We start from the raw sequence: 576,716 nt of genomic DNA, 5'->3' as shown, positions 1-576,716 counted from the left end.
CTGAGCAAAGAGAAAGAAACTGAGAAAGGTCAGTTTTTTATGCAGGAGCAAACCAAGTTACTCATAGACTATGATATAGAACAGGAACACGACAACCAGGAAGATGATTTCGTGTGAATAACTTTACAAAGTGTTCTGTGCTGCCATACCGAAGCCACTGACTTTATTGAAGTTACAGTCTAAAACAGACATTAAAAGTTTACCAATGTTTACAGTCTTTTACTGATGTTAATGTTTACCAATATTTACAGTCTTTCACTGGAAGTGTTTTTTATTATACTAAAGCTAATTGTCTTTATGCTGGAATAAAAAGTGAAGTTCTTTGTTATTATATTGAAGGTGTTCTTTGGTAAAATTGATGTTTTATACAGAATGTGTTTTTTATTAAAGTTAATGTTTTCTACCAAAGGTACTTTTTATGACTGAAATAAAACAAGTGCAAAATGAATGTATTCTTTTATACCATATGCTGAATTTGTACACCACTCGGTGCCTTATAATTACTGGAGATTATACACACCATAAATGGTGTGTAAAGGGGGAATTGTCAGGTAAATTAATCCTGATCTGTATTAATCCACACTGGAAAGACTATCACATGTATTTGTCCTACCTCAATCAATATGTATTACGACACTATGAATATGTTTCTGCACTATTATGTATTTTCTGCACAACTATGTATTTTCTGCACAATTATGTATTTTCTGCACAACTATGTATTACAAACATAATAGGGGCATTTCCCCTTTAAGAGTAACAGGTCAACAAACCATCACTTCCGGACTGCTGACGAAGGAACGTGTAGGCGCCAACTGGGACCAATGAGGAGAAGGTCAACGCCTACTCCATGTATTAGATGCGAATTTTAAAATGTTTGTACACACTTGCAGCGGGACCGTGAGACAGTTAACTGGGGCTTTTTAGAGCGTTCAGTCTGTGGAAACGGCGAAGTGAAAAGTGTCCTCAGCTGAGAATATTTTCTTTGTTTGACTTATTGCGTTAAATAAATATATAGATGACATCAGGAGATTGCTGTTTTGATTCGACATTCAAGCTCCGAGTTCTTCAGCTTTTTCCTACCCATTAGCTCCAACTCTTAAGCTCAGACAGAAAGAAATGTACGAGGCAGAGTAATGGGGACATATGTAAAAACACAGAATGTGAATGACAGACATATTTTACTCCAGAATCAACTTCACAGGCAGAAACTTAATGTATTCTGGCAGCCGGAGACACTGCTGGGGATCGATACCATTCCACATCATACACAGCTGTTAATGCACTCAAACTTTAAAGTCCAATGTGATTTTTACAAGAACTGTCCCGCGAACACACAATACAGCTTTTATAGCTAAGGCTCCATTTTGGGGCGTCACCTGTTGACATTGAAGCCAAATCGAAGTCTGTTCATGTGACACTATGTGTGTGTGTGTGTGCGCTTGACTGTGAGTTAGTGAGAGCATGTGTTTTATCAGTTGCTGCCGCTTGTTTGAACGGAGCCGTGATGAAAGCCTAGACAAACACAAGGGAATGTCAACCAAGGACTTAAGTCAACAGACAGAGCCTTGACTCTGCCAGGGATCCCTGTGAGAGAGGCACGCCCACCGACACCGCACCGGACTGTCTCTCCACCAGACTCCACCGGCAAGACAGAAATATACTCAACACAGGGACAACTATGTTCTATGATACAGTATAAAGACGTGACACGTGAGGAGAATGTGAATTATAAGAACGAGACGGAGGAAGCCAGAGAGAGTAGACGAAAAAACAAGCTTTATGAAGAAACACCACCAGGCTGTTTTTTCTTTTCCAAGCAGTGGCGAGTCAGCTCAACATAGAGGATTAAAGATCGCCACGGTAAACACTGTCTTATCACACCACTGAACAAGTGCAACTAGAATATGGCCATTTCCATACTCTGCTGGTATGAAAAGAAACACAATTAGAAACCTTCCTTTCATTTTAAAAAGGATTTACTGATGCAGACAAGATATTCAAGGGGAAGCGCAAGGTTCTCGCTTTGAACATGTTGTTGAGATTACAGCCTTATATTTTTGGTCTTGAAAATGTACTGTGAAGGCAGTAGAAGGGTAAATGGTAAAGTAGGCCGGGCAAACATCTAGCCCTATTCAAGTCAGAGCTGAAGCTTCACTTTTTTTTTTTCTTTGTCCATTTTTGTGTGGGAAGCCAGTAGAGTGGGCCTGAATCCATATTGACTCAATGTGCTGAGACGTTTTCCCTTTTACCAATGCTAAAGTAGGCATGAGCTTTAATCCTGAGGGGTTAAATGGAGCCTCCTCTGGGGTTTCCCTATCCTGAGAGAGCTGGAGGCGGTTGCTGCTGCAGCGCGCACAGAACTTTAATGTAATTGGCAGAATTTTGGCTGAACCTTTAGAAACTATGCAAAGGAATTCCTGCTCAAAACTCAGTACTGTAACAGGGTTAAAGCAATCCATGTGGTCTACGTATCTGTTTAAATTCAAGGCTTCCCATGGCAGATACTCAGGTGATAAACATGAATAAGAGAAATGCTGCTGATGATAATGAAATTTTAATGACCACAGTGGGGAAATTGGGTCACTAGGGCAGCAGAGAGACAGTTAGATTTTTTTTTTTTAATGTAAAAAAGTATAGAGAATAAAATTCAAAACAATTTGCATGTACAATGAAAGATCATAGTTTGAACGATTAAGAAAAATCTGTTTTGTAGGTCAAAAGCTGTAACACAGTCCACAAATATAGCAAATACTTATTTTTGCAGCTGTATATATTATTCGTTATAGTATACGAAAGAATATAAAAGAGTGTGTGCAGAACCCTAGCCCATGCAACAATGCATTATAAGCTGTACATGGGATCATAAAAAAAAAATGTGGAAATGTGGATTGTAAACTTTTTAAATGGGTATAGAAAGAATAGCTTTTGCAAATGATACAGTCACAGTGATGAATGTTTCCAAATAGGGAATGCTGGCATTTTTCACATTTACGGTGACCTTTACAGAAAGAAGAATGCTTTTCTGAGAGGCTATTGCGATGCTATGCAGAAACTAGATGCAAGCAGCTACGGTTCAATCAACAGAAGGACTGTTCACCAATAACAACACGCCACAGAAAAGGGACCATTTCCATTTCAAATCACAGCCATTTTCACACCAACACAGACAGCATCAGCTGCTGCCAGAGTCTGGCAGCTCCTGCCCCCAGTGTTGTTCCCTATTGCTGCATATAAATTCACATCTTTTGTTATTGCCTGTGTGATTGATGTCGGTTATAATGGTACTACTTCTATTTACCCAACACATCTACCCATCTCCTCTATCGGCGATTTGCTGTTTGACGTCCTCTACATTTGACTGGTTGCCTTTGATAGGTCAACTTAAAGCAGTTCTTAATGGCCTGTGAAATGTCACAGCTTTGTCCATTGTTCATTTGTGAAATTGGAGCATGGAAAAGTATATTTTGAAGCTATGATGTGTAAGAGGAAAAGCATTGCTCCCAAGCTCAGAGCCCTTACCTACAAATACACCAACAATCTTTTTTCTACTTTGGTCTCTGTTGGCACAGACATACTTCAAAAACTGAAGAATGTCAACATGATTCTTGTAGTCACAAGCAATAAAACACCTTAATGGTTATTATCGCTAATGATACAGGCAGAAAAATACTTCTAGAGATTTCTATACAAGCATACTTTTTTGTCATGTTTAATTTATAGCAACTGTGAAAGGGGTGTTGGGGAACTTTTGCTTGTCCATTTTAGAACAGACTGGGGAGGTGTTCATGTAAACTGTTTTTTTAACAAACCTGAAATTCTACATAATTCATCATTAGACTCATTATACATTGAATTAAACTATTTGCATGGCAGTAATCGGGAGAAAATGTTGTAATAATGACACTGACAAAAAATAAATATGTCAAAAGTTTCACTGATTTTATGCACATGCTGATGAAGAGGAAGTCAATGTCCAAGATAAACGTAAACACTCCCAGTCACCCACAATGAAACACTCCCACCCCTCATCCTCATCACTGCAAATGTAATACACACTGCCACACACACCTCTTCTTGCAGGAGGTTAACCTCAATAACACCCCAGCAACAGACTGGGATATAGAGGGTCTACTCAAGTTACTCCCAGTTTTACCTAAAACATGTCCTTCACAGCTCCACCGCAAGCATCTTACACTCTTGCGTTAATAGGTGGGCGGGCAGTCTAGGAACACTTCTTTCAGGAAAGTCATAAATGTCTCCTCGACTCGACCGGTGCTTTCATTCCCCCCCCCCCATCATCACTTTCTATAGGCTTCCTTTGAATGCGGATCTTGGTTGCACAGGAATAAGCAATTTGATATCCAAGTCACTTAGGATGAGTGCCGAAGAACTGGTGTCAGACGCTGAGGCTCAGAAACCTCCTTGTTGTATGGATGTTTGAGGCGTTACCTGAAAACACCTTCTGGTGGAGTTTAATGCCAATTAAGTGGCTACGGTTCCCGAAGACACGTCCCACCACCACAATGACAAAATGTCAAGATAACTCTTCTCAGCTTCAACAGATAACAATATAATGATGCAAACTGAATTATATCACTCGAGACAACCCTATACAAGTGTGGAACTGGATAATGAGAATGGATTGTAAGCAAGTGATTGAAGCATTAGCTCAGAGTTGAGAGTACTGATGTTACCAAGTTTGCTCTAAAGCCCATGAACATATAAAAAATCTCTTATTTGTGTTTGTATTTTCCTAGTGGTTAGTCATTGTGTTCAGCAGTGGAAAAAACAAAGTTGAGAAATCATTAAACAAAAAACTAAAAAGATGTGACTCATGAGAGTAAACAAAGTCATGCAGATCAGAGAAGTCAGAGTTAGTGTTTGGCAAAGATAAGTGAACACTTTGATCTTGATGATGGCAGCTCTGTGTGACATCCCTTCTTTAGTACTCCCCCTTCTATTTACCCAAAATCCTGTTGCCGATTAACCGTATTTCCTGTATGTGTTCAAATCAACAGGGCCTTACCGTCCTTGAAGGTCTTGTACAAGATATCTTATCTTATCTAGAGCAGCAAAAACTTGGTTTGTTTCACTAGATAACATGAGCCCCAACTTCCTCTCCTTACAGCTCGAAACCCTGGTTGACCCTTTCATGAGACACTCAAACTCCTAATCTCAAAAGGAGCAACGCACTAAATTCACCCATATACTAAAGGAATGTGCTGCCGAGTTTAGAATCAGAAAGCTGAATGTTTGTCTTAAAGGCTCTGCTGGCGCTTACACAAGCATATAGAGTCCATTGTAAAGATAAATGCTACCATTTATCTAAAGCTGGTGAAAAGATGCTAAATTGGCTAATTACAGATTTAGTGCAGGAATAGTAAACCACTTACAAAGCAAGAGAGAATTGCTTCAATTAGCTACATTTGAGATGTATGCTAGACTGTGAAAACACTGTATGGTAATTATATCTTTTATCTCCTTTATTGTGCTGATTAGTGCACTGGGGGGGAGTGCTCTATTCTGATCACAGGGCATTGTGTTTGGGGGTCATTAACCTATGGGCGGTTCTAAGGTTGACGTCAGCTCCTACCCCCCTCTACCTTTTATATGGGACTTGCTCGTCCCTCAGTTTCTCTGTCTCTGCGAACAACACAACAGCAACCACAAAAACAACCAAAGAAAACAAAAGATAAGTGGAAAAACAGCCGACGGGGCAATTTGCATGACTTGTCAATCTTCCACAAACACAAGGCCTAAACTGGGCCCCTTGGCTTGCCTAAGCAGCAGGATGTCGGCCCCTTTAGTCTCAGTTGACGACGACTCGTGTCTTTTTCTGGGCTGCATCTTAGTCCTAAGAAATAAGGTGGTCAACATATCCCTCAACATCTGGGATGCATCAGAAGAGACTAGAAACTTACTGCGTGGCCTAATAGCAATCATGCTCCTCTGCTCTATGAAACTGACATCTGCATTCATACGCATAAAGATCCAACAAGCTACATCATTAAGAGATTTCTCTTGCCAACCATGATGCCTACATTTCCATCTCTACAAACCCACACTAAGGAAATCCAACATCAGTCTACATATTCACCCACTGACTGATTTATATATTTTTTCTGTGAACCCTCTTTCTACCCCTGTCACACACACATTACACCATCTGTAAATTAAAAATGTGAATTTTCTAGACTAACCAACAGCACCGCTCATCCACAAATCCTAGTTAAACTGTTGTGATACTGAAAAGCTGCATGTCAGGATGGCGGAGCGGAGATGAAAGGCCCACAGCAAAGATCTCTGCTGATTGCCTGTAGAGAATGAATATGCAAATAAAGCAGAAGGTAAATGAAAAACAAAGCGGGGGTTTTTGCAGCAGCCTTTTACATGTTCCCCTTTATTTTTGCATTGGTTAAGAACCTGGGAAGTCTATCAATAATGAATTCAAGTCAGAGCAAGGAAGGAGACACGAAGGGAAATCAGTCACCTTTTTTTCCTTGCGAGCCCCTGAGCAGTTTTGGGGCCTATTGTATTTCCCACAAGCTTTTCAGTGAACACGCATTAAGCTTAAGTGACAGATGAATGGAAAATTGAGGGAGATAAAATAATATCCATAACACCTCTAGCTTACATAGTACCAATCAGACTTGGTATGCATGTTTTGGCAGACAGTCCAGAAAGTAGGGCACCACAGCCAATTGCAAACTCTATTGACCACAGCAAGAGCAAAAAAAGTAAATCAATTATCTGGTCGAATGTCATGAGAGGCAAAAACTGGGATCGGGAGAGTCTGATGTGCATACTCAACAGTTGTTTCATTGCCACCAGAGCCAAAAGGCACTTTAGCCAGCACTTAATATATTAAGCCACTTGATTCTCAACACACACACACACACACACACACACACACACACACACACACACACACACACACACACACACACACACACACACACACACACGAAGAGCACTGGCCCCTTGAACAAAAGATGAACAGGGCAACAGATTTCCCTGGTCTTGAGATAACAGAAACCCAACACCCTCGTCCTCCAGTGGGGCTCTTTGTACGTCTGAGAGAGGGTCAATCAGCAGCCGCTGACAGATGGGTCTGCAGTCGATTTAGGAGAGGAAGGCATGATGAGGTCAGGCATAGGTTTCTTCGCTCTGTCCCCCTGGAGGGAAGACAAGGATCAAGTCAGGATGTCCGAGACTGACCTTTTCTCACCTCGCAGCCTTTGGCATACAACACCTGGACTAATATGATATAATTAAGATCATTAACAAACTAGCAAAACATTACGCCACAGTGGAAACTTTGCCTCCAAATTAACAGCATACAGGCAGACCATTAATATTTGTCTACAAATGCCATTGTGTTTCGAACAAAAGTGAAAGCCACTCCAGCTGGAAAGCAAACAAATTTGAAACGCTCCACTGGAGTTCTACGTAGTTTTGGCAGATGCTCCAAGCTTAAGTGTCCATTCAATTAGGCACTCCAGTTAAGATGGCAATCATGGTTTAACCGTGAGCCGATGTGTTGAGGCTGGAATTGGAACTCGCTTTGCCCTGGCAAATAACTGGTCATGAAAAGTCAGCGGTGGTCAGACACTTAGACAATCACTCTTGTGTAGTACGCACAAACCTAATGAGGCAATAGCATTTGCCAGGAGTGGAGGTCCACATCAGCTCATGAGCAGAAAATAGAGTACTGAAACAGAATCAACAGGGATATTTCAGGGTTTCCACCAGAAAAGCTGTTAGGCCCAGCACCATGTCGGTCGCTGCGCTGCAAAAACTCAGAGCAGCGGCTTCCCACAAGAGAATAGCTGGTCCACTTTATAACTCAGCCCACCTTAAGTTTGAGCCCTTGTTTTTGCAGTGGCTACCTTCAGTTGTATCAGCAGGTGGTCCTAAAGAGTTGTAGCACTTATTCACAGACAAACAAACTGTACACACACTGCATGGCTACGTTACTGCGGACTTCATATTAACTGCACACAGGCTCGATCGCACACTTACTATTGCGGTCGTCACAGTAGCGTGGGCTGAACAAAAATGTTTTCCGGTAGTGGTGGCAGATTAGCATATTACTTATTGTTTGTATGTCAGGAAGTTACATCCATGAACAGCATTTTCTTTAAGTATGTTAAGTTATTCTGCAGAATATTGCAAAGTCTGGCTTTTCCATTCACCTGTAAAATATTATCAGGTCTCATACTAGTTTACTGACAAAATTTCTTCTTTAGCTTTTCAAACTTTCATTAATTATTACAAGGCAGTGGCTCTCTTGTGACAAACAGAAAGCATGATACATTTCAGCTAAATGTTTTAGTATCCCCAGAACGAGTGAATAACACCTCTCTAACAAACCCGTTTGTTTACTGAAAATGAATGCAGACCCTCCAGGCATTCGCAGCTGAATAGCATAATAGGTTTGTGGTAATTAATAAAAAGTAGTATTGAAGTGAATGACACACAGAGGAGCCTCCACATTACTGAGACAGATGCACACACATCTGATCATTGACCAGCCGACATCGACAGGAAGTTGATATGTACCAACAGAAACAGAGCTGCTCCATTGCAGCTTAATGCACCGAGCTATGATGTCTGCCTTGTCAGGTAGCCAGAGGGGGAGACACTAGAGATGACACAGGGCAGGAGAGAGTGTCGGCTGGGTCAGCCTTGCTGTACAACCTTTTGACTAACAGGGTGACTCACTGCAGCTTTGGGCCTTGAAGGGAGCAAACCCACTGTTTGGCTTCATTTAAACATGAAACAAAAGAGGGTCAAACAGAAAGCAGAAGGGGCAAAAGTCAGAATGATTCAGGTATGTCAGAGCGACACACGCTCTTCCTGTATGACCGCAGAGACACACACACATATGCTAGCCGTATGTACACATACGCAGCTACACACTCATATGCTAGCCATATGTACACATACGCAGCTACACACTCAGGAACATATATTAGGAATTAGCACAATTCTAAACTCTTGCTATAAATTATTCTGGTTCACTGTGACAACATCAAATATTAATTAGGTGTCAAAGCTTCTTCTTTATTTATTTTTTAAAACAGCCAGTCTGATATGTGCTTCACAAAAGGCACAGTTCTTATTAGTGTTTTAGATTAGAACTTTTAAACTTGCTTGGTCAAAAATTGTGAGTTTACAGCAATGAAACATTAATTTTCTCCTTCAGAAAAGACATTTACACCGTCTAGATAAAAAATAACACCTGCAACAGAGATAACTCACGAATAACTGACAAATCATAACATCGGAAATGAAGCCCCTGATGAAAACAAAAATCTAATCATGAATTATCCTGACACATCTCAAACAAATGTGCAAAAGATAATTTAACGGGAGCTAACAAAACAACATGTGGTCGAAAACAAAGCAGGAATGCATCTCTCACTCTAAGCAACATGCGCACACATACTGTACATTTCCACTCCCCCCGCTGACAGTGAGCATGGCTTTCCAACCAGTGACTATTCACTTTTCTTATGTGCACACATCTGACAAGGATGCGAGTGCCTTTCCCCTTTCCTCCACTCCCCCTAGTGTATCCATCCAACACTGCATTTTCCCAATGCATCTCCGAAACAGAGAGAAAGAGAGAGAGTGAGAGAGACAGGCCCCTCCTCCAGATGACATCAGTGCTCTATTGAAGCTAGAGGCAAGCACAACTCCACATTTGTATAGAGATCTACCCGTGCACCTCCGTCCTTGCACAGCCTACAGATTGTGGATGTGTGTGGGGAGCACCAGTAAACATAGCAGTGCTGCTAAAGATAAACTCCAAATAGCTCTAGCCTTGTGAGTGAGAAGAGTTTTTTTTGGATCTGAATTTAAATCCTCCTAGCCTGGATTGGATTATTATTTTTCCCCCGTTGTGAACCCCAATTTAAGAGGATACCTGTTACTTTCCTTTTTTTTTGATTGATTATAGAGGTAAGTGAGTTTTTTGCTGGTACAGTCCTGTTGGGAATGCATCCTCTTCATCTTTTTGGATCTTCTTTCTGGCAGATGGAAGTCATGCGGGATCCTAAGGAGTTGCTTGTCTCTTAAATAGTTGCCCTCTCCCACCCCCCCTTCTTTCTTAATACTCGGTCCTGACCAAACCAAAAATATTTGGTTTATCTGATGTGGTTGTGACACAGGCGTAGCAACGCTTTAAGCGATAGTAAGAAGAAGAAAAAAAACCGTTGCACGAGTGCACGTTTCTTCCATAAAACGAAATTGCGCTGTAGTTTACGCAATGCAAGTCATTTTGCTCAGTTTAGCAGATACAAATCTGACTTGAACAGATTCATCCATTTCGTTATCTCAAGTCCCACACATGCCTGCAACTTGTTTCTCCGAGCCTGTGCTGCGTCCCTCTTTATTCTAGCAGAGACCACAAGCACCACATCTGGTTTTTTTCTCCCGTTTTCCCACTCCGTCTGTAGAGATTAATTTCTTGTTGCGACACGCTAAATGTGCTTCTCGATCACATTCACACTCCGCCTCAGTACACTGGTCCCAACATGTATAAAGCACTTAAGAGAGCAACAGGGGCGTCTAAAATCTTCCCGTTCCTAGTTTCAGCTTTCGATTTACCCAATCAAGTGGGGGAAATAAACAGTGGCGAATACGCAAACTTGATGGGATTAGGGGGACTGTGTGATTTAGTCTCGGCGTTGCAGCCCGAGAAGACACCCCGGTGTGCAGCTGAAATTGCAGTGCAGATCCCGTGGAGTTAGACATGAAAGGGCAGCTGGAAAAACTCCGCTAAATGTGTCTCCAGCGTCACCGTCTACGACTCGGAACAGCTCTATCCATGCCATACTCCTTAAAAATGTTTACCGTGTGCAACTGCAACTTATCTGCAGATAATACGGACGTCCCCTTAAAAAACATAAATAGGTTTTGAGAGCTTTATGTTGTAGGGGCGCAGTCATGACGGTCCCCTGAAAATGCACAAAATAAAATCCATTGAAGTTCCATAGGCACCAGTTCGCACATAAGCAACGGCTCATTTACCGCACATAACATACTGTAATGTTCAATAACAATGCCGCAAAACAAATATCTGACTGCCGTATTAATGGGCATCCAGAAATAAAAGCAGTTTACAGTAAGATAACACATCCTGCTCATATGGGCGACTGACACTCTAATGTCAATCTATGATGGTAATGAATCAAATACCCAGTTCGTTTCTCTCTCTATACGAACGTGATATGTATCCCATTTTATATATACATATAAACATATAAACAATGTAATTATAGATCTTTGTTGTTCAGTGTGTTTGAGAGACAAAGACATAAATAGCCTGTTAAATATAGTAGACCTAAGGACAGACCCAATTGTCTTTACTGCCTGAGGCAAAACTCCCCAGTCAATTGCTTTCAGAGGGAATTCACATTGCAGATTAACAACTAACCAGGTCACTACAGAGAGCATCTTCTATTGCCAGATAAGTTAAAGCATAAAATATGAATGACTGTGAAGGGAAAAAGTAATAAAAATGACTTTGAGTACAGTGTCAAATCTGAAATATGTCTTGGTAGTTCTCAGGAGGCCTTCAGATCTTTTCATAATTTATTTAGCCACTAAGCAATATCTGTTTACCACCTATTCCAAACTTTAAGAGTCAAATCATTTTATATTGTTGAATCGTTACTAAAAGTAAAAAGGTGTAAACACGGCTGCAATGCATAAATATTGCAGGGGAAACCTTTGCGAGCGCTATGACTCAGGAAAAACTGTATATGGGCCTGAAGGGAGGTTAACAAATCTCTGTATTGTAGGTAGGTGTCTGGTCTGTGCTGAGATGGGCTCCTGTGAGCATCTTAACATGAGTATTCAGTGTTTTGATGTTTGCTTGTCACATACAGACACACATCTCATCGTGCAGTGCCTACCACCCCCATGTGGGGAAAAACCACTGCAGCTGCTACAGATCTCTCCTTTCAGGCGGTTACAAAAGGGAGACCCCCGTCTGTCCCAGGCCTCTCTATGCTCTTAATGGGCCAGCAAAATATCATCTGGTCAGCCAATCTAAAGACAGCACCAGGAGGCCACATACCAAATCTGTGGAACTATCTGAGATTTTTGCCCTATTTTCTCTTAGCCTGAAACGTGTCCTGTGAATTCAGATGTGACCATGAATGTTCCATTGTGTCTCAGCCCCACAGCAGGCCGTTGCCTGGTGTCTTGACATACAATCTACCAATATGTAAATCAATTGCAGAGACGAGGTTTCACATGGCACACAAATAATGACAAAAACTCACCTTTAGCAGAAAATCATGAAACTTTAAAACATTTTTTTAAATGCAACAAAATACAAATACATTACATTTTGCTTTCATATTAGGTTAGCTTCAACTGTCTTTAACCAAAGTACGTACATGTATTTGCCTGTTCATATAACCATAAACAATTAATGTTTTCCAGTTAGCGCTGTGTTTAAAACCCATCAACTCCGTCACAAAAACATTTTCAAAACCAAAATCTGAAAGAAAATACAACCCACAATAACCATATTGTGTGCAATCAATCATAATTCAAAACTATATTATGAATTAGAATAAATAATCAACAGCAGACACAAACAATGTTGATTTCCCAATGGAGAGCTCTACTTTGGTTCAAAATTAATTTCAGGGCTCATGAATAATTTAACAGTCAGCCATTACTACTTCTACAGCACTTTCTCCCCTAAATGCAGCCAATGTAATATTATTCTGTATTTTATAGAACTAACAGTCATTATAATCAGCAATACTTTTGACAGGCATGAAATTGTTTCTATTTGAAAATTTCCAAAGCCTTTCTTGTGCAGTGTATGACTAGGGGGCACAAAGTCTTGGGCTCTGTTATTGCAGTCTAATGTGCATTTATGCGTGTTGAGCTCACAATGGCTATCAGTGTCCAGCTTTGTGTGAGCCTCCCACGCTCTCCACTGAAAGGTAACTAGCTGTACACACACACACACAATTTTACCAGGATGCTCAATTTAACTTTGCCTGTTCAGATTAAATGAAGCAGAAGCCACTTTGACTGCTGGAGAAATCTCTTGTCGGCCGGCGGAGCTTATTAGAACGATGGAGAATAACATCCATCACTAAAAATGTTCAACTCAGCCTCCATTGCCCTCAAAATGATTTGTGTGCATGTGTGTGTGCGTACATGTGCGTGGGAGTACGTTATTAGTAAATGCAATAGAAAAGGCATGCAAAGTGGACTGTGTAAAGTAGAGGCATTTTTAAATTGCTTGAATAAACCGTTTTAATACCTCTGTTGGGGCCAGCAGGTCCACATGCTTGCTTTGTAGCGAACAATGGAGAGGGGCCACTCTCCTGAAATCCGATGAGCGCAGAAAAAGAAAAAAGGGGGAAAACAGCCAAGCATCTAGGCCCAACTATGCTCCTCGTAAAGTAAGCATGATGTGCTTGGTTCAAAGCAGACGTCTGATAAATCACCCACAATATAACATCACACTGGGGCCTATTATTATTATTATGTTACATTATGTTTTTGTTCTTTGACTATATTTACACCAGTGCTGCTAAATGAATAACTATGTCCCTTGAGTAAAATTCTGTTATCTCAGCAGGTAACAGAGTTGTAGTGGCCAAAGAAATGAAAACTAAGTGGCTATGTTGCGCCATATCATAAATGTATTTAATTTAATCCAAGTGCAGATAGATTTAGCTAGTTTCCCTTGATAAGAAAGAATTTCATAGATAATTACTTTCTTTTATGTAATGCTAAGAATTCAAGGATTCAAATCAAGACTACATACTTAACATTATTCAAAGGATGGAGAACTTTACAAAATGAGGTGAAAGGGGCCATTTAAAATTGAAATAGCTTGACTAAGTGCTACATTAAAAGTTCATTCCAACAGACAGACAGCACATATCCCTCTATCATCCCGCCATTTTCTAAAACTCCATTACAGAATTTCATCTCTTTTTCCCCGAGTCAGACTCCTTTATTCCAGAAGTTAGTAGAGGTCACATCTGGTGCTTTTTCCCCAGACTCTAATCTACAACTAATGTAATACTGGACTAAGGGGCTGTGTTTAGATGGAACAGAAGGAAGGGGGGCGTTATTATTACACAGCATCTCAGGAGTTGTAATCGAGTTTCAAGCGTCTCAATTTCCTAATCTTCTCCTTGTCATGGGCTACAACTGTTAAATAGCTGGGCCCCTTGTTCCTAATTTACCTCTGCATGTTTTACAGCAAACAGTGGCAGCTAGCAGGTCACTTGAATGGTCATATCACATATAAGGACACAGAGCTATTGTGTTGTCAGAGGAAACATAACATTTTCTTTGGCAAAGGAAATTCTATTTTCACGAACAGAAACAGCATTCATAGAGGATGGGGTGGGGGTAAGGGGTCACAGAGAGGAGCTAAGAGTGACAGGGATGGATGCAACAGCGGTGCTCTTCTCCATACAAAATTTAAATGGGCCTCATTTGTCATGTGTGATTTTAACAATGCGAGTAATTCAGTAAGCACAAACTGAATCCGTTTTCCCTCTCATGTGTGAAATCTGGACTAGCCTTGTTTTTTTTCAGCAGGGGGGGGGGGGGGGTTTAAGCGCAGGACTAGTTCTCTTAACACCAAAATCTCAGCAAAGCAGTGAACTGGACTGAGAAGGGCACAGGGGCTCCACCCTTAGCCATTGTGTTGGGGTCTAGATCACTGTTGTCTTTCGTATGCGTAGACATTCTTTATTGTATCACCATAGAAAAGAAATGCGTTCTGTTAGAGTAACGGGCTGTAAAAGGTCAACTGGCTAAATCATAGGCTAGAAGAAAGGGCATTTCTAAATAAGAATTCACAGTGTAAGCGAGGGCAGAGTTCAGTATCAAACACATTCCTAAACTTAATTAGATTTCCTCTGTATCAACATCTAGTTCACTTAAGGTTTCATACTAAAAATCAATGACTGAAATGAGTACCTGAAACGTACAGGGGCACAGAGAGTGGTGTATTCTTACATTTTTACCAGATTAAAAGAAAAAAATAAAGTGTAACTAACACAAACATGCTAAATAAATGCATTTTATCAATCTTGAAAGATTACCATCTCATGCCTGATCATCAAAACATGACTTTGCACTGACTGAATGTGGGCACTAAACATGTTTGTCTCTGATTATTTTTCAGAACATCATCCCAGGTGTGAGGAGGGCACAGTATGAGACAAGCTGCAGATGCGTGAGGGAGGCTGGGACCAGAAGGATAAACACCTTGCCCTGTTTTGCTCCTTAGAGGAAAGGGGAACATTGGTTATCTCCTTCAGGAAAAGGGACCAGAGCCCTGGATTAATGTGTATACAGTCTCGACAAGGGAGCAGCGGATTCTGGGTTACCTGAAGACCTGGAGTACACAAGTGAACAGGCCTGTATTGAGCCTGTGGCACAGAGGATTGGCATGGCTCAGACCAGCTTTGTGTCAACTCATCATGCCTGTCGGGCTTGATTGCAGAAAGGAGCCTTTGCTAAAGCTCACCCCGTCCTACACGCGGAACACTATACAACACGCAAAAAATCTCCTTTGCAGTTATGGCTGTTGAGCCCAACACCCATTAGGATTTTTAATATTACCTGAGCGCGCATGTTTTGTCAGTAAGAGGGGATGCTTTTTCTACAGGCTTATCTGCCATGGTAAAAGTCTTTGAAAGCATGAGCCTCTGACTACACAGAGGAGGTCATCGTCCACACAAGGATCAGCTCAGCAAACACTGACCAGGTCAGGATATCACCAGAAACTCCTTTGGACAAGCTTTTCCTTTCAGAAAGGATAAGAGCAAATTCAAGAGGAAATCTTGATTGGATTTTTGGTGGCTGGAAAGGATTTACCACTTCATATAAATCAGGTATGACAAATACAGATGTCTTTGCCATTTTCCACTTAATGACCATACCACCATTTGTAATGAGACATGCAGGAAGAGAGGTCATGGCAGGAGTGCATCATTAAAAGCAATAAATCAGTATTAGCCTAATTAAAAGGGAACTACACATCACTAGTGAAAACAAATACAGACAACCAGTTGGCACCTTCTGTTTTGCACCACAGTTTTGTTCATTTCAAGGCTACCTAAATTTATGAATTGTGACATTTTATAACTTTTCTTTTTTTAAATTAATGTACATTTTCAAAATACAACAAAGATCCTTAAAATAGTGCTGTGGAAGGATAAATGAAGCTCACAAATTTCATCATGTGACCTCAGAAAACTGTCTCAAAAAAAAAACCTTTCCCCCTTGCATCTTAACGTGCTAAAGATTTTAATCAAACCTCTTTTCTGTGAGACCTTGTAAGAGGCCAGTTAAACCCCAGAATTTGAATGGCGGAAAAGCATGGGTAACGATCTAACAGGACTTAAGAGTATGTCAGTTCTACTTCATCAACAAAGCCTGACTTTGTTCACGCTCATGGTCTGTAGCGATGAAAGGCAGCCTTGAGATACAGAAATGTGTAAAACAACTAGGGGATGCCATTACCTTTCACAAGTCAGGACAAAAAGCTGATACACAGAGATTCAATTCACAAAGCTTACAAGTTGGAACATTTCTTAAAAAGATGTTCCTTTTCTATTGAAGGTTACACTTTAAACTCCTTAATCTATCCATGATGCAAAGACAGATCTGAAGAAAACTGTTTATTGTAGGAAACAAAACAGTTTCACTTTATTGTTACTGTCTGGCAATCCTAATCATCAATTCATATACATTTAATAGTAGGATTTCAAACAGATTCTTTCACCAGATATTTAATCTAGAAAGTGCTGCAGGCAGCATTTCAAACACCCAGCAATTATGAGAACAGGAATTTGGCTCTCCTTTAAAGGCCTTGTGTATTAAATGTACCCTTGTGTCTTCTCCCCAGGGGCCCTTGAGTGATTAATCTGCCAGGCAACACAGCTTCAAGATGGTGCGTCAATGCAAGGCCTTTATCCTCTTCCTCATCAGGGTCGGGCTGCTGCTGGGTCTTGCTAACCCCCTGGTGACCTCCACCTCATGTCCCTCAGCCTGCCGCTGTGATGGGACCTTCATCTACTGTAATGACCGTGGCCTGACTTCCATGCCTACTGGTATGCCCAAGGATGCTACAGTGCTCTTTCTGCAAAACAATCGTATCAAGAGTTCCGGCATTCCTGCAGAGCTCCGCACACTGTCAAATGTGGAGAAGATCTACCTTTACTGCAACAATCTGGATGAGTTCCCCACTAATCTTCCTCTTGGGCTGAAAGAGCTCCACCTTCAGGAGAACAACGTTCGGATGATTACCCATTCATCTTTAGCTCAAATTCCCTACATTGAGGAACTACACCTGGATGATAACTCGGTCTCTGCAGTCAGCATAGAAGAGGGGGCCTTCAGGGACAGTAATTACCTCCGACTGCTTTTTCTCTCAAGAAACCACCTAAGCACCATCCCTTCGGGCCTACCCATGAGCATTGAGGAGCTGCGCTTTGATGACAACCGCATCTCCTCCATCTCAGAGCAGTCGCTGCAAGATCTCATCAACCTGAAGCGACTAATCCTGGATGGTAACCTGCTCAACAACCGTGGGATTGGAGAGATGGCTCTCATCAACCTGATCAACCTGACTGAGCTCTCATTAATGAGGAACTCCTTGACATCGCCCCCAGCCAACTTGCCAGGCACCAGTTTGGAGAAGCTGCAGCTACAAGATAATCACATTAATCGGGTCCCGCCTGGGGCTTTTGCCTTCCTTAGGCAGTTGTATCGCCTGGACCTGTCTGGCAACAACCTGAGCAGCCTCCCTCAGGGTGTATTTGAAGATCTGGACAATCTCACACAGCTCCTGTTACGCAACAACCCCTGGCAATGCACTTGCAGGATGAAATGGGTGCGTGACTGGCTGCGGTCATTGCCATCTAAGGTGAATGTACGTGGCTTTATGTGCCAGGGTCCTGATAAGGTCAAAGGCATGGCAATTAAAGACCTAACTACAGACATGTTTGATTGCACAGATTCAGAAATCATCCACACGTATGAGACAAGCACAGTCTCCAACATTCTACGCCCCACACAGCCTCAGTGGCCCTCGTTTGTGACTAAAAGGCCTGCAGTAAAAGGGCCTGGCATTGGTAAGAATTACCACAGCACTACCACCTTTTCGGGAAGAAAGATCATCACCATCAGTGTGAAGTCAACTAGTGCAGATGCAATACACATATCATGGAGGGTTTCGCAGCCCATGACTGCCCTACGGCTCAGCTGGCTAAAGCTGGGACACAGCCCTGCCTTTGGTTCCATCACTGAGACCATTGTGCAGGGAGAGAGGAAGGAGTACCTGCTCACGGCACTGGAGCCAGAGTCTTCCTATAGGATATGCATGGTTCCCATGGAGACCAGCAACATTTACCTGTCAGATGAGACCCCTGTTTGCATCGAGACAGAGACTGGTTCTCACAAATCATACAACCCGACTACAACTTTAAACAGAGAGCAGGAGAAAGAGCCTTACAAAAATTCCAGTCTGCCTTTGGCTGCCATCATTGGAGGGGCTGTGGCTCTTTTGGCAATAATCATGTTGGCACTGGTGTGTTGGTATGTCCACAGGAATGGTTCACTATTTTCCAGGAACTGCACCTACAACAAAGGTCGTCGGAGAAAGGATGACTATGCTGAGGCTGGCACCAAGAAGGACAACTCCATCCTTGAAATACGAGAGACTTCTTTTCAAATGATACCTATAAATCACCTGCCTGTGTCCAAGGAGGAGTTTGTGATACACACAATTTTCCCACCTAATGGCCTGACTTTATACAAAACCCCACATAATGAGAACAGTATTAACAACAGGAGCTACAGAGACAGTGGAATACCAGATTCAGACCATTCCCATTCATGATATTGCGCATGGCCATTCATGATGAGTGTGTGACATAAACAGAGTGGCAAGACTTTTACAAAACACTGGATCTATAAGACTAAGGAAGCAATGTTCTGTACATTTGCCATATAATTTATATTTAAGGACATTTTATGGAGGACGAAGAACGTTCCAGTTGCAGGCCATCACTGAATCATCAGTGGGTATTGAAACTAACTGCAATTCTATATTTTAGGAATTTGTAGTAATTTGTACTGTATTTCCTTTGCTTAAGGTTATCGACCAACTAAAAGAAACTCTGTGTTCTACTGAGATATGATGACTTGTCAACTGTGAAAGTGGGTTTTCATTGCTGTGTTAAACAATCAGACCTTAGAAAACCTTGTAGTATAAGCACAGGTCATTCTTTTAACTTTGTGGCTGTCTGAAAAACAAAAAGGCAAAAAAAATTACATGAAGTAAACTAAGGCACAGCTGATCAACTAATTAGCAAAGCAGGCATGTTGCCCTCGAAAAGAATGAGCAGTCAGTAGCTGTCTCCACATAATAAGGACCAAGAGTATTGCTCTAGTATTCACCTGGTATGGAGAACGAATAACTAAAGATGAGGTGCCATGCTTTATTTCTCTGCTTTGTTCAATGTGTGATTTTTATTTCTGTTTTGCAAGAAGAGGAAACACAGCAAAGCAACCCCGATTAGGGTTCCAGTGTTTCTGATAGGATTGTAGACCACAGCACAGGGCAGATAAAGCACACCGACCTTAAGGAGCTCTCTGCTTCTCAAAACAAGTAGACTGGACAGGCTGACACAGAGGACCCCCCACTATCTCTATTTGTACAAGCCAACAAAGGCCAAACGACAATGGCGGCATTCTTTAGTACCATGTACCATACGTCATTCTAGTCACCAGGCCAAAAAGACAAAACATGTCGGCTTTCATTAGAATTACCACAGTGTCAGCAACTCCTTGTTATGAGTATTATTTTGTATTATTTTCCAAATGAACACACTATTATGTTTCCACAATTTGAAGTTAACTGTTCTTAATAATTGAAAACCAAAGTGCATTGTATGCCCTTTGGCCAGTCTTGTATGTGCCTTGATCCAATGCTTATTGTATTTAGCTTTTTAAGAAACCAGTGACTTTTTTTCATACACACTTGAATATGAAAAATATTGGTCATATTACAGAATAAAAGTGAACAAAAATTACTTTGCTCTTCCTTACCTTCAGTACAACAAACTCCACTCAAAATTATACATCTTTTATTATTCTGTTCAATCACTATTATCCCATCATGCTTTGCTGTGATTGCTCAATTTATTTGTTTTCTACTCAAGAGAATTATATCTTTGTACAAATGTGAACTACACTGGAGTAAAAAAAAAAAAAAAAGGCTACAGAGGACCTGGTTTATTCATTCATATCTCAAATGACTGTCTAGGCGCACAATCTTAATGAAAACGTAACCTACTACATATTTATCCTTCAGAATGATCTGAACTCAGAAGTCTTAGCTCATAGCCTTAAAACCACATCTCCCCTTCAAAGACATAGTGAACTCTTTAACAATAACCAAGATACTGTTCTTGAAACCCAGTTTTCCACTTCATGGGCAGTCTGCAGAGCAACATCTGCTTGAGGCTGCTGTTGTTCTTTCGTGTGGTGAAGCCATGTGTGACTTATCCGATTGGCCAGAGAGAGAAATGTCACAGTAGAGTAGAAATAGGCTGAGGAGAGATTGGACTCTAGGGTTTGATGAACCTCCCAGGCACCAGGGCAACAGAAAACTAATGACCAGGCACCATATGGAGGGTGGTACAGGCAGACCCTTATCGGGATGCCCGTCCCTGCAGAGGACAGAGTATATATACACTGCTCTGGGCTCCAGGCAGCACACTTAATGACATGGTTGCCGCTCACCCGGGCAAGGGCCTATGAAAAAGGTACACATGCAAAAGCAGTAAAGTAGCCTATTAGCCCATTTCACAAATGTATCCAACAGACTATCTTGTAAAAGCTAACATAAAGTTAATGCATTTAAGATTATAATCACTAGACTTCAGCACTGACCGTAACACTACACAAAAGCACATACTGTAAGACGTATTCAGTGTGCATCACAAAAAATTGCGTACCCACATTCACACACACACAAGCTCTTAACACAGGGAAAGCTTTAATTACAGTAAGAGGAGCCGCTAAAAGCTGCACACGCTATCCAAACCTTAAGTATACACTAACCCTGCCCTTTACACTAAATATATGTGTCATTAACTTGGAATTAAAGTAAACAGACAGTCTACTTTTAGAATACGGAATAGTAATAGTTTCCATATGAACGCTGTCAATAGTTTTTTGTTCTTTGACTATTAGTCCTATCTTATTTGAGTAAAGAAAAAAGAAAACTACATGATAAAAGCTTGGAATGTTGGTTATTTTTCTTTTTTTAAACTAATGTGAGCAAATCATCCTCGTCAGAGATTACATTTATCACACTTTTTTATGGTAGCCTGATACAGAAACATAAAATACACATATAGCAAGCTATGATGCGTTTAGGTAAATTAAACTAAACTAAAAGACGTACCGTTTTTGTCATTGCTATTAGTGGCCATGCAGAAAATGTGTAAGCAGAGATCTCAGCTGGCTCTACAAATGTTGAGAAATGGAAAAGTGCTCTCTTGCTCAGCAGGGCGTCCATGTGTCTCGTAATTGGAAGAACCTCTTAAAATGTTTCAAGTGCTATTTTTGAGCCAGAAAGACTACAGACATAATGTACCGATGAGATCACTGCAATTTTGTTTAGGTAGAACAGAAATCTTTTATGTGTTATTGATGAGCTTTTGGGATTAAGTTAATTACTCGCATGGCTTTGTAGTGACTGACGTATGCTGACCACTTACAAGTTCTATAAATGAGCAAACCACTCTCACATGTTCTCTCACCTGTGTGATAAATGACAGTTTAGTCAAATGGTGAAAGGATCATGCTATTGTTCTCTTTCACTGAAAATAATACATTAACCAGAGCAGCTTTGTGCATTTTGGCTGACCCGAGTACGAGACAAAATTGATGAACTAGACTGCTGACGACCCCGTGTGACCTCACTTATCACTCTTGACCCTTGACCCATGTGTCCCTTTAAACAATTCCTTAATCACTCTCATGTTCTCACTGAGGTCAGACGAGTCTTTAAACAGCACAAGATGCCACATGCATTTGTCTCCTGTGTGACACTCACAGAAGCTAATGATGTTTGTCTTTTATGTAACCCAGAGATAAAACTAATGGTGGCAGCTGCACTGTCTGTCTCAGGCTGCCGTTATTCCTATTGTTATGTACCGGTCACATTTGCATACCTATAGATGCTTGTATCGAAGCGCCTCTGGATGACCTCAACGTTGCCAATAGCTGGCCATGCTTCTTCTCCATCAGCACCATTAGTAGGATCAAAACGAGCACAGGCCTTGTGACCCTATGACTGATTAGAGAGGTCAGTGAGTTAAGGTCAGACTCAGTTTAAGGATCTCAAGAGATGAAAAATGGATGCATATCAGTGCCCACAAAACATAGCCAGTCATCAGGGTCTCTGATAGGAAACCTGTCCACCATAAGAATGCTTAACTCAGGAGACACCCTCTGGCTTTCATTATAGGGCAATCTAAGCAGGGACGCCAGAAATGATGGGCAAAAACACTACGAAGAAAAGGTCAGCTGTTTAGCTGATGGCTTAATTGCCCTCAGAACCATACAAATGCTCACAGCACAAGGTTAAGCCAATGAGTTGATACAGAGAGGACCAATTTGAATTATTTTGATTTGGTTTATCATCATGATTAGGCATGCTATGGTGCTTTAGTAAACTCAAAGAAATGTGAGAATTTGCTGGGATTTGAAATCAAAAAAGGTAAAACAAATGATCAGCAGTGTTTTACGGAATTATCAAAGTAAAATACTCTTGTCACATACTACTAAATGGTCATAACTTACAAAATGGTCATAACTTACAGAAAAAGTACATGTCCTACAAAACCGAAGAATATTGAACGTTTTGTTCTATAAAAGAGTTTGCCACAGAATAAGTCCCTTGTTTTTAAAGTCTTGTAAAAAGTGTACTTCATCAACAAATAGACACTTATGCCAAAACCGACTGCACATTCAAAACAAAAATAAAAAGGGCCGCTTGCCGTTCCCTCTCCCTCACATCCTGTTGCACACAGCTTGCACATCAAACAGACCCATGATTTAATGTCCTCTAAATGCTGAGCGGAGTGATGCTGCGGTCAGAAGAGAAAACCAAGGCTCAGGGCCTCCCACAAAGTCTGCAATTTTGCCAATGTGTAAAATTTGCATATATTGTGTGTGTGTGTGTGTATTCATGTTTATAAGGGATATAAAAAAAAAGGAAAGAAACTGACTGTTGGTACTCTGATGTGAAGTACTTGCCCTTTACATTTATCCCCTGGCACAGTGTATAGTTCATTCACATATATCTTAATCAAACTACATTTATCATTCAAATGTGATGTTAATGCAAATATGCTTGTAAATATCTAGGTGTGGTTACAGAGATACATGCTAATGAGTGCCTAGGACTGGAATTGCAGATTGGGGAGGGATCCTCAAAGACATCTCAAAAAGACTTCCTCCTGTACAATTTGCAATGAACAAAAAGGAGGTGGAAACTGACATCCTGTCCCTTTTGTTTAAGACTGTTTTTGATATCCAAGCCATCTTCATCATCATCACTCATTCATGATTATGTTTGACAATGAGAGGCTCATGCTAACCCATGCACGAGTAAGTGTGCTTTGTCTATGTGTAATTATGAATGTTATATGCACATTGTTCACACATCTAATTAACACAAACAGACAATCACACTGATTGAAATGCACGCAAGCAGAATAACCTAAAGCCATCACCTCCCTTCCTCACAGTTGTCCCAAGACTGTCATGTGACTTTGTCGCTCCCAGTCACAAGCACAGTCTGTTCTAGCCCCTCTGCTGTAAAAGAGTGGAGGGGCAAAAAAAGTGAATCCAGTGAGAGACGTGTCACTGTGAGTGATGCGCTCCTGTGTCGGGGTGTAGTCCCCTCCACTCCATCTCTGACCGGCTCCCCCCATCCTCCAGGCCAAGACCCTCTCCATCTCTTCACATTACTCAGTGACCTGAAACCATGGGGCCAAAAAACCTAACCAGCTCCTTCGTCTTCTTAATGAATCCAATTTTTTGCCTGAGAGCACAAGGCATGCACATACATCCATCGCAACTCTAAATTATCTGACATTAATACAAATTAACAAGAGCCACCGCCATCAAGACTGTGCCAGCCCACAATGGCAGACAATGACAACGCATCTATATCACTGTACAAAAGACAGCAACTTATTCTATATCCCAAAATACAGAGTCAATAATCTCATTTAAATCCGGCTATAACCAAAACAAAAGCAGAGGGGCTGATTGGTGTCTGTGCCATTACACCATGAATTATACACAATATGTTATGAAAACATCCATACAATTGACTCTGCTCTATGGCAGCCATTAATTCCTGTCCTCCATTAAGTGGTTTAAATGATCTTGTAAGAGACCATACATCTCCTGATGCCCTTTATGAGATCAACACCTCCTCCCCCTTAGAACTTAATCGACCCTCAGTCCCATTTGTCCATGAAGTCTGATGCAGGGGAATAATTATTTCATCCCTAAAGGTTCTGAGGGGCCCAACTTGTCCATTACCCTCAGTAGATCTGCAGCAGGGAGGCCAAAGCTCCTCTTCGATCCATTCTCTTCTCTCATTTATGTTAAGCCAGCTTTAAATGTCAGTACAGTATTTGCATGCCAATGTGCATCTGTCTGAAGCTCGTTATTTTCTGATGTTGACAGCCTAATCGCATGCAAGTTTAGTCCACTTTGCTAACCCAATGCTTGCTCCAGGCAAGTCATACTGAATAGCATGCCATGGTTTTGTACCTGCAGAATTTGTCTGCAGCGGTATATCTTACTCACTTTTAGTGGGAAAACACAGAAAACGCAGCAACTTGCATCATCAGCTAAACAGTAATGACAGGAAACGTTCCATGCTGACGATCAAACACCACTGAATTAACCAAGTCCACTAAATAACATTGATATAAAAAGTAGGCCAATATAAATCATATCAATGACATGCTGAGGCTTCGATTCTCCCGCTCAAACTTGACTTTCTTCTTCCAAGATGTTTTGAGGATGACTGAGCAGAGAAGACTTTACCTCAGCAGGTCTGATATTACCCTTTTGACAGTCTGACCTTCAAGAGAGAGCTCAGTCCATCTCTCCAGAGAAGTTCATCATGCCCCTCATTCACTCAGACAGCAGCTCCTCCACACCTCAGCCGAGGCTAACACATAGACATTTGCTCAAGGGTAGCAATGTTTTGGTACTTCTCCAAGGAGGTGTAGAATTGGGCAGTGTCAGCATCTTTTAGGATTGTAAATACAACCCGTCACCATTCATCAGGTCACCAGAAGGAGAACACAGAAACTTCTAGGCATCATTATTTCGCTGTCCTCGAGCACCTTGACATGAGATCACTGCAGTGCAGCAAAGGGGTAGCATCCCTGTCCCAGTGTAGGCTAACCATCACATAGCCTTATTAATATCTTGCATAGTTTCAGTCACTTACCAAACTCTTGGCGACAGAGTTGGTTGAGCTGATGGAGGGTTTAAACACGTGAACGCAGTTAGTGGGCTGTCTCCCGCTTTCCGAAGTGTGGAACAGTGACAGCGGTGTGATCCTGTAACTATACAAGTTATGCATACAACGCTGCAGTGGGTTGAGAGACTGCAGTTAGAGAAATCCCCCCCCACCGCACCATCCAAAACACATAGAAAAAAAAGTTGAGAGGAAAAGGTTTGGGGGAGAAGCCACCAATGGGCAGGGCAGGGTGGTGGGATGTGGGATTAATTAAAAGCTGCTGTCACTGTGGTGTGCTGGTGACACGCAGCCACACGATTACTGAGATCTCTGTGAGAGAGGAATCTGCTCTCACAACTCATTTCCTCCCCATTGAGGGGCAGTAAAATGGGACCGTCTGTTGTACAAAATACCAAGAAAGCGAGAATCATTTTTCATCCAAGGGAATTGGAGAATCCAAAAGGAAGGAAAGGGCAGGGGTTGGAGAGGAAGGATGAGTAGAAATTATTTTGTTTTTGAATAAAAGTCTGCGGAATCTATTTCAATCGAGCGTACACTGGGCTGGTGGGAGGGAGAGGTCAAAGGAATTAAGACATTGTAATCCTAAGCTTGCCACTACTTAAAACCTGCTCAAGTTAACATGGTGATGTGTGTCTCTAGAGACACTATGACACTCACGCAGCTTAAACTAACATCTGGCAATGCTACCATATCTAACTTTCCACTTATTTCTTGGGATGCTTAGTAATCCCTTTGTTGCAACCAATATATTGAACACAACTATGAATCTAATGCTGCAGTGATTTGTCAACAATTTTGAAAATAGAATAATAATTAAAGTCATTTATCAAGCAAAAAGGTCAAATATTATTTGGTTCCAGCCTCTGAAATGTGAAGATTTGCTGCTTTTCTCTAATTTCTATCTTAGAAATGTATATCTTTGGGGTCTGGACTGTACTTAAGGAGGTCTATACACTACATATAAAGCCATGATAATTAAATATTTAAATTATAATGTTGAGGGTCAAAAAGTGAAATTTTGCTTGTTTTGTACAAATTATTTATAAGAATATAGGAATAAAGATCTAATAGTTGGATTCATTGAACGGGAGTTATTGTGATGCGTTTTTCAGCTGCTAACAAGCAAGCTGTCAAAATGGTTAACAGAGGTGTATCTTACGGTGTTGAGCATTAGAAGGGGAAACACTACGGTATTGAACGTGTTGAGCATTAGAAGGGGAAACACTACGGTATTGAATGAGACAAGGTATTAGGTATGTGCTTAATTGTGGCCAAATTACCACAGGGATAGTCAGTGGTACGGTCTATAATGGATATTCCTGGATATTAAATCTTCATCTGTAGAGGTTCCAATAATATTTGTCCTTCGTGTACTGAAGTAGCATATCACATGACATGGTTAAACTACGTTTGAGTAAAATTATTTAACCGCTTTAATTTAATAAATTAACAATAGGCTATAGCAGGGGGTCGGGAACCTATGGCTCGCGAGCCATATATGGCTCTTTCGATAAGCGCAATATGGCTCGCAGACTATTTTGAGCTGACATTTTTTAACATGTAATAAATAATTTTATTGTGTCATTTTAAAGTAAAACATTTAGCAGCGGATTTGTTTTTAGTTCTCCCCTCTCTTTCCTCCGCTCTGTATCTGGCGGTAGGTTAAGGCGTGTTCACACGTGTGTGTGTGTGTGTGTGTGTGTGTGTGTGTGTGTGTGTGTAGGGGGCGGATCCCCGCCCTTCGCAAAACTGAGCGGAGGAGAAACTGCACAGAGCAAGCAGTAGACCGGGGGGGTCAAACTCAATCACAGAGAGGGCCAACATTAAAAACTGGGACTACGTTGAGGGCCAAACACGGTCCACATTTATTGAACAGGATACACATATTGGATAAAGTGCAAAAAGATATGGAACATATTTAAGTAAACTGCAAACGGATTGTTGAGCAGTTCAATTTAAATTTCTGAGCAGCAAAGTCGGCAAATGCGCTCAGTTTATGAGCAGAATGCTGTCGGGAACACAGCGGTGGAGATGGTTTATCAGTGTTTGGAAACACGTAGTGACCAAAGTTTCCTTGCTGCATCAGAGTCTGCCACGGGCAGCTCGGCTTAGAACGCTCTCACTGCATCATACATGTCCGTGATCACACGGCCCTGAAGCTGCAGGTTTAACAGTGAGATGCTTCGTTATGTCGCACAAACAGGCCAGCTCACATCGTCCCAGAGATCTGTGGTGTGTTTCCCTTTGCTTTCCAAATTTTTTTATTTCATTCACATATTTAGTTACTTCCTCAAATGTCTTTTCCCGTGGTTGTGCCATGCATTGATTTAATTACCAAAACCGGCGGGCCAGTTATGACGGACATGATATTTTCTCGTGGGCCGGATATAATTGCCTTGAGTTTGACACCCGTGCAGTACACACTGAAACGTGCACATCAATTAGATGTAACGTACTAACGTAAACTAAATAACGTAAGCGTTTAGTTTATTTAATAAAAGAGCACCTGTTCAATGAAACATTGATGCAGCTATTAGTACTCTGAGACGTGTTATTCTTATGCACGCATAAAGTAGCATTCAAATGTATTAAATATATGGCTCTCAAGGAAATACATAAAATAATGTTTGGCTTTTATGGTTCTCCATGCCAAAGAGGTTCCCGACCCCTCGGCTATAGTCATGCGATTTTCAACAATGCGTTGTTCTGGATTGCGCCAGACCAGATCAATGTTACATCCTAATACAAGTATGAAAATGCCCACAGCCTCAAATGTTGGTCTTGAAGAACTGCAGCATTTATTCATGGACAAACTGAAACACACATTGTACCAACTTTATTGCTAATTTCTTCTCTGCTCTGATCGCCACCAGCTTTCTAATCCACCATCACTTTCTCTATCTCTCTCTATTGCTCAACACACTTGCTTTGCACACACTCAGGTTACACACTGAGCTATGGTACTCTTATAGAGCTCACTTCTAAATGTCTCAAATGAGGCTTTCTGGGTGGAGTTCTGCAGGTAGCGTAACAAACGGCCAGCACAGCAACAAAAACCACGTATGTATTGAGGAAGTGGATCAGATTATTGATTGCGGAGGCAAAGAAGTCTACAGTGGAAACACTGTTGCGGCGATTCATTTTGAAAGAGCAATGGCCTATGGGGAAGCTCAAACTTGACCGACCAATGGTATAACATTGTCTCTCACTTTGACCAATGGTATAAATTCATAATTTAACTTACTAGGTCACAGACTTTTGCATTTATATGGCTGACTCACACTTTGCTGCGGTTCAGCCTAAAACTTTGCAGCAGCACAAGATCCTTTTGCAAGCATTTTTCTTTTGGGTAATATTTACAATTTGTAAAACGCAATTTACATTCTCTTCCCAGACAGACGGCGCAGCCAGCTGACACCTGCATGCTTTAGCCTTACGCGGCTTTGTCAGATTAAAGCACTTATGGCTGCACTTTTTAAGGATTTTAATTGTGGATTCAGCGAATATATTTATATCAAGGTTGAGAAGTAAAATAAAAACGTCTTGTGGGATTTTGAAAGACATCCCACCTGTTCTTATGAGAGTGAGACATATAACAAACGGGTTTAGAGTGCTAAAGGTTACACCCCAGCCACAGATGTCATTAACAACAATTCTTATTAAAAAAGGTGATAGCTATGGTGAAAACAGGATACTGTAAATGAGAAAGACAGCAATGGAGCTTATTAACTCACAATGCACTTACTGTAGAGGGCAGATGGATGTGAATACACTGTGAAAGTCTGGCAAATAGAGAGCATGTGCATGTATGTGATCTCAGTTTTATCAAGCAAAAATATTCCCAGAATTTATTTTTATTTTATTTGAGAGATTGTTCCCCTCACCACCTAACAAACCAAAGAGTGTGCGCAACTCTTAAATTTAAGCTCTTCAGGAGTCAGATGAAAATGTAATACAACCAGATGCTTTAAGGCTACTAATTATTCATCTCCTTTAATATGCAGACATTTCATTTAAACAGAAACTTAGGCAGAAAAGGACATTTCCAGTTTCAGAAAACACTGCTGGGAATGCTGGCAGGCCCATTCTTCATATTCTAATTATGCTGGATTATTATTAGCATGAGACACAACTGACGAAGAAGACATACATTGATGGAAGTAGTGCACTAATGAAATCAGGAGATGCCGGGAAATGCACGCCGAGCCGATGATGTTAATATAGAAGGATTCTACTGGGTGTTGTGCAGAGACCAACTAAAAGCTTAGTGTGTTGAAGTAAAACACAAGAAAAACAGAAATAATTAATAATAATTTCTTCTTTTCTAGGGACAAAGCTCAGCTTGAGGCAAACATACTCTGTATACATACATCTGTTTATCACACATCCCTGGTGTTTCAGGCCGGCAGCATAAGGCCAAATGGTCCCAGATTGGTGCTAATGTGACAAAGGTGACGGCTTTTGTGAAGAGTCAACTGAAGTTGTCAATGGCACCACGATCTTGGTCATTAATCACTCAGTCGCCTGGTTGTGTGCATACATGACACGGGGGCAGGGTTGCAATGGAAGGGGGCTGAGCCCTGTAACATGGACTCTCATCCCAGGAAGCACAATGGACTTGGATGAAGAGGTCCCACACATTCATAGTTACCAGGTCACTAATCAAATTATGTTGATAGCCAGGGGTAGCACACAGGATAACAGAATTCATTTAGTATCCCTCACCTCTATTGTCTCTTCGCCAGGGCATCACTGGGGTCCGGAATAAATAAGTAACCCCCTTTTCTTCTCAATATATTTCAATCCCTTTAAATAAATAATGTGCCTTGTGAGAGAGGTATGAATTAAACAACAATGAGAGTATGTCATTTGGAACTTCTGATGACATAGTTGTCGCTGTAAAAAAACTATGCAAATTACAATCAGCAGATGGTCATCATTTTGGGCAAATTCACTTTGTCAGGCATAAGTAATGTATCACATTACAAATATGGCCAAAGTGTTATTGGACAACACATTTAAAAAAAGAAAAAAAGGGGGATGCTGAGGTGAGATCTGTCCATCCATCACTGTAGGTGATCATTTGGTTATATGTCCCCTGAGGTGACTAAACACAACCTGGCATGTCAGACAGGACTGTGTGGGTGTGCACATATATGCATGTCATTCATGCATATACCCCAGGCCCAAGGGGATCCAGTGCCTTTGCTATGTAGCATTTTAATTAATCCTGTGATGACAGAGTGGATCTGGCAGGTTATGTATGTCTTAGGGTAGGGGTGAGAGGGTAGTGAGGAGAAAGGAACATGACAGTGGGGTTAATGCCAAACCCACCAAAAGGCAAAACATAGCGAGCAGCAGGTCCACTCTTGGACAGGTGCTCCTTTTGGGGTCACCCGCCAACTCCCTAACCACACAAAGCCTGCCGTCTGTCACCACAGATTCAACCCACATGGCCAGAAATGGAGAAACGCATAGCCTCAGTTGACTCTGATAAATGTTATGAATTCTTAATGAGTACATAAAAACCAAACATTTACTTATGTTTGAGCCATTTCTACTAAAGGGTAAAAATGTACCGGTTGGTGGTTTGCTTAGATTGCGTGCTCATTTCCCTGACTTCTGGTCTTGTCCTGAGGTGCAGTTAGTTTGAGCAGCTTTAATGTGTATTTGACAGAGCGCAGAAGATGTATTATGATCATTGGTTTCTTTGCTTTGTGAAATTTGTCATGTCAATGACCATTTGAGCTCACATTTCACACTAAGTGTGATTTGAATATAAAGTTGGCCAAACATTTACATCATCTAAAGAAATCCTTGAGAAATTAAAATCTTCTTTGAGGGTGATTAATTGAAACCTTTAATGTGTCGGCCATTGTTTCATGCCCTGGAGTGGGCCACTGTACACGTTGGTGGTATAACTGAATGTGGGCCGGGCTGTCCATGTGCTAAACCATGTGCAGCCAGAATACTAAACACTGTGAAGGTGAGCAGTGGAAGTCTGTCCCAATGAGGAAATTGTAGGTCAGACTCAAAATGAGAATCGATTTAATCGATAAGTGCAATAAATGCAGAAGAATTTGTAAGTACTGTGAAACTTTGCGATTTCTCATTTCTCCATGCTGAGAAATACATCACCAAGACAGACCTTCAGTGTAAGGTTAGAACAAGACATACATAAGGACCTACGAACCATATTATGCATTACTTTCTTATGCCTTTACTGCCCATTAGTAGCATTATTATAGTGCATGAATGTCATTGTTATTTCTCTCTTTAGCACATTGGGTACACAAATAAATAACATCTGCCCCTCCAGCCCCCAAGGCTGTCTTTTTATCTTGGATTGAAAATACACGGGTCTTGTGCAATAAGGCCAGTAATTATAACTGAAAAATATATCAATATGATAGGGCACAAGGAAACATTGCTAGAGACTGCCAATCAGCAGAACAAATGGCTGAAGTATTGACTGGATACTCAACCAAGACAATGGGCCTCATTGGATGCCTGTCATTTAAGAGACAGCAATTAGCAGGTTTAAAAGCAGATCTCAGAGGCTGCTGAAAAGGCGCAAAGTTCCTCACTTAGCTGTTGTGAAATGAGAGAGAAAGAGGAATGTCTGTGAACAGTCAAAGTGCTTCTTTCATACTACAAGCACACAATCATGATGGTACTTTAAGCTACAGAAGAATAGAGAAAGGGAGACCAAGAGAGCAGATTAGAAAATAAATATTGTCAGAAAGGGAAACAAAGACAGAGTTATAGACCATCAACAACACAAAGGACACTGTGAAAAAAAGGAGTTATGCCAATGCAAATTAAAATGTGATTATTTCCTAGAAAATGAAAACCGCAGGCCTGTATTGTTGGTTCACATATAATTCATTAGGAGTAGTTTGTATCATGTATTCAAACAAACATATGTTGGTTTTATATGGAAAAAGTCACCTAAAACAAAAAGCAACTCAGTCAGTCAATAAGTAAATCAATTGTACCAGTCTTTCAAAAAGAGATTAGGAAAAGGTTACCAATTTGGAAAACATTTATTAGGACATTACATTATTGGTCGACTAGTTATTTCTAACAGCTACATAGTTGTCCATTTATGGTAATGACAGAATGTCACAGCTACCTAGCTACAAGCCGCTAACTACCCATCTAGTAATTACCTGATGCAATCAGGAAATGCATAAAGATTTACCACTTTGTTAGTCATGATTAACATGATGAGCCAATCCTCAACTCTATCAGCATTTTGATTTGAGATGATACAGTGTTTCTTTCTTGAGAAAACCATCCTTATCTGAGTGTAAACAGTACAGACACAGGCATGCAAATGGCATACTAAGACAGATCTTTCTTCTCTCAATTGTTGTTGTTTTCATTTCTGAGTATTATAATAGAGACAGTTTAGTTTTACAATCATGCACATCCTCCCCTCCTGACTCTGCCTGTCAAGGACAGAGTGTAGACACAACCTACTGAGGGATGTTTGTGTATTTTGTGTGAAAACACACAAGTTAGCACACACTCAACGACGGTGAGAGGATAACAAAAGATGTTAACGGAGGAGAAAAGACATGGAAGCCGCCACACACAGAAATGGAAGGAACAATATGTATACTATTACAATCATTGGCCCCAGTGAGAAAAACAAAAACAAAGCCTGCAATACAGCATCAATACAAACTTATGAAAACACACATGGTCATGTGCCCAAGAAGCACAGTGTGATACATCAAATTGAGGGATAATGGAAAAAAGACCAAATGTCCCTAGTGATGGTCATTCTGGTTTTCACCCTCCAGGCATGCACACTTCAAAATGTTAAGCTAGCAATACATTACACTCCAGGGGGTTATCCTTCCAGTAGAGGTTCTCCTAAATGACAAGTTTCAATGCTAAGACTTTCCTCTTTTATCCCTCTATTAATCCTCTATGTTCTGACCTATTCAAGAAGCTGCTGAGATCAACTTTGCCTAGAAAATTAAAGAACTCTAAGCTAGAGAAATGGTTGACCTTGTTTCTATGGATGACATTGTGCTTCATGAATATACTTACTCATTATCAGTGTCCCGATTCATTTCTCATCATAATTCAAGCAAAATGAAACATAAATACTGATGCAGTATGAACTATTAATAATAATATTTTTTCATATAGCACCTTTAAAAACATAGCTTACAAAGTGCTTAGACAGACTAGGCAAAAATATCAACAGAAAGCAAGTCAATAAGAGTGTTTTTTAAGAAGTGATTTAAAAGAGGTTAGTGATTCTGCAAGCCTTATCTCGTCATGCAGGTCGTTCCAAAGCCGAGGATCCCTGATGGCAAACGCACGGTCACCTTTATATTCAAGCCTGGACATTGAACAGCCAGAAGGGGCCTACCCGAGGATCTAAGGCTGCAAGCTGGCTCATAGGGAGTCAACATTTCTGCTTTGCTACCCGTTTTGATTTGCGGTGCGAAGCTTAAATCTGAGTTAAATAGTACTCCTCAATTTCTGGCAGTGGACTTAATGTTAGCAGACAAGGGACCAAGGCCACCTCAAATGGGACTGGTAGGGTTTGGGGGACTGAAAAATATGATTCCTGATTATGAGTTGTAAGTGTCAGGTCTTTGGGGAAGTATATCTGGGCGGCAATAGCTCAATCCGTCGGGACTTGGAAACCAGAGGGTCACCAGTTCAAGTCCCCAAACAAACCAAGTGAGGAGTGTGGACTGGTATTTTGAGAGGTATCAGTTCACCTCCTGGGCACTGGTGAAATGTAGAAAAAGTATTTAAGGTTTGACTGTTGCTTAGAATTCTACACAACAACTGAGCTCTCTCCAGGTCATCAGCACTGTGGATGTGGACAGTGGATGAATGGCATCAGGGCTGGGTCACAGCTGTCCTTGCTGTATGAGCAGACTCCCTAAAGTGTGATGCTCTGGTATTTATGAGAGTGCAGTATTATATGTTTATTAAATAGGTTTGTCTTTTTTTATGAAGTAAAAACATAATTATTGATATCAAGGTTCATTAAATGAACTACTCTTGAGTTTTGCAGCACCAAACCACAAGTATTAGGAAATATGACATTAGCAATCAGACATTAAGGACACTAACCAAACAGAAAAATAATAAAGGAGTAGCAAGTAGCTGTGTGAAAATCTTTGTACGTTCTCACATTAGACAATCTGTACTCTGCCCACGTAATAGTTTTGGATGATGTTTTACGCAAATTTCATTAGCTGTTATTTTATATTCTCATTATTAATAAGGTGTCCTGTGATTTTGATGGCATTCAAAAAATGAAAGTGAGACTGTGTCCAAATGAAGGTGCTAATGCTCTGATTGTGTAAAGATAATGTACCTGATGAGGCCATTTCACAGTCTGGCTTCATTTTAGCCGACAAGCTTCATTAGTCTACATGGCCAAATGGTTATCAAGTGCTAAGAGCCATGCCGGGACCTGTACCACACACCATAAACCTCTGATATTAATTAACATCAGTTGTTCACAGATTTTATTGGGTGATGCCTTTTTAATTGACGATTGCTACGACCGATGAATTCAGAAAGTACACTTCACTGTAGGAGGGCAAAAAAGACAAATTAAAGTCAATTAGTTTGAGGCAGATTGAAGGAGGAGATGGCCATGCAGATGAGAGAGGAACAGCCAGGCCACACGAGCTCAGGCTCAGACGGAAATCCAGACCATAGGGAGACCCAGTGTCTGCCAATGCGAGATAAGGGCAGCACAGACACTATGGCGCACTGCCCTGTACTGTTGCTTTAGAAAATGGAGTGGAGAAATGGCCGGGGTCAGGCCTGCTGCAGGATCAGTTTGAAGAAAGCTCTTTTACCGAAGAGGCCCTCTGATAAGTGTAGAACAAGCAACTTTTGTTCTTTATTTACATTCTTGCTGGATTGGCTGGGATGAATTATGGAGTCTATTTTGGTGAGCAGAAGGGTTGATGAGGAGGTGGGCCAAGATGCAAGTGAAACCCCAGAAGCCTTGAGCCCCAGAAGCTATAGTTTGTGAGTGCGTTCCTCCTGAAAGAGTCAAGAAGTCCCTGCCAACATGGAAAAACGGGGTGAGAGTGTGCCTGGCCTCAGCAAGAGCATCAAGGCCAGCTGGAGAGAGGAGGGAAAAAAAGGATCCAGAGCAAAGCTTTACAGGTGTTCCCACTAACACTGTGGCTTCATTTATGAATAACATTGAATGTGTGGGAATAGCATGCATGCAACTTTACCAGCTGTTCTAACAAAAATAGACCGTGCCAATCTCTCAAAATGAAATTTATGGCACGACAACCTTGTCCTTAAACGGCTCTTTGATGAGACTCAAAACCTCGTAATCATCTCTTCAACTAAAGAGTACTCAACTGGAGGTATTATTATCGCATCAGAGTAGGATACAATATCCATAGTAGTAAAGGCAGAGTCCACAGTATGTGGTTATGCACATTAAACTTTCCCCGACGACGAAACTCTGAGCATTATGTTGCCAAATTTAAGATTAAAAAAATATATTTTAATGGATACAATCCAAAATAGGTTTTGGCAGTAAGATGTGAAACAAGACAAAGATTTGTAAAATACCAGTAAAGGACTAATCTATCATCAGGGGATTATTGGATGGGCAGCAATGTATTTTACTAACATCTGTTGAATTTAAATATTTGGGCCTGCAGGCAAATGCACAGTGAAAACAGTGGTTTTGCTTCCATCACATTACAAAAACTTCCTATTTTATGTATTATGTTATTATTCCAAAAAGTGTCAATTCTTTTTACCGCATAGCCTCTCATATTTGGTTGTTTTTTTATGTCTAGTTTAAGTCCTAACCATTACTAGGATTAGCGGTAGGTTTCTCTACAGTCAGAACATCTAATTCACAGGTATTTTGTGCCTACATTTTTCAATGAAACTAAAATATTTTAAATATTCAGTGAGTTATACTTCAGCAGAGGTGCAATCAGTGGATAGTAAAATGGTATGATCATTCTAATATAAAGCATGAACTTGATAATACATTGAGGGATGAGTTAGGCCTAATGTTTTATTGTGTTGTCATAATATTACAATAATATTTTATTTAGAGAAACCACTGTGTGGTTAAGTTAAATTAGTTAAATATGCAAAAGTCTTTGACAATTTGAACTGAAATCCTCGGTTATGCCTGTGGTACCTGGCCTTAATCAATCACCATCCTAATGAAAACTACACCCCAGTGGCTCCATATTGTTTGAAATGAGGGATGAAAATTCAATACTTTGTCTGTGTTCAGCTTCATCGCCAAGTCAGGGACAATTAAAATCAATTGCCTTGACTTTAGACAGTGTGGTGGAGTCAACTGAGCAAAGTTTTGACAGTGAGCATTCATTAAAAACACCGACTGTAACAACTTAATAAGAAATGCAGAATTAATGCAGTGAAAGGGGAATAGGTTGGCATATGAACCATGATAAGATTTTTTTTACAAACATGGTAATTGCAGGAACTTTCTTGTCATCAGGAAACATTTTTTAAAATCCTATCGCTAAAATGGCCCATTGTTTCCCTTTTTTCCCTTAAGTCACACATATGACGTATGACAGAAACGTATGCCGGCGCATACGAATATTTGTCCAAATACATCCAACTTTTCCACAGCGGTGTTGTAGCTGACGTATACATAACGAATACATAACAAATTATTATACGCATGTCAAACATTGATAGCGTATCACTTACTTATTTAAAACGTATCGGAGCTTCTGGCCAACGGAGCTGGAAAAGTGCCGTCTGGTTCACGTCATGCTGATGCTGGAGAACGGCTAACATGCTGAACGCTAGCTGTACTGTAGAAACACGTTTAATAAGTTACTCTGTCGTCATGCATAATGTTAACATAGGGTAGGAATAGGGTATCCACTCGTTATCGATAAATTGGCTGTAGGATTCACCGTCAGCCGACGTAGACTATATCTAACGTACCTCTAACGTAGTCACGTAGGTATTCACGTACTGTATTTACATAGGTAAGTATTCACGCACGTATTCCGTATTCACGCATGTCTAACGTAACGTCTGCATATCTTATGAAGCACACGTCGGGTACGATCACAACTTACCTTTAATTTATAACAACCTATTGCCGATATTTCGTATGCACCAGCATACGTTTCTGTCATACGGATATGTGTGACAGGGCCATTAGTCACTAAATGAGTCTTTCCAGTAACAGCAAAGAAACATTATTCACATTCCAAATCCAAACATCCTGTGGGACTTACCAGTAGTTGTAATGATTTGGTTTTGTTTTCCTATAAGAACCTCTTACCCTTTACATTCTCATACTCGCAGCCCAAGTATGACAAGTAGACAATGACTAGAGCAGCTGTGTTGCTACAGTTTGCCTCAAAGTGTCATATATCTAAAAAGGAGCATTAGGTAATTAATTTACGATGCTGGTATTATTCACAAGCTTTGGTAATAACAAACCCCTTCATAGTTCTGAATAATAATAAAAGTAACAATTTGTTATATGCTATAATGTGCATGATGAACTCCTGGAAATAAGTTTGAGTGTGTCAAATTCATTCTTGCATTATGTAGTGAACGTGAGTATGTGAAGCAAGAGACAGCGGTTTGGGTTTATACAGCCTCAGACAGTAGCAGGTAAAGGTTTCGGTCACATACACACAAAAAGAGTAGGGCTGCTCAACTATGGCAAAAATCATAATCACAATTATTTTGGTCAATATTGAGATCACGATTATTTAATATAATTAGCCACTTTTAAAACCATGAATGTAGAAAGAACATTTTGTAGGCTACATGATCAATATAAATTAATCAATTTGCTGCACTTTGAGAGCAAAATAAAGATCTATGGCTAGATCTATGAAGAACTTTGTGCTCTCGTAAACAATGTAATCATATACACATTGGTTGTATAATAATGGTGATGATGCAGCAAAAACAAAATTGAACCCCACAAAGCATGATAAACAAGACGGGGGTCAGTGTTTCAAGACGGGTCGGTTGGGTTTGCAGGGGGCCCCGTCGCTCCACACACACACACAGCGAACAGTAAGCGAAAACATATTATTTAATAATGTAGCATATTATTAATATTAAGATGATAGTAATTGGACATAGTGGTATGTTTTCAAACTATTGCATTTTAATGCAGAACAAAAGGTCCAACAAGAAGCGAGGCCCTGAGGATCAAGACCCAGAGCACAGTGAGAGGCAAGATGCTCCTGCTCTGCTTCTTACAGTCATTAACCTTTCTCCAGCGGCAAAAGCTGCACGCTTTCTTCTTTCATTCTATTCACATACTTCATTAACAAGCTCCCTTTCATAGACAAATTCCCTTTTCAAATTCGCTCTTTGTTAATTAGACGCAGGTTTAACCCCACAAAGAGCTTCTATTGTGTGTACCTTTTGAAAATATCGCTCCATGTTGAATTAGCACAAAAACACAGTGTGCAAGGCAGGCACTAACAAAAATGTATTGCCAAGTAATTGAGTGTGGATGCAAATGCATTTGTGCTTTTCCAGTCTGAAATAAAAGCTGGCGTCTTAGATTTCTTTTCTGTTGGGGTTCCTAATTAACTGTTTTCAGGAGGGATTTAAAATAGGCCAATGAATAGACACGCTACAAGGAGGGTTATAATGGCCTCCTCGCCCAATAAATTAACCTTGGCTGCCTTTTGCACCCAAAAAGTACCCTATCCATTTTTGGCTCGACAATGCTATTTACAAACTTAGGAAAGATGCTCAACATGAATTATGCTTTAATAACACTCATTTCAAAACTGCAAGACCTTTTTTTTTTTTTATCCGAAACTGTCGGGATTAACAAACCCTGGTTCTGCCCCTAGAGTCCAATGACCCAACGGTCAAACTACAGCTGCCGTGCAGCCTGTGACAGACGAACTGTACTCAAATGTAATAAAGAGAACAGCAACAATGTACAGTGTGTCCCATCTTAAGGGACATCCACGGTAAGTGAATCCCACTCAGAAAGCCCATTCATCTGCAGGCATTGCTTTCAACGGGGGTCTCTTCCAACAGCAGCACCCCTCCGCTTCAAACCCCTTTGTCTCTCTCTGCAGTGTTCATTTGCACCATCAGCACACAAATTGATGCAAACAAATGCAAACATACATGCTACTTGTCACACTTGTTCCTCAAAGGTGCTGACTTCAGCCTTGTCCGTCCATTAAATGCAGATTTAGTAGGACGGTATCCTTGAAAACGCAGGCTTTGACATTGAGGGTGCATACATTATACAGATTCAGCAACAGGGATTTCTCTTCCTGCCTCCCCAAATCACTAAGGTGTAATTAAACAAGACAATTAATCTCCAATCCAGAGAATCTCCCGTCTTGTAATAATCAAGGGTCAAAGAAGCATGCAACAGCCATAGCTGTGAACTTGTTTATCTCTGCTGCAGTATGTTCAATGTCATTACTCTTTATAGTGTTTCGGTATAGATAAATGATGTTTGATTGTGTCTTGAAGATGAAAGAGAAGCTCATCATAGCAGCTTCCCCGCCACATATAACCATGAAATGACCATGATTATCTGCTCTACCCTGTCAGACCCAGTGGTAGAAATGATCACATTAAACACTATCCTTCTATTCAATAGTCTAAATGAGTAGGACTCATTTTGATGAGATGGGAAGGGAATATGAGACATTTCTACCACTGCTTAATTGGCAGGGTTTGACTAGCACTGCTGACACCAGGGGAGAACAGTTAGTTCTGAGACACGTGAGTAGGACTGTCAGAGAGACAGCGCGAATCTGTCGTGGACACGAGTAACTTTTCTTTTTGTCTTGCACACAAATGCTAATAAAATGAAAAGGTGCAACTAGAAAATGGCTAAGATTTTATTTTTGATAAATCAATTAATTATTAAGTCTATTTTCAAGCAAAAATAAAAAACATTTGATGCTTCTCCGTTCTGAGGATTTGCTGTTCTCCCCTGTCTTACATTATGGAGAAAGACAATGCTGTGCAGTGACATTGTTTAGAAAAACCACATGGTTCAAACAATGCTCTAAATATGAATAATGCTTAGAAACTATAGTAATATTGTCAGCCATTAAAAACAAAACAATCTATTGACTCTCTGCTAAATATAAATAAAGACTATTACTGACAAAATTACTAGTACACAAGCTTGAAAAACAAAAAAAATTGTAAAAGATGAGAACTTGGTACTCGGGATTCTGTTTTAAAGAAAATCAATCCGTCCACTGAGTATTAAAAACTAAACCTATAAACAACAGAGCTTTATATGAAAAATATGTTTAATTATTTTCTTTTTAAAGTGCCATCTTTACTTCCAATAAGAAAGATAATGTTATTGGAAGAAATAAATACAACGCGTGAGTGAGTGAGTAAGTGAGTGTCTAAAAGCAACAGTGAAAGCGAGATTGAAGAGAGTACAGTAAGTTGAGAAGCATGCAGCCAGACAAACATTTCCCTATTACCTTCTATGCAGGGGTTTTCATTAAGTACTTCCACATAAGAGTCTGACTGGCTGCTCTTTGTCTCCACAGTCGTCTGGAGCTAATCAAATTCACAGGCCGTCTTGAAGCCATCTCAGCCTCCCATTATCATTAATCTGGATGGCCATCTCATCGGCACCGTGGTTAACGAACAATGTTAGGGCTAGAAATTCAATTTTCTACAGTTAGCAATTGAATTGGTGATCAATTGTAGCATCTCAGAGATGAAGGATTGTCAAAGCGGGGTCCTCTATTGTTCCATTATCGGAATGCTCAGATGAGCTTCTGAATTCCATTAATAAAGCAGCAGTGCAGCAGCTGTGCATCACGGACCGGCCAACACTAGAGATGAAACGGTTATTTCTACAGTGGGAAAAAGGATTGGAATGACAAACCAAAACTACTTTTACACGATGAAATGGAGCATATGGTGCTGCCTACAATGGGGTAGGACTACTACAAGCATTCATTGAAAATATATTATGTTAGGAATAAGTGATGTAAAAGTATAAAAATATCATACTGTGAGAGTGAAGAAGGAAAACATTTATGTTTATTGTGGTGAGGAGAGTTATCATCAGTGTAGAAGGTAACATGACACAAAGTAGAACGTGTAATTGCATTACTTCTATGAAAGGCAATACTGTTCAGTTTCACATTGCAGTACCATACCAACTAACATCAAGGAGCCATTACTTGTTCTATAGATACGTGTGTTATTTATGGCTAATCAACAATGTATTGAGAACATTCTTTCATACAGCCCCTGCTTTCCTTTCATCGTATTCCTGTTTACACATGCACAAACAGAGTGCACAGAGGATGCATACAAGACATGAGACAATGAGATGAAAAGGACAAGAAATGTCAGAGACAGGAGTGATAACAATTGAAGGGTATGTGACATTGTTTTAAATTTGCTACAAGCAGGAGCAACAGCATATGATGAGTTCTAGCGTGTAACAAAAAGTAAAGAAACAAACACTTTTCCCAAGGAGAAATTCTTAATGTAATTCAATTTGTTACAGTTAAAGAGAAGTAATACATTATACATGTAATGTTTTTCTTTAATGACCTTGGCAGTGTTGTTCATCATTCAATTATAGAAAAATATGAAAAAGTACTGCAATTTAAAACTGCATTGCTCCAAGTTGTGAGTCTGACAACATCCAGTAAGTGGGTCTGGTCTTGTGAGCAGAGGGAATAGAATAGATGTTTTGTGTTAGGGGAGCACCAGCCCTTTTCTCAATGCTGCATAAGCTACACTGTCTGACTGCAGTGGGGTCTATTGAGACAAAGTGCCTGCCAGAAGAGCATAAGACTAATAGCATGCTGCCATTTCTGCTTATATTGTTATACCTGCCCCGAAGGATAGCTATACTGCTATGATATTACACCACAAGATGTGCCGTTGCAACATTCTGGCACAGTATGTAGTACAAACGGACATTGGCAACAAGTAGTGCACCTAGGAGTAAGATTTTAAAATTCCTCAACGCATCAATATTCACTGGGATGGTTTCATTTTTCTATTAACAAAAACCTGCTTTCAGAATAAGTCACGCATGTTGTGAGTGTTGTCGCCCTCACAAGGAAACAACACATTTAAGCATCGTGAAGATATTAACTTGTTGAGTTTTGCAAAATGACAATTAACACTGAATATGAAGATGTAAAACAGATAAAACAGATAAACAAGATTTCACAGACAACTGATTCCATCATGACAGACATGCAACCAAAGAGAGACGATGAACACAGAGCCATGAAATTCAACAACACAATGCTCCCAACACTGGTTTCCCTATACTACCCAGTGACCCCCCACACCCTCAACCCTGCTTTCCATTCAACTCTTCAACTGTCCCGAAGAGGAAGGGGAGGGTAGATATGAAAGCCCTTATTTGTTGGCCTTTGTGTAACGAACTGCTGTCTGTGCGCGTGCTGGAGTGGCTCACCAGCTCACCCGCATACTTGCGGTTGTTAGCGCCCGTATCTTAGTAACAGCACAAGGCAAGCAACATTTGTGGAGGGTCTTACTGTAGATATAATTGAGGATGACAGATTCCAAGAACGGAGCATGCATGCCTATCTCAGATGAAACAAAACTGTTCATTAAATGTAACACAGAAGTGGTGAAAATGTGAGATTTTGCCAAGTTTATGAGTCGTGTTTATGGTTCAGGTTAGGACAAAAAAAAACAAACAATGGTGCCATACAAAAAGGTGTACTTTCCTGCTTTATTTCTAGACTAGTGTGCTACATGAAGGGAGAATGGTTGCACCGCCTGGGTATCTGTTTGCGTCAGCGTTCCCTTTATTGTACACACTCAGTGACTGTCTTGTTCAGTTCCACCCATTTCCCGAGCTTTTGTTTAGGTAGAGTTTGTCACAGAAGATATAAAAAGGTGTGGATAAATATGAAAAGCAGATGTGGCTGCCAACAAAATGGCATCCTTTACTCCCGCAACTTCTTTTGTTTGTTTCTTCTTTTTTGTCCCGATGACTCAGTACAATACAAAAGGTTCCAGAGAAAAATAACATATGCAATCACAATCAGAGGTGAGGGCAGGATGTCCAATTATGAACTCCATTGTCTGCAATACAGGAGATAGATTTCACATTCTTTATTTAAATAAAAAGGTTAACAAATCCTATAAAAAAATTATATATATATATTTCTATTCAGGTGGCATAAGAAAATGAAATGATTTATTTGAATATATCTTACCATATAATTTTATCTGAGTCACTGGACTAATATTAACTATAACACTAAACCAGATTTGATTTCATGCAGAATCTGAATAGGTGTCATAGTTGAGGAGTTTGACACAGTGAAGAAGAGAAGAAGAAAGCAGATGTCATTAGGGTGTGAGGGGGATGTGGGCAGAGCTAGCAACTACACAGGACAGTGGCGTCCCTTCTCCTACTCTGTTGGACATAGACTAAGACCCCCTTCGAGGACACTGTGAACTGATCCTTATTATCACAGTTGGCCTAATCCTCAGAGGCCGGTACGGCCTGGCCATTTCCCCCCCAAAAAAGACTCACTTCAGTGGACAGAGAATTCCAGACACTGTGCCCCTAAAGTGTGAAAACTCTCCTTACAATGGGTACTGAGGAGAGAAAGAGACCCCAAATCCACCCCCTTCCCTCATGCCCCCACACTCCCAACGTCACACTTGGGAAAGCAAAGGAGCTGCCTCATCCTAGGAATCCAGCTCAATATCCTGGGATTAGCTGCGGCCCCTCTCAGCGCCCCTTCTCTCCCTCCTGCTAAGGCTAATTCAGACTGAACTCGTCTGGCTGGACCCATTGTAAAAGCCCCACCACACAAGAGAAACAATCAAATATACTAAACTTTAATCTCTTATGAGCTTATATCTCAGTCTCCCCTGCCTGCACACAAATCCCATTGAGGGAAAGAGCCTGGGAGTTTGTTAAATACAAGAGGCCATATCCAGGTATACACCCACAGTCAGATATCAGGAAGCGCAGAGAGCCTGAAGCTGCATAATTATTCAGGGGAATCGATGAGCGAGCCCAAGCTCAAAGCCAGAGTTGCATTTGCAGGCAATTTAAACTAAAATTAATGAATTCATTAACCTTTAGCCAGTTGCTATATCAATATAGTATTTGTTTTGCATATGAGACTTATGAGCCCTTCAATTCAAAAGTCAGACAGAGACGTTTTTGTATGGTCACGATCTATATTCATCAATTAACAGTGAAAATAATGCACAGTCAGCTGTGGCAGTATATGTATTTGTAGGGTGGCTTGGGCAAAAGAAATGTCCCTCTAGTGAAACATGCAATTGCCTCCTCAATGGAGGCTTTGAAGAGTGCTTTGAAGCATCTGTGGAAGCCATGGGATGTGGGTCCAGCTGTAAAAATACGAGTGCGTCTGGGAGTGCCACCCATACAGCAAGCATTGTGTTTGTGTGTCTATGAGTTAGTCAAAGACTGATCCCGTTGCTACCATCTCCATATCCTGTCACTACCCCCTTTTCTCCACTTCTGCATACAGATATGCATTCACTCTGTGAGGTCTAATACCGAGGGCCACAAACATCACTCATGTGCTCATCTGGATACTGAGCGCTTCCCACGGACACTCTGCCCCACCACAAATACAATGTGTGCATTTTTATTTGGAGATCTCTGCTTCAGCCTTTGAAAGGAAGCTCAGTGCTACCAGGAGTCCAAAGAGATGAACAAAATTGATAGCTCCTTAGCAGGAAATCACATTACCCTTTATGCTCTATCAAATTTTATTTTGCCTCAAAGGATGCCTCTTTGCCTCTTGGAAAGGCATCCTTTTGAAATTATATTAGAGACATGCAGTAGAGGTGAGAGGATCAAAACAACAATCAAGTGCAGATGCCTTTACAAGGCATTGGCAACAGAAAAGCAGCCAGTCTATTGTTGGGTCATCCCTGCCCAATAAAATCATATTAAAACAGACTTTACTGTATGATCCATTCAGATTAAGTTGAGTTTAGCCGTCAGATCAGCTCCACAGTGTGTGCAGCTCTGACTTACAAACACTGTAGTTAAGGTAATCAGTACGAGGTTGCTTTTGGTAGTGACCTGGCCTTCTTTTGTTCCATAAAAGGCCTGTCGACTTTCGCCCCTTTGAGGCATACACAAAGCAGCTGTTAATTGGTGCTTTCCCAGGCAAGTGGCCAGCAGACACTCAGTCTAATGTGGCACCTGCAAAAACTGTTTACTCATATTGGCTTACATCCTGTTTTGCTGTTTGCTTGCCAGTCTCCTTCCTGTTATGGTGGGTATTGCAATTCAGTCATGTATGGGCTTCAGATACAAAAACGCTTAAATGTAGGCTCACGCACAATATATTACCCACAAGATAAATCTGTAAACGTGGGAAATGAAGTAGGACACAAAAAAAGTCCGCTTATTGGAAGGAAAGAAGTAGAGGTAGAGGCCTCTCTCTCTGAAACTCACAGAGTGGATTTTTGTACAGTGGCACGTATGCAAATCAGGCCATTGGGAATACGCTCTGGCTCTACTGCGCCCTATTCTGATGATGCGGTTCGAGGCAGTGGAGGAGGAAATTGAGTTTAGTCAGATAGAGAAGCGGAGTTAACATGTGGCCTGAAGGAAAAGTAGAAGGAGTCACCTGGGTCCTGTGGGTAAAGAGGCAAAGTCCTCAAGAACCCCGGCTAAGGCACAGGAGGCAAGGGTGTGGAGCTCAGTGGATTGTACCATAATGACATTCAAATGCATAGTCCACTGGGTTGGAGGTGGTAGGAGAAATGTGAGATTTAAAGCTTGAAGTATTGAAACTCTGGGGGTCACAGCATTTAAAATGAACAATTCCATTTTTCCTGATCACCAACACCACCTTTATAATGATAGCCTAAAACGGACTTTTCCCACTTTTACCTTCCCTGATGGATGGCTATCATTGGAGGCCTTTACCTGCTGAACCTTACTTTAATAGCTGCTAAAGGCATACTCTGACCTAATTCTGTGGACTTTGTGTGAGCAAGCAACCAGAGAAGAGAAGAGGTGCAGTGGGTGAAAATGCAGAAGACACAGAGCCAGGGAGGGGGAGGGAGGGAGGGGGAGAAGAGAGGCAGAGAAATTCACTTCACTGTCTGAAATCTCCCCTTGGGCATGGACTTTTAACTGAAGACCGGCACAAGGTAATGTGCAGTATTCAACTCTACACTCTATTCATTTCCTCTGCTTCATTCATTACTACGTCCCTTTGACATAAAGAGTAGGTAGCTTCTCTGCCACTGAAACGTCTCCAATATATGAAAACAAGGCCTGAGAATTTGAGAGAAGGGCAGGCTCGTAATGATGAGCAGGATACGACAGGTTTATGAGACAGGTACAGAAAAACCTGACAACCTTTCCTCCTCTAAATAAGTTAATAAGTTTCCATGGGCAGTAACTGCCAGAGTAAAGCCTTCAAGCGGATTGCTTCACCCACTTTGCTTAGAAATAGAATTAAAATTGGGTTGTGTGTATAACAGTAGCACTATGCACTGAATAATCAATTAAACATTATGATATTACCATTAAGGGTATTTAAGAAATTAAACTGTCACTGGATTAATAGAAAATCTATTAGTCTGACCCTGCCGGGAAAGTTTTCTCCCAAAAACAACATGTAGCTGACAGCTTGTGGAGCTGAGGAGGCTGCCATTGTTCTGATAGGAGTACGCCCCTCCTGAGCAGAGTAATCTTGCTTCGGTTATTGTTCACTTGTGTCACTCTCCCTCCGATGATGAGTGGACACCAACTGTCACTGTTTGAATGTAAATTATTAGCCAACCAATTAGTCACACGCTTCTAGTTCAGTTCAGTTCAATATATCATAATGGATAAAATCCTCCTTGTCCACCAATACCTTCCATTTGGCTTTAAGATGAGTCTTGCTTGTTAGGTTAACGATAACAGGCATAAGGTGAGAAACACAGACATTAAGAGTCGACTGCTTCACATGATTAACACAATGTGGAGAATAATAAACAACACGAGTGAAAACTATTAAAAAGTTGCCTTTTCCCTGGGTCCATCAAAGGTTGTTTGACTTCCTCCATCGAGATGCACACAATTAGAACAATAGATTTACCTAATACCATGATTATTGAAAAGCACCTTACATTGAACGAAGGAGTAGGAAACTTCAACTCAACTTCAACTCTTCAACTGTGTACATGACATACTGAGAGACTGAACACAAGGAAAGACCTTAGCAACAAATCTTAATGTATACATGGTAGAGAAGAATTTGTGTCAATTTGTGACAGAGTACATTTTTAATCTGTCTAGATAAAAGGAGGGACTTTGACGGGATTGATACATAATCTTCAATGTTCTCTCTGAAAATAAGTAAACAGGGGTCGTTTTTCAGGCCAAGGACCTCCAAACTGGTGTAGCGTGGTGCAGGGACCCCCTGTATATGGGAGGGGGGGGGGTGTTCACCCCTCTCCTTTCCTCCACTCTGTCTCTGACTGTAGGTGTGTGTGTCGCCGCCCTTCGTGAAGTACAGCGGAGGAGGGAATGTGAATACGCAAAGCAAAAGAAAAAAATTAAATAATATATATATATATATATATATATATATATATATATATATATATATATATATATATATATATATATATATATATATATATATATATATATATATATATATATATATATATATATATATATATATATATATATATAATATATATATATATATATATATATACATACATATATATATAATTTTTTAATTGCTTTATCTGCAAACAATTTCCTGTTGAAGACCTATGGTCTATACATAAAAACACAACTTACACAAAATACTGTAGTCAGGGACATTGTCGGTGCTGCCTTTTGGCTTCTTTTCTTTTCTAAACAGTGTTTTCTTTTGCGTTTCCTGCTTGTGTCTCCCAGTTTCTGTTAAGGACTATTTCCTTCAGACACAGGAAGGTACATCCCAGACTGTTGTGGCAGTAGGAAGTTTGGACTGAGGATGAATTATGACCACAAAAACAGCTGAGAGGAGGAGTAAGAGCAAACAACCCTTGGTTGGCACAGATCTTAGGACAGTTTGAACAGTAGTAGAGGCAATGCAATATGTTTAATTACGTACCTTTACGCGTTACTATGTAACACAAGTTATGAAGCTAGCTAGCCGTTAGCAGCAGTCTTACCTTGTGTTTGGCTAGCAGAGCTAACAGCTAACAGAGCTAAACACTGAACGTTTCTGTTCAGAGGAGGTGTTAAACCATTAACATGAAGCGTTACACAGTGAACTGCCGTTTAATGTGACAACACAATTGGCATCACCAGTTGTTTCGTTTTTTTGGGCGATTTTTGTCAATATTAATTTGCTAATTTAATGGTCTTCTGCCAGAAGAACTAGAGCCGCTCAGCTGCTGTTTTCAGCTTTGGAGTCAAATTCAGAGGTAGAAGTGCCAGACTGAGAAATATGGATGTTTTTTTTAAGAGCCTTTTTCTGATTATGATATGGTGGTTAATGTCTTCCAACTCCACAGCCACCCCTGCCACTAAGATTAAGAGAGGATCTGCTATTCTTTCGTCATGTTACTTAAAGTCTACATTGGCCCTGGCTGCCTGCCTCAGCACGACCCAGACACTCACACCAAGATTGTGGTTCCACTTTACGGTTTGTGTGAGAGCAGAGAACCAACTCTGCCTGTTCTTGCATTGAAAAAGGCCAGCAAACATGAAAAGCAAAATATATTCTTGCCGCAAAGCATGTGATTTATTCATGGCCTTTAGATGCTAGATCATGTGAAGCAGAGCATTAACATCACATGTGCAGCTGCTTTTATGGGCCCTCATCCATTACTCCTGATTTACATTCCTCAGCTAACATAGTGCTGTAACCAGAGCTGTGCAGATGCCTCTTCACGAGCAGCCAACAATGTGTGTGGATAGGAGTTAATCAACATAGAGCGGACAAGACCAATACACGTTTGTGCCAGGTCACTTAACCACTGTCGTCAAACTTCTCTACACGGTTGTCCTGAATGTGTAAAAATCATTTTATAATAAAGCATAAGTTATTTTGCAGTTGGGCACCAAAATAGATAAAGCGTAACCATAACAACTAAATAAAATATGATTAACAGAGGAGAAAAAAAATAATCATATTTTAGCACCCAGTCTTTGAAGAGTTCTTACACGACTTCCATTTGAACCTTGTCTGCACTTCCCTTAATTTCTACTGCATGGGTAAGCTGATATTTCAAGCTTGTATGAGGTCCATTTATGCATGTTTACTTATAGGAAACACTGGGGAGTAGGTGTTTTTGTGAGCAGAGTGTGGGTGGGGAAGCATCAAAAAGGCCAAATGAAGCACTTCCAGTACCACTGAGAGATTAGATGGCAGGCTCCATCTTCAAGATATCACTATTGATTTCCCTTTCTTTCTCCCATTTCTCACTCTGTGGAAAAATAACTTCATTACTGTTCTAACTGACTCATCGCTGCACAGAGAGAAAGCCATATATTTCCAAGACAACCCATCCGAGAAATGCATTTTCACATGACATACAGCACATTGTCTAGCTAATAACCGCAACGCAGTTATTTGTTTTGTAGCTTACTCGGCCTATGCATGTGTATTATGTATAATAATACACAATTCTGCTAATTGTGTATTATTAACAACAATATGTTTAGAAAGATGTGTTCACGTTAATTATTCAGCTGTATAACAATCTAGTTAATTACATTGCTCATTTTTGAAAATATTTAATAGGAAAGGAAGAAAAATGCCCTGTCACACTCGTAACTGTTCAAATTCGCCTTTGGGAAGAAATTGAGTTTTTATTTGTACTCCATTCATTCTTCATGCTAACCTTGGACTTACACTTCTTATCAGGCCAAGTCAAATTTAATTAGAGCTCACTCTTTCCAACCTGAAATTCATGGCTGATTACTTGGCCTCCCTCTTGGTCCATTTGTCTTGAACCATCTCAGACGTCTATGCCTAGTAAGCACCAGATAACAAAGGAGAGGGCCCAGGGAAAGCTGGGTGGTTCTGCTCCAACACTCACAACTACATTCAGATTTAATATTTCATAGACGGGAGTTCATGATTAATGGAGGGATTTGGAAGAGTCATGAGGAGGGACATTTAAATTGTTCCCTAACCCACAGCAGAGTCACTTACTCAGACAAGCCTCTTCCATCTCTCGATTATATAAGCTTTACATAACGTGAGCGAAAGACTGTTTTGAGATTTTCTTTTTCAAGTATTCTGACAAATCCACTGTGGCAGCTTGGGGAGAAAATGAGGAAAACTGTCAGCTAACTCAGTTATGCGGTCCTTCAACTAAGTAACTTTTCTAACATTCTTATCCAACAAATCTGCAGTAGACAAAGAGGCATATAATTGGCAAAATAGGATCATCAATGTGTGTGTGTGTGTGTGTGTGTGTGTGTGTGTGTGTGTGTGTGTGTGTGTGTGTGTGTGTGTGTGCGCGTGCGTGTGTGAGAGAGTGAGTGCGAGAGAGTGAGAGTAAGAGAGCGTAAGACAGAGAGTGAGAGAGTAAAGAGATATCCTCTCTCACATCTGTGGTGTTTCTATACCATAAGCCCCAGAAGTCCCTTTACTCTCATCTTGGGAATCTGCTTGAACTGATGAAACAGTCTACTGCTTTGCAAAAGGCCATGTTTTCAGTTTTAAAATGTTAAATCGAGTAGTCAATGTGTGTTCTATTTTAGCAGTAAAGAGCAAATGCACGCATTACGTTTATCTGATCATTTTTAACTCACCACCAAACACTATAAAATATGTGTTTTAAATGGAATCAAATAAGGAATTTCTCAAAAGTTCCATGTTTGTATGGAAATACAAACCACAACAACAGCACATGTAGTGCGACAACTTAGATGGATATTTAATTAGTTTGCTCACTATTCTTTCTTCATTGCCATGTTTGTAACAACTGGGTATTGAACTCAGCTGGCCCAGACAGTAACACTGTCCTCTGTGTGACTCACCGACTCCTAAGCGAGCCAATTTGACAGTGGAATCATTTGAAAAACAGCATGCGAGTGCAGGTTTCTTGGGACCCCCGAGATGCCTTTAACTAAATCATGTTGTAATGTATCACATCATATTTCATCACATCCCTCTGAGCAATAGCTGAATTGAAACTTATTGAGTCCTTACAAGTTTGGCTCTCCAGGTATCCATTTGAGAATAGGAACCGAGACAGAAACTCTTGATTGAGAAAGTCAAAAGTCAAAATATGCAACGTACAACTACATGTTTGTGGTCAATAGACCAACAAAAAGTGGTTTTCTACTTCCTGTGCTATAGTAATACTTGCAGACTGGCATTAGAGCATATTCAGTCTGAGGTCATCAGCAGACACAGGATGTACAGGTTCTGTCAACACCTGGCTATTGAATTATCCCATGGTTCAATAAAGCAATGTTATTTCCCCTCAAATAGTTATTAATAGAATGTCTCTCAAATAGAGATAGAGTCTCAGCTAATTTAAAAGACCTTTTAGAAAGCTGGAAGGTTTGTAATGAAAACCTTATGTAGCTACATCAGTCAAGCAGATCAATAAGACCCGTCTCAAGCCATTACCCAATAAGAGTAATATGTGTCAGGGTTCAATGTGGACTTATCCGTTGTCCCTTAGCCAGAGGGAAGGGATGAGGATTACATCCAGTACGAAAACCAACCTGCTCATATGAAGCAATTTTAGTTGTAACTTTATTTTACTATAAATGTTCTATTTTATCGTATGAATGATCTTAGCAAAGGGCAGAAGGTCAATTTAAGGGTGCCATGCACATGAATGTTTCTGAGGCATTATGACTACGACGGGGGCGAAACAAATGCTGCAGCTCTGACACCATACTCAAGGAAATGCTTTGTCATTTTAAACCAATTTCCCACTTCGCATTAAATTATTTCCGTATGATGATTATATTTCACCGTTTCATTACAGTTATTTATGAAACTCACACTTGAGCACCACTGGACTGTTTGATTATATTATAAAAAAAAAACATATCTCAGATTTTCAATCTTATGTGTTTTAGTAGTTGGGGTGGCATATCTCAAATGTCCTTAATGCTTCTGAATATTCTGCCCAGGGGTAGCAGCATATTGTCTAACATCCAATAGTTAATACACGTTATATTGTCCTGCTGATTCCAGAACAGATTAAATTACCACTGCCAAAGAGGACACCAAAGCAGTTACAGTAACTACGGAGAAAGTGTTTCTGGAACCTGACTGAGTTCAAACTGTACAAGAGGAGCGAGCATAGCTTCTAATGCCAGTAGCCAGAGCCAATATTAGGATGTTTACCATTTTACTGAATCTGCCCTCAGCCTCGAAAATCTTCTGTCATGTATTGTAATAGTATACTGTACAATGTCCCTCTGGATGTGCAGCAAAAAACAAGTGACAGATTAAAGATTAGAATTCTCTGTGCATGTAAATGTAGTTATTAATAATTAAAACAGTTTCCAGGGAGACTCAAGTAAGCAGAAAAGGAGCAATCATCTGCACCTGCTGCAGATCTTATAATCAAGGAGCAATCAGTATGAACCCTGTGTGGACCTCCCCCTCCCTGCTGCTACCAGTCATGCCCATCCATCTTACTTCCAGGGAACACAAAAAGAATGCCTGGAGCTTTTGCTACTGGCAGCACCAAATCATATACCGTCTTTAAGATGATGAGTCTTTTTCTTCATTTATTATTGTACTGTATTTATTTAGCCAACTATTTGTCTTCACTCAGGGATTGACTGCAATAAAAAAGTATTTTTACAAAAGTTATGAATTATCTCATTAGCTCTAACCATTACTAAAAGGCAAATAATGGCTAAACTAAGTATCCAAGAATAGAGCCACAGAATTAAAAAGGGAAAGAACAGTCTATAGACATGCAATTCTTCAAACTAAATTGGGTCAAAGAGCTTGAATTCCTCAGTAAAGGTGAGATGGAAATCTCCTTAGAAGCAACATGCTCGATAAGCAAGATGGAGGAGGCTATGGGTATGAGCACATAGTGTAAAGTTCAGTAGCATCCGTTTCTTCTGTCATTTGGGTCACCAGTCTGTACAGTAAACCTAACCCAAGGAACATTAACTAAACCATCATTGTTTCAGATCCAAGCGTTTGTAATTCCAGTCCAGTTAATTTCTTATCGGAGCTCAATCTTATGACAAAACATAAATAAAAGCAATAAAAAATGGACTGAGCCAGAGTAGGATACAACCAAATTAATTTGCACTAGAACAGTGCACCTCTTCCATGACCAAAAAAGACACAGTAGAGAGATTTCATTTTACAAACCCATAAAAATATCTGATATTAAGAGAAGAAAATGACATGCTAGAAAGACAATTTTGTTCCAACATAGAGGCACAGTGGAGAAAGACACACACACACACACACAAATTAAACGTGTTGCAAAATGAATGCAAATATATGCAGATTCCTTCTATCAGCCTGTACTCCGTTTTTTCCCCCAAACCTTTGGTCTTTTAAAAACTGCAGGCAGACAAACAGCAAGCCGTTTAAAATTCATGAAACATTTATTTAATTCACCGGGCAGGGACCTTTCCTGACAACCTTTTACTTCTCCCACTCAAGCTCTGCTAGTCTGACATTCGTCAGGACCGCATTGGACATGATGTATGTTCCATGACAGATTACTCTCCTGCATCGTTCACATCGCTCTCTTGAGTCTGCTTTGATCAGGGGGATAAGCATTAGCATCACCCACATCCCACTGAACACTACCGACAGAAGTGATGGACAAATTGTGACAGGAGTACCACAAACACAAATGTGTAGAAAGCAACATACACACACACGCACAAGTCATGGGGACATTTGCGATGACTCTGTAAAGCAAGTGTGCAGCTACATACGGCATGCAAATTAAGGTGACAACAACACACTAAGATGAAATCCAGTGTTGGCCTCCAGGTAAGAGGAGCAGGCCGGTGCCTAAATGGTAACTGCTTTGATCCCAGACTGGAGGGATAAATCTGGGCGAGGATTACCACTATTGTTCACTTAACCCCCAAACTCCTCAGTGGCCAACAATCACTGTGATTTTACTTTGCTGCTCCACCAGGTGTGTGTGAGCGCAACTGTGTGAGAGTGTTACTAAGAATAGCATTGGTTCTTAGCAAACCTACCCAGGGTTAAATATAAAGAGGAACATTTTGTTATATAGTTAGATTTCTGAAAACAACAACAGTTTTACTGACTAACAAAATAGATGTTTTTAATGTATACATTTATTCCGCAAGATATACAGTTTGTTACTAGAGGGAGTCAGAAAGCATTTTTGAATGTGCACTGTTGTGCCTTTCCTTGTGATGCGATGATGGAGAGGGATTTTCAGCAGGTCACGACCCTGTCATTCCACACGCTTGAGGGTCCAGCAAGTAATCATGGTTATTGACAAACTAAAGGTTCAATTGGACTTAATAGCCAGCGATTCTTCTACTCATCTTCCCTTTCTTCCCTGTGCTGCACCATGACTCGGATACGGCCCATCGCTTTCACAGCCCATCTCATTCCAAGCTACAGGTTGAGCCGAAGCCCAGCTGTCCATCGAGTTGCTCTGCTGTGTGAATGACAAGGAGATGCAGTGAGAGGCGCTGAACTGTGCAATGTGGAGGAGCTTCTTTGAAATCCTCCAGGTTCTTTTCTTCACGCTCAGGCTGTGTAAAAGTCCATCTACGCCCTCTGTGACTTCTCTCCTCCCTTGTGCACTAACCCCTTTAACTAGTTCCCATTCTGGCTCTCTGAGCTGCTCACCCATGGCTCCCGTCCTCTGTAAAGAAAAGATGCTTTCCCACAATTCTCTGAAGATGAGGTCAGTGAATTCTACTTCCAAGACTATGGGTGGTACTTATTTAGGGTAAAAGCAATCCTCACACTTATTTTTGTGGATTTAGTTCAGATGCTTCTCCCTGGCCATATGGCTCAAGATATGTGTAAGTAAATGCAGAGATTAACTTGAAGCAGCAAAGTTAAGTAAACACCAAACTCATCTGCAGTTTGACCCTAATGTCACTAGCGTTCTGTAAAACACAAATACCACTTAGGGTACCTGAGGAAAGAAAGCGGGTATTTAACCCCAAGAGATGAGCAGATTTCAGCCATCTGTTTTGAAGAGCTTAACCTCTCACAGTCCTCCACTGTCTGGATGCGTTTGGTGACAAGAAGAAAACCAAACAGCGTTCACTCAGGGAACAATGAGGCATGTCCAGCTCTTGCTTAAATCTTTGCTTAGTGCATTTACTAGCGATGTGCCATATGTCTCAAAATTCCTGTTTCACTTTGTACTGAATAGGGGTGGACAGGCCATCTGGAGCACTGGGAGTTTATCTGGTGAGCTACTCAACCTAAGGGGATTCCAGTGAGTCTAGAAATCCTAGAAAATATGTAGACGTTCTAGTTTTTAAATGCAGCATTGCAATGAGTAAACAAGCTCCATACAGGTGTGTGTGTGTGTGTGTGTGGTAGGGTTTTCAATCTGTCGCATCTCATGCTTCAGTTTTACGTTTGTACATTCTGCCTTTCCTACTGTACGCTGAACTGAAAACATCAGACTGATTAAGTAGAACATTAGGTCTGCCCAGTAAATAAAGGGTAAAATTGAGTTTTCTGTGACTCTGTACGCATGTTTTATCCCTTAGATCAGGAGTCTTCAACATTTAACGCCAAGGACCCCCAAACTGGTGTAGCGTGGTGTAGGGACGTGGTGCAAATTTATTTTAGTTCACCCCTCTCCTTTCCTCCACTCTGACTGTAGGTGTGAATTTGTCCTTATAAATATTTAACATTGTAATATTCATACTGCTTCCTGTCTTTTCTGCCATCTTGTACCACAACAGAAAAATCAGTTCCTTCAAAGCTGCATTCTGTTACAATGGTTTCATGTTGTGTGGTTTGTTGACAGGTGTCAAAGGGATTGTGTACCAAGAATGTCAAATGCCATGGTGAAGTGAAGGATTACATGGCATTACTTTCTGAATATTCTTTCAGAGCCAATAGCAGTCTAGTGAAGGAGTGGTAATCTGCTGTGGCCAGACCCCATCTGGACAGACGGTGGCTTAGTTCCACAGAGTTCAGTCCCCTGGAAAACTTGGCCTACCATGTCACAGTACATCAGAGAGCTGAAATTTGACCATTCACCCCAGCTAATGAAACCGGCTTCCCATTCACGCCACACCACCTCTGGCCCGCAACCAAAGCAGACAGCCATGTTTATTATGAGGGAGTGGAAGCACCCCGATGTCGAGACCTGCCATGCAAAAAGACAGCTGAGGCAGGTTAAAGAGAACCTTCTTTGTTTCCCTCATTTCAGAACTGTCTACAGCCAAGGGAAAATAATAGCCATGCGTTTGATGTCCTGAGATAATTTTCCTTCCACCGGTACAGATAAAAGAAAATAAATAACATCCCTTTTCTGTCTTGATCTTATTCATTCCCCCCTGTACTATTATACATGAATATAGCAACACTGATATATCTTTTAGATCTAGAGTTTGTGGGCTGCGACTTTGACCATTGCTCTTTTATAACAGTGCACAGCTCATGTTGGCAAATAAAGCATTTGAGCTTATGCCGTTTTCCTCATTGCATGTCATTCTAGGTAAGCTAAAATAACAAAAATGTAAAGGCTCATTCTACTGCTTACCCACAATGCATTACACTGATCCTTAGGGATAAATGGTAGCCAAATAAGAGGGTCTGTCAATTTCTACACACTGTCCATTTTCCAAGCAGAAACAAATCTGTCACATCATGACACTTATCTGTTCGGCAGACAGCTAGATTTCAAGCAAACTGCTCATGTTATTAGGCCGGATAGTATGAAAGGATGTTCTATTGACCTAAGCGTCAGATCAGGCTGATAAATGGAAACCTAAATTGGCAGTTTTGGAAGGTGGGATATTGATTTTGGTCAAATGGCTCATTGATTATTTCATTACAGCACTCTGTTGTGATTAGTTGATAAGCAGAGTGGATATTGGGCACACAATCTGTGAGCTTGGCTGATTGACTAGAAGACAGTTGATTCATCCGATTAGGTGAGTGGTTGTGAACAGAGATGAAAAGGAGAGCTTCTTTTGAGCTTCCGATGGGCCACTAGTTGACAATCTCAGGGATTTATCATAATTTATACATCTACTTATACTGCGACTGAGAATGACTGCAATAAAGACAATTTAACTGGAAGGAGGTTTCAGTGGTTTGTAATGAAGTTACCTGGATCTTAGACATCTCCTCTGTCCAGGCTTCCAATGCATGTTGACAGCCACAATACAAGTTGTAACAGCTAAGCATTCAGGGATCAAATGAATTCACCCCTCATGAAAACTTTATGAATACACTCTGAGGGACTGAATATAAATGTGCATATTCTGTAGAGTTAATACACAGTGGAGGCTGTTAGATGCTTCAGAGTACAAATATTGTCAGATAATATTTGCCTAATCTTTGCATATTATCGTACTATTAACGCAATTACATCATGTGCATTACTAAAGGAGCAAACTGTAATTTGAATTGGTGGAAGAAGATGGAAGTGTGTTACTTAGTGGTTAAAACAAAGACAGAAAAATGTGCCCGTCCATGGCAGATGACCCTCACAGATTACTTTTATTAAAGTAAATGGCAAATAGCATTTTGCTACCCATGCACAACAAAGTTAGATTACTAGGAAAGGAAAAAAGATAGTCTCCACTAAAATGTCTATTTTTTTCCACAAGAAAGGCAATCATACTTATTAGTCTATAATCATCACACTATTTTTTTTTTAATATATATATATATATATATATATATATATATATATATATATATATATATATATATATATATATATATATATATATACACGTCATGAAAACAATAATCCAGTTGACATAATTCTGTCTGAGTGGCACCACATGGGAGAAATTCTTGTCTTGGTGGATACATTTATATGCACTGCAGATTTTCTGTAACATTTAGGATGCTCACGTATGCCTACCATCATGTCCTGATTATAATAACCCAGTAAAGATCATATCCCAGTTGCTAAAAGCTGGGTTATTATCTAGTATACTGAGGCGTGTAAACACTTTAGCCCAATTATTGTTGGGTTTTATGTTCAGCGTAATTTGATTTCAATGGTAATATTCAGACAACTTTTTGTTTTACAGGAATATTGTACAGATCCTCTTTAAAGTAGTTATCCCAAATACAATGAGCAAGAAAAGATAGGCACCAATGAAGGACAAGTTTTTTGTCAAATATACAGGACAAATTCACTTTGGGAAACTCCATATTAAACATGCTTATATCTATCACTTTTTTTTGCTTTAAAAAGATTGTGGGCAAGCTAAGCATTATACTTAAAATGCAAAACAGTTTCAATGAGAAACATAATGGATTGAGCAGGAGGGCAGCTTGTAATATCTCCATGCTGTTGAATTACTGGGGGGAGAAAAGAGGGAAATGAGTTATGGTGCATTAACCTCTTCATTCACAATTATCCCCCCCCCCCTCTCTCTGTCAGCCTGTCTCTGTCTCAGTCTTGTATTACACATCGCTTAATGGCACCAAACTGACCAACACTCCCTGGAGGCGCCCTCCGTCAGCCAAGTGCCTGATAGTATTTTTTCACAACACCGCTCTCAATCCTAAGGGAGGGGTAGGGAAGCACCTTGATGATATCACTGGTATAACGTTTCAGAGAAGTCATCGGGCAGGGATGGGGGTGAGTGAGGAGAGGGCGAATGGGCTGATAAGAATCTCTTTGTCCCAGAGTGATGACCTGCACTGCCGGGTCAACATCCTGGGGAGCTAACTGGTGTGAAGCATTTTTCAACCTTGGAAAGGTGTTGAGACATTGAAGGGTGGTGTGGAGAGAGCTATTGAGTTACTGTGATGGGGAGGGCTGGGGTGCATGTTTGCTTGATGGCCTGAGGCATTTGTAAAGCAATAAGAGGGCCAGCAGCTCTCGTCTTTCTCCCACCGGTGCCTGGTTAGTATCACAGGCGTGTAACACATGCCCTCTCACACCTGACTGAGACAACAGTTAAGGACTGATATTGATCCAAATCTGTCTCACATGCAACACTACCATTGGGAGACATATGCTGAGCTGTACTGCCTAAAAAGGTTGTTAATAATAACAGTGAGGTCTTACATTTTCATTTATTTTTAAGTAAGAAAGAAAACTGCTTAATGGAAACTTGGGCTTATGTCATTATACATGAATACAATACTTGTATAAGGTTTTCTGCTTTGCTGGAATGAAGTAATACTATCAAACTGATTACTTATTTTTGCTTTAATTGCACCAAAATCTTATAATATAGGCATTATAAAAGACTAACTTCTTGGTAATCTATTCCAAGTCACTGTAATAAAACCTCTTTGCTAAAGTCGTTTCAGTCGCAGTCTCCTAGCAGCCAACTAAATGAGAAAACTGATGAGCCCTGTTAGCTTCCAAGTAAGCCCCTTTGTTCTACCTGCTTGCTAATTCCTTGCGAGTCTTCATCCCTGACCACTCAAAGCTAATTCAGCACTTCTTAGGCATATGAGCTCCTGATGACCTCCCAGTGGTAAGGAGAGAAATGTAGTGAAACTTTGCGATTTGGCCCGAAATTTGTGACCATGTCTCCTGTAACGTCTGGGTAAATCATGCATTGTTTCTACGACATATAGGGCAATAGAACGTGTGAGGCTAAATCTCTAGCTCTGAGTTGACAAGAAAACAGCTCACAGGGACGAAACCTGCATATCTGACATGCAAATAGTCCTATTAAAAGATTTCAGTGACTGACACAAAACTGTGGCCATCGTTGAATTCTGTCTAAAAACTCTTTTATTAGCACATCACCCTTTAAAAAGCAATGCTGCTTGCACACTAATATTGCCGCTCATCCCTCGTAAATGTAAAGTTAAGTCAAGAGAGTAGTTGATAAACACAATATAAAACAGAAAGGCACCAAGGCTCCCCATCATGAACACGTAAACAGCACATGAAACAAGCATAACATTAAAAGTCCTGTGGGGAATGGAGCAGTTAGTAGACACCAGTAGGTATTTACTTTATCTTTTTACAGTAGTGCTCTCGCTTTAATTGCCGTCTGAATAATAAAGCACCGGCACATTCCTTGTGCTCTCTGATCAATCTGACATATTGGTTAATGAAATAAAAGCTTCAACGCTCTCTCAAGCTTTGTTGCCATTTCCTTTTGGGCTGTAAAAAGAAAGTTGGTGAAATGTGCAATGATAAACACCCATAAAGCCCCGTCTCATTTTACTGAGAGGCCATTATGGTACAATCCTGAGAGGTGCTTTCATTCTCTGACAGTCAAATTCTTCTCATCTATAAAACATGCAGGTTACGTTGAGGGGTAGCTGTAAACTGCCAGTTTGCTCATTTAGTAATGTCTGGGGAGTGCAGCTATCAGGTATTCATCTTCCGCCTCCTGGCCTCTTGCTGTGTGGCCCTGACTGGGAGGACACTGCCAGTCATATTGTACAAATGAATAGGTAAAATCTCCTGTCGCTCCACCACTACTCCAACAAATGGTTTGATTAGCACTGCCACTGCTGAAATTTCTATATATTGAATGTTTTTTGCTGTCCATGCTCTGGAAGATTAAATAATGATGTCACATTTTTCAAAAACTGTCAGATATACCACCACCCTGCAGTCTCTTGGAGGACAGCTTGTATATTAAATTAGACTTAAGGCTAGTTATATAGCTAGTTGGTGACTAACTAAAATGAGAGAAACCACAAAAACCTCCATTTGTACTATCCAATCTTCATTTGTAACATCCAATGTGCTCTTAGTTATGCTAATTGCTAATGAATTCAAACCAAACTTTGCTCTATTCAGGTTGCCTGCTTCACATACCATGCCCGTGGGACCCATAGCAAAGTTTTCAAGGGTCTGTGGCTAATTGAAAAAGTACACAGCATCAAATATACAGCCATCTATCTTGCCTTTGTGCAATAACAATGCAATCAAAGTGTAAGTGCATGGAAGAATATGTTTACCGCTAATTGCAATTGAGTGCATTTCCCTAATGAAGCACAGGACTGACCCTAATGTTGGTCTACGTGCAAAACATTGGGTGGGCATGTGTGCTTATTAGCCTTTGTGAATGTTGGTGTGAGATGCCAACAAATTCCTTCGTTTTGATTTTTAGCATAACTTTTAACCCACAAAGCTGTTTTTACAAATGCTTTGTCGGGGAGAGGAAGGAACTGAAGAATGCAGTTCTCCCATGCACCATTGGCAGTATAAAGCACAGGCCGGTTGTCTTTTATGATGATTAATGTTCAAGCACACAGATTTTCAAGACCTCTCCATCAATTCTATGGTTGCAGGGACCAGCGAAAGAGCCTGAAAAACAGTGTGCACGTGTAACAAGCCTCAGACACGGACTAGGCGCTTTAGTACATTCTTTACAGATGATAGGACTAAACACAGATTTGAATTTCATCTTGGCTACTCATACATGAAACACTCTGCCTTAACTCTAAAAAACATTGCTGTTCCTTTAAAGGAACAAAACGAGAGGAATGTACAAACCAGTAGATAAATTGAGAAATATGGAGAAGGTTTTTGAAATGATCACAGTTCTGTAGGATTTTGCCCATTATCATGGGAGCCTTCAAGAAGAGCAGGATATGGGATGGAGGAGGAGTTTCAAACCCAACAACAGCATCACTATAATCATCAGAATCAACATCAGATGACTCCTTTCACTACTGCTTATTTCATGATACACAGGCTAATTGTGTTGTAGCAGGCACAACAGCACAAACAGAGGTCTGTCTGACCTTAACTGAACATGAAAACATGAATAAATGCGGGATATCAACTGAAATTGGATTGTGCTACGCCTTGTATTCGATGACATACATTATAATTGGCTTCACAATGCAGAAGTAATTGAGCAGATTCAGGAATTAGCAACATCAGTAATATTGCCAATATTGTCAACGGTGTTGTCTGGAGTTGAGGAAATTCAATAGTAACTCATTAGCCAAAGTTTTAGAGAGAAAAAATAAGTATTCATCATTGTCCGTGCGGTGCTGAGATTAAGTACTTCAAACAGATTGTTGGAAAGCTAAATAATTATATAGAAAATGTCATCTCTCAAAATGCAAATAAGAAATACCTGTAAAGCTGATTCAACTGTATAACAGTCATTTCTAGTCATATCCTCAAAACAGGAAAGAAACTAAGAAAAAAAGAAAAGAAAGTGTTAACAACTAAATATGTTGACATACCACAGCAGACGGTTGTGATTGAGACACCAGCTGGTGTTTAGAGTGAAAGCCTAAACCTAGTTTACCATAATGAAGCTCTCAGAGGGAGGCAATGCACTCCTCATAACATGCTGCTTTACTTGGCTTCTTAACACTTCCAAACCTGAAACATGCACACATAGATTTTTGGGACAAACACAAGATCTCCCTGGTCGCTAGTACAAAGTGGCACTGGGTGTGTTTGCACAGCTTGAGAAAACTCCGCTAAACAAATGATTGAGGATTTGATGCCAACTTGCATGATTCTAGCAAAACAACCAAAAAAAAAAAAAGTGTTCATTTTGGGGTGCCAAATTATCTGACGATGGGTAAACATAAACTTGCCCTCTCTCTGTAGGACTCCGTTTATTTGTTTGTTTAAAATGTACTTCTTCGGGAGAGAGAGTCTGTTCCATGACAGTAACAGTTAGAATAAAAAAAACTTGAATTAAAATGTCCTTATTATAGCTAACAGCAAGCATCACAGTATCTGTTCCCAAACAATGGCACCCTGCTCTTCTCTGCCCTTAATGACAGCATCCCACAACTCTAACTTTGTTAACATTTTGAAACTAAGCTGTACTGACTTTTTACAAAGAGACAGTAGACTTTACTCATTGCTTTGAATCACATCAATCTTCAGCCAGCAGACGGCATCAACTTGCCTAGCTTCCATACCTGTAAACCCTAACCCGTTTCTCCCGGGATTATCCCGTATTTTTACTTCTATCCCGTATTTTTAACCTTTCAAAAAAAAAAAAAAAGACCTAATTAAAAAAAGGTGTACAGTGGCCTCCGGTACAGCAGGTGGAAGTATTATGTTTAACTTTAGTTGAAAAACGTTATCCGCCAGTAAACACACAGAAGTAAACAGGAACAATAACACAGAAGAAGACGAGAACATATGGATGAGTCACAGTGAACGGGAGATAGATGGAGACGCAGTTGTACCTGCCAAACAAGTTCAAACTTTATGCAAGTAACTAGACAAATGGGAGGAGATCTTCCCTTATTTAATAAAAAGCAGAGTCGGGCAAACTCGTGCTTTTTGTAAAGTGTGCCATTCAGATGTTAGCATCGCACACGGCGATGCTAACACACTTCACACTTCATTTGTGATAAGAACTGTGTCGGGGGCAGACCAAGTGACCAAAGCTGAGGGAAAGATGTCAATGTTTTGCGCCAAAAATAATGTAGCCTTCAGCTTCTGCGTTGATTTCAGTCGCAGTGTCGCAACATGTTTCCAGACTCTTCCATCGCAAGGAAGTCCTCGTGGGGGAAACAAAAGCCTCACAACTAATCAAATAAATTGATGATAATAACTCATCAAATAAAATACATAAATCTTATAAACATGTCTGTACAAGTAATACATACTTTAAATAAACATGTAAATAAATGATTTATGCGTTTACATTGGTGGCTGAGAGCTGTTAAGATATGGGCGGAGTCTGGCAAAACATTTCCCTTATTTTGAAATTCCAATGTTGACAGGTATGCTAGCTTCTTAGAGCAAGAATTTTAAAGAGCTGCAAAATGCCTGAACATTGTGGTTTTACAGGACACACAGTCCAGTTCTTGGGTTGTTCATAGTGCATATCTCAAAAACAGACACTCACAGAAGAGTTCTCTAACTTTAAGCTAGCAGCTGCCTCCGGTGGAATCCTTTTTCTTCACAGTCCCAGCATAAAGGTCAATTTATTTCAAGTCACAATTTATTAAATTTGTTTCTTTATAGGTTATACGTTATTCTCATTACTGTTGCGGTTAGTCAGCTCTATTTGAAAGTTAGGTATAGTTGTCCTCATGAGTCGATGTGGAGGATACATATTTCCAAAAACAGAAGCGCATCTGTTCTGAATGCAGCCAAATAAATTAGGTGTTGGTTGTGGCAGGGCCAGTTAGAAACAAAATTAAATCAAACATTAACCTACAATAACCTTTTTGTATTACAGACATTTTGACCTCACTTTGCTTTCTCAAGTCAAATTTTGTGTGATTTTAGATTCCCCTCTCAACACATCCTGCTTACAAATGGACAAAGCATCACGCAGGACAAAATCATCAATAAAAATACCGTCTGACCTTCCGCTTCTCCTTTCGTCCTGCTGGCCTGCGCTGACATGTCTCTTCATTAATTTCAGCATGCAGCATTAATTGGTCTACAGTTAATCGAGTTGTCTTTTTAATGGAAATCACTGTGTAGCTGTTTTCAGGACTTTACTCTGCTAGCATACTTGTGTTACTGTGTAATACAAAACACCTTTACAAAAACAATTATTGCACGTTATCATGTCCACATCACCCTGACAATTCTGCAGTGAAATCAAACATTGAGTGATTTATTTATTCCCTATGACAGACAATGTATTCTCAAAGACCACAAAGCTAATTTAAGACATGCTGTGGTTTACCCTGCACTAAATTATGACTAGAGCTACAAATGTTAGCCAACTAGACAAATCAACAGAAACATAAATGCCAACTATTTTGATAATCGATTAATCGTTAGCATTTTCTGCAATTTTTGCATGAAAAATCATCCTCCATATTAAACTGAAGATCTTTGGAGTTTGGACTGACAGAATAAGACATTTAAAGACATCACCTTGAAAACTGGGATGGACGTGTTTTTACAATGTTTTGAAATTTTAAGATAAAACTATCAATCTAGAAACAAAGATTGGGCAGATTAATCGATACTGAAAATAATCGTTAGTTGCAGCTCTAGTTATCACAGCACTTTAATAGGTTCATCAATGTAATGCAGTCCACTATAATATCAACGCAATAAAACATTTGTAAAAGTTAAGATCAATTCTTGTTAACAATGTGTCAGAGAGTTGCTGATTCAACTCTATGGTTGTTTTTTTTATAGTCAGTTAGTGGTGCTGTTGTATTGCATTATACAGAGAAGGAGTTTGTAGTGTTTTGTCCACATCCATTTACATGAATTGGTGGACATTTCAATGAAATATAACAACAATAGTGTGAAATTAGCAATATTGCAGTGCTATTTTGTTAGATGGATCAATATTGTAAACATGAAGTGCTTGAGCCTACAGTAAGAACCAAAAAAAGTATGCCCTCTGATGACTTCATTACTTCAGTAACAAATATGATGATTCATGGCACTATGATTTTCTAACTGACGCACGCACACACACTTTTCAAGCTCAAAGGAAAGTCAAGTTTGATATAGCCTCCTGAATATATGCACTTGCTCTGTAACTATGTGCAAAGCCTTGCATCAGATGGTGAGTTATTTTGCTAAACACAAGACAGGTAGGATGTTTTGCCTGGTGTTATTTCAGCCGTTATATATCAATTTGCAATTCACCAGTAATCTAGAAAGCACAGTGAGATGACAATTAGTGAGATGAGCAGAGGCTACATTCAGTATTAAAATATCCTATTTTAAAAGTGAGATGAAGTAATTGCCTTTTCCATAAATACATGAAATTGTGCTCTAAGGGTTATAATCTCTCCCAGGTATAAAATGTGATAAGTTGTTTTTGTAGTCTTAGTGGAATTATATTTTGGTGTAGCGTGGATTGTGACAACTAATTGTATGACTAATTAAATGCCCATGCCCTAACTTACAGCTATAAATGTGGGAAGAGTGCCAGCAATAACCATATTTTATGTACCTATCAATAATTAGTTATACTCCCACTGAAGTCCTGCATTCAAAAACGGTGTTCATACAAACATTTTAGACATTGAATGCAATGTTTTATAATTAATTCAATCCTATTATACAGGAGCCCATTCGTCATCCTCTCAACCATGCAACTCCCTAGAGCCAAAATTGTCTATAACAGACCTAAACAATGAAGTCAAACTTAAAACAACAGAAGCAAGCAATGGAGCTCATTAGAGCAGAGATCCAACAGACATGTTAACGGAAGAGGCAAGCAACAGCCTACATCATGACCTTTAATGCTAAAATAATACTGCTTTGTCATCTTGTTTGCCAGTCCATCACTCATAACTCCGCCCTCCATTTGATTGCTAGAAAAGAAAACGGTAAGTGCAAGTGGAGTAAGAAAGATGAGGAGACTGGGAGTGTCTTAAAATGCCAACAATAATTTTTTTTATTGTGGGCTAAAAAATAGAAATATTGTGCTCCTAGTCTGTCTGCATTTGGAATTATATTCTGAACAGATATCCCACGATTAAAACGGATAATTAAAGGGGTAATTATGTCTACTGGCCAGAAGTTTTCCAAGCCTTAAATCGTACAGTTTAGAGCTACCTTGTTGTTTTTTCCACCACTCATTAAGACACCCACTACGACATGATAAACGCACCTATATCAACTGTAATGTGATGCGTTTCATCAACAACACAGCACAGCCCCAGGGGGAATGTGGCGGCTAGAGGATGGCCATGTGGTGCCAGATTATCCAGGGAACATGGGAAATTAAATCTGTCGAGAGTACACAACATCCTCCTCCGAGTCTCCCGCCTGTCATAACTTACTCCAATCTCTCATCCCTCCTATTCTTTCCCATCACCTGGCAGTTTTTCTAAGTAAACCTATAAATATACAGTATCTCTGCACCTTGTCTTCACGTTTGTCTAAGTGGCACAACACACACACACACACACACACACACACACACACAAAACAAAAACACATGAGTTTCAGCCACTTGAGATATAATTAGCTTCACCATCATGCTGAAGCACAACACAATAATGCAGTAACCTAGATATAGATTTTAGTTCAGGGAGATTGGTGGTGGGGTCTCCCTCATAAAAGAGATCCCAGATCTAAGCCCTGGTTAAATAAAGTGAGTAAAGCCTGATAAGTACAATTGAACAGAATTGGAGCTTTGGTTCCTGTGTTGTAGGAGTTTCTTGCATGCGTCTACACTTGGCAGACAAAAACCCCAATGCCACCCACAGTATTGGTAATTCTGTTCCATCACAAAGACTGAAGTCTTCTTGTTATACTGGGAACCTTAATCTGCTTTGTTTGTGCAAGGAGGGGAAGATTCTATTAAAGAGATTAAATTGTTTCCACAGCCGACCGAAGCATCAAAGGCCAACCAAATTGCAGCCCCTTACTTGAGTGGGTTTCACCAAAGTCACTTATTTGTCCATTTCATCATGCTAATGGCAGAAGCCATCATCCCATTATAGCTCCACAGCTGAGCGAGGTTAACAAATGCAGTTTGTTTGAGGTCACACTACCTCGAAGTCAGGTCTCACTGCTCTCCCCCTGTACATCACAACAAATCATCAGCTTGTCTATAACTACTCTATATAAGCAACCCTCTGAACCCTGCTGCGTTAAACATCTCTTCACTCACTGGCAGCCAAGGCATTAGCATTCTATTTTTTTTGTCTCCTCTGGTTCCCTTATCAGAAATTATTTCCCATGCAACACTCCGTTATGGAAATAAAATTGAATCTTACTTATTGGGTCAACCTAAAATCACTTTGTTCTTCTGGGGAGATTGTTACACAATATGAAGTGTCAGCCATCTGACTGAATATTCTCAGTATTACCCTCATAACTGTCTTAAATGACCAACTGAAGAAATACAATCTTTCACTACAGTACCTTCTCCTAACAAAGTCTGCAATAAACAGGGTTCATTTTGTCATAAATTAGCCCAAATGGGTTCTGCTTTTGGATAACTGATGGAGTTCATTAGTACTCATTGTTTGCAGAGTAGTTACATCAAACACTGACTTGTAAGCTGTAAGAGCTTCCAAAATAATAACTCCATCAGGCCTAATAGACTCATATCTCCCAGACATTTCACATAAAGCTTACCGTTCATCATAGCCAACAGAACCTAGCCTCGTTTCTATTACCATTCCGCTGAACGAAGGTCTTTGTCTATAATGAGTCCACATTCCCTAAGCCCTACAGTAACCACACAATCACTTGTGTCAACAAAAGGGAAATCCATTTCATCAGGACGTCCAGTCAGTGCTTCATTACCATACACAAGGGCAACAACTGTGCAGCCACGTAGCCCGTGAGAGCTGCTGCTGATTGCTGGAGTTCATTGCATTTGCTGAGAGAGTTTTCCCATTAATACTGTACAATAGATAGAGCAAGTTCAATTAAACATCATCACAGGTCAGTTCATCACATACTGCATATACCTGTTCAACACGTAACATGCAACTGCGTGTTTCAGAGTTATGGTAAAGACAGTGAAAAATGGCTGTGACAAAGAGGAAGTTTGGTTCTTTTTATTTTTCTGCAACTCATCTTAATCTTTGCCAGAAATATGGGACTTTTTTAAGACATGATGATGTCAAGAATTGTTTAGTTCCTCTAAACATACATATAAAAGCCACTGACTGTCAGCATGTTTTCCTCGGGAAAGACTCATTTCTATTAGTGAGCATTCAGTAATGGTCAGGGCCATTACAGTTAAGAGCTTTTTGTCATTATCAACTAGCTGATTATTTCTCAAAAGACTTTTTGTTATGAACCCGGTTTATTATAGAAGATTGAAAAAGTATTTCTGATCGTACCTAAAAGGTTATTTTCTAGGACAAAGTGTATGTTTTCTGGTTCAGCACGGCTCAAAACAGTCAGTCTATAAAATTCTACGACACAATGGGTTTAACATGTCAACAGATTTCTGACATCATATTATGTCAAACATCAGAAACAGACAGTATGACGAGTGTAATGTTTATTCCTCGGTCATGTTAAATATTGCTACACAGTGTGTGTGTGTATATATAAATACATTTTAGGAGGCTCAAAAATATCAAGGAGTGTCTATAGTTAAAAGCTATACTTTAAAGTTTAAATACTAAATTACCTGAAACACAAAAGATTATACTTTGGATGAACTGTAAAACTATAAAATAAAAACGGAAGAAAAAGATTTAAAACCTTTGCAATGGAAGTACTTCGAAATAAACGTTTGGAAATGTAACAGTGCCGGATTCCTTTAAACTTTTAAAACTAGGCGAGAAACATCACTTCCTTTAAAATGCATTCAAAATGGCCAGTTGAGAGCTTCTGTTATGAACAAGGTCCCTGGTTCGTCAGCTATAAGAGAAACTTATACATGCTCACAAATATTGAATGAACGGCCCTGGGTTATAGGAATTGCATTCTCATTTAAAGCTGCTCAGCAAACATCACAGTCTTTCATTCGAGTTGCTTCGAGGCCCTCTTATATGGAGTGATTTTTCTGTTTAGCAAACAGAGAAATATTGGGGAGGGCACAATTTCATATCACCATTAAGCTCTGATGTTCTAGGTGGAATTTTAAAATAGACTTAGTCACAGTAACGCTGCATTGGATTATTTTATTTCTGCTACAACACAACTACATATTATGGATAGCATGCATTAATTTTAACCACTGCATCCCCTCTGAAGAAACAAGGACTGTTAAGCTAAAGCATTAAATTATCAAACGGAAAGAAATTACTTCCCTTAAAAAAAATAAAACACTCGCCAAAATGTGCTTTATATTCCTTTACTTACTTGTGACATCATGTTGCTCATTATCTGCACCATTACCTAGCCATTATACATAGGAAGCCATTATTGAAAACCTTGCCACTGCATGCCTGTAACCAAGTAGCTCATCTGTATTTCTGCTAAGGTGCACACTTTTCTGGGCTCTCTGTGTACATGGCTTGCATTCGTTTGTTTCCGCAAATGTTTACAGTATTCACAGGAGTAGAGATTAACTGACACCAAAAATGAGGGAACTGAGGAAAACATGGGGGGGGGGGGGGGGACAGAGGCAGGGAGAATGAAATGGTGTTCAAAGAGGGGTATTGTGAAGACCAGTGAATCGCCTGCCGACTACCGTGCAGGGTGCACTGCCTGAGCATTGTGCAGAGAAACAGTCATCCATGCTTCACTCTGCCAGTAAAAGCTGGTCTCCCTCTGCATATCCCCACATTCTCTTACAGGAGAAAATAACTCACTCCCTCTTTTGTGCATTACAACTACACAACTGCTGTATATCCACATCAGCTAAACACTCTCACTTCTTCTAAGCTAATATAGTGTAGCATTTAAAACCTAGACTGAGATGTAAAATCAGCATCTCTATTTCATTTTGTTCCAACGAGGAGTTTCGATTTCCAAAACCAGCATAATACTGGACATTTTTCTGAGTTATGGAAAAGTAGATGTTGAAATCTGTAAGATGCTTTGGAATTTCCAGTTGTCACCTCAAAACAGTACCAAAATAAATATCTGTGAAGGGGAAGCAGAAAAAGCAGATTTATCCATCTGAAATGCAGCACCAGGCCAGTCATCTCACTCCTCAAACTTACTCGCCATCACAGATGTCAGCAATACTTAGGTAGAGCCACAGTGCCCCCTACAGGTCAACAGATACGTAAGCTTTCGGAGCACTGAGCCCATTTATCTGTTGGTCTGCCTGCTATGCTATCTGTTAAATAAAAGCTTTACCTGCTTTATACTTTGAATTCATCTACTTTAAGGGTTTTACCCTTACCCCACATACACACGCACGCAGGGCTTCATATTGTAAGGTGATCCCTAAACCACTAAAATACATGAAGTTTTCCTCACCAAGTAAAAATGCTCATATTTGTTTTTACTATATCTTTTTCTTTCCATGTTCTAAAATGACCTCAATGACCTTTATAGATCCTCAACTTTTATGAGACAACGGAAAAGAGAAACAGAAGGTGGTGAGAGATTATTTCCCGTCTGAATACCCTCTCAATTACTCACAGGCCTGATGGATGAGATGGCGTGTGTGCAGCATACGGCTGGGTGTTTTGAAATGTTTGTTCTACTACCCCCCCTCCCTGTCCTGAAACTGAGGCAAGGAGAAGGGGAGAGTAAAAAAAAAAAAACAGTGATGCAAACAGAGACTTTCTGACCTTGACAACGACGACTTAAGTTCTCTGTCCACCGAGTAGACAAGTGAGGACCTGAATGACAGGGCCTCTTCATGAGCACTGGCAACTGTCTCTAAAGACACAAAGTCCGTTTCAAACATCACTTTGTGTGGGTGTGAATGCGGTGTTTGTGTTTTCAAGGGCGAGTGTTTGTGTTAGAGAGCGAGAAGGTGGTGTGGGTTGGGTCACAAAATGCGTGACTGGGAAGGACGGGGAGGCTCATTCTCCCAAACACTCAATACGGTCATAGACCATTAGCAGTTCAAAGAAAGGGAGACATTTCTCTAAGTGCCAGTCGGATACACACCGACAGCACAGATTCCCATGATTACTTTCCATGAGCCACACCTTGTGAAAAATGATTTCTATTTGGCCATGTTGGCACCTCGTAGGCCACAGAGATTAGGTAAACAACATTGATGTTGACCAAACAATGAGGCAGACCACAAGGCTGTTCACAATCTGGACAGTGGCAGGGAAGAAATCGAGCTGAAATCGGAAGTAGGGGAAGCTCGCCAGCTGGTTTGTCACCTCTGTTCACACGCTGATGACAGGGAAACACGGGCCTTGTGCTGTATCTCTCTCTCAGAGCTGATATGATTAACTGGACCTTTTAGTGTAGGACTCGATGCAACCCACTCACTGGAGTCATTTCACTGTTCAACAGAGCAGCAAGTTCTCTCAGCCGAGGGCATTGATTTTCATTCTTGTGTGTGACAGTGCAACAATCACAAGTTGCACAAGAAGTTAGCAGTCTTCTGCCATGCTTTATAATATAGTGTGTGTGTGTGTGTGTGTGACCAGAGTGACAGAAAATTGCAGTCATATTGCTGCATCACTCAGAGAGGTTATGGCACAGGGTGTGAATCTGCAGAGAGACAGATAGACCCATCGAGCCAGACTCTCCAGGGGCTGAGTGTGTTGTGCAGCAAATCCTGGCCTGACAGAAAATCTAATGAAGAGTCTATGCTTACAAGATCCCCAAACAGTAGGAAGCAAATCCAAAAGTCATAGGCTTTATCAATCACTAAGGGGCATGAAAAAGTGAATTGTAAATTTTCATTCTCAATTTTCAATCATTCTTCGGCATGTCCCAATCAGCTAAAAGATGACCCCATTCCATAACAGTAATGTAGTGTCCCTTATTTTAACAGATCCAGAAAATGTTTTGGATTCAAACAGCAAAACAATTTCAGAAGAGTATTGGCTTTCGCAAAATAGGACTGGAAAATATATTGTCATATATTACAACTACACCTTTAAAAAGAACCCTAAACTTGGGCCAAGTTTGCGACAATGAAAAAGTCTTCCTTTTTATACTGTCCATAGAACAAGAGCTCAACGAGAGAATAAAAATGTCACATTTACTTTGAAAAGCCTTGTGATATGCAGGCTAAGATATTACCAGACACTCAGAGTCATTCCCTAATAAATAAGGCAGTGCTCTCCATTAAGGCTTGTGTCTCAAAGAAGCATATAATATTCTCTGGACATTACACACCATTATCATGCACTGCTGCTGTGCTGCCACAACTCCTGAGGTTTCCAATAAGCGGGGAAGGATGAACCACAACTTCCATGTTCTTCCCTCAGCCTTAAAAGAAAGTAAATTCTACCACTTTACTGATAATATACAAATTATAAAATTCAATGTTGCATGCATATAGCTGCTGTTTTTCATAACACATGAATAATGATTCAAATGCGGCACCTTTAATTTTTTTTTTTTTTTTTACTTGTTCTTATTCAAATATTGTCTCAAAGTAAATGATGCCTGTGTGCCAAGCAGCCCAACAGGCAAACAATGTTGAATGGCCTGCATATCAAAAAAGTTATAAAAGTCAATCTCCACTGGATCATGGTATTCTGCCCTCAGAGGGTCACTGCTCTCTTCAAACCTGTGATGACTGCAGTACGAGCAGCTCCATACAACTGAATACCAATTGCCTTTCTCGCACTTATCTCAAGCCCTTCAGTTTCTCTATAGCGTTCATAACCAGATTCCCTGTGCACACTAAATTGGCTCCTTTAAAAAAATATCTAACACAGAAAGATGGGAAAGGTTTACAGGTAATGGATTAGGAGTCAACCCCTGTGCATAATTACCAGAGTCATCATGATAAGAAAAGTCCTCACCACTCCACACCGCTATCTTTACAAACTCATTCTGATCTGAGAAGGATGGTGACGCTCGCATGCACTCAATGCACTAAGACGAAAAATAGCAGACATGATCCTGTGTTTTCCATGTTAAAGCAACAGTAATGACATGCATTACATTTAAACTCCTTCAATTATCTATGAAACAGGTCTTGATCAAATGAGATCGTTTCCTCCTTCCCATTGATCATAGTCTGATAACAATCCAAAGATATATGCCAACAAGGTGGGCTACTAGAGGATCAGGGAAATTGTTGGATATTTGGGAAAATTACCGAACAACACAGTATTGTCATTTGCATGCTGAATATAATACAGCTATTATACAAAAGAGGAAAATGCATCCTGTAGAATCTGGGCAAAAACTCTTACATACACAGGCAATCAATACCCAAGCAATCAATACCCAGGACAAAGCAGTCTGAATTCCTATAATGAAATATAGACAGTGTGCTTGGTAAAAAAATGAGATCACTGTGTTGAACAAATGCCTCCCTGTCACTTTCATCCTTTAAGAACAGTAGGAAGAGGGTTAAAGGGAGCATGAGCCTAACAACATTGTTTGCAGTGTGGTGGCTGATCAATGCAGGCTCATTCTAAAGAGTAGGATGAGTTGGGCCATCTGCCGGGGCTGGATGCTGCAGCCGAAGCCACCTTGTCATGATATGGCCACCCTGCCCTCCACCCCTGCAGTTTACCAATTGTCACCACAGCCCCTCCTGTCATGCACTATCCAGGCTCTCACCCAGGTGACAGTTTGAGCACCTTCTGTCCAACCTCCAGCCAAACAGAATTAAGGAAGAATTAAAAACTCAATGAGCCTAATAATTAAACTTTAATGGAGGACATAAAGCAACTTGACACCCTCTCAAAGCTATAAGCAGCCACCATAACAGCAGTACCAAGTTGGCCTGTGTCCCCTAAAATTACAGACATTTCTCCTTTGCAACCAACAAATTGCTGCAGTCATGACAAAACCTTGCTGCACAAATGTGGTGCCTTTGGCTTATAAAATATATTTTAAAATGTTAGGTGAATATAGGTAAAATAAAAACAAGTCAGCTGTAAACAAGCTAGAAACACTACAGCTTTACCTCCTTCCTGAAAAGTTGACGTTATGGAGTAATTATTATATCAATTTTACATCCTCATTCTGAAGCATAGCATAGGATTATACTGACAACGTGCTCCTGTACATGTCCACTGAACACACAGAAGGGTACAATAAGTAGCCTAAATATGTGAAGATGTATTCCTCCCTTCATGTTTCCATACATTTCACACAGCAACCTTCACATGTACCTACATTTTGCATAGTCTCTGAACTTGAAAAAACTAATCTGAAAGTTTATTAACATTTAGGCCAATATGTTCTCTGAGCTCAAAAGGTCACACACTTGACAGCAGTCTCCTTGCGCTGAGCCTAAATGGAAAAACAGCATGAGAAAATGGAAGTACTGCAGGCTATAGATTGGAAGCAGTGAATAGATTAAAGGCAAGAAGTTGAACAAACTGTCTCAAGATCTTATCAAACTACGTTGTCAAACTTCCGCAATGTTTGTTCAGAACTGTGTTACTCACAAAAATTTGGACAAGAGCCATTGCAGCTAGAGCCTGTCCCGCCTATTCATCTAATAGGATGCATTATAATGCCATACTGTAAAATCATTGTCCTTTGTTACCAATGACAAAAAAAAACATGCTCTGGAAAAATCCAGTCACATTGTCAAATTGACATTCACAACATACTACTGTTGTTGAGCAGAGCGCTTATAGATGGTGAACAAAACTCGGCAGCGAAGCCCACCAATATGTTCTTATCAGTCCAACCACCTGTACAAAGACAACTGGTCCTGCAGTATGAATATAGCAGTGGGCCAACTGCTGAGACCTTCTGGAAATTATAAAAGGCTTCAGCAATTCCTTCAACCTTTCAGACCCTCTGACAGCCTGCTAAACAGAATGAATTACCCCCTGGCCAACATGTAGCTCAATCAGAGCCTGGACGTCTGGCAGAATTAACTGCCTGCCTTTGCTACAGTAGTATCCCACAGTTTAAAACAAAAAACTTGCAATGCTCACTCCTGAACCTCATTTCCATTCTCATATGTGCTATTTTTCTAGTCACCTAATAAAAAACGCTGCTCACCGTATCCACTGCCTTAAACTTGATTTGTTTAAGATATTAAATGTAAATAACATAGACGGGCAACAAAATGGGTGCAATCAAAGAGGGTTACATGCCTGTCAGTCTAAACTATAACATCAGTTTCTGGTCTCATTGACTAAAAAATAAATATATAAATCCAGAGTTTTTGATTTGATATATCGTAGTGCACAGCACGAGCCATCAGAGTTCAGTCTCTACTAGTGGAACAGGCAATCCATCACTGTCATATGCTGTCATATACGATATAGTCAGGTAGGTATGATAAATATATACCACCCAAGCCTACACTCTGGCACCTTATTTACATTAAAGTACAAGAGAATTCCTATTGTGAACCATTTATTTTCATTGTGAATTAGAAAATGATCAGCGAGCCACCAGGCACCCTATCATGCGGGCTGTTACTTGAGTATTACAGCCCTACAATAATGCAATTCAGACATCCAGCAGTTGTTAAACAACTAAATATATGAATTGTATAATATCAACTACAAGTGCTACATTTGTAAAGGTCAAAATGTCGACAAAACAAAACAATTACCATGACTTTTCGGTGTGCGTCAGGTGTGTAAACCGCACATTTGTCCTTTACATGATGCTGACGACGATTCAGAATGTCAAGTCACCTTATCTTCATCAGGATGGGTATTTACATAATAGATTAAATTCATTAGCCTTATCCAACAGAGCAGTCTGTTTTTCACATCTATTAATCTTGCATAAATTATAGAGTATTCATTTCACACGAGATGCACACTGCTTAGTAGACTGCGGGAGGAAGGAAAAGTTATGAAATACAACTGCAGAAAGCAAAAGTAGACCATGTTTAATATGCTGCTGCTATACAGCTATGGTGTGGGACCATCAAGCCTATAGCTGAAAAATGGTCCTGAGCATTAGCTGCACAAGCAACAGGTAAAGCAATCTTTTAGCACCTGTCCTCCTCTGACTGTGTGTAGGTTGTGAGCAGACTGCAGAAAATTACATAACAGCAGCAGAAATCTCTGAAAAAGGCATTCTGCTAACCCTCTCTGATTCTACCTCCTCTCACTATAACAAATATTAACCAGACAGCTGTATTGATTATGCGACCACTAATCATTACATCACACACATGCCACATTCATGACAATCTATGTGGACATAACTGCCAACCAAATTAAAATTAATAGAGACATTAACCGTGTGTTTCACTGGCACAAAAGTTAAGTAAGAAATGGTTCAAACATAATTTAGTCACTGTATTTCAGCGTATGGGAAGTCAGATCAACAAGAGCTGATGTCCAGTTTAATATTTGCTTCAATAACACTCATCACTTGTGCAATGCTTCAGGAACAAGCACTTTCTGAGTCTCAACAGTAGAGGGCAGCCAAGGACAACTTAATAGCAGAGCTGCCTTCAAGCAGCAAACACCATCCAACAGCTCCCAAAGGTCAAAGGTCAGATCCTTACCAGCATTGACTATGGCATCCACCTCCAAGACGGTAATATCTCCTTTGTAGAGAGATACTTTATCACTCGGCCCTCCTCCACCTGTCAGCTCCTTCCCTTCCTCTTTGTCATTGGCTGAAAATACATTTTAAAAAGGATAAAGTCAACTCAAAAAAAGAACATTCAAATAAAGTCACTCAATACATCTGCACAATAATATTTGCCTTTAAATATAGGTGAGCAGGTTCATGAATGGTTCTCAAATGTACTTAATCTTAATTTAAATGTGCTGATGTTGATGGAGAAAAAAGTCTCAATGCATCCATTATTGCTGTTACCTATACAGAAATATATCAGGAAAATTATTTTATTTCTTTTAAACAGAATTGGACAAAACTGTATGTACTGTACATTTGAATTGAAAATGTGCAACTCTTATGTAGTCATTTGTATTCATCCATATTGTAAGAAAATTCTAAAATTGTGTGATATAATGTGTGGTATGTTTTATGAAATAGTATATTCTGGATAACCAGTCAGGCAAGTTTAGCCATGACTATTTTGTAGAGTGCACCTCCTTTCAGAGTTGAGCCAAGCTAATAACCAAGAAGCTGCGAGTCAGCGGTTCATACTGGTTCTTTAGGGGAAATAAATCAGCTAAGAGCCTCCCAAACTGCCATCAAAAGTTATTATACCTCGTTTAATTTATTGTAGAGAAAAACACACCACAGCAGATGTCTGCATATCACCAAGCACTCCTAAAAAAAAGATACCATTCTACTTCACGGAACATCAATTGTAGTCGGTGTTGGTTTTATAAGACACATTGCCACCACCCTAAACTACTGTGTTTTAAAGCTCTTGTGAGTTACTCACTTGCATTGTCCCTCATTATATATTTCTATACACAACCTCTGTGCAGCATTAGGTACACATAAGAGAACTCATATTTCATATTAAGCTACACTTACAACTTTATATAACAATTAGTTTTCTTCAATGTTATCTCTACTTATACTATACCAAATTGCTTTTTTTATTGAAGCAATTAAAACAAATGTAAAGGAAATAAATAATAATAATAATAATAATAATAATAATAATAATAATAATAATAATAATAATAATAATAATAATAAAATCCTGCAGAATATCATGCTGCTACTTGAACAAAATGCAATCCAGTATTGTGAATATAAATGAGGTTTTCTGGTTGTTTTCAAGATCAGACCTTTAACACTATTATAGCACAAGCCATAATGCTAATAGCTGTTCTTAAAGTACAGTAGGCATTAAAAAAGTACTTAAAACATACTTTGAATATATGTAACCTTTCAGCTTAATTAATGAATTATTATTTAGAATGGAGTATTCAAGAATATTCTGTAAGTATTTTTGAAACTAACTTTTCTCAACATACTGTAACCAGTAATGTAATGTGTCAGTGTATTATCCGCACCCAACTCAAAAGGCATTCAGCAACAATCTGCATTCTCTCTTACGTCTATTTTCCTCTCTCCAGGAAGGGATCTTGTCCAAAGATATAAAATCTTGACGACGATACTCCTTCCGTCTCTCCTCCCGATCCAGACGGAGCAGTCTCTCTGTGGAGGAAAGACACCATACATTTGAGAATAAAGCTGGTCCCATTGAAGAAGAAAAAGAGATAGAGGGGAATAGACTTGGTACTGGCACAGACAGCTAGTAACAAATGTAACATTCAGTGCCAGTGAGAGCCACAAATTCACTAAAATCTGTGTCTAAAACAGTCTCCCAGCGCACTTCCCTTACTTCACCTGGCCACCACACAGGACTCCTCCTCCACTGCTCACCTGTTTCTACCATCATCATCATCATCATCATCAACTGTCATGTCCCACTCCTCACTGCTCCAGCTTCCCTGGCTCCCTAAATTGTCTTGATGAAAAATGTCATCTCCAATAATGTGATATTAAATATTGTGGTCCTGCTTCATGCATCACAATCACTTTTTGGCTTGTGCAGACAAAGTGCAGGATCGGCAACGAAGGAGCACTACTGGAGCTGGTAGGGATCTGAGTCTTGCTAAAACACACTTCAGTAGTGTAGCTGCTTGCCATCCAAAACGTTTGAACACATGTACACTGTGGTTGAATGGCAGTCTAACCCACTTACTACATTAGTGGTTCTCAGCCATGTGCCATGGAGACCCAAAACCATGGCTCTTGTTCCAATCAGACACCTCACCACCGCTTGTTGATTTCACACGTTAGTCATAATCTATGGTCCCAATTATTTGGATGTGGGTGTGATAATTAGTGAAACTGGCTGTTGTGTGGATTGGCTGGAATGAAAATGTGCATACTCTTGTGTCTCCGTGGCTCTCAGATTAGAGCCACTGCACTAAGTAACCCTGTAGCCTGAACTTCATTGCATTCTGAACGGTTTGTCCTACCTTGCTCCAGCTCTGTACGGCTCTATCCCTGGACAAAGTCATATGCGATTCAAATCCAGAACGTTTTGTTTTGTTATTTGAAGTGGCACAAAACGTTTTCAATTTGGGGTTTTTCTTAAAAACGTTATGACCAGCAGCCACATAATCAGATCCCTTCCATTGAATGCTGGATGTCTGGATATAGTTTCAGAAGATTGTCAGGGAGGGATCAGGCATGCAAAAATATTCTTTCCCAGGTGTATTGGAAGAGAGGGACAGCAGGTGTGACGACGACGAGAACTGCCAAATGCAGAAGACAGAGTTGGCTAGCCTGCTGTGTTTTTATATCTGTAGCTATCCTATAAAAGTATGTATAGTGAATATGTATCGTCTTGTTTTATATTGCATTTCTGAAATTACATTAGTTTCACTTGTTGCACTTAGAATTGCCAAAAATGGCAAACAAATAAATGGGTGGTGGGCTTCCAAATACAACACCAGAAGGTTGAGAGTTCAATGTCAGGGCTGCCACCATTGTGCCCCTGAGCAAGGCACTTAACCTGAGTTGCTCCAAGGGGATCCACTGTTGATTTTGAGATGACATGTAATGTAAAGCAATAAAGACGTGCTCTTCATGCTGAAATATTGATTTATGATAAATGCAAGAATAAAATATACTTCAAAATATATTAGTGATACATATACAGACACGTTTGTTTGGTTTTACAAGAAATTCCAACATTATTGATGGGCATTAGTACATCATACAGCTGCTGCTTAACCTTTGCACTGCTGTATCACTCTAAGGTCCTCACAGCTCATATTCATCTCCACTGGCGGTCAAAAAAGCCTCACCTTGCTACGGTTTCCCCAAACAACAATGGGCTGTTCTGCAAAACAAGCTTCATTCTAATTACGTGCCTCACTGTGAAATCTTCACCAAATACCCCGGTGCACGCAGAGTGGACTTCCGTCAATTAAAACCTCCCCTCTATAAAACAGTTTAAGCAAACTGGATCTGATATGACAATACACAAAAGCATCATAATAGTTTATGATATTAGGCTCTTTACAACAAATGTTGAGGTCTAGGCATTGGTGCTTGTTGCATATAATAATACCCTACACATTAGAGAGATTTATTAGACTTGCCTCTATATATTGAGGCAGTAGGGGCAGACGATATTTCGGAAAGAAATACAAGGATCCTTCGGTCATGTTTTGGCAACATCTTGCAGTTTGTCAGGCTATAATTAAAGGTATTTCCACAGTGGGGGATATGCATGCTATCCCTTATGTATTTTCTCTCCCTCTTGCCCACTCCTGTCAATCCCAAGGCTGCTTTTATTCTACATGGATGAATAAAAAGGCAGTTCTGAGGTTGAACACAGCAAAGCTCTCTGGACCACACTTAAGCACTTTGTCACTATGCTGAACTTATGGTCGTTGAAGAATCCCAAAGCTTAGTTTAGATGCCATGAGAACAGAATGGGCTCAAAATGTGCTTTATTAAATATGAGTACCAAGATTGTGTGCGTTACTGGATCCGCAGCATAACTGCTAAGTGCCATATGATTGTGTTCTGTACTTGCTGAGTCCTGGATGGTAAGGCCAGTCACTCATCACTTCCCTGAACCAAATTCTAGTGATAACAAAACGAAAGGAGATGTGACTGCCGGTCACATAGCATCTCATTTTATGTAGTCTTTTAATACTATTTATATCCTTATTTAGTTCATTTTGTTTAAGAAAGTTATCCAACTTCAGAATAGACTGCATCCTGCAATCCTTTTTAAAATAAGGTTAATTTTGCAAACACAACTTGCAATCGTTTATCTTTGTTGGTACTACATTTCACACAGCCTACAGACTAACCACTATTTTAAAAATGATCACATTCAATTCCTTAAGTATCAGAATTTCTTTCACATATTGACCTGCCTTGATCTCCTCTTAACGCAATATGAGCTAGAGGGGTGTATGCTCAGAATATGAAATCTGATTTACTTTGATGTTCATTCCATGCTGCTACCTGCTCAAACTGGAAATGGTTGGCTAAGATTAATTATTTCCTTTGCTCAGAGAATTTAAATGACCATTAAAATTATTTTCCCACACACTCAAGTCAACAGGCTTGAAAGCAAGACACTGACTGAACTGTTGCAGTATTTCACAAGAAAAACTACCCAGCCAACAACAAATTATAAAGAATAACGTGCCAAAAATATCAGCAATGATTAAACAATTTTTGCTTCAGTTATTATTGAGGCCACATCGGTGCTGAACAGGGCCAGTGCTGGAAAAACTTGTCTGAACCAGTAGTTCTTCAGCCAATGTGATATGCAAGGAATAAAGTTTAATCCCATAAAGTAGTACTGTATCTTGACATGTAGCAGGAAGACCACAGGTGAAATAAATATGTTTAATGATGGCTGCTAGTTGCAAGGCCCTTGTATTGTGCATGCTCACTCAGTGTCATAAATGGGCAAGGTGGCATAAACTGAAAAGAGCCATCACTAATTAATGTGATTGATTACACCTGTGCTGTATGCACTGTGACAAGTGAAAACGTCTACCATGAGAAAGCTCCACCGTGTCAAAAAATAAAAATGTATGAACAAAGATAGGGCTAGCATGCGTTTCTGAATCACAACAGGTCTATCCTGTACATGTCTCGGAAACTAAAAGCACTTCGGAGGAAAATATGCGAGTTTCATACTAGCATCATGCGCAACTTTTAATATGCGTTTGACACCGAAACAGAAACAGAAATGTTTGGCCTCTAATAAATTATAAATAACAACGCTTTAAACCATTAGACATCCTGTTCCTTTGTTTTACGTCGGTGTGTCTGCTGTTTGGCTACAGGAACATTTAGAAGCAGAGCAGGTTGTTTGCAACTCTGGGAGCTACTGATGGTGTATCACACAGGTGGAAGGCAGGATGTGTCAGTTAGGAGAAATCTAACTGGCAAAAATCTGCGCGAGCCTTACATGTTAGCTAATGAGCAGGCAAGAGGCACCATGTGAACAGTGTTGTTGCGAATGTCAAACATGCATTACGGCAGCTAAACAGAGGCGCAACATCATTATAACATCTGTACAGTCACCGTGTTTGATTACCGAATAGTCTCGATAGTAAGTAGTGTCACAGCAATACGGAGAAGACAGAAAGAGTGGCTGTCAATCTTCTGGCATGGTTAAATTCATGCTGTCTGCCATGGAGAGGATGATAGCCCCATTCTCCCCAAAACAAGCCTTACCTTTTTCATTCTTCCAGTCCTTTTTCTTTTTGCTCATGCTGCCGGAATGGTTTGACTTCGAATGGTTGTTTTTTGACTGTGGCAACCCCAGGCTCACAGTGAATAGTGCTCTGGGAAAAAACTGAAATGTAAAGTGAAACAGCCTCTGGACGGTTGTCTCACCTGTGAAGCTGTCAAATTTCTATGGACCTCAGCCGGCTCAACCTACCGTGAATGTGCCGTAAATTATGTGTACGAATCCTGGCTAAATGATTGGGTGTCGAAAACGGGGAAGTGGGCACGCGATTGGTCTGGCTACTGAGTCAATCGGATAAGGACCGCGCGCAGGGGAGGTTGTTTCCGGCGGTTCATCCTCCTGGCGTGTGAGGTGTTTGGCTAGTAACGCCGGGCCACTGGGATGAAACTGCACAGAGTGGAGTCTGCTTTGAGTCACTGCAAGTAAACAGTCCTGTAAATTAAATAAATATATATATATATATATATATATATATATATATATATATATATATATATATATATATATATATATATATATATATATATATATATATATATATATATATATATATATATATATATATATGTATGTGTGTGTGTGTGTGTACTTATTAATAGGTTTGTTTTTGGCAATATTGTTTACAGTATTTAGAATTCCAATTGTATCACATTGCAGACAAAAGTGTAGGATGCAGGTCCATACAGTGATATGATAGGTTTTGGAGGCCAATATTATAATAACCTACTGAAATGTCAGACCTCTGACTATTCCTATCATTAATCCCTGTGTTATATTAAATTATTATGGTAAGATGGTTTAGTTGCATGATATGTACCATGATAGTGGTCTAGTGGTTAGGCTTTCAAATATATCATCCGGAAGGTTGTGAGTTAATTACCAGGGGCTGCCAACATTAAGCCCCTGAGCAAGGCATTTAACCTAGAGTTGCTCCAGGGAGGCTGTCCCTGTAGTCAGTTCACTGTAAGTCACTCTGGAACAGTGCGTCTGCTAAATTACATGTAATGATATATCCATTAGGGGGTAATAGTTTGGATTTTTAGCAACATGGAGACAGTTTTAATTATACATTTGACCAGTAGTATCTGAGATAACAATTATTATGTGACTATGTCAATATTATATTATATATCACCCAACACACAAAAGGCAATAGATGCATGGTAACCTGCCCTTGTTCATGGCAGATGACAGCATGTCATAGGATAGACCAGATACGACCAGTTAGTCCAGGCTGTCATGGAAGCTGGTTCCAGAGACCACCGTCTGTCATCTGTTGTGTTAGCTCTGCTCTGGTCCAGACCCATCTGCTCCTGAGCCCGCTGACATTATCTGAAAGTGGATAATGTCTTTCATCCAAGCTGTACTCTGATCTGGATCCAGATTTTTTATATTGAGGGTTATTTTACTGAAATACATACAGATTTCATGTCAACACTTCAGCTGAGTGAAAATGTTTTTCAGCAAATTTGACAGTATAGGTGGAAGCTAGATTCATGCTCCATGTATTATCTAAAATTCATGTTACAAAGTGCAAAGGATTTATGCTTCCCAGGACCAAGGTGGCAAAAATTCTCTCACAGTGTTCAACAGACGTCTCATATTACAGTCAAATTAAAGATCTTTATCTCCTTGAGCTGTTACTCTTTTTAGGAAATTAATACAAAGTAATCAGCTCTCACATCCGGCACATAAATACATAATTTGTCCTTGTAATATCTTAATTAGTTTCCAGTCTATCTTATATGGATTTACACAATATTAGAATATTATACCCATTGCCTGTTTGGTTTAAAACCACAATGGGTCATCTGCAGAGCTTCCCTAGCCAGAGCCCTGGGAATTGCAAATTAAAGTATCTTCCTTTACCCTATATTTAAACAAAGATTAGATTTTAATGAAGTGGCCTTTGCCGTTTTCCCTCTGTACTATTTCCACCAAACCACTAGATGGCAGTATTGTAACATAATAAGCAGCAGCCACACAAAGTGATTCTGCTTGGGGAAGAAATTAGTAATGGTCAGAGTTGGCATCTCATACAATACCTTGAAAGAGATTTGTGATTCTAAACTAAACTTAGCCAATAAGGTTAGTTCAGATATTTCACTGAGGCATGTAGGAATTACTGCTTTTAGGAAATGTTAGCTAGCTTTACATAAACTAACGCTCTCTCTGATATTTGTATATTTAAGGGGAGGGGGATTAAGAAGGAGACTGGCTTCCCATCATGCTGTAGTGTTTTTGTAAAAGATGCTAAATCCAAAGTGTGTAGGCCCTGACCTCTGACCTCTTATTTTGACCTTTCAACAACGCATTAAATATTTCTATTAGGCTTGAGTAGACTTAAAAACTTCAAGCATTTCAGTTTACACTAACTACTGGTTTTACTGCTACACTACACTGAAATACACTCAACTATAGTTTTAGTTATGAGTTTAAAGCCCCTACACACCCATAGTCCAGTCACAGGTGTTCTCACTTACAGTACGATACAAAATACTTTATTGTTCCAGTAAGGAAATTTGTTCTGGAACACGTCCTGCAGTTCCACAGAAGATACAAATCATACATACTGCATATTAAAGAAAAAACATGTCAACATCTTAACAACACATGGCTTTCGTACACATACAAAGTTTGAATGTGGTTTGGATCAGACACAATTTGTTGTGCCTGTCTAATAATGGACTGCTCACAAGTTGTTTGGAGGGACAGATGTTTTTGACTTGTGTTGCCTGATTAGACCTCTTCTGTGTTAGCATGTGCAATCATCTCCCTCAGTCACCTGTTAGTATAGTTGCATGTGTTAGGGCCGGACAACTTACCCTGTTATCATTCTTATTGGTCCGTAGAGATTTGAGCATTATTTCAAGCTCGATCCAGCTCTAACCTGACTAAAGGTCTAATCAGCCAGAGTATTTGAAAACACCTGTGAGGGTGAAGATGGCCTTAAAGTGTTATTGAATGTTATACTATGGATTCCTGGGTCCGATCACTATCATGATTAATGGGCTTTTTTGTCTTTTTGAGATTTGATCACCAATTACAAATAAACTAACAATGATACTGTGGACTGTGCGGGCTTTTTCATTGTTTTAACTGAGAGTGATTTCAAATATTTCCATACATTGTATCTAGTATTTGCTGGATACACTATGTAATTATTTGATTTGTGATTCAGTCATTGTTCAACAGGTGTAATGCAGACAACATGATGTCTGATGAGCAGCAAAAAGATAAAAGTCAGCAGGCTGTTTCCACAGACCAGCTGATTGTGCAGGGCAGAATCTGTTTGCTCCAAACATTCAAGTATCTATTTGTGTAAGACTGCGTAGGCAATTGTTATTGTCATGGTTACAGCACAAGAAGATTAGGATGTACCTACAAGCCACTTGCAAGAACATTGCATCGTCTAATCTCTTGTTGGCTTGATATGTATGTTTTTCATATCTAATTTATAATCATAGCAACGTAATTACAGCAAGCAACACAATTATCCACGAAGAAATGCACAAAATTACCCATAACTCAAAGTGAGCCCAGGGGCTTGTTGGTTATATGTGTTCTTATGTCAATATCAGTAAATCCTTTGATGGCTTTTTAGTGACTATTTGGTTTGGTAAATGCCTGAAGGGATTATATCATCATGTCTGTTCACACTCGTTGCTTAATAATAAAACTCATGATTTGTTTAGCACAGTACTTGGTGGAGTCACAGTCAAAGCTCAAGCCTGTGATGATGTAGACTAAATACTTCTAGTGAATAACTGGGCTTAAGCCATTTATGTTCAACTGGCCCTTGAGGCTTTCAGCAGAGGCCTTAAATTATTTACAGTTTTTCATATCTTGCCAATGACAATAAGAGGGTTTCTTCCTGAAAGCCTCAGATAATGTTTGACAGTGTGAATCCATAGAGTGCATGTTAAAGCCTGTAGCCTGGTCTGTAAGGGGGATTTCTGGTAAAGAAAGACAAATTGTGCACACATACATTTAAACTAAGCACTGTTTTTCACATACATTTGTAAAAATACATCTTGAATTATTCTGATGTACAGTCAGCAGAGGTGGAAAAAGTTCTCCTGCACTTTTAGAGAATCTGTCCTGTACTCGCTGAGTGCTGTCTTTGACGCAATGCCAACACTAAACATGAAAACACTATAGTTTGGTGGTTTGTGTGGGTTCTTTTCAACCTTCTCAATCAAACATTTGTCTGCCCATATCGTCCATTGTGTGCTGTCTTATATTATGCTCATCTGTTCCACAGATGTGAGAAGCAGCCCAGAAACCTCGGAGAAGTACCTCGGTAGAGTCTAGCTCATTTGTGCACAGACTACACCTCCTATGCATTCATTATGAGTGTTTGTGTTCAGCATCTACTTGACAGTACACAAGAAAAACTGATTTTGAGTTTGTTGCACATTTAGTATGGTAACTTTTATTTTCACATTATATTCTTAGCTCTGTCCTGTCCTATAAATATGAAGAAAAATAAGTTGACAAAGTGTTCATTGTTACCCATGAAGCAGTCAGTCTTTTGATGTGTGAACACTCATACCAGGTATGAACCTTTCTTTCTAAAAAGTTATCTCCTGTGTGCATCCTTAGGCAGTATGCTTCTGCCCTGTATCTCAGAATTAGATATTATGGTTTTATCTCTCTTTTTTTCATGATTACAAGCATTTTTTGTTGTAGAACAAATTGGCCTTGAGTCTGTAATTCAACTGTAAGAGCAATTTGTCATGAGATTCATTGTGATGTACTGATGTGAATATAGTGGTTTTCTGAGCGGTACATTGTTTAGTCTACATCCTTAGAATTGGTTTGGGGTTGGATTAAAAAAGCATCACACTGTGAGTATTCTTTTCCTGCAGGATTCCTGTGGGTTGTAGCTTTGGCAAAATGTGTTTCAACGGCTCCCTCTGTTTATTTTACTGTATTTGATAAAGCCCCCATCCAGCATGTCTCTTCACACCAGAGTGTGCCTGCTTTCTGCCTGCTCAAAGCAGCAGGAATTCCTTCCTGATCGCTGGCTGAACCCAAGTAGAATAGATTTAGTGTGGATAGATGTTCAACATGTTCAGATGTTCAAAGCATAGGCACGAAAGTGACCCAAACTCTTATGGCTTCTATTTATCAACAATTGTCTTTACAAGATAATTCTGCTCATACAAAGTTTGTCTGTTTCTCAAAAAGAAATTCCAGCACAACAATTCCTACAACAGAAAGGTGGAAATCTCTTTAATGTTGTATTGCAGTGTTCTAAGACGAATCAAAATATCCTCTGACCATGCAAATACTCACAGTGGAGCTTTACTCACTCAAATGAGCATCTACCATGTCTGCCGGATGATAGAGCAGAATATCTTGTCTTGGTCTTGGCTCCTGACCCTTTGCTTTTCTTGACCTCCTATCTCCGCCATAACACCACAGTACAACACAGACACAATAACCCAATCATTCGACAGCAATCTTGCAAAATGTATAGATTAAGATATTTTATAAGAATATATTCTAGTTCTAACTTTCCAGTACAATAGTGGAAGGATTAAGAATGTATTTTCTCATGCTATCCTAAAATATCAGGTTATATAGCACTCTTATGGTAAAATGTAGATGTTTTTTTACTTTAAAGCTTATGATGGGGCTGTGCTGTGAAACTCTCAAGATGAAGAAGTGGAGAAGGCCTAAAATAAATCATGTCTACAGTTTGTGTAGTCACAACAGATAACACATCTATTTAAACTGGTCTGACAGTTTCCTTCTGCACACCAACAACAACAGCATGAAGAAGTTTACACAGAGAGTTGATGGCATGCGATACCAAAGCCACCACTTAAAGGTGAGCTGGCCCCTCTTCAGCACTCTGCACCCTGTTCCCATGCTCTCCCCCTGTTCATTTCTCAACAGCACTCTTTCATCTTCGTTGACTTGATCCAAAGAAAACAACATTACGCTGTACATTATGATTAAAGAATGTGCTTGTGTTGCTCCACCCATGCAACTTCTGCTTGGACCATAAACATAAACGCAGCTGTTTCAGGGTATGATATTGGTCTGGTGTTGAATTTAGATTATCTGAGGTTATACATATACAGTATACTTTTGTATTAGATTGTCGCATTTTGTTTGCGTATAGTAAACTGCCTTTTTATCACAGTCTGTGAGATAGGAAATCTGATAGCCTGAAGATATAGCACGGGATGTCAGTGAACGATCATCAGTTTATTCAAAGTGTCATTTTTACATCTTAGACATAAAAACAACCTTCTGAGGAGCAATCATTTTTGCATATTTCCAACATTTTTGAGAACTCCTATGTATCATATCCCTTGCAGTTCACTTTTTTTTTTAACTGGCTGAAAACAGCTGGTGAGTTCTAACTGCATGGAAATGGCTGGCTTATTAACTTTTCTAAAGTTTAAGAACGCAAAAGATGTGTATATGTGTCTAAAGCAATAATGAGTCATTCTTACTACTGAGGCAAGAACTAAATGTTTTTCTTCAGGGTTTAATTATCGGCTGCCTCACAGGCTCAGCACATCATTTTCAGAATAACCATAACTCGGGAAAAACACATCCTATTCTTTTTCCTACCTCCCCACTACTGTTCTGATGGAAGCATTATTATTGTGGACTTGATTTGCAGGGGCGGGGGCTAAACTTGCACTAAAAACATCTTTTAAGCAAAAAGATGTAAAAGTAAAAGCTCTCAGTTGTCTAACCTGACACACAACATGGAATTTATCCAAGAATGTGCAGCACAACACGACTGAAGAAGAAAAGTAATGATTAGAAGGTGTTATAACACAAAAACAAATTAGATTAAGTTATTAGGAGATATGTGTCCACTTTAGCATAGTGACAAACAGATGTCAGTGCCTTTTCATGGCTTTTTGTCTTTTGTGATGTATTTTCTTCTTTCTGAACAATGCTAGAATTAAGACTCTTTTTGGCATTTTTGCCAATTATTTGACTGTTTGTAAGTGTTGAAGGACAGGAAACACAGGGAGAAAAAGAGGGGGGGGGGGGGGGCGTACTCAAACCATGTGTCACATTGTCAATAGTCTTCAGACATTTTGATGTGCCATAGCGGAAAAACCGAAAGTGTCATTTTTAACATTAATGATACATGCATTCCATGTAGGTGAGTCAGTCTGGCTCCTGGGACATGGAGCTGAGCCGTCATTAAGGAAATTAGCTGGACCTGTGCGTTTCCTGCTAGACAAAATATCTGCTGTGAAAAAGCTCTATGTGTTTCAGTTAAGTTGTGCAGCTGCCATCACAGTCACAACTTTATTAGAAATGACTTGGCCACTTAACTTCAGTGACAAGTGTGCAATTGAATTTTCACACAATTAAATCAATGCAACTACTCTTGATTTCACAAACAAGGCTAACAAATCAATTTACAGCAGTGTTATGGCTGACAAGCAGAGTAATAAGTTAAATTGTAATAACATCCATTTCACCTTACTTGATTTTCTTTTTTTTACACAGACTTCTCCAGCAAGTTAGTAAGTGTACAGGCTACATAGATAGATACTTTATTCATCCCGAGGGAAATGTATGCATCCAGCAGCTTAAGACATTATACATTATATAATTATTTAATATTACACACCCTCCCCCTCCATTAAAAAGTAAGTAAAAATAAAATTAAAAATAAGCGATAAAGGCTGTGCATTATAAATACAAAAATAAAACTACAGACTGTTACAATTAATTACAAAAGTAATTTTACAACACAAAATTGAGCACTGTTTGGCTTGCAGCAAGTCAGCTATATGTTTTAGATGTAAATTCATATTAACCATGATGGTATTATTTCACGTGTTGTAAATTGGGGAGAAGGCAGAAATCTCAGACAGATATTGCCAAATCTGTTAAAATAAAAACAAAAATAAATTTCTAATAAGAGTGAAAATCACACAAGTATTCAGTGGAGAGCTCCGAAGATGCCCTACAAATTATAGTTCACCAATTAGCCTTCATGATAAAAATGTATTTACTCGACTATTTAAGATATGCATTGATAATGATTGTCAGTTGTAAAGTGTAATACTAACTTCACACATGTAGATTTCAGCTGTTTTTCTTCTACACAATGTTTGTCATAGCCTACTTTATGTTGTGTATGTATGACAGCAAAGGGAAAAAACTAAACATTTTTAATTGCATTTCTTATGGTTGATACAGTTTAGTCTCTTTTTTTCCCTCCAGCAAAGATCCAAATTTTGTGCAGCTTAATCTTTTTTAATTTGAAGGGAGAGAGAAATGTGTTGTTTTCCTCTGAGCAGCTTCATCCACGTGTATCATTTGTTTGCACTAAACGCACTTCCTTAGCAACGTATATCTGAACCAGGAAGTAGTTTTGGACCGTCAAGCTAACTAGCTGCGGTTAGCACAGTCGAGTGAAAGTTTGTCTCAGTTAGAATAATGAGTCCAGTTACCGTCCATGTGTATTAAACACGTGTCAGGTAACGTCGTGGTTTGCAGGCAGTTCTGTTGCTGGTAGGAGAGTAGTAAAAACTGTAAGTAGAGATTATTTTGTTGATGTGTTAGCTAGCTGTTAGCTAACAAGCTAACGAAAACACAGGAGTGTTAGCTTGACTTGAGATAACGTTATTGTTAATGTAGTGCCCTCCTTTACTCATTAAAAATACACGTAACACAAACTAAAAAACGTATTATTTATAACGCAATGATAATGATGCATGATGCATGCAACAGCAGGAACTGTTTGGAAAGTTGACAACGTCAATGTAGGTTAACAAGATAGGAGGTAGCTTCATGTATGTGCAAGCTTTGATTTGTAGCATTGTTGATCATGACTATGAATGGCATGATTTTAAATAACGCTAGCTACAAGGTTGATGTTAGTTACATAATATGTGTACTCAATTTAGTACTTGGGTATGTATTATTTGTTAGTGGTGAAGGGTAAATGAAGTTGATTGTGTGATTGTGATTATAGACTGAGAGGGCAGACCACACAATTCATTCAATGTCAGTGAAAATCTGTCTAGTGCCTCCTTTGTGTCACTGCCTTTATGGTAGTGGTAAATAGCTGAGAACAACAATACTGCTTTGCAAAAGGCTCTTTACATCTGTAGTATCCACCAACAACCTTAACTCATTTTGTTTTGTATTATCCCTTAATGGCATTGTTTGTGTTTATTTTCCTGTCACAGGTGTGCCATGGAGATTATTTTCTTACCACGCTTTGATAGACCATGATACGCTCGTCAAGTTATGCAGGGGTTATGGAAAGTCTAATGAATTCTGCTGAAGAGCAGCAACCCTCCTCTCCCCTGGCCAACTCATGGTCCAAACCACAGGAATCAAGCAAGAATCAAATGCCAAAATGTATTGGTGGATTTGTTTTAGTGCATGCAGGTAAGTGCACACACTATAATTGATAAGTAGAATTAAGACGTTCATAGAAAGAAACGGTAAACTGCACCTCCATAATAAGTAAACATGATTACCAACATTAGTACACCATGCACTGAAAAAATACAGTTTTCTAGGATAGTTTTCTGCTTAGAGGACGTCAACTGTCATCACTTTATGTATGTTTGTTTTTTTGCTTTCAGGAGCAGGATACCATTCTGAATCCAAGGCCAAGGAGTACAAGCATGTGTGCAAAAGAGCCTGCCAGCGAGTACGTTTATTTTATGTGCAAAACAGCAACATAACCTTGTACCTTGTACTTCAATCTAGATTGATCATCTATTCATTTCAGGTCTTTCCTTAAAGAATGGAAGAATAGTGGTGCTGCTGCACCATTATATTTTAATGTAATTTTAGTTATTAAATATGCCAAATATGTTGGTATTGATAACATCTTAGTACAAAATAATTCTGCTGAGACCCCTGTATCTACAAGATAAATGTCTAAGTTCTTTGTGTTATATATAAATATGGAATAAGTATGTTTTCATGATACAATTAAGACAACCCATTTAGCCAGTATAATGGTTAACAATTTGACTTGCTCTGACTCTATTCAACATGGTTGGTTGTGACAGTAAATTAGTTAAATAAAGTTGCTAAATACTCAGGTATGTGTAGACTTCCCTCTAGTACAGTGTTGCACACACATTCGTTCAGTTCTTGTTTTATCACGGGATCTAATATCTTCAGAAATTATATAAATAACTCGCTTTTGATCAGCAAAATATTGGGATTGAGTTTACTCAAATGTACTCAGGTTGGATGGGGAGCATCTGTAAATAGCTATTATTCCATATATTTTCAGTGGGAATCCAATCTGTATTTTGGCAGTAGCACTCACGCACTTTAATGTTCTTGTTTTGAAGTCATTCCAGTTTTCATTTGGCTGTATTAAGATAATTTTGCTGTTGGAATGGAAGTCTTTGTTTTTTGGCTCTCTAAAGCAGGTTATTCTCAAGAATGTCTTTGTATTTAGTTTCATTCATTGTTACTTTACATCCGTACGACTAAAAAACAACCTTATGGTGCTGTCATCACCCTTGATTTACAATAGCAATGGTGTTAGATGGGTGAAGAGCTGTGCCCAGTTTCCGCTGGACGTAGTACTTTGAATTAGGGCCAAGTAGTTACATTTTAAAATGGGTCTTGTACTTTTATGCTGTCTGTGTACATTTTCACATATACACAGACAATGCAAACTTAATTCAATCCAGGTTCCGTATAGAATGTTTTACGCCTGTCTTTACCCTAGTTTTATCTCCCAGTTGGAGCTTTTAATGAGGCTTAAATCCCAATTACCTCTGCCAAGGAGTTTATGTTTTCAGATGAATGTAGTTAATGAAAGTACTGTACAAAGGATGAAATGAGCAATATACATTTGGTGTTTTGACTTGAAAGCTGTCTCTGTGTATTTTCCAGGCTGTGGACCGACTCAAAGCCGGGGCTCTTGCAGTGGAAGCAGTGGCCGCAGCACTGGTTGAACTTGAGGTTGGTTTATTTTGATCCATGTTTGATTATATAAAGTAAAACTTTATCTTTAAGTCAGTATTTAATAACGCCCCACATACATAATGTACAGGACTTTTATTTTTAGGCCCAGATTGGACTTAAAAAAAACATCTAAAAAACTTTCAGTGAAGATAAGAAACTTAATTTGACATGTGTATGTGTTTACCCAAAACAGCTTTATTCAGCTCCAGCCTCCGATGCATGTACGCATATCCTGTTAGATGATGTAAGAGATGATTTTCCTCAGGGCTGGCTTGGAATAAAGAACAATGACCCAAACCAACAAACTCTCTGCAGCTGCAAAAAAATGTACAGTGAAATGTAGTGTGGCAAGTCTTTTTAAGGTATATTAGAAAAAGCCATATACTGTATACACATGCATACAAGTCACAGAAAGTTAGAGCCATCATCTGGTCATTGTGACAAAAGCAAAGCTATTGTGTGTGTGTATATATATATATATATATATATATATATATATATATATATATATATATATATATCTTTATTTATTTATATATTATTATTATTATTATTATTATTATTATTATTATTATTATTATTATTATTATTATATATTCATGTTAATCTGCCTCAAGTCCACAACTATATCAGCAGATTTCCCAAGGTGATTAAGCATTTAATCATAATTAAATGATATCAAAGAAAACAGAGTTGTACTGTTATTGTGTTACGGGGAGTAGTTCACCAGCCGTAATTTGTGTTGATGTTATTATGAATTGTCTTGCTTTAAATATTATGCATTTGATTTTCAATTAGTGATAACAGTATGATGTACATTCAGCAGGGCCAATATATAAGCTGCTGATTTAACAACTACAGTAGATATTGACTCTTGTCTTGTTTGGAACTATTGCCATTACACTACAACTATAAGCACCAACTAAATATATTAAAAAAAGACTTTCCTTCAACATATTAACATTGGGATTATGGTCCATTGCAAATACATTTTTATTCTAGGCTCTGCATGTTTTTAATTGTTCTCAGGACTCTCCTTTTACAAACGCGGGCATGGGCTCCAACCTTAATTTGTCAGGAGAAATTGAATGTGATGCAAGTATCATGGATGGGAAGTCTCTGCATTATGGCGCCGTTGGGGCTATTAGTGGTGAGTTATTACATGTATTGATATTTATGTAATATTGCTGTGTTGTTGTGGCACTGAAGTTCAGTCACCTGGAAGTAATGTCAATGAATCAAGCCTCTATCTTCCATATGTTTTAATGATATGCTTTCTACCTTCAAAGAGTTCTTTTGAGGTTCATAAACAATGGGGGACCACCCACTTGTTACCTGGAGAACAACCAAGAAATGCTGTTAATACGTACACATCTGCATACTCTGTATATTTTCCTTTTAAGGCTTTCAACAAAAGCTATTTATTTTTCCAAACATCTTAGGGGTGAATGCTGGCACTTAACATTTAGTCCATAAGACAACAGGTTGTTTTTATTACCCTGTCTGCATCATGTAACATTTATAGCCATATAAATATAAGATGCATGATAAATGAATCGTTGTTGGCTTAGAAATACGTCTTTCATAAGGTTTAAACAGGCTAATAGAACCCAGCATTCATAGGTGTGCTTGTGTAACAATGGCCAAACAAGAAAAATGTGCAGCGCTACTCATTAAACTCAATGAATACACTCTACAGATATGACAAAAATCAGAACTAGTTCCTCTGTACTACCAAACTTATTGATTTGACTAAACAATTATTGTGTGTTTGCGAGGTATCTTGTTTCCACTGTGATAAAATAACAGAATAATCTGCTAGCCTCTTGATGATTGTGACTTTTCCTTCAGGTATTAAGAACCCAGTCTTGGTTGCAAACCGCCTACTGAGTGAAGCACAGAAAGGGAAGCTATCAGCTGGCAGAATACCACCCTGGTGATTTTAATGGTTCTTAATTAATGTTGTATTAACATGACTGTATCCACTTATTAATTTGTTTTCTTTTGTCAGCTTTTTAGTGGGGCGAGGAGCACATGATTGGGCAGTCAGTCATGGAATATCACCATGCCCTTCAGAGAAAATGGCCACCAGTGAGTTTTGTTGCACTGATTCAGAAATATGCCAAAAAAAATTCTGTAGCTGCAAAACTTAGCTGAAAAACAGTGCTCAAGATTTGGAAGAGGCGCATTAATTGCTGTGGATTCATTAGATGATGCTTTTATTTTCACTGGCAGAGTTCAGTTTATCTGCGTACAAGAGGAACAAGCGAAAGATGGAGCTGGCAGAAAAAATGGACACAGGACCTAATCAGGCAAAGAAAAGACGACAGTCAAGTGAAAATGTGAGTACTATGTTATCAGTTAAGATGCGCAAAAATATTTTAATGGCATCAAGTGTATTCTTGTGTATTGTAGTGTGACTGGCTCACTTGAGTGAGAATGGACCAAACCCTTTCTGCGTATTTTAATAGTATTTCTCACAGTGAACGTCCTGTTTTTCTTTTGTCCCACAGGTGCTTTAAGTGTGTGAGATATCACTGTCTGACGAGGGGCATCATTTACATTAAACTAAATATTCTGTACTAGTGGTCAGCAAATAGCATAATAAGTAATGCCTCCATGTGGAGAACACAGTCAGACTGTGACTCTTTACATGCCTGCCATGGTCAAATGTTTAGGTTACATAATAAACAAACCTTGTTATACATGTACATTAATTGACATATAAAGTTAATTAACAGGAAATAACCTCTTTTTGTATTAGATTGTTATGGGTTCAACTGAAACCATTATCGTAGCAAGTCTGGTTTAAATTTTCAAACACTGTTCTTTTTATGCCTTTTGTCATTCTGCCAAGCAATAAAGTCTTTCCATTCTTTTTTTCTGTGCATTATAGACACCTGTCTCATGGTGGTGTATTGCTGCAGTGTTGTTCAGGAAAATCTAATGCATTTCAAAATCATTCCAACGATGCCCTTAAGTTTTACAGTCATTATTTACCGTGGATTTCTTTTTTCATTAAAGGACACTGATAAGGAATGACAGGATGGTCTTTGTAGCATTTCGAAATAGTTGGCTCTGGTCCTTTTAAGCCTCAAAAGCCCCGAGACGGGGCTGATTTAGGAGAGCATGAGACAGATGAGAAATGATGTAGACTGTTTTTTTTTTTACTCTGTCTTTTATTAGTCCAAGGTTCAATGAAAATCTTCAGTTTCTGGAAGGAGTGGAGCTCTGATCATGTATCATGGTGCCATTTTGCACATTTACCCTGTAGAACTCTATTTATCATGCAGTCTGAGTCATGGTGGTTCACAAACAAGTCACTTCCAAAACAAACTGCAATCAGGGAAGGAAAACTGCTGATTGAAATCACAACGGCCCATTTGTGATGAAATGTGAAGGGCAAGAAAGAGTGATTTAAAAAATGCATGCATTACATTCTTTATTTTGGAAATGTCCATAGTCAAAGATAATGTCTCTGCTTCAGAATGTAAGATGTTGTGTTTCTTCTCCTTTTATGTTGTCTGAAATGAGAACTATTGTCTTTTGAAAATGTCCATTTGTGTATATTTGGGTCATGGATATTTCCGACATGTTTTTTACATGTGACTCCTTCCTTCCTGTGATGTAGGAAAATGTGTCGGGGTGCCTCGACACAGTGGGAGCCATTGTGGTAGACCTGGAAGGGAATGTAGCTGCAGCGGTGTCCAGTGGAGGCCTGGCAATGAAGCATCCCGGCAGGGTCGGCCAGGTAGTCAGGCCATCTTCTCCTTTTTTTTCTGTCCATGTCTTTACCCACATAATAACGTCATCAAATAATACGCTCAAAAATATAACTTTCTTTGAGACGGCTATTATGAGAGGCATGTCATTATTTCAATGTGTTCTTTTTAGTGAAATAATTTAGTACGATAATGTAGAATGTTTATTTTATATAGTATACACCTTCGTGTATCGTGTGCCAAATAACAATGGTATGCTTCTGGGAATAATAGCAGCTTAAAAATAAACAACACATTTTTCTTGGGTAATTTATCTGAATCCAAGGTGGGCCACCTATCGACAGCCTAAATGAAGTTGGAATACATTCTTAGCAGGATGAACCAACCAGGCAAAGAGCTGCTGAAAACGTCGTTAATCAATACGTTTTATATTAGCACTGACTTGGATGATTTAGTGTAATATGAGAAGGTTAGTGAGCAACCCACTGGGAATAATTACCCAGCTCTGCAGCTCTATGGGTATTTTTAACCTCTTTTAGCTCATTAACAGCCCACATATTTCTGTATGACGCCATCTCTCTGCTCATAACGGTTTTCTGCAGACCATCGTTATTTTTGACCAAAAAAGCTACCGTGTCTGTTCAATCCGCATTGCCCCCGACCTCCGTCCTCAGAAGCAGCTGTCTGTCTGTCAGCAGCTCCTCAGAGGACAGCAGCCGGCCAAACTATCTGCACCAGGCCGACTGACAGCAAGCGTTTACTGGACAAAAATAGGTTTTATGTAGACTCCATTGGAAGGAATCAGCATTGTTTTTAAATGTACCAATCCACTTAATTAAATGCATCAATCTGTTCCGTGAGACGAGCGTATGTCAAAAATGCTTCTACGCTGATTGCTCTATAGACTACAGCACAATGCCAGTGGAACAATGGCGTCTTCTGCATGTGTACACAGGCAATATCTTGCCAACACACAACAAGCACTAACAACTTAAGACGACGATGTAACAGGGCTATGTGCTTTATGCCCTCTAGTGGCCAAAAATTCAAATCAATCCAGCTTTAGAAAATCTGAAAACGGCATATTAGAGTTGTTAACGCGCAGCGGTTAGCAATTAATCTTCCCAGCTTTCTGCCCCCCTACCTTTTTTTGTTTCTACCTTTTATATGTTAATTCGGCATTGTGGCTGTTTTAGGTGATTAATGGAGCTAAACTTTTACTTTTTAATGCAGTCTAAATTAATGAGGCATCCTCATGCCCTGTGCCCCAGTCTTGTGATTTTAATGCAAACTCAACAAATTCCAGTAAAAATATTTCTGTCCTGGAAGTCTTTTACTTTGAGGCAGCTACAGGAAGTTTTGAGTTCGACCTAACTATGTATCAGGATTTACTGCCTTGACCTCATAAACACTATTACTGTTTAAAAAATTTGGCAAGTTGTTCTGGTGTCGTTAATGATGTGGAAAAGGCTGACATGACCTCCCCAGCCTGTAATGTGCACGTTTTTAAATTCGTATATCCGGCCATGAGCATGCCTTACTCAAAGTTAGTACTTGATCATTTATGATATTTTTCGGTACATCAAGACAAAAGCAAAACTCCTTTTCATCTCAAATGTCCTCTTCTGCTCTCTTTTCTCAGGCTGCTCATTATGGATGTGGCTGCTGGGCTGAAAATGCCTTTAATATGAACCCTTACTCTACAGCAGTGAGTACTTCAGGTATACCACAGCAAACTCTCTCCAACCTACTTTGCAGTTGTGTGTATCTGTGTGTGGCATGCCTGTGTGTGTGTGTAACTGTTCCTCTCACGTTAATGTTTACCACTGGCCTGCCTTTTTGTTTTGGGGGATGATCTGAATCAGAAACATATTTATTTAATGTGAGCCTTTTTATTTAACTTCGGTGAGTCAAACTTCAAAAAGCCTGATATTACTTTCCTATGACCTCGGACCATTCCTGCTGAGTGACTCTCATCAGTCACTTCCTCAGCTAATTGAGTCATCATTCTCCACTCGCCGTTAGTCAGCTGCATGCCAGGTGCATTGCTCTTGGGATTTGCAATGACATTTGACATAGGACACCTGCTGTAGATATGATGGGGAGAACCGCTGGCAGTGCAGCAGAAAGATGAAACCTTTGCAACCTTCAAGTGCAATTATCTACATTTGGATCATAACTTTGATGGTCTAAATGAATGGTATCATCCCTGTTCGAAGTTGCTTATAGGAAGTAAATGCTCTATGTTTTCTGATCTAAAACATTTAGTTGTTTTCAACAGCACACAATTAGGCAAATTCTGAGGATAGTTTAAACTTTTAAAACCTGCTTTGTGACCGTTGACACTTCTAGACAAAATGTGAATGCATCCAACAAATGTAGTCCCAGAGTTACCTGCATCTGAACCGTAAAGGACTCCATCAGAGTAACTGATTTAGTAATAAATGAGAAATTTAACAGTGCTTGAAGACAGTGACTAGACAACCCATCTAGTGAAAATAAACTGTTCTTGCTCCTGTTGGCAGCAAGAGCCTTGTGAATGTAATGATTTAAAATGCTTCAGCCTTTACAAGTCTGCATGTAGAGATACGACAGCAGCCACCTGCCTGTTCTACACGTCCTCTGGTGACAGCACACACAGGAGAAGAAGGAGAAGAAGAACATCTCTGCATCTTTATGGTTTAAACTAATGCAGAGCTTCAACCTTCCCTTTCTGGACCAATCTGCCATTTCAAAAACAAGTTGCATTCTTCTTGAACACATCTATATAATGTTTACAACCCAAAAACAAGAGAGTGTATGCATTAGCTAAAAAGCAACGTAGCTGGTTGTGAGCTGTATGGTTTTGAATGTGAGGTAGAGCGGCCATATTAGCCCACTTCTTTAAGATGTATAGACGTCTGTGACATAGCTTCTGGGGAACATTAAAACCTTTTGAAGTGGATCTGTAGCCTAATGCCTTTCAGTGCAGATGAGCTGATTCGATCAGACAGGCTGAAGCTTGAGTCATACGTACTTGGAGCTCTGAGATAGCCGGCATTTTGCACCGCTAAAGCTTGTCTGAATATATTATAACCAGCAATCAGTGAGAAACTGTACTGTAATCATAAGTACAGTCCAGAAAGGCCCAATACATTACCTGCTATCTGGGCCCAGAAAAATGTTTTCCTCCATCTGGTAGTACTGGAATTGTCTGGCACATTTCATTGAATCAGAAAATGAAAACAAATCCCTTTTTATAGATTCATTAACATCCCCGTGGTTTTTATTAGTTTATCCAAATAGTGTTTACAACTATGTTCTGTACATTTGTATGTATAATCTCACAAGATGACAGTTTGGTTACTAAAGGATGGTCACTTGTAGTCTGCAGCTTAAAGGTGATAAACCTGACCTGTAGTTATTACAATAAGCCGTGTAAGACCACTATCTTAGTTATAGTTTACTGTTCATTACTCATCCCAATTGATGAAGTGTAGATGTTAGCTCTGTGTGTATTTCCACCTCATCCTGTCTTCCTATATTGTGGCTTTCCTTTGATGTTACTTAAAAAAAAAAAAAGAAGCTTTCCTTATGGGTATGGAGAACATAATGTGTGTTCCAGTACAACACCTGTTTTTAATTTCCTAACATGAAAGGCATTCCCATCAAAAGAAACAGAAAAACAATCCTTTTTCATTCTGACGTGAGGAGCACGGTCCTCACCCTGTAAGTCAGTCCCTTCACCTCACCACCACTTTGCCTTCCCTCCCCCTCCATTTTAGTCTGTTTTGCAATATGCGGCTCATGTGGGTCTTTGTTTTATATGTGTTGACTGCCTCGTCTGGCCTTCACTTTGCTGTGGCCCATGAGAGAACAGCTCACGCACTTCACTGTTTACTCTCACTGCTGTTGGCCGTCACATACTGTGTCTCCCATTGTTGGCCTCTTTTCTTTTGACATTTCTCTTCTGTTGAGTCGCTGCTTTAGTCTGGGCATCTTGCTGCAGTTCCATAATATCCTGTTCCCCTAGGACAGAGCGGTTTATGGTAAACGCAGCACAAAAGGCACAGTACCTGGCCAATCCGACGCTCTGCTCTCGTAAAAAAACAAACTTCAAATTGCTCCAGGCATCTGGTCGTCACAGTTACGGACCTGCATTCCCTTTTGTTGTAGTTACCTGATATTTTACGAGGCCTTCGTTTATGTTTACAGAAACAACAAGATTATATTCTTCCGTCTTTATGGGGTTTCACAGGAGCTTTTGCCAGATGTGTTTTGTTTGCACTTTTAGATTTCTTGTCTTTTCTCCAAATGCGGGCAGACTGAACATTTAAAAAAGATCATATTGTAGACATGCGTCTGTCTTTTCCTTAGCAACAACAAGGTTTCGGTTTCGGTGTAAATCATTTACGCATTAAGTAGCATGATATACAAGATATAAAAAAGGCACACCTGCTATGTGTTGACTTTCAAGTGGTCGAGGGTAAAATAGGGTGAGTCATTTCTACAGGCTGACAATCCTGTTCCTGCTTTGATTAAATGCTTAAACAAATGCTTTGTTTTTCTCCCTGGACTTCTCTGTACACCACACGTCGTATAACTGAAGAGCACCAGATATATTCAGGTGCTAGTTGGAGCCAATTAGATCACATCCTCCTGCCACTCCTTTTATATCACAGTTGTGTCTCTGTCGACTGTGAGGAAAGTGTGTCACAGCCTACATAGATAAAATTGTTAGTTTTACATTTTCCATGCAGTCACTTCTTTCTACCCACAACTGTTTCATGTCTTACTCTCCGCTGTTAGTCAGTGGTCTAATAAAAATCTTGTTTACCCTCCACATTTAAATAAATAACTTGGAAAATCATCTTACGGAATGACATATATGGTATGATGTGAATTCAAAACATACAAACATCAAATGAATACATACATGTGTAAAAGTTATACATGTTGCTGGTGTGCATGCACATACGGCAGTTACGCAGTGAGCCAGCTATAGAGTTTACAGAAGTGGAATTAATACTGGGTGGTTGCTGTTTCAAATTCCCAGACCAGCTGGGAATCTGGGCAGGGGAAACTGAAAGAGAAACACAAACCCTCCCTCAGCTATTGCTGTCAGTCTGCCTCTTGAGCAAGGCAGCTGTACTTGGCAGCCCCGAGGTTCTGTCATCTTTACCTGAAATAATAAAGCCAATAAAGTAATCACGCTGCGGAGAAAACATGCTAAAATGACTGAAGCAACACTAAATCTGTTTGTACAAACTAAAAAGTGAACCCTTCATTTTGCAATATTTTTCCATTGCATATGGGGAAAATGTGATTTATTGATCATGTTTTGAATATTAAATCAAACCACAAATGGGGATCAGGAAGATGTACATACTGATCGCTACAAAATTCACTTAAACCTCAAGATGTGAAATATCAAGATGTGGTTAATACCATACACGGCTTATGTTTTAAAAGTCAGATTTTTTATTTTTTTTTATGTGCCCTGGATCGTTTACGTACGTGGTTTGTGCTACAACGCTCTCAAAGGGAACTCAATGGAGACCTCATACAATTCTGATTGAAGGCATGCATGCATGCAAGAAAGAAATGAGTTAATGCAAGTTGATGATTCGGGTTCAGCTGTGTCTGTGTGTCTTTTGCCAGGCTGTGGAGAGCATCTGATTCGCACCATGCTGGCACGGGAATGCTCCGCTGCCATGCAGTCTGAAGATGCCCACCAAGCACTTCTGCAGACTATGCAAAACAAGTTCATCAGTGAGTCACCCACATGTAGCCACTACTTTCCATACACGCAGATTTATCAACCAAGAATGTGTTTGCAAGAAACACAATTACGCGTATAGAGAATCGAGCTAACAAACAGATGCTGCATAACATAAGGAACGAGCTAAAAACTGGAAACTTTGGAGGTAATAAAATCAGAAGAGACGGCTTTTGATTCATGGATCATTTTCACCGTTTAAACGGGACCTTCAAAAGGTCCACGCAGCAAAGATGACAGCCACGGATAATTTTGGCAGACATAATTGTTTTGTTTAAAGGTTATGTGAAGATGTATGTATTTTTTTTCTTCATATTCTCAGAAGTGGTCAATTTTAGAAAGTCTTGTTAACTGTGTTTGCTGCGCCTGTGAATGACCACTGGGAGAGCTCAGAGAAGACTGAGCAGAGGAAGAAAGGACATGTGGAACCATGTGGTGGTTTCTGCCTTGTTTTAGCCTCCTTTAGAAGTCCGTCCCAGTTTGGCTTTGTCATGGACATCTGTAACACTAAGACATTTGGACGGGCTGGATGAAGTCAATTTGAAGTTAATTCCTCTGCTGTTTCCTTTCAAGATGCACATTAAGTCAAACAAAGCTCCATAAATCCTGCCTTAGCAGGAGCAATGATGACAGTGTCTGTGATGTGGAGGCCTTTCACTCAACTTCCATGATACATTTGTCAGGATCTCTAAATAGAAATCTTTAGTGGCAACACTATCAGTATTTTTAGATCTTTTTCCGTAATATAGTAACTCTCATTGTAAACACATGCACACAAATATGCACACTCAAAAATAGTTATTCTTCTTTTTCTTTTTATGGGTATAATAAATTATCTTCTCTAACGTTTACAACATGCAAAGATGTCAGTTATTATGGAATGTGTAACACAATTCATTTAAGAGCCTTGTACAACAGATACCAGGATTTTGAGTGAATGTCGTCCAAGCTACACTCAAAAGTGTTAAAGTTTTATAGAGTGAAGGGAACATTACGACATGGAACAAAATCGGTGTGAAATGCAACAAAGAAACAAATGCAGACACAAATGTTTCATCAAATGCACCAATTGGTTTTGTTGCTCTTTTTCTTGTTGCTGTGTCGAGACATTTCACTACATGGGGAAATTTATGAAAGTCTTATCTGCCAATCCAAGTTTGTTTTGTATACACAACACCTCATTCAAGTTTGCCTCTTCAGAAGTTTAGTCAGGAAGCCAGAGAGGTTCTCAATCCTCACAATTGATATTAGTTTAGTTTTTTGAAAACGAGCTCAAAGGTCTTGGAGAGTTCTGTAGCGAGGTGATTGTCTTTAAATGAAACTGTCATTAGTCATTATGTGCTAAACACCTGCCCCACACAAAAGGAGTGACACATTTGTAATTGCTAAATAAAATAAATACTTCTGAATAATTGCTTTCAGTTGTTTAACTTGGCCAGAAAGGCCAACAACTTGAATCCTCATAGATCACCTTAACTCAATTAAATTGGCGTTTTGTCTTTTTCTTTCTTGTTATCTTTGGTTCAATGTGTTAGTGGAGAATTAAAGTATACAAGAGACGCTGTTGATTGATGAGAAACTTGTTCAGTCATCTCATGTGCGGTGTTTTCTTTGTGTGTCCAGGCTCACCCTTTCTGGCCAGTGAAGATCGTGTTTTGGGTGGAGTAATTGTCTTGCGCTGCTGCAGATGTGCGGAACCTCCGCCGTCTCCAAAGATTCAGGGTATACTGGGTAAGACATTAATCATTTCAAGAATGATCAGGCTCAAACCTCCACGCCAAATATCTGCCTATGGTGGGCAGATATTTGGCTGTTAATATTTAAAAATCCATCAGCAGATAGATTTGAGGAGGGGGGAGGAGGCACTGTGGCTTTCCTGGCGGGTGGTCTGTGTTTTAACTCGCACAATCAGGCTCTGGTTTCACACCCTTCATCTCAGATTCAAACGGAGACCTCCCACTATGGAATCAACAGCTAATCTTCAAGTGGATGCCTTCTGAATACTGCCCGGTTTGGCTGATTGTGTTGGTGGATCTGGTTTCTCTACCTGGAGCTTCTGAACCTTTCTTTCTCAAAGCTAGAATGATTGAATTTGACTTAATCAGAGATCTTTCCAAAGTTTAGGCGACATGATTTACTAATAGGCTTTAATGTTGCCGGTTGTGGTCATTTTAACATGATGTATATCAAACCCTCTGCTCTAAAGAAACCAACAGATGAGTTCAAGTTCACTGACAAAGTAGAGCAGATGTTTCTCCAATGTAGGAGGGGACATCTTGATGCAGTGATGAAGTGAAGCGCTAATTATATTAAACATTTTGTCTGCTTGAATAATAAAATGCTCCAAAGTAACACTTCGTCAGGGATGTAGAGGCCCTGTTGATGGACCGTAGCCCTGGTTGTTTATATTATTACATTTATATAACTGTATATTTATGTTGATTAATGTTCTCCTGTTCACTCTGTAAGTAATTAACCTTTTGTATTTGTGTGTTCACAGTGGAGTTCCTATGGAGTCACACCACAGAGAGCATGTGTGTTGGCTACATGTCTGCCCAAGATAGCAAAGCAAAGGTGAGCTCTACAATTAGCTTGACAAGCAAAATGTGTTGCAATGAGTTTCAAATAAACTCTTGTTGTATAGGAACATAACCATCCTTACCTCAAAAGCTTAAGACAGTACAGGCATGGGTGTAGGCTCATATTATAGATTTCATCACATGTACTGTATAATACGTATGCATCACTGACCAGTGCCATTGGCTTGAAATGTATTTTGTTCTTGCTTTTCATTATATTTAAATGTTGCTAATTAGTAAAAAACATAATTAAAAAGACTGGTTTAATTAATATGGCGCCACCAGACTGCAAAATTAAAGTGTCTTTTAGTGAGACTCCTGCCTGTTGTAGAACATTAGAAAGTTGTATTAAGGTGCATACCATATTTGTTAGCTCACCTGTCTTAGCTAGTATCAAAACTGTGACTGATTCACTTTGGAAGTGATATGGGAATGAAGAATATATTGGTGGTCATTGTATTTTCACATCATTAACGGTGAACTGGGAGGACATTTGGGGAGACTGCTAGGCCCCATTACAAAACAATGTATTTCTCTCTTCTGCACTTAGCAAACCCCAGAAGCAGCAATTCAGATCACAGGACCATTAAGATCTGTTTTACTCTCTAACAATCCCACATAATATATATTTTTTAACCATTAAGTGGGTTCTAAACACAAGTTTGAGTTTATGGTTGGATAGCTGCTGCTAATATATAAATGGTAATTAGACTGTATTTATATAGCACTGTTCTAATCTTTGCGACCACTGAAAGCGGTTTCACAGCACATGTCAGCATTCACACGCATTCATACAGAGGCAGAGACTACCATACAGGAGTGATACACATTCAAACTTAGCTGTCAGTGTTCGTTCTCTTCACCTGCAGATTAAAACCAGTCATCCTAATGTTCGCACAAAAGAAATCTGCTTTTTCCTCAAAACCACATAGTCCTGAGAAACTGCAGGTCCCTGCTGACTCCATCTGTCAACTTAGGGGAGAGTATAGCCTGTAGAGTAAGGTTCATGCTACTTGGAGAGGTCCCAGTTCCCCTCCTGCCCTGCCGTGGTGCCCTTGAGCAAGGCACTGAACATCCCCCTTCCCCCCTCACTCCCATTGCTCCCCGGGCGCTGTCCTATGAGCTGCCCACTGCTCCTAGTACTAGACTCCTGGTACTAGGATGGGTTAAATCCAAATTTCACTGTGTGCTGTGTGCTCTGCATGTGTGACCATTAAAAAGAGGGTTTCATCCCTCCAAATCTTAAATCTTAAATCTCCACCAGATCCCACTCCTCATTCTCAACCAGTAGCTACTGTAGCGACGGGTAATCCCTCACCACCGTCCCTCCTCACTTGAGTCTCTTGATGACACAACCAAGACAAGGCCAGAAGCTCTTTTTAAAATACCTTATATTTTACAATTTAGTCGAAAATAGATGGAATACATCATGAATGTTTGAGGTTGGCTCTGTAATCCTCCTCCGGGTTTTTAACTTTTTAAAAGAAAAAAAAGTACATCAATTGTGTGACTTGAATCGGTCAATGTGGCTGCTTAAGCAACAGGGCTCGATGCTCTGGTCTCCTGGCTCTAAATGGTGTCTCAGCTCCAACTGATTTGTTTGGCTACTGTATCTCTGTCACTCTGTATAAAGAGAGGGCACTGTTGTTCAAGCCTGCTTCAGATTTCAAAGTGTTTGCCCTCCGAGCCGCCTCTCCGCCCCCTCGCCCGTCCTCTCCTCCGTCTCTTGGTCCATCTCGCTCGTCACTCCCCCTCTGTGGCCCTACCTGGTCCTAAAGTACTATAAAGTTTACTGAAAGTCATGCACCACTGGGGATATCAGTATCAATCTGCATATTTGTCAGATGTGCTCTGTGTATTGGGCTTTGTGGTGGAATGTGAGCATGCAAGCTCCCCTTTCACGCCTGTGCCAACGTAAAGAGGTGAGCAGAACACGGTGAACTGTACGGTTCAGGGGAACTTTGGATCACCAAACATTGCCTTTGTTTGTACCTTTTTTGTTTTTACACTGTTACATAATGTAGCCAGATATGTTGGAGATTTAGCAGTCATAAGCAGGGGACGGTATTACTGGTGGCATATAGCAGGCACAAGCCTATGATGTCAATTTCTCCACAATGCCATTACTGTCATGAGCCTCACTCTCTCTGGACATGCAACATCCTTTCTGATTAACAGTGAAAAGTACAATAGTGCAGTGGTATCTATGTGTTGTTAATTAAATAAAATTGTTGTTTTAGGTGCAAGGGATTACATTTAACATCCTGGGACTAGAGGATAGAGGAGAAGTTGGTTTCCAGTATACTGACTGGACAGTGTGGACTGATAATGAGTCAGAAAAGGAAGAGCCAAATCATGTGCTCTTCCACAAATGTTCTTTTTGTGACAGAGGTTCAAGCTGCTCTGTCCACAGTCTTTAAAAGATTGGAACGAACTAGGGAGGAGCAGAACATGAAATATTTAGCGCTATCCCTTTTAAATTCTGCTGCAGAAACATCCTCGGTCTGGACGTCACAGGCGTCTGTCACGTTAATGAAAGCACCTTTATGCATGCAGAATGTTCTTCATAAAACTGTGTTCAGAGGGTGCAGATCCAGGAATATTAATTGTCAGTAGTGGTTTCTGGATCTCCTGGGAAATGGTATCCACTTCCTCTCGACGGGGCACTGGTGACACAGGGATATTGGAGAGTGCAGCCGAGAACGCAGCTGCTCCACCAAACCTCACACTGCTCTACGAAGCTCTCGTGTGCCTCAGTGGCTCTCATCGTCTGCATACCAGAGGAGCTGGCTCTTCTGTCCTTCATGCCTCTACACTGAGTGCAAAACAAGGTTTTACCCCTTTCTCCCAGCTGGGCCCAGAGTTGGCCCCCACGCTCACTTGCCAACATATTGTCCATTGAAGGGATTCAATAAGAGAGCATCTGTTTTCTCTCCAATCTGGTGAAGTTGAAAAAGCCAGAGATGGAAAACTTAATGCGACTAGGCTCCAGTCATGATGTCTGTTGTCTGTAAACTTAGTCTATAAAGTGGTCTGTATACCATGGAGGCCCAGGAGGTGGCACTTGCACGTCAATGGCCTTAATGACAGACCTCACTACTGTGGGGAAGTTCTGCCTCCATAGACGGTCATCTTCAGTGCATATGAGGGTTGATGCTGGAGACCAAGCTGCAGCAGGACAGGCAGTGCATAACAAGTTCGCTGGATGAAGACTCCCTAGTTTAGTGTTCTCATTGCACTTTTAATAGGTTGCCTGAATAATTCATCCTGATCTTAAGCATGTGCAAATGTTCAGTGCACTGAGTTGCAGAGATTGCGTATAGAGCCAGAGCTATTCTACATTCCTCCCATTCGTATTAGCATCCTGCTGGACGTTTCTAACCAGTCAGTCCATCTTCCACTGCTTTCCTGTGATAAGAACATGAAAGGGCTGATGGACAGTAGCAGGAGTATTTAGGACAGAGGTCAGACTGGATTGATATTGTAAGTCTTCTTCTCTTTCATAGCGTTGTAGCGCTCAGATTTGTATGTGTATATCTTTTTTGACAAACAACCGTTTCATAAACTCGGTGAAGCATGATCAGTCCAAAATGTGTTGGCTGTCAGACCACTTCTTTCTGACACTGTGCTGGCAGTTCCTCTGAGGTTTTTCTTACATTTCAATCGGATGTTATTTTGGGGAAAGTTGAGTCTGTATCCTAAGCCGTTTGACATTACACTGTAAATTTGCTATGTAGCAGAAGTGCTGCAGAGGGAGAGCATCTGGTTTCATTCAAACGCTCACCTGTGTTTGCACGGGACAACACATCAGAACATCAAGCCATGTTTTACAGAGCTGCACAAAGGTGCGCGGGCAGGCCAGTGGCGGCGCTTCTGAAACAGTTAGACTTTTGTTTTATTGTTTGTCATGATTGGACGGATGAAAGAGAAGTGTAGGATCCACAGCACCGCCACCATGCTCAGTTCTCTCCTCCAGGACATCATTACCACTATAAAGCTTTTGCTGCTCAAATGTATAAGGCCAAAGAAAATCAAATGGCATGCAATTCAGGCCTCCTGGTTATTGTCTGCTTTGTATATTCCACTACAAATGTCTTTTATTATGGTACATTTTTGTTTTACTATCCATCTCGCGTGGAGAATAAATAGCATATGATTGTTTTTTAATTTTTCTATTTCAAAAGAAAAGAATGTGAAAACCACAAGACAAAAACAGCGGCTTAGTCATAGCTCTAAATGTATCCTTTGGCCTACGCTGTGGTGTTAATGTGCGGCTTCTGGAGCTCCTAAACACATTCATATCACAAAAGAATGTTGTTTTTCCTCCGACGGATACAATCGAGCTGTGTTTTTCACGGTATATTTCGACTCAGCCTTAGGCCTGTCATGTGGTCACTTCAGTCATTGGGTATGAAGCTGACAACAGGCTCACTGTAGGTTCGTGCGTCCTTATATCTGGCCCAGTGATCATATAATTCTGCATTTATTTGCTCCTCTTTCAACCTGACTTTATAATTAGCTGCTTCTATAAACATGGATTCCATCACAAGAATTCATTAAACAAGTAAATTGGAGTTATGATTCAGGACATTGGGAAGGAGATGTTGGGATGCTGATCACACACCCCAACAGACAACCTTCCATTAGTGAGAATATGTTTCTGTTAATGATAACTCTTTGGACACCCTTCCCTATTGAAATAGCCAAAATGTTGCCCTTTAAATAACTGCCCACTTATTAGGACCATCACAAGGTTTCAGTCCAAGTACTGACGGCCAATGAAACCAAAAGATTAAAAAGCTTTTCTACTAACAACTAATAGGACTCTTAATTTATATTTGGATTATTAAAGATTGGTACAATATAGACACAAATGATGCAACAGTGTTATTCCTATCGAGCTAGCTGGTTGCATTGTGTTTATCACGCTCATTTCGTGTTTACACATAAGGCTACAGCTTTATTTGACTTGATGTCACAGAAGTGTGTGACCCCTAAGCCTGAAGCACCACTCGTCCTCACGACTGTGTCCCTGTAACCTGTAAACTTCTGAAATAGCGCCACAGCTTGTGAAAGGCACGCGATGCTCTTAGCACTGTGGTGGCGTAATTACTCTCTTGTTTGGTTTTCGGAAGCCTTTTACTCTTCCTGCTTACTCACTCAAGTTGTCCAATTTTGTCAGACGGCAATAAAAATGAAGCTCTTAACAAATGTTGCGTGTAGGGGTGAGGGTTAGGGCACATTGGTGTCATTTGTCATTTTCAGACAAAGTTTTCCTGCAAAATATATGAAGTCATACAGCTAGGCGCTAATTGTGCGCGGTAGTGTATTTTCAGCTGTGTATTCAATGTGGTTTGAATTTTAAAAAAACATTGCAACGCTCGGTCCCTCTGACATGCAAACATCAAAAGGAAAACATTTAAAATGTCACCATTAGTTGATTAAGTTTCAGCTATGGACCTCCAGTCAAAACAGTTTAAACAAGGCCTTTCTTTAACCTCATCTTTAGAAGATGAAGGGGAGAGGACGAACCCAGAAAGGGGTACTGGAAGCATAATAGCCCCTGAGAGTGTTGCCATGTGTGCTTGGCCTTGTCTGGCTGTTGTCCCATTGTAGTGACAGTTGCCCTCGGGGTGCCAGAGGCCATAGTCCAAGCCTACATGAAAAGAAGCCCTGTAGAGATGAAGGCTCCTACGACTGGAGGAGTGATGTCAGGCCAATTCAGTGGTCAATCAGTAGCTGGACTCTTCTTCCCCCAAGGCTGAAGCCAGTGTCTCCCTCTGTGTGGAAGGAGAGGAAGGAGGATGACGGCCATTATTGGCACAGGGAGAGTCAGTCACCTTTGATCCCCCAGTTGAAGAATCACTTCCATCTTCACAGCTGTGTTTGCCGCTTTGCTCCTCTTCTTACTCCTCTCTGTCACACACACTAACACAAAACACTAGCTGTCTGATCCCGTCATACTTACTGTGTCGCTTTATGAATACTCACTTGGCATCTTCGGACCTCAGGAGTACATGCTCATGATGCAACAGTAGTACTCCTATGTGTGTTCTTGAACACTGAACTTGAATTGTATTTATCACCCTCATCTTTTATATTATTTAAATTATATTGAAATAGTTTTAACACTAAACCCCCACTTGTCAAGCAAGCAGTTAAGATTGTGATTGTGAAAAAAGCATTTTCTGCCATTTTTAGCATAAAAATGTTCTTGAACAATTAATCAAATATCAAAATAATCCTTTAGTCTATTAATTATTGCAGCTCTACATCTGATAAGCCTTAAATCAGATTGATGCATTTCTATAACTGGACTTCCTGGCCCATATCTTTTCTTCTCTTTGGTACCTGTACCAACATATTTACACCATTGCTGCTCCTTTGTACTTATTGCTATACCTTCATCTTTTAGCGTTTGCTTTGCTTGGTCAGGAATCCAAGAGATCAACACCCTATTAGCATTTCCTTTCCCCATATAGCCCTGCCTCTGTATGTATATCTTTCCTTGGATGATGCTCTCATTGTATGTGTGTGCGTGTGTGTGTTTTCTTTTGTTGCCTGCAGACACACATATCCAGATTGCCACCAGGGACCGTTCCCGGACAGTGCTTGGCCATCGAAGGCGGTGTGTGTCGATTGATGAGCGTGGCAGAGTGAGTCTCATTGGACCTCCTTCTGGGCTTCTTCAGCAATACTCCAACGCAAACCCTTCCACCCCCACGTGCGCACACACACACACACTCCCCTCACCTTTGTGATACCAGAAGTAATACGCTTAGCTGTTTTAACAGGTGCCCAGGAAGGAGGGAGGGGTGTTAGCTTCTACTTAGTGCACTTAAAGGACTTCCCTTTGCCACTGTCTGCCTCCAGCATGTACTCTATACAGCTTACCCCCAAGTTCTCAAGTGTCACCTGGGTTAGACTTGATGCACCATTGCCTTGATGCATTTTTTCTTTCTTACTCTCTTTCCTTTTGTATATAAGCTATGATTTAGGAAAACAGGGTGGTTGTTCATGTTGTTTTGTAACGCTGAACAGATGTGACTATTTTCAAGCATTAGGAATTTAAAATGTAAGCCCTTATTTTGTTCTTAAAATACTTTTCAAGTATAAAAAGATGTCCGATTGCACCTTGTGGAATGTCTGCTACTCAAGATGGAAGCAATTTACTCGCACACACATATTGTTATTAATCCTCCAGCCTAGTGTATAATGTAGCATAATGTCTTGGATCATGATGAATTGTATAACCATTTCAGCCATAATGCTTTGCTTTGATTGTTTTATTATTGCATGAGCAAAATCTACAGTAAGTCACTCTGCGTTCTCTTACAGGCATAAAGTTGTTCAAGAAGCAGGAAGCTATGCACTTTCAGAGTGATGCTGATACATAAACATATATAAATATATATGTATAATAAATATATATATATTTATTATATATATATGTATTATATATATATATAAATATATATATGTGTGTGTGTGTGTGTGTGTATATATATATATATATATATATATATATATATATATATACACATATACACATATATATATACACATATATACACACATATATATATATACACATATATATATATATATATATATATATATATATATACACACACACGTGTATATATATATATTGCTCAGGTAGCAGCATTTGACCCCACCGCCAAACATGACTGTTAGTCATCATTTCAAAATCACAATTTATATTTGTATCGTCATGTTGACAGAGACATGTATTTTCTTGCTATAAAAAGAAAAAGGACCGCTAAATACTAATTTATGTATCAATGAATTGGTGCTGTTGAGAATTGTACTTGAAAGGAGTAAGGGTCTAAATTTCTGTTGTGGATAATCAGTTCCTCTGGTTTTGCTGTTTTGCTCAATTCCTATTAAGGATTTCAGTCTCAACAAAACCATAATAGAGCTTTTTTGTTCTTTACTTGAAAATGCAACTAATATAAAATGGTATAAGCTATGGAAATAGTAATGTGCGCAGCTCTCTACAGTGCTCAACAAGTAAATAAAATCTATGTTGCTACATTTCTGCGTCTATCTTCGTCTTTTAATCTGCATGAGACACATTGTTCCAACTGTACCTTTTCCAGAAAAGAAGACGACATAAATGTCATGATCTAAACTGTGGACTGCCAACAATGTATAGTCTGGGAATAAATGACATGCTGGACAGTAACTGGAATGGAAAAAGAATTCTGCAGAAGGACGTGTGAGCATGCCGAAACATTTCAACACGAGAGAGTGTGCTGTGCATCCCTCCCACGCACACACACACAAACACTAGCTGTTCCTTTCCTGAGCTGCTGTTTTTTTGTTGTGACATTTCAGCTTTTAAAGAGTGTGGATTACATAACCAACATTTTCCATCCTCCACTTTTTCTCAAAATGCTTTTTTCTTGTGTTGATTCGATTCCTCACAAAGGCTCTTATTAGAGAAGGCAGTTATTTATATCAATTGTATCAGTCTCTAGAGCAAGAGTTTGTCCTGCTGGCTCTGGATTGCGGCCACTGTAGTGTCTGAGGGGAATGTGCAATAGAGATGTTCAAGAAGATAAATATATGCACCGTTTGAAGAGGGAGAGATGCCTCCCTGTCAGTGCACCGTGCCTGGTGGTGGGATCGGACCACGTATTGATGGCATCCAGCCGGTTTGCCTCTCAGGTGTAAGATGTCACAGTCTGTTGACATCACTGATGTGCAAAATGTATTTGACGGGTCAGCATGTTTGTTTTTGTTCCACAGCCTCCTGACCCCGGGGTTGATCTGAGGGTCCTTCTAAAAAAGAGATGTATGTCACCCACACTCACACCATTCTCCATTAGCTTGATCATGTGTTATTATAGAAGAGCACTCTCTTTTCATCAGGGCTGATCTGTGTTGCCGGGGGACCCTCGGCCCTATTCAGCGCAGAAGCTTCCCCTTCAAACATCATCCCTCTCTGTCCTCAATCCCCTTAGCTTTGAAAAAGGATCCTGCGTCTTTAAAAAGGGGATGGGGTCCTGAGCCATTCAAGGTGTATCCAATGCCTCGCGCTCAGCAAGGCTCTTAAATGCAAAACAGACGGTGGAGCAAATAAAGATCAAAGGCAGCAGCCTTGCCCGCCTGGCCTGCTGTCCTCACATGCCAGGCGGTGCTGTCACAGTGAATCACGGCCATGCAGCTTCCATGCTCATGCTGACCCCCCTCCCACTACCACCTAAGGGCCACCAATCCCCCTCAACACTTTACAGCCCCAATGTGCTCCAGTGTTAGCAACAACACTCAGGGTTAAAAAGCAGACAGTGTTTGGCGCTGCCTTTGCCAAACCAAGCAAGAATTGACCCTGAGGGTTCAGAAGAGCCAGACATCTCTCACCTTCTTTTTCTTTTTTGCATTTGAATAAAACTGATTTACACTTCTGAGAGCACATGGGCATATAAAACATGTGGCGGTATATTAGTCATACGTTTAGCTCAATTAAAAGCATGACTGAATATAAAAACTCTTTTATAAGGGGGCAAAGCAGATTTTAATTTTTCCCCCTCGGTTTGTCCTCATTTGTCCGACAGCTTTGTGTGTGGATTTATGAGTAGGTGCATGTTATTTTAGCTTTTGTTTTGAACTGTTATAGAAAAGAAATGAGCCAGGGGCAGGTGTCAATCATGCCACTACGCTCATCGAAGAAGAGGATGTTAATTGCTTGGTGATACTATATGTCCAAGTGGATTAGAGTTATGTGCTTTGTGAGTTGAGATCCCTGCAGCATCTCAGTGATTCCCTGGTAGCAGGGGTTAAGTAAGACACCCTGCCCTCTCAGATGCTCAACTGCTACTTGACCTGTTTGTTCAGCTGTAGCCCCCCCCCCCCCCGACTCGCTGTGCAAAAGATGCGAGGCCCATGGCAGGCACAGTGCCAGCGGCGACACCCCTGTTTTGCCGGTAGGACATTGGGGGTGAAAGTTGAGAGGGAGGGATAGAGTGGCTAGATAAGCAACCTCCCGGTCCAGGTCAGCTATTTCAGATTAGAAGACCAAAGAAAAACCTTTTAATTACGTTTGCTGTGCAGTTAGGGCCCTGCGGTATTTGTGGCCCAGACACTTCCTGCATTGTGCTACACCACCCAAAAAAGGAGAAGCACAAGGGAGTGAATGAAAGAAAGTGAGGCAGTGAGGCTAAAAATGGGCTCAGCCACATCTGCACAACACCACAAAACAAAAGAGCTGCCTGATTGCCACCATGCACCGCGGTTACTTACCTACTAGAAGCCCTATAGTGAGCTCCAGCATGGACAACAAAACCACCTGTACTTGTTTTAATGTTAAATATTTCAGCTGAGCTTTCTCTTCATTTATTACAACATTAAACCTTCCATGTTTCCCCTGCTTTATTCTTCTTTTTATTCCCACAGTAAGCTCATGTGTGGAGATCTACTGAGAAATCCCAGAGCCAGCCCCGACAAATTTGGTCTAAAACGGCGCGAGTACGTTGGACATAATTTCCTTCTCATAACAAAAATAGAGGCAAAATACCAACAATCATATCTTGGTGATGCTTAATGAGCCCTTTCGGATCCTTGACAATATACCACTAATATGGTGCTTTGCATCCTTTGAAACATGCCAGAGTAGAGTCCTGTAAATAGTAACATAAAAACGAGGCCTCGCTGACGCACCACAACCAACGCAACAACATTTTCTCTGCACTTGCTTGTCTGCTGTATGTCTGCCTTCACATACATCTTCACACCAATTACACTCGGCCTCTAAATCTGTATTGTATCTTTATTCCTTTGTACGCCTTGGCACAGGAAACACAGCGCAAGTTGTGCAAGTGTTTGACGGGGAGGGAAGATGAAACGAGAGATGAAAAGAGGAGGTTGTACGAGTAATTGCCTGCTCTCGAGACACGTGGAGCCTGTCTGGAGGAGAGATACTAGGGGCTAAGGGTGGGGGGTGGAGGGGTGGTGGTGTAGGTATGTCATCAATTTGAGCTTGGCCATAATGCTTCAAAATATAGACGAACACCTCACTTTGATCTTTATGGCCTGTTCAGCAGACGGTCCGCTAAGATAACGATCCATGGCGGTTACTGTAATCTTAGCCTCGACTAAGCCCTTACTGTAGAGAGGGACAGAAGACTTCAAAAAAAGACAATGAGTGATGGTACAGATGGAGAAATGTGTATATTTTTTAACATATCTGTGTGATTTACAGTGAGGATTTGAAGGCGGGTTTTTGATAAAAGGCTGTGTTTGGGATAAATGGGTCGAAGGACGCATGTGGAGGAATTTTTGTATGAATAGTGAAGCGACTAGGTGATTGCAAGTAGCGCCTCAGGGGTGTGGAACGTGCTGGGGCCTGCTGCATTATAAAGACAAGCCCTGCACCAGGCCAGCTGTGCCGTACACAAGACAGGAGGAATGAGGGCACCATGAATGGCTTTCTCTGTGTGACAATGACTGCAGCACTCAGCGGAGAGGGAATGGTCAGAGGTCCTTGCTACGGAGAGGCAGCATTGTGTGTGTGTGTGTGTGTGTGTGTGTGTGTGTGTGTGTGTGTGTGTGTGTGTGTGTGTGTGTGTGTGTGTGAGTGCATGTGTACACTGAGAAATTACTCAGGAATGTGAGGATACATGCCAAAGACAAAGAATTTGAGTCGCATTCACAGGAACATTACCCTCCTCGCCCTCTGAAGAAATATCGCAATCCCATCAAAAGGCCTGGCCTGAGAGCCACACTGGATGGAACTAATGGAAATCTTGTGCACTGGCTTAAGTCTGTTGGAGGAGTTTGATCGATGAGCTTTTTCCTGCAGATGAATTTCCATCGACAGCAGGAGAGAAATCTGATAGCGGCTGATGAAACTTTGCTTGAAATAGTGTTTAACTTACAACCTTTAAGAAATCTCTGCCTGTGAAGATCATACACGCAAAGAGGATTTTTTTCTAGCAACACATTGATTGGCTTTTTCAAAGATTTATTTATAGATTTATATCTCACAAATCTTTCCGTACATTTGAATTCACACATTCTTTAAGCTCTATTACGGTTTATTCCTAACTTGAGACACGAATACGCACATTGGTGTCAAAGTTTGAGCTAGAGAAGAATCTCAAGTTAGCACTCAACCTTGTGTGAATCAGAAACCACTGTCATAGACATCCAACTCAGACACAGCTACAACTTAATAAATACTTTACAAAAATAATGCAGGCTTTTTACAATAAAGATCTGCCTCAGAGACACAAGGGACATGGTGGTAAATTAATGTGCATGCTAAATAAACTCACAAGCTTACATGAGAACCTGGATATTGTGAATGAAAAAAACGGGAGAAAATTAGATAACCCTGTTCTCTACCCCCCCACCCACCACCCACCCCCCCCCCCCCCCAACACATACCTGAAGAATCTCATTATTCTATTAACACAGGCCTCTCAGATTCACCAAACATAAACAATGAAGACGAACATGGACTCAATCTAAACGGACATTCCTAAAATAATCATTTTCCCTTTTTTAGAATACAAACTCTGTTCTCCCTTTAGTGATCAGATCTGAAAGAGATATTATTGGTGATGCAAATACTGGCGGAATTCGTATACATTTTTTTCAGAGGCTTATTTTATAAAAAAAAAATTCTAAACAAAAACAGAGCAACATTGTGTGCCTGGTTTTGGTGAAGTCAAGAAAAGTTCCTTGTGAGCAAGTAAGTGTTCTGACTCTGTTGGATTTGTATTCCTCTTGGTTCAAAAGAGCAGTAAGTCTTTTTCCTTAGAGCCTAAAAGTTCTTGTGTTATTTGATCTAAAACGGCACAATTTTTTAGGTTTAGCTGGATATTTAAGCAGTGTATGTTTTTTGCCTTTCACTCTACAGGCGGCTAGAATTCCCTTGCTTCTTCAAACTGTTTGTAGTAGTCATCATCCTGAGGGTTGTCGGGACACTTCTGCCCGTTGTTCGGCGGCCTAGCCTGGTTGTATCGGCTCCAGTCCCCTTTGCAGATGATCCAGGGCAGGATGTCCACCTTGTAGTGCAGGTCGGCTGAGAACTCTGTGCTGATGAGGTTGGGCGTGCCGGCCCCTTTGCCGCGAGTGATGAGCTTCATGCTGTCGTCGTAGCAGCAGTGCTGTGCTGCCAGCGTGGTGGACTCCAGTGTCAGCATGGAGCGGATGCAGTAACGGGCCGTGGGCTTGTAGATCTCCAGCTTCTCTTTTGGCCCGCTGGCGTCTTTCCAACGGAAATCTCGGCGCGTGGGAGCGTCATGTACGTCTGCTGTGCTGTACGCCACTTCGGTTGGGTAAGAGCAAGGGCAGCTGGGAAGGTCGTTTGCCACCTTGGTCATGTACTTCTTCAAGAAGTCGCTCTTGCAGTTCATCCATCGCTCGCAGCTGTCTGTGTCTGGAAGAAAGGAAGACACTAATAAATGCTCCTTCCTAGCATTAGAAGATGAAAGTGTGAGAAGTGTAATATTTAACATGAAGGTGTGTTTTCACTGGGTTGGTTGGACAGGGGCATACTGTGCTCTTCCTGTTTTGCTGCACATTTTTTTTTATCTCTGAGCAGTAATGGAGCGCAGCCTGAGCATGAGGAATGCTAAGTGTGTGCAGGAGCACTGCTGCCAGATGGATGAACTGACTTTGATAGTGTAAGAACATCTGAATGAGGGATAGTCTGGAATAGGTTAAGAGTAGGCAGAATCTTACCAACACCAAAGAGCTCTGTGGCATTGAACTCATCTGTTCCAGCTAACAGGCTCACTTCAGTAGCTGCTGTCTTGAAGGCGTCTTCAATACCTGAGAGATGAATGAACAGTGGATCAAAACATGAAAGACTACTAAATCAACCCATGCACTTACAAACTATCCTCTAATATCCAATAACATCATCTTTATCTGTGGATGTTTTCTGTTCTGTGAGCCAAAATCGAGACTTTACCTGGGCAGTTGGGCATATCACAAGTTCTGGACTCGGTGGCTGTACAGGCGTAACCACATGACCTGGTTCTCTTCTGGTTGCCATTTCCACAGGTGACGCTGCACGCTGTCCAGTTACTCCAGTCCCCCTCTGCATCCATATAGTCTGGATCAGAGAGAAAGAGAGAGAGATCTTCAGCTCTGATGCAGGCCACATGCTGAACTTACTCAGGCCTGTTAGCATGCCTCACTAATAATAAGTGGGGGGAGGACATGAAAGGGGAAGTGGGGGAGCTCAAAGTTCTCTTTGACTTTGGCCCTCAAAGCAGAGACCACGCAAGCCTGCCTACACACACACACACACACACACACACACACACACACACACACACACACACACACACACACACACACACACACACACACACACACACACACACACACACACACTACGTTGTACATGGCATAGGGCTCAGTATGTGTTTTCAGTCAGTGAAGTAACAGGGAAGGATTTAGCTAATTCCAACAAAGCTACAGGGGATCCGGCAGGGAATTTACAAATACAGATGTACTGCGTATCCCTGGCACAGTGGCGCTAGACACCATTCAGTTGCTATCTCTGTGATTCATTGGTTTGAAAATAGGAAGTGAAATGGCAAGAAATCCGCTTTAACTCCAATTATCATTCAGCAGATCGCAGTAATGGGTATACTAGGAAACAGTTACACAAGGTTCTACGATCTCTACCGCACGCAAACATACACAACACACATCTTGAAAGCAGTACTTCATCAATGAGGGGAATTAATGTGGGCATGTTGGGATGGAAGTATTTCTGGCCAGGGTCCAAACCTGTCCCCCCCCCCCGCTGCCATCTGCCCCTCATTATGAGCATTTTGTATGAATAAAGGCCAGATAGTCATCTGCGCCCCTCCCCCTTCCGTAGCTCATACGGCCAATGAGCTGCTGGCAGCTGAGACAGAAGTCAGAATTTAGAAAACTTGATAATAACCTGCCCTCAGCCTCAGCAGATGGGACGACTGAATGTTTTACCAAAAGCCTGTGATGGATGACCCTCACTGATCTGTCCACAGGTATGATCATTAGGGTTAAAACCAGCACAGAAATCACGATAAAAGATTTTCCTGTCCATTTTGTGGTATAAATAAAGGATGAATGAACGCTGACCGCAGAGATAAGCCGGAAACATTAAACATTGGCTTTTGTTTGACAGAAAAAGATTATAAAATTGCCTCCCTAACCGCTGTAGTGCAAGTGCAAGTGGATAAAATGACATTTTCCACAGCATATGCATTCCTGTTCGAACCATGTTGGTTTGGGCATGCTACGACACGGGCCCGACGCATACTGTATGACAGTGAGTGTAAATTCTTCCACAGCAGATTTATCAGTGGGGTTTCTTTAGGAGAGTGTTGTGAGGATGGTGTGGTAGCCTTAACAGTGCTTCTGGCCCCATTCCTGCTGCTGAACTTTGATGTAGCAAAGGCGTTTAAACTGTGTCACGTAGCTAGCTCTACACCACAGAGGAATCTATCTCATAAAAAAGTGTTAAAGGCTTCAATCAGGGGCTCCCAAAGGCTCGCCTGGGATGACTGCACTTATTATGGTGACAGCATAAATCAGCAAATCTGCAAATTACAGATTCCACATCAGACTATAGCCATCTGTGGAAACCAATGCTCAAATAATAGCCTATGGACCCAGCTAAGTATTCTGCCACGTGCATTGTGCACTCATTTCCTTGCACTCTTCTGTCATTCTCACCATATTCAGTTTGAGCTTTGCTTCCTCCCCCGGTGCCTCCTCTCCTGTCCCAGTCTGCCGGCGGCCTGAGGAAGTTGCTGTCCTCGCTGTTGCTCCCGTAGGTGCGATCATGCTCCTCTGTCTGATGAGTGGTGGAGGAGGAGGGTGGAGAAGAGCGAGGCCACCAGTTTCTCCAGTTAGGAGAAGCCCAGTTGGGTTTGCTCTCCTTACGGAGGCCTTTTTCTGGCTCGTGGCCCTCCAGTCCATCCACCACTTCAATGGTCACCTGTGTTAAAGAACAGAAGTCAATTTAAAGTCGATATTCAACACAAGGTTATGGTCAACAAAGAAGATACTTGAAGAGCACAAACATCACAAGAAAAGGCATTTTAATTGTTCCTTTGAGCTTTCTTGTGATTTGTGTCTCCATATATCGTCATCCGAAGAGCACCTCAACAAACAGGAAGCTCTGCTACACAAACATTTTATTGATACTTGTATAGCATTTTGGGACAGACTGGGTTGATCGGGTGCTGTGAGGTGACACTTTCTGATACCCCCACGCACAATATTACCCCCTCCCCCCTCACACATGTGCCTCCCAGATGAAGGGGGACCACCACCCCTGCCCCACAGTCACCCTCCCACCTCTTGGGCTCTCTCCACCTAAACACAAAGTTCAAAGGGCTACTCAGCCTCCTCCAGACCATGAAAGCCAGATGATTCCCAGGATCAAAGACCCCCCCCCCTCCACCCTCCCCTTCTCCCACAGCCTCACGCCCTTGCTCAATTGGTTGCTCTGCTCTCTTCCCACATCTTGAGATGTTAATACACTTTGTTCGTGCTCGGATTAAGCAGTGATGCTCTCAGAAATGGAAAGACCCCCTCGCTGGATTAGACAGCAGAATGATTTAAACGTGACAGCGGTTACTCGGCCATCTGCACCACTGAGGGACTTTATGGGCAAGAGGCTTGCCACACATTTACATAAGCTGCCGTCTGTCTTCCTGCACATGGGTTAGTAGTAGTAAGGCATTGCTGGTTAGTGTCTGCCTTTCAGCTGTCATTATGATGGACGTGAGACCTCAGTGTCTATCTTAAGCTTCACTACGAGCTAGGAAGTGTGAAAGGGGGACAGAGGGAGAAGGGAGGAAGAGAAAAAGGGGGTAGTGATGTGCACCAAACTATTCTCCTTCTTCCTGTTTGCTCTTCCTGTCCTACGTGGTTGAGTAGCCATGTCTTACAAGTGAGTGAAAGCATCAAAGCAGGTGCACAGACACACATGGTCACCTGTATGTTGGGATTCTGTCCATTGATATCAGCTTTGGAGAGGTCGGGGAAGTTGTGCAGGTCGAGGAGGAAAGCTCCGGGCCCGTCCCTGTGTACGTTGCTGCCTTGTGCCCAGGGTAGGGTGGCAGGCCGGTGGGCCAACCGGTGTTCTGGACCAGACCTCCGGTCCTCAGAAGCCAGTTGGGCAGAAGAGCTGCTTTTTGCATTTATATTGTTCTGCTGAGGAGAGAAAAGAACATCGCATTAATTTATTATTGTTTGTGCTTTCACATTATAAGATTATTTACTTGATTCCCTTTTGTGTGAATGTTTAGACTAAGGGCCCTGTCACTTGGCATCTACAGAGGCATCACACTCAGCCACATTAGATTGATGTTGACAGAGGTTCATGTGGCCATGACCTCTGTCATAAATCCTGCGGGCAGCGGACTCTCGTCTACTCGGAGCCCAGAAAGAAGGAGCCACTAAAACAGTGGGACAAACATCCCACTGAGTTCTGTGCGTCTGTCTGCATCCACCAAAATATATCGCGAGCAGAGCCAATGTCACAGTCAGACTGTATATTTTTCCATTTTTAACTGACAGAGTATGCTGCTGCTGTTATATGATGTGGACATTTTTAGCATGTCCTGGTGCTGGCTGGGAGAAAAGAGCATGTAAGACTGACATGTTTCCTGCAATACAGAGAAACCTCAGCAAACATTGCAAAATAATTACTTCTGCCTTCCTGACGACAGAAGAACTTTTGGTCTTGTGACAGGAGTGTTGTAAATTCATCCCCAAAGGACAGTTAAGGACAGATGTCCCCTGTCAGGTATGCACAGAAGGAACAATTATTCCTCAATTGGACAGACAGCCATAAGTAGTCTGCAATCATCCATTCTGGGGTGGCAGAAAATAAGATCAAAGAAAGCCATCAATCATGTTCCTTGTTTTCTTTTTTTCACGTCCCATTTCTTCCTCCCTAGTGTTTTTGTGGCCAGGCTGAGGTCTGAGAATATGGCAGCAGTGCTGTACTGTTGCGGTGGCCAGTCACAGACAAAGTGTCAGCTCAGCCACATTGTGGTGGGCATAAAAGCCCCCAGTGGAGCTGTTTGTGTCCAGCCAAGGTGCACTCTGGGACAATATAGACACTGTAAATGGAGCTGCACAGCAAGGGAGGAAGGATTATAAATGTACATGTAACTTGAATTCAACCACAGAGGGGACAGCGGCTGCACAGAAAGTGTCCTATATTCCTTTTATCATTACTTTTCTTAACTAGATGGAGAGATTCTAGATTCACAGATGGAGTTAATAGGATAATTTGATACATTTCAAAAAACACATATCTTAATGTGAGCTCTTGCCATAATTACAATCATTTTGTCTGTAGCCACCAAATAAAAAGAGGGAGAGATGAGATGATGAGTTTTCTTTTTTTTAAATCAGAATTTATGTTCAAAATCATAAAGTTTGAAGACAATTATTCCGAAAGAGCACAATCCAATTAAAACCACAAATGCCTTTTGCAAAACCAAGCGATTATGGCTAGGCGCTCAGTACAGAATAAAGGTCATTATCACATATCGACCCTTCATGTGAACAGGATGCTGCTCCATCACAAGTCCTCGGCTTTGAGATGTCCATGTGATAACCCCGTCTTTCAAGTGCCCAGCCACAGAAGTCACTGTCAGGGAGCAGGCCCAACACAACACTTACATGTTCAATCACAAAGTAAAAACATACACACAAGTGTAAATAAAGCAAACAGGTGTGGTTGATCATATTTGATGGTTCTTAGCATTTAACTGCAGACCACACAAGTCGCTCTTACTGTTTAATGATACTGATACAGACAGCCACTGAAGACAGACAATGTATTTTGTTTTCCCATCACAAAACTGTAAAGTGCTGTCATTCACAACACTTGTCATTTGAGGAAATCCATCCAAAAATGCTCTGGTTGCTGATTAACACACATAAATAGCTGTCATTGAGTTATGATTTACTACGTTCTCCACAAGTTGGTCTATTAAAAGAAAGCAGATGCCGCCACAAATGTACCAGAATACACAAACTGTTGGGACGTGAAACCCAGTCACAGTGTTCGCAGGCAGATTAATCCCTCATTATCCAGTTTGATCCTATCTGAGTCTTCTGTTGTCACATTATGCTGTATAACACATGGCAGGCAGATTATCTAATCCTGACACAAATTTGGTTTATTTAAAGTCAAATTCCGATTAATCCCAGGACAGCACTTGTGGTGATGCTTTGCTCAGTACGAGAGTGTTTGTAGACACAGAGATTCTCAGTTTATGGGCAAATATTAGTTCTTTATCAATAATGCAATTTAATTTAGTTTTTTTTGCAGTTGGAACGATGAGAATGCTCCATAGGGGAGAATAGACTGATACTTATACACAAATATCTAATGAACATGGAAGAAGTGCTACAGGTTTGAATACAAGTAGTGACAATTATTTGCTACCAAACTAATAAAGTAACTAAATTAAAGGACAGCTTTATGTTTAAATTATTTGCAATCACCAGCTGTTATTTTGTAATATGCCCTCTTGCTTACACTTAACACACTTAAAGCTGCTCAGTGAGACACTAGATGACATTGTCAGACTTTCTTTGGTGCCAACAGGACACATGCTGATTTTCTTACTGTAGTAAATACATCAAAATCTTGTCAAAACATAGAAAGATATCAGCCTTAAATATAATCCCGTTGATTAAAGCCTTGAACTGAATTGTAAATAGGAAAATTGTGAGATTGTATTTCTGAAAACAGTCCATCACAGGGACATCGAAGATGCTTTTCCCAAGAAGCACTGAGATTTCATTAAATCTTTATTTCCAACTGGGAGCTCAGCAGTGTGAAGGACAAGCCATGAAGTTTTATACAACCTAATAACAGATTTCTGTTCTGTCTCAATCAGTATTTCAGCAGAACAATTGAGGAGAGTTAGTGGAGTTGAAAAGGATGGAAAGATTAAGGATTGGCAGTTATGTATCAGTTGTGTGGAGTCTGTAAATTCCTGATAATGTCGACATAAACACCTCTCTCTGGCTTTTCCAAGTGAATCTCAGTGGAGCTTTTTAACCCAACGTAATGAATAAAGCATGCTGTTTTCTCATGTTCCTCTAATACGGCACAGGCTGTAACAGCACAGAAGTATCTCATTTTAATGTTATAAATAAGCGGTGTTGCCCTTTGATGGCGGGCTGCTTTACTGTCCCTATCACTCATTTGAGATCTTCCTCAACGAGGAACGTGCTTTAATTTGGAGATCAAAAGTGACACGCCATTCCTCAGTTCATCTGGGGCCTCCCAGGATGTCACCCCCCACTCTCAAAAGCCATGAATGAACACTTGCACACACAAGCCACCCCCCCCCCCCCTCCCCACAGTATCTCCTCTTCTTTTCCCGCTTCCCCTTTTTTTCACTTTGTGAGGGCTGCTTAAAGGGGCATGACTCCATTTTCAATTGGGAGCAACTCAGGGGTCCTTCCCCCAGGGAGGCTGGCAGGAAATGAAGGCAGTGTACATTGTGCCAGATGCTTTTCAGCACTACACTTATGTAGGTGGAAGAGAAGACTATCCTACCCCTGTCACACGCCTCATACTGGGCTAACGTGTGTGTTTATTTACAGGATCAAACTGAGAAGGTACCATATCTATATCGGAGTCCAAAAGTGAACTTTTAAGACAAGTAAAAAAAAAAAGAAGAAAATAAGCTTGAGTAGAAAATCATGATCAATTAATGACTACAGTAAGTATGTTCTAAACTGACAAATACTGGGGTTTTTTTAATCTAAAATGACACCGCCACAGTGGATGAACCTGCCTTCCTGGGTCAGTTATGATACTGTGCCTCGGACCAAAGCATTTCCTCTCTCCACTACAGGTGCATGGAGCCGCATCCTGTCATTTGTGTTTCTGTGAAAGGCATTTTAAATATGACACCTTGGAATGACAATACACCCCCTGGGCCGTGACAAGCCTAGCTGAAAGATGACATCACTCTCTTCAGTGGCGGACCAGTGAAGCATATCCGCACAAAGTCATTCATGAGCAAAAAAACATGCAGCGCTTTTCTCAACACGGGGTGTGTGTGGCAATGTTGGGCTCTTTCATTACAAGCCAGAATCTCTATGTAAATTTGAACTAGTGACAAAAGGGATGTGTTAAGTATTTCTTGTTGCAATTTTCCTCAGAAGAAAACTCTTCCTGTTCGTCCAGTCCAACATTTGGCTGTGTGACAAATATTCTATAAATTCCTGGAATATTTCTTCAGCTTTGCGTGCCCTAATATCCAACCGAACACAGGCTTGCTGTTGCATATATGCACGCCGCTCTACAGTGATAGTGGAGATAAGAGAAATTACCCTCACCAGAATGATTTCCATTCATTTCCCCCAAGCCCTAATAAAGAATTTATGAAGGGCATAAATACCCATTTATCACTGGGACATGACGAAAGTATTTCAGTAGTATGCTAAATATACATCAAAAAGGCAGCTGAAGGATGCTTAACACTCTCTAAAAAAGCCTGTTGATCCCAGACCTGACTTAACCCTTGAGTCAAGATGTGAGGCTCTGCTGGAGACTGTGTGCTTTATGCTGATGTTAAAATGGCCAGTTAAACTGTTAAACCTGTCTTAAGTGGTGTCATGTTGACAAATGTTGTTGAGGCACGTTCTAAACTGGACCACAACCCAAAAAGGTCTCGTTTAAAACTACAGACTACATTAATGTCAAAAGATTTCAAAAACTTTTATTCCATTTCTTGTCTATTCCTCACACACCGAACAATAATATCTGATCTGTCTATTTGGCCTCGCCAACATATGTGAGATAGTGCAAGGTCAAATAAAACAAATTGGACTTAAGGCTTGATCTGGAGTCGGTTTGATGCCAGACTCTTCTTTAAACACTTTTCTGGGGCATGTGTGCTGGTCGTGGATTGGGCACCCTCTGGGGTTCAGCTCTGACCCTCCGCCTCATCAACTGAAAGCTTGGATGACAGTGATGAGCCCATGATGACAGAGAAGTGCCTGCAGCTACCATTTAACCCCCAACTATAGGTCTGGTGCAGGGGGCTGATCTCTGACCCTGCCTCATCTTCCATCCCTCTGCTGGCTCCCTGCCATTCCCGAGGGACACCAGAGGGAGACTACTTCTGTGTGTATGTCAACAATCCCCAAAGTCTGACATGGTTCCTGGTGAATGGAGGCTTTATTTTACCTGAGCCATCTGCTTTTCCATGATCATTTTATCTAACCCATCTGTGACTAAATGACACCCCTTATATATCATCTTTTGCATCAAATTCCCGGAAGAAATCGGAAAGCACCTCACTACTAATATAATTCCTAACTCACCTCTGTAAGTGCTGTGTCCTGATCCAGGCTCAGAGTTTCATTTCCCTGGGGTAGCGGGCTGCTCCGCAGTACCGTGATGTGCAAGGTAAGGAGAAGAAGTCCCAGGAGGAGCAGCAGTTCCGCCGCCAGTCGCACCATCCTTTTGACGCGGGCGCTCTTTGGAGCCTGCGGTGTGGCCGGAGATCCCACCCCGCCTCCTCCCGGTGCAGAGACTCCAATCTCCGGATCCGCCGGGGACGAGGAGGCGCAACACCACTTCGGAGCCACTTCGGGAATCAGAATTGCAAAAAATGAAGGGAAAAGGATCGGAGGAGGGGGCAGCCGAATAATTTTGGGAAAAGTGCTGTAGATTAATTTGGATCCAGAGTGGTTTCTTTGTAAACTGCGTCCTAAATTAAGATTGCTTTTCTTTTACTTATTGTTCATATAGTTTGATTTTGAGTTGATCTGCCAATGAATACAGTGTACTGCAGGGCTGATCCAGCGCGCAGCATTAACACGTTCCCCTCTTGTTGCGCCCTCGTCAAATCTCCAAGCTCAGGAAACTTGCAGCCCAGTTGCCCCGTGGTGTCCCCGCCACATTCTCAGCCTCACACTTCACTTTTCCTCACTTCCACCTCAGCCGCTTTGTGCATTTCTTGTTGTGTCCACATTCTGCGTTATCCAACGTTATTCGACGACACTACCTTTGGAGAAAAGAGTACAGGTAGTTAAATATATATATATATATATATGTATATATATATATATATATATATATATATATATATATATCTTCCCAGTTAAGACTTCAAGGTGGAGTTCTGTCTTCACAAACAGTATTCATCCATTAAGCTGCGGATTGTGAGCCCACCAAAATGAAGACACGGGCTGGCGTGCGTCTGTAACGAGTCCTGTTGGAGGAAACAAGTCAAACCTTATCAAACTACAGCTTAATAAAACACACGCTGTTGTTGATGTGCGCTCTTGGGGTGGTTTTATACTATACGCCCCTGTGCAGGAGCCCTCCCCCTGGTTAACTCTTTCGCCCCTCTCCTCCCTAAACTGATGTCCGGCGGGGTTTAACACCAACTATTTGAGTGGGAAACACCCCAAAAGTATATAATGCTATTTTCCCATTGCAGATGTGATACTTGTAAGTCCTTTATAGTCACAGGACCACAATGACAGAGATGTATCTTTAAAAACGTCAAAATATCTTCGAGAACATTTTGGCAGATTGTATAGAATTTCCACATTTCAATAGGCATTCAATCACGCATATATGCTGATTAAGTCATCCCCACAGTTAAACATTGAATAAAAAGCCACTTTACAGGCACGAAAAGTATCCCTGGAACAACCTCAAGTATCCTCAGTCGTCCTCGGAGGCGCACTGGGCACACAGGCGCGTCGTAGCGCAGAGGAAGACACCCGGAGGCGCCTTACAGGAGGTCTGCCTCTCCTGTTGACATGTGTGCAGCAGCAGCCTCGTCTCAGTCTTTGATTAAAGCGCTCCTGCGGAAGGTGCTGTAACACTTCGCTTAAGCGAGACAAATGGTGCGTAATGTGATTAGCCCTCGTGAGACTTTTTATTGTCCGCTTCAAAGGACAGGTCGCTGTGTCAAATTATGCACCAAGCGGGGATGCTGCTGTTTCAGCATGGGTGACAGTTCACTGAGCCCCGGAGGCATGGAGGAGACCGCGGTGCATCTAATATCGTTTGTCACCTTTGAAGTCGACACATTCAGTTTGGGCACAAGTGGAACAATAATGTTACTGACGATGACGAACAAGATCTCATTAGTGTCATGGATTATTTGTCAGTGTCATAGCAGCTCGCATACAACCATATAAACGTGTTTTGTTTGGTTGTGCGCATGCATAATCCTTGATGGTGTGGCCAAATGGTGCGTAACGCACAGCTCCGACAGCACAGTAGCAGCAGAGCTTGTCCACATTATACTTTTATAGCCTATTTAACTGAAAACTATTTCATTAACCTTTTCCTGCATCACATAGTTTCTATATACCAGTGTTTTAAATGTGTTGAAAATCCAAAGAAATCCCACAAAGGGTCATCATTAATTATATTTTACAGCTCTGGGTGTCATGAGTCCTATAGGAGTTATGATAAGTTCCTGAACTCACTTCAGCTGTGATATAACTCCAATGTGCCCATTTGATGCCCATGTGTGCACAGTGCTCTGACTGACAGCTTACTTATTATTATTATTATTATTATTATTATTATTATTATTATTATTATTATTATTATTATTATTATTATAAACAATGCCAGTAGAGTAACTGGCAGCAGATGAGCAGGATGGAGCAATTCAACACATTTAAAGAATTATTTCATCCATCATTTATAAAGTTGGTTTAACTATCTCACAAATATCTGATGAGATCAAATGTCTGAATTTGTCTAAAATATACCAAAAAAGGATTGTAGTCTTCTTCTTCACTAATGAAATACACCACACTTCACACCCACTTCATTATGCTCAAGTGGTTCCCAGTAAACAGCTTTACTGCAGTCTTACTTACTCCAGGCCCAGCATAGCTGTCAAAACCATGTAAATCTGTTCTTTGTCTGCTTCACTTCAAAAATCCCTTTCCAGAATAGAAAAATCTCTTGTCTAAATGGAAAACAGAGAGCAGAGAGAATGGCTTGCCTGCTTTGGACACAGTGGTGGACATCAAAGGCGTAGCAGAGGATCCCCCTTCAGAATACTACATGCCATTCCAATAAGTGCAGTGTATTTGGATCTGCAGTTCAAAAGGGGCTGGTGCAGGCAGGCAGGTCTCTGGGGCCTTGCCACCAGTAGTCAGGCTGCACAGATGTTTTGAATGCCAGCGCAGACCATTTGCCACTCCTATTGAAACTGAGGGCAGTTAGACGTGACTGGAGGGAAGTTTGGCAACACACGTGCTTCTCACCTTGCCTGAGAGTCAATGTGTTTTACCATTCTTTGTCACACGTGGTGTGTGTGTAAGAATCTGAGCTGCTGTTCTGAGTTCTTGGTTTGTTTGTTTTTATTTATAAGTCCTTTGTACTTTATTTCTCTCTCTATTGTGGATCCAGTAAAATATATATTTTTCCATGCTTGTTATAATATGAAGTGTCTGTATGGATATATTTGTCAGTGTTGTGTCTGCTAACAACTATTTTGTGCTTTCCTTTCCAAAAAATAGCAATTATAAACACAGGATTAGGTTTGTATATGGTTTCCATCAGCTGAATGATACAAGTATCTGCTCCAGAAGTCATTGTGATTTAGTTACTTACAGAACATGTTAAGTCTGAATACTAGCTAAAGCAAAAAACAACTGTTGACACCAATATGATATCTTCTTCAAACATAATTTCATTCTCAAATATTACATTCCTAGAATAAGCATTCTTTCTGCTGTGCATCCACACAAAAATGTTGCTGGTAAATCCCAGCAAGTTAGGGTTTGCCCTCCTGCATAATCACAGTGGAGCTTAGTATTTGAGCACTGCATGTCTGTGACGCACAACACAGAGTTGTGTCTGAGAATGAATTCAAGCTTTTGAGTTTCTTTTTACACACATCTGTCTTCTGCTGTAAACCAGCAATGAATTTCACAATCTTCACATTTAGACTAAAAGGTGAAAGTAAACACAAATTAATAACAGACATCCCGAGGACTTCAATGCAACATTTGAGGCCACCTTTCCCCTATCTCCTCCAGATCTTTATGGAACAGTACATTGGTATGACATCACAGATTTGAGGATTAACTAAATAGTTTTCTATTGTTTCTGGCTATAGGAGCCAGATGTGAATATTCACTTACAGGACAAAATGATCTCGTGTGGACCATAGATTTCTATGGGTTTTCTCCTTTTATGTGAAAAGTGTTTTTCTTTTACTTTGAAACTGTTTTTTTCTAGCACCTCTTTATTTGTTATCGAGCATGTTTCCTCAAGGATTGCATATTTCATTTGAATTCCACCTTGTTTCATTACTATGTTGTTTATGGGGAGGAAAAACACACAAACAAGTATCGACTAGACCTAATGTGACACATTGTGAAAACACATTTATCATCCATCTATAACCCTTCCTGTGATAATCAAATGACTACCCCATACCACGAGAATTTAGAGTTCAGTGCTAATTGCTAGGTTAGGTTTGTGTTGGCTCAGGTGTTGCATACTCTGCATGCTTACGACTGTTCCGCAGTCTGTGTGTGAAAGAGAACAGCAGGTTTTAAAACATCAGCAATTAAGCTGTTAAGACTTGGTGAATATGAGCAGTCTCGCCACAAAACAAGCCATAACACCTTTTTTATTCTGCGCGGGGGTTGTTGAGAATTAACTCAGTAGTTAAGTAATTGCAGCATGATCTATTATTTACAGGAAGGTTATCATTTACTGTGGAGATGAAAGTGGTGTTCCACTGAGGAAAAGTTTTATATCAACAGTTCGCTATGGAACGCAACAAAAGCCTCTTCGTCATCTTGTACAGCTCAGCCGTGAGTAGTGTAAATGATCAGCTTCACAGGGAAGGTACAGGACATGTAGAGGCCTGTCAGCTGGATAATAAATCGAACGGTCTATTCCAAAACACATTCAGGAAGCTTTCATTTGCAGTATTTATTGTAAAAAAAATAATACAAATCATCAGTAGTAAACCACAGGGGGGGGGGGGGCTTTTCCATTACTTATAACTACAATTTTGTGAAGTAAATGGGATTCCTTACATCAACTTCTTAGAGACTGTACATCATTCTCTAATTATAACCACCACCAGCAACATTTAGAATCAACGGTGGCTGCTGTTAAATTATGAGAAGCAAAAAATGCTTCCATGAAAAGTGTTCAACGTCTAAATATAGACACGAGCAATTAGAATAACTGTGTAAAAAGAGCAAGGCAACTGAAACAACAATATGTGATGAGTCTTAATATCAAAAGCTAAATGACTCGAGACATTTTCAGCGCACCTGAGTTTGAGAGCGATCCAGCAACGGATGAGCTGAATGCTTTTATGTGTGTATTCACATATATATGTATTCAGAAATAAAAGCATTTAAATAGTTCATATAGAGTTTCTTGTTAAGAAGCACAAATAAATGTTCTGTTACACCACAATGTTTTAAAAATATATTAAAAATCAGCTGCTTAACATTTGGCTCTCTGCCGTGAGACATGGGTGTTACTCTACGCTGTGTGTTTATGGGTCTGCTGTGGCGTGTGGACACTTTGACTTAGTTTTGACACTGTGAAATGAAGGTGTTAAGGGTCATATCAGCTGCCCAGCTCAGAGTCTGTCTCCTCATGGAGGTCAGGACAAGAGGAATATTTCAGCCGCGAGAACTTCAGACAGAGACCGTCTCCCACCTCGTTGAGATGGTGCAGCACCTGAGGACAAAGGGAAAGTCTCAGAACATGCATGTTTTTTTTTTTATTCAGGTTGGAAAAAACCCCTCTAAAGCTTCAGAAACGTGTGTGTGTGTGTGTGTGTGTGTGTGTGTGTGTGTGTGTGTGTGTGTGTGTGTGTGTGTGTGTGTACCTGATTAAGCATGGCTCTCGTGTGCGCTGCAGACAGACAGAAGCGGGCTCGGGCCTCTGAAATCGGCGTGGCTGGAAAGCCAACTACAACCACACCAATTTTCCTCTCCAGCATTTCTCGAGCAAAAGCCCTGGTTAAAAAAAGAAGGAAAGAAGTTATCAGTTAACAGTTATCAGTTTTTATATATTCTAGTACACAAAGGACTGCAGAGACAATTAACATTTTTTAAGGCCACCCCACAAGCCACCTCAGAATGAGGGAGGATTCACCTCATTACACATTAAAATGAATAAGGAATGTTTCTTCCTCTATCCCCTCAATTATGGAGTTGGGATGTGCGGTATCGATAAATTAAAAAAGATACACATAACTAACAGAAGGGCTAGAATCAGCATATCTCTGGAGACTTTTACTCTAATGATTCCAAGCAGTGAAAACCTCTTCATTTTGTGGCAAAGTGGACAGTTTGGAAAATTCAAACCGTAAAATGTGTTTTGAAAATGATTAAGTGAATCTGAAACCTCAAACTTCAGATGATTATTGATTTGTGCAGAGCCTCAATCTAACACCAGCGTATTTAAAATGTATTATACGTCATTATGACAGTTGCAATCCAAAAAGAGTAAATGGCCGGGAGTAGATTTGATATAGTAGAGATGCTACAGATACATTACTTTCATACACCTGTTATTAAATGTCTAAGAAATGCACTTCAGCATTGTTACAAGACAAACATTCCAGAGAGCTTGAAAACTACAAAACAACAAAAAACATTAAATCTTCTTTCCTATCGTCATTAAAGCCCATGAAAACTAAGCAATGTAGAACCAGAAGCGACTGATTATAGCAATTACTGGATGGGATCGACTTTTTCATGGATATTAATGTTGACTGGCATTGAAAGACACTTTATACCCAATTGATTATACCTGAGTGGCTCAAACAACCCTGGGTTTTATACCTAATCGATACCCGATGTTGCCTCCTAAGTGGTTACAGAAACCCAGTCTGCACTACTGATTCATGGAAACTGTGGAGTGTAATATGGCTGCCATCCAGATCACTCAGAGATGATACACTGTGAGCTGACCTGAAATTGCTTCTGACAACTAGGGATAGTGAAGTTAATATTTACCGTTTCAAAATTAGTCCATGCAAAAAGGAACGGACATCTCGATAATCTTACTCCGTAAGTGTTTTTGGTGAGAGTTTAAGTGTACTTACACCACTTTGCCTGGCATGTAGAGCAGGATCGGAACCACAGGTGAGTCATCGTTGCCGTAGATGATGAAGCCCATCTCCTTCAGTCTGGCCCTGAAGTATCTGGTGTTCTCTGCCAGTTGGCGGATCCGTCTAATGCCTCCAATTAAAACAAGGACACCACCAGATGTACGTGAGTAAAACACCAACTCACTGCTTTTTCCCCCCACTTTCCCCTGCAGGAAGGGACATCACCTGTCAGCAGTAACTAATGTAGTGTGAGATTTCTGCAGTGCCGGCTCATCCTGAGTCCTGCGCCTCCATCTGGGCCATTCAAGCCTACATTATAAACTTGCTCATAATTACAGCCGTGGCAGCAGATGGTTCAGTTTTGTCCGTCTGATGGCATGGTATACGCACTTGCCAAAATGAGGGTTTGCAAATTGGATACGATGGATTTCGCACAATATGAGCGACTGTGGACTGCCATTGGAGCTTAGCTATGAGTGAACAGGGATACAAATAATGCTTGAGTATTACGTGTATTTCAGATAAATGTATTAGAAAACAGATGAAAGACAGCTGAGGTGGCCTGCCCTGCGAACCCCCCGTGTTTCCAAACGATGTGAATCACAGGGGGAGCCTGGTACTCCGTGGCTGAAGTAGAGTTTGGCATGGCTCAGCCTTGGAACACAACTCTGTTTTCCTCTGATTACCTGGGAACACATTGGCAGTTCTTTCATGGGGATGTAACAGAGCACTTTATATCTCAGCAGAGAGAGAGAGAGAGAGAGAGAGAGAGCGAGAGAGAGCGAGAGAGTGAGCGAGAGAGAGAGCGAGAGCGAGAGCGAGAGCGAGAGAACACAACAATCAGGCATCTGCCAAAACAGCACAGGCCCCATTTTGTAAATTGTGCCTCTCTGCTAAGTCTGAGGGCATGGAGGTCAAAAACCTGCTGCCAGACTCAGATATCATACGAGTAGGTGAGAATGTGTGGATGATGCTGTCCGTCACATTTCTTTCCCTGTTTCACTACTAGTTTGCTTTGAAGTGTGAAATTCAACATCAGCGAGAAAGATGAGGGGGGCAGAGCGGAGGACTGAGAGAAAGAGGAATAAAAACGTATCAGGCGTAAATGCAAAGAGTATGTGACATCTCTTGTCACAGTGTGCTTTTATAGTGTTGAGATGGATGTCGGCGCTGCACTGTTTGCTGTGTTCCCTGCCCTCTATAAAACAGGTCAAAACTCATTTTTCCACAGCAGCTTTTCTGCTGGGCTACGTCAGATGCAAAGCATGTCTGCTTCAGAGCCAGATGAGAAAGTTACTCATCTCTGCATGAAACTGCAATACACCTCAACCGTAAGACAACAGGCTTCAGTCCTTGGAGTGATTAACTCATTACAGCACGACAGACAAGCTCTGTGGATTTCTGCTTACTTACCGTTTACTTACCACAGCTACATGTACTAACTCTACTCTAACTAACAGGGGTGAGAATCTTTTGGTATTTCACTATTTGTAATGATTTCTTGGGTCACGATTCGGTTCAAAAACGATTCCCAATTCAAAATCAATTCTCGATTCAGTACATAGAGGCACTCATTTCCTGATGTACTCCAGTCCGCTGTAAGCTAATAAAGGCTGTGTGGCAAAAGGGAACATTTATTATTGCGAAACTTGAATAAAAAACACTTTTAACTTAAAGCTTTTTAGTATTCTCAATTCTACAAGTTTAAGTTATACAAATTGTTTTAATGTTGTCCGATACATAAATACAGATTTGACCAATTTCAAAAGTACATTTTACACAAAATAACGCTGTAAAACCAGTATTTTATGTGATTTTTCAACAAATCACACAACGATGCTGGACAAGGCTTTGACTCGGCGTGTAGGATTACTGTCCATCAATATCTAGGTGCTTTTCCATGTTCTAGAAAGAAATGTTTAAAAAAATCCCCTTTTGTAAGATTGTGAATCGATTCACAATCTTACAAAATGAGAATCTCGATTCTTACATGAATCAATTTTTTGCTACTCCCAGAACTACGACTCTTAAATTGACAGTGTTGCGACTGCTCTGGTAATAACTACTTCCCTGCCCTACTGTCTGATGCCATTACAGCAGAAACCTTTCAGAGGTACAGTGTTTCCTCACAACGCACACATGAAAATGATTTCCTCCACGTTAGGGCCACGTGTGCTCAGGGACTGCACGTCCCCCCCTCTTCCTACCACAGCAGACCCCTCTAATTGCTACCACGTTTTCTGACCAAACAGCTGTTTGTCTTTTCCTGCAGGTCTGGTCTTACTCCTAATGGTAACATTGGTACAGTCCTCTGGATTTGGTTTGCTATTGTTTCCATAAAGAATTATATTAAGGTGTAAAAAATGTTATAGGCCAGACATAATCTGTGTAAAGAACATCAGGTTTGATGAGCATGTGGCTAATGAGACTGAAATTGAGGGTGACGTTAACAGGAGGGGAGCAATGAGCTCAGACACTCACCCTCTGTGCTCCCGTTATTTCCCATGATGCACTTCATGGCACGTATGATCTGCTCAGTGACGGGAGGGGACATGGCCGAGGCGTATACAGCACTGTGGGAGTGACTGCGAAGGTAATCCACCAGCTCCTGCAACATAGGACACAGTGTCGCACAGATAATCAGCAGAGATACTACACAGAATGTTTACGCTACGTTTTTGTTAAAGTATTAAAAAACTGATTGTATACGTATTCACAGAAATAAACTGGTCATTTCAGATCTTCTATGAAACAGAAGTGTGGCCCTGCACTTTTATTTTAGCGCCACTAGAGCGAGCTCATGTATAGTCAACACCTGAGAATCAATTAAAATACTTCAAGTCATTTCTCTCATTATGACCGTCTTGGCATTGACTGTAAAGTAGCTCTGGAGCCTTTCCTGCTCTCCACTCTGGAGGTAGCCAGCGCACTAATTTGAGAAAGAACCGACGATGAAATGAGCCAGAATGAGGACTGCCGTGCTCATTATTCCTAAATGTCAGCAGGAGATTAATTCTGCTAGTGGTTGTCAAGAGAAGAGCAGGATTCAGGAAACTGGTTCAGTCATGGGTCCCTAGAGTGTGTGTAAGTGGTCTGAGGTTGGGAGCGGGGCCTGGAGCTGTGATGGGCTGCTGCTCAGTGGCTGTGCGGGGGCCAGCGGGTGCTGGGTGATGACACGTAGCCGGAGATGTTGTCTGGCCACCATTTCCACTCACCGCCATCTGTCCCCGCTGGGCGGCGGCTGCGGCTTCCTCACACACATGAGTGGAGGGTATTTTAGGGGAAACGTAGGATAAGAACCCTGACACAACCTGACATCTGTTTTTGTTTAAGGCAGGGGATTTTCACCGCTTTAGGGCCCCCACAGGATTTTGGTGCGACCAAGATAAACCAGTTAAGAGAACATGTCCGAAATCCATTTCACGTCTGCGGCGTGGAATGACAGCTCAGAGTGTTTCCTCAGCCACAAGGTGGCCGCTTTACTGATGTGGTGATATATGTCCACAATGCCACAGAGTAGGAGTGATGCCAGAACAGAGCACACACTCTTGTACATGATTCTTCGACGGATGTGTTTAGTAACCTAATTCCACTGCAATCCAGGTTTTAAGTAAAGGGTTAATGAATAAAGCCTCCGTCATGCAAGGTTGGAGTGAATTAGAAGGAGCTCAGAGTGTATTTATTTTTGGTTCTCTCATAAAATAGCTATAACATGACTGTTTTCAAGAACACATCTGCAGAATCTTTTGTCGGTCAACCCGAATCCACTTAATGTAGGATTCGGGGGATTTCGCCGCAACAACAAATACGTCAAATCTAAGGGGCTTTCTCTCTCTTTTCCTGCCTGCTTCTTTCAGGGGTTTACTGCAGCCAGCTGTCAAACCAGGCAGCGTGTTCTTACTTCAAACATTATCATGCTTGTTAAAAGTCATCCTGTTAAATCTGGAGCGCAGTTCCGACGCTTGCCACAAGAAGGGGCTGGCCCTCTGCCAGCTTTACCTTCTTATTATGGCAGAGCAGGGCTGAGCCAACATGAGGCGACGGCAGGAAGGGTCCCTCTCTGAATACCTAATTCAAGCAGCATGGCCGTTTCCTCTGTTGCTTTCTAATCAACTGCCACAAAACCAGTGTGGTTATGTACTAAAGTGTACTTTTTAATGGAGTAAAAAAGAATTAAAAAGGCCTGGAGTCACAGCCTGGGGAACATTTGTTGGACACATGAGAGCTACGATAGAGGTGGGGTGTGATTGAGTCCCACACATCTTTAAAATCAGACATGTGTAAAATAATATTTGAAAATACATAAAAATAAATGATGTGTTTTAACCTGCTTTGGAGCCAAATGGGTTAAGGTTGTTACTGCACACAGACGATGGTTGCCAGGTTGTAAAAACAACGTCAGGAGAGTATCAGAAAGTCAGCTCAGTTCCTTGACGTTCTAAGAATAGCATTTCACTTAAGGCTGTTGGAATATTTTCAGTGTGATTTCTCCCACCTACATACTGTATATTTTGAAATTTCCTCTTGACCCTGTTTGGGTCCAGGAGGATTTCTTTGCCTAGCAACCAGACTGCCTGACTGGAAAACCAACAGGTGTATTGATATCAGTGAAAACTGTTTTGTTTTTTTTACAAATATTGCCTTGTGTTTCTGTTATATCTTGTTTCATGTAAAGCATTAAATTGCCTTGTTGAAATGTACAAAACAAATAAGCTTGCCTTCCTCGTCATTCACTCTGGGAGAAAGTGTTCTGGGTAGGCCACCTTTTATAATAAGATAATTAAACTTGATTGACCCCCAGCTGGGAAATTCGGTAATTAATGTGTGGAAGAAAATTAAGTATGGAATGAAATTCTGTGAATATATATATATATATATATATATATATAAATATATATATATAAATATATATATATATATATATATATATATATATATAAATATAAATATAAATATATAAATATATATATATATATATATATATATATATATATATATATATAAAAATAAAAATAAAATATGAAAGATTAAATCCACAGCAACCTTTTTCCCTGCGATGTAGCCTCCAGCAGCCCCAAAGCTCTTGGTGAAGGTGCCCATCATCACGTCCACATCGGCTGGGTTCACATTAAACAGCTCAGTCACGCCCCTCCCTGTTTGTCCTACTGCTCCGATACTGTGGGCCTCGTCCAGGTACAGATACGCTTTGTACTTCTTCTTCAGAGCGATGATCTCCGGAAGGCGCACCACTGAGCCCTCCATGCTGATAACATGAGAATCACATAAAGAATACAGTTAGAAAGAGAACGTCAAGGGCACACACACACATTTCATCAATTATAAACCACACTCTTAAAGTGATTAGGTTTAAAAGGGAGAGAATGTGACCCCGACCTCACTTTATCCACTGCACAGCATCTGTACATCTGTAAATGCATATTACATAACTTGACATGCTCCAATCTTCCAAGAATCTTTCTGCTGGCCTCTTTCGCTTTACTCCCACCTCTCTTCCTCCCCTCTGATACAATCCTTTTAAGGCTACAAACAGACAGCATGACTGAGTGTACGGCTGGCCAAAATAGAGCAATCCCAGACCTGCTATCCTCGCTATGGCTGAGGACGTCTGCAGCCCAAATGACACAAGACAGGGTTTCACCAGGGCCAGGGACATCAAAGGCAGGGCCAGGATTTAGCTAAGCATGCTTGCTTTTTATCTGAGCCGTTTGATGTTACAGGGAGGCGATAGATGGAGCATTAGTTATTTCAGTGCTGCACCGAAAAGTGCCATTTCTAAGCCTGACAATACACATTAAAGCCAGATAAAGCCAGTCTGATTACAATACTACGTTGTCTCTCAAAACAGGTTTGTTGTGAAACTAGTTATATTAACTATATATATATATATATATATAACCAACTGATGCCAATGTTCAAGATTTTCCTCTTCATTTTATGAGAGGATTGTCATAAAAAAACACACAGCAGACTGACTGAGGAAAAAGTAACATGTTGACTAAAAGCACAATGAATATGGCCTGTTTGTAGTTCAGAAGGGATGCAGTGTGAGGGCAAAAAGAGGGAAGAAAAGAGAAAAGAAAAATGGCTGTGATAAACAGTTGGAGCTGGGGGTGTAGCCAAGGCAATCTCTGTGGCTCCATTTGGCCTTGATTTGGAGCTAATGAGCAGATGGAGAGGGTCACTAAGACTCAGGATAGCTCACTGTCGGGAGAGACACACAATACCTTTCTCTTCTCTGTAGTAATGAAACGGTACCCAACCATGGAAGCACATACACACAAACACATCGTCTATTATTCAAGATAGAGAGGGAAGCAATTGAAAAACAGACCATTACAGGGACTGCTAAACACAGGATGAAAGCTCTCCTCAGGTTACACTTTGAGATTTCTACCGGAGTCTGGCTGTGTAAAACTCTGCTCAAGACCACCTGGAAGCCCATACTTAAAAAGATCGATACAACAGCTCATCTGACCTAAGATATGTGAGAGAGCGACTACACTAATGTGTGTGTGTGTTGTTTAATGACGACCGACCTGTAGATGCCCTCCACCATGATGAGGATTTTCTTCCAGGGCCTGTGCGTCCGTGGCTGCCCTGAGCAAACTGCCTCGCTGAGCATCTTCTCCAGACTGTGCATGTCTGACACACACACACACACACACACACACACACACACACACACACACACACACACACACACACACACACACACACACACACACACACACACACACACACACACACACACACACACACACACACACACACACACACACACACACACACGAAAAAGAGAAGTGAAAAAGCAGAACTCAACAATCTAAATTCAAATTCAAAAAAAGGGGAAAACATTTTTTGCAGGCGTAGTTTAGGCTTGCAATATAAAGCTCACACACAGCATGTGAGTGTAACAATTATCGAGTAATAGCGTACAAGGAACTCCAACTGAAAGCAATTAACAGCAAGTAGAGTCACCACAGGGCAGGGCAGTTCACAGAGTACACACCTTCCACAAACTACTCACAGCAACCTCTGCAGCCTGATGCTAATGAACACGTGCATTGTCTGCATCAGGGAGGATCGCTGAGCGATTTATGGGTGTCTTCAGTGCAGTCTGCATAGTTGCTTAAAATTAGGATTGATATTTTGGCTTCAGCAAAATAACTTCCCAGTGCATTGAGAGTGTATGAAAGGTAATAGTCACACTATTAATGATCCTCTGCTGCAAACCAGCAGATGGCAGTATTGAATAGCTGTGGTTTACAAAGCAGTATTATTCAATGTATGACCGCAATCCAACATTTCAGCATGTACACCTGTCATGTTTAATTATCTGTCACAGATGATCGATATCACTCCCACAACACGAAAAATCAGGTTTGTTGAAGAGGCAGCAGATGCTCTTCTGATAAAAATCACTTCCTGAAGCTCGACACCGCAGAGGGCGCCTAATGGTACCAAAATCAACATTCAGGAAACCAGTGAAAGAGGAATTCACGGTGGCGTGCTGTGTGCACAGACAAGAATGAGGAAAACATGATTTCACAGTTAAGAACTGATTTGAGATAATCCACAGCCTGATATCAGCTACTGTATGACTGTAATGAGGGCGGTGGTAAATATTTGCTGTTACACATGAAGCGTGCATACAGTTGTGGATATCCACAACATGTTATTATCTTATCCTTGCCCTGACCCTCGTGTGCACACATGTTTCAAGCTTAATAAACAAAGCCTAACCTTCCTCTAAATGCGTGTAATTATCTGAAAGAATAAGAATTCAAGCTTCACAATGAGCGTCCCTCAGTTTTATCTGACTATTTGAAGTATTTCCAACATACAAGCCTCACAACGCCCAACTGGACAAACCAGTTTATCTACTCTCTGATATCAAATTCCATCCTTGCATGTTAAACATACACCACTGAAACATTTCCAAATGCCATGAACAAGGGATCTCAGACATTTCACAAAGAGACCGCAATAATAAATATTACGTTTTTTTAAACTTATCTGTTGATGGGTGTAACCCTCTTAGTAGATATGGGCCTTGCACTAATACAAGAGTGTCTGGTACTGGAGGTATAAAGGCAGGGAGGGGTCAGCTGCTCAGGTGCCTGAGGGCTCTTTGCCTTTAGACAGACCTCTGGGATCAGCTTGGGAGAACCCTAACTGCCTCTGCTTGTACCTGTCAGGACACATTTGCTGCCAGAGGACTGGCTCATTTGTCCCGTCTCCTGGAGGAGCAGTGGGCGTTTCCAATGCAAGCACAATGAATGTTGTATCATCCATGCTTAATAACTCTTCCTTGTCATCTATTGATAATATGTAATTTGACAATATAATAGAGAGCATTTAGTTTAAAGTAAGAGGACATTTTCATCTGAAATAAACTTTGGGTTTGCCGCTCTGCTGCTCATGGATGAAACACAGTCGTGACTGTAAACTGAACCCTTTTCATTAAAGCTTTTACATTTGCTGCTCTAAACACAGAATGTTAAGTAGGTCTTTCCTAAGGCAAATCCTGTACCGCACAGAAAGTAATGCGTTTCTCACAGCAGCAACAGTTTAGGATGAATAGAAGAAAAAATAGATAATGTGAGCAGTGGTGGCTGCACAAGCAGAAACTAACTTCATGAACAGATAATCTGGCTGGCAAAATACATATTGCTATCATCAATGTTTGTTTGGCAGGAGCAATGATTGATAAGCACCAAAGATGTTGGCAAACAGAAAAAACACCGATTGGCCATTGCTTAAATAAAGCTGTGTACCTTGTTGTTGTAAGGCAGAAGCACTATGACTGAGTGACTGGACTTACTGTTGTGTTTGAACACTCTGATCGTCGCTCCCGACAGTCTGGCCCCCAAGATGAGAGATGTGTGATTGACCTCGTCGCTCAGTATCAAGCAACCCTGGAAATCAGCAGAGAGAAAAGATTTTATTGAAATTTCCCTAAGAAAGCTTTTCATTTCCAGTGTAATAGCCGGATCACATGTTCCTTCATGAAATCAAACATTTCTCACTAACTGTACAATCTTCCTGTGTACACCTTACACTGAGTATGTAGTACGAATCTTTGATTATTGATAAGAGGGTGAAATTTGCATCGACGGTGTATGATGTTGGCTCAGGTTTGGTGGTCTATAAGTAGTGAGAGGGCCAATTAAAAGCTCCCTTGGGTGACAGTAGACATTAATTAGCTTGTAAACACAAAATCATTGCAGTGTGTGTTACCCACAAATACAATCCTATGTGTTTTCTGAGCTTGTTCTTCTATGTATTTCAACATTTGTATTGTTGTTTTTTACTGTGTCCTTGCAGAATGTGCTGTAAAACAGTTAATAATAGTAGTGCACTTAGCCAATAATACTCCTCTTGCCCCGCTTCCCATCCATGTCTCCATCATAGCCCTCTATGTCTAGCTCCTCTGTGTGTGTACTGCACATGCGGGTGATTTTTTTCATGTCTGATGAAGTTTCAACCAACAGACACATCACAACCTTCATAACACAGAGTATGGTGCTACATATTCCACAAAAATCAACATGCAAATTAATTCAGCTGTTCTACGAAATTCTCCCCAGATCATTAGCATATTTAAGACTGAAGCTCTAAGCATTTGACTGCATTAGTTTGAATGAACTCTTGTAGAGGGTGTGTTGACACCGTCTCAGTGACAGATAGCCTCGGTTTGGCCTGGGGTCCAGCTGGCCTGGTCCCTGGTCTACCAGCAGCTGTCACTCTCATGTAGCTCTGCCTGCACGGCGAGGCCTGTCCTGGCACGGCCTGTCCCTGTAGGATAGAGTTGGCAGTGTGGGTTGACCCCCAGCCCCTGCAGGGTTAATATGGGGGCTGCAGCCTCGGGGGCTGCTACACCTCTTGAGCTGCATAAAGGACCCCGGTCTCATCACTTAAACAGTCAACATCCCCTTCCTCCTGTCCAGTCCAATCACAGAAGTTCATGCTGTGTGTTGCCCCTGGTAACCCGTGGCTGTCTGTGTGAGTCAGGCTGGTGTGCCGGCAGGCCAGAGTGTGGGTAATAATCCTACCCTTGAGTTGTGCTCTTCACAAAACCTGCCCGTCCTCGTCTGTGACTGAAAGCAGCCATGTACGCCCAGAGCATCGTCCTCCTGGCTACTGTAATGTAATTTAATTATGATTTTAATTAATGGGGGTGGGTCAGGAGTTGTTCGCAGCTGAGTTTAGTTGACTGTTATTCATTCATTTAGGCCAGATGCGAGAAAGGAACAAAAGCTAGGCTAATTAGATTAATTTTGGCTGCACTGTAAAAATGACACCCATACAGGAGGATTTCCTGCATGTGGCATTTAGTGTTTAAAATCACAAACCTTGCCAACAAGTGCTGGAATGTTCATTGAGTTGGTGGCGAAACCCATCCCAAAAATCATGGAGGACTCTACTCTGAGGAAAGAGGCCACAAGTTGCTCCAGCTCTTCATGGATGCCCAGGTTACCTACAAGACAAGAATCACACATTATAACTCACCCTGACAAGAACAAGCTGTACCTGTTGGTTTATCTGGTAGTCCTTTAGTAGTTTGGTATTTCAGTTTTTCAATCATAAGCTTTGACAGAGATGAATGCCTCCCGCTACAAAGCAAGAGACCCACATGCAGCAGTCTGGACTACCAGCACACACAGGTTCAGCCAGCAAGTCTCTAGGCATTTGAAGAGATTTATAAAGAGTCAAGATGGGGTACATTTGTAATTTAGTTCAACTACCCTTTTTTCATCCCAGGTAATATCAAAGCAGGTCCTGCAATGTCTAAAATGCTTCTTCAGCACATTTTGGGACTGAGGCAGTTGGTTATTACCCAATGTGATAGGTGGGGAGCAGAAATCATTTAGAAAATGTAATACATTGTAATCTGTCACCTGACATGCTGTTTTTCTATTTTGTGCAATAAAAGTGGGGTTTTCAGGCGTCTCTGGGGGGCTTTCAGTACTGCCCTTGTGTTTAGCGTATAAAAAAAGAATTACTGTTATAATTGTGAGCTACAGGGAGAGAGGCAGGCAGTGAAAGGTTCATAAATACTGCATTTTATTTCTGCTGGCTCTGGGCAATGTTATATAGATACTATAACATATTAGGTTCAATAAATTCTTACACACTCTATACTTACTATAGTAGTTACTAGTTACTATAATATAAGGTTAAAGTTACTCTTTAAATACTTCCTACTCATTAGTAATGTTACAAATAAACAGAACTTTATATTGAACATTTATATCCACTTCTTTGAAGAACTACAAGATGAAATCAGTTAACATCAGCGTGAATGAAGTCTGACTTTGAGAATTGTGATGACATTGAGGCAATCCTCATAAAGACAATAGTGCATATTATTTCATATATATATAGGATACTAATCCTTGTAGTCATAATCAATAACAATCAGTAACTACAGTGACGCAGATCTATCTTTATCCCAGTCAAATCGATTCATACATTTCCTTAACCACTCAGGCTCAGAGTCCCTGCTGGCATGTGCTGCATTTTTGATCAGACTGCATCAGCATTTGCTCTCTATATAGAACATTTTACTGGAGGTCTGGAGACTAAGAGAGAGCGGAGTCCTTATTAGATCTCACTCACTTTGCAGACTCGAGTTAGCTCATCTTGAGTCGTATGCATCTCATTATGCCTGGTCCCCCGTCCTTTAATTACCACGGTCACCTCTCTGCCGTCACAATCATCAAAGCTTGTTGACAAAGAAAAGGTATATAATAATTGCAGAGGTTGGAAAACATTATTGTGGAGAGGCAATAAAGATTGTCCTACTAAATCTGTCTCTTTTACACACACACACACACACACACACACACACACACACACACACACACACACACACACACACACACACACACTTTACAACAAGACAAAAAAATAAAACAAGCCTCCAAGAGTTAATCATTTCTATTACTTACTATTATGTGCCTGGAAGCTTTATGTCATAGTAATTTGTCATTCGCTAATATACTGCATGTTAATGATTATAGGAAAAGCTACCCATTAATACAGATCCATGAATGTTTGACATGTTAGTTTTTTCACAGGGCGTGCTTTCAGTGCACTTTGTATCTACTTTCAAATGCTGATTCAATAAATTAAAAAAAACTAACATTATTTTGAATTATTTTGATTGTTTGGTACCTTTTGAACTGAACTTGTCATTGTTGACAAATAATCTAAAGTGGCTGACCAAAAAGCCTAGAATTTATTATCAGATAATGTCATAGATATGAAAGATTTTAAGGATTTGGCGTCAAAAACATTTGAGAGAGGATGTTAGAGGCACCGCCAGGAGTGAAGTGTGAAATATTATTTAAATCATCATCATTTTTGTTTTGAATAAATTGAGTGCTGTTAAATTCAATAAAAACACATCTTGTGTATTATCAATACAAATTGCTGCATTTGAACTAAAACACTGGTGATGGCGTCACTGCTACAACAGAGATACTTGGGTCTTTAATAATAGATGCCTGATAAGGTCTCATGGGAGAAATGCTTGTTATTCCTTAACCCTCTCAGTGAGCCAGTTAAAACACGGATTACAAACTCAGGGAGAAACAGTCCCATTTTAAAAGAAAAATAAACATATAAATAAATCACATGAATGAATAATGGATGGTGCGGAGCAGCGTGTGTGTGGACTCTGACAAACACACGTATAACTAACGATCACATGTCCTTTAATTCCTCTGGTTTTCTCTGTTCTTGTCAAACTGCCGATATCATGAAACACTGCGCAGCCACTCAACCCGCTCTGAGCTTGTATGTCAGCTCACTGCTAGATATACAGCACAGTGGTGTCAGAAGTGCCATAAACTAATCATTGACAGAGAGAAAAGGAACCACTTTCCTCAAGTAAACTTTGTTAAGTGTGGCTTTTTCAGGGAGCTCCATAATGTTTACCCATTGGAAGATTTGGACCAATAAACACACGGCTGATTGCCGATCACCAGATTTCACTGCCGAAACATTGTTATGCCAGAACATGAGATCCTGGCACACACAGGCATCAGAAGCGGGGTAAAAGTTCAGAGGATAAAACAACATTCAAAATTCATCTGACGCCACAGATTCCACTTTCTGATCCATGCTGTTCAAACACTTCCATCACATATATAATGCTCCAATGCTCAGGGTGTTTCATAATGTTCCATACCACTATAATATCATTTCCCCCACTCCTCAGTGTGGACCAGTGTGTAATGATCTTAGCTAATGCCCAAACGGTACATAATTCAACAAAGGTTGAATAATTCATATTACACTGCAGCCACAGAAAGATAATTAAACACATGGGCAGTATAACTCATGAGTGAGATAATATATGATGGCATATGTGATGAGCAGTTTGGTACTCAACCATCAGGGTCTGCCAGAGACTTTAAAAAAAGATGCACATGTTAGAAATGTGAAGCACTGTCAGATGAAGTAAAAAAGACACCTTATCATTTGGTCTCGAATTATGAAATGGATCTTTTTATGCTCTTGTTGAAACTATCTTAAGAGGACAGGTGCCACACTTTTTTTAAATCTGCAGAACTGCACACAAACCATAAACTTACCTATTTCCTGCCTTGTGCTGCAAACCCCAACACCATACTGGCACAATTTGTCTGCCACCGTTTTCAGGAAGTCAGTGTTGTTCTCAGCGAAACCGAGGTAGTTGTAAGAGCCCATGTTGATGGCATTGTGTATTGTCTTTCCAGTCAACCTGCAAGCATGTAAACATTAGGAGTCACTTAGCCTTTCTATTTTCTCATACAGACACTCAAAGAATGTATTAAACAAAATAAAAAGCAATCAATGTTCAATTAAGTATAATTGCTAATCATAGACATGTTTCTTTGTCAGTGGAATTCAGTTAATGAGGAGCAATTACAGTATAACACTGCTTATATAATGTAAACAGCAGTGACAGTGTGTGTAAGCAACATTTGTTATTCCCATTTCCTTAAGAGTATATAATCAAATATCAACAACTCATTATGCTGCCCTATGATGAGTTAGTACACATGTAACTCCATAGAGAATGAACGGGTAAAAGATAGAAGTTCACACTTTCAGTGTAAAACCTCTCTGTATGTTAGCATCAGAGGGTTTTTTTAAAAAGTATTTTAGGAGAACTGCTTAATTTTATCAACTGACCTATTTCTTCTCACTGTACATGTAAACCAGCATACCACTACAAAACCCTTCCTCACTTCTCTTTACCCTATCACCACACTTCACCACAGAAGATAAACTCTACCAATTCTACGTTTAGCCAGTCACAATAAACCTCTTAAAACATGTAATAGACGCATTATTTCCCAGTTTATAATGTCATATCCCCTCCCCACAGCTCTGTTCATATTCCTATTCATAATATATCCCCTGACCCTGCTGTGCAACAAAGAGGCATCTGAACTGTATCCAAAAATTCCAGGCTGACATATCCTTGCTGATGACATATATCTATGTGCTTTCTTCTCCCATTAGCTTATAGAGCAGTAGCTTGATATAGCCAATTTAATCTTGGTTGTAGAGTTTCTATCCCCGGAAGAGAGATTGTTGTGTTAAAAAATACTTACTGGCCTGTCTAAAGCTGGAACAACATTTGTATATGTGATTATGAGCCTACAGTGTGGCTAATATGCAGTATGTCTATCATAGATGACTGGGTGACCTGAATGTCCAGTTGTAGTCATCAGACACCCTCTCCATCAGGTCAAAAACAGGTCCTGGCAGGCTGCACACGGGGCGGTTCCAGTTGTCTCGTACCCTCATGTACAGGTTTCGAGTGTAAAAGTTCTCAAAATCTTGATAAAGGGGTACGAAATCCTGAAGGCAAAGAGATTTTTGGTTTTCAACAACTGTCACAGAAGTCAAAGTGGAGGAACAATAAGAGTTTTCGTTTTCTTTAAACAAATGCCATGTTGAACTCGAAGTTACAGAAATTAAGAATACAATGCCAGGTAGGTTGGGGCTTTTCTTTATAGTGCATGATATTTAATGCTCTAACTTTCTAAGACCATACAGGTGTTCATTATACTGTGTGTCTACCCCAGTAATATATAAAAACAGATAACTTTTGTAAATAACTCATAATAATCATTCAAACCACCTTTTCAGTTTTTACATTTGTAGGAGTTAGATTCACACTACTGTAGCCTTTTACACATACTGTATGTGTTCATACACAATGATACCCTGACAACGCTGTTTACCAAGATCATCTGAGCCAATGCCTTCTTTACTCCCCTCTGTATGTCTAATCCACTAGAGCCACGATTACAACAGAGCCCAAATACAGTAAAGCTCTTCTTCCCTTTACTTCCAATTGTCAATGATTGTTGTCAAACACAGGGAGCTAATTGCTTGGTTATTCCTCCTAGATACTGTTTTATTGTCTCTGCCTATAAACGTAATGCCTTATCTAATAAAAACAAAATGCAATTTGCAATTTTTGGATTTAAAAAAAATGAGACCTATGGTAATATAGTGGCTCTTATGTGGTAGTGCTCAGGCCTTATCTTTGATCCAAAGCACATTTACAAAGAAGGAACTTGTATCCTGTGAGATTTAATTAGGTCTTCAACACATAGTCTCTCTGGTGTCCCGTCTCACCCATGGCAACATTATAGTGCAGAGGAACATGAAGGAAGGAGGCAGAGAGAGAGGCAGATAGAGAGAGAGAGAGAGAGAGAGAGAGAGAGAGAGAGAGAGAGAGAGAGAGAGAGAGAGACAGAGAGACAGAGAGAGTGAGAGAGAGGCAGAGAGAGGCAGAGAGAGAGAGAGAGAGAGAGAGAGAGACAGAGAGAGAGAGGCAGAGAGAGAGAGGCAGAGAGAGACAGAGAGAGAGAGGCAGAGAGAGGCAGAGAGAGTGAGAGAGAGGCAGAGAGACATAGAGAGAGAGAGTAAACATTTTAATAATTAGGGGGAAACAAAATGTGTTGACACCCAAGGCATGCATGCTCTTCTATTCCAACTGCCTGGGTGCATGTGTGTGTCTACAGTGTGTGTATGCCTACAATATGTTATGCATGTTTTACCTACCTTCTGTTCCTCTCTTTCCTGGGCAAGGTGGCACTTCTCTATGCCAACAGCTCTGAGGAAATCCCTGAAGTAGCCAAACAGCGTGACAATGCCAAAGCCCAGGTATGTCATGACAGCCACGTACATCGGGGCCTGTTCAAAGGACTCCTGCCTATGCTGCCTGGAGGCGACACCAGTCCCTGGGCCATTTTTCTATACAACAAGAGGCGCACATAAGCTGTCTTACATTGCAGGCAAGACAAGAGAGAACAATACTGTTTGAATAAAAGTGGATGAATTTAAAACGAAAGGTTGTAGTTAACACACCAACTAACCTAAATAAAAAGGAGCCAGACAGTGGCCTACTGGTGCACTTACACATATTATTCTGAAACAACCGGAAGACTAGCGACATAATGATTTTACACGATAGTATTGTCACTTTGCATAGTTGACATTCAAATAAGTAGAAAATACATTTTCAAAAAGTTTTTTTTGTATATAAATCAGCATAACTGATACCTCAACTACTGATGAAGAACCTCATGTTTAGAGGAAGTTCAAAAGGATAACAGTGATGCGAGTGTTTTGGGAAGCAGGAGTCCACATTCAGACATGAACTAGTTTAAGCAAGATGTTTAAATGGAAACATTAATACCAAAATTACAGATCTTGTACTAAAATGCTTTTTATTGTGAAGGGACTTAAATTGTATTAGGACTAGCTAACATTCCTGGTTTTTATCATAATTTCAGCCAACTGTTAAAGATCCAACTTGCACAAGTAAGGACTTTCTTTCTCCAATCAAAGATGGCTGCCTAAAGTGACGTTTTGTTTTAGACTCTAAGACAAATATGAACGCCTTATTACTTTTTGAATCATAATACAATTTTTAATATTATCAATATATACCTTGATAAAGGAACCCATTTCTTTTTTTGTTGTTGTTGTCGTCGCTCCTCTACTACTACTTATAATAAAGACATCTTACATTTTCAAGGGCGTTTACAAGAAAATCCACTTCAGGTGTTTCAGCATGTAACTACTAGCCCTCAATTATACTCTCTAAAGACATATTACAAGTAGTCTACATAAACGTGTACAAAAGGGAACACATAATAAAGAAGATAAAATACATTACGCTAAAGTAGAAAGAAACCTGTGTTGTCATTTTGGTGATACGTTGTTTGACACGACGAGGCTACATGTCACTTCCGGTTGACATGTATGTTAGGTTTGTCAGTCGTAGCTTTGATATCGAATTAAAATTTTGTTTTTTTTGTGCAAGGGACGTAATATATTATATTTTTAACCATATGAACATAATATTCTTAGACAATTGTGGATATATCTTTAAGCAGTGGTAAGTGTTACTGAACGTAATGTTAGTTAGGTTAATGCTAGCTTACACAAAACACGATGTTATGATGCTAATGGTCATAACACGCTTTAGCTATGTTAGCTAACGTTACTTAAACCCATCACTTGAGTATCAGGCGTTTAAAAGTATTTAAAAACGTATAAATAGAAACTAACTGTTGGACTAACTGAAGCAGTTACATGTGGTGTTATAATACATTTTTTATTACTACATATTTGTAATATGGACATTGCAAAAATACTAAATACCAGGCTATATAACAATAGCATGGCTTAGCAGCCTCAACAAACCAGTAGGTAACTTAATTTGCAATTCAACCTCCTGCATCTAACTCATCAATAACTCACCAAAATGACGTAAAGGCAGCAATGTAAGTTACAACAGTGACTTCACCCTCCCCGCCCACCCAACGGCAAAGAAAACCTGCTTTAGCAAAAGGGAAGACTTTCCGGGCGTGGTCGTTCTTTCTTTAATGTATGCTGTTTACATTCTTCTTCTTGGAGGTACTAACCGGTCCCTTTTCAAAAGAACGACAGCAGGCAAATCATATAGTTCGTTTTTTAAATATTTCAAAAATATATAAAACTACAGGTGGCCTAAATATCCCGACACAACTATGGACACCGTTACCATCAGAGCTGGAGGAGACAAAGCACAATGACAACATTACACTGCTTCTACGTGCATGCATGAAACAGTGTAGTATCACATCGGTGAGGGGTTTGTTGCTTAATGTAATTGGTGAACAGTCTCTATGGGTTACAACGTTTGTCTACGTCACAGAGGTCGTTCCAGGTAAAGAGCCCCCATGAAAACAACATTGCTCAGATTCAAGACCATCTCTGTAAGAAAATAGTAAAATACCTGCCTCTATTCAGGAACATTAAAGCAGGTGCACGAAATAATTTGGAGCCCACATATATATATATTTAAGTAAGCCGCTGACAGATATACCTCTCTCCTGTTGTGATAGCCATTTATCTTGATATCTTCGCATTTGGTTCCATTGTGGTTCAAATTTGGTTTTAAGTTGCCGTTCGCCGCAGTTCTTGCCATATTCCTTAAAGCACAGCAGCGACTGCCTCCTCTGTTTGACTGTCAGGTAATATAACCGGTGTGCTTTACTGAACTTACAAAGGTGACTTCCTCCTTCTATTGCTTTGGTTCAGCCTCTTTATTTGTGTTGCTGTGTTTGAACAACAACAAAAATACACGCTTCAGTTTTTGCAATTTCGATATTTTGTAAATGTGCCAATCTTCTCCTTTTACCCAGAAATGAAACTTTCAAAAAAGTACCTTCTAGTTTGAGTTTAAAAAATATTGTTTTTATTTTAATACCTTTTTTTTTCTTTTTTTTTCTTTTCTTCTTTTTTTTTTACCATTATGTTAATTCTCAGATTAAGATTTTTGGACATACAAAACATATCATGAATTTATGAAATATGATCTGTTGTAAAACTACTTCACAGTTTGTAATGTAGTTAAAATGATCTCCTCTAACTAATGCATCACAAGAGCCAATCCAATAATATGATACATAATATATAGAACTCTTACTTTTGATATGTTTACACAGAGATCTGTACTTTTACTTTAATTAAAGGTTTATGCTGTCATTTGTATTGCCTTTATTTAGGTCAGGCAACTACATAATACATGGTTGGAGGGTGTGTAACATTTGTTGCATTCATGGTTTGTTTGCGGATGTCATTTATTGTAGGCTTATCTTATCTTTGAGAATGGCCAGCCCAGTGGTGATACAGTAGCAGTACACACCAACATTCATCATCATGGTTATATGATAGCAAAGTAATAGTAAACCTCACATTGCAGATTGTTTAAACATATGGCAGTCAAGTTTACACAAGACAGAAAGTAATTCAAGGCTACATTCACCTAATTTGCTGGAAAGCTATAATATAATAATATACTGTGGTACTTGTCTTGTTCTTGATACAGAACTTGCCTTTATGCATTCACAGGTGAAATGGCAGGTTCAGCTACATCTGGAGCTGAAAGGGAGTCTCAATCTGGCTCAAGGGCTCCTCGGGAAGGCAGATGCCTCCTATCGTGGGGGCTTGAACTCACCGTGCTGGACTGATGTCCTGAGTGTACAGTAAATAATAGGAACATTTTATTGACTACTTTCAACCAAATAGATTAAGTTTCAGGTTACAGCCTTGAGCAGTAATGTGTAATCGTCGAACACAGCCAATTGATACACTTTACACCCCCAACAGATACTGTGGCATTGTTTTTGCAGAACGGAGACGTTTAGAAACAGGAAGGTTGGCTACAGTTTGCCGTCATTTCTGTCGGAGTTTCTGGTTGATGATTTACTGAAGTGTCATAAATCGGACACACTGGCAGTGTCAAATCAAAACAGCCTTGTAAAGTAAATTCTGTATGCAGGCGGTTGTTGACAATTCATTGTCCGCCTGCATTGTTGAGATATTCCCTTCTGGAAACAAATAAATAGTTTGTTAGTAAAAGGTCAACGCCTACTGAGTGGTCTTGTGGTGCACTTAGTTTGTTGGTGCACAGTAAATCGGAATATGCACGGTATTGTGACAGTAAATGGAAAGAGGGTTTTCCTTTTCTTATTGACATTGACCTGTGGCTGTTTTGAAGAGCTTGTCTTTCCGTGGGCGTACACAAGCAGAATATGAAAAGCAGACAGTCCAAGTTAAGGGGAACTTGGAGTTTGGAGTGCAAATGCATGTCTGAACATTATGCAGTGAGATTAGGAAATGTTTTAGATGACAGTATCTGCTATACACTCTCTACTTTTTATCTCCACAGAGTCTTGGACTAATCGTGATGAATATGCCCCTCTCATTGAGTCAGAATATTTATTTTTCCTTCAGCCAGGATCGACAGGCCGAGGGGGCGGCCTTGCTGTAATACATTGAAATTATTTTAGCTGTTCCCCAGTCTCACTTGGCTGCTTCTCCACCTTTTGAGTCTTAGTTTTATTTTGAAGATTAAACTGCCCATTTAATGTGTCTTAATCTACCGACCCCTTAGATTCATCTCTGATATTATTCAGGAATTTTCAGACCTTTTACCTGTTTTATGTAAGAAGCAAGAAACTCATGTTTTTCTCAACCTATTGCTAAACGCTGTCATAATCCCAGAATCCTTTATAAAACCATAAACTCGTTATTGCTCCCCTGCCCAGCCAGCCAGTGGCTCATCCCCAGAGAGATGTGAGGAATTTCTTAACTACTTATGACAAAATACTGGCGATTCGAGAGCACATGAACACGGACATCAGAGAGCTTGATGCTGACTCCTGCCCATCCTCAACATTAAACCACTTCTGTGAAATCTCTCTGTCAATCCTGCAGTGCCTTTCTTAAAGAAGAGGAACCCTCTGTTTTAATTCATTTTAGACCCATCTCTAAGCTTCTGTTTTTATCCAAGTTTTGAATTTAAAAAAACAGATTTATGTTAATAATCAACAGCCAAATCTTTGACAAATTTCAATCTGATTTCCACTCTCAACCCCTCAAATGATTTACTGCTTGCTCTCATCACTGTACTCCATTTTTATTCAGTTTAGCCTTTGACACAGTGGGCCACGATGTCTCAATCAACACCCTGAAAAACTATGTTGGTATCTCCTATTTGTCAAACAGGTTCCTGAGGATCTGAGGCAGTGAACCTCAGTAACCTCTTTTAAATCTCTCCTTAAAACTCACTTTTATTGTTTGGCTTTTTCTTAAACAGAGAGTATTTATTCTAACTATTTAAAGTATTTGATCTGTTTTTATATATTTAACATATTTTAGTGTTATTATTATTTAGATTGTAAAGGACTATGTAACTGTGTAACTTTAAAGGTGCTATTTAAATAATCAGACCGTCTCTCCCCCGTCCAGCAGCTGAAAGACACGCCTTCATTTCCTCCCGCCTTGACTACTGTAACTCCCTTCTATATGGCATCACCGCAAGCTCCATCAACAGACTCCAACGGGTCCAGAACTCCGCCGCCCGACTCCTCACACACACCAAATCTTGGCACCACATCACCCCAGTCCTCAAAGAACTCCACTGGCTACCTGTCTCCCTCCGAATCAACTACAAACTCCTGGTCCTCACTTACAAAGCCCTCCACCACCTAGCCCCCTCCTGTCTCACTGACCTCATCTCCCCCTACCAACCCCCACGGTCCCTCAGATCCACCTCAGCTGGTATCCTTTCCACGCCCAAATCCAAGCTGCGCAGCTTTGGAGACAACTCTCAACTTTGCTAGCCCCCTGTTAACCGTATTATTATTATTATTATTATTATTATTATTATTATTATTTATTTTTTCTCTTTCCCTTTTTTTTTTCTTCTTCCCTTGTCCTAACCCCTCCCCCCACTTCCTGTACTATTGTAAAGCGGCTTTGAGGTCTTGAAAAGCGCTATATAAATTCAATGTATTATTAATTTTATTATTATTAATAAATAAATGTATTATTAATAATAATAATAATAATAATATTTGTACTTACTTTCTGTTGGGCTGTTCTGCTGGTGTGTGTTTGGACAGGGAGCACATTATATGGAAGAGCTACCATATGAAGAAATGCTATATATTTTACAGCCTGTCTAATATCCTCCATGTCATTTTATCACAAATCATTTATCACTATAGGTAGGAAACTTTATCCTTCACAATCATTCACCATTTGACAGACATTATTTCCTCCTTTCCCAACCCAGCAACATTTCCAATTGTGCCGTCTCTTTGACATGCTCAAGTCTTCATTTGAATTGCAAAGCTTGTAGAATCAGGCCTTCTTTGAAAGCATTGTGTGATGTTTTGGCTGAAAACACTCAGGCCCTGTGGGATGACACGTGTCATCCGCACTTCAGAGCTGCCCTCACTTCACACTAACTGATGAGGGTTGGTGTTGTCTAATAACTCAAGACTCTTGTCTGGGAGGGAGGAGCGAGCGCAGGCTGCATGAGGGTATACTAGGAAGGTTGACAGTGCTGGGAGATTGTGGGTATTGCAGTTTGAGTGAAGCGGAGAGAAAAGGACATCGTGAATCCAGAGTAGTTACAGAGAGAAGGATTGAATGGAGAGTAGCATACTGCATTCTTAGTAAATTAAAGGTATCCGCAGTTCTCACCTTCTCTCAGCTCAGCTTGGAGTCTTGAATGGAGCTTTCCCAGCAGCTGCTGCCTCACTGCCTTCACTACAGGATTGCCTTCTACCAGAGGGACCACATGTAACCTACATCTGTCAGGCTTCATTAGCTATGTCAATCTGGATGGCACTGTTAATTTTGACTTCACAAATGTTTTTTTGGTGTTAATTATTCTATTCAGTTTGCAGTTTGAAGTTTCCAGCATTTAACTTTTAGTCAGACTTCATCTTGCCGTTGAACAAACTGTCATTGTGAGTTTGACTGAAGTTGATCAGTCTTTAAGGAGGATCACACAATTAGGCTCATCTCCGCAGGGAAATTCTGCATTTTACACTTCAGCAAACATCTTTCATGTTTTCAGCGTGACTGAAGATTAAACTTAATTTCTTTGCTTCCTGTTTGATATTGATTGATGTTTTAATTTCCGAGCAGTTATTGATCCTTGTATGTTTCACCCTGACTTCTCTTCTGTGCATTTAAGATTATTAGATGCAGTTTCCCTTTTTAAGTTGTGACGGGGGAAATTATTTTGAAGCCTCCATGAAAGAGATTTTCCACCTTGAATACTGATGAATGGTGAAACGGTGTATATAAGGGAATAAGATGCCCAGATCCCCCAGCGGGACGTCTCTATCTACATTGCTTTCATGTAAATGTCATGTAAAATGGGCTTTCCTTAAATACATGATGAATACTAATCCATATTTCATCTGCTTGCTGTTTTCAATATAATTGTATTTACAATTTTGCTACCTTAACTAATTCATTCATCTTCTTATGAATTCATTTCTGTGTTTTTATGTTTTATTAAATTAAAAACATGGTTATATGTGTTCGTAAAACACTTTGTAGAGTCCAGAATGCTCCTTTTGATGAGTAGCCTACAAGAGATCTGGGTTGTCCCTCCACCTAGTGGCAGTGCAGGGGACAGCACCTCACTCTCCACACACACACACACACACACACACACACACACACACACACACACGCACTCCTATTGCCACCTCCTACACCACACCCATGTCTTCCCTATAGTGAAATATTTGATTATAAGCAAATACATTTTCATAAACAGATAAGTTTTCTGACGTAGTATTTGCTCACTGTAATACTTCTGTAACACCATCCAGGGTTTAAATGTTTATGGATGAACTCATGTCATGCTGTGCTGTTGAAGGCCAGTTGTAATGCAGAGCTATATTTAAACTTCCCCTGGGGTGCCATTAAATCATGTAATTTCTTCGTCATGCCTGGCTGACCTCATTTTAATATCCACATCTGACAGCATTAAGAAAAAAAACATTAAAAAGAAGAATATTGAATTGTGTATCTACTGTGCTATCTTACATTTACATTTTATATTTAAGCCCTTTTGCAGACATTCTTATCATGTGAGACTTAAGCTAAAAGCAGAATAAGCTGAAATTCCTTACATTTGGATGTTGGAACGGCTGGGGCGTGATATTATTTGCTATGTCGGCTGCCAGGAGGGAGAGTTGAAAGCGTGTCTATGTTTAGTTCTGCAAAGCGCGCAATCCATTTGGACCACCAAGAGAAATGAGAAAATCATAAAAGGTTGATGCATAAAATGGCTGTATTGTTGTTTTTTGCTTTGCCGGGGATGGATGAGAATACAGAATGTGTTTTTCACTCAGCTAAATAGGATAGAAAAGTTTAACTGTTATTTTGGGGAAATAGGGGACAGACCGAAACATTGCATTGTATTCAAACCTTATAGACTGTAAAATTAAATTTGGCTTTAGTTTTATTTGCAGATAAGTGTGTTTGTGTTTGACAGCATGGGCTATTAATGCTGTGGACTATACAAATGTCTTCAATTAGTCCTGCATGGCAGCAGAAACCCTGGTCTGTTAGCTCCTGCACAGCTGCAGTACACCTAACCTTGAGTGGGTGTTCACATCCACAGGGGATGGAAGATTCCCCTGTTCTGTTCAAAAGCAAGCGCGAGAGTGAGAGGGGGGGGAGACAGACTCGGAAACAGATATTTATAGAGAGGCTGGAAGAAAGTGAGATTGTGGTTTGAAAGGTTAAAGTAAGAGGAAGCTGCAGAATGACAGAGAAGGAGAATTACAGAGTTGTCAAGGAAATGGAAAATATGGTGGAAAATAAAGATGAACCAGGACTTAGCAATGGATGATGCTGCAGACAGAACAGAGGCTGTGTGGACCCTGCTGTAAATGTCTGTTCCTCTGTAGGTCACATTGGCACTTAATTGTCTGTGTTAACCCTAATTAAGTCCCGCAGATATTGGGAATGAGTCACTGTGGGGTTAGAGGAAATATCTTCGTGGGGTATGCACTGCATTTACTGTATTGGTCCATTGTACCCCCCTGTGTCATCCATTCCTCTGTCTATAAACATTACTTTGCTGTGCTAATCTTAAAAGCAGATTTTGAAACCATAAAATAATGCAGAAATAATGCAGGTAGTTTATTAGCATAGTGAATTGAAGTGAAATGGGCTTTGCTGAAGCGTTATTAATGTTGAATAGCTTATACATACTGTCAGAATGAGAACTCAAAGTCTTAATATTCCTGTCTGGGTAGAATTATGTCACTAAGCAGACAGATAAAACAATACATTTGAAGTCAAATTTGCCCAAAATTTTTGTTCTGCTCTTGACAACTGAGGCAACCATTTTTGCCGGGCACCCTGGAATCTATTGGCCATATGACATCGAATCTCTGCAAGGCTTCAGACTCCCAGCAAGCCTCCCACCCAGCTGTAATTATAGTTTCCTATCTACCGGTATAGTACCGACCAGGCCCACTGAGACTCTGCACTAAATCTCCTTGATGTCGTCAGTCAGCCATTTCAGATAGGTAGTTAGACAGCCAGGAAAAGGCAGGGCCGTCTGAATGCGGGCTCCTCTCCATGGTGCTTGATGTATTGACCCTCACGGGCTGATTTTAACGGATGTTCTCTCCTCCCACACTCGGCCGTTCTAAAGTCATTGTCACACTGGGCAACTATGTCCGCGAGGATAAATGGGAGTTGGCAGTTTTGAGGATATGGTGGATAAAATGTTGTCTTGTGGACACACTGCTGATGAGATGGTGCAGACAGCTATTTTCCTGCTGTAAAAGGAAGGAGTGTTGTAGGAGCTGGGCTGTCAAGAAAAGGAATAAATGAGGATATGTGGACAGAGGTGTTATTTACAACTCAGATGTTCAGCATTGTACTTGTGTGTGTTTTGTGAGTGCAGGTACTGTACATATATTACACTGAGTTTGATCAATGACTCTTTTGCAAAGAAGACATGGTTAATCTTGGAAAAAGTCATAAATAGGAACAGAGGAGTATAGAGCGCTAATGGCATCAACAATATCCATGATTGATGGGTATGTGGGTTCCATTTGTGTCCAGCTATTTAAAATAGCAAGTGTTCAATCTGTAGAAGACTGATTGACTGAGAGCACCGTTGAATTTTAGAGGCATACGTTTGTATTTATCATTACAAGGAGGTTTGGGGCTTTGTGCTTCCTTTATGTTGAGGCAAAGAATTACACTGAGATGTAAAAATATTTTATTGAGCTTTGTTGCAGGCTGAGAGAGGCTGATGATAAAAGGTGATGATTTTCTCAGTGCCTTTAGTTTGGAATATTGATTGTTTTTTGTGTTGATGTGCAAAAGTAGATTAAACCCTTTTCAAATCAATGCATGGCTTTTGAAACTAAGATGAAATAATCAGCCTTTCTGGAGGTCGGAAGATGGCTATTCATTCTGCCACACACCACTAGTCTGTGTTAAACAAAAGTTGATTAAAACATAAATATAAGATGCCAATGTACACAATATGCAATAATAATAATAATAAGTAACGGTAAAGGATATACAGTGAAACTCATTATGTATAGTCATTCACAACCATGCATATCAATGTGTCAGTCCACAAGAAAAGTGGGACTGCTTGTGCTTTGAGCTGGTCTGCCATGCAATCAAATTTGCATTAGTACGAAAAATGAAAGAGAAATAAAAAGAGCAAGACTGATAGCTAAAGGGTCTTTTTCTTTTTCTTGTTGCCGGCTAAGTCGAGCACAGTTATTATGAGAGTATCAATCCACATTACGACGCACTGCTGTTCCACTCATTTACAACACGCTGCCACTCCTCAAATGGGAATATCAGAGTTGCCGTATTTAAAAGTCACATTCAATATTTGTTATTCTTCCAGCTTCAGTTGTAGAGGAATGTTAATAAGCCGTATAAGCCATGCAGAGCTTTGACTCCTTGTTACTGCACTGCAGGTTTTATCCTGGCTTGTGTGAGGGAACATATGGTGAGAGCTTGACACTCTTATTTTCCTAAAACTGGGTGCAAATGCAATGGCTAGGGAAAACTGGGGGTGCAAGCTTGCAAACAAGTAACTATTGAAACTTCTGAAATGTGGAGGGGAGGTTAGAGCTGGATGAATGTATTATCAGTAGGATGAAGACAGGGAGTTTTTCCTTGTGGGGTGCGAGGGCCTAAGGACAGAGGGTGTCGTATCCTGTACATGTCTGTAAAGTCAACTAAGACAAATGGGTCATTTGTGATATTTGATTTGATTTGATTTGAGTATCACAAGGTGAACCTCAATATCAACCAATCAGCTCCTCTCATTTCCTTTTGAAAAACAAAGCAGAAAGTCTTATTGACTTATATTTTGATTTTGTTTTGTTTCAACACAGTCGTGAAATTAAAGGTCTCTGTGTTTTTTGAGGTGTCTGCTCATCCACGGATTCACCGATGTCTACAGTTCACTTCTCTCACTCTCAGTACTCTCGTGTTGGAAGATTCCCAGAGATGAACGGGTCAATACAAGAAACTCCCAGAGCAAAGAAGGAAGTGAATAGTTCACTTTTCCCCTTTTTAAAAGAGAGATCAATGAAACAAATTTGTGCATTTAACACAGCATTCCTCAAATGTGTGGCGTGTGCTTTAGAGAAACACAGTAGGCAATGTGCTGGTTAATATTAATGTATGAAGTAAGTCGACCAGTTTGAATTGGTTAGAGGTGTTTTCTCTAAAGCTTTGAATTTGGCTTTGAACACCATGAAAAACCCCCAGACCATTCCACCCCCTCTGATCACATCACTCCTCAGTGGTTTACAAGGGTTCATGTCACAGCTACAGCAGAACAAACTCCCACCGTTAAGTGATATTTCTTCAAAATCTTGCCCTTGATTTGGTGCTAAAAGCTGAAGTGCCAAAACCTTACAATTTTATTGAGTAACGCCCTCCTTGTGCTCAGACCTGAATGATTGCATTTCTGCAGTGTCTGCTCATATAACCATCACTACAGGTATCCACGACACTGCCACTCGCATATTCTGTTTTGAAACATTGTGTACTGAGATTTCTTGTACTGACATAATGTCCTTTATTAACTCATTTCATGCCACCAACTTGACGTTTTCTCAGTCTGTCCTTAATCATTTTCTTTTTGGAAGTGCATGAAACCATAGAAATGAAATCATTTTTCAGAACTTCCCCCTAGCTATTCGAGGAGAATGGACATTTTAATTAATTCAGCAAAAACATTTGGACATTTTGAATTAAAAGATTTCCCCGTATTGACAAGTACTGGTTGTGCTCGCTGTGCTGAGTCTCAGTCTTCAGTTGAAGAGGGGAAAAGGGACATTGAAAATGATGGCGGCTGGCTGCTACACTGGTGGCAACAGGCCTGTGAGTCTGGAGGCAAGGGGGGAGGGTTGCGTGCACGTAGAGAGAGGGGGAAAGGGGAGGTGAGTGACTGATGGGCATGTGTCAACCCTCTTCCTATAGTAAATGTTGAGGGGGAACAAGGGTGGCTCGCTAATTAGGGCGAAATGTAAAAGTCCCTGTCACTCATCATCATCTTCACAAATATGTTTGGAGGCAAATGCCAGCTGAAGCATTAGTCACTGGAGTCAGGGGCAGCCGAATGAAGGATGCATCTCCACTCCAAACATCTTTTTTGGACGTATAGGTCTTGTACTGATAAGATTGGTACCACACTGTGCTGCTGAACGCAAAGCTTCTGCTTTAATTATTGAACATCTGTACTTTTAATTTGTAAGGCAATTTCAGAGAGCAACCCTGTGAGACCAAGACTTGTACTGATATTTGTTTCTCTTTAGCACAACCTGGCCAACCGTGAATCACTCCAGCAATAAGGGCAATTTCATTTTCATGACGGTCATAATAGAGTAGATCTAGCATCTATCATTTTTCTCTGACCTTGATTTGTCCCCTTCTTTCAGAACCCTTCATGCAAGGTCCGCAGGGAAGAAGTAATGTTGAAAAGAAGAAGAGCGGGATGCAGCCTCTGGAATTGACTGTGAAATTAACGGGAGACATGTTACTCCAGCGTGCTGCTTAACCAGTGTAAAAAACAGATAGTGACAGTTAATGATATAGTAAGCGCTTTTCCTACTGTTGTATATGTTTATCACTTTATTTGTAGTCTTCCCTGACTAGAACAGTGGAATAACGATTTCAGCTGTGGATTGTAGTCGCACTGAAAAGTTAAATCTGATGACAAGTTAACTTAATTTTACACAATAAACTTCATTTGTTTCTTCACACAAATTAAACATTGATTTCAAATACTGTAGCTGAAAAACTACATTTCCGCAGGTATAATTAAGATCAATTTACCATATAATTAGATTAATATGCTACCAAGAATTGTCTCTCTGTTTTTAATGGCTGTTTAATACTAGTTGGAAGTGTCTCTTCTCAGTTGTTCCTGCTCTTGAATCTTACGATCCAAACAAAGCCGACCAGTTATATGATCTAATTTGAGTGGCTTGCTAAAATCTAATTTCCATAATCTTCTAACTGGGAGAAGAACAGCAATTATGGGACTGGTATTAGCATGAAGTGACACCCCTGAGCTGCAGTCGTGCAACAGGTGGTTAATTGGCCCTGAGTTTTACAGTGGGCACTCTGTAAGTCTGTCCTTGTCTCATGATGGGAACACCGGCTGCTCCACACGGCGGACTTATCAGCTTGCTGCCCTCTGAGCCAGATGCAGCATTTTATAATTAACCGAGTGAGAAGAGCGGGGTCAGAGAGAGCTGCAGTTCTGTACTGTAACTAGCTCTGCTCATACATGTGGAGCAAATGTATAACTCCTCTCTAGTCTGTTTGCTCTTGCTCTCATTTCATCAGATGTACAGTTTGGAGATTATTTTGCATGTGTTAGTGAGAGAGACAGAGAGTTTTATTGCTGAGAATGCAACAGGACTCCAGAGCCCTCCCTGGTGTTAATTGAGGTTTAATGTGATTTGTTTTGCTGGCCCTTCAAGCAGCCCTTTCCAGTCCATTGAATGAGATCCCCTGTGATCACTCTCTAATGACCTGAGTTACATTTGTGTGCTTTAAACAACCTACAACTGCAGCAGATAAAATGATGAGGTTAATGCTGCAATGACACAATGCAAAGTGAGTAACTATTTAAACAGATTGTCTTCACAGCACCACGGCTTAAAAACTGGTTTCAAGCATATTCAAGCTAAAGGGATAATGCTGCTACGATACCATTTGTATCTGACGCACATCCATATTTTTATGCTTACACAGTTACTTAACCCACTGGGTCTCGCAGGTGTGGTACAGTAGTGTGAGCACAGGAGCTACCAACAGAGAGCTGTAGTTGTGCGAAGTACACACAGATCTTTCCTTGTAGGTCATACACTGTAAAAGTCCTCTCTTTCAGTTCATTAAATGCCTGTAGCCATCATTCACCATCATACGCTGAACATAATTACGCACTTCAGCAATGCGACTCGGAGGAGTCTGGTAATATCAGTAGAACTTCATCCCAATGTAATTTGCCCTTTTTGTTGCTCAAAGCACTACCAAATTAAATCAGCAAAAGTCGACATGCATGTCCCTTTTCAAATACATTGACATAGTTACTCATAGTAATCCAGAGATGTCATTGTGATCTTCTTCTTTTTTTAAATACTTCTTACCAAATCACACCTGCCAGCTGTTTAGCTCTGAGTAGAAGGAATACACTTTTCACACCAAAGGTCTGTGGCTTATTTCTACCGATTGTGTCATTTGGAAAAACACATTGATTGATTTTTGGACCTTTTGGAGTCATTTTAAAACGGAGTGAAATGGTAAATATGTTAAAACCTCAACAAGTCAAGAAACAGACAGATGGATCACACTGCCTGAGAGAACAAATTGGTTCTGTTGTGTTTTGCATGAACTGCCTCTTTTAATGGAATAATCAGTGACCTCATCATTTGTAGACACAGGTGATGGATGGGAGTTAGTGGCTTATGTTTCGCCGTACCATATCATTTGCTTCAATACCATATTCAGTAGGGAAAACAATGCATGTGCACCAAAGGGATTTTCTTTTTCTATTATGAAAAGAACGGGCTACCAGGTGCAGGTCTGGGGGGGAATGTATTTATTTATTATAGACGGGAGTGTTGATGCGCAGAGCTATACCCGACTAAACCGATCATTCTTGAGTGACCTTTCTGCATTGGTGCCACTGCACTGCAGTTCATGAATGTTTAATGGAAAGGCTGGCTGTTTTGGGCCTGCCAGGCTGGGTTTGCTGCCTGAAAGAAACATACTAACTCAAAGGCAGAATGGAGGTCAAAAACTGTGGGTGCTTCAAACAAAGGACACCTGCTAGTACACACCCATTAGACCCACAGAAAGCACTTAAAGGCACTGTGACCCATATTATATTAATTAATTAACCAGTAATCACTAAATAGCACTAAATAGATGGCTAGAATGACAAGTATCAAGCACAGGCAGAGTGAAAAGGTGTGGGTGAGGACTAAGTAACTAAGGGACTGTGAGAGAACAGGAACAACAGGATGCACTGCTGGTGAGGTGTCGTCGCGACAATGTCATCCTTACAGTCTGGCCAACAACGTGCATCCCAGACACCTTTTCTATCTCCTTGTATTTCTTACCTAACACTTTGAAATAAGTACAAACGAGAAAATAACAAGGAGCATTTGCAGAAAGAAATGATAATATTAAAAGAAGATGGGGAAGATAATTGGGTATAAGAGTGAACTGAGATTGTGCATGGAATAGTGAGAAAATGTGTGGCGGAGAGGTGCTGGTTTGGCAGGTGGACAGTAGTGCAAATAACAATTACATAATTTCTAAAAAGAACCCCACATGTCGCTGAAACAAAACCTTCACCAGTTTGTTGATGCCATGTTTAACTATAAAGGCACAAACAACATCAAATCAAATTAAAGGCTTGTACTCTGTTTGCAAGATAAACACAATCAGCTTTTCATATCTGCCTGACAGCATCCCACTCTTCCAACTTTATGGAGGAGACAGCACAAAGGGAATACTAGTCAACTGTGTCATGAAGTGAGTGTGAGTGAGAGAGAGACTAAGGCTACTTTCAACACTATCAAAGTGCAGGGAAACTTTTACTCCAGTGAAGTCTTACATTTTACTTCCAGGGTGGCATGACGAGATAAAACCTTCAGCTCTGAGCTGAGAGACAAGTAGATGAGTCAGCTGTACTAACAGAGTGGACTGCATATGAATAGGATTTCAATAAAAAAACTCTCTACTTTAGAACTCCTACATATTCAGTGAATCCAACTTTGGTCACTCAGTTTGACAACTTTGGCATAATATATGCCGAAAGAAGGAGGAACGATAAAAAAGAGGACAAGATTTGAAAGGTCAGACGCAACTTTAATACGTTGTTCTTGATGATGTACATTATGCACATGAGATGAGAAGCAGCAGAAATTGCTCTAATTACTATTTGCACCTTTCAAATGGCAAAACATACAACACTCTGAACTACTTCAATGACGCCTGACTGCACCTTGAGGCGCCTCTTTAAATTTCCATTGGTTCTGAGTGGAGAGAAGCACTGAAGAAGGAAATAAATGATAGAACCCCTTCTGTCTGGGCTTGGGCTGTGATGCAGAGAGCAGGTCTTATTGATAATGCATCAGCAGACGAAATCTATCAGGACCACATCCATTTAATGCATGAAGCACACATTTATGCACAAAGGTGCACGTGGCCTACTGCTTCCAACCTGTGGCCAGGCTAAGTCGGGCTGAGCCCACATCTCTGGATTGTCACCAACGCAGGTCTAAGGGACACAGCGGCTCCCCTAGACATCCCTCTGTCCCAATTCCAGACAAAAGGATGAAACATTCATGAGGTGTCTTTGCGAAAATGGCAGATTCAACATCGTTTGGATATGATGGACTCCTCGCCTCTTCTTCCTTACTCCAATCCCCTTCCACACACATCATCATATCTGTTGGCCCACTTGATAGAGCTTTCAGGTGAAAGCATAAACCCAGTGTGGAGTGATTACTGAATGTGCTCCTGCAGAGGAAGGACTGACATTTCTCTCTCTTTGTTGTGCCTCTGACCTTTTGAAAATATCACAGATTAAATCTTTAATTATTTATGAAGGCTAGTTGTGGTGAAGAGAGAAGAGAGAGGGATGTTGCCACATGTGATGGGGCATCTCACTGTCAGAGAAAAGATTGACGTTTTGCTTGGTGTAGTTCTAAGCCGCACACTGAGATGACCAGTTTGCTATATTGAAATCATCAGTTGTTTTTGTTGTGAAATGTGTCCTTTGTCCGTGTGTATTCTGTCCTTTCAGATATTCTGATGTAGATTTTAAATTCTTACTCATTGGAAGTAGGGACCTTTTTTCCAACATGTGTATCGCACTGTTTTAGTGAACTTCAAAAGAGCTACCCTCAGATCTTCCTAACTCCTCACGTCATCTACTCTCACGCTGTAAACATTCCTGACACATTTATTTTAGTCAAATAATCATGATGCGAGAAATAATAACCAAACAAACAACAGAGAAAATAACTATGCTATAGTGGCAGAAAAAATATTTCCCCGGAGAATGGTTTAACCAGTGTTTGATATGCAAATTCTCTTTTTCATCGGAACCTTCCAGTAAATGTCAGGAAGGGACACTGGGGAGGGGCTGAACATCTCAATTAAAGAGCGCTAACATGCATCATTCTAAACAACCCATGAAATGAAAGGCATCATTTAGATTGATCTACAGCATCAGTGAGAATAAATCAGAGCAGCAGCCTAATAATGTAACTCTCCAGGGTGCATCTGACTATTGCAGATAGGAATTCAGAACAGTATCTGCATTATGACGTTACAGCTGATGAAGTTGGCGATCAGTATGTAGGAAACGGCCACTGTCGCTGCGACGTTAAATGCAAAACTGTTTCTGTGAGAAAAGAATGGGCGTCTGAGTACCTCTCTAATGGCTGAATCAAGCTTACAGTTTATTGTCTTAGGACAAAACTGTAGTTAAAGGCAATACAATGATTTTGCTGTACTCCCAATTAACCTTCTCTGGTGTTATGCCAGTTAAGCACTTTCACAGAGTTTGGAAATATGCTCCTTGGCATATGGATATGGCCTGCACTATATACCGAGAATACACTTAAAGTTGCCTCAACTGAAATGAGAAAGAACAGGTAATTAACAAAAATAAAACGGGAAGTACAAACACTTAAACATTTAACAGACAGCAGGTACCCTTTCAGAAACAGGATGTGCTTAAAGTGATATCCTACTTTAATTCCGATTGGACTGCTACAACATATTTGTGGTAGACCTTGAGACATCAGAATGACCTATTTCTAAAATTAGGACTTACACTTGCTTTTCTTATCTAAAACTCTTTGTGTGTTTCAAAGTTAAAGCAAAATCTTTCCTTCACCACCATCAGCAACGCTAAAATTAATGTCTTTTGTCGTGATCCCCTCACACAATTTGATGGGTGAAGGCGTATCCTATCGCCGCAAGTTTTATAAATCGTTTCTATTCTGATCTGGTACACACCAGAATAATGTGTATTGCTCCCCTAAAGGACAGATCTCTCTACTCATTACTGTCTAAAAAAACAGCTCACAAAGTCTATGTGTTTTTATTGTGTAGCCACTGCAGGACATTCATCTCAAGAGGACTGTGCTCGTTATGCAGAGGAGACTATACATACATGTATCCAGTTTGTTCAGAAAGGCAACATGCCACAGGGAAGAAGTCAGTATATGTATCATGTATTTGAATGTGGGAGAATATGCATTACATCTTGTTTAGAAGGAATGCCAATTGTATTAAATAATAAGCCTGCAGTATACGACAGTATCAAGGGTTATATTAATAACTCCCACTGAGAATGACCTAATTAGTTGACCATGGAGGGGGCGAGATTATTATTTTTACCACTGATGTCACCTCTGATTGCTCTGTTTACCCATGTGGAAAGATTAGTTTGAGGTGTTTAGAGGTGGTAAGACATTTTTAGTAACGTATCATATCCACGTATCAAAAGATTTGCACTGACATGTTTTTGCCTCTGTGTACTATATTTTAGGATTAGTTGTAGGATGATGTAGATTTATGCCGATTAGATCTATGCTCTTTATTTTCCTCTGGATGTGCTATACATTATGATCTTGAGCTGTACCCTTTAACTGGTATCATTTTGATCAGATTTTTGCTACGTCAGAATGTTTGGTCACACAGTACGACGCTGTCGGGGCACGGCCACCACTTCTGCTCAGACTGTAATCTGGGACAATATTTTGCTGGTGTCACTGCTCAACATATTCTCTAGCATCCAACGCAAATACGAATGCAAATGCAAGATGTTGAAGATTAAAAGAATTACTTGGAATTTGAAAAAAAGACTGCATTTAAGGCTTTAGATGACCCAGTTTCCAGGCATCCATCCAGTGGCTTAGTTGCTCTGGAGGCTTCTGAATGTAGTATTTGTTGATTCAGTGTGTGTGTGTGTGTGTGTGTGTGTGTGTGTGTGTGTGTGTGTGTGTGTGTGTGTGTGTGTGTGTGTGTGTGTGTGTGTGTGTGTGTGTTGTCTGCGCAGGCACACATACATGCAAATGCTTTTTTGTGTTTGTGATGCAGCTCCCCCCCCACTGCTTGTGTCGGTTGGTACACATCCTTAGATCTCATCAAAAAAACAGTGACCTAGATATAATTAACCCCCTCAAACCAGCAGAAAATTGCATTTAAAAGTAGCACACAACCCATCAATCTGCTGTGCATGTCAGCACGGAGCTGCTCCCCATGTAAAAGTCGGGTTCCTAACAAAGGGAGATATTGTGGACTTCCTGCAGCATGTCAAGCGGGCGGCACACAAGGCAAGCGCTCAGATAAATGTGTAGTTGACAGGTGATGGAATGAATAAACTTGTCTCCTGGCTGACAGGAACTTCACACGAAATGCGTACATTATAGAAAATAAGAGTTTCTGTTGTAATGAGTATTGCTTATTGAATAGCAGTGAAACAATTAATGCCCTGAGCCATGGCTTTTGCTTCTGTGGCTGAGGTGCTTGAGAGGGATTGAAATTTCATTTATTCTTGCTCAGATAGCCCCTTGTAAAACATTATGGTGTCATTTTCCGTTGGCTAAACAGCTCTCCTCATCTCCTTTTGAGGTGAATGAGCACACACATCACACGTCGCCTATAAGAATCTTCACTAACGCGTAAAATCCTGATTACACTTTGCCTTTAATCTAATAATCTGATTTCATTTGAGTTATGCATTTGTTCATGCATATCAATGTTGGATTTCAGTACACGTTCAAACCCATTTCTTCATAATGGCAGGCTGACTTATGGATGCTGTAGTTATTAAGATAAAAAAGAGAACACTAAGCCATGTGTATTCTGTCTGATCAGATCAGTCGTTTTTGGCGTTTCCTTTTTTCACATTCTCATGAGATTGATTTTCTCTGAAGACCTCTTAGAAGATCAAGATCCTCTAGCTCATTCATGTATCTGATTGCATAAATTATGAGTTACATCAACTGTTTCTCACATGCTCACAGTATGTCATGAAGTGGCTGCTTCGTCAAAAATTGGGGACATGAATTCAAGGATATGAAATGAGGATTGATAAAAAAAGGAAATGATCAACTCTACGAATGATTACTACGAGTAATCATACTGGTTAAATTCATTGGATTTCAAGCACCTCTCTTGAGTTGCTATGAGACATTTCTAATTCTTAGTTTTACCCAACAATGTTGAAATGAATGTAGCCTGGGGGTCTGATCAGCTTAGTACATGCAATCAGGTCTTCGTACATGCTTCATTTCAAGAACTGAAATTAATTGTGATTTTGTTGTATGTCTATGTACAGAAATAACTGAATTGCATTGTATTTAACTCAAAGTCAAAGTTGCGGCTGTTACCCACCTAATGCTGATATTTTGCAAGTTTATCAAAAGGCACTAAGTAACAGATTTGTCTTTTTTTGTCTCAGATTATGCTAAAACTAACTCTTCCAGGCTTATGTCTTACAAATCAGCAATATTCTGCAAAGAGCCTTTTTCCGTCTGCTTTTCTCCTGCACAATGCTGATGCGTGGTTTCCTCAACGTCCCTTTGGGAGTTGTGAACCAAGGGAAGGGAAGGGAAGGAGGCGCAGAACGTAGTAGACTTCAATAAGGACAATGTTCTCATCTTCCTGTTCTGGATATCAGAGTTTCCAGCTTCTGTCGAGGAAACGAACAATTCGTAATCCAATACCCCTGATATTTTGAATAGTATGCCTAATAAGATAATTAGATGATGGGGTTGTCATGCAGAGCTGCACTGTGGTTACAGCAAGATCTTTACACACACTCATTAAATCTGCTGATTGTACTTGATGAATCAAAGCAAAGCCATTCATAGGTTGAGATGTAAGCAAGACAAACTGTGCCTTCAGGGGTATTTTATGATATTTTTGAAAGATACCAGAACCCGGAATCTTTTGGACTTTGTAAGATGAAGACTTGTGCATCCTCAAATTAACTATGTGAATATATTTATCATAAACTATCTTTTCTCACTCTTTGTCAGAATGGCAGAGCTGCTGAGAATCCTACTGGCACACAGTCCTACCCTGGGGCTTGGGGATTACATGTGCTGCATACACGTTAAAGCCTCTAAACCCTCGCCTCCGCAGAGCTGATCTGACTGCACAATCATCCCCCTCACTCTCAGCTCCACTCCATCGGCCATGAGGCCTCCGTTGTCCCAGGATGCCGGCTGCTTACTTCCAGATCAGCGGAGCTCTGCAGTCCCCGCGAAGGTCAGACCATGAGTAAATTTGTCAGCTTGCGTCTGTTTTCACTGAATCACCTGGGAGTTGACCCTCCAGCTCACCATCAGTTCATGGAGTCGGACATTCTGACAGGAGTGAGGATTTAAAAAAAAATAAATATATATATATATATATATATACTGTATATACGTATATATATATATACACACTTAAATATTAGATAAAAAATAGGTCAAAAGAACAGTTGGAGTTACTCACTTAGACTGGCACATGTACAAACATACACTTATGTGTAGTACAGTCGCACATGTCTGCACAAAACTACTCACACACTCATATACAGTCCCACACCCAAACACACACAAACACACAACACATCTGCAATTTCAAGGGGTGAATTGAGGACCTAGAGGTGCAGGGCAGAGCATATTCAATTAGCCTTCGGCAGTTCTTCGGCCTTACCTATCGTCATTGCATCACATTTCAATATTGCACAGAGGTGTGCCGCCAATGCACTGCTGACACATCAAAGGGCTGCGGCAAATCCACACTCCTCCTTGGAGCCTCACAGCTATGTCACAGCTGTTCTGGGGTAGGCCAGGCAGGCACAGGGAGAGGCCAGGCATGACTAAAGACCTTAGCAGACATATTAAAAAATGGATTCTCTATTTCCCACTTCGATGAGTTAAAGTTATCAGACCAGCCTTGTGGGTAGGACGAGATGGTTTCCTGGTCCAGCGTGGCATGGTTAAAGCTGAGGGTTAAGGAGAGAGATGATCTGGATCATGAAATGTGTATGACATGGTAGATGTGTTCAATGAATTCTAAGTGCAGCACTTACATTATTCAGAAAGTTAGTTTTCTGATAAAACTAACGTAACCAGGTTCTCTATCTATGAGTTTATACCCAAGTACACCAGAACTGGTGCACAGCAAGTAGTCCATCCATTCAGCACTGTAATGACAGCCATATCCTCTGTTCGTATAATAAATGGTTGCAAGGGCATAAGTCCAAGACCAAGAAATAAGTAATGGCATCCCTTCAGTCTGTCTTCCATCCCACTTCAGGCTGGTGTAGATGGAGGCGGTGGTTCACTGAGAGCTTCATCCGGATATAGCTATATTTACAGAAGCAGCAAAGTTAAAGTTAAAACAATGTGCTCATTTGTTACCGCTGGGTTTGCCTCCTTACCTCCGCACTGGCTCTACCCCTCTCTGTTCTTCTTTACTGTTGAGTTAGGGCCCTAAATTGAATTCCATCTTGTATTTTTTCCAGAGGGCTCGCTAATTAAGACTTTAATTATGGCTTAGAGCAAAACACAGGCAACAAAACCCCCTCATGTTTTAACCATGAACACCCCCCCCCCCCCCCCCCCCCCCCTCTCTCTCTCTCTCTCTCTCTCTCTCTCTCTCTCTCTCTCTCTCTCTCTCTCTCTCTCTGTGTGTGTGTGTGCTTTCTGAAAGTTTTGAGGTTAACTAAAGGTAAGACATACGCTAAGATGGTAATCAGAAAGGACTTTACCAGAAATTCTCAAGAGTGAGCATGAAATGCATTTATGATGATCAAAGAGAGTCAGGAAGTTGGACCGTATAAAACACAAGATAGAATTGTGGTTGATGTTATTAAAATTATATTAATGTATATGTAACTAAATCTCACAAATTCATTAATATTTGATGATTATGGCAATTGGAACAAAAGCACAGCTTTATTTGCGTCCTGTGTTGAACTTTTTTACGTTAACTCTCTTTGTGAGCACTGCTCAGTTCTACAATTATTTATTTATTATAACAATGTCTCTTCTCTTGTGGCGCTTCGCACAGGGGCTGCCTAGAGGATTGTTCCCTGCCTGGGGGCTCTCCACTCAATAGGCCTGGCCTACTTTTCTCTCTCCCTCCATTACACAGACCCTCTCATCTTGTCTCCGTGGGCCAACCCTCCAGCAGCTATTTGTCACAAGCAGATGTTTCAGAGAATCATGACCTCCAAGTGTGGTTGCTGCGGAATGGGAGCTTGTTGCCAGTTCTGATTGGAAACCTGCAGAGCAAAGAGGACACGGTCAAGGTGAGTAATACCAGCTCCTCTCAGGTTCTGAGGTCAGCTAATCTCCCATGGCAATCAGACAGGCAATAGAACGAGTGAGAGGTCCCCGAGTGGGGCTGTCCAGGCCCTGACATCGCAGTGATGGGGCCCGACTTTCAGGGACGGTATTTAACGTCTCCTCTCCCACTATCCCACACAACTTGATTTAGGCTAAGTTGTTAGGTCTACAGAATGGCATCAAATGTGGCTCCAGAAATCTATTGATGTGGTAAAAGAAAAGCAGATACATTCATGTCAATATGGCTGTATGGATACATTTGAACCTACACTATATACCTAATCTTTATTATTCTTTATTATATATCATATTGCTTCAAGACTCTGGTGCTGGCCTACCGTGCTGTGAATGGATCAGCCCCTTCCTACATCATGGCCATGGTCGAACCATACACTCCAGCGCGTTCACTTCGCTCTGCGTCGGCTCGCCACTCCCTCACTACGAGTGGGACCCAGATTTCCCTCAAACAAAACCTGCCTGTTTGCTGAAAACTCACCTGTTTCGACTGCACCTTGGCGAATGAAAAAAACTAAATAACTATTCTTTGTATGTTGCACTTATATTGGTTTGGCTTATTTATAGCTAATAGTTGAATTTGTATTCTATTGTTTCTGTATATTGCACTTATGTTGCACTTCAAACTGGCTTATTGGAAGACAGTGTTCACTTATACGATTGTACCTATTTGAAGCTATTGTACTTACAAGATTCTTGCTGTTCGGAGTAGTATCTCCATGATTGTTTGCACTTTTTGTATGTCGCTTTGGACAAAAGCGTCAGCTAAATGAACTGTAATGTAATGTAATATATACATTTACGGACATCTGTAAGAAAGCAACATTACTCTGGCATCGAGGGTATGCTTGTTTCCTGTTTGGGGGCCAGAGGCCGGAAAGGAAATTGGTCTTTAACTGTGCAAGTAAACTGTCATTGGGAAGGAGGAACAATAAATATATATATATATATATATATATATACTTCTCTGGGAACCATCACCTTATCGTGGTGGAGAGGTTTGTGTGTCCCTATGAACCTGAGAGCTGTGTTGTCTGGAGCCTAGTGCTCCTGGAAGGGTCTCCCAAGGCAAATTGGTCTCAGGCGAGGGGCCAGACTAAGGTTCAAAACGACTTCATGAAAAAAAGGGAAAGGAAAGGAGTGACCCTGCCCGGAGGAAGCCCCGGGCCCCCGGCTGGAACCAGGCGCAGAGGGAGGGCCAGACAGCGAGCGCCTGGTGGCCGGGTTTGCCCGAAGAAGCTATGTGGTGCCTCCCATCCATCATCCTGGGGGCCCACCACTCATGGGAAAAACCGCTGGGGTCGGGTCCGCTGTCACACAGGTGGAAGTGATGGTCAGGGACCTCGACGGACCAGACCCCAGCAGCAGAGGCTGGCTCTGGGGACGTGGAACGTCCCCTCTCTGTGGGGGAAGGAGCCAGAACTAGTGCGGGAGGTGGAGCGCTACCAGTTGGATCTGGTGGGGCTTACCTCTACGCTCTAGTCTTGGCTCTGGAACCTTCCCTGGATAGGGGTTGGACTCTATTCTTCTCCGGAGTTGCCCAAGGTGTGAGGCGTCGGGTGGGTGTGGGGATACTCAAAAGTCCCCGGCTGAGCGCCGCTACGTTGGAGTTCACCCCGGTGAACTCTGACTATTGTTTGTGCCTATGTCCCAAACTGCAGATCGGAGTATTCAGCCTTCTTGGAGACCCTGAATGGAGCCCTGCAGGGGGCTCCAGTAGGGGACTCCGTAGTCTTGTTGGGAGACTTCAACGCACACGTGGGAAATGATGGAGACACCTGGAGAGGCGTGATTGGGAGGAACGACTTCCCTGATCTAAACCCAAACGGTCGTTTGTTGTTGGACTTCTGTGCTAGTCATGGAATGGCCATAACAAACACCATGTTCAAACATAAGGATGCTCATAAGTGTACGTGGTACCAGAGCACCCTAGGCCAAAGGTCAATGATCGATTTTGTAATCGTATCATCTGATCTGAGGCCGCATGTTTTGGACACTCTGGTGAAGAGAGGGGCGAAGCTGTCAACTGATCACCATCTGGTGGTGAGTTGGATCAAGGGGTGGGGGAAGACTCTGGACAGACCTGGTGTTAGGACCCGGCTTGGCAAGGGAAAAGGAGTAACATAAAACCAGATGGTCATGGTTTAAATAAGATAAATTTATTAATATAGCTGGACAATTGACAAACAATTGCTTTTAGACAGACAAATGGAACAAAAGGAGGGCTCTTACACCAGAGCAATGAGGCGTCAAAGCCAAACAAACAGAACAATAAACCCCAACCTAAACAATTCTAAACAAAACTTGGGGTGAAAACTGGATCAATACCAAATACAAACAAAAGTCATAAATAGCACTGAAGCACCTAGCGATTCCAACACATTCGATACAGAGCACGTACTTAACCGATGCCATATAAATGCAACATAATCTAGGATCCACACACACAAGTACAATGCATATGGCTGAAAACACCAGCAGCCCCGACTGTATAGCTGGCTAGGCATTTGTATTCTCTGCTCTCTCCAGTGTGCCTGGGGTTGGTGGACCGGAACAGGTACACCAGGGTGGAGGAGGTGTCGCTGCAGCCAATCAAGGAGCGGCGGTCACACATCCAAATCTGCATACTTAAATAGGGAAAACAAGGTGCATGCATCCACAAAGTAATCCCCGCAGATAAACAAGGCCGTGGCCATAACACCTGGTAAACCCAAACGGGTAGTGCGGGTGAACTGGTGTCTGGAGGAAGCCCCTGTCCTGGAGATCTTCAACTCACACCTCTGTGGAGGTTGGGGGCATTGAACCTGAGTGGGCGATGTTCAAAACCTCTATTCCTGAAGCTGTGGTGATGAGCTGTGGTCTCAAGGTCTTAGGTGCCTCAAGGAGCGGTAACCCTTGAACACCGTGGTGGACCCCGGTGGTCAGGGAAGCCGTCTGACTGAAGAAGGAGTCCTTCCGGGTTATGTTATCCGGACCTGACGGAAGTCACTGAGGTAGTCAAACAACTCCACAGTGGCAAAGCCGCAGGGGTTGATGAGATCGGACCAGAAATGCTGAATGCTTTGGGTGACGAGGGGCTGTCTTGGTTGACACGCCGTATATGTATATATATATATATATATATATATATGTATATATTGGATAGTATTGTTATCTCCCCCAAGAAGCTGAATTGACTTAAGATAGCTAATATCTATATCTTCATTTGTATTATGTCTTCTACCACTGTGTTTATAAGATTGCATACGCAATATGCGCTAAAAGTAGCCTATGTAAACAGTGCAGCACCTAAAGCATGACAACAACAAATAGTTGCTTTATGAGGTAAATTGACACAATGCATTTTTGTGAAAAACTTTAAACTTGAACAAAACCATGGCTGTTTAACTCCACAAGCTACCTTTAGCATCTCCGCTATCTATCTCTGACGGTAGAGAATAATCTCTTTTTAGGGCCAGATAACTTTCTAATCTACTCTGGCTTTTAGTTTTTTATTTCCGATGTTCTAAATAGTTTTCTTTACATCGTGTTGTTTTTCTCTGATTGGTGTTTGGAGAGCAATGTTGTTGTGAGACTGGTCCGAGTGTGTCTGAGAGGGGCACTTAGCTTCTGCACCAACTGACGTAGGGTGGCTGGATTTAAGGTTGTTAAAAAATGAGGCTACACCAACGTAGGTTGTAACTCATTCTGTGTTCAATAAAATTATTATTTATTTCTCTTACACACACACACACACACACACACACACACACACACACACACACACACACACACACACACACACACAGCCACCTCACATCTTGCATGTCATGTGTTATTATGGTCCATTGTGACGTTCCCACTGCCACACGTGAGATGATTTCCCAGTGCCCTTATAATTTAGCTGGAATTGGAGAGAGTAAAAAAGAGACAGGAAAGAGAAGAGGAGGTGTTGTGGGCCAAGTAACCGCTTGTACGGTACATAATGAGGCACATCCCTTGGAAGGCATCATGATCTTTAAAATGCATACTGTGAAAGCACCTGTCTAAAGTCTTGCTTGTTTACAGTGAAACTTTGTTGGTTTCCAATTAAAACTACACAGTGTACCTTTGTAAAATGAGCGAGTGGTCAATTTGTACACAAGCTACAGGTAACATACATAATGGATGTATGGATGTGATCTCACCAGGTAGCTCAGATACTAATGAATTGCCATATGTACTGTATACAGGGAGAGCAAATGAGACAAAGTAGTTTATTGTCCGTGGTAAAGGATGACGTATTAGTGAAGAAGAGTGCAGCACCAAATGTGTTTTAATTTTGGAAGTAGACTTTTCAGCCTGTATCAAACAGTGTAAATGTAATCCAGTGGAATCTATCAGACAGAATGTAGATGCATGTTAATGGCTGTGTTAAAGGACTGTGAGTGCAAGTGCAGAATATATTCCAAACATATCCAGTCACTTAATCTTGTTCAAGATCATTAATATGTGGAGTGGCAATAGAGGTTTCAAATATATGACACAGTGCACCATTTTAGCCAGAAAGCAGTTAAAGAATTTCAGCCATGCATAGAAATTGTATAAAGTTTAACTATCCACGCCTTATTAGTTGCTATTGCAACGGGTAACAGCTTTATAGTTACAGATCTGTTTTGCATCTCATATATATTTTATTTCTATCTTGTTAACCATATATGAGCCATAATATATGTAATAGTACTTATCTGCATTACATACCTTTTGCATCACCTTTGTTATTATTATAATAATAATCAAAGTGAGCAGCTTGGGAACTGCCGATATACTGCAGTCAGTATGAAAGTCCCAAGTCAAGAAATCATTTGATATTGTAGTACAAATAAAACTCAATAGCAATACGGTGATTACTCAAACTCTACGACTGCAAACAGTGAAGTTGCTTAAAGTACATCTTTAATATGATTAAAACAAAACTCTTGTTCTCTCTCTCTTCACAGGCAAATTACTGCCACCTCTGTGGCTAAGGCATCGTTATCGGCATTCTCAAAGAGGCATCAGGGAATGTGGTGTGACAAATTCTCCTAATGATATGATATACATACTGTAATTCATTAAAGGATGCATTGGCTGAGTAGTATTCTAACTTCCATAATGAAGATAATAAAGAGCACTCATCCCTTTCTCCTCGTATTGCTGCACCCTCATAGACTGTAGTTGTATAATTAATATGTTCTGAAATCAGTAATTAATAGAAAGGTTGCCATGCACATAATTCTGTGATTTAATCTATTAAGCCTTGGATTTCAGAGTCGAATCACCCTGGCGTGAAAACACTTTGAATTTTAATTTGGTCTTTCACGAGCTGTTGTTAGCGTTTACATTTACCCTTGTCCCTCATTTTATCTGACTTCTGTCAGGGTTTTACTGAAGAGTTTGAGGCTGGAGCTGATGACGAGTCTGTTTCCCTGGACTTGATTCAGCTGTTTCTACATCTGGTGTTTGAGCACCTGGGGTAAGCCTTCCTCTACAACCTGCCTTTCCCCATATTTCCAATGTCTCCCTCTGTAAACCGATTATCCACGCTTTGTTTTTCTTCCCTCTTCTTCTGCTTCTCTGCTATCTTCTGTTTCCCATCCCTCCTGTGTGGATTTTCACCAAAACGTTAACATACAAAAAACAACACAAGTAAAAAGGACCTTTTTTGGTGAACATCAGCACCTATTTCTGAAGGTTCAACACAAATCTTGCATTCAGAAAGGTCTGAATATCTTAAATATTTATGTATTTACAATACAGTTTCATTTCCAAAAGTATTCTAAAGGTCTATTTAACTAAATATTTTGATTTTCCCAACATGAATGTGAGCACTGATCCAACTCCAATTGGAACTTGCAAAGTGAACAGACTGAGAGGCCAGATTTGAGCACAGAGCTTCTCAGCTCTAATGAACACTACAGATGTGTCAAGCAGGGGAGGAGGGGGATGCCAACGGCAATGTAAACAGCAGCCAATTACCTGCCTGGATGACGATTCTTTACTCCTGCTTAGTACATACACGGGAAGAGGCCAGCGCATCTGCTGCGAGGCCTAGCACCAGTGTACTACACACACATCAATATCAACCACGGAGCTGCCATTAGAAGCGCTGCACCCCAAGCATGTCTTTTTTCATGGTCACTTCTTTCAGTCAGAATAAGGTTTTTGATATACTTTAGAACGGTAACATGTAAGATTATGGAAGTAATGTATGACACGCAATGAGAACAACTTAACAGCGACTTAACTTTGTGCTTGCTCAAGTGCTCAAGCATGGCACACAGATGCAGATACAAACATGGATATGTTTCAGTTTTGACCAACGTTGCGCCGGTTTATTATTCTGTTCGGAAATGTTAGCTCACACTGGCATTATAATTGTTCTTGTGGCATTATTATTATTAAGCAAGACGGACGCAATACATTTCGAACAGCAGTCAAGAGTCAAACAGGGAGGAGTAGAGAGAGAGAGAGCGAGAGAGAGAGAGAGAGAGCGAGCGAGAGAGAGAGAGAGAGAGAGAGAGAGAGAGAGAGAGAGAGAGAGAGAGAGAGAGAGAGAAGAGATAGACTTGCCATCTGGATGTCTCCTGATCTCAGCCTCAGGCAAGATGCTGATGTGAAGGGCTGCCCTGCTGTAATTTAGGTGCTGTATAGTTGGGCTTCAGTCTCTATGTAAGTTATAGGAGTTATATAACAGATATTTGAGATGCTTATTGCCTCCACATTTTGGAACCATCTGTTTTAATGTATTTACATCTTTTAGAAGTTCTTTTTCTTAAACATACCTGCCAAAAAGTAAGCTCCTGTGCACCAAGTCATACTCTTAATAAGTCCGATTTTGCAAGCTGCCATTGCTTGCTTTGATGACATGCAAATGAATACACCTTTTTCTAGGCCACAATTGTGTTGTCCTATAGCAATTTCATCACTCAAGTCTTTGATTAAGTACTTTCTTGAGAAAGGAAAAGAAAATTATGTCCAGCTAACATTTAATAGATGAATGCAGGAACCAGATGATAACTTATTTAAAGAGCTAATCGATTTAAAATTCAACATTTTGACGCCACTGCAGTGCAATACTACATGTTCAGAGGAAAGACTGAAGTCATGCTCAGTATCGCAGTTAAAGTTGTGATATAATGTTTGAAACAGGGCAACCATATACATCTTACCCTCAGGTGCCTCTTTATCTCTGTTTTCCCCTTAAAATAGCTCCTTATGCATGAACGTATGGAACATGTAAAACTGAAACAACATTAGATGTTGATCACATGAGATGAAAAAGCACAGATGAACAAATGCAAGCCGTTTGCACAGTGTTTCTGTTTTCCAGCCTGTCTGCATGTAGTCATCTAGCTGATGCATTTACAAGTACCTGAAAGGCAGCATAGCTTTCATTTGGTGTGGTCGGACAGTAATGCATGGTGACAGATCTTGACTGAATGTAGCTCATTATACTGCACTATAAAAGAAAATAAATCAATATTAGTGATGCCTGGCATCCCAACAAAAGTGATACTGTACAATGCTGAAGTAGTCTGCTTGCCTTCACCTTCACGGTGCAATACGTTTAGAAATAGAGAATGTGAACGTTTTTATGAAAAGATATTGCTGATGCTCGCTCCTGTATTGAGTAAATAAGAACAGCATTATCAGAGTGAGCTCGATGTTTGCAGGGCTTCATTTCTTTGAATTCAGCGAGTTGTAAGAGTGGCGCTCCTTCTCGCGAGTGGAAGTTGACCTCGTAAGCACACTGTAGAGAGATATACTGTGGGACGGCTACAATATCATTGACGGAAGCAAAATAGGCAGAATATGGACACCATTGTTTCAAGGGTTTCTCAAGGGGGTCACACTTTATGATGCAGAAAGCAAACATCTCTTAAGTGCTGTAATGCTGACACACAAGTCGACAGTGCCTTTGCTGTGTGTGAAACACAACGCAACCACAACTAAAGTGGCCTGACTTTATTCTACCGGGACAAAAGCCAGTGCCCATCCAGGCCTCCCAGGGGTTTAAATTAGTTACCCCCATGTCTCTCTGTGGCCTCTGAAGCCCCCTCACTCATACTGCCTAGGGTCTCTAGTGGCAGGGCTTACTTAAAGCCCAACCCACATATAGTACCAAGTCATGAGCTATCTTTGAAAATAACCTTGAGAAAGTAGGGCTGGATGGGGGGGGTTTGGTACACTTGATTTGTCCTCCTATAATGAGACTACATGATTTGGCCTCTCCTGAGAGCCTGTCACAGAGCAGCCGATGCTGAATGCTGCCTTCTAAACCTATTGAAAGACCAACAATGCATTTAATGGTTTGACTTAATGTGGTGCAGTCATGAGAGCTCTGTGTAAAAAAAAAAAAAAAATTAAAGTGTGAGGATGACAATGACATTACCAAACACCTTATTAACCAGATAAATATGGCATAGCTTTGTGTTATACAGCGTTTAAACTGTACTGTATGCTCTGCCTTCAAGAGGAGGAATGTTTTCAAAAGAGGCTCTTTAATAGCCCTATGGGGAATGTTTTGTATATGGGTAAGTCACAGCTCAACATCCCAGCTGCCTTATAAAGCCAGGAAAGAAACTATTCTCTGAGGTTGTGAGCATATGTTAGATATGTGAGTGTGTCTACTCCACTTCATTTGATGTTCACCTCTGTGTCCATATACGATACATGCTCATTTCTATGAATACTGATGCCCACATAGCACCCTTCTATACAAACTTTCTTCTGTCTATCAGAGCTGCCCTGTGGCCAGAACTACTGTCAGCTCTGAGACGCTTGCCATGAAATATTCACTATACCATGAGTCATGTTCGGACTGCAGGGAGAGCTGTGCTTGACTATCTTTTTCCCAGATCACACCTGGCTAAGATGTGTCACTGTTCACTTTGATCCTCTGCTGGGCCTCCTGACTAAAAGCTGTCTCTCCACATTCCAAGCTGGTTCTATACATTCTGCACTACTTTTGTTCTTTCTTTCTATCTTACTTTTACATTTACTAGTTCTTATCTTGCGTAAATTGACTCCCGAATGGAAGAAAGAAACAATAAAGTACATTAGAGATGTCATGATCATGTTTTGCCGATGGCTGATGAGCCATATCGCCCGATACACTGCCGATACCGATCGTTTATGTTGTTGTTTCAATTCAATTGTCTCGTCAAAAAATACCATTTTACAAGATTACATTTGAACACTTATTGACAACCTCATTTACCTTCACCCGATACCTTCGGCCAATATATTTTTGTGTGGCCAATGTGGCCAGTGAACGAGGCGGGAGTCGGGACTACACGACATGCACACGGTTGTTGCTCTCAGCCGCATGCACGAGAGCGATTAACCACAGTTGTGTAGCACCAGTTTGCCCCGGCAGAGATTGGCAACTAGAAAGCATTCATGACGATTTCTTGATCGCATATTTAAACTGAATATCGGCCGATAGCGATCGGTAGAGGGATAGATAATGAGAAGGAATGCAGTAATAACAGCTGTGAACATTTGCTAAAGAGGTGCCTGAGGACCTGTTGATGATTAGTGGGGTATAGTATATAAGATGTTGGTTCAGGGTCTTGTTATAAGGAGACCATAAATGACCAGAAACAAAGAATATCATTCCCCTCAGAGGCAGTGATTAATCTTACTTTGGGCTTTTAACTCTGGAGCCGGGTAGCAGCATGTTCCTAAGTCAGTCATTTGCCTGGCCATTTATTCAGTAGAGAGCCCTAAAGAACATCCGCGGACACCTCAATTGCTGTTGAAAAAAAATTGTCTTATGTTTTGTTACTCATTAAATCCAGTACCAAATGGCGCTTGAGTTGTATCACACATTTATCATTCACAGTGGAACCATTGTTTAGACAAACACAAGCTCTTTTTAATTGACAATGCAGTTTGATAATCATTTTTAGCAGTAGATCACATGTGTCACTGATTCTCATAAGTCATTTATACTGCACACCCTTGAGGTACACACCAGAGCAACAGTTCATTTGCTGTTAAAAGGCATTTGCTCTACCTGCAGAGGAAAGAAAGTGCACTCTCTTTGTACTCAGTCGCATAATTGGGCTTTACACATCTGCTCTTTTACTCATTATGTACAAACCATGTACTACTTTCTCAGACAAAAGTTCTGATAACAGTGATAACAGGCCTTAGTTCATTAATCCTAACAACAAATATTCAGTGTGTTGTACTTAAAACAATGTCAGGAGAAAGTTGTCCAATGACAAACAGTGCCGTCCGGATGCGTCACAAATCGTACATTTGTTGTCCAAAATAGTAGAAAAATTAGATTAGAAATTAGAAATCCATTAGGGAACTGATTAATAGAGATACAGAGAGCTATGTGAGTTAGTACACATTTTGTATGTTGTTATTTCTGCAGTTATCGAGTCCCATGAAACTGACATTTATTTTGTAGAAAGTAGCAGTATTTTCCATTTTTCACGCTAGATCGTCAGCGAAGAGAAAGGCTCTTTTAGAAATGTCAAGAACTGTTCAGTTGCCTCGAAAGGCAAAACTTTTAAAGAACATTGTGTGCTTGGTTTTCTTTTACCAACTAGACCTGTTCTTTACTTGTGACTGAGTGAATAAGTGGCTGATATTGACTTTGAAACAGAAATGTCAATGAAGACTGAAGGACGATGCTTTGCATACTTGTGAGAAGCTAAAAGACACTCTAGCTATAAGAGTAGAGGGTTGTTATTGAACCTAGCACTTATCTCACCAGAGAATTGAGATGGTAGTGCATGCTGTTAACAGACCTCCCGATCAATGATTGACACACACCGAGAATTCTCAGCAGGGACTTTGCTCCGCTTCACAAAAAGGACCTGGCAAGGACATCCTGTGGTCTCTCTCTGAACACAAACAAAAGATATCGCAGACACATGAAAGCTCATTGATGATTATAAAGCTAAAATAACCCTTTGTCATTCAAGGGACAAGTCAAAATACTTTCCCAATTTCAGAGCTCGATAGTGGCAGTGAGTTTGACTTGGTCTTTTTAAATGAATCTCAAACTTGTTCCTTAATAGCACATACTGTACTTATGTAAGTGTCCTTATAGTTGAATTGCCTTAATGAGTGTAATTTGCTCCTAGCATCAAGAGGCTGCAGTGTTGTTCTTTCGACACCTGCTGCCCTTAAGAGAAACAGAAAGCCTTTTCAAGAAAAAGTCTACCGAAAGAACCAATTAACCAGTCTGACAAGTTCCCACATAATCACCACTGAAAGGAGATTGGGTAGCACTTAAGGCCAATCAAAGAGGCAGGCAATCAGAAATTAAAAGACCATTACGTTTTAACGTTTACTTGGACTCATGGTCGTGTCTGCCGGTGAAGTTCGGCTTTTATGTGAGATATAACAGTGAAAGTGCTTTTTGATCCGGAATTTATAAAACAAATGATATGTATGCATACAACCATACATGTATAGGCGTTCTAATACCAAACGTGTGGCGGTCAAAGTATTGAATGAGGACCACTACTGAAGCGATATAGATAACCCCAAGGAGGTAATATGTAATGTCCGACCCACCAGATGTGGACAGCTGTATGAATCCTTATTGTGTTCTGTTACCTTAAACCCTACCCTTTCATTTGCCTGTGTTGATCAAATATCAGTATCTTTGAGATGATATTCAGGCAATACTTTTACAATTTATTCTTCAGTATTTTACGCAAATATTTAATTCACATTTTTCTAATGTAGAAAATAACAGATGTTGTACAAAGATAGGTCAGGCACTGGAAGACTGAACTGGATTTTAAGCTTGTCAGGAAGCGGCAGCAGAGACTTACTGTAGAACATAGCAATACATACAATTCCCCATCATTTGAGTATTATGAGAAACCATTTGTAGCATATGTGCTGACATACTAGAAATGTAATTTGTATTGATTTTTATGAAATACTTTGCAAATAAAGCAGGAGTGGTTGCACAGAGAAACAACTATTGTGGAGACATCATTATTAAAGAAAGATGTATGATGTGAATAAGTCTAATCTATTCATTTACTCAAATATTGAACATCATGCATTAAACTGTTTAAAATGATCAGTAACAACATTCTCAAGATATCAAGTGTTAAAGTAAAACTGGCAAATCCTTCTCTTGACTAGCATGAATTCTCAGCAGAGTATCACAGTTGCTGTGATCAAGGTCAGCTCTCATCCTGCAGACCTGATTTTCCTTGTCGGTATTCCAAGCACCTCAGAAAACGTTGGCAACCGTTTTCACTTGGCAGATACCTCCCCGACCCGATAGGGCACATGCAAGAGATGCACTCTGAATAGTGGATTCTTCCAACCTGTGGTCAGCATTCCACATGCGTCCCTCGGAGCTAAACGCTCTTCCTCCGCTCTCCTTTTAAGCCCCTCTGACAGGAAGGATGCGATATTGCACCTGGCCTCTTTCATGGCTCCCTCCCCCTTCGCCTCTGCCTCGTCGTGGAACTGTTCCACCACTCCACACTAATTGTTCATTCCTTTTCTCCCTCTTATTCCGCTCTGACACCTCCTCCCTGCAGAGCTCCAGTGCTCACGTCTTGAGAAAAGAGGACAAATCGTTATTCAAACTGTTAAACAGAAGAGTTCATAGACAAGAACAGCTCTGAACCCTGGGATACAGAAACAGTGAAACCTGCTATAAATCCATTTTGATCTGGGCAGATTTTTAGCGCAGCAGAGCTTTCTGATGCCAGAATGATAAACAGAGCATCCTCCTGCTCAGCCTCAATAAGTCTGTGTTGTTTAATGAAACCCAATCAGTGGGAACAACCTGGCAAAAGATCTCAATCAAACCGTATCTTCTTATCTAATGACTCCCTGTGGGACTTCCAGCTCCATGTCCGGCTTTTCTAATAAGCATCCCGGACCTAAATTTGAATGTGTACTTGGTGTTATCATAGACTCAGATCTAAGCTTTAAATCCCACATAAACAAGGTGACAAAAACGTAATTCTTCCACCTTAGAAATATAGCTAAAATCCGACAATTTATAAATCAAAAGGATGCTGAAAAACTAATCCATGCTTTTATCTCAAGCCAACTCGATTACTGTAATGCACTCTTTACTGGCCTCCCAAAAAAAACAAGAGAGACTTCAGCTCATCCAAAACGCTGCAGCGAGGCTGCTGACTAGAACCGAGAGGAGAGACCACATCAGTCCAGTGTTAGCCTAAACGGAACCGCACCAAGTTACACAGCCAACTCTCTAATCAACTATGTGCCCCCAAGAACATTACGACCATCCATTACTGGTTTATTAAATGTTCCCAGAAAAATCCAAAAGAAAATTGGGGATGCAGCCTTTAGCAATTATGCACCAAAGCTATGGAACACTTTACCTGCAGACATTAGGGAGGCAAGCTCGCTCAATATCTTCAAAAGTAAACTAAAAACATATCTCTTTACGTTAGCCTTTTAATGGTGATATTTTATATATTTTTATCTTAGCCTTTTAATGGTGAATTATTACTGGTTTAACATTGAATGTGTAAAGGTAACTAGGATACATTTTCAGAGTGTGTATTTAAAAAAAACGTGAGATTAAATAGACTGTTTTACCACGGGGAAAAGAGGAAGGTTCTCTGATAAATGTGTTTACATGTTCTTTACACAATTAGTGGAAAAGTGAAAGAATAAAGAATATGTTGGAGAAAAACTGGCTTGAATCGATAGGTTTCATAAAACTTAACAAACAGGGGTTTGTTTATGAAGCGGGTTAAACGCATTATTTTTAATTTCCGTAATCGGGCTTGTGCGAGGTCTGCGCTGTCCGACTGCCCTTTTACTCCAGCTTACTAGAACAATATGCAACCTTTATGATGATAGGTTGAAGCTGTAAATGACATTTTCCATTGATCTTCAATATCTGGGTCTATTGTTTTTATACAGCAGATGTACAATTAAATTGGGGTTTAGTTCACAATCTGTATCGTACTTGATGCTTGAACCAGAACCATGTGCGTGCATAGAATTAGCAGAATAATACTTAATTTAACACGAAATACTTATATTGCAATTTTCTGTTTATTCTTAAGTATTTGTATTCATTGTCTGTAATCATGGCACATATGAAAGCGATTAGGGATTCATTACAACATGGCCTGTCAGTGCTCAGCCTGTGTACATGTGTGCAGTGGATCAATGGTGATTCTCCAGCATGAAGCCTGGCCTTGTCGTGTGGCGAGGGGGTGTGCATGGAACAAGCGGGCAGATTAAAGCAGCTTTGTCTCTGCGTAAGTGGATTATCAGCAGGTAGAGTGCTCCCTGTGTTTTTGCAGCGATTGTGTTAGTGCACTTCCTGCCTGGCCACAGAGAGGACCATCTGCCATTTAGCTCTGATGGATGGTCCCAAGCAGACGTCAGTCTCCTCTACGCAGAACACCTGCTGAATCCTGATCAGGCTGTTGGCTCATATTAAAAAAGCCCATGACTTTGTCACCATAGCATCCGCATCTTGCTGCTGAGGTTCAAACAAGAATAACCACACACACACACACACACACACACACACACACACACACACACACACACACACTCACATAGAACTGTGAAACACTGTGAAAAGATATGGGCGCTTAACCACTGTGGCATTGTTCCAATACATACTACACCAGGTAGACATATAAACAAGCCTCATTATGGGATGCATTATGTGGATTGCTCATTATATCGGCAAACAGACTGTAATATTTTGACTGGCATCAAATGGACATAGCTGTGCCAAGTCCTAACCGGATTGTGTGTCTTGAAGCATAAGCTCACCCAGTGACAAAGTACAGAATGTGTACTTCTCACACACGAGAGATAAAAGAGAAACAGATGGACAGACAAGAGAAGAAAACCAGAAGGAGGAAGAGGAGAATGAATTTGAAGATGCAGTATTTTGAGAGAAACATCACTATAAAGAGAAAATATCTGATTGATCAAAGTCATACTGTAACCCCATGGACCAGACCAGTGGATCATTCAGACATTAGACAATAGAAACTTTTGAAGAGGAAGAGATAACGGCCTTTCATGTGACAAGTTGGTAGACACAAATCAAAAGACAGAATTCATTCATACATAATAATAGAGAAGAAAACATCTCGGAAAGAAAGCTGAATTCTTAGATGACAAAAAAATCTTTAGCTTGTCAAGCGACTATAAACATGTGCAAAATAGACAAATAATAAAAAAATGTAAATTTCATATAGTAAAACATTTGAATATTGAAATGCAATATGTGATAGTAGCTACCACGCGACAGCGTATTTAAGGTCCAAACATATAAACATATGCTGACAAATCTTTGTTTCTTAGATTACTTGTAATTGTATGAGTCTCGACTGCAGATGTTTGCTATGATGTGATGTGTGATGATAACAGTGAATCAATGTAAGCTCTCAGGCTGCATCTGATTCCGTGTCTCCAAGACACACTGGCACACATCTTTCATTATTACGCTTTCTACCAGTGATTACCATCTCCCAGTTTACCCCATATATAATAAATTTTTGATTCAGCTGGCTCTTTGTATATATCTTATTATTTCTGTCATACCCAGAAGACGAAAGCTCTTTCCCCATTAAGACATTTTTACATTCTTCACAGCAACTATATGTGTGGTGAATCAGTGTCAGTCACAGAACAAAAACAGGTTTTGTTGCATTGTGAGTGCTATTGACCCTCTCAGTGTGGCAGACATGCTCTCAGCCAGATCAGAAGCCCTGATAGCCGCCAAAAAGCAGCCAGAAGAAAGCCCCTGTCTCCTCCCGACAGCCATCTCCTACCACTCGTCACTTTATCTCATCAAGCCTGTCAAGAAATAAATTAGAATACAGCAAACGCAGGGAAAACAGAAGCCGTGTCCTCTGTGACACGTGACATTGGCTGACAATCTTGTTTTGCCACAAATGCTTCCATAATTTCATGCATGTGCATTTTCAGATTGATTACAGTTTGATGCACAGCTCTGGTTTGTTAATATATTGCTGTTGCCTGTTGTTCATGTTGGTGTGGTACACATTACAAACGTAATTTACAGAGCAATAGAACTTGAATTAAAAGGAAAAACACATTTTGGATGATGGTAAATTTATATAGCACCTTTCTAGTCTTCCAACCACTCAACACGCTTTTACACTATATGTCAACATTCACCCATTAACACACATTCATAGACTGGAGGCAGTGTATGAGTGTGTGGTTGCCATACAAGGTGCTCTGCATTAGATTAGATGACTGCTCGTCATCTAATCTAATGCTCATTCACACACACTCACACACCGATGCCGTCGGGAGCTATTTGGGGTTCAGAAACTTGCCCAAGGACCCTTTGACATAGAAGCCAGTAAGTATTGTGAAAAGCCCATCCTTTACTTCTCAAACTATGGATTTTTAAACATAAATCTGGATCCCAGATGTGGTACTTGAAATCAGACTAATAAAGCACAGCAGGTGTTGTTAGAACAGTGAATACAGATCAGAAAGAGTCGGCATTGAGAAAGCAGTCAGACCGGAGGCTTACGGCGAGCGAGGAAACCAGGTCCAGGTGTTCAGTAGTGACGGCTGGTGATCAGGTGCGGTATCGCAGGTCAACTCGGTCACATTTCATGAGGAATGTTGCTTTACAGCAATACATTTGTTCTAGTTTTTACGAGCCATTGGTCTTCAACACGACCAACCTTTTGTGTTCTTACATGTAGGAATAAAAAAACAAAACAAGCCAGAGCGATCCCTAAGTTCTGTTACTTGACATTTTAGATTTAGGCACTTTAGTTGAACATGTTGGTCATCGGTGAGATTATCTGCTCACTGAAACATGTTGATCAATCACAAGACAATGTCCCTGAGATAAAAGGGTAACACTTAATTTTCCGTGATCCTTCACTGCTGAGGCTTCAGCTGTTCCTGCAGCTCTGAAAACTTGGTGAATCACACTGTTGAACTCTTAAGCTCACAGTCAAAAAGTCTTAAGCTTTCTTCCTCTCTGCATTTTTAAATCCTGTTTATTAAGCCACTCTGTGATACAGATGAATTTATACATTTGTCTGAAAAAACAAAAAAGTACTTTATCCACAAGAACAAGGAAAAGCCAGACATCGACTTTAGCTTTCTTAACATCAGCTAGTGGGTTGCCATCATACGGCGTGTGTGAAACTGTCCTGATGGGAGTGTGAGCAGTAAACGCTACCATCAATCAAACTAAATAAGACGGGCACAACTAAAGTTTATGGCGTAATATGGCATTCAGAGTAGCAGGCACATAATCAAAAACTCCCTTGCATGTGTGCCCATGACTATGTTATTACATGCATGCCACATTGCCAATAATTTCCAATCGATACAATCTCATCATACGTATTTGGTACAGAAAGGAAGAAAGAACAAATATTGTATTACAAATTCTATGTGTTGCACCTTTAAACTTATTGTAGGTGATATTTCTCGCCATGCTCTATGCTGTCTGTTGTTTGCTTTATGGTCCTCTAGATAAAGTAATCAGTCCTGGAGGAGGGGACACCTGTCTCACCGACCTGAAACAGATACCAAGTCCATGGCTGTGTGCATCTTGGGGTGTTACACCATACTTACCTCTCAATAATAACCCTAAATCTTCACTATAGTCCTCCATCCGCTGCTCACTGCCTCAGGCCACTTATATCCTGTCAAAACAACCAGCATGGACGTCTCGGTCAACACCTGCAGTGCCTTTTACTGCCCTTCCCATGAGCGCTGTGGCACTGATGTAACTAAAATACACACCCAATCACCTAACTGCCGACAGGTGGAATGGTTTTGCCTTAAGCTCTGTAGAGGGGCGAACAGAAATACATCGTTTCACTTCGGAGCCCCAGGATTCTGATTTAAAATCATCACAGGGAATCAGTGCAACGTCTAAAGTCAGTATTTAATCTTTGAATGCTTGCTTAACCCCAAGAGTTCTCTTTGAATGGTAGCAGTCACACCCAGCCGGCATCCAAAACCAAAGTGATCCGGTTGTCTGTCAAATAAAGCCGCCCCCGCACCCCCCCCCCCCCATCCCTTTTTGACCCAGTGGTGCTTTCATCTTCCTCCTTCGAGTACAAAGTCAATGCTGTGCTGCTGCTGGTACTCAGCCAGCCAAGGAAGGAGTCTACCACTCAGACACTGACTGCAAGCTATAAAATCACCCCGACTCTGCCTCGTCTCTCTCACTTTCTCACTTTCTCTTATTCCATTCTCTCTCTCTCTCTCTCTCTCTCTCTCTCTCTCTCTCTCTCTCTCTCTCTCTCTCTCTCTCTCTCTCTTTCTCTCTCTCTTCTCTCTCTCTCTCTCTCTCTCTCTCTCTCTCTCTCTCTCTCTCTCTCTCTCTCTCTCTCTCTCTCTCCCAACTCATAAACACTCGGGCTTCCATTCTGCAGAAAAGCCATTTTGCCGTAACTGCTGTGTTGGTCGTTTTCTGGGCTGCGGGATTACAGGTTATTTTCAGGCCTCCAGATATACACTGGCAGACCAGTGTCCCACTGACCCTCCAAAGCCTGCAATTTAGCAGGGTTATTTATGGAGCGAGGAGAACACATCCTCCCCGCCTGCTCCTCTGCTTTCATGATGCTGGACAGCCGCATTGGCGCTTCCCACTCATGCCTCAGCCCTCCCCTGCTTGGTGAGCATGGCACTTTCTCTGTGAGTCACAATCCTATTACCCCTCTACGGCCTCGTGGTGGGGCGATAAGAGCAGCCTGGCACCCTGCAAGAGGGGTAGCGCTGAGCCTTCTTTATCTGCGGTAGGTGGCTTAACTATGGGAAGAATGCTCCACAGAGCTTTTGCTCTCATCATTTCAGTGGGAATTAGCTTTTGCAAAGAGGTGTGTATGTTTGTAAAAGATGAAATTGCCTGGAGAAAAATAAACCAGAATATGACTGTCAAAACATTTGTAGCACAAGAGACTTTGAAATAGACATTATGATAAAAATAGGGCATGAAATAGACTTCTGTCATCTGTAGAGAAAACAGAACTGCATTTCATTTTTTTTTAGAACAAAAAACATCTGTATGTCAGGGGTCATCTGCTATACATTTTCATTTTCAGGAACACGGCACACTTAATAGGAATACGTTTGTATTCATGTATTGTAATATACACAGTTAAAAACAGGTTTTCACTGCACAATGACATTCTTCCTTTGCCTCCCACTCTGAACGCTGTTACGAGGTATAAAGAGATAAATACAATAAAACAAATAAACACTAATGTTCCATATACACAAGTACTGTGGAAATAAATGCCAAATGATATGTAGGTATGGGCTATTATTCACACATTTCAATTTGACAACATTTATGCACAATTTGAAAGTAAAACTGCATCTCCTCCTGACTTGCTAAATGTTACCTACAGTTGGTACATGCTCGTAGTCTCATAAGGCTAAAGACTATTTACATTCACTCACAAATGCACAAGACAAGCACACAAACAGCAATACAGAGACGCAATCACCTCACACGCAGTGTGATATTTATCCACATCGTATTCTATGTTTATGCAAATAGCAACCATTTCTTTGCATAAATAAAACAATTGCAGCCGACTGCAGTATATTTCCCTATGTACTTGCCTCTGCTGTGTGCTACCAGTTAGATATATTAAAAAGCAGACAGCCTATCTCATCCTCCTCTCACCACCTGTAAGGAAATGAATGTCACATCATTGAGATTGCCTCTCTTTTATTGCAAGTAATATTATTTCAGATGTCTATATGCTATTTGGAGCTGCCTCGACTTTACCCCATTTTGCAAATGCACTGAATTGCACTGCCGTTTGATTACGTGAGGACTCTTTATGAAAAATGCATTTGATATTTTAGACCATATTCTGCACATGCTGCAAGTTTAGTGTACACATTTCTTACTGCCGTGTCCAAGTTTCATGTAAAGCAGCTTGTGTGTCATCTGACAGGGTGTTTCATTGTTACATTTGTAGAAGTCAGTCTGCTGACAGTGCTCTTAACCCCCTCATCAAAGCCCCAGCTTTCCTCTGAACCCTCTCCTCGCTCAGGCCTTTATGTGAGCATCAATCCCTGTTCAGCCCTGTACACTGCGCCTAATTATACCGAGGCCAGCATGAGATGTAGAAAGAGCCTCCATCCTACGACTCTAACCCTGTCAAGAAGGAATAGGAAAGAAATGGGCACATAATTAGGAATCTGGTCCGTTTTCCTTTTCCACTTTCGCTCCTCTCCATCTCACCCTGCTTCATCTGCATGTTTCAGAAGGTTTCTCCAATTACTGAGGCAGTACCCCCAACCGTTTCTCCATCCGCCACCAGGGGGGAAAGTAGGAGGGTGAGTGAGGAGATGATAAAATGGAAGGATTCAGTGAACAGTGTGAGTTTAAATTAATGGTTTAAATGAGCAGTTCTACAGGAAAGAGTAAAATTAGAAGCGAGGGATTTCTGCTATATACACATGTCAGTGACTGTAAGAGAGCTTACCTTTATTTAGCCTTGTTCTTAGTAATGCACATGGACAAGCATATACTACAGTAGATATTTCACCAAAGGGACCTCCCACATGCACTGTGCTCCTGTAAAAATGGCATTGTGACATCAACTAAAGCTGGATATGGTGTGAATCAGTAGCCTTGAGGGAACATAAAGATGTCATACATCCATGCAGGAGTTACACTTCTTCGGATGAGTCATTGGGTCATGTCCTCATGGATTATCAGTCATTAGTGAGGACTGAGGCCTTTAAATGGCAAAGCAGCAATATTAAGCTTATTGAAATATTGACTGATTAGAGACATCTGAGTTTGTAGCATCCACTGCAATATATACATATTGTAAATTACTTCCACATGCACGCATAGACATACACACACACACAGTAAAGCCACCGCCACCGCCACCCTCACACTCCATCTCATTCCTCAGTTTTGCAGAATCAGCTGCAGCAGAGGTGACAATATGATGGTGCTGAGGGGAGGATGGTGAAGGTGAAAAGGACTGAAACCTGGCAGGGAGAGTGGACTGGTGATTTGGATTAGCTGTCACCTTTTCCCTCTGATTGGAGTGGAGGTTAATGTTGTTTTGGGGTGGAAAAACCCCATCATGAATACTAGGTCTACCAGTAAGCAGTACTGTCACTTCTGTATGAGGTAAACAGTTCAAAGTGGTTGACCTCTGAAGATGGAAGTACAAATACTCATGCCACAGTAAGTGTAAAACAGAGGCTTTTAAGAACATAACATTGATAGCTATTTTAATAGATTTTCCATCAGTCCTAATTTCTTCATTATTTCCCATCTTGTACGGCGAGCATAAAAGCTCTATACGACTCGTGAAACCCTTTCAGCATGTCTGCAAAGAGAAAAGGGGTTTAAAACAGCCAATTATTACGTTCTAATAGTTCCAACTGCTTAAAATATCAGCATTGATGGAAAAGGGCTCTTTGATGGAAAAGTTAGGTGTGTTTGGCTTAATGGTAATAATGCATTTAGAGGAAGAATTATAGAGAAGAGCATTTGTGACAGATGCTACAAGCAGTATCTTTCTTTTTCACCTGGAAAGGCATTGAATGAAGGACTCCCCCCCCCCCATGTCCGCTTCAGCTACTTTTACTGGGTTCGCAGTCATTGTTTCCCTGTTCAGTTGCCATTAGTTTCCTCTTAAAATAGCAGACGGCAGCAAAAACCTCCATAGCTAATCTCCTCCTTCGTAGCTGGTCAGTATCAGCCTCGCTCTGCCGCTTACTTTCAGCAGAGATTAGGATGTATGAATTCATTGGGCTGGCTGTGGCTGTAGTGGTATAAAATGATCACATTGAGCCTTGTATCATGCCACGTGTGCGACACATCCACGCGTACACTATCACTTTATATTTCTGTTGACCCCAGAGTTCTCAGTTGCACATGATTTGTAACTGAGAGCTACAGAGTCCCCTCCACCACTCTGCATTCACACGCAGAAACCAATGAGAGGCATGTCATAGCTTCTTATGAATAAAAATGGATAACATTATGGAGGTTTCATTTCAACCATGTAATGTTGCTGTCATTTCTACTTCTCGGAACCCAATGTACGCCACACCAGAGAAATATCCCCCGGAATCCCATGAGAGAAATTTCATTCTCACCCTGTCCATAAATCCTGCAACATCCTGAGACTTTGCAATCAGCCTGCGGGGATGGATGGAAACAAAATTGCCACTGTGTATAATAGGAAGACCTACAGTATTAAAAACATACTGCGGTCATGGGAGGAGGTAGTGTGGTTACAAGGTCATAGTGGGGGACCAACCTCATTTACTCGAGGCAGTAATGTTGTCGAGAAAGGATCTAGAGTACTTACCGAGCTGTGTTGTGAGAGACAGCCTCTCCTAATGCATTAATATCATGGCATTACTAATTACTAAATGACCTGTATGATACCAGTATGGATAGCCAGCCTACGAGTTGACCCTTTCAGCAAAACAGATTGGCAGAGGAGCACACGCATATGATGTGGGGGAACATAAAACAGGGAAAGACAGAGAGAGAGAGTTAGTTTTAGACAACACAACAGATTAACAAAGCACCATATTAACCTTCAGGTGCATCTAATTGTTGGGAAATTGAATGCAGCTCTCAGTGAGGGGTGGGATCGATATATCGAGCTGGCCTGGTTTACAACGTCTAATCCTGCAAATCTTCTTGAGGTCCTGAAGTGCTGTATTGAATATCTGAATGACTCGTAGAGCACTGCTTAAGCATAATTTATGTAATGCGTCTGCCTGCGTTCACATTCAATCCCACTAGTGCCCGGTGATTTTTGCAGATCAGCCGACCTTTCTCCCATCAAGATATATTAGTCTGCAATGTCCGTTGAGTACGAGGTTAGATTACTCTTAAGTATTAACTGTAAACTATCATCTTATTTTTTATCTGCTCATTCAGCTTTGCATTCTGGGATTTCTGACGGTGTTTAAACAGGAGAAAAAAAGGCAGCGCCACAACACCCAGACCAACCTGGGGTGGGGGCTCATCATTCCTGTTAGATGATTGGCATACATTCTATTAGAAGCCATATGTTTAGTTAAGAAACAAAGTCTTGTTTCAGTTTCAAATACAGTAGTTTGCTCTGTTAAAAAACCTGTGAAATCCCAGAATGCAAAGCTGAAAAAGCTGATTTGATTCTATGAAAAGAACGTGTTGTATGTAAGCTTCGAAGACATTGAAAACATCAAACTGCGAACATCGTAAGAGTGAAGCAATAATTTAATATTATTTCAACATTCAGAATGTTTTTCTTTCAAATGTTGTTAAGTTTAAATTTAAAATGGGACATTAATCGAACTTTATAATTTAGACCTTGGTACGAAAACTTTGAACCTGTGTTGCTTTACCTGCTGCTTTCTGAAAGACTTTTGTGTGCTCTAATCTTTTCAGACCTTATTAGCCATCGGCTTGATCTAAAGAGTAATTATGTACACCTAAATAGAAAAACATCTGAAGCTATTGATCACAGTTGGTTCAACCAAAGAGAAATCCAGTACGGCACAGAGAGAGTGACATATCTCCTTTATCAAGAGCTGAGTGAAGCCTGCACATATGCTCTCGCTCCCATCTCAAATGTTTATCATGAAAACAAACAGCCTCTCCTTTGTTTAGAAGCTGTGACGCTGCAAGAGCTGATACCAGAGGGGAATAACAAATGTACATTGTCTTACTTACTACATTTTTCAAACGCAAAACTGTTAGTGTTAATCAAAGGATTTCTTATTTGTAAGCATCCAACACATTTTGTATATTTCGGCTCCTTAATCCACTGAGTCTTGTCATGTGTGCAGGGTGAGCACCTACAGCTTCCTGTATGTCCCTTCACTCACAGGTTACTGTGCCACTTGTCATCTGCAGTCAGGCCTGTTATTGAGAGGCTTCCCTCTGGCCGCTTCTTTGTCTTTAGTGGCTCGATTAAATTAGACTGACACCTGGCATGGATCCTCTCCTGTAATGGCCCTTCTTTTCATCCCGTCTCTTTTATCAGCATAATCGACCTCTCATGAAATATTACAAACCCTCCAGCTCCTTCGCTCTGCTTCACTGAACTGTGTAGGTTCGAAAGAAATAAGTCATCGGTTCATGAGGCTTTGATGATATAACGAATGAAAAGAATGTATTCAAATAGGTATGAATAACATCAGGAAATAGCAGAACGTCTGCAATCCTCACATATTGTACTCATTGGGTAAATTAGTTTTGAAATTACATGAGCACATTAAATGTATGGTAAGTGACGTGTGCACACTTGTCATGTTGAGGTGGTGGTGGGTGGGCGGAGATATTTTTTACCTCTCAAAGGCAACGGTGGATCTCTATTCCTGGAAATATAGGACTGCATTGGAAAGACAGCCTTCTTCTGGTGGCTCACAGTTACACTTTGCCATATATAATGCATTTCATGCACCTTTGTTATGCAAAAGAGCCATGATGAAAAGAATTTCATCATTGAGAAATGGAATTCCAGCTGCCCCTCCTCTTCCCCGTGGTCATGAGTTGGAGGTGCAGCGCTGCACACTGGAGGAAAATCCCCTCCATCCCACTGTTGTTGAGCTGACGTACATGGCCCCTTGATATTTCACGTGTCTCTTCTATGCAACAGAGGGATGGGCAGGGAGATGCTAAGGGGGCATGTACAGAACAATCAGATCACAGTATTCTGTGGATGTGTAAGTAAGAGCAGAAAGTAACGATTGTGCCTTTTCAGTGAACCCAGTGGTCCTTGATGAAAGATATACATTATTCACATTGTATTGAGCTTACAGTATCAATGCACAATTCCTGACCTTGCACATTTCAAGCATATTTAACTACTTTCTATTGTTCATTCACAAATGCTAATTCTGCAAGAATTGCAAGCAGTTGTATTTTACCAGTGGATGCTTGCTAATGTTCTGTTCGTGCTTGGCTTGCTTTAGTGCTGCTCTGGGTGACAACATAATAATTGATAGCTAAAGAAATTCTGTTGGAATTAGATGCACCACTGGTTGGTTGATATTACATCTCTTTGTTGCCCCGGGGTGGTCAAGATCTGCTTCACGTTATCTTTGTGAGGATCCTGTTTTGTTCTCTGTCATAGGCTCGTACATGATGTAACAGATACAAATATGTCAATCCCAGTTTTTATCATAGCAAAAAATGTTAATCTCATCTTTGTGTTTTGTTTACAAACATGATTATACACTTTGTTGTTTCTCTACCTTTCATCCCACTTCTACCATCCGCTAGATAACATAACAGCATTACAGGTTCAGTGGAAATGCCACTGAAATGACATCTGCCCACACATTGACAATCCTATATAGTGTTCTTCCTCTTTTACAACCATGTGAAAAAAGCAAATGAAGCGTATATTCCACCTTCCCTATATAATAAATAAATAATGCTCATCCCACGCCTGTGTATATGTATGATTGCCTGCCAGTACAAACACACATTACTCACAGTCATTCAGACGGTGCGTCTGTATGAGATGGGCGCTTCAAATAAAGGTCTAATGCTCTCTTTATCTGTCCTTCATACATTATTTCATTATTTTCATAGGACCCACAGTATAAGCAGCTTTATTTATCAGAGCTGTCACCTGGCTTTCCTCTTTACAAAGCATGTATAATATGTCAAGTTAAAGCTGGACTGCCTGCACAAAAAAATACAAAACAAACCAAAACAAACTAGGAAAACTTCCTCAAAACACAACTATTGTATTCATCTCATGTCCTGTGATTATTTCCAGCAGCTCAACACGAGCAAGGCTTTCGTATCTCAAAGGGAAGCGAAAATAACGGGAAGGTAAGGCACGGTGAAGCTTAAATTGAGGCCATTATTGAGGGCAGTGAGGGAATAGTTTGGAAAAAAGCACAGGCAGAAAGAGTTTTAGTTGGGTCAGATGAGCACTGATGGCAGCTCCTATAAATCTCTGAAATGATATAAAGGTACAGAACATTGACTGTTAGATATTAGATTTAGATAAGATATATTTTTCTGGTAAAGTGCAATCATTTCACATTACTGTACATTTAAACCTTGATTTATATTTTTCTTTATTCGATCCAACATAAAGATATAACTTCTGACACTTAAAAACAACTTTAAGCTCTAGCTAATTATCTCATTTAATAGTAAGATGAGAAAATATTATTTGCTTCACCAACACCAGATTCATCATCAGCTTGACAATTAGGCCGCGATCGTGCAGCTGTGGTAATGTTTATGTAGAGAGATTATGGGGGAATGGGGCTGCTGTGAATGCAGGTGTATTACTCTAAATCCCTCTGTAATTGAACGTATAATCACGGCTTGAAAAGTATAATAATTTGTTCTACATTAGCCTTTACAGTATGCTCGAGGACAGAATCCCCTAGGTAACGTGCTTCTGAACGATGCTAATGGCATAGACTTTTAGATACTGTAACTGTTCTTCCTTGTAAGCGGGACATAAAGGCCAGAGGAACAGGAGATTATGCTTCACTTCTTACATTAGGACACACATGCAGGTGGGTAGAGCTCAGGGTTAGAACTTGGGTGCAGTATCACAACACTATAGATGTTATTATAATCTTTGCCATAATTCAGACAGTAATTGCCAGTGTTGGGAAATGTTCGGTCATTTTAAGGTCGAATAGAGAGAAAGTGGGCATTCAGCAAATAAAATCCAGCCCTGTAAATGTGTATTCAGGGACAGGAAATGCATTTTTTTCTTTAGCGCTGTAACATTGTGTCTATATTCCTGATTTGTTTGACAAAGGAAATACCTTGTTGCCAGTATAATGTCTCTGTTGATTACCAGACTCCCCCGCGGCCAAGTGGTAAGATCCTAAAGCAGATAAAGACTGAATGTGAGAAATGGCACAGTTAAATCATTATTCTGGCAATAACTATACAGTGCATCTCTATTCATATTTACAAATGCAAATCACGACTGCAATCATTTAAAATCTGTCACTTCACATTTTCTTTGTGCTTCCAGGAAATAATTGAACTGGAAAGCCAGATTTCCTATATTCAAGTTCTGAATGGATGCTCACAAAGCTAGACTCCCGTGCCTCTCCGTGCTCTTCCTCCACCTCTGTATCACTCTCTACGACACATTAAAACACATTAGTCCTCCCTCATACAGCTCACAGAGAGCGGGAGAGAGCCAGAGCATGTGTACAAATGAATCAGTGCTGTTTGTTGTACTGTTTCAGGCTCGAGCTGTTTCAAGTATCTTATCTGAGAGAGGCGCAGATCATGTTTAGTAAGCTCACCCTCATTATATCAGACCCTGGGGAGAGAAGGGCCCTCTCACTCCATACTATCAAAGCCACGGAGCTGCCTTCGAGGACATGCTTCAGTATGAATAGAGGCTATAGAGTACATAGAAAAAGTAGCATGCTCAGCCCTCATCACCTCTGTCAGTGGGAAGCTGCCAACATTCAAGGTTTTGATCAAGCCTTGCCGTAATGGCTGTGGGTGACAGGTATACGAGACCACGGTTGTGGAAATAAATAGCTTGATTAGCATAATGCATCACCAACAAATTCAGCCTTCAGTGCGCGTAAAATAACTACTTTTTGCCTGAGTGAAGCATTCATATACCGTCTGGGATCATATTTCATAGGACAAACAAACAATTATGTAAACAGGATATTTACCTCTGCACCTTTTGGAAGGTAATATAATTTACTTTCGCTTTGTGCTCGATACTCCGTCATGTTGTCTGTATTCGTGGCTGCTTTGAATAGGCTCTGCAGCTCCCATTGTCCACCCAAAGTGTATTCCCACTCTTTTCAGCAACCATAATTCACCTGATACTCGGAGAGCTTACTTCCAGAAATCCCAGCCATATTGATCCATCTGGAACTGAGCGACATCGCTATAAACAGGCTAATCTAACATAAAAGCTGCCCTTTCCATGCCCCAGCCTGTTGAAACGATTTGGCTCTGCCTGATAGCAATGAATAAATAAATAGATAAATGAAACGCACAATCGAAGGCTAGATCCTGCACTGCATCCCAACCGCATGTGACTGGAGGCAACAGCTGTGAGATAGGAGATTATTTGGAATAATATCCCTTACATTTTGCAGGTCTTTAGCCCCGCGGGGTTGGGAATGGGGATGACAAAGACGTGAAGGTGGCTGTCATCAGACAAACTCCTGTCTTCTCCCTTCTTCCACCAATACCTTGCAACTGAACTTTGTGACCTTTTGCCATTCTCACGTGTGATTAATTGCCACTTAAGACTGTCCACTAATAATTTATGTTATAATTATCAAGGGAATGTGCACTTTACCTGAATACTAGCCAGATCAGACTTGCCACTTACCTCTGTCCCCCCTTTTTCCATTATCCTCTCACCCCCTGCCTTGTTCCTGCTTGACTTGCTGCCAGTAGGCTGAGGTTAGCGCAATGACGGTAGTTGGGGGGCTCAGATACCCTTACATCTGTCAGGATTACAGCAATTCATTGTAACCTTCAGCAGCCCTTGCCAGATGCTCTCATAACACTTACTGGACAGTTTTTGCACTTTGGTATGCACCAGTAAGCCATGTTGTATAGATGCAAGTACACCTTTAGAGAAAGCATATGGTTTAAGGGGAGGTATGGGAAAAGGACTTTGAGTTTTTCTTTGAGATTTGTTGAATAAAAAAAAAAGAAAAGATTTTAAATAATTTTCTTTGATGAATTCTTTAAACGCACAGCTGTGTTCCCCTCCTCTCTTTGGCCATTATTAATTCATTGACATTTTGCTAGGATGGAAATCATCAGGATGTTGAGTGGATGTGTGATTGTCTGCAGTGAACAGACTGATGCTAAAGAATGTGATTCCTCTCACCATATTACTTTCCCATTGTGTTGTATTTTTTCAGTCGGTGGATTTAGAAGGAATTTTTATCCTGTTTAACCCTGCACCACATTAATATGCCTCGTAGTCAGGGATGTTTGTGCAGCATGTTAACTACGGAGTCAGGATACAACACCATCCCTCCTAAGATACCAAAGGACCTTTCGGTTCTGACTTATCTGCACTTGGAACAATCAATCTTATAGAGCTTTAAGAATGTTGATCAGTGGTAATCTACAGTCCTCCCTCATGTCAGACTCAATCTTTTCATCCTTAATTCGTATCAAAAAGTGATTAAATCCTCAATGAGACTTTGAGTCTGTTCTGTTGTCAGTATCCAACAACTCTGTTTCCCCGTTTCCCTGCTAAACCATATGTTTTAATTCTAAAGTTTGCTTATGTTATGTATATAATTCACAGTCACATTTATGATGGCTAATGAATACTACATGTCATCTTCCTCTATGCTCTGATAAGTAGATGTAAGACTGTAAACACTTTGAATAATATATAAAACATGCAGTGTAAAATCAAACAGGATGCCAGCACTGTATATCTGAAGAAGCAATTGTAAATAAATGTGGGAGATGTTTATAATTTACTTTTAGTATTTGGAGGAAAATATCGTATCACCACATTGACTTCCTCATCAGTAATACATGGGCTCTCCTATGTTTTCCTTCACTGACAAACTAGCTATAATTAGATGCCTAACCATGCATTTTATTCTTTGCCCTGTAGGATTTAATTGCATTTCATTCATAGAATTAAAATGGTTTACCACAGTAATTGTCACCTCTCATAAAACATAATATGTTTCCACTAAATACAGCCTATCACATAATGAGTGTATGGTAGATTTATATCTTTTGGAAGACTAATACTGGTATATACTATATAATAGCAAGTGATCAGAGCTGCCAACTTTAATGCTGATTTAAATCTTGCTATTAATCCAACAGTTGTGTTTGTGCTCCACGAAGAACACAGCTGTTTCCACCACAGTTCTGGCAGTAGCCTCTGGCAGCACTCCTGCCTTCTGAGCCGACGGTGACCAACACCAAAACATGTCAAGTCTATAGTCTTGAGTGGCAATTGTTCCAGGAAAAAATAAATAAGGAAAGGTCTTATGTTTACGCTTCAGAGGTGGCAGAAATGTTTATTACACAGAAACCCCGCTGTTTCTAAACTGTACCTGATTTGTAATTTGGCTGCCATAGACCAGTTCCATTTTGTAAAATGAAACTGTGTGTTTCTCTGTGTCTGTTGAAAGCAGGCCTGCTTCTGACTCCTGGCACATTCTAGAGTCCCGCGGTCTCCAGTGCAATTAATGATCTTGCTTACAACATTAGCGCCACAATCATGAAAAATCGCACGTAAGCACCGAGTCCCCAAACATATTGAGCTCAATTCATCACGGGCTTCATGCTCATTGGCAATGTCAAACTTGGTCTCAGCATTATTGAGTGCCTTGGTAATCAGGTACCTGCCATAAGCTCCCAGGAGTTATTATCTTTTTGAACCATACAGTTCATGAGGAGATATGATTCGTTTGGAAGATTCAGTCAATGACTCATCTTATTTTTGAGTTTTACAGCATACTGTATCAGGCACTCAGAGAAAGTAGAACTCAAAAATCTATAAAGTGTCTTTGTTAATCATTCGTTTTGTCAGTGCTTGAGCAGATCTTGAATGTTAAACTTCATCTACACAAGTGCACCACTTCTAAAGAGTTATTCAAAGACACAAACAGGATTAGAAACGTTCTTTTGCTGTCCTCTGTTTTTATCTGCAGACAGACGCATCAAGGTCGACCGTGGGTCAAACAGCCAGTGTGGTATGCTGGGACTTCAACATTGTTGAGGTTTTTGACGTTCAGGATTGTGATAGCGTTCTCTATCTCTTGAAACTTGAAAACATAATGGCCATGTCAAGGAGCCGTTCTTTATGACTGCAGTTGATAAAAATTCAAGATTGTAGAGATTGTTTGCTCTGCCGTCAATGTCTTCGCACCTTTAGAGAAGTGATGGCACATCAAAAAGCCATACTGTAGAGTTGTAGCCTCTTAGAATTCATATTAAGGAGGAGGAGGTATAATATTGTGTAGTTCAGTGGGATGTAGAATAGAGTTGGAGTTTGACAGACAAAACGTAGGGTGTATCAGTGGCATGGAGACAGAGATCATCTATCAACAGGCAGCTCTCCTTGCCATTGTAAATCACTGCAGTGCCGAAGGGCATCATCTGTCCACATCTCCTAATTTCAGACAAAGTATGTAGCGTTATCACTTTTTACAGATGGGATGAGCAACCAATATGTACCACTTGTTCTTTTTATTTGCATCATCAACAGTCATACACATTCGTTGGTCCCCCAGCACTGTAGCACGTAAACACAGGACTTGAACACCAGTCCGCCCATCCATTGTCCTCAGCTGACGAGCCTGTGGATGTTTATCCTACACCAGAAACAATATTAGCACAGTAAATCAAAAATATTCTGCCTGATTAAAAAGAACAAGTAAAATAAAAAGAACAAAGTTGATCAAAAACCAACATCAGTGCAATTCTGTAGCATATACAGTATGCAAATACTGATACTGTAGGATCACATTGGGAGGGAGCAGTACAGAGTTTTTTAACAAAGAGAAGTAAAAGTCCACACAGTAAGATAAACAGTTTCTAACACTGAATCAGTCATTGATCTTTTTGCTGTAAACAAAACCAAGGTGCCAGAACAATTAGTATTACACGTTAGCTGATATGGAACAGTTCAGCCCATGCTGTAAGTACTGCAATGCAGAAAGATTAAACCAAATAAATCTTTCAATGGTGATCGCTTTAAGTAAAATTTCACTGTAAACATAATAACACTGATCTAAATGAATCCTCACTGGAGTGCGATGATTGTAGGTGCAGACCATCATGCTACAGAGAGAGAGATGCTGTATTCGTTATGTGTCTCATTATATCTAGTGCCCCCTAATCTAAGACCCCTCAAACCATCTATAAGTGTCGCTTAATAGATCCAATGGATCAAAAAGCTGCAGATTCAATTGAAACCACTCAAATTCAAATGCCTAATGAAATTTTATATTGGTATTGAGTATCATACAGCCTTTTTTAGCTTCTTTATAATGCTGATGGACCAGACTGAGTCATGATATGAAATGCTCATTGGAGATTATAGAATGTGAAGTATTGCTGCTATATATGTGCATTCTATGCGAGCATAGAAATAATAAACATACTGTAGCATATTCATCATATAACATATCTTTGTGCCCCGCATTGGCCACCATTGTGGCATTATATACATTTCAAAATGTACATATATGCATATATACATGCACATCTAGTGCAAGATATTTTATATTTTTGGACTTGTTTATCCACATATTTGGACAATCCAACATTTGGAGACATCTATCTGGTCCTACTCAAGTGGACCGATTACTGAAATCAAAACCACACAGGACCCTAACACAGGTCTGAAATTAGACTTTTTTCGCACACTAGTGACAAAAATAACTACCAGAAAGTGACACTATGCACAAAGTGATAATTTTCTATTGTCCATAAGTGCACTGAAAATCAATCAAATGTGTGCAGGAGGGTTGTCAAGCGTAGAAGATGAGCTCAGGAATCTGTCCCCCCTGCACCCCAGTGCCATTAGTGCTGTCCGAGGAGCACTGATACTGAAATGTCACTTTCCCACACTGCACTTCTGTCATCCCTTCCTGTCCAAAGTAGCTGAGCTCACTACCATCCAGAACCACACTGGCAGTGTAGAAGGTATCAGGCTCGATCTGCACTGGATACTCAAACCACACTGGGAAGGTGTTGCTGGAACCATCAGAAAAGTATTTGCTGAGGTTTTGTCCCAGCAATACCCCTTGACGTTTCAACTCGATCTTGGCACTGTACTCTGCTGAGCCACAGCTAGATCCATACAGTCCAAACCCAGCGATGAAAACTCTTTTATCCACTGCGAACTGTATGCTGTCACAGCGGCCCCGGTAGCGCCACTGATTGCTTCGGTAGGCACAGGACTGGAATCTGTGGCAGCGCTGAGGTGTCAGGCCCTTCCTAGGCATGCTGACAAACTCCAGCTCAGGCTTCTTGGCTGCTGTGTACCACAGGAAGATGTCATTGGTCTCATTTAGCGTCAACACGCCCGACTGGGCTGCTCCATTGGCAAAATCATCCAGAGCCATTGTAGGGATACGTATCAGGTACATGGCCTTGCCCAAAACCTTACGCCTGTTGTCAGTCGACAAAGTGAGATCCTGTCTCTGGCACTCAGCCTCAGCCCAGTTGAGCGCCGCCTCAAACACCAATATCTCTTTAGCATTGAGTGTTTCTCGTTGTAGGATACTCTCAAGGGTCTGGGAGTCGATGTCGCAGAAGCCCTCAGAGCCCAACGCCAGCTCGGCCTGGGCATCAATCACCTCCCAGCAGCGCTGTGTCAGGTCTGGCTCCTCAAACAGACAGCTCTGGGAGAGTAACACACAGGCATTCTTGGCACTCAGGCTGGTCTCCAGAAAGTTGACGCAGGCACGTGCCAGGTGAGGGACAATGTACTTCTTGGCAGCATAAAGAGTTGCCAACACTGTGTCAGCACTCAGGTCAATTTCGTCACAGTAAATGTACCTGTTGATATACAAATGTGACTTTCTCAGCTTTATAGATAACACAGCAAACACCACAGAAATGACATGCAATACGACATGGTGTAAAATATTTGTTAAGAAGATAATTACATTGTAAAAACAGACCAGAAGACATGATTAATATTAATAACTAAATAACTTAATTTGAAGTTTTTCGTTGAATGTACGACTGACATATATTACAGTAATGTAAGCAATTGCGTTACTGTATCTTCATATCCATGTTGAAAACCAATGAAATTAAACAGTGAACTCAATTTGCAAACTAATGAAACGAGCCAACAAAATAGTATTCCTCCCACGCCCTTGTCTACTACCTACTGTAGCTCGCATGCAAGGACACAGCAAACAAAACTCAGAAACAAACGTGATGAAGAAACATGCAAGGAGGATGGAGTTATTCAGTTTCAAAGGTAGAATAAATTGAATGAAATCAAACAGATTTCTAGAGGAAGAAACACAAAAGAAATGTTTGTCTGATATGGTGTGAAACAAGTCTAAGGTGTTATTCTCAAACGTTGCTTTTTTGTCCACCAACATTAAATTCTAATAGCAGCTCGGTAGATAAAGATGACACTATTGGTTTGAAAGGGACATTATAGAAACCACACAGGAACAGGGCAAGTTGATTGTAGTACTGTATGTTAATGAGTTAGGACATAGGCGAATCCTTACTTCAGCATTGCCAGAAATGCTGCTGGTTCTACATCTGGAATATGGATTTCATCATTGTTCTCAGCCAGTTCACCATAAAACATGGCGTGGAACACTGAGCTTCCCCACAGCCAACACATACTGTTGAAAGAAGAAGAGAAAACAGAGTGACATAGTGAAAAGAGAAATGAAAACATGCGTATCGTTTGTGATTTCACTGGAAATCACATGGCATGTAGTAAAATTCAGTTAATGGAGAAAGATTATTTGAAACGGGAATTGTCCCAAATCCATTTAGTTCACATGTAGCTCTTACTCTTTACATACAAACATAAATCTTTTTGTGGATATTGAACAATTCTAATCACTGGAGAGACTGAACCTGTTGAGTCTCTCACTTAATGAGCACAGCTCAGCCAGTTATTATTTCCCCTGAGGACAGGGAGGCAGATTTCTGATGAACAGATTGCCTCTGATAAAAATAACAAAAAGAAAAAAACAACAGGAAACCCTAATAACACAACTGAACAGAGTGCAGCACGAGTTCAATTTGCTGAAATTAATGACTTGTCTGAACTTATGATGAAATCAGATGCAACACAATTCTACTAATAATTCCAGTGATAAGCACCGTATTCAAGGCTATGAATGTTGTTATTATACTCAAATACATTCATGTTTTAGTGCGTGCATGTCTTTGCTGTGTGTGTGTGTGTGTGTGTGTGTGTGTAGCACAAATATGAGTAGGTGGGTATGTGGGTGGTGTACATTTCCTCAAAAAAAGGCACAAAGACATTCTCTTAAAATCGCAGTGAACCCAATCTACCTTGCAAATAAGGGTTTTTGCAAACAATGGCATTGAACGAGTATATGAATGCTGCACATTAGACTAAGATTAGTTCCACCTCTTGACTCATTCTATTTCTAGATGTTCACATAAATTACTGCTTTTAGCTGCAAGGAGCATCCTCGATCTTGTCAGGATATAACTTTGTAAATTAAATCATAATGCATATCTGAGTTCCTGCCAATAGACACAATAAAGATTGCAGGGCTGAGCAACATTATAAACCATTTGCATAATGTCACAGCATAACGTGCAGTCAAGTCATCCTCAATGTCCTTCCTTCCATAACGGCTTTCTATAAATGCACTGAAGAAGTGCACTGCCGCTACCAATCATAGATAATACTTTTGGGTCCCATATAAAGAAGAGAAAAGATGACCCATGCAGGGCTCGTCTCACAGGGTAGATGTGGAATGGCTAGCTGAGGCAAACTCATGGCTGCAAAATCACTTCCAAGATTTAATGTGAATGTTCTAATCATATTCAAACAGAGTAGACGTAATGATGTGCTTTTAGATGAGCCACATGGCCGAGACAACTATAAATCTTAATCATTCATGTGAACATCTTGGAAAATGCAATGAGGTCAGAGGGAGGACTAAACAAAGAAGCATGCCGACCTGCATGTTACAACTGGCTTAAACCGGATGAATATGGGCCCAATTATAATAATAATAATAATAATAATAATAATAATAATAATAATAATAATAATAATAATAATGGCTATTTATAAGACATTCATTGTAACTGTCAAAACTAATCAAGTAAATGGGTAGGAAAAGTATTTCTAGGATGTGAGAGTTGAATGCATCTAACTCTATGTATTATTATTGTAACTGTGTGAGTGATTAAAAGTTGAGTAATTACAAAGCTGTCTCTGAAAAGCTGAGCTAAAGCAGAGACAAAGGCGATCCATTCTGTGTGAGATGACTGTTGAAGAGGATATCCCTTCCTCCTTCACTCACTCCGCGCTTCCATCCGTCAGCCTCATTTACATAAATAATTGAGGACTGTCTAGAAAAGACACATGGTGCGGAAGTGAGACTGGAGCACAAAGGATTGCACTTCCATTACTGCTGGCAATGAGGAGGATTCTTTTTATGCTGATATGATATGAACAACACTGGGCCGTGCTGACTGATTGCTTGTTTGATAATTTCCTCCCTGCTATCGTGACTTTACTGGTTAATGAAATTCTTACTCTGTGTCCTGGCAGCCGCTGGGTCCTTCCAGGCTGACCCACCACAAAGTGAACATCTGCCATCAGCTCATTGTTGAACATTACTGAATTTCTAAAAAGGGGGAAAGAAACAACAACAAAGACAAGAGAACATTTATTTTACACATTTTTCTCTGTACATTTGTTTTAGAAGAGAAGAAGAGGAGAAAAAGCACAACTTGGTGATATTAGGGATATTAGGGTGAGAATAACGGAGGATCAATGCACATAAAACCATTTATATGTATTTTATGTGAATAATAAGACTCCCAAATACAAATGAGTCTTTGGCAGAAGTAAAAAAAAAAAGTAAATTACATGTAATCTTCTCTACTACTCTTAAAACAAAAGTTGAGTACAAGAGTATGATAGTATAAGGCAAGACATGTCATTGATTAAACAAGTCTTAGATAGCACACAAACACACACTTAAACTCTTTATATCTACATAGAAACAGGCAAACAAGACAATGAACTGAATGGAAAATCCCCGCTGTGAAAGAATGGGACCAACAATGAAGCTGCGTTCATATATTATTGAGTACTGGAACATGTCACAGGGGTGGGTAAACAGCCCCATGAATTTCTGGAGAGACAACAAAGCCAGGTCGGAAAACACACGTTTTGTTCTGTACAGCTGTGGTCTTTTATTGCTAGGCCAAGGTAAATATTTAGCTTTTAGTACAGAGCAGCCTCTGCCTGTTGTGCATATCAAACGCACTATGTCAAAGCGGGAAAGTCTGCAGGAGCAGGAGAGGGTGTAAACAGATATCCCCAGCAGATTGAGGGCAGGGCAGATGGAACACCCACCCATACCACACACACGCACACACACACACACACACACACACACACACACACACACACACACACACACACACACACACACACACACACACACACACCTACACACACAAAGTGTATACAAGAGTAATTACCTTACATATACTGTATGTTTTGGGATACGTTTTTTTAATTAAAGGTTCTGTAAAAAAAAAAAAAAAAAAAGGTAATAGAAATGCAGTGGAACATGCAGCTCTTATCTATCATACTTTATGAGAAATATTTAATTAAGAACATTCATCTTCCCTGAAAACTGTTGGGACAAGCAGTAATGGTTCCTGGTTCAGAGCCAGGCTGACTGGTTGTACCTACCTCTCTCTTATAGTGGAGTAGAGTCCTTGCCAGTTACAGTTCTGTATGGTGTTGTTGTTGTTTAGGTTCTGCTGCTGGTACTGTTGCACTGTGGTGGATTCCGGCTTTTTGGTGGGAAAAATATCCGATGCCATCTTCTTCTTCTTGCTCCTCAGAGTGATTATCTCATAACAGACAGGGGGCAGCTTGGAGCTGCCACTGGCATTCCCTTTCTTGGAGCTTTTACTTGACTTGCTTTTTACTGACTCGGGAAGCATTAAAAAGAAAGTCAGACATTTCATGTTCCTTCCCTTGGCATCGACCATGAGTGTGTTCAACTGCTGAGCAGTGGGATTGCATGCAGAGAAGACATTCACCAGGAGCAGGCAGCTGTGAGACAGGACCGAGGGGCACAGCAGAGACTTGAGCTGTACCAAGCAGTGTAGTTATCAGAGTTCCTCACAAGTTTTCACCTTTTTGGAACTAACAGGACAACTAACTTGTTGTCCCCTTTTCTTCACTCCTCTTAAAGAGACTCAAACTGGTGACCCGAAGGCACTTTTCCTGTGTGAAGTTTGATCTGCTGACGGAAAGGCTCTTGGGGTTCCCATCCCTGCTTGTCCAGAGTGATGAGATCAGCTCTTCAAATCACATATTTTTCTCCTTTGCTCCCCTGCCTCTCTCACTCACTGCTTTGCTGAGTGTTGGCTTGACAGCCCCAGATTTAGTACAGCTGCAGAGGTCCACAGGCAGGCAGCGGTGTTTACTCAATTCCTTTCATTTCCCACTCTTCCTCTTTCTGTGCTTCTCTTCCTCTTTCAGTCTCTCTCCTTCTGTGGATCTACCTTTTTCTCTCCAACACTTGTTCTTTTCCCCCTCTCTCTCCTCCACGGAGCAGAGTCCTCTGCAGGATGCTGTAACCGTGGATGCTGTGTAGCTCTGCTCAGCCACTCGTTCTGCTGACTACAGAGGTTGAATGGGAGAGCGCAGAGCAGATGGAGAGCCCCCCTCACAGCACAGTACACGGCTCTCTCCGTAGCTCAGCCAATGGCAGCGCACAGCATTCATGATTGGCTAATGCAGCCTAGTGCAGCACAGACTTGAATATGCAATAGTCAACGTCTCAATTAAAGTGACAGCCATGCTCCATAAGAATGATATATTTATCTACAGGTTTTGCTTCCTGTTTGTTTTACCTGGAGCCACAGCATTCACTTTGTGCCACAGTACTCCATGTTATCTTTCAAAAGGGCAATGCAAATGTACATGCTCTTTTTAAGGGCAGAATTTGCTTAATTCATGCGTCCTCTGACAGTCGTACTTCTTTTTTAATGAGCTTTTCATGAATTTATACAAAAACAGTTGAATTTGCAATACATTGGTCTCTGCTGCTTTGATTGGGTTCATGAACTCTAAATAGTTTTGTCAGTACAAAACCTTTAGATGCAAGATCCACATATGATTTATAGACAAAACATTTATGTCAAAATGAACGTCAAGCTTTTCTTGCACTACTTGAATTTAGCATAATGTAGCATTTTGCAATGTGCCCATATTGCTGTATCTTTAAATATTTTAGATTTGTAATAATGTCCAGTTCTTGCATTTTAAACATATGAAATCGCTGTGAAATACCGTAGCGTAGACTTTCTTTTGAAGAGCCAACTGCTTCCATTCCCAACCAGGAATATGTGCTTGTGCTTAAGTTTTCTTGTTAAGTCATCTCTTCAGGAGAGTACATGGGGATATAAATGTAATGCACTCTTTGCACAATGTATAATGCATACAGTCCCTTTGCTCTTCTTGTCGAGTTGGGCCTGTGCACAGTGGGTATTCTATTTAAAGCGCTGGGATGAGTTAGCTTTTTGGTGGTGGTGGTGGGTTAAAATGTTATGAAATGCTGTCATATTTGTAGTAATAAGACTTTATTTCTCTTATTTCTTTTCTTTAATAGCACTCTTGTAATTCTATTAGAATTATGTACCTTGCCATGATAATAGTATTGTCTAAAGTAGCACTATTACTACTATTAAAAGCAGTTCATTTGCGTATTATATCACATCATATTTGTTAGAGGGAAAATCAAACCGACAAAAAGAGCAGGATGAGGGGACTACATTTAATTAATAATGTCTTCTTTGACCCACCGTCACAATATTGATTTTCCCATAAACCCTAATTAACTGTCTTAGTGTTCGCTGCGCTGAGGAGCATTTGCCCACTACGCTCCCGTATACAGTACAGTGTGTGCTGGAGAGTAGAGACATTTGCTATGGTAACATGAAGCCAACATTACAGGGCACCACACTCTCAAATTGCAAGCCACTAGAGATGTTACCTTGGTAACCACATCCACAAGCAACAGCAGGACAGAAAAGTAGCATACAGACATCAAAACAATGATGACAGTAAAGCAAATCTACATATTCTACATCTTTTTATTTTAGAAGAAACATTATAAATACATTTATTGTTGTGATGTTTCTGTCCACTGCAAATCCCGTGTCATTACTAACCAACATGTCTAATGTTTAGGAAGCCACCTTTAAACGGGTGACAGAATACACAGTTTTGTGATTTCTCTGGCATCCTTGTCGAGCAGCATATATGATAAATAGGATGTCATTTTCTATCACCCTAAATGGCTTCCTGCTTTCTTTATTTGCATTTGTTCTCCATTCATCAGCAGAAAATGTAATCGTGTTATTCACACATTCAAAGCTAGGAGTGCGAGGAGGAAGTAATGATGGTGTTGTCACAGTGTCAACATCACCTTTGTCTCACACTTTGTCATCACATAATCAAACATTTTTACAGAAAAGGAAAACATTAGCATGACTGTAGTAGCACAGTAATCAGCATTATGGTCGACAAAGGCTGTTAAGGCCCTGTCACACACGGCAATACGTTGATATAAATTAAAGGTAAGTTGAGATCGTTTGAAGGACGCAGATGATACGCCGAACACGCCAGACATACGGCCCTGTCACACAGTTCCGTATAGCAGAAACATGCCGGCGTATATAAAAATGAGCTCAAAATGTGTCCAAATGAGTCCAAATATGTCCAACTTTTCCACAGCGGGGTTGTAGCTGACTTATACATAACTGAATACATAACGAATTATTATACACATGTCAAACATTGATAGCGTATCACTTACTTATTTAAAACGTATCAGAGCTTCTGGCCAACGGAGCTGGAAAAGTGCCATCTGGTTCACGTCATGCTGATGCTGGAGAACGGCTAACATGCTGAACGCTAGCTGTACTGTAGAAACACGTTTAATAAGTTACTCCGTCGTCAGGCATAATCTTAACATAGGGTAGGAATAGAGTATCCACTCGTTATAAACACATTGGCTGTAGGGTTCACCGTCAGCCGACGTAGCCTATATCTAACGTACCTCTAACGTAGTCACGTAGGTATTCACGTACTACATTTACGTAGGTAAATATTCACCTACGTATTCCGTATTCACGTATGTCTAACGTCACGTAACGTCTGCATAACTTATGAAGCACACGTCGGGTACGTCCGGTAATTTTGAACATGCTCAAAACATCAGCGTTCAACAACGCACCCCAGCGTAACACAGTGAGCTCTTAACGAATACTACTTATGCCTTACCTTACATCAACGTACACCAGCGTGTTGCCGATATTTTATATACGTCATATTTGTGTATACCTTATGCATGCGTTGGGTATTCGTCTGATACATTTTGTATAAGTAAGTGATACTCTATCAATAGGTTGGACATGCGTATCTGTATACGTTCACTTTTCCGATGCGATGAAAAGTTGGACGTATTTGGACTCTGACAAATATTTGTATGCGCCGGCATACGTTTCTGGATATGTGTGACAGGACCTTTATACCTTAGTTAACCCATGATGCTATAATAATGTCAGAAATAACACAATGTAGCACAAAAACTAAAGACATGTATACTAACCATATTGATAATGCTCATTATTTTATGTTTTTCAGATAACAGCACTTAAAATGTGAACTTGTAACACTAAGATCAATTTATTTCCTGACGCAAGTTCATACATTTTCTTAGAATTTCAGTGCCTGGCAGTACTCCAGCCTCTGTGTATTAACTTCAAAAAGTGAAGCTAAAAAGCAGCAGAAGTCCAGCTGTGCCTTTGTCGATTGCTTCCTGATGACAGTACTCACAGCAAACCTTTATCTTCAAAGTAGTTATACCAAGACACCTTCATCTTTTAAGAAGTAACTGCAGCTGGTGTGAAATATACATGTAAAGGTAGAAATAGTTAGGTGCCTCAAATGTTAGGAGAATACTTGTGGAAATAAATTTACTCTCTGGTAATCTCTGCTGTTGTTCACACCAACCAATGCTTGTTTCAACAAGCTCCATGAGTTCCCATGAAGTAAGCATTGTGTCTAAAAAGATTACACATCCTATTTCAAGATTGATGCATAGTGGCTGCTACATAATTAGGTGATTGAACATAGTAATTATGTCATGTTATGTATGTCTCATCAGAATACCAAACATGCATTAGTTGCGTTCAGGCAGTGGATTACTGTATAGTGACTTGCCTGTACTCACAGTACTGTAAGTCATCAGTTTGTAATTCCAATAAAAAAGTACATGGTTGTAGTTTTTCAGTGTAAAAAGCCTATTAGTGACACAAAGAGGTACAATCTCAATTTTATTTGGGAGGAAAATCTATCCAAAACACGCTGAATAGTGAAGCCTTTAGTTGTGGTGTGGAAGGGATTGTTTGCCATTCTGAGTTTGAGCACAGAGATGCGTCAGTAAGTGTGTGTAGTGGCAGAACTCTTCTGCAGAGAGACACCTGCTGAGAGGCTTGGCTGAGCACAGCGGAGGAGAGAGGAGGCTGGGAAATGAACTGTGATGCAGTCCTGGCACACAGAGGCAGGGACAGGATCCAGAAGCTTGTCCAGTGTTCACCCCCACCCCCACAGCCGCCTGCGTCCTCCCTGCCGCCATCATTAAAGCAGGCAAGGGCACCTGACAGGTGGAAGGGCCGAAGCGATGGCGTCTGCCCAGAGACGGCGCTTAGAACTCCTGAAAAAGAGAAGCGTTAGTCAGTGGGGTCTAGGAGAGTGCCGGGAGTCATGCACAAGAACAGTGTGAAGCTTGTGTGTGTATGCATGTGAGTGCGTATGCGTGAAGTGTCCATATGCAAGTTAATTTGTGTTTTTGAAACGGACGCTTGTGTTTCATTCAAACTCTCTTTCTGATACTGCGCTCTTTTATCACTTTTTTTCTTGTCCATCACATAAATTCAGCCAAATCAGAATTTAAATAACAAATGACGACGGGATCAAAATGTAATCAGAAACAGGAATTATTAACAATGTCTTGACAAACAAGTGGCCTATCACAACAACAACATCATAGATGAGATGATAGCCTCTCCTTCGCCTCACAATCAATATGTCACAGTCACAAGATGTATGGGGTGCCTAGAGAGCACAGGAAAACTGTAGGAGGGCTGCAGGAGCTACCAACTGCTCTCGATCACATGCACAACAGCAACCATTTTAACATACGCATTCTTCCCCCACACATGCCGTATGTATCTCTCTATCTGATATATCAAATCCATCTAATCTTGCAGCCATGCATGCATGTGTGCTGCTGAGTGCGTGGACACAGTAATAACAGTGTAGAGCAGACTCTATGACCCCGGCCCACCACGTGCTCACACGCTCACTCCCACGCACTTTCTGCCATTGCTCACTCATAGCCTTCTCTCTGTTGTCATATAAAACGATAGTCATAATTTAATGTGATTAAATGTATTGGCCGTATTATGAGTATTTGCAGATGTATTACATATTCTGCCCTGTGGTACATATAGTTGTTTCAGCATAGTTTGGTCCCCCCGAAAAGGAATCCGAGTTCCTTTTGTGATATGAAAGTTATTTTCCAAAACCTGTTCTTGGTTTGTATGTGCGCCTATATGGTGCTTTACCTACAAACTGCACAGTTATACTGAAAGGTTACAACATTTATATAGGCGGCTGGGAAACCTGATAGGGTCTGACTAGGAGGAGCTGAACCCAGAGCACGGTTTTGTAGATCATTTATAACAAATACCATGTTCAGCCTTTCCAAGTGAAAAACACAAGAGCAAAAGTGTAAGGAATGGAATGAAAAGTGTGTTCCCCAACATTAGCACGTCCTGATAACTAGCTAATGTAGTGTTATTCCCAAAGCCAAGCAGCATGTAATTAGCTAACTACTTTATTTTGTGGGGTAAGAATTTATTTTATTTATTCAGTCATTATTTGTCTGGTTGAAGCTAATTTGCCGCCCCATTCCCTGGTTTAGGCTTTTTAATCTAGATTAAAACAGCCAAACAAATGACGTGATAAAACAAAATAAGGATTTAAAAAATAAAAACAGGACAGATAAACCTGTGTATAAGCATATGTCTACGCGTGTGTGTGTGTGTGTGTGTGTGTGTGTGTGTGTGTGTGTGTGTGTGTGTGTATGTGTATGACTAAGTATGAATACAGCATATAGTCCAACCAAACATTGTTCAGTGTTTCACTTGTGTGAGTAAAACTTTATGTTCTCATTGTGATTTTAAATCAGGCGGTAACTGGTTGTTCCATGATTGCGAGCCTTTAACTGCAAAAGCCTTCTCTCAATGGCATTTATTACTGCTAGAAAACTCGAGCAGTGTGGACTTTTATTGGTGCTTTTCAGTGAGTTTAGGTCTTGTGAAGATGATTATTTGCGATTATTACATATTCCTTGTCCCACACAGTGCAGACTAGGATCTCTCTTATCCCTTTTAATTCTCCTGCCATCCCGATCAATATGTGATTCGTAAATTTCAAACACTTTTGGCAGCAGACTTAGTCGAGAGTCCGACTGGAAGGATATGCTTCTTCACTAATTTATGAGAGTGATAAAGTACTACTTTATGAGTCCATAACGTTCATTAAAATCACTGACTTGGAATGCACTAAATAACATAACCAACATTGATTGTCCTGCAACACAAATCCAGTCTGGACACATAGATGGCTAAGGTAGTAGCAGAGCTCTGCAGTGGAAATGCTTGATGTTCTGCGTTCACAGAGATCTCCACGAGGAGATGCTACTGAAGCGGGGGGCGCTGGGGCAGCGACGCATCTTTTTATGCTCAGAGTGAGAGATATTCTAAAAATATTCAGCTTTCAGTAAAGCTTATTCAAAGTTGCTGCCAGTTGCAGGGAATGATTTTCACACACTTTCAGGTGCAGCCGAGGTTTATGGAGTTTCCGTTTTAGCCTCGTTTGACTGTGATTGCAGAAGTACATGTACATAGGAGTGTTTTGCCACTTAGGTGGGGAGGGATCAGCTGTCTCAAGTGGAAGTCCGCATGTTGAGGATTTCAGGTATTTTGTTTCTTATAAGCTGTCTCTTATCTGTTGTTTTCTCTTGTGACGCACTTAAAACAATATTAAAGTAGAAAAGTGAACTTAGTAGAGTGCAGGTGTGTCTCCCTCTCCCCTCCAAAACAAAGAAGAGTTGAATCTCACTCAAATGACTCTCCCGGCTCCCGACCAGCCATGATGGTGGTGAAGATAACCAAAAATGGGGATTTTTTTCCATTATTTTAAATTCTCCCTAGCCTTTGATTCAGTCAGTTTACTCCACATTCTTCTTCTTGCGATTAAATCTAAATTATTCTCCACACCTCCCTTTCCCTCTTTGGTTACTCCCAAATCATTTTCAATCAGTGCAATCCTTCTGTCTCTGTGGTTACTATCAAATCATTTAAGAAATGTGCTTGCTTTAGTCTTTCTCGCTCGAACACTGAAAACCCATCACAACCTCCCTGATCACACAGAATGCTGGATCTGCAGACGCCTTTCATCACAAACACACACACACACACACACACACACACACACACACACACACACACACACACACACACACACACACACACACACACACACACACACACCTTCCCCCCTCCACCAGGACCTAAACTGGTTCAGCTTCAGGTTTCACAAACCTCTCCTCCATCATCTGATTCACATAAACTCACCTGGATCAGTTGTTGCTTGTAAAATGATGTTTAAATCGGACAAGTTTTTTTTCCAACCAAGCATCACAACAGATGCTTACTGATTATAACAAACATCCAAACGTCAACAGTAGGTGTTTTTTAAAATAAGAAATCAGCTGTTTAGTGATCTTTAGCAGCTAAGACCTGCATATTCTCAGAACTACTTGGCATGTGGCTGCCTATTCCTGCAGTACAGCACAAAACTCTGCTGTACCTAAAATATGGGAAGCAAGGTGTTGACAAAGCTGTTTCAGCGTTGGCAGGAGTCCCACGGATGCTGGAAAAGCTGACCATATGGTTCATCCTCTGATGTGATTTACAATAACATGTCTGCAGCCCATGCAGATGCAGGAACGGGTGTATTTACACAAAAGATCCAGTCATACTGTACTGTATCTTCAGCTTATACATCGACCCCCACTTGAGAGAGAACCAAAACGGTTTCCGAGAGAAGACGACCACTGTGACCCAGATCTTGGCCTTGAGGAGAATCATCGAGGAGGTTAAGAAGAACAACCTGACAGCGGTACTGTGCTTGATCGATTTCAAAAAGGCATTTGACTCACTACACAGAGGCGTGATGATGAAGATACTCAAGGCCTACGGTGTCCCTTCCAATTTACTCCGGGCCATAGGGACCATATACAAGGGTACAAGAGGAAAAGTGGTATCCCCAGATGGCAACAGTGAAGAGTTTGACATCCTGGCTGGAGTGTTGCAAGGGGACACCCTTGCCCCCTTCCTCTTCATCATAGTCCTAGACTATGCGCTCAGGAAGGCCATCAGTGGACGGGAGCTAGAACTCGGCCTCACAATAATAAGAGGTTGAGACGACACCCCGCTCTAGTCCTAACGGACCTGGACTATGCGGATGGACATCAGTCTGCTCTCTGACCGCGTAGAGCAAGTACAGGAACTCCTGGGCAGAGGTGGAGACAGAGTGCGCCATGGTTGGCCTTCAGCTAAATACCAAGAAAACTGAGTTCATAACATATAACATCCCCCCGGACCATCCACCTCTAAAAACAACAGGAGGCACTGCTCTAAAGGAAGTCACTGATTTCAAATACCTGGACTCGTGGGTCAACTCGTCCGAGCAAGACCTTGAAGTGAGGAAGGCGCTTGCATGGAGGGCCCTGAATGGCATGACCTGTGTGTGGAACTCCAACCTCCCCCGACAAATGAAACTCAGCTTCTTCCATACAACAGTGGAGTCTGTTCTCCTGTATGGCAGTGAATGCTGGACCCTGAAGCCCACCCTTAAGCCACCCTGCAAAAATCCCTAGATGGGTGCTACACGAGAATGCTGCGTGTGGTACTTGGCATCAACAAGGATGAGCATGTCACCAACACATATGGGGGGGCGCTAAGGGTGGGTGAGAAAACAGCGGTCAGGAGAATGACACTAAGAGCTGCCAGCCAGCAAACTTGTGCTGTGGGAGCCTAACACACGGGCACCGATCACGAGGCCATCCCGCAATAACATACATGGATGTACTCAGGAAAGATGCGGGCGCAGAAAATACTGGCGAGCTAGCCAGCTGCGTGGAGGATTGGGATGACTGGAAGCACCGATGGAGGGCCCATCTGAGGACAACCTAGTAGTAGTACTGTCTTGGATTTTGATAAATATGTATATGAGCATCCAAACAGACTCCTTATGTGTTCAAGCTGCGCCAAAGGAGCCCCAGAGGAGCAGAGTGCTGACCAGGCACACATAAGCAAAACAAAGAGAGAGAAGAGAAACAGAGAGGGCGGGAGTAGACACATGGAAAAAAGATATAGAGATAGTTTGTAATGAGGGTCCTTTTGTTGAGGGAGGAGGAGACGTCTCCTTACTGTCTTAATAAAGCAGGAGGAGAATGGCAGTGGGATAACAGTAATGATGTGCTCAGCTGTCTCCATCACCAATGGCTCTTATACAAAGAGAGAGAGAGAGTAACGTAACCGTACAGTAAACACGTGAAAGTAGATGTCTGCATGTTATTTAGCTGAATGTTCACTAGATAACTATAAAGTTTATGTCACATATTGTAGATCCTGGATTTACTTGGCAGGTAGATGCTGCTGTTAAGATGCTGTAGCATCGTGGTCCGAGGCTGTAGGTGGTGTAATGTGGATGCTGTCAGAGGATCCCAATGTTCCATGTTGCAACATGAAATTGTATGTTTGTGTGTGTGTGTGCGTGTGTGTGTGTGTGTGTGTGTGTGTGTGTGTGTGTGTGTTAATCAACAGAAACTGCTGGGCAAGAGAAGGTCAAAGAGGAGATTGGGTTTTCTGAACTGAGTGAAAACAGTCCCTATAGAAAGCCGTAGAAAAGCAAGAAGTGAGATATGGTTCCGTGGAGCACATGGGAAAAGCCCTTCAAAGCTGATTCTTAATCCTTTTCTACCCCAGACCCTCCCCCCTTCTCCTTCCCTCAATTTAATCTCTGACACTGCATTAACATTTACATTTTTCACAGCAATTTGAATCTAGTGTATGCCATGACCACCTAGATTTATTCATTTACACTAATTACCTACTGCTGGGATGGGAGCGGATGGTTTAACCTTCTCACGGCTAATTTCTCATGATTTCTCTGAAGCTGCACCCGGCCCCACAGGGGCAAAATATGACCTTTTCCTATTTTATTATCAGCAACACAAACAAAACGACTCTAATCAGGATAATGTCGTGGCACCTTTTAAAAAGCATTTCATTCCATTTTCATTTGTAGAAATAGATGACAATAATGAAGACTGACCACATGTTAAATGCTTTATTTTATTTGGCTTTATTTTTAATGCATGTTTCTGTTTATGTGGTGATTTTTCTTCACATCAAACATATTCTTTGGCAGCCGGCCAGCGTGTTATATTCACTGGGTTTGAACAACTGAAACGCTAAACCTGATGCAGAGATTGTTGTGGAAGATTGTAAAGTTTAGCTGATGTGTCCATCCAGCCACCCACAGTATTATCTTGAAGACAGCATTGCTATGTTGCCCCTGACAAAGACAAAACAATGGCTATCAGAGACAAAAGGACATGTGTGCCCTTGACAACCAAGCAATGGTGACGATGGTTTCAGTGTTAGTGTCAAGTAGAGAAGCCACACAGGCTCAAATGAGTTTCATGAATTGTATTATTAACTTATTTACTCAAATAAAATACTGTGTTAACTTGGGGTTGTCAGTCATAATGGCGACGTATGGTTGAATAAAAAGTGGATTTATTGTAAGCAAAACAGTTGGCGGAGGATTGCAAAGAGGATTAGAAACAGAGGTTATTAAAGCCACTTAAACAGTCCTGAGGGCCAGTTTCCCAGATGGAGAACGTCTCCCAACAAGTCCTCCAGACTAATTGCTAAAATAGGTCATTTGTCATTGCCTTCCAAAATGACCCATGTGAGTGTTTTCTGATGGTGTCCCTATTAGCAGGATGACATCTTTTGTGTGTCTTACAAAACCCATGTCGCTGTTTTCCGGACTGCCACCTTTAAGGTCACACTTGGGTCGGGTTTAGGCATCAAAACGTTTCGGTAAGGTTAGGGGAAATATTGGCGTCGACGCTAGTTCTACCTTTACTTCTCAGAGATAACAGTCATCATGTGTTCACGAGGCCGTTATCAGGTAAATGTAAACACACTGTAACTTGTTTTAGGCATTTGCACACATAACTAATACTGTTGTTTTTCCGGTGTGGTAAGCCTCATATCTTCTGCCACCTTGCTCCAATCTGCATATTGTTTCTTATCCAAGAATCCTAACCACCAACTACAGAGGTCAGGATGTCACTATGGACAATCATAGAATAACCCTGACTTGCATGCAAAGCAAACATATGATATTGCACAACTGAAATATTCAGTTTTTTCTTTTTTTCTCTGTGTCCTGGGCATCCGATCATTTCTCACCACAATTCATTTGAATAAACTTTGTTTAAAAAGTCAGCAGCGAATGATGAATTATGACTTGTTCTAATTCAGATATAATTGTTCTGTGATGCGATTAAAAGTGAGATAGTGAGTTAGTACATCATATTTACCTGCCACAAAATGTTCAATAGTGTGGATCTATTTGCTCATGCTGTATGCATCGCACTGGGCTGTGTGTGGCTGCACTGATGCACATTAAAGCACTCTTTAATAATACTGACTGTGAAAAGATTTTGGTAAACTGGATAACAAGTCATTTTACCCTGAAGCAATGTCATATTTGTAGTTTGAAAACCATCATATTGTAAAAAGTGCTTATGTCAATCAAATCTAATTCCACTATGGCTCCAAAACAATCTATTCAGACCTTTCACATCTTAATTTCTTTCGGAAGAGAAGACAAAGCTGTCTAATTAGAATGATACTGCCTTTGAGACGGCATGCTACAGTTTTGCTTTCTAATTTCAGATTTGTCTGACAGTGGTGCAGCCCATGTGGGTGGTGTAAATGCCTGGCAGCTCACAGCCAACATGCCCAGAGAAAAGACTGCACATACTTATTATAAGAGAAAATTCAATAGCAGCAGAGTTTGTATTTGTCTTCAGGATAAGCATCACATATATTCTTCCAGTTCAAAATGGTGTTCATCCAGTAAGTAAGAAGTTAAGTAAAGTAATAACATGCATCTGATTTGATCTATATAATACACATACACAGCAGGATGGACTCAAAAAAGATTAATATTTTCTTTTTTATACAATATGTTATAAATGTTTTAGTTTTTTTTAACAAAAGACAATTTAGACAGTGCCAAAAACATCTGTGAGAAAAGCATTTTAACATCAATCAAATGTATTTCATCTCAACTATTACACCTCAACACCATCTTAATGAAGTATCTCCCAATCCGTCTGCCAGGAGAGTAAAATATAAATGTGCACATACTGTTTGCTGCAGGCTTTCTTGTTCTGTACAGTAGGTGTGGTGCAGCCTGCCGCTGCTGTATTCCACCCCTGAGTGCTGTGAAGCTGATTTATAAGAGGGAGGGGCCCGTGAGCTGCAATCAACCCATTTCCATCAGCGTTATGGCTGCCTGACAACATCCAGCTGTCCCTGATGTGCCACCAAGGGCCGATGGTGCGCTTGTCAGCTCTGCTGTTTTACTGCAGCACTCACTGAGACAAAATACATACACACACATGCATACTCGCCCACACAGTCACACATGGTGACACACATGCTCCGACACACACACACACAATCACCAAATGAAGTACATCATTGTCTTTCCCATTTTTGTATGGAATGAGATTGTTAATCATGATGTGTAAATGTTAAATGCTACACAGCCAGGTAAAGGAATACTTTATAAGATACAGGTCAACATGCAACATGTGGCGTTTACTGGATAACTTATTTTACCAAAGCAATGTCTGATATGTATCAGTCAAGGACATGATGACTATAAACATGAATGATGATTATGTTAGTGCCATAACAAACAATTACGGTTATAGTTTTATAAAGGTCAGTTTAAAATTAAAATAATTATAATTGTTACACTCTCTTCATTGCATCCCACAGCTCCCTTTACAGTAATGCTCACACGTACTGTCTTCAGACTCTTTACTGCACATACGCGATGCAGTCTGCATGGTCTCCAATGTTCCATATCATGAATCCTACATTTTACATTTCTTCCTTTATTAAATATTTTTTAATGGGTCATTTCCCCACTATTATTAAAATGCAAAAATATTATTATACACACAAAACAATCCTCCCCCCCCCCCCCCCTCCCCACAATTTACTTGTGTTACTGTTCCAGTTCCACAAGGGACTTAAAAGAAGCTTCTCCGCCAGTGAGTTTTACGAGAGATGACACTCTGTTCTCCTTTCAGACTGAGAGCGCACCTAATCAGAGCCCTGACTCAACAATGCACCAGTGATGTGCCTCATTCCTGCAATCTCTCTCTACCCTTCTCCTGATGTCTCCTCTGCAGCTGCTCCCACTAACTTATGATATAATGAAATTATACTATAACCCGATGAATTGTGAACCCAGATGGCTAAACCTGATTTTGCTTTTTACAACAGCTGGGATGCTACGTGCACTGCACACCCACCATGCTGCTGAGGCAAAGCATGAAAACAAAAACTTACCTAACTACATCATTCTACTTTAGTGAGTTAGACGTCAGCGCTATTTCTGACTGCTGGTTCTCTGATACATGCTGCTCTCTGTCAGAGCTGCAGAAGTATAAATAATAGCTGCTACTATCTCGATGCTCTATATTTACATACTTTTTTGAGTAAATGTTTGTGAAGAGGGCATGATACAGACACCACTGTTGTTTGGTTGCCAGTAGATTCATGTATGTTAAAACACGGATGCATTCACTCGCCTCGAACGAGCTGTGGATACATGTGTCCACCATTTGAGAAACATCTAAAGTCTGTAGCAATGATAGGAGCCCTGTGACACTTAAATAAATACAGTATACAATATGTAATGTAATATAATATACAGAATTGTTGGGTAGATGAAAGATGGAGAGTACTTTCCTATTTTCTGATTCTTACTACTTGCAGGGCAAACAATGAGAGGAGAAGAAAAGTTTATCATAGCTGTCGTCTTATGTGCATCGTAGACCTGAGCTGGGCACTGTAAGCCGAGGATTGGTGGGCAGAGAGCGTGTCCACGCAGAGACAGTAACCATTTCTAATGTCTTAACTTAAGCATGGTTAAATTCTGTTCTCTTTGCAATTTCATTTTTTGACAGAGCGTGAAATAAAAAAGGTGTTTTTCCGGTCCGGCAGGCTGACAGTGCAGACATTTATTGATTTTGCCCATTTAATTAATTGAAGATATAATACTACGGCTGCACTCAGCTGAGGAACCTGTCTATCTTTCTCTTATCAAGCGTAACCAACAGCTTACATTTCATTTGGAGCTTAGTTACCGTAGTTGGATGATGGTCGTCTAAACAAGAGGCTGTTCCTTCGCTACGTAAAAATGCTGGAGAACCTGTTGAATTGTTAATATGCAAACGGCGACTGCATGCCACATTTGACTTTAAAGCTTGCATCATTTTCATCCCTTTATTTGAAGTTAGATATAATTTATAATGATTAGAATAGACACTGAAAGTAACAGCTTTCAAATAGATGCAATCCGAGTCCATTGAGTCCAAAAGCAACAAACAGAAATGTGTGTAATTTGGCAGACATTTAAGGCAATGGGTTTTAACCATTAGGGGGAAATTGGGGTAATTGAAATGCAGTGTCATTTTGCGAACCGCTGAGCTGAGAATATGTATAAATAAAGAATCAAATAGTTCTTAACATCTTCCTCACTTTCATTTTTTTATCTCCTGTTATATCATCCAAGAGACAGTTATTGCTTAGCTGCCTCCCAGAAGAAACCTTGTTTAAAAGTGAAGACAATATTCCCACGTTCTCAAACAGAGGGGTTCAGATCACAGTCTAATCGCATTTAAATGGATGTAAAATGAACCAGTGGAACCACAAGATCAATCCTGCTCCTTTCTTTCCACTAAAATACCACAGAGATGTTGCTCTGGTGGTACGCACTTTAGCTGTTATTATGTCTGATCTGCAACATGAAATTGCTTTGTGCGTTTTGCTTCTTGCCCATATTTTATGGTTGACATAGACAATATTAGCAGAACCCCGTGCCTGAGGACGTCTCCATGACTTTCAGGATTTTAATAACCACTTGAAAGTTTGACTCACATTGAAAGATGTCTTTTACACTGGCCTTATATGTCTTTAGATTGTCAGTTTCAGGGTTATTTGACTGAGCCTCCATGTTCAACTCATATAGTCACTGTGGTGATGACTGGCAGTGAAGACGCATACAAAGTGCCCTTTCTCCATTTCTCTTCAGTGATAGATAGAAGAGTGGAAATGATAGAACATGCTGTGGGAGGGAAAAGGCCAGTTACAGCCCCTGGGCTCCCTTATGTCTCCTAGAAATAGAGAGACTGATCAACACAACCACCCGTCAGATAATCTGTGGTTGTGTCCCAGAATTGATAGATAAATACCCATGTCTTTTTGTCCAGCTGAGTGCTGGGTTATTCCCAGGTTTTTAGAATGTAGAAAGACATTTTACATTCCTGTAAAAGGTTGTGTCTGATGTTGTTATCCACAGTGACTCAGACTAAGACCAACATGTCCACTACGGAGCAAGAATCCTTTGTTTTTTCAGCCACAGTTATAACAAGGTTTATGTCCTCTCTTCACCTCAAGTATCAAAGCACAGACTTTGAGAAGAGGATGTTTTTAATCATGCCCAGAGACGTATTAGCAGGGGTATTTCTAAATACCTCAGGCTTTCTGAAAAGACACCGCTGCGCATTGTGTGCGTTGTTTGTGCTTAATTCATACTCGGCAGATTGGCTCACAAGGAGCGGCTTGCAGACATTTGAATTAAAGCTGCAAAACTATTAAAAATGTATGGTCTGTATGAATGCATGACCTACATTTTCCATGCAAATAAACAAACAGGGCTTTAGGAAAGATGATGCAAATCTTCAGAAGTGGGATGCAGGATGAGCTAATGACATTATAACAATAAAGCTTTTGGATTTCACACTGAGAGCGTAATGGAGACCAATCCTGCCTTACTCATTCCTTTACCACCACTTTTCCTCTTCTATCCCATCGGTCCCAGCATGGCTGTGTTTGAATCGGCCTCCCCCAGTTCAAGTGTATATTGTGACTCACTCTTCACTTCAGGATTGCAGAGCCTTTAATGTAGAGGTGTGTTTTTCTAGAGCCGGGACATTGACACAAGATGGGTTTTGGAGTCTTTGTTTTACTGACGGTGATGTGGCCTTTCTCTTTCATTCTGTCCCTGGACCATGTCTGTCTATCTTCTTTTTTCCCCTGCCTCTCTTTATGCTCCTCTCCCCACACTGTCTAAATCCCTATGTTGTCTCAGTAGGTTTCTTCTTCACTCTGCCATTCAGTCGATGTCAGGGACCATTGCAGTGAGAATAAAGGCCACTGGTTTCTCTCGCTTCATGATGAACTGTCGCTGTCTGACTGAAGCAGCCTCTAAAATTCAGAGAGAGAGAGAGAGAGAGAGAGAGAGAGAGAGAGAGAGAGAGAGAGAGAGAGAGAGAGAGAGAGAGAGAGAGAGAGCGCGCGAGAGAGAGAGAGCGTGCAGAGAGAGAGAGAGAGAGAGAGAGAGAGAGAGAGAGAGAGAGAGAGAGAGAGAGAGAGAGAGAGAGAGAGCGTGCAAGAGAGAGAGAGAGAGAGAGAGAGAGAGAGAGAGAGAGAGAGAGAGAGAGAGAACTATCAACAGCAGCTGATTTGTTTGCAACTTTCCCAGGCTGAGTTGTTGAGCCTGAGCTGCAGGAGTTGTTCTTATTAAGAGGATGTGCAACAGAAAACCCAGGCTGTTTGGAGGAAGAGTAAAGGGGTTTTGAGTCAAGGCATTAACATCAATTTGTCATTTAGATCCTGTACATGAAAAGGTCATCTCATTATCTCTCACATGGTCTCTCACGTGGCATTAGTTTTCAGCCTGAAATCTGTCTATAGACCTCTGAACCAGGGACACAACACTGACCCTCACTCTGTAACGGTAGAGTAACCTTTAACCTCATGTTTTCTGCAAAGGCCAACCAGTCTCTGAAGCAACTCATAAACCAGTGTTTCTTACTCTGCGTGTGTGTGTGTGTCTGCGCCTGTGTGTATCCATCTGTGTGTGTATCTCTGTTTGTATCTAAGTTCAGGCGAGGCTGTTGGCTGTTTATATGAAGCAGAAGAGTGTATCCATGCTGAAATGACTAATTGGGAAATATAGTGTACAAGCTCATTTGATGCACCGAGCAACTTATCCCCTGTGCATGAATAACTGCAGGTTTATACTCTAAATATAGATCTTGTGTGTACCTTCTTGCTCCACTGCAGCCAGTGTGTTGTTGACTTTAACCCCGGTGAGAATCTCTCCACAGCATTATGCTTTTTTGCCTAATTATGTGCATTGTGTTTTCTACTCTGAGGGACTTCTTCCCCCTCTTTCTGCACCTCGGCTCTGGTTACTGCCTCCAGCTTGGCATCAAAGGCCCATTAAAAAGGCTTCTTCTAAATGAACTTGACAGCAAAGCCAAGGCGTGGTGATATGGGTGGACATGCAAATCAATATTTCACATCATCAGCCACTGGTTGGTGGAGAAAGGGGGACAGGATGACGGCCAATACTGTCATTGATTTAGACCGCAACACAAGTCAAGGAGGTTCAGTTAGGGCTTAGCGGTTGCATCTTACTCTTGTACTGAAGGTATTGCGGAGGTAATCAAAAGTCAGGCATCACCTGGGGGCTTTTCTTTCTGTTTCAGTGCTGAATCCACATTCTGTCCTTCTGTTCTGCGGCAGTTCAACTCACAATTTATAGCTAGGTGAGTTGAAGGCTGTTGATCACACTAAAAAAGACATCTGCGCTTTGTTTATCCACCCAAACGTGCCATAACTGTCTGTAGTCTCATCGTTGAAAGAAGGGATCAGTGTAAGCAAAGCAGATGGAAGGCATATGGAAGCAAAGACAATTCCTCCCCTCATTGAATTGTACTATTTAGTTCCACAGATCGGCTAAGCAATGTGTCTCTGCACTAGCACTGTTGATGCGGTCTGGCAGCGGCATGAACAGCAAACGTGTCATTCAGTTGTAAATGATGTTACATGCAAGGTCACCTTGTGTAAAGGTTGAGAAGGAGGAGGAAATGAGCTGAAGGTGTAATCCATCTCTTCATGTCAGAGATATATATCACATGGTAGAAATCGAAACACATGCAGTTAAACTCCCAGATAAACACAAACATAGCACAGATGTCTATATTTATGAGCCTATCAAACCATGCATCTAAAGACTGTCAATTCTATGTTTATTGCTATAAATCATTTCTTGTAGTAAATTTCACTTTTATCTGCATCACTTTAAAAAGTATCATTTAGTATTGATTTGTTAAGGTGAAGCACAATCAACCATATAAACACAGCTATTCAGACCAATGTGTGCAGACGCAGCGCTGTATGTCATCCAGGACTTGCAGCTGGTTGGCCCTGCTAAATCTCCGTCCTTGTTTGACTTTCAACTCCAAGCCATACTCCCTCAAGGATACATGTCTTAGCATAATACAGACAGCTTAGGAGCCATTGAGATGTGGTCCCTCTACTCTGATAGGCAGACACTGCCAGGCAAAGAATCCCCCTCCCCCAAAACCAGCTCCTTGCCAGCACAAAGCTAACTCTGTGCCTCACCAATTGGCACCCTTGACCGTTCACACCTCCCCTCCCCCAGACACACAGGATACAGTGTGGCAGTGTATGGTCCACATCTACTTTAACCATCCTGTCTGTTAACCATCACCTTTAATGTCAATAGAAGGGGACATCTTGCATTCAAAAGAAATGTAGTCGCTCTCATTTTTATCTTTTCTTTTCCAATAAGCACATTTTTTGTATCATCTAATATCACCCCTTCTCTTGGTACTGTGCCAGATATGGGGAGACTGACATGGTCCATCCCCACAGTCCCCAGCTGGCACTAACCCCGGTGACAAGGGTGTCTGGGAGAGGGACATGTTTTCATGCTGGATGCACAATTTGTCTTGTGTTTACTCCCCTGTCCATTTGCATCACCGACTTTAGACCTGAGTGACATCAACATGAAGCCGCAGTCACAGAATGCTATTGCTTTTTTTCTTTTTCTTGGTCGGCCTGGAAATCTTCTCCCAGATTCTATCACATGATGCATGCATGATTTCCCAGCATACAGTGCAAGCACAAACACACACAGTAGCTTATTTTGCTGACCTTTTATTGATGGCTCTCTAACCTTGAACATGACCACTATGCAACACATCTAACTTAAACCCTACTGAAACATTAGATTCATTTGAGTGTGAAAGGAATAGTTTGACATTTGGGAAATACACTTAATTTCTTTAGCTTAGCATGAAAGACGCACTTTTTCACACTAAATGCTTTCAAGAAAAGCTCTGATGCAGTGATTTCAATCAGTTGGTTTACTAAGTTATAATCTTTTAACCTTTTATGTCATTCCAACATCTTTACTTTTATCTCAGTACATATGCTTATTTAATATTCAGGTATGCTACAGGGAAAGTATGGTCCTATATCACATGTTACATAAGCACAACAGGGTTCCTCAACCCTGCTAACAAATATATAGTCACACCTGATGATGAACAAGATGACCTGATTTCCTGTATCTCCAGAGACATCTGTACAGATGAAGGAGCAAGGTGTGTCAGGCCTCCATTTTCCTTCTTCTACAACCTGTCATGAAATCAATCCTGCCTTTAGATGTGCTCTCTATAGGGAATGAATCAGGGAAGGGGCTATGGTTTAACCTTCTCTGTCTTTCTCTCTCTTTGTATTTCTATCTATATATAGATCTATCCATCCATCCTTATATTTTGTCATCCTTACTCTTCTTCCTCCTCAGAGATTAGCTCTCTGTCTCTTTCCGCTCTCTCATGCTGACTTTCTTTCCGCCTCGCTCTCTCTTTTTATCTCTCCTTGTCTTTCCCCCCCCCCCCCCTCTCTCTCTCTCTCTCTCTTCCGTGTCTTGGTAGCGCCGCAGCTCTCGGAGCTGAGGGACTATGATTAGGACAGAAGAGAACTGGCTGTAAGACAGAGACAAACTCAGAACTGGGTCATCATTGTTTCTGTGTGAGGGCCCCGCTCTGCAGATGAAAAGCTTGAAGACAAGTGGAGCAAACAATGCTCAATACAGCACCGGGAGCCCTAGACATTTCTGGGCTACAGAAATACTCATGCAAAGGAGGAATCGGAACTGCAACACAGAATTTATGTAATAAGAGCTGAATAAAACATGCAGCTGGCCCCCTTTTCTTTCTCTGAACCCTTCAAGTTAGTAACTGGTCATTGGTCAGCTATAGCTGCATGGCAGAGCTGCAGCACAGTCACGGAGAAGGGCAGTGGTCATGAAGAACAAGACAGGGAAAACCTTGGTTGTCACAGGGTAATAGCATTTTGACATTGATCATCATTTTTCTCCTGCTCTCTCATGCTTTATCTCTCTTTCTGGTCCTCTCTGCAGTCATCTCTCTCTCTGTCTTCCACCCTTTAGCAGACAGTCTGACAGGGTCTGTCCCACTGGCCGACCATTCAGCACTCATCATGCGCATCATTTCCTCTCATCATTCCCCCCGGTGTGTTTCTTCCATCTCCTCTGGCCTGTTCACTCGCCATCAACCACTCTCCGTAAACCCTTTCATATGTGTGTTTGTGCCTCAGTGTGTTGTGTGTAGTGCATGTATAGGTATGCATGCATACCATTACATGAACCCTGCTTCCACATATTGATTGTTTGTGTGCCGGCGTGACTGCACATAATATTATCTCAAAAAGGATGTGAAACAGTGTGCAATATGGGGTAGAATGGGTTGTAATATCAGTTTGAAAAACCCAGCTTGATCACAAAATCTAAACTGTCATATGTTCATGTCAGCGCAGCAACATTCTGGTTTTATTTATTGTTTCATACATCCTGCAGAGAGCAACAAGTGTTTCAGCGTAGAGTTCCTTTGTGACAACTTAACATCTACTGCTGTTAGTAAGAGCCACAGTGTTTGAGTGCATCTGAGTATTGAATCAGAAGGTAAACAGCTTGTACTCTATCATTGCTGCTATATTAGATGGCTAAAATAAATTAGTTAAGCAAGAAGATGTAGAGCCCTTATACTTCATGTAACATAGTCATCTTTTCTCGATTCCCACCAACATGGCATCAAGTAGAATTTCCTTCAGTCGCATGCTGTTCTTCTGTATTCTTTAACATGATACATTTGATGTCTGTTGTCTGTGTCAGACTTTTATTGCGAATCAGAATTAGTAGTGCCTTGGCCTACTTTCCAAACCATCGAGGAGCAAATAATCAGCCCGAGCTGAGGATTTGCCTGGCAGTTTCTCAAACGTGGATGCTTGTGAAACATCTTTTTTTCTGCAAGTCTTGGGTTTCACTGAGAGACTCTCAAGAGTGCTTCTTTGGCAGGGAGAATACTGAGAGTGCCATCTAGAGTGTAATCACAGGCGGTTCATGGGAAATAGAAATGTGTGGTTAGAAGGGATTTCTAAAGATGTGTACTGTACTGACAGATTTACATGTAATACATTTACATACTTTTTCACTTATTTACTCAAAGTCTGAAATATACTGATAACTTACTCCAACAGACAATTTTATTCTTGCATTCCTTTTTTGTGTGGACTTTCGCTGCCTCTCCGCCTCCTCCCTAGACAAGCCTACTTCTCAAATCACAGAAGTAAAGCCAGAACTGTTCCCAGTGCCAGAAAATGCCCGGAGGTTTATAAATGAAGTACTTGTTGCAGGGTGTGGGAAGATTTTTCTTTTTATTATACAAATAACCCAACACCAGCTACCAAAAAAAAAGCCAGGGATCATCACAGGCTTACACCTCTTTTGATGTATTACCCACTTCACTTTTTCATTTGATTTCTCCCTCTTGTTATGAATTGTCCTTCCTCTATAGTCTGCTCTATGCTTATAGCACACAATTCAACATATCCCTGCCATTTTTGACTGATTGTGTTTCACAATGATTTTTCTAATCACCATTTTCATCTTGCTTTAATTAAACCTTTTATTGAACAGAGGCACGAGCCATTGTGCTCTCTATATTTCAGAGAGAATAGATGGGAAAATGACTAATACCGTATGCTGACCTTTCTCAATCGCTGCCTGCTGGCAAGGCTATGCAAAGCAATTTCACCAACATATTTATCTCATCCAAAGCACACCTTAGACTTAATCCTAATGGCCTTTTCATTAGTCTTATAATTGAGCAGCGTGGAGAGTGTTTAAATGTTTCGCAGTCGCTTTTGAAAAGTAGCCACACGTCAGATCCAGCCTATACACATTCATTTGGGGTAGTTAAACCCACGTTAACCTCCAAGTGCAGTCATCAATCACACACACATTCTCCCTGCTGTATTTTTAATCTGACTGTGTGACACACTAAATAACTTGCTGAATGAAAAAGAGTCTGCGTCACATTTACATATTATCCATATGTGTCACAGGGCTGGGGGGAAATTAATGTGATTATATTAAGAACCAGAATCTCATTACAAAATGCTGATTGTTCTTTATTACATATACTATAAAACACATCACATAAAATACATCAAAAAACATTTTAATTGATGAATAATTGTTAGACTGTCTGGTGCCTTGTTGACTGAGATTATCATTAAAACATTTAGATAAATACAGTTTCTAAATGAGGACAATAACACAAATTAAAAACATAAATAAATACCAGCACAAGTATTTAGTTTAACTGCATTTTACAGGAATGTTAGTTATACAAAAATCTACTGAAGTGAGAGTTGTCAGATAAACCTGAATCCTCTGTACCTGAAGAAGAGCCAATATCAGAACGTAGTACTTTTCCTTAAAGTATTAAAGCAGATGATTTAAAGGATGTTGAACGTGTCCTTGGTAGGCAGACGTCACAGTTACAGTTTCTGGACTAGAAAGTTATACGTTTGTTTTGCACATTCTTCAGATACAGCTGCAACAGATTACATCACTGATTACAGTTTAAAACAAGCATTTTTTCCAACCTTGGATATTCATCTAGACATGGAATGTAACTGTTATACATCCCCTGCTCTGTATGAATAATAGGATCAGAATGACCCATCTGCACACCACTTCAGGACAATAGTGTGAAGTTTTTGACACGGCCAATAGATGGCACTGCTTCCTCAGCTTGTCTGGACTGGATGCAGTGAGAATATACCCAGGGACAAAGGTTAAATAGCACAGCACTGTTGACCAGGAGAGGGTCAACACATAAATATCTCCGGGGACTTTCTCAAGTGCCTAGCGCGGCTACTTAGTGTGAGATTTGCCAGAGGAAAAGGCAGAAGTCCCATTTCCACCTCAGCAAAATGAAATCAGAAGCCCCTGGGATTTGACTCCGACCTTCCTGGCTCTCACTGCTGCTGAGTGATTACTGAAATATAAGAAGCTAGAAGGTGTAGGTTGTATTAACTACATAAGGGTTTACAGCACAGAGCTACATGAATATGTGAGACGACATATATTAATAGTGATTATCTTCTAATTAGCATCTCACTAGCTACCTCATTAACTGTAATTTAGAGTCTCATGGAGCAGGCAGACACACACACACACACACACACACACACACACACACACACACACACACACACACACACACACACACACACACACACACACACAAGGGTTTATTATAACAACAGTGAGATACAATAGTGTCTGCATTAAGCAACAATCCGCACAGTTTGATATAAGGCCAATGCCAGTGTTGTTTGTTTAACGTTTGGTGGACAGGAATTCCTTTGGTTCGCTTCAGACCTGCATGCATTTTATTGGCTTGTGTGGGATTTGGGCAGGAAACCAGAGCTAATGCCCCCTCTCCCACTTCAAACGGATGCCAGGCACCCTTAAATGTCATGGGGTGGTTAGAGAGTTGAAAGAGGTGGGAGGGGGGGTGAGAAGCCGGGCTCGCTGGGCGAAAGAGAGAAATCCAGCCACACCGGGCTCGCCTCACAGCTTATCAGTGTGTGCTGGATGTAGCTCTACCTAGGCTGCTAAAGAAAACCAGATGCAGTGTCGGTTGCTCTGTGCCACTATGTGTCAGGTACAGCCTGGGTCAACCTGAGGCGCCTGGGTAGTATAGGAGGAGGCCGCTGTACAGTTCAAACTCACTGCAGATGTTCCTGAATATCAGACAGTTCGAGCGTTGGGTCCTGCAGTTCGTCTTCCTGACTTGACGGCATCTTTGAAAAAGTTTTGAAGGTTTTACAGTGTCACTCCAATTACTCACCCCGACGGATTTCCCTTGCGTTTTAGATTGACAACTTGCAGTGGTTTATAGCTGGAGTATCAAAGCCTGCGAGTGTGTGTTTTGGGGTGTGTTGGTCACTGGGAATCCCACGGTGTCTTTCTACTCTTGCCAGCAGTAGTGTTTATAGGATTTTGTCTCCTTTTTTCCAGTGTTAATTTATTTCCATAAAGGCAGCCATGACACATTCTCTCCTCTGCCTTCTGTCTCTGTGTGGCTTCACTTTACTGAGCTATGGATTTCTCTCTGTGCTGAATGGAAGAACAGACTGGAGTGACCTCAGTCACTGCTGCATGGTTATTTTGACAACAGGCTTCATCATCATTGTTAATGACTCTCCGTCTCTTCCTCTTTGTGCCTCTCCCTCTCTATCTCCCACCGTCTCTCTCTGAAGCGCTATGTGTCTACACCCTGCTGTTGCATTATGTTGTGGTTTTGGATAAAGCATCATGAAGGTATGTCATTGTGGTTCCTGTGTGTCAGTAGATAAATGAACATGTTGTGACATCGTTGACTTCAATTTCCCATGTCTAAGTCTCTCAAATCTCCAGCTTGCCAGTATCATACTCCTCCCTCCCTGTGGATCTGTTTGGCAACCAGAAAATACCATCTCTCTCGTCATTGGGATTATATGGAGCTCATTTGCCTTTGATTGCAAAACCATTAATGCACAAATGTGTTGGTGACTGACATATGACCTTTCTCATCAACTGAAGCTGGTCTCATCACTTCTCCTCTCAGGCTCTTTGGACCCCAGGGGTCTGGGTCAGGGTTTGGTAGTGTTTGTGCTGTCTTTCTGTCAGACTTGCATGATCCACTGCCACTTAACGAGGGAGAACAAGGCTGAGAAATGAGGCATTTCCGGGCCCAAGGGTTTATTTCTACAGCACAGCAGATTACATTACAACACACAAACGGAATACATGACTCGCTCTTTTAAAGAAATCTTCTTCTCTGAGCAATGTTCCATCCTACGGTGTAATCTTCAAAGAGAAGTCCGGATACAAAGCTTTCGGAAGTCTTCACATCACATATTTTCTGACTCTATCCTGTTTTATATTTATCTAGAAGCATGCTGTGTGCTCATCAGGCTTACATTGTTGTGCCCTCATCAATTACTCTGCTGGATGCTTAAAAAAGAAATGCAAAGCTCTATCTGCCTCTGTGTCTCTTCCTTTTATTTTTAATTTTCCCTCATGCCAGAAATATGTTGTAAAACAAGAAGAGAATGTGAATGTAGTCTCAGTTTGTGTTCTTCGTTTTGTTTTGTTTAACTGGAAACATGTTTTTCATAGGCGTTGTTCTGCACATACATGGAAACAATATGGATTTTACATTACTATTTACCAAAAGCAAAGTTATGTACATATGATGATGCTTTAAAGTAGAAAACAAAGGCACATAAAAATACCAAAAAAACAGCCGTATTACTATTTAACATTCCTATCTAAAAGGCTTTTTGGCAACAATCTATAAAGAACATTTGATCAATACATGAAATATATTCACATATGGAGGTAAATAACTAACAAAAGATGACATGGCATTTCACATTATGGTTAATTCTACAGACAAACATCAAAAACCCACTTTGCTCCATCCTCATCTCTTTTTCTCTCCGTCGTATCATCAAATGGCCATCACCTTCCGTCGTGGAGGGGTTTCCATGGTGACCACATCCTTTTCTGGGCAGATCGTTTGCATGGGATCAGGGTTGGCAATGCGCTGCAGGACCAGAGGGTGCTGTTGGGAGGTGGGGGTGGGCGGGGGCTGGCGAAGGACAACAATTTTAGCCGTGGGTCCCTGCAGCAGGATGTCAGTCAGCTCTTCCTGCGTAGCGTTGACCACCGGCACGCCATTCACCTCAACCAGTCTACAATTACACACACACATGCATGCAAAAATACAACATGTCAATGTAGAAAACAGTGAGCGTAAAAGTTTCACCATTAAAGTCCAGCGTCACTTCATTCTAAGTTAGAAAAATACATTTCAAATGTTTTTCTCAAAGTTTCTTTGATAACATGAAGAATGTACAAAACGGCTGACGGGGAAATCCTCTCTGAACACCTTCAAAGTGTCAAAGGATTCTCAGTACAGGTAAAGGCAGGACCTCTTTAATGTTTTGTTTATCAAGCAACAAATATCAAGGAATTCACAAATCACACAGCATGAAATATTAAAAGGGAATTACCTTGACGCAAAGTTCATTAAAGATTTCCCTTGATCACTTTTTATTTATAGCCAATCAAATAAAACTGACAGGGAAATAAGAAGTCTTTGTATTTTTAATTAGCTGTGTGAAGAGCATTGGCACAGATTCTACAATAAATTAACACACACAGTGAGGCTCAAAGACTTCTCAGCTTCTGTGGTTCTGTCTCTGCACTGTCATGCTGAGGTTGTCTCAGAGAGGCATGTCAACTGCACCGTGTGTGTGTGTGTGTGTGTGTGTGTGTGCTGTGTGTGACTACTCACGAGTGTAAGAGTGTTGTGTTTCTAAGCATGTACTTGTAATGCAGTAATTGCTTAATTATATAAGGTTCTTTTATCTGCTCCTTTTCACTCTCTTCTGCATCCAAGTATTACGTTACAGTGTTTGCTTGCTTTGGGGCTAATATCTGATGGGTTTCTATAGCTACCGAGCATAGCAACATAGTGTGATGAAAGAAATGGGTGTGATGGGTGACATACTTAATACTACTCTCACTAACTAAGTGGCCTCTGTGAACACAGCCAAGGATTTGTCATTAGGGTCCTGGATATATTACTTGGTTTCTTTTGTATGTGTTTGTGTGTTACCTGTCATCCACACAGAGGTGAGAGTCGTCCACCTTGACCACCACTAGTCCACTGTCTTCTCTGTAGCCACACGTGAAGCCATATTGGCCGTCAGGGTTGTGGTTCTCCTGTACAACCAGCAGCATGGCAGGAGATTGCGGTGACACCAGCTGGCTCAGGCTACCAATGGCCAACCTCTTTTTCCGAGCTTTCTCCTGAATGTAGAAACGGCAAGAACACATTCACAAATACAAACGTGCAGACTGCTTGATTGCAAATGGACCTTTTGTGGTGGATTGGTGTACATTTCATGCAAAGTATGCATGAACTGACTGAGAGTTAAGTGAAAAGATCAATATCACTCTCCTTTCTAACAGCCAGGAGACGGTTAACTTTTCTCAGCATAAAGACTGGAAACAGGGCGAAACAGCCAGCCTGGCTCTGTCCAAAGGCTACCAGCACTTGTAAAGCTCACTACTGAACACGTTTTAACTTGTTTGATATTCACTACAGTAAGCGAAGTGTAAAAACAACAAGTAGTGCTTTTACGGGGAGTGATATGCTGGATTAGTTCTTGGCCGGGCCCAGTGACTTCCTGGGGTCTTGTCAACACTGTGAGTTTGCTAACCACACTGTGATGACATGAAGCCCCCTGTTAAACAACAACTTGTCGTCTGCATATTTTGTTTTTGTATGGATTATACTTACAATACATTAACAGTAACATGTTCGTTAGTGAGCTTTAGGAGTTCTGGTAGGCATATGTTTTGCCTTCACAGAGCCAGGCCTGCTGATTTCCCTGTTTCCTGCCTTTATCATTTAACTCTCTGCAGGAAAACAAATAAACGTGTTTTCCAAATGTACTATTCCTTTAAGGTACATTACATGCCAGATAATCTAAAAGGTTCAGAAGTAACCAAGTGCAACGTCTTGTATTGTTATCTTTATCACAACCCTATTGACTCATAGAATCTTTAAACAATTCAAAGGTGTGTTTCTCTGAAACACTAAACTATTATCATTTTCTTAATAGAACATTTAGATTTGTTTCTGGAGAAGGATTACAGATACCTCTACATGAAGGTCCACAAGAGATAAGACCGAAGCTGCGTTAAAGCCAGAAGACCACCAAGATGTAATGATTAGCTTTTTAAGAGATCACACCACAAGTAGCTTGCAGGGCTCAGAAATAACTTGTGAGTCTGACCACTGAATTCCAATGTCCCCTTATCCAGCCTCTTGGCATACTCCCCCCCTCCCCCTGAACAGCATGTGAATGCCTTGCAGCTATAGATGCCGCCTTGCCAGGGTCAGGGGTCAAAGCTAAGGCTTCTCTTTCCTCAGACAAGTAGGCCAGACAGGATATATCCACGGAAATGCAGCCGAAGCCCCTTGAGAAGCACACTCTAATGCGCATCATTTTCCCTTTTAGTTTGTCTCGATGTTGGACAAACACCAAGAGGCCAAGGAATTTTCTCTTCATATTCTTCTTGTTTATCCACAAGATCTGATGAAATCCTGACCTACCTGGGCCAGACACAGGGCACATGCCCCATATACACACCAGACACAACCAACGCACGGCTGGTAAGCGATTAAATCACGGCTATTCAAGAGCTCAAAGGTCACTAAGGCAAGAAATAATGGCCCACGAGAAAAAAGTGATTTTAACTTGCGCATTTCTAAACACAATCATTTGCCTCCATCATAGGAAGCTACAACATGATCTGTGAAATGAATTTGTTTCACTCAGTGTGAGAAAAGATCATCTGACAGCTCAGACAACATAGATGCAAAGTGGAAGGGATTGCATTTCATTTATAATGATGGGTGTTGTTAGTTCTAAATTCAGTGCTGTCATTCTGAATGTCGACGCCGTGGCTGCTCCAACAGTAGATCAACCTTGGTGTAGAAAATGTAGGACAGAGTAATGGGAGATAATGTGACCACAACATTGTTTCTAGATCTAAAAAAAACAAAACTGGAGGCACCCTATCCATTGGTTAAACTCAGAGGCATGCCATGATAAAGATGTGGCAGATTTTTCTCAGGACTCAATCAATCCTCAACAGACATGTGAGACTAAAGAGTGAGCAAAACAGTAATTCTTCCAATTTCCCCTCTTTAATAGTCTGTCTGAAATTTCTGAGTTGTCCAAGCTAAACTGCTTATTTAAAGTAATTTCCGCCGTTTGTTGTCCTTCCCCTGCTCCCCTCACTCTCTCCCACTCTTTCTCTTTCTCCTTCCCTCTCTGCTGCTTTATTGATGCTCTCAAGTTGCAATAGATCCAGGAGATTAGACTGCCGATGATGAAATATTTCCTTATTGTCTGTAATGCGGGGCAGCCTACGAGACCAAACACGGGGCGGTCTGCTCCTTATTAGAGCAGCAGCTCCATCAGTTCCCAGGCTGCTCCTCAGCTCTGACCTGTGTGTTAACTCTGATTAGGTCATATGATAAACATTAGCGCTGCTGCTTTTCCCACAAACTCAGCACCTAAAGAAGCGTGGCCCCAGGGCGGCAACGTGACACGGGGCACCTTTCAAAGCCGAAGCCGCGTGTGTCCTTTCATGGCACCTCGTTAGGGCTTCTCCAACGGGATAAAAGAGTCACATTAAAAAAGAAGTAGGCTCCTCCGGGGATAGATGGAGATAGTTTTACACATGCTGGCCCACTTCTCCATTGCACTCTCCCAGTGGCTTTTGTCACACACATTCCATTGTTGGTATGGTCACAGGCTCTCGGATGTCAGCGCTAAACATCATTTTCTCAGAAAACGTGCATGTTCAATCAAAAGACTTCACTCAGCCTTGTATACCGGCTTTTACAACGGGGCTAACTGCACAACTTAAAGAAACCGAGTGGACTGAATGGAGCATTGTGCTGTCACTCAGGAGAACAGTGAAGAGAAGATCAAAGATGATGGACATAATAGTGTCAAGTAATGACCGACCACATCAGGAAGCCGTTACCACTTTTCCCAGTGTGTGCTAATTCTACTGCTGGTCAATTAAATGGACAAATATATGATCTTCACATGTTCTGTAGAATAACTTATCCTCTAAGTCTGTGATCATCACAACATGGCTTTCATTAGTGAGGAAAGGGTCCCAGTTGTGCTCTGTATTTTACACCTAGTTGTTCTGATATGGTTAAAGACGTATGAGGAAACAGCATTGGCCGTGACATTTTTGTCCAAAAACGGCAAATTTGACTCTGTTGTTTCTTCAGCAAAAGTTAGATTTTTGTATCCCATACCACACATGCTTCTCTCAATAACTAGCGTCATTTTGGTTCAAATCTCTGTTTCTCATTGTTTACTTTTAGCAATCAAAACATTCTCTGACTCAGACCGTACAGCTTTCCCACATATTGGTGTGACTGTGTTCCACATGCTATCGATTAAAGTCCACTGACAGACCTTTTAGCTTGTAGGTTAAATTCTTCAGCAGTGAAAATGATCCATGAAAGGTATTGGTAGTGTGTGATAGTTACCTTAACGTAGCTTTCTTGCAAAGCATTTTGGAGGTGAGCCGCCTGCCGGTTGAGATGAACCATGGAAATTTCCTCTTTGAACACTTGGCAGTTCAGTTTCATCTTTTCCAAGAGACGAACGTCCAACTGTCTGAATGGCAAGAGACATTTCAGAAAAGGTCACGTACTGTACGTACATACATGGTTATGAAATATTCAGTTCAAATGTAGTTATGGGTTTTATGTGAATTTCACCAGAGTTAAATAAACATAGCAGATGGTTTATTTTTCTTGGAATAGCAATGCTTTGGCACATTTGACTTTTATTTACAACATATCTCTGCACTTGAACTCCTGCTGGACATTGTGGAGGCCTGCAGGGAGGACTGTCCATTTGGTAAAACAAAAAACATTATCCCTAAAAGTCTCAAAAGATGACTAGCTGCTATAAGTTATTCATTCACCTCATTAACAGACTGTACCCCCTGAATACTTTCTTGTTTACAGCACCATCACATAGAGTATATTTGGGTGGATGGCAGACAAAAACAAAAACACAAACAACAACACATTAGACAGTTGCTCAAATTAGTACATTCAGATCAATGAGCATTTTAGAGGCTCTAATCTAACTGCCTTTTATGTGTTTAGAAGTGGAAGAAAAAAGTTGAATGCATTGTTGAACAAGCTACTAATTAACAGAGGCAATCCACCTACTTCTTCTTGTGAGCAGTGGAGTTGTTAATGTTGTCCCTGAGAGTCTGCAGGCTCTGCCTCTTGTCGCTTCAGTCGGCTTTTAACCAACTCTACCCTCTGCTCCAGATCAGCAGAGCCAAGCCTGTCTACATCCACCTCTCCTTCCATGTTCTTTATCTCTGAGCAAAATGCTACCAGGCCGTGGTGGAGCTCCTGGACCTTTTTGGGGTCAAAAGATCCGTTTTCAGTGGTGGTTATATTCACTAGTAAGTGTTAGATGTAAATTTTTCTGAAACATATTTTCATAGATGTAGTTGAAGAGAGATATTGACCTGAAGGATGACATTTTGTAGCGAGTCAACCTGTTGGTTTAGCTCCCTGATCCTCTCTTCTTTAGCCGGCTGTTTCAACAGGACATTTTTGTTGATGTTGCCGTTCTCATTAGAGGTATTGACTTCTGGATTATTTTGCAAAGCAGTACCTGATGACTTCTCCTATGTCGCCAAAGCATACAGAGAGGTGTCTTGTTAAATATTATATATCAGGTAAAGACTGGTACCTGACACATGAATGATCCGTGTTACCGTTTTACACAAGTGCAGCTCCAATTGTCTGTTCTCTGATGTCGATGTCAGTAGACTACTTATTTGCCGATCTGGTGGGAGCTGCTCTGATGAACCTTAAAGCACATTGCAGTTCATGAATACATGTGATTAAAAAATGTTATAAAGATAAAGACTACATGATGTGCTATGCACCTTGCTTCTCTTTCAGCATGAAGAGGCTCGTATCTTCTGTCATTCCCAACATTTTTAAACATGAATCCATGATTTTTCCCACTGTTGTTTCCTTTGGGGTTCTGAGATGAACTATCCGCTCTGATGCTGCAACACAACATGACACATACATCTGATTTATTCTCGCATAAGTGACCATTATGAATATCAAAGCAATAACCAACCAACAGATTAGACACTGCATAATGTGGCCATATACTATTTACTTGAGTTTGCTTTATAGTGTCTTAGTTATGATGCACTGCATATATTATAACCTTAGTCACAATGTAGTTACTCACCATTAATAGTAATCTCTATCAGTTGAGAATTCCTCTGTGCCATGAAGTTTGGGCTGTTGTTTCTTTAGCGAAAAAAGGCCAAGAGATTAAAATAAAGCCCGGTTTTGTAATTATTTTCCCATTGTAGATATGAGAGGCTGTACCTGAGCTTTAGGGAACGTCGATTCATGCTCAGGCAGCTCACATGAGGAGAGGACTTAGATTTAGTCATTGATACTAATGTTGCAGTGAATGTCTCAACACTGTTAGGGCCGTGGGATTCTGCAGAAAAAAGAAGTTAACATCTTCATGACATTAATCTGCAAGCTCTCCAGGTAATTGTTTGTTTGTCATGTTGTAATGATAATTGTACCAAGGAGAGAGTCGAGTCTCTGGGTGATGGTGCTGGGAGGGTGCAGCTCATTATAAATGGCCGACAGTAGCAGCTCCCTGTCTTCCAGTGTGGACGATATGGAGGATGTCCAGAGTGTTCACATCCACCGAAGCTATGTCTGCTCCACACAGTTGTACTTCTGAAAGAGGAACATTTTGTCATACACCTATAATATTTCAAGAAATATGAGAGATGTACCGCAGTCAATAATCTATAATAAGGATATGAAGAAGGATAGGAAGACATTATTTTTGCATAAAGCTCTTGCATATTGCAGTTAAAATATAATTTATGCAGTGATGGTGTCAGGTTTGAGCTTACATTGTCCACATCTCCTTTTCCTTTTTACTTATTGACGTTCATAAAAATAAAACAGTTTTGATTTGCGGTAAATGGGATGGGAAAGGAGACTATCAGGAAATATGTTTTACCTTTGATGAAGGGAAGACATCTCTGCAGTCCAATACTGGTAAACCACTGGCAGACTTCATCTGTGTTCAGCTCCCCAAGACATTTGGCCACTTGCCTGTCCAGGTCCTGAGGAGAAGGAGGTTACATACCTGCTGCTTATACCACATCCTACATGGAGCAAGTGGCCATGTGGAAAACTTGCTTTAGTAACTTCACACGACAAAAAATCCTGTGTATAATGTCTTATGTCATAGTCCTCTATACAGTAACACCTCATAATGACCTTCTTTAACAAATGGTAAGTTGATAGGTAATTAAACTTTAGTTGTTTTACTGTGAACAAACTACTAAATTGTCTACTAAGTTAGTAACACTATAATTTATGTTATTTTGAAGGTTTATTGTTGCACACTTTATAACATTTTATATATTATATTAAGTATGTGTTATTAATTACCAAACCTTTAAGATATTATTAGTAAATAATATATAAACATTACTAATAGATAGACCATGTAATTTGAACACTTATGGTTAATAATAGGTTTGTAAACTGTCTATAAACATTATCTGCTTTTAAAAAGTGAAAGCAACTGATGATTATAATACCTTGTCAAATGTTTAATAAATACTTTGTTAATCATCTAGAAACATTATTTAAATCGATAGTTAATGCTTAGCCATGGTTAAAATGTTATGTAATGTCAATTCTTAAAGGTTTACAAATGATTTGATAATTCTTAACAAATGCTTAATATAGTATATATATATATATATATATATATATATATAGTATCGTATAAACTTAAGTTTAATTCACTTTCAATATACAATGTAATAATGGTTATTATAAAGTGTTACTGCAAAGGGTGGGAAATGCAAAGAGAGCGGCACATGACGCACAGAGATGATTGAGACTTAATGTGAAAAGCAGAGGCAACACGTCAAGACACAACAAGGTTACATTCTGAGGTATTTTGTCATTGTCTGTGCTACTGATTCATACTAAGTAAGTATGACTATGCAGGATATCCATGTTTCCACATATCACAGCAAATAAACACATTTGTGTGTTTAACTGTAAATAAATGTTTAAAAAGGACAAAGAAGTGTTTACTTTAGCGAGGACCCTAAACACAGGTTTCTATGTAATTGTTGCCTTAGTCACAGATTCTCTGTGTGCAGTGTTCCTGGGAAGAAATCTAGAGTGTTCCCTGCTGCCGGTAGAGGCTTTACAAAATAACCGTGGAGTGATTAGATGATTTAGGTGAGAGGTTTGCCTTGTCTTAGGGATTTTACTATCATGTTATAAAACAGAGAGACTTGTAGAAAAAAACAAAAAGCTTATTCGGTCATAATGTACGAAAGTTTTAGACATTTAGTCTAACTTGGATTCCCAGTGTGGGGCTCTGGTGTGAGGTGTGGCATAAATGACTCATATGTAATTAATGCGGTACCTGGGAAAATAAAACGGTGGATAATAAGGGCAGGACAGGAGCCACTTCCTTAAAAAAAAAAAAAAAGAAGCTTCTTTCCGTTTTGTGTTTCAGCTAACACGTGGATCGCTAAGGATACAAGCAATCTTGCTTGGCAAATCCTGAACACAAAGGCAACAATCCTGGAACTATTTGTAGAGTCATTGCTTTGACAGATCAAGGGAGCTGGGAAATATAAACAGAGCATATTCTGTAATTGCTGCAGCTCTGGGCTGTGTGCTGATGCCACCCTGAAGGCCCTGCTTTGATGGTGTACAGTACCTTCTCGGAGAAGTTTCCATTCTGATCCTGAGACGGCGGCATATATGATGCTGCATGAAGGGCAGAGAATATACAGACTTGTAAGATTATTTTTGAATTATAAATCAGTCAGGACCAGTAGTATTAAAGTATGTAGAACGATCTTGTTTGTCCAAAATATAAAATGACCAGACTCACCAACGGTTATGCGTCGTCGTCGTGGCGACCCCTCCTCTTCCTGGTGTTCTGTGGACGGGGTTAAAGCGCGGAAAGTGTCGCTCCTGGTCAGCGTGTCCACAAGACTGCAGGAGCGAGTTATCTGCCTCTGTCACATAATACAGGTTTCAGTTAACATTAGACTGATGATCCAACCCAGACTAATCAATTCACCGTCAGGAAGTCTTTCCAAGTCCTAATACACGGTAATAGTGTAAATCAGATAAAGCACATGTCTTCCAGGAATTTGTATTGACTCTGTATACACCTTTAAATACATTAAAGGGCCATCGAGCATGTGATATACAATATGAAGAGATCACGAGAAAAGCTTTTGGGGAAAGAATTCTCATTGCATGGTCTTCATACCCTGTGGTGAGTAAATGTGTCCATGTTCAAGCATGTCGAAGCAGCTCACATCTCTGTTGCTCAGGTCATCTGCATCTAGAAACAGTAAGACAATAAAGGAATAACAGTTGATCCCAGTTTGTCCTGTCTTAGTTACTCACTGTATGGGAAACTAACAATTGTATGAAGTCCCTGTTTCCACCCTTTGAAGCCACTCTATTCTTATGGTTTTAAGCCTTCTCAGCCTTTTTCTGGCGTACAGGTCACCAGGTCTATTTACAATGCATTAGCTGGTGCTGATACTGGACGCAGCTAGATGAACCCGTCATCCACACTAATGTCCGTCTGGCTGGTGACATACTTCTCTGACAACCCAAGTTCTTTCCCACAGAAAGCCCATATTGTTACATTTTCCAAATGTCACTTGGTCAGCGAGCAGATATCTTTTTTCTGCTATCATAACAAGCAAGACAAATGAGGCTGAGAACATGGCATCCAAGCTAGGCCCCTGGCTTTCTCAGGCAACGCAATGATGTGATAGATGTTGGAATGTGTGCAGCTCTGAGTTGTAACTACTTTAACTTTTATATCTTTACAGATTGAAGCGACACAAGCCCCGTTACGGTTTAAAACAGTAGTCTTTTCAAATAGTTTCGTCAACAAAAAAAGCAAGCCTAATTTCTTAATGTTAATCTAATGTTTTTCATTTCAGGGGCCTGTTTCTGAAAGGCTGGTTTGACATGGATGGGGGTTTAGTTGGAGTCAGAATCAGATAAGACGGTGTAATTGGTTTATGTGTGTCAGCAGTGGAATCTTGTCTGGATCCTTGAGAGACAGTGGAGTACAAGGAGGGGGGCTGCGACCTGGCACTCTCTTCATCACCTGGCTGACCTGTGAGTCAGTCTGTAGGAGATCATAAAGTCTGCCCTACAGCTAAGCACTTTCAGAACTCTCCATGCAAGTGAGAAAAGCGATGAGTCTTAGCTCAACGTGATGACACCTCCTCTAGCTGACCTCAGACACAACAGTGTGTCTATGAAATCCTGAGAAAAATCATTTCCACTCGACTTCTTTTCACCATGCATGGGAGAAAGGACACAAGATGGAGAGCTGTCTGAGAATGCTAATGGAGGGTAGCAGTACGCCCACCGTACCACAGTCATGTTCAGACTTCACACAGCCTCCGGCGTCTAGGAAAAGCCCAATCAAAACAAAGAAGGACAGGACATTTTGGGCAGGCTCAGGGACACAGCCCGATGTTGCCTTAAAGGGAGAAATCACCAGTAATAGAGAGATGAACATCGTTCCCAGTCTGAGTTGGCTTAGTCAGGACAAGTCAAAGCATAAGTGACTTCTCTCACCCTCGACTGGTTAGCACAGACACATTGCATCCTTTGCACGCACACATACAAACACACTGAGCAATCTAGGTTTGGTGTGTGACAAAGTTTGTCAACCAGAAACACACAGACACACAGAGAGTTAATGACAAAGCACAGCTTTAGAGTCCAAACTTTTCAGCACATTTATGTAATGGATAGCCAAATGCGATGCTTATCATTTCCAGTATTAATGTCCTTCACTGGTTTGAAAAGAAATTAAGCTCTTTGAGAGACGACTGAGGGAGGAGAGCATGCTGAGTCACAGGAACCCAAAACCTGGGAACCGCCTGCCCAGCCACGCACTGGGAATACACACACAATGGCTAAAAAGGGATTCCAACACAGGGGAACTTCTGCAACTCCCACAGGAGGCGTTCGAGGTACTGTAGCCATGTCACATAATGACTGCAATTTCATCTGAATGGGGAACTGAGATCAAAACGAAGAAGCAACACATGAGCTCAACAGCTGGATGGAGTGAACAATCATCTGGTGCCATTTACCTCTCACCTAGAGTTTTCCTAAATGGAAACAGAAAGGCTGAAAGACCAATACTTGCACATTTAACTCAAGAAGACTCACCCAAGTTGTGCTCTGTAAATGACAAAAGATTTATCCCAGTGTTGAAGCTCCCTATGACAGAAAGAAACCAAGTAAACCTTTGTGAAAACAATTTCTTTTGAAATTAAAAGTTTTCTGTTAGACAAGAAGAACAGTGTCCACTTTAACATGATGTGTTATGTCACGAGATATGACTTTTTCACTGCAGACATTTTGACTTATCAAAATAGGAAAAAAAGATGACTCAGTTGTATTCAAGTGTCCCAGTAAGCCACGATAGTGCTACAGTGATCATCATTCATAGCATTTCTTACACTTGTGCTGTCCTACTGTGATATGTCAAAGTCACATCTGTGAAAAAGGCCTATTGTTCCAAGGTGTGTTTAGCCTTTCTTAGAACTGCTTAGCTAGCAGTTAGCTGTTAGCCTCCTTTAAAAAGAAGAAATCATGCTGTGCAACAGCTCAAAATCTGGCTAATTAGTATGTTTTATTTTGTTGGCTGATTAGAATCACCTCGGTTTTGCTCAGTGGGTTTGGCCTAAATGTATAATAGAAAATAGAAAAAGACTTTTGAGTTGCTGTACGCGGTCACTGGGCACAGCTGTTAAAACACTCAACAAGTAATGTGGGCAGCTTTGGAGTCGATCGAAGGTACATATGACAAAGCCAGTGTTTATTGCCAAGTTAATCTACACTAATTTGACATTATCGGGAGTTATCTATCTCCTAGTAAGAAAGCTAACAGGATATCAATGAAACGGCACTGGAGTTCTCACTGTTAGACTCACTTGTCCGACGGTACTCAGAGAGAGGAGCCACCTGGTAGGCATTACGTAAGAACCTGGGCTTTGCTTTCTCTTTATCCATCTCTTTGGTTGTCACGGCCTCTCTTTCTTCCCCAGATCCATCACTTAGGCCTTCTTTAGGCTCAGCTGCATTATCAGCACTGATCTTATTCTCAGCCAATGTGAATTCCTCCGTTGACTCTTCTGCCTCCACACTCTCCATCTTTTCCTCATAGCTCTCCTGGTCACCATCAGCAAAGCTTCTATCACTGCCAGAGGTATGTGCCACACTTTCCTCTGAATTGATGTCAAAAAACAGATCTTCGTCAACGACGTCGGAGGGACTGGGGGGGATCAGGTTAATGAAAGGTGGTGTCAGGAGGCTTCCAGAAGCTGGCTTGCTGGCAATGCCGCTCTCAAACAGCAACAGATCTTCCTTCTCTTCTTCATCATCTTCGCCACTGGTGGAAGTGATGGCCGATTCGGCGTGGGACTCTATCGGGAGTGAAGACAGAGGCTTCAGTCGTTTCTTTTTCAGAGTCGCTGACTCAGAGCTGGCTGAGCAGGCCATGCTGTTCCTCGAGGTCAGGGGGTCCTCTTCGAACAGGCTGAAGCTGGTGTTAACTATCCCCAGATCTTCTACTGTAATCTGGATAGCCTCCCTCTCAGCTGATCCCTTTTGATCCAAGTGTGGATGCTGAGGGCCCCCATTAATCTTCTCTTCCTGCTCTTGCAGAGGATCCCTCTCCTCACCTCGCAAACACGAGCAGCAGAACAGCCTTCGCGAAAGACGCTCAATGCTCTTTCTCCACGGGCGCCTTCGAGGCCGCTGTGTCTCTGCATTTGCACTTGCCATAACACTGGCTGCCTGACTATACGCTGGCTATACTGCTAAACACACCATTTTCCAGTTTGATCAGGTAAACCTCTGCAGACTGAAGAGAAGATATAATACTGCCCCGTGATAGAAGCCACAGCGTCTGCAAACAACACAAACATTCATCTGCAACATGTGTTGCTTTGGAGAGGAGTGAAATACATGGACCAATTTATGCTCCGGGTCAGGTGAACACTTGAAATAAATGCTGGACTTAATCAGCAGGCTTTGATATGTTAAGCAGCATCATTGTGGATACAGCTCTGGTTTCTAATTGGACAGCAACACCCTGCCAAAATAAAATGTAATGTTGATAATAACAAGAAAAGTACATTGCATTTGTGTGTGTGTGTGTGTGTGTGTGTGTGTGTGTGTGTGTGTGTGTGTGTGTGTGTGTGTGTGTGTGTGTGTGTGTGTGTGTGTGTGTGTGTGTGTGTTTTGTCAGGGGCTTACAGCATGTATGGAAACCGGGGAGAATATGGGCTGGCGGATGCTTGGCTCATACAACCCCTATGGCATCAGATGACATTTCCTTTATTCTACAGGCCCAGTCCTGTTCTCTGCTACATGATAAGTCATCCAGAATCAGCTTAAAACCTTTTTGCCACACCACCCACTTTGAGGGCTTAAATAAAAAGATGATATCCGTGTGTTTTTCACACACCCATGAAGTGACAGCAGAGTGATGGGAATAATTACTCCTCTACAAGTATCCCCCTCTCATCTTGCAGTCTCTCTTTGGAGCGAAAGGAATCTGCCACTGTATGTTTCTTTAACTCTTTAATTTCTTTCCTCACTTTCTTCCATTTCAACCCCCATCAGCATCTCCACTTTAAGAAATAAAGCTCCTGCGTTTACAAACCACTTTTCAACAGGCAAGATGTTTACCTGCCTACAGTGTGTAAAAGCTACATTAACGTCCTCAGGATTTAAAGTTATTCTACATATATTTCTTCTGTCATAAAGCTGAGTGCCAGCGCAATATATTACCCACATTCATATGGAAAACACAGCTCTATGTTTAAATTAAAATCCACCACAAAGGTTTCCTTAATTGGGGTTTTAACAACACTGACTATTTCTTTCCCAATTAAAAGCTGACCTCAGACACAGTAACAATTCTCAAATTAGGCTAAACAATCTGTTGGCGTGCAGTAGTATCATTTTTGTACACTGGCAGCAGATAGAAGCAAAAGTAGTTTGTTCTAGATACTCTGAGCTTTTCAAGTAGTAGAGTTCCTGAGAGACTTAGTTGCTAGGCACAAATTACAGCACCTCGAGGTGATTTCAGTGGGAGGCCAGCTGACTATTGACAGACTTAGTGCTGAAGACTCTTTGTAGTGGAATGAAAAGTGCTTTTGTTCTCCTGTCACTCAGAGACCCACATGGTGGTTTCCATTGGGAGTAAAGGTGATATGAACAACATGGCCCCAGAATAAGTGGCAGATGAGAAACTATTTGGGTTGAGTTTACCTCAGATTTGATGACACATCAGAGCTAAAAGGCCAAGACACGCACAAGCTGAGAGCTACAGTATATTTGACCTGCATCTGAAACCTGCCATCCACAGCTGCAAACCATTTTTTGGAGTTAAGCATTCAAGAGAAATATATATAATGTATGATATAATGAACAAGTGTCCATTGTTAAACATTGTACAGTACTGTTTAAGGGGTCTGTGACATAATCCTGGTCAATACTACGTGCCCAACAAAGGGGGGCAGTAGAGAGCAGATGCACAACACTGACAGGACATAAAGCAGAACCCACCACTTCTTAGAACGACCTCCTCTGGTATTCACAAGTCTGGATAAAGTTAAACCACACAAGTGCTTTTCATTCGCAGACTAGTCAGCCGGCTTTCATGATATCTTGATCTGGTGTTTGCAAGAATATCAAGTTTTGTCATAATCCTTTTTACATGTTGTTTGAATATACATAAGCAGTAGGGGAACGAAAAGATATATGTAGGATTAATGTTCCATCTCCTTTATACAGGACATGTTTGAAATTAACTGAAAGTCTGTGACCTTACTGGCAGATTTATGAAAAATGAATTCCTTATGATAAATGTTGAGAGACAGTGTAAGTGACAGTCAGACACAAATGAATGTTCCACAGCTGCTATAGCCTGGGGCCATCTGTGGGATAGATGACTGGGACAGACGTGGAAACCCACCCGTCTCCACTCTCTGTGTGACGATGTACATTTGAAACTATTCTAATTGTTTATCTTTAACGAAGCCTCTTTGGCTTGTTTGACTTTCTCTGTGCATTCGTGACGTTACATCACAGGACTTCATTGCACTTGGTGAGTTAGCCTACATGTCCAGACACAGGTCCGTGAGTATCTGGGAATGCTCTGAGAGTGTTTTTACTGGTCTCACTACCAGAGAGTGCTAGATTCTGGACAGTCCCCAGACAGCCATGCAGCCAACATCAACACCAGCCCTCACCTCTGGGAGGGCTCCTCTCTAAAACACCCTCACCTCTTGCTCAGTTGCAGCACAGTGAAACATGTTGAACATTTCCTGTGACAGTCATGTTGCCATAGGCATCAAGACTCGAGGTCCATAGTCAGCGGTGGACGTAACCCTGTGTAGCCATACTAAGAACTCACATACACACAGGGCACACAGAAAAGAGAAAGAAATAGAGGGGTTTTTTCTCCACTCTAATTCACGAAGAGGAGAATGCTTCAACTAGTCTGTAATTGCATTTACTAAACAAGACAGCAGCGTGAGTCACTTTCCAGAGGCAAGGCATGTCATCTCTTCCTGTGAAACCAGGAGGAATGGTGAGAGTTATTACTTCAGAATAACATCCACAACATTTTTTATATTGTGAAGGATGTTGAGCAACTGCGTAGGGCCAAACAACGCGGCGGCATTCTTAGAGCAGCGAGGGGGGTCTACAAAAATAAGCATTTTCAACCGAGGATGTTGAGTTCTCGATTCAACAGATAAATCAACACATCACGAACACAGCCCTTTCTCCACCGAGTTTCACTTAAACAGATGCATCCATTTTGCTTACACAGATCTTCCTGTTTGTGCACGCCACCACCAAACCTCTTGGAAGTTGGACCAAGTGTGCCAAATATTTGCAGTTTCCCCTGTGGCTGATACCTAATAGCATGAGAAAAAGAGTTTTGCAGGGGGAGGGAGAGGAAGAGGGCAGTGACCTTGAGAACTTCTGGGTTGAACTTTCCCCTCCATCCCCCCTCCTCACCCGCCAGTCCTGTGCTCTCTAATCAATTACTGTTGGCAGTCAGGAGACCACCAATGATTAGCAGCAGCAAGGCAGACGTGGTTTGGGGGTTAGAGTGTGGGATGTGGGAGGGTGGCGCGTGGGGAAAGGAGAGGAAAGAGGTTCCCTACAAACGGCTTTGATCAGAACGCTGAAAAGAAAAAAGCGTAAGGCAACAGGACCCCCCTGGTTTAAATGACCCTTGAACAGTTTTATTTATCTATGAGAATGAAAGACGGCATCCTTTTGTGTTTTGTCTCTCAGGCTGTCGCACGTGAACGGACAGCTGTGGATCCAAAATAGTGTTTACACTCGCACATGCACAGTAGAAACCAGCCGAGACCGACAGGCTCAAAGACAACAACACAGAAACACCGCACATAAACACAAACCTTTTTTGTTGTTCAGGTCTTTGAAGTAGGAGGGAAATAATTTACAGGCTCTCTTTTTTTTATGAGAATCTGTGCTGTTCCCACGCCCAGTGTGGCAGGAAAGCTCAACAAAATCATTTGTCTTAGATTGGCTGATTGGCTTGCTGGAATCTCAGTATGTCTTTGACAGAGATGGAAGTTTAATTTGATGAGAGGAACTCTCCCACCACACCCACTCACCACTGGCCTCCTCTCACTTTTATTCTCTTGCTCTCTTTTCTTTGATTCTTCTGTCTCTCTCCTTTAAGTTTTTATGTTTATCTTTTTTATAGAGTGAGAGTGAGGCTGCAAGCAAAAGGGGCCCACGCTCCTGCAGATGTCAGAAATGTTTGTGTCATTAATTCTCCTCATCTTGTTTTATGGTCGGGGGTAAGACAGTGTATGTGTGAGGGGGGGGAGAGAGATAAATAGGGAGAGAAAGATTAAATAAAGAAAGATAAAAGAGGAAGAAAGAATTAAAGACATGAGCCAGAAAAGCCCTGACTCCATACAACACAGCAGACTACGTTTAGCTAACACAAACCTGCTTTACAAGATGTGGCTTCCTCCGGGGCTCTCCATGGCTAGCCCTTTCTCCAACTCTCTCTGCACACAATTAATGGCATTATGAGCACCACTGGAAAGTTTCAGCTAAACAGTTGTGTCTACAATTTTCCCATGGGAACACCATTTTGTGTAGATGCCAAGCACTCTTAAGTGATACGGTTATCTCTTTTCACTGATGTTCTCCTCTGGGACTTGCACTGTTGAAATAGCATTGAGGTAATAAAGTCAAATCAAATTAAGTTTTATTTGTAATTTCAGAGCCAACAAGGATTATCATGATACATCACTGAGCAATGCGGGCTGGACTCTGGCAGTTGTGGAATCCAGTCCGTGGTATTGTTTGCTGCACTGGGTTTGTCTTTGTCATGAGATGTTTTTCACAGCCAGACAAGTATGGTCACTGTGATGTCCGCAGCCAGAGCATCTGAGCCTCATCAGGCAGGCATTTCAAAGCTGCTGTCATGGGTATTTAGAAAGGGGCAGACCAAGGACAAAGGCCGACTATTGGCAACTTGTCCATTTTGTAGCCCCTTTGAGGTTTCCTAACGATGCCTGTGCCTTCATAGAAATCACTGCAAATTAATTTTAACACTCAGTGAAAAGACAGATTAGTGCCGAGAGGATGGCACAAAGGGTGTTAAATATGGCGAGCAGCATGCTGGACCACAGGCCAGGCCTGGGACACATTACCCACAGCTGCCAACACTGACCTATTTTCACCAAACCAGCTTAAAGATTTTTAGCATCCTCTATTGTGCAAAGGTCCTGCGAAGCACACCATTGAAGTCTTATCTGCATGACCCCCTTTGGGTGCGGTGCCCTTTGATGCCTCTCATAAAAGCAGTGATGGGGTTTTAATTAAGTGTGGCAGGTGATTAGATGGTCCATATTGATCTGGAGGGTTAGGGGCAGATGTTGCAAGAGACAACCAGGCGGAAATAACTCTATAAAGAACACAAACAAGGGTGGTGGAGACTTCAGTGACAGTCACAACCCTCACTCTTCAACCGAGAGAGAAAAGTGATTTCAGATTCAATTATCTTCATTGCTGGAGGAAATAGTGAGCAGATGGCAATAATAGTCACGGGCCTCACCACGATCAGCACTGTTCATGGACATCTTTTCTTTGGGACAAATTTACCGTGGCCTCATGAGGTTTTCATTGAAGTGTTAGCACTAGGAGGTGAAGCTTGCCAACAGGTCAACAGCATTAGAGACATGACAGAGGTACAAAGCATCAGAATATTTTATGCAAACTCCCCCTGACACCATTCCCCCTCCATAACAGATTTGCTTTGTCTGCTTGCATTTTGTCAGTTTGATCCTTTGGGGGGGGAAAGTGTTTTTTTGTTCTCATAGGGAAGTGCGCTTAACGTCCTTTTACTTCTTTTCCTGCATACAATGTCATGTTAAGCAAGTGCTGACATGGTCGACCAACATTTATACATGTCAATGTTGATCGTTATGTAATGCTCTAAATCATATGAATGAATCATGTAAATGCCGGCTAACCAAGTTACAAGTTGCATGATTTGTAATGATGACTTATTGGGTTATGAGGTGAATCATTTGTAGTTTGTACAGTTCATGGGAGAAATTTATGAAGACAAAGACTTGGAGGCAAGTCAGAGTTTGTCTGCTGGCTACCACTATGGGAGCGAGAGCCATATTTGAATGACGACCAAGTGTTTTTTTTAACAAAAATAAATTACCTCCATCTAAGGGTACACGAATCTGATCTTTTGGAAGGTCAGTGAACCTTTTGAGAGAGCACACGATAAACTTCTAATAAGATTCATGCCATGGCTGAATGAGAAGGGAATGTGTTTACCTTTTGGAAATAGCCATGAATAAAACAAATGGGACCCGGGAGAAATCTTAAGACTTTTATTGAGGAAAGTAAAGAAAGATTCAGAGGGTTCTAACAGACACGTTATCTAAAAGACTTTAAAGTGGATAACTGCTTGGCCATGTTTTAAAAGCAGTTATTATTCTGTGTTTAGTTATACTCTAACAGTGTAGTTCTCTTCGTCATTGGCTTTTAAATGAGGCCAAAGCTTTGAGTAATAAACAGTGGCTGAAATATAAACAGCAGCCTGTGCAACAGTCTTCAGTCTAATGCTTATAGTGGATCATCTCTCAATATTGTCAACATTTGGCATTGTATCTGCATAGTATCTCAGATTAGCATTAAGGTGTTTGCAGGTGTCAGGGATGCGTAAGGAAAAAGCTAAAGCTAAGCTGCCTGCAGTTTTTGGAAGTGGCCTTCATGAGGAAGTCTTTGTATCTGAGCTAAAACAGTGGTATTGAAATTATGAGGGGGTTAGGGGTCAGAATCACCGGAGGACCCACCATTCAATATTATTACGATTCTTAAGTCATAATACGATATTATTGCAATTTTAATCATTTTGTGATATGTTGATTATTGCGATAACATATATTGCCCCTTTATAAAACGGACATGTCAAATCAAGCAATCTGATTGGTTCTTAGCCGTGATATAATGAGCGTATATCACGGGTAGAATTGTAGTTACTTTTCACAACAAGTCAGTATCCCTCCGCGTCTGGGAAAAAGCTACAACCGTTACAGCTGTTAAATTACGTCCGTTAAGAAACAAACTTACAAAGCTTTACTATGTAAATAAGAACAGAGTTCCATTCGTTCGGTTGCTTTTTATTATAAATAATATCAGCGTGAAATGACAATAATCAAACACGTACTATAAAGGCTGAAACACAGACGTGTTTACAGTTCAATCTGGTCCCGGGTTCCGGTCGCGCATGCGCCAATACATGGGACCGTCCATTTAGTATAGTACAATGTTCTCTCCTCTGGAGGAGTGGATCATCAGTGCTTATCTCCAGAGAAAAAAGCCCCTAAAAGACGACATGCAGAGCTACGTGAAGAGCAGGTAGACCAAATGGAAAAAAAACGAAACGAACAGAACACAGCGCTAGCTGTTAGCACGCTAGCTGTTAACACTATGTTTTGTGGAGAAGGCAACGGAGGGACTATTTTATTTTGAACATCATTATTTAATAATACAAACTATTTAAATTGGAGTGTGTATTTTTCTTTCATATTGCCACACTTGGTAACCGTTTTATAAAAGCAATAGCTCACTTCAGACCGAGATATATGGTCATTATATCACAGTTAAGGTCCGCTTCGCGTCGGGCCAAACCACGCCCCTTAACTGTGATATAATGAGCATATACCACGGCCGCCGTGAGCTATTGCTTAAATAACCTATTTTCAAATTAAAATGTCAACATCTGTTCTATCGAATAATATAAAGTTGTTGGCACATTTCTGATTTCTTTTTCCGATGTGTCCATCTTTGTTTTAGAAAAGTAGCCTAGTAGACCTTAAAAGCAATTGTTACCAAAAGGTTGAATTTGTATTTTCAATATTAATAATTTATATGATATAAGATCGATACTTCGTGTCCTTGGATGGATACAATACATGACACTATGCTGTATCGATTTCTTTCTCACACCCCTAATTTGTGTTTTCATAATCTGAACATAAATAACACTATTAAATGTAAGTGTGTGTGTGTGTGTGTGTGTGTGTGTGTGTGTGTGTGTGTGTGTGTGTGTGTGTGTGTGTGTGTGTGTGGTACACAATATTATGAGAGAGAAGGGAACTATAGACAGATTTACCCTGCCACTGTTTGTTCTCACGTAAGTGAAATCAGATCTAAAACAAAATGCATTGTATCAGAGAAGACGTTAGAGCCTGTTTATCCGCTTCACTGTACCAACCTGTCTGGTTGGTGCAATATGCTATACATATTAAATAAATACAGTGTGTGGTGTGACAGTTCATGTATTATTGTGTCTTTCCTCTCTGGCACATTAGTAACTTCAATTTACTAAAATAATCCCGAAATATATATATATATATATTTTATTTTTTTAAAGCATGTTTGCATAATACATCCAACACACGTACGCACCTTGCTGTAGTGTGTGTATGTGTGTTATGTATGTATCTGCATAAATCTCGGGGTGAGGGAAGCGTTCTCAAGGCTGGAAAACAAACAGCAAACTGGACAAAATCTGTAAATCACTGAATAGGAAAGGAACACACACACACACACACACACACACACACACACACACACACACACACTTCGTGTCTCCTTCCTCCCGCCATCTCTCACGGAAAGCTATTTATGAAGGTTGGCAGTGAGGAGGCAGGGTGGCACAAAGGCCACCTTTCAGAACATAATATCAGAAATAATCAGCACCTTCAATGGCTTTAACAAAAACCTGGAGACACAATGGGATCAAATGTACTGTATGCTTATTAATCACCTGTGACAACCCTCAGTGTTCATGCAGATTGCCAACATTTGAGGAACCGGGGCAGTGATCCTTTAATTTCACAGAATGAAGTGTCGACAGAAACCTGAACCTTCCCAGCAGCTGAATTAGAAAAAGGGCAACACAATAGTTGCTCATTTCCTGCACTGAATATACTTTAGAAATGACCTCAAGCTTATCCATCCTCTTACCATTATCGGAATTAGCATGAGACAAAGTGCTGTTCCTGTTGTGGTCGTATTTGTAGAAATGACATTCTTGTCATTCCGCACAGGAAATGACTATTTGTGTAAATGCATTGTCTGATGTTTATTAATGTAAAGATACTGTTAACTCATCAGATCCGGGTTTATTTGTTGTGTCAGCAACAACGTCCGTTGTACCATGAGATACAGTATGTGTCCGATCAGTTTCCACTTTGTTGAAATTCTTCCGGTTCTGTTCAAGTCTTAGCGTGGTGCATCCAGGTGAGCACTTTACTGGGGATACATAGATATTTTTTTATGTCTGTGCTCTAATTTAAAGGATAAGTTGACTAGTAGACCATTTTTCTAAAAGCTTGGTGTAATCCTTTAAACCACACACTTCTAGTGTGCTGTCACAGACATATAATCTCCTCTGTCCTCTGTACTGCCGGGGTGTGAGAGGGGAGTATTTGTGTTCTTTTCCTCCTGTGCTGACGGTCCTCTCAGGAGGCCATTAATGCTGCATGTGTAGTCACGCTAGACAGCAGCAGGCTGTTTTAGTACTCAGGTTGCTGAAGGTTGCTCTTCCACCTTGACCCCACTGAAACAAGAGAGCTTGAATACAGTCTTCCCCCATTTCTTCAAATAGCAACATCAGGATTATTTTCCTACAGCAGTATAGTGTGTTCAAGGCAACCGGATGCAACTGTTTCTGTATATTCAATACTTGTAATCACAATGTATGTATCATTTTACATTATTTGTTGTTCTTTCCTTTTTTATCGTGTGCCTCTTTCCTCTGTTTTCCCTGGTTGTTATTGAGAGCAATATAGGGTTAAGCTTCTTTCTCAGTGCAGACGTCTTATATTCCACTGTTTGTTGTATCAGCAATATACTTCTGGGTCATTAGGAGCTACTAGTAGCATGTGCTTATTGCCACCCAGACATTTACCCACACAGTCTCATAGTGTCCTGACAACAAACATTCATGAAAATAAAATAAATTATTTGAATATCAGTTAAAATACAAAATGATTATTTTGTCGGTTTATTTTCCCCTGCTTTTTTACTCACCTAAAAAAACTGCTTTTGGGTTTAAGGCATACGCTAAGGCTTGTTGCTTGTTTTGTTTTATTTGTGCTGTATGAAAAAAAATGTGTATAGACAAAATGAGTCAATAAATAAAATGTAAAGAAAAAAAAAAAATATATATATATATATATATATATACATAATGTAAAACAATCAAATGTATACGATATATTGCCTATAAATTGAATGTTTTAAAATATCCAATAATATTATAATATCACTGTTTTTGAAATGCTATTGTGCCACACAAAATTATAGATGCCAAATAATAATTACCTGTAATAAAAAAATAATAAAACACAAACAATGAAACAAAAAAATATATTTTTATTGATATCTTGATATGGGAGTAGATTCCGTTATATCGCATAATTGTTGTATTTTAAAGGCTGCGTTACAGTAAAGTGATGTCATTTCAATTGACCAGACTAAGGCTAATTATTTATCAAAAATCTCATTGTCTAAATATTTTGTGAAAGCACCAATAGTCAACCCTACAATATCGTTGCAATATCAATACTAAGGTATTTGGTAAAAGATATTGTGATATTTGATTTTCTCCAGCACTTCTTTTCTTAATTTAGTTTTATTAGCCGTACAGTAACTACCTTGCAGTAAGACTAGGTGCATAGCCTTTGTAGAACTAGCTGGTGTCAGCACTGTGAAACAGGTTGTTGATCATATCTAAGCATCTGTTTCAGCACAGGAAACCAACCTCAGCACAGTTTCAGCAAATTGCGACCTGTTCCAGCTCCCTGATAAACGGAAACTCAGACTGAGGGTCAGCTTGGGGGTCAAAAGAAGGGAACAGGTCCGTATTGTCAGTTTGATTAGGACTCGTATTCACAAAACCCTGTCCCCAGCATCCCCCTCGCCTCATCCCGGGCCTGGGTGGAATGCAGGGGAATCTGATGGCAGACAGGAAGTCCTTATTGTACTAGTGCAGAGATCCCGGAGCCAGACAGCAAACGGGAGCGATGTCATCCCTGGTCGGGCCAGGCATATCTTTGTGCTTGCTCACCGCGTAACAAAGACGTAAATAAACACTGTTACCCCCACCGGTCTTCAACTGTCATTTCAATTAGGCAGAGTAGTGATCAAAAGCCACGGCCTGTGTTTTTCCCAGCCATGCCGTTACCTCTGACCCCTGCGGCTCGTGCCTGAGGTGATTTTCTTTATTAGTCCATGGGGTCAGTATTTAGCCCCATAGCCATCAGTAGCTGGCTTAAATCTGCAGAGTCAACACTCTGCCTTCCTGGCTGTTAGCTGCATTAGCACACTGAAGCCCCACAGCCCTCCAACTCCCACTCCCCAAACATCCTCCCGAAGGCCAGATAACATCTCTGTCCTGTGCATTCATGAGCCTGCCAAAAGCTGGGATTCGGCACATGTTGATGCAAAGAGGCTTTCTAGGAAGTCTATTCAATTTAAATATGTGACACTAGACAAAGGTTTTACCAGCAGTAGTTCAACGTTGTGAAAGATAAGAAAATGCTCTCTTCAGCTTGTAATGAACTAATTGGCTGCTTAAACTGCTTCTGGCTCTCTGTGGTTGGTGATTGATTTTCTTACCTTGAACAGTGTTTCGACAATCAAACGCAGCACTATGGTACAAATGATTAGAGAATAGTCAAAAGTGTATTTAGGTGGTGGGCCGTCAGGGCCAGCAAGGCCTTCTCTGCTGGCCTAAACATCTTCAGAATATAAATTTAATTTTGATATATTTTTTCCACAAATATGTGTTAAATTATTCCCCATAGTCTATTCTCTTCATTTCATAGCTTTCCTCTTGGTTGCGCTGCTTCCAGCCTCAGATCGAGATTTGGAGGGCTGGCCTTTATGTTAGAGCTTTTATCCAATCATATTTCAGCCATGATGTGTTGCCAGGGTCCAAGAAATCTGCCCTGAGGCCTTCACAATCAACAGTGCGGGCGCCTGTCGCTTAAAGTGAACAGAGACAAAACGGTGGCGTTAACCAATCAGATTTCGAGTTGGGGACACCGGGGCCAGCTAGCAGGCGTACGATAACGTCAGCACGTCCACGTCTTTTGATTGGATACGCACTATTGAGAGGCAGAGCTATGCAGAGCTAGCAAACTTTGAACAAGCTAATTTGTGTAGATTTCTACAAGGACGAGAAGAGATCGATTTGGTCGCAGATATAATTACAACGGCATTTTCAAGACAAACTTTTCAAGAAAAGCTAGACATCGTGAGAAGAGAACGGCCAACCCCGACGCTAGCGAGCCTATCACAGCCGGGAAAAGGGTTTGTCCGCCACTTTCAAATCACTAACTACGAGCGGTACCCCCGGCTCACAGCCTCCGAGAGGCACTGCACATTGTACTGCTGGGAATGCCTGCTATTTACAACTAAATGTTTCATAAATATTCATATAACTCTGTTGTTAGAGTGATGCAACACCCGGTTATACTGCGTTTCTGTCTAAATGTATAGTTTCTAGAGCCATGGCGTCATAATGATGGTATTAAGAGGGGGAATAATTCAGGTAGGACTATGTAGGACATCACTGAAGGCCTAGGTGTGAAATACACGGCCCGCCACTGGTATTTAGAGGCTGTAATCTATTTTATAACTTTTGTTTAAATAAATATATGAAGGTCCCCTGACACAAGCCATATAATATTGGTCTTGACTTTCTAAACCCTCAGTTACAACTAGAACTGAGGCGAAGGAATTAACAGAGCTGTGACCAAATGATATTTTCCAGGAAACCAAGCCTTTGGGAATGACACAGTAAATGTTTTGTTACTGACAATAAATCATGACATTGTTTAATTAGCATCCTCCAAATTCTCATTCATTGTGGTGTGCCTCTGAAAGGTTTCCGTCTTTGGCTTTTACTTGCATATTTCTCAAGCTATTCCACCCATCAATTTTGCCACTGAGAGAGAGATAGAGGCAAACGGTAATTACACAGCAGGGAAATCTGGTGAGGAATAAAATGGGCCATTGTGATAATCCTCTCAGAGGGATTTACCATCCCTATCAGATAGAGGAAAAGCCATTTGCTTATCTCGGTTCTTTCTCATTACACATATTTTACAATCTAACAAAATGTTGTACGTAATTACAACTTCTGCTGCAGATAAAACTCCAAATCTCTCATTAAAACAAGTGCAGTGTCACCAAACTGTCTTCTGCTCTCACAGAAACGGCCTAAAACACTGATGAAATACCATTCCTCCCACTCTGCTCTAACCCTGGGCTTCACCTGAACCTAATCTCACAGGGCATCTCAGCTATACAAAACCCTGTCAACCTGAGTAAGACGATGCCTTGTTGGTGGTGGTCTCTAAAGACCAGCCGGGACAATGGATCAAATACAAACTGAGAGGCTTTGAACTATTGTTGTAAATCTCTTTCCCTCTATTGCTCATACCCACCATGACCCTTTGCTCCTCCTCGGCTCCTCCTCGGCTCCTGATATCTCGCTTACTATCCAACTGAGTGAAAGTGCCTCATTCTAAAAGAGGAGGAAATTACTGATTTGCCTATCTTGTCTACCTGTGACCTAGATAACGGTGTATACTCAATGAATACACGTAGATTTAACAGAGTTCATATTGGCCGCCTGGTGTTTTTAACCTGGTAGAAATCGACTCGGAATTCCCCTCCATCCATCCGTCTGCAGAGTCATAAAACTAATGCAGTTTGGAAACCAAGGGTGTGTAGGTAGATCAGATTCACTACAGACGAAGAAGCAAGATTTGGAAATAACAAATGACCTGACACAGGATTACATGTAATCCAAATGATTATTATTTACAATGTAAAGAAAATCCTATCAATTTCTCAGTTCTTTGCGTACATGCCTTTTGTAGGTCAATTGTCTTTTCTCCCCGCCTTTACCCATTCATTAAACATGAGCCATGAAACATAAGTCACATACAAAGTGTGCCCAGGAGAGAAGCTTGGCAAATATAATTGCAATATTGAACAATAACAGCCTCTTAACTGCATGGTTGCAAAAAAGAAAGTCGTAAAAATTTCATTATGCATTTTGAGAAATAAGCCATGCACTGACAACCGTCGAAAGGAAAGGCGGGTGCCTATTTGTGTGTGGATATTGCAGAGCGCTGCCAGCTTTCATTAATACCACAATAAAACAGTCAAACAGCGCTACAGAAATCTTTCAGGTTTCCAAATGTTTGAAAAATGGGACTTTCTTTCACAAGAGGAATCACGAGGAATCTGATCCTTGGAAATCAATCTCTGTCTGCGTGATAAAGACACTGATGACAGAGGAGTTGATCACTAGCCTAGGGTGGGGTCCATGCATATTTGTCTGCAGTTCTACAGTAAATGCTGCTGTCTCCACCCAAACTCAAACCACTCCACAGACTTGTCTCTCTTCCCGAGCTGTCTGCAGACATCAAGTCTAACATATTGTAAACTCTGCGTTCACCTTCGTTCCATCAACCATTTATGCAAGACAGGACTAGAGGAGCCTCGGCTAATGAGAAAACAACATGTATGTAATCAGCTTGAGAGAACGAGGGGAATTCTGCAAACCTCAGTAAAGCTATCGCTGGCAGAGGCTGCTCATGATACAGGCTTGTCAGTTCCTGCCAGCTGGCACAGGCGACCTGGCAAAACCATGCCTGGTGGTTAATGGATCATAAAGGTTTGCTGGGAGCCGCTTCACAGCTCGAGTTGATTTAGCAATGTAACACAAACCCATTAGTGTAGCTTTTCTGTGTAAGCAAGCATGGCATTCAGACTCCATGCACCATGCAGGCTCCATGCAGCAAAACACAGACTTATAGCACTCGTAAATCACCAGCTCCGGCCAACTTGCTCAAAAAGGCAGTTACACATTTCATCAAAAGAAATGATACAGCTTATCACATAATCACTGTAAAATTATTGGAATGCCGAAGACAATTATCCTCAACTTTCCTATGTTAAATTATAGCAGCAACTTCCTAACCATTCTATCCATGAAATAAATAAATGATGGCAGTGTTTGAAACTTATTATAAGGAGAAGTGGACTGGCTTCACCCCCTCTTAGAAAGAATGTCTGCATTGTTTTGCCTCCTATTTCCATAGCACTCTACACACAACCAATGTTACCCATTCAAGGCTGGATGAAAAGGTGAATGCATCATTAATGTGAAAAAGAAGGTTCTGTCTTACCTTAATACAAAAATACCCCAGAGCATCATTATTCCACGAGTGTGCAGTTAAACTGAAGACATTATTCAACCTCTCTTCCTCTGTTTGAAGATACGTGACACACTGTAGATGCGCTGGCATGAGGACAAGCCTGGCTGGCTGACAGAACAGGGATTAAACAGTATTAAGAGTGTCCAGATGCAGGGCCACACGCACACTAATACTTCGACAAACTGACACACTGCACTGTAGTATAAACAATGATCAAAACCATTATCATTATCTCATCACTCAGAAACAATACCCTCCCTTCCATTGTTTCATATAAATATTTGCACATTGGATCTTCTCCATCAAAGCATTTAAATAATGATAGATGATTGCTCGTCACTGTAGCTAACAGTCTGTTTCTACACATGCGCTTTGTTTCGTTTCACTGTCTGTAGGTCTGTTGTTCAAAGCTGATTATAGTCTGCCAGATGGGACTCCAGTGCCCGCGCCTATGTCACAAGCCCACCCCACCCCCAACTCCTCCACAGTGAAGGATATACATCTGGGTCATGAGAGTACAGTACTTGTTTTTCAGATTCCTGCATGATCATCGCTGTGGAATTATTAGAGTGTGATTACAAGTAAATCAACGCAAAACCTCACACAAGCACACTCTATGGACCATTTATATATATATTTTTTTATATAATCTACATTTCCTCTGAAGTCATTGTAGGAAGGCAGAGTTTATGAACTTGTAGTGCAGTTACAAAGGCCAGAAATTCCTCCGCCGCAGCTCTGGGGCCGGCTCTGCTCCCTGGACGGCCTCCCCTGGAAGTCTCCTGTGACCCCTCAGACTTTCCATAAATCTGCTGAGTGATTGCGGTGGTCAATTAACACTCTGTGAATTGCTCCCGGTGGAGAGAACGGTCACATCCGTAACAGCAAGAAACCAAAGCCGCGGGTTCACTCCGAGTTCTGCAATAATAACACAGTGGACCTGGTACAATGAAAAATGGGTTGAGAGCCCAAAAACTATAATAGCAGCTATTGTGCTGGTGGTCACACAGTCACTCAAGTGCAATATTCAGGAAGGCCATTTCATTACATCCAATAGAGCCTCAATCATGTGTAAAATTTTAAATGGGCTCGCTATCATATCAATCATCAGCGGCTGCAGTGAAGGCTAATAGAGGTTCTTTCTTCCTGCTGACTCTTTTGGCTTAATTTAGTCGTTTTTTAATCAAGACAGGCCTTTGAGGGATTATTGTTGTGCTGAACCAGGGTGCTTACAATATGTTTCCTAAAGATTAGAAGGAAACAAATATAATTTGTTCTGCTGGAGGAACGAAATCAGTCAAAATTAGAGCGTTTGATGTTGAATACAGCAGTGGACCGCTACGTTAGTGGCTGAAAACTGCTTCTAGGGATGGCAACACCACTTTGTCCAGACTGAAATATCTTAACAACTATTGGATGGATTTTGTACAAACATTCTTGGTTCCCAGATGATATATCATAATGACTTGACCCACTGAACTTTAATTTATACGGTTCACATTTATTGTTCTGAGTGAAATATCTTCATAACCATTGGGTGAATTGCCATGAAATTTGAATTGCTACAACTCTTGTGATCCCCAAACCTTCATTTTTGGGGCTATCAACAGGGCAACATTTTAATTACTTGAATACCAAGTTTATGACTTAGTACCAGCAAAAGATAACTTCCTATCAGCTTCTGCTGCACTTTATGTTTAGTGATAATCCAAACGGTCTAAAGTACGATAACAAACTATACATATTCAGGGGACAAAACTTTAATTAACTTCCATTACCAATGGCTAATGAATGTGCACATTTTTATCAGCCACTCAATTGATTAGCATAGTTTTTTGGCTGCCCTGTGCGTAGTAGTCGCAACACTCAAATACTGTTGAAGGCAGGTGCTGGACAAATAGAAGACAGCCATGAACATTGTAAATAAATGTCTGTACACTGGAGCACCCTTGAGTGCAATTTATTGGCGCATCCACACAACTTGTATGGATGTGCGGCGTGCAAATGATTTGCTTCATCTTTGGTGTTGATTATATTATTTTATTGATATGAAATGCACTTTTTCTTGTGATAAATGCTCCTACACATGGTCATATAGAAATCCAAGCATTAAGTATGCTTACAGAAAATAGTTTTATGTCTTCTGATCACTTCTAAGAACAAAGGCGTTTTGCTTCTAAATGGTCACATTCAAAGGCAGAGCGAAGAGCCTGCCTCCTCCTCTTCCTCCTGGCTGCATCTCACTGCTTTCGTGATCTCTCTGTAAAGTGGGGCCCTTTCACAGATTGACAGTTTTGGAAAGTTACAATATTTTGAGACACACTCCACCCCAATTCTGACATTGGAAAGGTGTGGGGGAGAACAGGTTGAGACGCTATTTGACAATCCGACAAGTACTTAATTTGAAGCAAAGTGAGGCCCTGACTTGTCTCATGCTCCTCTGTCTATCATGGTCCATCAGGCATGAACGGCGGCACTTTATGAGGACATACATGGGGAAGTGTACAGAAGAGGTTTGAGACAGACTCAGCAGCTGCAGGAAACAGAGGAAGCCCCAAAAAGGGAAGTGATGATCCACAAAGACTGTTAAAAATAAAAGCACCGAAACTATTTCATCATCGCCGAGAAATTGGCTTTTTTTTATTGTGGACATTTTTCTTTAATAGTTATTGCTTCTCATTGTGATGAGTTTAATAAAATAAGTCACAACAATAAACTCTCACAACAAAATCACATTACTCTAATTTAGTGTTCTGCGTTTTGGCAAGTTTTGTTTATTTTGCCAATGACACATTTCTAAGATCCAAAAGTTTAAAAACAATAAGCAACCTCCATTTTAATTGAACGCACAGCTTTTGTCCCTCAGCTCCAAATACTCATTACTATGACATCATCTGTGGTCACATTTAAGGGTGTGTGTTTATGGGTGAACACATTTTCTTTGTTTACAGATGTTGTGACTTTGAGTGTGGAAAATAGGTGGTCAGTACCCCCACAAACCCCTTAATTTGCACTTTGTCGGCCTAGTTTTTTATGATGCTGCTAACAATTTTGTGTACAAGGAACATCCCATAAAAGACACATATATAAACATTTTATGACTGCAGACAATCTTTTCCCCAGCACAAAAACAGTATAGGAAATAAACACATGACTTCATCATCTATATTTTTATCTCTGGAGTTAAGATATACACCATGCAAGGTGCTTGGCAGGAAATCAAAAGCTAACACTTGCGTTTTTTCAACATGTAGTTCAGTGTTTTTTGGCCGGTCAAAGTCTAATCCAGCTTTGCAGAACCCAGCTGTGGCTTTTTGGTCCCTAGTAAAATGTTTTTATGTCTAGACATCACACCAAAATAGAAACAATGAATGGATTTAGCTGAGAATCAACTCTGTCCTATCCACAGGATCAGTGTACTTTCTAATGAGAGAGAAAAGCACTCTTCCGTTCTGTTATTTGACCCCACAGTTCAATAGACCTGTCAGCTGCAATAGTAATGTTGATACAGCAATGAGGACGGGTGAGATAACAATGATATCTGATCTAGATTTCAAGGCATGCAGAGAACACTGAACTGAGGACAATAAAGTAATGTGAAATTCAAATATTTAAGCAAAATAAAAGCTCACATAAACACAAAAATAAAGGCATCACATGATTGTATATAACAAATAAAAATGTGCCTATGATAATTAGGAATGCTCTGCATGAATTAGCAGAGAATTGAGTTAAGCGTAATGTTGCTGCCATATTTTTTCTGTTGGCTTGTATTTTTTGCCAAATAAGAAAAAGTGTAGTGGAACAATAGTTGGAAGAAAACTGATTTCAGAAACACGAGAAAGGAGCACATTTGTTTCAGCATTCTCTTTTTTTCTCTCCTGGAGATGAAAAGCAGGGAGTGCGTGCAATTGATGAAAAGCCCAAAAACTTTTTTGTGGTCCTTCGATAGTCTATTTCTTTTAACTGCTGACACAGACTTTGCCCAAAATGCCTCTGGCTTTTGTTTTTCACTCAAATTTCGGCGAAAATATCAAACGTTCTGAATCAGTGTGCAATTTACATTTCCAGTGGACTCTTCATTGCTAGAATTTATCTGAAAGGTGCTTGCCCAGGGAGCTTATGAGTCAGGCTTCAGGAATCCCCTCATTCACTGCTAATGCACAGTGACAAACAGCGAGGATGGATCGGGATCTCCAAACATTCTCCACAGGCTTCATAGCGCAATCAATTTATCACAGGCCTGGTAGAGCAGTGCCAAGGCTTTTAACTGCAACACAAGACGCGGTCCGTGCTGCTAACAGGGGGAGAGCATGAAGATTGATGGCCAAATGAAGCTCTATTATGACTAACCCCACTTGGTGGTTTTCAGATGGTGCCGCTGGGCTGCTTTAGGAGTGCCAGTGGTGCTGGTGGAGCAGCGGGACCCTGCCAGTATGAGTGACAGGGAAGAGTGGCACCGCTACATACTGAGGATGTTTTGTGGAGTCTGAATGTTGTGATCTGCATTGTGTTGATCTGCAGTCAACAGACAGTGGCCCAGATCTGGAAGTTGTCCATGCTAACAAATACCAGCTTTCACTGTGGAGAACAGATAGTCTCCATTCTTATTCTGCGTAATGTCTGCCTCTCATTCGTTTGGGCGGCGCATGAAAAGTTTTCAGACACCGTGGCTTTGCCAGAGGTGACATCACATGTTCTCCTCCTATGAGGCAGACTGCAGCAGGATGTTAAGGAGGGTGACATGACAAAACCACCTCTGCTTACGAACGTGTACGTGTCAACGCCCTTTTTATGTGTGTGGCGTGAGCATGTGCCAGTGTGTGCCTGCCTTCACTTGTGCCAGATTGTACGTGTTTATGATCACGTGTGTATGCCGTTTGATGATGGCACAGGTCTGTAAAGCCGCTTTTCCTCTGTAGCGAAGTTAAATGGGGTAGTTGAGAATTGCTTGAATAAAAAAGAAATGTATTGGACCGCTGAGACATTATTCTCAGAACTTTTAGAAGTAGAATATCTCATATTTCTGAGACCTACATCCAAGAAAGAGCCGTTGATTACTAGTCTTATGCGTGATGAGCTTGCAAATAACATACATTCTACATTAGCAGATACAATTTCCTCTATTGAAGATATATTCTTGCCCACTCTTCAGTTTGACTCACAGCCCTAAAGCCTTGATTCAATTAAAAGACAAATGTGTACATTTGTTCAACTTTGCATGTCTTGTGGCTGCTCAATTAATCCTGTTAGAAACTAAGAATGGTCCAGGCCATTAAAGCATTCTATTATATCCTTATCGTTTTTTAAGGCCTTTGTAGACCGAATGTTTCCTTAACTCTCTATTGGCAGTGATTGTGATTATACACTTTTATGTTCCATCCATTGTAAGCCTACTTTTGCTCGAGCCACTCCGCAGAGTAATTTGTATTTCAGCGCTGACTGCAGATAAAGACAAGAGCCTTTGTGTCTGTGACAGATGGAATGTAACCAGGAATTAACCGAGCTTCAAATGGCCTAATACAGCTAAATAATTACCCGCGATGATTGCAGTTTGTTTAAGCACAAGATAGAGAGTGCTTCAGAGGTCTCATGTTACAAAACACTGTTTTGCATCACGTGTTCTTGTTCAGATCATCACTTAGGCTAGACTTGTGGTAGTCCCTGCGGTTGATATATGGAAACATAAAACAGGCATCACACCTACAACTTCCCCCCGTGCAATCAGGACTTGTCTCTGTGGTCGTCACGGCGGGTGACTTTCAAGTTCATTGTTTTAAAAGCTCCTCCTCACTGCACATCATTTAGTTATTAGACTGGGAAGGAGAGAGTGATGTGGGAAGAGAGAAGATGGGGAATGAGGAGTATTTTGTGCAAGATTTCCCCCCCTCAAATTAGCCTCTCTTCCTTGCCTTTCTGCAGCATTCCCTTGTCCTCACTCTGCAGTCTCTAACAGAAGAGGTCTTCAAGGAGAGGCTGGTCGAAGTCAGACAGGGATGGGCCTGAAAGAGGCGTATTGTGAGGTCACATTCTTCCCAAATGCAGGCAGGAGCCAAGTCAGTAGCTGGTGGAATTACCCCCATGAATCATGCCCATTGTGATGCCTACCCAGGATGAGAACATGGAAAGGAATTAGGTATGGCAGAGCCTTATCAGCTTCCAATTCGGAACCAGTCGGTCGCTCGGTGCAAGCAGCCGGACAGCCTTTCCCATCCTTGCTCATGTAGAGTGTCCGCGAATGTGGAATTCCTCCACTGCCATGTGTTGTTACTTAAGGGTGTGCTGCAGCCAAGTTACTGCGCACTTTTCCATCCACGCCCGTCCTCCTGTCTGTGCACTTCCTTCCCTCCCATTTACCCAGAGATCTTTGTGGTAGGTCCTGGAGTTCAGGCAATATTAGGTTGCACCTCTTAAAACATGTCAGGCTTTGTGGTGAAAATTAAAGAATGGAAAAATGATGAAATGTAACATTTTGCTAAGGGCTTTTTCACATTCGAGCAAAAGGGAGCGAAGATGAGATGGATGGAAACACATTTGAAAACTTTTATCATACTGGGTTTATTTTTCATGTACAGTCCCATTTGTTTCCTCTTAAACAGCTCTCTGCAGAGTCCATGTTAAGTGCTATGTCTTGGGTGGCATCTTTGGTTTTAAGATCAACCAGTTGTCTCGCCAGTAAAGTGAGGAAAACGTAATAAACACGACACAATTCCGGGGGATTTAATACATCATCATTTCACATCAAGTTTCCATTTGAAATCATTCATAAGTTGCTGTTTGCAGAGACCATTAATCCCCTTGACTCTGCTCTGTGTGTCTTGGGGTGAGAGATTCTTCCATGATATGACAAACGAAGTGAATATTTTATGGTGAACAAAGAAATGTGTTTGTCATTTTTGTCAAGGAAGATAAAAGAGATAGACATTGAGAATGAAATGCTGTAATAGAAAACACTCCACAGCAAAGGCATGCATTCTCACTTAAAAAAACCCTCTGGTGATTTGAATGAAAAGAGCCAGCAGAGGATAAATGAGTCTGCTGCATGATAAACTATGCTATGCAGCTATTGCGCCTTACATGACTTCAGCTACAGGTTTTAGGCCTCCAGGACTTAGTGATGGATGGTAAACAATTGTGAACCGTTCTGAGGCTTGTATGAATGAGGTAATAGCAGTGAGACAGGAAAATGGACTGTGCCAGGAAGTCTCATGTCAGCATTTTCAACTGTCCATGAGGACAAAAGAGAAAGAAAAAAGTTAATCTTGCCGGGTGAATCTAGCTATCCTATATCTGCGTGTGTGGTTGTGTGTGTGTGTGTGTGTGAAGTTTCCATCAACGCCAGGCAGGACAGGACAGGGTGTGGGCAGGAGTTCACCCGCTCCACCCTCCTCCAGCCCCTCCTCCCAGCGCTCTCTGCTTGGGAAGGGCAAGCCGGGTGGGGCTGGCAGAGCTGTGAGGGCCCCCATACCTCATAAGGGCATGACACAAGCACTGACTGCATACATCCGGGGAGTGAAGTCCTTGTCATAACACAGCTCTCCGGAAAATAAAATAAACACATGAGAGGTAGAAAGGAGAGGGTGGGGAGAGATAAGGACAGGGAGGGAGCAGGTAGGAGGGAAAAAGGTTGTGTAAGACAAAGAATGGGAGTGCTGGCGAAAGGTGGCACATGAAACAAAGCGACAAGCCCCCCCAAGTTGATTACTATTGAGTAAGCCCCGAGTCCATTAGCCCAAATAACATCCAGGTGCTGCTGTGGCTAGGGTGGCTTTTTTCACTGGGGTGTAAACGACCTGCTCCTTTTCATGCTCCAACACGGGAGGCCGGGAAACAGGCCAGACAAGCGCCATGTCTCCTTGGGCTATTCCTCTCTCCTTCTCCCCTTCATCACCTGAGCCCCATCAGGAGTCCCGCTGCTCTTCGAGACTGTTTATCTGCTGCCTTTGACATCACCCGAAAACATTGTTGCTCTCTGATCTGTGTGTGTGTTGAATGTGGGTGTCTTCTCTCCTTGGGCGAGACCTCCCTCCATTAACCATTACGGTCCCCTTCCCACAACTGAGCCGGGGGGCCCCCGAGCTCGCACTAAACACGCTTTCTTTTTCACGAGTTTAATGAGGAATAGGAGAATGAGAGGGCGAAAGAATGTTTGGCAGAAAAAAAAGGTGGAGGGATTTTTCAAAACAGCCACAGAGGATTTATTTGACAGAGGGAGAAAGGAGAGAGAGAGGGAGAGTCAAGAGACTTTCTGGATGTTGAGACAAATATGTGCACATGGAGCCACATTACACCCATGTTACCTCTCATTACCTCCAGATAAGCAGCACTACACCACAGCTGGCTGCTGTCTCTCCGTAATGACCACTATAGTACAAATTAGTGGCTGTAGCCAAACCCAGTCTCTTTGGCTATTAGGCCAGCTCTCTGCATCCTCTGTGTCTGTGCTGCACAACTGAGAAACAAGCTTAAGTGTTTGTCATTATATCCCTCTTGAGGCTGTTAATCATTCAGGCCATGAAGTCCCCTTTGTTCTTATTCTCACAGTTGTGAAGTTAACGTAACTGGATTACAGTAATCTGGTTACAAAATATAACAAGTGAAATCCATTAGAATCACTTTTATTTACCAAGTACACATTTATAAACAATGTGACTTTGTGACACACACACCAACACACACACACACACACACGCACACACACACACACCAACACACACACCAACACACACACACACACACACACACGCACACACACACACACCAACACACACACACACCAACACACACACACACACACACACACATAAAGTATAACATATGAGATGCTCATGGCACAGGACAGGACACCATTAGAGCCAAGGGTTCAGTGCAGTGCAGGAATATGTACAGTATGTAGACATTTGATTAGATTTATGTACAGCTTCGAAGTAAAATGCTGTTGTTTGTGTGGTAGCACAAAAGGTATATTAACAACTAGTTTATACTATATTATTTAATAAATGTAATAAATATGGTAGTATTTACAGTTACAGTTGGTTACATACTATATAGCATGTATAACAGGCAGTTATGGTCAATGGACTGCTTTCTATTTTCTAGTCTTTGTGACCACTCAAAGTGCTTTTACAGTTATCAAGCATTTGTGTGACAAAAGAGATAATTATTACCTGTAGGTGGATTATTCTGCACAGTACACACGTTACTTTATGATACATCAAATGAAGTAGGTCATGTCATGTCATCTCATTTCACGGCCCATTTAATGGCTGCTCTCATGCTTTTGATCATTTCATATGATCTTCATCAGCAGATGGAGTCACTCAGTTGCGATGGAATTGTAGATGTTGTACTCGCCATTTTTTCTGAGCACATTAAGGGAAGTTAAGTTTAAAAGGTCAGTTCTCTCCCCTTTATAACGGCAGTTGCTCAAAACTATTTAATCTCAAGGTTCGCTTTGTAGCTGTTATTTGGCTTGAGCAGTCTTTTCATGGTTTGTGAACATATACAGAAGGAAAACTTAAATCTGATCTCTATTTGTGTTGTCATGAACTTGTATGTCACCGCCATGTACATGACAGACAAAAGACAGTAAATAGACGGCTACTGCGTACTCTGCGCTCTCGGCTGTATACTCAGGTGAGTGTACATTCTATGGAGGTGCTCAATCACCCCAGCATTCACCATTACCCTCATGTCTCCAGTATTCCTTTCTGGGGTATGTATTGTACGTGTCAAAACAAGAAGTTCAACCCTTGCAGGTAATGATCCTGCGAGCCTCCTTTCCCTCTCACCGCAATGTTTGCACTGTTAGCTGCTGCTTTGTGTCCCCTATTTACCCCTTTTCTTCTCGGCAGCGCTTCACCTCTGGCTCGCCCTTCGTTGTAAAACAGTTTGTGTTGTGGTACGAGCTTGGTTTTGTCCTGTGTCAACACCCGATGAGGATGTCTGTGAAACATTCACTCAGTGGGGATACAAGCAGCTACAGGGGGCTGCATTGGGCACAAACCAGGCAGAAAATCCACTCATCCCTGGGGTGACCATTACATGTGGTATTTTGACATGATATAGAACTGGGTGGTGTTTGAGGTGAGGAGGCCTCGTCAGAAGACACAATTTGAGGATCTCAAGCCTTAAAACACCGTGACAAGGGAACAAATCCAAAGGTCTGATCCTTAAGCTCCATAATGACTGGGTGTATGTCATCCATAGTGACTGATCTCATTCATGCTCGCAGTGTTTAGGTCTGTGATCCTCATGCTCCCGACTGCTTGCTATAGGAGTACAATATCAAGCATTGTCGAAGGAGTGTCTGGAATCCATCCAGCTTCATTATTGCTACAATACAGATATGTGAAAGAGGGTGCAACTAGATTTGTGAGCACATTGAGTTAAATATGCGAGCACAGTGTTGGGTGCAGAGCACGCAGGTGAATGTGAAAGCACGTGTGTGTTCATATTTGTGTTTGTACATGCCACTGCGTCAGAGTTGTGAGTTTGTTTTAGGCATTTATCTCCAACTGGAAGAAACCAGGAAAAGCTTTTTCAGCACTGAGTAAATGTTATTTATGGTTACTTTGACAGATGCTCATACAGGAACTGTGCACACGGAAGCCAACTCCAAGTACTTGGCATAAACATACCAAGAGGATAAATCATAGTTCAAAAAGCTGCTTGACATTACAGAGAGAGGATTTTTCTTTTGCAGAGTATGAGAAACATGATTTGGACTATTTCAAGGAACTCTGAATGTTCGCTTTGTACAGCAAGTTTGTAAATGACATGCAGTAATGGGAAAAGCAGACATGTTACAATGTCGAAATAAATACACTATATACAGTGGCAATCAGACACCCCTGTAATTTTCACCGTTTCAGTGCCCCGGTTAAAAATAAATTCAGCAGTGCTGATTCCTTCCATATTGGCTAAATGCTCCCATCACCAGGGCTTGTTCCGCCGACCTGCTGCCTATGATGCAACGACACAGTAAATCCACTGATTCAGTGGAAAATCAAGCATGCAGTGACCCAGGTCAAAAATGATTGCATATCAACTTTTGCCAAACCCAAGAGTCACGACTGGCATGGCAATATCACCCCAGGGATGGGACTGAGTAACAGATGATCATCATTATTTTTATTATATATATCATTATGTGATTAATTTTCTTGAAGGTCCTTTTAATTATAGAGTTGATGTCATAATTTCAGTGCTTAACTTCTCATGCAACATTAGTTGGATGTTTCGAGAAGAGCCGACTTCACAACACAAGATTTCAACATAGATGCATCTGCATAGCATAATAGATGTGCTCGTGTTTAGGCAAAACTAACACCTACGCCAGTGAAGGTTTGCTCTATGAGTTACGATGCCGTTGTTCTAAAACTTAAAACCCTCTTGGCTCTTCTTGCCTCTTGTCTGCCCTGCTCTGATGCACTCCGGTCTACTGTAGTACTGTACACTTGTATCAACCCACTTTATTATGTTTGATTTGTAGAGTAAAACACACAGTTCCCATGGCAATGGTGAGGCTGTACAGTGAAAGCCTTATTTGTTTGCCGGATGGTTTCCTCACCCTCACTGGTTCACTGCCTTGGGTTACACTTGCCTGTTTGGTAGATTTGATGAGCGAACAGCAAATGTTCTATGCGTTTTTGGAAACTTTCCATTTCTGACCCAAAACTCCTACAGTGTGAGCTAAAATGCCATATTATAAACAACATACTGTAGCTTGTGTGGTGGGGTCGTTGGAGACATAATGAAAGAAGAAGTGTGTGACATTTTTGCGTTCATCGTGTGCATTCCATTTACTTTCCAAAAATGCCTTGAGCACATGGCAATGATAGATAATGTACTGTACTACATTGATGCATGCTCTAAGTACTACACAGCCCCTAATTAAAGCCATATGTGCAATGATGAACTAAATGTAAGACAAGGTATCAGATCTAACGCCCAACAAAATGATGCCTTCCATACTATACTGTAATGAATAAGAGATCCAACACAGGTGACCAGCAGATTCTCTAATGGATTATTAAAAACCCATTACATTGAAAGAAAATGCATCATCCTGTTTAAATGCTCTGAAGGAATAAAACATCATTAGCTTGATGTTCTCGACCAAACTACAGGGCATTTTTACAGTAGGACTGGCTGAATAAATCAGCTCTCTTGGCGTCCTCTTTGATCTCTGCAGAGCACCTGCATCCGATGTCTCAGGGAAAATCCTTTAAAAGTCAGAGGCATGTTTATGTGGCTGCCACAGAGACCTGCTTTCTCATCACTTTATTATCGCGTCTTTCAAGTCCGTCTGTAAGAAACCAGATTGAAGCTCCTGATCGGTACAAAAGCATGAGCATGAGGAAATACCTAAAGACATAATAATCATTAAATGATTAAACCAGGAAAGCGGCCCTGAGTCATCTCATGTGTATTCAGTGTAAGTGCTGCAACTCTCAGGAGGCACCTGTGTTCCATCAGGATGCCATTAGAGTCTAAAAAGATCACGTCCAGGATCCTGCTAACATCCTGTTTCTCCTAACTGTGTGTGTGTGTGTGTGTGTGTGTGTGTGTGTGTGTGTGTGTGTGTGTGTGTGTGTGTGTGTGTGTGTGTGTGTGTGTGTGTGTGTGTGTGTGTGCGAGTGTGTGTGTGTGTGTGTGTCATAGTCCATGTGTACTGTATATGTGTGGAGGAGTGGGGGGGGGGGGGGGCGTACTAGGCTAAGTTGTTTTGTTTTAATCAGTTTCGCCTGTAATCACACTACTCAGAGTTGGCAGGCGATGAGACTGGAGATGGGCCCGATGTGGGTAAAATGACTTCCTGTCTATCGCTCTCCCGCTCGCTCTCTCCCTCTCGCTCTCTCCCTCTCCACTGGCTGAGTCATAGCTGGGGAGCGGCCGTGCATGTGAGTGTGAAGACGAGGGGAAGTGAGCTCACTGGTGGGCCAACCTGGCCCTCTTGGGGCCAAATCACTGCCCGCTAATTAACCACAGAGTGGCCCTTTCCCAACAAGACCCAACAGGGACTCACCACAGCCACTGAGCTATCACAGTCAGTGGTCACTAAATACAACTGTGCAGTACTTTCTTGCATTCACTGTATGAGTGTGTAGAAGATAACACTGTGCACACGTGTTGATCCTGTCACTCATCTAAAATGTGTCTGGCAAAGAAGTGTAGCAGGCATCTCTGTTCCACACTTTGAGTGACATTAGTTGTTTTCTTTGAGCTTCGACCTCGATGATCTGGCGGCGGTGCCGGGACCATGTTGCCCATGTTGCCATGACAGTGTGTACCTTGTGTTGTGTAATGCGTTCCAGATGGATAGGTAAAGCCAAACATACTACATTACACCAGCGTCTGGTAGAATAATCTTCTACCACCCCCAAAATGCTTTCCTTGGATGCAGAAAGGAAGTGATGATCACGATTTACAACAATCTGCTTTGATTTCTGGAAATCTAGACCACCACCTTGTCTTGGCTGGCTGTTACTTATAAACTGGCAAGATGGGAGTCTGTGGCTTGAAGCTAATAGGCTGAAGATCAGCCAAGCCCACCCACACCTGACAATCCAGGGTAATATCCAATAAAAAAGGGAGGCATTAAGTGAACAGGGATTTGCTTTTCTGATTTTTACTCACTCTTGAAAAGTCGGGATAACTCTTTAATAACTCACCACAGAGAGCTATTTTTGCTGTAACAATAGTAAACAATGTATGGCGGTCAGGCGCACAATGCCGATCCACAGTTTCCAGGTGAATCAATCTAACAAGGATCCAGATGTGGTCAAGTAAATCATCTTTTTTGCAAAGTTTTTCTGGTGTGGAACAAGGCCCTGAATAAACTCTCTTCAAGACTGATTGTGTTTACCAGCATTACAGACGTGTACTTACTGTACACAAGGGGAACTAGATCAGAGGAGTTTTCGGCATAGTTTTAGGACTTTGTAGTGGATACAGTTAGTGTAAAAATGTATTTTGTTACTGGAAATAAGCTCTGTGCTCACTAAGCATGATACTGTGATAAAAAGCTTCACTCCAAATCGAGGGGAATGTCAGAGTCTGTGATGAAGCAATGGATTTCTATGAATCAAAACTCTGCGGCAGAGTTACAAATTCTCTCCTAAAGATCATGGATGTCTGTCTAGATAAATGTGAGATCTTTTGGGTCTCATCGTCCTACTTTTGGACCACACCTGAGTTAAATTGATATATTTACAGTGTCATAGGAGAATTATAAGACTGACATATTAATATTGATACATGTTTTAATAAAGACTTATCAAATAGACATGAAATCTATACTAATGTCTCTATAATCCCTTTGGAGCTCCCTCTGAGCACTTGGAAATAGAATCATTGTTTAACTCTCTGTTACAACACCGCTTGTGAAATAACCAATATTGAGAGCCTTATGACAAGCATTGACGGGAAGCGCATTAAAGCTTTGCATCATGGGATGTGTCATCAGTTGAGCAGTTGGCATGGCACTATGTTGATGTAATATGGCAGTCATTATCTTCCACAGTCCCTGCCAAAGGAGGAATACCCTCTCGAATGTCAAGTCAGATCAGCTCTGTGGAAAACCGCACTGACTACAAGAGCCAATTTGTCACATTTGCAGCATGTGGCACCCCACCAGCTCCAGTAACATTCATTATTGTCCTGATTGGCCCTCATTAAGAGTGCAATAAAGTGAACGGACTCCCTAAAATCCCACAAATCATAAAGATATTGCTTTTTTAAATTCAATTGTTGGCCAGAGGATTCATTGCATTTTTGGCCTGCGCCGCACTAACTACCACTTTCTGAATAAAGGAGCAAAGACACTCTAATTGCCAAGAAAAATAAATGTACAGGAATTTGTCTTGGCGCTATTACCGCAGAGGTAGATGGACAATATACAGAGTTTAACAGAACATACTGACAGACATACAGTAGAACAAGGACAGCGGGACCACACATTCTGTGTGCAGGTATATGGAAGACATATTATGGACACCACACATATCAAAATAATACTTTTCAGAATAAACTGCCTGTTTGTTTTAAATGTGTAGATTCCTTTGAATGCAGATGGCATGACCTCCTTCCATGTGTGCAGCTTTCAAACCCCCCTGCCATGCAAAACATTGTGTACATTGTTTTCTTTAACATAAAGAAGCTGTGCCTGAGCCATAGGGATACTTTGTCCGTTTGTAAACCGTAACTACTCTCATTTCAATTTATAATCTTTGTGTTTTAAACAATTTCATACTGCAATGTTCTGTGTGTGTGTGTGCGTGTGTGTGTGTGTGTGTGTGTGTGTGTGTGTGTGTGTGTGTGTGTGTGTGTGTGTGTGTGTGTGTGTGTGTGTGTGTGTGTGTGTTTGAGTTCAGGCACATTGTGCTGATGATTATGCTGTGCTGTGTTGAACAATGCTATTATTACATAGGCATGTGAGAATATAGCTGGTCTTCTATACCCGGAGGGCAGAGATGGAATGACTCTTAAAAGCATCCGGAACATACCTTTCTGTTGTGATTGGGCTGAGATTAAACTACTGAGGCTACAAACACAAATGTGGAACACATAGGAATTAATGCAAACTACAACCATATGAAGCTGATGGCAGAAAAATGAAAGAAAGAGAAAATAGACAATGACTGCAAGGTCTATTGTAATTAGAAGCAGTGGGCTTGTGGAAATACCCCACTAAAATGATGAGATTGATTCTGTCTCCGTCTGCACATACACACATATCTATGAGTACGCACTTATGCATGTGCTTGTATTCTTGTACGCTTGTATGTGCATGCACAGAGCTCTGGAGGATTTACTTTTCCTGGCATGACTGCCATACTAATACTTTTATACACTGAAGTGAAAAAAGAGCTTGTAGTCAGACTTGTTTGCCAATAGCTGTTGCAATACTTCTCTCATGCAGAGTGAACATTTGGGGTTGGTAATATGAATCCACAGTATTACAGATACACACTAAGTAGGCAAGCCAGAAACCTTTCTGCAAAACCACCTCTGCATTTCTAGTCCTATTCACTGCACAGCTTTAAGCGTTAATACATGTTCTGTGGAAAACAGTTGGGCTTTTTTTTTTTTAATAAGGGGCCAAACTGCTTGGACTAATTGAAATTACATTCCAGTTATGTCTCTCCTGTGAATACTTCGAAAGTCTGTGCTCGGTTAGACCAAAGTCACTGTAATTCCTTTCGTAACATAAATATCTTAATCATCTAAATCATTTAAAAAATGTCTGAGATAAGGAAAGGTAGACGTATGGGATTGCAGGGCAGGGGTTTTAAGGAAAGCATGTTTCTGAGGGAGAGCCCAGCCTTGATTTGCCTTCAGAAAATAATAAACCAAGCCATTTTTGTCTTGTTGCTCAGGTTTGTACATACAGCTAAGCTTTCAGTCTGCTTTCAATATTGTTCCCCAGCAGCTGGCAAGCTAAACACACACCTGGGTAAACACACTCTGCTCTAGCTCTTGTCCTGTTCGCTCTCTGTCTATCTGAAGATCATTGGCCGTTGCAGGGGCCTTCGTTTGTCTTCATGCTGCTCACTGTCAGGCCCGCGGGGCTCGACTGCGACCGCAGATCAATCTCACCTCGCCAGCACTGTCCATCTAGACACCAGGGGGACGCCACATGGAAAGGCCCACCCAAAATCCCCCCAAATCCTCCTCATGCAGAGCAAGCAGGACTCGCAGCCGTGTGCATTACCTCAGGAGGCTGACATAGCCCAGCCCCTCCGCTCTGGACTGGTGGGCTCGTTTATAACCAGAACGTTGATTGTATCAGCTCTGGTGATGTCAGCCTGCTCTGCTGCTAACAGCTTTCTGCCACTCTCCCAATTCTCCCTCTCACTCTGTATGTCAATCCTGCCAGAAGATTAATCCATGGCTCCCCACCTCACACTCATCACTCTCCCTACAACAGGCACACACTCATACTGCCAAGAGCAGGATATAGGCTATTAATGTCACACCTGACTGACATTTACATTGTGCAAGCTGCCCTAACCCAATCCAACGTTTCTATTTAGTTCAGCAATTTATTTCACAGTATTGAAAAAACCTGCTCCTGCGCTGACCTTCCCTCAATTCCAGCATGGGCCTCCAGATGCTGGTGACTTAACCCCTCGCCTGTAAAACAAGAGTAAGAAAAACACCCTGGTTATGATGACTATATTGGTGGCCTCGTTCTCCCAGGGAGCAGGGGCTTGGCTGAGGCTCTGTGCGACTACAGAGGGCCAGTGGGTATTAGTGGTTACTGTAAAGTTTTTTTGGGAGTAATTTTGTTTGGTATCAGACCAGAACGCCTCTGCTGACCCTTCCCTCTCTGTCGTACCCCTTGCGGTCCCCCCTGCTGGTCCCCCCTGCTGGTCCCTCTCAGACTGGGGAACTCCATGTTAGGGGTTTGTAGATCTCACCGTTATTTATTTATGAGTGTTTAAATGCCACAGCACCCTGGCAAGGGCTTTAATGGAGGTGAGACACTCCCATGTCGCACTACTCCCCTCAGTAAAGTTTTACAGCGTCCCACCACACTCTCCAGAGAGGCCAGGGGAAAGTGACGCCATAGCCTAGGAAAATACTCTGTACTCATGCCTGGGCTAACACTCTGGTCCAGTAGAGTTGGGGGCTGTGAGGTATCTTTAGAACTGTGAAAGTGTGGTTTTTGGTATTGCTTTTCTTTCAAATGACTCCAAAAGTCACTGTCGTCAAATATCACACTCTAAAAGCAGTAATAAGCCACTAAAGTCCAGTCCTAACACCGGATTGAGCCACATTGGATAGCAATTATCACAACTAATGTCCCTCGTGTAATGTCGCCCTCTAGACTTTCTCTAATCAGCCCACAAGCTAGTTGTATCTGTCAGGCTTCACCACCACTGTGGCTAATGGATCCGTACTTTATCACATTGATTCTCCCTGTAAAGCCAGCCCCCCTGTCAACCCACCCACCTTTCTCCCTTTCCTCATATGGCCTTGATGAGATCCAGACTCTGTGTGGAAGCATATTAAAGTGGCCCAACAGTGTCAGCAGGAGAGCTAAATGGAAGGTAGTGAAATCTTTTGAACCTCTGTTACATTATAACAGTTCTAAACACATCCAGCTGGGTCCAAAGTTCAGGGAAGACATAAAAGCACCATTGCACGTTACCTTGGAGGATGATAATAGCCGAGCACCACTAAAACTACTAAGACAGTCCACAATCAAAGGGCCCAGAGGAAGGACTCCCCGCACTTCTTACTGGCTGCTAATGGCCTGTGTGTGTCAGAGACAACCTATCTGACAGTCGTTATATCTCCTATAACACACACTTCATGTGTTGTAAAGACAGGGAACTTTTTCGGTGTTAGTGATTAAACTCCATTAACTTTGGGTTAATTAAAATACAAAAGACTTAGCAGTAATTACCCTGTACCAGCCTGGTGGGTCACCCTTTAAGCAAGTTACAGCACACTGATCTTGATGGGAGGCTGCTCATATCGTGACTTCATGGCTGCCAGATTTGTTTTACAGGAGTTGGACTGCTGACATTGACAATATTGCTGTTTCTGTCTATATTACAAAGGAGATGAGCTGGACAGACAGAGCAGAGCGAGGCCAGACAGTATACAGCGTATGGGTGTGTGTGTGGGTATATGTGTGTGTTCCTTGAGCAATGTGTTGGCTGTGGGCTCCTCTGTGGCGTTTTAACCACACACGATAAATATGAGCTTGTGGCGAGGCCGTGGTGCCCCAGGAATGCTCACATGTGGTAGAGCAGCTCTCACCACCATTGACAAGAGAGTTAGATGGCTTTTGGTCATCAAGATTCCTGGTGGGGAGAGCTACATAGGAGGCCATTTGACTTCAAGACTTGAGGACGTGGTTGCAGATGCCAGTTTCCTTTCTGGCTCAAGTCTCTTACTAAAGCGTGTTATTTGTTTACTCCGAACTCTGACAAAGCAACCAATCATGCTATTGTTTACTGGCTGGCTGATCTCGGTCAGAGCCAAAAATGCACTTAATCACCAGTTAGCAGCATCTGAAACAAACATGGAGTGGCATGGTCGACAGCAATATTTCCCAGATCAAGTGTAATTCTGTGAATGTCTTTCTATATTTATTAATACAACTCAGAAATGCTCTCACAGCCTCATGAGGCCAAAGTTAACTCAGCTAGTTTGGCCTAGAATTTTGGATTTGGCCAAAAAATGAACAAGAAAGACGTTTAGGAATCTGTGCAAGATGCCAAACAAAATATAAGCCATGATAAGATCGGTCTTAGCTTGAAGAACATTCATCAATAAGACGTTTACACCCAGACTAACTACACCCATTGGCGCATAATGCCCAGCAGCTATCTGCGCACACTCCTCAGTAGTCTGCTGTCTTCTGGTACATTGATGTAACTGGACAGGACATGACCTGTCCTTCCCAAGTCATATCCGACTTTAACATGTCCAACATATCTACTCCATCAGACTGAGTCAGACACAGCTCACAATATCTACGATGTGTAAATTGATGCGCAGCAGAAACTGTTTTACAGCAGCCTCCCTACCAAAAAGAAAAACATTCGTCCTGATTGATGTGGCAGTGATTGGGTTGTTATTATAATATCAATAGTCTAGAGAGATACAGCCAAAGTAATTTGTTACCCTCAGCAATTGTGCCAGAATATTTCTATGGCTCTATTATTCAAACTAACATTCTCAAAATGAGGCCTGTTCCTTAAATAGATTTTTCAAACAGAGCTCATTAAACACTGGCAAAGATTATACCCTAGAAGGCATTTGAAAATGGTTTCATGAGCAACAACAAGAAAACAATTACCAAAGTGATTTAATCTTCATCAATTATACTGCGGTCAAGCTATTTAAATCCATTTTCTACCAAACATCAGTAGTTTTAGGAAGAAGTCAGAGTAAATCATGGGATTATGAAATACCCTCCTTCCACACATCCGTCATCGGAGACCAATCTGTTGTCTCCCATAACTTTATGGCTGACAAGGGTCATACGCCTGAGGCCCTGACGGAGACTATATCCCCTCTCTGGACAGATGCAGTGGCATAAGGGGGGCCCGGATGCCCCCTCTCCTCCTGCTGACCTCTCCCTCTCTTCCAGAGTCTGAGAAAGGGTCCCGAGGTTGAGAAGGTCCTGGGGACTGGACACATTGCGGCATTAATTACACACTCAGTTACCATTGAGCCTAATGTTTGGCCTCCCCCCCCCAGGGTTAACTCCTTCCTGACAAGCAGGGAAAGTAATGGGGCCTCTGTGGCTCGTTTGCCAGCAGTCAGCCAAGACAGCTCCTCCATGTCCTCTTCCGCAGCCCTGTTCTCGCTGACTGACAGCAGCTAAATGCTTCAGTACCGCGTCGCTTTGCGCGGGGATCACACGCGGGGAGGAGGAGACGGAGATAATGGGAGGTGTGAGGCGGTGGGTGACAGGCGGGACACTTCATCCCATCAAAGGCTTTTTTGCTGGCTGTCTTGTGCAAACAAAGAGGCTTTTTTGGAGCGTCATCTATCGGAGGCTTCTGCTTCCGACATCCTCACTGCGCCCGCGACTGCAATTGGCTGAGAAGGCACAGAAAGAAGAAAGAGAGTGTGCATGGACAGGATATCCCCCCTGGTTAACAGTAAAGTAAACACAGTAGAAAGAGAGAGAAGGAAGTCTACCTCTGTCACACAGACTCGAGGTGAGATGCTTGCAGATGTCCCTCGATGTATTAAAGATTAGTTCCTGAACTTTGTCATGGCTGGCATTTTTCTCCAAAGCGCTGCTGGCTGTAACTATAATCACAAGTGTCTCTGCCTATTGCTGAAGTAATCCGATTTATGTTGACAGGGGCTGTAGTGGGTAACCTGATAGGAGAGTACTTACAATATCAAGGCTTGTGTTTCGTTTGATTAATTCATAGCCTACAGGGTCTGTGAGATAGAAGGAGAGCGCAGCATGAGATCATGACCCTGGAATTCTAAACAATAACCATCTGTGGTGAACCGTGTTGAGCTCGATCCGACTCTCGCTTTTCCTCTCTCACTTCCTTTTTCTCTTCCTAACTTGCAAAATACACGTTAAAACACACCCACACATGGAACACACACACACACAAACATACCTGCAACAGCTGTTTTGCATACCACCAACCAACCAAGTACCAGAAATATGTCATGACATGCACACTGTTGAAAATAGCACACTTTAGGGCCTGAGGCACATATCACCATAACACCTGAACTAAAACAGAGCCCCTGTGAAACTCCTGTGTACATGACCCTCTGCCTGAGTCATCTTACAAGCAAAGTTGAGAACAAAAATGCTCCTGATTCACTTTCCCTTTTAGAGTATCGTGTAATTTCACAGTTACCTAGTTACCTAAATAAAATCAGCTTGGAAACATAGTTTTCAGTGTTAACATAATGTTGGATTTAATGAATTAGTCCATGGCACTGTGCTGCTATGTTCTACATGCTTGATGCTGACAAGAGGGATGATCTGAATTAATAGCTTTAAGAAATCCTTTTCGAAAAAGAAAACAACATCCCTGTAAATGTCAGAGCTCTTCCAGCATCTCCTTCATTGTTGAGAAAAAGTGACGTGGTTTGTTCTCTTTCAGCTGGTTGCCACAGGGCCGAGAAATGATAGATGAAGTGTTACTTTGTGGACTATTTTTAACTTTTCCAAGCCAATGTTCAGACGTCCCATCTGGACAGGGTTAGGGGCAAGGCAGTGCAAGTTCTTTGCCATTAGTTACAGTAACAGACACCGTGAGCTCTCCTCAGAGGTCAGAAAACAAACATTATACTTGTTTATGTGCCATGGCATGGCTGAGATGATGAGTGCAGCCTGCTTAACAGTTTGCTAGAGGTGATGCGTGACTGTTTAACAAGCTTGGACAAAGTTGTGTTACATGTAGAGAATAGTTTCACAAACTGCCCTTTCTGTATATAAGAATGTTAGGGTATTCACAGGATACATCCTGCACGTTTTTCATTGAACAATAACACATTTGAATCATTTTCTTTGCCAAAGTTGTAGACGTGGGCTGGTCAATGACATGTTATTACAGCATTGGGGACAATTGTTATCGGTATCGAGCTGGGGGTGTACTGCTTTTGCGTGTTTTGAACGCACGCTGGATTGGCTGTGCTTTAAGTCAGGTATATTAAAAATTATATTAGATTGTACAGGATCCTTTTAGTCTGCGACAGAGGGACAGTTGAGCTGGGTTTGGATAATTCGGAAAGGCACGTTTACATGAAGCAAGAAGTCCCTCGTTTTTTTCTTTCAAGAAAAACATACACATAAAGGCTCAGTAGAGTGGGACACTGCAGAATTCCCATAGTTGTTATATCATTTACAAAAGCAAGGTTTTCTATGCTTCTATCTCTGAAAGTGCCTGTTATAAACACATTCCCAGTGAAATCAGGGCTGTTTCTGTTTCTTTCTCACAAAACACATGAAAAGATATTTACATGTGGTTTATAAGGGTATATACTGTAGGTCAGTATGTTTTGCTAATAATCCATGGAAATATAATGGAAATATTTTTACTTTTACAAGAATAATATCTTTGGTCTTCAGAGACTTAATGTGCAACACAATGTTTAAGAAAAAGTGATTGAATTGGTTTTTAAGTGTCTTTTTCTCTCCAAGCCAGATTTCTTAAATCACACAACCGACAATCGGTCTCCAAAGGCTTTGCTTTGACCTTTGACTGAACAGGATGAATGACCTGTGAAGGATGGCCTTCCCAGAGAAGGACTTTCTAGCTATCAGCCTGGAATCTCGTAATGTTTATGCTTTGAGGGGTGTGTCAGGATGAGAGTGTTCGGCTGAGATTCTTTGAGAGAAAGGGAGGTACACCCTGCCTCACGGCTCGAGTTGAATGTCAAGTGTAGATACGCTGCAGAACAATGCAGCAGCAACACCGTCTCCAAAAATGTCCTCCTGTCTGCAGCTGGAGCACAAGTAGCCCCACAGAGCTGCTCTAATACACTACATTTCCATTTTGTTTTTTTCCCTCGACTAGCCACAAGGTCCACAAATAACTATACATTGCCCGTAATGCATTTTATCAGCAGAGGAATCTCACTTCATACCACTATTTTTGACTTTATAGTGAGAAAGGGTGTTCCCTTGATTATGGTTAGACAGCGAACAATAACTGGAGTTAAGTTTCCCTGTGCCCTGTGAGCCTCAAATAGCGTGTCCACCACAGAGAGAGCTTTAGGTTTTCAATTACACTCTCAAAGTGGTCCCAGATCGCTCCCCCTGTCACAGGTGGTGGGATGTAAGTGGAGGGGCGAAACCTGGTGTTCCATTTAAAAAATATGTGGGAAAAAGTGACTCTGAGCCCTATTTGTTTGGAATGTTTTATGGTTGCAGATGTAAATCCTACTGCGCCAACTGTCCCTCCGAACTAACAATGTCTCTGCTCTGCTTCTAACCACTAATTACAGCATCAGAAGTGGGACTAATTAACACATAGCACAAGCAAAGAATACACTTGGCTGTCATTATATTGCACTTCACACAATCAATTGTAATAATAGAACTCACACTGACGCTAATTTTAATGATGTTTACACGTTAATAGTTAATAGCAATTTCACCTAAACTGGATTTTAAACACTTTCCCTGTCAGTTTCTCTCACCTTGCGGTTGGCTTCTGGGGGGTCTTGGGCTACACAATATTATAAAGTCCCACCCACCCACACTCATCTGTATTACATGTGTTATTTGGGGGGGGGGGGGGGGGGGGGGGCACAGCCACCAAAGTAGAACACAAACTTTCCTCTCAAGGAGCTTTGTGTTCAAGAGAGAAAAAGAGCGAGAGACAAAGAGAGACAGCATTGTGTCTGGACTCCTAAACTTGAGAACCATGGTGCTTCACCAGAGGAATCTAAAGGGGAAGCCCACACAGCAGAAACAACAGTAAAATACAGCGCGATGGGAAAACATCCACGGATTGATTTTCATCAGTTATAACCCAGAAACCCAGAGAGAAAAAAGAAAAACACTGACATGCACATCATGCTTAAATCTGGCCTGCTTCTTTTGCGATATGTCATGTGCAAAGCTGTATCCTGTGGTTCGGCCTGATGGTCAGGCAGAGTGTCTTTCCCTCACCAGGACTTGGAAGCAAACTGCAAGCTTTACCTTGGACAAGTTAAAGGTTAACGGACAGGAAAGAGATTGTCCCTTCCTCACAGGAACACACTCCTAGACACACACAGAGACACACACTCCTTACCCTCATGAGCAGTTAGGATTCATTAGAAATTTGAATTTAAATGAGTGGTTTCAGTTTGTCATCGGGAAACATTTCCTCCACCTTAAAGCCAACCACACAGGCAGAGTGGTGCGTAACGCTTGTTAGCTAAAAGGAGTTTGAAATGGAAATACTGTTGTGGCCGTCCTCCACACCCTACTATCATTTGTCTTAACCAAAACAGCCCAGAAATAAAATCACTCAAATGCAGGGGGATTTTCAATTATTTTTTCCCTCCTTTCTCTCTTACACTCTTCTACTTCTTTTTTCGCTAGTGGAAAAGCAGCACGCTTTGCGGAATTCAGTCGCCCACGCACTCTGTCAGGACACTTGATTCCAATTAGATATTTTTCTTTGCTTTCTTGTTCTAGCCTGTCTGGGCCTCCTGCTTTTATCCCTCCCTCTGCCCTCCCCACTAACTCCCTCACTGTTGAACTCTCCCCTCCTCTCTCTCCCATTTCCTCGCTCGTGTCCTCATTCTCTCAATCTCTATCACAATATGTAGTTTTTGTGAACCACAGTACCCTGCTTTGCTTTCATGTATTCACTCATACGCAGATTTCTCACAGTCCGACATCCTGTGACCGATTTTAAACTTTGACACTGTCACATACAACACATCAGGGCTATAAAACACTGGCAAAACTGTTACAGCAGACACAACCGAACAGTTTCCATAATGATAAAGCAGGCATTCAGAAGTAGTTTTAGGAGTTTGCAAACCGCTTTTGTTTTTCCTCCTTGGCAGTGAATATTTATTAACATATGGTAATGTATGGTATACTGTACATTTGATTACAGTGTGAGGTCAGCTCCGTGCTGTGAAGGTCCTCCCACACATTCACTAATGACAGCCCAGCCATGGAGTGCACACAATACATTTCACCCAGAGCGCAGTAGCCACATGTAATTCTTCATCCAAATGACTGTAATTAAAACATTCCACAATCCTTTTAATTAAAAAAAATCAAATAGAGGCCATCGGTCTCACGGTAGATGAGATTTGCATTTTGTATTTTGAAATCCTTGCGACATTAATAGTTTTGCTGACTCATACAGCCGACACACAGTCCGGAAAGAAACGTCTCTCTGTGTTATTATTAGCTTAAGAAAGAAAGTCAGTAACATTTGTGCAGAGATGAGAGGGATAGCACACTGAAAGGCTGTCGCTGCTAATGCTGAGTCCAGTTCTCTTTTGTTGTGGGCCACAGACAGATGATAAAGAGTGCATCTCTTCAGTCTTAATTGTTTCCAAGCAGGGGGTTCCTCTGCAGCGTCCAGCCCTCCACGTCACGACTGAGGCCTCAAGTTTCTTCTCCATGTTGACGTTTCCAAGAGCCAAGCTATTGTATGTGTCAACCACATTTATCATGTAGTTGTACAACTCTGGAATATGCTGTATTTTCATGGCTAACCGCAATAATAGAATAATAAGGATATCTAGTAGATTTTATATTTTCAGAGTTATTCCATTAGTTTGGAGATGGAAAGCTTGAAATTGAGTTTGTTATTGAGCTGGAAAGGTTGCGTTTCTTTTTATGCAATTGCTTGATGGTGGGCTAAATTAATTTCTATTGGAAAAGCTAAGCTTCAGAGTCCCCTCTGGTCGCCCACCTTCAATTAGCTGTGATTCTGGATGGGATTATGTTGCTGATGGGCCAGCTGAGGTAGAGAGTCTAATTTGGATTGATACACAGGGGACAGATTAGTATTGAGAATGATGGGGGAAGGAATATGCACGCTTGTTTATCCTTCACCTTCAGTTGAACAAACAGACTGCAGAAAAGCTGGCGTTGAGCAATAACAGCTACACCGGGCCTGTAGGCATTGTGCACCGCCTTCAGCAATGAAAACTACTTACTGCTCACTTGGGGCCAGACCATTCATCACACTGAAAAGAAGTATGGTTGGAAACATACCCCCTGGTCAAAGAGAGAATACATTCAGTAAGTCAAAAAATCATCAGATTGCCTCTAAACCCCAAACACATCCACCTCATCCGGAAGATAATATCTAATGTCACGCATGGGCTGGATGTAGATAGCAGATGGACCTGCAGATGCACCTCTATTATGTTCTTTCCAGATGACAAGATTTACCCACAGATTTAAACCTCCCAATTGCACTGTAAGGCAACCTATGTAATTTATTCCGGCCAAAGATAGTAGAAAACTGTAAATCAAGTTACAGTTATAATACAGTGTATGCAAGAATTAAGGCATTTTGCTTTTCTTTCAACTTGCTGAAATATAATGAAATTCATAACAAGCTCAAACTAGAAATGATTAAATAATAATGTTCTCTTTTAAATATAAATGTTCTCCTGCAGCACTTTATGTAAATAATTGAAGCTAAGAAGAAAATGAGAATGTTTCCAAGGCCCTCTAAGAAGTCTTTCAGGATTTAGGAAGTGCCAGCAGGTTGGAGTTGACTCATTGAATATCATTTCATCTAAATGGGGAGCATGTGCCTTTAGCCAACCGCCAATTTGCTTTAAGAATTTGCCCTTAAGAATCTTGTCTCGATGCATTTTAAGGAACCGAAAGAAAGTTTCAGGGATCCAAGAGAAAATGTTGCACTGACAGACGTGTCATCAGAGAAAGTTTGGACCACACAGAATATTCCTTCATGGCTCTTCAAGGACGGAGCCATGGAGGCATGAAAGATCTACAACTGGAAGAGAAGCCTAGCCTTGCATCCTGCCTTTTAAAAAGCACTCGCTCTCCTTGAGTGTCTCCAGAGTGGGACAGATGCAACAAGGCAAGGCGACCCCTTGGAGGGGTCAAGGAAAAAACACAGGGACGTTTGGAGGGGGGGGGGAGTGTTGACCTTACTGGAGGTACCTATCATTCACTGAAGATGTTGGCACCTCAGCAGACATATGCAGAAGCCCGAACATGCACAAAGAAATCACCCGTACACACACTTGTCTATCCTCTTTTCATGACAGGAGGTCTCTAATGAATGTGACACTCAGAAGACCCTTGAGAGGAAGCAAGGCCGCTCTCTCTCCTACCACTGACTCTGCAGGGCACAGAGAGGCCCTCGCAAGTCTGCATTTCACAAGATAACCAGATTGAAAAAAGGTCTCCAGACAAGTGTGTTCTGTCGAGGGCTAAAGGGCCATTTTTATGTCTGCTTGTCGCTGTCTGACGGAGGAAGGTCGGCTCTGAAGGAGTGCTTGTTCACGGCTATTACAGTCGCTGGTACAGTGATTGGGCCCTTCGACTCGACAATACCCACATTATCCCTCTCTCTCTTCCTCTGCCTCCACTGATGTGCGCCAGGCACTCTGTCTTGATACCAAACACACACTGTCAGCGTGTTATGGCCCCACTCAAGTGACTGTATAAATTCAGATTATGGAAGAATTATTCTGGTCTGTCTGGCAATTAAATACGCTCATGTGCGGCTTGCCAGGGCAGCTAGCCAAGCTCTCATCGGCACCAGTCCCAGTCCGATCTAATTCTACCAAGCGCCTCCCTTTGTCTGTGGTAAAGCACTTTTATCAGAAGGGAATGTGTCTCACAGGATTGAAATATCTCTTTCCACTCACGCTTCCTGAAACCTTCAGTACAACAGCAAAGGCATGGAGGATTGCTTTTGGTCTGTGTGGCTACGTTTGTAAACCCAAACAAGATGAGGCTGTCTCACAGTCATTTGAAGTTTGTGTGATGTCAAATTAATTTAATTGTTATTTAATACTCATAGTGGCTTTTCCCCTGAGAGATAAAACGCTGAGTTCCCCATCTTGACTCTGTTGCAGAACTGGAGAGTGTAATGAGCGGCTGGCGGTGGATAAAACGCAGTAAAAATCTATTGAAGGGCCAAGTGGATATTCTGACATGGTGCAGGTTATCCGTGGTCTCTGGGTGTGCAGAAGATACATGTTTATTTTGGAGGTGATGGACAGTGAGCACTACTGCGAAGGCCTGGACTTCAGAGGACAGGAGACATCACGTCAGAGCTCTCCTCACCACAGTGGAAGCCACAAATGAAGGCTCGCCCCCACACAACATGCTCGTAACGCACACACACTCTCACACCATCACCTTCATAGGGGACCCACCACCCTGCAGCGGAGCCTGGCACCTCGCCAGCCGAGAGAGAAGAGAGAGGGTTTTAAGTGCGGAGCCTGGCTTCGCCTCATCCAAAACGCAGAGACCACTTAAAACACATTCCTGCAGCTATTTAACACAGCGCCTCAACACAGCTCAACAGCTGAGGACTTCCAAACGCCGAGAGAAGTTGAACTGGTTGGGGTCGGGGTGCAGAAGGCTGACACAGTGTGGGGGGCTGTGGGATTAAACTATTACTTTAACCACAGGAAGTAGATGAAATATAATACCTACTAATTCCACCAAACCTCTCGTAGAGCTGTGCGTTCCTGCGCCCTTATCTCATTACTAAAGGCCCTGTCACACATATCCGTATGACAGAAACGTATGCTGGCGCAGATGAAATATTGGCAATACATTGATATAAATGAAGGGTAAATTGTGATCGTTTGAAGGACGCAGACGATACGCCGAACACGCCAGACATACACAGTTCTGTATGGCAGAAACATGCCGGCGTATATGAAAATTAGCTCAAAATTTGTCAGAGTCTAAATACGTCCAACTTTTCCACAGCGGTGTTGTAGCTGACGCATACATAACAAATACATAACAAATTATTATACGGATGTCAAACATTGATAGCGTATCACTTACTTATTTAAAACGTATCAGAGCGTCTGGCCAACGGAGCTGGAAAAGTGCCATCTGGTTCACGTCATGCTGATGCTGGAGAACGGCTAACATGCTGAACGCTAGCTGTACTGTAGAAACACGTTTAATAAGTTACTCCGTCGTCAGGCATCATCTTAACATAGGGTAGGAATAGGTTATCCACTCGTTATCAATAAGTTGGCTGTAGGATTCACCGTCAGCCGACGTAGCCTATATCTAACGTTCCTCTAACGTAGTCACGTAGGTATTCACGTACTATATTTACGTAGGTAAATATTCAACTACGTATTCCGTATTTACGTTTGTCTAACGTAACGTAACGTCTGCATAACTTATGAAGCACGCGTTGGGTACGTTCGATAATTTTGAACATGCTCAAAACATCAGCGTTCAACAACGCACCCCAGCGTAACTCAGTGAGCTCTTAACGAGTACTACTTATACCTTACCTTACATCAACGTACACCAGCGTGTTGCCGATATTTTGTATACGTTATCCATTTGTTGGGTATTCGTCTGATACATTTTGTATAAGTAAGTGATACGCTATCAATAAGTTAGACATACAAATCTGTATACGTTCACTTATCCGATCAAAGGTTGGACGTATTTGGACTCTGACACATTTTCATATACGCCAGCATACGTTTCTGCCATACGGATATGTGTGACAGGGCCTTTAGACTTCCAAAGAATCATCAGATAAGGAAACCTTGTCAGACAACAGTGGGAAACAGAGTGATTTATTATCAGCAGTAAACTATTACAGACCTAGAAGCTATCCCTCTGGTACATAATGTCCTCCTCTTTAAAATTGCGGTATTGAGGTAAGCAATCTGAATGGTAGAATAAAACCTTTATGTGCATGACACGTAGAAGCTTGTACACAAGTGGATGTACTCAACATGCAGCCATATACCGTACCTTTTTTTTGCAAGTTATATTTAAGTTTGTAATAATGAAAGGTTTTGAATGGCATTTATTTCACAAGAAAAATATCAAATCAAATGTAATTTATATAGCCCAATATCACAAATTACACATTTGTCTCAGTGGGCTTTACAGACTATACAGCATACGACATATATGTTATAATATATAGGATCATGCTCTTTAATACTCTTTAATACAGACTCTTCTCATCTCACACCTTGACTACTGCAACTTCCTCCTCGCTGGACTGCCTGCATGTGCCATTCGACCTCTACAGCTCATCCAGAATGCAGCAGCCCGACTGGTCTTCAATCTACCCAAGTTCTCCCACACTAAACCGCTCCTCCGCTCCCTTCACTGGCTACCAGTTGTGGCCCGAATCTGCTTCAAGACTCTGGTGCTGGCCTACCATGCTGTGAATGGATCAGCCCCTTCCTACATCCAGGCCATGGTCGAACCATACACCGCAGCATGTTCACTCTGCATCGGCCAATCCCACTCCCTCACTGCGAGTGGGATCCAGATTCCCCTCAAACAAAACCCCCCTGTTTGCTATCCTGGCTCCAAAATGGTGGAACGACCTCCCCATTGATGTCAGGACAGCAGACAGTCTTCACACCTTCCGTCGCAGACTGAAAACTCACCTGTTTCGACTGTACAAAAAAACAAAACTGTTTTTTGTATGTTGCACTATACTGGTTTGGCTTATTTGAAGCTATTCTGCACTTAAAGGATTGTACCTATTTTAAGCTATTGCACTTACAAGATTCTTGTTGTTCAGAGTTGTATCCTCATTTGGACAAAAGCGTCAGCTAAATTAACTGTAATGTAATGTAATACCACAGACTAAAGGTTATCTCAGGAAGGCTATGTGGAGTCCTAATATTAAGCATATTTTTTTCTCATTAAAAAGGTGAGAGTCTACAACCATGCTACTGTAGCAGCAGATATAATGTTCATCTTAGTTTAGCATGTTCTAATGCTAACATTTGCTCATTAGTAATAAACTCAAGTAGGCCTACAGCTGAGACTGATGATGGCATTAGTTTAGCAGGTATCTGATTATAAACCAAAGAATTGGACAAATTGAAATGTTAAACTGATGTTGGAGCCAGATGAAAAATCAAGGGATCACCAAACTATTACAATTAATAATGGCAATCCATCCTGTAGTTCTCAAGACCTGTGACTGAAAACAAAATGTGGCAACCTCATGTTGGCGCTAAAGGAAAAAGTCAGGGGATCACCAAAGTCATCAATAGGTGTTGACTGGGGACCAAGACCAATAGGAGATATTTTAGTCCTCAACAAAGTGGTCAACCGACCAACAGACGGACTAACATTGCCATCCCTAGAGCCATGCCCCTAGTCAAATATAAAGTTTAAAATAATCCTAAAGTGGGATGATGTTTTAGTTTTTAGATTTGTTTGATTTTGCTGTGATGAAGATTTTAGGTTCAATCTATAGAGCTATTACTTCTGTCCAGAAGAGACGTAATGCACCAATGCTCATTTTCTCCCAGGAACACTTTGTATAAAACTGAATTATTCACAGCTCGTTGAGCTCAAGACATTTTTTTATTCCCCTGCAGATGCATGTGGACTTCAGAGTAAATTATTCCAACATACACACCGCTACAGGAAGTTGGGACAACGAATGATTGTGATTATAAATGAAAGCATAAAGCGCACGTGAAAAAACTTGCGTGATGGCCTCAAAAAGGACATTCCAGTAAAACACCTCGATGGGCACTGTTATTTTACTTCCTTATAAAACATCTGGTCTCACTTTGCGGTTGATTATTATAGAGGCTTACATGTAACGTCATGTCCGATGATTAAGCCACACGAGGACACACAGAGAGGACAGTACATAAGCTCCATCTTGGTGTGCGAACCAATCTAATGATCTGAGGTGATCACTGGGTAATAATAGTTTGCACACGTGAACTCATAGTGCATTCAGTTTATGAAGGAATCTTTTTTGGGAAAGCAGAAGAAGAATTCGACCTTGATGTTTGAATAGAAGAAGTAACTGAGGTCACTATCTTGAAGAAAGAGGAAAGAGAGAAAGTCCCTCTGGTTAATCTGACAGAGGTGGTTATTATGAGGAGGACAGATAACACATGGGAGCATATGGAAAGAATCACAATCACAGACTTAAACCCACGCAAGCGCAGGCACACAAACTTCCTGTCACAAACACTTCTTCCATGCATGCAATATGAAATTCAAGCCATCTAAACATGTCCATGTACACCAGCACATTTATATCCTGTTTTACCACACAACTCTCCTCTTGCAAAAACAAAGTCTTGACTCTTTCTGTGAGATGACTTGTTACATACTGTATGGTCATTTTCTCACACACACACACACACACACACACACACACACACACACACACACACACACACACGCACACACACACACACACGGACACACTGGCCTCCTTTCGTCCTGCACTGGAGCATGGTCAGGCCAAAGCTCACTTTTCAAGAGGGGATGCTTTGAGTTCCAGAGGGGTGCACATGAAAGAGCAGCAGAATATAAAGGAGTGCCCAAGGATACACTGCAGCGCTCAATGTGAGGACAATTTAGCCCTGATGGAAAACCCGGATCAAAGGCCTGGCCTCCATAATTGCACATTCCCCAACAAACACTGTGCCATTTGAAGAGTGGGCCAGACCTCCGGACTCCTGAGATCTGTTCCTGTGCACAGACACAGGCAGCCCCATTCCTTTCACCTTGCTATGTTCTCTATCTCAATGTCTCGCTAAAAGATTAGAGAAATGCTTTCATTCCAAAAGTGCTCACGATTTCTCTTTTGAATGTCAAGATACTGCCCAAGGCTAAGCCAAACAGCCCTCAAATTTTCTTCTCTCTTAAAGGTCGCCAAGTCATGGTTATCGCCATGGTGAGTCATTGTTCAAAATGACAAGACTCATACTTTAGATACTCTTTATTTGTAGTATAATCTCTTTACTCTTTGTGGGGTGAACTTTAGGTTGCAGTGTGCTTGCATCACCAATAAGGACACCTAAGTGTTTTGGTTATATAAGAAGCTCACAAATTAATGACTGCACCCCTCTACTGAGACTCCAAAATAAGTTCCTGCTTTACTGACTAATTCTAATGATATTAGGATGATCTGTTTAAACTCATGGGTTTATCTTATAAGAGAATCCATTGTGTGGAGTATATTGCTCTCCGTGTACTTGCCCGTAGGAGATGATGGGACAGGAAATTGTTTTAAAACTAAAGGTTGTTTTACTCCCTTGAGCCCTGCCCGCAGGTTTATTTTCTCCTACATGCAGGTTCAGCCACCAGAATGCAGTTATAGAGTTTGGAAATCTTGCTTGGATATCTTCACTGTGCTGCAGGTGGGAGCACTCTGGAGATTGTGGAATGTCTTGGCTCTGCTGGGAAGGAAACCTTCAGTAAAAAAAAAGTATCTGTTAGAGTTGTAAGTATTTCAAGTGAACATGGGATATCTTCAAGAAAACATGACTTTACATGCTGACGACTTTTACGATCACAATTTATTTTGTATGTTCAACCCTTTTTGGTAAACCATTTCCTTTTTATCAGCACAACTCGTAAACTGGTGGATAAGAAAATTACGTACGTGTTTATTTGTATTTTCTTGTCCTGCTACTGTGTGATGCATGTAGTGAAGTGGCTTCCTTTTGCTCTGTCACCATCCATTACAATCAATGTACTGATGTGTGCACTAAATCTCTACTAACTCTGCACAGACAGCGGCAGAAAACCAAACGTGGTTGAGCAGACACTGACACTCCTGTCCACGAGAGCCTGTGAGTGCTTACTCCAAGGACTTCTGATGGTTTTATGTTGCGTCTAGACTTTAATAAGTGGTTGTGTTTTCCTGAACGCACACCCCAAATCTCCCCTGAAAGTCCTATGGCGATGCTTTAGTAATAAAATACTATATGCGTGTTGTTGTTAAACATGCTCCTAATAGACCCGAGTGTGGCAAACCTACAGAAAGTGCCTCGTCATCAAAAATATCACCCAGTGTGAGTGTGAGTGTGTGTGTGTGTTGCTACATCCTTACACATGCTTTGAAGAGGTTTTTATGAAGTAGACGTTGCATATGGAAATACTACAATGTAGACAACATAAAGAAAATGTTTTCTTTCTTCAAAACGTTCTATATTTTTGACTTTTGAAGTCATCATGGGATACATAGGCAAACCTGCTAATAATATTTAGCAACTAGAGTTTGACTTTTATCTATTGTTTCATAGCTTTAAAGCAAGACAATGAAATGGACACATTATTCCTCTTTCAGGTGAAAAGTTGAATTCATCAGTAATAAAACTCAGCCTTGCTGTATTCCATACACTCAGGGATGCTGCTGCAGCCTTACTTGGTCTGGTACGACCAGTAACCAATGCTAGCGCATGTTAGCAAACTTACGACAGATACGTCTTACTCTTCTCCACTTGTGCTACTGTTTCAGTAGGTTTTAGCATTATCCCATAATTTTCCCTTGTTGATGCTTTTCAGAGAAATGTATAGTCTTGCTTTGATTTGCTCTTATTTTATAGCAGCTTAGGAAGAAGAATGATACATATCTTTGAGGACTAGGGCATAGGTTTAACAACAGATTTTTATTTTCAAAGGTATTGTAAAATGGAAATGAATACCTCAGACATCAAGGAGCATGTAATCCTTTCAGCTTTGAGATCTGACTAAAAGCAACCATATATTATTGGGTTATATGTATTCGTATTTATTCAAATCTGATTATGTGTTTTGTTTGTTCCTCCTGCACAATGACTGGAAATAATAACGTGCTGTTACTCGGGGGAAATTTTAAATATTGTACAATCCATTAGAAGATAAAGTAAAAATGTTAAATACTGTTAGCTGACGTCTTTTACGGCCTACCAACAGTAGTTTATGAACTATTGGGGCCATTATGATCTAGGCACACATATATCTCCCATCTGTGTCTCACCTGTGACCCAGTGCTATTATACCTTCCGACCAGATGGACTATCAGATAGGCGCTCTCCTGAGACTCGGTAAATATATAGGCCTAAATCCCCCATTCAGTGCTGATCTATCGTTAGCCTGGGGGGATTTTCTTCAGTTGTCAATGAAAAGCATTTGAGTGCCAGATTAAATTTCTCCTTTTCTGACATTCAAGTTCAAAGCAATTATATTGAGAAGTTGGAAAGGTCCAAGAAAAAAAAATTGAATTTAAGAGTTGGTTTCAACATTTTTCAAAAGAACTACAGTGGGGTTATGATGAAGCATTATGATCATTTCACGACGCTCAAAGCTTTGGGGAGAAAAAAAAAAAAGCCGACTGAGCCCGTCCAAGTTTTATTCCTTCTTGGCTTCGGTGAAACCTGGTGCTAATAACAAGACGCAGACTGTCCACAGACTCGGTTTTGACAAGTCCGCAGTCTCCATTTCACTCAGTGGGTAGATCACTGTAGAGATGAAAGCAGGGAAGGGAAAGGGGAGGCTTTTGGTATTAATCAGGTGCTGATTGGCAGCTTGGGAGCCTTTAAGAGTTTGGAAAATCTGTAGAGAAAAGAGTCATTATCCCTGAACACCACTGTATTTCCTCATTATTGTTGCCAGTGTCAGCACTGAGATCGGGTGAAAGACCTCATTTCATCTTTTTGCTCTTTAGTTTAGCAAGAGAGCGTGCTGCTTTTTCTTTAAAGTTGAATTGAAATATTTCCAGGAAACCTGCCGTTTGTTACAACTCATGTACTACAGTCAAAAGTAGATAGAGCCCCCATGTTAGCGTATGTGTGCCTGATCTTTTGGTTCTGACTGTGAACTGGCTTGGGAGCCAACATAGTTAGCTGTTGCCTAACCCCATCAGTGATCTAGGAGTATAATACTGTGACTCCATACCTTACTCATTGTTGGATTGCTGGAAATCATTTTTTTAACAAATATTTTGGCAGACTTGTCATTTACTACCCTCTACATCTGGACCCTTGACAAGGAGAACTGTAGCTGTTAACGGTTCAGAAGATGTTGAAATAACACAAAGGAAAAGTAACAAATAGTGGGAATCAGTGCTAATGTTAGCATGCTAGGCTAACTCGCTTCCATTTTGTGGGTTGAATACAAACTTAAACTTAACAGAATGTGCAAATGTTGACTGCTGTAAAGTGACATTCATCTTAAAGCGTAGTATTCGTAGGATATACAGTGTGATGTTTCCTATCAGCACTGGCCCCTCAGATGTCAGTCAACCATTGACTTAGGAAATCCCACTCAGAGGCTTGAAGCTTGAACGCTGTTTTCAACAACTAAATCTCTTTAAACCCTGCAGATGCTCTTTTTTCTTCACTAACCCATACCTAATGAATAAAAAGGTAAACCAAACCTTCCAGTTAAACACTGCGACTGAAACTAAGTGGGGACAGGAAGATCTCACTCTTTCATGCCCAAACAAAGTCCCTCTCCAATAAATATGTTCTCGAGATCTTTTAGGAAATGGGACACAAGTTGGCTAATTGGAGGGGTGGCAGGGGTTAAACACTTCCCTCAACGTTTCAATCTGTCACTCTACACCGCTGCATGCTGGGACTAAAGCCTGGACCAGAACGTGGGAGTCCATCTGAGCCTTTCCAAAGACACTTAACTGTAGACACCCCAGAGAGGCTGCCACTGCAGCCTCAGGAGAAACACACGAACCAGCTGTGTGCAACACACACCCAATCCATCACCTCAGTCTTCACATCCCCGCTCTCACTGATGCCCCTTGAATTCATCGTGCCATTACTATACTTAAATCTCAAATAAAAATGTGATTTCTCAATCAAACCCCACACTCTGTAACTAACATGTTTTCTCAATAATCGCTGTTCCATTTGCGTCTAAACTAATGTCATTCATAATAGACTTTATGCTGTTGGGGCCTCAGACTGATTGAAGTCTCGCTCTTGGAGCTAAAGTCTGTCTGTTTAACCCCAGGCCCTTACAGGATATGGCATGAATTACAGGCACGCACCGTACTGCTTAGATTGTAATCTTCTGATAATATACAGCCTATTTCCACCCTGTTATATACAGCTGATTGGTGCAGAGTTGGTAAAGCAGTTCACGCCTTCCTTCAGTATCACACTACTTTATGAAAAATATGGGACAATGTCCAGTGGTACACTGTAAATAATCAAGTAATGAAGCTTTTCATCAAGATGCTTTGCATAGTTTTCTCCCACCCACTCCTTTGTCTCAAAGACGAATCATTGTTTTTAATTAGGAAAACACAGTTCTTTGTATACACAATTATGCATTTGCAAATTACAGTTTGATTAGTTTTCCATTTATATGTTGTAAGAAAGCAATGAAGATGGGTTAGGAGGGAGGGGCCTGTCACATATTTGTTGCTGTCTTTTAACTCTAAATGAGGGGTGTTTTCTGTCTTTGGCAGTTTGTTTAACCACTTATATGATTGGATTGCTCATTAATTCTCATTCTGTCACGTCCCAGCATTAATCATTTTATAACTGAGCCTTTAAACCGCCACCCTCAACATCTGTCTAATGATTTAATCTTGACATATTACACAGTAAGATGTTTTTCTGCCACTGATATATTTTGATGCTTTGATGCAATGAAGCGTTGTAATTCATTTAAACCAAATTAGTGCTCCGCATCATATTAGATTTGATATGGTGAGGCTCGGGTACATTCTGTGAGTGTCAGTCCACAAAAATGTGTATGGCTTTGTTTTTTGTGTTTTAAATGACTAAAACGGGTAAAGTCATGTACCAAATCATTGATAGCAAAATAACTCTTTATTTGTAGGAAACTCGATGACAAGCCAGACTGCTTAGTAAGATGTGAAAATGTACAAGATCCTTATCATTATTATCATTAGCTCTCCCCCTCCCCCTTTCCCACCGCAGCACACCACTTACATTGATAAGCTGTCAACCTTGTATTAGCATTCAGCATTAAGTCTGAGGTAAAGAAACGTCGATCTTTGCTGGGTTTTTTTGCTGCGTGCTGCTTTCTGCATGTCTTATTGTGCTGTGATTTCCCAACTGTGCGGCCACTAGCCTCAATAGCCACAACCCAGCTGACTGCTGGTCACCACACCTCTAGGAAACCCGCCCACAGGACATGCTTCGTGCCTCAAAATATTGAAAACATTGTCCACATCCATGTGTTGGGTAAACAAATATCTCACTGGCCAAAAAAATCCATTAACTAATGTTAAACATTCAGAGGCTTTTGCAACAAAATTGCGATTTGCTTTGCTGTAACTCTGGTCAAACTAGAGACTGAAAGTCTCTGAAAGTATCTTTGTTTTTGCAAGTTTACTAATATGCAAACATTATCTCCTCAACTTCTCTCCTATGAAAAGTCATACAGCGACAAATGCGCCTTCACTCATCTCACCTCATTATATCTGCAAATCTTTGTTTTTACAAGTTTGCTTTTCTATTATAACTTTTTGTCTTCACAGCCAGACTAGCATTTCCAGTCAGGTTCTCTTACACAAGATTTGAAATGCTCATAAAACAGGTGGAAACTCACTCCGTTTTATGGCCGACAGGGGGGTTAGAAATGTACACACAGACTCACTGAGGCACAGCACGTTAATGTCAACTCTGTCTCCTAGAAATTACATTCATAATCAACTAATTTGCATTGCCATTTTGTGGGAAACATGCTGCGATTACATGTTTTATTGTCAGCACGAATTCTCAATGATTTAAGAATGTTAAGCTTCCTGTATTGGGAAGAGAAACATAGCCAATAAACATAAATTAAATGTCAAATACATATTTGGCAATGGTTGATAATGTATTGGAAATGCTGTTAATTTATAACTACTTTACTCTTAAAAACTAGAATTTGTGTTAAGACCAGTATATAAATGGATTGACACAGTAGAGGGACGTTGGCCAGCTGTGGTTCTGATCCAGCCGTTCACTTGTGTGGGTCCAGACAGATCAGTGTGAGGGAGGGTTTGTTGCTGTGAGGCTGCTCCACCTAATCCCAGGCTGCATTACTCAACCAGTCCAGTCAAACAGCACACAGACGTGGGGACTTCCCCTTCCCTCCAAAGACGTAGAGAAATACTGTATTGCCTCATGCACCGCTGAGGTAATATCATTACTTCAGCTAAGTCTACCCTGAATATCGTCTTAAGTGTCCAGAGTATATGCAAACACCAATTTGTCCTAAGAAATTTTAAAGCAATGACATTTGCACAACCCTTGGATTATTATTGCATCTAAATACATCTCACGGTGCTATGTAGCAAGGTTTTCTCTGGTTGTAACATTAGTCGGCTGAGAGTTCTCCAACACAGCATTACCTTGACTCCTGCCAAGAGTATCAAACAATACTTTTAGTCATGTTCATGTTTTCCCCGCTAGATACCAATCAAACCTTCTTCAGGGAAAATCCATCACATGGGTGTGCGGCAGCCCCACGATGTATAGTCTCTTACACAAAACTCCAAACTGCAAACCAAATTACTGCTATCCACTGATTCTGGCACTGTTTCAACACCTTCAGGCTGTTGAAGGGTGTCATTTCTAAATGGCCCAGAACACTGTGGGTAACAATGTTCATATTGGTTGCAACATGGCTCATAAAATCCACCACCTGTCATCAAATGCAGTTCACAGGGGCTTAATTGTATGTAAGTGTGGTTCTTCTTTATCTTAAACGATGTGAAGAAAGAGGTCTGAACAGAATCTGATATATAATTATTTCCATTAAGAAATGTGACACGTAACAATCAGACGTTACTGTATGTAATAAAGACGCAGGCAGGTTAATTCCTCTTCAGTAGCATAATGAGGGGAAGAGACTGTGTAAGAAAGTACAAACTGGATCTGCACTGACATATTTCCCTCGATAGATAAATATGAACTTGAAGCAAAGCGTTGGGTCTATCTCTGAAAACAAACAGGGCCATATATTTCACTTGGAATAACAGAGATCAGCTGTATCAACACTGGTCCTCCTACTGCAGCCAGCCACCTCAAGTGAGAAACCATCGAGTCTGAGAACCGTCCTCTGAGTGCATTTGAGCAGACATGAGGCAAAGACATTGTCATTTAGCTGAGTGGGATATAAACAGGGTTCGATACCAATGACTATCTGGTTTAATGATCAACCTCAACTAAGTAAAACTGTCAACTCTTAAAAAAATAAAATACAGTAATCTACAAACAGAAACAACACTTTGTAGCTGTAATGATTTGACGGCAGCATTATGTTAGCGAGGGCTGCCTAACTTTTCACTCACAAGCAATCTGACTGCTGTTTGCACTGGCACAGCTGTTTGCATTGCCTTTGTTCAGCTGCCTGTGCACTCCCTCCCTTTTTCCCCAGTTTGATAACATAATACTCTGAGTATGTTTCTAAAGGGTAATAAAATGAGAGGGAGCCGCTATCTGCTCTTTGATTGAGCAACGCCAGATTTAAACACATCCCATGACCCTGGAACATTTTACCATCCAATGTTTTCTCTCTCTCATACCTCCTGAAGACGTGGAGCATGCAGCGGAGTGGAAGGGCTCAGAGAATTATTTTCTTTTTACTGCAGAATCCACCCTCAAAGAGATTCAGATTTGTTCAGCCGTTGATGTTGAACATTTGTCATTTAATAGCAGAGAATAATAGACTGCAAACATCTAAAAAAAATTGTTTGCATTTAATACATTTTGCTGGGTCCATAATGCTGCCAAGACATTTATTATCAACATAAATGCACAACAGAAGCATTTATATAAAACAGGGTCGCTGTTGTTTGTGTTATTTTGCTACCTTAAATGCCCTAAAAGTGTACAAAAAACCTTGTGCTTTTTTTCTGTAGGAAAAACAATGATTTTGCGAGACTGCTGAGCATAACGAATATCCAACCTTTCAACTGAGTCAGCAAGATCCTTATCGTTACTATCATAATGTCTTCCCCTTCCACCCCAACACACCACTTATCTTGATCAGCTGTCAACTTCCAATCAGCACCTGTCATGAGGCCGGGGTAAAGGCATGCTAATCTATGCTTCTTATTTTTTTATTTGTTCTGCTTTCTGCATTTGTAATTGTCTTGTGATTTCCAAACATTGCGGCCACTTGCCTCAATAGCCAAAACCCCGCTGACTGCTGGTGCCACACCTATAGTAAACCCGACCACAGTACATGCTTTATGCCTCAAAATATTGAAAATATTATCCACATCCATGTGTTTGGTAAACAAATATTCCAGTGGCCAAACAATGCATCAACTATACTGTTTATTATTCAGAGGGAGTTGCAGAAAAACATTGCTAGCCTTTCTCTAGCTCTGGTACATCATGACAATCTGTTGCTGCTTCCCACATGTCTATGTGACTTTCATGAATTAAGTGACACTGACAAATGATTTGATCTCGCCGATAGTGGTCTGCAGCCTGCACAATGTATTTCATTTGTTTCTCCTACATTATCTGCTCCTGGCTACTAAAGCATTACTCACGGTTTAATGATAATGTTTAGGGAAATATTAAGGGAAATATCATGGTCTCGGTTAAATAAAGAAACAGCCACTGCTGATTTGAAGAGTAACCTTAACTTTTAGTGTTTTAATAGCCGAAGCCTAACAACACAAGGGACACAGGACTCTTACCCCAGTAACCAGTGCCATACTTTGTACCACATCCCTACGAATGCTGTGCAGTATAAGAACATCACACTTCCTGGATTGGAAGAAAAAAACGTTGCCTGTAAATGTAATCCAAGTTTGGCAGAGCAAATTGTAGTATATAAACTTATATTGTGGTAGAGGGGGCTGCTTCTCAATGTGCTTTACTGACAGTCAATGGAGGAGATGGAGCTGATACTCAAAAATGGCTTTTTATTTCATAGAAGGTCAAAGAATTGTGACCCAGCAGATCCACCTTTGACCTCACAAAATCATTGTCATTGTCTGGACTGTGAAGCTGCTGCAACATGTGTTGATTGATGACATTGGACTCTATATTAATAATAATGTTTGTAGCTTTGGGGGTGAGTTGTTAATGTACACACATCTAAACTAAACTAAACACTTACAGTAAAAAAAGAAGGGGCTCAAACACGGAAACTTTAGGAGCTGATACTCATACAAGCATGACGGTGTGCTTAGTCACAGACCTGCAGGCTATAGTCTGGGGGGGGACGGACTCTGTGTTTTGTTTCAATCATCAAAGCTATTGGGTTTAAGGTCTCCTCTCTGTGCCTATCACTCAGCAACACTCATGGCCACTCAGACCCTGAAATTTTACTCCGGGCTGCTGAGAGGAGCGGGCGGTGGGGCTGAAGAAACGTCTCCCTGGCCTTGCTCTGCACGGCCGGGGGTCACTCTGCCATTCTTCTGTTACACAAAAGACTTCTTCAAGTGCCTGTGTGACAATGGCCTTTAGATCACTGGAGCGTAATGATTGCTGGTTAACGTGAATGCACTCCGTATTAATTGAGCCAGAATTAATATGAAGTTTTGGGGTTTTTTTTACGAGTTGGCAAGGAAAGTTGTTGCAGGCGTGCAGCAGTAACCATGACTAAATGTTCACGTTGTTTTTCGTTCATTTATTTTTTTGCATAGCCACATTATTGTGGCGGATGATCGTTTAGGACTGAACAGACTGTTCCCGGTCCGGGACTCATTGTGAGCCCATTAATGAGCACAACCTCTCACTTTCAACCCCAAAGAGCTAACATAATGTCACTCGCAAGCTCCTCATAATGAACGTGCACAAACCACATGTCCACAATAGCAGTGAAGCATGATTTCACAAGACAAGCCTTTAACTTAGCACAAAGGAATGTCAGATGTGCTGACACAAAAGATCTCCTCCGACCCCCCCCCCCCCCTTGATTTACATAGAGCATAATGCACTGAGGGAGATGAGACTCGCGAGCATTTGCACACCACATGAAAACACGCTTGGGGATTCTGATTAGGTCAGAATGAAAAACATTATCAAATAAATATAATTAAAACAAGGTTTGGAGTCTATGGTTTCCAGACTGTTTTTGTTTAGCCGTCATCATAAACAGAGTTAGCTGTGTCTGTCAGTGAATTAAGAAAACACTGGGCCCCTTCTGCTGTGCCGACCTCGATTCACAGATCCTGTGAGACTTGCCAGCGGTTCGCTCTCTTTCAGCACAAGTCGACTCAGCCAGTGACAGACAGGCACCCTCATGTCAAAACACTGTCTGCTGCTGCCAGCCTATAGGCAGCCCCAGAGCAGCATGCGGCAAGGCACAGTTACACTGTCACCCTCAACATCACTAACATATTTCTGTAGACAGTATTCTCTTTTGTGTGACAACATATGCAATGTATTAGAAGAGTAATATGTCTCATCATTGTAAGCCAAACAGTCATATGTGTAAACTGTTAAACAGTTTGTGAGGCTCCTCCATGCAATGTTCTCCCTCTGATTTACAGCCTTTATCTTTTAGCCCCTCTCTCCAAAATGACTTTCACTTTAAGGTTTAATCTGTGTGCTTTAAAACTTTCCATTAACATACGTGGCCTTGTCACGTTTTTGCCATTCCTTATCAATATTTAAATATGAATTTCTTGTCTGTGTGCTGCTAATTGGAACACTTTGCTTTGGTGTTTTGGACCATTTAGTATGGAGTACCCACGAGAGGACAGAACCAGGCGGAGATGCCAGTTTGTTGCAAACTGACACCTCTTCAAAGGGCCGCGAGGCTGCCAAGCATGCAGAGGTATCCTCTTTCTGACCCGAGTTCAAAAGGCAAGACTTGCTCTCACACTAAAGCTGATTGGATGTTTAGCTTTACAGTGCTATAAAGGAATAAATGGCAACGCTTTTTACTTTTAGACACGTTCAAGCATCTATACTTTATTTAGGATAAATGAATAGAGCACATTAATGGAATACATTTGCAGCGTGTTTTGTACCTGTGTACTCTGAAAGCAGCCAAATGAATGCAACGCTTTTTCTGGGTGTCTGTTTTATTCCCACTTCAACCACTCTGAGGTATCGGATGAAGGAAATTATGAGCCTGAACATTCCCATTTCTCACTTTTCATGGTGTCTTGGATGCAGTGCTGTTGTCCACAGAATTTCCCTGCCTGCACGTGATGTAGGAAAAATGATGTAGCCAGCATGTTCAACTGCAGAAACATGAAGGATTCGCTTGAGGATTAAGGAATTGGCAATTTTCCCTCTTTAACAGTGAGAGTTAAACTAATTTGCAGGCCAGCAAAAAAATATTTAAGAAGAAAAACTGGGAACGAGATAATAGTGTGCTGTTACTTATTCATTCTTTTGTGCAGATAATTAGAATTTTCTATTATTATTAAACATTTTCTGCAAAGGAATTATGGATGTGCATGTGTCTTTCTAATGATTAGCTAAAAAGGTAAAAATGCTATGTACAGTATACCAAGTTATATTTACCTATAATTAGTTCTTGGATCACGTGCCTTTGGAATTGAACTTGTGTATGATTAAGTAACTTATAACCTTGGACTCAATTTAGGTTCAGCTGAGCCAATAAGATTAACAACAACAAGACAGCAACAGCAAGAAACTGTAGTAGTGCAATGCTCCAGATAATCTAACCAGATGGTTATTTGTTATTTTTTTCCACACCAACAAAACAAGCTGCCTGCAGACTACAACCCAATAACCACACTGATAATTTGAAAAAGTATTACACATTAGTACAGTATGTTTTCTGTATGACACCCACGCATGCACTGCCTACATGCTATTTGTCATTATGCTGTGTGGAAAATATTGCTCCCACTGACAGCTTTATGACTACTTCACACAGCATTTTAAAAGTCATGACCAAGAAAAAAAGAGATGGCAATAAAACCCTCCTGTTGCCTATTAAGCTTTAGTGAAATTTAACCATAGTGAGGTTCACCATTGATCGAGTGTCACGGCTCCTATTGTACAGGCTGAACAGAAGCATGACATTTTCTTCACAAACGGTCTGAAAAATATCTAATTTGTCTACAATACAGGATATGGTAACGAGATGTAAGGTCTAAGTCTGTCAGCTCAAGTCAACAATATGAACAGTCAGCTGTTAGTATTGCAGCTTCCATATCTTGGCAGAGGCTGCACATTATTCATTTGCAAGTTTGTTTAATGTTAAGTTTGTTGCCTGTCTGCAAACACTGTTTAAAATAAAGTGTTTCCTTATTGGCCCGCTTATCGCTCGTTAGACGTTATTATAACCAGAATATTTCTGAATGAACAGTTTTGTCAATACATTGAGAAAATATGGTCATTGTATCCTGAAAGATGGTGTGCTAGCACTTCAGTGGAGGAGCACAAACAAACACACACACTGAGCTGGAGATGAGATCCAACAAAGCATTAGTTAATCCAGTTTAAAGCGGTCTAAATCAATACGTTTATATTAACAATGGATCCCATGCCTACTTGTATATAAAAGGTGTTGCTCGTAGTGACGAGCCCACGCCATATCAAGTTATTACTGTGGGTGATGATTTCTCCTTATTGTTCTGCTTATCAGTTGTATGTATTGTGTGAAGCTAGTGCTAGCAAACGGTTAACAAGGCTCTGTCCAGTCAGCCTGCCATCGCTCTAATTAACACGTAACATTGAATATGTTCAGAAACATATTGTCTCACAAATACGTTTTGAATCAAAGTTGAGGTCGGAGTAGATGAACTGTTCAAACAAACACAGGACTTTCTCCCAGGATAAATGATCCAGTAGAAAATAAGTTTCCCTTAAAACGTCAGAATGCAGTTTAGTTGTATGTGAACATAGTTTTGTAAGAGACAGGGTTAACAGAAATTTGACTGGCAAACCTTTCACCTTTGGACAAAGCTCGGCTATCTGTTTCTTCTTTTTGAAGGCTAAGCTAATTGCTTGCTGACCGTAGCTTCATATGTAGCATACAGCCATGAGAATGGTATCAGTCTTCTCATCTAACTACCACCAAGAGATCGTGTTTTCCAAAATATCAAACTGTTTCTTTAAAGTCGGTTATTTAAAAAGTTGGGTCACAGTCAGCTCTCTTCTACCATTACACTTACATTGTGTGTCAGACCTTTTAAACTAGCAGCACATTTACAATGAGAATGAAAGTAGGCTCATTAGTTTAACATTAACAGGTAGTTGACATGCTCCAGTGAAGTGGACCCGTCCAATATTCAGCTCTGCCATGTGTCTTGTAAGTGAGCTGGTCCCACATCTTTCCATGTTCTTTGTGACTGCTCCACTTCTCCTGCTGCGCAGTCAGACACTCGTATATAAACACACTGAATAGTGTCCTTCCCTTGTTAGTTGACACTGTATAATCTAATTGTCAGTATATTGACTCACTAACTGTTGGCATTGGGTCTAAGCCCAGCACTATATATATGTCAAGAAATTAGTTTATTGTTGTATAAGATTAACAGAGTACACTTAGACTATATTGTAATTAGTTACTGTGAGGAAAAGCGTAAAGTAAACATTCTGACAAGCTTCTTCTATTGAATTTAAATCTCATATTGGTCACATTTTTACTTCCTAACACCACATATTACTCTTTAATGTCCTACATCCAGTTTCCTGAAATAACACTGTGGCTTTCAAGCTGCAAACGTACAAAAACAACATCAATTCAAACCACCTCACTCTGGAGTGAGAAGATTGAACATGAAAACATACATCAGCTTGCGAATGCCTGTTCTATCTCAAGACTCATTCCTGGTGTGTGATCACACGTTCTGTACGTACGTGTGTGTGTGTGTGTGTGTGTGTGTGTGTGTGTGTGTGTGTGTGTGTGTGTGTGTGTGTGTGTGTGTGTGTGTGTGTGGGAGAGCCGGTGGATTTTGTTTACTTTAGAGGAAAGTGAAATGCCGGGGTCGCCTATATTAAAACTGACAGGCCCATTTGGAAGCAATCATCAAATGTGTCATGGAAAAACCGCTACGTCATGGTACAAGGGACGTCAAGACTTTGCCAGCATCAATATTTTCCTTCAAGGCTGGCAATGGATGTCGTTTTGACTGGGCTAATGTACATCAAGTTCCTCTCGACAAGTCTGCAGGTTTTTAAGAGTTTTGCTCCCTTTCTTCCTCTCACACGTGATCCAAAGTGTAACATTATCGACAAACAGGGACAAGAGATAGGAAGAGTGTTATCAGTGTCACCTCCTCCAGATAGGAAGTTCAGGTAATTAGCTGCACTCACCTCAAGCGAGGGCCAATATCCTGTTTGAAGAGAGCACTGTTCTGACTCACTGATCCTGGGGGCAACACACACAGGCCCTTCAAACTCTGGGAGACCACCTTGGATGGTGTGATGAGGAAAGGATCTAATCTTCCTGCCTGAATAGTTTGCATCCTCCCACCTGAGACGTTGTCACGTTGATCAATGATTTAAGTCGTAAACATTCCTTCCTCAGCATACCAGCTTGTTCTTTTTTCCACTGCAGGGACAAATCTAATCGAACACATTTGACTCTCCACAGTGAAACAACTGTGCTATGACATATCACGCACTGACACACAAATGCCTTAATCACATGATCACAAGGGTCAGCTCCGCAGTATGAGACCTGGCATTGTCAGCCAGGTAGAAATGCTATGCTGGTGAGTAGTAGGCTACTGGCCTAAGCAGGGATAATCTGATTTGTCTCACTGACTGCAACCCTCTGGCCTTCTCTCCCCTCAGAGGTTCAAACACCTCTGGCCATTAAGGATGTGCGAGGACACACACAGACTGATGATCTATTCACAGGTTCTTAACGCAGAGTGCTGATCCAGTCGTCTCTTATGACGCTGTTAATATGCACGCTCAAAATCAAATCCCCTGTAGTTCCCCAGTGCCATTGACATACACAATACCATTTTGGGAAGAAAGAAAAAGAAAGACAAGTAAAATAAACAGGACATAAATGAGTCATCCATAGCATCACCACGGCAATAAAGCCCAGTTTGAAGCAATGAAAATAAAAACCAATGCTCTCAACCTAACCCTCTATAATCCAATTTTTACTTAACGTCCACATAGCAGCTGGACTCCCCGCGCACTAACCGCATTGAGGTACTTACCACAAAACACACTCAGACATCAAAATACCATCACCTCACAGAACGGGCTCTTGGATAAACGTTGAAAATAACAAAGCGGCCACCTTTAACAGTGGAAAATAATATTTATCTGAGCGCCGATTGCTGATACCATCTGTAACACATTCTGTAAAAGCAGCTCCCATAAACACAGCATGTAAACACTGTGATTCTTTTAAATGGCACGGACACTGAACTACAGAGAGATCCTCCCTTTCTGTCCTCCTCGGATGTGCTTCTTCACTTGGCACATTTGTAACTGACTTTACTATGTAAATCCACTTATTCACTTTATTTCTTTATGCGTGCACGTCTCTGCCTTTCCCACCATGGTACTTTGACTACATATATATAGTTCATTGTAGATTTTAGCTGTTGATTGTCAAAGCACCACCACAACACCAGGTAGATGAGTCAACATTACTAGGCCATGTCGTGCATTCACTGTAAGGGATCAAGGGATCGTGTTTACAGGATATTCTTTCATTCACTTTGTTTTAGAGCGTGGCAAATGTGGCGAGGATGGAGTTTTCACTGGAAACTACTTTACTAGACAAAATATATCTGCTCCTTACGTGACGGAAGACAAAGTACCAACACTACATTGTGAAAATACTCCAGACTAAAAGTACAGAAATATTGTCTTAATATACTTAATATTAAAAGTGCTTGTTTTGCAGATAAGCTGCCACTGTGACTGATGTATTCTTATAAATAACATTGTGAGTCCTGATGCATCAATGAATAAGTAACATTTTAATGTTGTAGCTGGTCGTGATGGAGCCAGTTTTGACTGCACTTCATACAGTTGGGTAGTTTCATCCACTTAGCTTCATTGCACCACTTGTTTACTGTTAAGGACTGCAGATGACTATGCATATTTTACAGATCCCCTCCAGACCTGTTTCATCACATGGCAACAATACTGTGCTTTGAATAATAATGTGTGTCTCTTGTGGTTCTACCATAAAAATATTCAATTACTTTGTTAAAAATTCTTTAAATGACATTTGCTCATTTTCTCTCATTGAGAAATCCAAAAATCTATGAACATGCAAATACTTTTCATTTCCAAAGGGTAACTGCTGGACACAAGATGTCTTCACTAGAAAGTTCATTCTCAGTGTATGCGCACTGTCAGGCTTCACGTTCCCACATCACCAAATCACCTCATACGTCCACGTGTTAAACTCAGATTTAAGGTGAGCACAGACAAACTTTCTCTGTTCTGTAGATAAATGTAAAGACAGCCTTTTTGTTTCAAACTCTGCTCATACATCATTCTGCACAGTGAAGCTCAAGCGTCCAGATGAAGTAACAAAAAGCAAAACACATGTCTGAATGGGAGGACTTTAACCTTGCTCCACAGATGAAGAGGTGTGACGGCACGTCACTTCCACCACGTCCTCATGCCGAAACGTACATTTGCCTTTACTCTGTCACATGTTGCTTTCTTGTTTCTCACTGTTGACTGTACACAATAGAAGTCCTTGTTGATGCAACATAGCCAAGTCACTTTTGCATATAAGAATACTAGAGGAAATTATTCTGTTCTCTGTCTTTGGGAGCCAGACAATAATGTAATTAAAATAAATGGGATACAATTTAAAAAAGAAAGCTGGTAGTTGTAAATCTTTTTAGGAGAGAGTGCACCACAGCTTTTAGTAAAGGTAGAGGGGGAAGGGAATGCTCACTAAGCACCTAATCCACCACATTCTTGTTAGGGGTCCGAGTCTGAATTCAGGCCGGCTTCAATGCGATAGGAGGGGTTGCAAAAGGCTGAGGTAATTGGATTGGAATACGGCATTGAGTGTCAGACAACAAAAGATATCCATCTCTCTCATGGCTGTTCAGCTCTTTTGTTGCTGGCTGGAATTTATTTGGTCATTCACTCTACTCTTCCAAGCCCAGCGAGGACAGAAGAACAGGGGCAGGCCACCAGGACTGGCTCTGTCTGGTGGTCTCGTATGCGGGCCAGTGGAGTCACAGCGCTTGTGCAGCCGCCGTTTGAGGATGTGTGAACCACGGATCCCCCAAAGCCCAGGGGTCATTTGTGTGATCATTACCATAATCACATTAAGGCTGCAGGAGATTAGCACCATGGCCTCAGAGGAGAAACCCTGTCTGTGCTCCATGACGACTACTAACCATGCTTACAGAAAACAGTGAACACACTGCGTAGATACCTAGAGCTGTAAGATAGCGGCCAAAATGGCACTCAAGTGGAAGAGCTGGATAAAGCAAGGAAGCATCCTTCCTTGGCTTGTCCTTTGTGCAAAATCTACTTCTTTTTTTTATGCCACTCTAATTTTGCACATCTTGTGTTGATGTGTAAACACAGCAAAATACTATTTTGGTTGATGGTCAAGTCATACTGATGTCAGAAAAGATGTCGATATGTATCTTATATTGCTGATCGGAGATTAATTCAACAGGATTTTATGTCCCATGGTCCTTTATTCTCTTCATTGACATTCAGTACCACCACCACCACTGTTTCCCACCACTGTCATTATCCCAACACAAGCATCACCTCTGGGCAGGTCACAGGGGCACGCCCCACCCCCTCTCCAACCATCTACAATCTATACTCAGTTTTGGCTTTGCCATCAAGAAAAAAATTAATTCCCTAGGGTTTAAAACTTTCCCAATTAACCCTAATTACCCAGAGAGAGCATTTCAATGAGGCCTGTAACCTGAGATGTCGATCAGTTCAGTGACTGAGGCGGGCCGGGAGGAAGCCATACCTTTCATCTGGAAGTTCAACCACAGGAAACATGACATCTGAATATTGACAGCAGTGATTTAAGATGGTGGAAATAATACTTAGAGGCTTCCCTCTTTGATATAAATACATTTTAGCCCAATAATACTACATCTACTACTACTACTACTACTACTACTACTACTAATAAACAAAAGTATTTCAAGGCAAATACATTCAGGGCTATTTGTGCAGAAGCTACCGTACAAATCTTTGTGTCACTGAGGCATCTAAACTAAAGATAAGATAAGCTTTGCTTTGCTGCTTCGATGAAAACAATGAACTAGACCATGGTTACTTGCACAAAAATATAAAGAAAATTCCAGACCTTTCTGCTTATCAGTTTCAAATGCATACAGGAGAGATTGTGTGACAGCCTCATAAACAGCTATAAAGTGTGATGGTGAAACATTACATAGTTACTGATTGATTCGGTCCTCTCTCTGCAATCCTACAGTTCCCAAGTGTGTTTCCTTGATTGTGACCCATTGCATGACCTGTGTAATTGGTCCACACAAATCACTAACCACAGGGGCAGAGGGGGTTCCCATCCTCTCATATGAATGTTTGTGTGTGTAGCTGTGTGTGTGTGTGTGTGTGTGTGTGTGTGTGTGTGTGTGTGTGTGTGTGTGTGTGTGTGTGTAGTCACTGATCCAGTTCACAGATTACCTTCTTGCAGAGGTACAGACGACCGCAATTGCCCTTCAACACCAAAAGGATACCTGGGAAATAATATCTTTCAGCAGTTTGTCAGCTTATTTTTTCGTGTTTAAGCTATAAATCTGGTCATCAGCGGTTTTATTCAGACTAATATCCATCCTGGTTGGCATTATGTTTGGTTATAAACTACAGGTTGACGGTTTGAAATGTTAAATGTGTGACATGTCTGAGGCAGGCATTAAACGTGAAGTTTCTGCCACTCTGGGGCACTGTTGTGTGCACTCCTGATAACATCATGTTGTTAAGCGGTCACATTCATAGTTTATAAAAATGCCAAAAATGTGAGTAAAAATATTTTTGAAACTATTCTTAAAACGTGCAGATATTGAGAATGTAATGTTCTTCATCCAAGGCTTGCATTACACGAGGAAAGATGTCTGACATACCATGCATTTAACAAAATGCCCTCGACTCAGTCTGATGGCCTTGATGCATTTTGCAGTCCACATGATTTAGCATGTTACCTAATGGCACAAATGTAGACACCCACCTTTCAAGATGACATAAATCTTTATGAGGTTAAATAATGGTATACATTGTGGTGAGTGTGGTATGCAACTAATGCAGGATGTAGGAAGATACTCTATTAAAAAAGGTACATTGATGCTTTATGAAAATCTAATTCATTTATGCTTAGGTTTGTGCTCGTGATGAATTATCATTATCATTATGACTGCAGGTCATAGTTTATTTCCAATTTTATATTCCACCAAATCACTGCCAAAGAGTCGTTACGGGCAATCTTTGGGTGTATGAGTCTGCTCATAATGTGAGAGGGGCGGGCTCACTGTGCCCTGCTCATGAATATGGAGGCTCGGGGCTCCGCAGACACTCCCTCCCTGTTGAACTTGTGAAGCCAGCTCCAGCTCGAGCCAGCAGTCAGTCAGTCAGTCAGTCAGCAGTGGGCTCGGCTGCCGCATGGCCACTGTGTTAAACTTTCTTCAACAACAAGGGGAAACTGTCGGATAACGAAGCAGAGCAGACGTACGGAGAGGTTGAGGGACATACTAGGCAGAGGTCTTTTTATGAATCGGGAACCTGTGCTCCGCTGACCAAAGTGTTGTTTCCCACTCGTGCATGTTTAAACCAGAGGAGAGCTCTGGTGCCGTGTGTCGGCCAGACGACTACTAACAAACGAGTGGCAACAGCAGTCCGGAGGCATGATTTTGAGACGGGGCTCAGTCGTTGCTGCCTTTTTACTCTGCTTTCTGACAAAGGTATGTGGATAACTTTAAGGGGAAACAGCGGGACGAGTCACTTAGTTCACTTGTTTAGATGTACTTTGATTGCATGTGCGTCGCCTTTTTTTATGTGCACGGCTATGCTAACATTACATGTATATGTCTCATGCAAAGTCCTGTTGGCCTGCTGCAAGTGCGAATAATGTCTGGTAACCAACGGCAGTAGCCTATAGTATTACTACTTGTATTTCTAAATAATGAGGTCAAAGTTTTCCACTGCATTCACTCTTCTGTCCTCAACAGGTGTCAGAGGGATCGGGACAATTCGAGTTGCAAATCTTATCGATGCACAATGTAAACGGAGAGTTGCTGAACGGCATGTGTTGTGATGGCACACGGACCACGCCGGATAGAAAATGCACACGGGACGAGTGCGATACGTTTTTCAAAGTTTGCCTGAAGGAATACCAGTCGAGAGTTTCTGCTGCAGGGCCCTGCAGCTTCGGAATGGGATCTACGCCTGTCCTCGGAGGGAATACCTTTTCTTTCAAGAGCTCTGTCAGGAATGACAAATCCAGGATAGTTTTGGCCTTCAGTTTTGCCTGGCCGGTGAGTTGGGGACTTAAAAAAACACTTATATTTTCTTCTTCTTCTTCTTCTTCTTTTTAATTTTCGAGAGAGAAAATGTTTGTTTGCAGGGCAGTTATGTGCAATTACTGTCCGTCAGTCATTCGCACTCCCCCGAAAAGTGGATCTTTTGGTAGTTAGGTCTCGGTGAATTATCCTTTTGAGGAGAGACCCCCCCTGGTCTCCTCATTATCTGCACCAATTAACCAGGTGCAGGTATTTTTCTCAATTTGGCCTGTCTATCTATCTAAATAGTATTAGGGTGTTTTAAAGTATTTTGCATTTTGGATGATCACAAAACCTCAAGTGTTCTGAGTGCAGTGGGTAATCTGAAAAGTGTGGGTAAATTATGACCTACAGTTAAAAACCATTAAACCCATCAAATATTTCAAGAGAAAGATCCATTTAGATTTATTCTCTAGTTATAAATCGGTTGAGTACTACTTTTTACAATGTATAATCCTCTCAAATGTTTCCCCCCTTGTCTGGCTTGCTTCAACAAATAAGAAGTTGAGATGAAAAGGTGGTTGAGCTGCATTCTCCCAGATTTCCTCCTCTGCCTCCCTAGCAGCTGCTCATGTTGCACAGTTCAGTAACTCCACAGAGTGAAAGCCCACTTTATGGTTTCCTCAAGTGTCAGCTCTTCTTCATAGAGTAAATAAATGTGCCTGACAGGCCTGTGGGAGAGTTGTAGCTCTGTGAGAGATATGATTTGCCATGCTAGAGCACATTTCGATGTAGTGAAATAAGTAGGACTGTGCACAGACTGACTGGCCCCACAGCTTGGCCCGCAAACTCCTTCACTGTGCCTGATGGGTGAAAGGCACAGTCTGCTGGTATGTGTGTGTCCAATTACATCAAGGCTATTTTTACCTCAATCTTGATGGAAGTTCTTGTTGTAATTTCAAGTAGCGGTAGCCTCAAACGGCCCAAATAAGTGAAAAAACTGGAAGATCATGTGATTGCTTTTTAAGTTGAACATTTATGTATGTTTGTTACCTGTGGGGCAGAACGGATCATTCAGATTTGTGTTTTTCCTACGATCTTCTAGCCAGTTAAACAATGTTCGCAGCAGGGTAGCATGCAATTTGATACAGTCTGTATTTTTTTTATTTGCTCTCCACTTAGACACTGGCGCCTCACACCTTTTTTATAAAAAAAGAAAAGATAAAGGTTTCTGTTTATGTTCACACCATGGCAGCACTAACTTGGCATGAACCTTCTGAGCCAGATTAGTTTCATTTTACTGGTTTAAAATCCTTCGTACTTGAAAACAGCAGTTATTGACATTGAAATGAAACCTGGTGCCAGTTGAAGTTTGAGGACTGTTTGATTTACTCATTTCTTTTCTGACATTGATGATAAAATGTAGTCTAAATGGCCTACATGTCCTAGACCTAATGGAGGACAAATTAATTAATTAATTATATTGGCAGTGAAATTTGTAGAAATGATGATGTGCTATGTGTTCAATGTATCAATTAAGACATTTCACATCTAGATGAATTAATTTAAGACAACAGAAGTTTTTTTTTGGAGCTGCCAGGCTGAGATTTGGGAAAGAACGGAGCCGCTCGTTAGATTCTCTTATCCTTCACTTTAAGTGCTTTACTTCAGTGCACATTAACAATTGTCAGGTTAGGTATGATATCACTCTTTGTCCTTTTCATCAGTTGATTGGCTGTTGTGGACAGATGGCAGTGTGGTGCAATTGGGTTGTTGGGTACTCTGAGTTCATGAAGCTTTTTACCCCCCCTTCATCCTCTCTTGTGAGCTGCATGAAGTTGGCCTCTTGTCCAGGCCAAGGGCTTTGTTTAAGTCACGCTCGGTTGGACCCCAGGCATTTCATCGCTTTAACCTTGCCACCCACAGTAACTGCTGCACTTAATGAGGCTACACACATGTGCTTAGATCAGGTAGGGCAAGAGCTAGGCATCTGTCTGAGTGCCGTCGGCTGAACATCTTTAACTTTAGCACATCGTTGTTTTAGTACCCTGTATAGAATCACCAATGTCTGCTTCGTGCTTTTATTCCAGAGAAGTGAGGTCCCTCACAGTGTATCAAGCAGGGACAATGGTGTGCCCTCAGTGACTACAGTGAGGATTACAGAGTATAATAGAGGCAGTGCAGCTGTAATGCCAGTGCAGGGCAAGCAACAGGAAGCAGTTGTAGTAGACTCAGCAGTGATGAAGTTGCCTCTCAGGCAAACTGACCATGCCTCTATGGCCACCTCAGCATGTTTGCCTATGTTGCACCTATACAAGGAAAAAGACGACCTTTTTAAGTAGGATTGGGTCAATCCTTTAGAAGTTGGATTGAGTTTTTAGAAGCACTTATCCGCTCACTTCCCAACTAGTCTCACTTCTCAAGCCCTAGTTGGCATGGCTCAAATCTTATTTAATTATGCCCACATTTATTATCATAATGTTCCATCTCTTACTCAACATAATGTTGGTGTCAGACCTGAGGCATGTAGGCATCGCTGTGATTGATTTGTTGGCAAGTCGGAGCCGTCTGAGAACTGGGAACAGGTGAGTCGCAGAACAATCGTCAGCTCAGCCTTATGGGTAAGCGCTGCCGGCTGCTGTGAGCGTAATGACATGTTTGTTTTATATAGTCTGCTCTGATGTGGCAGTTAAGTGCAAATTACTCCAGTGAAGGAGGGTAAAGAAACGTGTTCTTTATTTATTTTTTCTCTCCCCTCCATACCTTACCCTGTCTTTGATTTTACAAGGACTTTTTCAGTGTACTTGCAGAGTTGTGTCAGTGTGATTTTACATAATGGCTTCTGAAGCTTTGCCGCTTATCGGAGTTGTTTCAAGCTGTATGGTAGCGTGACATGCATAGAAAATGCATTTAATTGGAGGTCACCTGTCACCCTGTTTTTGTTTCCCTTTAATGGTTAGTGACTCTTGCAAAACAGAGGATTGCTTGTCTAGGTAAATGCTTGATATTAATTTTCTCTGTTCAGGCTTATTGGTTTGGCTCTTATTTGCCTTGTGATGGATCCAACATCAGTTTACATTTAGTTGGCAGTTGTTGTGTTTTTATTTTTCCGTCTGGGTGAGGTTCTGTGGTGTTCCCGGGCTGACATACCTCGACAGGTGATTTAATAAGCTATTTATTGTACGGTCTTACTCCAATTCTTGTTGTGAAAAAAATCTCTTGCCACACAACGCATTCCTTCGTTCCCTCCCAGTCCATCAATTCAGTCATTGACTTTGAAGGTGATTTATGAGAGTTGTTTTTCATGACCGAGCATGGGTTTTATGGCAAACAGGGGTGTGTTACCTAGCAGTCCCAAATCATTGGTTAGATCTCAGTTTGATACTATTGAAGTGATTGACTCAGGGAAACTGATACAGAAGGTCAACATCCCTTTGACTGGACTGTTTACATTTCCTGTGTGCTGAGTGTTGGCCCAGACCAGTCTAATCTGTTTCCCTACCTTTTATTTAGACCTTTGGCTTTTGCCTGTTATTTTTCCGTGAGACATGCCTTTTTTTATTTTGTTAGATTACCTTGTAATGGTTCATCAGACTGTGTTGGGAAAATTCCCCTTCTGAGAGGATCCAGTAGTGTTCTTTGGCAAGTCATTGTGTTTCAAACTGGAATGATCTTTATCGCTTATGTTACTTGTCTGTTGGACAGAGCCTCCTTGGCCAGGAAAGATAAGAAGACATATGGCCACACTTTGTGTGTGTGTGTGTGTGTGTGTGTGTGTGTGTGTGTGTGTGTGTGTGTGTGTGTGTGTGTGTGTGTGTGTGTGTGTGTGTGTGTGTGTGTGTGTGTGCGCGCGCGCTGTAGTTCAAAGAGAAGTTGTGAGTCAGCTGGGAGCCTGGGAAAAGTGAACCTGGCAGTGGCAGACTGTTCCAGGCTGATAACCGCCGAGGAGTTATGGAGTGTTAGTGAATGAGGAGCCGGGCAGTATCTCACTTTCTTGAAGTAGTTATTTGGTCTGCAACTAAACATCCCAATAATGGCGAGGCTACTTGTTGGATCAAACCACAATGGCATTATTGTTGAATGATATGAAGCCTGGGGAACATCAGCTGTAGTTTACTTAATGTGAACAGCAACTAAAAAGTGTTATCTAAAGCCACGGCGTTTTACTGTTAGCCTTAGTTATGTTTGTGGTACTAAGACGTCATCCGTCTGTTGATTATGATGATTCTGCAATAGCTTCCATGTTGAGGCAAGTCCAAATCGTGCAAGTTTTGGGTGTGTTGATGTAGACCTGCCTTTTTAAAAAAAAAAAAAAATGTAAGCCTCTTGACAGTTCACCACAAAGTGATTTTAATGATTTTTTTTCTCCCCCCCCCCCCCCCCCCCATCAGGACGATGTGAAGTTTCGTTGTGTAGAAGGTGAACCAGGCTTGTTGATGTTTTCACTTGGCAGCAATCCCTCTTTCCTAATGTTACTGCCTGTAAACTGTGCTGTTCAGAAGTGCTCAGATCACTGAAGGGACTTAACTGTAGTAGAATACAAATTCTAGTCTTTTTTTACAGCTTCTCCTACTTCTCATTTTAGTCACAACCACGTCAATTTAATGTTGCAATGATGACTAATATTAACATTTCGAGAATAACTGATAATATACTGTGTTCATACAAGTTTAGTGTTGTTGTATATAATGTCCCGTTCTTAGGATGAGCTCGCCGTGTGCTCACTGCGTCATATACAGTACGTGGGATTTGTTTTGGGTAGGACTTTTTAAATTGGAAAAGATTACTCCCCTGATTCGAAATGAACGCTAAAGCTTTTCTGCAACTGAGTGTTTAACACATGAGGAAGTGAACACCAAAGCCAAAGGACTCTTGTTCTTGGTGTTCATATAACTAGCTGTAGGTTGGGTTGTGGTAGTCGGTGAGTAGGTATCACGTTACCACTGACTCACTACCTCGAGTTCTGTGTCAAGTGATTGCAGCCAATTGTGAGTCGGGGTATAATGTAACGCCAGCGTTGCTGATGAGCACTGCATTTCAAATAATAGCTGCCCTGATTGCAGTGAAACTCTGGCATAGGATGAGACAAATGTCTCCTGGCAAGATTGAGAGTTGAGTGGCTGACAAAACAAGGTAAAGCCATGAAAAACGGCCCAGGAGTGAGTCATACCTCCCTTTTTGCTTTCAGTGGAAAGTGAACAGGGGGTTTCCTTTTTGAGCAAAGGTTTGTTTACCATGAAGTCACCACAGCAAAGAGGGCCATAGTGTCAATGTAGAATTTCTGAAATGCCTCCGTGCAGCGCTGCTAGGGGCAAGCATGTGTGCGAATATAACAAGAAGGTGTTTTCTAGTGGATGCCCGAGCACAGTAAGTGAATTCCACTTTCTCACAATCGCATACTTTCTCTCCGACTCTGTCATGTGCGCTCGCAGACACATTGTTCGCTCCCTCATGACTGTGGCACAGGGCAGCGCGAATGTGTAAGCTGATATTGGTGTGAGCGCTACCGACCCTGAATCAGACAAAGCGTTTTCGGGAGTGCTGAAATCAAGACAGGCCCTCCAGAGTGTAGCACTTATTCAGCCTCTCGCTCTCTCTGCATTTCCTTCTCACCAACCTGTCTTGACTTTGGTATAATGCAGTGTCCTTAAGCATTTTGGCCTTGATTATTTACATCATTCATAGCACACAACACTAGAAGTTTAGCGTAAAAAATAGAAAATCCTGCATACATTGCAAAACAGAAGTGACTGTGCGTTCTCAGAACATTGGAAATCATCCACTGACTTCTCTCACCACATTTTATAAATATGTAGAAAACAGTTTCTACAGAGGGCAAGGTTACCCTGGCTGAGATGAAGACATATTTCTGGCATTGCAAGGTGAAGTTTTCTTTCCTATGTGCTTTTTGTGTTATTTTGACTTCTCCCAGTCATTAGTCCAGTGCAGCGCTGCTATATCTGGCTGGTTTCGGTGTGTATCAGACACCCTCCTGCTGGGTGGGTGTCCAGCTCGACCAGACCCCACTGCCCATGTGTCGCTCATCCTAATCGTTGAGATGCAGAGACCTCTGCACCACCGCGAGCTTATCCTCTCTTAATCAGATCAACAGGACCATTGTTATCGGTTAGCAGCTTCTGTCCTAGGTCCTGTTGTAGGCTAACTCAATGAGAGGGAGATGAAACTTTATTGGCAAGGCTGGTAATGCCGTTGGCAAACCGCAAAGTTGTGGAATTGGATTAAATAAAATTCAGTATTGAAAACTAAATTTTATAAAGAAAAATATGTTCATCCTTTTTGTTTACCTAACTGTATAATGATTACCTGACCAATATGTCTGAAAGGGATTTTATGCATTCATCAAACATGCAATATGTGATATTTGTTAAGGGAACTGTGGGAATGCATTACAAATGATCTTGCATGGTTACTAACAAACCGAAGGCTGTACATTGTTCTGTGGTTCCCTGCACGATACGTTTTCAAAAATATCTATCACTTTGTTATTGAATGGTAATGTTTAGAGTTTAGCTTTATGATAGTCATTGTTTGATGATCCTGCTCTTGGCTAACAGCTTGTATCTCTGTCTTGTTTTCCTCAGAGGTCCTACACTTTGATAGTGGAAGCCTTCGACTTCAAAAATGAAACCAGTGGTGAGTACTTGTCCTTGTCTGGCATCTCCATCTTGTCTTCCCCCCCCCCATCCCCCACGGCAACTTCTGGGAGGAGTTGTGTGGAAGGTCAGAGAAGGAAGTTTATTCTCCCTGAACCCCCTGCCCTCTTCCACATGGTCCAGTGTGTGTGTGTGTGTGTGTGTGTGTGTGTGTGTGTGTGTGTGTGTGTGTGTGTGTGTTAAGACAGTGTGTTGACAGGTGCCTGTAAGGCAGGAGAGCAGGACAGGGAAGCGAGGGGGAAGAAGAAGAAGCGGGGACCAGGCAGACGAGGGGAGGGGGGGAGGGGGAGTGAAGACAGAGAGAAGGAAGTGTGGTGAGGTAGAGGAGGGGAAGAGTACAGCGGGGGCCTCGCTGCCCCCTATGAAAATGTTTTCATTTGGCCGATGACTGATGGCAGGTGCTGCCAGCCAGGGTTGGGGTCACACTGTCTCACTGTCACTTAGGCGTGAAACAGAGTTCATCCGGCCGATCAGCCCGGCGCTGTGACTAGCCTGCAGTCACAATGCGGGGGGCCAAAGCCTCGGAGCTATCCTGTCCCGTAGGTTAAAGTTACCTCTGGCGCAGGTGGGCTGCACACTGAGCACAGTGCAGAAGACTTTTTGGTTTGCTACTCAAAGACTGTGGGTGTTCTTCCCATGAACGTGGGAACGTGTTAACATGCTGAATTATAATTCTGGTTGAATGGTTTGGTTTTTCTGCCGTTAACTATGCTGGAATTCCTGCTGGTTGGCGGTCAGATTGGCGACAGCGTGGTGATTCCAGCTGAGGGAGGGCCCTGTTCCATGCTCGTTTTATGGAGGTCCGTTCGGGGTCAACAAGGTTTCGGTCTTTTCTGCTGTATTTGCCGCTCCCCAGAGAGCTATTAGGGCATTGGTGTGAAAAGCCCCCTGAATGTACACAGTCAATGCTGGTTAAGCCCCTCTGAGCTCCACTAGACTAGCTCACAGCCCTGATGGCTTCATATGTTGTGACTATCCTAACAGGATGTTGAAATGCCTGCTGATTCCCAGTCCCAATTAAAAGCTGGATTTTAGTTTTATACTCGTGTAAATCTTTCTTTTTTTCTTTCCTACTCCAGAGCTTAACATTTTTAGATTTTCTCAATATAAAATGAATTTGATGCTTGAGCATGCCCTCCTCTAAGCTTTTTAAAGCGTATCTGATATATGTTTATCTCTGAGCCAGGCAGCAGGTAGTAAGGATGTGCTACTCCTGACACGGCAGGTCAGCAGTCGGTAGAGAAATGCCACACAGCTGAGCTCTGGATTCCAGATCACTGCGAAATGTTACTGGGCACTGTGATTTCAGTATGCCCAGACCCTACACCCCCCCCCCCCCCCTCCCTACACACCACAGCACAGTGAATAAATGACAGCAGGCCGTCCCCCACTGCTTTGCATTGCATCATACTACACAGAGGAGCGATTCACCCAGCGGTCAGCCACCTCTGCTCATGTGAGTGCAGTAAACAACGGCTTTGACATATTTTTCATTCTCTCCCAGGTGGAAGATTTAGATGGCAAGTAGCGAGTGCTTCGTGTGCGAGTGAATGAGTGGCGTTAATGTGCAGGTCTTGTATGTTTGTGTACAGTGTAGTGTCTGGAGACTGGGCTGAGCATGTTTGCTCAGTTTGAGTGTGTTTGCTCTGTGTGTGTGAAGCTCATTACAGCCCTTGGCTCCCAGGTCAGTCCTTGCCTGTTTGACAGAGCCGTGACCTCCTAATGTTTGACATGACAGTAAGTTTGTTTCTGTGTCTAGGTCTGTGTGTTTTTAAGTCTCCTTTTGGTTGTTGCACAATCACATCGGGTGTTCCTTTGCTCCAGTATAGAGGAATACCTTTTTGACTGCTGTTAAAGTACAAGAATGTATGTGAGGAAAAGTGCTGATGGCACACTGGCAGGCTTCCCAGCAGTGACTGTGGCATCGGTGTCCTCACGCCTTTAATTTATGGCGGCTGCGGTTATGTCCTCGCCTGAGCAGATGCAGAGGACAGCGTCTGAGACCAGTAATATCCTCAAGCTGTAAACCTGAGAATCAGAAACCAACCAGGGAGAGTTGGAGAGGGAGCGTGAGAAAAAAGCAGTTAAGAGTGCTCATTACAGGCAGCCTTTCCCTTTTTTCTACATTTCCTCCTTGTACTTTTCTTCCTCTCCTGCACACATAGTTGCTTTAATTACATATAATCTGCTATCTAAGAGATCTTCTGCAATTTATGTCCAAGTTCTTGGTCTCCCACTTCCCACTGTATGATCACAGATAACATTGCAACTCCCAAATGCATAATGAAGGATGCTGCATTCACTATTCTGTCCCTGGCTCAAACATTTGATGAACATTAACATAGTTGAGGGAAAAACTTTAATTTTGTTATGTTGATCCTGTCAAAACTGATGTTTTAGGTGCAGATGGGAAGTTGATAGAGAAAGCTTCTCATTCCGGCATGATCAACCCCAGCCCGCATTGGCAGAAGCTGACTCACAACGGCCCTGTGGCCCAGTTTGAGTACCAGATCCGGGTCAGCTGTGACGAGCACTACTACGGCTTCGGCTGCAACAAGTTTTGTCGGCCCAGGGATGAGTTCTTCGGGCATTACACATGCGACTACAATGGAAACAAGACTTGTCTGGAAGGCTGGTCCGGACCTGACTGCAACACAGGTAAGCCCTGCTGAAATGACGTGATTGGTGGGTGACGGCAGCTAGAGACAGTCCAGATTGGTATTTATGACTCTGAATGAGTCTTCTAAAACTCTCAGCCAGACTGTAATCTATGATTCATTCTGATACTCTGTCTGCTGCGTGGTTTGCATTGAATGGAAGGCTTTGTTTCTGAACTCTCACATCATTTTCCTCTTTCCTCTTTCATTCAAATAAAGCTTTTCATTGCCTGTATGACCAGGAATAAACTATCCACAGGAAGTCAGCCTGGGCTGTAGTCAATTTCTTATTAAATATTTTTACTGTTACAAGCTTAGTAGTGTGTCAACAGCAGTATTTGTCTCTCATGCTGACATGTCATAGAGGATAGTAATTAGATCATTTACTGCTATAATTAAAATGTGCTTTAAAAATGGAGCTAAGTTTGAATCAAGTTACCAGGCAGTGATTATTTTTCTTCCTCCTCTAGCTATATGTCGACAAGGCTGCAGCACTGAACATGGATCATGTAAGGAGCCAGGGGGATGCAAGTAAGTGACCGAGGCAGATCTGTATGATGTATTAGTCTGTTATCAAGCATTTGTTGCATTTTTACTATTTGAGATGTCAAACATAGTTGCCTTTACTTATTATGGAGGCCGGAGCCAGAATGTGATTGTGTCCAAGCACCGGTTCTGTCATGGCATGGATGTCTCCCTGTAGGTGCTTGTTTTTCTGGCCAAAAGACTATCAGTACCGGGGCTTTAACAGAGATGCAGGCTGAGCTGCTTGTAAATCTCTCGTGGAGCTTTGGACCAGAGCAGCCAGCCTGAGAACAGGGAGCGGCTCAACTGCCAAGTCTCCATGTTGGAAATGTATTCTATGCGTTTCCCTGTAATGAAGCAAGTGTTATCAGCCAAATCGTATGCAACGTTCAGATGAGCCTTAAAGTGTATTGTTTGTGTAGCTAATGGCTTTCCTAATGCTGTTTATGCACACAGTCAGAGGAAAAGCCAGGCGCAGATGGATATCAGAGCTGGGGCATTGTGTGCAGTTGTGTCTCATCCTCATCCTGGAGGAGGCCCTGCGCTGCCCCACTCCCACAGCTCAGGCATTGGTTGCTTTTTTTTAGTTGTCTGATTTGGCCGCAAATCAAGCGCAAGAATGATCAAGTTTGCTCGTATTCTGCCGCAGCTTTGTTGTTTTTCCCAAGCTTTTGACATCATCAGGTTTCTTGTAAATGCTTGTGTGGCCACTGGCAGAACAAGAGGGTTGAATTGCTTTAGTCTCTGCACAGGTGTGGCTATATTTAAAGCTCTGGGTTTAACTCTGCTTATATGCACTCTGCCAACAAACTCTCCAAGCAAGCTCTTCTACTGTTGTGATCAGTGAGCAGTTTCCCATCATTGGGCTGTTGCAGAGAGGTAAACAACAGCAGTACATGGCAACATTGGCCTCCTTGTCACTAACGTTACGTCAGCAGTGCCACAGCTGATGGCGCTGGGGTTTTCTTTTAGCCTGGATTATTTATCGATCCCTGCAGTTTTCTTTGTTTCTAAAAGAGTAATAACATTGCCCCTGTGGACCAAGATTGCCACTGGAGAAAAATGGTTTGAAAAGCATTAACTGCACAGCCACAACATTCAGACTCTGTTTTCATGTCGAGGGCTAAAATCGGTCTGTGCATCAGCAGCGAGGCACAGTGTCGTGTCACACTCCTCAGTAATGTGGCTGTTTTTAATAAATGTAAATGAGTTGGGATCCTGCTCAGGAATCCTGCTCCACTTCTCATGGAGAGGATTAGCACACTTTTAAGAATAGCCTCTTTAATCACAGACTGAGGTTTACTTAACCACCGCGTTTATTTTTACAGTCCGTCCGTTTCTTGGGGCTAATCAGCACACTGCTTCCCCAGAGGGACACTGTTTCCTGTCGCTAGGCTCCACAGCAGCAACTGCATCGCTACTTCGTCACCTTTTTAAAAGAGTGGACTTATCAGTGAGGCTGGATTGCAGTCTCAATTATGGAGCCCAGGAAGAAAAGGGCAGCATTATCAGTGTAATTATGGTCAGCAAGTTGTGTTTCCCTCCTCGGCCTTGGGCACAAGCCTGATTCCTGACTCATGGGAACCAGGATGAGCAGCAGCGTAACAGCCAAATACTCCTCACTGCGTCTACTACCAAGCCACAGGCAGTGTTGTTAAAGCGAGCGTCTGGCCGCATTCTAATGTTAGCTGTGCTGCAGGTCCCATTGGAACTGAAATTTAGTGTTTTGTTTTTTTCACTGTTTAGTAAAATGCTAAATGCTCCTGTTTCCCTGTCGCCAAGTATGGTTTAAAAGCTGTTGCACAAACACCCTGCTACTTAACATTCATATGTGGTCTTTTAAGAAGCAGCCCAGTTGTTGTGAGGGTGAGGATACTGGCTCTTTTGTTTGTTTCTTTTATGCAGCTCCATGCTGTACACACTATGTGGTGCTCATTAAATTCAGATTATTACTGTATTGCTTGAGAAGAATTTTGGTATAAACCGAAGATTAAGATGTTTTCTAGATATTTTGGGTGGTGATGGTCTAGTGGTACGCCTTCCAAACAAAACACTTGAAGGTCGGGAGTTCAATACCAGGGCTGCCACCATTGTACCCCTGAGCAAGGTACTTAACCCTGAGTTGCTCCATGGAGACTGTCCCTGTACTTAGTTCAATGCAAGTCGCTCTGGATAAGAGCGTCTGCTAAATGTAATATAATTTTCAGATACTGCAGGGATTATTGCATACGTGTGAGTATTTTTTAACTTTATGTCCCACTTCTGAGGCTGATGGCATGGCTCTCTGTCTTGCAGGTGTCTGTATGGCTGGCAGGGCCAGTACTGTGACAAGTGCATCCCCCACCCTGGCTGTGTACACGGCACCTGTGTAGAGCCCTGGCAGTGCCTGTGCGACACCAACTGGGGCGGCCACCTTTGCGATAAAGGTGAAATCTCTAATTTCAGTTGCAGTCACTGTATGAGTTGCCCATGTTGTGCCAAAACAAACTAAAGCTGTGTTAAACGCTCTTTTGCAGATCTGAACTACTGTGGCACTCACCAGCCATGCCTGAATGCAGGGACGTGTATCAACACAGGACCCGACAAATACCAGTGTACCTGCGCCGAGGGCTACTCTGGTGCCAACTGTGAGAGAGGTGAGTGTCCATGATCTTCTGAAAGCTTTGTTGAAGTGCAATACTAAATTGCCTCACTGTACGCCTTGCCTTTAAGGCAACTTACATTTGCAGGGACTGAAGGAAGTCGTATTGTTCTGGCAAAATCTAATTTTTCACATTTTACAGCAAAAATAATTAGAGGCTCCAATATTCCCTGAACTTCTCTTTTTTATTTTTTACTTGTAAGAGGATCTACAATTGGATTTAATGTCATGGGTCTCAAACGTATGCAGTTATAGTAAGTGGGTAGGTTCTGAGCTTGCATAAAAAAGGTCAGAGGTGCCTTGAGTTTGTAATCAGAGGAGGTGGTAACTCAGCAATAATCTTGTTTCCACTCCAGCGTGAGTGGCTCCCAAATCAGGTAATCCACCGGTTTGATCTTCAGGGGCCGGTCATCCCTCCGCTCCTCAGGCACTCCAGACCGATGGGTGTGGTGCTAAGGTTCAGCTGCTGCAAACACTTACCATGGAGATGATGGTTTTTTCCTCATTAAATCTGAGCCTTGCGGGGTGCTGACAGCTTAACTGCAGAGATGTCAGGAAACCGTGCCCTTCGTAACAGGAGGTCCTCTGACCAGGGGATACGTCAGGCTATTGTAACAGAGAGGCCCCAGAGTGCAGCGCTGCATCCTCTCCCTCCTCCCCACGGCATACCACTGATCACCTCCAACCGCTGAGTTATTCCCAGAGTGAATCATTCATTTTTGATTCATTTGGGACCCACTCATCCTTAACGCGTCTATAAAGGAGAAACTCCAGGGCAGAGCCCCCCTTTCTCCCGCTCGCCCTCCCGCCAGTCTCTCATCTTGTGCCGCCTCTCGGAAGAAGAATGGCGGGGAGTCAGAGGGAAGTCACGGTGCGTTGGTCAGGTCAACTTAGCATGAAAGATGATTTCCTGGTGGTGTGGCCTGCCGGGCGGGTAATGAGAGTGAGATGGGGGGGTTTTGAGCGCGCTTTTGTGGCAGGGGTGGAGGCGAGGAGTTATGTGATGGGTGAGGGAAGTCCACCCCTCGGTGTGTTCTGCTGACAGAGGGCAGAGGAGTGCGGCTTTCCAGGAATGAGAGTCAGAAGCTGAATGCATTTTTGCATCTAGTTTGTTTTTTCTTTTGAATAATAGGGCAAATGTAGACCATGGCAGCCACAATAGCAGGAAAAACAACAATCCTAATATCTGATTATTGGCCAAAAGGGTAAAATCTCAGAATAAGTGAGAAATGGAGCATCCAAGAGTGGATCTTTCCTCTTTTTTTAAAAGTGACTCACGTGGGCGTTTGCAAAAACTCTTTTTCTTTCTAGCGGAACATGCCTGTCTGTCCAATCCATGCTCTAATGGAGGGAGCTGTTCAGAAACCAGTCAAGGCTACGAATGTCAGTGTGCGCCTGGCTGGAGAGGCCCCTCCTGCACTATCAGTAAGATTGCACTTAACCTGCACCCATTGAATGTCCATACCCTCATAGAGAAGCTTGTTGAATAACTAGAATCTTCTGCTTAGATGTTGACGACTGCTCTCCAAACCCCTGCAATCACGGAGGAACGTGCCAGGATCTGGTGAACGGTTTCAAGTGTCACTGTCCTTCACAGTGGACGGGGAAGACGTGTCTGATAGGTGAGCCTCTTTTCTTCTTTCCACCACGTCACGCCTGTCAGCTGCACATGCAAATGCCACTAAACCTTTCTCTCCCTCTCTAGATGCCAATGAATGCGACCGCAAGCCTTGTGTCAATGCCAACTCATGCCGCAACCTGATTGGAGGATACTTCTGCGAGTGCGTCCCTGGTTGGATGGGGCAGAACTGTGACATCAGTGAGTTGAAGGCTGTCAGCTGCAGCCTTTTATTTATTTCTCTTCATTCAGTACAGGCTGACTTAAATGTGTAATATGAAGGCGTAAAGCAAACAGTTGGTCAAGTGCAGCCTGTTCCTGCAGTGTAAATGATTCAGCTTTATAGTTAATATGTGTGTAGACAAGGCTGTGGTGACAATCCCAGGACCAGTTTCACTTGGCAGCAGAACCGATTGCTCAATTCTCTGTTGCATTGATTCTGCAGACACGTTATCCAACTCTCTCTAGCTCTGACAATGTTTTTTTAAAGGCCTCTAGCATGGGAGACATAAAGCACAGACTTGTTTTCAAAGACAGACTATTCAGTCAAGCTGTTCAGAATTAATCCTCATATTTGTTTTCCCGTGCAGATATTAACGACTGCAAGGACCAGTGCCAGAATGGGGGAACTTGCAAGGTACGTGTCGGGTCAAAGGACATTATTAGCTTTATCTGGCATCGCTGCTCTGTTTGCCAGCTTGTTTGTTTTATTGTGTCTCTTTGTCAAAGCCCGGGACATATTTACAGCGGTTACACAAATAGCTGCTGTAAACGGTTCCCTCCAAACCGACAGTGGAATTGTTGTGGAATTTCTCTCTGAAATCAAATCTTCAGGGGAGTGGGTTCAGAGGGGTTTCTAAGGGAGGGACACAAGTTCCTTGACCATGCCAGATGGAATTACCATAAACATTATTGTGTCGAGCCCATGCCAGGAAAATGTGTTGAAATAATTGTGGAGCTGTGATAATGTCCCTCCAAAGTTGGCACGGCCCCTCTCTCTTCCCCCCCCCCCCCCCCCCCCCCCCCCTCTCTCTCAGCCTCTTCGTTTTGTTCCCTGGTTTGACAGTTATTGTTTGGACCCCACCCTGTCAAAGCAGTTCATCACATGTGCAGCTAGATGAGTTTAAACCCTGGTCTCTCTCTCTCCCTCTCTCTCTCAGGACTTGATAAATGGCTATCGTTGCATGTGCCTCCCTGGCTTTGCCGGCGAGCATTGTGAGAGGGACATCGACGAGTGTGCGAGTGCGCCGTGCCTGAACGGCGGGCGCTGTCAGGACGAAGTGAACGGCTTCCAGTGCCTGTGTCTGGCTGGCTTTTCAGGAAATCTCTGCCAGGTGAGACACAACTCCCACCACGATCCTCAACACATGCGTGCCCCCCTGCCATCATTAGCATCTTAAGCCCTTCTCGCCCCCTCTCTGCCAGCATTGCTGTATCTTTGGGTTTGTTGTAAAGTTTTTCTGCCCCACCCTCTTAAATAACTGTTGTTCCACAGTCCTCCTTTTTTAAAAGGGAGTGCTTTGTTGAAGCAGCTCCTGGCTACAGCGGGATACATTCCTCAGTGCTGAAGCCCAGACTCAGAGGACGGCTCCTATGTCTCTGCCTTGTTTTTCCCCTTCTTCCAAGTGCTGTGCGTGTGTTGTTTCCTGGCACAGCCTGTAGGGAGGATGCTGTGGGTTTTGCTCTGTTCAGTATAGCAGAAGCCATGTCAGCTATCGGGTTCACCACTCAATTCAATACCTTTCTGCCCTAGCTGGATATCGATTACTGCTCGCCCAACTCGTGTCAGAATGGAGCGCCCTGCTTCAACCTGGCCACAGACTACTACTACTGCGCTTGCCCGGAGGACTACGAGGGCAAAAACTGCTCACACCTCAAAGACCACTGTCGCACCTCCACGTGTAAAGGTACGTCTCCTGCCTGCAGTAACCACAAGCTTTTCACGCTTTGTCTTTTTCCAGAACATTTCTGTAAGGTGATCCACATAAAGAGCTGTAGTAGAATGCTGAATAAGGCCAGGTCTTCACCATTTGTCTGAAAACCTGTGCCCACATTTTTCCCATGAGGGCAATACCTATGTTTTAGTTTCATGTGCTGAAGTTTTTTGGCCAAGGTGAGCAGGTTTTTTTTGAGTGTAGCTCCCTTGATGAATTCCCCCCCCCCCCCCCCCCCCCCCCCATCTCCTCAGCAAAGCCTTTCCAATGATTCTCCCCTCCTCTGAGTTCCCTGAAAATCTGGCAAAGGGCTGATAGCACTGTGTGTGTTCTTGGTAATGACTTGGTGGGCTACCTCTTCTTCTTTTTTTCCCCCTCAACGAATGTGCACATTTTTGTGTGTGTAATTAAGTGAGTGGACCAACCACGGAGTCAGATACCAGACGGTGAGATTTTCTCTGCTCTTGGCAAGAATTAAGTGATTACAGGGGAGTAAATTCAGCCCGCTCTCCTAACCTGATCAGACAGGGGGAAAGGAAGGGATTTCAGTGCAGAGTGAAAAGGATCACTCTGAATTGCTTATGAAAGCATAACAGCTTATCGCTGTTTCTCCCATCATTCATTCTCACTGATACTGTTTTTCTCAGGGGATGGTTATTTCTAACCAACTTGTTGGCGTTCTCATCTGTAGAGGCCTGCACTCGTAGATCTTTCTTTCTTGAAAGTTTGGTCAAACGAGGTTTGTGAGTTCAACTGTCTCTCCTCTCCGCAGTGATTGACAGCTGCACAGTGTCCGTGGCGTCCAACAGCACACCGGGAGGAGAGCGCTACATTTCGTCGAATGTGTGTGGACCTCACGGCCGCTGCCGGAGCCAGGCTGGGGGCCAGTTTAGCTGTGAGTGCCAGGAGGGCTTCAGAGGCACCTACTGCCACGAGAGTAAGACCAGACGACACGCACGCAACACAAGGCACCTCTGATAGTGTTTTTTGCAGAGGACAATCTGATATATCACTGTCAAACTCACATTGTTCTTGTCTATTCAGACATCAACGACTGCGAGAGTAACCCATGCCGCAACGGAGGCACCTGCATCGACAAAGTCAGCGTGTACCAGTGCATCTGCGGCGACGGTTGGGAGGGCGACCACTGCGAGATCAGTGAGTAGTACTGCTCGTCCTGTGACCTTCAAACAAACGCACCTCCCTCATGGGACTGTTCAATGAATGTTTCAACAGAAAGTGTGATGTGTTTGATATGCCGCCCATTAATCACGCTCCCATCCGATGTCTCCACCAGACATAGATGACTGCAGTACCAACCCCTGTCATAATGGAGGGACATGTCGAGACCTGGTGACTGATTTCTTTTGCGAATGCAAGAATGGCTGGAAGGGAAAGACATGCCACTCCCGTAAGAGCTCTTTTTTGTTTCTTTTTCCACACCCGTGTAGTCTGTCTGTGCAGGCTCATGGTATGTGCTTATGGCTGTATGTAATTACCCCATTCTTCTATACAGTATTTGTGTTTATGAAGACTTATGAGAGTGCACAGGTTAAACAGAGATTTGTAAATGATCCCTCCAGGCGAAAGTCAGTGCGATGAAGCCACATGTAACAACGGTGGCACCTGCCACGACGAGGGCGACACGTTCCAGTGCAAGTGTTCCCCAGGGTGGGAGGGTACGACGTGCAACATAGGTGAGTTTGTTTGTGTTTCATATTCAGACACACAAACGCAGACACACGCTCACCCACAGAAGATTGCTTTGTGGGAGAGCTCCGTCTTGTCTCGGATATTAATCAGATCTGTCAGATATGCAAGGTCCACAAACAGTTTTTATCCCTTCACTGTCAACACTCCCTCTCCTCCCATCTTCCTGCTTGCCCATTTCTCCCTCTCTCGGGAGTGCTGACAGATATCCGCTTAAAATCACTGATTGCACTGACAATACACTTCAAAGTCGTGGAATGCAGATTCCCTCAGAGAAAACGGAAACCAGACAGTAAAAGAGCCAGACCAACATCAGTCTCCTCCGACCTTTTTCTAGGGTTTGAGCACTGGTTTTTACTGATAATTATCTTTTTAAAGTTGGAGGGAAAAAAACTCACTGACAAAACTACACTTTTTCTTTTTTGTCTCTCTCAGCCAAAAACTCAAGTTGTCTTCCAAACCCGTGTGAGAATGGAGGTACCTGCGTGGTGACTGGGGAGTCTTTTACCTGCGTCTGCAAGGAAGGCTGGGAGGGTCCCACATGCACCCAGAGTAAGTGAGCTAAAGTGTGGATGGGACATGGGTGGACAGTTATTGCTATTAAATGATGACAAACCTCCTGCTACCTAATGCAGAGGTGAAGTCCTGCAACTGATTAAATCTGACTCTCATCCCCTCTTGATCTTTGCCTTTAAAAAAAGAATGTTTATCTCTTTCTTCTCTCCCTGGCTGCTGCTGGCCATGAGAGGAGAAAGAGGAGGAGGAGGAGGAGGGAGAAAGGGGTTAGGAAAGTGGAGACAGATGTTTCTCCCCCCTCCCCCCCCCTTCCTCTTCCTCGTCCAACATACACCCGTCTCTCTCCTCTCGTTGTTGCATTCCTGTCCAAACAGTGACATGTCGGCTTGTTCAACAGCCATCCTCCATTTCCCTGGGATCCCTGCCCTTGTACGCATGTACTCCAAAACATAAATTCCCTGACTTTTAAGGGAGGGAGAAACAGCCAGGTTGGGAATCTGGGTGTGGTGGTGTTGGAGGGGGGGGCGCTGATTTTTAAGTGTGAGAGTCGATTGTTTGCTCTGATGTTAATAAGGCAGAGTCCAGGCCAGACCGGCCCAACACGCCTTTGCACACGCAAGCTCAGACGTGCTCTTTGCTGTCGTGTGTACTGAACACGAGAGGGAGAAAAATCAAACACTCACTGCTTTCTGTCTCTCTCCCTTTCTCTTTTTTTCTTCTCTTTCAGATACCAACGACTGCAGTCCCCACCCATGGTAAGTGGAAGCCAAGCATTTCCTAAAGATATAGACAGATGCTCCTCCTGTGTTCTCACCTGCAGGCTTTCTCTCACCGTCTCAACGCTGAGAACCAACCAGTCTTGCACCCTTCCCTATCATTCCTGCGATGCAATTAGCTATCTCTCTTTTCTGAAGTCCCAGACACAACTTTTATTTAACAACATACCACTGGAGCTCACTCCCTAAACGCATGCACACGTCAAACAAAAAGTCTGATTGCCTTAATTACCACTGAGGAATGTTTAAAGTAGAGTGAGAAGATTCCAGCCCAAAAAATGTGTTGATATAAAATTAGTATGGATAGATGTCAGTCTGTAAAACAAGCCAGAGTTTTTTCCTGATGTACAAACTGACTCCTCACTTGCCCCCTTGTTTCTCTGCAGCTACAACAGCGGAACATGCGTGGACGGGGATAACTGGTACCGCTGCGAGTGCGCCGCAGGCTTCGCCGGTCCAGACTGTCGGATCAGTAAGTATTGCTGCCGCCCACTCCTCCCTGATCCTCATTTGAGCCGTAAGTTAGAGCAGGCCCGGGCCAGCCGGACCATCAGTCGCTCCAAATGCAAGGTCTAGCCGGCCAATTATCTGTGCATTGGGCTGCAGGCCAGGCCGAGCCATTTCAGTGTCACTCCACCGGGCCCTGCTGCTGTCCCCGGGGGAAACCGGCTTAGCAGGCCAACAGCTAATCAGCCATGCTCTCTGACACTGATTACACAGATTGTTTTCCCTCTTAAAGGCTTTCAGATGGCCACATTCTTTCCCATTGCAAACCCTTTGTTCTGCTAAGTCCAGCCCTTAGCTCCTGCATACCTGCTAATGATGCTGCCTTTTAATAAAGCTGCATGGGGCAAAAAACGGCCAGGACTGATTTAAAGCATGTTTTGTTGTTTTTTATTAACTGACGTGTATGTGTATGCACTGTTCAAATGACACATGACCTCCAGTGGATTTACCCTAGGAATTAGATGTGTGTGCTTAACCCAATATTTGTGTGCTGTCTGGCTGTGCTCATTGTTCCAAGACGTTTCTTACCTCTCGCTCTTCTCCCTCTGTGACAGATATTAATGAGTGCCAGTCCTCTCCATGTACCTTTGGCTCCACCTGTGTGGATGATATCAACGGATATCGCTGCATGTGTCCACCCGACAGGACTGGACCCCACTGTCAAGAAGGTACAAGTCTTGGTGATGAAGGACAAATCTACATTACAAATGCAACTTCTCTGATCTAATGCTGTGCTTGTTTTGAACACAGTGACAAGAAAACATTGCTCTGTTAATGGACACGTCACCCCTGATGGACTCAGATGGGATGAAGACTGCAACAGCTGCCACTGTTCGAATGGGAAAGTTTTGTGCACAAAGGTAGGTCTCTGCCAATGTAAAAGTGAAGTATTTAGTATAAATGCTTGCGTGGGCGGTTGCTTCTCAGACTTCACGGTCTTCCGAAATCTCAGGTAGGGCTGCGTCACAGGGTGGAGTTGCCGTGGGAGTGTCAAATTCTATACAGAGATGATGCAGTTTGTTTTGAACAGAAACACAATGGCACTGTTTGGAAATACGGTGTCAGATGCCAGCTCCAAATCTCCCAAAGTCTCACTGGATGACGATTGGGTGGTATACAGTAGAGGCCTGAAGTAGTGCTATCATGATCATGCTCGTCTCACCACCAGATTAACAATGGCGCCTCACTAATACTGCTCCCTTCAGGAAGAAAATGCATCATGGGGTGAAAATGATCTATGGCTCTAAGGTACAGGCTGCCATGTTAAACAGTCTGATATGGGGACACCATTATACGTGGGTGTTATCGTACTGTAGCTGACAGCTCATGTGTTTCATGCGGATTACAGAAGCGTATCCCTTAACATGAAATGGAGAGAAATGACTCTTTACAGAGCCACTATTATCCATGACTGGGAAAAACTGGTGCTATTAGATCTTCTTTCTTTCTTCTAACCTGTGTCTGGTGAACTGAGAAACTAGGGCCGTCACGATATCTGATTGATTTTCACTACACCATTACCGTGGCCAAAATAATTCACGATAACAATGTTATTGCGATGTCTGTCAAGAATGTAAAAGAAAATAATGTTTTCAGTCAATCTTAAACTTTGTTAATTCATTTTTGGCAAATGAATTGCACGCTTGTGTAGGGGGAGGGGGACAAAGCGAGAACAGAAAGAAACTGAAATGATTCACGAGGCGCTGGATCATTAACACAATATTATTAACATGACATCAATCTTTCATATGTCAATAACAGTATATTGTGACACCCCTACGGCGGACCTTGCCATCCCAAAAAAAAGAAAAGAATCATGAGCCCTAGTCCTGCTTTTTATATTTGTTTTAATTACAAGAAGAAAGTCTGTTAAGTTATCTAACATCGTTTCCCTCATGGTTTTCTCCCCAGATGTCGTGTGGCCCTACATCATGCCACATAGGTGCCAAAGGTCGAGGCGGTTGTCCTTCAGGCCAAAGCTGCATCCCCATCAGGGAGGCCCACTGCTTTGTGAAGCCCTGCGTCGGCCTCGGAGAGTGCTGGCGCTCCAACCCTCCCCCGCGTCCCACCAAATGCCACCCCAGCTCCAGTTACCAGGACAACAGCTGCGCCAACATCACCTTCACCTTCAACAAGGAGACCATGCTTCAAGTGAGTTACCTAGGCACCAGGGAGGGAGAGATTGAATTAGAGGGTTTTGGGGTCATTTTTCATGCCTCTACCCCACCACCACCACCACCACCTCTCCTAAATGAATGGGAGCAGCAAACTGTGAAAGATCAGGTTTTCAGAAGTGCTCACCCATCCCTCCTGGGCAGAAGGAGTTGTTGTCTAAGACTTCTGAACAATTCAGTCATGTATTTTAAATGTGTTCCAGGAAAAAAGAAATGTGGGGATATTTCATTCTTTTCACTCCCCGTTTTTTGTTGACTGCATCCAAGTTCAGACATTCACGACTTCATGCCAATCCACTCTTAATCTCGACCGCACTGCGAGATTAATTTCAGGATCGTATGTATTTGAGCTAAACGGGACCACTGGCGACTCTGTCACCACATAGCATCATCACTCGCCAAATGCCTAACAAGCATGACAGCGGATAGTGACAAGCATATGAGCTTGTGGTCTTTAATCTAAATGAGGTGGATCCCAACCATGTTGACCCCACTGCCAAAAATGCGGGCCTAGCTCTTCCTTTTTCTTCTTGATTTTTCCATGCGTGTTGTTAACATTCGCTTCTTTTCTTCTTGGTGTCCAGAGCCTGACTGTGGAGGACGTGTGTAAGCAGCTGAGGCGCTTGTACGTAGTGAAGAATTTCTCCTTGGAGCATTCTGTGTCCATAACCTGTGACCCCTCATTCTCAGCCAGCAACGAAATCCACGTCTGCATCGTAAGTACCTCCTCCCACTCCCTGTCTGCCATATGTTTGCCCGCCTCTATTAATGTATGCTCAAAAAAAAATCCCCTTTGACTTATAGCCTGCAGCATGCACTCTTAGCAGCATTAAGACATGCTCTAATGGGACATGTGGGTGATTTAGGCTCAGTTGTTTTTGTGTCCTCAGTAGACTGCAACACGATTAATGCAGACAAGATAGAACTTAAACCTAAACCAACAGATTTCAAGCCTGATTTTCTTCTTCTCACTTCTAGGCTATGGAGGACCATCATTTGGACCGGAGCCCCATCAAAGAGCTCACAGACAGGATAATTGACCTGGTTAGCAAGCGCAACGGGAACAACAACACTATCATCACCGCCATCAAAGAAGTGCGCGTGCCAAGCCCCAGCAAAACTGGTATGAACTGCCTCCAAACTCTGGTTGTTGCTTGTGAAGTTTCCCAGACTAGCACACCAGTGGGTGGGAGCATTCTGCTTAATATAATTTGACTTAATTTTGAGAAGATCAGATTAGATGTAGCCAAGTCCTGAATGTCATCAATGCCGAGCACCAAAGAAAAACGTGCACGTGTGAAAAATGATTCCTAACCCTCCCACATAACTCGGCCGCCCAGGTCCTGCCATCTAATGGCAGTTGTAATGGAGCATAAAAATAATCTAGCCAGGCTGTAAAGAGCAGAGCTGCTTGGCTACGTGGCTTTACATTGGCTCGTACTGCACCTGGCCGGACTCGTAGTAAGAATCCTGCATGTGTCTGCCGTTCATCAACATGGTGACAGCAGACTGTCGCCACGGCCAAATAGAAGCAGCTTCCTTGTCCAGGGTTCAGAGGTTAGGTTGCACTGGCAAAAGTGCGCTAATAATTTAGCAAGCTTGACTTGATGTTTTGTGTATTGTTGACTCAATTCACGTATTATATTTGTGGCATCTCTTTGACCTGTGTTCCTTTTTTCCTTTCTTCCGTCAGACTACCTAGTGCCCCTCCTCAGCTCCGTCTTCATCGTCATCTGGGTCCTCGTGCTGGTTTCCATTTTGCTGTGGTGCATGCGCCGCCGGCGGAAACAGAGCAACCACAACGGGACGTCGGCCACCGGCGCCGAGGACAACACGACCAACAACGTGCGGGAGCAGCTCAACCAGATCAAGAACCCTATAGAGAAGCACGTGACGGTGGCCATCAAAGACTACGAAAACAAGAACTCTGTCATTGCCAAAATAAGGACAAATCATCCCGAGGGGGATGAGGACGACAAGGAGAGGCACTTACAGAAGGGCCGCTTTGCCAAACAGCCAGCATACACACTGGTGGAGAGGGACGAGAAGACGCCGGTCTCCAACTCCACATCCAAACACCCTAACTGGACTAATAAACAGGACAATAGAGACTTGGAGACAGCAAACAGCATAAACAGGATGGACTACATTGTATAGCAGACAGCTGTGTTGCTGTGCAACCAAGCCTTATGCCTTCACACCCCGGTGGTGGGTGAGACGGGGGAGCTTTGGCATGTGTAGTTAGCAAACTGTCGTGTCAGTCGTGACCCCACAGTATTTTCAGATATTCCCCGTGTTAATTTAAGTTTTGACAAGCTGGCTTACACTGGCAGTGACAGTTGCTTTGGTTGGCTGGAAACATAAGGCACTGGTATACATTTCACTGTAGAACTAGTTGCAAAAGTGTCCTGCTCTGCATTTCAGTTCCCTTTTAAAAAAAAAAACGTTTTTATTTAGTGGACACATGGAAGGGGCTCCTGGTGTAATTGTTGTACAATGACTAAAACTACCCGACGTGTTCAGCGCTAGAGCTAATTATTTTTAGTACGTGTTTTGAATTCTTTTTAGTTCTGTTTGGAGAAAGTGCCTTTTCAGCTTTAGACTTCAGCAACTGTCAAATGAGAAAGATCAACTTTATTATTTATTTTTATTTTTGGGGGGAGGGGGGGAGGTTTCAATGTCAGCAGTTGCTGCCAATATGAAGAATTTATGTTGATTTAGAACATGTAGATATGTACATTTTTTTTATTAATCATTGTGTATATTTGATTTATTAACTTAATAATCAAGAGCCTTAAGATATCATTCCTTTTTATTTATATGTTCTGTCTAGTTTGAAGGTTTTGATAGCTGTGGAAGCCTACCATTTCTTTCAATGACTTAATTTTTCAATGCATTCTATAAAAGCCAAATTTCAAAGAAGACAAAGGATGGGCACTTTAGGCCTGAAACACTTTTTTTTTGTTGTGTTTTTCCACACATTTGACATTTCATTACTTGTTGCCAGGACCTTGATTGAAGCCAAGTGAGGTTAGGACAACAAAAGATCACGGCTGCTGCGAGGGATGGACATGGTGGCAGACATATTGCTTGCCACTAATGGATAAATACTTAAGGGAACAAAAATCCTTCTGCAGCTTCAGTTTAACCCATTGAAATATTTCAAAGGCAAGTCACGTCAATATGACACGACAGCATTCCCATCTGCTTTGGTCAGCGTAATATCATAAGCTAGACTGAGTACTTGAAGAGTAGGGGGGCAATGGGAACACTGTAGAATCCAATAAAATACACTGCCTTGCTCTGCAAGAGTCTGCTTTCTGTGCAAATTAGTTTCTTTTTAGAAAATGAGGCTCTTAAAGACAAACATGTTTTATCTCATTTGTTAACCCTTTGAGATCATGGCAACATTTTGTTCTATTTTTGACTTTGTGTTATGAACTTGAGAATTATGTGTTGATCTGGCAATATATTTTTGAAAGTCATATTTATTTAATATTTTGTATGAAAAGAGAATTAAAGTTGTCTTTGTTCTGGAGAGCGAGTGAAGAGTCTCTGTGATGCATCGAGCCGAACATGTCGGCGCACATGAAAGGTTTCTCATGCAGCTGGCGTGAGAACCGCTGCTGGAGAGGCAACGAGGACTTGAGCAAGATCTGTCCAAATGTGTTTACTGCTAATTACGTTGTAGCAAGCCATCCTTGCATTGAGGCAATAATACCCGTGCTCCTCATGATCCTCAGTGTTGCTCTGATTTAAGTAGAAGGCTTAACCAAAACCTTTTAACCTAGCAAGCCTGAGAAGCCTCTGTTGTCGAGTTAAACTGATTTTACTTCTCTGCAGAATCTGTTTAAAAGGATTAAACCCCAAGTGAGAGATTATCAACACCTTTTCAGAATTCCCTTAAAACAGGAGGGTCACTTTTACTAATCCACCATGTTGTGTCTGTCTTGTAAAGAACAGAATTGGCTCCTGCGAGTGACTCATCTCAGGTTACACCCACTGATACAGACTGAGAATGGGAAGAGAGAAGCACTGGTTTATTAGTAACATCACTGTCAAAGTGTCCTGAGCATCAGCCAGTCTGCAGAGATGTTCATGTTAGTTCATTCTGGCTGCTTCCAGAAAATGTACCTATTTCCACAAAGATTCAGAGATTATCTTTTCCTGGGGGAAAAACATTTATATCAAAGTCTTTCCAGTATAAAAAAAACATAAAATCAGGAGTAATTTAATTGGGCAACATGTCATCAAGTGGAACATCCTGGGCTTTACATGACTCTAGTTACCCCATGCTCCATTGGGTCCCAGCCAAATGAGCCTTGGGACAGCAGTTACAATTTAACCTGTGATACAGTAGACATCCTGCTCCTCTCAAATAAAACCACTAATATACCCACACACTTAGTTCAAGTTCAATATAAAAGCTGCATATTACCCTCAAATTGCGAGATACATTTCAGGTGCTTAGCAACTAAGCAATGAGCAAAATTGTGTATGAATGAAATCTAACTACATAAGTGAATTTTTGAAAATGGGGTGATGAAATAAATCTGGAAACAGCAATCCATCACAGCAGAGCTTCAGCGGGGAAAGTGGACAGTTTTCAGACACGTAGGAGCCAGTGTTTCAGACTGAGCCATGACGTACTGCATGGCTCCTGCCTGTCTGAAATCCCCAATCTTTAACACAAAACCAAATCTAAACTCCAATTAAAGGTTTTTGACTTTCATTTGCGAGCCTCTCTTGACTACCACTACTTATGGGTGGAGGCACAGTCTGTTTCTAGTATTTGACAAAGCGTAACTCAAACGCTCATGCATCAAATGCCTTAATGTGTTCAGCATTTGATCTGTGTGTGCGTGCGTGCACATGTAAAACGATTAGATAGTGTAGTAAAAATGTGACACGTGTACAAATGCATGTCATGTGTGGTAAACATGTAGCCTGACACAATATCGTCTCTATCGCTGTGGCGTCAGGCATCTTTACTGTAGCTTGTCACTCCCCCCTCAGGACCTCTTCATTCGCCGTAATCTCGAGGTTCTGGGCACATTTTCTCTCCCCTCCTCTGCGAGCGTGGATCTGGAACTAATAGAGGAGCCCGAGGATGCAGGCTTGACAGATAGGCCCCTCAGACTTGCGGCCAGCCTGTTTTGGTTTGTCTGTGCCGTGTTATTGCTTGTGAGGGAGAGCCTCTGGGCCCGTTTCCCTGGAGTAAGCAGCTCTACTTCCAGTGTGGTTTTCTTGCGCTCGGAGACTGGGAAAGCCTTGGACTCTGCCTTGGCTTCGACAAGAGGAAGGGGCGGCAGAGGAGGAAGGTCATGCTTGGATGTTTGTGTGGAGCACTCGGTGGCGTGAGTTTGCATTGCGGCTGGAGGTCTTCCAAAGCACGTCCTCTTGGCCCTCTGTGGGTGAGGGTCTTCCCCTGCATCGCTTGGCTTGCACCTCTTGCTCTTTCTCGTCTCCTGACTGATTTCTTGTTGGCAGCAGACTACTGAGGCCCCACTTGGGGTGATGCTGTCTGGAGGACTGTTCTCAGTCTGCTGCTCCTGGGTCAGTCTCTGCTTTCTAGTTGTCTCAATCTGAGCCACGGCTTCCTTTAAGGCACTGGGGCAAGGCACCATGTGTTCTGCCTCTGGGAGGGTCTTCTGTGCAGGGCAGGACACAGTCTCTTCTGGGCTTGATTCTGACTCTCCAGCTTTAATTTCCCCCCTTTGTTTTTTGGGACAGGCTCTCTGGTCAACCTGCTGCTCCCCCACACTGGAACCATGGATCTCTCGCTGGACACTCACTTGTTTGGCTCTGAAAAAGTAAAAGGACAAGAGGATATGAACAGATACTTGAGTGTCCTCTCTGACTGTCAGGGTTGGAAAGTTCTGCATTAGATCATACTCACAGCTTTTGAAGCACAGTCTTCTTTGTTTTTGTGGGGCTGTTTAAAGGCTCTAGGGTTTCTCCCGCTCTGGAAAAATATTCAGATCGGCTTTGTTCGCTCAGTTCAGTCTAGAGAGGACAAACAGAATTGGTGTAAACAAAAAATATTATTCCTGGGATCCCCTGGAAAGGTTCGTCTCCACAGCAGACTGCTGTCATCATCTGGCATTGTGGAACATTAAAAAAAAACAGTCACTAGACTGCTAAATACAATTAAAAGTCAAAATGATCCAATATGAGAAACAGTTTATATAAATGTATCTTCTTCTGATTCTCCTGAATTCCAAATACTTTGGCCATCTCATTATTTGACCTATGATCCCGTACAAGAGGAATGTTTTCTATGATGCTTTTAGAGACACTTCGTTACAGCCCAGCTGACACAAATAATTAGTCCCCAACTTAACACTGTCCAAAGCAACCAACTCAAACGCTTTAGAATATAATCAGCGGCTTGTCATAGTGTGATGTGTGTTTTATAGTCTCTCCTGTCTGAGGCTTGGAGTGACGCTGGCAGCATGAGGCACGCTAAATAACAGTGAAACCATTTGACAGGTTAAAACGCCGATAAAAGAAGGACCCTAAGTTAATTTGTTGGAACCGAGACGTGTGAATGGAAAAATGTGGTAAAAAGCATCAGCGGACAGAAGATAAGATATCAAAACAAAGTTAGTGAAAGTAGCCTCGTGGGTAGTAGACTGTAGCAGCACCTCGAGCTGCAGGTTCAAAGTTCATTATACCCACATACTGAGGGGACCCGCTGAGGCAGAACAGGGAACGGGCCAAAGATTGGATCTCACTAACGTGTGCCCTCAACAGGCCACTAATGAAGGTTAATCACAGGTCCTTTCCTTGGCTGACCTAGAACAGACTCTGGATTTATGAGAGAACAAGAGACCCTGGTGGTAAATTGAGCAGAACTTAAATGTTGAGAGCTCGACAATATATCGGAAATTAATTGCATCAAAAAAGTTGGTGGGAGAATATCAGAGGATCTCTGGTTTAGAGTATATGTGTTAGAATCAGCAGCACACAGCTGAAGAGCTTCATGATTTGAGTGTCACGTTGTAAACTAACAAGAGCCTACAGCCATGGTAGCAGCTCTATGAGGCTGTAACTAGGAACAGCAGTGCGTAGAGCTATATGTTTAAGGCAACGTGTTAACATGCTTACAATGGCAATGCTAACATGCTGATGTATAGCATGTTCCCCACCAGGAGCATGGTAGCATGCTAACAAATCCTAATTAGTATTTCTGGTGCACTTCAGTGAAATACATCAACATCTAGGTCAGGTCAGGGGTTTGTTAGGATTCAACCTCTCCCCACTATAAATGTCTGCACCAAATTAAATTGCAATCCATCCAATAGTCAAATATTTTACTGACCGGCAGACCGACATTACCATCCATAGAGCACGGCTAAAAGCACTCAGTAGAAAAATTCAACCAGACAGAAGTTCAATCTTGGAAAATTCAAGGTTGTGGCCACTGTGTTTATTTAATATCAGCCATTTTTTTTCAGATCATTACTATTCCATAAACTGGTTGGTAAAATGATCAATGTGCACTCTAAGAGAAGGGAAATGTGGTAAGCTCTGGCCTCCACCAGTAGCTGTGAACACAGAGAAAAAAAATCATTAATGTCTTCTCCTACATGTCATGATACCAGTGACAACATATGACCCGACAGACAAGGGGGAAGGAGTAATTGTCCCAAGCTGCAAGGGCAAGCTGGGGCATTGCGGCTTTGCACTGGGTGTTGAGACGGAGCTGCACTCTGGTCTGTGGTGCGGCGGGTGGAATAAAGAGGCCACGCGGAGGGAGGGGAGTGAATAAGGAGGCTGGGCAACAGGGAAGTGGGCGGAGATGACAAGAAACAGAAGACAAGATACTACAGAATGAATTAGAGAAAGAGAGAGCGTTTAGAGGGGAGTGCAACAAAAGAAGAGGCAACCCCCAAAGTCATATCGTCTGACCTCAACAGTCTCTCCAGCATGCCCACAAACACAAGAATCCTCACACAGGAAGTTCTCCACAGGCTGCCCTTTGTGTAGAGATGGAGTCATGCTAGAGTGTGGGCAGAGGTTCAGTCTTTACGTTCCCTTATATCAAGATACAGATTGCCTTGGATTTGGAACAGTGACACAGAAGAAAACTTGCATTTGCCTACGCGCTCACACACCCACCCCAACAACAACAATTCTGAGAAAGATGTGGGTGCCATCATTTGCATTGCAAGGCCTTGATATGTATTCTCATCTGTTTAATATGAATAAATGCTGTTTGAAAATGAACTTGAAAGAAAAATCAACAAGAAGCCAATGGGAAGTTCTCTGGGAAAGTTTTGTGCCTCTGTTCCTGTCGGCCCGACTTAAAAAAAAAAAAGAGAGACAGAGAGAGAGAAAAAAAGAAAAAGAGAGAGAGAGAGAGAGACAGACAGACAGACAGACAGACAGACAGACAGACAGACAGACAGAGAAAGCTGGCGCATGAACAACATTATAATTTTGAGGATTAAACATTAAGTATCGTGTGGGAACCGAGGTGGCCTAATCTCATACGGAATGATGCAGACTCCCAATAGCTGGACAGCTTCCCATGAAACAGTAGGGAGGGATGGTTTTAAATAAGAACTTCTACCTGCTGCCGCCACTGCCTCTCCCTCAGCAACAAGGATTTAACCACCCCCACCACCAGCCAGTCTACTCGCCCCCACACAAAGCTGCACTTCTCGTGATGCAACACGTAGAGCAGACCGTCAGTGCCCTCCCCGGAGCCTCCAAAACAACACAGGTCCGCCACGGAAGCTGCATCAAGACGGCACATCTGGATGTCAGATTTTACATAGATAAGCCCGGCAAAAGGGCAAAGAGAGCATTAAAGAGAATTAATCATTTGGTTTTAAAGGATACCAGTACTGATTCTCATAGCTTGTCCCAACTCTGAATGACTCCTGGAAACAACTTCAAAAAGATAACTAACTACAGACTCCATAAAATACAGGGAATGAAAAGTTTCTCCTCTGCCATCTAAGATAAGGTAGAAACACAGATAAGAAGATTATGTTGGCTATCTTTTGAGGCAGCTGCACTTGAAAGTAATTCACTGATACGGCCAAATGGTCTCTAAAGAGCAGCATAGGATGACAAATCCCTTCTTGGAATCCAAAGACATTTCTTATTCAGTATATTACGCTATGGTGACATACTGTGCAGGTTTGCTCTATATAATCTGCATACTGTAAATGCCCATACATGGTCAGACAATCACAATTCTGCTAAGTAAAACCATAGTTTGTCAGGAACCAAGAATAACAGGGTTTTTTTGTGTTGCAGCTTGACAATCATGCATTTTTTTGTTTATCCAATGGATTTTGCAAGGTTTTTGCAAAGCCAAAGAGGTTAGATATCTTTCTCAATCCATCATGGAGGCGTTTCAAACTTGTAGTTAAAACATGAAAATTACCAGGACAAAAAAACAAGATAAAAAGTCAGAAAACAACTCAGCATGAAAAGCTCCAAACGTCAAACTCATATTTGGCACAGTGGATTGTTTGTTCTTGGATTACTCTAATGTCTTTGTATTTCAGCGAGATGCCATCCTATAAAGCCAGTTATTCACTCATCTGTCAAGATAATGATTCATATCACTTGAAATGCTTGAATCCCTAAAAAAGGTCTTTGAGATATAAAAACGGAATAATTATTTTATCAGGAAAGCCTTTGCACAGCTTTATGAAGACACAACAAGTATACAGAATCCTTAAACTGGCACCAAGAAACAACAACACTATTTAACTGTCGGGGCAGAAATACCTCCTGCAGAGATGTTCATGAAACTAGTCCACAAATTCCACCCCTCTCCCTCCTCCCACCCTGCTCCCACAGAGGAAACATGCCCTGTTTGTCTAAGCTCACCACATCTTCCCTGAAACAAAGTCAACAAACATGCATGGGCACATACTTTTCTAAAATAGAGGACAGTACTTATCCCTGAACAATGACAAAGGTTTTCGGATCCACCCATGTTTTAGGATTAAGACAAGCTGTTAACTGTTCAATGAATCAATCAATGAAAGCAGCTTAAGACAGGATGGAATTAAGGGACATGATTGTGTGCTGTAAAGAGATCAGAGCCATGTATTTGGCCTTGGTGGAGAGGAGAGCAGGAGACACTGGAGGCTTGGGAAAGTGCTGCTGCTAGCTGTTGCGAAGAACAGAGGCGTGCTAGGGTCATGAGTAAACACACAGGCTCGTCCACAGCTCAGAAGAGGGGGGGACTGGAAACACATCTGCTCTGCCTTTGATCCAAACTTCTGCGGCACAGCACGCCACTCACCTCAGCTGCCCACTCTGTGCCTGACTAGAAAACATCGGCCACAATCCTAAACACTAGCTCTTCCTTCCCATGCTGCCCTCCTCACTGTTGCTGCTGACTCACAATAGGAGATTTTTATGAGGGGACTTGAATCTTCAAATTTCAAGACGAAGAAAAACATTGTCTGAGAGAAGCTTTTTGTTTGCTTCCCATGCAAACGCAGTACTTTCAATGGCCGTACCTCTGCAGAGCAACAGTCGGTTCTAGGTTGTAACAGACATCAGGCTGATGTTCGTCTCTTAATAGATCAAATATCAGTTCTGTCGCCCCACACTCATGACTTTAAAGGCCTCAGCATGCTCAAACCTTCTGTAACTTTACGAAACAGACATTCACGCTGACTAGACAGGTGCGCAATAGTGAGAAAGTTGAGCAGATTTTTTTTTCTTCATTGTTTACACAACTATTTCTTTCACTTTTCATGTGTACTTAGTGTAACACTATGAATGCCAGGAAAGACTGTCGGAGAGAACTTTTCACTCTGGTTTCAGGTGTGGCCATTTGTGCCTTCTCACGTGGTCGGACGGCATGTCGTAAGAACTGGTTTGTTTCAAGCACAAAACCTGGAGACCTTAAACTAAGCTACCACTCGGTCACTTGTAAAGTAACCTGTAAATTCAACGTTGAATTGTTATAATTTTTTAAGCTGGTATTTAGCAAAACACTTGAGCAAGTTAGCAAGTCTAAATCTCACTCTCCTTTTAGCTCCGTTGTTATTGCCACCAGCTCCTGAGGGAAACATCTAGCTTATTTGCTGCTAAATGCTCCAATATGTTCACCTGCTAGTCGCTAAATGTGTCTGTCTGCTGTTGCTGTTGGTGCTGGGCAGATATTATACAAAGGGTTTATTAGAGCTATTTGCAGATGCCTGCGGCTGCTGGAAATGGTGTTGATGAGAGCTGTGAGACTGAACCAAAACAGTAAAGTTGCGGCTGTAAAACCAAAACGACACTCCATAGACAAACACTGTCTGTCAGTTCATCGTTCATTTTGTATGTTTAAGTACCTAGAAAAGCGCTATATAAATTAAATGTATTATTATAATTATTAACACTTAGTAGTGTTGAGGGGAACTGCAGTGTTGGGTTATAATTTATATTACAGAGTGATTTGATTCATTGCTGAAATGGTTGGTTAGCAATGAGAGTTTTACTATTCCTTGATGGTCATTAATGCGGTTTCAGATTAGATGTGGTAAATGTGCACAACACATCTACAAACTGTAGCCTCAACCCTAATAATGTAGGTTTCAGTATTGACTTTGACTACCAAAAATCAATAATAATTTTGGTACCCTGGTTCCTTCTACACTACTGGAAATGACTAAATCTCACCATTTCCTCTTCTAACTGAACCACAGCTGAAAATATGACTAATAAGAGTGCACAAGAAACAAGAGACTACATCATTCTCAAGCGTGGGACTGAGTTGTTAGTTTTTACAGGACAAAAGGCCAACCATGATGTCACCTTAGTTCCATAACCCCCTGACCCTATGAGAAGTGCTAATTTCTATGTTTCTACATTTCCACTGCGGTTAAGGATTTTTGTTCAACATGTCACACAAACCAAATCCTAACAACAAAAACGAAACCTCCCTAATACAGAGAAAAGTGGCATATTTTGGGACCAGCAAGCTCGTGCTGTCAAGAGTTGTGGAATTAAAGACCCCTTCGTACGCATATGACCAACTTTGACATTATGACTCACTGCATAAGATTTCTTTGGGGGGGATTTTCAACTTTCTTGGCAACACTGAAATTTCTAAAATTCAGTTTCTGACAAATTAGAACAGAGCGAACGAACGTAAACAAATAATTGTTTTTGTCATGTGAAAACTTTAGCCCTGCTGTCTGGTATCTTTCCCTTTATAAACCACATTCGAAGCTGGGCTAGTGAGAGCTCCACCACAGGACTCCCACCCTCCAATTCCCTCTGCTTGTACTGTATGAGCCCAGAGAACCACATCCTGAGGAGAGGAACGCAATCGACAGCAATGCCTCCTTGAACTGGAAAATTGGTTACACAATCTGAACTTTTCACTGACGACTGTGTTGCTCCACTAAAAATATTACAATCACTGCTTTCATTGGAAGCCAAACTGTGGAGAGTGCAGAGACGTTTCAAAGGGAGACAATAGCAAAAACCCCGTTGAAAAACAGCAGGCCACTGATCATGGGATGTGATGGGAGAGATGTCTGTCCTTGATGTGAGTGCCAAGGTGAGAGGCTCCACCACCATTTCCCAGAATACTCTTGGGAGTTTGGGATCAAATGAGCACTGGCGAAAGGATAGTTGTCCGTAATATGAATGGACCAAAAAGACCTACAGTAGTAGGTCTAATGACATAGGCAGTACATATAATATAAACAGGGAAATACCCAGTGATCCCAACTTTATCCGAGACCAATCAATCAAGGCACATGACAGTTAACTGCATAAAATCACATTAACTCAATTTTCCAGTTACAACAATGTATGTGTAGCAGAATTATAGCGAGTGTTGTTGTAGTGTTTACACTCAAAGCGAGGTGGTTAAAGGGTAGACAACATACTGAATTGTATAATGGATGAATATTATGCTTTGACAAAGTCAACATTGACTGCAGTGCCACAATGAGTTTGGATAAAAAAAGTTCCAGAAGTATCTTGACTTTCCCAAGAGCTAAATTAGTTTTGGCTATATTTTCGACTACCCATTAATGTTGAGGTTTGCAACAATCCCACATTTGAGTTTGACAAAAAAACCAACCAAAATTGTACAGCTGGGGTGAATCGGCAGAATGTGGGAGTAGGAACTTCTCCAAGGGGTGACTCTGCATCTTAGGACCCCACCTCACTCCATCCAACCTCCTGCCATCCTCTCCTCCCTCCTCACTAGGTCTCTCCACGTAACGAGGATCAGCAGCATATATTAAAGAGCACAATTTGGCAACACACCCCTATAATAACACACAGGCCCATGCAGGACTTTTCGCCAGGCGACTGGAAGAGGAAATAGAGGAGTATAAACAGCACTCACCGCGGCCAGGCTCGGGTTTCCATGGTGCGCTGAGGCATCCTCTGGACAGCTCACACACACAACATAGCGTTCAGGAAACACACGCATATCTGAAGGCAGTCAAAGAACCAACACAGACGTTGCTGGTTAATAACGTGGGCCCACCTCTAATTATGAGTCAAAGTCAAATGGAGGGAATTGTGGTGGAGGTTTAAATTTACATCTACAAACACCAAGAATTTAGCTCAGACCAAGGAGAAAATGGCAGTTTACTGATAACCGTTGAGCTTCATGAGCCGCGTAAACAGCATGAAATATTAGAAAATGTTACGTTAACAACGGCTCTTGGGAGTAATATGACTGCTTCAGCGGCTTCAAAAAGGCAAAGACCATTTACAACGACAATACTATTACTTGTATTATATTATGATAATAAATCGAATAAATCTGTCTGTAAGCACTACAGATTAACTGACTTCAACATGCAGCCTAACTCTGACCTGTTACATAGCCTCCTGTATGTGAAGAAGTGGCATATGGCAGTCTAACATTTAATGTCATTTCACACTTCTGAATCGTCATGCGTTTCATGTGCTTAATGAAAAGTACTGATAGAGAAGTAACTTCCTGCGGGGACTAATAAGAGTATTGGCCCAATACTACAATATTTTTCATCTTGCATTCTTGATCCACTGAGCTTACCACTCCTCTGTTCAAAGGGTTTCCAGCTGTGGGGAAGTGAGTCCGTAAAAGCTCATATTCCTCCTCAGTGGCCATTATTGAATACATTGGTTTTGCTTCACTTGTGTGGATCAGGGGTTTATAAACACAGCCAATACACACACTTTAGTTAAGCAGGCACAGAACGTGCATACGTGCACACTTGCATTAGTGCACGCACACCCTGTGTGAAGTATGTAACCAGTGAGAAGATGACTTTGTTAGTGGGAGGTTTGGATGTCAATTTATTGCTCAACTACTACTTGCCAGATTACCATGAAGTTTGCAGTTAGAAATGATTGGTGCTTTCCAGAGAATTAACCCTTTTGATTTTGGATATTCTACAAGCTTTTCTCTTGAGACACCACGCCCTAATTTACTCAAATGATATCTCATAATCTAGCAGGCTGATTGCCATGAAGTTTGCTGAGCACATGTATCTACCTCACCCCATTTTAATGACTCTCTGACTAGCTAATTATAGCAACAGTTGTGTTTTAGCCTTGTAGTCTTACTAATATGATTTTAAATGTACTATTTTGCCATGTATAACTATCAGAACAAAGACTATTTAGCCATCTGTTTTATAGCTGATTGAATTTTTACACAACCTGACCACTATGTACAGCGAACGCAGAGGACTGAATTACACAACCTTTGACCCCAGGAGACCGGGTCTAATTTTACGCGTAACGGACCTGCTGAGAGAAGCCGTCATCTCAGTCTGCAGTAGGTCAGTGCTGCCTTAACATTCGGGCCTCAAGGGAACAGATATTAACTTTACTGACAGGAAGAGAGCCATGTTGGTCCCATGAAAAGGTGGCCATGGGTCACAGGCACTAGATGGGCCATGGAGATAGATTCTCACTGCCCTCCATAGACAGCCCAGCAATCTTTCCCTCTCCCACTCTCAGTAGCCTCTCAAGGGAACCACTTAATGGCTGACTGTTCTCAACAACACTCCGAGCAGGTAGGGACAGGACATAAAAACAAGTGAGGGGGAGAAAAATCAACATGCAGACCACAGATGACTTGCTCTTTCTGTGGGAAATTTGGCGGAGTACGAGCCATTGAGACGTCTATTTCTGATTCATTTAACTGGGAATTGATTCTTTGAGAACATGGAGGTTACGTACCCCCATAGAGCTGCTTGACAATACATCTGAGGTTGACGTGCCGTTTCAGAAAATTGGCGACCAGGTTGAAGTGTTGTCCTATAAAAAAACAAAACAGAAATACAGTTAAGAGTAAAAAAAGAGCAGAAAGACACATAAAAAAAGATGTGACACCAGAGACTTGAAGCTAAAGGAGATACAGGGGTTAATCAAAGGACACATCCAATATAAAGCACTTTATAAAATGAGTTCTGGTACTACTATCACAAAAAAACTTTCTTTTCACAAAAGCCTTTCTGTAAAATCTTATGTCTGTTCTTGTTCTTGTTGTCCTGCATTTTAGCGCCTTGAGATTGCTTTTAGCTTTGAAAGGCTTTATAAATACAATTATTATTATTATTATTATTATTATTATTATTATTATTACTACATACTGCAGAAGCACTAAAACCGCAACTAATGATCGATTAAAATAATTTATATGATTAATCGCTTAGTCTGTGAAACGTCAAACTATTGTTAAATGGCCTTTTTTCAATCATTTTGCTTGAGAAAAACAACCAATTGATTATCAAAATATTTGCAGATTTTCAGTCCATCTACGAAATCGATGAATCATTTAATTGTTTCAGCTCTAAGAAACACACTTGGATGGACTTCAAGTGTATACAGCACTAGAGATGGAACGTGTGGGAATACAGCAGCTCTACATCTTTATCACAAAACACTATATAATACTCATTATTGTACCGTTAGCTCTATATGCGTAAAACACATCCCATTATCCCGCTAATCTCAATCTTATGCTCAATCCAAGGACATACTATAAAGGCAGCTGACTCATCCATGGAATGAGAAACTATTTATTCTGTTTTAATCTAACCGACCTTCCAGTTTGGGAGAAGCAGAGAAACTACCTCTGCTCTATTTGTCATGGAATGTGTGTCACGTAAGATGTGCTGGGCAGAAACACAGGCCTGTTGCCTCATCTGGCAATCATTTGTTGATTTAAAGCAAGGGTCGGGCTAACACGCTATGCAGTTGTTCTTTGTAAACAGGACAACAGTTCTGGGAAGCTGACAGAGCCTGCTCACCCTTTGGTACCTTCTTAATACCCTTTCCCTCTTCTCGATAAAGTGACTTTACCACCTCTTCACTAGTGTTTTCTCTTCTCATTTGGCACTCTCATGTTGCTGTTGCCGTGTGGAAACCTCATTAACTGATAACTATGGGGATTTGAGTACTTTAAGGTCAATTAAAGGATTACACATCTTCTATAGTTTGAGAAAATCCTGTCATCTTGCACTCAAGGCTCTTTCAGAACTCCCTGGTTAATGTCAAATATGCACTATGTCATTGAGCTAAAAAACAAAGCTTTGAAAAGCTGACACTTTGGGAGTGGGGAGGTGTTCACCCGTCGGCAACAACACTGACAGAAACTCATAAAAAGAACTTAAAAAAAAACTTGGGCAAGTCTCCTCTAGAAGTTGATCTACAACCAGGATGAACATCTCACACTTTGTGTTACTGTACAGCTCACGGAGCAGACTGCATGTTAACAGCATTGTGTGTGTGTGTGTGTGTGTGGGGGGGGGCTTTGCGAACATTCCCCCTTTCTCTTTTAGATGATGTCATGTCAGCACCAATTCAAAGCATTGAAGTATCGTCTTCAAAAGGAGGCCGTCTTGTGATTCTTTGGATAATGACATGCAATTACAGACACAAAACTGCCACAGGTACACCCTGGCCAGTGAGTAATGGCTCCACCGTGGCTTTCTTCTTTCTTTGTGTTTGTGGGTCAACCACAATATATATTCTTACAAAATGTACAAACATACATAAATGAATACAGCAGTGAATTAAATCTATTACAAACAAACCAAGCTCAGTCTGTGGGAATAAATCCTTACAATTAAAAGTTCAGTTCAAATTAACCTAAATCAAAGAGCTTTTGAAATATGGATACCAGTTTGTTACTATGATACTAAGCAATTACAATCAAAATGTCTCTGAAGATAATAAAATAAAATAGGTACCTAGGTGACAGGCTACACCTATAAGCTATTAAGAATACATTTAGCCTACAGTCAATTCAATAAGTTAGACAGCTTAATTAAGACGTGTGAAAATATGTTAAGCTCTCAGAGAAAGAACAAAAACAAATCTCTCAAATACAAAGGATCCTAGCAAACTCATCAATGACAGACTTATACCCCAGGGCACCAACTCAAAGCATTTACATAGCGCTGAAGATACAAAACCAGTACGGCTCCAGGAGCTTCATACTGGGAAGCCTGGTCCTGCAACAAGAGGCCCATGCAATAGATTTGAGACTTGAGTAAACGATAAATACAGATTTAGAGGGATCATGATGAGATTGCGGTAAAAACACACACAATAAGTCGATCCTGGTGAATATCCTCACATGACTGACTTGAAAAAGCTGTGAGCTCGCTAGCATGCTAGAGAAGTGAAAAATAGAGCCCTGATTTAATAATACAGGACATGCCATGTTCGAAAGAACAGACTCATACAATGTTGCTATTTTTGTATCTTGTTGAACCAGGAGATGCATGTTAATGTTAGATCCATGAATACATACGCTGTTGAAGAGTTGGGGAAGTCTGTCCCTTAATAATTGATGAACATAAAGTATGTTGTCATACTTGACGAGCCACAAAGCTTTAAATAGAGTGTTTAATTCATTAATAAACACACTATATGGTATGTTGAGAAAGTTTGTAGTTAACAATAGCAACATTCCTTTATTGGAAGGAACTCAAGATATTCTTTTATTCCTAAAATAGCAAAGCAGTGGTCATCTATGGCCAATTGTGGACGTCCACCCAGAGAGGAATGCAGATCTGTATCCCCGTTTAGTTTTCTCCGCACATTCTGGATCCAGGAGGAAAGCATCTTTCATTGCACATTCATTGCTTTCTAGATTTTCAGAAGCTTTGATTTTTGTCCGTTAGACTCTTTGGCCTCGTGTCCAGCTCTACAACAATTTTCATTGCTTTCCATGGCGGGCTGAACTTGCCAATTCCCAGGACAAGTTTGACAGGGATGTCTGGACACAGAGTTGGGAACCAGTGCAACGCCATGGCCCGAGACATCAGCTGTTGCTCCAACTTCATAACGTCCTGCACAGCGCAGAGTTGCTCTTGGCCCTTTGCCCGGGTTCTCTCGTGCTAAGCTTACATTCATGTTTCTCTCTCACAAACAGTTTGCTAGTGCCTCCTCTGGAAATGAGTGGCCCCTTTATGTGGCAACTGTGGCCCACAGCGGTGCAAAACCCAAATCTGCAGAGTAGAGACTTTAAAGGGTTTCAGTTTGTACTTCCTGCAAGAGAAGATGGCCTTGCTTAATTGTTTTGAAACCCGATGCACAACAATATTATGACAGGTCAAATCAAACAGTAAACAAGCCAGCATGCCATGTTTTCAGAAATGTGGTAGATAATATCGAAACCGCTTGTATGGAGATACTTTATACCATCTTGTAACATACCACAGAACAACTGCGGAAAAAAGACGCAGACTGCACAGGGCTGGTGCCAAGGCTAGAATACTGTCACACACACACACACACACACACACACACACACACACACACACACACACACACACACACACACACACACACACACACACACACACACACACACACACACACACACACACACACACACACACACACACACACACACACACACACACACACACACACCTTCCTGAGAAAACAATGAGAGGAAAGAAAAGACAACAAACCAAAGGCATCCAGAGTGACGAAGACTGTAAAAGGGAACAGAAAGGGGTGAGAAGCATTCAGACCAGGGTCAAAGGTAAGCCCCCCTGGAACAGACTTCATTAACTTCAGCTATATCCTGAGGAGATCATTAAAACAGCCATAGAAAACATAGCCTTCTACTTCTCGCCATCCGCATTCCTGGCAGCCCATGCTGTTGTGCAGGAATCTATAAGCATTTCTGGAGTTCCTTGTAGGTTCTGGCCGTGCATTAGCCTGACCACAGCGTGTCCAGGGCGTTTAACAGGAATACTTCAGTGACTGTCCTCTCTCAGTGCATCTGCCTGCACTTAAATGAATACTTCAGCCCAAAATGATCATCTGAATATCAATTACAACACCCGTGTCGAGAAAAAAAACTTTGTTTTTCTTGCATGCCTCCATAGCGAACGAAGAAAATTCTTAATGCTATTAAGTAAATAGGGGGCCTCGCTTAACCATCGCAAAACTATATCAAAATATCAAACAGTCTCATGCTTGTGCAGGCATGCTACTCGTACGTGCGAGTACTGCTGATTCGGATGCCTTCTTAATTGGAAGGTTTTTGCGAAAATACATGCGTTTGGGAAGTAGTGAGCGTACAACATGTAAGACTTATACTGCACGAGTTGTGTGAGAGGTTTGTGAACCCATGTTTTTAGATAGTTTTGTACTATCGTTTTTCTTTGTGAATTTAAGGTAACAAGGGGTGAGTAATTGATATACAAGCAGTAACCTGATTTCTTTAACATAATGTAAAAAAGCATAATCACGGGAACATTTTAAAGCAGCACCTTTAACACTTCTGCTGGAGGAAACCAAACACTTGGCCATGTATATGCATGGTGATACTTTACACGTAAGGAAAGTATCATCATGGCACGACAGAAGTACCAACGGATGGAAGGAAAGATGATAACTTGTAGCGATGCATCTTTGTATGCAAAATATTTCAAGCCTTATTCAAATCAAAACTAAAATAAACAAGTTTAAATAAGATGGTTCCTACAGATAAAAAAAAAAGAAAAAATGCCTCTTAGTCAGTTAGCCCAACTGTTTCCACCAAAAATAAAAAAAACTCTTCAGGCTGCAGTATTATATATCATTAATACACTTAAATTATGCCAGTACTGCGTCGAAAAACATGGCACTGAGGAGAGAAATGTGATTACCCACCAGCTGCATGTAAACGCAGGTTTTACAGTAACCTGGTTATTGCAGTGCATGTAAAGACATTCTCCGATTTCCTGCGGTAACTCGATTTCTCTCATTAACCATGTTTCTAGTGTGTATGTAAATGTAGTGACTGTGTGTCAGGAGAACTGCAATTCCCACGCAAAAGCCTTTATGAACAGGAGTTGAATCAGCAGGACAGTCAGACATCAGTGCCTGAGAATCCTGCTTTTTTGACATCTCTGCTTTGATGTGGACCCCCTCCCTCTGTCCTCAAGTGTGGGTGGAGAGTTGGGGCTTAGAGCGAGAGAGAGGGGTGGAGGATGAGAGAGCTTGAGGAAGTTACCCATATGTAAGTGGGGGCTTTCCTGGAAGGACATCACTCTCTGTGTGTAACTGTAACTACGGCCGTAGCGGAGCACTGTGCCTTATCATCCTGCACAACGTCCACCTGAAACAATATTTGCACATGAGTGTTCAATTTAACATTTGGGTGACCCCTTCATCGCAGTTACAAAATACGCCGCAGCATGGTAGCTCAGGCCAACCCATAATGCAGCATGTGACTAAAGTGGTGGGGAGCATTTTGGAGCACAGAGCAATTATCGAGGGAAAAAATCCATTTCTCAGAAACATAATCTGATGAGAGTAATGCAGTCACAATACAAAATGTCATATTTAATCATCATTATATCTTAATTAGCCCAGGAGGCCACAAATCTCTGTAAGTGCTGCCACTGTTTATATTAAAGAGCATTCAGCATGAGGAGGATGCAAACTCTATATTTTGCATTAAGCTCCTTTGGATTAATGTTGTGCAGAGCCGTTTGTGGACTTGAGTTATGCACTGTGCCTTTTAAATCTCCGATCAAGGTCTCATTGGAAGCAGGCTGTCTCTGCCTGCTGGGCCCTCTGCAAATCTGCTAGCCTGTGTTTATAAATCCAAATAGGTGAACCATGGCACACATGGCAATTCTATCTAGGTTTTGCTACCAGTGACTAATGATAATAGGCGGGTAAGGCTCTGCAGAAAAAAGAAACACATTATGTGTTGAATTGACTGAAGTTCTGAATTTGACCTTATTTTATTTTATTTAAATGATGTAAGGCACTGACCCATTGCGAACAAAATCTACAATTAAACGTCGTTGCTTTGTTGAAGGCTATTCTAGGCTGGCCTTTGCTGACCACACAAGGCAAATATGGCACACAACACGACTATGACATCTGTCCACAGGAAAACCCACAGAGCTCACAAGAGCACATGACACGGGTCCATTTCTCTCAAAGTGAAGCAAAGAGCAGAGGGAAACAACGACATCCTCTGAAAACTTTATGTAATTGCTAAAGCTAAGCATTCTGGTCATGCTGAACACTTAGCATGAGTTAAAGAGAGTGTGTGCCATCTCCCAGACCAGATTGTGGTGAATGGGAACAGTCACATGAATGTGATCCGTGCTCAGACTCAGGCCCTAATTATATGGGAAAAAAGTGTGGTGTGACAGCTATGGCGGGGATTGCGGTTGTGTCCTAAGAGACTGCAGCTGACCCTGCGGAGAAGGAGAAGGAGAGAAAGTGGGAAAACATAAAGAGACAACATGAGGAGAGCTGAGGAGAGCAGAGTAGACATGGAGGGCACAGGCGCGGATAGGAGAGAGTGGATAAATGTGCAAAAATGCCAAGGACAAAGACAAAAAAGAGCGAAAGTGTGTGTGTATTGTGCAATAATAGGAGGGGGGGGGTTAACATTGGAGTCAGACTGTCCTATGTATTGCTGCTGAGTAAGGCCGGGGCTTACAGGAAGGATTTAAAGAGCCACAGCAACACCACAAAGCACCAGGGGAAAGGGGGTTGCCCAGCAGGGGCCAGGGGAGGGAGGGTGAGCGGGGAGAGGGGAGAGGGGAGAGGGGAGAGGGGCAGCCTGGCTGGAGTGGCTACTCTGATCAGGATCCATTTCCAGCCGGGGCCTTGGAATTCCTTTGTTCCTGTCACAGGTCTCCGTTTCCACCCTCGCCTTAATCCCAGCCTACCTCACGCCCAGTAACACAGAGCAGGGCAGGTAACTCTGCCACATGCATGCCTCTCTATTTACAGACCAGTCCCCACATAACAGCCACTCACATAAATAGTAATAGCTGTGGTAGCACTGAGAAGGCACAAGGTGGGTTGATACAGGTTGTCTTCAGAAAAGCGCTGTGACCGTAGGCGCCTGAAATGTTGGCAAGTATCCCTAAAATGGACATCAACAACAACACTCACCATTTGCCTTTTTTCCAAATTTGATTAACTCTTTCGGACTGTAGCTGTGGGCCTTCAAAGAGCAGAGAAGCCAAACAAAGCTAAATCTATGACAGGGCAGTGCAAAAATTAACCATCTCCCCTTTAGTCTCCACTCATCCTCCACATTCTTCCCTGGGAGGGAGATAGTCATTCGTAAACACATTCTCCAACAGTAAAGCTATCCAGCAACACTTGTGCTTTTTCCCGCAATGGCCGTGGCCAGGCTGCCTTAAGCCCCCTTCATAGGGCTGCCAAGAGGAGTCAGTGGTACACTGTGCAGCACTCGCAAAGCCCTCTCCCACGGCTATTAGTGACCATTCATCTGGGGAGCCTGGGAAAATGCCTCTCCAGCCTGCCGTGGCCATGGGGAAACAGGCTGGCAGGTGTTCCCTCCCCCTAAGCCTTGGCACCTGTGCAAGGAGAGGAAGAAGGAACCAGCTCTGCCATGGGCTAAAATGGACTCTAGGTACCACTTTGCCAGGGCTCCTCCAACTCTGACTGGTAGGAAGCCTCAAACACCAGGCTAAACTATACCCAAGCTCGGCCTCACATGGAGAGATCAATGCGGCTGTATCGATACTAATAGTAGACGTAAGACATCTGGTAATGTGCTTTGGCAGTTTGAAATGGCATGTTAACTAAATCCGTGTAAAATGGGCCTTCTCAGTTTACAGTCTACACACATGCACAAATATATACACCATTATGGACCAACAAATCAATATTCCCATGGGATAAAACAATACTTGTACAAGAGCAAATGGATATCAAGATAGCACAGTCAGCAGTCAAAGTAAACAAAATCGACTCAAATCCAAAAAGTAGAAGTATATCGGTAATGTCTGGCAAACACTTGCTTGGGCAGTCTGTACAGCATGTTGTGTTGTGCCATTTCTGAAGTGAAAAGGTTTCCTTTCTAGGCTCGTTCCCTGCTGAGCAGTGGCATTTTAATGAGGACAACTGTGACACTCTTAATGTCATAGAGCATAACCACCAGCTTCCTAACTTGAATATCATATCAAATGACAAAAATGTATTCCTCAAAGTACAGAGAACCTATTATCTACTCATTTTCAATCTGTAATTACTCTGAGAAATGTGGGTGTGTTCAACACGGTCTACCAGGGAGAATGCAACAGGCCTCTCCCATGCTCCCCTTCCTTGGGCTTCTAAAGTCTAGCATGTCCATTTACTGCTTGTCCAGAGCCAAAATGTTTGGTGGGAAAAGTTCCCTCTGTTCATCTCTCTAAAAACATAAATAAATCACATCACTATGAGCTAATCATGAAGTCTCAAGTAGCCTGGGTAAAAAAAAGAGGGGGGCTGGGGGTTGACAGTTGGAAATTGGCCTCTGCAGCTGAGATACGAGGAAAAGGCTTGGATTTATGTTGGGCATGAGATAAGCCCCTCTATGACATGTTCTCCGGGTGCAATACACACACAGACACATATGCACCCGCACATACATAAATACAATATCCCATAGAGATAACTCAGATACAAACATTTGCACTGAAGGGCCTTGGAATGCTAAAAGCTGTTGATGGCTCATTTGAAGTGCCAACAGCTGAGGCTGTTACTCTGTTCTTACTGCTGTCTGTTGGCGGAAGCCCCTGTGATTTCACACTGGCACCAGCTCAAACACCGCCTCGTACAAGACCCACTATCCCCCTGCCATACCATCCCACACATAGCACCACACTCCATCCACCTATTCTTGGCCCAGACATCAGTACCACCCTGCTTGACACCTTCCTCTATGTGCAACAACATACATGAGCACATGTTCCAGCACATACACATGTCCCGCTCGAGGATAGAAAACCAGCTTCCACTCCCTGCAATGGACAGGCTGAAAGTCCTGTGAGGATTAGCATGTTAGCGTTTGACCTGCTTGCAGAATAGACGACCCCAATACTTAATACCCACCCTGAGGTTTGCTGGGCTTCCCTCCCTAAGCCTATAGTCTGTCCTTCCCTTTTTATGGCTCCTGCCTGCCTGCTTACTTCTCACAGTCACAGTCTCCACCTTTATTGCTCTGCCGCCTCCCTCACATGGGACAATGAAAAGACCAAGAATGTGATTACACTCACTTAAGACCTTTAATAGGACTAGAGCACATGAACTGTGTGGGTCTGTTTGAGGCGCGATACCTTTTCATGTTCTGAGAGGGGGGAAATTCTCCAGTACGGTATGGAGTCATGTTCCACTGGTTACATTCTTTTTGGCAACGCTGCATGGAGCTTAATCATTTTTACATGCATATTTCCCTGCTGAAATACCGATAGTACCCTTGTTCACACAGTGCAGTGAATGTGTGTGCGCAAGTGTGTGTGGAGCCTCAGTCTGTGATCTCCATCATTAGAGATGTCTGTCTCTCCTCAGTCTGTCATGGGAAATATGAGACAGGCTTTACAGTAACTGTACACTGTCAGCCTGTTCACACCTAGCCCAGGGGGAGGATATATCTCTCCAATGCACTGTCGCTCCTTTTGATTCTCACTGGTTCTGGCGTGTATCAGCGCCTGTGTGCATGCGCGCACACATGCATGCAACCGGTATGCCTGCTTATGACGACAGTTTGTTTATCAAGAAAATGACAAAAGTTGAATAACGAACACATGCATCTGTGTATGAAAACAAATGCACATATGTATGCACAGTTTCAGTTGATGGGAGGACTGAAGTAGGTGGGAGTTGCGTGAGAGGCAGACAGAGCTGTAGCCACAGGAGAAACTTTATGGAGCGAACTGCCCTGTAATCCCACTCTCTCAGTCGGGCCTGCCCTGCTGAGTGAGCCCAGTTTAACTGCCCTTAACTGCTACCTGTGACAAACCTGTCTGCCTTACAACACGCAGCTGGGGGTTCCTCTGAAAGCTAGGCTGACAGTGCTTCAAAAGGCATGTGCATGGGTGGCTGAGGTAATGTACCTGCATTTGATAAATAGGGATGAATTGAATTGACCTATTCACATTGAAATATAATTTATTGATTGTGTATACAGTTGTCCATCTGTCAGGGAAAATGTTTTTGGTTTCAAGTGAGTACAGATAAACACAGGTGTGCCAACACCACGTTAAACAGGAGGTAAACAAACATTAGCCATTTTTAATGGACTTACATTTTGTGCCAAGTTAAACAGCGCTGCACAATACAAGAACGCATATCAGCTCTCGTCTCCTGGTCACACCCTGGGCGTAGAGAGCCACCGTGTCCCAACTAGTTCTGTTGTCTTTCCTCTCACACTCTCCTCCAAAAAGGTCGCCATGACATATTTTTTAGACTGTTTCGTAACTCCTTTACCATCCTTCTCAGAGCTCAGTGGCCCACCCCCATGCACACAGCCATATCGCTGCACCGAGGTCCAAGTGAATAAATAATGGTTTTGAGTTCAAAGCCAAAGTAAACCATTTTTCTTATTCAAGAGTTGATGGTAGACACACCTAAGACATGGAAAGGGAAGACAAAGACGACTACATTCCAGAGGAATGAGCAAGAGGGAAATCAAAACATTGCACTCATTACCAAACACCAATTGAAATTCCCAGTAAACACGTGAAGAAGGAATGTTTTACACAACAATGCTTTGCAAAGCAATAATACGCATAGAAATACTGGACTATTTGGCTCCAGGGCAGTGTAATGAGGGTCACAAGATGGTGTGTTACCTTTTATAAAAAAGGCTGGAGCAGGTGCCAGCTCCTTCTTCTGTTTGGGCTGTCTTCTATTGTGGAGGAACTCTGTGTACTGCTTAACCCTCCGGTCCACAGCATCTCGAACCAGGGCTGTAACCTCCTACAAACAGTGTGCAGACATTTCAGTGCAGCAACATGTTGTTAAACTGCTGAAACAACACACGTTTTGATTTGACTTACAAAGTAAAGATTAATGATGAGCAAAGGCAGTCAACAGGACAGTAGGAGTGTCAAGTGAAAGGAGAGTAACTCAACAAGTGGCAAGGTGGAGGGATGAGAACAGTTTTGCAACAATGAAAAGGCTCAGAGTCATTTTGAATTCCACGCTGCTGTTGACTTTTGAAAAGGCCCCAAGCGAAACAGAAGCCATATAGTCACTCACACACTTCAGTCACACACACGCCCTTCTCCCTGTGTCTGTACCTCGATGTGGTGCGTAGTAAACCAGCTGGCGTCTTCTTGGCCGCCCAGGGGCAGAATGTGGAGATCCACCAGCACAGCAAAGTTCCCACACTGTAACACAAAGAGGAAGGACAGCCACAGGTTGTTGAGAGGCATTGAGCTCACAGACAACAAAGGAAATCAGAGTGTGGGTGATTGACAGCTAGGCAAACCACAACGACCCCCCGTGTCCTCAAACATCACCCCAGGCCTCTCACAGCAGTGCCCTCCCTCCGGTTTCTCTGTCTAGCCATCTCTTTTCCAATCCCTTTACAAAAAAAGTATGGCCCTGTCTGTCTCCTCATATTTTCCCCTCTCTCAGCATATTTTCTTGTTCTATACGCTTTAGTAATACAGCTACTGCCTCAGGTCACAACAGGCTGCACAAAAAAGTCTGAAGATGTACCACATAAATTAGGATTATCCTACTTTGTATCAAAGTGGTGGTAACACTCTACAGATCTACCCTAAAGCACTCTGCACGTTTCTGCACTACAACTTTTGAATGCTGTAGAAAGCTGAGTAGAGGGGCTGCAGAGTGGATTCCTGAAGCTGTACGTCATCGTGTCAATGACAATAAGCTACAAGGGACATGGAGGCCAGAAATGCCGCGGCTGGTTAAGTTGCCGTTACATCTTTCTCAGGCTAGCCTGATTATGGTTTACACATGAGTGCAAAAGCTTCCCGCTGCATAGAGCAAATGAATGTGGGTCTCGTGTGAACTTTGCCTCTCCCTGGACAAGGAAGTAATGGATGGACTGAGACCACCCACAACTTGACACAGAGGAGCAACAACTGCCCAAACACCCACAGTGGCAAATCAGCAAGAAGCATTGAACTGAATGGGGTAGCAAAAACAAAGTCATAAAAAAAAAAGACCAAACCAGACACAGAGTTCAGGTTCTGCAGCGTAGAACTGGCAAAGAGTGTATACAAACAGAAGAAGTTATTCATTTAGTAAGAGGGAATATTTATGCACACTAAAAGCTTTGTTTTGGGCCAGGCTCGTCCCCATGGGTCGAAGTATTGCAGACATAATGACTCAACTCTGAGTTGGTGTACTTACAGCCTCGCTCTCAGGATGACGCGAGAGAAAGCATGAACAGGGTGTGCAGAGGTAGCCCGTTACTTAGGTCCTAATTCTAGACACAAGCCTACACTACCCAACTCTCTCCAGTCGTCCCCTCCACTTTAAAAAAGGAGGTTAGCTCCTTCGTCAAAGAAGAAGATTGAGTTTTATTCATAACCTTTTTTTCAAATGACATTAAAAGGTTAAATACTGGCTCCGAGGAGCAAATCATGCCCCATGAGAGCATTTTCCTTTCTCATGGTCTTTTTTCAAATAATCATGGAAGTGAAGCTGCTTCCTTACTTTTAATTGCAGGTCAACTAGAGGAGAGGGCGCCCCCATATGACTAAGCAGTGAATGTTTCGCTCAACTTCAGTCATAGCTTGCACTGCAGGATATGTCAAGTCCTAAAGCCCTAATGTGTTCCAACTTGTACTTAAGCAGGTCTCGCAATCGGCATGAGTGTTACTAAGACTAATGGGAAAATAATGTTATTATAAGTCCCTTATAAAGGCAATGCATTCATTTGTGACTCTGACTCATCCCTCCATATCTTGAAATATGTGAGAACCAAAGTCCAAACATCAAGTTGTGATAATCACAAATAGAAAATACTGAAATGTCTCTGTACAAACTTTGCAAAAATAAAAACAAAAGGTTATACAAAAACATGCTTTGACAAAGACAAGAATGCCATGGACCAGAACAGACCCCCCTCTTATGTGCAAGCTCCTCATGTATAAAATGTATGCATGTTGCCTGTCAGAATCAGCTCGTCCCCACAGATCCGCAGCTCTTTGTCTCACAGCGGTCCACGGATGACTGATGGCCTCAGCTCACTGCCTTCAACAATTACCAGTGTGTGGGAAAGCCTAGCAACAGAGGGTCAGACCCTGTCAATCAAAACACAGGATGAGCCCCGCCGTGGTATCCTGGGGTTGGACTTGACACACGCGGAATCCTGACTTTTGAGACCAAACAATATCTTTAGGGACGATTAAAGCAACTCTAAATCTTATGAAACTTAGAATATTGAAAAAGTGTCAGAGAAATTGTAATTCACCCCCATAGAAACGTTGAGGTCATAGTTAATGGTGTTGTGGCATGGGATTGCTTTATAATGCTATTAATATTCTGAACAATGCACATGTTTAAATCCTGATACGGACCACAAGATCACATGGCTAAAAATTACACAAGCTAATGAGAGCGACGCAAGGTTCATTTGACCAATATCCTGAAAAGAAGTGCGGCCCTGAAGGAGACGCAGCAGGGTAAATCCCCTAAAATGGTTTCTAAACATCTGATTGAGTCTGTCTTTTGGGCTGAAAGCCAGACATCTAGCAAGCGTTAGACTAACTTCCTTTTATCACATTAGAGCAGCAGACAAGACTCAACTGAGAATTGGACATTAATGATAAACATTGGTCCGTCTCTTACACATAAAGAGCATGTGATTCCCTGAGCTTCTCAGGGGATGGGGATTTTTGTAAGGAAAACAGCAAACTAATGCAATCACACTAATAAGAACAAATTCATTTGCTCAGCAAAACTGGCAATTTTGGTGAGGGCCCAAATTTCCCGCTGTCATCTTTGAGTCATGGCTGCGCTGTTTAGGTGCAGCTATCAGAGCTTTTACAAAGACAGTTCGTGTTGAGTGTGGCAGATAAGACAAAAAAAAGCTGCAGAATCTAATTTTACACAAAGGCTCTGACTACAATCACATCACGGGGTCTAAATTTGTCGACTCCCTGCACAAAGAGTGACCAGTGGATCTCTAAGCTGAACTCTGCCATGAACTATGACCCCGGCTGTGGCCCTCTTTAGTGAGATCTCGGCAAGCAGCCTAATACTTTGTAGATGCAGCAATACGGACCACAAGAACATTGTCTTCCTTGAGCAAAGCAATTTGAAAGGGCCTAAAATAATCCAGTATGCTCATTGAAAGAGAGAAAAACAGCAAGATTAACAACTTCAAAACAGTCTCTCAGCAAATCCTACCTCATATGCCTTTCTCTACAACACCCTCTATACAGTACCATCAGCAGGACCCTGAAGGATTTCATTAACCTCACATATTCATTTATCAAATTCATGAGCTCTCCTATTTTGTATACTTTGCTTTGACACATTTAAGGCAATACTCTGTGCAACTGCTGGAAAGAAAGGTTTGATAAAGGGCCAAATTCTAGAGGAAGTTACTCCTTTCATACATACTAAAGTGGGCCAGCACGGCTTTGTTCCCTGTCTTGCACAGGCTTTTTAGTGATATGAACAGAGGCTGAAGGCTGAATGAGAGGCGGCACGGAGTGCTACTTAATACCAAATCCTTTATTGTGCCATCTTTTGTGTGCCGTCACACGGTGAATGAATAGGACTGAGTCTTCCTGCAGGCTAAGCTCAACTTCTCTATCCTAATTCTCCCCACTGCCAATCTGATAACCATGATCTGCAGGGGGGAAAGGGAAACATTTGAGCAACCCACAGTCCACAGGACAACATGAGAAAATTCCTTCATTATTTTATGTCTGTAAATAAACAAATACTGACTCAAAAGCACCGACAACTATTTTCCCTATTTGGTCTTCAGGACTCTGGTCTATATCACTCTCAGTTCCCAAAACACTCTCTACCTTCCCTTATCTCTCTCCCAGACCCGGCTCTCCATCCTCCCGTCTGTGCTGGCTCGAAGTTGGGCACGGGGCCCAAACTCCACGAACGGCTTCACCCGCCTCCCCACCTCGCTGCCCTTTGCCATTGCTATCGCGCCGTAAAAGAACCAGACCTTCTCGGACTGCACTTAGCTCAGAGGCTAACACTAACCAGCCGCAGATGTTTACATTGGGAGAGAAGGGGCAGCAGATGCGGTCTCACTCAATAAAACTTGCATCTCTCCCACTCTCCCTTTGTCTCTCTCTTTTTCTGACTTTCTCCCTCTCTTTCTGCAAGTCTGCCTAGAACCCAGGGGAGCTCTTTAGATCTGTGGGTGTGACAGTCTTGCGCTCCAGCTTCATTTGTCTCATTCCCAGCTCTCTCGGTGCTCTGAGTCACCTGGGTTTCCCCTTTTTTTTTTTTTTTTTTTAAAGACAGTTCTCCTTTCCAATTTCTCTAACTGCCAGATCCCTTCATTCAAGTGAATGTTAGCACACCTGAGTCCTCTTTATTTGATGATAAAAAAGAGACACAACCCAGGAGTGGAATTTGAGCAGCAAGAACAGACAGGAATATCTCCAGGTAACACTCAGCAAACAAAACTAAGGCAGACACATCCTTGAGACATTGATAGATAGAGAAATAGCAGGCTGAGAAGAGTTGGGCCTCATTATGAAATGTGAATTCTGTACAGCAATGTAGGGCAGCACTGAGATGAAAGGGAGCGCTTTTTTTTTTTTTTTTATCCTTGTCACCGTCTCTTGGGAAAGACTCCCCAAGTTGGGAAGTGTCAAAATGTTTCTAATCAGACTGCGATGATTTTGTACAGAGGCACGATGTGTGGTACGATATGAGCTCATCTACAGAGTGACAACACTAAACAGCACATAAACCTCTGACATTAAACTGCTCTGTGATACCTCAATTGTTTTATTCTTAAAAAACACTTTGGTCTTTGTCTCAACCTACTGCATTAGATGGTTGGAAAGCCAGCAGTGCATATTGCTAATAGAAGGCAGATTGCAGGGCTCTGCAGCAGTAATGTCCTGGCAGACAGCGAGCGCTTCAGTGGATCAGTGTTTTAGCCTGTAGGCCCTTTTCGGGAGGTCTGAGAAGTGGCAGGTCACTATATAGTCTAAGCCTATTTAAGAAGGAGCATACCATCACCTCCTGCAGTTTCACAGACCAGGGAGGGAGCTACTTTGAAACAGAACGAATAATAAAACACACTCCTGAACAGCCTACTAAACATAGCATGGTGAATCTACCAACATAACTCAGAATTGCTGCAATGATCCTGGCTGAGTTGTCTTTTCAACAACATGCCTTTGTGAAAACAAAGTCTTTGTGCAGAGTTTTGTTAGATAATTCATTTATTAAAAAACATGGTGGTAGTGGTGTTTGTTTCGCGAAAGAGGAGCCCGGGGTAGCGCCTTGAATGCTATTGTTTAGACTGATCCCTACTTGTTTGTGGTCAGTTGGTTCAGCGTGGTCGAGGCTGTGTGCATTTTCTCAGGCAGAGTAACACAACAGTATCATTATGTGCCCAGTGGGAAGGAACCCTCCGTGAACCTCCAGGGTTTTACTCTCCCACAACCAGCTGAGGGGGGTGGTGGGGTAGCCTGTATGCAGGCATGAATATGAAACAAATAAAGGGAGTGAATGCAATATCTGGTCAACTAGGCACACATGGCATTACGGAGGATGTGAGAGATCAGTGCAAATGTCTGAAGCCCTCATCCAAAACTCTCAATAAATGAAACATCAACAAAAGAGAGACCAGCGGCTTTTCCTGCACTTAACAAAAACATCTGATGTGCATTATTCCTGACAGAGCATCACACCGAGGATGAACAGCTTGGCTTTTTAATAGAATGAGTTTCCTTCTCTCTGCATGGCTGTGTCCATTAACAAAAGGCTCTCAGGGAGGCAGTCAGTTGAGATTTGCAAAAGGTGACCAGAAATTCCGAATAACATGGTCTAAGGGATGAATAACAACATCAGAATGTGGAGGCAACACAGTTGAATCATGTATCTGTACTTCCCTCTAGTGGCCAAAGAATTGGCAACTGAGAAGGTTGAAACAATTAATAAAAGCCGAAATAGAAGGTGTTGAAAATACTATATATGTTAGAGAAGCCTGCTAATTCCCTGTGTTGCACATTTCCCCTACTGCCCAACAGCTGGTTTAACATAGACTATAATAGCTCACACCACTTGCAGGAGATAGTGTCTGCAGTCATTTGCCAGTAACATTTTGCATGTTTTTGAACATGTGTTTGCATTTCCTCTCTGTATGTTAATTTTTAGCTTTATTCAAATAAACTCACAAAATGAACGTAACGCCTAAAGTCTTAATAGCTGTTGTACATAAATAGTGGACATTTTAACAACGCAATACTATTTACTTGCAACACTAACACTAAAATATACAGTATATTACACATAACTGCACTACAAAGGAGTCTGAATTCTGTATTTTTCATTTTCACTTACCTTAATGACAAATTTGAGAGGAGCCATTGCAGTGAATGTCAGCGACTTTCACCTGAAACAAGTACATAGCCATGAATTACACATAGAAGCCTAAAAATAACAACATAACATACTGGAAGGCTTATTTTATCTCCTTCTTTAAAAGACAAACACTAGCTGTCTCATCATAAACACTTATTGTGTGTGTATGGTACTCCACAGTTAACCTATTGTGACTTTACCGTGCTATTCATCTCTTCCAGAGATAACTTGTTGGTTTGTATAGGTAATGGGTATACAGTTTTACATTTCTTAGATATGTTTTAGGGTTCTCCTGAACACAATACACTGTAATGCTCCTACCGCTACCTTTCTTATTCATTTAAGTGTTTTAATTAAAAAATAGGATTAGTAAAATGTCAAATGAAGAAATAAAAACAAAAACTTCAATATAAACAATAAAACCATGTTATATAAAGATACATAAAAAGGAAAAAAACATGTTTAAGCAGATAATAAAACACATCATCATTTGATACTAAATACTGTATCCCATATATTCTCAAGTATGAAGATGTAAATAAAATATCAGTCTTCCTCCTCTTACATGTAATAGGCACCTATTTTACATTAAAAGGTTATTTTAGCATACCTCTCATCCAGAGCAACTTACAGTGAACTAACTACAGGGACAGTCTCCCTGGATCAACTCAGGGCTAAGTGCCTTGCTCAGGGGCACAATGGTGGCAGCCCCTGGTATTGAACTCACAACCATCTGGTGTTGTATTTGGAAGATTAAACCACTAGACCACTACCAACTATCTTTCCAATATTTCCATATTTTATACATTTAAAAAATGATCCCAAACCTGGAAATACTTTCCTTTGTTATAATTTCACCTAGCTATCATCGACCAAGAAAGCATTATCATCAGCCTAACCCAGTCAGTACATTCTGGTCGAGTCGGACTCTAATTCTAGCTGCAGTGATGAAGCCTGTCAGTGCTAAACCAAACTCTGTTTAAACATGTTCAAGCCATTCGCCGAATTTTCCATTAACCTCTTTCCAGAAAGGAAAAGACACACAACATACGAGTTTTGATGGGAAAACAATTATTAGTCAACACTGCTGGTGATTAGTTCTGACCTTCATTCACTCTAATATGATCAAGTTATGCAGACCAAACTAGACTATATTAAAGTAGCCTCTTCAAATGTAGCTAGATTAAAGCTAAAGCATTTTAACCGTAGAATAGAGTGTAGAAATTGAGTGTAACTAGGTAGTTACGTAATTATGTATCGAGTAGGGTAGGGTTATCGACTCAATTGATCTTAACAGCTGGGCTCAAAAAACGAATGATTAACGTTACTAAGAAACAACATAATGACTCTAACGTTAAGCTATTATTAACAACATGTCACGTTAATGACACCACAAAGGTGTAATAAACTACATTTGGTGGATATAACGTTGTGTAAATGAATCAAAATTAACAAAAGAGAGTTTTCATACCGCCAACAATTTTGAATGTTTGTCAAACGATGATGAGGCTGCAGGTGATGACGTCACATTGTGTTTGTAGTCCAACAACTACAAGTCCAGTACGAGTCGGGGGTTACCTTTTGGCGAATAATACCTCGGTGAAATTGAGTAAGGTAACAAGGCGACTCCTTTCTGTATTATAAAGCAGGCGACTGGAGTTATGGAGTTTTAGGTTAAGTATCTGTGGTGACAACAGCAATTTCCTAAAACTGGCAAGAGAATGCGACTGTTTATGAAGTAGGACCCCTTTAGGACCCGACGCTGTGCGCGCTACCATGGAAACAAGCTACTTATTCAGATAGCCTGTCTTAAATTTGACATTATGTTGTCGAATTGTATCTAAATATAATGTTTTAGATCATATCAAAGTCACGATGATAAGCAATCACCATTGTTTGATTAGTTTTAGTGTTCTGTCTAAAGGGTGTATTTCAAAGCTGTTTAATTTCTGCCAGGCAATACCGTAAGTCTCCCTATCAAAGTCGTGGCAAGCAAAGGTGATTATTATGGAAGCAGCAAAGGAGCGTTTCAAGTCAAATTTTGCTAAACAGACAGTCTAAAAGGACACCATAGTCGTTAACAAATCGATGTTCCATCGCCACTCAAAAAGTAAACTCGCTTCTGTAACATTAGGTTGTAGACAACGGTTTTCACGTGAACCTGCTTTTCTTTGAGAATTTGCTGCTTAAGCGATGTCTCGACTCGTCAAGAAAACTCCATCTCTGTGTACGGACCTACCACTGGACAACTCTGACATTTGCAACAAGCTTCATTTGCTGAGGCAGCTCCTGAGATCTTGTTTTGGTCCGACAGCTAGATTAAAACAAGTGCATAACAACATCGGAGGGCACGTTGTGACCACCTCAACCTCCTCAGTTCTCCTTCCAGCCATTTCCTCGTCACAGCCTTTTATCAATCTGATAAAAACCTCCATTCTCAATCACGTTTCTCGTTTCAGTGACTGTGGTTTGTTCGCTGCCATTCTTTGTTTGTCTCTTATTGAGCAAGCAAAGCAGTCTGGTCTCAGAGGAAATGTGGCTATCGGAATGAACAAGCACTTGCTGGGTCTGTGCACCAATTACCTTCAACGAGAAGACTGTGGTTGTAAAGTGAAGCTCGACTTCTGCAGCAGCCAGAACTTGATCACATTAGCTCGCAGTGTTATCTCCAGCAAACCAGCATGTGTGCTAACAGAGCCAGAGGCACTTCACATCAGCAAGTTGGCTGTACAAGCTTTTTTGCTGACTGTGCCCTGCAACAGCCAGGGTATAGTCAGTCTTGGCAAAATAGTGACCGTCTCTGTTGAAGGCCATGCTGTGCTAAACTCTGCAGTGTTTCCAGGTTTACTGGTGGACATGCATGATGTCTTTTGCCTTAATAAGGTAGATCACCTGCATTCAAGTCCACTGCTTTCCATGGTGTTGTTCAGTGTATCTCTTGCCGGGGACCTTTCTGAACTGGGAGACGGGGTAATCGAGGTGCACCCAGGTGTAGACATAGACTCGCAGATACTGGATCAGCTCCTGGAGCTCGGCAAACAGGTGGTTAGAGATGAGGTGAAGCTCTTTGTATGCCAGCAGGTCATACACCCAGTCCTGCAGCAGTACCTGAGGAGTCATGGTATCATAGTGATAGAGAGACTGGGAATCACTCTCATGGAGCCACTTACTCAGCTGACAGGTAGGCTGGATCCATTATTTCAAACTATTATCATATTAGAGCTGAAACGATTAGTCGATTAATCGATCGACAGAATATTTGGCAACTATTTTGCTAATGGATTAATTGTTAATCATCATTTTTAAAGCAGATTCCAGCCTCTCAGATGAGAGAATGTCTTGCTTTTCTTTGTCATATATATTTATTTATGTTTGGGGTATTTGGACTTTTGGTCGAACATACAAGACCTATGAAGACTTCACATTTGGCCGTGTGAAGTTGTGTTGACATTTTTTGACGTTTCATAGTCGTTTCATGATTTTCCATTAATAGAAACAATATCAGCAGATTAATTGATAATACAAAATTGGTAGTTGCAGCCATATATCAAATAGACAAGCCCTTAAAAACCACAGGACTTTTAAATGTGTGTCAACATCCCAAAGTTACCAAAGATGCCAAAAGTTTTGAATATTTCATTCAATATGTATGTGATACACAGTTGCTTACATTAAGCACTGTAACAAGTAGATGCAGGATTTATGTTTGTAGGAAAATATTTGATCTAACTTTGAAGATACGTAAATGCTACTGTGATGCTTTGCAATTTCTGAATTCTTTCAGGTGTGAAATTGTGAATGTACATATATATTGTCTACTGTTTTCATTTCTGTCCACTTTAATCAATAGGTGCTCAACCTGTGGCCACAATGCACACCACAATCCCAGCCAAGGCCTACGGGAAGGTGAGGGATCTCAGTATAAGGCAGTTTGGATCCAAGACAATGTTGCATTTACACCCTCCTGTAGAGTCGGCGATCTGCTCGATGATCCTTTGCCACAGGAACGAGACAATGTTAAGTGAGCTAAAGGTAAGATATCGTGAGGAGTGTGGGGACTGCACTGTTGGTTTCTAGAGAGAGAGAGACGTATGGATGGATGTGAAACTAGTTTTGTCACACAGAATGGCAAAGCGTGTGCTTTTTACATCATAGATTCACTCCAACCATCAGATGGTTCTCCCTCCCACTAAGACTTGCAGTGTCACATAGATATTATTCTGTAAAGCATAACTATGATTGATAATATACAGCACCATTAAGCCCAATTGGTGTGCAGTGTTTCACTAACACAACCAAGGGGAGAGATTAAATTCCTCTACAGCACTGTTGTTAAAAGCATCCTGGCATCACAGGTTGTTTTTAATTTATTTATATAAAAACACATTAAAATTTCTTTTACACACACAAATGGGCTTGGAATAATAATAATTATAACACAATGTATTTGTATAGCACTTATTTTTAAAACCAGCGTTACAAAGTGCTTTACAACAAAAACATAAAACACAGCAATAGCATACACGATAATGTTTGAATAATCAGATAAGCATAAGGAAAAAGAATATTCTTTTTTTTTTATGGATGATTTGTTCGCAACGTAAAGAATAAAGTACAGTGGAACTGAATAGTTGAGAATGCAAATAAACCTAAAAATTAAAAGAAAGCCTTTCGATAAAGATAAGTCTTCAAAAGTGATTTAAAAGAGCATATGTCCATTCGTGTGAGGCAAGTGTGACAGATGAACTGATGTGTTTATATCCGTCCGTGTGTCTGTTTAAAGGTGGTGTGCCAGAAGACAGAGCATGTGTTGAGGCTCACCCTCAGGGAACCATCTGCCTTACTTGGAGGTGGGTGTTCAGAGGCACACTTAGCTGCTTACGTCAGACACAAGGTGAGATCCAATATTTAGTCTTAAACCAGTCGCAATTTGATTGATTTCACATATCATCACAGTAAACTCATTAAAACGTGTCTTGATTATGCTTTGCGTTCATCTTAGAGCATGAATGAAATCACAGAGGCAGTGCCAGCACTAGGGTGCTCACAGACAGAGTATCTTCTCGGCGTGGAGGGATTCTGTCGCTCTCTGGAGTCTGTGGCCGCAGCGCTGGAGCACGACGGTGGCAATGCTTTGATGGATCTGACTCATGCTCACTACTGGACTCACCGTCCAGATGTCATGACAGAAAACATGGAGGAAAGCTTGGGCTTCTGTGGCTGTGGACTGGTGGAAAGTAGCCCAAACCAAAAGTGGACTTATTTAAACACTAAATACCCAGAGTTCTCACCTGCAGCTCTGTCTAGAGACGTTGCTGTGCAGCCACATGTGCTCGACTCCTTCACGGCGAAACTCAATGCATTGCAAGTTGCTGTAGAAACCGCTAATCTTGCACTAGAAGTGCGATATCTAATTCAGGATTTGAACTAGCAAAAAAGCAATTTATCCAGTGTGGAACTCTGATTTGTTATGATCAAAATGAGGAATGAATGCTGTTTTTTATTTTTCAAAAATATCCAGTTTAGACCAGAGATGTTAGCGTTGCCTTGAGTGAAAATGTGATTGAGCCCTGGCGTCAGTCAGTGGGAATGTCTTGCCTCTGTCGCTGCTGTCTTGTGATTTACCTCTTTATTGGGTTGTGGACTTATTGTCTTACTTGTCAGTAATATTACTGACAAATACCGATTTAATATACTGATTTCCACTAATATTCGGTTACCTCTATGGTTCTTTGTTTGGTGTTTGGCAAGAAACAACCTTTTCTCTGTACATTTCACATTCACCAGCCACCACTTCCGGCTGTTATCACTTAAACCTTTAAACTGACCTTTAAATGATGTTTGAGAGAGTATACACATTTAGTGAATGAAAATAATTCAGCTCCTAGGAAACAATTGATCAAACCTTGCAAACCTGGCTGCATTTGCCTTTGGTCAGCACTAGGAGGTGCTGCAAGATTGCCACATTTGTTTTAGAAAACTATTAGCTGGTGGTAATTTTCCACCCTTATTCCCATTTACATTGTGTAACATTCAAAAGGTTGCCAGTCTAAACCTGCTGATTGGTAAGACAAATTGCTACCTGACACCTCTGAAAATATGAAGACTTATCTCAGGCAATCAAATGATTCCACTACAATGTGCTGCTGCTCACAATTTATGTTCTGACATGTTTCCAGTCAGACAGATCTTGACGGATGACATTTAGTGTAATGAGATCTAAACCGATTCTTGTTCAGTAATATGAGTGTAATTTCTGTTTAAAATACAACAATAGGGGGCTTGTCTTCAGCTGTTGCCTCATTTATTGTCTTACAAGATGACAGCCAGGTTCTTCTTTCTCTCAGAAGATGAACGGAATCAAAGCCTTTCGTAACTTTGGATAGTCTTTGAATTTCTCTTGGTAAAACCTGTAACACAGGAGCAGAAGATAATAACTGTAACTCAGATATAGAATATGATAATGTGACTGAAGCCCTGAGAGGCCAATATAATCTAAATAGTTTTCTCTCCTGTGTTTATAACTTTTTTTTGCCAGGATAATCTTTCTAAGTTCCTTAAAAGAAAAGTTCCCTCATCCTTTTTTTTCTTATGTCTTGATAAGTGTTTGTTGTTGTAATGTTCATGTATGCCACCACTGGCTGAAGTGCAACACTAGCCTATGTTTTAAATAGGACTAAAAGCATGTTTTCTTGCAGGTGACTTTTGTGTTACCGTCTTTCTTTTGGCTAGATATATATTGTTTTAGTCTTATTTAGAACATTGGGTCGTGGTGCACTTCAGCTACTTGTGGCCGAAATTAGTATTACAACAACAAACATGCAAAAGTGACCTTTAAACAATAATTCACCCGTTTTCAAAAATGGGGAAAAAAGAGTAAATATCTTCCTGGCAACTTTGTTTTTCACCCGGCAAAACAGTTTCTCCCCACCTGGTTTCACAGATGGTGGAAGAAAGATTATCCTGGCAGAACTTTGGATCAGACTTTGAAAATGGATCAACAGAATTTTTATTTTCTCACTTGCCTCTCAGGGCTTGCCTTAAATCAAGGTAGTTGGACAGATGAGTATTCACAGTATACTGTGTCGGGACTTTTTGTTGATGTTCTAGGCACCTGTGATGGTAATAGGCTCTTGGTCCAATAAAACACAGGCTGAACAAAGCGAACGAGAGTGCTGGCAGAGACCAGGTGGCCACAGCGTATCCAAACCATTCCACAATCTCTCCTAAGTAGTTGGCAGCAGACACGTATTCAAACAGACCTCCTGCAGGAGAGGTAAAAGAGCAAAGATCACTTCAAGAACATCGTGGATTAGAGATTTTTCAGGTGTGGTCTCAGTTTCCTACCTGTGGGAATCTTGTAAACTACTTCCCCTGGTTTCCTTAAATTGCGTAGAATATAGTCACTATGTATATTGATGGCCATTCCGATGCAAAACAGCAGTAAACCTAGAAGAAAATCTTACTTGTATGTCATTGAATTTTAAATGTTCAATATGTATGCTGTAAATACAATAAAAATGAATGTTTTTAAAGCAAAGAACAAATATCCTCCTACCAGTTTTATAGCGATAGTCAGCTGTCCATTCATCCTCAAACTGGGCACAGTGCAGCAGGTAGTGTCCCTGCAGGAAACCATTCACAGAGCAGAATAAACCTGCTGCCACCATCACGCCCAGTGGGAAAGGCTTTCCTCTGGTCAGCGGTGAATAGACAAATGTCCTATGATTGGTGAAGAAATAGCAGATACAGCAGGTGGAAAGAATGAAGGGGGATAATAGTGCATTTGATTCATGCAGGTCCATGCAAAGTACATATTTTACTGCCAGGCAGAGAAATTTTGTATAAATGATTCAACATTTAAGTGCAAGAAAAAACGCTGCCATTAAGCCTCATTCTTCATGGGAGGTTACCGATGCATTCCTCACACGGGTTTAGCCTTCAGATTAAAGCAGCAGGAACTCTGCTTTCCAAAGCTCCCTTTTCAGTGTCTCCATCTGAAAATGTGTTTTCGGCTCTTGCTTACAAAGTGATCTGGTAGCTATAGGTACAATGGCAACGTAGGGATAAAAGATAATAATACCACATTGTTGTTGTTTTCTGTCAAATATAAAATGCAAGGTTGCAATCATTATTACTGTGCACTAAGAACAGGAGTTTCAGTTTAAAGAAATGTATACAGTTAGTTTCATGTTTCACTTGTGGATCATTACTATAATAAACCAATATGGAGAGAACATTGTCTTGTAATGAATCAACTAGATCCATGATGAACACATGAATTATGCACTTAACAATGAGTCAATATAAGACATGTAAAGTGTAATAATATACTTATACCTGTCTTATTCTATTTTAGATTGTGTTGGCTCTTTAATGACTGTTTTAAAATTGTATTTAAATGAACTTTTATAATTGCATTGTATTTATTTTGCATTTTGTCTCAATGCTTTTAATGTTTTATGGAAAGCACTTTGCCTTGCTGTTGAAATGTGCTATAGATAAACGTGCCTTGACTAACAAAATACTGTAGATATAAGACAATATCAAACTAAATATATTTATAAACACAAGCAAAATAAGAGAAAAATTAGGTGAAAGTATAAACCTCATAAAACCAATGTGAAAAGTAACAAAATTAAACTGACTTAGTACATCAAATAGAAAAATATGTCCTCTTATACAATCAATCCTGTATAATTGCTTGTGCTTTGAATGAATGGGGGTCTGTACCTTCCTAAACACGATGCACGATCCACATGCACATTAAATGGCCAAAACCAGGTTTCTGTCTTTGCTTTTACCTTTGAAAGTAGTGGATGCAGAAGGTCCCAAGCAGCAGGTACTTCCCCATACTGGATGGTTTGTGTGAGGTGAGCATTAAAAGCAGGGGGATCAGGAGAGCTGGCATCTCCTGGAGGAACCAGGCTAGTCTGGCTGGGACCGTCCTCACCGGAGGAGAGAGTCTCATGTGGCGCCCATAAGAGGTCTGCGTCTTCCTGAGATGGACCAAGTGCCAGAGTCCTGTCAGAATCATCCCACAGCTGAGAAAGCTGACCAAGTCCCCACAGCAGTGCATCTCGCAGTGTTGCGGTAATCTTTTCTTTGGAGTCTGTATGAAGTTAAATGGATGAAAGCAGCCTGTATGACTCCTCCCAAAGCAAACGGAGAGGTGTGTCAGAATGCTGAAATGCGAGTGTGCTCCCAGTTCCAGGGTAGGTACAAACATTGCCAGAGGTGCTGTTATGATTATTTTTTCCATCTTGAAGTGTATGCACTTATTTAAAATAACTAAATTTCCCAAAGCTACGAGAGGCGTGAACAGAATTTGCATGGAATCTGATTGAAGTCAACCAAATGTCCCGAGCTGAAAATCTCCTCTGGCTGTCCATCCTGTTTACAGACACACACTCCTGAACTCCTCTCACGTTATGTAGATCTGTTTGTATTTACTTATTTTACTACTAAGTGTGTCAGGAAGTCTGAGGTGAGCTTCTGACTTTAAATGAAGCTTTTCCAGTCCTATTAATCACCATTGAGTGGGTGGAATAAGTGAGACGTTTAGACATGTAGCAAGACACTTGAACGGACTTAAGTCCACATAACTTCATAATGACGTCATCAAAATCAAGATTAAATGTTTACAATAAATGTGTCTATAGCTTCAGGAATCATAACCAGACATGCCTGTGAGTACATGATCAGTAGAGCAGAGTTCACTACAGCATACAAACAAGTTTTTTGTATCTTGTTTGTGGTTTGAAATGTACAACCCAATGTACCTTTAAGCTATAATTAGAGTACAATAGTGACATCAATATGATTAATGTCCGATCTCAGTCTAAATAGTGTCTCAGACCAGTAACCTGTTCTTCCTGATCTGAGCACTAACTTTTCCTAATGACTCATTAAACAGCAACTGAATATTACCTAAAGATAAAACATGCTTGATATATGATGCCAGGTGAAGACATTTGGAAGGCAGCAGCATTTGGTTGGCTTTTTATTGTATAGCCTCAAACTTGTTTTACCTGCATCCACATTCATTAATATTCAGTTGTAGTACACACAACTTCCCGTGTGTACATCAGTGGTCGGAACAAAACAAGTGATGAATTGGTAGAATAACAGAGTAACATCTTCTGTAGTAGTTGTGTGCCAGTATATACACACACACACACACACACACACACACACACACACACACACACACACACACACACACACACACTCAATTGCTAGTATATTAGGTACACCGAGATACAACCAATACAACAGTCCTGCAATAAACCCTTGGAAGGTTATCATTGTCATCTCTTTGATCAACTCGAGGATCATTTGAGGATGGAGCTGTTGAACTGGATCGTGTTATACTCACAAAGTGTCTCTAATAATTTGTCCACCACATTCATATCAATGAGGATAGGCAAAATAACAGAAGCTCCTCTCTGTATAATAAAATGCAGTTCAACAGCACAACAGAGTGCATCCTCCAAAATGATCAAAAGGTTTAATCAACGGCGCTCTAAAACAAAACAACGGAACATTATGAAGGTCTATATTACAGGACTATATTAGACTGCATTAGGTTTAGCTAACTAAAACACGTGCAACTGAATGTATATACATAGAATATGCAATACTATCTGGATTTTTTAGTTTCTGATATGAAGGAACTGTGTGTCAATTTGACTGCATTCCTCCAACCACCTTGCTCCCTCTGCTGGTGACATTTCTAAAAGTCTCCACTGTAAAAACAATTGCAACTTCAGAGGAATAAACATCTTAAGGCAGTGATTAAAAAATGAAATGCACATACCAAGTTAGTAGATTTCTGTGTGATTGTAAATACTTGAAGAACCAGACACCAGAGCAGACGTGCTTTTCAGTACATTTTACTTGTTTTGTAACATGAATCCACGGCTTTATCTGAAGAGCCTTTTGGGATGTTTTGTCAGTGGAACCTGAGATCAAAAAAACTCCATGTAGGGAGTACTTAACTAGTATATTTTAGATTTGTGACGTGTAAGTTCCCATTCTCTAAGAAAAGAAAAAAAAAAAACATAATACAAAAAAAAAAACATTCCTAAAACACAAACAAAGATCCATAAACAAAACAATGAACAGTGTTGAGGTTCAGCCTTTTGTCTCTACAGGAATGAGGTGAGGTGGCGAAAAGAAACACCACTCCCTGATGGAGAAAGAAGATAACAGTTGGTGCCATTTTAGAGCCACAGATGAGGGGACAGGTCACACACTCCTGGAGTGCTGGGGGGGGGGGGGGGGGGGGGGGGGGGTGAGGCGAGGCGAGGGTACATGTAGAAGGAAAGAAAACTGAAAGTACACATCCTAAAATAAGAGTAAAAGTGAGAAAACACTTTATATTTATATGTGCAACAGTGATAAAAGGCACAATAGCACAGTGTGTCATGCTTTACTAGTTTCCCTTAAATTAGCATCAGCGGTTAAGTGAGTCAGAGGTTTTCAGACTTTCAGTCTGTGCACACTTGTTTCAACCAGACATTGTAGCTTAATGTGCTAAATGTGATGTGTGGAGAGGGGCGGACCAACGTTAGAGGACTGCATCAGTGAAAGTCAGTCAGAGATATAAAAATATCAAACGTCTTCGTGTGTTGCCGATATCATATAGTCATTAAATGCCTATACTGCCACAATGAATCATCAGGTTTATGCATTAGTATGCCCTTTGATCATCCATGCAACTATTTGACCTACATACATATTCTATTACTTTGAAAAAGAAAGAAACATTTTATTTTGTATGTATCCTCGTGCTTGATATTTTTTCTTTAATAGATTCCAAAATAAATAAGGGAGCAATATACTGCGTGTCCCTTTTCTGGGTAGATTCTTAACCCTTTGTGCTGATCTTGAACCTCAGACCATGTAATACTTGTTTTAGCTAACCTTGTCTTATCGATGCTCCTGCTGCCTCGAGAGGTATTTTGAATTGTTCTACACACGGAAGCAACATCAAAGGAAAGAAAACCTTTAAATAAGGATGACTAATGTCTTCCCAATTACTTTGGCATTCTTAAATCACAAAGAGTAAATGACTACCTTGTGAACAGACCTAATGACCTTTCCAACAATGTAAGCAGATCATCTGGAACCTTTTCCACTTTGATCAGGTGGCAGAACTGAATGTGTAATAAAATACATTTTCAAGTCTCCTGACAAGTCAATAACTGCAAAGATTCAAGGTGGCAGTGTAAACAGACACTAGAGGTGTCAGTGTTGGAGGAATCTACACAATATCCTGCTTTGATTACATTTCTGTAGCACAACTGGAGTCTGGCCCCCCACACAACATATCAATAATGCTACAGGCATAGACTTGGAATCTGGAAGCAGTGTTGCACACACTAATTTATTGGGCAAACCATGTTGATGGATTTAGAGCCAAACAGACAACACTGCTTTTGTTCAAATCTACACACTACTTGAGTAAATACTTTCACATCTAATAAAACTACTAAAAAAAATGGGAGAAATAAAAAGGAATAAAATATGAATAAAAGATAAAAATGTAATAAAAAGAGTAATAATGTTTTTGGTTTTGTACATTAGGGAGTTAGTGAACTTTGTTGGGTGCAGCCCTTTGTTAGCAACTACAATATATGTTGAGCGATGGTAGTAATTACCTATGACGCTGTTTTCAAAGTGTAAGTCGCATGTAGCTTGAAGCAGTCAGTCAAAACACTCATTTCATTTTCATCTGGCAAAATTTCAATATGCTCCATTAAGATCTGCAGTTTTATTTTCATTCCTTTTCTGAGGCAAATTACATGAGCATCGATCGCCAAGAGCCCAAATGTAAAGATTGCATTTTTACAAATCTATAGTTTTGTGGGGAAAACTAATTGGGACAAACCCAAATAAGATTTCCCCCTCCCAAAGCTTACGCCGAGCCAAAATGACACGCACTCTTCCCATCTCCTCAAACCATTTCCGCCTACACAATCTCAAAACTGTACTTCAAGCTAAATATTTCAACCAAAAGCTCTGAGACACACTTCAAACTGAGACGAGGGTGGAGAAAAGGTGGAGGAGAGCTGAGTGAGAGACGGAGAAAGAAGACGGTATTGGCTTTGAGTGTCTAGGTCCTTCCTGCAAAGGGTGGGCGTATCTGGGGGTGGGGTGAGAGGGAGGATGTCTGGTTCAAGGTTATGGCGATACATAGTAAGGGCAGGGCGGCGGCGCTGCGGTGGCCCCTGCGGAAGTTGACCTCAATGAGCGATGAGGGCCCCGGCAGCGTAACTCACGGAGCTGTCCTGCCAGTTCCTGCACTCACTTGATTGGGCGTAGTTCAGGAAAGAGAAGTTCATTTCTAAACCAGACTTCCTCAGCTCAGCCACAGCCTGCAAAACAGCAACATCAGCACTTAGTCAGGCACAAAGGATACAGTGTCTCATTCTCACAACAACCAACCAACAAACCAATTAGTTTGTTGTTGTGTTCTCTGTTTTATATATTTAGATAGGGATCCTCTATAGAGAGTCAGCTGGAAACATATAATTGGGTATTTTTTATGTTGCCACAGTTGTCATTTCTGCCAACAAATCAGCAGTTAGAGGCTAGAAATTAGAATCTCCTTTATTTGACCTCTGTCTGAAATCAAGTTGTATTTGTTGTATCAAAAAGTAGAGTTTTGGGCTCTAAATTAACAATATGAACTACATGTGGTAGGATGGAAAACTTGGCGTACAGGCGTGTCAATTGAACCCCCATCAAAATGCCTACATAATGTTAAATAACGATAAACCTGACGAGGCTCTTCTTCTGTGGTACTTACATTTAGAAGCACTCCAATCGGGTGCCGCCCACAGATGGTGTTGCGGTACTTCTTCAAGTAGTTGGTGAAAGACATGGGATCCAGAGTTTCTATAATGCCCATCCCCTTCACAAGCAGAGAAAAAAAGTAATGTTTCGATTTGTTTTGTTTCTCAATATAATTATGTTGGTTGATAAATACTGAATGATTTTTTTTTTATCTATACAAAGGCAGTAAATTATGTATGCTGTGTGTTCAAGAAAACAAGCTTAGTTATCACAAGAAAAGAAACTTCATGATCACAAGACAACAAAAGAGAAATCTATATCCATATCCTCTCTGATCTTCTGTATTATAACTTCCTGAAACATGGTGTATTTAAATAGTCACATTAAGAGCACATGAAATATTGTAAATGACTATGATTATGAGACTGGCACTTGTGACAAATGTCTAATTAACATGTGTGCTGTTCATGATCCAAATCTTTCTTTCCACATTGTATTCCACAAGCGATCTCAATTTTTAATCATATATTTCTCAGTGGTTACCATTTTATCAAGATGCTCGATAGACCGGTAGATCTCCCCTTGAGATTCATCATAGTATGTGTAGCGGAACCGTTGACCTTCAAAAGAGAAATAATGTTATAGTTTATTGACCTTCCAGCATCGTCACATGTTCATAAAGGCAACAGTCATTAAAGGTTCAGTGTGTAAGATACTGCCAGAATTTAAACTTAAAACATTAAAACAAACATTATCAACAGTATGTGAAGCGGTAACAATGTTGACGTAATGTATTGTAGACGTATCTAATGAAATCAGCATGCCAACTGACTAGTTCCGCTCTATCCAGTCTGTAATACCACTTAGTCCTCTAGGGGTGATAGTGAGACACTGTAGCTCGAGTCTGCCTCAGACCAGAGGGAGAAGAAGTATAGGCTGCAAACTCCCTGTTGCTGCCGTTACACCGGTCCAGCAGCCCGCTGTGACTGTCGGTGCTGGGGCTTGTTCTGGCTGAGTCTTTTGGGCTGCCAACTGAGGCTCCGTCTGACGGAGGCGGGTGCAGAGCGCCGACTCGGCCGACCTCTCCCCTCCCCCGGCGGGCTGCTCTCCTGGCTGCGCAGCCACCAAGAAGATGAGACGAATATGCGGCTGTTTCCTAATTTTTGTCACTTTGGACTTAGTCCAACAAACAAACTAACGTAACATTACACAGACTACAACCCCGGTTAACATTAGTGCCCCAGTAAACAGATAGATAAGCACAGTCGTGATTATATATAGCAGTGTTTTCTGATCGGCTCTCAGAGTTTCAGCAGTTTGGTCGACTTTTGGTATTCTTGTCCACTGACCGACTGACTGACAAGCATTACACAGGAGTAAACCCACAATATAAAGAATACAATAAATATGACAAACTACTACAACTAAAATATGAACATTAGAGATTGTATGGACCCAGTGTATACATTGAAATACTGCCCCCCATTTGTTTGTGGCTTGGAATTACACGTTGAACCTTTAAAAACACAGAATTATTTTGTTTGATGTTCAAATATCTGACGTCAATATTAACTAGGCCGCAACATTTAAAATAGACTTAGATATACAAAGAGACCCCAATTTAAAATTGCATTTATCTAAGCTAAAAACTAATATCTCTTATCCCAAGTCCAAACATAGAATCCACTAATGAAATGGACATCAGATACAGACATTTCACAGGTATGACATTTAGACCGAATTAATCTTCAGATAACAAATTATACTTTTAATGGTAGAATACACTCATAGAATGAGAATGTGATTTTCAGTGCTTTAATTTGTCTGTACCTACCCCAGTGGCAGAAGTCGGATGAGATAATGAAAAGGTTGGAAGGGTCTGCCAGGTACTTGCTGAGCAGCTTCCCATATTCCTGCTCCTTGGATTCACTCAGGGCACCCACAAGCACAGGCACGATGCTAAACTCGTCTTTGTGGCTGCAACATCACATTATTAAATTAAAAACTTGAGTACAATAACTGCACCTCACTGTCAAAAGTTCTGTCCCATGGGCATGGGTGGAAATAAAATCTGCATTAATGGTTTTATTTTCTAAAAGAGCATCCATCATTGAAAACTAATGGGAAACTGCCAACCTACTGGTGAGTTGCACCTTTGTACCCTATTGTATTTACAACACCTACGTTACGTCAACCCTGCAGGTTTTAGTTAATTTGCTTGGTTCACTTCATACTACCTGATCCCTGCTTTTCTGAACCAGAAAAAATGCCTCCAACTCCTGCCAAACCTAACAGAAGGCTTTATCAATTATGCAAATCACACTTTCCATGTGTCCCTAAAACAACGTGATTCTGGTTTCCAGTGTGTAAAGAACGGCAATAAAAAGAATGAGCAGAACTACACATTCCTGCCAATGGTCTCACATTATTTCCACTGATCTACACGTGACTATAACATGACAAAATATGCTGCAATGTGCAGGGAAGAAGACTGCAAGCAAGTTAACATGGATGTAAACAATGCAGGATATGCAGTACTTTTAAAAAATCGGCTTTGCAAACACGACAGCGTATTAGGGCCATTGTAGGCAAGAAATAAATAAAAATGACGGAGCCACTAAACCACATGTACATTTTACCACAAATTCTGAGAAACGACTCACAAAGTTATGGATAAAAAAAAACTTGAATATTCTCAGTCATAAATTTGTGAGAAAAAACCCTGAACTTAACAACATAATTTCTGTCAAATGTTGTATTTGTACTATGTTGTTTATCCTGTACACATGACATCTATTGCACGTCTGTCCGTCCTGGGAGAGGGATCCCTCCTCAGTTGCTCTCCCTGAGGTTTCTTCCATTTTTCACCCTTTAATTATGGGGTTTCTTTTAGGAAGTTTTTCCTTGTGCGATGCGAGGGTCTAAGGACAGAGGGTGTCGTATCCGGTTCAGTCTGTAAAGCACACTGAGACAAATGTATAATTTGTGATATTGGGCTATATAAATAAATTTGATTTGAACTTCTGAGATTAAAGTCACAAATCTATGAGGAAAAGAAATCTGGAAAATAGTGTTCACTTTGAAAGGTTTGATTAACCTCATCACACCACAGACGCATGCCGGTTAACAGGGAATGGTACACGCACACGTTAGTGAGGAGGTGCAACAGTGTAGAACATGTGATATCCTTGGATCTGTCTATTGTAGTTGCTGTCACCTCATCCAAAACAGTATGTTTTCTTCTGAAAATTCCAAATTCACAGCAATGTCTCTTTAAAGTCTCCTTAATTATTATTATTTTTATCTACAAAGGCCCTAATACACCGTCGTATTGCAATTGTTTTATGAGGAAGGAAATGCATTCAACACATTTGTTAGAGCTCAAGGAGACACACAATGTGTTTTGGTGAGAAACACTGAATGTAAACATTTTGTTCACAGGGCAACTTTAAGAAAAAGCTTCAATCCACGAGACCCTTTTCTCTGTCCGTTTATAATGTTGACTCTTTAGTTTCAATGAATGCCTCTCCTATGTGCATTACCTCTCCATGGCTTTAGCAGTGTAAGGCAAGTGCATTTCAATACTGTGCTCATCTTCATCTGTCTGCAGACTCATCCGCTCAAACAACCCAGTTTTCCAGAGGTCAGCATAAACTGTAAAACAGAGGTGAGTTTCACTTTAATTTGTGCATGTTATGATGACCATGTCTAGTGATTAAGTCATTTTTGGAGCCGCACACTCATTTAAACTACCGTAGGTATCCTCCTGATAAGTCTCTAGTTGAGAAAAACCTCATCATTTACAAAGCCTTTATCTTAATAGTGAGGGAACTGTCTGGTCCATGGTGGATGATTAAAAGTGTATCACCTCCCAAGATGGCTTGAGGTCTGCGCATTGGAGCTCCCGCAACGCTGGACTACATTCTACACTTAACAAACCTAAACTGCAATGTTACTACCTCACATGACCTATAAAGTTCCTTCCTGAATAATAAACCTGTTAGCATGTGTTAACATCTGAGATTGAACGACAAACACGCACACAAAAAAAGTCACAATCACAATGTCATGAGTGAAAACAGTGAATACCCTTCTGGTCGATTCTCAGGTCATAGAGAGGTGTTCTATAGATCTCTGCAGGTGACAGGGCACAGCGGGAGAGGGGCACATGGTGTGAAGGTCCCAGGATGAACACCCTACGACTGAAGGGCAACAGGATTTTATCTTACTCACTCTATTCACAAAAGGCACACCACCAGCACACTACTATCTAAACTAACATCTGTTCTATCTGTGGGGGGAAATTTAAGATAATACAAAGACTTTTCTTATGCAAGCAATAGATATGAAAACTGAATGACTTACGTAACAGAGGGATCAACCTGCTTGTAGGCATGTGCTGCACAAGCACCACAGTAGGTATACCCTGCATGCCTGCAAATAAAAACATGTCAAATTAGAAGAAGGCATCCCAGATTCCTTTTGACAGATTGTATTCGAAGTGTGCTTACGGCGCTATGATGGCTCTAGCAGGTCTGATCGTGGACTCTGCTTTGGACAGCCAGCCTTCGAGTTGTGCGTTCAGCTGGGATCCTGAAAAGGGAGAATTAACAAGAAAAAAATAAATTCAGATCACTGGATTAAAGAGACCAGCTCTAAATATATTTCTTTTAAAAGACTAAGAATGACATCGCAGGCTAGCACCAAAAACACAAATGGTCTACAATGTAAATAGGATTTAATAGACAAAGCCAAGCTAAAAGCATAGCTCACTAAAAATTAAGGTAATATGTCACAGTAATAATCCCTGAGGGGATTTAATTTAATCTTGTCAATAAGTGTTATGTTATTTTGGGTGAGAAATGTAGATCAACTGGAATGATAAACTGGACGTTTTAAGTAAACACTCAACCTTTCACCGTCAAAGAGCCTACCATACTGTGTTCTGTTTCAGGATAAGCAATAAAGCTATGGTACATTTTGAACTCGCCTAACTGTCTAAACTGGAACTGCCTGTGTAACTACACAAACTACCAGTCTTAGTCTTTACCAGTGCCCAGAGCTGTTGTGTCAACATCAATCAATCATAGCTGACTAATTTATATAATTAAGTCTGCAGGAAAAACAAACAAGTATAATTAGTTTTGTAAAAACGAACAAGAACATGGTGATCAGGGCAGATTAACGTTAGTTCTGCCTTTCAGATGTATTTTATGGACATAGTATTGTTTATATGCAATACAAACATCGTTAGTGTATGTTCTGTCGAAAACAGTTATTACAAACAATGAAGTAAGGCAAGCTTAAAATAGATAAACATGCAGGCTTTGGAGTTTGAATAACAAGAAACTAGCAGGTAGCTAGTGAAATGGAGGAAGGGGTGCAACATGAACTTTACATTTTCTTACTGCCCTTCCCAGTCCTTTGTTTCATGGCAGCGAGTGTTTCTGCCCCTAATCTAAGCGAGTCAGAGACCAACCAGACCACAAAATACCAGCAGTTTAACTTAAAATGTTGCTGGCAAGCTGTTTCGGGGAATGTCTTATTTTAACCGGATAGCAGCTAGGCCAGGAAGTTCTGCAATATTAGCCAAGTTAGCTACTATTATGTCAAAAAGATTGTATTGCTTGTCAGAAATGCTGATGTGTCTGTTTGTTTTGGAAGATTTCCATCGACGGTCCGAGGAGGAGAATTGCTGAATAGGCTCAAACCAACCATGCACCAAACGGGATAACAAGAGATGAGGCAGTCACTAGAAGCTAATGTTAGCTAGTCGACTTTTAATCAACTGGATTAGCGTTATAACCCTAAATGTTAGCAGTCACCGTCTGCTGTGACAAGCCATTAATTCGATAGTTTATGATCTCGAGATAATGAAGGTTAAGCAAAATAAAAAGCCAACTAAACCAATAAAACAGACTAACTTGACAAAAAAAAAAAAACAGCTAGCTAGCATGCAGCTTGCTAACACAGACGGTGCTATGTTGACAGTTACCCGAGGCAGAGTACCAGCTCCCGGCGTGACTTGCTTCTCTGCACACCACTCGGTTCGACATCTTGGTTCCCAAGCCGCCTATCTTGGTTTGCTTAACTTTTGTCAGGCGAAAAAAATGAAAATTGCAGGAGCCGGTGTCAGCCAACCAAGAGGAAAAATAATGCCAGCTAGTTGACTTGCTTGTAAAGACAAAGGGCAGTTCGACTGGAAAGACCGCTAGCTGGCTAACAAGCTCAGTTTTCCGTCAGCTGGCCGTTGTGTTGTTACCGGTTAATAAGTTAGCCGGAGAAAGCAGCTAACGTCAGTTCTTTTAGACAGTCTGGCGTTATTATCATGCAAATTTGGAAAGGCACAAAATACAAAATCTTTGTAATGTGCAAATATCGTACAGCCAGTAAAGCAATGACAAATATGGCAGCTGTCACAGTCAGAATCAGAGGATTACTGGTTTGTCTGTCGAGCCAGGTAAGGGGCGTCTCTGTAAGTGTTATGACGGTGACGTCAGAGTCTTTTGATTGGTTACTTGATTAGACACCAGAGAGTGATTGGTGGAAAAGATTATGTCTGATGATAAAAATGGGAATCAAAAAATGTATCTCTGAAAATGGTTGTTTGGTATTACCATAAAGATGATGCAATTTATTTTGTATTGAATAACAAGACTCTGCCTAACTAAACCCTTGTTTTCTGTATTTAGACCTTGTGTGCAATCATCTCAGTGTTTTAAGACAGTTGAAAAGTGCAAAGAGTTTCTCATCCAAGAACACATTTACTGTTTATCATATGCCTTGACTTTTGTAATTGGGTATCTTTGCAATACAATAAGTTGAACTAATATGTAGGATGGGAAAGGCCCATTTTACAATGTGTCATATCATTTTGTATAGAAACACATTTCTATATATTCATATAATTATGTAAATTATTAATTGGGGTTTGATTATTCAAAGCAAATCTGTTCCAGAACGTTTAGATGTTTTGAGGGTTATTCCAGACCACTATTTTGTGGGCATGGCTGAGTTATAAAAAATATTAAACATTTCAAAAGCCTTCAAACAAACTAATAAGGCCCAATTTGTAATGATCGCCTGTACCTCATGCAATCAACGATATACTGCATACTGCATTGCTCCACTCTGATGTGAATCTGAATTTATTAAGAAAAGTGATCTCAACAAGCAAATACATACAACAAAATACAATTTTCAATCCTGTAAATCATTCAAATTACTTCACAGAGATTTGACATTGGCCATAACAGTATTCAACAATGATGACAACAAAACTGTATTAACATCAAGCATTCTTCTTTAAAACATTTGCTGGGAGGCCAAGCAGGACTGGTCAATATCGTCCCTAGTTTAGAATAAACTAATATTTCTTTTGTTTTACTTATTTTTGCATGGAAATATTTAAATCTAGATATATAAGAAAAGATGTTACCTATGTAATGAATGTCATGTATATGGTTTCAAATACTTGCTTATTTTACCTTCTTTGTTTACTATTTACTTTATGTAATATTTGCCATATAATTACTTTTATTTTAGTGATTTGATTGGTTTAGAAATATTTAGTGGTTGAGAAATATTCAAGTGATTTAATGATGTAAAGAGGTTTAAAATAACATTAATAAATTGAAATATATCTACTCTTCTAGCCCTTATTATTTGCATCTGTATTTATTGATATTCTGATTGTAAATTCATTATTTAATAATCCAGAATATGATTGGGATGTCTTTTGAGCACAGGTACAGGTGAGTTGGTGAATAGGGATATGAAATTAACTAAAATAAAGCATAGAGAACAACATTTTAAGAGGTGTGGTTAAGGCTACTAGAGATTATTTTCAGATTATATTTTTAGAATTAAAATAATTTCATTATTTGTGGCCTATTACAGTTTTTTGCAATTGCCAAGACACAAAAACCGGTACGTGTGGCACAATTATTGAAACCATTTACTCAAGTATCATCTAATGACCAGATATGCTAAACCAGAAGTGCAGAACCTTTTTCATGTCAAGGGCCATTTTATTTTCTACAACATCCTTCGAGGGCCATACTAATTATTGAACTCATAACCTCTGCAAAAATGTTTTGAGACACAGACCATTCATTTCACTTTTCTTTTATGCTAAATGCAACTTTTTTATCCATGTATCTTTCTGTTTTATCAGAAATCAACAATCCTTTATTAGTCCCACAACGGGGAAATGTATCTTGTCACAGCAAAATAACATATGAAGTAAAAAGGCAGTACACAATAATTAATAATAAATAGAATAAAAAATAATATAAGTACCAAGTGGTTGATAGAAAATAAAGTGAATATTGCACATGGCAGTGATAATTGCACAGCAGTGGTGGAATAGTCTGTTCTTGGTGTGGTGGTCTACCTCTCTATCTTTCCATGTCTGTATATTCCGCTCTGCAGAGAGCTGCTTGTTGGGCCAAACTCCGCCGAAGAGCGTTAACTTTATCCAAACACACTCGTCCTTTCAGCTCGTGCAGTTTGACATGTTTCGTGTTTCACCGCAAGCCTGTCCACACAAACTAGGCACACAGGCCTTTTACTTCCTCAAAGAAATAATCGTTCGTCCATTTCTCCTGGAAAGTGCGACATTCTGCATCCACCTCTCTGTTTTACACTCTCCATGTTGCGTTCACTGATGTTAATGACCGTCTTGCTTAATATTGAAGTTTTTTGACATGACGTGACCACGTGATGGCACGTTCCGCTTGTGTTGTGTTCAAGGACCCTGACCGTGGCCATGAAAAACAGTCAATTGCCCTTCTAATGCTGTCTAGATTTTTATTTTTTTCTTGTTGATTTTTTTGCGTGTGTTTATGAATGACCTCGAGGGCCGGATCAAATGGACTCGCGGGCCGTTCCCCACCCCTGTGCTAAACCATAAGCACATTGTCTCCTTTAAACTAAATGTGATGTTCCAAAACACACTTTATTCACACTCATTATTCAAAACCAAACTGTGTGTTGTTTGCCAAACTCTGCCATTGAAATACCACACTCAATTATCAATCACGTGCACACAGAATGCACGTTAAAACACATTTAACCAATAAGATCACTTAGAAATCAGAGCTTGAGCTTCCAATGCGTTATTTTTATATTTATATTCTACATGGGGTAAAACAAAACGGTTTTGTCTCCAATTAATTAGAATCTTGATAGTTAGGCTATAATCGGTGCTAAATGCTCAAAAGAGTAATGTGTGTAAGGCTTAAATTAGTTAATTGAAATACTGTCAATTAGTTGATTAATAAACAAGACATTTGAGTCAAGTTAAGGTATTGATTGTCATATGCACAGACAGTTAAAGACAAGTTTCATTGTACATTGAAATGTATCTAAACCTCAGATACAAACAGATAATGATGAATCACTTGGCATTTCTACAAGGGTACAAGGAAGAACGTCTAACTATGAAAGCCCGCTTAGACCATGCTGGGAAAGTGGCAAAGCAAAGTGTTACGTTTGGGTGGCAAGTAAAATGGAAAAATAAATGGGATTAAATGAGAAAAGATACAGTGCCACAGTACCTTACCCAGTGACTCCCACATGGTTACTTCCCCCTGTATTGAAAGATGGTGGCTGACCTTGCAAAGTGAGTGTGTCCAGTTTTGGATAGACCTATTTGACAAACTGAGAGAAGATGGCTACTTCTCAGACAACCTCTTGGACAAGTCCCTGATTCTGCTTTCTTCAAACAATACAGGTAGATGACACTATGAAATAAAGAGTCTGTTGAATGAGTTGAATATTTTTTTTAAGCCACAAATTAATGTGTAAAAAATTAACTTCCTGCGTGAGAATGAATAAGTCATTGTTTCTGGTTGGCAAAAACAATAATGTGGGTATTCAGAGTTGTCCAGTATAATAATTTGCATGACAAAATAATCTAAAAGCCCCTTGTTATTTACAGGTTTATCCACATTTGTATAGCTTTAAAGATATAACATTAGTTGCACAGCTGCAGTACATTATACAGTTAGTAATATGATTGTGCCAACCTACCATATTATAACTAGAAGATAAATCTCACATATATAACAAACCACGACTTGACAAAGTCAGTATTCACCAATGCCCAATATTTGTTGACTGAATATTATTTGCCTCCTGGGAAGAACTTAATGAGGTTGTATTGACTTAGAACAACCACAGAGTCCGCCAAGTCCATAACTAACGATCACCCCATGGACGTCCCTCCATATTGCTGCAGTCCCTCATCTGTACGGAGGCAGAGAGTGTTTGCACTCTGTGGACCTGGAGAATGTTCACTTCTGCCTTGACACGCGTAATGTGTTTGAAACCATTAACCTGTACATGGATCTAGCTGATGAACTAGATCTAGATCATTAACTTTCCTGGGCTAGTGTCACAATTTATATTTCATATTATTGTTATATTAGTTTCCGGTTTCCTGTTAAATTCCAGGTAAAATTGAAATAAACAAACTGATTGCAATTGTCAGAATTATAATATGCTTTAACCTGTGATGAATGAAAATATAAGTGTGGCTGTTTGAGATCAAAGATGTACCAAATAATTTCAGTTATTTCTAACAAAATAAATGGACACAAACAAAGTAATGTGTTGCCCTTAGATTGGCTTTGTGTAAGAACTGGGTAAAAATGAAAAATCCACACGTTTTACCTAAAGAACATAAAAAAAGACTAAATATACCACATACAATACATTTCTGACATCGTTTTCAAAATACATTTGGGCATAATGGAAAAGTTATTCTTCATTTAAAAATATATCAGCCTGAGAGTCTCTTTATGTTTGGTAACAAAGATTAGTCTTTTTATTTGCATTTTCACAAAATTGTAACTTTACTTCTTAGGTTTAACAAAAAAAAAACATTTCAAATTTTTCTGAACACAAAAATTAGCTAACTGAATAAAAATAAATAAGACTGCCTCATACTGGAAGGTCTTTTTTCACAACTTATTGTGCTTTTAGAAAACTGAGCAACATAATTATGTAGTAAACCTGATAAAAACACATTAAAAAAAGTGTAAAAACATAAACATTTGTATTATCAGAACCATTGTTTCCAGCATGTGTGGCAGTTTAGCCTCGGCCAAATGGAGACATTTGAAGCAATTTCTTTCCTCAGTGAAGCAAAGCACATCACATTTCTGACAGAGGTTGGTGGTCGCATTGACTTTCCAGAATTTGCGACGACCCCGCTTGTCACATTTCACAGGCCAGTGTGCAACCTGGTCCGCGCGAACATCATCTGGAACTCCAGCACGAACCCTCTTGGGAGGTGTGAATGCAGAAGAATAAGGCTAGTTGCGATCTCTGCCTGGAAGCTCCTTTGTTTCATTGGCTTGTGGTTACCAAGTAGTTTACGATCATGGCGGTAGATCAGCCTAGCATTATGGTTTGCCAGATCAGATTTTTCTTGGTCCACACCTTCAAAATCTGAACGACAAGATTCAAATCACTCGCTCGGACACATACTTGAGAAAGATGTCCGCAGGATCACTCACTTCTTCCCTTTTTGCCAGCCAAATGTGATTATTCGGCCTACACTTTCCCATTCTTGTTTACCAAAATCATGACGTAGGTATGGCACTTTGAAGCCATTTCCCATAGTGCACTGTTCATAAAAGTCATTCCAAAACTCTGACACTATATCTAACACCTCCATCATCCACAGCCTTTACAAGCGTTCCATCAGGAAGAATAGCTTGGAAGTGAGTCATTCTCTTTGACATTTTCCTCCGAAAACACTTGAATAGGTTCTCTGAGAATCAGTCCACAATGAAGAACAATAATTTTCTTCACTCTTACTCTCTGAGTGGCTTGTTTCTGCCACACATCCATGGAGGGAGGCATGGATGATTCCAAAGACAGCTCCATAGAGAGGCAAGGTGTCAAGACTGGAGTACTCCATCTGAGAGATGCTTTCTGTGTGGAAAGTCACAATGCCACTATCCTCTAAAGCACCAACATGAAGCAATGTTTCATGTTCTGGCAAACTAGACGCATCAGTGGAGTTGACTGTGGTGTAAATGGAAACACTGTCACTGCTTGCATTTGCAGAAATTGTGCCATTTCCAAGAAAAATGACATCTGAAGTATTTATCTCCACAGTGTCTGTTGTAGATGTGTCTGCAGACAAGTGATAAATATTAAAGGTTCGTCATGTATCTTTTCACCTTCTTGAGCAGTTGCATCACTATAGTCTTCCACCAGATTTATGTCACAGGCAATGTCTCTCGTCTTGGTTGTTAAATAGAAATGTAAGAGGTAATTTTGTCTTTTCATTCAGTTCCCTGACTGTGATATTATCATCTAATGAATGCTACTGAAAGTCTGTTAAATCAATGTCAAAATTAAGTAAGGTTCCCCTCTGCATTTTTTCCATCTGGAAAAAACAAGTGCACAGCCTTTTTAATAAGGTTCTGTTTTTACACTCTTTATTCCTCCACGGTTTTTGGAGTGTACCTGCACAAATTCCCCTTCTCTGAAATGCATCCATCCATCCAATTAAAATTTTCCTTTGATTCTTCTGAGCACTCTTTGGAGGGGTTTGATGCGCTCTCTCAGACACATGATCATCTTTGTTTCTTGAGAGCTTTCCTTTAAGTCGCTCAAAAAGCTTTGACTTGCGGCTGCTGGGTTCTTTTTTCTTCTGTCGGTATCCAAAAACAGCCAGTCGATCACCATAGGATGGCAGATACTCTTTCAGCTGGTCACATGTCATGAGATGTACAACACTGGAATCAATCTAAAATTAAGAAATATTATAAGATTTTTTTTTAGGTCAAGTGAATAAAATCACTACAACAAAAAAACAGCATATATATTATTTACAAAGCTCTTCCAAACTTTAGGGTTTATTAAAGTTTATTTGTAAAATGTAAAAATTAAGCATTTCCTTTATAAACTACCTTCTCCTGCTCCATTCGCTGTATGTCTTCCTCAGGCACATGCGGTGACCTTAAATAATCACAGAGCTCATCCATCTTGTGAGAGTTCAAAAAGCCTCTGCACCGCTGTTGAATAAAATTAAAGCTTGAATAATTCAAATCTAAACAGTTGATTTTTAGAAAACCTTTTTTACTTGTTTTCATTTTATTATATTTATTAATCATATTCAGCATGTATATTATTAATCTTTTAATACTTAAAATAGGACTCTGTAGCCCTGGGATATGACAAATCCAATCCTTTAAAGTGGTTAAGGAGAAATGTTCACTCCTTTGGATTTTATTGTAAGGCAGCTTATGACATCACTGAACACTGAACACCTGCAGTGACTAGTTTATTATAACATGTTTGGCTGGATGTTGAGTCAATCATCAATAAGCTTCATGTTCAACATTCAGGGTTTTAAAATGCTATTTTTATTAGGAATGAAAAGTCGTTGAATATGCCATGAGCATGTTTATTTTAATTAATACAAACCTTTCATTGTACATTGATAAATCTCAAACATCTTGTTGCATGCAAACAACTAAATTAGAGGTGTATTGTAGCTGATATAACACTTACTGGCTCTTAATTTAAGAGCTATGCGGAGGCTGACACAGCCGCCTCCGAGAAACATGAAGCAACTCACCGCAGCAGTAGGCCTGCTTACACTGTTTCCATTAGTGGCGTGAACCACAACACTATTATACACATATTATAGTTTATAACAGGTATTGTCAAAGCTTCACGAACAGCATTGTTGTAGTTTAGCTGCAGAGACTGATAAATTAACGTTACACTTATGCTATATGTAACATCTAACATTTACAAAAGTCACCTGTAATAGTTACCTTATTTAGGACTGCCTGTCATTGGCATGGTGGGGTCAACGAGGTGATGAAGGACCTTTGAAGACAGCGCCTTCACGTATGCGCTCTTCTTATCTCAGAGTTTCGACTTTTATGACTTTTTTATTTCATAATTATGACTTTTTTAAATCTCATAATTATGAAGTTATATCTCATAATTTCTACTTTCTTTATCTCGTAATTATGACTTTCCACGGGGATATACTGTATATGTTTTAACTGGCGGAAATAGGCTTCCATTCTAATGAGTCCAAATGGAAGTTCTGCTCTTTGTTTTTGCGGAACTAGCTCGGGGACACATATCAAGGGGGCACACGGGGAAGCAGAAGCTAGCTAGTGTTGGAAATGTTTGTATAGTAATGAAACCTAAGCTACATTGACATATGTGGCAAAATTATTGTTTTTTTTAAACATAAGACTTCGGATGTAACAGATTATAAATGCTATTTTTGACTGCCCTCTTTTAAAAGTAGCTAACTCTGATATACAACTGAAAAGAAGGAGACGGTGACGTGAGAGTAATGTCGGCCAAAACAATGGCAAGTAAAAGCAAAGACAGCGGGGAAGTCATTAAAAACTGCCACAAGCAGGCCTTCGAGTATGTATCAAAGGCATTGAGGATCGACGAAGATGATGCAGGTTAGTTCATTGTGTTTTATATTTCTCATCGGAAGTGTGGCGTGTTGACAGCCAGTAATAAACAACTCCCTGTGATAACAGGAGCAAAAGAGGAGGCTGTACAGTGGTACAAGAGGGGGATTTCTGAGCTTGAAAGGGGTATTGCAGTAGAGATCACGGTACAAGGTATGTGGGAAACAAACCTAACATCTGGATGTACTGTAGGCCTACACGATATTCAGAGTTGACATGCTTTTAGCCTTATACTCCATGTGTTTTAGCAGGAGAGCAATATGACAGATCAAAGAGACTTCAAGATAAAATGGTCACCAATCTCAACATGGCAAACGATCGGCTCGCTCTCTTAGGTAAGATTCATCGTGGCTTTTGGATATCCTAAAGTCTAGACTCACTAGTTTCAGCTGTTGCTGAAGATAATTTGCTGTTCTTGTTTCACAGAGGCAACAATGGCATCTAAAAGGAGGAGTGATCCACAGAAGACCTCAAATCATGCTCTTCCACAACCAAAGCCTGTGCCTAAAAGCCAGCCTGCAGTGCGAGGCAACATCAGGCCCTCCACTGTTGTTCGACCCCCATCCAGACCCACTGATTCAAAGGTCATTTTAAAATTACATTTAGTTGTGAGTTATTTCAAATTGTCTGATTCTGATGAAGTGTGTAATGTGAGTTCCTGCTCAGGTGACTCCACGAGTGGGAAAAACTCTAAATGGAAAATCTACAGCTGTAAAACAGCCCCCAAAGAGGGATATGAAAAACTTCAAGAATGTGGACAGCAAACTGGCCAACCTGATCATGAATGAAATTATTGACAGGTATTTAGAAGCATGCTATTATAACACATATATGTTAAATCAATGGTTTAATCCTGCTTTCATCATCTCAGAAACATTTCAAGGATTAGACCTTTTCTTTCTACCAAAAATCTGTAAACCGCTATCCACGCCTTCATAACCAGTCGATTGCACTGCTGTAATTCTGTGCTGGCATCAGTTAAAAATCCAGCTCATCCAAAACTCTCCAGGATTTTGACTCGGGCTAGGAAACATGATCAGATTTCTCACCGATCCTGGCTTCCTAACACTGGCTTCCTTTTGCTCCTAAATTTCTGTCAGGATATTATTGATTACTTACAAAGCTCTGAAAGGCCTCGTCGCAAGTTATCAGATCTTCTATTGCCCTAATGTCCCTTCCTGCACCCAGAGATCCTCGGATGCGTTGTTCCTTGTTTTTCCAAGGTTTAGATTCATACACAAAGGGTACAGAGCCTTTGCACTCAGGGCTCGTAGACTTAAGAATGACCTGCCAGAGAAGATCAGAGGTGCAAACTCTAATTGCTTAAAACTTAAATTGCTTTTTTTCGGTGGTTTAATTTTTATTTTATGACATTTTCGTTTATTTTTATGACGTTTTATTTAGTTTTTATTGTCTCTGTGTTTTAAATGTGTTCTGCTGTTATTGTAAAGCACTTTGTAACTGTGTTGAAATGTGCTATGTAAATAGTTTTTTTTTATTATTATATAACACCTGTAAATTAGGGTTAGGGTTAGGTGTTGGTGGAAAGCAAATAAAAATAAAAACTTTCTCTGCAGTTAAAGTAGCTTTCTGTGTTCTTTGCAGTGGAGCAGCTGTATCCTTTGAAGACATTGCGGGTCAGGACCTGGCCAAGCAAGCACTCCAGGAGATTGTCATCCTCCCTGCCTTAAGACCAGAGGTGGTCACTTATAAACATTTAGTCTCTGCTCACTATATTTCAAAATGTTCAGATTTAAATTGAACTTAACTCATTTAATTTTCACATTTTGCCATTCAGCTCTTTACTGGCCTGAGATCGCCGGCGCGTGGTTTGCTTTTATTTGGCCCGCCTGGAAATGGGAAAACCATGCTGGTAAGTTGAGTGTTCTTACCAACACCGCAAACATTCAGATAAAACTGTGTTTTTATAAGTTGCATGTAGCTGTTATGATAGTCCTGTCTCATTATTATCAGTTGTATCACAGTCTTTGCTTCCTCTTACAAGGCCAAAGCAGTGGCAGCAGAGTCAAAAGCCACATTCTTCAACATCAGCGCTGCCAGTCTGACCTCTAAATATGTAAGAAAACTCTTTCTGTCTGGAATAGGTCTACACACTACACTACATTTGGCTTAGGATTAATTTTTTTAACCTTTCTTGTCATTCCCAACACAGGTGGGAGAGGGCGAGAAGCTTGTACGAGCACTGTTTGCAGTTGCCAGAGAATTGCAGCCGTCTGTCATCTTTATCGGTTTGTATTACTCTATTTATTAACTGTTTGTGCCCCAAATACCCTCCAATTGCAGCTAATAAATAAACCTCATTTTGTTTTTCACTCAGATGAAATTGACAGCTTGCTCTGTGAAAGGAGGGAGGGAGAACACGAAGCCTCTCGTCGATTAAAAACCGAGTTCCTCATTGAGTTTGATGGGGTAAGAGCGGCCGCTGCAATGTGATCATGAACCGGCTCCAGAGTGCTTCATGTCCCCGTTACCTCAGACAGCTCGGTGTTATTTTCATGACGGTTATTGGTTTCAGGTGCAGTCACGGAGGGGACGACAGGGTGCTCGTAATGGGAGCGACCAACAGGCCTCAAGAACTCGATGAAGCAGTACTGAGGTACACGATGCAAATCCACATGCTGCACAATTAATCTGTATTTCTTTTTGTTTTAAGCTCAACAATTTTCCACTTTTGTTAATCTTACAGACGCTTCGCAAAAAGGATTTATGTGGCATTGCCGGATGTGGAGGTATTTGCATTGGAACCATTGTCACAGTTTATTACTATGGTCAGTGTCGTTGTTAGCTTTGAAATGATGCAAGTTCATTGAGTAAGGATGTAACTCTCGTCCCTCCAGACAAGATTGATGCTGATGAAAAACCTTTTGGGAAAGCATGGGAATCCACTGAGCAAAACTGAGCTGTCATATCTAGCAAAGTGAGTTTCATATTTGCATAACCATACAGCCTTTACTGCCTTATTTTTGTGTGTATAAATGCATTAATTCCTGGGCTTGTGACTTGATAGAGCGAGTGCAGGATATTCAGGAAGTGATCTCACGTCATTAGCCAAAGATGCTGCGCTCGGGCCGATTAGAGGTAAGACCTCCTCCTCGCATTATGGTACGGATTGTGTATATTTTAGCCTGACGAGTTAAATCGGCTTCTTTTATATGTGAAAATCTTCTCTTGCAGAGTTGGGGCCAGACCAAGTCCGAAGTGTGGCCGCTAGTGAGGTAATACTGTTAAACTACTTACAATACTACAGGTATTTTCTTTCTTAAGTGTCATTATGTAACAGTATTTAAGTGTATAGTAATGCTCTATTGTTTGTATCCACAGATGCGTAACATCAAGATTAAAGACTTTGAGGATTCCCTGAAGCGCGTTAAGCCCAGTGTTAGCCCAGGGACTCTCAATATGTATACCAAATGGAACAAAGATTTTGGAGACACAACAGCTCTTTGAACTTGATTCTGAGTTTCCACTTGAAAAAGAACTGTTAATAAAATAACAGTTGAGTCCTCTACGGGTATAATACGTCATAAATGAACTTAAAAACTTGGAGCACTTTTGTAGGTTTGGTAAATCTATAATGTATAAATATTACAACATTTGGAAACATTTCCTGTTTTATGGGAAGGGTTTGCTTGCAAGTTTTTTAAAGAGTTTCTTTACTGTATAATTACACTCCTAAAACACTGTCTTGCTAGTACTTGAAATTTCATAATTTATTCTTAAGAATCCCCTGCAAATACAAATTATCTTTCTCTTGCCTCAAGAGGGCAGCAAGTTTCTGTAAATCCTGACATCCACATCCATTAGTTACCCGATGTGTTGACATGTTGATGGTATTGATCACCAAGTGCTCTATGTACGAGTGCAAGAGTGATAACAGTTGGGGAGAAGATTCACCAAATGGGTGCATTTGTATTATATAAAAGGTTTTTTCCATTTGCACTTATAATTTGTAGATACAAAAACAAATTGATTGTATTTGAAAGTAGGAGACCTAATGAATCAGAAAGTTATGACAGTTAAAAACGATTTAATTAAGCAGGACTTTAATGGCTTCCTACTTTCCTCTTGCATCAATAAATACATTCATGAAAGTTTCTCCAGCTTTATGTTATCCTTTTTCTTTTCTTCTTTAAATCGGATTGTGTTTACCTTTTTTTTTAAAAAAAGAAAAAAAATTCATGTATCGATAAATATTCTCTTTAAAGATCTATCCCTTCTTCCCCCAAAAGAGCAAACATGTCACTCCCTTTTTAAAAATGTTTTGTCTGTAGGTAGATGGTGCTGCTGCCCTGTCTCCACCTGTTACGTGACTCCTTCCTGTGTTCACACTGCATCTAGCATTAGCCAATATTCTGCCTGCAACCACAGATGTGTGGAATGCAGTAAATTGCTATTAATGAAAATAAACTGTGTTCTGCTGTGTTGACTGTCAGGTTGAGTGATAGATTGGATTAAATTTGTAGTTTGGGGTATGGAAGATTGTTACACTTGTAGGAGCATCTGCTTGTCGTGTTCATGTACTTGCATGTACGTGCTTCGGAGGAAAGCTCACAGTGTTGATAAGCGAAGCTACATTATGCAGCTCTGGTCAAGACCCCATCACAAACCGCCATCTAATAAGAAGGCTGCAGCTCGGACGGGTCACCAGCTGGCATGGCTTAGTAAATGCTTGTGGTCAGTCATAGAGCTTTTATTTCAGTGCACTCCAAACTCTTCTAATGAAAAACTAAACTTCAATCCCACCTCTCTCCCAAAGGCCCTTCCTATGGTCAGCTGGGGGTGTTGCCTGTGGTTTGTGCGGCCGCCAGCTGCATCATCTGCTCCTGCAGATGTTTACAGACTATGCAAATGCAAACTATTTATTTGATTAATAAAAGGTCATCGTCCAAGTTTTTTTATTTCCAAACCATGAGAAGAAATTAAAAATAATTGCTCAAGATGCAAAATACTTGCTCCCGGAGCTGCAACCACACCGACTACTCTCTTTCCCTCGGGGAGAGATGTTAGCTGGAGTGTGTTTTTTAAACTTGTCATGACTGAAGAGCTTCTTTCACGATGCCAGAAGTGGAATGGAGAGTGTTAGGGCTTGGGATTTAGTCATCACCTTTTTTCCTCTGTTTGCTCTTCAACTGAGCATCCTGCACAGTAAACAAATGGTCTTTATGACGGACTAGTTGCAAGAACATTACATGTCAGGATATAAAATAAAAGCCTGCAGGTAGTAAAATGAGTTTATCACCTCATATCAACATTCTTACAAGCTGTTACTGTTAAAATAACCTGTAATTACAGTAGAGAGCAATTATCATACGTTCACGACAAGCTTTAAATTTTCAAGCTGACAGAAGACAGAGCATTATGGAGGTGCTTTTAAACCTCGGAGATGATTGACAGCTTCCCTTTTTGGTTGCGTGTCAGAGGCCCGCACCTCCACAGTGGCTCATTGATGCTTTGACCATGACATCCACTCAAGGGAAAACAGAATAGGTGATCATTTGATACCTCCAGTGAAATAGCCCACCCTGTAGAGAGTAGAATAATAGTCAACACAGTGAGGACCTCTGACTGACTGAGCAAACAGTGAGAGTGTTTCTTCAAGTGGCCCATTATGAAAACAGCATGTGGATGGGAGAGCTTTGTTATAGTGAATGCATGTGTCTCACTTCAAGGCTGCTGGGATCTTTGAGATTATGGAGGTATTATTATAAACCTGACATAAATTGTCGATCGTCCTGCCTTACAGTATTAGATGGTGAAAGACACAGTGCACTGACTGTGTGCAGCAGCATGTCGGAGAATGAGTGAGCAAGTCTATTTTTAAGAAAAGCCTGATTGTAAATTGTTGAGCTGGTGGAAAGGGACTTCCTTCACAAATTTGGATTTGGCCCCTTTATCACCTTTAGTCTGAAAATGTGGTTCAAGGTTTACACAGTGGAAAGCCTTCAGGGCTGAGTGTGTCCACTCTCCAGCACTGGCTGCTACTGTTCCCCCGGCCTGCACACCCAATACATAACTTCATTTACCATGCGAGTGTTATCTTTCTCCCTCAGGGGAGGCTACAAGCCAAGTCTAATCTTGTATCCAATGGCAACATCTGTCTTTTATAAGCAAATTTATTTTTCTTGCTTGCTGTTTATTTATGGTGTGTGCATCGGAGAGTGTGTGAGGGTGGAAAAAGGAGATGTTGATATATATATATATATCAGGTCAGCCTTAGCTCGGAGCAATAAGGAAAATTTAGCTTAGAATTTCTTTACTTTTTAAGACTGTCTCTTTACTGAGAATGTATCTCTACATTTGTAGTTTTTGCCAGGTCTTTAAATCTAAATAATGGTCAGATATGACATCTGGGAGCATCGAGAATAACTTCAATAAGGTAACATAAATAACAATTGTGAAAGAATGCCATCCAGAAACAATGTAGCAAAGCTAAAATGAGAGGTACCCAGAGGAGATGTTTGTTTTTGCTGCCTTATTTGTATTTGTGAAAAGAAAAGAGTTTAGAGTAACCAATTTTCACTCCTGCTGAGTGATAGGTCTGTGGTAAGGTCAGAAATAGCTGGTCCTACACTTTCTGATTTGGGACTCCAGCACCTTTTTTTTTACAAGGAAACAGCTTTTGGAAAAGCAACATTTTATAAAGTGTTGTAGCAATGTACATGGATGATTGATCACGAGAGGAAGGAGATTATTTTAAGCCACTGGGGATTTTAGATAAGTGATTTTGAACAAGCAAAATAATGAATTTATCGGTGTCTGCATGCCTTGTAGTCAACCCAGTTAAGCTCATGTATTTTTCCTCCCACCGCAGCCTGCAGCCACAAAGCTTTAAAGCTGTAAAGAGCGAGGTGGACAGAGGTGAGAGAACACTCTGTCATGCCCGCACATGACCTGAAAAGCCATTTATTTAATTTACTTCTGTGAGGTGATCAGGAGCCAAACCCTCGTCTTTGACTTCATAGAAACATGCAGATGTGTAAGACTTGAGACTTGTCAGGGCAGCTTGTCAACACAAAAATTGTCTGTTTATAGTCTCACATCCGGGTGGCCCTCTTGACAAAATAGTGATATCCTGTGTGGAAAAATATCCTCCCCAGATGATGCTCAGGATACACATTGGCCTTGGACTGAGGTGGACATGTTGAGACGTGGGGTTGGATGCAGGAAAGGGCGATAGACGATGCTGAGGCGAACGGTGCACTCACTGTCAAGGTGAGTTGCAGGCTGCCCCGCGGTGCATTCCTTCCACTCCTGTGCAGCCAAAACACTTGATGAAAAGTGATAGTGAAGTGCGGACTGAGCATTTTCACAAGAATAATGCTCTGTCTGACTGTCATTCCGTGTTTCCCACTCCCCTTTTTTATCCCTTTGTTGCCCTTCCCTCGGGTCATTCATGTGAGGACAGGAGTCAGCTCCACCTCTGACCCCGGTCAGGTTCACTGTGCAGCAATTAGACAACCAGCCCACTCCAACTCTTCTCTCGGTCCAGGATTAAAAACTGTTTTTATTTTAATTTTAAATCTGATTATGATCATATTATATATGACTGAATATAATAATAATATAATATAATGACTGAAGGTATTAATATGTTATAATCACATAAATGTTTTTATTTGACAGTGATGGGGAACTTCAGCTGCACTTTTAGTGAACTCACACAGGACAGTTCTAACAGTACCTATTCATCACCATTTTGCAGCTACAACCACCTAAAGCACTGGAAGGCCTGATTGGGTTACAAAAAGTATCTGATCTCATATCGTGACATTGTTCAGTCAAAGGCTGTGCCGACTGTCACTCCCTGTTGGTGAAATACATTTACAGTCCACCATTTTATTTGAGTGTAGACATTTTCAATACCTAAATGAATCCATGGCATGTGCACTACTTTCTGCTAAGAATCTTACAATGCAATGCGCCACATTTAAATGATGCAAAAATTACCATTGCGTGACAGCTTTCAGTGATGACCCAACAATGATGATGATCAGTCAGTGTCCAAATTCTCAAATTACTGCTCACTATAATATTGTACTAAAATGTGATATTATATTACTTTCAAATGTTGAAACATGAATCATTAAACGTTCATGTTTAAATAGATATATATCTGTGTTGTTCTATGATCACATGGAAAAACATCATTAATGATTGTGATGAATCATTAACAGTAATCTGGGGATTTAGACAGACAGCCCCCCAATGTAGTTTGTTAATAATATTCATTATTATATTATATATTATTATATTATTAGGGAAGTTTATATCAAACACTAGCCCTCCATATTACTCTCTACCCTTCAGGTAGCTCTCAGTCTCAAAAAGATATGTGACACCTGCTGGAGGTTAAACTGTTGAGTGTCCACTATTATATAGGGATTAATGAATGAGTGAATTATGGGGACACAGCCATAACCTACACTTAAACATGACTAGTCTTCAGCCATGCTAGCAGCTCCATCAGGCTGTACTTTTACACAGTTGTGCCTTCAGCTAAATGCTAATGTAAACATGCTAACATGCTCACAATGCCAACACGCTTAGCATTATGATTACCATTTGCACTATGTTAGTTTAGCTTGTTAGCATGGTAAATAGCACAAAACACAAAGAACAGCTTCATTTTAATGCATCCATTAGTTGTCGAGATGTTTTACTCAAAACCAAAAATGTCAACCTCTTGATGGCACGAGACGAAAAGTCAGGGGATCATCACAGTCAGTAAGATTGAATGGACCATGAATATTTGTACAAAAGTCCATGTTATTCCATTCAATAGTTGTTGAGATATTTCAGTCAGGGCCAAAGTGGTGCACCAAACAACCAACGTTGCCAGCCCTAGAGCTATACGCTGCTAGCATGGCTAAAAGCTAAACCTCATCACAGAAAATTAGAATCAGAGAAGGTCAGTTCTTTGTGATAAAAAAATGTCTTAATCATCTTGCTAATGACCTTCTCAGTCAAATCAGAATCCCAAAGCATACACGCTTTGTATGTGTTGGGCTTGGTATGTGCAAACATGAAAGCAATTAAATGTCGGCCTTTTGAATATGATCTGCTTTGGCAGGTATTGAAAGCAAAACACACATTCCTGCGTTGGCATTAGCAATAGAACCAAAAAGGACTGAAGCAGTTTGCAAAGTCACAGGTTTGCAGATCTGAACATGTTGGCATGCCTACTGTAAGTCTCCTTCAGCGATCTCAATAAATATAGAAAGGAAGGTTATTATAGATATGAAATATGATAATACGACTTCAGTCCACGTCAACAAAGCCAGAGAGCAAAAAACCTCTCTATAGAAGCTCAAGCCTTTTACATTGTACACTCCCTCATCATAGAAGTCCAGTTTAATGTGATCACAGTCATGTTTACCTATTTAACATGATTCATTCAACATACTGTGTTCTTAAGCATTAGATCACACATTAGTGTCCTGTTGTGCGGGACATCAAGATCTATCAAAGCGTCCTGGTGAAATGAGCCCACGGAGAGGTTTAGTTTCATCAGGATGTTTCAAAACAGACTGTCTTGGCCACAAGCCCAGGAACAGGCCTGGGGCTCTTTTATCTCCCTGTGTCCCACAGCATCTCACACTGCTCACAAAACGGCAGACACATCACACATGTTGTGGTGTTTTTTTAATCTGTACTTTGTGGTACACCGTGTCACTTTGTGCCTCTGTGGGGATAGCTTGAAGTGATTTATAATATTCCCTATTTTCATGCAAACATATTTAGATTTGGTTTGTGGAATGAAAGCTGTAGTTTGTGTTACCAGGAATGGCTTCCTGGATAGAAAATCTCACCGCTGTTTCAGTATCTGTGCATGAGCCTGGAACTGAAACTTGATTTGTTTTCTAGGAGAAGCAGACCTTGACCTCTGCCACATGACCTGCAAAACAAAAGTCCTCCTTATCCACAGCATCAGGAGGTGTCTGCTGGGGGGATGTGGAACGGGGTCACTCTGAGTTGATGTTAAAAATCTATCTCATCATCTTTCACAGTGATTCTGTATTGAATTTTGGGCACAGTAAACACAGACTGAGCTCTGAAGCAAACTCAACTTCCCACATACAGTATATGTCACTGAGGATATATACATAAGGGCTGAATCACAGGAAAAGCTACATCTGGAAACTACTTTTAAACTGATGCCATTTTGACTACCTCATGCGGAACAGGAAGAAAATCCAAGCTAGTAAATGACTGCAGTGATTATTAGATGTTTTAGGTGGGGATTTTGATATATCATAGGGTAGCACAGCACCAAGGGTTATAAAGTTTAATGTGCACCATTGCAGCATCCTGTGTAAATTACTGTATAATTAAAGTAAAGTGTGAATTAACCTCTGCAATGTGCCCAGTGGGACTACTGATGACTGGCATCATATTGCATAGTCATCCAAGCCTGGCAGCCACAGAGCTTGTTACCACGGTGAGAGGTGTATTTAAAAATCTTGAAAGAGCATTAATAAGTGAGGAAGAGCACTTGTGTAATCCGTGGCACTTTCCTGTGATTATGAGGATATTCAGAACATTGGACAGCAATTTGACAATGTGAAAGTTGTCGCTCATGGTGATACAGATTATTTTTTACCCGAACCTCTCCTTGGCTTTACGAGCATTTAAACAAGATTTTAGGCTTTTATGACAGACATGCTACAAAATATATATTATTTTTTTCTATGCATTCATACACATACAACTGCATAAAATCCAAATAATAAAAAAATTAAAATGTGTCAAGAGAGGTGAAGAAGCTACAGGCTTATACAACGGACTTAAGGAGAAGAAAAAGGAGAAGAAGAAGAGAACTATGCTAACATTATAAAAACAACAAAAGATAATGACAACAAGAAGAACAAAGAATGAGCAGAAAATCAATCAGTAAAAACATTCCAAAGCAAAACAAAGAAAAACTGAGAAAAAGAAGAAGAGAAATTAAATGATCATCAATGTGATGAGAATTTCCTTTAAAAAATGTTTAGGAATAACAAGCTTTTGATTAAGCTGTCCAGTCTGTATCTTTACTGTTCTGGTTCACTCTGAGCACTCTCGTAGCGTTGGGCCGCAGAAGGAAGCTGTTTTTAGAGAAAGAGCTCTACCTACTACCTCGCTGGTGAACATAGTGGAGCAATTAACATCAACATATTTCCCTCAGGAGTTTGTAGAGACCAAAACCAGAGCTGAAAGAGAGTGAATATTGGACATTCACCAGGTGGCCACAAACATGAATCCAAATAAATGATCATGTTGTCTCTGTAACTGCTGGATGTGGGAATTAGCAACCGTTTCCCAGTGGGGGAGAGCCAACCCCATATTCCTCTGGGATCCGTGCTTGCGATCTGGCACTTGGTAGCTACGTTTTTTTTAGAGGTTGACGCCCAGAAACATCCTGAACAGAGCGAAATTAAAACAAGAGAAATTAAAAGCAGAGCGCTTGGTCTGCAGATACAGACATTGCCACAAACTTCTAGTGGGTTATAAGTTATTATTGAGAGGGATAGTTTTATGAGTCTGAACATTGTTTTTTAGGAAAGTTGTACTCATTGTGCCTTTAAGGTGATGATATGTCAGTATTGTGTTCACAACTTGTTTCCGCTGCCCCCAAGTGGCCAAAAGAATCAGTTATTGCAGCTTCTTGGCTTCTTTTTGCACCAAAGATTTAGCACTCTTTAATATGTGTCATGCTGGAAGGAATGGATTAAGTTACTAACGGTGATCACATTAATAACTTGGCTGATGTAACACCAGGAGGCATTATTTATGGGACATATGCCTCTTGGATACTCAAAGGATGGGTGAATTTAATATATCCTATCTCTCTTTCATCACTTAGATTTATGGCAGCTCTGGTTTTTATGTGGTGTTACTTTCCTGATTAATGAGACAGGTAAATTTGAACTAGACTTCAAAACAGATTGTTATGAGGAATGGTTAAGAAGATTTAAATTGAGATAGGGAGATCAGAAGAGTGTCTATCTGATCTGTTGGCTCATCTGTTCTATCAAAGACAGACACTGTTAACATATAATACCATGTGGCTGGTATTTTAAGTGGAAGCCCAGATCATGCCAGGTGTTTTACAGCTGGGCATTGCACGCTTAAGTGAGTCACTATACAAACCATCTGGCATGTTGTCCAGGTGGTCATGGAAGCACGTCCTATTAAGTTAGACCAGGCCCTTGAAGGTTTAACATACACATATGGAAATCAACTGGCTGAAAATAATTAGTTTCAACACATCCACTCTGTGCATCTGTCCATCTTTGTACATCATGCATATTTGTTCCCTGTCCCAAGTGCACCTCAGCTGTGCATATTTGACATGCATATGTTCATTCTGTGTATCATAAATCATTTTAATTGAAGCTATCTAGCAGAATATTGGGAGCAGGACCACACCTGAACATGGCCACTTTCTGCATTTCTATAAATACCCGCCTAACCCTCTCTTCCTCTTTGTCTCTCGCTTTCTTACACCCCTCCCTCCCACACTGTTTCTCTCTTCCTGTTGCTTCCTCTCATTTCTCTCCATGTGGTCCTGATGGAGTCCTTTGTGTCCGGGTGTTATGGCGGATTCTCTACCGAAGCTTCCGTAAAACGCAACCAGCAAGTGGAAAAACAACGTGCGGGTTTCAAGCCTCCCACACTAATTATTTTTCTAGTGTCTATCGCTGTCACTGCAGTGTTTCCCCTACCATTGTCTTGGAGGGGCGCTGCGCCCCGCAAACGGAAATGTATTGGGTTTTCCATGACGCAACACGATGCCCCAATGGTTTGCATGTTCTCATTAGCATTTGCTTCTAGACCAGTGTTTTTCAAACCTTTTCAGACCAAGGACCAGTTAACCAATAAAAAAAACACTCACGGACCACCTAACACCCCAAAAATCCAAAAACAATAGGCCTGCTTACCACTCCAACAATATATTACAAATGACAGCCTAATAATGAGCTTCATGTGAGCTTCTCTATATCGCTCGTTCACACATTAAATCAACAATACAAATACAACTACGGATTCTACAAGCATTTCGTTCATATGCGATTTAAACGGTGAATGCTGATAGACTTTCATATGAAATGTAGACTACATTTATTACTGAGTTTATGTCCGTACAGAGCCACAACTTACCCACAGCAAGATCGTTTGCTACTGAGAGATACGCAAAATGCAAACTTCGACATATGCTTCTTAAATTCATCACGTTTACTCTCAAAAGATCCTGAAGGTTCCCCAAAGTAATGCTTGTGTTTACTCTCAAAACGACTCGTAGCCCAAAACACAGTGTGGATTGGGATCCTCTTCATCTCCAGTCCAAAACAAATCCAAATTTGATGTAGTCGCTGTGATATTTTCTCTTCACTTTAGCGCTGGACTTTCCACATTCAAGCCGAGTTTCACAGCTTTCAGCCGGGTGGTAGTTGGACGGCGAACCGCTCTCCTGGGACTCAGTAACGCACACAGAACCTCTTGTTGTCGCTGCGGCTGAAACACTTGTAGCTGCTGAATCACCTGCATCAGGACGATGCACCTTCACTGTTGCGTCAGATTTTTGATTACATTTTCTTTTAACTGACCCTGTCTTGACCGCGGCTCAAATTGACCGCGCAGATCATTTATGACATAAGATCGTAAAACAAACCTACATAGCTACGCTACATCTATGCTACACTCTAGTCTATACTAGTAATTTTTAAACAGTTTGAGAAACTTATAATATATTCATTTCAAATGTGACATTTTACCAATATACTCGCGGACCACTCTTTGAGAAAGACTGTTCTAGACCATTCAACAGGGGTACTGCATGGGGGGTCGCAAAATGGTTTGTAGATAAAGCAAAACATTTTTTTATAAAAGCAACAACTCGGACAGCACCCCCTCCTCCTCGTTTACCGCTACAGTAGGGGTCCCTGCTCCATGCTACACCAGTTTGGGGGTCCTTGGCCTGAAAAACGTTGACCCCTGTTCTAGACACTATAAAATAACAGTTTGATACTTTGGGAAATACACTTATTCACATTCTTGCCAAGAGTTACATGAGAAGATTGATAGTGTACCGCTCCCATCTTCTCATCTAACTCTCAGCAAGATAGTGAATAAGCATATTTCCCAATATGTTGAACTATTTCCTTAAATTATATCTAGTTATGAGTTTGAATAATGATTGTGTCCGGAGCATTTTGTTGCTTTCTATTTAAAACCTGCTGGCATATACACTGTGACCCTAAATGGGAATATGCCCAATGTGTAAATGAATGGACTCTCTTATAAAAGGAGGGTGATTCAGTTGGTTAAGTGCACATTCACATTTATATAATGTTCTACATCCTCTAAACATTTAGAACAAGAAAAATAATTCCTAATCTTGCAATGTTAACGAAAGTGAAACTTCCGCTCCAAAATGTGAAGGGTTCTTTGTTGGCCCATGCTACAGCCTTCCACAAAGTTTCATGAAAATCGGAGATAGTTTTTCTGTAATCCTGCTGATAGACAAACAGACAAACAGACAAAGAAAACCAAAAACATTACATCCTTGGCGGAGGAAACTACATCTGAAATTCAGTACTTGATAGCCAAAGGCTGAAGAGGGGCCTTGAAGGGGCCACATTCACACAGCGGTCAGCAGGTCAGTTTAAAATTTGTTTTGTTCCTTCTAAGTTAGGCTCACACAGGAATGTGTCATGGGTCATCGGAGTGTCATGTTTAAGGATAACAAGTTGTAGCTGATGGAGAGGATAATGGTGCAGCCCAGTAGCCTCCTGTCACACAGGGGTCGACTCAGCGACCCTGATGGTGCGTCAGGACAGCTGAGAACATCCATGTTGTTAACGGGGTCACTCTTTTTTAAGGAGATTTAAAATACTTGTTTGATGCAACTTTGATCCTAACTGACAGTTTCAAGATTGTTTACGTCTTTCTGCTATCGACAGAGGCGCTCATGTGTTACAACACATCAAGTTGGGGGACAGGTGGGCTCCATAGAGATCTGCGATGTGAGAGGCTGTCAGTTTGTCAGGCTCCTGCAGCTGTACCTCCTCAGAGGAGGTCCCCAATCTCCTCAATCCCCAGAAGTCCAGAGGACAGTATAGAGTCCAATCTCTGAGCACACACCTTTCACTCAGACCAAAGAGGCTGATGCAAAGAGCTATACGTAGTCTTTCCACTGTGCCAAGCAGAGCAGGGAGCTACTCCAGGTAAGCACCAGTGAAAGCAGAAGCTACAGTCTGTCAGACATCAAACTGTCCATATCCCAACAGGATGTAGAGTTTCATTAGCATTTATATTTCCGCATCCATATTTTGGCAATATATCCCCTCGTGTCAAAACTGATGTGCAGACCCCTTTGGGAATGGCGTGTATTCAACCCTCAATAAGACCTACTTACATAAGTTACCTGCTTAAACAAACAGACTCTGGAGGAGAAATTGCAAACTGGACGCAGTGCCCAAGTAAATGTTTGCATGTGGTTCAGAGCCAAAGATCTTGAGCCACAAAACCAATGCACATCGCTCTCCTGGGCTCGACACAGAGCCTGTGTTCACTTTTAAATGCATACTGAACCATTCATCTATTCTTTTCCTATGGGGTTGATTATGGGGTATTGTGTAAAAAGCATTTCGGACAACACTGCAGACCCTTTCTCCTGATAATAATAGTTGCAGATAAAACCGTAATACAAAGTGCTCTTTTCCTGTGTTGAAGTTCAACAGGTCAGCAAAACAAAAGCTCTGTAACATCATGCACTTGTTTTTAAAGAAATTATATTTTAAGCAGCAACATCTGCTGATTCTGACTGGCCTTGTCAGGGCAGAAAACTGTTTTGGTTCAGGGGGAAGAGTAAGAGAGAAAAACAGTCCAGTCTTTGTACTTGTGGTAAAGTGACTGCATGAACTGTGCAACTGCAATTTCACAAACTTTTTACTTGCAAGGAGCATTTCACAAATCTCACAGCTCTACCATGAATGGTTTTCACAATGTTCCAGGTCTTACCACTTATTGTAACTTGCTTTGGAAAAAGCGTCAGCGATAATAATAATATGTAATATCCATATCATCCAAATGTATATCCGCTAAGTTAATAACTCAAAGAAATGTAGACTTTCTTCTAGACTATTTCTGTGCAACATCTTCCATGTGTTGTATTAATGCATCACCAAGCTTACACAGTGACATGACAAGTTGTGAAATAATAACAAATGGACCCACTTCTGAGAGCTGATGTTACTGCTGAGAGATTCCAACCCTTTGAGAGGGAGGTGTGAACCTGCTGTGGGCAGGCAGAAGTGCTTTATAGGGTTTTGTTACTGGACCTATGCCATCTTCACCTGTTAGCCAGCTGGATGTTCTTTTGAATTAGTCGTTCTGTTTCTGAAAATAAGCGAAACGTCTCTCTATTTTTTATTTATCCTAATTAGTTTTTTTCCAGATTAAAGTAATTTATCTTTCTATCCATGTAGATCTGATTTGATTCTTATGTTTAGAAGTCCACCATCCACGATAGAGGAAACAAATAAAAAAGGCCAGATTCCGACAAACATCCTTGAACAAACTTTGTCACAAATATCCAATTTAACAACTGAAGACCATGTTGTCTTTAAAAAGCAGTGAACCAAAAGGAAGTATAGACATTTTTTACGGGTGTGAAGGACATACTTTACTAATATCATGCACAGATTGACCCACAAAATGACAGGCAAGCCATTTACCTCCATACTCTGTGGAGCCTTCATACAAGCAGTCCCTGTGCGCCTCGTTTAGTGACAGGGAGAGAGAAAGTGTGTAGACCTTTTTAAGCAGATCCTGTATTTGGTCTCTTGACCTGGTGTATGTCCTCTGTGAAGAGAGGCTTTGTTGCCCTCAGACAGCTCGTAGCCTTTAACACACACCTCCATAATAGTATCTGTGTCTGTGATTTTCCATTTGGAAAATTGTGAGCTTTTAACCTCACATCCCCGGCTTCGCTCGACACACAGAGGGTGAGAGAGAGTAATCATCATAAGACTAATGATACAGTGGCCCACTGTGGCTGCACTGAGATCGCCAAGCTTCACACACACAAGTGCCAAAGGAGTTAAGCTGATCTTGATGTCTTCCTGTAACATGCTAACACCTGAGCATTGTACAGTGTGCAGTACGTGCCACTGCTTTGTGCTTAGCTTTGCAAATCTCATGTGCAAAGAATGTGTCAGGATGGATGTTTCCCAGAACAGAGAATAAAGTCTGGACGTCTATAGACTGTGGATTCTGCCTTCGCACACTTGTCTCATGTCTGCTGCAGACAGTCAGTTTTTTGTTGTCCTTGGCACCTGCTGAATGCACGGTCCTCCTTGGTCTTTGACCTGTTAGCTTAGCAGCGTTGTAATCTCAGTAGCAGCTGTCCTCAACACTGACGGCACGAGAGGCGCTGCTTGCTTCCTGCCAGACAGTCTAATCTCCTCACTTTCCCTGTAAGAGGATGGCACTCCTAACAACTATAAGTGCGAAGATCATTCATGAACATTTTGTTAGAGGGATACCGCGTCCAACAAAATGGCCATTTATATAGAATTGCGTGTGTTACCCTGTGTTACCTTGAATTCTTGAAGAAAACTTTGTTTCACCTTCAACGGTGAACAAAGAATCAAAACACAGAGCAAAACATTATTGATGAATTGAAGTAAATAGTGGCCTCGTTTAAGACCAGCAAAAACATTTGTTTACAAACTCTCACACAGCTCGTGCTGTATAATGCAAGTCTCATTTCTCCACTCGTATGCTCACTACTTAAAAAACCCAGCACTTTCACTAAAACCTTACAATTTGAAACAAACAGTCTCACGCTTGCGCAGGCGTGCTACTTGTCCGTGCAAGTCCAAAGTGTTTCGAATAGTTCAAATAGAAAAAATGCTGTTTTTTTCAAGTAGTGAGCATACGACTGGAGAAATGAGACTTGGATTATACTGCACGAGTTGTGTGAGAGTTTGTAAACGGATGTTTTGATATAGTTTTGCTGTTGTTGTTCTTAGTTTTGTGATTCTTCGTTCACCGTGGAGACAGGCATGAAAAACAAAGTGACTTCCCATTAGAAACAATAACACTTGTCATGCAGCAAAGACTAGCACTTCTACATCTGGCTATGAGCTTTCTGCACGATGCCTCCAACAACCATTATCACATTATCCACTTTAACCAGAAGGCTCACACCACAGAGGCATCAGGAAACCTCCCTCTCTCTGGGCTGCACACACAGGGATCACTGCAGTGCTGAAGTTGTGTCGTGGGGCGTCTCTGGGTGGAGGTGGGGGTGAGCGATGACTGGGTTCAGTGTTTACTGCTGGACGGGTGACAGTTGGGGTCAGAGGTTTACTTTCCCCTCAGCTCTGTCACTCTCCCCGAACTGGCTTTCGAAGGCTCAAAGAAAAGGTTTTTATGAGGAGGACTCGGAAGCACCAAGGCATCTGGCAGCAGCGGCGGCCCTTCCCTCCACATCCTGAGGGCCAGCAGAGCTGCTCTGTGGCGGCCAAAGGAGAGAAACAAGGTGCACACTGTGATCTAAACACAGACCGAGTGGGGGGGGATTCAGGTTACCCCTTCGGTCGGTGTGTTGCCACAGAGAAGCTCACTGTGAAGAGCAGAAGAGTGGAGGAGGGAAGATGTGGTGCAATTGTATGTCCAGACACAACAAAATGGTTTTAATCAGTACAGTTGGACCATCATATCATGTTAGTGAAATCCCAAAACTCTCCTCTAATAAATGGTTTCTGATTGTTAAACTGTAAGTGGGTTCCAGATGCTCTCACAGTGACATCAGAGCACAGTGAATTTGTCCGTGACATATCAGCTCACACTGACTCAATTATACTTCATATGTTCTCATTTTACATATAGATGAATGTGCTCAACATTTTAGCTAAGTGCAGTCACACTGCCACGACCTTTTCTTTTTATAAATGGAAGTGATTAGTGAAAACTAGAACGTGTCTCTGGAGAGGAGGTACCGTTTAGTAATCATTGGTGCAGGACTCAAGTGCAAAGAACATAACGATTTTTCTGAATGGGTTAGGATGACGTATGTGTTACACACCACCTCATGACAATATAAAGTGACAAGATGTTTCCCCATGTTGGTCTGTAGGACCAGTATTTGAGCAAACAATAGTTGAGAGGTTTGGAATAGACATTTTGGAAAATATGCTTATTGGCTTTCTTGCCGAGTTAGATGAGAAGATTAATACCACTGAGATATCGTTACAGTAAGTATGAAGCTGTTTCCAGTCTTTGTGCTAAGCTAAGCTATTTTGCTGCTGGCTTTATAACCATATCCATTGAAATAGAATAATGATAGTAACCAAATTATTTAAATACTTAATTAGTTGATAATAAACTGAGCCAAAATATAATTTGGATTTCTTTTGGATCGTGTTTATTTTAAGATCCTCAGAATGATACAAATAATTTTGGAAATATTGTATAAATGTAATCCTTAGTCTGTGATGAAAAGTTCACTATCTAACCTCAGAATTGGCTCCTAAACAAGATTGCATTCACATACATTTCTTGGAAAACGGCAGCAGGTGAGTGAACGATTAACAAATTAGCATTTGCAAAAGAGGCAGTTTGTAATTTGATCAATAGTTCAGCATTGGTGTAGGTTTGGACTGAGGGCCTTTCAGTGTCTTTGTGTGAGATGACTCTATAGGACTTTGATTAATTCCAGATAAATGAAACCCCTCCAAATATAATTTGTTCAGTAGACTAGCTGACTAGACAGTTCCCTATTATCTTGGATTTCCACCCAAAGTCATTATCTGCTTAGTTGCTAATAAATAGATAGGATTACAGGTGCAATCATTTGGACAGTGAACGGTGAGGTATTAGTGTACTAAGCTGGATTTAAAATGAACTAACCGGTCAGTCGTACTGTTACACAGTCTGAAAGCAGAGCAGAGCAGAGCAGAGCTACTGTAGAGGACAGCAAGGATTCATGCATTAGCATCGAAACTCAGGCCATGGAAATAATGTTGAAGGGTTTACCTGTGAAGGTCGTAAATATTCCATGGAGAAATAATAACCTCAGTACTCTGAATACAGACCCCCCTCTAACCGAACAAGGAGAGACCATCATTGGAATCTATCTGTTAGTGTTGGGTAAGTCAACCATCATGTACTAGAATTCACTATAACTTGAAAAGGTTGTAGTGTTTTATTTTGTATACTCATGGAGAATGCCCAAGTCAAAAACATTATCCATTGTGTTTTATACTACAAAAAAGCACCCCAGATTAATGCCTATGAAATGGCACGTTTAAATTACTGACTGAATGCTTGAAATATTTTCTCTTAGTTTCAAACTTGTTCTGACTTCAATAACTCTGTAGAGCAAAACAATACAAATTGCTTTGTTCCTTAAATCCCTTAGGCCGAACACTAGCAAGAAAGAGTCCCACATTATTTAAGGGTCAATAACAAAGAGTCGGTCAGACAGTCAGTGTGTGTTGGTGACACTGACCATCTGAACTAATGCTGTCAAGGGATTTTGTGTTACACAGACTGAGCTATAAAAAGGCAAGGGTTTCTCTTGGCTTTGCGCCACTTTTATTCAAATACAGAGTAGTTCCACTATTCTGGTCTCTGTTCATAATTATTAGTTTAAATTAATAGTTTAGGGTGAGGTCGCGCCTTTTCCAAGCTTTGTCCGAGGGGAGGCCCAAAGTCCCAGTCTTTGAAAACCCTTGTTCTACTTTATTCTTCTCCACTCCACTGCATTATGCGTTACTTTAATGTGTTCTATTATGCTACGCTGTACTGCACTGTCCTCTGCTATATTCCACTTTATTGACTTCAGAATCAGAATCACATTTATTGTCCGAGAATGTGTACATTCACGGAAGGAATTTTACCCTTTTTTGCATTGCTCTCAACATAGACAACTTTGCTATTCTATCCACTTTATTATAATCTAATCTACTCTATACTTTATTGTCCCTATAATATAATATAGCCTACTATAAAACATTATACTATATTACAATATACACTACTATAACATACAACACTACTATGCTATACAACACCACACTTTATTACACAATAATATACTATACTGAATGATGAATGAAATTGTATTATTGTGTTATGCATATGACTAGGTTGTGCTGATCCTGATACCCAGCCCATGCCTGCCTGAATTGCCAGAATGGGAGCAAATCTTTGAACCCCCAGCAAACATCGTATAGCTCTATACTGTATGGTGTCTACAATTTTACATTCTTTTTAGCACCATATCCCTGCAGCATTGTTTACTCACAGTAGCCTGCAATGCTCTCCACTCTGCTCTACTTCACTTCACTATACAATACAATGATGTGGTCCACATTTGTTTATTATGCTATGCTATGCTCTACTCTACATAGCTCTTGTACTATACTATACTATGATATACTTTTTTATACTACTAACTGTACTGTATAATACTCTACATAGCTCTTGTACTATACTACACTATGTTATAACAAAGAATATGTGGGCCACTAAATATTCCCTGAAATGCTGTCTGTTTGTCTGTAGGATGGCTGTCCTGGTTTGGAAACAGTTTAGTGATGTTTGTCCTGTACAGACAGCGGGCCTCACTTCAGTCAACAGATATCCTCACTTTAAATCTTGCCATCTCTGATGCCAGCATCTCCATATTCGGCTACTCCAGAGGGATCCTAGAAATATTTAATATCTTCAAGGATAATGGGTATGTGATCACCTGGATCTGGACCTGCCAGGTAAAAGCCACACCAAGGAAATACTTGATTTAAGTCATATTTAAAAGAGTTACTTATTAATTAATGTTCTATATATATTTCCCAACTAATCTTAAATTGTGATGTCATTTGCAGTATTAAAACATTTAGAAACGTTTGAAATTGCCTGAAACTGATGACTATGCATAGTTGCAAAAGACAGATGAATCTGCTCACTTGGGCCAATCCCAATCAATGAAGTACATTAAAATAATCTGTTGAAGTCTTACAGTAAGTGTGTGTGTGTGTGTGTGTGTGTGTGTGTGTGTGTGTGTGTGTGTGTGTGTGTGTGTGTGTGTGTGTGTGTGCAAAGGATTATGCTAGTAGCCATGTGGGCTGGAGGTTAAATCTGTAATAAGATTACCACTGAGGAGGCCTTTAAATGGGGGAAACTCTTCAAGCAGCATGGCTCTTGTCAACAACCAAACAGGAAACAAATTAGATCTGCAGACATTATTGCATCGTTTAATCACGGGGTGTTACGTTGCTGAATTTTGACATTTGATTTGAATTAAATTATTGGAGGAGTTGTTGTTTGTCATTTCAAAGAATGTTTTCCTCCTCCCACAGTCTCAGCTTGAAATGAAATAGTTGTCATACTTTAGCTTGGTATTTTTCTTGCTCAAGGCAAGCTGTGGTGGAAACCATGATAGCCATAAGGAAACAAAAACAAGCTGGTGTAACCAAAACACCTTCAGTCTCAGGAGTGTAAACCCCAACATCTGAGCGGGAGAGATATTGTAAAGCGATGTCTGCTGCTCTTATAAGCTTCAGTACAGCCACTGAGGTGACTTCATCTCAGAGGCATCCTATTGCAGGTTTTCAGATGAAGGAGAAATATTAGGATAGCAGCAGCAGTATGCCCCTCTCATTTCACCTTCCCCTGGGAGAGGTGGGCTGAGAGAGGGAGCGTTATAAGTAAATAAGGGGAAAGTAAAAGGTGACAGAAATAGAGGAGGGAAGGAACTAGAAGGTGAAGGAGACAAGCATTAGCAGATTTCTGCATGGAGCATGATGGGACATGAACCGTTGCAAGCTGGGCCAGATCCCTGTGTTTAGCACACTATGGGACAAGACATTATTGAATATGATAGAGCCTTATGGGACGCTTTGATGTTGCAAAGGGGAATACAGGGGAAAGGATCGTCAAAGCAGTACAAGGCGTACAAAAAATACTCTGAATTTAAGTCATTACTTTTCTTAACTTGTTCTGTGATCCAAAATTCATGAGCAAAGACAGAAGAGAGACCCTGAGAATACTGTGAATTGATCTGGAGGATCAAATTACATAATTTCAAGAAGCCACGGTCCTAAATTCCTAAATTCTTCTAAAAATAGAAAAGGTGCTGAATGAAAATCATATTTGTGAAGACGTTGACAGTCCAGTAATCTGGCGAATGTGAGGGTGAAAAAACATGATGACTGACAGTAATAGGATTAGGACTAAGGAAGATGAAGAGCGTAATCAGAGACCTAAACTGATCCATGTCACCTGGAAATGGCACAGCAGGGCGCTAGGTGTTGCACAGTTGGAGCCAGACTGAAACACAGTAGCATAATTCCCCTTAAGGAGAGCTGTGATTAAAAGATAATCATCCTAACAATGGACTGAATGCTTGAAAAGCTTCATTGTTTAATGTATTTGTGTGGAAATCTATTAACAGCTTTAGTAAAAGTTCCTATTTTAATGTCCCAGTTCTGATTGTGCAAGTTAAAAAGCCTGCAGCTCACATCGGAGGAAATGCTCTGGGTCTGGAGCATTTTGGCCAAAAGGCAGGAAGTGCCCTTGAGCTGCAGCATCTCTATCTGATAAAGATAGACAGACGAAGAGCTGGAACAATTAGCCATGCGATGGATTTACATCTTGAGGCTTCAATGAGCACTCACATCTATTTTAAAGATAAAGAAGATTCACCAACCCCTCTCCCTGCTTTCCTTCCAGGTAGATGGTTTCTTCACCCTGCTCTTCGGCCTCGCAAGCATCAACACCTTGACCGTTATCAGCGTCACCAGATACATCAAGGGATGCCACCCAAACAAAGGTCAGATCTAACCTCCGTGAATTCAAGTGAGAGAAAATATAGAAAGCCTCAGACCAGCGTCTCTGCCTGCCTCACATTCCTGCAGTTCTTATCTGAAAGAAAAGTGTTTTCTTTCAGTGCTAATGCAGCCCTATTACCGAGTTCAGCTATGGAAATGACTACCACTTGTCTCCAGCAATTGCATTTACATTTCTCCAACATGTCATTAGGTTAACTTGAGGTGCCATTTTCTATTTTCGGATGTAACTGATGCTGAAGAATGTCTTAATTATATGGAAATTAGGTTGAGCGTCTGCCTCTATTGTCAGCATAAGAGTTTTTACTGTGTTTGTGGCTGTTCATAAAACACAATCTATATAAATCTTTGTGTGTTTTTTTTTTTTACATTGATGGTTACACTGTGAACATTGATTGTACATGTGGGATATCATCATATATATTGTGTACCAGAGTGCGGCTGCATCTACGACAAACAGCAACAGATATGGATGTAAATCAGAAAATACCAAAAATGCAACTTGATTTAAGGTTGAAATTAAAATAATTTAGGCCAGGCAAACTTGCAGGGATCCAAGCAACACCATAAATTAATTCAGCCTAACAAAACTATGGCCAATCCTCTCTCACAAACTGCACTGCACTTCTCGTGTTGTTTATTGACATAGGATATGTGAGCGCTGCTCAGAAATTGATTTTCTTTCTTCCCCTGAACACAACGCTATGTGTACTTTGTCAACAGAGGTTCTTTTCAGTCGCAGATGTTTGCAAAGGCTGTTAATATAAGAAAAGACCTCATTGTTCAACAAATGTCACCATCTTGACATTCATAACAAGTCAAGAATGCTGCATCTTTAAGTGCCTCTCACTTTTTTTGTCCTGCGTTCACCAAAGTCATAACATCTAACCTTTTCAAACCATCCCACAATCTGTTCCATAACTTGGGAATATTCTGTTGTAATAATGTTCTTTGTTTTGTGTGTTTTTGCAGCTTACTGTATCAGCATCAACACCATTGCCGTATCGCTCATCTGCATTTGGACCGGAGCGATGTTTTGGTCTGTTGCTCCACTGCTTGGCTGGGGCAGTTACACAGGTTTGTTCTCACACACTCATCTGACAGAAGAAAGTATACGTATACGACTTCATTTCTTTGATCTGACCTTTTGTGTCTTCTGCTCTTTAGATCGAGGTTATGGCACCTGTGAGGTGGACTGGTCCAAAGCCAATTACTCCACCATCCACAAGTCCTACATCATCTCCATCCTCATTTCCTGCTTTTTCATCCCTGTGATGGTCATGCTCTTCTCCTACGTCTCCATTATCAACACAGTGAAAAGCACTAACGCCATGACAGCTGATGGTTTCCTCACCGCCCGCCAAAGGAAGGTGGAGAGAGATGTCACAAGGGTAGGGTGAAAAAGAAAAGTTTATTTCTGAGGTTTTTATTAGAGAGGCTTGATTTTAAAAGGAAAATGAGACTCTTTAAAGATCTATTTAAAAGTGTCCTGTCCGTAATAAACATCACATTTCCCTGACAATTGTTTCCTCATGTTCCTCTCCAGATTTCCATTGTAATCTGCACAGCTTTCATCATGGCCTGGTCCCCATATGCAGTCGTGTCTATGTGGTCAGCCTGGGGCTTCCATGTGCCAAGCACAACCAGTATCATGACCCGTCTCTTCGCCAAGTCTGCCAGCTTCTACAACCCGCTTATCTACTTCGGAATGAGCTCCAAGTTCCGCAAGGACGTCTCTGTGCTGCTGCCGTGCACGCAAGAGCGCAGAGAGGTGGTGCGCCTGCAACACTTTAAGAACATCAAACCCAAGGCTGAGGCCCCGCCCCCAGCTGCATCCCTTCCTGTCCAGAAGCTGGTGGCAAAATATGCCACATCCCATCCTGAAAGCGACTCAGGGGTCAACAGCCCTCCTCAGACTCCTCCTTCTGACCCACAGGGGGTCTTCAACATTGACCTGCCCTCACACATTGAAACAGAAGAGTACTGGTGTGACAGGCTCTGAAGACATTTCACCAAATGCTTGAATTACAAGGGGAGATTAAGAGTATCTTTTGTATTTCTTGGTCTTACCCATGTTAATGAACTGTATGTCACCAATGTTATTAAATTCTTTTTTGAGTCTCAAGGGGGATTTCACACTTGTTAGAGTTTTCATTTCCAGCTCTTACAATTACATTTTTTAAAGCAGTAATTTTAATCCAATGGCTTTATTGGCATGAAAGCATGAAGGTACTGATTGATTTCATATTCATTCAATAAACAAAAATGTGGTTATGTAGCTAAAATACCGTATATAACATCACAACTGTCCAAAAGAGTGTGTGTTAATAATTAGCTACTATGTCGAGATGATTTTTGTCACATTTAGTGATGTTTTAATTATGTGTCGATTAGACATGCAGTCACATATTGAGCAGCTAAATATGCTGCATGTCCCGCTCCTTATACAATATTTTGTTTTTCACTGTCATGTAGCTTTGTGAAGCTGTGGACAGTGACCACAGACTACTTCCTCTGTTGGTAGCCAGGACTTCTTGTGATTGTTGAGTCTTTCAATCCAAATTGGTAGCAGCAAACATATAATGTGGAGCAACGCATAACTGATTTACCTGAATCTTCTCGGAAAATATCGCCAGCTGATGAAATGTGCAGTCAGTAATGTAATGAGACAGATGCACAATAACTTCTGGGAACACTGAACTGTCCTCACTGTAGCATGTGATGGCACAAACCGACCCTTGCTGCCCCTGAGGGCACTCATGCCATCAAATGTCCCATATAACCCTCATTCCACGATAGATGCCAGAGTACACTTCGTCACCTGCCTATAGATTGTGTCATTTTACATCTCCATTCCCTTATGCATTATGTCAGGTAATGCCGGGTGGCTCTATTTTATTTCTTTATTTTCACAGAAAACTAAAAACTCTTCCACTGTTCCATGGGTGTGGTGAATTTGGACAACTTTTCTCCTTCCTACAATCTTTCTAACTAATGGTACTGTTGAAAGAGAAATGAGTAACCCTGAAACAGCACCCAATCTTTTTTTCTAGCAACATTAATGGGCAATTATCTACTTGAGCCATGAAGGTTTAATCTTTAAAAAAAATTCCCGAGGTGGTTTCTGCAAATACCATAATCACACGCACAATGAGCTCTTTTACAACAGCCCTTAAGACCTTTAAATCAAAATGGCAATCAGCTTCAGCATAACCATCCATATTGTGCATAATAGCTGCCACTTGTGTGACAATCTGCAAACACCAACAGGCTCTCACTGTTGGAGTAGTTGAGGTTGTGGGGGTGTGCGTCTACTGTAGACCACAGCAGCAGACACAAGCCACAAACCCCAAAGTAAAGCGCCTTCAAGTGTCTGTTTCTCAAACAGGTGTTGATTGGTTTATTTGCTGCAGGAGAGTGATTGCTCTGGTTAGAGTTTACACACTGTAGTTTATTTATTTCTCTGTCAGATGATGGGATGAGTTGCAGAACTGAAAACCAGAATCATAGCTCAGTTATCCTCCCTTATATAACAGAAAATATGCAGCTTAAAGTGTCAACATAAAGCACATTCATTCCTTGGGCATGCTAAAACTATGATTATATGTGGCGGCTTCTTGTGTTAAAACACCATGTCAAACAAACGAAAGGATGCTGGCACTGCTGTACTGCTGAGTTCTTTGCATCCTCTCCTGATGGCCCCGGGATACTGATCTTCTTCTGCCTGAGTGAAGAGCTGGGTGCCTGAAGTGGGAAGGGCAAAGAGGCGAAGCTCTGGCCCCGTCCCGTTCTCCACTTTTAATGAGCGCTCCGATCATGCAGGAGTAAAAGTCCAGGTGGAACAGTTCATCGCTTGCACACACGCCCGCTGCTCCAAAATTGCTTTTCAATGAAAGCGTAAGGATTCGGTGGGAAAACTGCGCAGGGAATTACATTTATTACACGCATTGGGAACTATTTTATGTTCTCAGGTAAGTTTACTTTCATTACTTTACTAAAGGATTTTGAACAGAAAGCTACAATTTAGCTCGATAAATAAAGTGGGGTGTTGTGTTTGCTGCTGCGTGGCGTGAATTAATTATCCTTTTCTTTTTTCTTTTTTCTTTTTTAATGACGCGTAATTGCGCTTAATTGATGTCCAGTGCGTCCAAGCGAATATTAGTACTTTTGATAATCATGTCTGTAAGAAATGTTAACCAACACTGCACGAGTTTTTTTGCGTTTTTACTTTTTATTAACTCTTTTCTTATACATGACTATACATTACTTATGACTGGTTAATTTCAGCCAAGCTTGTGGGATTTGACAGGCTGTCAAAATAAGCGTAGGCTACCACTGATTAAAGTCAGTGTTTGTTTTACTTTCTCTTTATTTTTCTCCATTTTTTACATTTTCTTTAGTAACCCCCCCCCCCCTTTCTTCTTTTCTGAAAGGAGGTTTTTAGCTGAATGAGCCATGTCATGATCATGTATACTCTAGCCTCGTGATTATAAAAGATGATCTGTGAAAAGTGTATTTATTTATATTTATATCCCAAGCCTTTAGTTTTTAAATGACTTGTTTTGCTATTATAATAATCAGCAAACCTGAGAAGTGAATTGTTCAACTTTTATATTTTTATTTCTTGCACATTATGTTTGACATTTCTTTGTGTATTCTTACTGACATTTTTGTGTCGTTTGAAAGAGCCTGATTAAGCGCAGGTGATCTCTATACAATATGTCCAGCAGCAGACTGCAGGCTCTGGCTTGCACTCAAGCCAGAGCCGAGAATTAAAGTACTTCAGCCTGTTCTGTGCTTGATAAACAAATACTGTCCCAGCAGCAGCCCAAAAGGCTACAGCAATGACCTTGTAGAGACATGTTTGCTTTCCCCTGTGTCTGATCTTTTCTATGGTTCTTTAGTTGGCTTGTTGCTACAACACTTGGCACACCTAATATGCTTACAGTACATTTCTGACACCTGTGAATGCTCGGATTTAACACTCCCTGGCACTGGTTGTGTGTATATATAGTCTCACTGCTTGCATGCCATCAGTCAGGAACACTGTGAAACCAAGTTATAGGAAGGTCATGATACTCAAATAAGCCTCAGTCTCCTTTGGTACTTATCCTTGTTGCATTCACACTGGCCACCCCAGACAAGGAATGTGGGTGCTTCTGAAATGGAGATATATTTAAATACAGTCTTTGTGTTTTGGCATGAAGCTGTATGGCCCTAAAGTTCACCATTACTGATGGAAAAGTTGGAAGTAATGACATTTGTAGTGCATTATCAGTGCTTATCAACAACACTTTTAAGATGTGTGTGTGGTCTGCCCATGCTTTGAGAACCCATTGTATGCTGGCTTTTGTAATAGGCACAGACAGCTATTTGTTATCTGTTTGCATTATAGTCACTGTTTACCTCTGACACTCCTGCCAGGTGTGATGTTCAATCTGCATTATTATTTGCCTGCAGGAGCTGAAAATGTAATAATTTCTCTGCAACAGCAGACCAATAGTCTTTGCACAAACCTGCTTGGCCTTGTAATCTTAGTGTTGTGTGCATGTAATCCACATTGTAGTGAGAATGTTATGCAGAATTGAGTTGCGCTTTAATTCCTCAAACTATGTGAGGGGTTTAAAAGTGCAGGGTTTAAAAGTGACTGAGGCCCCTACGCAGAACCTTTCATCTTTTGCAGTGGCTGTGAAAATCACTTCGCTTACATTTTTGTTTGATTTGTGTCCCCACCCAGCAGAAAGGAGATGCTCAGTTTGGAGAAAAATAGCAGCTGAAGGCCAGCTGAAGCTGTGCTTTAGGACAGCCCATGCCTTATCTAATTTTAGGACAGGTGTATCAAAATATGCAACACCTACACAACATCTAACCCGCCCTGTTTGTGATTTATGGGGGTGGTAAGTGGTGAGTCTGAAAGGCCTCACATATAGTTTCCTTCTCCAACGCTATCTGAGAATGCGATAAGTTATCCCAGATCTCGATCTCCGTTTGTTTATTTTATCCTTTAGTTGAATGTGTGTGCGAGATTGTGTCTCTGCAAGTCCCCGCAGGATCTATTATCTACTGTACAGGAAACTCCCTACAGTGTTTGTCAAAGGATATGATTTGCCCCATGTTTCACTGCATGGAGAGGGAGGCATTTAGAGGCTCACACTGAGAACACAAATTAAGGTCTGAAACAGTCATTTTCTGCACATTTAATTTCGTCCTACAATGATGGACAAAGGACTTTACAGAGGAACAGTGTCACTGAACGAAACTTCTTTCTGTGCTTAGCTGTACATTGGGGAATGTGGTGTTCACGGTTTGAATTTCCTCACAGGTGTATGACAGATCTGTTTTGTGGTTTGCATTACCAAGTGAAGCGCGCTGACTCACCTCTCACATGCTGCGGGTCTCTCTCCTGTGCTGTAGATGTAGCATATCTGTCCCAGCTTGTTCCCAGAAGCCGCTTTTTTCCCCCGCGAGGACAAATTGTAGTACCGACTGTGCAGCAGGGATCCATCTGCCTGTCAAAGCACAACACTGTGGAAAAATCATGTCAGTGCTCATGAATGTCAGATAAAAATGTAGCGCTGCATCAGGGAAATTCCTATCACTGCCAACCGCAGCTTGCTTAATTTTACCTTTACATGATATGTTATGTTACATCATTACACTGCTCACTTATGTTTACTTCAAACCAATGTGATGAAGATCCAGCACAGACTGCTTTCATTTCGGAGACAGTTGGTGATTACCTCTTGAGTTTTAAAAGAAGTATTCAATATTTTGGGAAATGCACTTATTCACTTTCTTGCAGAGAGTTAGATGAAATATAGGACATGAAATGGAATATTAAGCTAAGCTACAGCCAGCGGGAAGACTAGAAAAAGAGGCCAACAGCTGGCCTGGCTGTGTCCAAAGGTTATAAAACCCAAAAGTTCATACACCTAAAAAAGTTTTTTTAATCAGTTCACAAACCAAAGTGTAAAAACAACACACTGTGGTTTTATGGTTGGTTGTGTGCCAGACTATTTCTTGGCTAGACAAAGTGAATTCCTGGGGTCCTGTAGTAAATCACAGGGTCAGCCCCATGTTCCCTCATCTTTATCCATGTTACAATATGTCAATATTCTTTGGCACATGGCTAATTATTATGCAGAATGAGTCATTGGACCTTCCCAATGTGTTTTCCTTCTATGGCAAAGGCATGAAGCATACTTTACTTCTGATTGGCTACTACTTGTTGCCTTAGTTGATTAAGTTTAAGCATGAGGAGTGAGATTAGTTAGGATTAGGGTAAGAATATCAGGGTATGCCAACCAGAGGCAGAGAAGGTCGGGTTATACCTTCGCCATAGTAGGAAAAACAATATGGCCGATGACATATTATTTGAAGGGTCCGATGACATCATTCTGCATAATAATTAGCCATGCGCTAATATTTGTTGCAGTGAGACTCTGTATTTTTGGAGAATCAAATCAAATCAAATTTATTTGTATAGCCCAATATCACAAATTATACATTTGTCTCAGTGTGCTTTACAGACTGTACAGGTTACAACACCCTCTGTCCTTAGACCCTCGCACCGCACAAGGAAAAACTTTCTAAAAGAAACCCCATAATTAAAGGGGGAAAAATGGAAGAAACCTCAGGGAGAGCAACTGAGGAGGGACCCCTCTCCCAGGACGGACAAATGGAGAAATGGGCTTTCGGTCCATTGGGACATTTTTCAGACTATTGTGGTTTGGAATAATGGTCCGACCGAACGATGGCATGGCAATGTGAAGGTACTGATCTGAGGGAACATTGACACGCTCCTGTAAATCACTGTGTCTGGCTAAGTGATAGCCCTGCATTAATTAACCTCACTTAAAACTTGATGTTTTACACTTCCAAACTTTTCAAACTAAATATAACTTGTATTACTGAGCTTTAGAGGACTTGTTTCCCCATTTCCAGTCTTGCTAGTTAGGCTAACCGGTTGTGGCACTAGCTTCATATTCTGAAATGTTTCTGTCAATGGCCACTTTGTGCTCTAATGAGTGATCGACTGATTTTATTTGATGATGAAAATATGGGTATAGTATGTACAACCCTGCCCTCTAGCAGTTACACTCATTGAGGATAAAGACACATTAAAGCATATGACATATCGCCATTTCTATTTTTAAACCTTTAAATATCCAGGGAAGATTGGAGATTAAAGGCCTTGCTCAAGAGTGCCTCAGTAGTTGTATTGAGATAAGGACTAGATCTAAAGATTTAGCCTTCTGGGATCCAATCAGCGATCTCCAGTCACAGATCGGACAAGACAGGTACATTTATAAATAGCTTTTTCAGTTGTAATACTTCATGTTGCTCAGTCTGAACTGCATCACATCTGACCATGCCTCAGAGGTCGCTGTATGATCACATGTTCACCACTTGATCAGATTGAACCTGGTGGTGTGTGGCGGCAGTGACAGATGGGACGCCGCCCTCATAGGCGGTACAGCATTCCTCTGATAGCAGCGAAGCATCAGTCATCACCTCCCCGGTAAGGAGCTCCATCGTGCCACCTTGGTGCGGAGCATGGACTGGAGTAGCTCTCATATTTAGTTAATCTCCCAGCCAGTTTAAGACTTTCTCTGACCATCTGTCTGACTTTGCTTTTGTAGCGCTAGTATTGCTCCAACAGACCTGTAATGAAGTCTTGACCTACTTCTGCTCTTGTTAACACAGGCTTCCACTTTGATTCATACCTTTTGAATCGAAATGACAGACATAGAAAGACGTTTTCTGTGTCTACCGTAAACAGACTGTATTTCAAACTGGGATGCAGCTTGATGTGGTTGTTAGTGTCAAAGACAGCTATCTGATTGGACACAGTTACCTATTCCTTACACATTAAATTGTGTCTGTGTGTACTCTCTAATTGAGTCTGACTCCGTAGATGGATCTATTACATACTAATTTGTCTCAGCCCAGATGTTCGCTGTGGAGCAAGAAACAAGAAACAAGAAACATTGAGCTACGCTGAAAAACAATCCACATTTGATCTGACTGATTAGATAGTAGCGACAAACGTGAGTTACAGTCAATGTTTTCTAAATGTTCAATTGGCCACATTTGGCTTTACAGATGCTAGATGAGTCATTCAGCTCGGCGTGTAGTTAGTCTGTCTGCTATTTATCAAACATCTCTGGAAAGTGTATCTCAGTGGCACAAGTGTATCTCTGTCTTGTTTCCAGATGACACTACAACACTTCTCACACTCACATGTTGAGTAAAGTGTCCAAAGTTTATTTCAGCGAGGAAGCAGGAAGCAGGAAATGAGTCTGAGAGGATAACAGTGAAATTCTCCAGCTTCTCTTCTTTCTCTTTAAGGTTGGGAGGTTAGACAAGGACATCTGGCCGACCTGCTGAGCCAGAACACCACCCATCATGATCAGAGCATCACTCACTGCCATCTGCCTCGGTGAGCAACCCGTCTGTCATGCTAGTTTTAAATAAAGCATCCTCCACAACAATGTTTTATATTTCCAGAATCTGTTTTCTGCACATTCACACCATCAAACAGCAGCGTCCTCTGTCACAGAGGTCTTGTGTGTACAGTAAACACACTGATGATTGTGATACTTTGCCTGCTATTATGTGAAACTGCTTCTGCCTCACCCGCAGTGCTCCTCCTGTCCTATGCTTGCTGGGCCAAGCCTAATGGATCAAAGAACAAGAAACCAAAGCAAGGTAGACAACATCAACAAGCAAACCTGTAATCTCAGTCAGTCCCCGTGTTATTGTCTCAACTGCAGTCGCATTTATTTCACCTAAAAATAAATAGTATCTTTATTTTTCAATATTTATTTATAGAAAACAGATTTTATGACATAGAAAATGTATTTTCTGATTCTGCATTGCTTGTTTTATCTGATTAACTCTCCAAAGCTCAAAGATATTCATATACAAAGTCAAACCTTTTTCTTGACAAAAAAAAACGACTTCAGTCTTGGAAATTCAGATTCAACCCCCTTCCCCCCTATTTATTTGACCTACAATGGCCCTAATACACCGTCGTATGGTTTATATTTTTGCTTTAGAATTATTCTATTATCAAAACAGTTGCAGATATTTTTTCTTTCTTTTAATTAATCAATTATTGACCAAGTAATTACACTGCTGTCGAAAAAATGGTTATATGTAACCTCAACATCTAAAAAATCTATCTTGACCCGTTCAATATCTTGTCTTCAACCACCTTTCTCTGCTTCTTCTTCCCTCCACAGTTGTTCCAGACATAGACTGTGATGTCAGAGCGGGAAAGATCAATCTCCCAGAGTTCATAGCCAAATGTCCTGCCCACTGTAAGGAGACAAAGCAACAAGTTTATGGGACAGGCGTGTTCGCCTCCATCTCCAGCATCTGCAACGCTGCCATCCACAGGTTAGCAGCGGAGTGATGGATGTGAGACGTCTTTATGGCAGTCAAAGTAATCTTTAAACAGTAATATCTGACAATACATTTTGGTTCCACAGCGGCATCATCACCAACACAGGAGGAAAGGTGATAGTGAGGAAGATGGCCGGGCAGAACATCTACAAAGGCAGTAATTCCAATGGGGTGCGCTCTCTGTCTCTACCTAAGTGGAGAGAGTCGTTCGTTGTCTCAGGTATTATTGGCGAAGTAAATAATGTTAAACACAATTCTTCAGAGTTCTGCCTCCAACCAACAGCTGGCTCTGTTTTGTTTCAGTGGGGAAGCCCAAGAAAGGAGTGATCTACCCATCTACTCTGGACTACGTCCCCTCAAGACCAACCTACGTGAAAACAAGTGAGAGGAGGGTTATTTTTACACACGCATCATGCATCTTTTAAGTGAATATGAATAGGACCAGTAAGCAATGATTTGGTATTATTAAGGTTTAGACACAATGATGTTCTTTTAGACTGTATAATGTATAATTGCTATTTCAACAGCATTTTCATTCCCAATATTTTAGCATATAGTGTCATTCACATTAAAATATAATTATTGGAATACTGTGGTAACAAAGGTTAAATGTAAAATAGAGATTTAAAAACTTTAACCTAGTTTTTTAACACAGACATCCGACTTTTGGTCTACAATCAGTGTGTTCTGGACACAAAACACTGTGACACTGCGCTTGAGTCTGGCATGTTGAACTTCGCTCAGGTTGAATGAGAAGTCGGAGCGCTGCAGTCTGGTGAAGAATGTCAAGAATGTTTTACAACACAACCGTTACTGTAGACGCTCTTCCTCCCCGTCCATCCATCTTGAACACGACCGCCCTAATAATCTTTCATTCACCTTTTAGGTCAAAAGGAGGCCAAATCCCCTGCGGTCACCACACCTCTGCCTACGACACCTGAACCCCCCACAACTACGACACCTGAACCCACCACCACCACACTTGCTCCCACCACCACTACACCACCTCCCACTACTACCAAGCCTCGAGCTGCTGTCCATAAAGTCAGGGATGCAGGTGATTTAAACACACATGATCCTTTTTTGTAAACATACAAATACATACATACATGTACAAAGAGCCCATTCTTTCCTCTAAATCAACGGCTCCATGTATGTTATGTGCAGGATCGTGTATTTACTTGGATGCAGGGTGCTGTTAATGAGCCAATAATACCGATCCACACAGAAGATCCACTGCTCGCCGCCTAGCTGACGTCTAACTAACATTAGCAGCTTGTAACTAGAAATGCTTGTTTGCAAGAACAAGCATTCATTTGTGTGAAACTGAGTGATGAAGACGAATGATTGCAGCTGGTAATTAGAAGTCACAACTGCAATCATGACAAATTACAGCGGGTCTGTGATGAAGTTTCTACGCTGCTGCTCACTTGCTTGACTGACTTCTCTGTATACTTGATCACCGGACCTTTCATCACTCTTATTAAATGAAACCATTATCAGACGGTAATCACTGTGAGTCATCTGCCCTGTTTTGGATAGAAATGCAGCTACAGTGAGTAGACAATGCGGCAATATCTTAAGGTATGTGTGTAAATTAGATGGGCTGTGTGCCAACTCCCAACGGTCTCTCTTTCATTTTCTGTAACATTACCTCTCTCCTCTCCATTATCGGCACCCCATTTGTCTTTGTTCTATCTAGGCAGCAGTCACCCATACCTTGCCTCCGTGGCAACCGCAAGTTCAAGTAAGTGAAGTAAAGCAAACAGGGGACATGGTGGCATGCGGGGGTGTTGCTTTACACTGGGATGTATGCGGAAATATATGTTTACATCAAGCATGGGGTGTCCTATGGGAATAGTGTGCATCAGGATTAATCATGTGTTCTGTATTAGGCATGGGACAATATGAAAATATCTATATATATATATATTCTGGCCAAAATAATTGCGATTCTCGATATTATCCTAATAATCATCTAAATATGCTCGAAGCATACTGGAATCACTTTACTTTACATTTTGTTAAGAAATAAATATTTGTATTATATCACAGATAGGACACATGTGTTTTTAGTGATCATTTTAGTGTAAAATTAAAATCTTAAATAATATAATCAGAAATAATATCTTACATGATAACAATTATTTCACTTCTCTGCCGTGATAGTGAGCTCACAGCTTGTCGAGTAACTCACGTGAGGATATTCAAATATAATCCCGATAATGGGAATTCCCCACTATCAATTTATTGGGAGTGTTTTTTATCCTGATCCGCAATAAAATCCTTTATCATCCCATCCCTAATCTATATTAAAGGTATCGGTGATCCTGCTTTCACAACACGTTTGTCATTATTATGGGCACAGCTTGTGAGGAATGAACATCAGTTCAGTTGTTTTAAGCCATAAAACTTAAAACAGTAAGACCATGACCCGGGTTAGCGGTTTATGCTAAATCCAAAACTATGTTGTATTTACATTACAATTGTTTTGTCTGAATTTGCCCACACTGGGATAGGACAGTCACAGAACGGTCAAGGAAAGATTCCCAACCAAGGTATGTCAATACTCACTGATTCTGCAGCTCTTGGAAAGTCCTTTACACCGCCTATAAAACTTTAACTAAACCGTGGCATTTCTTCAAAGTATTCAGAGGAGGAGCCTATCCGAATAGATTCCCACAACGTATCAGCGCAGGTAACGCAAGCTTTGATCTTCCTGATGTGTCTTCGTTCATTCTATCTTAACCAGGGATTGCCTCAACATTTGCTCTTTCCTCTTTCTCTTGTATTCATATATTTAAACTATGCATGGCATCTCTGTTCTGTCTGTGCATAGCTGCTTTAAAAGACTTTTACTGTCTTCTAACACCGGGACCAGATTGTTCTGGAGAAGCCTAACTTTATTGAGGTCCTTGTAATAACTGTTAGTTATTAGGTAATAAAGCTCTCATTAGTCCTGATAAGATGCTTAGTAACATTATTATGTCTTAATAAGATTGTACAGGTGTTAATAAAAGCATAATAAACGTGTTTATTGTTAGATTATTATTTCTATTATTAGCACAGTTTATAAAATGCTTAAGAATGTAAATATGAGTTTCTTAAAACTGTTTATAATAGTATTACAAACACATTTATTAAGTGTAACTAACTTACCTATTATGTCATAGTTAACTTTTGGCAGCTCTCCCATCTGGAACAATGTGAATTAAAAAAATACATTTAAATACAATATTACAGTGGTGAAGCACAAGGTTAGTTAAACTCAATAAATGTGTTTGTAATGCTATTAAAAACAATTATAAGAGGATGATGGACACTCGTTCAGTGGTAGGCTGCACAATCTCCACAGTCCCCCGTAGACCACCACACACACAATGCTGACTCAAATACCACTGTTGTGCAATCACACTTATTATTGTTATTATTACTTTCTAGTTCACTTTCTTTATGTAAGCTACTTATTTCTACCATGGTTGTTATTACATATGTGTTCACCTCTTTTATTAATATGTTAGCCTACTTATATTATTTTGTCTTTCATCTGCACTGTCCCTGTTGTAACCATGTACATTTCCCTGCTGGGTGACAAATAAAGGATTTCTGATTCTGCAGAAAACCATAAGGCTTATAGATGTCTTGTAATTAAATGTGTTTATGATGCTATTAACAATACTTATATTATCTTATTAACACATAATGATGTTAACAAGCATCTTATGAAGGACTTATAAAAGCCTTATTATCTATTAACTAACGCTTATTACAATGACAATGAGCTTTCCTGTTCTGTTGTCTTTCAAGGTCAACATTATAAGTGCACTGCAGATAAAAAGATAAATGTGATTTCATGTTGTCTCGTAATACATTTGTCTCCCCAATCCTGGCCACAGGTCTGCGCAGACCAGAGGCCGGGTCGGCTATCAGGAGACAGCCATCCTCTCCAGTTGGCCCAGGTCAGCCTCATCATTGACACATACATATGCACACGTGCACACACACACACACACACACACACACACACACACACACACACACACACACACACACAGACAGTAACAAATAGGTAGACATGGTGGGACTGACAGGGAATGCGAGCCAAGAGCTGCACAGGGGACAGATGTCTTTGTTGGAACAAGAATCCAGGAGACGTGGACCGCTGTAAGTCTGACCCTCGTATCCACACCCATAAGCCCCTGTGATCTTCACCCCGGGGTCAACACTAATCCACTCCATCAAGCATCTCAGCTAACATTCCTTTCACGATGACCGCTGTTCTCTGTCATCGGGCACATCCTCTTGTACATGTTTTCTTTTTCCGAGATGAAAAGGGGCAAATGAAGGCCTGTAAATACGCCCAGCATAAATCCTTTTGTTTCTGATATCATGCTGCGGAGAAAATGCCTTTACTCAAAGTGAAACAGCTGGGCTGCATTTGTGGATGGAGCCACCCGAACTGAAGCTTTCTTCTGCCTCCTTTTCCTCTCTTATTCTATCTGCTGTTTCTCATTGCTACAAACAGCTTTTAACAGGGTTCAGCCGGCTCCACCCGAGCGGACTCCAACCATAAGCCAGTCAAACCCCGGTAAGTATCTCCAGACTAACTATCAAACTGCACCAGCAAACACACTTACTGACGTAGAGAAGTCCGATCAAACAAGAACAACGAGGGCAATAAAACCCTGGTTGAAATGTTTTATAAAGCAGCACTAATGTTTACCCTCTGTGGGATTCCGTGGTTCAATGCGTGGCCCATAAGAGACACAAAACCACAGAGAGATGTGTGCACACAAAAGAAAAGATGCAAAAGCATCAGAAAATATCTGTGCCCTGAGGCCTATTTTATAAAAATCTGCCAATGGTGTGGCCAGAAAAAATGAGCAGTTAGTATCTCGATACGCCTCATCCTTCTGAATTCATCTTGTGCCGTATCTCCACTCTTCTGAGACAGCAGCAAACTCTCAACTCATCCTATAACAGATCCCATCTGGTATGGCCTCTTCCCTTCCCTCGTAAATGTTTGCAGAGAGGGAGAGAGAGATGAAAGCTGCAGCACCAAGTGGCCCGGTGCTGCTTCCAGAGAGACGTATGGCCCGATCCGCAGCGCTGCAGGATCTGGGTCCTCTCTCCAGCCTGTCAAGAATAGAAAGCTTCTCGCCATTCAAACCAGGCTAGGTTTGGCTCGCTGAAGAATGCTCTTCTGTTTTTGCTTTTGTGGAATGCAAAACCATAGATTCCTAAAATTAGACAGAGCTATATCCATTTAAATGATGGTTGATTGTATGATATGATTCTTAAAATGCAGTGTGAGCCGTTTCCAGCTAAGGGCATCATTTAACTGACTGACCTGTTCCTGCCGAGAGTGAGTAAAGTATCTGAGCAGTGCAGAGAGTAGCTATTCACATAGCTTGTGAATAAGAATGTGTTACTTTATTGAAACCCTTAGGGAAATTCTTTAAGCTCGAGGTCAGAGGTCAGCGGTCAGAGGTCAGAGGTAAGGATCAGCTACACAGCAGCGCCCTTGGAGCCGTCTTTCTTAAAGACACTTCAGCAGGGTGGATGCTTGCCGCCTTTGGAGTTTATGAGTTAAAAGGTTTTCTCCCAAGTCGCTTTGCCACCCGGCTGCCCCAAACAGATGTTTTCAATTATTGCTCAGCTTTCTAGAAATCTTACGATGCAATTAAGCCTCATATTTGTTATTAGATATGACCACTTGACAAGGTTCATGAAGAGACTTCTGTACAACATGTCGAGATTCTGTTCGTTGGTGTTAAAATGCAATCAAATATGGGTAACACTTTCTATGATGTCTATAACACATTATAAACATACTTATAATGCGTTATAATCTGCTTGTATCACTGTAAAATTACAGTTATAAGCACTCAATATTCACAACACATTATAAAGCATTTTATAATGATGAATAAGGTTTCATAATAGTGCGGATCACTCACTGACATTTTTATGCTTCCGCATGGCAATAGGCCGAGGTGGGAGGCATTATGTTTTGTCCGTCAGTCCAATTCTCATTATCATGATATCCTAGGAACGTCTGGAGGGAATTTCTTCAAATTTGGCACAAACGTCCACTTGGACTCAAGAATGATCAGAATTTGGGGCAGACATGATTGTAAACTGCAACTTGACTGGCTGGCGAAAGCATACAACCACAAGGCGGTAATACAAATATTTTGCAGCGATCACATTATAATTCTTTCATAATGCATTATGAAACAAACATATTGCAGACTGAGCTACAACCCAAGGTGAGGATCATGTATCCTGGATCCTGCTCTGACCTTCTGGCCGCAGTGACCACTGAAGGGGCTATGATCAGGAGAGTTAAACTCAATCCATTTAAAGCACCTATTTCATCAGAAAAAACAACACCACTGTCTGCTGTAGAGCGCTGAGCCTTTGACCAGCCACAGATTAGGCTAATCTCTGCGTCCTACTATCTACACTGTCCCTAGTTTGACACCAACTTTAGAATAATACTCCCACGCTTCACTGCGCCGCTGGCCGGGCTCTCCCAGCCCGTCCCGGTCAACAAAGGCCCTGCTCTCTCGCTGCCACTGGATGGGAACCTCAGAGCCCAGCCTGTGTGTTTGTGTAAGTTACCCATCCACCGCAGGGAGTGGTTAACTGACGTGTGTTGTCATGGCTCAGCCAGTTTAGACAGATGCCATGCACTGTTGTGGTTTTGCTCAGCTGTTTGGGCTTCTAGTGTTCAATCACATTTCGATTAACCTCAGGCCATGCAACAGTCTGGCCAATTAAACTGCCTGGTGTTTTTGCCACGTTACAAGTTTGTGTCTGTGTGAACAAATTGTGATGCCAAGAGCAGCAGGTAGAAAACAGAAAAATTAGAAACACATGTGGCACCTCTGTCTCTCTACACAGGAAAGACTATGTCTGAGCTTCACTGAAAACAACCTTTAGCTGCTCAGTCACTGTCTGTCAGAGTGACTACTGTATGATTAGTGTCTGACTCAGGGCTGAACATCTTGTGCATACCCCACTAATAACGTGGCAGGTTTAGTGGAGGTCACAAGTATGTTCCACATTGCTGCTTGTCCTCAACACAGCTTTCTAATCTTCCTCTGCACAGCTTTTCCCAGAAGGGATTGGGCGCCTCCTTCCTTTCCTCGTCCTGATTGGTTCCCAGGAGCTCGACGACCAGCAGGTACCAAATACAAAATAGATCATGCTTTAACATTTCATGAGCTTATTCTAATATACATGTAAAGGTTTTCTTTAATGTTCAAACAGACTAAAACAACAGACTGGTATGGGTGCAATCTTTAAACTAAATCTAAGATTTTAATTGATTAATCTCGTGCTAGCTATATGGCCTTATTAATATAAGACATTTTATAAAATTCTCACTTAAAGTCAGGCTTTAAGGCTTTGATTCGTCTCACAGCCTATTCTATGGTGATCAATAAAAGTGAACTGGAGTAGAGTTACTTTGAAAATCAGTTGCAAAAAAAAAACATCTCACATTGCAAACAAATGACTCAATACGACAAGTTATTTTATTTCCAATTTGGAACCAATCGGCTATCGGTCTCTGGGGGCTACAGACGGAATCGCAGTTTCGGGCTTCTGGTGGAATCACAATGCATGCTGGGGTGGCAAGCCTAGAAAAGTGAGCACCAACTCTACAAGTGCCGCCATATTGGATTTCTTCTCTACGTGTTTACATTGTATTTAGCTTATTCTTCAAGCGTGTTGTAAACAAACCTACTACTTTACAATGAGTTCTGAACTCCTTTCTTATGATGAGGTTCAGATGTGGAAAGTCGAAGCTTTGAAAGTATTTTGTCGCAAGCGGAATTTAAAGGTTTCAGGAACAAAACTCGAGCTTATTGCCAGGGTGTTTGCTGCATCAGAGACGGGCATTGAGGAGCAACCAACAGCTAACGAAAGGCTTTCAATCACAGAAAAAGAAAAGACTAAGCTTTTGGTTATGCCGAGTGGCGTTTCAGTGCCTGATCCCTTGACATTGCAGGATGGCTGGGTCAATGAAAACAACAGCATGACTTCTTGGCCGCCGATATACCTCAGCGATATAACATTATTGTTAATGTCTGACCACCCAGGGAACGATGTCGAGTTTCATAAACGAACTTTGAACGAATACAAAGAAGGCAAAGCATTTAGACTGTTTGACTCTGGCTGGTTGAAACATATCTTTCAATCCTCTCGCAGATTCTGAGTATTACTTTTTGAAAGCAAAATGTTCTCATTCAATGAAAGTTTCCCATAGGCCACATTTGGCATGGATCTGCGCAGTCAAGAAAACTGGCGATATCATAAGTGCTTATTGCAGTTGTGTTGCAGGGTAAGCTATTATAAATATATACCTAACTTGTGTTTGTTAATTATTATAAAACTCAATATATAGAAAGTACATTTGTCAATATATAAATCAAGTAGATAGACTACATACCCCAGGTCGAGTTCAGGATCAGGGAATTCACTTGTTGGTTTTCCTTGCATGGTGCTCACTGCAAATCCGCGAAGATTTCTTGGGCTCCCAAGACTTCCCATTGTAATCCTGTCTCTTTACAGCGTTGGTCCATGCTAGCCTTCTATCATTGTTCTTTAGTGCTGTTGGAAGTGGAAATAGTTCGAACGGGGGCTTGCAGTCGGAATTTTTCAACGAGTGCAATCGTGAAGCTCACAATGAGATTCTGCCCATTTATTTAGCTTTCTCCCACTGTTTGAACATCCTTTCACCACACAATGTCGGTGTCCAAATCCCATAACTAGAAGAGCGATGATTACACACTAAAAACTAGCCAAATACAATGTAAACACGCTTGAAGAATAAGCTAAATACAATGTAAACACGCTTGAAGAATAAGCTAAATACAATGTAAACACGTAGAGAAGAAATCCAATATGGCGGCCCTTGTAGAGTTGGTGCTCACTTTTCTAGGCTTGCTACACCAGCATGCATTGCGATTCCACCGGAAGGCCGAAACTCCGATTCCGTCTATATTTCAGGTGTATTTTTGGTGTAGCTAGCAAATATCGGGGCCAAGACTTCCTCTTATGTGCTCTGCGCACAGTCAAATTAACACCTTTAGACGGGTGAAGCGAGTTTGAGTTGAGAGACCACGTCTAACCAGTTTACAAGCTCATTTTAAACCAATAAAAAGCGAAATCATCGTCCGAGATTGCATTTCGGCAAATATGTTCCGCCTCTTTTGCACACGGACTGGTTACCAAATGCAACCAAAGCCTGCTGGAACAGGATTAGTCAATATTACTCAGACTACAAACGAGAACCAGAACACTTCTGACATCAATGCAGAATGCAGATATCTCTATAAACAGATATCTGCATTTGTATATACTGTATATATATATTTATAAAACGGACATGTCAAATAAAGGATTTTGATTGGTTCTTAGCCGTGGTATAATGAGCCTATATCACGGGTAGAATTGTAGTTACTTTTCACAACAAGTCAGTATACCTCCGCGTCTGAGAAAAAGCTACAACCGTTACAGCTGTTCAATTACGTCCGTTGTACTTTGTAAACTTACAAAGCTTTACTCTGGAGGAGTGGATTAATCGGTGCCTATCTCCAGAGAAAAAAGCTCCTAAAAGACAAACTACGCTTCGCGTCGGGCCGAACCACGGCCCGTAACTGTGATATAATGACCATATACCACGGCCTGTCGTGAGCTATTGCTTAAATATATATATATATATATATATATATATATATATATATATATATATATATACATACCATTGGAATAAGGTGTCAAGTGTTAAATGTGGGTGACTTTGATTGTATTAACCTTTACTTTCATGTCTGTCAACAAGAGTCTACAGCCGTGCTAGCGGCTCCGTGTGACTGTTCTTGAATTCAGCTGTGCTTTCAAGCTAAATGCTAATGTCAGCACACTAACATGTACACAACATGAATGTATTAAGAAAGATTCTTCTTCCGATAATACATCCATCTTTCACGGCTATAATGTATGCCATTTTCTTAATTTACCATGCTAGCATTTGCTAATTAGCACTAAAAACAAAGTGCAGCAGAGGCTGATGTCTGTATCATTAGTTTAAGGCAACAGTAAGCACCCTAAATGTATCCATTGTAATTGCTGATGCCTCCATCTTATCTGCTGTACATTCAGATGTTAGTTATGCAGCTCCAGACTCAGGATACACATGGAGTGAGACAGCCACACCTGAGATCACAGGTAAGTCCAAGTCTAACATGACAGTTTGGTGTGTACTACCCCCCTTCATAGCGGCATGTTACTACACCTTGTATCTATTTGTGTTGCATGTGCAAACACAGCATGCTTGTGTGACTGATACAGTGAGGTATCTGCTGACCATGTATGTGTTGAATTGGCTCCAGTTGTAAGTACATGCAATGTGTCAGGACATTGTCTTCACATGCCATCTGCCTGCCATATGAGAGACTTCTGTGAAGTGTGGAAGAGAAGATCATAGGGCAGGTTTATTGTTTGTGCATGTGTGAGAGAGACACTGTGAGTGATAATTCTGCACAAAGCCGTTGTTTTCACTGGTATGGGATTGGTTGGGGGAAAATATGTGACCAATCACAACCATGGAAATGTGTGCTTTTCCCTCTGAAGTTCATTGTGGGAATACTAACGGGTTTCACAACATCCTCCTCTAGCTCGGGATCACAGGCCTGATATCTCAGAATATGAACGCTGGTTTTATAACTTTGGACCGTACCGTAAGTGTTTTTCTATTCTATTTACCGGGAACTAACAAGTCTTGGGGTTCAGATTTTTGTATTGTCATTTGTTCGTATTTTTTTATTTATTGTAAATGTAAAACCTGTTGGACTGTTTTCTCTCAGTGACACCACTCCCCTGACATGACCACATCCTCATGTTCCATTTAATTTTCTGACACATGACGAATTTCATTCGTACGGAAGCCCTGTGAGACAAATGAGAAAAACAAAACATTCTGGTGATCCATATTCGAAGTATGATTAATTGTTTTCTCTCCTGTTTATGACTTAAGAACATGTGAAAAAAGGTTTTGCCAGGATAATGTTAATAATGTTTTTAAGTTATTTCATGGTTTTCCATATATGAAAACAGTTTTGGCAGGTGACTTTTTTTGATGGGATCCTTTTTAAATTGTTTTTGTTGTAATGCTCATGTTGGCCACAAGAGGCAGAACTGCTGAAAGTACATATATTGTGTGTTAGTAAGTAGTTGCTAACACACAATATATGTACCTTTTGTTTAGAGTTCATAGAGAATTAAAAAGTCACATTTAGAACATTGGGTAGATGTGCACTTCCGCCTCTTAGAAAAAGATCCTGACTCCCAGCAAGAGCGTGAATAAGCGTATTCCCCAAAATGTTGAAATATTCCTTTAAGTTCTTTAACAGGAAACCACATTTGATCTGTTTTTATTCATAGTCACCAAGAAACACCAGAAAACAGAAACCACTTACAATATGGACCATTGACTAGAGACAAAAAGAGCAGGCAAAAAAAGTATTCGCTTTCAGATTATAGGCCATGGTTCCAGCTGTTTGATGACACAGCCGAGCCTCCAGGTCTAAGTACGTAGAAGGGACATGGTTTTGGAAAACTGAGTGGCCAAGCCATTTCCAATGTGGACCACAAAAATACCACCAAACATCCAACCAAATGAAAGATGGAGCTGATGGGCGCAGGCTGTAACGCCTTCGTGTGTTTACACTTGTTTGTGTCACAGTCTGTCATCACCGATGATGTCTTTACTTTTAGTGCCTCGCTCCACTGACTCAGATGGCAACCGTAAAGTGCCATTGGATACAACCCATACTAGAGGTGAGTAGTGGTTACCGTGGCTACAAAACACCTGTGTGTATCCAGGTAAGCATTAGCTTGGACACATCATGTAGCATCTATAAAGCAATGCTACTTCCCAACTGCTGCTGCTTTACCTTTATAATAATGAGTAGAGCTTACAAAAAAGATGCAATAACTTCCATTTTATGACAAGGAAATCAACTTTTTGTGTAATTACCACTGGTGAGTGGTTTTGTGGAAGAAATGCTGCTAATGCTGAGCTTGTATGATATCATCTATGCAGTGGAACCAGTGGATGCCTGGAAGCCAGACGTAAATCCTTATGAATCAGGTGAGATAGCTTACACTACTCCTTTTCTGCCCCCCAAGAGTCACTTTGCCAGTAAATCCTCAGTTTGGATGGAAGTACAAACCAAACCGAGCCTATCCAAGGAAATCTGGGTTTCTGCTCAGCCTGTAATTGAAGGGTTGGCATGGTTGCCTGAGGATAAAATCAGTTCCTGTTTGGCATAATTATCTTGCCACAACAAATACTGGCTAACTTTTGGGATCTCTAAAACAGCTTAAAAAGTGTTGTGTTCAATGGAAATCTTTACAAACTTTCAAATTGATTCTGCAAAAGTAGACCTTTTCTCTTACTTTGTACTAAGAGAGTAGAACAATCTAGAAATATATATTGCCAACACATGATTAATTTGCCATTCCCACCATCCAATATACATGCTGTTTGATTTAAAGGGATGGGATCTATAATTTTGAGAATGCACGTATCAATGATTATTAAAGGACATACATGTATGAAAAGTCTTCTTTACAGTATGAAGCCTAAAGAGCAGATTTTTAGCATTCTTGATTCTTGATTTTCAGGTTTCAACGTGAGGGAGCAGGAACCTGTACCCAGAGCGCCTGAGCCTATGTCACAGGGAGACCCAAGTATGTCACTCGTACTTCTTCAAAGCCACTGGGCACAGAATTTATGTTTGACTATTACATCTTTCAAATCATGAATTATTGCCAAAGATTTTGACAATCCTGGAGAAAATGTGTGCAGAGAATTGTTCTAAACAGCTACCAGTGGTCAAAAACTCGACAGGGGGCCTTTAATGTCTGTCACTGGGAATCAAAGTTTCAAATGTTAAACATTTAAATAATAACAAATGTATTACCAAACACATTATTGAATCTGCTGTAACCCCGGGCTGTGTCCTATTTTCGCAGATTGTAAGGTGGACCTGGTCTTCCTCATGGATGGGAGCTGGAGCATTGGGAAGAGACGCTTTAAGATCCAGAAGGACTTCTTGTCTGAGGTGGCTGAGACCATCAATGTGGGTGTAGCTGGACCCATGATGGGCCTCATCCAATACGGGTAACCTCACTGTTCCTGTTGTGTAACTATCTGCCATTTTTAGATAAGTAAACATAATTTGATTGCCGGTTGTTTTGTCTGAAGGGATGACCCTGTGACAGAGATCAGTCTGAAGTCTTACTCCAACTCCAGAGAGGTGAAGTCAGCTGTAGAAAAGATTGCGCAGAAGGGAGGCCTCTCCAATGTAGGTGAGTGGCCAATGTTAGCTGCCAGATGCCTACAAACAAAAGTGTGAAAGTGAAAAGGGGTTCAATTATCGCGTTGGTTTACAAGCCAGGCACATTTTCACATGCAAGGATAGAATTAAATCTAAATTTGCTGAAAAACACGGTTAGCTAAATTATAGTCCTGACTCCTGTAAACCGTGTTTTTCTTCCAAAAAGCATTTGGGTTTTACCAGCCTATGGGGGTCAGTTTTCAGAGTGAAAGTGCTGTTTTTCTGCTTTGGTTGGTGGATCAGCATGCATCCGCTGCCACATGTGTCTTTATGACTTGCATTCACGTTCAAATAGTGTTGTTTGTGTTTTCCCAGAAGTGCTCTCTAATCATACAACAGGGCGAGTGGTTGTAAAAGCTTCTCCCCAACAGAGCCTTTCCTGTTCTGCCATCGTCAGACCACCAACAGGACTAAATGATAGGATATCACTATTCTTGTGATGATATACAGCTATAGCAATGCACTTGTACACAAACTACTATATGAAGTTTTGATTTGGCATACAGTCGTTTTTAGAAGGTTACTTCTGCACATATTGGTTAAGAAAGATATACAGTTTCCAAACAATTCAATCCACTAAATGTACATAATGAGCACTTTCAAAAGTAAACTTTGTTTTTCAATTTTCCTTTTGCTTCATTTCATACTGTACAGTCTATGTGTTTTTATTTTATTTTATTTGTAAAGTAACTACAGATTGGTTCTTGTCCCTCAGCTTGTCTTCTCCCCAATGCATTCCTTCATTACAACCACAGACTTGTATAGACAGTGGATGTAGCGTCATTTTAACCGTCTCTCTGCTGCCCCCTGGTGCACTGACAGGAAAGGCCCTCTCCTACATCAACAAGCACTACTTCAGTGATGCCAATGGAAACCGCGGAGGAGCTCCTAATGTGGCCGTGGTGCTGGTGGACGGCTGGCCTACGGACAAGGTGGAGGAGGCGTCTCGGCTCGCTCGGGAGTCTGGCATCAACATATTCTTCGTCACCATCGAGGGCCCCGATGACAACGAGAAACAAAACCTGGTTGAGACCAACTTTGTTGACAAGGTGGAGTATTGTCACACAGGTGTGCCGAGGCTTTAAAGGGGATATATCATGAAAAACTCACTTCTTCAGTGCTTGTGCTCATACATTTGGGTATCTAGTGCCTACAAACCCACAGACTGTGAAATAAGACCATGCTCGTCTTTGTAGGCTGCTTAGGTCAGAAAACGGGACTCAACCAGCCATTCACATTCGGCTCTTATTAGAATATATCGTCCCTCATCTGAGTATCTCCACCCACGGTTTGAGAACTACCTTTGCAAAGGTGCACCATATTTTTCTCAGTATGAGAAAATGAAAATGTCCCCTTTAATAACAAAGTGTGTCCTTCATCCAACAGGCTGTGTGTCGAACCAACGGCTTCTTCTCCCTGCCCGTGTCCAGCTGGTTTTCTCTGAGGAAGGCCGTGCAGCCCCTGGTGAAGAGAGTGTGTGACACAGACCGCCTGATGTGCAGCAAAACTTGCGTAAACGCGAACGACATCGCCTTCGTTATCGACGGCTCCAGCAGCGTGGGAACCGGCAACTTCCGCACGGTCTTGCAGTTTGTGGCCAACATCACGAGGGAGTTTGAGATCTCTGACACCGACACACGGGTCGGAGCTGTGCAGTACACCTACGAGCAGAGGTTGGAGTTTGGCTTCGGCCAGTACAACAACAAGGCTGAGCTGCTGAACGCCATCAAACGCATCAACTACTGGAGCGGTGGGACCAGCACCGGTGCTGCCATCACCTATGCCGCAGAGCAGCTCTTCAGCAAATCCAAACCCAACAAACGCAAGATCATGATTGTCATTACAGACGGGCGCTCCTATGATGACGTCAGGGCACCTTCATTGGCTGTCCATCGCCAAGGTTAGAGGTCAACCACAATCTGGAAAAGAAGGAGATTTTAGGCAGATAAAGCCAAGTCAAGCAGTGATTGTGTACTTTAAAATGCATGATAATAATGTAAAAAACTGATTGCTCTTAAAAGGGACAGTTCACCCCAAAATACATATTTTTCCTCTTACCTGTGGTGCTATTTATCAATCAAGATTGTTCCGGTGTGATTTGCAGAGTGTTGGAGGTATCACGCAAATGGATATCTGCATTCTCTCCAATATAATGAGACTAGATAACACTCGGCTTGTGGGGCTCAAAGTGTCAAAAAAATTATTTGAAAAATTCAACAGCAATGTTTCTTTCCAGAAATCATGATCCGGTTACTCGAGATAATCCACAGGCCTTGTTGTGAGCAGTTTCATGTAGGAACTATTTTCTTTCTGTGAACCGTGATACGGTTGGCGGGTAACACTTTGGAGGAAAAGCTTTGACCCAGAATCAACAATACAATTATACAAAAGAACTTTCCTCTGCTGTGTGTCAGTACACAGTAAGGTGTCATTCAGTGTGTGTTTGACAAGTGACAAACACATGTGAGGCCTGTGTGTGTAATCTACTGTCCCTCCTGTGATCTAGGTGTGATCGCCTACTCCATCGGCATTGCCTGGGCAGCCCAGGATGAGCTGGAGTATATTGCCACGGACCCCGACAAGGAGCACTCCTTCTTCGTGGACGAGTTCGACAACCTCTACAAATTTGTACCCAAGATCATCCACAACATCTGCCAGGAGTTCAACTCTCAGCCCAGAAACTGAGTACGCACGGGTGAGGGACATCTTGATCCTGGGCCGTCTTAACAGAACACTGATTGTAAATTGACTCACTCTGTTGCCCAGATGGCGGTGCTGGATTGGCTGCAGTGCCCCATATTTGAACAGTAGGGGATTTGAATTTAGGTGAGGATTGTGGGTTTGGACAAAACAAGACTTAAAGTGAGTCAGCATTCGGTCCCAAATATACAGATGGTGCTGATGGTAAATGGTTTACATTCACAGTTACATCTTATGTGTACTGTGGTGACAGTTGTTCTCTGTTGAAGGCAAAAAAGTGTATTCCTAATAATTTAATTATAGTACTAATAAGGCACGCTTTATAAAGGGTTCATAAGTTGTAACTAAGGGTTTACCTAGAAGGGCACTTAGAGAGCGCAGACCTACGCCAAGGATGTTTCCATAAGTGAAAAACAATGTGTGTATCCTCCCCGTGATTCGGATGAAAGACAACATTTAATGGGTTCTTCCTTGGCTCATGCTACACCTTTCCACCAAGTTTCATGAAAATAACAGACAAACAAGCCAAACTGAAAACATGGCAGAAATCATTTACTAATGCTTTATAGATTGGAAGGCATTAATCAGAGCATTTTTGGGTTGTAAAATATATCTCCCTACAGTAGATGGTTTAAATCCTCCACCGGCATTAAACCATCTTCGTCTTTTTAGTTCATCATGCAAACCTCTCCAATGTTTGACCTCAGGCCTTCTGGAAAAGAGCTTCTGTACCAACTTTTCAGTGTTAAGTAACTGCATATTTGATGGATTAAATGTGTAACTACAAGCTTGTAAAAGCATGTGTTCTTGCAGCGACATGCTGGAAGAAGCCAAAGAGAGTTTTGGCAACCCAGTACAACTTACAGAACCTTCACAAAGAGTGCCTTACTAGGAAGTGGTACCAAAATGATGACCAAACATAAAGCTACCTTACTGGGATATGGTGCTTACAGAGATGTAGATTTAAAGCATGCCTAGCACTTCCTCTTACGGTTTAACATACTTCATAAAAAATAATAATATGGTGCTTTTTATACGATTCTCTGTAAAGAGGATAAACTTTCTTAGAATTGGTGCTTTTTAATTTCCCTGATAGGAGAGATCTGATAGTGGGGACTTTGTTAAAGTTCCTCTCAGAGTCTATGGTGCCGATACTGTTGGTGTGAGTGGTAGTTGAAATGAGGCTTATGTGAAAGTCAAATCAACAACACGGAACAAAGACTAGTGTGAGAAGTGAGGAAAGAGGAGCTTGTATATCTTTGTAAAGAGTGATCTCTGGAATAAAGCAATTTGTCTCCTCACTCTTGTTTTCTAACAGTGTGGTTGCTTCTAACTTTGCAGGCATTTCTCAGTTTTGTTGAAAGAGTATTTATGATTTTCTTCCCGTTATGTCCCGTTTGTACATATGCATATTAAAAGCCTTTCGCTAATAATGTTCATAATTGATCAATATTGTTTTTGCAATTTTTAATAAAATAAAGAAAATGAGAACTTAAGTGGCGGTTTTCTTGTAAATTTCTTGCCAAAATTGCAAGTAATTGTCCATAAATCCACTTAGAAACACTTATATCTCCAGAAGTTGCCTGAGAATCATCACATTTTTAAGTTTTCTTTGGGATCAAACTAACCCAGTGACAGTTGTGTGTTCATCCATAAATACACAGCAAGCAGGAACCGCTAATGGCTAATTTGGCATACGTATAATTAGCCAAAATGTAAACAAATATAGAATTTACAAGACTCTTAAAAAACCTGATCTGCACCGATGACCACATTTGGTTTCTGCAAGCTGCAAACACCTTTCACTTTTATCAAATGATCAACATCTGAGCCCAGTTAACATTTTACAGCAGGTTTTATTTTGAACATACTTTCATATACAAACCAGTGACTGAGAAAATGGCTCATTTGAAGCTGCACTCTACACGTACAATATCTTGATTGATTAGTTTTTTTTTTACCCAGGAAAGTTTTGTCCACACAGTTTACAGTAAACTGGAATTTGAGGGACATTTCTCTTCCGTCAGTGTTGGATGGTGAACTCATTTCAAAGTTGTCCCACAGTACTGCACTCATTTCCTGCTAAACACTGGACTACTGTAAATATCTGGACATGATACATCACATTGTAGTCGAGCATGTCCGCACAATTGGGGAAAAACTACATACAGTACAAGCCATTCAATTCACACAAGAGCAAACTGGCCAAAATCAATTAGTAATTCCTAAAATGGACATCTAGAAGTTTGAATTGTAATTATATAACCAAGATGGTTTACTTTGGACACGTATGCTTGCAATCTTACTTCTGAAGTGTACAGTTACTTGAATCTAACAAACAGGCATTATATTTAATGGTCTGTATCACTCTACCAGCTTTGAAATGCACACAATTGATTCCCCAACCACACTTATCAAAAAGGAGCACTCAAACTCACGCTGCACAGTAAATTTTAAGACTGAATATATATTTTTGTTTATTATAAGCATTTGTAATTTTACATCCAATGTTAAAATCGACAACATTGTGACAACCAGCTCCGTTTCTCCGCCGTCCCCTCCCTCCCTCCCTCCCTCCCTGGTTCCCCAAAAACAAGCTTGTTAAAAAAAACATTTTTCAAGACCTTTTTAAAGCAAAGGCACATTTGTCAATACGTGTTTTTAAAAAGGAAAAAAAAAGGCAGGCCAGCAAGCAAAAGTCAGTCTGGGAAGCAGAGAAGAAGAAGTGAGAGGCTTCCACAACAGCTCCAGCGAGCCTTTAGTACCCCACATTTCTGGAACAACACAACACAAAACCTGACTTGGAGTAAAAGAGCCCGGACCTGGTGTGTCTGAGAGGGAAGGTCGAGGGGTCAGAGGGATTTGGGATGAGCGTGAAGTCACAGGGGCAGAAGACCGGCTTGAAACCTCATTTCTCCACTCCAACACTTGTCCTGAGCCTCCTAGCTACGGAGGTTTATCTGTCTGGGGGGGGTGGGAGCTGTGGCTGGTCACACCCAGGCCTGCCTGGATGGTAGATGGGGGACAAGAGAGCAGTCTTCCTCCGGACTGCCCTCCCTGCCGACCCTCTTTATTGAGAGTCACGGCCCGTTTTGAGGCTAGCGGCTACATAGTCTGCCAGTCTGACAGGAAACCAGTGGGCTGTGAGAGGTAGGACTGGACCCATGCCTGAAGGTCCTCCCCCTCCTGTGTCTCTATTGGTCCCTGATGATGGGAGGCTGAGTCAGAGAGCTGGGCTGCAGGGAGACGCGCAGCTCCGCGTCATACGAACACTTTGGCGAGAGCATCTGCTCCGGCGCTGGCGATGTAGCATTTAGACGGATGAAACGCCACGTCGTGGATCGACTCCTCAAACTTCTTTCTGTGAGCCGTGAACTCCTGGATGCATGTTTTACTGTCCAGGTTCCACAGACGGATTGAGCAGTCATGACCTGCAGAGGACATGACGAGTTAAAAGCGGTAGGGGAACTCAAAAATAAAGGAAGTTCTACAAGTAAAGAGCCAGTTTTCTCCTAAAACTTGCAAACAAGTGGATTTGTTGCACATATGGGGCCTGGGAAAACCTTGTTTAATTTATTATTAAAAGTGAGATATCATTGAATGGCTTTACTTTAACATGTTCAGGACAATACTACAAAAGTGGATCTAAAAATGTGTTTCATCAGCTTTCATTTTGTCTATGGATAAATGCTTACAAAAGGATCAGACTGTTTTTAAAATGATCAAACCTTTACAAGCCACGCTCCTGGTCCCATTTCAAGGATCTGCGACTGAATTAGTCATATCATTTACTCACCTGCTGCAAAAACAAATAATATTGCTACTGCTACACAAAAAGTGTACACATATTGTACTTCCACATAAAATGATTTTTTGGATTCTAAAAAGTTTAGATTTTCTCATATTTAGACATATCCAGCTACACATTAAACGCTGCCTCAGACCCAACACAGCAGTGCCACAAGGAGACTTTGATTAAGAGGTACTTACTGCCTGACATGAGATAAAGTCCATTAGGGTCTACAGCTAAGCTTGTGACAGCATCCAGGTGAGCCACCATGGAGTGAATCAGCTTCCCGCTGTTGTTGTCAAAGAACTTGATGTGTCTGTCCTCCTGTGCGGTGATGGTGATGGGAAGAGTCGGGTGGCTGAGCACCTTGTTGATCTGACAGGGGGTGCCTGGTTAAAATAAGACAGGCATGTTAGACATCAAACAGCAGGAGACGGAATTTAGACCGACTGAATCAATCTGAGCAACTAGAAATCTGATGTGTGGAGATATTATGATGCATGTGTGGAGGCCGATTAGTCTCATATATATTTTTTGCTGGTGAAATTTACATTATTTAGGTGCCGCACACAGCATCGGTGTGGAAGTTATTCAGCGTGAGTGAAGAAGATATAAAGCTCGCAATTTTAATACCAGCAAGTCCAAAACAAGCCGTGGAGGAGCAACCTTGTAAACAAGGTTCTGACAACAGGAAGTCCTGGAACTTGGAGCGGTTTTGAAGAAAATGTATTATCAACCTTTTATTATGTACAAATCTTTGAATTTCAATTTTCCATGAGAGAAAAGTTCCAAAAATGTTTGCATATGCTGCCAATTATAGTTCTTAAAAAAAGAAAAGAAAATTGGAATCAACAGGTCAGACTTTTAAAAATGTGTAAACTGCAAAGGAAATTGTGAGCGGTGCATCCGTAATAAACAAGTTAGTGATGCTACAGAACATTCTTATGATATTCACAGTGACATCAGTGACATAATAGACAGTTAACTTGGAATTTGTAAATCAAACAAATATAGAAATATGAAAACAGAAACACGTGGATCAGAACATGGGTCTGCTAATGCTACAGCTGCCACTAGATGTTACTCAAGAGCCATATTTTCAGACTCTCCATCATTATGATCATATAGTGTGTTTTATCATTATTATTAGCTTAGATATCAATGGAGAATTTTACTGATCGAGGTCTAAATGCCGCAGCTTTCTATCGGGCAAACCTACCCGGCTCCAAATTGGACTCGAGACTGAGGACCAGCTGGCGAGTCTCCATGTTGAAGAGACCAATCTCCCCGTTAGTGAAGGATGAGACCAGATGGGCCGGTTCACTGCACACCAGGTCTACTGAGGAGGGAACTCCTAGCTCTTTACACAGAAAGACAAGATACATTCATGTTAACTACTCAATTCAAGGACATATGAAGAAAAACAAAGTCATGACACAAGCGTGAAGTCAGTACTTTTGTCTTCGTTAAATACTGCGAGGGCGGGGGAGGTGGTGTTCGCGTCCCACAGTCTCACAGTCCCGTCTGCAGAGCAGGAGAGGAGGCGCTGGTGTGCGCTGCTGTACACCAAACCCCAAACTGAGTCAGTGTGTCCACACAGCGCTCCCCGCAGCATCGATGGCTCTGTCACAGAAAGACGATCAAAGTCAGCTACAATGATCTGATTTATAAAATCCTCTAATTCAAACAAAACACATGGCGCCATGGTTACCGTAGGAGTCGTAGGGGTCGATGTTGGGGTTGGGGGTGTTCCAGCACTGTATAGTCCCGTCAACCCCTCCGCTGAAACACTGCTCCCCTGTGCTGCTCATCACCACACTCAGGACAGCCCCCCTGTGGTTCACATACAAATGAAATAGCAAAACTTCTTGTTTGTTCTTCATCGCTAAAATGGGAAATAAATGTGTTTGTGCATGTGCAGTGTTTTTACCTGTGGGCCCTGAAAGTGTAGATCGGTTCCACATCTAAAGATGCACTCCTGGGGACAAACAATGTGCTCATTAATGGAACATACAAAACCAAACAGCAGTTCAAGTTTATAAGCTATAATATGCAACTTTACCGCATTCAAATATTTAAAAACGACTACAGCTATGTTATATATTTTGTAGAGTTGTGCACTTTCATTAGCTTTTTTAATTTTTAAAACCTAGAGAAATCTGTAATTCTAATCAAGGTAACGTTTCATTTGGTCGCCTCTAATGGCGACGTATCACCTTTGTGAAGGCGTCAGCATTGTGGTTGTCTTCAGAAGACTTTTTACACAGTTTTAAGACACATTTCTACAATACACTTTTTAGATCTTGGTCGTTTTAACAATATATTTTAACCGGATGAAGGATTTTAGTAATCAGACGTCTGGATGTTAAGTTGTCAGAGAAACAAGCTGAGCAAACGTTTGCGGCAGCGTGGCTAGCCCTCCGGGACGTGCTGTGTCTGTCTAACAGCGTTGGAGAAACACTGATTTTTAAATGTGAATCTGCTTAATTATTCAGTGTTTTTAACAGTTTTAAATCACAGGGATCGTTAGTTTTGGAGAGGAGACCTGTGCGGATAATTCGGCTTCTGGTAAAAAAATACTGCTGAACGATGAACAATGACAAAATCCCATGAACCCGCTACTTGAAGTCACCAAACTCCGTCCATTGTTTTGATTGAGAGCCCCCTTATTGGCAGGAAATTACATGTTGTGCGTTCAATATGTGTCGATGAATACATTCAAATTCATTGCTGCTGAATTGTACAAAGCCATAACTTGATGTATAATCAGCTGCTACTGTTTCATGCTGTTTTATTGAACCCTTGACTGTAAATTGACTTCAGCCTCTTAAAATAAAACACATGATATTAGTACAGTAGACTGTGTGTGGGCTGCAGAGTTGTGACTTGACGTAATGAGTCTTTTGTCAGTTCTTTCCTGCAGCTGAATGATGGAGCAACAAAGAAAAGCTATCTTTCTTATGAGTAATCAACAACAGAGCTTTTCTCTGTAATAATGTTCCCTCTGCCGCTGTAGGTACAAAGAGACTGAACCACATGTATTAATGTCTCTAACAGAGTTCATAAAGGAAGGAATGGACAGATAATCACAGGATACTGGTCTGGGTTGAACTGGAAGAGTGCTTGGGGGTGTTCAACTTGCGTGAAGACGTTCTTACTTTTTGGCGGGAGCGGTCTTCTGCAGATTCCACATCTTGAGCGTGTGGTCCTCTGAAGCAGTGACCAGGACGGGCTCCACAGGGTGAAAGGCCAGAGCACGAATCCCATCAAAATGGCTCCGCAGAGTGAATTTGGGGTTCCATGTTTTTCTCATGGCATCTTTATTGTTGCCAATCTGAGGAGACATCAAAGCAGACACTCAAGTTCCAATCTTCAGTGTTATAAGATATAATCAGTAGTTGCAAAATTCATGGATAAAAAAATGAAGTGATGGTGAGATTAAAAAACCCAAAAGGTACATCATATATGTCTGTCATTTAGGGGTGCAGTCAGCAACTGTAAATACATTTTCCCCCTTTATTTGGGATCGCTTAACAGCAGCAGTTCTCCAAGTCATCTTTAGTGACATACTTTTACAGAATGATCCATCGAAAACGAGTTTATCCTAATGAAAAGTAATTGTTGTCCCAAATATAGTCACTAATTCTGTATAAATCTTTAAAAAGTATTTACTTTTTACAGAATTAAGTCAGCAGCTGCACGAGCCGGAGCGGAGAGACTCCTGAGCAGGTGTGATAAAATACATACAAAGACCCTTCAGCCAAACGCTCTCCATGAGATTATATCGTAGCCACTGAAATACACAACATGTTGTCCAGACTTCTTCTGGAATTCAACTGCTAGTTTGTAATGAATTCATTTTTGTTATTAAAAATAACTTTGTATTACTTTTCATTAATGCCTGTTCTTTGTACGTCTTGATAAATATCCTTTAACCACTTTTCCCCTGTAAAAGCTCGCTATCACACTGAAATCACACGTCTTAAAAAGAAAAAAGGAAAACATGCTACAACCTACGCAAGTGTTTTTAGAACCATCTGACTTTGACTTTACTGTTGTAAATGTAGTCTCAGAAAATCACTGACATCTTCCTATACTTTTCAAAGCAGCTTCCCTGACGCTGCCTATAAAAATAGCTGTTGTGATGTGACTTGGAAAATTAGCTGTGGATTACAGGCGGGAGGTAGGGTGGATGTTTTGCATGAGAACATGAACAGAAATAGTTTCCCCCAGAGAAATGGTCCCATGGCTCTTAAAATCTATTCTGCATCTTCCTACTCACATCGTATGCCAGACTGTCGGCCTCGTTGGCCACGGTGAGTCCAGCGAGCTCCCCCAGGCCCAGCTCGCTCTCCATGGCCTCGTCTGCGCCCATAATGAACGACTTCCCAGAGGTTGGCGGGAAGGTCAGCGCTTCAACTGGGGAAAGATCAAATGAATACAAATATAGCCAGGGATGAAGGGCATTTAAGCAAGTCTAACAAGGAGTTAACACTTGATGGCTGCAATCTACTGGAGTTTTAGCTCGAGCACCTTCATCCGGTCGGTTCCCATCATGCTCGTTGAACCGCACCGCGTTGGGCCGGGATTGAGGGGTGGATGGTGGCGGCTGCATGTGGGACAAGTCCTCTGCGTCTCTCAGGTTAGCCAGCATGTCCTGAAGCTTGGACCGGTTTGGCCCTGTTTAATGAGTCAGGTCAACAGAGTTACCAAACCGACACACAGTGATGGCGAGCGGAGAGAGGGAAAAAAACAGGCAAAACGTACGAAAACAATAAATTATTTAATTAAAAAGCTGTGAGTACAAGCTAAAAAAGAGAACACGGAATGAATATGGAAGGAAGGCAGCACTGAAAGGGAAGAAGTTAAATTAATAAAATATAGTATGCAAAAGAAGAGAAAAGGAAGAAGCACCAGAGTCCTTGTTAGATGAATTGAAGAAGTAGAAAAGGTGTTGAGATGTTTACTTCAAGTGTGGCAGAAGCATTTAATGAACCACGGAATGGATGTTTACAAAAGTGTTAAAGTACCGACACAGTGTGACGGTCAAAAATAGATTTCTGCTTACATCAGACGAGGAGAAAGCCAAGTGTAAAAAATGGTGTGTCAATCAAATGAAGAAAGTGAGATGTACCGAGTTGTTGGATCTCATGACTCAATCGTAGTAGAAAAAAAGGGAAATTAGAGCAAAGCTGGGTTTAGGCATCACACATGTGAAATCGAAGAGCTCTCGAAGAGCCACTGAATGAGGCTGAAGTGGGCCGTTACTCTGAGAGCAGTGGTGTTCAGCCGAGTCACTTCACGGAGTCACTGAATAAACTTGTAATTGCTATCAATTTACAACAGCAGCAAAATGACTGTAGCACCAACATGGCTGACGGATGAGGATGAAGGTGATGATTATGTTATTCTGACTGGAGAACATACCAATGTAGGAAACAGAGCATTGTGGAGATTAGCACTAGCCCATATGGGACAGAGAAGGACGTGTCAGCACGACTAACTTTCACGTTAATCTCTGATATTTAACAGTGAGGACAAGATGATGATGTTGTGTATGTAAATCAACACATTTGAAAGGGGAAAGAAAATCATGCAACAAGCATTACAGTTTGGGTAGGAAAATTAAAAAGGTGACACATTTTGTATGTACGGTACACATTCACAAGAAGACAGAGGAGACATTCAGTATGAAATGATAGACAGGACAGAGCGATGCCAAGTTGAAGGCTTAATAAGGAGGAGCTCAAGAAGGAGATGAGAAAAAAACAGCCAAGATGTTTTGTTTTTGATTTGAGGCTTTTTGGCTGAAAGTCAGGCTCTACAGAGAGAGGAGTAGGAGGGAGGCAGCGACACCTGACAGGACTTACTCTTCACCCCCTTTTTCCCCTTGCGCTCCTTTCTGTACTCCTCCTTGAGTTTGGTTATCATGCCCGGGTCCACGTCCCAGGCCTCAGAAATGGGACCTTGCTCGTCCTTCTCTACACAGGGGGAACAAAACCAGACCGAGAGGCTGTTGAGGAACTGCTCTGGTTGAGGCCCACGTGGCGCGGCAGGGTGGGCAAGGTGCAGAGACCTCTCTCACACTCACAGTAAGCCTTTAAGACCTGAGAGGAGCATCTTTTCTTTAAACAGGCCACTACCACCTCAGTGATACAAGACTCACTATAACTATCTCGTTTAATATCGTTAGCTTTTATTTTATATTGGAAGAAGTGAGAGCGGTGGGAGGGAAGTTGATGTCATGACTAATCATAAAATCCTCACGTCAAATCTTTGTGATAATTAAATTGTTGTATACGTGACTCGAATAGTCAAACCCACGTTCAAATACAAAGAAACACCTCAGCATGACATCAAGCCCATCTTTTCTGGCTTTTGGTCTAAGTCTAAGGACTACTGACACTCAAAGGGAATCAGGTCTATTTGACGACACACAGGAGTGGAAGAGACATTGTGGTCACTATGGGAACACACAGTGGAAGAGATCACAAACTATGGGTTAAACAGAGAAACATCCAAACGTCATGATTTATGACCACAGAGTGATTTATGAATGACGAGTACTCAACAGTCACCAAACTATGAGAAGAAGTCAAATTCAGATAAGCAGGCAAATTATAAGATTACAGCAGAAAACAATCAACGAATATTTTATTTCTGAAACTTGTGTTTTTATTTTACTGATTTAAAAAAAGACAACATTGTGCAAGAGAAAAATAAGCATTCTGATATTGTAGCTACTCTTACTGTATCTGGGTTTTCAACCAATTCCAACTCTTCCCTGTTCTTGACAGATCCATGACTCACCCCAGTCTGTGCCGTCCCCGTTGCCTCTGGACTCCGGCGAGGTGTCCATCTCGTCTTGGCTGGACAGGAAGTCAAAGCCCTTCATTGCCTCCTCTGTGTCAGGGTCCTCGCTCGTGTCCATACTGGCTGGCGTCGATGGCGTCGGCTTCTTCCTCAGGATCTAGGGAAAAATAACAAGGGCCGTTATTAAAAGCACCGAGACAACTTCTACGTGACGTTGTGAAAGTTCAGAAGATGAGGGCGGACTGTTTCCTTACCGTCCTGGACTCCACATTAGTCCTGTCCCTCCCATCGTTATCCTCGTCATCATCGTCATCGCTGAAGTCAGCTGCTGCATTCTCAATGAACTTGAAGGCCTCCAGTACAGCGCTAGTGTCAGAGAGCTCAGCTTTTCTGTGGAGGAACAATGATGCACATCCAAATATTACGCTCCAGTATCAATAAACAGTAGTTGTATCTGTACTGATTCACCCCATCAGTCTCAAGTACAACACACATGTAGCAAATGTTGGTGTGTGTTGCCCTTTAAGGCCACTTTCACAAGTTCACAATCATGAAGGAAACGTGGTCGTCAATCGAAAATGGACTGTCAAAGACAAAAAGCACTGATGGCAGATCTCGAGCTTCGGCGGCCACAGACCGGCTTTACAACCTCCTCTTCCTCTTTCGATGCATAGAAGTGCCGGTGCGATGACCAAAGCTTGTTTATTGTTTAGCTACATTTTTAAAACATGAACCACACAGTGTTGCATGCAATGGACTTGTAACATTGTTGTTTCCGATCACTCTATAGATCGCTTTAGGGGAGAACACTTACCCTCTGGTGCCCTTTGTTGATGCGTCTGTCCCATTGACTAACGGCTCTGTACTGGTCCGTTCCCCAGTCCTCCCGCCTCCGTCCCCGGCTAATCCTAGCAGCGCTCGTACCCGCTGGGACTTTACATCTAAGATGGTGTCTGTGTAGCCGACCTCCTGCAGGTACCTGGAATGAGGTAAATAAACTTGGTTGCAAATGGTATAGCCCATAAAAGTGTCATTTGTTGTGAAATGAATACAAACATGTGTATGTATAGTGTAGTATGGAGCAAGATCTGATGAGAAGATGCAGAAACATTGTAAATGAGTTTTTCATATTGCTGCAAAGAGCCATTAAATTAACTCTTCTTTGAGAATAATAATGAATAAGTTCATTTACTACACAAACAAAGATGATCAGAGATGAGTACTTGTTACTGTCAAAAGTGTCATGTCCTCTGGCAGTTGATGGCATCAGCTTTGTTGAGGCAAGATGAGATACTCATCAAATATTACGCCTACCATGTAAGGATGCAGAGCAGGCGTCTGACTGAAGGAGCGTCTTAGCACATTATTGATCTGTCCCTTCACACAGAGTTAAGAATAAATTGGCTGTCTGGTCAGCCGGCATGTTGGGGCAGCTGACGTGTGAGGCTGCCCGATGGTGTGATAACTAAACTTCCCTGAGCCCGCTGGGTACACCAGAGAAAACAAATCACAGAGCAGGTAATGACTGCTGCTGCCCATGTGGGGGAGCTCTTCCTCACTGTTTTTTTTAGCCATAGCGCTTCTGGCACAGTAGTATACCTTAATAAAAGCCTAAATCTGACACAAGTGACAATACTACTGCAGAGAAATGTACCTAGGGACCTGGTGTCTCTATACAGTTCATTTTAGTGCAGCGATTTAGTTTTTCTGGGTCGAAGACTGTCACAGAAGGATTAAAGCAAGTGCACTTACTGTCTGAGGAGCTGACGGCCTTGTTTCCAGGACAGCTGATTGTTGAGCGATCCGGAAGACTCGTTCTCGTTGGCCTCATCTGCAGATGAGGAGGACACAAATCAGGGCTCCACAAACACCACAGCCTCTGACATTATTTCCACTCTGTAAACACGACCAGAACATTCCTGCATCGCAGCATCCTGGCAACTACACACAGCACAGTTGCTTTCAGCAAGTCAACATTGGACTAGAGTTAAATAGAAGAGGATATTGCTTCTCTTGAAATTGTGCCAGTGAAATTACACTTGCATGTTAAAAATAACAAAACATTCTTGAAACAGCCGCAGCCAAGAGTATAATCAGTATTCACACTCCAGCTCATTTACCTTTTTGTTCGTGGGTGGATTTGGATCAGAGTTATCATTTGTCAACATGTGCAACTTAGATAGCTATCCTTGATCCAAGTATTTACATCCCAGTAGGTCATTATTGCCCTACTAGAACTGTGTACACAGCACTAGCAGTACAAACAGAGAAGAGACTCATTAGCAACAACTTGTTCCTGATGCTACAACAAGACATTTGCTATTTAATTAAGCATTCCGACACCTTCAAAATGGCTGGTCTCTGTTTCAACCACGTCCCATGACATACTGCAAAGAGCAACAAAGTGTGTCTGCATCCCGAACAACAACAACAACACACACTCTTTCTGACAAATCAAGCAACGATGGGATTCAAAGCTCTCTTTGATAATAAACAACGTCAGCACTCGGCGATTCAGCTGGGAATTTTGCAAGGGGGAGAGAGATGCGTTAATAAGATTTAGATGGGGTGAGTGAGTGTGTGCGTGTGCGTCATGGCAGAGGTTGATTTGGTGGGGCAGAGAGACGGGGTGCCTCAAAAAGTGGGTCATGCTTAATTCAGGAGGGCGAGGAGCGGGCAGGTGCACCACCATACGAACAACACCTCCCACTCCTCGTTCATCAACACTTCAAGGGTTAGGGTGCTTTGAACAGCCCTCATCTCATGAATAGAGATGAGAGGAAATGTCGCAATCTGACTTAATGACAGCGCTTGAACATGAGAGGCCAATTAAACTACAATAATATAACAAGGAACAGGTATCACAGTGATACCAGAGGTACTGCACTGTGAGGTAAGACTATGTACTGTAATGAACGGGTGAACACCAAAAAGTGAGAGCAACATTTTAGATAATTAACACTTGAGTGGATAAAGTAGCTTCTGCTTAATTTATGTAGGCTATGTGCATTCTTCCTAGTTTTGCTTTTCTTCAAATTCAGAAGCTCAAAATAAGTTGAAATTATTTTTCAAGACAAAATGCTAAAAATGAATTTTTCACACCATTTATTTGACCAATTGTTTCAGCTCTATTTACATTAACAAATTAAAATAAATCATATATTTTTCCAATATTTTGGATGATCCACAGAAGATACTGTTAACAGCTTTTGTTGGAACTACTTTCTACAGAATAAATAGTCCTTTAATAAGTGATTGTGTAGAACAACACTGAATGTTCTTAAACGCAAATCTTCAATGTTTCCAGCACCACATATTTGGGTGGAGTCATATCAAAAGGCAGATATCCCCAAACCTTGGCAAATAAAATCAGAACTATTAGCATGTCTGCATATGATGCATCTGATACCAGATACAAAAATAAATATGTTCAGTAATTTGGGTGAACTAACACAATAAAAAGGTTTATAGTGTGCGTCAGAAATCAGAGTGAAAGTATTATTGTTCTAAACGTATCTTACATGAAGCGTCATGTACGCCCTCAATCTGCACATATCTTTAAATCAACGTCAAGACAACTGATTTGTATACATTGCCAGATTGCCTCTTTCAACAGCTCAATATTTGCTCAGTAGTACATCCGTAACAACAATGGCACTCTGCATTCAGAAAAGGACACGGAGAGGAAAGCTATCGAGGCAAAAGGATTAAACATGAACGCAGCCGTCGCATGCGTACTAGTCCTGTCACTTGAGGTATGTGAACTCAACAATCACAGTGATTTAGTATGAAGAGATGGAGTTGCTTGTTTGAGCCACCATAGACTTACCAGAGTCGTAGCTCGGAGGCTTCATGTCACCTTGATTCAACTCTGTCCCATATTTTAACTTGTGGTACTTTGCTCTGTAAGGAGAGAAAAAAAAAGAGGTGGAGGCAGACAAATAAGCAAACGGGGCTGATCAAAAAAGTCTGAGAAGAAGCTATTTAAAAAACTCATTATGCATGGCATCTGCATAAGCTTTGAAAGTCATCCCAACACCAACTTGCTCTACTTTTCATAAAAGCGTTCTCTTATTAGACAGCTTCACTTGTATGTAGAGCTGTGTTGAAAAGGCATATCACAACATTTAACGGAAACATTCTTTTTAGATAGCAATATGTTTCATGATACAGGAAACAGGACTGCAGCTAACAATCATTTTCATTTTCTATTGAATCGCTTTACCCAACAGAAAACAGTGAAACATGCCCATGTTCATTTCCCTGGTCCCAAATTGACATATTAAAATTGCTTGTTTTTAAATATTCAGATAAGACATTACATTCACTATCACAGAAGACTGAACCAGGACATTTGTGGCTCCAAAATTTACTTGACAGTTAATCTTCAATAGATTAATCGACTAATTGTTTCAGCCGTCTTTGTAATTGTATGCACAATGACATGTATGATAATCAAATTGATGTTCATGCACTAAACTTTTATCACTCTTCACACGTGTAAAACAAAAACATTACTTATAAATCAATTTTGACAGAAACGGCGTTAAACAATACAAAATATCGGCACAATGATTCCCTTGAAAGGCGATTCACAGAGAAATTCACCTGCATTTAGAAACGGATGTAAAATGGCAGCGCTACAACACTGAGCTCTCCCAATGAGTGCACACCCACCCGCAGGGTGAAGAGTCAACACTAGCAGAGCTCTCACACCTTTGAGTTCACACACCCTGTGATCCAGAGGAGGCAACCCCCATCCAAATTCATTTTGAATCGGGTGCACCCCACATCCAGAAAGACATTTCTGAAATTGCTTTCAGATACTCTTGTAGATGTGACCTGTTGCTTAGCAACCGGGGAAAGTATTAGTGATTCTGGGTTAACGTTGCTCCCGAGGCTCGAGTATGCGATGATCTCAGTGGAGAAGAGTAGATAAATATACACTACAAACAGACAGAGGACGTTTCCATACTTAACAAACCTAATGGTGATGTGCCTCACAGAGCACAGGGCGGCACAATGTAACTAACCTCCGAGCTTGACACCATCGACATCAGCTGCGTCAAGGCTCTCATTAGCCTAAAGCAGACAATCTCCCACATCGCAGCTCAAACCAAGACACCTGCAGTCAGTGGTTTCATTTGTTACCCATCAAATGTTCAACCCTGTTTTCTATTTGAAACATTTACTTATCTAGCAAGGGAGACTAACTCGCTCTCATATCAGCAATGATTTACTTTGCATTCATAGAATTCCACACATTCCCAGCTTGAAGTTGTCCAACAGAACCAGATTCTTCCACCGTTGGCCACAACGCAGTAAAGTACTTCCTCTGTGGGTATTGTTCAGGAAGGAGACAAAAGTGACTGGATTGCCTGGTAAAACAGAGACACTACATACAAGCGAGTGGTCAAAATGTGAGCTACAGCTCATATTTGATTCATGTTAGAAGGATCGTTCTGGCTCATTGCAACTCAAGTCTGATGGGGGAAACACAAGAGGTAAAACTGACAAGAATGCACCTGAAATGCCAACAATAATAACTAATTACACTGGAAAACTGTGTACACACACACAGAACTACTGGAAAGTATGATGGGTTAAAGTTGGACCAGGATGTCAGTCTGTAACCTGTGATGGGTGTTAATGACAGACAGTTTGGGTTATGATTTTATCGTTTGCCTTCCACTTCTGTTCCTAATTAAATTAAATACGTCTAAATATCTGACTGCTCTTGTTTCTCAAGCTGTTGTACGTTTTTTTTCTCCAGCAATTACTTTGGCCACTATGTGTTACCATCAAGGGAATGATGGCCAAGACTACACAATTATGACCCAGCTTGTAATAAACTACAATTATCCTTCAAATTATCAAAATAAATAAGGACTATTTCTTCAGTTTTTGTAGAGGTCTACTGATACAGAGTCTATTTGAATGACATACTCGGTGGTTCAAAGTCACAAGAGAAGTGTTGAAATCAGCGATATATCTCTGTCCCAGGGTGCAGCCATGCGTCAAGGAGGACGGGAAATGCAAAGTGCATCACCACAGCTACCACAGAGACCTTTTGTGTGACGCCGACGGGCTAATGCACATGGGAATGAGAACAATGTCATTCTTCTGGTTTACTGGAGAAAGAAAGCTGCGACGGTGACCTCGTCTTGGGTGGTGAGAGAATTCCTCTCTCCTCCTTTGCTGTCCCGTCCTTCTACTGAGGACACTGCAGAGTCATCAGCATCTGACAGCAAACAAAGTCTTCATACCAACACATGCTCTTGTCCAGAGACATCACACCAGCAGGACTCGGGGGGGGGGGGGGGGGGGGGGGGGGGGGGAATCTGGCGCTCTCACTCGAATACTATTTCTGCTGAGACATCAGACTGGTATGCATAGAATATAAACAAGAGCAAGCTGACTTTTTTGGGCTTAAACGGAAGCAACCCTTTAACACAGTACAACAAAGCTGCACTCTGGAGTGTGCTAGTTCTGTGCAGGTGCAGCAGATGTTCATTTGTTGATCAGTGAGAATCTGACACTGCCAGGTTCTACTTTTCCATATTTCTCAGAAGCAGGACTTTATTTTTAGGAGCATGGAAAACATGGAAACAGTGCAGTTGTTTGAAACTTAGGTATTGTGTGTATTGTGGGTGGGCTGAGGCAGCAGTGGGTGGTAAGGAACTCACCTCTCTTGCTTCAGCGCGTACTCCAACATTTTGATCCTCCTCACAAGGTCTTTCTTCAAGTTCTCCTGACCTTTCCTCTCCCCCTGCAGGAAGGCAATTTGGGCCTGAAAACACAAAAATAGGATAGTCAGGTCACATTTGAAAAGTACTAAAAGATTTACAGTAGTTCCTTTTATAAATAGAGTCAATGTATCAAGTGTTTTGGCATCTTAGATATGAGCTAGCCTGCAACAAAGACTCGACTTCAAAAACAACCTCCACGAGGCAGCATCTGAGAACAACTACTTCTGTCGAGACTGAAATAGGATGATGTCAAATCAATATGCGTGGCATGATGGGAAATAAAAAGCCAATCTGTTCTATTCTATTTTAATCTAACCTACTCACTCTCCCACACACCAACCTCCCCCCCTCCCTCCTCAAAAATCCCTTCCCTCTGCACACCACTGTCTCTCTTCAGTAACAGGCAACAGCTGTCGACGCACTCAGTCTGAGTCAGCATTACATTACATTGCATTGCATTGCTGCGTACCACACACAAACACGCATGTGTGTGTGCACGCACACATACACACTTGTAATGAGAGTGGTAGGGGCTAGCTCACGGTGAAGCATGCAGGGAATGATCTGCAGCAGATAAATCAAACCGAGCAGATCACACATTGTGTAAAACTGTATCCATCTTATAGCAGGAACCAGACATTGTACCATTGTAAGCATCACAATGTATTAAAGTAAGTCAAGACAGTTAAAAACCACTATTCTTTGATACTCAAAGGCATCTAGGCTGGACTGGTTAGCTTTCAGCAGGACTACTTTATCTGGTGTTATTATTATTATTATTATTATTATTATTATTATTATTATTATTATTGTTATTATTATTGTTATGAGTGGGAATCTTTGCCCATCTCACACTTCAGATTCTTGGTGTCACGATTTGATTCAGAATCTATTTCACTCCGGTGCAAAACCATCGACTCCTGTCTTTAGCCTGAGCTGCAACTAAAACATAACTGACATTAAGCTAACTGGTTTCATGAGTCATGATCTGACTAATAGAAAAAAAAAGCAGAGAAAAAGTTTGTTCTTGTATGAAAATAAGGAAATTAAAGTGTAATTTACTGACCACCATGGATCTGAGGACGACCTAATCGTCGTATGGATGCTTTTTGTCAAAACAAAAGTTGGTGTGTGTGTTTTTTTTTTTTTTAGTGAAGAGGGGAAGAAAAAGAAGCGGAGCGCTCCGCTGTGTTGCTGTTAGGTTTTTTTCTCCAGTAGTGCAGGGCTTTTGAAATGAAACAAACTATCGGCAGAGTTATTTTCTAGGCAAATAACAAACTCAGATTACTAAGATGCTGGAGCATCAACATTGATTCTCTAATTACAGGAAACGGGTAGGAAAAGGTCTTTAAATTAGCTTTGGGTAAGGCTAGCTGTACACCAGCTAGCAGCATTAGCCTTAACTAGCTTGAATGCAGCAACTGTGGTGTGGTTTTTACCTCTTATAGTTAAAAAGCATTTCTCCCCCAAAGAATTTAACAATTCTATGGTTAATAATTTTTTGTAAAACAGAATCATATTTTGGTCTTAATTCAGTATTGCCATTAATGTCTCTTCATTCTGGTTAAATTATGTTGGTGCTAAAGAAAAATCACCTAATAATTAATTAGTTAGTTTAGGTAATGAATTATCCATTTTTATAAAATGTTTAAGTTGCGCAATAAAAATGAAATAACTTTTGTTCTTCTCAAAGCTTTGTAATGTTCTTAGAGTAAGTTGCATCCTTATGGAATTGTCTTCCACTACATATATTCTGAGGGGCAGAGAAACCAAAACAGTACACAGTATTTTAGGGGTTTCAGCAAAGGGACGAATGCGGAGAAGAGAACACTGGAGCACAATGTCTAAAACTTATTTTGGATCAACACAAATGGCAAAATCTGAAAAAGAGTAAAGCATCAGCACAGAAGGACTGCAGCACGATGGAGAAAAGCACAGAAAGCCAGACTTCACGTGTCTGCCTTCAACAAGAGAATTCTAGTTTTGTCTTGGGAAAGATTCAAATTCCAAGACCACACGTTAACATCTTAAGGATAATTCATATTGACTTGATTCCCTGCATGTCACTCTACATGCAGAGGATGGTGCGAGTTTGAGTGGGCTAGATCACAGTTTCACACGGATAGAAAGTGGCGCTGCTGCTGCCTGCAATAATGAGTCATGACAGCGCTTCAATCTGCCTCGTATTAATACCGGCATTTCTTGCCATCCACAGTTCTCCGCATAGGAACTCATAACAACCTTCCTGCTTCAGAGCCCTTTAGGATTTAGGGTTACTGGTTCTCAGTTTGACAGTGAAAACAGAACCAAGTTTATTTGGCAGCGGTCACATGCTAGGAGTGTACCATCTCTGCATAGATGGCAACAATCGATGCTCTTGAAAAGGTGCGTCATACATCACTCTACCCATTACCTCTACACAGTCTCCGATTTCTTATTCACCCTGTTTTATGTGCATCAGCTGGATCTATACTAATGCATTCGGGATTGACAATGTTAAGTATGCATCCTTGTGCCAGTATCATTGATCATTAAAACAGAAAGCCAAAACAAGGAAGAAGGCTCCAAAAAAGTTTTTAACTCTGGCCTCTGGTGCATATATAAGCTCAGTTACAGTAACATGGAGCAGGCCAGACAATAAATAGAGAAAATACCAGCAAAGCCTGAGTAGTCATACTCATTTTTTTACCAGATGGAAAATATTGATTTGTAGGTGGATTGAGAAGAAGAACAATTGGCTTACATTCAATAAAGCAAGGATCATTTTGTGCTGTCTTAGAAAGATGGGAGACGAGGCACGTTAAGGGGGCACAAATAAGGCATTAGCAAAATATTTCATATGGAAAATGATCACCGTTTGGATTGGGCCAGACTGTGTGGCTCCCAAATGAACGAACTCTGGCGAAGTGGCTCCAATCCAAATATCAGTGAGGACCACTGCCCTGAACTGTATCACATGCAACTGGGCTGCAGAACCTACAAATACTTCATTAGGCTAATTGCAGACATATTTTTCATTTAATGTCTCTTGATGTCCAGCTGAACAGTCGATGTGTCTGGCTCAAATGCTGAGCAGAAAGGCAAAAAAAACCCCAATAAATTAGCAATAAAAAGTGCCATAATGTCATCAGAATATCTTACTTAATTCAACGATGAGAGCTGAAGCATGGCCACACATCAAAGCCTCACCTCAAGAATGTCATAAGCAAAAGGATGACAAAGTGTAAGAACAGCAGTTCATTTTGATGCACATTTCACTGTGGATCAAACTGTATATCTGCGTTGATTGATATAGCAAGCGACGATTCACTTCCTTATCCTATCATGAAGCGCTGGCCCAGGGACCCCTGGCGTCCTGCGGTGCCAGAGACAGAGAAGAGTGCAGCTCTGTGAATCTCTGGCTCGCCATCTCTCCGCCATCAAACATTAACCTTGGGAGGAATGCAATGAGTCGACTCGGGCCATAAAGAGACACAGGAAGCATTTAATTCCCGGCCTCACACTGCCTGCATTATTGGGTCGCTGGATAAGGGCTCCTTAGTCTGTCTGAGTAAGAGACATGTAGAGCGGGACGTCCATCTAGAGCGCAGGGCTTTTCAGAGACAGGAAAACGAGGCACAAGAGATAGGCCAATAGCTAGAGAGGAAAATAAACATCAGTCACTGGCTAAATTATGGTAAGCTAAAATAAGAAAGTTGATCACAATACCTTCTACTTTGGCATAAAGTCAATCCTACTTTAGCTGTCAATTTAAATGAGGAAAAATGGACTGACAGAAGCTTCCAGTCCTACTTAGTGACAATTTGAAGACAGAAACACATAAAACTGCACACGCGCCATTTAGCTGGAGTTAAGTTAGTCAAATTTGGCTGGTGGACCACCAAGTTAAACAAGCGCAGGAAAATGGTTTTATTTCTACATTTTTAGAGTCCTCACAACGACATTGACAGTTAACTTGTAGCTTGTTTTCGGCCACATTGTTGGCAGTGGATTTCAGAGGCAAACAATACCACCAAATTGTATATCTTCCTTTTTACTTTTCAGTCAATGAATGTATGATGATTATAAAGGATATCCCCTCTATTTATAACTAGAGGACACCTTAAAGTCTCAGATTTGTGAATTCCAGACATGTTTTCTTCCAGACTTGTTATGCATCATCCCCAAAGATATCTATAAAACAATGAAGCTATCTAATCTAGACAGAGTGAACGCTGTGAAAAATCCAGTATATCTCAGCAGCAAGACTGAGCTCACTATTGTAAAATAAATGCAGCAGACACTCATACAACCTCAGGGCTGACACACAAACAAAATGGTCACACATGCTGGCTCGTTGGCCGCGGTCAGAGCCGAAGAAGAAGGGAAACGGGTTGGTGTAAATCCCACATTTACAATGCAAACAACCTTTCTTTCAGTTAACACCGGATTTACTCTCACAGTTACCGCAAACCAATGAGCACCACGATGGCCGACCTGATGACTAGCCAAGTACATTCCTCACATGCCGTTACACTAGCAGCAAGAGAATAGAGGCAGAAAAACAACTGCAGCAAGACAGAGGCGCCGGGTACAACTGTGACGTGGCTACAGCTGAGTATTTTGAATTTGTTCATCACCACAGATCAACATAACCTCTAAAAGAGCTTCTTTCAAGTAGGTTCATATTTATGGCCACTTACAGTACAACTGCAACATTTGTCAGGCACTGCTGTTAAATGCATGTTCTCATGACTTTAAAGATTTTTGTCTTTGGTCAGAAACGGCATCATCTTTATAAGTCAGAATCCAAATGAAAATGTATGGTTTTCCTTTCATGTCCTGATAAAGAGAAAATGTGTTATTATTGTTGTGTCCATCTAACACAATTCATTTGTTATAGATTGGTCAGATTGTTTTGTCCCTAAAATACAATGAAATACATTTAATTAAGACATTCAAAGATAGCTTCACACATACTTCAACGTATGAAATACAGAGAAGCAGTCTCAAGAGATCTGTTGGATTGGATTGGCTTGGTTTTTGAGGAGTATTTTTTGTAGTGTTGGGCGATAAGAATAAAATAACTATTTCTAAAATGAAGGTTGAGTTCAGGTGGATTATCCTTTCACTTTCCTTAAGCAGCTTCAGTTACTAAAAACTCCAGTTTCCCATCCAGCTGTCTCTCTTCACCTCCTTCTCTGCTCATAGGGTCATTTTAGTCTCTGCACTAGAACTGGTCATATTTCCACATCGTGTGTCGGAGAGCATCTAAAAAAAGAAGAAGCTACATACTGAATACTGTACAAGTATTACACAGCCATCTGATGGACTAGGTGTCAAACAAACTGCTTAGCTTAATCCACTGCTCCATTTCGCTCCTTGAGTGACACAGAAGCAGTGAGCTACATTGTGAAATACTGAGGACTTGCGATCGTGGCTGGAGCTCTCCCCTTCAAAAGCAGACACTGCATCGATCCAGCGCGCTCATGTCCACGGGCACAGATTAAGGATTGCTCGGAGGGTCAGGGTGTGACAGTGAGCTGCTCAAACTGGGATTTAATAAAGATTTTCTGCTCATTTACCTGGAATGAGCCAACTGTGCCTTTCACCTCTTGTACAATACCCATAAAACAAAAGAGAATCCTTACACTGCCAGAGATGGCTCACGGTCAAAAATACACCTTCTCTCCTTTCTTAAACCCTTACCGAGTCACAGATTGGTGGTTTTCATCTCATCACGAGTTTCCACTTGAGATTCATTTTACACTTTGCCGTCACCCAGCTCACGTCAAGTTGACACTGCAGTGCTACTTTACAGAGGGTGCAAACAAAAGACAGTATGTTGGGCTTCTTGAGGACAAGGAAGCTGCATCCCATGTTGCCGCATTAATATTAAATAAGGTTCATGGCGCACATGCACACATACTTTATGCAGGCAAAGAGCTACATTTTTCATCATCAGCATATTCTCTGACAAATAGGTTGTGTGACTTAGGTGTGGTCCTGGCAGAAATATGCAGAAAGCAACATCTACAACAGCTTTGCAATGTAGAGAGTAAAGATTCACTGTAGAACAAAGAAGATTTGAAATAGGAGCAAATAATTCAACAAAGACTCTGATATTGTAAAACGCATTCAAATTGTAGGTCTGAATAGGTCTGTCCTGTTACTAGCCAGCATCAAAAACAATGATCATTTATATAGTTTATCAAGAGAGTGAACTTACACTCCAGTTTGCATACTTATGATGCAAAAAACAATTTGCAGAATAAAATGATTTCACTTTGACAAATACTGCAAATCAGTATGGTTGTCCTCTTCTTCTGTATCGAATTATTTAAGGTTAAAATTCATACATCAATGTAAAAACTATTCCATATCCAGTCACAACCAAGTTGCCTGATATATATGTAGACGTAGATGCCACTTACTTTAAAAAGCAGGAAAACACCGTTGGGCCATCAAAATGTGTTAAAACAATATCATCACCACAACAACACATTGAGACAACAGCAATTTGATCTGGTGAATACACCAATTTACAACTCTGACAGACTGGCGACCTCAGATTTACTGGGGGAGGCAGACAACTTTGTGGCACAAGCAGGCAGCTGTCCCGCACAAGTAGACAGATGAAGGCTGTAAGTGTGAATGAAAGAAGGAGAGGGGAATTAACAGGCCGCTCTGCAGCATAGAGAAAGGCACTGGTGGGAGTCCAACAGGGACAGTAGAGCAAAGCTCAGAGGACCAGGCTTTAGTTAATAAACAAGGGTCCCTTCAGGCTCTGTCAAAGAAAAAAAAACACAAACCCTTTTAAATCCCTCTCTATTATCTGAACAGTGAATATTTCATATAGACTACAATGACTGTCTTTGTGGTGCTTCTGGTGATTATTACTGTGGTCCATCTTAAACCTATGACTGAGGAGGTTTCTTTGTGGTTTACAGGCTGGAGAGAAAGGATGTGAGCAGTTATGTAGCATTCGCTTCTATGGTGGTGCCTAAAGTTTCTATGTCATTATCTGAGAGCAACAACATTGAGAAAACGGTATATTTTTGGTCAGGAGGCATGTACTTTTTTGTACTTTCCCATTTTGAGGCGCACACTGGGAGGGCAAACAAAAATAACTGCAGCTGGGGGGTGGACGTAGTATCAACTGAGGAATGACGGTGACACCCATTTCTGGATATCTAAATGCCACGGTACATGCATGAGTATGGTTGTGCATTGGTTCGGTTCTTCTTATCGCAACACCATTGAGCTAAATATGCCTGGGGCTTTGTCATTAGTAAAAGTAAACATGAGATCACTGTAATAAGTCATCTAACTGAGGCAGGCTAATTCTAGGCTGCTCCACACTTAGCTGCAGTCCTCTCCGACATGAAGATAACTGTATTAACATGACCTACAATATATTCTTGCTCATTAAAAGCCTTTCATTTAGAAATACAAGAACAACTTCTACCCAAAAAAAGATGAGTGGGGCGTTCCACATTTCAGTCTGCACCCGCATAGAGCCACCTTACACCCCGAGTCGCCTTCAACCTTCTCCTGGTGTCGAATTATGGCTGCTGACAAGACACTTCTGGCAAAGAGATACCCTATGGAGCAGGGATTTCCCCATAACTGGAGAGCTGATGAAGCTCACCGAAGCACGGGCTGGCCTGTACAGGGCGTAACTCGACTCATTATCAGTCATCCAGTCTGGAAAGGATCTGTACTAATCAGTACGGCAGGGGAATCAAATCAATATCACAATATAAACTAACTTTCAAAACTATAGAATCAGCTTTTATATTGAGGTTTTTCTCCTTACTCTCAATAATAGCTATTTTAACAGAGATTTAAAAAAAATTGTAATTCAGACACCAAATGTATAATAGACATTTACAATAGTTTTGGCCCCAAAAGAAGAATTTAATTCTTCAAACTTCCATTTAGTCTAATACCCTCACAGTTTAGTAGGGCAGGGGAAAATACTGTTGTAACCATTTTTTACCCTAAATACCCATTTGTTTTCCAGTCCAGGAAAGCGTAAGTGACCCCGAGATCATTATTGAACCACAACGATGCAATTAGGCTCTAAATATTCTGGGAAGCCGATTTTCTTTGGGCCTTCTGCAGTTTGCTCAGTGGTTAGAGGGAATAGGTTTAAACTGTCATTTTTCAGTCCATAGTCTGTTCAGCTGATATTCCCTGGTCCATTTCCAATAGTGCCAACACTAGACCAACCTTCTATTTCTGTTAAAGTTTGAAGAATAGCAACACGACTTTTAATTTGAGCTTGTTTACAGGCATTACTTTTGCACTTGACATTGAAACCTGTTCCCATTTAAACCTGCACACATTTTTGAGCTAAGCTTCCAGTTTTCGTTTACCAATGACTGCTGATTTCTTCTCTTCTTGTTGAACTGTTCAGAGGTATCTTTGTCTTTTTCTGCCTTTTCAATTGTCAGTCTGGTGAAACTATTTTACAGCATTTTGTTCTTAATGTACAAAACATAACTTTTTTTGCAAACCCTTCATACAAAATATCATCCGTTTATAAAGAGTTGGGCTGTCCTTGACTAAAGAAATGATTCATCGACGAACACTATGATGTTTTTGCTGACTTATTAATTAGTTGATTTATTCGACAGATCTTTAAAACTGCGTGTCTCCACAAAGAATAATGCCAAAGCACCACTTTAAATCGTTTGTTTACCAGAGATGAGCTCATAAGTTTCTTGGAAATTGTTGTCATTCAGCATAAAAAAAAAGACTAATAAACTAAATTAATCTGTAACCTAACACTAGCTAAGCAGATTGCTAGTTATATGATTGGGGCAATCAATTGATTATGATTGACCGCTCAACTAGAGTCTAATCATGAATGACAGCAGCCTCTGCATTTCACAGAAACGGCACAGCAGCAAGAGAAGTCGGGCATGTACAGTACAGTTTCTGTGCTGCTCCAGCAGAGAGGAGTGGCTCTGACTGAGCATGACCTAACAGGCTGGCTGGACGACATTCCTACAAGCCCAGGGGTTTGCCTTCCTCCGAAACAGCGACGTAAGACACAGCTTCAACTGTCTTCCATTCAATGTCTATGCAACCAACGAGAACAATCCTGGGAGGAGAGAATTCACTGGGTTGTGAAATCGCTTTGTGTACGTCCTTAATGGTCTTTGATCTGAAACCATTTATGTAACGATCCTAAAAAATGCAAGATAACATGTCAGCTTTGATTCTGTGATTAAAACTCAAGTGTGTGGACATGATCGAGCACTACGAGCAGCATGTTGCAGAAGGAAGTGGACCAAAAAGAACATACGGTACAGTAGCTGCTGCATGGTATCTTCCATTAAGGCTCTATGCCTACTAGAATTTTTCATTATTCATACATGTCTATTTAGGTTCATCGGGAAAAAAAGAAAGAAGCCTTTCTATCTTTTGTTTCTCACTGAAGGCTAATCTACCAATACTATATATATATATATATATATATATATATATATATATATATATATATATATATATATATATATATATATATATATATATATATATATATATATATATATATATATAGGCAGAAATACCGTATACGTTTGCAATTTGTACACATCCCTCAAGGACACAACAAGGTTACATCCCCTGTGGATTTTCAAAGCTTTTCAATACTTGCTGATTTGTCATTAATGCTCCAGTATAGTGCAACAGCACTGGTACAGAAATATATTATAAGAGAAACAGTAATGGTCACAATTTCATTCTTGAAACATCTATTCAGATAGGTACAGTGCTACAGTACAACTGTGAGTAAGCCATGCGTTTTAATGAGTACTGTATACTGTAGGTTCAAATATGTTCAAAACATCAACCAGCCTCTGAATTGGTGTTAGGTGCAACAAAAACAAGAACTCAAATTGAGCGCGCACTGTTTTGCCGCCTCAAACTAACCTCCCAATAAGCCATTTAGCAACCTGACTGTGCTTTGCCGCAGTTGCTGCCGCTTCACTGATAAGCTTGCTTCATGACAGCAGACAGGAAGCTTAATACACGAGCCAGATGAGTCAAAACCCTACTACACTGAGCAGGGTATACGTCACCAATCTAAAAACAATGCAGTGTCTCCCTCTCGTCTCTTTGTAAACTGAGGCCATTCTGTCGATGGAGCTGCCTACTGCCAGACCCTGAGAGTCAGTGTTGGCTCTTTTCTGTGATCCAACAACTATGGCCACACAACTAGGTCAAAATGATGGCAAGAAAAAAAACATTTTCTTCAAAACATTGGGCAAGGAGACAAAAGTTAAACAGTAATAAGCTGTGACAATGCTAATTCAAATGCTGGATAAGAATGATCTGGCACATGGTGTCCAAAGTCATTTTCCCTACTGTAGATACTTAAAAGTATGAAAAGTCAATCATGTTGGAAGCTGATTTCTAATGCAAGTTCAAACAAATATTATAAATTATTACTCCTGTCGGCCAATTCAACTGCAAAGATACAGTGAGATGAATTGTAAAGCACTTTGTACACTCCTAACAGTGCAATCAAACCTGGGAAAAGTCTAGTTGGACTGAAAAACAGTAGTGAATTTGGGGATTTGCAAGACATTCTCGTCTAGTTTAAGCAACCTAAACTAACTAACAATACTGCCTTCCTATATCTTATAAATAACTGAGTCGTTTGACCATTAAGTAAGGGTCAACTATACTATTAAAATAGTGCATCAATTAATAGGAGCAATTAAAAGCCCTGTAGCCTTAATCAAACAGACAGCATTTTAATTTTCTCTTCAGGAGTGGCAGTATCATGGCAGCTAGCTTATGATAAGATTCATAAACAAGACATACTGACTCCAGTCTATTGTGTGTTGAAAGCTGTCAGTCGGTACTGACAGCTCTTAAGTGATCAAAGCACTACCTTTTCTCCAAGTTTCTTTTTGGGGGTTTCGAGGTAAAATGCAATACAAATCAAGGCGTTGTGCTATACATTTAGCTAGAAGTAGGCAGGTAGCAGTTGTGTGTTTCTACACAACGTTTTAGCACTTCACATTCACTACTTTGCTAGTAAATGTAGCTATCAGTTAGTTATCTATTTAAACATATTCTCTTATAAGCCTAGTCTAAACGCTTGTTCCTCCAACTCCTAAAGGCAGCAAGCAAGTTTAGTAGCTTAAGTCATAGTAAAGAGGTCGCAAACAGTCGTCGTGCAGTCGGGTCAGGGGGGGCGCTGCAGCTCCTTTAGCTCCTGAGCTAAAGCTAACAAGCTAGCCTAGTAACCAGTACAATCCAACACAGAAACTCAACGTGAGTTACTAGAAAGGAGCAGCACTATGCCCCGATAATGCCACTAATATATGGCCGTGTATACATCAAATGTGGTGGTTTTCACCTGTAATTCGGCCCGCTCCACCTCCCATTGTGCTCTCTCTACTTCGAAACGGGCCCATTCGTGCTGCAGGAAGTGCAAGATCCCCGGGATACTGTACTGCGCCCTGGCCGCCTCCCCAGCGTCGCAATCAGGCAGCGGTCCTTTCCCACCGCCGGGTAAAACAGAGTTGTTATTGTTGTTGAAGAACACGCCGGGCCCCGCCTGTTCGTCCATGGCCGGGCTCGGTGTAAAGGTCTGTCCGTTGTCTCGCTGGTTCGTGGTGCTAGATATCAACGGAAGGGCAAAAACCTATCGACTGTGCTCGGTCTCCTCGGCTTGAGGGAATGAACTCACTTTCTGACAGCTAGCTGTCATTGAATGACGTCAGTAACAACGGCCACGCCCACAGCATGTTGGCTGGGAGCGCTCGTTTCTACTACCCATACTACCCGAAGGACCACCCTTGTTCATTTTACCCATTTTTACCAGAAAGGTAACACGATCTTGTACATTCCGTTACAGATCCTGCACAAGTATTTATTTAAACAAAACTGTGTTAAACCACCGGCTAACCAAATACAGAGTGAGTTCAAAAGCAACTTTATTCACATTTCAAAAAAATGGGGGTGGAATGTAACAGGACAATTTCAACAAATCTGCCAATTTATGATGGTAACTGGTGCTCACCCATTCATGTAGGTATTACACATAGACCACAAAAGTTAGAAGCAATACAACAGTATGTATGATATGCAGCACATATGTTAAATTATGTAGCATCACCCCATTGTCCCCATTGTCAGAATAACCATTTCTGCCCAAAACAGTTTGCATTTAATATTTAAAGGGCTCTAATAAAATCTCATTCTGAGGTCAAAATAAGGATCAAAAGCAATTTCTAAGTTATGTTTAAGAACATGTAGCAGGAATGTTTACAACATAATTTAAGAGAAAAAACACCTTTTCAAACAGAAGAAAAAGAAAACATCCATCAGTAATAATCAGCAAATCCTAAGGTCATATTCTAAACCAGCTCCATTAAACGAACATGCATGATTGGAATCAAAAAGAAAATAATTAAAGCCACGCTTATGGTGACGCAAAATCACAGCAAAAATGGCACAGTACACATCAACTTTTGGATAGTGAGGGATGATTACTAGACAGAAAGAACAAGATCAGGAAAAAATTATTAAAAATAATAATAATAATTGCGTCCCTTTAGAAATGTGCAGAAATGATACATTCACACAATCAAAAATTCCTACAGATTTTAAAGTGAGCTTTTTGTTTTAAGTGAACATTCAAATGCTTTAATTATATTTACATATTTTCCTTCTTGGCGTTAAGAAGAGGTCTCCTCCATCAAAAACAAATAAGAGATGTAGAATAAATAAATACACTTAAGAAACTGTAGTTGATACAGACATGACATGTGATACTCAAAAATCCCAAAAGACAACATTAATTTAGGCTGAGAGTATACAGTGCATTTTGGGGAGTTCAGAAGAAGTTAGTCTTGAGTTTGATGGTTGGTGCAGCCTGCACAGTCGGCTGAGCTAGCCTGGCTGCAGCTTTGGCTCTGCTGCTGGCCTGGTTGGCCCTTATAGCAGATTCCAAACGGATTTTAAGCTCAGGTGCTGCACCAATTACTGTCTTGAAGGCAGCTGGATAGAGGGGGCCAATCCGCATTAAGTTCTGAAGGGCAAATTCATGCAAGCCTCTTGATACTTGGGGCGCAGAGGAGATGGCATTTTCATCCAAAAGGTAGGAGACGAGTGTTGGTACAAGAAGAGCCAGCAACTGCACCCCTATCAAACACATAACAATGAGACATTAAAAAAAGGAAATCACTAACAGCAAAAACTAATTAGTTCAACAGAACTAATTGCACTGAACACAAATCGAAGTGAGGCCACAATTCAAACTCAATACTCATTGGCATAAACTGACACATGCATTGGATGAACTAGAACTATTATTAGGTTATAGAATGTAGATGATTGACAGAAAATAAACTCTTCAAGCCAAATTCCCAACTGGTGTCACTTTCACCAACCGATATGATACAACAGATCTATCTACTGTTTCCTGACATTTTATTTATGAAAATAATCTGTAGTTAATATGTGATGCAAAGCACAAACTGCATCTCAAATATAAACAGTTTGAACACCAAACAAAAAACTACAATACACCATAGTTTAATATAACACAAATATTAAATCAATCAAATTGTTATAGCATTTTTCTGCAGTGCAGTTTGCGTTACTAAGGAAACAAACCAAGAAGAAGCAATAAGGAGATAATTGAGAAGACAAAATACACTATTTACAATTTGAATGAATAATAAAGAATATATGATATAGGATAATGTTGAAATCAATAGTACAATTGACAGTAAACCGGTGCAGGGAGTTTAAATTTAGCATTTAATGCACTATTGCTCTGCTCTTTGACAGCACACATCCAAAGGCACTGATACTACTATAATACTTTAAGAGACCTACTTTAATGCAGCTAAACACTGTAATGGAACAAATACGGTTCTTCAGTGGTGCATTTAGCGGAGCCATACTTACGGTTCTGCTCTTCACCCATGCCGACCAGATTCTCTAGGACCCTGATGCCTTCCTGCACAGCCTGCAGCTCGGCAGCAGTCCCCGGCCGACTGCGCTCCACTGCCTTCAGCTTCTCCACCATGAGTGGAGCCAGAGCGTGGATGTACGGCGTAGACAGTGCACGGCTGGAGTGCTGAAACACTGACAACAGCAGCTGGTAACACCGTGCCTGAACCTGTGGCAAAAATAATGAAATCCCTCACTTTAACATGGCCACACACATCTAGAAGACACATTTTGATCAGGCATTCAAAATGTGTCCAGGCTGAGCTTCTCATACTTCAGCTGTGATTGTATGGTGCTTACCCAGGGATCACTAGAGTTGAGGGCATTTCGGAAGCAGTCCATGCAGCCCTTCTGCAGGACGGTTACTCCTACAAGTTCATTGCTGGCAGACAGCAGGAAGAGTGTGATCGCTGTCAACATGCTGACCTCATCCATGTCAGGCCTGGACTTATCTACAGAAATACACAAACAAACATGCATACTGTCAATCAATAACGATGGCATGCTTCTTTCTTGCCCCCTCCGCAGATAGGTCATGATCAAACGAGTGTGTATATTTGATTACCTGGCTGTGAGTGTTCGAGTACAGACGCCAGGCTGCTTCTCACAAGGCCGGTCCACTGTGTCTGCATGCTCTCCACCCGGGCCAGTGGGGAGGTGATGATGGTCTTGATGGCCTGCAGGGCCGCTGACACAGTCACAGGCACAGAGTTGTCAGCAGTCTTAACGGCAGTTTCCCTCAGCACCCCCGTGATTAGGAAGAGCACAGTGGGGAGGATGGTCATGCTCCCTGTGGAGGCGAAAAAGAAACTTTGAGAAATGGGCTATCATTTCTTAGTGAACGCCACATTGCTAAGGTAATAATATTCATACTTACTCTTAATCTCACACAATTGCATACAGCATCTTATAATGCCATATGATCATTGAAAGGCACAAAGACACCACAGCAGAAACGTTGTCACTCTGAGTTTACAAGTTTAATTTACCATTAGCATACACAAACCTGAACAATGCAGGCCAAGCAGGCTGATATTTTAAATAAAACATCCAAGCTGGAAAAGAAACCTGCTATCAATGTGTACCGTGATTGTGCCGATTTGCTTCTGTATGTGTCTTTTGTGTGTGTGTGTGTTTTTGCAGTTTGCTTCAGGCCTCACCAGCAGAAGAGCAGAGCGAGGGCAGTTCTGCCAGGATGGAAACTGTGTTTGCCACCAGGCGGGCGCTTTCTTCGGGTAGTCGCTGAGGTCTGAGTGGCACTGACACTGAGTGGCTGGGTGATTCCTTCACACGTGCATTGAGCTGCGGTAAGTGGCGGACGAGGACGAACACGAGCAGCTCCATGGCTGCAAACACCAGAGACTTGCCGGGGACGAGCTCCCCTGTGTCTGCTCCTTCCCCGAGGCTGGGCTGAGAGTCTTTCTCGCCTTCGTCCTCTTTGCCTGAGCAAAATAAAATAATGACCAAGATCACTCAAACAGTACTACTTACTATGAATATAACAGACTATACCAGTGTGTAAGTGTAATGTGATGTAAAATGTGTTAGTTCCTGACCCTTGCTGGCCTTCTGTCGCTGCAGATGGTCCTGTGCGGCTCTGATGGTCTCCTGTACGACAGCAGTGACCTGGAGCTGTACAGCGGGAGGATCCCGGGTCAACAGCAGTCGGTGGAGCACATTCAGGAGCTCCACTGCCAACAGCTACAACAGAAAAAATATTTACAGTAATGTCCCTGCGAAACACTGAGAACGTGAACACTGATATTCAGATTGCCCGACACGGCACACTCTTCTGGCTCTCTGCCAAACGACCCACAAGCAGTTTTTCTAAATTTAGTTTCAATCCCAATAAAAACATATTCAAATAACAATAATGCGGCATGTTAATAGAAATTCATATACTTTTCTTTTGCTAACCAAATAAAATAGGCTAAAAGCGTGAATTATATCACCTCTCCCATGCACACAAACAGTGTGCGTTTCTAGTCCGTGACAAGAGACTGTAATGACTTTGGAGCAGCAGCAGAGACACATGTCGTTACCTAATTTAAGGGGCTGGATCCTCTGAAGTCCACACTTTTAGACCCAATATATCATAGGGCCGACAAAGACATGTCCCATTTCAAAGGCTCCACCAAATGTAGCCAAGAAATACAACCTGCTTTCTTTCTGAATTTAAAAGGATTCTTTGAAGCCCTCAGAATCTCATTATCCATTGTGTGGCAGTCAATTGTTTAATAGAGCATTGGAACGATCCTTGTCACCTCGTAAAGTCAGTAAATATCACGTGACCCTGTGGTATTCACCAGATATTTTCACTGAGGTGGTGATCAGTCACTGGTAAATATATCACTTGGAACTAGACCAAAGAAATAACTGCTGCAAAGTGTAATTAACAGAGGCCATGCATGAAATCCTGTTTTCTATTTGATACTTTGTATAAGTACATATGAAATCATCAAAGCCACCCACCGGAACAAGAGCTTTGTTAGTTGAATTGGTATTTTTGGTTTATACAGTGCTTGAATTTCTGTTAACATATGACAGTAATGTTGCTTTTGAATTGCAAATTGATGCAGAGCAAAAATGAAAAACAGCTCCAAAAATACAAATAAGCAATTACAAAGTCTGTTTCACTGAATGTGTAATTCAGAATACATTTTTAAACAAATTTCAAATTCTAGGAGAGTGGTACAAATCTTCCACCATGTCTCTCTTCTTTACATAAGTCCTTTCTGCGCTGTGACTTGTGACTTTACCTGGTCCTCTGCGATATGGATCTTAGCACATGGAGATTCTAGCAGAGTGAATAGGGCGTGCAGGCAGGACATCACATGTTCAATGGGCTCCTCGGGCCGGGGGAAGCAAAGAAACTCTATACTGACACCTGAGAGACAGAACACAGAAATGCACTTAGGGTGTGTGATGCTATTGTCTTTTTCCATCCAACGCCGCCCCTTTCACTGTGGGAACATGCGAGGTGGGTTAACAAAAAGCAGTGGCTATGAAAAAGTATTTATTGAGTTCCCGTGAGGTACAAAGAGAGAAACAACTAGATTTACCACCTTGTGGTTGTATGCCTCTGCTAACCATTCAAGTTCCACTTGACATCCATGTCTGTCCAAAATGTCCTCACCTCATCATTTTATCCTATTTGACATTTGTGTGAAATTGCATAATTAGCGTATGAATTATTGAGTTATGGCCAAAAAATGTGTTTTGTGACCTTTTTCCACCAAATTCTAATCAGTTAATCCTTGAGTCCAAGTTGACGCCTGCGCCAAATTTGAAGAAGTTTTCTCAAGGCGTTCTAGAGATATCACGTTCACGAGAATGGGACGTACAGACATAACAAATGATGTGCGTCTCTTTACCCAACATAAGATGCATCCTGTCTTTGACCGATTCCTCAAAGGGCTTTACGGTGCAGGAGGCTGCTTGAGTGATTGCAGGAGCTCTGGAGAGAGCTGAGGGGACCTCTTCTTTCTCTTCACCAGCTCCAAACTCAGTGCTGCTCAGCCACAGGGCCACAGCATGCAGGACGGGGGCCCACGAACTGCGATAGTGGATTCTTGCTGTGTCTATAGTCTCTGGAGTGTAAAACGCTCCACCTGAACACAGACACACAATGATGAGAACAAACTTGCTTGGACAATATTACTTTGAAATGTGATTTGAATTGTGAAAAGTAGACACACAGACATTCATATACGTATAAGCTCCTGAAAAGTAGGTCTAATTTAAGAACAAGTGCCCCATGACAGGTACAGCAATGTGCTGGAACATTTCATCTGACAGTACGATAGTAAAGCTGCCTTCACATGATAGGAAATGTTCTCTGCGCTAAGGGCAGCTAGTTTTAGTTTCGTTTCTATGGCTACCTCCCTGTGACGCTTCATAAAGCTGTTATCTCATTGGTTGCGATTTGAAAGGTCAGCGCAAATCGAGGTCAAAGTTTAAATAATTTGAACTTTGAGTGCAGCGCTTTTGGCAATTTTGAACGGTGCGCGACTCCAAGGTTAGCGCTTCCGCCCTAGTCGGGCGGCACTGCTCTCTCTTTAGAAAAAACAGCAGCAGAGCGGTTTCACCGCTGATCATGTGAAAGCAGATTAAGATGTTTTTGTTGAAATTTCATCAGAAACTGTCCAAAAGATATTGAAGGATTTTGTTTTTGGTTAGGTCTGGAGTTGCTCTCAGGAGAATAAAATCACAACTTTCATGGGACCAAAACTCGAGCAAAGAACTCAAAATGTAGTTCTTAAAGTGGGCTAAATATCCATGTACTATTAGAAACACTGCAAATCTACACTGTTGTGTGCACGCCACCATGAAGCAAGAATCTGTCTTGTACCGTCAGGGGGCAGCTGACTGGAAAACTCAGCAGGCAGAGTGAGCAGAGCGTAGTCTCGCAGCATGGCCAGCCACAGGCGGCTCAGTGACGGCAGCTCTGGCTGCACCAAAGTGATGAGGCTGTCAGGAGGAAGCACGTCTGCGCCCATATCCTCGTCGTCGTCGTCGTCGTCTCCACACCGGACTGGTTTAGCTGGCTTGGACTCGGCCTCTTTCTTGATGTTCATCGACACCACGTACACCTGAGAAAGAAAGCCAGTGTGCATCGTCAGCTTTATCATGTACATCATTTGCAGTATAACAAATACGGGACCGTCTGAGGGGTCTTCAGTATCACCTCAGCCCATGCTTTGAGCACGGCCAGCTTCTCCATTGTGGTGGCACTCTCACTGTACAGCTGACTGGATGAGCCCTTCCCCGCCTGCACCTTGTCCAGCGACGACACAAGCAGGTTGTGTACTCGCCGTAGGTCATTGAGGTCACTGACTACGCCGCTACCAATCCACGTACTACACACCTGTAGTCACAGAGGGGTCAAGGTAATAAGTGGTAAAACAAATTGATCCCTTACAACACCCACAGCCTTACAACTACTAACGAGAAAAATGTAAAACCTGCATTTCATAACAGAGCGTTCAAAGTTGATTAGCCATCATACATGGCATTAAATGGCTGGGGGTGTCAAAGAACAGTTATGTTTCTGTGGTGTAGGGCTACGATATCGATTAATTGGCAGATTATTTTCTAGATTAATCGATTAGTTGTTTGGTCTATAAAATGTCAGAACATAGTGAAAAATGTCCACGGTGTGTCTTTAAATGTCTTGTTCTGTTACACCAAAACCCAAAGACATTCAGTTTATATAGTATAATAGTTGGCGATTATGTTTCTGTCAATCAATTTATGGATTATATAATAGTTGCAGCTCTACTGCAGACCTCAAAAAGGGCTATGAATTGAAACTGTATATAACTAATATAGCTTCTAAATGTTCGTTAACAAAGCAGGGGGTCTTACCTGGCATGCCTTGGCTGTTATGTCAGACGGTGTATCAGGTGAAAATGCAGGTCTGAGGGCAGCTCCGACCTAAAGGCACACATGATTGGTACAATGTTTCACATCTTCAATTTGTTTTGCATTTGCTGTGTTGCTATTAATTTTGGGACTTTTGCAGCATAATGCAATCCGATGTACTTCTGACTTACATTGGCCTGGTATTGTTCCAGGATAACGTGGCCTGGGAACTCGGGCTCTGGTACGGAGGCAAACTTTTTAATGATGTCCTCCAGGGCCTGCAGGCCGGCCATCCTCAGCTGGTTACTGTGGTCTGTTGCCGCCATGAAGGCCATGCGGATGAGGTCAGACAAATGGAGCACCAACTGATCTCCTGGATGGAACAACAAGGATTGTGTGAGGAACAGAAACACATTATCATTGTAAGGAATGTGACCTCAGTGAGCAGAAAACAGAACTTCTAAGTGCTTTTGTAATCCTTTGATGATCGGTTACACATCAGCTAGAAAGTACAATTCCTCCAAGGTCTCAACAACAAATCTGAGTTTTAGAGGTCGACTCAAAAAATCCAGATATTGACCTTGAGGCTATTTAATTGAGTTGAAGTGCACGTTTCAAGGGATTAGTTGAACAAACAGACACCGTCACCAAATTTGGCTTACTGTAGCTGCTGCTTCCAGAGCTGCCAAAAATCACTACACTGTGCCATTACTGTCTGGTCTGTAGAATGTCGCCTTATTTCGGAGGAGCTTATATAAATACTGGCTCCTCTGTCCGTCACAGGAAAAACAAATCCCTCCCACTTCTACTCACGTATCTCTAGCTTTGTTCCATCTTCACATAGCCTGTACTAAACAGCCAGCTGGACTATTGGATAGTTGAAAATACTTTTTACTAGTTACTATTTTAATATTTGTATGTGATTTTAGAAAATCAATTTGAAGCCCAGACACAGATCACAGGTGGCATAAATCCATCACAAATCCTTGAAGTGAACTCTGAGCTGCTCTGTTCTGGCAGCATGGTGAATAATACCTTTGGGGTTCTTGGCTTGTGCAGAGCGGGCAGCTGCCAGGTCAAAGTGCGCTTTGTCATTCTCACACAGCAGAATGATGCGGCACAAGCAGTCCGCGGCAAATACCCGCGTCACCCAGCGCGGCGCCACAGAGGGCTTGGACTTGTCATCTTCGCCCAGGCCTGTGAACATGCTGTCATCGTCCATCTCGTCTTTTTTCTCCGAGTCTTCCTCATCCTTTTCCACCTCGAATACAACAGGTCCTCCTACATCTGAAAGAGGAGAAGGACACATTTATGAAACAAGGAGTTAAAAGGAGAAGATTTAGTCAACCATGTGAAGTATTGCTAACTTACTTATTTGTGCTGGTTAATGCTTTACTAGAAAATGAATGACTGATACTTTGAATGAATGTATTACTATCCTTTGCTGCCGTTGGCCCGTAAAGCTCGGAAAACATTTAAACTGAAGAAAGAAACTGAAGGCTGTAGAATGAACCAGACTTGATTGCTGTGTGATGCTTACTTTGTTCTCTGTTTCAGCCTTAATTCTTTCTTGGAGACAGAATTAGTAATTTTTCATATTTCTTTGATTAGAAGATTTACCTGTGGTGGCTGCCAGCACATCTTTACAGAGTTTCAGCCAATGAGAAAGTTTTTCCACAGCGAGCGACGACAGCATGTGGCCCAGTGTATCATGGATATCAGAACACAACTTCCTGTCCGTCTCCCGATCAAGCATTCCAAACAGAACGCCCTCCAGACCGGTCTCCGTGATTTTCAGATCTAAACCAGGGACAAAGTCAACACAGTAAAAGTCACAGGCTCATAGCATCATGACTTAGGCATCACTTGCAACTGTGAACTGCCCGGTCTCAAGGTCTGATTCACAAAGGACATTGCTCTAATGATATTACAGCGTTAACGTGCCAATAAAGTCTGATCTTTGTGAATTGGAGTGATTTTGCAATGAGGTTCATATTATCTCATTTAAATATGTGCAAATAGCACAGGAGCACCAAGACGCTTATTTGCTTGGCAGCGCTATGATAATTACACGGTTTCATTTAGTCTTATTTGTGCAGGCGTAGCAGCTGCAACAGTCGCACAATCCTTTTGTGAGTTCACCCCACAGTGTCACACTGAGGTAACTAAACAGAATGCTCATGTCAGTTTCACGATTTGTACTCACGGATTGTATTGTGGTCTCCCGCTCTCTTTGCCAGGCTCATGGCATACTCACAGACCTCTGCAGCCTCTCTCTGAGCGAGCTGTCTCAGGCAGGCCACGGCAGCACGGCGCAGCAACAGGTGAGAGCTGCATAGGTGCACCTGCAGGGATCCCACAGTACAGTAAGAACTCATTATTAAGATCAAAACAAACTATATCTACTACAGTTGGTAACCCAATATGTCTCATTATGTCTTACACAGAGACAAGGCACCAGGCTGGACAGGTTGACATGGCGTGGAGCAAACATGTGCAGCTGCTGCAAACAGGAGATGGCAGCTGCCTGCACGAGGGAATCGGAGTGGTCCTGCATTATGGCACAACCAACCAGGCAGGATGAGCGGATGGTGGAGATCGTGGCACCATTTCCTAGCAAACCCAATGACACAGATTAGGAATAGCATTTTTAGTCGTTAGATACACAGCATGTCTAGTCTAGTGGCCTGTAGTGTGATTACACTGCCACCTGCTGGCCCGGAAAAGGATAAATCACATTTACATGGCGAGTCAAATGAGAGGGTCACGGTTATACAAGGAGGTTTGGGATTTTTCTTCTGCCGCAGTTACCCTGTAATTCTGGTCCCACAGTGGTGATGAGAGCTCCAAGGCAGCGGCCCAAACACTGGTGCACCTCTGTGTGAGACGGGGGCACAGTGAGGAGCAGGGTGAGTACCAGGGACAGCGTGGGCTCCACGTAGCCTCTGTACATGGGACCACTGGAATCCACAATCAGAGCCAGAGAGTGCAGAGCCCATGTCTAATAAAAAAGAGGATAACCAAATTAGTAATGTGTAAAGCACAAGTGAAAAATGAAACAAAGTTAGATAGGAAAAAAACAAATTATAATCCAGTTCAGATGGAAAAAACTACAGGAAAAAAAGATATTTGCTTTGTGTGTGAATTTTCAAATCCAATCTTATCGATTCACTGTACCTGGACCTCATGAGAGGAGCCATCCTGGGCCAGAGCCAATAGGATGCTGACACTGGTCTTTAAGTGCTGGCCTGAGCCAATTCCTCCAACATATCGATGCAGACAGCCGAGAGCCAGTGAATGGCCTGTCCTTGATACTACATCACGGGCAGACTTCAGTCTGGGAATAGAGGAGAGACGATAGAGACGATGAAAGCCAAGGATTGACCAAAGACTGATACTTTTATCTTTATGAAAACATCTTTAACCTACAATAAAATGTGAAAAAACTTTCTTTGTAACTGATTACAATGGTGATGTGTTTTCCATTGCTCTTAACAGGACAAATAACTAAATAGAGAGACTAAAGAAATTCTTACTTATCAAAGCTGGTCTGTGCCATTCTGGCGATGAAGGTAGCCTCTCCCACCACCTGAGCCATCCTGCCCAGGGCCTCTCCAGCAGCACAGCGCAGGATGGGGTTGGGATTGTCCAATGCTCCCATTACGAGGGCCAGAGCCGATTTACGCACCTCCTCAGGACCCAGAGTACTCTTGTTCTCAGCCAAACCCTTCAGTCAGGAAGGACGAAGGAGATACATTATTTCTCCTTACCTTAATAATGAAACATGATATTCCTGTCTTAAGAGGATATCAAGCATGTTCTCTCACCTTAAGGGCACTTAGCACTGCAGTAAAGATGTTAAGTTGGACAGCCTGTTGGCGAACTCCTTTAGCTTGCTTTATGCACTCGGCAAAGTGGTCCAGCATCTGCAGCCTGAATAATATAGAAATTATTACAAACAAGCATGCCACAAGGAGCTCTGTAACAGTGAGCATAGATATAAAACCAAACCAACAAGAAGGCAAACATATCACAAAAAGATAAGATGCAAAATGTTGCAAGTATATCCATATCTCCACAGCAACAACTAAACTCCTCACCTGTGTTTGAAGGAGACATGAGGGAAAACCACACCAAACAGAGCCACTGAAGCGTCGATGACGGACACACCCAAAGGGAGAGGCCCTGGGATGGCCTCGCCTACAGGAACACGCAGGTAGATGGATGAGGGATCATGTTCCAGAGCTCCGCTGCCAGACGCACTGTTGGGCTGCAGCTATTTAGGAACGATCACACAGTAGTATCAACAGTGACCACCAGATAACAATGTTAAGTATAGATAGTTATTGATAACCAAGTTACAAAATGAATGACAATCCAAACCAACCATCTACATATATTCTCAGAATATGCATTATATTTTGGATTCATCATGTCATTGATGATTTTACTCACCTGATCCTCTATGCACTTGTGGTCAGTCTCCTGTAGCCAGGAACCCATGAGCACACTGTCGTCATAGTGACAGAGAGAGCGCAGCAAGGAGGTGGTGGTGTTGGCCGAGTTGTCAGTCAAAGTGAACTCTGCCACCAGCTCCCTCAGGAGGGCGTTGAAGCTGCCTACACAAGAAGAATACTGTGTTTAAAAACACCATCCAAGAATGTTCTTAATGAAAATGCAGAAGTGACTGCGTTACCTTCGTAGGTCTTGGGAGGCAATAGAGCCAGGATGTCGTACAAGCGGAGCCTCACCATCGCTGCACTTGCTTTCAGGTGAGCACCATGGACCTTAATGATGGCAGGAACGCTGACGAAACATTACAATCATGAGATATATCTTCCGGAAACAATGAAAGCAATGCAGGAACTGGTTATAACTCATAACAAAAATGGAATGGAATTGAATCGAATGAACTGCGTCGCACTCACTGAGACATCATGGTCATGGCACATTCAATGGGAGTCATCAGTCTCCGGATCACATCTTCTGTAAGCAGCTCGGGACAGTGGGCCACAAAGCTACGCATGGCTACAGAAGAGAGGAACAGGCGTGTTGATCAGAATTGTGTCTTTGTGCTAAGATTACAGAGCCTGTGCAGGTATACGGGGCGGTGTGTGTTTCTTTACCACACAGTGCTCCAGCTCGGCCCTCCAGGGTGACCTGCCAGGTGAAGGAGTCTCCTCTAGCCTTTTCTGCCTCCAGCTCCTTCTGGGAGCGAGGAAACACGTTCCTCCACAGCAGCAGCATCTTGGGAAGGTGATAGCGCACGAGGGAGGGACCTAGGCACAAAGACAATGTTGAGGAAATGTTATCAGCGAGAGAGAGGGAGGCGATGAATCAGAGCCAAGAGATAAGAGAGGTGTGTCTGGGAGGCTCACCGAGAGTCATGAGGGCACCCAGCAGCAGCCATCCAGCCTGTGTGCGCTGCAGGGACAGTCGACTGTTCTGAGCAGCTGTCCTTAGGAGGTCTTCAGCTATACTCACCACCAACTACATGAAAAGGACACAATCTTAAAATATACAGGGCAATCAATGAGGCTGGTACAGAAGGTCAATCAGGGCTAAAATGAGTAGAAAGACCCAAATGACAGTTCTACAAGAGAAGGAGCCGATACGATTACATTCTGGGGCTACACACCTTGCCCTTGGAGTGGGGGATACCCAGCGGACACTGGTGTACGCCTCCCAGCAGGGCAGCCATCGCAAGGCTGTAGCCGCTCACAGCCTCAGGTGAACTCTTTAGGTTGTTGATTCTCTCTGCACAGCGGTCCAGCAGCGGGGTCAGCTGATAGGGCAGCGCCACGGCAACACAGCGCAAGCACCACGCAGCAGCCAAACGAGCTGCCATGCTCGGGTGCAGCAGCACTGAGGTTACAGTTTCAAGGAGTCCTGGGGAAGAGGACATGGAATAAGTTGTGAATGAATCCGGTATTAATTAATTCCCTCTGACTGGAGATTCCAACGTATTTCATTCCTTTAAGAGTAATGCAACATTTTCATGTACAGTGAGCATTTGTATGTACTTCAGTCAGTAAAATAAGTCAATGATTGACATTTACATAGCTGTTAGCAGCTAATATTCTGTTTAATAGATGGTGAAATGTTAAAAACACATTACCAAAGTTACAGAAGAGGCTGGCCAATGTAATACAAGTTAGCTAAGTTAGCACACTTTCACTCCAGTTAGCAGTATCATCATATATATACTCCAGGCTTGTGTTTACTTAAGAGCACTGAGACGAATGTCCTATTTAATATGTGTGTGTCTCACCTATAGAAGGCTCCTGGATGAGTGGTGAAGATGTGGCACTCAAGCTGTGAACCAGACTGCCCAGCTCTTTGAGCGCACACACCATGACATGCTGACTGGCTGACACATCAGCTGCCCCAGCCTTGTTCTCTCCACTGATGTCATTCACAACAGCCTCTGGAAAAACATGCGGCAGAAAAAGAGAAACAAACAAGAAGAGTTTGTCAGTACAAAAAGCAAGAAATGTTCAAGTTGAACAATATCAAAGATCCTTAAAAAATATAATATGTTACTAATTAAGAATGTGTGCAGCACTGATGAATAAGGTGACCTGCACTGAATTGTAACTTGGATTGATATTTTTCTTAAAAACAAGGCACATTGTGTCCTATTTACAAAGTTAATTATAATCCTCTGATAAATACAAAACTACATTGTAATAACATAACTGGCTGGCCACATTAGTCTGTGTATTGCTGTCACACATTATGAATCTGAGGAGCAGGCTGCTATATGCCACAAACACAGATATCTGAGGGGTTTCTTTCAAACAAAAAAAGGTACAAACAGTTGGTTATCGCTGTAATAATGGATAAAAGTGACACAAGAAAAACAGTAAAATCAGAATTATTAGAATGACTGATTCGATTATGAAGAATTTAAATCCTCAGAGCTTCTATATAGGCATCAGTCAAGACAGATCACATGAAAGGGAAAGGAATTAAATGACTTTAGGAAGAGATTAAAAGCTGTGGCGGTCATGTTATTCCATACAATTCAGGATACTGGGAACCAGCTATAGAATAAAGCAGGGAACATACACTAGGATGCCCCACTACCATCATATCTTAAGGAAGGAAACATTTTTCACATAGAAATTTCACAAGGTCTATTTCAAGAAGTCTCACAGATCCAGCTGGTTGGAAAAGATACAAGCAGCAAGTATAGTGAAGAGCCCAGGACCACGTCTCAAGAGAAACCGACATTCAACATCTTTGTCAAAGTTTAACATCAATATGAACAAGAGAATGTACGTTTGACATAGTTAACATCAGTTTAAAGGTTGCAAAGCAAATCAGAGTAAGAATCATCCTTTTTAAATGAGATAAAGGTGATTGTAAAAATGATTGATGTGTTGTTATACAGAAAAAAAAATTGAAATTTGGACAAACTGAAATCAATAAAACTTGATGGACAAACTTGCAAATATGTTGTCTTGTTGCTGTGGGGAGAAATGGCTTGTTCCTACTATGTGTCTGTGAATTTAGAGGCACATGCAGTTTTTTCTGCTGGTGTAAGCCAGATGTCGACAGTCAGAAAGAGTTATGTCATGCTCCTTAGGGATTGTAATGCAATAACAGAATGGCAAACAGCCCATGGAGGCTATGCAACAATGCAAGCATGAGTAACTCAGATGCTGAGCTGGCAATTGATAATGTTACTGTCATTATAATGCTGCTTGTGGTTAAAAAGAAAAGTAAAGAAAGAGGAGAGTGAGCCCAAAGAAACAAAAAGGCAGAAAGCAAGAAGGAAAGCAGAAATAGGGAAAGCCATCTCCGCACACAACAAAAGACAGAAAAGAAAAACAATCTCTGTAGACAACACAAGCGCAAACCATGCAAGAATCGAAGAAACTGAATGAAGGGGGAATTAAAAGTGATAATAATGGATGAGTACTTACTCTGTAATGCTCTGAACCGTGATATTTCCCCCCCATCCTCCTTACCCACAGCCCTCATTTGTTTGCTGATGGCTTGGCAGATTTCTTTGCCGGCTGCTATTTGTGCTTTCTCTCCAAGTAGGCCCCCCAGGGTGGCACGTAGCATGAAGGAAACACAGCGGCGTGAGTACACAGCCTCAACATGCGTCTGCGTGGCCCGCGGGTGAGACACTAAGTCCAAAACGTGGGACAGGAACGTGGCAAAGTTGCGCTCCAGCCACTGACCACCAAGTGTAGTCACAAACACAACATAGGCCTGGAGAAAAGTGAAGAGAAAGATCACGTGTGAAGTTGTTGACTCAGACAACGCAGGCTCAGGTTCTTATGTTTGAGAATTCACCTCACCTGTGTGACGCCCACCCGCACCTCCCTGCTCACAGAGCCTCCCCCTTTCAACATCTCCCCTCCGCTCTTCAGGAAGCCCGATCCACCACGCAGAAAGCCTGTGGCCATGAGCTCCAGCACTTCCTCCAGAGTGGCCCGCTTCACATTCTGACGCATCACTGAGGAAAAAGGTATTGAGCTCATCAAGTACTCAAATGGTTAGCTAGTCTACTTAATATGAAGGTAACCGGATTTAAACTACACAACACTTTAACCTACCGGATGCTTGTTTAGGCATCAGGGCAGTAGCCATGACTGTCCCCAGCAGTTTGGCCACTGCGACCCGAACGCCATAGTTAGAACCTTCCAAGGCTTTAAAACACAAAGTGGCCACGTTCTCCAGTTCTGTGGTCCACATGAAAACGGCCTCATTCTGCAGCTCCAACAGGCACTGATCAGACCAGAAGCATAAGGATGGAGTTCTGTTATTAACCTCTTCATTATGCATGTAGTGTACATCTACCTTATTATAGACATACGGATGATGCATATAAACAATATGGATGCCTATACATAGCTTTGTAATACACTGGCAACCAGTAGTGGAAATTAGCTAAGTATATTTACTCAAGTGTTGTACTTAAGTACAATTTTGAGGTACTTTTGTAATTTCCATTTTATGCTACTTTATACTTGGCAAATGTCATACGTTTTACTACCTTTATTTGATGACTTTAGTTACTAGCTACTTTGCAGATTTAAATTATTAATACAAAATATAAATCAACTATTAAATGATGATATATTATTATAGATTAAGCTGCCCAGCAGTATATAAAGTAATTAGAATTAGCCCCATCTTTACCAGCTGCAACATTAAAGTGATTAACACATTAATGTATCAATCATTATAATCCAGTAATACACAGTATGTGATTGTGAAATGGATTCTGCATAATGAGTACTTTTACTTTTTGTACTTTAGTTTTCATGCATTCAAAATGTAACTTAAGTAAAAGTACAAAAGCATTAGAGTATTTCTACACTGCGGTATTGATACTTTTAGTTCAGTAAAAGATCTGAATACTTGTTCCACCACTGCTGGCCACACAACGTGTACAATATGCAGCACAATTGTCATGTTTTCTAAACAGAAAATCGTATTTCACAATAAGAAGGAGATTTTCGTAACACATGAGTTTGTTCAACATAAATGACATAGCAAAGATATGTGTCATTTGAAATTCTTTCACAGCTCTGTTAGACATTGTTCTGAGACTAACCTTTGCAACTGCACAGCGTACAGCCATGGACCTGTCTGTGAGTAGAGAGCGTGCATTCTTGTAGATATCCCTGTGACATGAAGCTGCAGCTCCTCCCAGTCCACAGAGCACCTTCTGCAGGCTGAGAAGGATCTCTCCTCTGCCTTGGGACTACATCAACAAAAAAAATGTGAAAACAGGAGAAGTTAAATAAATGTCGCATCTGTTACTTAATAATAAGTCTATTTAGTTATCCATTTCTGTTCCTATATTTACAGCTTAACATTTGACCAAATACTTTCTTGCTTTAAGACAATGGAAAACTGCATTTCATTTCCTATTATTGTACTCTTGAAAGTCATACCTCTGCACTTTTTAATGCCTTCAAGAGATTATTAATGGTGTCTGGAAAGGAGCTTCCCAGCATCCTGCCCATCTTCTCATAAAAAGCTCCAATACATGCCACTGCAGCACTGCAAGAAAGGTTACTGTATGCATTAAAATGAAAGTATACATTATAGTTCACTTTAAATGCTTTAAGCAATGCAATGCAAAAATCAGATGAGAACTAAACATATATACAGTGTGTATATATAGTTTATATCTTGAAATTGAACTGCAATACTGAAATACACACTGTGGGTTTCCTTTAAGTGCAGATATTCTTACATTCATAACATAAATCTCCTTTTTAAAACATTCAAAGTGGCTTTTATTTGATTGGCGATTGATAACAATAGCATATTACCCTGTGCCATGATATAGATTTTAGCCCATAGCTCCAAACACATTATCTATACAGAAACACTACAGGAATAGCACAGTGGTAAAAGCCGGTATGACAGAATAATGGATAAAACCCTGCAGGACAACACTGATGCAGCTTCAACCGCTGTGAGATGCCATTAATATCAGCAAGAAACGCAACATAATTTCGGCTCATGTACACCTAATCCCCCCTTTTAAAACATAAAATGACGTTCTGCAGATTAACATTTGGCTTAACTGCTAATACCCTTGAAGGTGGGTCTACATTATATGCCTGAAACACTCAACGCAGAATATGTGTAAAATAGCCAATAACAATACACACTGCTGCGATTAAATGGGATCTTACAGTTTTGTAGGCAAGTACGCAGGTGTGTCATCCTTGCTTTTGATTATCTCATTGCATTTATCCAGAGTCTGGAAAACAGTGAAGGTGTCACCGATGCTGTAGAGGGTGGCAAGGTTTTTGGCCAGCAGTTTTCTTGTTGGTGGTCCAGGGGCACTGCTGATCAGTCCCGTCAGCTGTTCCACCAGTTTCTTCTGTTTCTCCTTCACATCCACCTGCCAGTCAGACGCAAAACAAAGTCACAAACTGCCTGTAATGAAAGCCACTCAGAAAAACAATGTCAAAGTCTCGATAGTCACCCTATTTGCTGCCACAAGCACTTTATCCAAGAAGCGGAGCCATTCGAAGATGAAGACAGGCCTCTTTGCTTCAGTGATTTGGGCCAAGGCATCTTCATTGAGCAGCAGACTGTGAGCCAGCTCCATGGCGAGGACCTCTTAACACACTGCTGTACACCCTCGCCTCTGCAATGTAATATTAGGGGGTGTGCCTTGTCAGTAAATGTCTCTTTTCTAATATTCGCCCTTTCTTTTAATTCCACCTAGACAGTATCGTAACACCACTTTAGTTACTAAATATCTGTTGACATGTATTGCCCTTGCAATGCCTTTAGCAGGTGAATACAAGAGACATAAGTAATTATAAAGTTATAGCTGTTGTCACTACTTTAGACGTTTTTAAATCCGTGCTTTTTTGACGTATAACGTGTTGCAAATTGAACTGTCAAAGCTGGGTAGAGTTAACACAATGCTGTTCTGCGCTGACAGCTGCCTGCCTCCAGCTGTTGATAGACGAGCTGGTTAGCAACATAAGCTAGCTAGTTACTATGAGGAACAAGCTATACTCTAAAGCTACACACACTCACCCAGACTGGGCGTAAGCTATCTATCATCATCTTTTAAAACATTCAGCTGTTCAAAAACACCTCAGCAACCACACCTCCCTGAAATATGGGATATATGTAGCCAAATTGTTCATCCTACCTGTTTTCGACAACCCAGGTTGAATGACGACGAGAATCGGCGGTGTCGCATTAAAGTTGTCCGACGTGAAACCAAGGAAATAATGTTCAGAAAATACTGCTGGTACATAAGCACAAGAAAAATGTTTTACACTATGTGTATAATTTCCCCACAGTTGTCTCTGTACCTTCAAAATAAATACCGTATTCTGAATTATTTGTAAAAATTGCCGGAACTGTGTACTCGTTACCTACCTTGTAGCTACTCGGAATGTATATTCGAGCGAACCAAACATCAGTAAAGCAAATACAAATACACAGTCGGGTTATTAATTTAGCGCTGTAGCTGTTCTTTCCTTCAAATATTTTCTCTTTTGTGCGGCCATAATGTCTGATGAGGAAGAGGACTATATGTCTGATGCATTTCTCACTAAAATGTAAGCGATTCTTGTGTTTGCTGTTTATATTAAAACCTGAGGGTGTCGAAATCATGGTCGAATTTTTTTATTTAGCTAATACATTACATAATGTATTGTATTGCCGTGTGGTATCAGTCCTATACACATACAGTTAATTCGGGAATTTTCAAAGAAGTGTCAGTTGTGAAAATATAGTGGGAGTTTACAGCAATGTTGTGTTATCACAATAACTGTTTCTATGTTCCTCTGTCAGACAAGATGTGAAGCCAGGTGTCAGCATGGTTAGGCGGGTGAAACAGGCTATGAAGAAGGAGACACAGCATATGGAGACGAACATCAAGAACCGTCAGAAAACCTACAAGGAGCAGGAGAAGGAAAGCAGAGAGGCAGCTTTACAAAACACCATTTGCAATGAGAACAAGGGATTTGCACTTCTGCAGAAAATGGGTTACAAAGTTGGTCAAGGCCTTGGGAAGGCAGGCAAGTTTCTTCTTTACTGAATTATCTTATTTTTAAATCTGTTTCACATTTGTTGTGTATATTAATGTTAATCTCTGTTACTTCTTCAGGCGCTGGGAGGGTTGATCCAATTCCTCTAAATATTAAAACTGGTAGGCAAGTTTACACCGTTTAAGTATATTTGGTAACAGTATGTGCAATCCAATTGATGGCTAACAGTGTTTGTGTACTTGTCTTTGAATGCTAAATCAGACAGAGGTGGAATTGGAATGGAAGAAGTGAAGAAAAGAAAAGCAGAGGAGGACCTTGAACATTATCGTCAGAAAGTACGAGCCAAACAACACAATGAGACCAAGTCTCTGGAAGATTTTAGGTGAATTTTGCAGCCGTCTATGAAATGCACTATGCCTCTGAACATTATCCCCCTCCTAATAATACAAATGTTTCATAGTCTGCGTGTGTGCTGTTGTGTTTCTTTATTCCAGGTCAAGAGTAAGGACAGAGAGAGAGGAGCGAAAGATTGAAGGAGATCTCAGAAAGAGTCAGCGAGCCTGTGAGCAGCTTGACAGCCAGAAGGTTAGAGGAATGCTATAGCACAGGCTCATCACTACATCACAGTGCTAATGCTGTTTTTGCAGATCTCTATCTCTCTGCATTGAGAATAAATACAAAACATGACCATGCCTTAAGCCAGAGAATAACAAATATGTACATTTTGTCAATTCACAGTATAGAAACAGCACTGGTGGTTTTCTGTGTTTGAATCTTTTGTCTCAATTGGCTTTTCAGGGCATCACTGTCCCCAGGGAAGACTGGTACTGGCCTAAAGTAGAGACTGATGACGAGGAAGATGGTGTTAAGGAGGAGGAGGAGGATGAGGAGGAGGAGGAAAAAGAGGAAAAAGAGGACAAAGAGGATGAAGAGGAAATTGTGGAATTAACAGTCAGTATTTAGTTTACCTTGTTATCGGTGACGTAATGTGTAATCCTAATATATGATTCCAAATCAATTTGGTCGTCAAATAAATGTATGGTAATATGTCATAATATTACCGCAAAGACTTGTTGCCAACATAGGACATAGTGGCATAGTCTGCCAGTGTATAGTACACAGTTACTATACTGGCATATGGTGCGATAAATGCATCTTGTAGGATTCTGTGGAGATTAATCCAGAGTAAAATTAATGTATTTTATATGTGCCTCTCTGTTACAGTCCTTTGACAAACTGCAAATTTTGACATCCTATTTGAGAGGAATCCATTTTTACTGCATATGGTGTGGGACCACCTACAATGGTAAGAGTGATGACAACATGGCTGTAGTTGTATTGTTGTTTTTATTGTCTTTGCAGATATATATATTTTTTTTCTTTTTACAGATGAAGAGGACTTGTGCTCTAACTGTCCCGGGGATACAGCAGCAGATCACGAATGAACTTGATAAAAAAATAGTATGCGCAGTAGTTCCCAATGAAACATCAGTTACAAATGTTTGACCCTGGAGACATTATATGTGGAAGTGAGTGCAGACAGCATTTTACAATGTGTAAGAGGCTCATCACACTTGGCTTTGATAAGCAAATCAGGGACTTAAGTGATCAGAAGTGGAGGAATATGTATCTATATCCACATTTGAGTCTGTTGTCCATCTGTGGAAGAACCTCACTGTTTATGTTGTTTGTGTGTGGCAGTCTTGATTTTTTTTTTTTTACATTTAGAAATCCTGTGGGAAATTTAGGATACCTTTTTTAGGTTTTATATTTTGAAAAGATGCACTAACATTTTTTAGACATGTTTCAAGAGCAATCTGTGTTTTCATTAAATGTTTGAAGATGTATACCTTGTTATATTATATATTGTTAGCTACTTATAATACAATAAATTACTCTGGGTTTGCTTTACTGAACATAATGTAAGGTGTCATTGTAATCTGCCATTTTGCCTCAGTTGTAAATTTATATGGGTCAACTACTTGCTTGACAAAAACCCTCTTCAACGATTAGTTTTTTATAGCATTAATAACTCCAGTTCCCATGGGTCTAAGCAATGTAAGCACACATTGTATTGAAGCTACAAACATTTCAACTAGAAAACAAAAGTCAAGCAGGAGTTATTTAAAATATAGTATAATGACCGTCAAAAAAATATTATTAAAAGAATAGTTTACCTAACTGCTAGCCAAAACAAGCACATAACACTTTTCATCAACTAAAGAGTTACATCCCGATTTTATAAACAACGTATCCACGGTGATAGTTTTCACTCAACGCGTTTGATAATTCAGACGACATTTGAAGGGGCCATGATGTGTGACGTTAGCAGAGAAAACGAAACTTAATGTGGGTTCGGCTGAATCGACGTATAAAGAAGACGAAGAAGCGTAGACGTAAAGAGGAACAGGCACATGTATAGTTAGTATTCTAAGATTTGCTCTTAGAGATGATAGTCTGACTGTGTTGTGTATAATGGACGTAGCTAAACTAAACGAGTATGCACAGAAAGAGCGCTTGGAGCTGAGATATGAGGACGTCGGATCTGTTGGCCCTGATCACATTAGAACGTGAGTCGCATTCATTCTCTGGTGGGATTCATGACTTTCTAAGACATGAATGCAGGATTTGAAGTTATCTGGGACATATTTAGGAAGTGAGTTGTTCGTAGTTATAGAGCATCTTTTGTTCGAGTTGCAAGATTAGTGCAGTTGGGGCTGGCTCAAATAGTGGCAGCGCCGGCTAGCATTGGCACTTTCGCCACTGACATGCCGCATCAGCTGCCGTTGTTTGGAGCATCTACTGGTGAGCTGCTGACGTTTATGTGGCACAGAGGATATGTATGTAATTTCGCACTTATTTATATGTGTTATTGTATATGTATTTTATGTTGCATGTTTACAAACAACCCCTATTCAGTTTCAAGCCTTTCTAATTTGAACATAACGTTAGAAGGCACGAGATCACCGGTGCAGCTGAGTACGCATGAGCAGCACATGTATAACATACTATGTGCCACCCTGTAAATATTATGATGCTACACATTATACTTAGATGCATTTACAGGTTCCACATTTAGTGATTCTTCCTTTTCATTGTCTTTGTAAGATATATGTGTATCGTACATACAGGACAAGCATATTGAAATTAGTTTTTTGGTATTTAACAACACAATCTTTAAAAAAATATTCACTATAACGTTACCAAGATGTGTGATATCATTAAAGTATATTTTCAGAGTGGATTGTATATTACACAGAATATTCATGACCTATCTATTATTCCGATTCTTTTTATTTGCATTTTAATGTTTATGCTGTTTTTATTTTTTAAGCTGTTTTCATTCTTCTTCAAGCATTTCGAGTTGCCCTTTCTGTATGAAATGTGCAACATAGATAAACGTCCCATTGCCTTCTTATGAATCATATGAATACAGTCTACAATACAAATTGAATTAAAATAATCAATTATATTTAATATATTTAATATGGGGTTAGGTGATCTTGTGCCTTTTTTTAAAAAAAATATTCAAATTAGAAATCCTTGAAATGATGGTGTATGGAATAACACGTATAACTAAGTAGGTAATTCCATTCATATCGTCTGTGCCACATTCATAAACAATAAACTTCGGCATCTCAATAGCAACTACCCCAAACAACGGCAGCATTGTTTCCCAATGAGGGCCTAAGGTGGTCCAACAAAATAAGTTAATAACTTCACCTGTGGGGATGTTAATCAAGTGATTCATGTCTTTGTAGTGCAACCTACAACACACCTCATTCTTTCATCATCTTGCATGTTTAACAAAGGTTTTTTTTATAATGTCTTCTAAGATTTACCGTAAGAGCATTCGTGAATGGTACGGCGTATCCCGATGGCATGGGGAGTAACAAGAAGGAAGCCAAACAGAGTGCAGCTAGCAATGCCCTGAAGTGCTTGTTGGAGGAAGCAGTTGACCGTGTAAGATTATTTAACCTCTTTATTGACTTGCATGTGTATGTTTTTGTATTCCCAAGTATAGATTTATGGCACACTTTTGTCATTATTTGTCATTATCTTAACAGACAGAAAATGCGGCTGAAGCTTCTGCTGCTCCGGTTCATCAGACAAGTATCATTCAACCCAACTACATATGTTGGCTCAATGAACATGGTCAGAAGAACAGGCTGATTATAAAGGCTGTGGAGTCAATAAGACCAGGACCAAATAATGCGACTCTGTAAGCCTCTGAACTGCATCCACATTTGTAGCTATTTTGTCACGATTTTAAAATATATTAACTAAACGTTTTTACGATATTAGATGCTGTTGCTTCGTGGTTGGTGATAAAGAGTATCCAGCTGCCTCTGGGAAAACAAAGAAGGAAGCTAAGGAGGAAGCAGCCAAGCTTGCTTATCATGACATATGTGGCAGTAAAACTACAGAGGTAAGTAGTAATACACAATAGTTTCTCCTGGCTCAATGAAAGGCCTAGAAAAGTGCAGAGGGCAGAGAGGAATTGACTTGCTTGTCATTGTCTGTAATATTGTCGTGAAAGTTTGAGTGCAAATGTTACACAAGCTGCACTTCAATCCATGAATCAATATACAATCATAGTTTGTTTTCAAGACTGGAGAGGAGAAATACAGTGGTGCATCAAGAAGAGGAAGGAAAGGTGTTTAATCTTTTCTGTTTTAAAATAATAATTTATGGTTTTCCACATGCCACCAAGTAGCTTATTGAACAGGCTATATGATTTCTGAGGCTTTTACGTAACCATCAGTTGTTCTGCTCCACGAAACCATAGCCACAGCTTACTTTCTTTTAAAGGTTCAATGTGTAAGATATGCCAGAATTTGAACTTAAAACAATGAACTAACATTATCAACAGAATGTGAAGAGGTAACAGTGTTGACGTCATGTCAAAGACGTCTATGTGTTGTGTTACAGAGATATTTACTGACATTAGCATGCTAGCTGACTAGCTCCTATAAGACAGCAGTGTTTTTTGATCAACTCTCAGAGTTTCAGCAGTTTGGTCAAATGCGTATTCTTGTCCACTGACTGACAGGCATTACACAGAAGTAAACCCAATACACAATATAATGAATACATTAGAATACAATAAAGATGCCAAACCACTACAACTAAAATATGAACATTAGAGATTGCATGGACCCAGTTTAAAAGGTGAAATACTGCCCCCTATTTCTTTGGAGCAGCTGTCCATTGTAAATGTCATTTTACATACCACTGTAACCATGTTTGTGCATGCAAACAAATTTACTATGCATCAACTTTTTTTGTTTTGCTTCCAAATGTGTAGTGTAGATAATTGGGTTAAGGTGACATTTGTTAAAACTTGGTTCAGCACCCCTAAATGAATATGGATTTCACGTCATTTTGCTTTTTTTCTTCTTAAAAATGATTAGGTTAGTTAGCGGTTAATGGGTGTCTAGCTATCGAAAGTAAAATGAACCAAAACTGACATCCCCAATCACTACGAAGCATGATACTATGTAACAGCCGAGCTCATCCTTTGTGCTTTCAGGTATCTTTGTTGTCCGATGACGGTGCGCCAGCCAGTCTGTCCACAGCACCAAGCACAACGTAAGGGATGGACTGAGAAGCACAGCATATGGTAAAGTTTGATGTTGAGAATATTCTACTAAAGTGTCTCATTTTATTCTCCAAGGGAGTCACGTGATGCTAAATCTAAAAGTGTGCCAACGACTACAAATGCATCCAGTCCTCCTGGGGATCAGGTCTGTTATTTCCTTATTTATCCTCTTAATTATGTCGTGGTTGATTTATTTAATTACCAGGATGCTTTTTCGGATTACACATGTTTTTGGTGATAAAGCAAAACGAAGAGTGTGAGTAATTGCAGCCGTGTTAGTTTAGTTCTCATCACAACATTGTACTCTGAGAAGTAAAGGTGGACTTCTTTAGGACCCTATATGATGGGATTTGACTGTATGCTTAAATATAATTGGCTATATTTTCCTATTTCCAATTACAAAGATTCAAAGTCCTGGTGTGAAGCCAAGAATAAGGTAAACCAACTTGTCAGACTCACTGTAAAGCTACAGTACATAATATTTCACATGATGTTGTTGCTGATTCTTTTATTTATTTTTGTTAGAATTGCAGCAAATTTCCAAAATTCCCCCAGAAACAGCAAAGAGGTAAGAAGATATTAATCATGTTAGTTTATCTTGTTGTTGTTTGTTTAACATTTGTATCTCTATATCGTGACTTTTGTTTTTTAAATTAAGGATATGGCCAATTTCACTGGCAAGAAAACAGAAAATAGTCCGAGTAAGAAAACAACAACCCAGTCAGTGATCTCAAGGTATGGAAAATGAAAACCTTGAATTACAATATTAGCTTGATTTTGACATCTTATATGTATTTTTACCTTTTTGCCTGAACAATACTTGTGTTCATTTCAACAGGTTTACATCTGAATTTGACTCCATAGTTTGCCTCGGCAAAGGAAACTTTGGTCATGTTTTTAAGGCAAAACTAAAACTGTTGAAGAAGTATTATGCTATAAAGATTGTCCGCTGCAAAGAGTAAGTAAAGAATGAAAGCTGTTTCATTTTGTTTCCATTTTCAAACAAGCAATGTATTGTTTTTTATTGTTAGTTTTCAAAGTGCAAAATGAGTTGAAAGTTTCATGAGCCATGTTCTTGTTCTCAATAGGATCAAAAAAGTTATACGGGAGGTGACGGCATTATCTGACCTCCATCACAGCAATATTGTTCGATACTACACGTGTTGGTTGGAGGATTCAGGATACCAATGGGACAGTGCAGACGACAGCTGCAGCTCTTCACTGTAAGACATGTCGACTAATCCTTACTGTACTGCAGTGTTCATTTTGGCAGCTAGTTTTTTAGATTTAGTCTTACTCTTGAGTTGAAAGTGCTTATTAGTTTTAGTCATTTTTTATTATTCGTAGTTTTAGTTGACGAAAACATTGACAACATTTAGTCATTTCTAGTCAAAATGTTTTTCCCATTTTTCGTCATAGTCTTCTAAAGGAACACTGCTGTCCTGTACTTAATTTGCTAAACGTGAAGGTATGTCATTTCACAGTTTTTCTGTTCCTTCTTTTGTAGGTCGACCGGTAATTCACCGGTAAAGTTCTTCTATATTCAGATGGAGTTGTGTGACACCAAAACATTAAGAGTTTGGATAGACGAGAAAAATGTTCAGAATGTGAAGAAATCTCTGCGAGACTCCAAGAGAAGAGAAGAAAGTCTAACTATTAATCAGCAAATAGTCAATGGAGTCGAGTACATTCACTCCAAGATGCTCATCCACAGAGACCTGAAGGTGAGACGAAGTGAATGAAGTGATCTGATACACCACATCAGACATGAAGCTACAAGTTTGTTTATTTCTTTCCCTTGATTAGCCTGCCAACATCATGTTTGGGCAAGATGGAGAGGTGAAGATCGGAGACTTTGGTCTGGTCACTGATGAGAACGACGACGATGCTGAGAACCTGATCGAGAGAACGGTGTACAAAGGAACCCCGTCATACATGGCACCTGAGCAGGTGAGATGTACTGACATTAACTTTAGTCTTCTGTTTTATTAACTATTGCTTATCAAAGAGAGACCTTTGGATATTTTAACACTAGTGGTGCTGTAGAGCTAAATTGCCTTTTGTTATTATTGTGCTCTTGTTTTATGACAGAAGAGCAGGAGCAGCATTTATGACCGAAAAGTGGACATATTTGCTTTGGGGTTGATATATTTTGAACTCCTTTGGAACGTTGGCCATGAAAGAAAAGCGGTGAGTTATTGAGATTCCACAATCAATTCCAGCCATTTAGCCATCATTCATTTCATTCTTTACACCTGTGCTTTCCCGACTGTGACATGTCAAAATGCCATCTGTGACATTTTGGACATCTTATCGATTTGTATTACGCCAATAACATGTTCTTCCTCCCTTTTCTCACTGCATTAATTCTAGATTTGGGATGATGTCAGAAACCAGAAACTTCCTCAAGGATTTCCACCCAACTTTCCCCTGGAGGTACAGCAGTGTTCTTTCTTTTGCTTAGCACATGAAACAATATTTTCCAAAAGGTAGGCAGTTCTGGGGTAAAGGGCTCTGCACTGTTAAAATGTTAAATATCAAGTAGGACAGATGATTTTACTTTGAAAGGTTGCCCGAGTCAGCTTGAGTTAAGTGGGGCCTCGTAGACACTGATATCATGGAGATCACAATAACTGCTCTTTTTGTTCATTGTTGCAGAACAAAATCATTCAGTCAATGCTGTGTGTGAAGCCAGAAGACCGACCTGAAGCAAGTAAACTAAAGATGGACTTGGAAGAGTGCACTCGTACACTCACAATGCTTAAAGATATGTGCCGCGACGGTAAAACCTTCTGATTATTACAAGGAAATAGTGAAACAACAGGTGAAAGCATCAGTAGTCACACACATGGATATTCAGCATCATATTCAATAATACTTTTCCTGCAAAGTTTTTATTTGCTATGGGGAGGGTCTCTTTTAATAATAATAATTAATCATGTTTTCATGAACTGATGTGACGAAAGGTATCATAATTATGTACTATTGATGGGAAAAGGCACATAACCATGTGCACTTTAATCAGAGAATTGGTCATTCCGAAGTGTAACGCATTCACTCGAGGAAAACATATTTGCCCTGTTTTTTTCTGAATTAACAAAATTGTTATCTCAGAATTGTGGGAAACGTTTTCATAGAAAAACAATTCTGCTCTGTTTTCCCGAATGAACGAGACACCTCAAAATCCCAAGAGAAGCTCTCATTTACTTCAGAGCTCGATTTCATGGAAGCAAATATGTCCGGCCTGTTACATGAATACAGTTTTAATATGGTCTGGGTTTGAGACAGTGGGAGATACACTTGTCTTTAAGTAATATAGATGGTTTTGTTATAAATTACATTGCATTGTTTCTCCAGGATCAGTTGAACCGATGAAGCATGCTTCACATAAGATGATGCATCTGAAATGCATTCAGGTTGACTCCATGGTGACTCAAGAGACACAGGGCCTCAGTTGCACTCACGTCATTCATAGGTTCCTCAGTGCTGGTTTAAACTAAACAGGCAGGACATCTTTGCTTTCATGAAATAGAGCTCTCAATTAAACAAGCTTCTCTTAGGATTTTAAGGTATCTGGTTAGAAAGACGTAGCAGAGTTGTTTTTTTCCGTGAAAACCTTTCATGGAATTCTGAGATAATAAATCTCGTTAATTCAGAAAAACAAGGCAAATGTTTTTTCCTCAAGTTAATGCATTAGGCTTCTGTACAAATCAGGGGCACAGAATCCAAATGATTGAAAGGGACAAGCAGGTGACATATCTTTCATTACTGGAACTGGAAAATGTAATAAAAAAAGTACCAAATAGGTCATTTTGGGGCCACAGGCAGTATATACCCCACACCATCAGAATCTGAGATGTGGCACAAAGTGGATTTATATCTAGGAGCATGAATATGTGTGAAAAGGGGTCTGTATGGGGGCATCTTGTGTGTAAAGTTACACGTTCCTTCCATGTTGTCTCCATGTTTAAATTGAACAAGATATAGGCTTATTATGGCTTACCATGCATATAGTATATTGAGCACTGGAGGAAACCTCTCTGGTACATCTGATTCTTAGCATCAGGTGTGATTGAAAAGGAATGTCATTGGATATATAAGAGAGATCCATCAGATGCTATTTTTTCAGTGCCAACTTTACATGTTCTATGTTACATGCTCCAAAGACATTGAAGTGACTTTTGAGCGCTTCCTTTCTGCGAATAAATGACTTGAGGAACCATTTTGCAGCATTGTTGTGCTGTAGGATTGCTGTAGCAATGTTACCTGTAAGTAGCATTAATCTTCACCTCACTAGCCATTATTACAGCACCATCATGTGTTTAAATAAACATTACGCTTATTGTGATATTTCAGTTTATGTCTACATTGCTCAATGCAGGTCTATGCATGGGTAGTTGGTTAATAGTAAGCCTCAGCTTGTTAAATGTAAACATGAAGACGACATGGAAGGAACTTGTAACTTCACACACAAAATGTCCACATATGCAACACTTTTCACACAAATGTTCCTGGTCCGAGGAATGAGTCCACTTCACCATTTTGGCTTCTCAAAAAGGAAAACAATTGCAACCTTGGCTTGTCATGAAATTTGGTATAACGTCAATCAATGACTGTGATGCTGTCTGGAAATATGGAAATGTCCATATGTATGTACTTTAGGGGACTGCCTGGGGCCCCAAAACGACCAATTCAAAGGCCAGTATTGAAAAGTACCTCCTCTGCTTGTGCCTTTTCAATCATTTGGTTCTCGTGTACGACATATCTGTGACACTACCAAATGTCATGACTGTAGGAGTTACATTTACTAAGATACTGAACCCTGAAAATGGCTTCCTGCCTGAGATGTTTTTAGGGGGTGAAAATGACAACATTCCCAGGGGCAAAGAACTATACAATTCTAATGGTGTCAAATGGCTTTTTTCTTTTTTTTTTATCTCAAATCTAAACAAGAACCTCCATCTGATCTGACGTGGAATGAGCTGAGTACAATTATTACTTTTTAACTAATGATCAGGTCCTGTTACCAACTGCTATTGAAATAATGTATTCTATGCTGAAAATGGTCAAATGTGTTTAATGTGATGTAACATTACACCCTTTGCTTTGTAATAAATAGTTTGTTATATTTTGCACAATTTGATTATTTTAGTGGGGGCTCGATAATGTGGAGTCCTCTACTGATGAACTGCTTTGTTTTTACATTAAAATGAGTCTGTATTAAGGAATGTGCCCTCGTTCCAGAAAATCTTCATGTATCAAATGCTTGTTGTACTTCATGATTATCAAATTAAATCAAATCAAATGTATTTGTATAGCCCAATATCACAAATGATACATTTGTCTCAGTGTGCTTTACAGACTGTACAGGTTACGACACCCTCTGTCCTTAGACCCTCGCATCGCACAACGTCCTAAAAGAAACCCCATAATTAAAGGGGGAAGAATGGAAGAAACCTCAGGGAGAGCAACTGAGGAGGGATCCCTCTCCCAGGACGGACAGACGTGCAAAGACGTATGTCATTGACTGTGTTCAGATATGAAGAGACAGCATTTCTGACAAAGGAATAACACTTATATGTGATATATGAGTATTTTCTTTCAAGATCAAATTGGAGTTTTGTTTGATTTTCAGATTAAGGTCTAAGAAACATTTAGAGGTATAGGTAGTTCCGTCATCCTAAACCACTAAAGATTATAAAAGGGCATCAAACGGGTCAAAGACTGTCAGGTGTAATCCTGCTTTGTGGTAGGAATAAGCAGAAGGTCACTGGTGTGCAGAAATGTGATGAGCAGAATGGTCTATTTGTGATCATGATATGTCTGTCTTAAAGAGACACTTTATGTCTCAGTTATTCGGCTTAAATGCAGTGCCCCTACGGTTGGCCAAAGTTCACCTGTGGCTACTTCAAGTGCCTAGTTGTGGCTGTGATTGTGACTGGCTGGCTATTGTTACAGCACAAACAGTAAGATGGTAACATTGGCCATGTCAGCATTGTAAAACTACACGTGACTTTCAATTGCCATTTTATCACAGCGTTATGACTAATACCATCCCCACAGTCAGATACAACCAGCCATGGCAACAATCGGAGCTCAGCCCTGCTGAGACCAAACATGAACCCTATAACATGTTTTTAAGATTAATCCTGTTTAAGATTATTGCCCTCCTTTAGACATTGTGTGCACACCACTGGACCGATTAACTCAATTCTGCACAAACTTGTGCTGCTATAATGTCTGCAATTTTGCCAGCAGTTCTTTTTTTTATTTTATAAATGGTGCAAGTTTTTAGTTTCGATTTTTAAATGTATTGGTGTCTTCATCGAACAGTTTGAATAGACAGACATTCATCAAAGATTCCACTGTGTAAAAATGTAGATAATTAAATGAAATTAAATCAAAATGGGTATCTAAACATGATAAATAAACAATAACATCCAAAAGGTCAATATACCTAAAGCAGGGACTACAGACAATAGTTATTTAAAAAGCAACAATGTAAGCTACGTTTTTCTGTTTGTCATCAGGATTCATGTTTCTACGTACAAATTGAATTCATGATTCAGATAGTCAAGCAACGTAATGTTACGTGATGACGTTTCAGGCGAGGAAATCGAAACTTAAAGGTATCTAAAATTAAACTGAATCGAAACCAAGAACATATTTACGCCGGACTGCAGCAGAGATAGGACGGTATACAAAAGTATCGTGAGCTTTATATTTTGTTTCCAGTTTTATGTAATTTAAGATGGAAAGTGGAAACTATATCGCTAGACTAAACGAGCACGTTCAGAAAACAGGATCTAAACTGCTCTACGAGGACGTTGAGTCTGCTGGTCCCAGCCACAATAAAACGTGAGTTAAATATGTATGTTACCTGTGGGTTGTGCATACCTGTGTAGATCATACCTGTCAACATGAGAATTTCAAAATAAGGGAATTTCTTTGGCGGAGTCCGTCCATACCTTCACAGCTCTCAGCCACCAGCCCCCATGTAATGTAAATGTAAACACATAAGGGACGGGAATTCAGGAAATACATGTTTATTTAAAGTATTACTTGTACAGACATGTTTATAAGATTTATTTGTTTTATTTATTAGTTATTATCATCAATTTATTGATGAGTTGTGTGGCTTTTGTTTCCCCGACGAGGACTTCCTTGCGATGGAAGAGTCTGGAAACATGTCCGCGTCACTGCGACTGAAATCAACGCAGAAGATGAAGGCTACATTATTTTTAGCATCGACATCTTTCCCTCAGCTTTGGTCTCTTGATCTGCCTCCGACACAGTTCTTGTCACACATGAAGTCATTGACAGTGTATGTTTTGTGCTTGTGCTTGGACAATGTTTCATGCTGACTAACATCGCTTATTCCGCCGTGTGCGATGCTAACATCTGAGCGGCACACTTTACAATAAGCACGAGTTTGCCCGACTCTGCGTTTTATTAAATAAGGGAAGGTCTCCTCCCATTTGTCTAGTTACTTGCATAAAGTTTTAACTTGTTTGGCAGGTACAACTGCGTCTCCATCTATCTCCCGTTCACTGTGACTCATCCATCTCTTTTCATCTTCTTCTCTGTGTTATTGTTCCTGTTTTCTTCTTCTGTGTGTTTACTGGCGGATAACGTTTTTCAGCTAAAGTTAAACATAATACTGCCACCTGCTGTACCGGAGGACACTTTACACCTTTTTTAATTAGGTCTTTTTTCTTTTTTTTAAAGGTTAGAAATACGGGATAATCCCGGGAAAAACGGGTTAGGGTTGACAGGTATGGTGTAGATACATTATCCTGGTGGTGGGAGCTCAACATCAAGGTTATTAGGCTTCTTACTGAAAAACATTTTTACATTCTAGGAGGACACACAGTAAATCATAAAACCTTTAAAATATCAGGAAACTACTTGTTGGTTAGAGACAACCAACTAAATACAGAATAAATGTATCAAAACACGGCGCTGCGGGTTCAGAGGTTCACACATTTGCCCATAAGGACTTGCAACTTGTTATTCACGGCACAAAGGCATGGGTCATTCCTGAGTCATTACTGCCTCATATATTCTTTAAAATGTGTCTCAGATTTATCACAATTAAACCATTCTTATCACATAAACACAGCATAATGCATATTAAAATACTTTTTTGGTACTTTGGTATTTTACAATGTCCACAGTGCAGTAAGTAATCAATTTCTACAATAAATATATGCCATATAATTATCAAATGATATATATATATATATATATATATATATATATATATATATATATATATATATATATATATATATATATATATATATATATATATACACACACACACACATATATATTAATATATAAGGAATAACTAGTTATTCTCTGCATCAGTTATGTCCTGTGATATGTACAATCTTTATTGGTGAAGTAAATAGTAATTGTGTTCAGGTAAATGTGAAAGAGGAGTGGTAAAAAGTTTCAAAAATGAGGTACAAGTACCTTAAAAATTGTACTTTAGTACAAGGTTTGAATAAATATACTGTGTTGCAATTTCAGCCTATGAATATAATCACAATTGAATTAGGCTGTAGTGCTGAATATCCAGGTGGAGTCCCACAGTACTTACAACATGGATGATTACCTCCTCCAGGGGTCGGCAACCTGCGGCTCAGGAGCCACATGGCTCTTTAACCCCTCTGAAGTGGCTCCCTGTAGCTTTGACAAAAAAAAACATGGAACATGTATTTTTTGTTGCACAGTGGACAATCTTTCAAAGGGAACACCTCTTATCTTGGAGTTCGAGGTGATATGACACTGAAATAAAATATATTTTTTAATATTTCATCAACTTCTGCGTCTATGGGCACCGCCTTTCCCTGCAGGTGGCGTATCTTGAGTTGCAGACCCCCGCCTAACTCTGTATGCTAACCATGGATAAAACCAAAAAAAGTTTTGGAGGAAAATAGTTTAATTCTGCGTGGACAGATACATTTGCTTTCCCTTTCCCTATCAACAATGCTGGCTTACCTGTGTGCTTGATATGTGGTGAGAAATGAGCAACATGTAATGTTGGAAGACATTTTGTGGGACATTTGTGAGGCTGTTGCGAATTGTTTAAAAGCCAAATAAATGATCACCACCTCCATGTGGATGAAAACACACTAAAACGGACATAATGAGGTGCAAACTGGCCTATTTTTTATGTTTACTCTTTTTAATCAGCTATACGTTTTTTTATTTCAAAGTGGGCTACATTTTTTATTCATTTCATTTTTATATTGTATTTTTTATTGTTTTGTGTATTTTTATATTATATTCATTTTATTTTATTTTATTCAACAAATATGGGAGGACTCAAATAGGCCTGCATAGTTCTGTGTTTAATTTATTTCAAAGTAGGCCTAAACATGCCAGTTTTTCCTTCTCTTCAAAAGAGTTTGGTGTTTTCCTTTGTTAAAACAGGTAAAAATAGCAACAGTTTATTTTATTGTCATTCTGTAATTTCATAAATGCAACAAATATAGTATAACTATATATTAAATCTATAAGCTGTGTTATCAAATATGTTTTGTCGCTCCAGACAAATCTTATTTGGTGGAAGAGGGGCCAAATGGCTCCTTAGATAGTAAAGGTTGCCGACCCCTGTCCTAGAGGCTGAATATTGTCGTGTGCCGATTCATGTAATTTAATGCACCCCAGCCCCACTAACATCATTTCAAGACTGCCTGTATAACAGTAATCTGACAATTCCTCTACAGATTCACCCAGAGGGTAGTCCTAAATGGCAAAGTCTATCCCGGTGGTGTGGGGAAGACGAAGAAGATAGCCAAGTTTAATGCAGCTAAAAATGCCCTGACAGGCCTATTTGGGAGCGAACATCAGGACTCTGATGACACAGTAAGATTTGTTGTCCTCTTTCTTAACAATCAAATTAATCAAAACACTTTATTGTCATTTAGAGATTATACAATGTACAATTCAAATGACATTTTGTTGTCCTGGCTTACTGTAAAAGTGGTCATAAATATTTAAAAGTGTGGGTTGGAAACAAGCCTCTAGTATTAAAAGTAAAAGACGAATCATAGGCCTAAAAGCGTATTTTGTTGTAGGGTGTCACATACTTAGCAGTCCTCTGTGTGAACCATCTCAAAATTGTATCTTATTTTTATTTTCAAGACTGCAGATGAGAGTAACAACTCTACAGCAGCTCAACAACAGGAGGAACTAGATCAACTTGTTTCTAAAACCAGGTAAATAAATCACAAAGCCAGTGCATTGTTTGATTTCCACTTCTTTATCAGTGTGAAATGTCACTTATTTATTACAGTGATATGACAAGAAACCTGAGTGTGAGCTCTCAGGACAACAGCTTTAAAGAGAAGAATTATATCGGATTAGTTAACCACTACTGTCAGAAAAAAAACATCTGCCATACATTCGTTAAAGAGGAGAGATCCGGTCCAGCTCATATTCCTCGGTGAGTATGAACGTTTACCTCTGTAACCTGAATAGACACTCTGCCAACTCTTGATTCATTTTCAGTTTTTATATAAAATGTTAAGATAAAGATCTAAACTATCTCCTCATTTCAAAACAACACAGATTCTTCTATAAATTAGTAATTGACAACAAGGACTACCCTGTGGCTGAGGGTAAGACTGCCAAGGAAGCCAAACAAAATGCAGCTCAGTTGGCATGGACTGCTCTTCCAGAACAGACAGACTCCCCAGTCAGCAAGGTATTTCCGGCCTCTATTCTGCTCACAGAGACTATATTTACCACAGCCTATGTGCTTTTATTTTGAAAACCTTTTACGTAAAACATTTAAGCTAGGCATTTCACTTTTCATTGACCTTTTCTTTCCCTGTGATGTCTTAACATTATGTCACCTTTTCTGTGCATTTTAGGTGTCCGTCAGATCAACAGTGTCCGAAGGTGGTGCACCATCTTTGTTGTCAGAGCCATCAACTCCACTGTAAGGCACTTATGCCGACTTCACACCAGGGAGCGAAGAAGTGTGGCCTGCGGCGAGCTGCCATGCAATGTCTATAGAAAGCTGCAGCATCAGCTGTTTTGATTCTGTGGCAAAGTGTGGCCACACTAAAAGTTGGGGATAGTTTAACTTTTTGCGGCAAAGTGCGGCTAGAGAGTACAATCAGTCTTCTGACGTGTTCTATGTTACAGCTAATTTCTTCTCACATGAAACACATCAAACGGACATAAACGAAGGAAAAAAGGAGGATACAATTTTTGGTTCACATCGGTAGTATATTATTGTGGCACACATAATGACAGAAATTAAAGGACACGCACTTCGGCGCAGAAAAATTTAATTATTGCGGCAGGCCACGCTTCGCCGCTCCCCGGTGTGAATTTGGCGTTATTGTCATAAGTAGGAGAGCAGAACATTGAGTTAAATACTGAGAAAGCTGCAGTCATGTCTCTCCTTGTAATTCCTTAGGGAATTCAATGAATCATCATCACAAAGCACGAGTCACTCAATAATATTCAAAGATTCATCAAACTCTTTCGAAGCTCAGGTCTGTTCTCTTCTTATTCTCTTCTATTCTCTTCTTCTTTTATTCTTCTAGGGAGTCTCTTGCATCGCCACAAAGCATGTCGACGGGTACAAGTAGCTCAGGAATATTCACTGATTCATGGAACTCGTCCAACGATCAGGTCTGAACTTTACAACACAATCTAAAAACTGTAATAGTTTAAAGTGTGTAAAAGTGTATAAAACTCAATTATCAGAGCATAAGTTAAACATGCTGAACCTATTTTATTCTTTTATTCTCGAAGCATGCTGTAAAAGACAAGAATGTGGGAAATAGTCAGAATGGGATATCCACCCTGTCAAGGTATGAAAAAAAACATTTTCATTAAAAAAGAAGCATGTGTGTTTTATACTGATATGGTCTTAAATCTCTCTCCCAAAAATTGCTGTACAATCAAGAAGACACTTCTATATTTATTATTTTTGCCTAAACAATAGCGTTAATCTCAACAGGTTTACTTCAGACTATGATTCCATGGAGCGTCTTGGCAGCGGAGCCTTTGGTCTTGTTTACAAAGCGAGAAATAAACTGCTGAAAAAGTATTTTGCAGTAAAGATTGTCCTCAGTGAAGAGTAAGTATGTAGTATTAAGTTTCCACTGTGCATTATGTAGTATTTATGCAAGTACTTTGTTTACTGATTCCATTTTTGTTCTCCTTTGGATCAGGAAAGCTCTTCGAGAGGTGGAGGCATTATCAGACCTCCACCACCCTAATATTGTCAGATACTACACAGCTTGGATGGAGGATTCAGAATACCAATGTGACATTTCAGCTGGAAGCTCATCTGGCAGTTACAGCTCTTCCCAGTAAGTCCCATGTACTTAACTTATACTGGCTATTTACACCATGATTCAGAGTCTGGGCCAAGTTTGCCTGCACACGGCTCTCAACACTGATGGCTAACTGTGTTAAGAACAGAAACTTGGATTACAACATTTCTGCTCAGGACTACATCTTTACGTAGCAAATAGTTGTTTACTGCTACATACATTTTTCTGAATGTTGTATAGAACCTTTAAGTCCTAACTTTTAATTTCAAGTCAGAGGAGGGTAATTTAATCATTTATCTCTTTCTTTTCTAGGTCTGCAGTTGATTCATCAGCAAAGTACCTCTATATGGAGATGGAGTTATGTGAAACAAAAACACTTAAAGTGTGGATTGATGATAAGAACGCTCAGTCTCCGCAAGACTCCAAGAGAAGAAAAAAAAGTCTAAGCATTGCTCAGCAAATCGTTAGTGCAGTGGAATATATTCACTCCAAGAAGCACATCCACAGAGACCTTAAGGTGAGACCAGACTGCCGTGTATAGCCATATGTAACTTCAGGTTTATGAGCGTCCGCCAGCGACTGTATAGAAGAAGTGGACGTAGTATTTACAATCTACAAATTTGGAAACCGTAAATTACACAAGAGAGTGGAGCTAAGTACAACTGAAAGGAAGTGGAAGAATTTGCTTAACTATTATTTTTCTGTCTTGTAAATGTTTGTGACATGAGTTCATGGAGTGTAATGTCTATTAATATTATTTTTGGTAGGATGGAGGAAGCTTCAGGTTTTGAAACCCTAGAACATAATATCACTTGTTAATGGATGGCATTTACATTGGATTTAACAGAATGATAATAAAATGAATAAAGCATTTTACTCACTGCTTTTAGTGTCTACAGTGAAGAATTGTTCAAACTGAAAATGCAACTAGATATTTTAAGGATAATGTCATATTAATTAGAGTTTTTTTGGACGAGCATAAGCCTATCATTTAATCATGTATCTCAACAAATTAGTCAAAACAGCCCTTCCCAATGTAACCACCTCCTGTTTAGATATAATGCTGGTTTCGACCACAACTACATTAATAAAATCCTTTTCGAGCTCTAAATTCACGACTCCATGTGTTACTTTGCGGGATGAGGTTGATGTTTAATTGTTTCATGTTCTGTTTTTTTCTGTAAAGCCTGAAAACATCCTGTTTGGAGTGGATGGAAAAGTGAAGATTGGAGACTTCGGTCTGGTCACCGGAGATGATGACTCTGCTATGATGGACAGAACAGAGAACAAAGGAACCCGATCTTACATGGCTCCTGAACAAGTGAGATGATCTACACTGACAATAACTTTGAATTCTTCTGTATTATTGTCTTAACAGATACAGTATGTCCTTCTATCGGGCTTAATTAGGTAGACTCCTGAAGCTCTGCCTCACCTCTCTGTACTGTTGGCAGTGAGAGAGGTAAAATTAAAAGGTTTACGTCAAGTATGTAACAACTTCTATGTCAATAGAACAAAATATAAATGTAAATGAAACTCCAAATGTAAGCAGTACAAAGGGAACTGGAAGCTGAAGCGTCATTGACCTCATGAGCATACCTAGTTAATCGTTCATGATGACCAGTGAGGTTCATGGCTGGGGAGGCACTGACTCTTTCAGAGTCAGATTTACAAATATATGAACCCAACTGAGTAGCTTATTCATTTTCTTGGCAGCATGAACATTGACTACTGGTTATTTTTCATATCTTATCTCATATCAGCATTCACACACATCAGCACACACACACACACACACACACACACACACACACACACACACACACACACACACACACACACACACACGGCCAAAAAAAGAACATTACATTTATAGCGGCTCAGAGAGTATTGGGCTCACGTGCGCCCTCTTCAGTGCGGCAGAGTACTGTCTGCCTCACCTGGCGTCTTTTCACTGTGGTTTTATGTCACATCAGCAAGACTAAATGTGTTACACACATACATTACATACATTAACTGGACTATGGAAAGTCAGGACGCATAATCAAAGTGTCTGTAAACATTATATTGCCGACATACAGAGAGATAGCAACAGGCACGCGCCAAATGCATGCGCTCAACCTAGTTTGCAAGGGATTGCGCAATCCGAGGGGAGGCTCAGCTGGTCGCTGCCTCGGCTCGCATCTCTCCTGTATCTGAACAGAGAATACGCAAATTCAGCGATTTTGACTTTCAAAATTATCATACAGAAAATGCAGTTATAGCACAGACCAGTGGACAAATATACATTTATATTTATTTTATTGTTATTTGTTTTTTTACTTTTCATGATGACGGGGGAGGCTCTTTCTGCCCTGCCTCCCCTAACTGCACGTCCCTGATGATGACTAATGAAAGGATAACGATAGGCTGCTGAATTTAAATTACTCAATAATGTGTTTGTATTTTACCACAAAAGAGGGGGACGACCTATGACCGAAAAGTGGACATATTTCCTCTGGGGTTGATATACTTGGAACTCCTTTGGAAAGTCTCTTCTGGCCACGAAAGAGTAGAGGTGAAGTATACACTATTAGTGGATTTATTTTCAGTATTGTATGTCGCAAAAGCAATGTACTGTAGATAGCAGATAATATGGAAATTCATTGTTCATCTTTTAATGTCTTTTTTTATTTGTAAAGTTCAACGGAATCGTTGTCAATTTCAGACTAACGAACATGTTCTTTCATCCTTCTATCACTGCATGAATACCAGGTTTTTAAGGAAACCAGAAGTCAGATTCTCCCCACAGGCTTTTTGCAGACTTTCCCAGAAGAGGTATATTACCATATTCTTATAATCCTTACTGATTTACTTCCCACATGAGACAGTATTTCATACAAAGGGTTTGCAGCGTTACAACAGCTGTCCATCTCTAGAGCAGCTAAAGAAATACTGTGGAGTGGAGCTTCAATGATTTTGTAGTATGACAGGATAATAGTGTTGGTACAAAGATCTCTGTAGAAATTGTTTTGTGTTGTTTTTTGCAGAACCAAATCATCAAGTTAATGCTGCGTAAGAAGCCAGAAGACCGACCTGAAGCAAGTGAACTGAAGGCAGATCTGGAGGAGTTGGCTCAGACATTCGCAAAAATAATTTTGCAAAATGTTACCGCCTAATAATCACAAGGAATTGTTGTGACAAGTCTTAGGAGAGTTTGGAAATATGTCTGTTCTCGTGGCTGTCATCTGATGAAATGGTTTATATATGATGTTATTGATATTTGTCGAAAAACGGTTAACGTACTACACTTCTTTTAACACATTGGCACTGTCCTGTCTGTACTTACAGGAGGTCAAATCATTAACCAAGCGATCAATGAACATCCTAACAAAGGGGTTGTAATATCATGGCTTTTATAATCAAGGAATGAAACATGTAATCCAATTTTATTATGCTTTTAAAAGGTAACTTTTTCATTAATTCACATATGTCCAGTTGTTTTAAATAATCATGAGCTTGTCATTTCTGTTCCACATTTTATTCAATGCTGGAAATAGTCAAATGTATGTCAGTGTTTCCTCTACCATTGTCCGTCGCACGGACCTCATCCAGCCCAGACAGCATCCCCCCAAAGCAGTAAACCTAGGGCAAACACTGCATGTATTACAGCCTTTGCTTTGTACTGTACATGTTAAGTTGGCAAATAAAATAATGGTTATCTGGGGAAGAATGGTCATTCATTAAAAGCACACACACTCTCTATTCTTATAGACAGTACGGTAGGAGTCTGTTCATTTAATCATGGACTGTCATAGATATAAACAACAATAATGGTAACTTTGAAAAGGAAGGCTGGAATTAAACATTTCAACGGAAAGACTCTCTGGGAACCATCACCTTATCGTGGTGGAGAGGTTTGTGTGTCCCTATGAACCTGAGAGCTGTGTTGTCTGGAGCCTAGTACTCCTGGTAGGGTCTCCCAAGGCAAATTGGTCTCAGGCGAGGGGCCAGACTAAGGTTCAAAACGACTTCATGAAAAAAAGGGAAAGGAAAGGAGAGACCCTGCCCGGAGGAAACCCAGGGCCCCCGTCTGGATCCAGGCCCAGAGGGAGGGCCCGACAGCGAGCGCCTGGTAGCCAGGTTTGCCACGGAGCCCGGTCAGGCACAGCCCGAAGAAGCTACGTGTTGCCTCTCATCCATCCATCCATCCATCCATCCTGTGGGCCCACCACTCATGGGAAAAAACGCTGGGGTCGGCTGCGCTGTCACACGGGTGGCAGTGATGGTCAGGGACCTCGACGGACCAGACCCGGGCATCAGAGGCTGGCTCTGGGGACGTGGAACGTCACCTCTCTGTGGGGGAAGGAGCCGGAACTAGTGCGGGAGGTGGATCGCTACCAGTTGGATCTGGTGGGGCTTACCTCTACGCACAGTCTTGGCTCTGGAACCGTACTCCTGGATAGGGGTTGGACTCTATTCTTCTCCGGAGTTGCCCAAGGTGTGAGGCGTCGGGCCGGGGTGGGGATACTCACTAGCCCCCGGCTGAGCGCCGCTACGTTGGAGTTTACCCCGGTGGACGAGAGGGTCGCCTCCCTACGCCTTCAGGTTATGGGGGGGAAAACTCTGACTGTTGTTTGTGCCTATGCCCCAAACCGCAGTTCGGAGTATTCGGCCTTCTTGGAGACCCTGAATGGAGCCCTGCAGGGGGCTCCAGTAGGGGACTCCGTAGTCTTGCTGGGAGACTTCAACGCACACGTGGGAAACGATGGAGACACCTGGAGAGGCGTGATTGGGAGGAAGGGCCTCCCTGATCTAAACCCGAACGGTCGTTTGTTGTTGGACTTCTGTGCTAGTCATGGAATGGCCATAACAAACACCATGTTCGAACATAAGGATGCTCATAAGTGTACGTGGTACCAGAGCACCCTAGGCCAAAGGTCAATGATCGATTTTGTAATCGTATCATCTGATCTGAGGCCGCATGTTTTGGACACTCGGGTGAAGAGAGGGGCGGAGCTGTCGACTGATCACCATCTGGTGGTGAGTTGGATCAAGGGATGGGGGAAGACTCTGGACAGACCTGGTAAACCCAAACGGGTAGTGCGGGTGAACTGGGAACGTCTGGAGGAAGCCACTGTCCTGGAGATCTTCAACTCACACCTCCGGCGGAGCTTTTCAGACATCCCTGTGGAGGTTGGGGGCATTGAACCTGAGTGAGCGATGTTCAAAACCTCTATTGCTGAAGCTGCGGTGATGAGCTGTGGTCTCAAGGTCTTAGATGCCTCAAGGAGCGGTAACCCTTGAACACCGTGGTGGACCCCGGTGGTCAGGGAAGCCGTCCGACTGAAGAAGGAGTCCTTGGCAATGTAAACTATTTTGATTTCACAGCTCTCATTGCAAAAGTAAAGACAGGTGAAGCTGGGATTCTGGAGATTTGTTTCTCGTTCCCCTCGTTTAGTGTCTGTGTGTATATATCCCTGTCTGTCCCAGTCACATTTATTTACAGTATATCACGCTAGTTATTATTACTATGTTCATACCTTATTAGGTGAGATCAGCTCAATTAATGTTCCCAGACAGGGGAAAATCTCTAGTGATGGGCAAATTAAGCTTTTATGAAGCACTGAAGCTTTTCAGCCAATTGCTTCGGAAATGGGTTCATTACTTGAAGCTTCAGTTACAGTGAGCTCTACTGGCGAAGTGCAAGGCTGCAGTGGATTTGCCTTGAAAATGATTTGATGCACACACACACACACACTGAATATCATCTTCTATTTAAAAATAAAGGTTGATGATTGTGTGTATATATTATTGAGAAGACAGTGCTGGGGGTAAAATGTGGGCTTATTAGGCTTTAAATGATAGTACAGTTTAATATTGGATAGAGATAAGGGAAATGAAACGCAACAGATGGACACTGGTTGGATTCAAACCCTGGGCTGCTGCGGCACGCCTTTAATTGAGGGAACGCCTGTTCTACGAGCTGCGCCACCGGGGCTGCACATTTTTATATGGGATGTACATTATTCTTTCAACAGATTTAGATCTGGTTTCTTTACTTGCACACAAGGAACAGATGATGCTGGCGTGCATAACAATTGTTTCGCTAGTTGGCTGGCTCCATAATGATCAAATTCAAATGCGATACCAACAACTCAACAGCAATAACGTATACTACTACGACGACAACCCACAAATTGTGCATTGTTTAGAGCGGTTATAAAGTGTTGAGGCGCTCAAATTCAAAACTGTCTCAACCTGTCAGAATCGAGACAAGGCAGTGGCAGCGAATCACCTGATTGGACCGCGAACCAGTTCGCTGATTCATTCAGGAAATACGTCATATGTCACGTGATTTGAAGCAAGTTTCGAAGCAGTGGTTCGATGGAATTGTAGTCCAGAGTTTGAAGCACGTATTGAAGCTTCAGTATCACACTGCCATCACTAAAAATCTCCCCTTTCTTGCTGGTTCCATCCCAAAAAAAAGAAACTCGAATAGATTGCAGACAAACTCGCAAAAAAGTCCACAAATTGTGAGGGGGATCAATTGCGGTTCGCTCCCCTTATATTTTGAATCGCACGCCAAACCCGCGAACCAGTTCCTGAATCAGTCACGTGGTACGGCAGGTTTGTGAGGCTTCGAACGTCATCACCTACGTCATCAATACAAGCATCGATACGCGCTTCACAAAAGTTTTCCTGGATTACTCGACACACGCTTCGAAGTCTCGACACGGAAGGACACATCACTAGTTTTCAGTTTACTTTTTACCTTTTGTATTTTTTAAACTTTCTTTTATTGTTTTATTCAGAGATAACAATTACAAACATTACATTTTAAAGTCAACAGTGCCTGAGTGGGGACATTCTACAATATAATCAAATAATACTTAGTGTTTTATGCCTCCTTTTTAGATATGTATCTTATTAACCTTTTCCCCCAGCCTTTGAGAAATGTGTCTTCCATAACTTTTAACCTGTATGTAACTGTAGACATTAGCTTGTTTTCTATCATTATAATTTATTACAGTTTACAAGAGAACCTCATGATTTACAATGTATTTAAGTTGCATTTGTTGTTCACATTATTTCATTTAGTATACATAAGTTTTATTGTGAAGTCTCGGCGGAAGTCTCGTTTGGTTGCTCCCATGTAATTAAGACGCGCAACACCTGCGACCAAATAGACACTTAAGAGCTCCGGAGGAAAGTTTGGACCGGTGACAAAAGACTTCAGTGCGCTTATAACGACACCACAAGACTTCCTCACGTTATAGCATGCAGCCAACGAGGTATAGTTGTTTGTATTGTACAGTTATTTACGTTGGTAGGAGGTTATGCTACATTGTTTGTTTGTTTGTTATGTTTACTTTTCACGGTGGATCTGGAGGAGAGAAAGCTCCAAATAAACCCATTATAAGAAAGCCAATTATGTCTGCCTGTGCTTGGAGGGAGTTACAGTGAAAACTCGACTGTCCATCGACGCGAGTGTGCCTTAATTGACGATGCGGCAACTGAAAGACCAGCGAGCCTTTCGTCATCAGTAGGGCTGAAGGATGAGCCGAAATCACGCCATACACACACCGTAAGAAGACGCACACAGTTTTGAAAGGCAACGTTCAAAGACAAATCTATTAAGAGCTTGCACACTAATAAGTTAAGAGTTGTCTAAGAAGCTGTCTTGGGTAAAGGTTTGCTAAAATATTATGTTTTTACTGTGAATGAGATCGACTGTGGTTTGGCTCATGTATTTATGTTGGCCAGCTTGCCATTTGTTGACACAATTAAAGTGCCAAAGTTAAAGGGTTAATACGTTTTCTAGTGAACTATATATATTTCTAAATCAAAGTGTGTTTTGGAAATAATAAGTGAAGACTATTTTCCGTTTGATATTGAAGTGTTGATGCATATCCAGTGTATTTTGTAAGGTAACATTAAAAGTTTAATTAAGCCGTCTTATGCACATTTTCAATTTTCTAAGTGCAACTTTGTTTTTCAAAATGTTAACATTAGAGACATTTCAGCTTTAAAGTAAACATTAAAGGGACATTTACATAGGAGTAAGTTTTTTTAAAGGGTTACATTTTCTTCTGGTAAATGTGAGTTACTGTGGAGTTGAAAATGTCAAAGTCAACAAGCCTACAATCTACCTTAGGGATAGTGCAAATTCTCAAGACCAAGTATCAGAAGACCAAGCGGTGGATGCTGAAGCGCAGCAACCAAGAAGAGGTCAGAGAACCAAGACTCTGACAGAGAAGGGTAAAGCAATACAAGAAGAAAAAACTATAGCGCTTCAACAAAGATTCAACTACATTTATGACAAATGGAAAGCACAAGTCAAATCTTCAAAGCAGCCATTCTCACAATCTACAGAGCCTTTACCTGAGGATCTGATAAATGACATCATTGGGGAAGTCACAAGTCTTTCTGAAGATGTCCAACGTGTTTATGATGATCTACGTAAAGTCTCAACTCCAGACCAAGACATACGTCAAAGAGTGGATCTGTGTGTAGAGATGTCTGTTTGTTCTAAACAGAGCATCAAGTTTACTGGATGGAAGGATTCCAGAAGAAGAAGATTGGCCAGAAGCAGTCTCTCTCCTTAATACAAGCACCTACAAATCTGGTTCTTCCTTGAAAAACAGCTCAAAGCGTTCGGGCAGGTCTTCTGTAAAAAGACGGGAGGCTGCTGCTGAAGCTGCTGCAAGCCAAGCTGTTCTGAAAGTGTTACAAGAACAAGAAAGAGAACAATTGTAAATAAAGTGCTTGGAAGTAGAAGTTAAAAGAAAGTTGGCTGAAGAAGATACAGCAGCTGTTAGGCGTTGTTTAGAAAGGGAAGCAGAAGAGGACGCAAACATTAGAGCTAGAATGGAAGAAGAGCATGTAGCTCTACAGAAGACTCTGGAGGACAAACGGATGGAAATACAGCATTTGGAAGCAGTGAAAAGTCTCAATGCAGCACAAGCAAGGATATGGGTGTATGACCAGGAAGATTCCATAAAAGAAGAGTGGAAAACATGCTGAAGAATGAGATGAGATGAGATGGGGGGGTAAATAACCAAGTGCGGGCTCCCACAAGCTGTGGTCACCTCCTCAAATGAAAGCACAACAGAGCTGATGAAGACACTAGCAGGTGCTTTAACTGCCAGTAGAGTTCCAGTTCCTGAACCTTCGGTATTCAGTGGGAATCCATTGAAATATAACGACTGGAAACTCTCCTTTGAAACTCTGATCATAAAGGCATTCAAGATAAAGAGAAACTATACTACCTACGTAGATATGCAAGTGGACAAGCAGAGAAAGCAATCGATGGCTATTTTCTACTCTGAACTGAATCTGCCTATGTTGCAGCATGGGAGATTTTGGAAGAGCGATACGGTAATCCTTTACAATTGCGAAGTCCTACCAAGACAAGCTCCATGCGTGGCCCAAGATAGGGTCTGAGGATAGCTTTGAGCTAAGAGAGTTTGGTGATTTTCTCCGTAGTTGTGAGGCTGCCATGGTCCATATCAAGGCATTGGAAATCTTAAATGACTGTAATGAAAACAGACAAATGCTTTCAAAGTTACCGGCTTGGCTAACAGCGAGATGGAACCGCAAGGTTATTGAAGTACAAGAAGAGATGAACCAATTCCCCTCCTTCAGCCAATTTGTCAAATTTCTGACTAAGCAAAAATTGCCTGCAACCCTATCACATCACTGCAGTCACTGAAACAAAGTGAAGCGGAAAAAACATCTATAATTTATTACAGTTTACAAGAGAACCTCATGATTTACAATGTATTTAAGTTGCATTTGTTGGTCACATTATTTAATTCAGTATACATAAGTTTTATTGTGAAGTCTCGGCGGAAGTCTCGTTTGGTTGCTCCCATGTAATTGAGACGCGCAACACCTGCGACCAAATAGACACTTAAGAGCTCCGGAGGAAAGTTTGGACCGGTGACAAAAGACTTCAGTGCGCTTATAACGACACCACAAGACTTCCTCACGTTATAGCATGCAGCCAACGAGGTATAGTTGTTTGTATTGTACAGTTATTTACGTTGGTAGGAGGTTATGCTACATTGTTTGTTTGTTATGTTTACTTTTCAAGGTGGATCTGGAGGAGAGAAAGCTCCAAATAAACCCGTTATAAGAAAGCCAATTATGTCTGCCTGTGCTTGGAGGGAGTTACACTGTATGTGAGTTTCTCCGTTATTAGGATATCACTAATAATGTTCAGCCATTGTTTGTAGACTGGTGCATCAGTTTTTAGCCAGTTCTTTGTTATAGCCTTCTTTCCAGCGCCAAGGAGAATCTTGACCAGGTATTGATCTCCTACATGAACAGAACCTTCCATATGTCCCAGGTGCAGTACAAGACAGGTTATTGAATCCCACGAACCTAACACCTCTCAGAGAACAGAGTGTACACAGTCCCAGAACGGTTGAATTTTCGTGCAGCTCCAAAAAACGTGTGGTTAGATTCCATATGCATGCAGTCTCCAGCATTGCTGTTGCTTGTTGATTGTTTACCACTGATTTTGGGTGTGATAAAAGAACAAATTTGTTTTTTTCAAACAAATTCTCGACATCTATTTGACTGTGTAGTGGTCTGGTGGATTTTCCACATATCATGCCACATCTCATCTGAGATCTCTTCGCTCAGTTATTTTCCCCATTTAGTTCTTACATTAAGTGTTGAATCTTTTTAGCTTCCATCAAACAAGAGTAGAGGATTGACATAACTTTGGAAATGGTATCACGGTAAACTCGTACAATAATCTTTACAATAGGGTGTATTTCTTCTTTTTGTCTAACCCTTTTTGTATAGTAATCCCTCATTTGCAAGTCTTGGTTTTCTAGATCAAAACTGTTTTTCAAGTCTTGAAAGCTTCTCATTTCTCCCTTATGGATAACTGTGTATATGGCTGTTAAACCTTTTTCTGTCCATTGTTTGAATCTACAGTCAGAGCTACCTGGTTTGAATCCTTTGCCCTAAGCTATCCAGTCTAATAGTCCAAGTTCCCTAAATGTTGTGATTGGGTCTAAGTCTCTCTTTTCTTTAATATGCCGTATGAGTGGTTGAATTGGAGACCCAGATGCAAGCACTTCAATGTCTTTCCAGCGAGCTATATAATCAGAGTTGCACCAGTAAATGAGCGGACGTAGTTGTGCTGCATGAAAGTATTCCTTTCGTGAGAGCCAGTCCCCCTTTTTCTTTAGGCAATTGGAGTGTGGTATATCTTATCCTAGGTCTTTTACCCCCCCATATAAATTTTGATATTAGTTTATCCCAACTATGGAACTGGACCTGTAGTATATTCACGGGCAAGGATTGAAATAAATATAAAAAGCGTGGGAGAATGTTAATTTTCACTGTACTTATCGAAGACGAAGAAGGAAGCCAAGTTTAATGCAGCTAAAAATGCCCTGACAGGAATGTTTGGGAGCGAACATCAGGACTCTGATTTTACTGTAAGATTTGTTATCCTCTTTCTTAACAAGCCTCTAGTATTAAAAGTAAAAGACAAATCATAGGCCTAAAAGCGTATTTTGTTGTAGGGTGTCACATACTTAGCAGTCCTCTGTGTTCTCTGTGTGAACCATCTCAAAATTGTATCTTATTTTTATTTTCAAGACTGCAGATGAGAGTAACAACTCTACAGCAGCTCAACAACAGGAGGAACTAGATCAACTTGTTTCTAAAACCAGGTAAATAAATCACAAAGCCAGTGCATTGTTTGATTTTCACTTCTTTATCAGTGTGAAATATCACTTGTTTATTACAGTAATAAGACAAGAAACCCGAGTGTGAGCTCTCAGGACAACAGCTATAAAGAGATTAATTTCATCGGATTAGTTAACCACTACTGTCAGAAAAAAACCCTCTGCCATACATTCGTTGAAGTGAAGAGATCCGGTCCAGCTCATATTCCTCAGTGAGTATGAACGTTTACCTCTGTAACCTGAATAGACACTCTGCCAACTCTTGATTCATTTTCAGTTTTAAACAATAATAAAATGTTAAGATAAAGATCTAAACTATCTCCTCCTTTCAAAACACAACACAGATTTTTCTACAAATTAGTAATTGACAACAAGGACTACCCTGTAGCTGAGGGTAAGACTGCCAAGGAAGCCAAACAAAATGCAGCTCATTTGGCATGGACTGCTCTTCAAGAACAAACAGACTGGGACAGCAAGGTATATACACTCAGTTGCCAGTTTATTAGGTACAGATAACAAAATAATGCATCTAATGGCTGTTTGGTGAAAAAGTAGAAGTTTCAGTGCAGATTTTTACTGATTCTCACAGTTTTGCAATTTGGTTTTCTGTTTTATTATGAAGTTTCACTCCCCCTTGTGTCGTGTCTTGTTTTACATCCTGTCCTTGTGTCTTCTCCCCAGCTGTGTCTTGTTCCCCTCATTAGTTTCTGTGTATATATCCCTGTCTGTCTCAGTGTTCCTTCTGGGATCGTTGTTCCTGTTATGTGCCTGTTGCCTGCCTGTTGCCTGCTGTGCCTGCTGTGTCTGCTGTGTCTCCACGTGTCTCCACGTGTCTGCCCGTGTCTGCCCCATGGTTGGTTTGTGTGATTCAGTTTCATTTGCTACTTTGCTTTTTGTTATACTCTTAGTCTGTTTTCTGCATTTGGGTCCTCCCCTGTCCTGAACCGTGACAGAACGATCACACCTAGTATGGACCCAGCAGAGATTTTGGGTAGCCATCTTTATGACCTTGCTTATACCCTCTTATGTCTCCATGAGGAGTGGAAGAGAGCCCCATGGGAGTTTCTTAAAGAGGTGTCGTTATGGGAGGCTAAAGCAAAAATGGCTGAGAAGCCTGAAGGAGTCAGTTGCCAGAGGGGCTTCAAGAGTTTCTGAGCCTTCCGCTTAGCCCGCCTTGTCCGCAGCCAACCTCCGGACTGCGAGAACTCTCGTTTTCTGAGCTCATGCTGCGACGACCCCTCCAGTCCTGCTGCCGGGCCGCTACTGTCCGCCGTTTCTCCTGCCCCAGCCCCTGACCCCTTCTGGGTACTCGCCTGACCCTGAGAGGCCCTCTAAGTATGCAGAGGGCTTCAAGGCCTCGGAGGAGGAGATTTGGCCGGGCAAGCCGCCGTCATGTCGGCCCTCAGTTCCTGCTGCTGGACCTCCGCAGACCTCCGTTCCTGCTGCCCGACCTCCGCAGACCTCCAGCTGTTCCCTGGCTGCCCCTCGAGGCCCTAGCTGTTCCCCGGCTGCCCCTCGAGACTCCTTCCCCTGTGCTCCCTCTGTCCCTCGAGACCCCAGCTCCCGTGCTCCCGTTATCCCTAGAGAGCCCAGCCCCTGTGCTACAGAGCGACTTCGCCCGGCCTCTCCGCCGGCCTCCAGCCCAGCCACTCCGCCGGCCTCCAGAGCGGCCTCTCCGGCCCCCTCCGCCTCATGGCAGTCCTGCCAGCTTCGTCCGCCTCCAGCCCAGTCTTGCTGGCCTCTCCGGACTTCCCCTTCCAGCCTTGTTTGCAACTTTGTCTGCCCCGTGGTTGGTTTGTGTGTTTCAGTTTCATTTGCTACTTTGTATTTTCGATTCAGCTTTGTTTTATGAAAGGCTCGCTTTTTTGTTAGACTCTTAGTATGTTTTCTGCATTTGGGTCCACCCCCTGTCCTGAACCGTGACACTGATGATTCTATTCTGCTCACAGAGACCATATTTTCCACAGCCTATGTGCTTTTATTTTGAAAACCTTTTACGTAAAACATTTAAGCTAGGCATTTCACTTTTCAATGGCCTTTTCTTTCCCTGTGATGTCTTAACAGTATGTCATCTTTTCTGTGCATTTTAGGTGTCAGATCAACAGTGTCCGAAGGTGGTGCACCATCTTTGTTGTCAGAGCCATCAACTCCGCTGTAAGGCACTTATGCCGACTTCACACCAGGGAGCGAGGAAGTGTGGCCTGCGGCGAGCTGCCATGCAATGTCTATAGAAAGCTGCAGCATCAGCTGTTTTGATTCTGTGGCAAAGTGTGGCCACACTAAAAGTTGGGGATAGTTTAATTTTTATGGCAAAGTGGCGAGAGAGTACAATCAGTCTTCTGACGTGTTCTATGTTACAGCTAATTTCTTCTCACCTGAAACGCATCAATCGGACATAAACGAAGCAAAAAAGGAGGATACAATTTTTGGTTCACATCGGTAGGATATTATTGTGGCACACAAAGAGAACATTTTAATTATTGCGGCAGGCCACGCTTCGCCGCTCCCCGGTGTGAATTTGCCGTTATTGTCATAAGTAGGAGAGCAGAACATTGAGTTAAATACTGAGAAAGCTGCAGTCATGTCTCTCCTTGTAATTCCTTAGGGAATTCAATGAGTCATCATCACAAAGCACGAGTAATTGACCTGTACTAATGCCTCTTCTTTTATTCTTCTAGGGAGTCTCTTGCATCGCCACAAAGCATGGCGACGGGTACAAGTGGCTCAGAAATATTCAAAGATTCATCAAACTCTTTTGAAGCTCAGGTCTGTTCTCTCAGAATCATAAAACCATTCAATAATTTAAATGATTTGATGTGATTTTTTTAACAGATTCAGAACAATTAATCACTTTGTTGTGAATTATAGATGTCCTCATGGTCTACTGCATATGAAGATGGTGAACCAACCAGGTGGTCAACTTCACTGTAAGGCACTTATTGACCTTAGTATTTAAACAGTGTTTAAAGTAGGGCTGTCAAATGATTAAAAAAAATTAATCTAATTAATTAAAAGCTTTGTGATTAATCTTGCTTAATCGCATATAACAATATTTGCTGTGAGAGCTCCGTGCGACGGGGGGACGGGCGCCGGGGACGGGTGCTGTCAGAGCTCCGTGCTCCGTGCTTGTCTGACCAAAAGTCAGGGGCATCTAGGAGCGCGATTAATCTGCGTTAATATTTTTAACGCGTTATTTTTTTCTGTGATTAATTAATCGAAATTGACGCGTTAATTCAACAGTCCTAATTTAAAGCTAAATGTTGAAAAAGCTGTACTAATGCCTCTTCTTTTATTCTTCTAGGGAGTCTCTTGCATCGCCACAAAGCATGGCGACGGGTACAAGTGGCTCAGAAATATTCAAAGATTCATCAAACTCTTTTGAAGCTCAGGTCTGTTCTCTCAGAATCATAAAACCATTCAATAATTTAAATGATTTGATGTGATTTTATTTAACAGATTCAGAACAATTAATCACTTTGTTGTGAATTATAGACGTCCTCATGGTCTACTGCATATGAAGATGGTGAACCAACCAGGTGGTCAACTTCACTGTAAGGCACTTATTGACCTTAGTATTGAAACAGTGTTTAAAGTAGGGCTGTCAAATGATTAAAAACATTAATCTAATTAATTACAAGCTTTGTGATTAATCTTGCTTAATCGCATATAACAATATTTGCTGTGAGAGCTCCGTGCGACGGGGGCCGGGGACGGGTGCTGTCAGAGCTCCGTGCTCCGTGCTTGTCTGACCAAAAGTCAGGGGCATCTAGGAGCGCGATTAATCTGCGTTAATATTTTTAACGCGTTATTTTTCTGTGATTAATTAATCGAAATTAACGCGTTAATTCGACAGCCCTAATTTAAAGCTAAATGTTGAAAAAGCTGTACTAATGCCTCTTCTTTTATTCTTCTAGGGAGTCTCTTGCATCGCCACAAAGCATGGCGACGGGTACAAGTGGCTCAGAAATATTCACTGATTCATCAAACTCGTCCAACGATCAGGTCTGAACTTTACAACACAATCTAAAAACTGTAATAGTTTAAAGAAAGATACACCCTCTTATATTCTGCTACTTATTCAGATTAATAGTGTAATTATGAGAGCAAGAAAGTTTTGTTTGTCTAGTCATTAAAATAGAGCTGCAAACTTGGATGGAGTCTGTGGAGAGAATCACTACAAAATACAATATGCTGCTTGACTGTTTTGATGTTGTGGACGACAAGTTATATGTCTTGCTTCTTAAAGTGTATAAAACTTAATAATCATAGCATAGGTTAAACATGCTGAACCTTTTTTCTTTTATTCTCGAAGAATGCTGTAAAAGACAAGAATGTGGGAAATAGTCAGAATGGGATATCCACCCTGTCAAGGTATGAAAAAAACATTTTCATAAGAAACGAAGCATGTGTGTTTTATACTGATATGGTCTTAAATCTCTCTCCCAAAAATTGCTGTACAATCAAGAAGACACTTCTATATTTATTATTTTTGCCCAAACAATAGCGTTGATCTCAACAGGTTTACTTCAGACTATGATTCCATGGAGCGTCTTGGCAGCGGAGCCTTTGGTCTTGTTTACAAAGCGAGACATAAACTGCTGAACAAGTATTTTGCAGTAAAGATTGTCCTCAGTGAAGAGTAAGTATGTAGTATTAAGTTTCCACTGTGCATTATGTAGTATTTATGCAAGTACTTTGTTTACTGATTCCATTTTTGTTCTCCTTTGGATCAGGAAAGCTCTTCAAGAGGTGGCGGTATTATCAGACCTCCACCACCCTAATATCGTCAGATACAACACAGCTTGGATGGAGGATTCAGGATACGAATGGTACAATTTAGTTGGCAAATATTTCCGGTAAGTCCCATGTACTTAATTTATACAGGCTATTTACAGCATTCAGAGCATATCCATGATTCAGAGTCTGGGCCAAGTTTGCCTGCACATGGCTCTCAACACTGATGGCTAACTGTGTTAAGAAGAGAAACTTGGATTACAACATTTCTGCTCAGGACTACATCTTTACGTAGCAAATACTTTTGGTCCGAGAGCACGGAGCTCTGACAGCACCCGACCCCCGGAGCAGATAACCCCCCCCCCCCCCCCCACCCCCTCTGTTGCCGTTGCACGGAGCTCTCGCGGCAAATATTGTTATTAATTAATCACAAAGCTTGTAATTAATTATATTAATATTTTTAATCGCTTGACAGCCCTAAAATAAATAAATATATATATATATATATATATATATATATATATATATATATATATATATATATATATATATATATATATATATATATAACTTTTTATAATGGTACTTCAGATTCATTTACATCTACACTGTGATTATTGTACTGTAAATGCTCTTATTCTGTCCTTGTACTAATTGTTATGTTTTTGTTGTGAAGAACTTTGGGCTGCAATTCTTGTATGAAAGGTGCTATACAAATATAGCTTATTATTATAACTTTTAATTTCAAGTCCGAGGAGGGTAATTTAATTATTTATCTCTTTATTTTCTAGGTCTGCAGTTGATTCATCGGCAAAGTTCCTCTATATGGAGATGGAGTTATGTGAAACAAAAACACTTACAGAGTGGATTGATGAGAAGAACGCTCAGTCTCCGCAAGACTCCAAGAGAAGTCAAGAAAGTCTAAGCATTGCTCAGCAAATCGTTAGTGCAGTGGAATATATTCACTCCAAGAAGCACATCCACAGAGACCTTAAGGTGAGACCAGACTGCCGTGTATAGCCGTATGTAACTTCAGGTTTATGAGCGTCCGCCAGCGACTGTATAGAAGAAGTGGACGTAGTATTTACAATGTACAAATTTGGAATTTTGGCCGTCGCCATCTTGGTTTTCGAAACCGGAAATTACACAAGAGAGTGGAGCTAAGTACAACTGAATGCTGAACAGGACATTTGTTGGCCTTTGCCCCTCGTCACCATTTACCAATGAATTAATGTAACGTATTAGGCTTATATCAACCCTTATTCTGCTGCTGATTTTAAGTGCAGTATACAGTTCAGAATTCTCTATTTGTTAATCGTCTGCCATAACAGCAGAGTACTGATGTGGAGACAGCAGAAAGGTTCAGGCTGGTGGCTTTCATTCAAGCAGGAAGTGGAAGAATTTTCTTAACTATTATTTTTCTGTCTTGTAAATGTTTGTGACATGAGTTCATGGAGTGTAATGTCTATTAATATTATTTTTGGTAGGATGAAGGAAGCTTCAGGTTTTGAAACCCTAGAACAGGGGTCAGCAACCTTTACTATCAAAAGAGTCATTTTGCCACCTCTTCCACCAGATTCAATTTGTCTGGAGCCGCAGCACATTTCATAACACATCTTAAGTTTTATATATAGTTATACTGTATTTGTTGCATTTATGAAATTTCAGAATGACAAAAAAGGAAACTGTTGCGATCATATTGCATATCATATAAGGAAAACACCAAACTCTTTTGAAGAGAAGGAAAAAACACACTTTGAAAATAAATAAACACAGAACTATGCAGGTCTATTTGAGTCCTCCCCATATTTGTTGAATCAAATAAAAATAAAATGAATATAATATTAAAATACACAAAACAATACAAAATACAATATAGAAATTAAATTAATAAAAAAAGTATCCCACTTTGAGAAAAATAAATAAAAAGCGAAAAGCTGCAGCCTAATAGCTTAAAAAGAGTAAACATAAAATGATTTAATATTTAATTGTCTGTTTCGGTGTGTTTTCATCCACAATTTACAACAGCCTCACAAATCTGTCCACGCAGAATTAAACTCTATTCCCCTAGAGACGTTTCATTTTCTGGTTTTATCCATGGTTAGCATACTGAGCTAGGCGGGGGTCTGAAACTCAAGATGAGTAGACACAGTAGAATGTGATACAGTTTTATTTCAATGTTATAATATCACCTCGAACTCCAAGATAAGAGATGTTCCCTTTGAAAGATTGTCCACTGTTGCACTAAAAAATACATAAAAATAAATATTAAGTTCCATGTTTTTTTTGTCAAAGCTTCAGGGAGCCACTACAGAGGGGTTAAAGAGCCACATGTGGCTCCTGAGCTGCAGGTTGCCGACCCTTGGTCTAGAACATAATATCACCTGTAAATGGATGGCATTTGCATTAGATTTAAAATGAATAAAGCATTTTACTCACTGCTTTTAGTGTCTACAGTGAAGAATCGTTCAAACTGAAAATGCAACTAGAAATTAAAAAAAAAAAAATTGAGAGGATAATGTCATATTAATTAGAGTTTTTGGACGAGCATAAGCCTATCATTTAATCATGTATCTCAACAAATTAGTCAAAACAGCCCTTCCCAATGTAGCCACCTGCTGTTTAGATATAATGCTGGTTTCGACCACAACTACATTAATAAAATCCTTTTCGAGCTCTAAATTCACGACTCCATGTGTTACTTTGCGGGATGAGCTTGATGTTTAATTGTTTCATGTTCTGTTTTTTTCTGTAAAGCCTGAAAACATCCTGTTTGGAGTGGATGGAAAAGTGAAGATTGGAGACTTCGGTCTGGTCACCGGAGATGATGACTCTGCTATGATGGACAGAACAGAGAACAAAGGAACCCGATCTTACATGGCTCCTGAACAAGTGAGATGATCTACACTGACAATAACTTTGAATTCTTCTGTCTTATTGTTTTAACAGATACAGTTTGTCCTTTTAATTAGGTAGACTACCTATATGCCTCCTGAAGCTCAGCTTCACCTCTCCATACTGTTGGCAGTGAGAGCTGTAAAATGAAAAGGTTTACATCAAACATGTAACAACTTATAGCTAGGATATATTATAGACTAATTAGAACAAAATATAAATGTAAATGAAACTCCAAATGTAAACAGTACAAAGGGAACTGGAAGCTGAAGCGTCATTGACCTCATGAGCATACCTAGTTAATCGTTCATGATAACTAATGAAAGGATAACGATAGGCTGCTGAAGGCGAATTTTGTCAATGTGTTTGTATTCTACCACAAAAGAGGGGGACGACCTATAACCGAAAAGTGGACATATTTGCTCTGGGGTTGATGTACTTGGAACTCCTTTGGAAAGACAAAGAAAGAACAGAGGTGAAGTATACACTATTAGTGGATTTATTTTCAGTATTGTATGTCGCAAAAGCAATGTACTGTAGATGGCAGATAATATGGAAATTCATTGTTCATCTTTTAATGTCTTTTTTTAGTTGTAAAGTTCAACGGAATCGTTGTCAATTTCAGACTAACGAACATGTTCTTTCATCCTTCTATCACTGCATGAATACCAGGTTTTAAAGAAAGCCAGAAGTCAGATTCTCCCCACAGGCTTTTCGCAGACTTTCCCAGAAGAGGTATATTACCATATTCTTATAATCCTTACTGATTTACTTCCCACATGAGACAGTATTTCATACAAAGGGTTTGCTGCGTTACAACAGCTGTCCATCTCTAGAGCAGCTAAAGAAATACTGTGGAGTGGAGCTTCAATGATTTTGTAGTATGACAGGATAATAGTGTTGGTACAAAGATCTCTGTAGAAATTGTTTTGTGTTTTTTGCAGAACCAAATCATCAAGTTAATGCTGCGTAAGAAGCCAGAAGACCGACCTGAAGCAAGTGAACTGAAGGCAGATCTGGAGGAGTTGGCTCAGACTTATAAACGTTTGTAAAATGTTACCGTCTAATAATCACAAGGAATTGTTGTGACAAGTCTTAGGAGAGTTTGGAAATATGTCTGTTCTCGTGGCTGTCATCTGAAGAAATGGTTTGATATATGATGTTATTGATATTTGTCGAAAAACGGTTAACGTACTACACTTCTTTTAACACATTGGCACTGTCCTGTCCTGTCCTGTCTATCTATCTATCTATCTATCTATCTATCTATCTATCTGTCTGTCTGTCTGTCTGTCTGTCTGTCTGTCTGTCTGTCTGTCTGTCTGTCTGTCTGTCTGTCTGTCTGTCTGTCTGTCTGTCTGTCTGTAAAGGGAAGACTAACACTGGAGGGCAAAGCAGATTTAAGACACATGACAATGACGGCGCCAATGCAAGATGGCTCCCGTAGACAGTCATTATGTGGTTCGTGCTGCCTGAGCTATAGATAACCCAGAATAGCAGGTAGATGAGGAACATTTTCCAGGTGGAATGTGAATGTCTGACATGCCGTGGCTGACTGGGCATAGGAGGTGGCTGTTGAGAGTTGTTGCATTCATGGATTTGGACAAGTTCCCGGCTCAAGCCGAAGGGCATTATCCAGGAAGTTGTCTGGATCTGTAATGAAGTTAGTATGTGGCAAAGTGAACAGGGCAAAACAAAAAACTATTATGAGCTGACTAGAGTTGTGACATTATGTTTTTGCTTTGTAAATGTTTGACTACACACCATGAAATTGTGTAAATGTTTTATTTATTACTTTTTGACTTGCACTTGCAAAAGTCTGGTCAATTTTTTCAAGGCCAGATTTCTTCTTAGAAGCCTCAGAATATAATATTCTTGGTAGGATGGAGGAAGCTTTCAACAATATTTAGACCATGTTATGAAACCCTAAAACATACATTAGATTTAACAGAATAATAATTATGAAATGCCACATTAGATTAACGGAACATAATTAGATGTTTTTGTGCCTAGAAATCAGCTAGAAAAACATAAGGCTATTAGTTGATCAACTATCAATGTGCTATCCTGGCTCCAAAATGGTGGAACGACCTCCCCATTGATGTCAGATCAGCAGACAGTCTTCACACCTGCCGTCGCAGATTGAAAACTCACCTGTGTCGACTGCACTCCGACAAATGAAAAAACAAAATATAATTTTTTTTGTATGTTGCACTTATATTGGTTTGGCTTATTTGTAACTCTGAATTCATATTCTATTGTTTCTGTATGTTGTGCTTTTGTTTGGCTTATTTGTAACTCTGAATTCATATTCTATTGTTTCTGTATGTTGTGCTTTTGTTTGGCTTATTTGAAGCTATTGTTCTACACTAAAGTATTGTACCTATTTGAAGCTAATGTACGTGTAAGATTCTTGCTGTTCGGAGTTGTATCCTCATGATTGTTTGCACTTATTGTAAGTCGCTTTGCTAGCTAAATGAACTGTAATGTAATGTAATATAATGTAACATTGGCCAAGTCAGCATTGTAAAGCCGACACTCCCACCAGGATTTGAACCTAATACTTCCATCATGCGTTACAATTACACGCCCAGGAGTTCAGGATATGGTTAAGCTCACCCATCTTAACCACATCATTGACACTGGCATGTAAGTCAGGTATTGTCACAGCCACCACCATAATTATAGCCACACGTGACTTTCAATCGCCATCTTATCACAGCGTTATGACTAATACTGTGTTATGCAAAACCTGCCTAACCTGTGCTCATCCCCACAGTCAGGTACAACCAGCCATGGCAACAGTGGGAGCTCAGCCCTGCTGAGACATTGGTGTGACCTTAGACCAAACATGAACCCTATAACATGTAAGAGTTGCCCCTTTTTAAAATTGTTTCCCCCACCCTGAGACATTTCGTGCACACCACTGGACCGATTAACACAACTATGCACAAACTATAAAGAAACAATTCTGCTGTAATTGATAACTTATGCCAAACGACACATTTCTGCATTTTGCCAGCAATTGTTTACTGGTGTAAATTAGGTTAATTGATTTGTTTTTGTTTTTTGGTGTCTTTATTGAACAGTGTGAATAGGCATAGGTTATGGGCACTCATCAAAGATTCCACCGTGTATCAAACCAAATCAGTTATCTAAACATAATACACAAACAATAGGGGCTGCAGAAAATAGTTCTTTAAAAATGTGGGCTACGTTTTTCTGTTTGTCATCAGGATTCATGTTTCTACGTACAAATTGAATTCATGGTTCAGATAGTCAAGCCACGTAATGTTACGTGATGACGTTTCAGGCGAGGAAATCGAAACTTAAAGGTATCTAAAATTAAACTGAAACGAAACCGAGAACGGATTTACGCCGGACTGCAGCAGAGATAGAGACAAGTATTGTGAGCTTTGCACTTTGCTTTCACAGTTTTATGTAATTTAAGATGGAAAGTGGAAACTGTATCGCTAGACTAAACGAGTACGCTCAGAAAACACAATCTAAACTGCGCTACGAGGACGTTGAGTCTGCTGGTCCCAGCCACAATAAAACGTGAGTTAAATATGTATGTTACCTGTGGGTTGTGCATACCTGTGTAGATACATTATCCTGGTGGTGGGGGCTCAACATCAAGGTTATTAGGCGTCTTACAGAAAAACAGCTTTACATTCTAGGAGGACACACAGTAAATCATAAAACCTCTAAAATATCAGGAAACTACTTGTTGGTTAGAGACAACCAACTAAATACAGAATAAATGTATCAAAACACGGCGCTGCGGGTTCAGAGGTTCACACATTTGCCCATAAGGACTTGCAACTTGTTATTCATGGAATGTGTGTGTATATATATATATATATATATATATATATATGTATATGTATATGTATATATATATATATATATATATATATGTATATGTATATATATATATATATATATATATATATATATATATGTATATGTATATATATATATATATATATGTATATATGTATGTATATATATATATATATATATATATATATATATGTATATATGTATGTATATATATATATGTATATATGTATGTATATATATATATGTATATATGTATATATATATGTATATATGTATATATATATATATATATATATATATATATATATATATATATGTATATGTATATATATATATATATATATATATATATATATATATATATATATATATATATATATATATATATATATATATATATGTATATGTGTATGTATGTATGTATATATTCTGCATCAGTTATGTCCTGTGATCTGTAAAATCTTTATTGGTGAAGTAAATAGTAATTGTGTTCAGGTAAATGTGATAGAGGAGTAGTAAAATGAGGTACAAGTATCTTAAAAATTGTACTTAAGTACGAGGTTTGAATAAATATACTGTGTTGCAATTTCAGCCTGTGAATATAATCACAATTGAACAAGGCTGTAGTGCCTGAATATCCAGGTGGAGTCCCACAGTACTTACAACATGGATGATTACCTAGAGGCTGAATACTGTCGTGTGCCGATTCATGCAATCTAGTGCACCCCAGCCCCACTAACATCATTTAAAGACTGCCTGTATAACAGAAATCTGACAATTCCTCCACAGATTCACCCAGAGGGTAGTCCTAAATGGCAAAGTCTATCCCGGTGGTGTGGGGAAGACGAAGAAGGAAGCCAAGTTTAATGCAGCTAAAAATGCCCTGACAGGAATGTTTGGGAGCGAACATCAGGACTCTGATGACACAGTAAGATTTGTTGTCCTCTTTCTTAACAAGCCTCTAGTATTAAAAGTAAAAGACAAATCATAGGCCTAAAAGCGTATTTTGTTGTAGGGTGTCACATACTTAGCTGTTCTCTGTGTTCTCTGTGTGAACCATCTCAAAATTGTATCTTATTTTTATTTTCAAGACTGCAGATGAGAGTAACAACTCTACAGCAGCTCAACAACAGGAGGAACTAGATCAACTTGTTTCTAAAACCAGGTAAATAAATCACAAAGCCAGTGCATTGTTTGATTTTCACTTCTTTATCAGTGTGAAATATCACTTGTTTATTACAGTAATAAGACAAGAAACCCGAGTGTGAGCTCTCAGGACAACAGCTATAAAGAGATTAATTTCATCGGATTAGTTAACCACTACTGTCAGAAAAAAACCCTCTGCCATACATTCGTTGAAGTGAAGAGATCCGGTCCAGCTCATATTCCTCAGTGAGTATGAACGTTACCTCTGTAACCTGAATAGACACTCTGCCAACTCTTGATTCATTTTCAGTTTTAAACAATAATAAAATGTTAAGATAAAGATCTAAACTATCTCCTCCTTTCAAAACACAACACAGATTTTTCTACAAATTAATAATTGACAACAAGGACTACCCTGTGGCTGAGGGTAAGACTGCCAAGGAAGCCAAACAAAATGCAGCTCAGTTGGCATGGACTGCTCTTCAAGAACAAACAGACTGGGACAGCAAGGTATTTCACATTTTGTACTCCTTTAAATCATATCATCACTATACACTCAGTTGCCAGTTTATTAGGTACAGATAACAAAATAATGCATCTAATGGCTGTTTGGTGAAAAAGTCAGCAGGTTTCATTGCAGATTTGTATTGATGATTTTACCCGGCCTCTATTCTGCTCACAGAGACCATATTTACCACAGCCTATGTGCTTTTATTTTGAAAACCTTTTACGTAAAACATTTAAGCTAGGCATTTAATTTTTCATTGACCTTTTCTTTCCCTGTGATGTCTTAACATTATGTCACCTTTTCTGTGCATTTTAGGTGTCCGTCAGATCAACAGTGTCCGAAGGTGGTGCACCATCTTTGTTGTCAGAGCCATCAACTCCACTGTAAGGCACTTATGCCGAATTCACACCAGGGAGCGAGGAAGTGTGGCCTGCGGCGAGCTGCCATGCAATGTCTATAGAAAGCTGCAGCATCAGCTGTTTTGATTCTGTGGCAAAGTGTGGCCACACTAAAAGTTGGGGATAGTTTAACTTTTTGCGGCAAAGTGCGGCTAGAGAGTACAATCAGTCTTCTGACGTGTTCTATGTTACAGCTAATTTCTTCTCACATGAAACACATGAATCGAACATAAACAAAGCAAAAAAGGAGGATACAATTTTTGGTTCACATCGGTAGTATATTATTGTGGCACACAAAATGACAGAAATTAAAGGACACGCACTTCGGGCGCAGAAAAATGTAATTATTGTGGCAGGCCACGCTTCGCCGCTCCCCGGTGTGAATTTGCCGTTATTGTCATAAGTAGGAGAGCAGAACATTGAGTTAAATACTGAGAAAGCTGCAGTCATGTCTCTCCTTGTAATTCCTTAGGGAATTCAATGAATCATCATCACAAAGCACGAGTCGCTCAATAATATTCAAAGATTCATCAAACTCTTTTGAAGCTCAGGTCTGTTCTCTCAGAATCATAAAACCATTCAATAATTTAAATGATTTGATGTGATTTTATTTAACAGATTCAGAACAATTAATCACTTTGTTGTGAATTATAGACGTCCTCATGGTCTACTGCATATGAAGATGGTGAACCAACCAGGTGGTCAACTTCACTGTAAGGCACTTATTGACCTTAGTATTTAAACAGTGTTTAAAGTAGGGCTGTCAAATGATTAAAAACATTAATCTAATTAATTACAAGCTTTGTGATTAATTAATCTCGATTAATCGCATATAACAATATTTGCTGTGAGAGCTCTGTGCGACGGGGGGGACGGGCGCCGGGGACGGGTGCTGTCAGAGCTCCGTGCTCCGTGCTTGTCCGACCAAAAGTCAGGGGCATCTAGGAGCGCGATTAATCTGCGTTAATATTTTTAACACGTTATTTTTTCTGTGATTAATTAATCGAAATTAACGCGTTAATTCGACAGCCCTAATTTAAAGCTAAATGTTGAAAAAGCTGTACTAATGCCTCTTCTTTTATTCTTCTAGGGAGTCTCTTGCATCGCCACAAAGCATGGCGACGGGTACAAGTGGCTCAGAAATATTCACTGATTCATCAAACTCGTCCAACGATCAGGTCTGAACTTTACAACACAATCTAAAAACTGTAATAGTTTAAAGAAAGATACACCCTCTTATATTCTGCTACTTATTCAGATTAATAGTGTAATTATGAGAGCAAGAAAGTTTTGTTTGTCTAGTCATTAAAATAGAGCTGCAAACTTGGATGGAGTCTGTGGAGAGAATCACTACAAAATACAATATGCTGTTTGACTGTTTTGATGTTGTGGACGACAAGTTGTATGTCTTGCTTCTTAAAGTGTATAAAACTTAATAATCATAGCATAGGTTAAACATGCTGAACCTTTTTTCTTTTATTCTCGAAGCATGCTGTAAAAGACAAGAATGTGGGAAATAGTCAGAATGGGACATCCACCCCAAGGTATGAAGAAAACATTTTCATAAGAAACGAAGCATGTGTGTTTTATACTGATATGGTCTTAAATCTCTCTCCCAAAAATTGCTGTACAATCAAGAAGACACTTCTATATTTATTATTTTTGCCCAAACAATAGCGTTAATCTCAACAGGTTTACTTCAGACTATGATTCCATGGAGCGTATTGGCAGCGGAGGCTATGGTCTAGTTTACAAAGCGAGACATAAACTGCTGAACAAGTATTTTGCAGTAAAGATTGTCCTCAGTGAAGCGTAAGTATGTAGTATTAAGTTTCCACTGTGCATTATGTAGTATTTATGCAAGTACTTTGTTTACTGATTCCATTTTTGTTCTCCTTTGGATCAGGAAAGCTCTTCAAGAGGTGGCGGTATTATCAGACCTCCACCACCCTAATATCGTCAGATACAACACAGCTTGGATGGAGGATTCAGGATACGAATGGAACAATTTAGTTGGCAAATATTTCCGGTAAGTCCCATGTACTTAATTTATACAGGCTATTTACAGCATTCAGAGCATATCCATGATTCAGAGTCTGGGCCAAGTTTGCCTGCACACGGCTCTCAACACTGATGGCTAACTGTGTTAAGAAGAGAAACTTGGATTACAACATTTCTGCTCAGGACTACATCTTTACGTAGCAAATAGTTGTTTACTGCTACATACATTTTTCTGAATGTTGTATAGAACCTTTAAGTCCTAACTTTTAATTTCAAGTCAGAGGAGGGTAATTTAATCATTTATCTATTTCTTTTCTAGGTCTGCAGTTGATTCATCGGCAAAGTTCCTCTATATGGAGATGGAGTTATGTGACACAAAAACACTTACAGAGTGGATTGCTGAGAAGAACGCTCAGTCTCCGCAAGACTCCAAGAGAAGTCAAGAAAGTCTAAGCATTGCTCAGCAAATCGTTAGTGCAGTGGAATATATTCACTCCAAGAAGCACATCCACAGAGACCTTAAGGTGAGACCAGACTGCCGTGTATAGCCGTATGTAACTTCAGGTGTATGAGCGTCCGCCAGCGACTGTATAGAAGAAGTGGACGTAGTATTTACAATGTACAAATTTGGAATTTTGGCCGTCGCCATCTTGGTTTTTGAAACCGGAAATTACACAAGAGAGTGGAGCTAAGTACAACTGAAAGGAAGTGGAAGAATTTGCTTAACTATTATTTTTCTGTCTTGTAAATGTTTGTGACATGAGTTCATGGAGTGTAATGTCTATTAATATTATTTTTGGTAGGATGGAGGAAGCTTCAGGTTTTGAAACCCTAGAACATAATATCACTTGTTAATGGATGGCATTTACATTGGATTTAACAGAATGATAATAAAATGAATAAAGCATTTTACTCACTGCTTTTAGTGTCTACAGTGAAGAATTGTTCAAACTGAAAATGCAACTAGATATTTTAAGGATAATGTCATATTAATTAGAGTTTTTTTGGACGAGCATAAGCCTATCATTTAATCATGTATCTCAACAAATGAGACAAAACAGCCCTTCCCAATGTAACCACCTCCTGTTTAGATATAATGCTGGTTTCGACCACAACTACATTAATAAAATCCTTTTCGAGCTCTAAATTCACGACTCCATGTGTTACTTTGCGGGATGAGCTTGATGTTTAATTGTTTCATGTTCTGTTTTTTTCTGTAAAGCCTGAAAACATCCTGTTTGGAGTGGATGGAAAAGTGAAGATTGGAGACTTCGGTCTGGTCACCGGAGATGATGACTCTGCTATGATGGACAGAACAGAGAACAAAGGAACCCGATCTTACATGGCTCCTGAACAAGTGAGATGATCTACACTGACAATAACTTTGAATTCTTCTGTATTATTGTCTTAACAGATACAGTATGTCCTTCTATCGGGCTTAATTAGGTAGACTCCTGAAGCTCTGCCTCACCTCTCTGTACTGTTGGCAGTGAGAGAGGTAAAATTAAAAGGTTTACGTCAAATATGTAACAACTTCTATGTCAATAGAACAAAATATAAATGTAAATGAAACTCCAAATGTAAGCAGTACAAAGGGAACTGGAAGCTGAAGCGTCATTGACCTCATGAGCATACCTAGTTAATCGTTCATGATGACCAGTGAGGTTCATGGCTGGGGAGGCACTGACTCTTTCAGAGTCAGATTTACAAATATATGAACCCAACTGAGTAGCTTATTCATTTTCTTGGCAGCATGAACATTGACTACTGGTTATTTTTCATATCTTATCTCATATCAGCATTCACACACATCAGCACACACACACACACACACACACACACACACACACACACACACACACACACACACACACACACACACACACACACACGGCCAAAAAAAGAACATTACATTTATAGCGGCTCAGAGAGTATTGGACTCACTGTGCGCCCTCTTCAGTGCGGCAGAGTACTGTCTGCCTCACCTGGCGTCTTTTCACTGTGGTTTTATGTCACATCAGCAAGACTACATGTGTTACACACATACATTACATACATTAACTGGACTATGGAAAGTCAGGACGCATAATCAAAGTGTCTGTAAACATTATATTGCCGACATACAGAGAGATAGCAACAAGGCACGCGCCAAATGTATGCGCTCAACCTAGTTTGCAAGGGATTGCGCAATCCGAGGGGAGGCTCAGCTGGTCGCTGCCTCGGCTCGCATCTCTCCTGTATCTGAACAGAGAATACGCAAATTCAGCGATTTTGACTTTCAAAATTATCATACAGAAAATGCAGTTATAGCACAGACCAGTGGACAAATATACATTTATATTTATTTTATTGTTATTTGTGTTTTTACTTTTCATGATGACGGGGAGGCTCTTTCTGCCCTGCCTCCCCTAACTGCACGTCCCTGATGATGACTAATGAAAGGATAACGATAGGCTGCTGAATTTAAATTACTCAATAATGTGTTTGTATTTTACCACAAAAGAGGGGGACGACCTATGACCGAAAAGTGGACATATTTCCTCTGGGGTTGATATACTTGGAACTCCTTTGGAAAGTCTCTTCTGGCCACGAAAGAGTAGAGGTGAAGTATACACTATTAGTGGATTTATTTTCAGTATTGTATGTCGCAAAAGCAATGTACTGTAGATAGCAGATAATATGGAAATTCATTGTTCATCTTTTAATGTCTTTTTTTAGTTGTAAAGTTCAACGGAATCGTTGTCAATTTCAGACTAACGAACATGTTCTTTCATCCTTCTATCACTGCATGAATACCAGGTTTTAAAGAAAGCCAGAAGTCAGATTCTCCCCACAGGCCTTTTGCAGACTTTCCCAGAAGAGGTATATTACCATATTCTTATAATCCTTACTGATTTACTTCCCACATGAGACAGTATTTCATACAAAGGGTTTGCAGCGTTACAACAGCTGTCCATCTCTAGAGCAGCTAAAGAAATACTGTGGAGTGGAGCTTCAATGATTTTGTAGTATGACAGGATAATAGTGTTGGTACAAAGATCTCTGTAGAAATTGTTTTGTGTTGTTTTTTGCAGAACCAAATCATCAAGTTAATGCTGCGTAAGAAGCCAGAAGACCGACCTGAAGCAAGTGAACTGAAGGCAGATCTGGAGGAGTTGGCTCAGACATTCGCAAAAATAATTTTGCAAAATGTTACCGTCTAATAATCACAAGGAATTGTTGTGACAAGTCTTAGGAGAGTTTGGAAATATGTCTGTTCTCGTGGCTGTCATCTGATGAAATGGTTTATATATGATGTTATTGATATTTGTCGAAAAACGGTTAACGTACTACACTTCTTTTAACACATTGGCACTGTCCTGTCTGTACTTACAGGAGGTCAAATCATTAACCAAGCGATCAATGAACATCCTAACAAAGGGGTTGTAATATCATGGCTTTTATAATCAAGGAATGAAACATGTAATCCAATTTTATTATGCTTTTAAAAGGTAACTTTTTCATTAATTCACATATGTCCAGTTGTTTTAAATAATCATGAGCTTGTCATTTCCCCCCCCCAAAGCAGTAAACCTAGGGCAAACACTGCATGTATTACAGCCTTTGCTTTGTACTGTACATGTTAAGTTGGCAAATAAAATAATGGTTATCTGGGGAAGAATGGTCATTCATTAAAAGCACACACACTCTCTATTCTTATAGACAGTACGGTAGGAGTCTGTTCATTTAATCATGGACTGTCATAGATATAAACAACAATAATGGTAACTTTGAAAAGGAAGGCTGGAATTAAACATTTCAAAGGAAAGACTCTGGGAACCATCACCTTATCGTGGTGGAGAGGTTTGTGTGAACTTGGCAAATATTTTATGCAGCTGAGTTTCTTTTAATTGTATTAAAATATATATGTAGTTTGCCAAATGCAGGAAGGACAGCTGGCAATTGACTGTGATTAATAGATATATGACATCAGGTAAGGTGTGCAGCATAAGTTACCATGACGATCTAACCCGGTAAGAAGAGAACCATCGTCGTAGGACTGAAAACCCAGCGTGGTGAACTCTGAAGTTACCTTGTTAAACCCCACATCCTGATTCGTAGTACAGGCCTCTGGTCTGTTCTTCAAGAAAAGTCAGACTGAGACAGCAAGGTAATAATATATACAATTATTTAATGTATTTAAAAAGGCTTTTTATATGTCATCTGTCAACATGCTTGTTTCTTAAGCTTCAAGAGGGTCATCACATGTGCTGCTCTAGAGATCTAGAGAGAAACTCCAGCTCAATTAAAAAATGTACAAAGACGGGCGCCCCGGTAGCTCACCCGGTCGCTCACCCGGTCGCTCACACCCGGTAGCTCACCCGGTCGCTCACCCGATCGCTCACACCCGGTAGCTCACCCGGTCGCTCACCCGGTCGCTCACCCGGTCGCTCCTGAACCGGTGGGAAAGCCCTTGATCTGTTTCTGTGAAGGGCTGGCACCATCATTTGATGATTTGACATTTCAGATCATTCTCATCTTGAGAAGAAGCTGGATTAATATTTGGTCTTGGACAGTTATTTGTGGAAACCAAAATAATTTGGTGAGCGGAGGAATTTTGTATTAAACAAGAAACACATGTTGGGTAATTAAACTTTGTATTTACTTTCACAATATGTCAAACAATTTGATATGTTTTTGGAAATGTTGCTTAAATTTGACTGGCATCCTTTTTCATATTTCTTCGAAGGAATCTAAATCAATCCTAAATCGTATTGTGAGGCCCAAAACACGGTACGTCACCTTCAGACCGACTCTGAAGCCGCAGTACGTAACATTTAACAAAACAATTACTCTCAAAAAATATACAAAGTAATTATTATTCATATAATTTGAATCAGCACTAACATGTTCTTTCTGTCACCGCATGACTTCCAGGTTTGGGGTGATGTCAGAAAACCACCCAGAGGTACATCCATATGTACATTTTGTCAATGTACTTGCAATATCGATCAGTCTGTATGTTTACATGCTCTTAGTGCCCCTAGTATTTAGTATCCAGAAAATAATATTTTTTTTGTCTTGGGAAGGGGACATTTCTGTCCTCTAAAGAAACAAGAGCTTTGTTTTTGTTTTTGTCATTGCACCAACAAATAATGTATCAAAATCAACATTGTTGCTCATCATTGACCTATATCTCAGACCGCTCCACTGCTACTTCCCCTGTCTGAAGTCTGCCTTTCACATTCATACTTCTTGCCATGTACCTGGCAGATAAATTGACATCCAGGAGAAATCTACCTACAGGACGTTTAAATCTGCTGACTGTAAACTGGTGTGAGTATTTCCTACTGTATCAATCTTGATAGCTGTGCTTTTTTATGTTGCAGTACATCATGATAAAGCCAATGCTGTGTTTGAAGCCAGAAGAGCGACCTGAAGCAAGTAAGCTCAAGCAAGACATGGAAGGGTGCTGCCGCGGGCTCAACACTCAAGAAATCGTGCGTCGTGGAAGCAGGACCGTCTGATCCTGTGATGGCCGCACCGCAACGTTAACACACTCCCGGTATGTTATGGCCTTAAACCCTCCTCCGAAAAAATCCCTGTCATCAAAGATTATCACAACACATTTTTTTTTAAATCATGGCCATCTGTTTTAATATCCAAAAAGGATCTCCAGAGTATGTTGACTATTGTGTATTACTTTGACTTTTTTACTCAATGTTTTAAATCATGTGTTTCCACGACTTTTAGATTACATCCGGGGGTGTAACAATCCGAATGATAAGCAAAATAATGCGTATCTCTGTTATTCGCTTTTGTATTTCTATTTGAAAACTTTGTTACTGGAAATGTATACATTTTTAAATGTGATTTGAGTGAGGAGATGGAGAATGAAATTAATCAGTAGCAGGTTTTCGACCTGTGCAGCCTTAAGAGGCAAGAAACACATTTTATATTCTAGTGTTCCTTGATCTTCAAGTTGAGAGCTTGTCCTTAACATTTCAGCCAGACATTTCTGTGTGTTTGACATGAAGTGTGTACATGTTTGACAATCTTTGTTAAATACTTATAATCAACAAGTAAGTTTATAAATTGATTTACGTGAATATATTTACATTTGCTTTTTAAATTTCTGTTTGTTTTCTCTCGCCTCTCTATGCAATGTGAGTAACGTATTGTAAAACGTTTGCTGGGCACCTTATGGGTGCTTGAATAAAAGCATAAGTGTATTTATTCTATTTTTTAATATTCCTCTTCTCTTTTCATAAGCCAAGTATAAAATGACTAACAAACATTATCGACTTATCCATTTCTTTCCCTTTTTGAACTTCGCCTGGTAAATTTCCAGATCATGTGAATCTTTTCATGTCAAATCTCTTCAGCGAGGTCCAGCCACTGCTTTTGGTTTGGGGAGTTCACTTTATACCACTTGTTTGTAACTGAGTTCTTTCTCACTGCGCTTTAAACTTAAACATGGTTTCAAGCCTTATGTTGTATAGCTTCATGCAGTGCAACACACATCTTAGGTACTTCATAACATAATGTCACTTTCAGCAGTCTGCAGCAGCCCCCAAAAAGATCCATTTTCTTTCTATCCCAGAATACCTGAGTACTATCTGCTTTCTTGGCTCCAGAATCAATAGAAAATCAATAGAAAAGAATACAAACACCTGACTTGGTGTAATAAAAAATGTTTCTCCAGAATAACTCTATCGTCTAGAGAGCAAGAGATTAAGTGTTATACTTTGCAAAAGTCGTAATTGGACGTAAACTCTTGTTAGATCAGATCGTTGCTTCGCTCTTTAACTCATGTCAACTTGTCTTTAAGTCCAGTACGGGTGAAGAGAATTGTTTTAAAGGTGCCATATGACATGTATACGACTTTGAAGTATCACAGAGCCAATATTTTGTTGTAGGAAGATAATAAAGATCATTTTGATCAAATTTGAAAAGTAAGATGAAAACATTTATTTTACAGTAAAGCTAAAGCCGTGGGTCACATTTTGTTTGCAAACTTTATTTTAGAGTACAGAAAGTCCATAAGTAGACAGAAGCAATACATAAAACATTTTCAGTGCAGTTACTGACTTTTTCCCCATTTTAAAGTGTCCGTGGTCTCTTATTCTTTCATCATTTATATCACACAGTAATCTATTTCCCAAGATTGCTTTTTGATGATTTTTGTGTTTTGATAAATGTCACATTGGCGAAACAAGACAAATAGAGGCAACTACAATATAATAGGACAAAACATCTATATGTGTTTTGGGACAAATGCAACACCATTTAAAATACCATTGCCCAAACAAATGGTTAAACATTTTAAAGACATTACCATCCAAAACTCATGGCTCAGTTTGGGATGAAGACAGTTTGCACACTGACCTGAATGTGTTTCGTAGTGTGCGCTGTAGGGGGAGCTGTGGCTCTGTGCAGCTCAGGCTGTTCAGAGCGTGGCTGCAGACTCCACAGCCTGTGGATGAGAAAGGTTTATTCACAGTGAGAGGGCCAAAACCGAGGGAGCTGTGTGACATTTAATCATGCCTCCGGCGCATGCTTGATGATTAGCATCTCTGTGGAAAACAACAGTAACAAGTGCCAAATGCAGGATCCCACACAATCACCTGGCCGTGGTGCACACAATAGGCCCCGGTAATCAGCACAAATCAGCTCCTGCAGCTCAGTATGTTCACTCAACCATCACCACACTGCACAGCTAAAATGTGCTTAGTGCCTGTGGAGAGAGGCCATAGGCGGATCGTCTGCCTTCATGTAGATTGAATAACCTTGGCCATTTCTGTTTATAGACTCACTCTAAATATCTTCTGGTGACAGCAGCTATAAGCAGAAAAAAGATGTTGAAATGATCAATTTTGTAAATCCAGGATTACTTTATCCTCCTTGTTAGAGGCATGTAGAGAAAACATATTCCCCTCACAACTTTGGAAGTTTTATTAGGATCTCCAGAAGGTCCCTCTGAATTAAAGAATAATAATAATAATAATAATAATAATAATAATAATAATAATAATAATAATAATAATAATAATAATAATAATAATAATAATAAATTGTATTTGTAAAGCTCCTTTCAAAGCTAAAAGCAATCTCAAGGCGCTAAAATGCAACAACAACAACAACAACAACAACAACAACAGACATAAGGTTTTACAGAAATGCTTTTTTGAAGAGAAAGGTTTTTAGGCCCTTCTTAAAGGAGTTTGTGGAGATTCAATTTGCACCTTTTTCTTACGCATACATTTCAATAACATTACAAAATACCTACATTAGGAGATTTTTATTGGCCACTAGGGAGCAGCACAACCAACAGGAAACACAACATAATATATTATCAGTTTATCGTGATATGGCAAACATGTCACCCATTGATACATTATGCAGCCATGGAGTAACATGTTTGTGTCTATGATGAATGTAGCTCCAATATTCACACACTTCTGAGGTAAATATCTGGTTCGTTTGCTGCTAAATGCTCCACTATGTTCATTAGCTTGTTGCGAGCACCAAACGACAGGTAGCCGTTTACGTGCCATAAAATGTGATAATGTTCCGTAGTGCTGAGGAGAAATGTATAGTCACTAAGAACAACACCTTTCATATCACTGATAGACATTTGATCCATTTCAATATAGGAATATTGATTAAACTCGTGGGATATGGAATCAAATTGTTTTATTTTGTTTCAGCCAGCATGTAGAACCACGATACTGCTATTTCATTTTATGCCCAACATGAATATATTGTGCCTGGTTTTGTTGCTATATGTGATTGTCAACATTCTACCCAATTTATTATAGTTCAATGTTATTTCACTTCCTTAATAACAAGCAACAGTTGCCAGCTGAATATTTCTATTTGTATTTGAAGATGTCATTTAGATATCAACTGCATGAAAAGACTTTGAATCATTCTTCCCTTGACATTTACACCATCAAAACAATGAATACTCTCCCATTGTAGCTTTATCTTAGATAAGAAACCTGGCGTGTTTCCAATCTTCTACAGCTGTCGCGCTTGTGCGAGCAGGGTTATTGGATGTATTGAGGTCACTTCCTCTGAGAGCAGTGTGGGCACTGAAGCAGTGCTCTAGTCAGTGGCCTGGACCATGTAGCCCGGGGTGAAATGGACTCACCAGTCAGGAGCACAGCAGCCGCGTGTCTCCCAAAAAGTCCCAGGGGTCTGAGCAAACGATTACTCTGTGCATAGCAGCCTCATTGCAGAAGCAGCAAGCAGAGTGTGTTCTGCTCTGTGTGTTTAAGAAACCAGCCTTGCTGCAAAGACAAAACTATCGCCCAACAGCAGACATCAAAATCAAAATGACAGTTGAGTATACACGTGAGTTGTCAGATAGTGTTGGCATCTTCCCAGCCTACCACACTGCGAGAGTGCAATTGTAATATTGTATTTAATGCCATCATTAGGGGAACTTTTGTATTTTGACAGTGCAGACAATTGTATGATAATATGCATGTGTTTAGGTCTGCATCAGTAAATGAGTTGAACATATAAAACTTGATGTTTTTTTAATGTTGTACTTTTTACTTCATTAGATTTATTTGACATTAATTACTGTTTACAGATTTAGATTAATATAAGTTATAAATCAACTGATAATGATGTATTATTATAGGTGAGGCTACCCAGCTGTATATAAAGTAAATAAAAGGGGCTCCACCTTTACCACCTGCAACAATAATGATGCATTAATGCATCAATAATTATAACACAGTGATGCTTGGTGCTTTGTGCTAGCTGCTTTGAGTTAGCTGTCACCGCTGCTAGCTGTTAGCACTGCTCCAACTGTTAGCTCTGCTCTTAGCTAACTAGCTGTTAGCTCTGCTCTTAGCTGTTAGCACCGCTACTAGCTGTTAACTCCGTTCCTAGCTGTTAGCTCTGCTCCTAGCTGTTAGCTCTGCTCCTAGCTGTTAGCACCGCTCCTAGCTGTTAGCACTGCTCCTAGCTGTTATCTCTGCTCCTAGCTGTTAGCGCTGCTCCTAGCTGTTAGCTCTGCTCCTAGCTGTTAGCGCTTCTCCTAGCTGTTAGCTCTGCTCCTAGCTGTTAGTTCTGCTCCTAGGTGTTAGCTCTGCTGTGTTATGAGCAGTTTCATGTAGGAACTATTTTTCTTTCTACCTAACTACATCCGCCAATGAGTGAGCACGAGCCTCTCGTCCATGAGTAGATGCTTGCTTCCTCCTGCACGCTGATACGGTTCCTTTACAACACAATCCATTTAACCAGTGGCGGACCGTGCATTTCACGCCTAGGCCTTCAGTGATGTCCTACACAGTCGTACCTGAATTATTCCCCTTCTTAATACCATCATTATGACGCCATGGCTCTAGAAACTATACATTTAGACAGAAACGCAGTATAACTGGATGTTGCATCACCCTAACAACAGAGTTATATTAATATTTACGAAACATTTAGTTGTAAATAGCAGGCATTCCCAGCAGTACAATGTGCAGTGCCTCTCGGAGGCTGTGAGCCGGGGGTACCGCTCGTAGTTAGTGATTTGAAAGTGGCGGACAACCCCGGACAAGGTCGTTCTCTTCTCACAATGTCTATCTTTTCTTGAAAAGTTTGTCTTGAAAATGGCGTTGTAATTATATCTGCGACCAAATCGATCTCTTCTCCTCCTTCAGCCATTGTGGGTTGAAAAAAACCAGCTTGTAGAAATCTACACAAATTAGCTCGTTCAAAGTTTGCTAGCTCTGCATAGCTCTGCCTCTCAATAGTGCGTATCCAATCAAAAGACGTGGACGTGCTGACGTTTTCGTACACCTGCTAGCTGGCCCCGGTGTCCCCAACTCGAAATCTGATTGGTTAACGCCACAGTTTTGTTTCCGTTCACTTTAAGCGACAGGCGCCCGCACTGTTGATTCTGAAGGCCTAAGGGCAGATTTCTTGGACCCTGGCAACACATGATGGCTGAAATATGATTGGATAAAAGCTCTAACATAAAGGCCAGCCCTCCAAATCTCGATCTGAGGCTGGAAGCAGCGCAACCAAGAGGAAAGCTATGAAATGAAGAGAATAGACTATAGGGAATAATTTAATACATATTTGTGGAAATAATATATACAAATTAAATGTATATTCTGATGATGTTTAGGCCAGCAGAAAAGGCCTTGCTGGCCCTGACGGCCCACCACTGCATTTAACTATGTGTCAAACATTGGGAACATGCAAGTGATGTCGTCCACACTTTTTCTAGGAATTTGGGGATTTCAGACACTTTGGGAATTTACACTTTACAAAATAATAATAATACTTTTTATAGACTTTATATCTGGTGTCTTTTCTAAGGGGGCCGGTGGCGTGTTGTTGGATTATATATATATTTCTAAAATCCTGGCTGATGTCAAATTAACATTTACCCCAGATATTTTCATTGCAACAAAAAGTAAAAATTTCCACATTATTGTAGAAATTATTGTTTTATTTCACATTTTGCTCTTCGCAGACTACGTCAGTTTAAACAACAGCAGAATATTTCACAAGATATAGCTTGCAGTGTTTTTCTTCCCCCTACAGATTATATTAAATATAGGACAAAAAGATCTGCTGTCACCTTTCCTTTCAAGCCATTACAATCACGTTGAAGCTGTGTCTCTGAGCTCCCAGTTTAAAGAAAAACACCTTGTGTTCACGCTTATCCGCCTGATTCAGCTCCAGTCAGCAGAGGAGTTCAGATCCTCTTCACACCTACAGTACATCCTCCCCCAAGCTACTCTAGTTACATAAAACTCATTTCATGTGAGAACTCCCAACTGGTCGACATTAAATGTACTGTAAATTAGAGACGACACACTTGGCAAATGTTGCTCCACATCAGCCAAATATTCCTCTATACATAACAATATTAGTTCTCACTTCTTATATTTACTCCTCAAAACCCCCCGTCTCCTGAGAGTAGACAATTTAGATAGAAGAAATAATATTTTCACATCACAGGATTTCTTTGGTTAGCTGTTGTTGTTTATCACTGCTGGATAGACTGGCAGCGGCTGCCTCTGTGCCTTTTTATCCTTACACTCCTGTCCCGGTTTGTCTTGTCAATCTGACTGATGTAAACTAATTCCCATGTCATTTTCATGAAGATGCAGCATTTGAAAATATCATCAATCAAAAAATAAAATGAAACATCCTAACCCAAACTGTAGTATTTTGACTTTACTCAAGAACAATATTACATTACCTATATGTGGGTACCCATACAAGATTATATTTAGTATGATAAGGAAAAATGCCCCGACATTTGTTCTGATTGGTCTAAATGATTCAAATCTGGTAGGGACATACTTTGGGCAAGTATCTAACATAACAACTTTGACATTTTTAGATCACGTGAAAAATCACACTTTTATCAATAGTCAAAGTTTGGAAGTTTGGAAAAACGAGGCAAACATTGTGTCTCCCATATGATTTTTTTACACTGCATACTGTATGTGTGCAAAACTTTGATATTCAACCTGTCATGGATTCATAGATACTAAATACTTGACTGTGCTCCTTGTAGTTTAGTTTCTGAAGTATAGCCATTTTCTTATACTATATTTAGTCTGTTTCCTAAGATATCTTGAAGTATGTATTAAAAACATTATCCCATGTGCCCAAAGACTAAGTATAGTATGATAAAACAACTAAATTTTCAGTTACACTGTTATACATATGTTGAACATTTCTTCAGATGTGTGCTAAGGCAAGCCCAGACAACACTTCAGGGAACACAAAGGAAATTCAAGATTTCTGTTGCGGGCACGGATGGGTTTAGGTTCCTATACTTTATTCCATAAAGAAATATTCTGTTAAATTTCTCCTGAAGTGTACATTTTCTCCAAAGCAAATAATGTTTTTTATTGTCTTGTATTACGATTTATGTAAAATGGCTCTTACCGTGTTGGTGTGTGTGTGTTTTGTGTTCTTAGTTTTATTGGCACATGTGAGAAAAAGCGTGGAACGTGTTTGAGGGTGTGTTGGGTTTTCTTGGCAGATGTGTGCTCTGCGTGGCAGCTGAAGGAGCTGTCAGAACAACTTGACTTACGCTGCCTTGTGTCACTTTGTGTGGGCTGGTAATTTACTACAAATGATATTGCATTCTCCCTTTTGACAGCCTGCCAACGCTGTCAACTGGCAAAGCCAGAGAAGTCATTTGTCAACTTCCTGCCCCCTCGAATTCTCAAACCACTCACCGCGTTTCTGCAGTCGCTGCCACTCCTCGCGGCCTTAAAGGTCAAGGCCATGACGGCAGACTCACCTGGTAAATCTTTAATAAGTCAAAGAGTCAGCCCCATCTGGAGTTCAGCAGTTCATAGCAGAGCAGCAGGAGAGGCGGCAGTGTGTCAGGAGGATCCTCTGAAACCTTCTGCAGCCAGTTCTTCCCCTGTTTTCTTTTGCAAAAAGATGACACCTTCTGACAGCCCAGCTGTTGTGCGCACGGAGAGGATATGTGTGAGGTGATGCAATCATGATGTTAGTGTGGATTTCTCAAGAGGAATAAGAAAAAATTGTTGCACTTAAACAGGTACCACGATGCTCTGTGAAGAAACATAAACTGCACACTTGGTGTCAGAGTGTGTGCCTTTTTCTGTGACGTTTGTAAAAGCTTAAGGTTACAATATGAACCCACTGCCACCACCAACGCTAATGTTGTTTACTGCTGCACGGATCCTTCCGGATCAAGGACAGAGACATCCTCCTCATTGCTATCATGAATATATCATAACCATGGTAAATACAAGGCAACAGGCAGTTCTCTAAAAGACTGTAAACTCAAAAGGTGGCGTCTATTCCTGCACCTGCAGACTGAAGCTATGAGATAGGATTCATGTGCTATTAAAGGCTTTATAGTGAAGTGTTTATTTAGTCTAGAAATTAGAATATTCAGCACTGGCACTATCAAGCAAGGTGACTTCATTGCATAATTTAAATGCTAAGTGACGGTAAATTTGGGTAGCGTGATGGCGGTGGTGATTAACTGAGCGCAAAGCACTCAGGTTTTTTAACAAGGTTGCAGAGAAAAAGGCAAGCTCATCAAACTAGCCGATGAATTGAACGATAGAGTGAATCGACAGGAATGAATTACTTTTGTAATGTTTGTGGATTCACGTTTGCCTCTTCCTCTTTGTGTCAGGAGTAATTACGCAGGCACCTTTGGGAGAGGAGGGAGATGAAAGCGCTGTGAAACCAGGACATGAACAAAGCCAGAAACAGAAAAAGGGGGCCAATGGCTTGAACACCATGCCATGACTGACAGCCTTTGGGGCTGTTTTATTCAGCTGCCAGGAGCTTTTTAGGATTCGTTTTATCTGCTCTGCCTTCCCACCCACCCACACGCCCACCCCTCTGGATGGTGCTCCAGATGATTTGTGTCCAGTTTGGCTTCACTCGAGCCAACACAGCCTCTAAAAGCAGACACACTCTGCCTCCTTCTCTGCAATCAGCCCGCCTGTCTTGTGCTGGAGAGCTGTTAAACCTCTTTTCTGCCTGAGTGGGTTTGTTTGCATTTAAGTGAAAGGTCATGTCAGGTTGTACGTTTCAAAACTGAATTTAAAATATATTTTAATACTTTCCATTTTGATCTTTTTATCTGGATTCTCTTTTTCTTGGAAGGGGTCTCATATGAAAACATTCTGTGACTGGTGAGAGCAGCAAATCATTTCTTGCTTAAACATGTTACGCATATCGTAGTCTATGAATAAAAGGGGTCGCCACAATAGGTGGAATTATATAGAGGGGGCGAAACCCCCAGATATAATTGTTGTAAAGAAGATTGTTGAAAGAGTCTATGCATGCTAGCAGCCAGAGGTTGGACCAAGTCATTGTTTGGAAGTCTCAAGTCATTGCACTCAAATCCCAAGTCCTTTCCTTTGAGTTTCAAGTCCGAAACAAGTCATAATGCGCTCTTCGGCGATTTTGACCTGCATGTTTTGCAAACTGCAATTTCCTTTAACATTCTTTTTTAAATCTTTGAGGCTTGGGGGAAGGGATGAAGTATTTTCAAGTCAAATTGACTCAAGTCCAAGTGAAGTCACAGTGTCACTGGTTTTAAAGGCAGAGTCTGCCAGCATGCTAACATGCTCTCAATTACAAAGCCAACATGATGCTAAATACCATGTTAACCCATCTCAGCTTAGCGTGTTAGCGTGCTAACATTTGCTTATTAGTTAGAGACTGATGGTAATGTCAGCCTCCGATGTAGTATTTAGTCATAAATTGATAAATTAAACTGATGATGTCGTAATTGTGATTACAAGTTATCCTGAGGGACATGAATGTGTGACCCACATTTTATGACAATCCAGTTGTCAATAATCTCACTCAAAACCATAGATGTCTGATAGTGTCATTAAACTTCCTCCTCCGGGGACTACAAATGTTCTTAAAACATTTCATGGCAGTCTGTTGAGATATTTCAGTCTGGACCAAAGAGATGGACTGGCAGACTAACCTTGCCATCCATAGAGCCATGCCGCTGGCATGACTAAAAACACACAATTATAAATTCATTAGAAGGATGCTGGAGTTGGGGTGGACGGCCCCATTCATAGAAGACTCTGTCCTAGACACCTATATTGATCCTTATTGGAATGAAGCCTGTTCTGTCTGGTGCCTCCAAAAAATCAATAGCAGTCAAAGTCAGTGAATCCTTTGTAAGGCAAAATTCAGTGTGTCAGCAGTTAACAATAGGGAAGATAGGGTCTGATTAGAAACTGAATTGCACATTTTTATTCTTTACTACTGGTGTAAGATATATCCTATACCAATACCAATAGTGGTATAGCAATACCACTGTGTAGAAATACTGTTCCAAAATTCAAAGTACTCATTATGCAGAATGACCCATTTTAGAATAACAATACTATAATAAATTGTAATTTAGTACAATACTTGAGTAAATGTCCGTAGTTTCTTTCCACCACTGTTCTTAATATATTGTCATGGGGTTATTCAATATTTGGCTGTTGTCAAAGCTTGTATTCATGCTGCTGGTGCACTGACACAATAACCCAAACATTTCTGTTGTGTATAAAACTCTGTATATAACTTGATAAGACGTCCTTTTAAAAGCCCCTGTAGGGATGAACACAGTTGAATCAAATTCAATGCACGGCACATCTGGGCTCTCAAAAATCCTTTTAGGGATGGTTGAAAGTCCCCGTCGCTGGCACTCGTCTCCTGTGGTCTTCATCAGACCCAAATTAGTGACATTACACTCAGAGAGCTCTCATAAATGGATTTATTTTTGTGTGTGAAGACTCATAGGGGAACCAGTGCACCATGTGACCATCTGTCTTCGTATTTCCAGCCTCCTGAGCCACTTTCCCAGAAATCAACACCCTGTGGTCTGAATCACCTTCGCCATCCTGTCGTCTGCATTTTTTTTTCTGTAAGGTCTGTAAGCACTATCAACTGTTTTTTTCCTATGAGCGCATGCTGTGCTCTGTCATTACAGTCATGTCATTCTGCAGAGAAAATTACAGATAATGCCGTCCCTAAGAGCTTTTCCCGCGGTGTACATTATCTTAAGTGAAGGACACATGAGTGGGAAACGCCTGCACTTTCTTTCACGGCTGGGAGATGCTGTAATCAATGATGGCCAACTGACATCACGTCCATTTGTTTCTAATATTTCAAGGACCAGTAAAGGTACCTTCTTTAAGCGTGTTAGCTCACCATCCATCTCAAGGCTCTCGAGGTGTGGGTGGCAGATGTACAGTAGGTGGCTGAGGCTGTGGAAAGCTGACGATTCTCTCCTTGAGAGAGTTGTGCACTGAAGCTTTTCACTTATTTGTAACTATAATTAGCTATCTTGGTTATATCTTGGATCTATTGTATATTTCTCTAAACTATACCATACCCTTCTTATTCATATTTAGATATCGATATTTATTGTTGCAGTCCCTGTTATTGTAAGACAATTGGACCTCATTAAATGTAAAAATTTTAATAAACATACCTTTACAAAGACAAAACACATTCAAAATATGAGCTGGAGGAGTCCCCTGCGCAGACCTAGTGATTAATCTGATTTCTAATCATGAATAAATATAAATACTGATACTATGATATTATCACTCCATCAGTGACTGTTCTTCTCAGCACCTGTCCACATTTCTCTCCCTTCTGCCGGCTGCCTGGGAGGACAATGACCAGTGAAGTCACCGGCCAAATTGGCAGTTGGCCTCCCTGTGGAGTGGCACTTGGATATTTGGTGTGCCCACTGTTCTGTTGCTAATTGTGTGGCAGCAAAGGCCGCTCTGCCAAATGAGTCCCTCCATCACTCCATTGTGTTTTCCTGATATGCCAGTGACACCGCCAGCCCGATGGGACAAGGTCGGGGCACGCAAAAGCATATTTGGATTGCGTGGCTTTTGCTACTGTTTTGTGGGTTTTTTGGCTCGGTTTTATGTCACTTTGACACATTAAGCATTCAGTGGAGCATCTGGTAATTAGAAAAATGTTCAATTAAGTGCACCATGATAATTACATTACATTAACATTAGATTCTGAATAACATTCAGTCTGTAAAAACACCTGGATTTGCCTCTGGTGGCTCTGAGTTCAGACACTTTTAATAACTAACTAACGTGTGTCCTCTAGGGGGCACTGTTGTACCAGGCTACATGCTGTAAGAGCTGAAGGAGGAGGGAAGTGGCTGTCTACCACCCTATCTATGTTTGTGTTCTCACTTTGTAAGACAATGGCACTATATTCTTATCCAATCTAACCTCCACCTGGAGAAAGAGGCGGACTGCACAGCTCTTTCCCTACTGCAGCACATTAAAACTGAATCCCATTATAGTAAAACCGATAACACTCCCACAATTCAATACCACCATTGTATGAACAAAACAGGACATATGGTACATGTTGAACGCGGGTTATATATCATTTCAGAGTGAAATAAATGAACAGTTCACAACGAAGAGAGTCCATTAATCGATAACATGCGTGATTTTGAATCATAGCTGCTCTGCTAATAGAGCTGACAATCTCATTTGAATTACAGCTGAAATACTGGAGGAATGTTAATCCCAGAGAGAACAATAGGCCTGATCCCGGTCCAGGGAACATAACAGTTTTATAAGCATATGTAATTAGTTAGAGGTCACATCTTGTCTATGTTTTATAGAAGCATTCAGATAATGCATAATGTGCTGCATAATTTCCTCGACCTTGCCCTGACTATTTTATTGCATCGCTCTCCTCCAAATCTTTGATTGGCCTGCCCCTCACATCTCACCTCCACTCTCTTCACTAGCAGTTAAACCCACTCGCTCCTCAGGTATTTGAATATGGATACCATTTTTCACTGTGTTATTGGCCTCCTTCTCCCCTCCCGTCCTTCATTACAAATGATCTCTCAGCACTAATGAGTACATGTCTAAAAATACCCTCCTTGTCCAGAGAGCTGGATGTGTTGTGGTGCGCATTGGGCTTTAACAGATGTTAATGGTTATGGAACATCAGACTGGCGTAATGAATGGAGGCACGGCTACTCCGACTTCATTTAGAGAGAATATTTTAATATTCAACATGCATCCGCACCCACCCACTGAAATTCCGCAGCCATGGATTCAGCTTAGACGCCCTTCCTGGCAACCTTTTTAACATACCGGTGGTGTTCTCTGTTGCCATGGTAACACTGCATGACCTTTGCTGGGAGGTCGAGCTCATGTCAGTGTGTTGCTCGAAAGATTTCATTCTAGCTCTCCACCCATTGGTGGTCTTTGCAGTTGGAAATGTTCTCCGGTTTGACAGATGAGGGAAATGTTCCAACTGGACTGGACTCGGAGTGAAAGAAAACGTAAGGTGATGGATGGAGCCGTCAACGCCCTCGTCTAATTAACTGACAGGGTCCCCTCATGGCCCGCATGAAGTTCCAATGACTCAATTCATGAAGAAATGTGTGGTCACGGCCATATTTGCTGTTGCTGACCTTCTCAACAGGGGAAAAAAAGAAGCATTCTTGATTAAAGCTTATCTTCACATGAGATAGATTGTCAGTTAATATCGCAAAGGTGACAAACCAACTCGTCAACTTCAAATGCTTATCAATTAAAGAAATCTTGTGTATTTCCCCAAATAGTTTTTCCCATCTTGCTGCTTTCCGTGACTGGTGTTAGGGCTCAATTTAGGTTAATGTGAGGTTAAGATTAGGCATCAAGAAGATGACTGGTTAGTGATAAGGCTAAAATTGGGTTCAGGTTAAGCACCACAGAAGACAACGGGTTTGGGTCTAGGTTAAGATTGGGCTTGGGTCTGGAGGCTATTTAAAGCAAACACAGGACTTTTAACCAGGAGCCCTTAACTTCACTTATGTAACAAATGTTCTTATTTTAAAACCAAACCATGATCTTATTTCTAAAAATAACTAACTAGTTTTGTTTTTTAAACTTAACCAAGCAGTTTTTGTTTGCATTCTCGTTTTGTTTGAGTTAAAACGTTAAGGACGTATATAAAACTGCGACCGAAATCCCAGAGCAAATACATTTCCCTCAAAATGTATGGGAACGTTATTTTCGTAGTTGTTAGTGTAGAAACAATTCCTGCATGTAATTAGAAAATAGACGTTCTTACTTTTCTGTTTGTTCACGGGTTAAACCATAGAGATATAGATTATATAGATAGTGATCGAAGGCGGTTCCAGTCTGGTTCCAGACCGACTTCTTCGGTGATTCTAATAGATGTGGACGGCTATTTTAGTCAGTTGGAGAGAGTCTACCAATCAGAGGTTTGTGGGAGGGATTAAGAATGTTACTGCAGAGCTACAACCATGTGGTGACAAGACTGAATGCTAGTTGTGTTGTCATCTGACCTACAGAAATAAAAGATAAAAGAACATTTTTACTGCTGCTTGCGTCCATGTAGACAGAGAATTACATGGGTGCGATGGATATGTAACTTTACGACTAAGTGGTTAGGACAAAACAAAAGGAAGAAATTGGGCTAACATGAATGTATCAACAAAACATCTGCTGTGGGAAAACTAGTCATGCTTTTGTCTGAATCAGGCTCAGTGGCCACCTAACAATTCTGGACAATACGCAGTGATGCACGATGACTGTGTGGCCACGTGGGGAGAAACTCTCTGGATGATTTCATTAGGCTCATGAGTTCATCATGACCAGATCAGAAGTGCCAAACAAGCAAAATGTTTGCAGCATGAGAGTCAGCTGTAAGCGGGACCCCACACCCTTTCCTCCCTCCATGAGAAACCAAGGGGAGACGTGGAAAGCAGACCTCCCCCTGTTCCTGCCCAAGGGTTCGAGTCTAATTCAGACAAGATGTTGGATGTTCAACAGCCTCCTTTTCTCATTTGTGGTGAAAAGTCGGCGAGTGGCAGGAGCAGACTTCTCTGGAGGGGTTACATTAGATATTATAATATAAGCTTCCTCCAAGGCCAGGGTCAAAGATGGCTCCTATTTGCACCTTATTTCATGGCCAGGAAGATAATCGACCCACGCGGAGTCCATCTGGTTCAAATGGAGGTCTTGTTTAGGAATGGCCTTTGTAGCACGCAATGCAGCACAGCTCGCGCAAGAGAGAGGCAAAAGTAGGACTGTTTTTCTCTTATAGAAAGTAACTTCAACTTTTAACCAGATGAAATTAATTGAACTTAAAGGAACTTTCCTTATTTTGCAACCTGAACCCTATTTTCTTTAGTGACTAATGGGACAACCATTTTTGTAATTGGTCCAGTATTGAGAGAGAGCGCTGCAACCCGTAGGCTGCAACGTAATAATTTGGGCAAATTTGCATAGCCAATGTACGTTCAGAGTGTAATTACAAGTGTTTGACAACATTATGGAAGCAATCCCCCAGAGAAACAAAACATTTTTCTTTACCTTTCACTTGGTCCGTTCTGTTTGTTATTGTTTCTACCCAGGATTGCTCAAGGAAAGGTTTCCTATCTGAAATCGCGCGAGAAGGTTAGACCTCATCTGTCTTACCAATTCAGAAATTCAGCTATGACATAAAAATATTTTAGATAATACTAAGCTACGCTTTCTATAGTCCAACACAAAAAACTCTTCCCAGCACAGCTCTTCAACTCTCAATCACGTTTCCACCGTTGTCTTCTGGCAACAAGTCACCTCTCGCGAGACTTCTCCTTGAGTGAGACTTGGTTAGACAAAATAACAAACAGAGCGGATCAAGCGAAAGGCAAAGAAAAACGTTTTATCTGTGCTGGTTGCAGCTCTCTCGCTCAATACTGGAGCAATTTCAAAGAGTGTGGTCCCAATTAGTCACTTAGACACAAACACATGAGAAAATAGGGTCAGGCTGAAAAATACCAAAGTTTCCCTCTAATTTCTCTCAGTTCAGGTTTGCATACTGCAACATCTGACAATCTCATGAGTTTCCAGTTCCAGTTCCTGGCTATCAGTGAGTCTGTTGTCTTTGTACAGTCTTGCTGAGCGTGATAAAGCCAGCGTAACCTCCCCTCCTGTCGTCATGGTCTGCTTTGTGTCCTTCACAGGCGGTAATCAGATACAGTGGACTGATTGTGGAACAAACGACCCGGGGCAGTCCAGCTGCACAGGAGTACGGTTTCAACCCTTAAATGATGATGTCACCGCTCCCATGTGACAGGGCTCAGTTTCACTGTCAGATCAATTATTCACAGCGTTTAATTGGATCAGCTGAATCCAGATCGCTCCAGGGATCCATTTCCAGTAACAGCAGCTGCAAATATACCCTGAGCCAGCACATAAGACATAAGGCTCCAGATCAATATTCGCAGACTACAGCGCACCTTGCTGACTTTATAAAAACTACCTAAATGACATGCAAGTTGGCTTCAATGGAATTCATATGTTGAAGAATACATTTCCTTTTTTATATTAATCTTGGCTGCTCCACACTGTAACATAAGAGCAGGCGTGGAGGTGATGACCTCAGAGCGTTGGGTGAAGGCCGGTGTGTGATGATGCTGCATTCATTAATCACACAGTCGTGTACAGTGGCGTTCGTTCGCAGCCTCTTAGTCATCAGATATTCCCATGGCCTCTGCTCAGCTCTCGCCTCCAACTCATTACAGGCCTCCCAGTCAAAGGGGGCCTTTGTGCCGACCAAGACAGTTCTACTCCCCCATTAGTGGTGGGTTTCAGGATACAGAGTATAGTGTAGAGAGCCTTCCATTCACAAGGCGGGGATCAAAACACAAGGCCTATATCTCTGTGGAAAAGGAGAAAGAGCAGCCCATTCATCTTCGGTCTGAGGATAGCAGTCACACATGGGAAGATCTCGGGAAAGTTGCTCTTCCAATTAAACAGTCATCTCTGTTTTCACATGAAACCCACAGTGTTGATATTGTCCTTTTACCCACCTTACAAACTATTTATTCAACATTTGTTCCATTTATTCTATACCTGACTCTTTTCAATATACTCTAATGGAGGCAAATAAACTATTAAGTAATCCGATATACATACCACTGAATGGTAATGTTAGTCATTGAAAACCTATAAGTTGCTAATTGAAAAGATTTACAAGACCCCAGGTACCCACGATTATGAAATTACCCTGAAGGCATGAATACGTCTCTTTCATTCCCTCCATGTATGCAGTCCTATACCACCTATAGAGGCAGAACTCACAAAGTCCTGAGTGTCTTTTGGCAGGTTTTCAGACATGTTCTTGGATAAAAAGGTAACAAAAATGAGCCTAGCTGTGACTCCATTTATGTCATCTCCTTTGACTGGAGAACATTGCCTTCTTTGACTGTCATACACTCGCCATCAGCTCGCACCTCACTGCTCAGCCTCAGGTGTCTCACAAAGGCTTATTGCACTCATTGACCTTTTAAAACACTAGCAGCAAATGTTTTAAGTGATGTTTTGTAAACCGCTTTCTAAGTACACACCTTCATAACTACAAATCTAGCGGTTTGAGCAGCTTCTTTAAACATTAGTATTGTTCCAAAAGGGAGCTAAACTTGATTAAAAATCAATGGAATTTCTGCATGGATCAGAGTGAGCACAGAGAGTGCTGATCAATGTTTCTCAGTGTCTAATTCTATTAATAATATGTGCTGAGAGCTGCCTCAGTGTGTACTACCAGCAGCTCCACAGGGCACAATGACCTTGTGACTGCTGACCTCTTCTGTGTTTCTCTTCAACCTGAGGGGACATGCTGTGGAGACTCGGCTAATCGGCTTTGTTCGCCACTCAACTGCAGCTCTAATAAGCCCATTGATCTGGATACGCATTGATCCAGTGTTCAGGCTGGAGCCGGGCTAGGTGAGAAGGTTCTGTGGGTAAATGGTGAGGGGAGACGGGTTTGGATTTGCCATTTAACAATCAGGCCAAATTGGTTTTTAGGTTATTTTTAGCAAAAAAAGAAGAGTCTTCTATGAGGATTAGCCTAGCATTATTCTGAGCTAGCTTTAAACAAAAAACATGGGCTCAATAGTATAAATACTTAACATCACTGGCTGTGCCTTTATATTAGGCCTTGTATACATGTCATTGTTTCTCCTGTTAGGTGAGGACATCCCAGTGATAAACTGTGTATGGCTTTCATATTATGGAAGATGCTGAGGATAGCCTGCGTAGGACAGTTTACATATTAAATATATGTATTTATGATGAAAGGGGCATTATGTTAGGTCATCACAGACACCTCTGTGGGGTTTACTCGCTGGCTCTGCAATAAAAAAGTGGCGTGTGAATGCTGTTCATTCATGTTGTGAAATATGTGATTCGATTTTGCACTTGACTTGCCACAGTATGCAGCATAATGTTAAGTAAGTCATATAGAACACCATTTATGAAATGGTGGGCTTGTGCTGGTGTTGCAGCATTGCAGCTTGAACATTTTCCTGCTTTCATGCCCTGAATTGCTTAGATGTTTTGATTTTGTGGCTCATTTAACGTTCCATCATCAGGTCAATAAAATGTCTGCAAAACTGATGACATTCCCTTCTGCCTCAGCTGTAGGCCTGTGCTACTTTGGGCATGCTAATATGCTCAACTAAAACCTCTCTATACATAGTTCCCAGTAAATTACTGTGATAACCTTTCAGGCACCGCTAGTGATTTTCTCTATTCCCACATGCACTGCACTCAGGAACATTTCCGTCTTGCGCCTTTTCACACATGCCATGGCAATGCTGGAATAGATGGGGCAAGGGACAGTCCAGCAGATGGAGGTAATGCACTTACCAACTATTATAAAACTCAAAAGAAGAAGAAGTTGGGGGCAAGTCCGGATGTTTAAGAAAGATGTCCATTTAAAAAAAAGAAAATCATATTCAGGTACATGACGAGCGAGAAGCACTTTTTTTTAATCAATTATTATTTATTGTTAGTTATCAAATCCCCCGCAATAGCATTGCCATAAATGCTAAACTCCGGATTCAAATATGTCTTGTGATTGGTTCGCTACCTTCACGTCTTTTCGTCAGATGGACATAACCCTTGACTTGCTTGTCCCTGCAATGTTACTGCTTTCATTCAAAACAGAGCCGTACCAGCATTTTCCCTGAAATGTTACTAGGTCCTGAGGTGGGAAATTGGCAGATACAGATTTCCCTTAATATTGATCCCTGCTCCCATTCACACACGTAGGAAATGTTCTTGAATATTTCAGAGAAAGGGGTTTAATACAGTGCACATTGTAAACATTCCACCTGCTAAACAGTAGCATGTTAGCATTGTCATTGTGAGTATGTTAGCATGCTGGCACTGGCTGTAGACTCTTAGACCCTTTGTTCACAAAACAAAAAATTGACGCCACATAGTCCCTTGATGCTGTGTATAGTGAGTAAGTGAACTCATGACTCACGTTAAACATGACAAAATGTGCTGCCTATTTTTGACCACTTATATAAACATTCTCTGCTGTGCCCTGAGCCCTGACAAGTCTATTTCAAAAAGCATCCTGCCATAAAAAGGCCCTGAGAGCAGGCTGCTGTCAGCGCCACACACACAACTTCTGGGAGAATCCTGAAAAACAGAGTGACTCAGAGACTGATTGTTCAGGGAAATGAGTTTCCTCTGAAAATCATCTCAACGGAGCCACACCTTGTTTACTCATGGCTGTGCTCCCCTCTCCTGCCCAGCATTCAGAGAGAAAATGATTGCTGCCTCACATACAGTAACTCAGTCATCATCATCATAGCTGTGATGTTAACAGCACTTCCCCAGACAAAAAAACAAGCACTCAACTCTTTCGTAACAAACATGACCTGACAGGAGTAAAGACTGATATAAGAGCGCGAGGGTAGTCAGAGCTGACATTGGGTTAAATACATTCGAGTTGCAGAAGTGAATTAGGGCAAAAAGGGAGCTCAAATGGAACAGACAAGCCTCGGTTACTCCAGGGCGATTATGAAAGTAACCTTTACAGTGAAATGATTCTCCATTCTGATGTTTTCATTAAATATTTCTATTTCTGGATCCTCCCCTCACCCTCGCACACAAATATCAGAACATACTCAGCACATTGGCCATCACTCCGAGGGTTATTGTGGATGGCAGATGTAGTCAGCCAAACATGCAAAGAGTGCATAAGAGTGTGTTCCTCTGATGGGGGGCATGCACTCTCACACATGAACATGCATGCATGCACAAAGTGAAAGTACGAAACGGTAGAAACGCTTTCTGAATCTTGAGAAAATTAGATTTTTTTATATTTTTTATTAGATTTTATATCTTTTATATTTTGTGTATTGCTTGCACACGCCCTGGCACACAGTGCAATATTTTCCCTGGTGTTCACATGAAAGACTGTAATCAGGGTTGAGTAACATTTGCATTGCGTAATTCTCTTTTGTTTTCACTCAGACCGCTGTGGAAACTGTACAAAACAAAAAGCCATACAGCTATGTCTAATTCCCACTCCCATCTCCCACAAAGCACAACAAATCCCACCCCCTCATGCTGATGCACACTCTCTCTCTCTCTCTCTCTCTCTCTCTCTCTCTCTCTCTCTCTCTCTCTCTCTCTCTCTCTCTCTCTTGGCCCTGTGGCAACAAATACTTCATTTTCGCCTTACAGAGTGAGATCACTAGTCTGTGGTGTGTATGTGTTGCAAGTATTCTCAGCTCCCCCAGCCAAGTCTGCCCTGCCCCCGTCAGACAGCAAAACGCTTGCATGTGTAATTTTTGGCCCGCAGGGTGGATGAACAAAAAGTAACAGTTGGTGTGCATGTGTGCGTCGTCTACTTGTGCCAACATGTTCTCTGTTTCTCTTATTTGTGGATGTGTGTGAGCCTGGAATGCTTTGTGCTTCTGGATAGCGAATCTCCGAGTGCTCTCCAGTCGCCGCCTCTGAGCAGGGTCAGAGGGCACGGCGCATATTGTCCCAATATGGAAACCGCTCTTCCAGCTTTGCAGCACGAAAGCTGGCCACACTGAGCTCTTTGTCCCGACTGCCAAAGACCCAAGTCAGATCAACAACACTGCCGCCGTACCAATTAACAAAGGATTTTTCTATTGTGGCTCAAAAACACACATATAAGCATGCATTTTATACACTGATTGCAGTAAAACTATAAAAAAAATACCTCTGAATTTGTCAGTCTTTTGTCTTTCTGTTATCTTTAAAAAAGCATCTGAACAATCTAGCTCGGCTCCAGCTGTTGTGAGTGGATGGAGAGGAAGAGATGGAGTTGCTAGGAAGAGGGTGGGGGTGCATAAAAGGGAATGGAAATGGAGGGAGAGCCACTGAGGAGGAGGGGGGTCTGCTGTAAAATCCTGTTATGCAACCCCTATTTCTGTGGCTGGCGTATTGCATCTGTTAAAAGCAGAGGAGAAAAACTGCTCTGCAATTAGTGCTCAGTGTCCTGAGGGTCCTGCATGGTCTCCCCCAATCACATCGCTCTGTCCTGCTCTCCCCGACGTGCGTGTTGCTAAGCAGATGATGTGACTCAGGAACGCACAGTGCTCTTCTTATAGCGTCAGTGTGGAGCAGACAAACTGACAGCAATGCTCTGACTCTGCCTGCATGCGCGCTGATGTTTACTGGAACAGACCAGTCTTGCAAATTAGACCAAGCTGGGTCATTGTTTTCTCTGCCTCGGCTGCTCACATAAGGGCCGTGAGAGATTTGGACGAAGCTTTAAGCACCTTTTTATTCTCATTTTTTCAGCTCATTTAAGGTTTACAGCAACTTAGGGTGTGGTCTCCATACACGGGTGCTTCCTCTGTGGTGAGTAGGGAGTTTATGGGTCTGGCCCTGTTTCCTGACTGTTGCAGATAAGGACCACCCACCATGGCCTCATCACTCCGAATCCGTCTGCAGTTAATGATCCCCGGGGAGGCTCCCACATTCTTATAGTGGAGCAGTGATGTAATTACTCAGCATTTATCAAAGTCTTCAGTAACATGATCGCTAAGAGAATCATAAACAGTAATATATAATAGCAGAGAAGTGTTTCCTTTAGCGAGACGCCTTGTTAACATACTGTTTTATATACTGCAGTGACAGTTTTTTTTTTAAAATAAATACAACATTGAGGTATGCGTCCCTTCAAGCAATGCAGTTAAGAGGGGCAAAATATGTCAGGTTCAGACAGCCAAGCTCAGGCAAGGTCTTTCATCTTCATTGTTCCACTAATTGTTATAGAGTTCTTTTCAGAGGTTAATCCGAGCTGGAACTAGGCGGGTGTGTAATCAGAGCCTGAAAAGATTGGATGTTGAGGTTGTTAAATTAGGTCAGGCAGCACTAAAATAATGCCTCGCAGAAGCACTCAAGAGAAGCAAAATGCTCTATCTGCTGGTTGTATAAAAAGAAAGAGGACGCAGAGGCTGTTTTTCATTGTTCCACATGGCCACGCTAATGGTCTCCATCCCTCGTGTGAATGGAAGGTATTTGTGCGAGAGTGTGATGCATTATTTAAGAGTAAACATGGTGGAGACAGAGAGGCCCAGCGGTGGTGGGGTTGTATTGATTGTGACAGGCCAGAGGAGACATGCACACCTCTCTTAAGTGTCTGGGGCTTCTCACAATGCCCCCCACAAATCAACTTTTATTGCTCCGACTTTGGAGTCTCCATAGTCAGCAGCCTATAAGGCAAAGCAGCTTAGCAGAGATAGCCTGCGACAGTCCCACAGTGGGCCTTAACGCTATCAATCGATCATTCATCACTAGTCTCTAAGAAACAAAAACAAGCAGCTAAAAGACAACCAGGGGAGGGAACTGGACTGTGTCACCCAGCTCTTGGCTGGGTGGAAAAACCCTGTCAGGTTTTATTTGGGAACAGTCCACGTCCTGTTCTGCGGAGCACAAATTGAAACATTTGAGGAGGAGAGGGAGAAGAAAAGTAATGAGAAAAACTTTCTGAAAGAGGTCGAATGAAATGTGGCCCCCCCGGTGCCCCCTCACCCCCCTCCTCCAGCCCTCCTGCACATTCCTCTCCTCTCAGCAGATCTGGCATGCCCCACAGGAGGCGGCGGCAGCAGCAGCACAGTAATCTTTTCAAAAGGGCGGATTTGAGCGGCCGCCAGGGCAGCCGGCCAACTATTTCTCATTTGGAGCTGGCCTGGAGATGACCCTCCTGTTGGAGCCCCACTCTCAGGAAAAACAAAAATGCCAGCACCGAGTAAGGGAGCGCCTTGGCAACGTTGGAGAGCCGGGAACAGACTAGCAAAAGGAAAACAGGGAAACCGCAGGCCTGCTCTCAGGAACATCTGCACCGCCTTCCTGTGTAAAAAGAAAAGAATTAAACATAATACTGTCTGCATGAGCCCATGGGACTTTACTAAAACATG

The 576,716-nt window shown here is 41.1% G+C and overlaps 20 protein-coding genes and 2 long non-coding RNA genes across 33 annotated transcripts in view; 13 read left to right on the top strand and 9 right to left on the bottom strand.

Annotated features, from left to right (window-relative positions):
- macrod2 (mono-ADP ribosylhydrolase 2) overlaps positions 1-83,532 on the bottom strand; it is a 367,748-nt gene extending 284,216 nt beyond the window's left edge. Inside the window, exons 1-3 of the mRNA XM_029450205.1 lie at positions 83,261-83,532; positions 79,088-79,189; positions 77,607-77,720 (exon numbers count right to left, since the gene is read on the bottom strand). Coding sequence (XP_029306065.1) covers positions 77,607-77,720; positions 79,088-79,189; positions 83,261-83,297 — 253 coding nt within the window. The 5' untranslated portion in view covers positions 83,298-83,532. The remainder of the gene's footprint in view (positions 1-77,606; positions 77,721-79,087; positions 79,190-83,260) is intronic.
- On the top strand, positions 9,736-20,346 carry flrt3 (fibronectin leucine rich transmembrane 3). The gene is made up of 3 exons (XM_029449306.1): positions 9,736-9,969; positions 15,194-15,905; positions 16,922-20,346. The coding sequence occupies exon 3, from the start codon at positions 16,964-16,966 to the stop codon at positions 18,914-18,916; it is 1,953 nt and encodes a 650-aa protein (XP_029305166.1). The 5' UTR covers positions 9,736-9,969; positions 15,194-15,905; positions 16,922-16,963; the 3' UTR covers positions 18,917-20,346.
- Positions 83,533-91,634: 8,102 nt separating the features above from the next.
- On the top strand, positions 91,635-113,776 carry tasp1 (taspase, threonine aspartase, 1). Of its 2 annotated transcripts, XM_029450326.1 has the most exons (14): positions 91,635-91,807; positions 92,468-92,672; positions 92,873-92,940; positions 94,152-94,220; positions 95,253-95,373; positions 96,075-96,159; positions 96,235-96,314; positions 96,459-96,565; positions 97,855-97,974; positions 99,588-99,666; positions 103,586-103,696; positions 105,327-105,434; positions 106,204-106,277; positions 112,850-113,776. In XM_029450326.1, exons 2-14 carry the CDS (start codon positions 92,510-92,512, stop codon positions 112,940-112,942), a joined length of 1,278 nt encoding a protein of 425 aa, XP_029306186.1. In that variant the 5' UTR covers positions 91,635-91,807; positions 92,468-92,509; the 3' UTR covers positions 112,943-113,776. The 2 variants fall into 2 exon arrangements, with proteins under 2 accessions (XP_029306186.1, XP_029306187.1); XM_029450327.1 differs by lacking the exon at positions 103,586-103,696.
- A 4,923-nt stretch (positions 113,777-118,699) lies between these two features.
- On the bottom strand, positions 118,700-130,068 carry ism1 (isthmin 1). Its single transcript, XM_029450083.1, has 7 exons — positions 129,952-130,068; positions 128,636-129,321; positions 123,260-123,478; positions 121,991-122,255; positions 120,228-120,371; positions 119,996-120,085; positions 118,700-119,690 (listed from the first exon to the last, which is right to left on the bottom strand). Exons 2-7 carry the CDS (start codon positions 128,771-128,773, stop codon positions 119,173-119,175), a joined length of 1,374 nt encoding a protein of 457 aa, XP_029305943.1. The 5' UTR covers positions 128,774-129,321; positions 129,952-130,068; the 3' UTR covers positions 118,700-119,172.
- Positions 130,069-133,225: 3,157 nt separating this feature from the next.
- On the bottom strand, positions 133,226-153,907 carry sptlc3 (serine palmitoyltransferase, long chain base subunit 3). 6 transcript variants are annotated; one of them, XM_029450097.1, is made up of 12 exons: positions 153,806-153,907; positions 151,492-151,683; positions 150,122-150,276; positions 149,019-149,167; positions 145,770-145,894; positions 144,239-144,332; positions 141,951-142,056; positions 140,437-140,656; positions 137,875-138,001; positions 135,388-135,523; positions 134,164-134,293; positions 133,226-134,012 (listed from the first exon to the last, which is right to left on the bottom strand). In XM_029450097.1, exons 1-12 carry the CDS (start codon positions 153,905-153,907, stop codon positions 133,899-133,901), a joined length of 1,650 nt encoding a protein of 549 aa, XP_029305957.1. In that variant the 3' UTR covers positions 133,226-133,898. The 6 variants fall into 6 exon arrangements, with proteins under 6 accessions (XP_029305957.1, XP_029305962.1, XP_029305963.1 ...); XM_029450102.1 differs by lacking the exon at positions 153,806-153,907 and adding an exon at positions 153,482-153,514; XM_029450103.1 differs by lacking the exon at positions 153,806-153,907 and adding an exon at positions 153,199-153,252.
- A 52,457-nt stretch (positions 153,908-206,364) lies between these two features.
- On the bottom strand, positions 206,365-213,571 carry btbd3b (BTB (POZ) domain containing 3b). The gene is given in 5 exon segments (XM_029450453.1): positions 206,365-208,698; positions 209,394-209,497; positions 209,499-209,513; positions 211,424-211,514; positions 212,597-213,571. Coding segments are annotated over 5 exon segments (1,548 nt in total). The 5' UTR covers positions 212,902-213,571; the 3' UTR covers positions 206,365-207,665.
- A 106,004-nt stretch (positions 213,572-319,575) lies between these two features.
- jag1b (jagged canonical Notch ligand 1b) lies at positions 319,576-345,781 on the top strand. The gene is made up of 26 exons (XM_029449992.1): positions 319,576-319,974; positions 320,242-320,547; positions 327,114-327,165; positions 329,586-329,843; positions 330,313-330,373; positions 332,663-332,793; positions 332,884-333,003; positions 334,320-334,433; positions 334,517-334,630; positions 334,714-334,827; positions 335,217-335,263; positions 335,787-335,960; positions 336,380-336,533; positions 337,333-337,497; positions 337,605-337,718; positions 337,858-337,971; positions 338,144-338,257; positions 338,706-338,822; positions 339,514-339,541; positions 339,949-340,034; positions 340,624-340,737; positions 340,820-340,929; positions 341,981-342,220; positions 342,828-342,959; positions 343,222-343,366; positions 343,937-345,781. Exons 1-26 carry the CDS (start codon positions 319,918-319,920, stop codon positions 344,398-344,400), a joined length of 3,645 nt encoding a protein of 1,214 aa, XP_029305852.1. The 5' UTR covers positions 319,576-319,917; the 3' UTR covers positions 344,401-345,781.
- Positions 345,782-346,266: 485 nt separating this feature from the next.
- slx4ip (SLX4 interacting protein) lies at positions 346,267-378,118 on the bottom strand. 3 transcript variants are annotated; one of them, XM_029449975.1, is made up of 8 exons: positions 377,899-378,118; positions 374,986-375,037; positions 368,751-368,840; positions 368,301-368,427; positions 357,415-357,492; positions 355,580-355,668; positions 348,143-348,249; positions 346,267-348,048 (listed from the first exon to the last, which is right to left on the bottom strand). In XM_029449975.1, exons 2-8 carry the CDS (start codon positions 375,010-375,012, stop codon positions 347,256-347,258), a joined length of 1,311 nt encoding a protein of 436 aa, XP_029305835.1. In that variant the 5' UTR covers positions 375,013-375,037; positions 377,899-378,118; the 3' UTR covers positions 346,267-347,255. The 3 variants fall into 3 exon arrangements, with proteins under 3 accessions (XP_029305835.1, XP_029305836.1, XP_029305834.1); XM_029449976.1 differs by lacking the exon at positions 377,899-378,118 and adding an exon at positions 377,590-377,719; XM_029449974.1 differs by lacking the exon at positions 377,899-378,118 and adding an exon at positions 376,478-376,820.
- On the top strand, positions 376,680-380,752 carry mkks (MKKS centrosomal shuttling protein). The gene is made up of 4 exons (XM_029449973.1): positions 376,680-378,187; positions 378,857-379,038; positions 379,790-379,900; positions 380,009-380,752. The coding sequence occupies exons 1-4, from the start codon at positions 377,200-377,202 to the stop codon at positions 380,435-380,437; spliced, it is 1,710 nt and encodes a 569-aa protein (XP_029305833.1). The 5' UTR covers positions 376,680-377,199; the 3' UTR covers positions 380,438-380,752.
- A 451-nt stretch (positions 380,753-381,203) lies between these two features.
- srd5a2b (steroid-5-alpha-reductase, alpha polypeptide 2b) lies at positions 381,204-384,271 on the bottom strand. Its single transcript, XM_029449977.1, has 5 exons — positions 383,811-384,271; positions 382,565-382,728; positions 382,354-382,455; positions 382,121-382,271; positions 381,204-381,416 (listed from the first exon to the last, which is right to left on the bottom strand). Exons 1-5 carry the CDS (start codon positions 384,266-384,268, stop codon positions 381,350-381,352), a joined length of 942 nt encoding a protein of 313 aa, XP_029305837.1. The 5' UTR covers positions 384,269-384,271; the 3' UTR covers positions 381,204-381,349.
- A 1,614-nt stretch (positions 384,272-385,885) lies between these two features.
- On the bottom strand, positions 385,886-395,271 carry memo1 (mediator of cell motility 1). The gene is made up of 9 exons (XM_029449805.1): positions 394,805-395,271; positions 393,321-393,402; positions 393,175-393,243; positions 392,899-393,011; positions 392,352-392,463; positions 390,644-390,786; positions 389,353-389,429; positions 388,823-388,927; positions 385,886-388,388 (listed from the first exon to the last, which is right to left on the bottom strand). Exons 1-9 carry the CDS (start codon positions 394,863-394,865, stop codon positions 388,257-388,259), a joined length of 894 nt encoding a protein of 297 aa, XP_029305665.1. The 5' UTR covers positions 394,866-395,271; the 3' UTR covers positions 385,886-388,256.
- Positions 395,272-402,900: 7,629 nt separating this feature from the next.
- Positions 402,901-407,400, top strand: LOC115020450 (spastin-like). Its single transcript, XM_029450497.1, has 16 exons — positions 402,901-403,271; positions 403,353-403,436; positions 403,535-403,618; positions 403,710-403,867; positions 403,950-404,083; positions 404,889-404,982; positions 405,082-405,156; positions 405,289-405,360; positions 405,457-405,532; positions 405,622-405,733; positions 405,826-405,900; positions 405,991-406,033; positions 406,142-406,221; positions 406,312-406,382; positions 406,479-406,519; positions 406,626-407,400. The coding sequence occupies exons 1-16, from the start codon at positions 403,154-403,156 to the stop codon at positions 406,749-406,751; spliced, it is 1,443 nt and encodes a 480-aa protein (XP_029306357.1). The 5' UTR covers positions 402,901-403,153; the 3' UTR covers positions 406,752-407,400.
- A 2,062-nt stretch (positions 407,401-409,462) lies between these two features.
- Positions 409,463-415,717, top strand: LOC115020217 (uncharacterized). Its single transcript, XR_003833551.1, has 4 exons — positions 409,463-409,680; positions 410,116-410,162; positions 410,402-410,516; positions 413,169-415,717. It is a non-coding gene; the product is annotated as an uncharacterized LOC115020217 (long non-coding RNA).
- A 7,587-nt stretch (positions 415,718-423,304) lies between these two features.
- Positions 423,305-429,146, top strand: LOC115020215 (opsin-5-like). The gene is made up of 6 exons (XM_029450171.1): positions 423,305-423,443; positions 424,863-425,068; positions 427,029-427,128; positions 428,117-428,221; positions 428,312-428,535; positions 428,691-429,146. The coding sequence occupies exons 1-6, from the start codon at positions 423,305-423,307 to the stop codon at positions 429,144-429,146; spliced, it is 1,230 nt and encodes a 409-aa protein (XP_029306031.1).
- Positions 429,147-430,961: 1,815 nt separating this feature from the next.
- vit (vitrin) lies at positions 430,962-455,159 on the top strand. Its single transcript, XM_029449378.1, has 23 exons — positions 430,962-431,115; positions 436,496-436,586; positions 436,790-436,855; positions 437,392-437,548; positions 437,641-437,774; positions 437,858-437,935; positions 438,441-438,611; positions 439,257-439,301; positions 440,074-440,112; positions 440,202-440,252; positions 441,451-441,513; positions 442,080-442,142; positions 444,672-444,746; positions 447,728-447,793; positions 448,243-448,305; positions 449,342-449,404; positions 449,670-449,717; positions 450,254-450,319; positions 450,605-450,752; positions 450,837-450,940; positions 451,792-452,018; positions 452,356-452,869; positions 453,476-455,159. The coding sequence occupies exons 2-23, from the start codon at positions 436,553-436,555 to the stop codon at positions 453,652-453,654; spliced, it is 2,454 nt and encodes an 817-aa protein (XP_029305238.1). The 5' UTR covers positions 430,962-431,115; positions 436,496-436,552; the 3' UTR covers positions 453,655-455,159.
- A 346-nt stretch (positions 455,160-455,505) lies between these two features.
- On the bottom strand, positions 455,506-482,761 carry LOC115019787 (striatin-like). Of its 2 annotated transcripts, XM_029449379.1 has the most exons (17): positions 482,384-482,760; positions 470,959-471,062; positions 468,102-468,175; positions 466,025-466,103; positions 465,087-465,251; positions 464,527-464,662; positions 464,270-464,429; positions 463,330-463,440; positions 461,993-462,139; positions 461,742-461,878; positions 460,618-460,793; positions 459,390-459,437; positions 459,171-459,292; positions 458,915-459,082; positions 458,679-458,819; positions 457,660-457,848; positions 455,506-457,100 (listed from the first exon to the last, which is right to left on the bottom strand). In XM_029449379.1, the coding sequence occupies exons 1-17, from the start codon at positions 482,594-482,596 to the stop codon at positions 456,931-456,933; spliced, it is 2,340 nt and encodes a 779-aa protein (XP_029305239.1). In that variant the 5' UTR covers positions 482,597-482,760; the 3' UTR covers positions 455,506-456,930. The 2 variants fall into 2 exon arrangements, with proteins under 2 accessions (XP_029305239.1, XP_029305240.1); XM_029449380.1 differs by lacking the exon at positions 463,330-463,440 and having other exon boundaries at positions 482,384-482,761.
- Positions 482,762-483,158: 397 nt separating this feature from the next.
- heatr5b (HEAT repeat containing 5B) lies at positions 483,159-502,072 on the bottom strand. Of its 2 annotated transcripts, none has more exons than XM_029450045.1 (36): positions 502,007-502,072; positions 501,323-501,487; positions 501,027-501,238; positions 500,274-500,382; positions 499,931-500,080; positions 498,927-499,098; positions 498,669-498,826; positions 498,285-498,579; positions 496,625-496,780; positions 495,992-496,242; positions 495,732-495,843; positions 495,480-495,632; positions 495,282-495,381; positions 495,050-495,159; positions 494,809-494,972; positions 494,454-494,629; positions 494,181-494,286; positions 493,890-494,080; positions 493,531-493,690; positions 493,165-493,354; positions 492,797-492,966; positions 492,560-492,698; positions 491,974-492,153; positions 491,389-491,640; positions 490,545-490,726; positions 490,357-490,425; positions 489,677-489,856; positions 489,341-489,581; positions 488,364-488,600; positions 487,749-487,876; positions 486,546-486,690; positions 486,150-486,431; positions 485,555-485,779; positions 485,290-485,441; positions 484,945-485,158; positions 483,159-484,173 (listed from the first exon to the last, which is right to left on the bottom strand). In XM_029450045.1, exons 2-36 carry the CDS (start codon positions 501,446-501,448, stop codon positions 483,866-483,868), a joined length of 6,195 nt encoding a protein of 2,064 aa, XP_029305905.1. In that variant the 5' UTR covers positions 501,449-501,487; positions 502,007-502,072; the 3' UTR covers positions 483,159-483,865. The 2 variants fall into 2 exon arrangements, with proteins under 2 accessions (XP_029305905.1, XP_029305906.1); XM_029450046.1 differs by having other exon boundaries at positions 498,330-498,579.
- Positions 502,073-502,271: 199 nt separating this feature from the next.
- Positions 502,272-504,769, top strand: gpatch11 (G patch domain containing 11). Of its 2 annotated transcripts, none has more exons than XM_029450122.1 (8): positions 502,272-502,421; positions 502,657-502,883; positions 502,973-503,014; positions 503,115-503,235; positions 503,348-503,438; positions 503,652-503,804; positions 504,078-504,159; positions 504,243-504,769. In XM_029450122.1, the coding sequence occupies exons 1-8, from the start codon at positions 502,372-502,374 to the stop codon at positions 504,296-504,298; spliced, it is 822 nt and encodes a 273-aa protein (XP_029305982.1). In that variant the 5' UTR covers positions 502,272-502,371; the 3' UTR covers positions 504,299-504,769. The 2 variants fall into 2 exon arrangements, with proteins under 2 accessions (XP_029305982.1, XP_029305983.1); XM_029450123.1 differs by having other exon boundaries at positions 502,281-502,421; positions 502,662-502,883.
- Positions 504,770-505,198: 429 nt separating this feature from the next.
- Positions 505,199-523,937, top strand: LOC115020250 (uncharacterized). The gene is made up of 31 exons (XM_029450203.1): positions 505,199-505,423; positions 506,690-506,816; positions 506,921-507,075; positions 507,159-507,282; positions 508,387-508,445; positions 508,531-508,600; positions 508,860-508,891; positions 508,981-509,023; positions 509,114-509,190; positions 509,294-509,413; positions 509,544-509,678; positions 509,963-510,179; positions 510,262-510,405; positions 510,547-510,645; positions 510,829-510,891; positions 511,114-511,248; positions 515,207-515,313; positions 518,196-518,334; positions 518,614-518,687; positions 518,765-518,914; positions 519,040-519,175; positions 519,345-519,412; positions 519,899-519,977; positions 520,240-520,298; positions 520,448-520,567; positions 520,662-520,802; positions 521,079-521,283; positions 521,953-522,087; positions 523,225-523,323; positions 523,521-523,583; positions 523,796-523,937. The coding sequence occupies exons 1-31, from the start codon at positions 505,329-505,331 to the stop codon at positions 523,922-523,924; spliced, it is 3,399 nt and encodes a 1,132-aa protein (XP_029306063.1). The 5' UTR covers positions 505,199-505,328; the 3' UTR covers positions 523,925-523,937.
- Positions 523,938-527,862: 3,925 nt separating this feature from the next.
- On the top strand, positions 527,863-530,612 carry LOC115020153 (uncharacterized). Its single transcript, XR_003833543.1, has 2 exons — positions 527,863-528,333; positions 528,904-530,612. It is a non-coding gene; the product is annotated as an uncharacterized LOC115020153 (long non-coding RNA).
- Positions 530,613-532,122: 1,510 nt separating this feature from the next.
- LOC115020249 (interferon-induced, double-stranded RNA-activated protein kinase-like) lies at positions 532,123-533,244 on the top strand (the record flags this gene model as incomplete). Its single annotated transcript, XM_029450202.1, has 5 exons — positions 532,123-532,207; positions 532,371-532,444; positions 532,522-532,671; positions 532,804-532,936; positions 533,194-533,244. Coding segments are annotated over exons 1-5 (444 nt in total), but the record flags the coding sequence as incomplete, so codon positions are not given.
- A 10,195-nt stretch (positions 533,245-543,439) lies between these two features.
- LOC115020152 (interferon-induced, double-stranded RNA-activated protein kinase-like) lies at positions 543,440-551,534 on the top strand. The gene is made up of 17 exons (XM_029450072.1): positions 543,440-543,646; positions 544,724-544,862; positions 545,026-545,099; positions 545,177-545,326; positions 545,458-545,590; positions 545,904-545,971; positions 546,459-546,537; positions 546,641-546,699; positions 547,077-547,164; positions 547,475-547,530; positions 547,664-547,798; positions 547,893-548,015; positions 548,307-548,511; positions 549,210-549,344; positions 550,491-550,589; positions 550,787-550,849; positions 551,062-551,534. The coding sequence occupies exons 1-17, from the start codon at positions 543,540-543,542 to the stop codon at positions 551,188-551,190; spliced, it is 1,842 nt and encodes a 613-aa protein (XP_029305932.1). The 5' UTR covers positions 543,440-543,539; the 3' UTR covers positions 551,191-551,534.
- Positions 551,535-576,716: the final 25,182 nt, after the last annotated feature.

Source organism: Cottoperca gobio, chromosome 15, assembly GCF_900634415.1.
Source record: "Cottoperca gobio chromosome 15, fCotGob3.1, whole genome shotgun sequence".
Lineage (NCBI taxonomy): Eukaryota > Metazoa > Chordata > Actinopteri > Perciformes > Bovichtidae > Cottoperca > Cottoperca gobio.
Note: the sequence above shows the minus strand (reverse complement) of the source record. Positions and strands in the feature narration are given on the sequence as shown.

Bases quoted from the DNA above. Each gene is read 5' to 3' on its own strand.
- sptlc3 (XM_029450097.1), bottom strand. From the start codon at position 153,907: ATGGCAAGAACTGCGGCGAACGGCAACTTAAAACCAAATTTGAACCAC. The intron at 151,684-153,805 runs GTATATCTGTCA...CTTGTTGTATAG, and splicing joins GCTATCACAACAGGAGAGAG to AAAAATGGCCCAGGGACTGG. The intron at 134,294-135,387 runs GTAAGTACACTT...TTTTTTAACCAG, and splicing joins TACATGCCAGGCAAAGTGGT to GGCTTTTGCTCGAGAAATGC.
- srd5a2b (XM_029449977.1), bottom strand. From the start codon at position 384,268: ATGGAAAAAATAATCATAACAGCACCTCTGGCAATGTTTGTACCTACC. The intron at 382,729-383,810 runs GTAAAAGCAAAG...CACCAATCATAG, and splicing joins TGCATCCACTACTTTCAAAG to GACATTTGTCTATTCACCGC. The intron at 382,272-382,353 runs GTAGGAAACTGA...CCTCTCCTGCAG, and splicing joins AGTTTACAAGATTCCCACAG to GAGGTCTGTTTGAATACGTG.
- LOC115020152 (XM_029450072.1), top strand. From the start codon at position 543,540: ATGGAAAGTGGAAACTGTATCGCTAGACTAAACGAGTACGCTCAGAAA. The intron at 546,538-546,640 runs GTCTGTTCTCTC...TGTGAATTATAG, and splicing joins CAAACTCTTTTGAAGCTCAG to ACGTCCTCATGGTCTACTGC. The intron at 548,016-548,306 runs GTAAGTCCCATG...TTTCTTTTCTAG, and splicing joins TTAGTTGGCAAATATTTCCG to GTCTGCAGTTGATTCATCGG.
- vit (XM_029449378.1), top strand. From the start codon at position 436,553: ATGATCAGAGCATCACTCACTGCCATCTGCCTCG. The intron at 449,718-450,253 runs GTGAGATAGCTT...CTTGATTTTCAG, and splicing joins CGTAAATCCTTATGAATCAG to GTTTCAACGTGAGGGAGCAG. The intron at 452,870-453,475 runs GTTAGAGGTCAA...CCTGTGATCTAG, and splicing joins ATTGGCTGTCCATCGCCAAG to GTGTGATCGCCTACTCCATC.
- slx4ip (XM_029449975.1), bottom strand. From the start codon at position 375,012: ATGGCTCCTCTCAAATTTGTCATTAAG. The intron at 368,428-368,750 runs GTACAGACACAG...CACTGTTTGTAG, and splicing joins TTACTACGCACCACATCGAG to GAGGTTACAGCCCTGGTTCG. The intron at 348,049-348,142 runs GTGAGTATGATC...TTACTTTTTCAG, and splicing joins AAGACTGTGCTTCAAAAGCT to AGCCAAACAAGTGAGTGTCC.
- gpatch11 (XM_029450122.1), top strand. From the start codon at position 502,372: ATGTCTGATGAGGAAGAGGACTATATGTCTGATGCATTTCTCACTAAA. The intron at 502,422-502,656 runs GTAAGCGATTCT...TTCCTCTGTCAG, and splicing joins GATGCATTTCTCACTAAAAT to ACAAGATGTGAAGCCAGGTG. The intron at 504,160-504,242 runs GTAAGAGTGATG...TTCTTTTTACAG, and splicing joins GTGTGGGACCACCTACAATG to ATGAAGAGGACTTGTGCTCT.
- LOC115020215 (XM_029450171.1), top strand. From the start codon at position 423,305: ATGGAAATAATGTTGAAGGGTTTACCTGTGAAGGTCGTAAATATTCCA. The intron at 423,444-424,862 runs GTAAGTCAACCA...GTTTGTCTGTAG, and splicing joins AATCTATCTGTTAGTGTTGG to GATGGCTGTCCTGGTTTGGA. The intron at 428,536-428,690 runs GTAGGGTGAAAA...GTTCCTCTCCAG, and splicing joins TGGAGAGAGATGTCACAAGG to ATTTCCATTGTAATCTGCAC.
- LOC115020250 (XM_029450203.1), top strand. From the start codon at position 505,329: ATGGACGTAGCTAAACTAAACGAGTATGCACAGAAAGAGCGCTTGGAG. The intron at 506,817-506,920 runs GTAAGATTATTT...TTATCTTAACAG, and splicing joins TGGAGGAAGCAGTTGACCGT to ACAGAAAATGCGGCTGAAGC. The intron at 519,978-520,239 runs GTCTGTTCTCTT...TTATTCTCGAAG, and splicing joins CAAACTCTTTCGAAGCTCAG to CATGCTGTAAAAGACAAGAA.
- mkks (XM_029449973.1), top strand. From the start codon at position 377,200: ATGTCTCGACTCGTCAAGAAAACTCCATCTCTGTGTACGGACCTACCA. The intron at 378,188-378,856 runs GTAGGCTGGATC...TTTAATCAATAG, and splicing joins GCCACTTACTCAGCTGACAG to GTGCTCAACCTGTGGCCACA. The intron at 379,901-380,008 runs GTGAGATCCAAT...CGTTCATCTTAG, and splicing joins CTGCTTACGTCAGACACAAG to AGCATGAATGAAATCACAGA.
- heatr5b (XM_029450045.1), bottom strand. From the start codon at position 501,448: ATGGAGCTGGCTCACAGTCTGCTGCTCAATGAAGATGCCTTGGCCCAA. The intron at 493,355-493,530 runs GTACAGTGAATC...CTTTTTTATTAG, and splicing joins GCTCCTCTCATGAGGTCCAG to ACATGGGCTCTGCACTCTCT. The intron at 489,582-489,676 runs GTGATACTGAAG...TTTCTTTCTCAG, and splicing joins TGCTCAAAGCATGGGCTGAG to GTGTACGTGGTGTCGATGAA.
- memo1 (XM_029449805.1), bottom strand. From the start codon at position 394,865: ATGTCGAACCGAGTGGTGTGCAGAGAAGCAAGTCACGCCGGGAGCTGG. The intron at 392,464-392,898 runs GTATTCACTGTT...TCTGTTTTACAG, and splicing joins CCTGAGAATCGACCAGAAGG to TTTATGCTGACCTCTGGAAA. The intron at 388,928-389,352 runs GTAACCACTGAG...CTGCTTGTGAAG, and splicing joins TCGAGCATCTTGATAAAATG to GGGATGGGCATTATAGAAAC.
- jag1b (XM_029449992.1), top strand. From the start codon at position 319,918: ATGATTTTGAGACGGGGCTCAGTCGTTGCTGCCTTTTTACTCTGCTTT. The intron at 327,166-329,585 runs GTGAGTACTTGT...CTGATGTTTTAG, and splicing joins CTTCAAAAATGAAACCAGTG to GTGCAGATGGGAAGTTGATA. The intron at 343,367-343,936 runs GTATGAACTGCC...TTCTTCCGTCAG, and splicing joins GCCAAGCCCCAGCAAAACTG to ACTACCTAGTGCCCCTCCTC.
- ism1 (XM_029450083.1), bottom strand. From the start codon at position 128,773: ATGGTGCGACTGGCGGCGGAACTGCTGCTCCTCCTGGGACTTCTTCTC. The intron at 122,256-123,259 runs GTGACCATGTGT...TCTTTAACACAG, and splicing joins GACAGAATCCCAACATACAG to GTGACCATTGAAGTGGTGGA. The intron at 119,691-119,995 runs GTAAGATTCTGC...CCTTTCTTCCAG, and splicing joins CACAGAGCTCTTTGGTGTTG to ACACAGACAGCTGCGAGCGA.
- LOC115019787 (XM_029449379.1), bottom strand. From the start codon at position 482,596: ATGGACGAACAGGCGGGGCCCGGCGTGTTCTTCAACAACAATAACAAC. The intron at 468,176-470,958 runs GTGAGTTCCTTA...CTCTCCTTACAG, and splicing joins TACGCGCTGAAGCAAGAGAG to AGCAAAGTACCACAAGTTAA. The intron at 457,849-458,678 runs GTAGGTTTGCCC...TATTTTAACCAG, and splicing joins CGAGTCCAATTTGGAGCCGG to GCACCCCCTGTCAGATCAAC.
- LOC115020450 (XM_029450497.1), top strand. From the start codon at position 403,154: ATGTCGGCCAAAACAATGGCAAGTAAAAGCAAAGACAGCGGGGAAGTC. The intron at 406,383-406,478 runs GTAAGACCTCCT...CTTCTCTTGCAG, and splicing joins TGCGCTCGGGCCGATTAGAG to AGTTGGGGCCAGACCAAGTC. The intron at 406,520-406,625 runs GTAATACTGTTA...TTGTATCCACAG, and splicing joins GAAGTGTGGCCGCTAGTGAG to ATGCGTAACATCAAGATTAA.
- flrt3 (XM_029449306.1), top strand. From the start codon at position 16,964: ATGGTGCGTCAATGCAAGGCCTTTATCCTCTTCCTCATCAGGGTCGGG.
- tasp1 (XM_029450326.1), top strand. From the start codon at position 92,510: ATGATACGCTCGTCAAGTTATGCAGGGGTTATGGAAAGTCTAATGAAT. The intron at 92,673-92,872 runs GTAAGTGCACAC...TTTTGCTTTCAG, and splicing joins ATTTGTTTTAGTGCATGCAG to GAGCAGGATACCATTCTGAA. The intron at 95,374-96,074 runs GTGAGTTATTAC...CTTTTCCTTCAG, and splicing joins CGCCGTTGGGGCTATTAGTG to GTATTAAGAACCCAGTCTTG.